Below are 576,716 nucleotides of genomic sequence, written 5' to 3' on the forward strand. Positions count from 1 at the left end.
TCCCCCCAGGGATTGTTACACTGGTTGTGCTACCCAGGGTGTAACATGAGTAAAATGAGACTTCCAGCCTGCCATTGCAGACTGGAAGAGCAGTTTAAACTGATAGCCCAACTTATCCATTTAAAGTAATGCCCAAGCCAGACTTCCCCCTAATATATGGATAAGTCACCCCTTTGCCAGGCTCATTGATTCTTAAGGCAGGGTGCAACATATCTCAATAGCAGAACATGTATTTTACATGTTTGTAAAATAAAAACGCAAAACTGACGTTTTCACTGAGGAAAGGCTTGGTCGCCCAATTGGGGAGTACAGAGTACACGCTGACCCCTCAGCTGTGCTAACCCTGGAATGGTGTGACCAAAGCGAGTTATCCAAGGTATAAAACAACTTGTTACATTAAGCCCAACTTGACTCTCAAGTCACAATTAATGTAACAAGTTACCAGCCGTGGCTCGTGCAGGTAAGAGCGGTGGGGCATGGGAGTGGGTGGTGGATAACAACAGACGACAAGGAGGGGAAATTAAATAATTAATTAATTTTCCTTCATCGTCATCTGTCGAAATCCCCCCACCCGTCTCCACTGCCCCACTGCTCTTACCTGCACGAGCCTCGGCTGCAAGTTACAGTGTACAACTTTAACAAAGTTGCTACTTTGTTACCTTTAGTCCCATGTGCCATACCGGTTGCACACAGGGTCCTGTCATCAAGACAGCTTTTTGCTCTCTGGGGGAGACGTGCTAACAACTCCCAGGAAAGGATACAATAGGGGCCTCCTCCGGAATAGCTGACTTTGAAGGGCAAGTGCATAACACTTGGGAGATGTGCTGCTCCATTGTTTAGGCAGACAATCTGCCACCAGGGACAGAAGAGGGGAAACCTGTTGCCAAACTGGTTTTTCAGGGGCATGTAGCCCCTTTGGGGGCCACACCTCTGGGTTGGGGTAGGGAGCTCCCCGCACCTGGAGAGGAGTCCTGCCATATTCGAAGTGGGCAGAATTGTGCATCCTGGAATGCCCAGATGCCATACTTCACAGGAAGTGGGCGTCAGGTGGTAGGGAACCTGGTGGCCCATTAGCTATGAACCATATCCTGCCATGGGGGCATTTTCAGAGCATAAGTAGAGCTCCACTGGCACCCCGAACTCAGATCTCGACTAGACTGAAAGAAGGACTGCTCTGATACATGGTGGAACCAGCAAAGAGAGGCTGCACCATCGTGGACTACACCTGCTGCACCTGGTGGCTAGCACAGGAGAGGGACTGTGCCTGCCATGTCTTACTCAAGGAAAAGTAATCTCTGGAGCCCAGTCGAAGCCAAGAGACTCCAAAGGCCAGCTGACTGGCCTCCTGTTCACAGCACAGGGACACAACAGCTGAAGAAGCCTGCTGGGGCACATTAGTAGCTCAAAGTCTTCAAACGGCCGCCAACTGCCACCATACAGCACCAGGTACCAGAAGCCAACTTACAAAGTTGCACCTGAGTTCACTGAGCCTGAGAGTGTTGTTGGAGGACAGCTGGGATCTTTAGAGGACGAGTTATTGACCCAGGATGGTTTGTCCTGTGACCGCAATACTGGGCGACTGGTAGTCGAGTGGTGGTTGGGCTTCAGCGAGCACCAATAGGACTTCGAGAGACGTCGACCCTGTGACCACCTCATGCCCTTCGTGGACTGAGAAGTAGTCACAGTAAGACCCCCATCAACTGCATCACATCCTTTGAGGATCTTCCCCATCCTTCATCCCTTGCATCAGGACCACTTCTACAGAAAAGCACTGCAAAGGATAGTGCCTACAACAGCCTGATTGGCATTTTGATTGAGAAAAAGGAGCTCCTTCTCTTCAAAATATTTAACCATTTATGGCTATGAACCTTTCGAAACTTATTTAAAAAAAGGAAAGTGATGAGGACAGTCTCCTTGGATGAGAAAGAAGCTTACAAATAAGCCTTTCATCCCACATGTATATAGGGGGATTACATTGAGTGTTGAGAGGATATTCACATTTTATGTGACTCTATGATGTTAACTCACTCTGGATCAACACATGAATTCTCTTTTTTTTAAATGTGTGATTTATATGTAAATGTGTCAAGTTGGTATGTGTTCTATGTATTTGTGTTGTGTTTATTAGAAAGATAGGATTAGTCAAAAATTGTAAAATTAAATATGTGATAAATTCATGAAATAACATAACAAGATTATTTCTCGAACACACTGGATTAATGTGTATGTGGTGTTTGTTTAAATCTCTATACATTAATGGCCATATGGGGCTTCCAATAGGTAGAGCAGCTGCTTCACCTGATGAGCTAACTGTTTCTGAGGATCTTGCTGGTCCCCGTGACTGGCATCCTACTGGAGTTGGCTGCCTAAATTTACTCCAAATTACCTCATTACAACTAGCCCAAACCTTTTAGTGAAATGGTTTTGAAGTGTCAAATTCATTTAATTTAACAGTGCTTGTTTCCGATTGAGCGAAATGCTTTGATTTACTACACCTTATAAATTCTGTATCTAAGGATCTTTTTTGTTGTAGGTTCTAAAGATACATAAAAATACAGTCTATTTTTATAAATTGATGCTGGATGTTTTCGGTGTCTTATCAATTTCTTCTTCAATTGTTTTTGTTCTGTTTAAATGGTTTACACCAGAAAAAGATGTCCCAGCAGTAGTTATACTGCATTCATTTAAATATGGCCATGGCATTATATGTATCATCTAGCGCTTCTTAAAGTGTAATTAAGTTGTCCTTTATTAAGCACTCGTCACTATTGTATTTTATTAGCTGTTTTTCATATCTATTTTTTTACTTGCTGCCTGAGTCCCCGTAATGAGTTTTAATTCTATTTATTAAGTGACTAATTATAGTATACGTAATATTTGTATGATGGGGCCTCTCTTAATGGATATGTGCAATTTCTTTCATTCAATGTACTGAATTTTTTAAATGTTTTAAAATGTTTTCAACTGTCTGCTTTTATGGCTTTTATTGGCCGAATAAAGTATTTTGACTTGACTTGATTTATACTTGTTCCTTTGTGTAAGCATTGCCGCTCAGAGCCACAGCTACTCAGTGTTGAGCGGAAGGTTTTTCAAATGAAACGCAAGGGTCCTAAAGGGGCTGCTAAGTGTTTTACATGGTGAGGTCGCACAACCACACCATGTAATATACCCTATTTCCTCACACTATTTTTTCGATTTCCTAAAAGGTCTTACAAACATGTTTCTCCCACTTCTTTTAGTAAGTTTAAGTAGGTTATTCTACAACACTGCCCACGCGTGTAGTGTAATAGTACTTGTTCCAGAACGGTTGAACTGGAGAACGTCATAATAACATCAAAGTTACACATGACCTAAGTCCCTCCTTCAACTACTACAAACCCAACCTCCAACCCGCTAACTTTATGAGGGACAGAAATAGCCCTGCACAAAGCTCAGTTTAGACTTTACAAATTATTTTGCCCAACATTCCATTATCTTCTAAGTTATGCAATGATTTCCAATTGCTTCCACACCAAAATAGAGCATACCACCCATCTTAGTCAGAGTCCCAGTGCTCTCCACTAAGGTGGAACTAGATTGCTCAGAAAGCCTCAGCTCATTACCTTACACACAAGTTTCCACTTAGGTTCAAAGCACAAATGGGTTCCATTCATATTGCCAGCTAGTAGAGCCCTAAAATTAACCATATTCTTTAAAACCAATGTAGTTTTAACATTCTTGATAAATTCTCTGCGTGAACCTCTACATAATTGTTATATAAGGTTTTTGACTTTCATAAACACTATTTTTAGTAGATATTACTTAGGTAAGACGCGTCAGGTAGTTTTAGGCACTGAGTGTCCATCCACTTTTTTATGTCTGTTTTACCCAATAAGTTGGTCCTGCTGACCACAACAGCTTTTTCTACCTACAGTTGTGACCCAGTTTCACCTTACCCTTCCTTCTTCTTTTTCACCACATCCACACGCTTACAAGGACGAAGACATACTCTATAGGCTGGATCCAAAAAGAGCAGTTCGTTTTCACATAGATCAAGCAAAAGATTTGTGTTGATGATCAGCTCTGCATGAGCTTACACGGGCAAGCGAAAATCGGTTCAAAAGAGGACATTATCAAGGTGGATTATTCTATGTTTTAAGATTCGCTATTCGCTAGCACATTAGCAATCACCTGAGGGCATATGTGTTCACTCTACCAGGCCAAAATCTTCCACCTCTGCATTGACAAGAGGAGTTTCAGCGATATGCAGAGCAGCTACATGGGATTCTCTCCACACTTTTGCTAAACATTACTGTTTGGATACAGAGATTCAAGGGGACAGTCACTTTGCCATGAGGCCTTTGTTCTAAAAGACTTCTTGTTTTAACCATTCTTCAAGTCTGTCCTCCAAGTACTGTATTGCTTGGTAAGCTGTTCATAAGGTGAGGAATCTGCAGATTAAAGTAGCCATCAGAAGAAAAAGTTACTTACAATGGTAACAATCGTATTGGTGAATACTCTACCTATCTGCAAATTCTTCCCACCAGGGCTTACTTTGTAAAATAATAAGTGCAAGGGCTCTCGTCAGGAGGCTACTGCATTTTGACACTAACCATTGCCCCTGACAGTGCTGCAGATGACAGTACAAAAACACCTTCTAACCATAACACTCAAACAAGTTTGACACTTTAGACTATTCAAGACCCCCAAAGCTATAAGAAAGGCTTGGGTGGCAGGTATCAGACATTTTTAGCATATATTGAATTAATTAACAACTGTTGTGCTCATCTCTAAATAAAACAACTAGTGCCACCATGTTGCATACTGTCATAAGTGCTGGGGTAAGCAATATGGCCCGGAGCCGAGCACCAGAAACTACCAGCTCAACGTCAGAGCCGAGCACCAGAAACTACCGGCTCAAATTAAGCACTGCTTTCCACCACCCCGTGTTGAAGGTTGGTTAACTGTTTTTTAAAATGCTTCCTGTCAATAGTTTTCAAGTTGTTACTTGTCGTTGGTATGTTTTACAAATTCACCAATTTCTCTTCCTTTGCCTTGTTGCTGTGGAATAAATGGGTGAGAAACTGCCATTGGAATGTCAGTTGGGCACCTTATACTAGAGCTGTTGATGTTGACAAGGAGTTAGTGCCCTCTGACAGCACATATGAGCTTTTGGAAAATGGTTTCTGGATCCAGACTGCCATCAGGGGATGCTCACAAGGTGAGGAATCTGCAGGTAGATAGTCTATCCTCTAGAAAGAATTTCAAAAGTAAGTAACTTTTTCTTCAGGTTGAAAAAAAGAGGTAAAAATATCCAAATGGAGTGAGGGTGGAGTACTGCTGTAATCTCTTCTCTTCATTTGGAATGTTCTCTTATGAAGGTTCCATTGCATTTTTGTGAGGTGTGGAATTCCATTCACCGGTAGCTACTCGTTGCCCGGTGGAGGGAACACTACGACTGAGTTTGTTCCTGAATAAACAGTTCTTATCCACAAGCTTTTGGAGTGAACGTTTCTATTACAACTTATACCCTATGTAATTCTATGGGGAGAAGTTATGTCTAGATCTCTGAAGCTGGGAAAACTGGTGCACTGGACTGGGTTGTCCACATAAATCTACAAAGGTCCTGGTCAGGTGTAAGGAGCAAGTGTGATATTATTAGTGGAGGCCGGCATGGCTCATGGGTGGAGAGTTTGGGGGGGCATATCACACGGGGGCAGAGAGGTGAGGGGGTCACACAATAAAACAAAAATATTAGAAATAAAATAAACTTACCTTGCCGCCAGATCCAGCGTCTCTGCTCCTGCTCTCCTCCTGGAACTCGAGGAACAGGAAGCAGGCAGCGTTGTGATTGGTAAGCACCCAGGCTCCCCTGACCAATCACAAATCACAACGCTGCAGTACAGCATTGTGATTGGTTTTGAGCGTCCTGGTTCGATGCTCAACCAGGGAATGGGGGCTTCTGCTTGTTTTCCATGCAGGCTGTAATGCAGCCTGCATGGAGAATGGGAAAGTGGACATGACTGGTTTGGGCGGCCCGAGAGGATCAACCAAACAGTCATTGAACACTTAGGAGTGGGCAAACCACTCTTCCCCTGCTCTGCTCCGAGGGCAGAGCAGCCTACCTACAAAGTAGCACAAAGCATAAAATGATAATAACTGTAAGTTATCATCATTTTATGTTTCTTCTTCCTCGCAATTCTTAAAAGCAGTGGTGCAACGTTCCTCTGCCATAGCGGAGGAGCCGCCACTGGACATTAAAGAAAAGCAGTGCAGTGTAGGAAAGCAACACAATCTTGATAAATGGATTTGAATATATGCCTGATGTTTAAAACATAAAACAAGACCAAAACCAGTGGTGAGACATTCATACCAGGACATAGCTGACAATGGTATTTCGAAAATAAATATTCATGGATCACATGAGTCATCAACATAGTTAGCTGAGGTGATATTAGTTACAGGTGGCAGAAAAAGTATTAAGTATAGTACTATTTGTTACATTAGGAGGAATTCTACAAAAGCATTCCCACCAAGATCCCCGGATCTGCCTAGAAACTAACTGAAAATGACATGAAAAATGGAGAAAATAATGTTGTTATAGATAAATACAACTGTGATGCTTACTGAATGTTGCTCCGTGAGGAAATACACTTTGTGAAAGACTAGCTCTATGACATTTTCTTTTCTTCTTTTCTTTGCATTTCTGGTTTTTGACAATTGTATTGACAAATGATGCTCAAATGTTACATATTAAAATGCTGAGCACTTCCAAACTAGAGGAACATGACTTTTGTGAATGAGCGACCAATCCCATCACTGTACCAGATGCTAAAAATGCCCAGTAATGACTTTTACTGCATTAATGATATTCTTTCATCATGGAGCCATGTTAATTTGAAGGACCAATCCTTGAACCACAAAACTTTTAAAATCATTTAGAGGTGGCATGTACTGTTTTTGCCAGGTGCTATCTACTAGTAATGCTTTAAATTCTGCCTGGTTCCCCAATCAAACACTCTTTCCATCTACCTGCAGTTTGTAGATGTATTAAAGCAACAAAGATAGAGAGTGGAAAATGGTGCTTTCTAGTTAGGGGTCTCCTTTCACAGTTGGGGCCCTGATAATGAAGCTGTTACTTTCTGGAAGAAGACTATCCACTACAATGCACAGGCATGCAACAAGTTGGGGGAGCAGTGGGCAAACTTCTGTTGGTTCCTCTACTGTTATAGGGTGAATCTGAGCTGAGGTAGGTGCAGTGGTGCTGGTGCTCACACTTGTCTCTTTCCACTGATGCTGAAGATAATAAAACTGACCATCTGTAGTCCCTGAAAATCAGCAGGGTTTGAGGGCTTAGGTTGCCCCTGTGGGTTGGACAATGTCCCCACCATAAGAGGTTAACAAAGGTGTGAGCCGGCAAGGCAGGGCACATGTCTGGAGAAGGATGTGAAAAGGACTGTGCAGCAGCTAAGGCAAAGTCTATAAAGTCGGTGCATGCAGATTACTGGGAGCGTGATTGCTTGCAAACCAAACCAAAATGGTTAAGAATAGAGGATAAGGCGCCGTAAAAAAAACTGGGTTATTGACTGAGGGGAGTGAAATTCCGACTCTCAAGGAAAGCTTTATTCGACTGCTCTTCTAACAATCATAAAAGCACAAGAATAAAAACAAAATTGCATATTATCACAAAATTACACGCATAAAAACAGCAATCCAAATAATGACATTAAAATATCAATTAATGTTAGATCTGCAGTAATAAAAACCCTTAAAATGTCAAAAGTTAATTCTACTATAGTTCATTCATCGTCATGATTTTCCTTTGTGCAAGTACCTTCTTGAAGAACATAGTTAAGCACCAGGCAGTTATTTCATTCTCTAAAAACTGTAGCCTAATCAATGCTGGGCGGCATTGCCGCAGTCCCTGTAGTTTTAAAATCTGTAAAATCCATGATTTCCTCAAAACTACGTAACATTTACAAAATAAAAGCAGATGAATAGTGGACTGAGTAGAGTGATTGTCGCATGGACATAAAGGCAATACCTGTGACCAATCATTGATTTTAGGAAAGGTCACGAGTCTGTAAATAATGTCCAGCCTGAACCAAGTTAATAACTGCCTGTCCCAAGTGCCAGGTACAAAAATAAGGTACGGTTCCATTTTAAAGGTAGTTACAATTAACTGATGTTGCCTTACACTGGGTTTAACAACTTCTCCTGTCATTCTCGTTGTGGCCAATAGCTTACGACACTCCTTTCTTAGGGCATTGCTAGAAATTGCCTGTATGGACCTAGGATCAGTAAAGTATTCTGGGTGATCAATATCATTCATAAAGTCACTCACGTACTTTACCCAGGAGATCTTTAAAGCCCCTTCTAGTTTTAAGCAGTCCTGTAGGATCTCCCTATTTAGCTTCGGTTGACCCTTTGTCCAGATCCTGTGCCACAGGAGAATTGGTTCTAACTTAATAAGATCAGAAATTAAAGAAAGACCCAGTTCATTGTGGCAGGCATAAGATGGTGATCTGGCAGGTAGCGATAAAATATATCTTAAAAACGAGTTTTCCACGGTTTGTATGGGGTAGGTATTAACAAAACCCCATACACCTTCCCCATATATTACGTTAGCGATGCATTTAGCCTTGTACATTTGGATGAGCTCCCCTGGTGGCTTCCTTCCCAATTTTCTAGAGAAAGATGTCAGGGCGGCTGTTGTCTTGATAAGTGCCAGTTTTTTTGTAAGAATGGCTTGAGCCCACGAGTCGCCTTCATTGAATAAAATGCCGAGGTAAGAAAAACTCTTAGTCTGTTCTAATTTTTGCCTGTTCACAAACATACTTTTCATCCTCTGGGGTCCACATCCACAGCTCATTGTATAGGACTTAGAAAAATTAAACTTAAGACCAAGATCCTCCATAAACGCATTCAAATGATCTAAAACCCTCGGGAGGCCTAATTGAGTTCTTGACATTAATACAGCGTCATCCGCGTAGAGGAGGGCAGGTATAGGGCATCCATTCACAGAGGGAAAGTCTTGATTATGTCTAAGGAGTGCTGGGGACAATCCGTTAATATATAAATGAAAAAGGAAGGGGACTAGCACACAACTTTGCCGGACCCCCCTTTTAACGGGAAAGGCAGATGTGAGCTCGCCACCCAGACCATAGCGTACCTTCGCCATTGCATCAGCATACAAGCCCCTTAAAAAAAGGATAATATGAAGATCAACCCCAAGGACCCCGAGAGCCTACCACAGTCTATTGTGTTTTACAGAATCAAATGCCGCTGTAAGGTCAACGAAAACCAGGTAAAAACTGCCTTTTTTGCCTCTTATATATTTACCTATCAGTAAGGCCAAATTTAGGCTCTGCTCAATCGTCCCTAAGCTTTCTTTAAAACCATATTGTATATCTGATAGGACCGAGTTCTTTTCTGCCCAGGCTTGCAGGCGTTCTAAGATAACACGTCCAGCTACCTTGACCATTGAATCTACTCAAACAACAACCACAATTGTTGTCAGTATGAACCACAAAAGGCACTAAATGAACCTGTGTTCAACCCTCTGGTAGCTTGGCACAAAAGCAGTCAGGCTTAAGTTAAAGGCATTGTAGCAAGTATTTATGCAGCACACAAACAGCAATAAAGTGACTACACAACACAAGAAAAGTCCCAAACCACTTTAGAAAAATATTCAAATAAAATTATATCAAAATTAATTAAATTCAATCAGTAGAACCGGAGTTATGAATTTTTCAGCAAAAGCTAGGGTCTAAAAGATCAAAGTGCCAACTGCTGGCATGCAGTTGCACTAGACTTGGGCAGAGTCACAAGTTATTGCTGACCGCGATCCAGCACAGTTCGGCTACACAAGGTAGATTGGGCACAGTCTCGGCTTACCTTCGGACTTAGAACAAATTTCAAAGAAAAGTTCTAGAAAAGGTAAAGTTCAGCAGAACAAGGCAGTCAGCGGTGTCCAGAGAGGAGACGTTGTCATTAGAGATCTCCTGGATGAAGTATTAGAGTAGAATTCTATGTTCGGCCGTTGTCACTTTTTTGGAACTCTCCAGTGGGACGAGGCTGCAGGCCATAACTAATGAGGGATCCACGAGGCTGGATACCATTGCTCGGAGGTCCCACTGAACAGGATTTGCTGCTGTAGAGAAGTACATAGTGGGAGCTACTGAGAATTGAGGCCAACCAGCAATGCACCTTGGGTGGATGGACTAGCAGGTGAAAAAAATTCCAAGTCCCAACTTTTAGGGTTAGTTAGGAGCAGACCCTCTCACACCACAACCAAGGGTTCAGGAATAGATGGGTACCACCTGGGGGGCCAGGACACACCCCAGTATACTTCAAGTCCAAGTGCAGGGTTGAAGGTCTCTGGAGCTTATAATATCCCTGTAGCTCACACAGGAGAGCAGCCAACTAACCCTTGGAGTCACTCTGGTAGCTCTGGGTTCAAGAAGCAAGGCAGGCCTCCAGATAAACAACATTCCTCTGAGGGTACAATGAAAGCTTCAAGCAGCAGGCCAGACCTCCCGTAGCAGCAGGGCAGTTCTCTGAGGTACAAAGCAGGCCTCAAGCAGCAAGGCAGTCCTCTGAAGTACAGGGCAGTCATTCTGTGGGTCCTCCGCAGGTCCAGGACTGTTGTGAAGCGTTTGTCAGACAGTCCAATATTTATACCGGGTGCCAAACTGTGAAGTTGGGTAGACGTCTATACTACCCCCACATCTGGCTCTGGAAATGTCTTTCCTTTCCCTACCTATGCTCCAAGTGATATAGAGTGACAAGAGACTGGTGTCAAGTTCCTCTGTGAGTGTGTTGGAGACAGTCCTTTGAAATGTAAGTGAGGCAAGTGACAGCTCCACCCCACTCACCTTGCAGAATGGCCAATCCTGCCAACAACTAGTTCCACTTTGTCTCGCTGTCTTGGAGGAATACACAAAGGCCAACTATTCCCAGTCATGTGCCCTAGGACACATGCTGCAGGCACCAAATGGTAAGTACAAGAAAATGCCAACTTTATAAAGGTGTCAGCTTCATAATTGTGACTTAAAATCCGACTTTACCATTAAAGTGGATTTTAAATTACCATCCATTTGAGACCAAACATGACATTTAGACCTGTTCCCAATCAAAAGTTAGCACTTAATAAATGTAATAAGGTAATTCAATGTTATTCTATGGGAGGGATAGGCCTCACAGTTGTGAAAAAAGAATTTGGGAGTTTTTCAATTTCATGACATGTAAAATTACAAACACACATCCTACCTTTTAAATATAATGAAACCTGCCCTATGGGCTGGTTAGGGCCTACCTCAGGGGTGACCTATATGAAATAAAAAGGGAGGTTTAGGCCTGGTAAATGGGTTATTCTGCCAGGTCGGATTGGCAGCTTAAAACTGCACACAGGCTGCAATGCCAGGCTTGTGACATGTTTTAAAGGGATACTTAAGTTGGTGGCACATTAAGTGCTGCGGACCCACTAGAAGCATTTAATTTACAGGCCTTGGGTACATGTGATACCACTTCACTAGGGACTAATAAGTAATTTAAATGTACCATTGTGGGTGAAAGACAATGTTACCATGTTGATAGGAGAGAGCACAACCACTTTAGCATTGGTTAGTAGTGGTAAAGTGCAGAGAGTTTCAATACCAACAAAAAATATATTAATAAAACAAGAGGGTAGAAGGCAAAATATTTGGGTTAAGACCACAACAATGGTGACACGTCTAACAGGCACCTGATTGGGCTTCCAGGAAAGACTCAACGATTATGGAGGACCCTCCACTCAACCTCTCATTCGAGGACGAAACACAGTAGTTTGTACAACGGAGACAGGTTTACTGATGAGGGAAGAAGCCCTTCTTTAGCAGGTTTTATGGGGCATTGAGTTTAAGGCCACCAGATTAGTGGCTAGGTTCAACAGCTGCAGGCCCCAGTGGAAGAGGAGAAACTGTGAGTGGACCGGGCACTGTGCAGTGACATGGTGGACACAGAGAACTCTAATACACTCCGAAGGCCAGGAGCGAGGATTGTAGTGAGTGACTACACAGTTCATAATTATCTGGCTTTTGCACAGCATATGAATAATAAAGATATTCAATAAACAAGGATGATTTGGATCAACATTCTGGTGCACTAACTGCTCTAGAGCCATTCTCATTAATGAATGTAGTTAATGGCAATTGTCGATAATAAACTATATTCCCCAGGAATATTTTTGCTTTAGTGTACAGTGATCCACAAATGACACACCATGTTGTCAGTGTTGATGCAGTAATATCACATATACATGTAAGTACGAATTGTTACACCCAGGTTATGAACGGAAGTTAGGTACATCTGCCTGCACCTATATCGGCACACATCAAGATAGACACCAGGAAAGAAGTAAGTAGGAGTGCAGTTGACCATAATAATGCATGTCCTAATGCTACTTGAAGACAGTTGCCTTACTCTTTTAACTGAAATTGCTGTCATTGGTTATCTATGTAGTTCTTTTACATATTTTGATAGTAGGCTCCTGCTCATTACCAGCATATGATATATATGATGGTCGCCCTGCTGGTTCGATAGCAATAAATAGTTCAAATACTGTTACTACAACAACCAACATTTTTATCTATTAACTTCTGAATGCAGTGTGATGTTCATGGGCCAGCGTTTTTGTAAGATGTGGTGAGTGATTTGGTGGAAGGATATGTGATGTGCAGAGCTGAATCAACACACCCCAACACCATACTGTTTCTAAACAACTTTGGGTTGACCTCGAAAAAAAAGGCCGAAAACGCACCTCTAAGAACCTGATGAAGACAGAAGGCGTTATTTATCACCCATTGAGTGTGATAAATAACACCTATTGCAATATTCATGGGGAATAACATGCAGATTTTGGTGTTTAACGCACCAAAATCCACGTTATGGTAAATACTGTATGTATTCCCCTGTTAAATTTCGCAGGTTTGACATGTTGAACTTTAACAAAGGTTGAGATATTTAACACATTCGATAAGTACTGGATGAGCTACATATCTTCAGACTCGTAATTCCGACCCATGCGTAAAAAGAGGTTTACGCTTGGGTCCTGAGACCAGCTCTCCCTGTGCTACTGCTTCGTTCTTGCTTGTCTTCTTACTTTTCCCTTGTTTTTCACTACTTTCTCCTTGCTTTTCCCCCATTTTTTGAGTGCCTTCTTGCTTTACCTCATTTTTGCTGCTTTCTCCCAGCTTTCCCCCCCCTCCGTTTTTTGAGAGCCATCTCCTTCTCTGTTCCCTCGTTTTCACTGCTTTCTCCTTTTTTGCCATTTTTTGAGTGTCTTCACCTTGCTTTACCTCATTTTCGCGGCTTTCTCCCAGCTTTTACCCGTTTTATGAGTGCCTTCTCCTTGCTGTTCCCTCTTTTTAACTGCTTTCTCCCTGCTTTTTCCCTGTTTTTTGTGTGCCATCTGCTTGCTTTTACCTTGTTTTCACTGCTTTCACCGTGCTTTTTCCTACATGTTTTGAAAGCTATCTTCTTGCTTTTCCCTTGTTTTTCCTGCTTTCGCTTTGCTTTTGCTTTTTTCCCCTGTTTTTTGAGTGCTATCTCTTTCTGAAGGGCCCTCAAGACCTGGCTGTTCGACTGAGCCTCTGGGACCTGCAAGCACCTGGACACTGGCATAACGAAAGTTGAGGGCCCCCCCTTCAAGGTATAAGGGGACCACATTCCGTATTTAATATGGAGCTCTCAGGCCTGAGTACGGTGCTGAGGGGGCCCCCTGCAGCTTGGGGGTCCCCCCGCATTGCGGTGGCTGCGGGGGCCTGTGTTACAACACTGCACCTGGATACCCTGCTGGTTGATTAGCAGTGCTCTACAAATCCTAATTGATTGAATGATTTCGAGTCAGGCCCTTAGCAATCATCTTGATTTCTGCAGTTTTAATTATGTTGCAATTATGTATGTCATTGTCTTTATCTCACAAATACAAAGAGCCTCTACTATACAGGGGCACCTGGGAATAACCACGGCTGTCTGCATACCTAATTTTAGAGCAACACTACCTAATATAAGACTTAGGCTCTGATTACAAGTATAGGTTAGGTACGATGGGGGACGTTATTTATCAGGTGCGATAAATAGCACCTATTACAAGTTATTGGGGAATAACATGCAGATTTTGGTGCTTAAACATCAAAATCCGCATGGTATGGTAAATTCTGTACACATTTCTCCCGCGTTAAATTTCGGTAGGTTTGATCAGTAGAAATTTTACGAAACGTGAGGTATTTAATGAATTTGATAATTAACGGATGTGTTAAATACCTTTTTATCCGTAATTCCGCATAAACAGGGGTTTACTCACTGGTCATAATACAACGAGTAATTCATAATTAGGACCCTATTTCTAAAAAGAGGGCATTTATTCCTAATGAATTACTTTCTTCAGGCAACACAGGGTTAAAATATGTTATTGATTGTTGAGACACGAATGGGGGGCGGGTTTCATGATCAGCACCGTTTATTCTTTTCAACCTTATGATACAAGTAAAGGAAAAGTCGCTTTTCTAAAAGTAAATTAATTTTGATCCTGTACAATTGATATTATAAAAGCTCTACAAGGGAGCACTAGATATGATTTTACATATTGAACTGACAGACTGGTAGCAGTTCACACACTTGCATGGCCAGCTTTAACCTGGTATTATTTACAGTAGCAAAAGGATGAAATCCGATTTTCGGGTGAATTAAAGAACCCCATGTAAACATTTGTTTTAAATGTGTTCTACTTTCAATTTTGTTTCTTATAACTTGGTGTAAGTATACATAATGTACGGTTTTTGCGTTTTAATGTTGTGACAATTCTTTTACAGGCCCGTGTCCGAATTAAACAATACATTATATAAATTAATTCCAAAATATAAAAAGTTAAAGTGTTAAAGAAGTTCTGAACTGCAGATATGAACTAACACTAACACTAGCAGCGAACTACTACACTGCCGATAAGAGACTGATGCTAAGTGGGCTTGTGACGTCATGTGCGAGCCCTACCACACCCTGTGTAGGGTTTGGCAAACCGTGGCGTACCCGAGCCAATGGAAAAATACTGCCCTTCGCGTGGTATTTCACCACCTGGAATGAGGAAGCAACACGCGAAGGCGCACCTTGGGAAATGTAGGTAATTAAGCGCAACAGATAAGCAGTGAAGACTGCTGAACACTACTGGCAAAGACTTCCCATGCAACATTATGATTAACATGAAAAATTAAACCGTGAAGGAAATTACGAGTTGAAACTACCAGAAGATATGGAGGCCAAAGTTGAGGAGAACACCTGAGCATGCTTGGCTCATTGTGAGTGTGATGCAACTCGTGCATAAAATAATAAAAGGGTACTTCCAATTTTAGCTTAAGAACAACCTTAGGTAAAATTTAAAAATATCCCCTGAAAACGAACCTTTTTAAACTCCATGGGTCCTTGGTGGTAACCCCTAATCTTAATAAATCAAAATAAATCGCATTGTAAACTAAACATCTCTTTCAGCGTCTAACAAAATGAGGCAACTGAGGCCCAGGAGAATGTTGTGCTGGAGAAAACCAGAGTCCATGGTGATGATCTGGCGTCACTGCAGCTCTCAAGTGTAGCACCAAAAGGCTCAAGGGTTTGGGGACTAGCTAACCCCACAATAAAAGGATCTCTTAGGATATTATGCGCAGAGACGTTTTTAGGCATGGGCAAAGTGGGCTCTGGCCCAGCTCCCCAGTCTTTCAGGGGGCCCCTTATGGAGTCAGCTCTATTCTGCAGAAAGACATGCCCTGGTGGCATTGAATAATTCTTAAAGAGATTGCTGCAAATAGCGTTTTCCTTTAATTTATTTTTAATCTGGGTAATATGTGAGAGTCTATTACAGACATGTTGCCAACACATTTTGTGTTTATGTTACATGCAACATTTATTTTAAAAAGTTTCTTTCAGATTCAAATAGGATCTCACATCTGAGAATGAAAGGGGGACAGGGAGATTATTTGCAGTAATATGTGTGAGCTGCTGCTTTGTTACAATATTGAAAACACACATCACTATAATTGAATTTTAGATTAAACACGTTTAGAATTTGCACTGTCGGTGACGTGGCTGTAGCGCGGCGGGGCCTGGAAGTGTTTAGGCCGCAGCAGCGCTGGAATAAGGCACATGAGACTATTACTTGCACTCTCTTGGCCAGAAGACCCTGGGTGGTCTCCGGCCGTTTATTTATCCCCTCGGGTCGAGCCCGCCCGAGGGGTGCGTGTAATGTGTAGAACTGCAACAATGTAATAGAGTGCCCGGGTGGCTCTCTACATCCCTCCTTTCTTTTCGTTCCAGACCACCAAGTAATCTGAGTTCATGGAGACGAGTATACAAAACCCTTCAGTCTCTGACTTGGCACCGGGTTCGGTCGGAGACCATACCTCTGGCTCCAAGAGTTGGAGCCGGCTGGAGCACTCGATGGGAGGCACCCAGATGGTTCTGCTTCACCACTCGGACAGGTCGACGCGGCGGCATCCGCCCCGTTGTGGCTCACCCGCCTGGTTGGGCTTACCGGCGGACTCTGCTCATCTGGAGACACAGGGAGAGGAGAGTTCAGAAGTTCTTCGGGATCCACGCACGGTTCTTGGCCAGGTGCACCATCGCTCGCCTTCTTGAAGCTGGACACATTCCTTGTCACAGAGTACTGTCCCTTTTGAGCAGTGACTATAGTCCCTTGGATACCCACGATGACCCAAACCTCTGGTTCATATGGCGTCCGGAACTTCCAACCGGGTTGTCGGTCTTTGGTGACCACCCGATCTCCCACTCTTAGTTGAGGTTCTTGTGCCCTTCGGGATTCGCTGGCCTTTCGGTTTGTTGTCTCTCTCTTTGCTTGGACTGCGTTGTTGTCCCGTTCCATGGGCATCCACGTCGGGTCAGACGGGATGCTGTCTCGGGGTGCCTTTTTGAACAGTAAATGAGCCGGAGCAATTTGCTCGTGCTGTGTGGGGTCTGTCGATATGCCCCCAGGAATTGATCGAGAGATGTTTCGGCATCTTTTCCCCATCCACAGCGATGCGAAGTGCTCGGTTGAGAGTCCTCATTAGGCGTTCTACTTCCCCATTTGCTTGGGGCCACAGCGGGGTGATCTTCCGGTACTGTATTGCTTTGCTTTCAAGGTACTCCTGGAACTCTCGACCTTGAAACGGGGGTCCATTGTCGGACTTGACCTCCTCCGACAGTCCTATCATTGCAAAAGTTCTGTCAAGGACCCTTTTCACCTGTGGAAACGCCGTTGACGTAACTATTTCCACGATGGGAAATTTCGAGAAGGAGTCGACGATGACCAGCATGTGACGTCCGTCTGGGAAGCTCCCAAAATCGAGACTGATTTGAGTCCAGGGGGCTGTGCTCGATTCTTCCGTGATCACTGGTGCCGGTGCGGGATTGCCTCCGGGGATCATGCAGGCATGGCACTGCCTTCCCGTTTCATCCACCATGGAGTCCATGGCCGGGAACCAGACCTTGGCCCGCAGCCTGGATTTCGTTTTCGCCATTCCTTGGTGGCCAACGAGTGCCAGCGTGAGGATCTTCTTCTGTAATCCCTCCGGAACCACTATGAGATGTCCTCTTAGAATTACCCCTGGTTCACCCATGCTGAGTTTGTGGTGTATTTGCCACAGCTGCTGTCAGGCATGACTGACTTACGGCCGGAGGACGCGGACCCCATCCATGAAATGTGTCCATCCGTTGTTCTCTAGTGCTTCCTTTACCCGGGACAGTGTGTGATCTTCCTGGGTTGCCCTGCCGATTTCTTCCAGCATCTTGCCCGACGGACACGCCCCTTGAGACACCATATTACCGAAGGCCTCTGTGTGACACGCATCTTCTGACAGGTCCGGCGCCTGTTGGGACTCCGGGTGACGGGACAGGTAGTCGGCTGGGTTGTCAGCGCCAGGACGGTAAATTACTTTGAAGTTGTAGGATTGCAGCTGCACCGCCCACCGTTCTATCCTCGGTGGCGCCAGCCATGATGAGCCTGCGAACAGCGGGAGCAGCGGTTTGTGGTTGGTCACGACGTGAAATTTCTGGCCACACAGATACAGATGGAAGTGCTGGCACGCCCATTTGATGGCCAACGCCTCCCTTTCAATTTGAGCGTACCTGGTCTCCGGTGTCCGTGAGTGTGAGAAGTTGGCCTGATGTATGATGTCACTAGTTCTAGTGTACACCTTATATCAGTCCAAACAACCCTTATGGTGATTGGTTGTAAAGTCAACCTTATAGACCAGCTATCCTAGTGGTAGCATGGACAAGAGCAGTCTTAGGCTAAACTCTGAATGGCATGTGAAGCCAGCTGTGATACCATATATAATCCCTTGAATACCAAATGAAAGGACACCACAACAGATATATATATAAAATAAAGTGTATTTATTCTAGTCAAACCCTCAGCACTCTTTATGAGATTAAAGGTAAGTACAACACAGTCTTATTCAAGCATACATTAAGTCACACAGGTAAGTAATACAGTTAGGCCCTAGGGGCCACGCAAACCATATACTAAGTAAGTGGTATAAGGACCACTGTCACGGAAATAGGATAGGCCTAGGCCTAGGGAATCGCTGGGGCTACACTACACTAGCAACAGTTAGGAAGTGGGAGGCCCACGGGATTCAGGTACAGAGTGGAAACACTCACGCGTAATGCGTAAAAGTCGATAGAAATAGTAGATGTTAGAAATTAACAGTTTAAGGACACTTCTGAAGCAGCTAGAGAGTCGAGACTCGGAAACTAGACCCTAGGATAGTCACTACCCTTGTGAGCACCGAAGTACCCAAGTTACCTAGCCCACGGACTGCGGGTGCATAGGTGTGAACTTGCGTCGGGTTTCGTCGTGGACTTCTATGGATGCCTGAAGGAAAGTTGCTGACAGGCAGTCAGTGAAGAGTGTCCGGTGGATCCCAAGGCTGGGATCAAGAAGAGAGGAGACCTGCAAGCAGAAGGGACAGAGTCAAGGTCACTAGCCAGTGACCACGTGGAACCAGGAAGGAACCAGGCGATGTCGTGAAGATTGCAGGTGAAGGTGAAGCTTGTCGCTGCAGCCACGAGGACCAGGGAACGTCTAGGATGACCAGGACCAGGAGGCGAGCTGTCCCATGAAGGCTCTTGCTGTCGGCGGCGTCGAAGTTGGACTAGGACTCACCAAGCCTTGGCAAGCGGAACCCACGAAGAACGGAAGACTTGCTTCTGGTGCAGACCAGGAAGGTCTGGGGTGCTTCTCTTTTGCAAGGAAGCGGGAGCCAGTCTGTAGGAGCCAAACCAGCAGTGAAGATTTCTGGATGCGTCGTCACAAAGGCCACTAGCCAACGGGCAAGCAACCGGACAGGCGCGGCAAGCAGGAAAATGCAGAAGGGCCCCACGCAGGACTCGTGGAGTGTGGGGGGCTGATCTTCGGTGCAGATGGTGCTTGGGGTTGGGGCTTCTCAATCCCCGGTGCACAACTTCGAGGATACCTCAGAAGCTGCGCTGGAAGATACTCGCCACTTTTCCCAGGTAGCCGGTCCCACGTCTCTCGTCGCCTCCACGGATCTCTGCTCAGCTGTGGATGTGGAAGTCTGGAAGTCAAGACTCTGGTCGGGCTCTGCAGTCGGTCCCTCGTAGAACTTCAGCAAAGCAAAGGGTAGTCTCTTGATGGTGCCTGTTTGCACAGGGTAGCCACTCCTTGGCTACAAGGGAGATTCTTCATTCTTCTTCTTTCGTCGAATGTCGAAGGTCCAGAGTTTCTGTTCAAGTTGCAGGTTCAGGATAATCTAATCTCCTGGGGCCCAGCTACCACTCTTATCCAAATCTGGGGGGCTGGGTTACCTGCTAGGTCACGCCTTATGGGTGGGACCTGGGAGGGGGGTGGTTACACCCCCTTCCCTTTGTCCAGTTTCGCGCCAGGACTGGGGCTGGAGAGCCCCTGCACCGGTTTGAACTGGACTATGCACGGGACACCTTGTGTGCCCCAGGCATGTCTCATTCTATTCATCCCTCCCTGCCCCAATACACTAAGGCCTGTCTGGGGTGGTGCTCGCACCTCCCAAGGCAGGAAACCTATTGTCCAAGCCTCCCTTGCCGGGATCACTCCCAGCAGCAGGAGGTCAGACTCGTGTCTGTGGCAGCAGCATCCATTTTGTGATGCTGGGGCTCTGGCTAACTTTAACCGGGTAAGTAGGTTACAACATGTCTTCTCCCTCTAGAAGGGAGGGATAATATCCTCATCCCCAGAAATGGGATGGGGGTAGTATTCCAAAGTGTTAGACACCTTACACGACATGTTTTGATAAAGCCAAACCATAGTTACCATAACCGTTTAAGATTATAAGGCACTTTAAGAGTATATGGTAGGCTGTATCATAGAACAGCTATAAGGACATGGTTCCGAAAGCTGCAGACAGGCTCAGCTCATGCTAGAGCACCATCTCACATGTTACCAAGCACTCTGCCTCCAGGATTGTTAAGGCCTGCCATAGGAGTGGCTGATAGGTACACATGTGTCTATATGTAAGTTAGGTATAGGAATACTACACCTAAGCAAGGGGTGATTACACGACCCTGCCCCAGTTGAGTGATCAGCCAGTTGTGTCATAATGGAAGGCCAGGCCAGGGGTGGCATAATACATGCTGCAGCCCCTGGTAGGCCTAGGGTACACCTATGCTCTGGGTACCTAAGGTACACTGTACAGGGGCCAATAAGGTGATCCTATCCAAATGGGTTATGCACCTAAAGTACATAGTATTAATTTAGAGAGAGAACAGCAGGGTTGTGGGTCTGATTAGCAGGCCCACAGCCACATCTAAGTCGAAAACCAGTAAAGCAAAAGCAAAAAGTGGGGGTGAACATAGAAAGCAGACCCTACTCTCCTACACAACCCCCCCCCCCCAAACTTAGGGACATTAAACTAACCTTGACCAGTTGAGTCTTCATGTTCTAAGTGGAAATATCTGGAGAGTCCATCTGCATTGGCATGGTCAGTCCCAGGTCTATGTTCCACTGTGAAGTCTATCCCCTGTAGGGAAATGGACCACCTAAGAAGTTTGGGATTTTCACCCTTCATCTGATTTAGCCACAAGAGGGGCTTATGGTCTGTCTGAATCTTGAAGTGAGTGCCAACCAAGTATGGCCTAAGCTTCTTCAGGGCCCAAACCACAGCAAAGGCCTCCCTCTCAATAGCTGACCAACGTTTCTCTCTAGGGGTCAGCCTTCTACTTATAAAAGCAATGGGCTGGTCTTGACCATCTACATTCAGTTGTGAAAGAACAGCTCCCACACCTAACTCAGAAGCATCTGTCTGGACAATGAACTCTTTGGAGTAGTCTGGACTTTTCAGAATAGGTGCACTGCACATGGCCTGCTTCAAGTCATCAAATGCTTTTTGACAGCTTACTGTCCACTGAACTTTCTTGGGCATTTTCTTGGAGGTCAAGTCATTAAGTGGTGTCACAATGGAACCATAGTTCTTAACAAACTTTCTGTAGTACCCAGTCAGGCCCAAGAAAGCTCTGACCTGAGTCTGGGTAGTTGGAGGAGTCCAGTCCTTTATGGTCTGGATCTTGCTCTCCAGTGGTTGAACCTGACCCCCACCAACTAGGTGGCCCAGGTATACAACCTTGCTCTGCCCTATCTGGCACTTAGTGGCCTTGATAGTGAGGCCTGCCTTTTGCAGGGCCTCTAAAACATTCCTCAGGTGGACCAGGTGATCCTCCCAGGTGGAGCTAAAGACAGCAATATCATCAAGATAAGCTGCACAATAATCATCCAACCCAGTAAGGACTTGATTCACCAACCTTTGGAAAGTGGCAGGTGCATTCTTCAAACCAAAGGGCATTACCACAAATTGATAATGTCCTCCTGGGGTCGAGAAAGCAGTTTTGGCCTTTGCATTCTAAGCTAGTCTGATCTGCCAGTAGCCTGCTGTCAGGTCAAATGTGCTCAAAAACTTAGCAGCTGCCAGTCTGTCAATGAGCTCATCTGCCCTAGGTATGGGGTGGGCATCTGTCCTAGTGACAGCATTGAGACCTCTGTAGTCCACGCAAAACCTCATCTCTCTCTTACCATCTTGGGTGTGAGGTTTTGGCACAAGAACTACAGGACTAGCCCAAGGTCTCTCTGAAGGTTCAATGACTCCCAGCTCCAACATCTTTTGTACCTCAACTTTTATGCAGTCCCTGACATGGTCAGGTTGCCTGTAGATTTTACTCTTCACAGGCAGACTGTCACCAGTGTCCACCTCATGGGTGCACCAGTTTGTCTGACTTGGGGTCAGAGAGAACATATGTCTGTAGGATTGCAGAACCTGTCTGCAGTCCTGTTGCTGATGGACAGTGAGGCTGTCAGAAAAGACCACACCATCAACTGAGCCATCATCAGGGTTCTGAGTCAACAGGTCTGGGAGAGGGTCACTCTCTTCCTCCTGCCCCTCATCTGTAGCCATGGGTAAGCCCATGTCTGCCCTGTCAACATATGCCTTCAATCTGTTGACATGAAGCACCCTGTGGGGGCTTCTGGGAGTCCCAAGGTCCACCAAGTAGGTGACTTCTCCCTTCTTCTAAACAATAGTGTGGGGTCCAGACCATTTGTCTTGGAGTGCTGCTGGGGCCACTGGCTCCAACACCCACACTTTCTGCCCTGGCTGGTAAACAGTCAGCACAGCCTTTTGGTCATGCCAAGCTTTTTGGAGTTCTTGGCTTGCCTCAAGGTTTTTAGAAGCCTTCTTCATATACTCTGCCATCCTGGAGCGGAGACCAAGTACATAATCCACTATGTCAAGTTTGGGTTGTCTGAGAGGTCTTTCCCATCCTTCCTTTACTAAACATAGGGGTCCTCTTACAGGATGCCCAAACAAAAGCTCAAAAGCGCTGTAGCCAACCCCCTTTTGTGGGACCTCTCTGTAAGCAAACAGAAGGCAGGGTAAAAGGATGTCCCATCTTCGCCTAAGCTTGTCTGGTAAACCTTTCATCATTCCCTTTAGGGTCTTGTTGAATCTCTCAACAAGCCCATTGCACTGTGGGTGATAGGGTGTGGTGAACTTGTAGTTTACACCACACTCCTTCCACATTGCAGTCAAGTATCCTGACATGAAGTTGGCACCTCTGTCAGAAATGACCTCCTTTGGAAAGCCCACTCTGGAGAATACTCCAAGCAGGGCCCTTGCCACAACAGGAGCTGTTGTGGTCCTCAGGGGAATAGCTTCTGGATACCTGGTGGCATGGTCAACTATCACCAGTATAAATCTGTGCCCAGATGCTGTTTGTGGGTCCATTGGTCCTACAATATCTATGCCCACTCTTTCAAAGGGAACCCCCACCACAGGTAGTGGTATGAGGGGGGCCTTTGTGGTGCCACCTGATTTGCCACTGGCTTGGCAGGTGACACAGGAGCGACAAAACTCCTTGGTATCTTCTGACATATGGGGCCAGTGAAAGTGAGGGACAAGCCTGTCCCAAGTCTTGTTCTGGCCTAAATGTCCTGCAAGGGGAATATCATGGGCCAAGGTAAGAAGGAAGCCTCTGAACTTCAGTGGTATGACCAACCTCCTGGATGCACCAGGCTTGGGGTCTCTAGCCTCTGAGTACAGTAGCCCTTCATCCCAATACACTCTATGGGTACCTTGAGCATTCCCTGCAGCCTCAGCAGCAGCCAGCTGTCTGAGGGGTTCAAGAGAGGGGCAGTCTAATTGAGCCTGCCTCAGATCTGCCCTTGAAGGTCCCCCTGTCCCAAGAAACTCAACCTGATCAGGTTCAAGTTCTTCTAGGACAGTTCCTTCAGGGCTCTCAGAATCATCCTCCTGGGAGGGCTTATCCACCACCTGAGGCAAGGGGGAAGGCCCAGCCTTAACCCTACTGCTCTTTCTCTTGGGTTGTGACTGGTCCATAGTTTCAGGATCCAGCACTTGTTCAGTGGTGCACTTTTTGGCCTGTGACCTGGTCACAGCAAGGACATGTGCATCTATCCCCAGCATTTCTGCATGGGTCCTATACTCCACTTCAGACCAAACTGAAGTTTCAAGATCATTGCCCAGTAAACACTCTACAGGAAGGTCTGAACTAACAACAACTTTCTTGAGGCCAGTTACCCCTCCCCAGGAGAAGTTAACAATAGCCACACTATGGGAGGTAGTGGCATTGCTAGCGTTGGTCACTAGGTAATTCTCACCTAGTATGATCTGTCCAGGGTCCACAAAGGCAGGTGTCACCATTGTGACACTAGCCCCAGTGTCCCTGTAGGCCTGAGCCATTCTTTGGTTGATAAAAGGAGCCTGTCTGTACTTGCCCAGGTTACTGGGGCCTACAGTAGAGGACAAAGCTAAGTCCCCATCACAGATCAGAACAGCCTGAGTCGGTATTCTGACTAGGCCTGAATCCTCCTCAGTTCCCAGGGTTAACCCTACTACACCCTTTTGCTGGGAACCACCACTTACAGCTGGACTAGGGGGTACAGTTGCCTTAGGGGCAATGGTGGCTGGGGCTTATCCTTTTTGGTGCACTCACTAAACCAATGTGAGTTGGACTTACAATAGTTGCACCATGGTTTCTTTTGGCCATCTTTCTTTTTATCCTTTTTGGGACCACCCTCCCCCTGAGCCTTTTGGGGGCCTGGTGAAGACTTCTGGTCTTTTTGTTTCTGATCATTACCCTTCTGGTCTGCCTTTTTCTGATCACCGCCCTGGTTCTGGTTTTTCTGCTTAACTCTAGTCCTGACCCATCTATCTGCCTTCTTTCCCAATTCTTGGGGAGAAGTCAGATCAGAATCAATCAGGTGTTGATGCAGGAGCTGGTTTTGACAGTTGTTAAGGATTTGTTCTCTCATGATCAAATTATACAATCCTGTATAGTCCTTAACCTTACTTCCCACTAGCCAGCCTTCCAGAGCCTTAGTGGCACAATCTACAAAATCAGTCCAGTCCCGAGTCTGTGTCTTCTGGGTATCCCTGAACAACAACCTGTATTGTTCAGTGGTTAGGCCAAACCCATCAATCAGAGCACTCTTCAGGACAGTGTAATTGTCGGCATCCTCATCACTAACTGTGAGGAGCTTGTCTCTACCTTTCTCAGAGAAGGAGAGCCACAAGATAGCTGCCCACTGACTTTGGGGTACCTGCTGTACTTTGCAAGCTCTCTCCAAAGCAGTTATCCATTTGTGGATGTCATCCCCACACTTGTAGGGAGGGACATTCTTGCTCAGGTTTCTATTATCATAGTGCCTGTCTCTATCCTTAGGGATATTGCTGCCACCAGTGGGTTCTGACCCACTTAACTTTTGCTCTCTAGCCAGAGCAAGCTTCTCCTTGGCAAGGGCAAGTTCTTCCCTCTGAATCCTCAGATTAGCTTCCCTCATTCTGGCTTCATGCTCCTTTCTCTCAGGGGAAGTCATTCCCCTGTGAGAGGAAGCATTAGAGATGCTAGAGACATGGGAGTGGATGGATTCCCTTGAAGGGGATCTGTCCCTCCTGCTTCTCAGTGTAAGCCCACTTGGGGGTCTGTATGGGGGGACCCCATGCAAACTCCCATGTAAGCTTAGGTTAGCCTGGCTAAGTCTTCCTACTTGGCCCTGGCTGTCTACCTCTTCATCTGAAGTCCCATCTGACTCATCTGTGGTGGGTAGACCCTCCTTTGTACCTAGGGTACTGGCCTGTGAGGCTCTAAGAGCATCATACTCCTCTAGGAGTTGTACTAGCTGAAGGAGGGTAGGGGTTGCACCCTGTTTTAACTTTCTGGAGGTACACAATTGTCTCATCTCCTGAAAAGTCAGGGTATCATATCCAGAGGGGGTCTTCTGCAGACCTGCCCCTCCTGAGAGAGCATCTTCTTGATCTCTTCCCAGAGACATGATCTAGTGAGGGTGTGGTGTGTGCACCTACCTACACTAGTTGTTTCTACTAAACCTCTCTGGTAGTTGTAGTCAGGGTGTGTTACTCCCTTCAACCTACAACCACTAAGTCCAGTAGGACTTAAGTATTATAATCTATGTTATATGTACCTAGACAATATCTGTGTGATCTTTCAATTTAGTATCTCAAGATTACAATGGTATTACAACAGCAAGCTCAGATCCCAACCGCTGCTCACCAATGTGAGAAGCTGGCCTGATGTATGATGTCACTAGTTCTAGTGTACACCTTATATCAGTCCAAACAACCCTTATGGTGATTGGTTGTAAAGTCAACCTTATAGACCAGCTATCCTAGTGGTAGCATGGACAAGAGCAGTCTTAGGCTAAACTCTGAATGGCATGTGAAGCCAGCTGTGATTATTATTTTTGAGAATTTGTAAAGCGCAACTGACACCTTGCAGGCTTCCTGGCGCTGGAAATTACTCTGTTAACGGATAACCGGGAGAACAGTCAGACGGACAATTTATTTGGGGAAGAGCCAGGTCTTGATACGTTTCCTGAATGGAAGAAGCTGTGATATCTGACGTATGTCAGTGGGCAGGCTATTCCACAGCTTGGCCGCTGCAACACTGAAGGATCTGCCCCCTGTTCTGGTTCTGTTGAATCTGGGCACCTTTACCAGACAGGCAGAGGATGAACGTAGGTCTCTGGCAGGAGTGTACCACAGAAACAGGGCTTGCAGAGGTTTGGGTCCAAGTCCGTGCAGAGCTTTAAAGACAATGCAGAGGGACTTGAAGGCCACTCGTTGTTTTAAGGGTAGCCAGTGTAGCTCAGCCAGAGCCGCTGTGGCCGAGGCCCTCCTCGTCCAGCCAAGAGCCAGCTTGGCGGCGGCAGACTGAATTCGCTGTAGTCGGTCCATCATCGTGACTGGAGACTCCAGGAGCAGGGCGTTGCAATAGTCCAGGCGACTGAGTATCGTACACCTGACTATCGACGCCCTGGCTTGTGCCGGGAGAAGAGGCATGATTTTCCGCAGTGATCGAAGCAGGGCTGTGCAGATCCCCACAGTTTTCATCACCTGGGTTTCCATACTTAATTTGTTGTTCAGCATGACTCCCAGGTTGCGCACCGAGGGAACTGGCAGAGGTTTGTCTCTAAACTCCGGGGGCCAAAATTCATTCGGAAACTGACGAGGTATCTTAGTGCCTGAGCAAAACAGGACCTCCGTTTTAGCGGAGTTGAACTGGAGGGAGTTTCTGTGTAGCCATCCAGCCGTCTCTCTTAGGCAGTCGTGGAAGGTGGAAAAAGGAATGGCATCTTCACCTTCCCACGAGAGGATGAGCTGTGTGTCATCCGCGTAATTTATTGTTTTGACCCCAAAGGATTGGATCAGTTTGATTAGCGGGATGAGGTACACATTAAAAAGGATAGGGCTGATGGAGGAGCCCTGAGGAACTCCCTGGGGTACTGGTGCAAAGGCGGATTGAAAAGGGGGAAGGGAGACAGCCTGTCTTCTGTCCCGAAAGTAGGAGTGAAACCAGAGCAATGCAGTGCCTTCCACTCCCACTTCACCAAGTCTCTGCAGCAGCCTACCATGGTGTGATACCATGTATAATCCCTTGAATACCAAATGAAAGGACACAACAACAGATATATATATAAAATAAAGTGTATTTATTCTAGTCAAACCCTCAGCACTCTTTATGAGATTAGAGGTAAGTACAACACAGTCTTATTCAAGCATACATTAAGTCACACAGGTAAGTAATACAGTTAGGCCCTAGGGGCCACGCAAACCATATACTAAGTAAGTGGTATAAGGACCACTGTCACGGAAATAGGATAGGCCTAGGCCTAGGGAATCGCTGGGGCTACACTACACTAGCAACAGTTAGGAAGTGGGAGGCCCACGGGATTCAGGTACAGAGTGGAAACACTCACGCGTAATGCGTAAAAGTCGATAGAAATAGTAGATGTTAGAAATTAACAGTTTAAGGACACTTCTGAAGCAGCTAGAGAGTCGAGACTCGGAAGCTAGACCCTAGGATAGTCACTACCCTTGTGAGCACCGAAGTACCCAAGTTACCTAACCCACGGACTGCGGGTGCATAGGTGTGAACTTGCGTCGGGTTTCGTCGTGGACTTCTATGGATGCCTGAAGGAAAGTTGCTGACAGGCAGTCAGTGAAGAGTGTCCGGTGGATCCCAAGGCTGGGATCAAGAAGAGAGGAGACCTGCAAGCAGAAGGGACAGAGTCAAGGTCACTAGCCAGTGACCACGTGGAACCAGGAAGGAACCAGGCGATGTCGTGAAGATTGAAGGTGAAGGTGAAGCTTGTCGCTGCAGCCACGAGGACCAGGGAACGTCGAGGACGACCAGGACCAGGAGGCGAGCTGTCCCACGAAGGCTCTTGCTGTCGGCGGCGTCAAAGTTGGACTAGGACTCACCAAGCCTTGGCAAGCGGAACCCACGAAGAACGGAGGACTTGCTTCTGGTGCAGACCAGGAAGGTCTGGGGTGCTTCTCTTTTGCAAGGAAGCGGGAGCCAGTCTGGAGGACCCAAACCAGCAGTGAAGATTTCTGGATGCGTCGTCACAAAGGCCACTAGCCAACGGGCAAGCAACCGGACAGGCGCGGCAAGCAGGAAAATGCAGAAGGGCCCCACGCAGGACTCGTGGAGTGTGGGGGGCTGATCTTCGGTGCAGATGGTGCTTGGGGTTGGGGCTTCTCAATCCCCGGTGCACAACTTCGAGGGTACCTCAGAAGCTGCGCTGAAAGATACTCGCCACTTTTCCCAGGTTGCCGGTCCCACGTCTCTCGTCGCCTCCACGGATCTCAGCTCGGCTGTGGATGTGGATCAGGGTCGGAGAAGTCTGGAAGTCAAGGCTCTGGTCGGGCTCTGCAGTCGGTCCCTCGTAGAACTTCAGCAAAGCAAAGGGTAGTCTCTTGATGGTGCCTGTTTGCACAGGGTAGCCACTCCTTGGCCACAAGGGAGATTCTTCAGTCTTCTTCTTTCGTCGAATGTCGAAGGTCCAGAGTTTCTGTTCAAGTTGCAGGTTCAGGATAATCTAATCTCCTGGGGCCCAGCTACCACTCTTATCCAAATCTGGGGGGCTGGGTTACCTGCTAGGTCACGCCTTCTGGGTGGGACCTGGGAGGGGGGTGGTTACACCCCCTTCCCTTTGTCCAGTTTCGCACCAGGACTGGGGCTGGAGAGCCCCTGCACCTGTTTGAACTGGACTATGCACGGGACACCTTGTGTGCCCCGGGCATGTCTCATTCTATTCATCCCTCCCTGCCCCAATACACTAAGGCCTGTCTGGGGTGGTGCTCGCACCTCCCAAGGCAGGAAACCTATTGTCCAAGCCTCCCTTGCCGGGATCACTCCCAGCAGCAGGAGGTCAGACTCGTGTCTGTGGCAGCAGCATCCATTTTGTGATGCTGGGGCTCTGGTTAACTTTAACCGGGTAAGTAGGTTACAACATGTCTTCTCCCTCTAGAAGGGAGGGATAATATCCTCATCCCCAGAAATGGGATGGGGGTAGTATTCCAAAGTGTTAGACACCTTACACGACATGTTTTGATAAAGCCAAACCATAGTTACCATAACCGTTTAAGATTATAAGGCACTTTAAGAGTATATGGTAGGCTGTATCATAGAACAGCTATAAGGACATGGTTCCGAAAGCTGCAGACAGGCTCAGCTCATGCTAGAGCACCATCTCACATGTTACCAAGCACTCTGCCTCCAGTATTGTTAAGGCCTGCCATAGGAGTGGCTGATAGGTACACATGTGTCTATATGTAAGTTAGGTATAGGAATACTACACCTAAGCAAGGGGTGATTACACGACCCTGCCCCAGCTGAGTGATCAGCCAGTTGTGTCATAATGGAAGGCCAGGCCAGGGGTGGCATAATACATGCTGCAGCCCCTGGTAGGCCTAGGGTACACCTATGCCCTGGGTACCTAAGGTACACTGTACAGGGGCCAATAAGGTGATCCTATCCAAATGGGTTATGCACCTAAAGTACATAGTATTAATTTAGAGAGAGAACAGCAGGGCTGTGGGTCTGATTAGCAGGCCCACAGCCACATCTAAGTCGAAAACCAGTAAAGCAAAAGCAAAAAGTGGGGGTGAACATAGAAAGCAGACCCTACTCTCCTACAGTGAGGGCCTTACTTGCATAGGCAACGGGCTTCCAGATCTCCGGACCATGTTCTTGCAGGAGGACCGCCCGTAGGCCTACCGGACTTGCGTCGACAACTAGCTCTGTGCGCCTCTGTGGATGGAAGTAGGCCATCACCGTCTTGTCAAGTAGTCCCGCTTTAATGTCGTTGAACGCCTTGATGGCTGCCACCGTCCACTCCCATCTGTGATCCTGATGTGTGAGGGTCCGAAGAGGTTCTGATATGGCAGCAAGGTTCGGGATGAACCGCCCACAGTACGTGGCCATACAGAGGAAACTCCTCACCTCCATTGGATTCTTTGGCGTGCTGGCGGCACGGATGTCAGCGGCCTTCTTGGGATCTACTAGCAATCCATCCCGGGTGAAGGTGTGCCCAAAGAAGTCAACTGTCTCTTGATAGAATGAGCATTTGGACTTGTGCAGGGTCAGGCCACAGTCTGTGAGTCTCTGCAGAGCAGCTCGGAGGTGAAGGTGATGGTCTTCCAGCGTGCTCGAGAATACCAAGATGTCGTCACTCAGGTTGATTACTCCCTGCAACCCGGACAGCGCTTCCCGGATGGCGTTTTGAACGACTTCGGCTGCCGACGACACCCCAAAACTGAGCCGTTTGTATCTTCGGAGTCCAATGTGCGTCGAAAAGGTTGTGATATACTGGCTTTCTGGCTCCAGTTCCAGCTGATAGCCAGCGTTGAGATCTGACTTGGAGAACCACTTGGCTCCATTCAAGTCAGCCACAATGTTGTCCATCGTGGGCGTGATATGGCGTTCTCTCTTCACGGCGGTGTTTGGCAGCCTCATATTGATGCAGAGCCGGATGGCTCCAGGTTGCTTGGGTTTAGGTGCTATGACCAGCGGAGAAACCCAGGGGGTTGGGCCAGAAACCTTCTCGATTACGTCTAGTTCTTCGAGTTTCTTTAGTTCTTCCTCCACCTGCGGGTGAAGGTTGAACGGCACTCTCCGGTGTCTGAGAGCTACTGGTCTGACCGAGGGGTCGATGTGGAGTTTAAACCTTTTGCCTTTGAGCATTCCTAGTCCTTCAAAGAGAGCCGGGAACTCCTGCAGTATTGCTTCCGCATGTGATTCATGGACCTGATTCGCGAAGAATACGAGTCCTAGATCCTCTGCCGTGTGGCAGCTCAGCAGGGTCCCTTTTCGTCCCTCCGTGATGTAGAACCGGGTTTCTGTTGAGTTGTTCCCGCTCATGACTTTGGCTTGCATGACTCAGCGGAGAGGAAGCGGGTCAGTCCCTCCATATGCGTATATTCAGGCTGTAGAGGGTGTTAGCGGGGGACGAGGTGACAGGCGGTCGTATTGTGTCGAGTCCATCACATTGACAGACACTCCGGTGTCGATGAGGGCTCGTACTTCTGTGCCTTCGATGGAGACCGAGCACATGGGAGGTGGTCTTCGGCAACGATCTGTTCTGCCAATGTACGACACCACAAACACCTAGTCATCTTCATCTTCGTACATGGGCCATCGCCCCTGCGGCTGATTGTCTGCGACCGTTGGCGGATCGTTAAGAGAGATTTGGCGGACCCGTTGTGCCATGCCCCTAGACCTTGACGGCATTTGTCTGAAATGCCCACCGCGGCATACTTTGGCATAGTGGTTTAGCCTTCCGCACTGGCAGCATGTCTTCCCTTTTACCCCGTGGGGTGGTCCTCTCCGCAGTATCCACACGGTCCCCCTGGTGGCGGTTGCGGTCTGGGTGATTGGCGAGCCGCTGAGGAGCGTCGTTAGATGGCTTCGACTTTTTCTTCTTTGATCGGCGGATGTCGGGATGCGGACGATGTGGCGACTGGCGTGTGCAGAGCGGCCTCCATCTCCTGCGCTTGGACGTCCGACAGTTCGTGGGAGCGAGCTAGGACCAAGATCGCGTCCAGCGAGATTCCGGGTTGCCGAAGGATCAGCTTCCTCAGGAGTTTGGAATGACATCCCAGGAAGGTCTGGTCTTTTATCTCTTTCCTCTGATTCGTGAATGTGCACGTGCTGGCCAGCCTGCGCAGCCGTGCGTAGAACATGTCGACTGACTGCAACACCCTTTTGAACTTGAACTTCTCAAAATTGGGTTTGTGTTGCGGGTCGAAGTGCCTGTTGAGTGCAGCGACCGCCGCGTCGTAGTCGTCGTCATTGCCCGTGTTGGGGAGCGTCTCAAAGAGGTCAAATATCTCCGCACCTCCATAGTAGATGAGGAGTGAGAGTTTAACGGTGACGTCGGTTTCTCTCGTTCCCTTGAAGTAGTGGTTGAGCCGTCCAACCCACGCTTTCCATCTCAGTACAGCAGTGGCCGGGTCTGAGGCCTCACTGAAGGGGGGCAGAGGAGCGACCACACTGTGATTGTACCCTGGGGGAGGCAGATTGGCACCTCCGCCAGGATTGCATCCTCTGTCTTGCTGGGCGGCAGCCGCAGCCGCCTGTTGGTCACTCATTGTGACTGTACGACGGCGTGTTGGTGCAGGGGCGTGGCCTGCGTGCTGACTACTAGCGCTTGGGCGTGTGCGTTAGCACGTGTCCCGGATTCGTGGGCCGTCTGGTGGCTCCGCGTGCGTTCAGGGCGGGCTGGTGATCCTCTTGCGCCGCTATGCGTGAGAGAGAGAGAGCTGCGACTGTCTGCAGGCTTGTTTGGCTTTATCCCAAGTGTTTTTCCTTTCTATTGTCCCGCTCACCAGTGCCTGCAGCTGCCCTCCCTTCACTTCTTAATGTAGAAGTGCTGCACTGACGTCTGTTGCATGTGTGTCCTTGGAACTACTGAACTGGCAGCACCTTCCCTCATGTGTCTTCTGCTAGTAAATATGCCTTTGCGCAGGTATCCCCTTTCGTTTCGCCCCTGGAAAGCTAGTGTGCACTCTGTGATGTCCGGGCATCAGGCAGCCCCCAGTCAAGGATCCGGGGGGGGGAGAGCACGCAGGATGTAGAGAGCGTGCGGTAGCCGGTGCAGGCAGTGGAAGGGGCAGCCCAGGCACGGGACCTCGCCTTCAGGAGCGGGCGTGCAGAGCAGTATCAGGCCGGGGAGCTCACACGCGGCGGTGGAGCGCAAGGAGGGCGGGAGCCGGCACGATGAACAGCTGCTCCGTGGAGGAGGTGGCATGCAGGGCGGCCAGGTTACAGCGAGACGTCGGAGCACTCGCGCAGCAGGCACTTACCCACGTGGTCGCAGGCCTTTGCAAGCGCCGCTGGCTGAACACGCTCCCGTTGGGTAAGGAGATGCGTGGGCGGGCGCAGGCCACAGCGATCCGATGCGGGTAGACGCTGCTTCGACCGAGGCCGCAGATGGACGGGGCCGTCGGAAGCAGCAGATGCCGGGCAGACCGGAGGGAAGCGGGTGGACACCGCAAGCTCCTCGCAGGGCACTTCCAGCAGCACAACAGCAGAGGGAGCAGGACTACGCGGGTGGGCACCGCATGCTCCCAGGAGCTGATCAGGTAGGCTGGCACGCGTGGGGTGCGACCGGCCTCGTCGCCAATATAGCGCGGCGGGGCCTGGAAGTGTTTAGGCCGCAGCAGTGCTGGAATAAGGCACATGAGACTATTACTTGCACTCTCTTGGCCGGACGACCCCGAGCGGTCTCCGGCCGTTTATTAATCCCCTCGGGTCGAGCCCACCGAGGGGTGCGTGTAATGTGTAGAACTGCAACAATGTAATAGAGTGCCCGGGTGGCTCTCTACAGTGGCGAAAGAGGGCACGAAAGAGCTGAAACTGGATCATAAATTAAAAGCTGATCCAAACAGGGGCCCCCAAAATACTTTTGGCCCAGGGCTCCCTAATCCTTAAAATGTCCCTGATTATGCGGAGACTGCATATATCTCGCATGGCAGCATATGAATATTTTTGTATTGTCTATGCGACTTTAAGAGGGACCACGGGGTGTCCTTACTCTAAATGTGGTCACTGTGTCGATCCCTCAGCAGTGTGACTGTTGCACATACCAAAGCTGCAGTAGAGGATGCGAATAGATGTTCAAGTATATAAAAATGCTGACTGAAAAGGAAAAGGGATGGAGCAGAGGGCACGGAGTGCAGGGATTCCCAAGGAGAGGTTTGTTCAATAAACAGATATATGGACTTCCCATTACATGTTCCTTGTTGAAGACTGGCTCCAAGCATTTCGGCAAAGAAGTGGACCGAAAAATAAAATACTCCTCACTCTGAACCCTATCCCAAATGGCACTGAGCGAGTAAGAGAGGCTACTCGGTCTGGTACTTCTTCACAGTGGTGGAGTTTCTCTCCTCCGAGCGGATCCTGGAACCGATGCAGACAAACAGTGCATTTTACACCTTCAAACAATTTGGCCAAAAAAGCTAGAGGCCTTCTTGGAGATTCTATACGGGCAATCATAAAATAATCACATTCATCAAGGGCTGCAGTGGTAGCTGTTGTAACATACGGCAGGTGCCTACTGAGGCTGGCCTGCCTCAGAGATAATAAAGTGGTCACGTCTTCCAAATAAAAGTTTTGATAAATAGGGTTAGACCCTACATTTTAAAGTACATTTTTGGGATAAGTTGACGAAAAAGGCTATAGGCTTTACAAACAGTTCTGAAGGGACACCTAGGTGCAACCCAAACTTTATCTACACATTGGGAAATTGGGAGGGGGTTCCCCAGACTATCTTTTCTTATTTTGTATCTCCTTTTACATTTATTTCCCTTGTTTACACAGTTTTTGCCATCGCTTCTTTCCTTTTTTATTCACTTGTTTCCTTCTTGGTTTCTCATAATCCTTCTCTGGTATTCTTTCTATGTTTCTGTCCTCCTTTACATCTTTCTTTCATCTTTATTACCTTCTCTTCATCTCTGTTTCTGCCTTTTTCTATCTTTCCATACTGCCATCTCTTTGTCCTCCTTTCATCCTTTCAGTATTTGACCTTCTTGCCACCCATCCCAACATATTTGTTTTTGTTATAACCTTTATTTAACTTTTTCAGCAAAGGCTTAACAGGTGTACCGCATTAAACAGCACATACTGGTGGATTGTACAGCAGAGTATCATGCTTAGAGCAGGACCTCCCGACTTATGGTATAATTATGCCACTGGAATCAAATAGCCTGACAGTATACTCATTTAATTTCTGTCTCTGTCGCATCTTCACCCACACCTGACTCGGCCCATCCGTCCATATTTAACTCAATCCATATATCCATCCATTCATACATCAATCCATCCCTCCATCCATACATCCATTTATTTCATGCCTTCTTCATGCCTACATTGTAGTTCTCACTGTCATTTTCAGTATTTTATTAACTTCTGTTTGAAGATGAGAAGCCATAAATACCAATGTAAGTGCTTTAGGACACAAATAACTGCCCAGTGATACCACCCGGTGCTCAAACTGCTAAAAGGGAGGTGGTGGGGGAGAGTTATAACACCCTTGCAAGGAGCAGGTTTCCTATGGGATCCCAAGTGGAAGGATGGGCGGTGGAAGATAAAGGCAGGACCTGGCCGCTGGCTTTAAAAGAGAGATACTGGGACTTCTAGTCAAAGTGGAATATCCGTTTGAGAACTGTGTCAGAGCTCCTGTTGGTGCACGGAGAGCCAATCTCAGTGAGTGTGCAAATCACTCCTGCGCCCCACTTAAGTAACACTGTGGGCCCAAACAATGATGAGGTGTGCAGTGGCACCTGAGGGACCTGGCCTCGAAGTGCAATAACTGCTTGGACTGATGAAGTCCTGTGAATAGAGGTACTGCTGAAATCACCACTGTGAGAGCTCTGTCGAAGATCAGAGGCAGAAGGGCAGAGAAACACGTCTGGTTGAGAGAAGAGTGGCGCCCCGAAGGTCACCATCACATGCACATGACGGGTTTATCTTTACAGGCAAAGTAGTGTCAACAAAGGTGAAAACGATCACCCCATTCAGGGGAGAAAATGGTGGTTGAGTCAGCTTGCTTTGCGATTCACAGGAGGCCATAGTGAAAGAGCGAAAGCAGGGACATGTCTAATGCACGTGCCATTCTGGTACCCAAGCTACTGGTGCCTGAAATGACTGCAATTAGAAAGGAAGGGTGCTGGTCCAACCTGCTGGAAGTTTGCTGTATGGGGTATAAGGCATCAGGGGCAGAAGATGCAACAGCTTAGAGAGAACTTGTGCCTGCTGAGAAAGGTGAACCACAGGGGCCCTCTAAATTAGCCAGATCTAACATGCACCCTAGAGAGAGAAGGCAAGGAGAGCAGAAAATATACTAGAACCACCTACTGGGAGTCCCTCAGTATGACACAACAAAGCAAGCATCCCTTAATGAGAAATGTGATAGGACCAGCGATGGCTATCACAGAGGCTTGGATGTTGTGAACCAAACTGGTCACAGTACATTACAGAAGAAAAATAACAAGAATCTTAATGAGCAGAGGCAATCAGGGCAAGCTTGGGGGTGAGCCGGAAATTCCAGGGGCACATTCAGGGACCACATCTTCCCCCTATTGAAATAGTGGATTCTGAACCCCAGCAACAGTGCTTATGCTGCCTACCACACACCGTAGGACATAAGTACTTGAATGCAAATGGTAACTATGTGGATATCCCAATCCCAATGGAAGACAAGACATAACAACCTAAAGCGCTCAAGCATAAGAAATATCAGGCATCAGCAGTGATGAAGTTCAACGTTGATAAGGCAACAAAAAAAAATATCCCCAAATAATCTCTGGATGAATTGGAGACAGATTCCGAAAAATAAAACCCATAGAACAAAGATGTAGCTGATAAAAAGTAAAATTATAAATTAAGAGAGAGAGGCATGCAGTTGCTCCGGATACTGAACAAGGTGACATTACTAACATAGCCCTCCTAGAAAGACAATATCCTCTTTCAAAATGTGAATTTCTTGAAAATGTAACATGGAAGGACAATATACAACTCCAGAATTGCACTTTAAGCCCATCCCTCTAGAAGAATCAGAAAATGCCATTCTGTACTCAAAATCAGGGTCTCCAGATGATCTCTCTCCTCTCTCGGTTCTTAGTATATCAGTTCAGGTACGGAATCCAGTTTTTATTAAACTATTCATCACCTCTTTAAGCTCCGGTATCGTTCTGTTTACTTGTAAGCAGGCCAAAGTGGTCCCTCTCCTGAAGAAACTGACATCAGATTTAGATTTACTGTTCAACTTTAGACCGATTTTACTTTTGCTTGAGTCAATCAAGATGCTTGAGAAGCTGATTAATGGTCAGCTTTCAGACTTTCCTGAGCAGTATATATTGCTACATCACAGTCAATAGGGATTTTGCCCCGTCACAGCACTGGCACAACCCTATTGGAAGTGTTCATTTTCATCTAAATGGCACTGGACCGAATAAGAAACACTGCCCTTATGCCATTGGATTTATCGATGGGGTTCGATACTGTGTCTCATGCCACTCTCTTGAAAAATCTCATGTACAATGGTTTTGAGGGCAAGGTACTCGAGTGGATCCGGTCTTTCTGTCAGAATAGCGGACAGGCAGTCTGGATGGCACCTTTCTCCTCAGCCACCAAGCCACTTAACTTTAAAGTTCCACAAGGATTATCTTTGAACCAGTTGTTTTTAATATCTGCATGGCCCTCTGGAACCTATGGCTGAGTCTTTTGGCTTCAGGGTGGTCTTGTATGTGGATATGTCTTCATGCTTTGGGGAAGTCTGGTTGGTCCATTGGGGGAGATAATGTTACCGTCCTTTGTAACGGTTTAGACATCATGTCTTCTGCCCGTACTGGCCCTTCCTTTCTGCCTCCCTTATTAATTTCAGATCCATACCCAGACGTGTTCTAGATATCTTCAAACTACTTGACGATGACCACTGGGATCACCACCAGACTTAATAATTGGTTGACCACTGCACTGGATAATATCACGCCCAAAATACCCTCAAGTCTATTAGATCTAAACCATCTGCCCCATGCTGTTCTGATTCTCTCAAGGCAGAAAAATCACATTGTAAAAGAATAAAGGGGAGATGGAGGCTGGCTTATGACACGGAAGCTAAAGCAATTTATCAGGCCGCGTTGAAAAGCTACCACGCCACCATTCCAAAAGCCCAAAAATTCATAATTGCCTCCTCAACTGAGGAGCAAACACAAAGAGATGATGGAAGGAGTGCTGAAACTTTTCAGACACACCCCCAGTCACAGATCTGGGTTGAATAAATCATCGTTCTTTAGCTCACTTCGCCACCCCAATTCAGACCCAGCTATATGCAAATCAGTCTTGCCCCTGTGCCTCATGGGAACAGTCCAGCCCGAACTGCCAAGCCAGGTCTTCCCTAGACCGAAAACAAGCATCCTGGGACCGATTTCGGGGTAAAGCTGTTAACGTTATGTTCAACTTATTCCAGAACAGTCAAGGACCATAAAATCAAAAGAAAGAATTGGGGAGGTAGGAGTTTTATCCACTCCAACGCATTACCATGGAATAACCTACCCGAACATCTGAGAGGCCAGTCTAACTTATTTAGCTTTAGGAAACAGCTTAAAACTTGGCTCCTCTCTCGTCCAATCTGATTAAGATGTAAGCAGTAGGTTTCAGTCTAGGATCATTCCTGTGTTACTGCAGTTGACATTAGCGGCAAGACACAATCAGCATTCGCACGCGTTACAAAGCAAATCAATATCAATTCAAACCGACCAGAAGAAAATGGAAAACAGCAAGTGCCAGAACGGAGGTTTATAAACCAGAAAGAGCGCATAATGAATATATGGAGGCTTTACTGAACTGCTATTTCACCCCACAGTGGATCTCTTAGATGCTAACATACTGAATGCCTGATACTAACTTTTGTTCATAATGCAGGACACCTAAAAAGAAGAGAAAACATGAAAGTAAAAAACATACAAATGTCAAATTGCCAAATCATTTTACTTTCCAACTATCTATGCGTAGCTTCCAAGGTACCTTTGGCATGTATGAAGCTGCCATACAATTGTGGCTTGTTAGTTAAAATAACCCTGCATTCTTGGACTTGTAGTTGAGCTGTTACTATAGAAGCATGGGCATAACAATAACAGCACACAAAATGCTGCTGGCCAAAAACCGAGAGCTGGCTGAAGATGACATGGGGCACAGCAACATGTTCCCTTTATCGTACATCATCACATGCTCTCATTTACATTGCTGTGAGTGACCTCCTGCTCATGACTCTGTCCCCCATTAATGTACAAAGCTACTGAATTGGACCTCACCAAAAGCACTTCAGATGCAAATCTCTGAATGCTCACCTCATCCAGAAGAGCCAGTGTTTTTCTCATGACCGTCACCCAGTGTTCCCATGAGGCACAGGATCCAGTGCTCCAACGAAGCACGCCCCCAGTACTTCCATGAGGCACATCACCTTGTGCTCCCTTGAGGCACCTCACCCTCTGCTCCCAATAGGCACTTTATACTAGTAATGACTATTGCTAGGAAGATGACCTCTGTGCAGTTCCGACAGAGTCAGTTTATTCCTTGAGATATGTTCTGGTCGCCCTACTATCGAAAATAAGCAATGGAATGACAGCTGTAGATGAACTAGATTACTTTACAATCACTGTCAAAAGCCAATACCAGCACCTACTCATCAGTAGTCCTGCATTAGAGGACCTTCCAGGGGAATGGAGATGCTGCAAGGGAGAGAAAGCTGCAGCTTGGACAGCAGATGGTGGCATTTGGTGAGCATGCAACCTTCATTCTATGATTGGTCAAACAGATACTGCAACTTAACAGTTCAGTTCAAAAAACTTTATTCGATTGAAAACAAACAATCATAAAAGTGTACATAAAATAAATAATACATTATTACATAAAACTATGCTTAAAAATACATGATTCCCAGAGATATACAGAAAAATACATTATAATATCATCCTTTTCCTAATAAGAATCACTTTTTTCAAATACAAATTAAGCGTAGCGACACAAAGGTGATTGTCCAGGCGTTGAATCTCATAAAATGCACGGCGGCATTGGCGATGGCCAATCATCCTTAAGAGCGGCAATAATATAATTCGCCTATCATGATTATAAAATTTACAAACTAATATGACGTGCATAGTGCTTTGGGGGGAAATTTCATCACAAGGGCAGGGAGACAGATCATGGGACCAATCATTGATTGTGGGAAAACTGACTAGTCTGTGGAAAACGCCGAATTTAAAACAACACAGTAAAAATCTATCATAATTACCCGGAACATAAATCAAGTAGGGTTGAATGTTAAAAGAAGTTAAAATTAATTCATGTTGAGAAACCGTGGGTTTTAAGACCTCCACAGCGCATCTTATTGATTCTAGAAATGACAAACCCTCTTTTTTGAGGTCCTTCCGTGAGATTGCTGAGATAGTAAGAGGATTTACGAAATAGTCCAATTTACCTATATCAGATAAAAATTTTCAAACATAACTCAGCCATGGTATCCTCATATGTCCATCTAATTTTAAAACATCTAAGAGAATATCTCGATTAAGCTTAGGTTCTTCTTTTGACCATATCCTGTGCCACAGTAATATGGGTTCTAGCTTAATGAGATCTGATATAAAAGAGAGCCCCAGTTCTGTGTGACAGTTATAATTAGAGGAACTCTTAGGGACCGCAAGGATAAACCTCAGGAAAGTATTCTCAACTACCTGGAGCTGAATAGGATCCACAAAACCCCATATCCCACTACCATACATAGCGCCGGATACGCATTTAGCTTTAAAAATTTTAAGTAACTCTGCGGGGGGTCGGGTACCTAGTTTCCCTGCAAAGGACCTAAGGGCAGCAGTCGAGCGAATCATCGCTTGTTTTTTTGCAGCCAATGCCTCGCCCCAAGAGTCCTTTTGAGTAAATAAAATACCAAGGTAAGAGAATTGTTGTGTGAAAACCAACCATTGACCTTCAATAAATATAGGCTTCTTTGATTTTACATTTCTACCACAGTGCATGATAAAGGTTTTTGCGATATTTACTTTAAGGCCCAATTCTGTCATGAAAAGGGCAAAACTAGCAACCACGCGCTGTAGTCCCAATTGAGTACGGGACATCAGTACAGCGTCGTCCGCATACATTAGTAGCGGAATCGGACGGCTAGTGATGCGCGGGGGATCAAAATTATTTTTGCACAAAGCTTTCTCCAAACCATTTATATACAAATTAAAAAGGAAGGGGGCCAGGACACATCCTTGCCTTACCCCGCTCCTAATTGGTATTTTACCTGTGCATTCCCCATTTTGACCATAGCGTACAGACGCTGAAGCTTCACTATAAAAACATTTAAGAAAATAAATAATATTATCTTCAACCCCAATTTGTTCCAGTAATATCCACAGTTTGGAATGAATCACACAATCAAAAGCGGCTGAGAGATCAACAAAAGCCACAAACAGGTTCTCCCTCCTTGCCCTAGTGTATTTCCCGGTCAGCAACAGAAAATTTAAGCCCTGTTCCACTGTTCTTAGGCCAGTACGAAAACCGTATTGTAGGTCAGATAAAATTGAACTATCCTCAGCCCATAGAAGTAGACGGTCCAGAATTATTCGTCCAGCTACTTTTGTGAAAGAATCTAAAAGGGAAATCGGTCTATGAGAGGCCGGATCATGGCGATCCCCTTTTTTAAAAATAGGGACAATTATGGACTCCACCCAGGTGGGCAAGAATTTTGACGCACAACAGGCATTTAACACCTGCACCAAAAGGGGAGCCCACAGAGGCATATCTGCCTTAAATATATCTATGGGCACACCGTCAGGACCAGGGGCCTTCCCACCCTTACTTGCATAAATCGCTTATTCAACCTCAGGCAGGGTGAACTGCATACCTCTCAAGGATGGATAATCAGAAGGATTACAAAAGGTAGAAAACGTTTTATCCCCCTCATACACTTTTGAGAAGTGATCAATCCACTCGTCCTCAGAGATTGCTATTTCAAGGGTGGGGCAGGACTCTTCAGTGAATAAAGGATTCCTGATGATCTTCCAAAAACTAGCACTATCATTGCATGCCGAAGCCTCATGCAATGCCTCCCAAGATTCCTTCCTTATCTCCTCTTTCCTATCTTTGATAGCAAGTTTGTACTGTATCCTAAGTTTGCGTACATCTTCTGAACACCTAGGTTGTTTATGTAATGCCTTCTTTAGGAGAGAGTACGCCTTGGTGCATCTAGAATTAAACCAACCATCCTTCTGGACTTTGTTGTGTCTACATTGTCTTGTTAATGAGGATCTAATCTCTTTACAAATTGACAAAAAGGATGCTAATATATTTTCTGGAGTAGCATCCACAGTTAAGCATGCTAAAAAATCAGGGGCGCAGTTAGTAAATACCCTTTTAAGCGTATTAGTTTGATCCACCTTGTCCCATTTAAGCGTAAAGCCATTGCTAGAACCAATGGCAAGATTTTTCCAGAGTATGTCTTTGTCTGAACCTTTTTTTGGGGCAGACCTTTTTGGAATCAAGATGGAAATACAAAGTGGAAAATGATCGCTTAGTGCAATGTCAGATACGTTAAAAGTGACAATGCCACAAGCATGCCTATTTGTAATGAGTGCAAAGTCAATCGTAGAGGTACAGCCTCGCCCATTATAAGTTGGGGGAAGATGAAATGGTATTGGGCAAACCTCATTTATAAAGCCCAAATCAAATTGACCAATGAGTTCATTCAATTGTTCACCCAGAATAGAATGGTTAAAATGAGACAAAATCGAACCGTCATCTCTACCAATACTACATCTATTATCTACCATCATATTACATAAAGAGCAATTAAAGTCTCCCACAAGGAGTATAAGCATATTAAATCCAAGGATTTTTTCCTGTGAGAGAATTACTTTAGCCATTTTCTTACAGACATTAGAAACTTCCCCAGGAATAATATTATTATAAAAGTTAATTAAGACAATGGGAGTGGAGGAGTCCAAGATCATTGTTAAAGCCTGGAAGTGGGGATCTTTAACTGGCTCCGTTATCTTAATTAGATACAATTTATTTGATATATAAATCGTCAGAGCCCCCTTGGCTCTACCATGAAGGGTATCCACAGCTGAAGTATGGAACGTTTTGAACCCATTTAGATGTACCGGGTCTTTGCTCCATGTTTCTTGCAGACAGATAAGATCTTGTGATTTAATAAAGTCTTGCCAAAGTGGATTACCAATTTTAGATCTAATACCAGCAATGTTCCAAGAACAAATGCTACAGGGTAGAGATCCAGGGGGGGGACAGACAGTCGGAGCCATGGTGGAATCTACCACAGGGGATATAAGTCCACTCACATTCCTTTCCACTAATCCCATTTCCAGAGCAACCGAGCGTCCTACATTATCATCAGACTCTGGTAAGCAATGGACTACCTCCAATTCAAGCAAAATAATATTCTTGGGATCACACCTAGGCTCTGTGGTAGTAGTAAAGATAGTTTGAGAAGGATAAGATTGCTGTCAATCATTATTATCTAAGCCACTTAAAAATGTCAAAGTGATTAAATGTTGATATGTTATATCTTCCTCCTTCAAAAAATCCCTGATTATAAAGTTGAGAGCCACGGCCCCACAACCTTTCTTGACGTACAAGGGGATAAAAGAAATCAAGGGGAACGATATTAACATAATCAGCAGCTAAATGGCCAGTATAACATTTTTCTAAAATATGGTTAACCAACAAAGGGGACCGGAACGATACGATCACACAGTCCCCTCTCAGCGATTTTGTTGACGAACCAAGCCAACAAACTCTTCTGACCATCTTAAAGTTTGAAAAGAGAGCAGTATTCGACCCAAATTTAATGGACAAATAGTGAAGGGCTTTGTTCCTCAGAGTTGACCAATGTTCAAGAGTGTCTGGGGCAAGAGGTGGGACATTTGCTAGCACCACAGTATAGGGTCGAGCCTCGGGAGGTAAATTCAACGTAGGTAAAATGGATGTAGTAATTTTTTCCCTGGTATCTGCAACAGATCTAACAGTAGATGAAGCTATATTAGAAACTGGATTAGAGGGACCTAGGCTATTAATTTCATCTGAACCAATAACGCTGATACCGATAGACTCCTTCTGCTGACAACCACCAGACATCTCTGAAGTTTTCGCAAGATTACTATGTGCATCAGACAAGGATATTTGGGGTGCAACAGGCTGTGAGGTAGAAGGTACGTTTACCTTTGAAACTTTTGAAAGCCCCACCACGTGAGTTTCCATGTTATTGACCCTATCTTCGATATTTACTAATTTTGTCAAAATGGGTGCAATCGAAATAGTCAACATGTCCTCCATTTTTTTCCAAAAGTTCTCTCCTGTAGGCAGATCACTCATACAGTTGTTAGGAAGGGCAACTGAGGGTATGTTCTTTTCCTTTTGTCCTTGTTCCACATTAGTTTTAATAACAGATTTACAGGGTTTATTAGTTCTCTTTTGTTTAGCATTTATTGACTGCGGCCCTTCCTTGTTGCAATGTTTTAGCTTTTTCCTCGCCTTCTGGCCTCTAGTTGTCATTTGCGGCATATCAATAGAAATACTTTGCACTGAGCCGATAGTAGAGGTTGGGCTTAAGGGTGGTTCTAGACCCGTCTGTACTAAAGGACCTTCGTGCATCGACGGAATCTCAGGCGATTCATGAATAGAAAAGATGGCCGGGGACAAGGAGAGCCTAGAATGAATAGGCAGCAGGTCTTCGGTTGACTGCTGTTGAGGAGTTGCTAAATTCCCTGATTCTTGTCGTGCTCTCGATAGTGGAAGGTCGATAAATGATGGTACTATTAGAGAGTCCTGTGACATAGTAGTATAGATCGATGCATTAATTACAGATAGAGGAGGGGGCAGGCCAGCGGGAAGCGAAAGACGCCTTTCAGTGCTCTCAATAGCCGATGCGACAGCCCCGATTGTTTTTTGGAGCATACGATCAATAGCAGTCAAGGTTGGCAGTGATGTATTGTTTTGCCTCGTGTCAATATGGGCATGTGGGACCTTGCACTTCCCCATAACTATAATCAAAAACGGTGCTACAGTAGCGAGCTTAGTTGACACCTTGTACGATATGTGAAAATGAAACCGCACCTACGCGGATTATATTTACAATGGCCACAAACCAGTACATAGGCAATGTAATAATGAATTTGAGATTACTTGTACCACGAGATGGGGCCCAGCCCGGCCTCCTCCGGCCCCTGACAGCCACAGACGGTCCCGCCCTTGTCCCGGGCTTCTCCCAGCGTCGCCCGCGCGCGTCCCGCGACGCGGGAGGACCGTCGCTCCTTTATGCGCCTCCGGGCGCGTGTGTAGCGCAAGGCACTCTGGGGGCTGTGGTCTCCGGCCGCGAGAGGTGGCAACGGCGGCGGGGAGACACACAGCGAGGAAGCACCCAGGAACGGCGGCAGCAACGCCAGCACCAGGACGCCAAGAAAGATTCACCAGCAGGTAGGCAGGATTACGAGAGTCCAGGGTTCCCGCTCTGCAAGAAGACCGTCGCTCCTTTATGCGCCTCCGGGCGCGTGTGTAGCACAAGGCACTCTGGGGGCTGTGGTCTCCGGCCGCGAAAGGTGGCAACGGCGGCGGGGAGACACACAGCGAGGAAGCACCCAGGAACGGCGGCAGCAACGCCAGCACCAGGACGCCAAGAAAGATTCACCAGCAGGTAGGCAGGATTACGAGAGTCCAGGGTTCCTTAACAGGAAAAAAGGTTGAAAGAATCTTAAAATCTGTAGACAGTTAAGCACTTGAGAGCCAGGAGAGCCCCCTTGCTCAGAGGAATGGAGTGAGTGTGCCTGGAAAACCTCCTCTTAGGACTCTGGGCAATGGCATTGAATAATGGGGGGACAAGATGTCTGATACCAATGTTTTTGAGAAAGCCGAAACCGACCAGTCTAGCCTCACTAACAATTTCCCCTTTTCCACCTTACCAGTCATCGAGCTACTAGGGCTCTTTGCTCTTTATTTGCAACTTAAGAGTAAATGGGAGGAGAAGGATTCCCTAGTCTACCTCGCTGACTGCACCACATACTATAAATAGATCCAAAAGAAAAGGAGTGACAGAGACATTCCAAATGAGGGGGCGACTGATGCAGTGAAAAGGATATAACAAGATCAAGGGTCTTGCTTAGGATAGGTTGACTGTGTTCTGTAACAAGGGCTCTGGTGGATGAAGTAGACACTTTCATATCTCCAGCAACGCTAGCAGCGTTATAAAACAGTGATTGCTGGGACACCACTCATGGGAAAGAATATACAGGTCAACCAAAGGACCCAAGGACTGGGTCAGTCATACCTCCCATATTGAGTAGAGGGAGCAGGACGTGGAGAAGAAAGCATGAAAAGCATTGAGGCTTAAAAATTCAAATGTCAATATCTCAAGATAACTCTTCCAAAAAAATTGATTATCTTAAGCTAGGAAAAAGAAGATTTTTCCAATGCCTTTCATGAAGGAGCTGGGGCGCAGGGGCCTTCCTTTTCTTCTATTAGAGCATCTGGGGCTCGTGGAATGAAATAGCTTTGAAGCTGTCTCTACCATGACAGCATTTAAGGTACAAGAGGAACTGATCAAAACTAAGAAAGTCCTGAGAAACAGTCAGCGAAAATCACAAAAACTACAGATACCTCTGGAGGCATCTGTGATAAGTTAGTTTTCTTTGTTTAACTTGAAGAAAAACAGCCAGGAGAAAGGGGGTAAGAAGACAAAGGAGAAATGATTATATCCCAATTCCTAGATTCATCATCAGAAGCTAACTGATTCTGAAATGGCTTCTAATGATTTTAAAGGAAAAAAATGACTCTGTATCTGTATATAATATATCTTATACTTCCCAGATAGCACCTGGGATCCTTCAACAATAGAGTGAGCAAGGCTGCCAAAATACAGGACCCGGAGAGCAAAAATAAGAAAAATATCCTGTTGCTATTCAAGCAAACCCTTGCTGCAGTACAACAATCCAAACATAAAGAAATGGCCACCAGAAAAGACTCTATTCAAGTAGAAGCAAATTGGAAACCATGGATTAGAAGTTGGGTGGGTTTGCCACTAGCGTCACTGATATAGAAGGAAAACTCGAGACTCTGGAAATTAGCTGCCCTCCTAGAAAGCATAAAACTGATGAAGCCTTAAGGAAGCTTCAACGAAAAAGCAAGGAACTGAATATCGATCCAGAAGTTAGGATGTGCAATTTTTGCAAATCCCTGAGGGTGCTGAAGGCAACACACTTGTGCAGACTTTTTAAGCCATCTGCTTAAAGCAAATACTTTCCAAGAGGCTGATGGGGCTGTCCAAGATTTGATGCCAGTTGGGGCTCATACGGTTCTCTTCCAGAAGCCTACATCAACAAACAATAACTGAGTATTTCCTTGCTCAGTATATAAAGGCAAATATGTTGGAGAAAGTAAGGATCAATAGCTGATTTAAGTTCAGTAAGTGCTCTTTCTACCTTATTTTCTCCAACTTAACATTTGAGACATCAAAAACAGGGCAAGGTTTCAGACGTTTAATTTCAGAGCTCAAGGTGGTAGGAAAACAGCGCCAGATTGTGCAACAACCTAAACTAGATTTTTTCTGAAAAGTGACTTGTGGATCTTTGAATACGTTTTAGAAGTGCTGGCATTCCTGACTAAAATTTGAGTTGCACTGGGGAGTAAACCTCACCAGTAGTATAACTGCAGCTTGTAGTACAACTGGACACTAATGAAGTGACTGAGGAGATTATAACATTACCTCGGCAAGTCTTGATTAATTGTGTTATTTCTGTTACATTTTCATAATTGGGTTTAATGTTTATCATTGTCTAGAATCTAGATATGATTGGTGTTGGGAGTGTAAACCATGTTTTGTTCTGTTTTCACCATTTACTTGAGTTGATAAGGTCGGGTTGGTCCACGGACCATCTCCTAAGTATGTGAATCCTGGGCAAGCCTTTACTTGTCATTAGCAGATGAGATTCCATTGTTTCTGGCCCAAAATCCATAGATAAGGTAGGATGGGGAACTGGGGTGTAAAAAAAGTATACAATTGAGGTGCTGCATTAGATCAGGAATTGATTTGTTGAGATGAAAGTGAAAAAAACGAATTAGGGACTGTGAAAATGATGCTAGTTAATATGAATGAGTCTCAAAATAAATACAATAGTATTGATTTTTGTATGTCTGAGTGCATGTTAACTCACAGTGAGGAAGCCTTAAATGAAGTCGTGACCACAGCTCCTTCAGCAATCCCCAAATCACGCTGGCAGCACCTGAAGGAAATGGAAAAACCAAGCGATAGGAAGGGGGCAGGACTGATGTCATCAACCCAACTGGGGACAGTTAGAAAGGACTCTGTGTTGCAGGAACTGGAGGTAGGAGCAGGAGGAATAAAGTCTACGATGGACCAAAAGGAGGAGTTCCCCGAAATCGAGAGTGATGCCGACTTGGAAGGAGAGTCAAAGAGGATATATCAGGTGGAACAATCGGGATCTGCAGGAGGGACTGACAACCGTGGAGTGGAGAGCCGTGATACTGAGGAAACAAAAGCAGAATATGATGAGGTTACAGCAGAGAGTGACGATACGGAAGAGTGGAGTGAAGAGTGGTGGACACCGCAAGCCATTTTCTTTTCTCTCTTTTCTCTCATACTAACAAACTTCTCTACCAGGGATTTTTTTATGGTGAAAGAAAGGGGGGGTTAGAGAAATGGAAAAAGGCAAAAGCTTTGCCTTTATTTTGACTTAATTGAAGGATTATCCAGAATAATCTCAAAGACACAGGGGTTTCTTACACTTAGGAAACTAACTATATTGACAAGGTGCTCAAGAGAAGGAAGACTTGCCTAAAGTTAATTCAGACTTTTCCCTTCTTTTCATCTCTCATATCACAGGAGACTGATGAAGGGAACTTACTAACCCACAACCTAATTAGTGAATGAGATTGGGTAAAAAAAGTAATTTACATAACAGCATAGTGTTGTGGCCTTACCTACAATCTACTTGACACAACATTCTCCTGTTCTTCCGAGGATGCTGGTGGTGGCCATTGAGCAAGACCTTCAAAGAGAAGAAAAGAGAGAAAGGCCTGGTTAAAAGCGAGGCAACCATTCCCCCTATTCCCTGAAGAATTGACCTCAACATGAATTTATTGGGACTATATATATATATAAGGGCACCTGTTGCTCGAAACGCATCATCAGAGGAGTGAGGAGGAATAAAGAAAACTTGCCACTATATCCCAGGGTGTCCGTTACCTTCTTTTCACCGAGAGGAAGTTCTGAGAGTGTTGTGGATCGTTATATATATTTATATATACATGTTATATGTGTAGTAACCACACTCAAAGTGGTTTGAAGCTTTTATCTACTTTTATTTCAGGTACATCTTCTTAGCTCCACGGTAACCTCCAGCTACTCCAACCAACAGTATTCCTAGAACTCCCACACATTACAATTCCATTACATCATCAAGTTCCAGTAACACAGAGGTAAATCTCCACACAGCTCCCCCCTCTTTCAAAAACAATTCAATCTCAATACAGAAATGCATAAAAGAATAATAACAAACATCTAAGAATCTCTTCTTAACATTACTCTAAAAATAAATAATAAAGAAAGAAATCTCCTCATATGAAGTGTACACTAGAGTAAGACTATGAGGACATTTTCACTGCATTTCACTCAACCATATCTGGAACTTTAACTTTACATAGATTACCCATATTCCATTCTCTCCCATCATCCAGTCTGACCACAGATTTCATCACTTTAACCACTCTGTATTGCTTTCTCCCTTCTTTATGAATCCCATTCTCTTTTCTGCAACCCAGTCACCACATCTCACTCCCACAATCTTCACTCCTTTTCTCTTATCATAATTTGCTTTATAACATTCTTGAGACTCGCTCACTCTTGCTGCTATGCATTTGTGATCCCCTTAAACTTGATTTTTCTTTTGCAACCACATAGGAGATTCCTTGGTTGCAGGTTCTATGCTTTTAAGAGCAACAAATGAAGAAATTCCAGTAACCAAATGAGGTGTTACACTATTGGCCGACACCATTTTATTCAATTCTTACTTCTACACCAATCCATTAGCCAAAGATAGCTGAATATTGTCCATAATGGTACGATTGACCCTCTCAACTAATCCATTCGCCTGCGGCTTAAACAATGCCACCCTATCATGTCTGATCCCCAACTCTGCAAGAAACTTCACCATGGCAGAGGAAGCCAATTGCAACTCATTATTCGTGACTAACACCACGGGTATCCCTTCTTCCAAAAGCACCTCTTTTAAGAATTCAATTTCCTTCATGGACGTGATTTGCTCCACAGACTTGACTATACACCATTTGCTATGTTAATCCACCAAAACGATTAAAAATTTATTCCTAACACCCAATCTTTCTATAGGACCCAAAAAATACATTGCCAACTTCTCCCATGGTCGATCAGGAACCTTTATGCACCCTAAAGGAGTTTGGGGGACTACCCTGCTCTTGTCGCTGTTGCTACAAGCATAACAATCCTTAACAACTTCTTCCACCTCCTTGTCCATTTCAGGCCACCAAAAACACTGCCTTAATCTCCCTTGACTCATGCAACTCCCCAAATGTCCCTCATGCACAATGTTGATCAGTTTCCCTCTCAGCGCTTTAGGTGGAACTATAAAACTACATCTCAAACCCTTATCAGCCTGAATGCTGAACTCATCCTTCACCCTTGCATACTGTCTCAAACCCTCACTCAAAACTGAAGTATTTTGCCAACCATCACTTATCACATCCTTCAATTCTTTGCATTCATCATCTGTGCACAAAGCCTCCATCCATTCCTCTTGTCTCAAGGCCGATTCTCCATCAACAAAAGTCGACAACAGTTCCACTTCAGTCATCAAAGAAACGTTCTCCTCCTCTTCCACAGGCATAAGCAATCTGTTATCACATTTCTTTTCCCTCTGACAAATTCAATCGTAAAACTTAAATTCATCACAGATAGCAGCCATCTAGAAAAAAGTGGTGTCATATTCCCTTCAAGACCCCTACCGCCTTTGAAGATATGCAGTAAGGGCTTGTGATCTGTCTGAAGGACAAAAGGCAAACCCCATAAAAAAATATGAAATGATTCATTCCCCAACAACAGGTTAACGCTTCCTTCTCAATAGCAGAATACAACCTTTTCATTCCCTGCAACCAATGCAATGCAAATCCAATCATTTTCTCTTCATCATCAACTCTCTGGCTTAACACCACACCCAACCCCACATTGCTCCTATCCATTGTTACCATATTTTTTTTTTAACATCAAAGTGACCCAAGGTGGGTGCACGAACCAGTGACTTGATCCAGTGATCTGGGACTAAATAATTTTCATCATCTGGACCCAATTCAATACCCTACTAGTCCTTTCACGCTTGGTGAGTGTAAATCAAACTTACCAAATCTTCAATACCACATCATCTTCATAATAACCTTTTTTTGGCGATGCAATCTTTATAATGTAATCAGGGTTTGGCAAAATAATATTCAGACCTGGAAATAAACCATTATACACTCTTTATATAACCAGTCAATAACACTAATAAAGACAAACTCATTTATGAGTTAATAATGTTTATCTATAATAATGTGACTGCTCATCAAGTAGAATTACAGCTCAAATCACAAATCACAATACAAGAGAAAACATCAATGGAAAATGACATAAGAACATCTCAAATGCAGCACTCTGAGTGAGTGGAAAGGCGTAGAGACAAAAGAGTAAATACATAAGTCATTTGCAAAATCGTTATGCAAATTTAGAAATTCATACTAACCCAAGTTCAAGAAATTTGGAAGGCTACTCTCTGGCCATGAGAGGAAGCAAGGCTCCTCAAGAAGAGTTAAGGAGCAAAGTTTAAAGAGTCAGGTTTCAGCAGAACATCAGCCAGCCCATAGAATTAGGAAACAGCGACACAGCTCTCTCCTCTCACAAAGTAGGAAATCATGCCTTGTTTCAAACACTCAAATTTTGGCAGGCACACAGGACTCATGAAGGACGAACAGTTTCAGACTCCCTTTTCTTGCACAGTTTAAACACGCATTTATTTTCTAAAATGACTCTCGGGCCTTTTCTGCAGAGCAGAAAATCATACTTCTAGGAAAGACAAATATAAGCGTTATTTATCATTTATAAAATCACGCTATTAAAATACTCTATTTAATGCATATTTTCTCACTTTATCTATGCACAAATTAAAAGATTATTCTTTTGTTTCAGTTTAGTGTAAAATTTAATTAGCAGCTTTTAGTCTGTTATTTTTCACATGCATTTGCGGCCTTTTAGCACTTTAACACGTGCTTGTGCAATTTTCGTTTTCACCATTAGCCTTTTGCATTTAGTTTGCACATCACTCGATTAGTATTTTTCACACAAAGGGAGTTCAATCTGAGCAGGTTTATTTCGCGAAAACCCTGCTCCATCAGACTGTTTAATATCATTAAAAGCAGTCTCACATGCCGTTCCCATTCAAACAGCACTCCTTTCTTCAACAATGCTCTCATAGGCTCCAATATATCAGAAAAGTTAGATACAAAGTTAGAATAATACTCAGGAAAGGCCTAGAAATCATTTCAATTGTTCTTTGTCACCAGGGTGAGAAGCATCTACAATTGCTCTCACAATGCTCCTCTTTCGTCTTATCCCACCAGCAAGACTCGTGAAAGCGATAATGCTCAGCAATGGTGAGCTCGAGGCAGCACTTGTAGAAGCAGCAATGTTCGCGCTTCTGGGCTCGTGGCAAGGCTTGTGGAAGCGGTAGCGCTCAGAAACAGTGAGCTCGAGACAACGGTTAAAACAGGACCTTTTCCCCCAAAAAAAACCACACTCGCTTTTCCAAACATTTCCGATGGAAATTTAAAACAATGTCCTCCTTTCTAGGAATTACTCACTTAATAACAATAAACAAAATAAAAGCGTTTAACTTCACAGCCATTCACGTCTTTAGCAAACGATTGTATTCAAAGAAACGATTACTTCATTTGCCCAGGAACACTAGCTCAACTTTTTGCTATCAGTAAGTCTCTTCGCTGGGCTTTTATTCACCACGCATAAAGTTAAGAAAGTGACTTAACTCACGATTTCTGAATCAAAATTCCTCAGCAGTATTCTTCTAACCGCTTTTCCAGGGGTGGAGGTTACTCTGCTCACGCTTTGCCACCAAAATCTGTAGTAACCACGCTCAAAGTAGTTTGAAGCTTTTATCTACTTTTATTTCAGGTACATCTTTTTAGCTCCACAGTAACCTCCAGCTACTCCAACCAACAGTCTTCCTAGAACTCCCCCACATTACAATTCCATTACATCATCAAGTTCCAGTAACACAGAGGTAAATCTACACAGAATGCTATATATGAACTCTTTCTATATACCATTTACATTCTCTACACCTGCTTTACTAAAGTCCCCATATGGAAAACCAAAAAGCCTCCTAAGCCATATTTCTGCCCGTCCCTCCACAGATTGGTGTCAGAAGTGGGATCGGGGGAAATGGAGGCTTCCTTGGCTAATTTGCCCGAAGGACACCAACACATAGAAAAGGCACTGGAAAAATGTATGAATGTTGCCACCAAAAATCGGGAAGAGTTACAGAAAGTCATACAGAGTCAAGCTGAGCACATCGGCAAATTATCGCAGTCACAAGATATGGTAATTAGCAAATTGGCAGATGCAGTGGGCCAGGAAAGAGGCAAGACGTCTCTCCCCTCACTGGTCCTCTAAAAATATGTGGCAGGATGATTTCTTTTTAAAACTAATTTGAATGGTTAGCTCAGGCTGCAGACTGGCCTGAAGATCGATGGGGACAATATTTAGGACCCCTGTTAACTGGGGACTTACAGGCCGGATATAAAGTAGTCAAGCCCTGAGGAACTGCCCCCTATGCTGACATCAAAAATAGTATTTTGGAGCAACAAGGGATAGATAACGAGACCTACAGAATTTAGCTGCGACATATTAAAGAAGGGGCCCAGGAAACTCCTTGAGCATTATATTATAGGGTGAAAGATATGGCAGATAGATAATTAAAACCAGAGAGCGCTGCCAAAGAGGAAATCTTAGAGAAAATGTATCTGGAAAAGTTTATTTCCTCTTTACGTCTCCCCTTAACAAAAAGGGCTAAGGAAGCATAGTCGTCTAATTTTAGAAACTGTTGCGGAAATTACTGGTGCATATAATCCACCCCAGGAACTCAGAGGAGGGTGAGTAGATGTGCGTTCGCGGGGGAGAGCAACTGGCCCTTAAAAGTCTAACAAACCAGTGGGCACCCAGAAGGCTAATACTATCACTCTCCTGCTGGGAGCAGGCACTGGACCAATCGGCCTGAAGTGCTTCAATTGTGGAAGAATTGGTCAAATAGCACAACATTGCCGTCAGAAGGTGGAACCAATGTAAATAGGACTGGGACCTACTGCCTTATTATATGTGAGCTCGGGTTTCAAAACATCCTGTCACTGTGTCATAAGAGCAAACAGCCACCCATTGTCAGCGCTGTTAGATACAGGGTGCAAACAAAGCTTAATGAGATGACAACTTATTCCAGGAGAGGCACCAGATTTGCCGCATCAAGGGATGGAGGATGATGAGTGGCCCTCTTCCAAACCCAAGAAAAGCAAGATACAAAGAAGGGCTGAAAAACATGGAGGGCAGAAGATGTTGTCTCCATACACTGAAGAGATTTGTGGTTCGGAAAGAAGCTTTAAAGCAGTGCAATGAGAAGACCCCCTTTTCCATGAAGCTTGGGCTAAAGCCAATGACAAGGAGGATCTCCAGGCAGCAGGTCCCCAGTTCTTAAAACGTGAGGGGCTGTTATATAGGAAGGGGGTGGGAGAAACACAACCTATACAGGTGCTTATTCCTGAGCCCTTCAGAAACAAAGTTCGATTCCTAGTCCATAGTCACCAGCTGGGGGGTCAATTCGGACCTGGGAAAACTGAGAAGGCTATATTTGAAAGGTTTTATTGGCCTGGCATCTATAGTCAAGCAAGAAATTATTGTCATGTGTGCACGGTTTGTCAAACGAACAGTCGGTACAGACCTCCAAGAGCCCCTTTATATCTCCTCCCTATTATAGACTAACCCTTCTCCCCCGTAGGTGTGGATATTATAAAACCTTTAGAACCTTCCCAAAGTGGATGCTGGTATCTCCTAGTTATAGTAGACCACTCCACCCGGTATCCAGTAGCCATCTCGCTTAGACAACCAACCGCTTCACAAATAGCTATGGCCATGATATACATTTTCTCTGGGTTAGCTTCTCTCTGGAGATCTTGGTAAATCAAGGTTCACCCTTTATTTTGAAGCTTATGCAACAAGCGTGTGAACAGCTAGGAGTCAGATACAGACAGCTGCTTATGATACTGAAACTGATGGCTTGGTAGAACTATACAATGCCACTCTGAAGGTAACATTAAAAAAAACTCTTAGATCTAGGAGCCAGGAAGTGGAAACAAATATAACAGTTTGCCCTGTTCGCCAAATGGTGCAAAGAGCAGAGTCATGCTGGATTTTCATCATGCAATTTATTGTTTGGTTGAAAACCTCGCACCCTGTTAGACATGGCTCGGGATGTTTTGGAACAAGCGAAAGGTAACTCTTAAACTGCTCCTAGAATATGACAACTATTTAAAAACATGTTTGAATGAAATATGTGAAATAATGAAGACCAATTTAGAACAGGAACAACAAACACAGAAAGAATAATATAATTAACAACAAACAAGCCACAGATCTTTTCTTTAAGGGACTACATCTTGCTTTGGTTACCCACTTCTGAACACAAGGTGCTGAGTCAGTGGCATGGCCCCTTCAAAAGTATAGAACAATTGACACAAGTGACTTCTAGACTAGAAACCAATACTGCAAAGAACAAATCACAGGTTTACCATGTAAACTTCCTTAAAAAAATGGGAAGGTCATCTTCCTGTTCACTCCATCTTGGGTAAAGAACCTGGGGAACAGGATCTACAGTGCATCGAGGTTGAAATGAGAAAGAAATTAAAAAAAACAACTGAAGCCCTGTCTAGGGGCTTTTCCCACAACTCCGGGAAGGACTCAAATAGTTTAACATTCCATTGTCACAGAACCCGGAAAGCGAGTATGACTTGAAGGATACCTAAAGCTCGTCGTCAAGCCATTGAGGAGGAAGTACAAAAGATACTAGCAATGGGGGTAATAGATAACCCCGGGCGGAGACCTCCGCTCCGCCTGCGGAGTGTGCGGAGATTTGCCTTCTCCGCACATGAAGGTAAATCTCTGCACACTCCGCAGCGGAGTGGAGTTTACCAGCCCCAGCCTCCACCCCCCTATTAAGAAATAAGTTAATATTAATTGAAAAGAAACCATTTACCTGTGTGCTGCGGCGTCCCTGTGCTGCCCTCCTCCTCTTACTCGCCGTAACAGTAATGCTTGAGAAAACTGCGCATGCGAGCGCGCCCGCGCATGTGCATTTCTCGCAAAGCCTGGGGACACCACGGTACACAGGTAAGTGGTTTTAAGCTTCCTTTTAATAAATGTTACCTTATTTCTTAATAGGGGGGTGGAGGCGGGCGGCGTAGCGTAGCGAAGCGGAGATCCACGGAGTTTGTTTGCAACTCCGTGGACCTCCGCGTAGCCCCTCTACGCACACTACGCCCGGGGTTAGTAATAGAGCCTTCTGTAAGTGACTGGACCTCACCTATAGTATAGGTCCCAAAACCAGACAGTACTATTCTATTTTGCATAGAGTTTAGAGAATTTAATAAGACCTCAACATTTTATACTTATCCTTTACCCCACATTGATGATATGATTACAAGATTAGAGCAAGATCAATATATTAGAACCCTGGACTTGTGTAAAGGGTACTGGCAGATTCCTCTCAACACTAAGGATAAGTGCCCCTTACGTTATCAACTCTACTTGATCATGAGGTATAACGTTGGACAAATACCTGAATATGCAAGATCATATCAGTGCCACCATCAGGAGAGCCAACGACCAACTAAATACACCACGGAAAATCAAACCCTTCTTCCCCCAGTTAACTTTCAGGTTGCTGTCCAATTCCTAGTCAGCTCCCGATTAGAATTAAGGGCACGCTACTTTTGCAGGCTCACTACAAAGTAAAGCTGCTTCCACTAAGGGCCACATTGAACTTAGTTACTAGGATCATCACAGCATCCATAAGATTTGACCACATTACTCCAAACTTAAACCATCTAAAATGGCTCCCGTTTGAACCAAGGATCCAGTTGAAGATAGCTTGCATGACATGCAAGGCCCTTCAACACAACTCACCTGTCTACCTGGCCTAAAAACTTGAAGTATCTGATGGGAGTTGTTCCTCAAGAATCTCTAACTTCCTATTATTGAAACCACAGAAGTTCAACGAAAAAGAAGACTTACATCCACTCCTTCTCCAGTCAAGCCCTAAGAATATGGAACGCACTGCTGCCTGAAACTAGGACAAGCCCCTCCATTAGCTCCTTCAAAGAAAGAAGTAAAAAAACTTCTGAATAATAAATTCCTTCACTAGTAATCCTAAATCACTCAGATTTACCACTGTCTTGTTGACACCTCCAGATCCTGGAACTACCAGACCATTTTGGCATATTTAACTGTATTGCTCAGGGCATATTCCTTCTTGTATTCATTTTCTCTTGTATGTATGACCTGACTGCTATATGTAAAGTGCTCTGATACCCAGAAGGGTCATGTTCGCGCTATATAAAACTCTGCAAATAAAATAAATAAATAAGGAGAAAACTGCTTTTTTCCACTCTAGGAGGGTGATACCACTTTCCTGTCTTACACTTTGGACTATATGGGGCACCTGCTACATTCCAAAGGATGATGAACACAATGTTATGGCTATATTCACAAAAAAATACTCTAATGGACCTAGAGAAGGATCCAAAAAACTGAGGGAAAGAGGAAAGTGAAAGATTCTGAAATAAAGGTTGTGCCTAATCCAACCATGATCGTGGAGGAGATAAGTATTTCTTTAAGTTACCCTCACACACCCTAGTGGTGTCATGCTTCATCATCGGGTCACCCAGACCCCTAGAAGTCCGGGTGGGCTCGACCACAGTGTTGGGAGTGCTTTTAATATGTTAAAGACAGAGGGGGTTAACTAGATAAAATACCTCAGGCAGATCCCCAGTTTCCCTTTATTTTTGGGTCTGTCTGGGTGATTAAAATAGATAAAAGTGGGTCTTATAGGAGTGTTATGGTCCTAAGACCCTAGTGCCGACATGTTTCAGTCCAAAAAGGGGCCAAAAAATGGTCCAGGACTTTCTTCAGGGCAAGGATGTAACTCCCCTATGTGAGTGAAATTACTGGGATGGGATGTCCCTGTCCTATCAGTATGGTGGGGGCAGAGTAGCTGCTCCACTTGATATTACGTAAGAGTGGGTGTGTGTCAACTGCCAGGCTCCATCTGAAAAGGAAGGTAGAGACAAACAACATATAAAGATATCAGCGGTATGATTTCCGCCGTGTTCATTTCCCCTTTCGCGGTGTAGTGATAACCGCAGGTGGACATGCGTGGGTTCGTGCGCATGCTTCTATTAAGAGGAGTGTCCTCTTTTTGTGCCACTCAAGACCAATTCACTGTAACATATCATTGTATATGTGACAGGCATTCTGTGGTAGTGGCGATTTTATTCGCATCCTAGCGATATCAGCGTGATGTCTGAACTTGAGTATGAGTGAATGCGTTGTATGCCAGTGTATTTATCTATCATAAATGGGTTTTTTTAAAACTCGTAGATAGGTTTCTGGAATCACCGAGACCTATATATTTACGTTCTGTGTGCACTAGAGACTGGAGACACTTGGTGCACGCTATTTTCAAGTTCAGACATCACGCTGATATCGCTAGGATGCGAATAAAATCGCCACTACCACAGAATGCCTGTCACATATACAATGATATGTTACAGTGAATTGGACTTGAGTGGCACAAAAAGAGGACACTCCTCTTAATAGAAGCATGCGCACGAACCCACGCATGTCCACCTGCGGTTATCACTACACCGCGAAAGGGGAAATGAACACGGCGGAAATCATACCGCTGATATCTTTATATGTTGTTTGTCTCTACCTTCCTTTTCAGATGGAGCCTGGCAGTTGACACACACCCACTCTTACGTAATATCACGTGGAGCAGCTACTCTGCCCCCACCATACTGATAGGATAGGGACATCCCATCCCAGTAATTTCACTCACATAGGGGAGTTACATCCTTGCCCTGAAGAAAGTCCTGGACCATTTTTTGGCCCCTTTTTGGACTGAAACATGTCGGCACTAGGGTCTTAGGACCATAACACTCCTATAAGACCCACTTTTATCTATTTTAATCACCCAGACAGACCCAAAAATAAAGGGAAACTGGGGATCTGCCTGAGGTATTTTATCTAGTTAACCCCCTCTGTCTTTAACATATTAAAAGCACTCCCAACACTGTGGTCGAGCCCACCCGGACTTCTAGGGGTCTGGGTGACCCGATGATGAAGCATGACACCACTAGGGTGTGTGAGGGTAACTTAAAGAAATACTTATCTCCCCCACGATCATGGTTGGATTAGGCACAACCTTTATTTCAGAATCTTTCACTTTCCTCTTTCCCTCAGTTTTTTGGATCCTTCTCTAGGTCCATTAGAGTATTTTTTTGTGAATATAGTTACTTGTAGGGAGGATATACTCTACACAATTTTGCCTCTCATACCCTTTAAGTCATTGGAACTTCCCAGTGCCTTGTTGTGTTATACACAATGTTATGGCCCCATAATACCTATGCCATCACATATATTGATGATATAATCAAATATAGCCCCACCTGGGAAGAACATATTAAACATCTGCAGGCCATCTTAAGGGCATTAGAGAAAGAAGGGCTCAAAGTGAATCTGGCAAAAAGTCATTTAGCCATCAAACAAGCAAAGTATTTGAGCTTTATATTAGGGAAGTGGCTAATCCAACCCCAAAAGGAGAAAGTATCAGCTATCCTACAGGTACATTTTCCTTTAAAAAAAAAATATTTGCATTGCTTTTCTCCCCCCCTTTCTCCCATACAATAACAGCAAGTGTACATGAATACATTATATAAAAATCTGTTAAGATTACCAAGATAGATAACATTCAATAGAGTAGCAGCACTAATTCATAATGAATTCCTATTTGTAGATAAACACAGCTTATAACAAGATCTAAACAATGATACTTAATAAAACATATCCAACCAATTTGTGAGCCCCCCCACCATATCATCCTCACTTTGCTTTTAGCCCGCTTGCCTTTATGTGCATACAGTGCATTTTCAAAATAATAAACATGCAGAAAGCGCCCTTTCCATTGCTGAAAGGTCAAAGGTAAAGGATCTAGCCATAATGAGGAGATACACAGCCTAAAAAGTGTCATTGCTATAAAAACTATTTCCGATTCGAGCCCAACTAGTGTCTCATCCACCCTTAATAGCTGCAGTGATAGAGCAATATTTTCAAAACGTCCCCCTAAAAAACCTACAATTTGTAATTCAAGCAATTTTAAGCTGGGGCAAGAATAGATTATGTGAACCATCTCCACCTCCATAGCATGACATCCAGGGCAGCGGGTCCCCGCCACACCACCCATTTCGCAATCTTTGCTGGAGTTATATATAGGTCAAAAAGCGTTTTGTAATGTTGTTACTGTAGATATGAGGCAAACATGATTGACCCTCCCATCTCAAGTGATTTCAAGAAACCGGGGTCGGCCACATCCAGCCTGTCCCGCCATTTTCCATTATGTTTCTCCAAAACATCTGGGACCGGTTCCAGTAGACAGCCATATAGCTGCGAGATAGAAGGGGTGATGCTTTTAACCAATATTTCCAACAAAGGTATTCGATCAAAGCCAGTTACTCCCCCAGTCTTTCTCGTAAAGAAATCCCGAATCTGTAGGTATTTAGAAAAATCCCGTGGCCCAGCGTTAAATCTGCTGCAGACCACAACAAAGGTTGCAAAAAGATTCCCAGTGAGGAAATCTATCCTTCCGGGCCCGCCACGTCCCCACCTAGCGAAGCAGCTATCATGAAATATGTTGGGCAGTTGTTCATTCCGAAGCAGGGGGGTGTATCTACTATAAATTCCCACCCCCAATTTCTTTCAAACACTCGCCCAGTTTCGAAATGCGGCAAGTAGAGTCTTGAAGCAGGTCTGCTTAATGCAGCTTGGCTCAAAAAACTTCAATAGGCATCTTTGGGCTAAGCTGCCGATAAATGGCTCATAAATGGAGGGTACGTAACCGAATGCCCGGCACTCTATTACCTGGCAGTTGAATAATATACTGTAGCACTGCATAGCAGCAGCTAAATAATATAATCTATAATTGGGGTGCGCCCACCACCCCTTATCTCTGCGTAAACACATAAAAATGTTGGCCCTCCTAGTCTTCCCATAAGGCCAAATAAAGCTTGTCACTAATCTATCAATTTTTTAAAACCATTCATTATTCAATTCCAATGGGACAATGCGAAAAACATATAGCAATTTAGGAAGAAATATCAATTTAACCAGGTTACATCTCTCCATTATAGAAAGTTTCCAATTATTCTGCCGTGTAAAACCCTACTTGGTTTTCTCTAAGATAGGTGTTAGGTTTAGATCGATTATACGCTCCACCTTAGCAGTGATACAAATTCCTAAATATATAGCTTCAGCTTTAATCCTGCTATCGGAGGCTAGGGTATGTCTGTTAATCAATACTGGAGTTTTAGCTCTAATTAGCAGAAACCTGGACCAGGTCCCGAAATCTTCTACAATCTCCTCAACAGCACGTAAGGCCCTGTCCGGATCACTGTTAATTATTGCCACATCATCAGCATAGGCCAGGATTTTCGTATCCCAGACCTGTAAACTGACAGGCAAAATATCGGGTGAGATTCCAACCTCTTGAGATAGGGGTCAATAAATAATACGAATAACAAGGAGGAGAGGGGGCAGCCCTGTCTTGTACCCCTTTCTATTGTGAAGGGCTCTGATTCACGCCCCATTATTTGTAAACGGGCTATAGGTTTATTATACATTACGCAAATTGCGATAATGAAGTCCCCCCAAGCCATTTGCTTCAAGAACTTGCCACAGAAAAGCCCACAACACCCTATCGAAGGCCTTTTCGTCATCGAGAAAGGCCACCTCCATAGGCTTTGCAAGGACTTCCATTGCATTGAATAGAGAAATGACCCTCTGGACATGATCCACAGGTACCTTTTCCAAAGACAAAAAATATATCTACTGGCTTTTCTTGAGTTAGTGGGTTATTATAGATGATTAATCCCCTGGTTTACCACTGGGTAGCTCCCTTAACTGACCTACTAAAGAACAAGAAAATTAATCAGGAATTAAAAAATCCCTCACAAACAGTATTAGACTCCTTCAAGAAGCTACAAACTGCCCTCACAACAGATCACATCCTAGATTATTCAAAATGATTTATATCACAAACCGATGTCTTCTGGGTGGGGTTAGGTGCAGTTCTTTCACAAAAGGATGAAATGGGGTTAAAGAAACCTGCAATTTATATCAGCTGTTAACTGCTCCCGCAAAAGATAAATTATGCCATAGTGCGGAAAGAGGGGTTAGCGGTCAAATGGGCTATCGATACCCCCAGATATTATTTTGAAGAATGGGAGTTTGATTTATATACTGACCATGCTCCATTAGAATGAATGTAGCAAAATAAGGGGAAAAATGCCCACGTATTAGGTGGTTCTTGGCCCTTCAACCCTTCCGAATTAAAACCTATCACAGAAAAGAGGATAAACAAATGAATGCAGACATCTTATCCCAGTATCCTCAAAGATCATTTCTTCCAAGGAAGAAAGTAAGGGAGGAGAGACATGAGGAAACCCCAACTCACCCCATATACTTACCTAAAGTTGTGACTGCAGTTCCCTCAGCAAACCTCGAATTACATTGGCAGCAACTGAGGAAACGGGAAAAACGAAGTGTTAGGAAGGGGTGGAGCTGATGTCATCAACCCAACCGCTGACAGTGAGAAAGGACTCTGTGTTGCAGGAACTGGAGGGAGGAGTAGGAGGAATGAAGCCCAAAACAGATCAAAGGGAGGAGTTTCCCAAAGTTGAGAGAGACGCTGACATGAAGGAGAGGGGGAGAGGAGATATCAGGTGTGACTAACAGAATCTGAAGGAGCAACTGGCGACCATGGAGTGGAGAGTCACAAGACCTAGGAAACCAAAGCGGAATCTGGCAAAGTTGCAGCAGAGAGTAAAGATATGGAAGAGTGGTGGACGCAGCCAGCCTTTGCACGAAAGCCTGCCACAACTCAGGAGAGTTGTGGCTTCTCGGGTGAGTGAAATGGGAACGAGCTCACCGACTGAAGTTTATTGCTCTGCATACAATTTTCTTTTCTTTTGCTTTCTCCTTTATTTTGTCTTTCTTTTTCTCTATTCTCTCTTGTAGTAACAAACTTCTCTATGAGAGATTTTTTTATGATGAAAGAAAAGGAGTGGGCTAGACAAAAGGATAAAGGAAAAGCTTTGCCTTTATTTTGACTTAAATGAAGGATTAGCCACAATAACCTCAACGACACAGGGTTTTTCTTAAACTTAGGAGACTGACTATAATCAATGGGTGCCCAAGAGAATGATGGCTTGCCTATTATGTAACCGACACCCTTAGTTTGTTTAGACTTTTCCCTTCTTTCCATCTTCCGTATGATGGGTGACTGGTGACAGGAACTTCTTAACCCACAACCTAATTGGCGAATAAGATAGGGGGGAAAAGCAACTAGAATAACAGCCTAGTGCTGTGGCCTTACCCACAATCTACTTACCACAACATTCTCCTGTTCTTCTGAGGGTGCTGGAGGTGACCATCTTGCAAGACCAGCAAAGAGAAGAAAAGAGAGAAATAGCTGCTTAAAAGTGCAGCAACGATTTCTCCTATTCCCTGAAGAGAGGACCTCAACATACATTTCTTGGGACTACATATACATATATACATACATACATATATGCATTTATATATATATTCACTGAAAAACCCATAGGTTTCACACACGTTATAGTTACGAATTAGCATTTAAAAAACCTTGCAAATTCACTTAAAAAACCATAGGTTTCACACATGTTATAGTTAGCTGGACATTTCACTCGTAAAAAACCAATGAAATTCCCCCGTTATAGTTAGTGCAGGCAACTATAACTCACGCGACCGCAATCCTCTGCTGATGACGTCAGATATTACATCACTGTATTTAGACACTTATTTACCCATGTCTTCTTCCATTAATCTTCAGCTATACATATATTACAAATATTTTTTTTTCATAAAGACACATATGTCATCAGTGATGTAATATCTGACGTCATCAGCAGAGGATTGCGGTCACGTGAGTTATAGTTGCCTGCACTAACTATAACAGGGGAATTTCATTGGTTTTTTACGAGTGAAATGTCCAGCTAACTATAACATGTGTGAAACCTATGATTTTTTAAGTGAATTTGCAAGGTTTTTTAAATGCTAATTCGTAACTATATCGTGTGTGAAACCTATGGTTTTTTCAGTGAATTTGTACAGTTTTTTAAATGCTAAGTTATGTATTTATTTATTTATTTTTTTCAGGTTTTTCACCGTGCGCGCACCGTGCGCGCGCTGTGGGCGCTCGGTACGCTTCGCGCACTGAGAACCCACGGTGCGCCGTGCGCGCACCGTGCGCGCACCTCGTGATTTAAAAAAAATATATATATATTTTTTCGCCCTTGGGGGTCCTTCTGTGACCCCCTGACCAAGGCTAGGGGGTCAGGAACTGTCCACTCTGCCCCCTTTTCACGTTCTCCACCTTTTGTTTTCACCCCCTCAGACTGCGAGAGACAAAATGGCGGCCGACACTTCCTGGTTTCGACCGATTCGAATGTTTACCGACATCTAACAACCAATCAGAATTGCGCTCGCGCACGGCAGGGTGCGCGCACAGTGTGCGCACGGTGCGCACGTATAGATATTGATATGCTTTTAAATGCTATTTTCTCAGGAAATACTGAACAGATTTACACCAGACCTGCAAAAGGCACTTCCTTGACCTTATGGCTACCTCTCTGCCAAATTTCACGTAATTCTGTTTAGCCGTTCGGGCTGTAGCTGCGACTAAAGGTCCTATGGAAAAATGCATGGGGAAAACGCGTTTTGGGACCCCCCCTTTTTCTCGGCCCCCGCTTGACGAATCACCCCGAGACTTTCAGGGTAGGAGCTGAACAGAGCACCCCATTAGTTTTGAAAATTTCGCGAGGATTCGTCAACCGGCGCCAAAGTTATTCAAAATAGAATTTTGAGATTTCCTATGGAAACTAGGTTGTAACTATAACTATCTACTGGCGACCGCCAGTAGATAATATATATATATATTCACTGAAAAACCATAGGTTTCAGGGGCGTTATAGTTATCTGGATATTTCCCTCGTACAAAACCCTAGAAATTCCCCCGTTATAGTTAGTTCAGCGAACTATAACTCGCGCCCCCGCAATGCACTGCTGATGACGTCACATATTACATCACTCATGACATGGTCAGTGACATCACTGATGACATCACTGATGACATCTCAAATGACATCACTGATGACATCACTGATGACGTCATCCAGTGACTGTGTGTTTCTGTAAAGTTTAAATATGTTTTATATATTTATAGTGAAAGGCCTATGGAAGAATGAATGGGTGTATAAGTGTGTGAATGGATGATTTTCTAGGTCCGTAACTGACTCTATAAGTGAGTCATTAAATGTATCTTACTGCAGACTAGTGACTAAACTGTGTGAATGTCTGTATGTGTCTGTGTGTTGGTGTATAAGTGGCTGCGTGGTTTTGTAAATAGCTATATGAGTGTCTATATGGGTTATTGATTGGTTGTCTGAGTATCTGTATGGGTGCCTGAGTGTTTGTGTGGGTAGGGTATGTGTGACTCTGTGCATAGATGTGTGAGTGGGGGATGCTATGGGTGCATGGTTTTAAGAGTGCAACTGTGATGGACTGTATGGTTGGGTGACTGTATGGAAGGGTGTGTTAGTGATTGAATGTATATCTCAGTTGTACATGTGTCAGTAACTACATATGTGAAACGCAGTGTATATGTGTGTAAGAGTATATAACTATCTATATGTGAGAGTGTGTGATTGCGGGAGTGGCTGTATGGATGAGTGTGTGCTTGTATCAGTAATTGTGTAAGAGCGTCAGAATTTGTTAGTATTTTTATGAGTAAGTGAACTTGAGTGTGTTTAACTGTATAGGTGAGTAAATTGGACTGTGATTAATTATTTGCATGACTGACTAGGTGTGTCAGTACCTCAAGGGATGATTGGCGGTGTGTGAGTGTCTATATAGGTGTATAAATGCATATGATAGTCCTGTACGGAGTGACTGTAAGTATGAGTGACTGTACAGGTGAGTGAGTGGAGAAGTATGTAGACCTAAGAGTCAATGAGTGGGTGTGTAGTTATTGGTATCGGAGTATCTATAGTTTTCAAAATGGCTGTCTGAAATTTTGAGTTGGTGTATCAAAGGTTAGATTAGGGTGTGAGAAGATGCACTAATTTATCACATGGATGACGTCATCAGTGATGTCATTAGTGATGTCATTTGAGATGTCATCAGTGATGTCATCAGTGATGTCACTGATCATGTCATGAGTGATGTAATATGTGACGTCATCAGCAGTGCATTGCGGGGGCGCGAGTTATAGTTAGCTGAACTAACTATAACGGGGTAATTTCTAGGGTTTTGTACGAGGGAAATGTCCAGCTAACTATAACGCCCCTAAAACCTATGGTTTTTTCAGTGAATTTCTAAGGTTTTTTAAATGCCAATTCCTAACTATAACGCCCCTGAAACCTTTGGTTTTTTCCGTGAATTTCAAAGGTTTTTTAAATGCCAATTCCTAACTATAACGTGCATGAAACCTATGGTTTTTTCAGTGAATTTTAAAGGTTTTTTAAATGCTAATTTCTATCTATAACTTATCTCTAAAGATATCATGTTTAATGATTTTCATTGGATTTCTATATTTTTCAAATTCAGTGTGTCAATTTCATTAATTATGTTTTTTTGAAATTCTTTTTTATCACCATTTTTTAAATTTATTTTTTTAATTCTTTTAAAAATTAAAAAATATTATTTGTTTTTATTGGGTTTTTCAAACATATTTTTTTAAAAATATTTCTTTAACTATATGTTCAAAACGTTATTTTATATATTTCCTTCCATGTTTTTTGGATCCGCGCACCCTATGCGCACCGTTCTCGATCCCTACGCGTTAGCATCCGCGCATGGTATGCGACACGTTTGATGTACGTAACGCATCTTGGGGAAAGAACCTGGGGAACAGGATCTACAGTGCATCGAGGTTGAAATGAGAAAGAAATTAAAAAAAAACAACTGAAGCTCTGTCTAGGGGCTTTTCCCACAACTCCGGGAAGGACTAAAATAGTTTAACATTCCATTGTCACAGAACCCGGAAAGCGAGTATGACTTGAAGGATACCTAAAGCTCGTCGTCAAGCCATTGAGGAGGAAGTACAAAAGATACTAGCAATGGGGGTAATAGATAACCCCAGGCGGAGACCTCCGCTCCGCCTGCGGAGTGTGCGGAGATTTGCCTTCTCCGCACATGAAGGTAAATCTCTGCACACTCCGCAGCGGAGTGGAGTTTACCAGCCCCAGCCTCCACCCCCCTATTAAGAAATAAGTTAATATTAATTGAAAAGAAACCATTTACCTGTGTGCTGCGGCATCCCTGTGCTGCCCTCCTCCTCTTACTCGCCATAACAGTAATGCTTGAGAAAACTGCGCATGCGAGCGCGCCCGCGCATGTGCATTTCTGGCAAAGCCTGGGGACGCCACGGTACACAGGTAAGTGGTTTTAAGCTTCCTTTTAATACATGTTAACTTATTTCTTAATAGGGGGGTGGAGGCGGGCGGCGTAGCGTAGCGAAGCGGAGATCCACGGAGTTTGTTTGCAACTCCGTGGACCTCCACGTAGCCCCTCTACGCACACTACGCCCGGGGTTAGTAATAGAGCCTTCTGTAAGTGACTGGAACTCACCTATAGTATAGGTCCCAAAAGCAGACAGTACTATTCTATTTTGCATAGAGTTTAGAGAATTTAATAAGACCTCAACATTTTATACTTATCCTTTACCCCACATTGATGATATGATTACAAGATTAGAGCAAGATCAATATATTAGAACCCTGGACTTGTGTAAAGGGTACTGGCAGATTCCTCTCAACACTAAGGATAAGTGCCCCTTACGTTATCAACTCTACTTGATCATGAGGTATAACGTTGGACAAATACCTGAATATGCAAGATCATATCAGTGCCACCATCAGGAGAGCCAACGACCAACTAAATACACCACGGAAAATCAAACCCTTCTTCCCCCCGTTAACTTTCAGGTTGCTGTCCAATTCCTAGTCAGCTCCCGATTAGAATTAAGGGCACGCTACTCTTGCAGGCTCACTACAAAGTAAAGCTGCTTCCACTAAGGGCCACATTGAACTTAGTTACTAGGATCATCACAGCATCCATAAGATTCGACCACATTACTCCAAACTTAAACCATCTAAAATGGCTCCCGTTTGAACCAAGGATCCAGTTGAAGATAGCTTGCATGACATGCAAGGCCCTTCAACACAACTCACCTGTCTACCTGGCCTAAAAACTTGAAGTATCTGATGGGAGTTGTTCCTCAAGAATCTCTAACTTCCTATTATTGAAACCACAGAAGTTCAACGAAAAAGAAGACTTACATCCACTCCTTCTCCAGTCAAGCCCTAAGAATATGGAACGCACTGCTGCCTGAAACTAGGACAAGCCCCTCCATTATCTCCTTCAAAGAAAGAAGTAAAAAAACTTCTGAATAATAAATTCCTTCACTAGTAATCCTAAATCACTCAGATGTACCACTGTCTTGTTGACACCTCCAGATCCTGGAACTACCAGACCATTTTGGCATATTTAACTGTATTGCTCAGGGCATATTCCTTCTTGTATTCATTTTCTCTTGTATGTATGACCTGACTGCTATATGTAAAGTGCTCTGATACCCTGAAGGGTCATGTTCGCGCTATATAAAACTCTGCAAATAAAATAAATAAATAAGGAGAAAACTGCTTTTTTCCACTCTAGGAGGGTGATACCACTTTCCTGTCTTACACTTTGGACTATATGGGGCACCTGCTACATTCCAAAGGATGATGAACACAATGTTATGGCCCCATAATACCTATGCCATCACATATATTGATGATATAATCAAATATAGCCCCACCTGGGAAGAACATATTAAACATCTGCAGGCCATCTTAAGGGCATTAGAGAAAGAAGGGCTCAAAGTGAATCTGGCAAAAAGTCATTTAGCCATCAAACAAGCAAAGTATTTGAGCTTTATATTAGGGAAGTGGCTAATCCAACCCCAAAAGGAGAAAGTATCAGCTATCCTACAGGTACATTTTCCTTTAAAAAAAAAATATTTGCATTGCTTTTCTCCCCCCCTTTCTCCCATACAATAACAGCAAGTGTACATGAATACATTATATAAAAATCTGTTAAGATTACCAAGATAGATAACATTCAATAGAGTAGCAGCACTAATTCATAATGAATTCCTATTTGTAGATAAACACAGCTTATAACAAGATCTAAACAATGATACTTAATAAAACATATCCAACCAATTTGTGAGCCCCCCCACCATATCATCCTCACTTTGCTTTTAGCCCGCTTGCCTTTATGTGCATACAGTGCATTTTCAAAATAATAAACATGCAGAAAGCGCCCTTTCCATTGCTGAAAGGTCAAAGGTAAAGGATCTAGCCATAATGAGGAGATACACAGCCTAAAAAGTGTCATTGCTATAAAAACTATTTCCGATTCGAGCCCAACTAGTGTCTCATCCACCCTTAATAGCTGCAGTGATAGAGCAATATTTTCAAAACGTCCCCCTAAAAAACCTACAATTTGTAATTCAAGCAATTTTTAGCTGGGGCAAGAATAGATTATGTGAACCATCTCCACCTCCATAGCATGACATCCAGGGCAGCGGGTCCCCGCCACACCACCCATTTCGCAATCTTTGCTGGAGTTATATATAGGTCAAAAAGCGTTTTGTAATATTGTTACTGTAGATATGAGGCAAACATGATTGACCCTCCCATCTCAAGTGATTTCAAGAAACCGGGGTCGGCCACATCCAGCCTGTCCCGCCATTTTCCATTATGTTTCTCCAAAACATCTGGGACCGGTTCCAGTAGACAGCCATATAGCTGCGAGATAGAAGGGGTGATGCTTTTAACCAATATTTCCAACAAAGGTATTCGATCAAAGCCAGTTACTCCCCCAGTCTTTCTCGTAAAGAAATCCCGAATCTGTAGGTATTTAGAAAAATCCCGTGGCCCAGCGTTAAATCTGCTGCAGACCACAACAAAGGTTGCAAAAAGATTCCCAGTGAGGAAATCTATCCTTCCGGGCCCGCCACGTCCCCACCTAGCGAAGCAGCTATCATGAAATATGTTGGGCAGTTGTTCATTCCGAAGCAGGGGGGTGTATCTACTATACATTCCCACCCCCAATTTCTTTCAAACACTCGCCCAGTTTCGAAATGCGGCAAGTAGAGTCTTGAAGCAGGTCTGCTTAATGCAGCTTGGCTCAAAAAACTTCAATAGGCATCTTTGGGCTGAGCTGCCGATAAATGGCTCATAAATGGAGGGTACGTAACCGAATGCCCGGCACTCTATTACCTGGCAGTTGAATAATATACTGTAGCACTGCATAGCAGCAGCTAAATAATATAATCTATAATTGGGGTGCGCCCACCACCCCTTATCTCTGCGTAAACACATAAAAATGTTGGCCCTCCTAGTCTTCCCATAAGGCCAAATAAAGCTTGTCACTAATCTATCAATTTTTTAAAACCATTCATTATTCAATTCCAATGGGACAATGCGAAAAACATATAGCAATTTAGGAAGAAATATCAATTTAACCAGGTTACATCTCTCCATTATAGAAAGTTTCCAATTATTCTGCCGTGTAAAACCCTACTTGGTTTTCTCTAAGATAGGTGTTAGGTTTAGATCGATTATACGCTCCACCTTAGCAGTGATACAAATTCCTAAATATATAGCTTCAGCTTTAATCCTGCTATCGGAGGCTAGGGTATGTCTGTTAATCAATACTGGAGTTTTAGCTCTATTAGCAGAAACCTGGACCAGGTCCCGAAATCTTCTACAATCTCCTCAACAGCACGTAAGGCCCTGTCCGGATCACTGTTAATTATTGCCACATCATCAGCATAGGCCAGGATTTTCGTATCCCAGACCTGTAAACTGACAGGCAAAATATCGGGTGAGATTCCAACCTCTTGAGATAGGGGTCAATAAATAATACGAATAACAAGGAGGAGACGGGGCAGCCCTGTCTTGTACCCCTTTCTATTGTGAAGGGCTCTGATTCACGCCCCATTATTTGTAAACGGGCTATAGGTTTATTATACATTACGCAAATTGCGATAATGAAGTCCCCCCAAGCCATTTGCTTCAAGAACTTGCCACAGAAAAGCCCACAACACCCTATCGAAGGTCTTTTCGTCATCGAGAAAGGCCACCTCCATAGGCTTTGCAAGGACTTCCATTGCATTGAATAGAGAAATGACCCTCTGGACATGATCCACAGGTACCTTTTCCAAAGACAAAAAATATATCTACTGGCTTTTCTTGAGTTAGTGGGTTATTATAGATGATTAATCCCCTGGTTTACCACTGGGTAGCTCCCTTAACTGACCTACTAAAGAACAAGAAAATTAATCAGGAATTAAAAAATCCCTCACAAACAGTATTAGACTCCTTCAAGAAGCTACAAACTGCCCTCACAACAGAGCACAGCCTAGATTATTCAAAATGATTTATATCACAAACCGATGTCTTCTGGGTGGGGTTAGGTGCAGTTCTTTCACAAAAGGATGAAATGGGGTTAAAGAAACCTGCAATTTATATCAGCTGTTAACTGCTCCCGCAAAAGATAAATTATGCCATAGTGCGGAAAGAGGGGTTAGCGGTCAAATGGGCTATCGATACCCTCAGATATTATTTTGAAGAATGGGAGTTTGATTTATATACTGACCATGCTCCATTAGAATGAATGTAGCAAAATAAGGGGAAAAATGCCCACGTATTAAGGTGGTTCTTGGCCCTTCAACCCTTCCGAATTAAAACCTATCACAGAAAAGAGGATAAACAAATGAATGCAGACATCTTATCCCAGGATCCTCAGAGATCATTTCTTCCAAGGAAGAAAGTAAGGGAGGAGAGATATGAGGAAACCCCAACTCACCCCATATACTTACATAAAGTTGTGGCTGCAGTTCCCTCAGCAAACCTCGAATTACATTGTCAGCAACTGAGGAAACGGGAAAAACGAAGTGTTAGGAAGGGGTGGAGCTGATGTCATCAACCCAACCGCTGACAGTGAGAAAGGACTCTGTGTTGCAGGAACTGGAGGGAGGAGTAGGAAGAATGAAGCCCAAAACAGACCAAAGGGAGGAGTTTCCCAAAGTTGAGAGAGACGCTGACATGAAGGAGAGGGGGAGAGGAGATATCAGGTGTGACTAACAGAATCTGAAGGAGCAACTGGCGACCATGGAGTGGAGAGTCACAAGACCTAGGAAACCAAAGCGGAATCTGGCAAAGTTGCAGCAGAGAGTAAAGATATGGAAGAGTGGTGGACGCAGCCAGCCTTTGCACGAAAGCCTGCCACAACTCAGGAGAGTTGTGGCTTCTCGGGTGAGTGAAATGGGAACGAGCTCACCGACTGAAGTTTATTGCTCTGCATACAATTTTCTTTTCTTTTGCTTTCTCCTTTATTTTGTCTTTCTTTTTCTCTATTCTCTCTTGTAGTAACAAACTTCTCTATGAGAGATTTTTTTTATGATGAAAGAAAAGGAGTGGGCTAGACAAAAGGATAAAGGAAAAGCTTTGCCTTTATTTTGACTTAAATGAAGGATTATCCACAATAACCTCAACGACACAGGGTTTTTCTTAAACTTAGGAGACTGACTATAATCAATGGGTGCCCAAGAGAATGATGGCTTGCCTATTATGTAACCGACACCCTTAGTTTATTTAGACTTTTCCCTTCTTTCCATCTTCCGTATGATGGGTGACTGGTGACAGGAACTTCTTAACCCACAACCTAATTGGCGAATAAGATAGGGGGGAAAAGCAACTAGAATAACAGCCTAGTGCTGTGGCCTTACCCACAATCTACTTACCACAACATTCTCCTGTTCTTCTGAGGGTGCTGGAGGTGACCATCTTGCAAGACCAGCAAAGAGAAGAAAAGAGAGAAATAGCTGCTTAAAAGTGCAGCAACGATTTCTCCTATTCCCTGAAGAGAGGACCTCAACATACATTTCTTGGGACTACATATACATATATACATACATACATATATGCATTTATATATATATTCACTGAAAAACCCATAGGTTTCACACACGTTATAGTTACAAATTAGCATTTAAAAAACCTTGCAAATTCACTTAAAAAACCATAGGTTTCACACATGTTATAGTTAGCTGGACATTTCACTCGTAAAAAACCAATGAAATTCCCCCGTTATAGTTAGTGCAGGCAACTACAACTCACGCGACCGCAATCCTCTGCTGATGACGTCAGATATTACATCACTGTATTTAGACACTTATTTACCCATGTCTTCTTCCATTAATCTTCAGCTATACATATATTACAAATATTTATTTTTCATAAAGACACATATGTCATCAGTGATGTAATATCTGACGTCATCAGCAGAGGATTGCGGTCACGTGAGTTATAGTTGCCTGCACTAACTATAACGGGGGAATTTCATTGGTTTTTTACGAGTGAAATGTCCAGCTAACTATAACATGTGTGAAACCTATGGTTTTTTAAGTGAATTTGCAAGGTTTTTTAAATGCTAATTCGTAACTATAACGTGTGTGAAACCTATGGTTTTTTCTGTGAATTTGTACAGTTTTTTAAATGCTAAGTTATGTATTTATTTATTTATTTTTTTCAGGTTTTTCACCGTGCGCGCACCGTGCGCGCGCTGTGGGCGCTCGGTACGCTTCGCGCACCGAGAACCCACGGTGCGCCGTGCGCGCACCGTGCGCGCACCTCGTGATTTAAAAAAAATATATATATATTTTTTCGCCCTTGGGGGTCCTTCTGTGACCCCCTGACCAAGGCTAGGGGGTCAGGAACTGTCCACTCTGCCCCCTTTTCACGTTCTCCACCTTTTGTTTTCACCCCCTCAGACTGCGAGAGACAAAATGGCGGCCGACACTTCCTGGTTTCGACCGATTCGAATGTTTACCGACATCTAACAACCAATCAGAATTGCGCTCGCGCACGGCAGGGTGCGCGCACAGTGTGCGCACGGTGCGCGCGTATAGATATTGATATGCTTTTAAATGCTATTTTCTCAGGAAATACTGAACAGATTTACACCAGACCTGCAAAAGGCACTTCCTTGACCTTATGGCTACCTCTCTGCCAAATTTCACGTAATTCTGTTCAGCCGTTCGGGCTGTAGCTGCGACTAAAGGTCCTATGGAAAAATGCATGGGGAAAACGCGTTTTGGGACCCCCCTTTTTCTCGGCCCCCGCTTGACGAATCACCCCGAGACTTTCAGGGTAGGAGCTGAACAGAGCGCCCCATTAGTTTTGAAACTTTCGCGAGGATTCGTCAACCGGCGCCAAAGTTATTCAAAATAGAATTTTGAGATTTCCTATGGAAACTAGGTTGTAACTATAACTATCTACTGGCGACCGCCAGTAGATAATATATATATATATTCACTGAAAAAACCATAGGTTTCAGGGGCGTTATAGTTAGCTGGATATTTCCCTCGTACAAAACCCTAGAAATTCCCCCATTATAGTTAGTTCAGCTAACTATAACTCGCGCCCCCGCAATGCACTGCTGATGACGTCACATATTACATCACTCATGACATGGTCAGTGACATCACTGATGACATCACTGATGACATCTCAAATGACATCACTGATGACATCACTGATGACGTCATCCAGTGACTGTGTGTTTCTGTAAAGTTTAAATATGTTTTATATATTTATAGTGAAAGGCCTATGGAAGAATGAATGGGTGTATAAGTGTGTGAATGGATGATTTTCTAGGTCCGTAACTGACTCTATAAGTGAGTCATTAAATGTATCTTACTGCAGACTAGTGACTAAACTGTGTGAATGTCTGTATGTGTCTTTGTGTTGGTGTATAAGTGGCTGCGTGGTTTTGTAAATAGCTATATGAGTGTCTATATGGGTTATTGATTGGTTGTCTGAGTATTTGTATGGGTGCCTGAGTGTTTGTGTGGGTAGGGTATGTGTGACTCTGTGCATAGATGTGTGAGTGGGTGATGCTATGGGTGCATGGATATAAGAGTGCAACTGTGATGGACTGTATGGTTGGGTGACTGTATGGAAGGGTGTGTTAGTGATTGAATGTATATCTCAGTTGTACATGTGTCAGTAACTACATATGTGAAACGCAGTGTATATGTGTGTAAGAGTATATAACTATCTATATGTGAGAGTGTGTGATTGCGGGAGTGGCTGTATGGATGAGTGTGTGCTTGTATCAGTAATTGTATAAGAGCGTCAGAATTTGTTAGTATTTTTATGAGTAAGTGAACTTGAGTGTGTTTAACTGTATAGGTGAGTAAATTGGACTGTGATTAATTATTTGCATGACTGACTAGGTGTGTCAGTACCTCAAGGGATGATTGGCGGTGTGTGAGTGTCTATATAGGTGTATAAATGCATATGATAGTCCTGTACGGAGTGACTGTAAGTATGAGTGACTGTACAGGTGAGTGAGTGGAGAAGTATGTAGACCTAAGAGTCAATGAGTGGGTGTGTAGTTATTGGTATCGGAGTATCTATAGTTTTCAAAATGGCTGTCTGAAATTTTGAGTTGGTGTATCAAAGGTTAGATTAGGGTGTGAGAAGATGCACTAATTTATCACATGGATGACGTCATCAGTGATGTCATTAGTGATGTCATTTGAGATGTCATCAGTGATGTCATCAGTGATGTCACTGATCATGTCATGAGTGATGTAATATGTGACGTCATCAGCAGTGCATTGCGGGGGCGCGAGTTATAGTTAGCTGAACTAACTATAACGGGGTAATTTCTAGGGTTTTGTACGAGGGAAATGTCCAGCTAACTATAACGCCCCTAAAACCTATGGTTTTTTCAGTGAATTTCTAAGGTTTTTTAAATGCCAATTCCTAACTATAACGCCCCTGAAACCTTTGGTTTTTTCAGTGAATTTCAAAGGTTTTTTAAATGCCAATTCCTAACTATAACGTGCATGAAACTTATGGTTTTTTCAGTGAATTTCAAAGGTTTTTTAAATGCTAATTTCTATCTATAACTTATCTCTAAAGATATCATGTTTAATGATTTTCATTGGATTTCTATATTTTTCAAATTCAGTGTGTCAATTTCATTAATTATGTTTTTTTGAAATTCTTTTTTATCACCATTTTTTAAATTTATTTTTTTAATTCTTTTAAAAATTAAAAAATATTATTTGTTTTTATTGGTTTTTTCAAACATATTTTTTTTAAAATATTTCTTTAACTATATGTTCAAAACGTTATTTTATATATTTCCTTCCATGTTTTTTGGATCCGCGCACCCTATGCGCACCGTTCTCGATCCCTACGCGTTAGCATCCGCGCATGGTATGCGACACGTTTGATGTACGTAACGCGACGTTTACGCGCTTTCGCGATGCGTCATCTGTGTCTATGACGCAGTAGGTGCGCGGATCCCGTGAAATATTTTACATTTTAAAAAACATATATATATGTATTTCATGTGAATATTAATTGAAGACAAACTCTAAACTAGTCTTAAAACTAATATATTTTTACATCTAATTCAATTTCGCGGATGCGCGCTGGGTGCGTGATGCGTATGCGCAGGGAGCGCGGATCCAATGTGACCTGCAAAAAAAGAGATTTGATTGGTTCATTACACTCCCTGTTCTAACTATTGAAAGACCCCACCCAATTCAATCATTCTTCTTTGACCTTCTTTGGAGGAGCATCTCTGTGCAGAGAAGAAGATTTTTTAGACTAAGTTTACACTTAGCTCTAACTTTTTTCAACTAAAAGTGGCTTCAGGGCAGCAGGCATCACCTGCATCTCCTCATACATCTAAGGATGAATTTTTGGAGGAGGCACCACGCAAAGAATGTTTTTCTTCAGTGGTGTGGAAATTTTTTACTTTTCCCGAGGGGCAGAATAAGACCAATGCCACCTTGGTCACGTGCAAGATTTGCAAAAGAGTGCTGTCGCGAGGGGATCCTAACAAGAAATACTCGTGCGGCACGGCTAGTATGATGAAGCACCTGAGGATCCTTCATCCGAACAATCTTGCACGACAAGAGTGCAAACAGATGAGAAACACTCATGTTCTGTATCTGTAAAAAAGAATCACAAATAAATGTATATTAATAACTTTCAAATTTATACTATTCCATTACTGTACAAACACATTTTATGTAAAAACTGACTAAGAAACTATAGCCCTGAACCACAAGTGTGACGATCTTTAAAACACTACATGCATAGTGCATACTACTTTGAAGCAGTTCATGCCCTAAATCCTACCTCACTAAAAGACTACATGCTAACTGACTGAATGATTACAGTACTATAAGGAGACACACTGGGTGAGTAACAGGGTGTTTGCTAGAAGTGTATGAATACTGACTGGGGAATTGAAGGTGTGAAAGACAACTGTGTAGGTGGTTAGAGGCCTGCATGCATAGTGAATAGGCGTTTGAAGCAGTCTATGTCATAAGGCCTGGCTCACTGCATGAATACTTGGGTACTGACGGAATGATTAGAGTACAGCAAGGAGAGTGCCTAGGTGAATTTATAAGTGGTAGGCTTTTGGCGCAGGGAATGGATTAGTACTTGGTACTGAATGGGTCACTAGAGGAGTGCAAAGGGAGTGACAGGATGTTTGCTGGACTGTATGGATACTGACTAGGGATTTGAAGGTGTAAAAGACAAGTGTCTAGGTGGTTTGAAGACTGCATGCATAGTGGATAGGGGTTTGAAGCAGTCCATGTGCTAAGGCCTGGCTCAGTGCATGAATACTTAGGCACTGACTGAATGATTAGAGTACTGCAAAGAGAGTTTCTTGGTGAATTTATAAGTGTTTGGGTTTTGGCACAGTGAATGGATTAGTACATGGTGCTGAATGGGTCACTAGAGGAGCACAAAAGGAGTGAGAGGATGTTTGCTGGACTGTATGGATACTGACTAGGGAATTGAAGGTGTGAAAGACAAGTGTCTAGGTGGTTAGAAGACTGCATGCATAGTGGATAGGGGTTTGAAGCAGTCTATGTGATAAGGCTAGGCTCACTGCATGAGTACTTGGGTACTGACTGAATGATTAGAGTACAGCAAGGAGAGTGCCTGGGTGAATTAATAAGTGGTAGGCATTTGGCGCAGGGAATTGATTAGTACTTGGTACTGAATGGGTCACTAGAGGAGTGCAAAGGGAGTGACAGGGTGTTTGCTGGACTGTATGGATACTGACTAGGGAATTGAAGATGTGAAAGACAAGTGTATAGTATGTTAGAAGACTGCATGCATACTGCATACACATTTTAAGCAGTCTATGTGGTAATGTATGGTTCACAACATGAGTACTTGGAAACTGACTAAATCATCAGACTACTGCTAGGACAGTGCCTGGGTAAAACTTTTAAATTTTCAGTTCTGGCACAGTGAAGAGAATAGTACATGGTACTGCACTTTAGTGTCAAACCCTGACTCATTTTATCAATGCATAAGCAAAGAATAGCTTCTAAAGCTACTAAAACTTGACAACATGACCGATTTTAAAACAGTTATCTGTCACCAAATACACCATGTTACCAAATGCTTCTATCACAATCCTTACCCAAATGTTCACAGACTCACAGTGTGATTTTAGACAAGCAACACTATCCCTAGCAGTTTACCAAAACTCATTCACTAGTCTAGAAGAGGTAAGGGTACTGCACACAATCTACATATTTAAGTACAGCACATTAGTGTCAAAGCATGACTCATTTAATCAACGCATAAGCAAAGACTGGCTTCTAATGCTACTAAAACTTGACAACATGACAGGTTTTAAAAGAGTTATCTGCCAGAAAATACACGATGTTACCAAATGCTTCTCTCACAGTGGTTCCCAAATGCACACAGACTCACAGTGTGATTCTAGACAACTACCACTATACCTAGGAGTTTACCAAAAATCATTCACTACTGTGGAAGTGATAAGGGAACTGCACACAATCTGCATATTTCAGGACTGCACTATTGTGTCAAAGCCTGACTCATTTAATCAACACATAAGCAAAAACTGGCTTCTAATGCTACTAAAACTTGACAACAAGACAGGTTTTAAAACAGTTATCTGTCAGCAAATACACAATATTACCACATACTTCTCTCACAGTGGTTCCCAAATGCACACAGACTCACAGTGTGATTCTAGACAAGCAACACTATCCTAGCAGCTTACCAAAACTCATTCACTACTGTGCAAGGGGTAAGGAGACTACACACAATCTACATATTAAAGTACAGCACATTAGTGTCTAAGCATGACTTATTTTATCAATGCATAAGCAAAGACTGGCTTCTAATGCTACTAAAACTTGACAACATGACAGGTTTTAAAACAGTTATCTGTCAGCACATACACGATGTTGCCAAATGCTTCTCTCACAGTGGTTCCCAAATGCACACATACTCACTGTGTGATTCTAGACAAACAACACTATCCCTTGCACTATACCAAAACACATTTCTTCATCTAGAAGGAGTACTACATTTTAGTATAGAAACATAACTCATTTCACAAATTCATAAACAATGACTGGTTTCTAATTCTACCAAAATATAAAAACAGCACAGTTATATGTCTGCAAACACATGAAAAACGCAAATGCTTATCACAGAATGGTGTCTACATGCACACACACTGTCAATAAGATTGTAGAGAAAAAAATACTCCCTACACTTTAGCAGGAGAAATACATTAGTCTGATTAAAATCAAAATAGTCTACATACATCCCCTCACAATTAAATAACTCACCTTTTTGTAGATTAAGAAGTATATCAGTCACACACCAGATTTTCTTTTACAGAATCTCTGCACTGTGCACCTCTCAGAAAAAACAAAGAATGGAAAAGTTTCCCTTTCATTTTCTACACATATACATGTAAACATCAAATCACAATCCTTCACACACAATTCAAAAGCAAACACACATTTCTATTGGTTAAACATTTCAACCCTTTCCAAATGAAATACATTTTAACCCTTCCCCCAATCTGCCTTCTGCCTGTTACCATAGAAACAGGTCATGGAACACTGCACTGAGCACACAGGTCACAAGTTCAGCACACAATGTTGCTAAACAAGACAGCAAGTGTGCTTGACTTTTCAACATATCAACTTATCATATATAATGTTCCTTACAAACTGTTTTTGTTAACCAATAAGAATCATGCCTTTAACAAACAGAAATATACACCCTACCCTTTCAGTGTAGAAAGTTGTAATACAACCAATGATTTCTTGTCTTTTTTTAAAAAAAAATTCCGTGGATCCGCGCACCCAACGCGAGAGAATCCGTGCACCCAACGCAATAGGATGCGCGCACCCTGCGCGCATTTCGAAGTTTTGTTTTGTTTTTTAAAGGGGGCCCCAGGGGGTCCTTCTGGGACCCCTTAAGCACCTCTAGAGGGTCAGAGTATTTCCACTCTGCCCCCTTTATATGTTTTACACACTTATTCCCCTTGCATCTTCAGCCTCACTTCTACCGAGGCAGAAAATGGCCGCCAACAGTTCCTGGTTTCGAATGTAGACAGACACTCGATAGCCAATTAGCAGTCAGCGCGCGATCAGGAGGGTGCGCGCTCGGTTCGGGGAGGGTGCGCTTACGGTGCGGGTAGGGTCCGCGGATCCTCCCCGGCCATAGATATATATGTACTTTTAACTCTAATTTTATCAGGAAGTACAGAACGGATTCACACCATTTATGCAAAAGGCACGAGTCTGAACTGAGGACTACCTATCTGCCATATTTGGTGTCATTCCGTTCAGCGGTTCGGGCTGTAGCTGCGACAACAGATCCTATGGGAAATTGCATGGGGAAAACGCGTTTTGGGACCCCCCTTTTTTCTCGGCCCCCGCTTGACGAATCACCACGAAACTTTCAGGGTAGGAGCGGAGCGGAGCTGGCCAAAAGTTTGGAAAATTTTGCGAGGATTCATTAACCGGCGCCAGACTTATTGGGAATAGAATGTTGCGTATTTCCTATGGAAAATAGGTCCTAACTATAACTATCTACTGGCGACCGCCAGTAGATAATAAAATATATATATATAGCGAGAGAGAGAGAGAGAGATATGTATATATGTATATCTCTCTCTATATATATAGACATATATATAAGAACTCTTTCTATATACCTTTTACGTTCTCTACACTTCCTTTAATAAAGTTACCATACGGAAAACTAAAAATCCTTCTGAGCCATATTTCCACCTGTCACTCCATACTCAAAAAGTAAAAACCTCGGTATAAAATAATCATTTGCCAAATAAATTGGGAGTGGCTGTTAAAAACATCAAGGGAAGGTGGGAGAAAAAGGAGAGTTTGTATGTTGGGTGTAGGGTTGCCACCTTTCCCAGAGAAAAACACTTTGCCACCTGTTAACATTTTAAGATTCTGCAGAAGCCCGGATATGATTGTTAAGTAGAATTTTTGTACTGGCACAGACATTAAAATACTGGCCAGGTAGCAACCCTAGTTGGGTGAGAAGCAGTTGATGGTATGGAGTAGGAGAAAGGAAGATGGCTGAATGTGGGTGAAGTAAGCAGCTTGTGCATGGAAGGGTGGCCTTCTAGTCCGTCCCGGAGCAAGACATTTACACAGTGCAGTAAGGTGCTGTCTGACAGCAAGGCATCGAGTTGTTTCCTGAAGGAGAGATGGTGTCTGCAGGATTTCTTCTGCAACAGAATCCATGCCCTAGGAGACTAGCCAAAAGCCTGGCATTGTGCCTTCTCATTCCAGAATTTCTGAATTTCAGTCTATGTTGTTCACACAGTAAAAACAAAACTTTTAAATATACAATTTCAATGTGTGGGTAGCTCAGCTAGTGCAGGTTTATCATTCAAATGTTAGGATTCGCAGTCCTGTTTTTAAAGTCCGAACAATATTACAAATCTTAGTAATCAAAGTAAAAAATCCTAGATTGGATAAGCTTCTCGTGCATGAACCTGGAAATCTTGAGATTTCTATACAAACTGAATTGTTGAAGTCAAGAAGAGCCCAGTTAGACACAGTCATTCCTGAATCTCTAATACTCTGTGCTAAAACATCTACCTAGATAGGACTGCTGCTTAGGTAGGACAATGGATCTGTAGTAGAAGACAGTGCTTTAAGTCCTGAGAGGTGTCATGGGCTGCTGTTATCCTCATTTGTCCCATCAGTAATGTTTCCTGAGTGAACATATTAGAAAAGGACAGTCAGTTTTTACAGTGCGTGAGAACTTCAAGTTCACTACAATTGTTTTAAGGTCTTTTTCAGACAATACATTTGCATAAAAGATCTACCATACCTGTTAACATATTGCATCACAAATGCAGGTGAAGTCAGGTATTTAAGAGGGTGATCCCAATAGGATCAACAGGGAATTTTGGGGCACATGCATCAAAGGTTTTTGCGAGTGCAAACGGTGCGATTCGCAAAAATCGTCCGTTTGCGTCCGCGAAAAGGCCTTTTGCGATGCATTAAAGTGTTAGGCACTCGCAATTTAAAAAATCGCAATTTATTGCGATCTCTTAAATTGCAATTGCATTTAAGGAATCGCAATTTGCGATTCCTTAAATGCAATGCTAGAAGCACCTAGAAATAGCTAATTCGCTATTTGGGGCCGCAAAATACAGAGAAATTACTCTGGTCTGCATTTTGCAAAAACCTTGAAAATGCACTAAAGTGCATATTTCAAGGTTTCAGGTTACACACACACATGCCCTTGAGGCATGTGTGTGTGCAACATGGGTGCACATCAGAATTTCAGGGGTGTAACAGGGTGTCATTTTGACACCTTTGCACCCTTGAAATTGCGCATGCAATGTCCTATTCATTCCGATGGGCCTGCAGGCCCATAGGAATGAATGTGAAGCCATTCCTTAATTGTGACTCGCAATGTGCGAGTCGCAATTAAGGAATGTTTAGGAATCGCTATTTTAATAGCAATTCCTACATGCATAGGCTTTTGAGAGTCCTTAATTGCAATTCCTTAATAATCGCAATTAAGGACTCGCAAAAACCTTTCTTGATGCATGTGCCTTTAATACTTTTTTGGAGGGTGATATAGGTTTAAAAAGCAGGTGACTCCAAGTCTACAGAGGCATTTTGCTTATCGAACTGGTAAATAGAAGTAAAAAACCGGGTGAGTTGACATGTTGAGGTTACGTGCTTGTAATATCTTGTTTCATACTTACTGTGTTACTTACTAATACTGTTTGAGTACTGCCGTGTGTACATATTGTCTACCCCTTCCTTGTTGTCTTTCCCATGTCAGGTCTGTGTTCGCGAGGCCCTCCTGTTCATAAAATGTTGGAGAGAAGTTGACGATTGGCATCCAATGGTTTCATTATTCTGTGGAGAGACGCGGTGGGGAGAAATAATAAACACTTTGCGCTCCTACTTTTGACTCCTTTTGTTACTCATAAATGCCAACATTTTAGAGCAGGCAATTGAGAGATTTAAAAACAATAGTCAGGAGAATGCATTTTCTCCATTGACTTAGATTGAAGCATAGGCAATCTGTCTGAATCGGGTCTATTGACATGTATGTTGACAGAAAATCAGCATTTAATTTTTGGCAGTTTAATAACATAGCACAAAGAAAAACTGAGTTCTTGTATGTGCTACGTAAAACTGCAAAAAAAACAATGTTGAGGCCTGTCACACCCTCTGTTCTTCCCCTCCAAGAATTAAGGGCAAAGCGTTCTGACTCAGGATATAGATTTCCAAGCTCAGGCTGCCTTTTTTCAAGCAGATCATGATTCAGCAATACGAATTGGGTTTCTGCATGCAGGAACTGGGATGCGGGAGACTAGCCTTGAAATCTGGAGGGTTTGCATGTATGGTTACTGCAGTGTATGAAGGTGATCTCATGTATGGCAAAATGCTCCATTCTACACAATATTAAGAGTGACTCAAAGTGTCACACTAAAGGCATTTAAGATTCTATGTCAGGACCGGAGGCTCTGATTCTGCTTCTCATTCTTTACTCTTTTCAGCAGCCATTCAAAACTTTAAATTGAAAATACATTTCCCATGAACACCTATAGTCACATGTACCAACCATAGAGCCCACAGCCTTATATAACCCCAAAACGCCAACTTATGTCATCTTTCTTTGCTGCTACGCAGCAAGTTAAGAGCCTTATCCCCATTATTTTTCGCTTGTCATGTATTGTGTTCATACTGGCGATCGTATTGATTGCCAATGTGTTAAGGATTTCAGGACGCCATGCGACTAAAAAACCTTTCTATCGAGTGTGCCCGTGTCCAAATTGTTATTTTCATTGTTCATTTACATTGGTGACTGCTTTGCGCCTAACTTCTTGACTTGTTTTGGGAGCGCTCTGGCCCCCTGGCGGTGGGGTGCTGCTGCGTGCAATTTAGATTGGTGGAGTGGAAGCGGGGAGCGATGACACGTCTGTCGCGCAGTCTTCTTTTACTTTCTGCACTGGCCATGTGCTTGCATGCGCACCTTGTCTCTCTGCTGTCAAGGTCAGTGCGGATTAGGTGAATACGTCAGCGGCGTGTGAAATCTCGCCTGTACCTATGGCTTCGTGTTCTCCCAGCGACGCCCTGCTGGAAGTTTTTCTCCAGGGTTGTATACATTTGTTGTCAGTCTTCTTGCCTAGTGTGCTGCAGGCTGCTCCCTCCAAGCTTTATTCTTTGTTTCTGTGCCTGCCTGGGGTTGATAAACTATTTTGGACTCACCCTTTGAAACGCCTTTATCCAAAGGTGATTTGCCTCCCCTGAGGTACTACTGTAAATGCTTGGTAGCCTTATTTCTATGTATGATCCACTTGAAGGGGGGATGGACGAATATTACGATGACACTAAAGGGTCTTTGTAGAAGGACTTGGTGGAAGCACTGGACGCTGGGGTCCAACTGTTCGTACACAAGGCTTTGGGCCACATTACTAGACACCTGCATAGCTCTGCAAGTCAGCAAGGATGAATCGCTGCACTCCCCTCACTGATTGGCGATTTTGGCCCTCCTCTCAGACAGGGCAAGTCCACTGAGAAATCTGATAAAGGATTCCACTCTGCAGTCTTTGACAAACTGGCTGACTCCCTTTTGGAGGATTATGTATATAGCGCTGTACTTGTTAATCTCTCGTCCACTTCACAGACACTTGAGGATTCAAATTCTTCTGGCTCTGATAACTCAGATCATGACAACGAGCCTGATCCCAGCAAATGTAGGCACAAGATGCGCCAGAACGAATCTCGGGAGCATCCCAAAGTACTGACTACTCTCGTTCCACCAACTGACTTCCCCCACAAGAGAGTGTTGATTATGTTCAGTCTGACATCCACCAGGGCTTTGATAAGGACGCCAGGCCCTGATTTCGCTTCAAGTGTTCCAGACCAGATCTCCCTGACAAAGTGCCCGAATCCCCTAAAGTGGACCCCACTTTGGTTATGTTCCTCAAAAAATACTAAAAACATCCCAAGAAAGAACTTGACCGTCCCTGGCGGAATTGCCAGGACAAGTTGCCGGACATCTCTGGTGCACTCAGTAACATCCTAGAATTGTCTTTACAGGCCAAGGATTCGGCGACCCCCATCGACCCTGACGTCTTGGTGGGTTGAGCTCAGTGAGCCATGTGTCATCTTGGTAATGCAAATTGCGCTATATCTACTGAGCGCAGATGCTCCATACTTATGAAAATTGACCCCAAACTTAATGAACTGGCCTCCTCAGATGCGAGTCCGGGGGCACAGGGCCTTCTCTTTGGGGCTCTGTTCCTTAAGGAGCTATCCAAATTCATTGCAATGTACAACACTCTTGACAAAGCCCAAGGGTCTCTCAAAAAGGTATTCTGCCAGTCCCTTTTAGGCAGGGCTGGACATTTTAGAGGGAGTTCGTTCAGCCGGGGTTACTATCAAGGCCAGCAACGTGACTACTACCAGCAAGGTAGAGGTGGTGGACAAGACTTCTCATATAATTCCACCTTCTACCCTTCCCTCTCCCTTAGTGCTACAGAAAAGGGCGAATCAAGGGAGCGTAAGGGACCTCCCAGGAGTCTGAAGCTACAGGTGTGACTTAGTCCTCTCTCAAAGATCTATTTGGAGTACAGAACCAGTCTTTTTCTTCACAACTGGCAAAGGTTAACCCAGGATTCATGGGTCCTCAAGTCAGTACAAAGGTGCAGGTTGGAGTTTTATGACACCCCCTTCCAGAGTTCCCCACCCAATGAAATGTACTTTTCCCAACAAGAGCGAGATTTCATCACATCAGAAATTCAAGCTCTCCTGGTGAAAGTGGCCACAGGGTGACCACTCCTCACACAAACACTTTCCTCAGCCTTATGTTACTGGTAGATAACAAAGGGGGCAGGTCACATCTTGTACTCATCCTGAGGGACATCAACACTTGGATAGCTTCGTGCCACTTCAAGATGGAGGGCATCCATCTTCTAAGAAATATTCTTCAGGAGGGAGATTTGATGGTGCGTCTGGATTTAAAAGACACGTACTTAACTGTCCCAATGTATTACCCTTATTGGCACTTTCTACAGTTTCTGTGGCTAGGGCATTGCTATGACTTGGAGGACCTTCCCTTCAGCACTCTGTTGTGTCTCAAAGATTATTACGAAGGGTGTGTGTTTGATTGTCTACCCAGACAACATCATTATTATGGCCCAAAGGCCTCAGATGGACTTGTCTCATTTGGAATGGATGATTTTCCTACTTCAAGAGCTGAGTTTAATTATCAATTCCCAGAAGTCGGTTCTTGTCCCAGTTCAAAGCCTGGAATTCCTCGGGCTTCAGGTGGATTCAGTCTTGACACATCTAGTTCTCCCCGCAGAAGGTCAGAATATCAAGAAAAAGTAGAGGTCTGCTTTGTGCAAACAGAAGATATCCTTAAGGTCGATAGCTCGGCTTGTAGGGCTTCTAACATCTTCGATACAAGACATTTTTCCAGGCCCTCTCCACTACAGAGCCCTTTAAAGGCTCAAGATTCAGCACCTCGGCAAAGGTCTTCATTGTTCAGAACAAGTCAGTTTGTCAGAGGCGGCCAGGACAGAAATGTCCTTGTGGTTGGATCACATAGAGGCCTGGAATGGCAAAGCGATCTTTGGCTCGGCCCAATCGAATCGGATGCCAGCTGGTGGGACTGGGGTGTAAGATGTAGCACGATGACCACCGGTTGGTCCAGGTCAGAACTGTCCCTCCATATCAATTGTTTGGAACTCCTTGCAGATTCTTTTGTGATACGGAGTCTCTCTACGAAGAAGACAGACTTTTCCATCCTTCTTTGGATGGACAACATCATTGCAGATCGGTATGTCAACAAGTTGAGTGGGACCACATCTTGCCTCCTCGCAGAGATAACCAAGGGCATTTGGCACTTTTGCCTGCAACATCATATATCAGTGGTGGCGGAGTATCTTCCAGGACAATGCAATATGGTTGTAGATTAACATTCCTGTCACCTCTGGGATTTCAGCGACTGGGAACTTCACACGAAGATCTTCAATGCGATTCACTGCCGCTGGAGCCCATGCTCAGTGGACCTATTCGCCCCTCGCCTCAATCGGCAACCTCCGACATTTTTCTGTTGATGCCCCGATCTGGTAGCATCCCCTGTTTATGAAGATTCCCAGGGTTCTTTCCCAGGTGAGGCGTCAGGGAGTGGAGATGGTTCTAGTGACTCCGTTCTGTAAAGCACAAGCTAGTTTTCCAGTAGTCCTCAAATTGACTTGTGCTTGCCCGATATCGATTCCATTCCGCTGCAACCTATTGCTGGATCCAGTGGGGCAGCCCCATCCTCTGATCCCCTCGGGACACCTCTCACTATTGGCATTGATCGTTTCTGGGATTAAGTTTCCCAGACACATTGCAGGATGCTGCAATCTTCTTCGGTCAAGCTTTGTCAGCTGGCACACAAACGCTACATCTCAGCTTGGCGGTACTAGTGTGGTTGGTTCCATGAACAGAGTGCTGATCCCATTGGAGCAGATTGCTGTTTAGTCATAAACTTCTTGTCTTCTTTAGCCTCAGCTGGTATAGCCTATCATTCAGTAAATTTTCGGTCTACAATTTCTGTGGGTCACCTTCCAATGGATGTTGAGCTCATCAGTAAGCATCCTATGGTGTGTGAGCTTTTAGGAAGTATTCCAATGTCCAATCCCCCTCGACCGCAGTATTCAGTTTTATAGAGGCGTTGCCAAGCGGCTGACCAAGAAGGCCGCATAAGCTTGAAGTTCTGCCTCAATCTCCAGCAATCCTGTATGTTCCTAAGGAATATAAGTAAATCCTCTGGAGGCCGAGTTGGAAAAATAGTTGCTGACATTGCCCTGCAGCAGTAAAGAGGACCAGAAATGATGCTCGGATCCTGCAACCCGTGGCAGGCCCATCATGGTCGAGCACGGGCCATTGGTCCTAGCAAGACGGCGCGCACTCAGCGCTAAGAAACACGCAGAGCAAGACCGTTGGCGGGGCTATGACCTAAAAACTGGGCAGAGCCACCCTGAGCAGCGTCTGCGCAGAGAAGAGAGCCCGCTGCGGTGAGAATGTTGGAGCCGTGCTGAGGACCAGAGGTGGGAATATACCCCACATATTGAAGATCTGAGACTGTGAAGAGACGAGGAGGCCCGCTGCTTTCCCAGAGGCCCTGCGGAGACAGGGGCCGCAGGGGAGCCTAGGGGACTGGCTTAGAACACCCGAGTGGGTCGACTGGCTTGCACCGTATCTGGGGGTGGTTGGAGGGGCGGAGGATCCCGAGCCCCCCACGCTGACTGCAACTTGACGACACAAGTGCGTGGGGCACGGAGAGCGGATGCTCCTAACTATTCTGGACCCTGCTACACCATAAATCGAGGCCAGGCGTAAGAGCAAAAAGACATTGAATGGGCGGCTGATAGAAAGCGGTTCAAAACGCGAGCCGAGATGATGGAGGGTGACCACCGGGGCGAAATCCACGACTAGTCACGAAGCCCCTGCTAGGTGCATTGACGAGACATGGCCCATAGGATTCATTGCCAGGAGGGAGCCAGTGCTGCCAGCAACGAGTGACCTTGGGGCCAAACACAAACCAGGAGTGCAACATAGGAACACACAACACAAGTACCCCCTCTCCCCATCACATGATATTGGCCTGTGGCAAAAAGCAGCAAACAGATTGCTCCCGCACAGCGCAAACCCACGGCCACGGTCTACCAGAGGAGACTGGTGCACATAGGGCCACATAAGCTGAGGCTGATACTAGAGAATGTTGCAGCGCAGTGGCTGCAGAGTGCACCTGGCTGGCCAGCTCCCACCAGCCCATGAGCCACCTGCTACCCGTGGCTGCATGGGATATAGACTATGGTACGAGGGGACCCCAAGCAACGGCGCCTCATTTTTGACAAGAGCAAGAACACTAGAACAATGCGGGAATCCGAAATGGTGGAGAGGGGGAGAACCAAAGGCCCCAGCAACGCAGAAGACGGAAATGGCCGCGCTTATGACTGAGCTGCGATCCGGATTCCGAGCCATGGAGGAAAGCTTTGATGGCGCAGTGTTCGATGTTACAAGGATCGCTTGGTTAAAACAATGTTATTTGAAAAGCTTTCTGCGAGTTGACATGATCCACACATCTAGAATATGACGACACACACGCTCTTCACAAAAAATGCCAATTCTGGTATGAATAACAAGTTAGGTGTAGAAGTATATTTGAGTATTACTTACTGTGAGGGGTAATATTTGGCCCCGCAAGAACTCTCTTTCTCTAAAATCATGCTATCCAAGATCATTGTGCAGGGTAGTACGATCAATACATGCGTAATAAGGCACACTTTGTGCTCAAAAGCAGGAATTAATGACTATGAATAATCAGTGCAGTAGGGTTATAACCATCGTTAATCACATAGAAATATCCTAGCACATATACTTGATTATATATCTATTAATATCTCTTTACAGACTGTCCTGCTACATAATATCGGACATATCTTAGAATTCATTGATACATACCAATTGTGCGCTTTTTCATGCCTCTAAATACGAAGGTATGCTGGACATTTCTTATTTATTTACCTTTCCAGGGACCAATGTAGCTGTGCTTGTGGTGGATTGGTTTTGCACATACAATCAGTCCCCTTCTTATTTTATTTCTTTGCAGATTTTCCTTGCTAAAATAATCATTATAGCCTACAAGTGTGTTGGGCAACGTACATGTGGACTACATACATACATCACAGGTATGCGGGGTGAACTGCAATATTTCAAAAATACCATAGAAATGTTTGGAGATCTTATATCCAATTTAGAACATAGACCAATCGGATGTGCTCAAATGACGATGTCCATAATAGAAAGGGTTGGTGCATTTCTGTAGATATACCAATGGAGATGATTTGAAATAATGTATAGGATTGCCTCTCTTTTTGTATTTGCTCTCATCACTTTGGGTTCGGTATCATGAAGATGTAACATATGATTCACAATAATTGTATGGTTCATCTTACTTTTGGAAATGTTCTTCTCCATTCATATGATTGTAACCAATGGTCCATTGTCATGAGGTGTCTTCCCATAAATGCATTTGCGATGATTTGAAATTCATTGTGGTCAATTCAGTAGTTTTTTAGAGTATATTAAAAATCTGTCTCATATTGTGTGTTAATATTTATAAATAATGTGGTTTTAAATGTGTAAATTTATATATGTATTAATGTATGTCTTGTATAATTTCTTATAGCCTTGAAGAAGTCCCATTGGGAGGAAATGCGCCGTGTTGGCTACGAATTCTGTGTCGTGCTTTCACAGAAAATTTCTGAACAGAAGAATAAAGGAATAAAAGATGAATATATTTTTCACAACTTGATGACTTACTTGACTCATTTGGGAGACGCCTGTGTTAAACTTTTATTACTAACTACTGTTTATCATTGTGTGTGTCCTTTCAAAACTGTGAACAACAATAGATGTGTGCTGAGCCAGCTTGTTCAGAATGTTACAACTGTTGGTTCTTTGGGAGGGAATTCCTCAGACACAAGAATCTGGGGATGGGGGAGCGTTTTATCACGTTAGAACTATTCGCAAACTTAGCACGACTGACAGAGCACTGCCTTAGGCCTTTAACTCATCTTCATACTGAGTTAAACACAACCAGAAGAATCCCGCTAATCTGAACCCATTCACAGACATCACATTAGCCACTTGGAACAATAGGGGGTTGAATAACCAGCGAAAGGGAAAGCAGGTCCTGCGCTACCTACAGCGCCACCAGGTAGACATAGCCTTTCTATAAGAAACACACCTTCCACCAAGAATCTCCCACACATTTGCCTCAACGTGGGGACAACACTGTTTTTTCTCCAACTACAGCTCATACGCCAGAGGAGTCTCCATCCTGCTACACAAGCACATACCTTTTCATCTGCTGGACCTAAATTCAGACACAGATGGACGATTCCTAATAGTAAAAGGTCATCTACTTGGGCACCACATAACACTAATGAACCTGTACTCCTCCAAAGCAGACAGTCCGGATTTTTACGTACGCCTTCAAACTGAAGCATTGGAAACGGATTATGTCTGCCAAGGGGGTGACCTTACCACACTGCTCCAACCAAACCTGGACAGCACCACCCACATCCCATCCACTAAACCTCAGTCCAGGGGGGCACTGCAGGAACTATGCGACATGCTTACATTAACAGACGTTTGGCGCCAGCGCAACCCCATGTAGGCAGCGTACACCCATCACTCAGTATATCACGATACCTGGACAAGAATGGACTATTGGTTGCTAACACCTAACCTCCTCCCCTGGGTCACCACCATCCTACACCCCGCGCACATTATCAGACCATTCTCCTGTGCTACTCAAATTGCAAATTCCGAGAGCGGAAGGGATGGAGAGGCCATGGCGATTTTCAAATATGGCTATACATAATGAAGTATTCCGAATGGAACTCAAGGCTGCTATAAAGGAATATTTTTAAATCAACCAAGGCTCGGTAGGCTCCTGGTCAGTGCTGTGGGATGACTTTAAAACAATACTGCGTGCAGCCTTTCTGTTTTCTCGCTTGAACCCAACAGCCACTGGGTTCAAGCGAGAAAGAAAAAGATGCAGAGACCTACTCGAAAGAATAAATACGAAAGAGTTTCAGAAGCTGTGCAATAAGCTCGAGCGTGAGAAAAAGAAAGAAAAGAAAACACAAAGGCTGCACGCAGTAGGATCTTTCTATATGTTTGAAAAGACATATTGTTGCTAACGAAGATGTAGCCATCGGGGGAGAGGCCTCTAGCGTGTGGATTTAAAAGTTACTCCATGAAAGATTGAAATACAGCGGAGACAACACAATCTGGACACCCCAATCCTACAAACTTGGAATTCAGTCAACCAGAGATCGGTTGGTTGTATTTCAAATAAGAAAAGCTGTTGTGGTCCTGAGGAGAACCCCTTCAAAAAATAGGGTGTTCGAAATGCGTTGACCTTGCGTTGTTTTGCCAAACAAACGTTTAATGTTTTTTTCGAAGTGTGCACTATTGATCATTGTTGAATCCTGAAGAAATGTGCATTTTTGGGGATAGTGGTGCACTAAAGGATTGTTTAAAAAATTGTTGTTTGGTTGTGCTCCTTGGTTTAAAAAATGATAGTGACAGTACAATACCAGGAAGGACCTTTTTTGTGGTGCAGTGTGGTTTGGAAGAGGTGAATGTGGAATGAAAGATGAGTGGGTAGAGAATGATTGTGGTCAGTGGTGTATGGGATGAGTTCTGAGTTGTAAATTTTGTTTATATTTTTGTATTTGAACGTTTTGTAATTGTCTTTAAAAATTAAAAAGAGGTGTTGTCTTGAAAAAAGAAAAAAACTTCTTTTGAGAATTAAAAGAAAAGCTAAATTGATATTTCAGGCTGTCATAGATTTTTTCATGCACCGCAGTTGAGATTTCATAAACGAGTATCAGTACTGGCAATTGTATTGTTTTATTGTTTAAGGGCTCAGCCTTACTGATTGGAGCCAAGACCCATTGTTGTTCTTTGGTGGGATGACTTTAATGCATATGCTAGAGGGGTATGCATATCAAAACATGCAGCCATACTACAGTCGGTACGCAATACACTTGCCCACATAGAGGACGAATTTGAGGTGTTCAAAAAGTAGGAGCGTGATGGCATGGAGAATAACTATCTCCAAAAACATGCTAAATTACTAGACAAATTCCAGGAGGCTGATGATAGAAAAGCACACTACCTTGGGAAATACACCTCTGCCAGAAGATATGGGGAAGGGGAGAGACCTGGCAGAACGCTGGCCAACTAATTGCAGCCGCCTAGGGGACAATCATACATATCTAGCATTAAGCGCAAAGATGGCATACTTGCCAGAAGCCCTTCCGATATCCAGTCCACTATACTAGCGTACTACACTGAGTTATATGCCACTATGATACCCCAGGATACACAGCATCGCACACAGTACCTGGAAGAAATTGCAATGGTGTGGCTCCCTAAGGTGCACCAGCAATTTTTAGCTGAGCCTTTTACGATGGAAGAAGTACTACAGGCCATAGACTCCATGGATGGCTCTTATGTGCCTGGACTAGATGGCTATACTGGTACTTTTTACAAAACATATAAAAAAGAATTAGCGCCCATCCTACTGGAGGTATACAGTGAAGCAATGAAAAGGACGTACATCCGCCCACCCTTCATGAAGACCCAACGTTGTGCGGGTTGTACCGGCCCCTCTCACTACTAAATTTTGATAATAAAATACTAGCAAAAATGATTGCCACTCGATTATCACTACTTATGGAGCAGCTGATTTCCCCGGGCCCAGACTGGATTCATCCCACATAGCTCCACGGCCCTGAATCTTTGATCCCTCTTTGCAGTGCTACATAGAAAACATACTTCGGTACCTCTGATAGCGGAATTGTTGGATTCTGAAAAGGCATTCGACTCATTAGAGTGGGATTTCCTCCGTGACACACGAAAATAAAACAGGCATACCTCAGGGATTCGCCTCCCTTGTCCGTTTACTATACACGCAGCCCAAAGCACGTATCAGTATAAATGGGGCAATTACACAAGCATTCCCAGTATCGCGTGGAACTCGACAGGGGTGCCCCCTGTTGCCATTGCTATTCATAATGTCGTTAGACTCGCTAAAGCGGCACCTACAAACCAAGCATATGCATAGAGAACTGCAATTCAAGCATGGGCTGCTTCTGGTAACAGCCTATGCGGATGACATCATCCTTTACATAAGGCACCCCAGTGACAATTTGGCACCAATCCTCCAGGAAATAACACAATACAGGGTCCTATCAGGACTGCATATCAACTGAAGAAAATCTGAGCTATTCCCTCTGACAGCTGTAATTAAACCGGTAGAGAACGAATTCCCCCAAATGTGGACTGACGGTACCACAAAATATCTGGGGATCCGCATACATGCAGACAAAGAGCAAATATTAAGACTTAACTATGGACCGTCAATAGACAAACTAACAGACCGAGTGGAGCGCTGATTCAGACTCCTTCTTTCAATGACAGCCAGCATTGCTATTATCAAAATGGTTGTCTTGCCCAAGTTTCTATACCTCTTCCACAACATCTCCATACCTCTAACGAATGTGTTTTGTAATACAATGCACTCCTTACTCACAAAGCTGGTGCGGGGGAGGGAAACAACCGCATATAGGTTGGGATACACTCACCCTCCCATATGAACGAGGTGGATTTCGAGTTCCTAATCTGCACATATTCTACCTGGTGGCACAATGTAGCTTTGCGAGGCACTGGTATCATCCATATGCACATTTGTCATATGCCAAACCTGAAGCAGGTCTGGCCTCCCAGTTAAGGCTGGCTGCCATATTACCATTGGGCCTACCGTGTGACCCGCAAGACATACAAACTGTATCCACCACTAGCTGGTCATGCATTAGATTATTCTGCAAGGTGGGAGGACAAAGACTGTACTACTCACAATCCCACTAAAAGATAATCCCTGGATACCTATTACCTAGGAAACACAAGCCCAACGGGAGATACTCCCTACATACACTTGGAGACCAATTCACTGAAGGGCACATCTTTTCATGCACTGAAGACACACGTTTCCAGAACGCCCCCCTCATAGATCACTTTGTCTTGAGAAGGCTACAGGGTGGAGAAAGGCTCAGATGCCAACTTATCCGCTAGAACCAAGGAATTCCCACTGTTTACATGGCTTATAACTGACTCAAACGGGGACCATCTCATATCCAAACTGTATCACGATAGCTTAAAATTAATACCTGCCCATGATGCTAAAATACGTGCTGAATGGGAGAGGGACTTAGGGCTCACTATAACTGACCAAACGTGGCACAACTGCTGCATGCAAACAAAACAGGTCTCTCTAAACTATCGGCACAAACTAGTTCATTTCAAATTCCTATGGCGAGTATACCTCATACCAGCCAAACTTGATTGGATAGACCTCAGCAGGCCTGGAACCTTTCCCAAATGCCAGACACACATGGCAGACTTCTTACACATGATATGGACGTTTCACAAAGTGGCTGCATGCTGTCAAGACATATTCACAATCATGTCAGATATGGTGCAACAACTCATCGATCCCTCTCCCCTACTGGCGTTGCTGGGATATGTCAAGGAAATCCCCAAATCTTCACGTAGATATGTAGCCATAGCGCTCTTGCAAGCAAAAAGGGAGATAGCTATACATTGGGGGGCAGAAAAAAGCACCCATAAAACAAACATGGATCAAAAGCCTAATCCACTGTGACGCTACCACAAAACTACAGCCACCCGCATCCAGACCACGAGACATATGGCAACCACTAAAAACCTACTTACTAATGATAAACACTGCAGACGATGAGCAATCAGAACCAATCGAGCAGGCGGAACCATGGCATTAAGATGGGTGATAGATGGGCAGCTAGCGACATTACCCTGAAAGAGTAAAATATACCCCCCTTGCACAAATGACGACCTATGAGCAACCCCGCTGTGATGTCTAAAACGATATGAATAGGCACGGGACAGATACGAACTCGGTAAAACATAAAGGCCTAGGACGAACACTCTTTATTAATTGTATCCTTAGCTGATATGCAGTTATATGTTATTTCTGAAAAATAAAGATTTAGAAAAATAAGTATTCGGTTTTATGGGACATAATATTGTCCTTAACTTTTTGGAGAGTTGGCCTGAAAATAAATATTTACAGCACAAACAATTGTCATCCAAACTGACTATGCTTTTATGTGTAATATCCTGCAAGAAAGTATCTGATGTACTCGCTTTAAATCTTGCGTGTAGAATTTTCTTTCCCGAGCTAGTTTCCTTCACTATCACAAGGAGGACAAAGTCAAATTCTAGGTCGGTTTCTTACCCTGTGTTCGCTTGGAACAGTAAGCTTTGTGTAGTTCAGTGTTTAAAGGTGCATGAGCTATGTACCAATGAGTTTCGTTCCGACATGAGGAGTCAGTTGTTGATTGCTTTGCAAAAACCCTTCAGGCCTATGGGGGCTGCCACCTTGGCCAGATTGATGTGTTGGTTGCTGTCAAAGGCTGGAATTGACATGTCTATTTTTGGCGCACATTCGGCTAGAGGGACCATGGCCTCGAGGTCCTTTACGTTAGGGTCTTGTTGGATAATATCCTAAAAGCAGCAGACTGGTCATATGAATCCACATTTAAGTAATTTCATTATAAAACGATTGTCGATGTTGCTTCTGTGGTGGTGGCCTAGCTTTGAACAAGCATAATCAGGTACTGACACAGAACAAATAAAATTCTAGCATTTGTGATAAGAATTTTAAATTCTATTAAGGACACGGAGACGAGGATTATCCCACTCTCAGCTATGTCTCTATATGCATTTATACTGTTTGGATATGCTGATTTCCGATGTTATAAATGCCCACCTTATTATCTCTATTTGGTTATGGACTTTTCGTTATGATGGCCAGTGATTACGGCTTCAGTGTTTTTTATCTCCACATGAAACGATGAGTAGTAACTGACTCTTGGGCTGAGATCGTACAGTGTTGGATGGTTCTTGGGCTCGATGGATGTTATTTGTCTGCAGTGGTCGTCGGTGCCCCGGAGCAAGGGTCTTTGGGTAAGACTGCTGTTGCGTCCGGAGTTCTTCAAGTTTGTTGAGGGTCCTTCATTGTTGGATTCCAGAGTGATGGACTGTTATTTCCCTGTTTGGGCAAAGAAAGAGGGCAAAATATGGCAATTGGTGTTATGTAGGGCTGTGGTCTACATGGTTGGTATGTGACTATAGGTATTAATGGGAAATGCAGTATTTTTAATTTAAAGTTTTGATTGGCTGCTGAAAAAAGTAAAGAAAGAGAAGCAGAATCCTCGACGCCATGTGAGAAAGTGGCTCTGTATATACTGTTCCCTAATAGGTACAGGGTGTACAGAGTCCACAGTCCCCAAGGGTTTGACAGAGGCTAAAGTTAGATATAACCTTACTCTCCAAAGTGGTAGCTTGGTCGAGCAGTAAGGCAGTATCAGAGGACAGTGTAAAGCATTTGTTGGACACACTCAGTCAATGGTCTCACACACTCAATAACTGAACTCTAGGCCAATGGTTTATATATAAAAAATATATGCTTGTTTTATTTTAGAACCAACACTTGGCATTAAAATATACTTGCTCAGAATGAGATGCTTTATATAAATACTTTTGCAATATGCAATTGACTTTTGTAAACAGTTACAAGTGGTTGCAATAGGCAACACTATTTTAAACACAACAATGCATTGAGCTCAATGGAAATTTCAAGTTATTTGCAACAGATTACTTTTAGGATTACTTTTGGAATTCCAGGACTGGATCCTAGATTCAGTCCTGGGTCAGTACTTAGAATCAAGTGATGAAAGTCGACTTAATTACTGTGATGATTTTTAAACAATATTTAGCTATTTTAAAAGTTGACACTTAGAAAATATTTCAAAGAAAACAGTCAATGATTCCCTATGGAAGAAAATTCAAGTTGCAGGTACAGTATGTTCTTGTTACTTTTGTAATCCAGTACTGGGTACCTAGACTCAGTACTGGGACCTTTATCCAAAACAGGTAAGTAATTACGTTTTCAGATATTATACGATTTTTAAAGAATATTTAAAGATTGCAGAAATTGACACTTAGAAGAAATTTCACAGAAAAACAGTCAATGATTTCCTAGGGGAGAAAATTGGGTTACTGGTAAGTACAGTTGTAAGTATTTTTCAGAGTCAGTACTGGGCACCAAGATCCAGCACTGGGAGCTCACCTGAGAGCAGGTGAGTATTTTCGTTTTCGTTACTCGGCTGATTTTTGGTGAATATTTTAAGATTTGAAAAATCCACACTTAGAAGAAATTTCAGGAAAAGGCCAGTCAATGTTACCCTATGAAGAAAATAGAGTTATCGGTTTAAAGGTAAGTACTCGACTGGCAGAGTTGAGGTTCTGGGCATAGACTCAGGGGTCCCCCAGGGTCAGGTAGGTACAGCCTCAGCGACTCTAGGGCAGCCGGGTGCAGAGTGAGTTAGGCCCAATGTTATCCTATGAGGGATAGTCAGTCAGTCAGCCAAAAAATAACTTTATTTGGTTTTCACAAACCATAAAGCATATAAATCACATTTCATATTAAAAACATTTTCAGTTCATAAAAGTCTACTTGGTTCTTTTTATAGCCACATGCCTTCAGTTTTTGCCCACTTTTGTAAGTAAGCTTTCTACTGCTATCATAAATTTTATCCCCCTGCATATTAAAATATTTGATGCGGCACCCATCCAACTTGTTGCCGCCTGTCTGCAGGTGCGGATTTTTAAATCATTAAAAACTGTTCTCAGCATCTTCCTTCTTTCTGTTTTTACTGTTTCACAGACACACAGTATATGGCTCAAAGTTTCAATATAATAACCACATAAACGACATGCCTTTGATTGATCCTTATTTTTCCAGGAGGGTACCAAGTCTAATGTACAATGATCTCCAAATCTGTATGCCATGAACCTCCTTTTTAAGGACAATCGGAAGTGAGCTGCTGGGTAGGGTTGAGGTCTTAGCCGTGTATAAGAGTTTATTGTGACCCATGCGTGGCGGCGTCTCAGTAATCCCCTCTTGTCCTCCACGAAGGATAATGCTTTTGCTTTGTTTTTGCACGCTATTTTAAATGTGGCCTTTTCCAACTTGCTGTTCCAAAGCCCATTGAGCTCTAATTCTTCCAGAGCTATCCTCAATTGGTCCCCCCACGAGTTTGGGATTCTTTGCTCTAGTTGTTGCTTAATTTCCAACCAGCATAAATTATTCAAAGTTCCCGATTCTGCTGCTCTAAGTTTCCAACATAAGTTTACTATGGTTGCCTTCCTTTGGCCTACTTGATTCTGTAATCCGAATTCCAAACGGATTTGTGCTGGAGAGGAACCTTTAAAGAGATTAAATACCGTTTTGTAAACCTTGGTTTGTAATTTATTTAAGATGTCACTTTCTTGGCCATGCCAGGTTTCCAGACCGTAGGACAGGGTCGGTAGCAGTTGGGCTGCCATGATTTTTAAAAGATGCCCATGTGAAGGGCTTTCCAGTTTCTTATATAGTTGTTTACAGGCAAATATTGAGGATTGAGCTTTTGCTGTGATCTCCTTTTTCTGCTCCACCATTGACAGATTTCTTGCCATTTTGATGCCCAAGTATTTATAAACTCTTATTTCTTCTATTGGAGAGTTCTTAGCAAACCATTTATAGTTTCTTTGTCTTGGGCCCACTAATCTTACCACCTTGGTTTTTGATTTATTCAATTCCAAACTTTGAGCATCCATGTAATCTATGAGTTTGTTTATTGCCCTTTGTAGCCCTATTGAAGTCTGACTTACCAAGATAATGTCGTCTGCATACTGTAAGTATTGAACCGGCTCATTTGCCAAATTTGGTGGGTGGCCATTTATTTGTTCTAAGTGGCAATTCAGATCAGCTAGATATAAATTAAATAAGCCTGGAGAAAGGACGCAGCCCTGTTTTAATCCATTTGTAATATTTATTTTTGAAGAGACTCTTTGTCCCTCCCCTAATTTTACAGTGGCCCATGTTTCACTGTATAGTGATTGTATTGCTTGTATCAGTGGTTGTGGCAGTCCCCATGCTTTCAGTTTCTTCCACAAGCGGTCCCGCGGCACTCTGTCGAAAACCGCTTTTAGATCTATATAGCAAGCCACTAGTACTCCCCTTTTCCTTTCAGCTTTTTCTGTCAGAATTGTCAAGGCTGTTAGATTTGTAATGGTGCCCATTCCCCGTCTGAAGCCTGTTTGGAATTTTGGGATAATGTTATTTTCCTCTGTCCACTCTTGTAGATGATCCAGGATGCATGAAGCATAGAGTTTGGCCTCTACGTCGATTAGGGCGATCAACCTGTAATTCCCGGGTTCTGTTCTAATGCCACTCTTGTAAATTGGGTGGAACATGTTACCGCTCCAGGATTGCGGGATCTTGTTGTTACGGAACACGTGGTTAAAAAGAGATGTTAGATATTTTGCCCAAACTTCCGGGTCTCGTTTGAACAGGGCATTTGGTAGCCCGTTTGGGCCTGCTGCTCCTTCCGCTTTCAGATTATTTATCAGTGTTTTTATTCGTTTAACAGTTGTCAAAATTTGGTCATCTCCTTCCCATTCAATGTTAGTGCTGGTTACCACGATGTTAGGTACTTTTTCCTTTACTTTCGGTGACCTTACTTCATCCACCTTTTCTAATCCCAGTTTGGGGTTATACAGTTTATCAATGTGTTCTAGCCAAGTATTTTCGCTTATTCCGATGGTATTTTGCTTTCCGTGACCTTTCATTAATTTTTTAATTATACCCCAGAATTCTTTACTATTTGGAAGTTTGCTTGCCCACAGCAGATCTTCCCATAACTTTTCTCTATATTTTCTTTTTTCCACTCTGCATTCCATCTTGTAAACCTTTCTTAATTTTTGGATCTTTCCGCTGTCTATTTTTATTCCCATTTTAATTGCTTGAGCATTTTGTCTTACCTCTTTGGCAATGTTTATTTTTTTGTTTCTCATCTGTGTTGTATACCATGGCTCTTTAATAAACCTGCGATTACTTTTGGTTACTATTTTTGCTGGGAATTTATCCAGGAGTGATACACATAGTTCCTCCCAGTTACTTGATGATTGTACTGCTAATTCCTCAGCATTCTTTATGTGTTCGTTTACCATGTCCATTATCTCTTCCATGATTGCTCCTCTCCATTTAAGCTTCCGTAAATTATATATTTCAGGCCACGCAACTAATGATGCTACAGACTCCTTTTGCTTAATGTTTAAGTCTAGGACTGTCTCTTGAGGGAAATGATCACTCTCTGGTCGAATTAAGATACGGAACTTGTCTACCCGGGGCATTAGCTCTTTACTGATTATCGTATTATCTATTATTGATTGTTTTTTTCCACAGGAAAAGGTTATGCCGGCCGGTTGATCTCCCTTCATGTTTCCATTTAGGATGACCATGCCTTGTTTTTCCAGCTTGTTTCGTATCTTTTGATTGTTATTCTTATTCTTATTCGTCTTTTCTCCTGTCAGATTATAATTAAAATCCCCTGATATTATCATCTCATGATATTGATGTGTAACTTGTAGTGTTTTTATTAGGTTTATTAGGGTTGACAATTTCTCCTCTTTTTTGTCCTTATCTGGATGAATATAAATATTTAGGATTATTAGTTTGTCTCCCACTCTTTCTCCTTGTGCAGGAAGCTTTTCTTCCACTTTTATTATTTGGATCCAGTTTTCTCCGGAATCCATTTCCTCCAATTTCCAGTCAATTTCTGTTGCAATGTATGTGGACAAACCCCCTCTTGGATGTCCGTACTTGGAGGTTTTTTCCGCCATTATGTGGAATTCTTCATATCCTGCCAAGTGCTTTGGTGAAGTGTTCCATGTTTCTTGTAACAACATTACTTTAAAGTTACTTAAATAGGTGAGGGTTTCTTGATCTTGTTGCATTTCGTTAAAACCATGAACGTTCCAGGAGCAGATCAAGGTCTTTTTCTCATTTTGATTTACTGCCTTATGGTTTTGTACCCCCCTTACAGTGGTGTTATCATCAGGAACGATGTAAATTCAAAGTGTGGGGAAGCCAAGACCAGTCGTGGTTTCCTTCTGACTGGGTGGCTGTTTGTCTATCCGTTGTGATTTGCACACCAGTTCCCCTGCATGTCTCTTGATTTGGTGACGTACTTCTGGCTCCTTTTAGTACCGTTGAAGGCTTTCCCTTTATTTTTTGTAGCCCGGAAACCTCGTCATTTATTAGCGGGTATGGATATTTTATTAACGGTGGGTATGATATAATTATGCCCCAAGTTGCGAAGATCTCCCTAGTGGAGAAGATCCGTTCCGTTGTCTCAATCGACGCCCATGTGGTTCTACTAACTTCCAAATCCATCTCCATATTAACTTGCACAAATTCTAGTGCCAAGAGATTGGATGATGGAATATCTCTTAATTTCGGAATTTCTCTAAATAGTTTAATTATATTACCCCTATTTAGTGTGTCGTTTTTTCCCTTTGTTTGATATTCCGGCTTGAAGATTAGTTTACAGCCTGTTGCTTCTGGGTTTGGTTGGGGTTCTTGATTTCCTTTTTGTTCCCTTTTTTCCCTTATCCTTTCCCCCGCCTTAGCGTTGATCATGAGCTCGGTAGTGGGCCGTCCTTTTGAACTCAATTTCGGCGTTTTATCTTCCTCTTCGCTTTGACTTCTATTATCCTCCTTTGTTCTGAACATTTTGGCTGTCCTGGTCTGTTCCAATTATTGTTTCTCCGCTAATATTTTACACGTCCGGCCTTTTTTATCCAGGGTAATTGATAGCTGGATGTCTGTACTTGACGCACCTTCTATGTTCACTCCAAAACTTTTTTCCCTTTTTGGCGGGGTTGTTTTGTCTTCATTAGTTGTCCATTTAATTATTTCTTCCTGGTGCTTGATTTTTGAACCATCATCGTTTTTTGCTTCAGGTACCGCTTTTTGAGACATGTCTTCTGTTACCTGTGGTTTTGTTATTTGTTTGTTTTTTTCCTTTCTTTTCACGTTTTCCGTCTCCTCCTCTATATGTGTTTTTGTTTTTGTTTTTTTGACGGTATTCCACCCTTTTATTGCTTTTCTATCCGCAGGTTCTGGTGCACTCTGATTGCTTTTCGTGGATATATTATGGTCCCTTAAATTGTCTAATATGTTTGATTCTTCGTTGTTTTGCTGTGTTGTTGGGCCCGTGACTGCTTGTTCTTGTGCACTGATATTGGCGTTTTGTGAAAAAATTGCATAATTTTGTTTTTCTCCCTGCTTAATTTTTGAATTGGCGTTCTTCCTAGATTTCCGTGCTCGTTTGCATTGTCTTTTGGTTTGATTTTCCAACACACTTGGAGCAGCAGGTGTATTTTTTTCACTACGCCTGTTGCCCTGCTATTTTGTTATGTTTGCATCGTCCTCCGTGGAGTTTTCTACAGATTCTATACCTTGCTTCGTATTTCTTTGTTTTTCCGTCCTTGTAGATTTACCTGTATTTACTAAGCACGATGTTTCTTCTATTTGTTTTCTTACTTGTGCTGCACTTAGGATCTCAGTCAAAATTTCTGGTAGACATGCCAGTTTATCTATTATTTTGCTGCACCCGGAGCTTTGGTCTAATACTTTGTTATTGTTTTGTCTGTCTTTATTTGGTCCATTAGTTATTTGTTCTAAAATTATGTCCAGCTTGTTATTGATTCCTGCAATATGAGTTTTCCCTGGTTTGTTGACCCTGATTCCTCCACTTGTTGGGTTTTAGATTCTAGCATCTTTATGAGGACGTCTTCCTCTGATATTGAAAAAGATCTTGACCAGTTTATCTTTTGAGTTATTCCTCGTTGTATAACATGATCTCCGCCTTCGCTTTGTTCCCTTAACATGTACCTTTGTGCAGCTTTTTCCTCCTTACTTTTTTCATGGGTGACTGTATGTTGAGGTGTAAGTTGGTATATAGGTTGGGATACCGGGACATGTATTTGGGCTGTCGTTTTTAGAAGCCAATTTTTTAAAACTGATTTTTCTTGAACCGGTCTTTCATCCTTTTCTTCTGTCATCCTTCCTTCTTTTTGTGGACACTTTTCCGGTTGTCTTGATGTAAGTTGGGCTGCCAGGACATGTATTTGGGCTGTCGTTTTTAGGAGCCAATTTTTTAAAGCTGATTTATCTTGAACCGGTCTTTCGTCCTTTTCTTCTGTCACCCTTCCTTCTTTTTGTTGACACATTTCTGGTTGTCTTGACTTTGCTTCTGGGCATTTATCTCCAGCGCTTTTTGGTGTTATCGAGAGTATCGGTTTTATGGGAGTTTGTAGGCTTTGAGCCTCTTCTGTAGTTGCATAAAGTGCCGCCATTGGATCTTTTAAAAACTGAAATTTATGCGTTACGTTTTTCCCACCAAACTTAAATTGCTCTGTAGCTGGAAAAGGGATCAAATTCTTTTCTTGTGGGTTGGAATCTTCTTTTAACTTACTCTTGTTTCCAGATTTATTAACCACTTTTCTTTGATCCTGTATTGTCGCTCTTTTCTTATTTTTGTAAATGGGGGCTTGGCGAACTTTTCCTGACCGCATATCCCCAATTCTCTACTCCGATTAATGATAGGACTGGCCCTGATGGCTATCTTGACCCCTGTGCTGGTTTTTGCTGTTTTTTTCTTTTTTTTTTTGCTGTTATTGCTGAACCCCCCTCTGCAGGGTGTTCTTAACTCTCCAGTCAGAGGTACTGTAAGCACGGCTTCACCTCTGCTTTGCCTCACCGCACCTTGCCTCCCGACTTTCACCTCCCACTCAACTTCCAGCACCTCCTCCCAAGCCTGTCTGCACCTTCTGCGTCCTGCCGAGTTACAAACTCCCCCACCGAGTCACTTCCTCGTCCATCGGCCCTTATGCTAGGTACGGCGCGAGGTGCTGTGGGGTAGCTTGGGGCCCGACGCACGCCGCAGGATTGGGGCAACTCCGACAGGGAGGAACTGCTTAGAAGTGTTGCAATGACTGGCACGGCGGTGACTTTATCTGTCAAGTCGCTTACAATCAGTCTCATCAAGATATATGGTGTCTACTTGGGTCCCTTGATTGGGGCCTCAGGTCACAAGTTCTCAAGCTGTTAGCCCACAAATAAATTAACTGATTTACCAGTTTTTTACCTGGCTGTCCATCGTAATTTTACTGTTGTCTACGTTGAAGCTGATACTTGTCTACTTAAATGCTGGTGCTTAAGTAATAGCTAGTAACTTAAATTTAATGATTAAGCACTGCGTTGCATTGGTAGTACATTTGTCCCCTCTTGGCACCTGAAACTCTACCGGGGTTGCCTTTTCCTGCAGAGCTGCTGCTCACTGCCTTCTGCTCACCCTTTACTTGCCAAAATCCATGACCGTGACCGGCCCTCGAGTCCAAAATACAGGCAGGGAATAGCTTCAGGGGCCTCTGGGGCTCAGGGGCTCTGGCTTAAGGCTTAAGGCCCCACCTGCCCGACCCACGCCCGCTTCTGCTCCCTCTCCCCGCACCAGTCACCCGGCTCACTGCTTCTTGCCGCCTCTCCTCACTCCTCTCACCTCTCTCCTTGCTGTGTGGGTGTGGCGCGGAGCGGTAGGGTGAGCCTCTGAATGCGGGGAGCCTCGCGAGCACGGGCTGCCTGGAACCGAACCTGATTGCTCCACTTCACTTTAATCCGCTTTGCTCCTCACGCCCCTCACTCTCCTCTCGTTGCCTTGACCGCTCAACCGCCACTGCTACTGTTCACCACGGAGTTTTGCGGTGCCTCCCGTGCCTCCTGTGTCGCGCACCGTTCACTCTCCCTCCAATACGGCACAGCACGCCGCGCCGCAGATGCGAGACACGGCCTGATGAACGCGCCGGCCAGTGATTGTAGCGGGGGGGATCCCAGCAGGTCCCAGGAATCCAAACGGGGATACAAACGGGCCCAAATGGGTCAGACACGGCCCCTGATAGTCCGCGATAGTCCGTGATCCGTGAGTCCGTGAGCTGGCAGCCCGTTTTCCCCGCTGCCTGCCTGCCTGCTCGGAATTCGGCGTTCAGCACTTCCGCGCTTCCGTGCTCTGTCGTTCTGTCTACAGAAGCTCGCTGTCTCTCTGGCTCCCTCTATCGCACCTTCCGTTCACTGGCAAGAAAGGTAGAGGTTAGAGTCAGGTGGGATAGGGGGGCCTTGGTTGGTGGCTGCTGACTAACAAGCCACACGGCTGTGGGAGCTGGGCTCCTGGTCACTTACTCAGGGCAAGTGGGGAAGTAGGTAGGTGTAGAGGTTGCACTGCCAGGGCCACTCGGGCGGCTGGGTGCAGGGTGCTTTTGAGCCTTCGGGCGCTCAATTGATTTCAATGGGAAATCTCCGGTTTAGAAGAAGACTGCAAGCTCGGGGATGAGGATTCTTCAGGTGCCACCACCACTTCGAGAGGTAAGTTGGGTAGTTGGAGGATAGGTAGGTACCCCGGGATTGGGCACAGGGGGCCGCGGGGCGCCGCGTGCAGGGGTGCCTTTTGGTGTCGGGAAATCTTACCCTCTGTTGATCGCGGTAGGGGGGGCACCTTGTTCTGAGGCTGCAGGCTTCTTCAGGAGTGTCGAGGGAGGTCCTTGGGTGCTGGACTCGGGGTCACAGTCGCCGTGGGGTCGTCCTCGTGGTCTTTGTTCACTTCGGCACTGGCCAGGCTTGGCTGGTGCAGAGTGTGCTGGGTTCGTGGTTCCGGGCTGCTGCCAGGGATTAGAGGTAGGTTTTGAGTAGAGCCTCTACTCATGGGAGTCCCAGGGGCTTAGAGCCAAAAGGTAGCCAGGTCCTCCGGGGTTTGTGAGGTTGCTGGCCACAAGAGATGCCGGGTTGGAGCAGGAGCAGGTTCGAGGGTCGACAGGCCAGTAGGGCTGGGGCCAAAGCAGTTGGTGTCTTCCTCTTCTTAGCACCTGCAGGGCAGGTCTTCTTTCTTCTTGCTCTTCTTTGTATTTCGGAATCTGGCAAAGGAAGGTTCAGGGTGCCCCTAAATACTAGATTTAGGGGCGTTACAGGTAGGTGAAGGGCAGGGACCAATGGGTCCCTGTCCTGGGGTGGGTACACCCCCTATCCTGCCTCTCTCCTGTTGGAGGGGGCAGTAGCCTAGTCCTGATAGGATAGGGCTTCCCATCTTCAAGATGGCGAGAGCCCGGAGATGTGCTTCACCTCGCCTCCCCCACCTGAGGGGTGGGGTTGTCAGGCTGGCACATCCCCTGTCCTTATTTGGGTTTTCCGGCCAAGCTTCCCACCAGAGTGGGGGGTTGCAGTGGCCTGGGGAAGCTCACAGAGGCGGCATGCCTTTGAAGCTTTCCCCTGCCCATCCTGGGGGAGGAGATTTAGCACCTCGCCCAGGATGTGCATTGTTGCAGGCCCAGGAGAGCAGGGGCTCTCCCACCCAGGGGTCCAGCAACATGTCTGCTGTGTGGCAACCTAGGCAGCCTCAGAGCAGACGTGGATTGTAGGTTAGGTTTAAGGGGGCATATCTAAGATCCCCTCTGGGGTGCTTGGTACATTAAATCCCACACTGGCATCAGTGTGGGTTTAATGTGCTGAGAAGTTTGATACCAAACTTCTCAGTCTTCAGTGTTGCCATTATGGTGCTGTGGAGTTCGTGTTTGACAAGCTCTCAGCACCATGTACTCTTAAATGGCAGCACTGCACTTACAGTGCTCAGGAATGGACCTGGGTACTGTAGGGGCACAGGGCTCCTGCTCCTGTGCCCACACCATTGGCATAAGGCACCCTGCTAGAGGGGTGGTTGATGTATGCCATGGCAGTGTAGGTGATGGGCATGGCACACAGGGATGTGTGCCATGTTGACATTTTGTTTTGTCTTGCACCCAGACACCCAGCCTGCAAAGGCAGTGTGTGTGTGTAAGGGTACAGGGCCTCTAAGGGTGGCACAATGAGTGCTGCAGCCCTTAGAGGCCTTCCCTGGTCACAAGGCCCTGGGTACCTAGGGTACCATTTACCAGGGGCTGACATGTGGCCAGGGTTTGCCAATTTGGGTTTTGTTTGTTTTAGGGAAGGAACATAGGCCCTGGGCACCTGATTGGCAGGAGTCCAGGGCACACTCAGTCAAAGTACATTCAGCAATTCAGCAAAAAGTGGGGGCATACCATGCAAGAAAGATGGCACTTTCTCACACTCCGTGTCACTAATTGAATAAAAAATTCTTCTTGCGAATGCTATAAAGAAAAAAAAAATCACCTAAAAATAAAAACCTGGAAATGTCACACAAGTAGTTTAACCTTGGCAGTAATGATAAAGTTGGAAAAAATAAAGCTATTGTTAGACCGTAGACTAACCGAATGTGAATGAAGCAATGCATTTTTCTTCCAATTTCTAGCACTGTCTGAAAATGTATAGTTAGCATAACTGTAGGAACGTAGGATCCTTCTGCATGGTTACCCCCACTTTTTGCCTGATGTTGTAATAGTTTCTGACTAGTCTGACTGGGATCCTGCTAGTTAGGACCCCAGTCGCTGTGCTTTCTCCCCTAAATTGGATATGGTGAGTACTTAGGTACACTCCAGATTGGACACTGATGTACCCTTATAAGTCCTGAGTATATGGTACCAAGGTGCCTAGGGGGTAGGTACACCAGGGGTCTTCCATGGGCTGAAGCATGTATTGTGCCATGCAAGAGAGACCACTCAAATTGTGACTAACGGCCTGCGATTGCAGCCTGTGTAAGCTGGTGCTGGCACCACTTACAACAGATATGTTTCCTTATATCTGAGGTCACTGCACTTAAACCTATATGTTACCCTTAAAGGCAGACCTTTCAGTCCTGAAGGCAGTGTGCTTGGTTCGAAGTGTGAGGGTGCCCCTGCATGAGCGGGACACACCTACAACCTTCGGAATCCATTCTCCTGGGTGGTAAGTGCATCAGCCATTACGACACAGAGTGGCCATGCGTCATTACACGATGACCATCTCTAAACTGGCTGTAACAAACCCTGTCATGTTTGATATCAAACATGTTGGAATCATACCCCCACACCATGATTCCATGCACTGTAAAGCTCCTCTGGGAGGCCCTCAGTGCTCCCAGTACAACTCTTCCAGAACCGGACAGCAAGCTAAGGCTGCTCCCGATCAGAGACATGTTTCTGCCCTCCTGCTGCTGAGCCAAGCTTGAACGGGGGGAAGGCATAACAATAAACCCCGACTGGGAGGGATGACCACCTCCCAGCCTGGGTTCAGTGTATTGGGGCAGGATGGGGTCGCTTGCCAGCACCACTAAGACTGCTTGAAGGGCACATTTGGTGCACTCCTTGCGTACTCCAGCTCAAACCAGTTCAGGGAGCAGTTGGCCCTCGCTCTGGCACAAAACTGGACAAAGGATATGGGAGTATCCTTCCCACTGTCCAACCCCTCCTCTGGGAGAGACCCCTGAGTTGTCCCAACCCTTTCCTAGGGGGACTTAAGGGGTTACCTGTGGGTGGGTCCCTAGATTTGTTGTGGAAAAGATTCAGATCACATACCACTACAGCTTCAACCGTCTGGACCCTCTGGACTTCGCTTGGGAACCGAGACTGCACCAGGGAAGATACCTGCTGTTCCTGGTCTCGTCGTCCTGAGGGTCTTCTGAAAGTCTGTGTCCGTGCTCTATGTAGGTTCTTCACCAGGCCTATGGACATCCAAGACACCTGAAGGAATCTCTCTTGGAGTGAAGGAGTCACTCCCCTGCATCTGTAGGCACCACAATGCAGCTGACCGGTCTGCTGTTCCTGGGCTCCCACGGACTCTGAAAGGCTCAGAATAATACAGGTGGTGGTTCTGCAACTCCCTCGAGCCCTGCACTGTCTTCTCACTGAGTCTGAGGCCAGTATCCGTCGTCGGAACTGCAGAAACAGAACCCCTGTGCAGAGATCCAGAGATCTTCGTGCTCCAAGAAGCTCCTACCTCAAGCATCTCCTGCAGCCAAGATCTTCAACTGCATCGTATCCTCTGCACCGTGGGTTTTCTTCATTGGTGAGCTGCTCGAGGTCCTCTTGCGACTCCTGTGCCTCCGGCCTGTGGGTCATCTCGAGGGTCTTCTTTGATTCCAGTGGGCTCCCCTCCTTGCTCAGGGCCTGCTTTGACTTACCTGCTTGTGGTGAGTCACTTGGGCCTTGCTGGTTCAGACACCGCACCTTTATCACAAACTTCGTTGTTTGTTGCTGCCGAAGTTTGTTGATGCCCCTGCTGGTTACTTACCTCCTGGCTCTCAACATCCGACAGCTCATAAACGGCTCCTGGTCTTCCAAAGCATCGCCTAGTCCACACAGCTGCAACCTGAGGGGCACCGCCAACCTTTCCTGCATCCCTGACATCGGTAGGCATTCGTCTTCTGTGCCTCCTGGTCACTCCGGAGTGGCACAGACTCTGTCCCCTCTGCTTGCAGGTTCTTCGCACCTTGAATTCACCTTTGGGTTCCACCAGACTCCTCCGTCTTCTTCTCCAGCAGCACCCTTTCTGAAGTCCTCCATTGTGGTCTACAGCAGTTTCTGACATCACTTGACACATTGCTCCCCTGGTTTAGGTATCCTGGTTCCTGGGGTATACATGGGTGGGGTGACACTCCAACCTTCCATCTTCCACGGGATGTCTTCAGGGTCTGCTGGGAAGGATCCCTTTTCTCTAAAACTGCAACTGCGACTTACCCATTGACTAACATTGAGTACGTGGTCGTGCTCCCACTCTGCACACGAACTTCATGAGGTTCCTAGATACTCACCTTGGGTGGTTCCTTGGGTCCTCAGCTCTTCCAAGTCTTCTGGGTCCACTCTTGTCTTGAGTCATGGTTTGCATTCCACTATTTTAGTAAATGGTTTGGTCTCCCCTGGAGACCATTGTGTATTTGTGCTACTTATGTGCTCTATTTCCTAAGTATTGTGTGTATCATGTTTATTTCTCCAGGTAGGAGATAATTCAGTGTTAGTGAGTGTTTGTAACAAAATAACTATTTTTATAACTACACTCAGTGCTTTAAATTGGCCGGTACTCACCGGTACTGAGTCCCGGCACTTATCATTTTTACCGCTCTTGGTACCAGCACTTCTCTGCTGCCAAGGAGAGTACCGGTACTCATCAAAGGTAGGGTCATTGTTGCTTTGACTTACGCGCACGAACGAGGCTGTTTGACAGCCAAAGAGCCTCTAGCCCAAGCTGAGCCACCTTTAAACAATTCAGTAGGGCTCATCTGCCTATTGTCCGGTGTTCACCACCACGCTGTGTTGACAGAGCAGGGTCCATTCAGGCCCTAGGCTGTCAAGTCAATCACATTCACACCATGGTGTGCATTTGTGCACACACTCCAATCCAGGCATCCTACTGACAGAAGCATTAGCAGCAATTAGGAAAGCCATGGGAGATAAGGGGTGTAAAATGGCCTTTATCCCACTTGAGTCTTTTGTGTGAGTGTCTGTCTTTTGTGTGTCTGGGTGTTTGCCTGCTTGTGTGCGCATGTTTGTGTGTGTGTGTGTGAGAGAAAAGCAAGTGAAAGAGGGAGAGAATCCAGACAGTAGGGAGGTATTTTAAAGGACATTCTTGGAATGCTTTGTGAGAGCACTGGTGCTTGTTTCTGTGAGTGCGCACTCAAGAATATATAAGTATTCGGCCACATAGTAGAAGTGTCATATGTCTTGTCCTTAGTCCCGCCCCTAGCCTTGCCCACTTCCTTTACTCATAGCTCATTTTAAAAGTACCTGCACTTATTTTTTCCCATTTAACGCACTGATTACACTGTGTGATTCTTTTTCACTTAACCTATACCATGAGATTGCAAGGCTGCCCGGGGGGGTTGCGCAGCAGCCCCCCTAAAAGGGCGGCCGCCTTAGTGCCACAGGAAGGCACTGGAGTCGCCGGTCTAGTCCCTGGGCCACGGCCAGGGAAGACGTCCGGCCGACCCATTTCCGGGGAGGGGGGAAGGGATAGGGGTATTTAGGCTGTCCCCGTCCATCCTTTGCCCTCTTGTCCCTCACCGTCTTACTGGTAAAACAATCTGCTTTACACTCCTTGTGGACAAAGCCTGGAGGCTGCTCTCCACAGCCACCAAGTAAAGAGCTTTCTAAGGTCCTCTAAGACCACTAAAATCCCCATAGGAGTCGGTTGGATTAGTGCAGGGTGCTACACTTACATAGGTGGGCACCATATACTAAGCCAGCCTCTCACAATAACGTTGCTTTAAATTGGACTTGGCATAAGCAACAATGATATAGACAAACAACAAATGGTGAGACTGCCTACATGCCTTTGTTGGTTCCGATTCCAAAATTCGTCCTTCTTTTATTTTTAAAATTGTAACGGTAAATCCCACAACCTGGCATACTCCCGATGCCTCGCCCTTTCCACAAAGAGTTCCTTGTTATTTGCCTTCACTTGCGCTCTCGGGGCTTGCAGGCTCTAAATGGTCCACAGTTTCGCGAAACTCAGCCTAAAACGATTCAGCCCCGCTATGAGAACAGACGGCAGCTAAAAAGAAAATGAAACCGCTCGGTACATCTGAGGCCAGCGGCAGCGCTCACCCGGCTAAAGAAGATCCAATAAGAGAAGTGATGGGAGTGTGCCCGAGGCTGCTAGAATTTGTAGTATCAACCAATGGATGGCAGAGAGCTATCAGCCAATCAGAGTCTGCCATGCCCCCTGATCCCCGCCCCATTCCACCGCAAGTCAGGGGGGAAACTTCCACCCTGCCCTTAGGAATTGCTCGGTCTTAGCTACGCCCTGTAGTGGAGCATATGAGCAGTGGAGGTTTAGATTTCTCTGGCCCTTGGGAAGTGGGTGCGCGCGCGCAGCCTGCTGTCATAACAAAACAGAGCTGTCACCGCCTCCTTGAGAGAGAGCCTGTGTAGGAGCACGCGCTTAGAGGCTAAGAAGTTCAGGGCAGTCAGCGTGTGTGGACAGCTGGACGCAAAACGGTGGACAGGTAAGGAGTATTAGAGTTGCGAAAGCCAAGAGGTGGTTAGTAGCGGGGTAGTAGTACTGACGGGATTTACAGCGCGGCTCGGTGCTTAGAGGTGCGCGGAGCTTCCTTTCAAACGTAGACTGTTTTACTGGTGTCAAGTAATGTGGCGGGGGTAAGGGGACTGGTAGTCTGTGCGGCCGCTTCAAGAAGAAGCATACAGCGCAGAAGTTTTAATCACATAAGACAAGTTTAGCGCACGGTTCCTCCTATGTATTGTTTATCTTTCAGGAGTCCAGTTTTTTGTTTGCAAATAGGTATTTATACAGTGTGCTGTATTTCCTGCACCGTAGCAGTGGGAGATAAACAAATACCTCAAGACTTCCATTCCGGAATTTGGCGTATGTGAAACAGAAATACGATCCCCCAGCTGGTCGCATCTGTTGAGGCTTAGGCGCCGCTTTCAGAAAGGTCCATGGCTTTCTTCCTTTTAAAGCCCCGTTTAACACAGCCTTAAAGAGATTTTCTAGTGTGAGAGGCTTGGTCGCTCCGTTTCAAATTTTCTTTGACCACGTCAGACTGAAACTCACAGCTTATTGTATCGTAAGGCTCTCAACACCACAGGGGAGAGTATGTGGTCTGACTGCTAGGTCGCCGACTTTGATGCTGGAATTGGAAACCAAGGTTCGAGCCTCGGGATCGCACCCACATCCTGTGACTGGAAAATCACTTAATATCCCCGTGTCTGAATGTGTCCTTGTGTAACGTAACTGGTGCTCATGTAAAGCACTTCGCGACCCGCGCTTCTACTTAAATACTCCACCACCTGTTAGGAACTTCCACGCTGAGTAGTTAAATTCTTTAATCTGAAAGCCAGCACATGCTCCTACAGAAGCCGGAGCAGTAAACGTCACGTCAGTTCGGTGATCAGCTGTCAACTGTCAACGGACAGTTCACAGCTGATGACTTCACTGGGTGTATGGTGTCCGCGCAGGGACACAGGAACGCGTTTTAAGAACGGTGTCCAAGAAGAACAAGTTACTTACCTTCGGTAACGATGTATCTGTAAGAAACATTAGTTAGTTAGATTCCTCACCTTAGAATATCCCCAGGCGTCAGACTGGATCCGGAAGATTTTTCGTCAGCAATACCCCTTGCGCGTCGCTAGGCGTCGTCTGCGGCTCCGCGTCCCTCGTCGGCGTTGTGCGCCGGAATGATGTCGTCGGAGTACTTAGACGCCGCCCTCGCGCGCTGACGTCAGTTCTTGTACATAGCCTTCCGCACCAGGATCGCAGAGCCATGCAAAGACCGACACTGGTGCCAAAAATAAAATCTAGGGGCCTGAAAAGGATAACCTTAACCCTAGATGTCAGTTCGCAGAACGGGGAGGATGGGTGGGTCGGTGAGGAATCTAACTAATGTTTCTTACAGATACATCGTTACCGAAGGTAAGTAACTTGTTCATCTGAAAGAAACACGTTAGTTAGATTCCTCACCTTAGAATAGATACCCAAGCAATACCATCCCCGGTGGTGGGTCTGCGAACCAAGATCACACCAGAAAGTCCTGGAGGACAGAACGGCCAAAGAAGCCATCCCTCCGGACTTGGCTGTCAAGGCAATAATGCCTGGCAAACGTGTGTAGCGAAGCCCACGTCGCCGCCTGACAGATGTCCTGCAAAGGGACTCCCCGTCCCAAAGCAGTAGTAGTCGCTGGGCTGTGCGCCCATTCTACTCGGGCCACAACAGGAGGGTCCTTTTTTGACAAAGAGTAACAGATTTTGATGCACAAAACGACCCACCGAGAGATGGTCCGTTTGTGCACAGCTTTCCCCTTCTTAGCACCCACGTATCCAACGAAAAGTTGGTCGTCCACCCGGAACTGCTTTGTGCGGTCCAAATAAAAGGAGAGCGCACGTTTTGGATCCAGACGGTGGAGCCTCTCTTCCTCTTTGGAAGAATGCGGAGGCGGAAAGAAGGTGGGCAAGGTGACAGACTGCCCAAGATGAAATGGAGTCACTACTTTCGGAAGAAAGGAAGGACGAGGCCGAAGGACAACCTTGTCCGGATGAACAGACAGAAAAGGAGGCTTTGAAGATAAAGCCTGGAGCTCACTCACCCGTCTAGCCGAGGTGATGGCTACCAGAAAAGCAGTCTTAAGAGTCAGAAGACGAAGAGGACAATTGTGAAGAGGCTCGAAGGGAGCGCACATCAGGAATGTCAAGACCAGATTCAAGTCCCACTGAGGCATTACAAAAGGGACAGGAGGGAACGTGTGAGTAATGCCTTTTAGAAAGCGTGTAACCACAGGGGACTTGAAAAGAGAAGGCTGATCAGGAAGCCGCAAGAAGGCAGAGATGGCAGCAAGATAACCTTTCAGGGTGCCCAGGGCAGAGCCCTGCCGGGCCAGAGAAAGAAGAAAGAGGAGAACCTCAGAAAGAGGGGCGGAAAGGGGATCCACAGCCTTTGCTGTGCACCATGCCACAAATTTGTTCCACCGGCAGGCGTATACCGTCTTTGTGGAGGGACGCCTGGCTGCCAGAATGATATCACAGACTTCAGGAGGCAAGTCAAATAGCATCAACTGCCGCCGCTCAATCTCCACGCACGGAGGTGGAGGCTAGACAGGTTCGGGTGGAGGACCTTCCCCTGCTGCTGCGACAGAAGATCCTCCCGAAGGGGCAGACGTATCGGGGGATCGGTCAACATACTGAGTAGCTCGGGATACCAGTATCTTCGTGCCCAATCCGGAGCCACCAAGATGACTTGGGCCCGGTCGTGCCTGATCTTCTTCAGCACTCTGGGCAGAAGTGGTATAGGCGGAAAGGCGTACAACGGACCGCAACTCCACTCGTGACGAAAAGCGTCGCCGAGCGAGTGCCGCCTTGGAAATTCCAACGCGCAGAACTGCTGACATTGCGCGTTCTCTTCGGTGGCGAATAGATCTAACCAAGGCTCTCCCCACTGCTGAAAGAGACCTTGCGCCACTTCGGAGTTCAGACGCCATTCGTGATCCATTATGCACCGGCGGCTGAGTTCGTCCGCTCTGGCGTTCAGAGAGCCCGCCAGATGTTGAACCAGTAGGGTGACGCCCTGGTGTTCCAGCCACGTCCAGAGGCGCAGAGCCTCCTGACAAAGGGTCCACGACCCCACCCCGCCCTGTTTGTTGCAATACCACATGGCGGTGGTGTTGTCCGTGAACACCTACACGACACTGCCCCTGACAGAGGGAAGGAAGGCTTTCAGTGCAAGCCGGATCGCTCTCAACTGCAACAGGTTGATGTGGAGACGAGACTCCGCCGGAGACCAGAGGCCTCTGATCTCCGCCTCTCCCATATGGCCACCCCATCCCAGGAGGGACGCATCCGTCACTACGACATGCTCCGGTTGGGGAAGGGAGAGGCTTCTGCCCATGACCCAATCGCGGTCCGTGAGCCACCACTGCAACTGCTGTGCAGTGCCCTCCGAGATCAAGACATGGTCGGACAGGTTGCCGTGATGCTGGGCCCACTGAAACTTCAGGTCCCACTGCAGAGCCCGCATGCGCCGCCTGGCGTGATGCACTAGTAGGATGCAGGAGGCCATCAGCCCCAGAAGCCGCAACACTAGCCTGACCGAAACCCAGGATAGAGGCCGAAAGATGGGAATCAGGGCCTGTATATCCCGGACCCGCTGTTCCGGTGGATAGACCCGGAACTGCGCCGAATCGAGAACCGCTCCGATGAAGAGGAGCTTCTGAGAGGGACTCAGGTGTGACTTCGGCACGTTGATGGAAAACCCCAGCAAATGCAGGAGATCCGCCGTAGTCTGGAGGTGGGAGACGACTGCCTGGGGCGAGCCCGCCTTCAACAACCAGTCGTCGAGATAGGGGAAGACTGGAACCCCTGATCTGCGCAGATGAGCTGCGACCACCGCCATCACTTTTGTGAACACCCGAGGGGCACTGGTGAGGCCGAAGGGGAGCACGGTAAACTGAAAGTGCTCTTGGCCCACCGTGAACCGCCGTCCTGCCGGTGGGCCGGCAGGACGGGGATGTGGAAATATGCGTCCTGCAAGTCCAACGCTACCATCCAGTCTCCGGGGTCTAGGGCAGCTAGAACCTAAGCCAAAGTCAACATCTTGAACCTTTCCTTCCAGAGGAAGGCATTGACGTTCCGAAGGTCCAAGATAGGGCGTAGGCCCCCTTTGCCCTTCTTGGGAACCAGAAAGTAGTGGGAATAACAACCACGACCTACTTCTGGACTCGGAACGCGCTCGACGGCCCCCTTGGCCAAGAGGGCGGAAACTTCCTCGTGGAGAAGATTCAAATGATCCCCCGAGATACGGTGGTGCTGCGGTGGCATGGCTTGAGGGGTCGTCTCGAAGGGGAGGGAGTAGCCCCTTCGGACGATTTGCAGCACCCACCTGTCCGATGTGATGGACCGCCAGTGGAGCAGGTGATGGCGAACTCTGCCGCCCACTGGCGTGGAATGGGCCTGAAAGCTCGGACTAGGAAGGCTTTGAGGCGGATGCTGCCGGGGTGGATGTGGGCTAACCTCGTCGTCCTCCAGATCCGCCTCGGCGGAAACCACGTCCGCGCGCAGGTTGGTTCTGCGGCTGGTGGCTAGGCGCACGTGAGGAGGCACCCCTTCCTTGGCCACGAAAGGGGCGAAAAGCGGAAGATTGCGACCGCGGGGCCGAGAGGCCCAAGGACTTGGCCGTAGCCCGGGAGTCCTTAAAGCGGTTCAGCGCACTGTCCGCCTTCTCGCCAAACAGGCGAGTGCCATCAAACGGCATGTCCATGAGAGTGCTCTGGACATCGCCGGAAAATGACGTGGACCGCAGCCAGGCGTGACGTCGAAGCGCCACTGTGGTGGAAATGGCCCTACCGAGCGAGTCCGTGGTGTCAAGCCCACAACGTATAGCATGGCGCGCGGCATCCCTCCCATCGGCCAGAGCCTGGGTAAGACGTGTCCGGACCTCCTCCGGACACAGGGGCAGCGCGTCCTCCACCGCATCCCACAGAGAGTGGGAATAACGGTCCAAGAGACAAGCGGTGTTCAAAGACCGCAGGCCCAAACTAAGGGAAGAGAACAGCTTCTTGCCAAACTGCTCTAGTCTCTTGGAATCCCGGTCCGGCGGAGCGGTCGGGAAAGAGGATTGGGAGGTGGAGGCCTGGATAACCAGGCTCTCAGGGGTAGGGTGTTGGGACAGAAAACTGGGGTTGCCCGGAGCAGGGCGGTGGCGCCTGGCGACGTTCCTGTCCACAGGAGGGACTGTGGAGGGCTTGGACCAGGTGCCCTGCAGAACGTCAATGAGGGCCTCATTGAATTACAGCAGAGGCTCAGTGGAGCTTGCTGCAGACTGAAGCACCTCAGTAAGGACGTTAGTCCTCACAGCCACGGCAGGCAGCTCGAGCCCAAGGGCTGCGGCCGCCTTGCGCAGCACCACAGAGAAAGCAGCGCCCTCCTCCGAAGCCACAGTCGGAGGAGAGACAAATCCAGTGTCTGGAGAGGTATCCAGGCCACTGGCCTCCCCCAGTTCATCTGCCCAGTCCTGGGACAGTTGAGCCTGAGCGGCCATAGGATCCTCGGATCCCTCCCAGTTGTCCCCATCATCCGACTCCTGGTATAGAGGAGAAAGTAACGGAGCCGGGTGGTAGACATAGTGTTGCAGGGATTCTGCTGATACACAGAACTATGCGAAGAACCCCAGGACCTCAGTGAATTGTGGTGTACCAGAAACTCACCTCAGAACCCAGAACCCAGTATCCGGCTAGCATAAGTGTCCCATTAGTTATCCGAGATTTAGCTCGGCGGTCCCAATGTGTAGACAACCCAGAACAAGCGACTCAGTACATACTCAGGAATGGTGGGAATCGGAAATACCTGTTCGTATATTATTCTCACATCAGTCCACAACAATAATCAACAGAGACACGTTGTAAATAAAAGGGGTTTATTTTTATAGACCACGTGTCCTAAGATGCAGTACTTTGGCTAATACAAGCAGACAAATGATTAATATCAAAACCAGCAACATAGTTACAATACCATAGAATATAAAAGGGGTGATCATATTATAATGTCAGTGGATACTACCACCTTCCCTTTACTAAGAAGCTAATATTATTAGTATGCTAATAGAAGGTCTCTTAGGCTTGAATAGGGGACCCCATACCTCAAAGATCAGCTTAGTGAAATCACATCACAGGAGCATCAGGAGACTTCTCGCAGGAAGGCTCGTCTTCGGTCTGAATAATAAACATGATGTCTGTGATACTAAAAGCACTAATTTTCAGGCATTTGCAGCTGCGCGTGTGTTATGGCTAAATAGTGGGCCGATCAACCTAGAGCGAAAAACATGCATTGTGTAATAACCCAGACTGTTTGTCACACCATGTACAGACCAAGGTCGCTGCGCAGAGCCTGGGATAGTAACAACAGATCGCGCTTGTGTGAAGCAAGTCTCGAGTCAACAGTTTGTTTTAAGAAATAACATGTAAACGCAGTGCCGTGTGCAAAAGCAAAAAGATGGCTTTCTAACATCTAACGTGGTTATGCTAACTTAACAATGCCTGTACGTATTCAGAGAGAACTCACTACACGCCCCCTTGATCGAAGCACTATTTAGTAGGCAAGAAAAGAGAGAACGCAGAGTTCAGTTTCGTCAGAGCAGAACAAGGCGTAACCAATTCAAAGGTTCAGAATGAGTTAAAGTCTGAAACGAAAAAAATTGAAAAGCAACAGGGGAAACTGTGGTGTCCGGAAAAAAAATATAATCAATTAAAAAAAAAACTCAAAATAACCATCATGGAGAAAGCAAAAAAGTAAATGCCGCGGCAGGGTGCTGTCCAGGAGCGACAGGTGCCAAGGACGATAGTTCAGTCAATCCATGAATGTATAGGCAGCATATGTGGCAACCGCTTCCAACAAAAAATCATTTGCAGGGCCAGCGAAAGTCTCAGCCATCCAATCCATCAACGAGAAGGAACACACGTGTTCTTCAATCAGCGGAGCTTCCAGCACGATCAGAGGGCACCCGGAATGTACTTCCAAATAGCTCATAGCCAAGAAGTTGCAGGCAGCTGTAGAGATGTCCCAATTACCCAGGATCCCATGTGCTGCTCCACACGCCATTATCCGGACACCAGAACAGGTCAACTCGTGAGACACTAAGGGCCTCATTAGTCGATCGAAATCCGGCACCGGAGACACCAGGCTGGTCAAGCACAAATCCAAAGGCCATTCAAAGGGGCAATCCAGGCAGTGTAGCACAGGCTGTACGCAGGTGAAGTAGCAATACCGGAAGGACAATCCATACGCCAGGCTTAAAGTCGCCAACGGCAGAGTTCCATAAAAGTCAAGCATCCTATCCCGAAGAAGCTGCAGGCGGGACAGGTGCACGAGTGGCACAGATGGAGCAGCCATTTCGTAGAATGAAAAGGAAAAGCAGCACACCTGCCGCTAGCGCCAGAAGTAGCGGAACACCTCCAAAGATGCTCGAGAACAGAGAATGAAAAAAGCCTGGAACCACACCAAAAATAGTTTGGAAAGAGGTCACGAGACCCGAGCCCATAAGTTTAAAAAAATGAGCCAGGCCGGTCGTGGACGAGGCATTGAAAATAGTTTGGATCAAAGAGCCGAAATGTAGGGGGAGGTCAGTATTCAGAAGCGCCTGTACCTCTGTGCGCGTATTAGCAACGTGAAGGTCGAATGTTTCACGAGAGGAAGTCAAAGACACCTCTTTTTGGGACAATAAGGCTCTTATTCTGCTCAACTGGTTGAACTCTGCTTTCAAGGTTGGAATCGAAGGCCAGATAGAAACATCCAGCCGCCCATGCGGGGGTGGAAAGAGAACATTATTGCAGCAGACAACTTTCTGCGAGACAGTTACTATGTATGGGATTCCCACTAACATCCCACAGCAAGCTTCAGTATTCAAAATTAAATAACTACCGTTAGCAAGCAGCTTGAAAGAAGGGGTAATCATAGGCACTGGGATACCTCGCAGAACGCAGGCCAAATTCGGGGCTTGTACATTGCACGCGCCGTGTAATTGAATGTGCCTACAAACCAAGGAATGGTCTGGTGACGTGGTGCATTCCTCGCCTTTCAAATAAACCTCAGTTCCGTCCCTAGTACATCTATACGTAAAGGGGAGGGACCAAACCTCGTGTATGAAAGCGGTGCCTAGCGGTTCATATCTACCTAAAGCATAATGTTTCATACAAGACGTAAACTTAAAAAGCGCAAAAGGGAGAGTTATCAATCCGTGTGCTAGCCACGTAGCCGAATTGATCTCCGCTACTGAGAAGGGCAATGGTTCTAATTTTTCAATATGTAACAATGAATATGTAGCATCCTTCATGGACATAAAGCGCTGCTTGTCAGTAAGGTTAAAGGGAAGGAATAACGATGTAGTGTTCAAATAGTCCCAAGGGACCCTCCCTGCCTTTAACGTCTGCAATGTCCACGCAAACTGCATAACAGAACGCAACTGGTTTTGACCATGATATAACACAGACATATCATCATGCACAATATCAACAACTGACGAAACAATATTATCTAATGTATAAATCCTAGAAGAGAGAGTGCTAATGCTATTATCTATAACGGCTAAAACCTTCTCCATGTTGGCTTGGTCAATAGCTCTCAATCTGGAAGCCGCCTCAATCTGTGACAACTTCCAGACTTCGTTGTAAATAGCATACGCCCACCTTTTGGTTCTGCCGCTCACAGGACCCTTAACAAAATCATTCAAATCTATTCTGTCATGTAATTGTGATAAGTGATCCTTGACAGACGCCAAAGTGGAATGTCGCAGCCAAGATTGACATAACTTGCCCACAGAGTATGTAGTGACAGTATGTGACGACTCAAACCGAGGGTCTACACGTTCTTGAGTATATCCCGGTTTCAGTCCCAGAAAACGTCGTTGACAGATATCTGAACTGCTTTGCCAAATTAACCAACCCTCACTATCAACTTTCGAAATATTGAAAGATGTATTTGAAACTAAGGATTGCAAAGCAGCGCGGGACAGATCTGTGTGGTTATCCCAATTGGGATAAGCGCCCAGATCTGGCACAGAAGGTGACTTTAATTGTTTAGAAGTAGCCAATCCGAAACAGGTGGTTTGGAAGATGGATGAATTTAAAAATAAAATATGATTTGGTATAAGACAGGCACGATGTAAAGCCTCTGTACCCTGTACCTGCCACGGCTTGGAACCCCAAACCGACTTTAGATCAATAGTAGCCTTCCATACATCATAACCTTTGATTGACAACTCGTCCATGAAGGACTTAGAATAAAGTAGCTTCGTGTGTGTCAGTCTAACTTTTGCGGCAGACTCAGGCAGCACCTTAAAATAAAACGCTGCCGGGTTGGAAACACTGAAATCGGTAAAATATGAATACTTGTTAACCAGTGTTTGTGAACTTCCGAATTCGGGAGTAGGACAGTGTTCCCATTGGGTAAAATTTACAAAATTTCTAAACGTATTTGCTTTATGCAGGAAATGATTGCCATAATGTTGAAAACAATACTGTTCCGCATAATTAGCCGCATTTTCGTATAAATTTTCAGCATCAAAAGCGGCATAATATTTCAAATCAGAAAACAGTGATTCAATGGCGTGTACATCCCAATCATCAGAACGTATGTTCTGCCTAACCACATCACCCATAGAAACACGAAATACATTAGGTACATTAATGACCTCTGTAGGCCCATGAATTTGGAATTTAACAGCATCCCATGCGATTCCATCCAAGACGGGCCAGGCAGTAATATTCACAAAAGTCTGGTCCCTCTTCATGATGTGGGACGAGGAGTGGGGGGCCAAAGTTCCATTGATAAGTCTAATTGTCGATCTCTCACTCAGATAGTGGCCATCCACAAGACGGAAAAAAACTATTACAAATCCAATGGACATAAACAAAAAAACACTGAAAAGCAACAGCCAAATGTATGTCCAAGGGGCAATCAAAAAATGTCTCTTAAACCAGCTGAAAAAAACTGCAATGTTCGATGGGGGGCTTGAGGGCAATGAGTTAGTGTCAAAGGAGAAACGGGACTGTCCAAGCGCCGTAGATTGTAAAACAGGTGAGGGACCACGTGTAGGATAAGCATACTCAGTCTCTTCGGGCAAACCACCAGCCGATGGTATCAACAAGGGATCAGTAACCGATTGCATCTCGATGGCAACATCAGGCAAGGTGTTAGAAGCAAGAGTCAACATTGAATTTCTTTGCAGCGTCTGGCATGAAACTGCTGGAGTCACACTGAGAAGTATCGGCCACTCGCTGAAGTTTGACATTGTCAATAGAGATGTACCTGTTTTCTTTGCGACCAGGAAGTGGAGGTAAAACGACTGTTCTTGTACCCTGCACACCAAGCACTGGAACTGGTGCACGATAAGAGGGGCCGAACTCCTTCTTGTTCTCCACCTTCTCACGGACCAGATCACCAACTCGGGGTAGCCAGCCGACTACCGGAATCTGAACTTCAGCTTCAGATGTGGAGGGCATGTGTTCCTTCGATAGAGTGTCTCTGGCTTCTTGCAGAGTCTGTAAAACAGCACAGTGATCATCTACGTCAAAGGGTGCGGTCGACGCCGCCATGTCTAGACCATCAAGGTCTGGTACAAACATTCTTATTCCGAAGAGCATCATGTACGGGGTCCGCCCACCCAGAGACCTTCTAGGGAGATTATTAAGTGCACGTTGGACGTTATACAAATGGGCTAGCCAGTTTCGGCCTGTGCCTAAAACACGGGCTGTCAATGATTGCTTTAAGTCACGGTTCATTCGCTCCACCACACTATTACCCTCAGGTCGGTAGGGGGACGAAAATTTGACTAGGACCCCCAAATTTCTCATAGCCTCCTTGTAAGCCTTAGAGGCAAACGCAGGGCCCTGATCAGAATGGAAGGTACCACACGCAAAAGTTCCCACAAAGACACGCAAATCTCTGATGACAGTCCGCGAGTCAGCACTCCTTTGTGGCCATACCCACAGAAAACGTGTGCACGAATCCACTGCAACCAAGATGTACTTGTACGCAGTATCAGAAGAAAAAGGACCGCAGTGATCCAAATAAACACAACCAAATGGTTTATTGGATATGTACAATTGTGTTTGTGATGGGCGCGCAACAGTAGAAGGTTTAATCTGTTGGCAAATGTCACAATCGAGAACATAAGCGCGCGCTTGTTTATATAAACCGAACCACCAGTAACGTTGTTGTAGCAGAGATATAGTGGCTGACACTCCGGCGTGGGCTGACGCCAACCCCTCATGAGCAGCCAGAATCAGTGCGGGTCTGCAGTCCGCGTTGGGAATAATTCTATCACCAACGTCGTTAATCCTCACTAATGGGACATTATCAGGACTTAAATGGTAAATGTAACGAGAAGGAAAACCCTTCGGGTAATCGCCTCCCTTTTCTGTAGCAGCAATAGCTGCCAAGATGTCATCATCAATCTTACTCTTTGATCTGGTTACTGCTGCCACTAAGTATGTAGCCACTGCTGTTTTTGCTGCCTCGTCAGCCAAGCCGTTGCCGACAGCATGGACACCAAGTCGTTGGTGACCAAGAGTGTGAATTACATTCACGAGTGGGAGACGTTCTTTAAAGTCTGCCACTCGAACCCAAAGCGTTTTATGCTTAATTGTGCCACCTTTCGTGTCTCGATAATCATTCTGAGACCAGAAGTGTAAATTGTCATTATAGGACTGGACACAGTAGAAAGAATCACTCACAATTAGAGTAGTGACTCGGGGATCGGCAAACTCCAGTGCAAGCACTAGAGCCCGAAGCTCCGCCAATTGCGCGGTACAATCGCCCAATGACTGCGTATGCACTGCATCAGATTGGAATTCACCATTTACGAAAGTACCTACGACAATTGCGCAAGCCGCTGAGTAGGCGTGCTTTGATCCAATTGCGGGCTGCGCAGACCCGTCAGTGTATATGACACAATGGTATTCTTCGAGCGGGCGCAAAGACAGAGGAGCCGGATGAACGAATTCATACTGCAAGAACTCTTGAGTCTGTAATGAGGCATCAAAGATGTAGGTGACGTCTGGCGACGTCAGTGTTGTGGCCCATTGTATCCACCGAGGATGCAAAGCTTTAGAATTTGGTACACTTGCCTTTGTCAACGCTTCTAAGGCGGGATAGGGTGTTACAACCAGAATCTGTTTCCCATGTGACAGTGCGCGTTCTTTAAGGATCGCCATCTGTACAGCAGTCAGAACTTTTTCGACCGCGGAAAAACGTAATTCAGCAGAGGTGTACAAGTGGGATTTGTACGCAATGGGGACTGTATCGCCCTCATTAAACGTCAAATACGTGAAACCCACGGCGCCTGGCACTATTCTTATTACCAGGTTGGTGCGGTTATCACGTGTCAGCAAATATTGTGAAGCAAGAAGGTCAGCCTGTAAAGACTGTAAAATTTTTGAATGTTCCAGCTGCCAGCTAGACTTCGAAAATGTGGGTTGTACCAAGGCGTAAAGCGGCTTGATACGCTGGGCATAATCAGGAATGTACGTACGGCCGAAATTCAGAAAGCCCAGTAGAGATTGTAACTTCTTTAGTGTCGTTGGCGCACTCAAGCATGCGCACTTCTCCAGAAAGTGGGGAGCTAACCCCTTTCCTTCATTATTGAGCTCGTAGCCCAAAAACAACACTGTATATTCCGCGATGTGAGACTTCGCAAAATTGAATTTGTAGCCATAGTCAGCAAAACTCACTACAATATTGTCGACTCGAGACAGATGCGGCAACAGCTCGTCATCCGTGAGGTAGATATCGTCAACATAGGAGTATGCCTCGGGGTCTATTCTTTCTAAGAGGGAAACCACGCGAGCGGAAAAGACGCCAGGGCTATTTTTGTAGCCCATGGCTAATCTCGTAAACTGTTTTTGTTTACCGCCCGAAGTAAACGCTGTCCACTGGCTACTCAGTGTGGACAGGTTATGGCTAAAAAAGCCATTGGAAATGTCAAGTGTCGTTTTAAATCGTTTACGCACGAGACTGTCGACTAGAGCCGAGCTATGTGTATTTTGTACCGCGCAGGTCCGGCAATGGGAGTTTAGGTGCCGGTAATCCAAAACTAAACGGTACGAGCCGTCAGGCTTCGTCACAGTGAATAAAGGGTTATTCATAGGGGACACACATGTTTCAATTACACCCTGATATTCCAATTGTTCAAGGATCGCCGCGACGTGAGGTCTAGCCTCACGACGCATGGGATATTGGGGCTGAGGCTGGGGCATAGACCGCAATGGAATCTCATGGCAGGGGGACAACCGGTCCCAACCCACCTGAGTACGATATACCGCTGGCGCAAGCGCCAGCGCCCACTCACCAGCGTACATTTCAGCTTGGTCCTTAGGCACCGTGTGCGCAAAGGACGGGAGGATTTTCTCCTCCCCTCTAGGAGCTTCCAAAATGAAGGCCGGGGGCCAATCTGCCTCCGCTAGGAGGATATCATAGGTGGTGGTCAGATTATCCCAAAAAATCCCTTTTATAGTACGTTGTATGTCACCCTCTATTAATAAGACTATTTCATAAAGTCTATCAGGGGGAGCCACTCTGGTGTCAGCTGTTTCAACAGTAACCAATACATCAGTTGCTGTCGCCGCCAGAAATGGACGCAGAGCTTGACGGACTATGGTAATTTCCGCTGCGCTGTCTAGTAGCGTCAGCGCCCATGTCCGGTTCTGAAGCTGTGTCCGCACTATCTGAGGCATATGTTGCCGTCAGAGCCGCCACTTTCTTCTTCTGAAACGGGGGTCTTTGTCGAGCAAACTCGTCCTGCTTGCCTTTACCCTCAGTCTGTCGGGGTTGGTCACGCTGTTGTGGAGCACCCCGACCTTTGCCACCGCCTCCGCCACCAGACTGTGTAGCCGATGTTTCCTGTGAAGAACGAGGAGAACACGGTTCAGAAACCTGAAATCTATCAGGAGACTTAATAGTAGCACGATCTCGCAGATCATAAGTGCGTTCACTACTTGACTGTACGGGAGAGGCAGGCCGAGAGCCCTGTTTCTGCTGCTGCTTGCCCTGTTGTTTAAACGGCCACTTTTGTTTTGGAAAAAAGGGTCGTTCATCCTTACCAGAAGTTCCTGCCTTACCCTGCTGCTTAGAATCGGGATTCTTGATCACAGGCTTAACTCCTAAAGAGCTACGACCCAAATCACGATATGCTTCTGCGATTATTTTAGCAAATTCCTGCGGCTTGTCCTCTTCAGCAACCTTCTTCAGCTCATTACGAACCTGAAAGTGCAACGCATCACCCTTAAGGTTTCCCATTATCATGGTAGCCACCAGGCCAAAATCTCCGAGGAGCCGCATCCCCAATTCTATCGCAGACTCCGCTCCATGGTCCTCTTGAACCTGTTTAATGATGGAGGGCAGCTGTAACATAGACGGAGTGCCGAAGCACTGCGCGTACGTCGCAGCAAAAATCTTACCCCAGGATACACAGTCATCTATATGGGGAACTAAGTCTTTAGGCAAACTAATGGTGAGGATCCTGTGTTTCTCCACAGGTGATGTATGCGGATACACCGCCTCTATTTGGTCAAATTTTTCAGCAAGCCAAAAAGGATAATCATCCCTTGTGAGGGGGCGCTTGCCCACAACAGAATTGACCATAACAGGACTAATGACCACCGCGTGGCGATCACTAGGTTGTCCCGCACTAACAGGCGCCCCCGCCTGTACAGTGCGCGACACATACTGCACTAACGCCCTATATACTGTTATAAGGGCAGTGTGTAGTACACGCAATTCATCCACCGTCACCGTGAGGTAACGGGGATGAGGCGTAAATCCGGCTAGTACCGGCCAAGTGGCCCCCGCAATTGATAAAGGGCCCATTCTCGGCGGTATAACCACATGGGGGAGGGCGCCATTAAACCAAATCTGATGTTGCCAAGCAGATATTGGTATCTCCTGTGTCCTATAAGGCGCATAGGCGGCAGGCACGGCAGTGGCAGTGTAAGAATGAAATGTATTATCATTTCCACTGACTGCCGGAATCGTCACCCAAGAGTAGAACAACTCAAAGGGGTGAGCCGCATCGGCTCCCACCACAAAGATGACGTCCATGCCCGCGTCCGGCACCCCATACTGCGTCAAGTGACGTTTCAGGGCCGCACGGCTATGCGCCGCAATATTAATTGCCATAAGGACAAGCTACACTTCAAGTATTCAGTAGCACAAGGGTTCAATAACCTTTTTAATAATCAAGCTTGAAGGAACCTATATCAATAGAACTAGGTAGGTTTGAAATCCGTCAGACTTGTTATCCGGAAACAAGAATGAGGGTGCTGTGGACTAAATGTAAGCACTACTAAGGCGTTTCAACTCATAGACCAAACGTTAGGTGCGCCATGTTGCAGGGATTCTGCTGATACACAGAACTATGCGAAGAACCCCAGGACCTCAGTGAATTGTGGTGTACCAGAAACTCACCTCAGAACCCAGAACCCAGTATCCGGCTAGCATAAGTGTCCCATTAGTTATCCGAGATTTAGCTCGGCGGTCCCAATGTGTAGACAACCCAGAACAAGCGACTCAGTACATACTCAGGAATGGTGGGAATCGGAAATACCTGTTCGTATATTATTCTCACATCAGTCCACAACAATAATCAACAGAGACACGTTGTAAATAAAAGGGGTTTATTTTTATAGACCACGTGTCCTAAGATGCAGTACTTTGGCTAATACAAGCAGACAAATGATTAATATCAAAACCAGCAACATAGTTACAATACCATAGAATATAAAAGGGGTGATCATATTATAATGTCAGTGGATACTACCACCTTCCCTTTACTAAGAAGCTAATATTATTAGTATGCTAATAGAAGGTCTCTTAGGCTTGAATAGGGGACCCCATACCTCAAAGATCAGCTTAGTGAAATCACATCACAGGAGCATCAGGAGACTTCTCGCAGGAAGGCTCGTCTTCGGTCTGAATAATAAACATGATGTCTGTGATACTAAAAGCACTAATTTTCAGGCATTTGCAGCTGCGCGTGTGTTATGGCTAAATAGTGGGCCGATCAACCTAGAGCGAAAAACATGCATTGTGTAATAACCCAGACTGTTTGTCACACCATGTACAGACCAAGGTCGCTGCGCAGAGCCTGGGATAGTAACAACAGATCGCGCTTGTGTGAAGCAAGTCTCGAGTCAACAGTTTGTTTTAAGAAATAACATGTAAACGCAGTGCCGTGTGCAAAAGCAAAAAGATGGCTTTCTAACATCTAACGTGGTTATGCTAACTTAACAATGCCTGTACGTATTCAGAGAGAACTCACTACAATAGTGTGTCTCTAGCGGCGCCGTTCTCGGCGTCCATCGACGCCGGACCGGCGCCGGGCCCGGAGGGGGACTGAACTGGGGCCCGACGTCGAGCGGAGTCGACGTCGGCGTCGGGGGTGGAACCGGAGTCGACGCCGGCGGAGGAGGCGTGACAAGGTTGACCGGCGTCGACGGGGACTCGAGTACGGGTCCCTCGGGCGCCTGCGGCGTCGAGGCCGGAGCCGTCAACGGCGCCGGGGCCGGAGCCACCGGCAGGCAAGGCAGCCCAGTCGGGTCCGCGGGGCCCGAAGGCGCACCAGCGGGCGCCGACGGCGGAGCCAGGTTCCTCATGGCCGAGAGGAAGGCACTGACTTCCGCCGGCGTCGCGTTAGTCCCAGGGACCGGAGGGTATGGGGACGGGCACGGCGCCTGCGGCTCCGCCGGAGCCGCGGGGGTGGAACCACCCTGACCCTCGGCCGAGTCGCGCGACCGGCGAGGGGAGTCCGAAGAGCGATGTCGCTTCTTGGACTTCTTGGAATGCTTCGACTTACCCGAAGACTTGGATCCCGACGACCGATGGTGACGTCGGCTGCGGCCGAGTGGCGAATCTCGAGAAGCTTACGGGACCACTCCCGTCTAGCCTTCGAGGTCAGTGCCTTGCAGTCCGAACACGACTCCGCGTCGTGATCGAGGCCCAAGCAGTAAAGACACCGGCGGTGATGGTCCGTAACTGACATCAATCGGGTACAGTCCATACAGGCTTTAAACCCAGGCATCCTACCGGCACCGGTGTCGAGACACGATCAAAAAGGATCAAAAAAGTTAGTCAAAAATTGACTAAAGGGGTAGCTCTCCCGGATCTGCGCTTACTGGCGCGGAAAAAAGAAGAACTGACGTCAGCGCGCGAGGGCGGCGTCTAAGTACTCCGACGTCATTCCGGCGCACGACGCCGACGACGGACGCGGAGCCGCAGACGACGCCTAGCGACGCGCAAGGGGTATTTCTGACGAAAAATCTTCCGGATCCAGTCTGACGCCTGGGGATATTCTAAGGTGAGGAATCTAACTAACGTGTTTCTTTCAGATTGGGCATATGTTAAACGTAACACATCTTCCCCCTTTACAGAAGAGAAGCAAAATAACAAAATAAAGTTATTCCGGGTGGCTTCCTGGGTGCTATGGTTATCACTCACAAACAGTCTTTTAGTTTGACCGGTGGACCCAACAACCTTCCAGCCTGGCTCAAGCCAATTGGTGGTGAATTATCACCCGACGTCGTTGGTGGCAACCTACGCCTGGTTCTAGTAGTGTTAGGCTGATCAGTAATTCCTGTAGCAGGCGTGATGATGGAACTTGCTTTGCCGCACACTGTCGGTGCCAGTTCTGTAGGGAACTCGCAGTCGGACTCACAGTCTGAAGAGTAAAAGGTTGACCTTTTACTTTTTGTTGTTGGGAAAGAGTTCTCTGGGGTTATTGTCTGTTCAGAGTCATCTATACCCCTTGATGGATGTTTGTAAGCTGACAGAGCGGAGAAGTGCCATACTCTACCATCACTCAGGAGTGCTGAATTACAAAACACATTTTGCACAGACAAAGGTGTATTATATCTGTTCTGAGTCTTACCTACGTGCCCACTTCTCCTTACTTTGACCAAATCTCCAACCTTGAGTTCGACATATTTACATCCATGTTTTTTGTCGTAGTTTTCTTTTGCTTTATGCTGGGATTGTTCCTGTCTCTCCCTGACTTGTCTTGTTGACCAATGCACTCTTTTGGCTGCTTTTAACCAGCCAACATTGTCTCTTTAAAGTGGTGTTCTACCCCGCATCAGTTCAAATGGACTATGTCCCATTGTTTTACAGGGTGTGATTCTGTACGCCCACACCGTTCTAAAAATTTCTTGTCTCCAGTTGAGGTTACTATTGATTGCAAGCTTGATGGTGCCCTTTAAAGCCCTGTTGAACCTTTCAACAGCACCATTTCCTGCAGGATGGTATACCGACGTTGTTTTATGTATGATGTTATGTCTGAGAATGTAGTTCTTAAATAATTCTGATGTGAATTGCGCACCGTTGTCGCTCACGATCTGTTTAGGAAGGCCTTCCCGTGCAAATGTTTCGTCCATGAATTTCACTATGCATTGTGCATCAGGTTTGTTAATGATTTTAACTTCAGGCCATTTGGTGAAGTGGTCTTTGATCACTACTAAATACCATTGATCAAGACCTTGAGACACAGGTCCCATAATGTCAATACCAATTCTCTCCCAGGGCATTGATGGGTTTGGAATGGGTTTCAAAGGTGGCCTAAATGCTACTTGTGTCTTATCAGCATCCATGCACAACTTGCATTCTCTGACTGTTCTCTCGACATCAATACTGACCCCCGGCCACCAATACATATTTTTTATCCTACTTTTGGTCTTTGCAATTCCGAGGTGCCCTTCATGGCATATTTTAAGTATTTTGGTTTGAATTGACTTGGGTGGCACAAATCTCCCACTTCTCAGTAGGAATCCGTCTTCTAAAGACAATTCATCCTTGACCTCCCAGAAGTGCTTAGGGGGTTCCGGTAGTTTGTTTTTAGCAGACCATCCCTCGTTGATTTTTTTTATGACTTTACCGATTATGTCATCCTTTTCCTGTTCATTGAACCATTCTTCTTTATCTATTCCGCCAGCGTGCTCTAGGACATTCGCTATGCACAGTTCATCTTTCTCATTGTGAGCATCTTCCTTACTTTTGACGGGCATCCTGCTGAGATAGTCTGCAACTACATTTTTCACACCTGGAACATATTGTACTTTGTACACAAAATCGAATAAGCGTACTGCCAATCTTGCCAATCTTGGAGAAGCGGTGTATAGTCCCCTTGTAGAGAGTACCTTAGTTAAAGGCTTATGATCTGTGCACAAATGTACCATTTTGCCCCAAATGTATTGCCTGAAGTGCTCCAGTGCCCACACACAAGCAAGAGCTTCTCGTTCAATTACAGAGAATGTCTCCTCTGCTTGTGTCAGCGAACGTGAGGCAAAAGCTACTATATACTCGACCCCCTTGGAGTCTTTCTGGGTGAGAACTGCGCCTAAACCCCTATTGCTCGCGTCCGTCGTTACGTAATTCTGTAACGCAGGATCATAGCCTTACAGGGGTAAAGCTGTGCAGATATCTGATTTTAATTCTTGGTAAGCTTCCTTACAGTCTTCATTCCATTCGAACTTATTCATCTTTTTTAGTTGTTGTCTAAGCGCATACGTCTTTAGCGCGAAATTCTTGATGAACTTGGAATAGTACTCTACTAAACCCAAGAATGACCTCAACTCATCCTTGTTTGCAGGAACAGGTGAGTCTTTTATTGCCTAAAAAAAGTCTTTTTTTGGACTGATTCCGTCGCCAGTTATTTGATGGCCCAAATAGTTCACGGAATCGCTCGCAAACTTGCATTTAGCATGCTCTGCAGTAAGTCCCTTACTGTTCAGTATCCCCAGAACTTGTTCAACTCTACTATCATGCTCTTCTTTGGTTTTGCCCATAATTAAGATGTTGTCTTGGAAGAGTAGAATTCCAGTGACTCCATCAAAAATATTGTTCATAAGTCTCTAAAACATTGCTGCCGCTGAGGCTAAACCAAAAGGCACTCTAGTAAATCTAAAGCACCCATAGGGTGTGATAAAAGTAGTCCGAGATCTGCTGTCGCGATGTAAGGGTACCTGGTGGTATGCAGATTTAAGATCAATTGTAGAGAACCACTTGACACCCTTAGTAGTGGATAACATTTCATTCATTTTGGGTAGGGGGTACTGCTGTACAACAATGTTTTGATTTAAATCCCGTAGATCTACACAGAGCCTCAACTTGCCATTGGCTCGCTTGGCGATGACAAGGGGAGCGACCCATTCAGATGCATCAATTCTTTCTATTATTCCTTCTTGCAAGAGCTGATCTATCTGGGCCCTTACTTCATCCTTGATTGCAAATGGAATGTTTCTTGCCTTATGTACTACCGGAGTAGTTATGGGCTTAAGTTTGATCTTGTGCTGATACCCTTTAAGTTCACCCACAGTTCCACTAAACACTTTGGGATATTTTTTTTGTAGCGATTCTGCATAGTCTTTGTTATCAAATAGGCTCAACACAGGTTCCATTTTGCTTTGATCTAGGATGATGCCTAGATTACCTTGGTCCATCCATCCCAGTACTGATGGTCCTACCTTTGAAACATATAGATTGCCATCAGTTTCACGCCCCTTGAAATTAAAACTAAATTTTTTATATCCGCAGACATCGATGGGTTCTCCTGTGAATGATTTGATATTTATATCAGGTTTTTCTAATTTACTTCCAAGTGTTTTTTCAAATTTTTCTTTCCATACCCCCTCATTGACTATCGTGTAGGGTGACCCTGAGTCAGCAACAATGTCAATGTTTGCACCACCTATCGTCATACAACATATGGGTTTCTTTGTTTTAGTAACAGACTTTGTTGTACATATTTTATTGACATCCTCATTCTGGTCATCATCTAAATTAAGGACGAACATATTGATGTCATCATTATCTGTTTCAATCTCGTTTAAATCCTCTTCATATTCAACCATCTTAACCTTTTGTGGTTTTCTCTTATTGCAGGCTTTGACATAATGCCCCTTTAACCCACAATGTGTGCACTTTACTTCCTTTGCTGACTTTGGGTCATTCGCTAGATGTGATGCACTCAAACACCGGTAACAATGGCCCCATTTTTTCGTCTCCTTTCTTTTGTATGATGATATAACTTCTTTGATTAACATTTTGCCTGTTTAAAGTTTCTTTTGTCTGTCACCCTGCTTACAGTGTCGTTTTCTTTCTTCTCTTTTGTCTCTGAAAGAACAGCTTTGGCACATCGTCCAGTCAGCTCAGCCTTCCTAGCAATGTCTATAATGTTTTGTAAGGGATATTCACCCTTTGCCCACAAATTTTCCTGTATATTTGAATTTGAGCCCTGCATCACTATCTGATCACGAATGAACTCATCATGAAGAGCTCCAAAACGACAATTTATTGCTAGATTTTTTTAGTGCGGACACGTAATCCTCAATGGATTCACTTTCACCTTGTTTCCTATGAAAGAATTTGTAACGGTCTACTCCAACGCATACTGTCAGTTTATAATACGTGTTGAGATCATCTATTGCATTTGTGAACACGTCACCTTCATTTTCTGCTCTTATTTTCTTATTGGTCGCATTGTAAACTTTTATACCACCGGCTCCTAAACAATGCATGAGCATTTTATACTTCCTTTCTGCCTTCACCTCATCATCCTCTTCTAATGTGGATATATAATTAAAAAAATATTCTCTCCATTCCTCCCACTTGAATGCTGGTTCCTTCTCTGTTGACCTGTGGGCGCATCGTTGACTCCTGCCGCTTGTTCCGCCTGGTGTGCCTTGTGCGCTGAGCGCCCTGCCCTGCTGATTCCTTTGTCCCCCGCCGCCGCAAGCTCCAACAGCGGTCGCAGAGTGGGGACAAACTACGTTTCCCACCAGCCTGTGCGGCCGGAGACCCGCCCACAACCTTTCCCGCGTCAGGAGGCGCTTCAAAATCCGGCGCATCCTCGGCAGAGCGAGTTGCTTCTCTGTTGACCTGTGGGCGCATCGTTGACTCCTGCCGCTTGTTCCGCCTGGTGTGCCTTGTGCGCTGAGCGCCCTGCCCTGCTGATTCCTTTGTCCCCCGCCGCCGCAAGCTCCAACAGCGGTCGCCGAGTGGGGACAAACTACGTTTCCCACCAGCCTGTGCGGCCGGAGACCCGCCCACAACCTTTCCCGCGCCAGGAGGCGCTTCAAAATCCGGCGCTTCCTTCGCGTCGCGGGACGCGCGCGGGCGTCGCCGGGCTGAGCCCGGGCAGAGGGCGGGCCGTCTGTGGCCGTCCGGGGCCAGAGGAGGCCGGGCCGGGCCAACACTCTTGGTCTTCGACTCAGGATCTGGACTCCTCCATATTTGTCAGAGGACAGTCGAGATAAGTCACGGTGGGGTCTGTGGGTCATTCATTGTTAGGTTGCACATCGGACATTACCCACTGATTTGTGTTTGTAACTGGTTAGTCATAAGTGGTCGATTAGGGATAAAGCATCTTAAAGAGGCGGTTATACGATATTACAAAGCCGCTAGGCCAAAGTTGTGCCATGGGGAAAACTAAAAACCTCCCCAGTAGAATAGGGGGAGGAGTAAAGGGAACCCTAGACGCATTTATCACACGAGCAGAATCCTTATTAACACACGAAATACTACTGAATGAGCGTAGGTTATCCCTTGACTCCCTCCTGGCACATAAACGATCATCGCTGGGGACAATAGCTGAGTGTGTCACACCCGGGGTGAGTACCCTTGAAGGTCAGGGCACCTCCGCCCATAGTAATACCCAGCATGTTACCACAGCACAAGTTCACACAAAGACGTTAGTAGACGGGGAACAAGAGTTAATAATACTGGAGGGGTCTTTAACTCCCTCTCGCCAACATCACATTTCACCCTCGAGACTGAATGTAACTGCGTCAGGAGATTTTGAGTCAGATACACCGGGCAATAGGGCAACTTGAGATGAAGAGCACGATGGGATTATATCCGGGGGGGAGAGGGAACCTAACACCTTAACAGGGAGGGAAAGAGAAGTGATTACCCGCTCTAAAAAGGCGTTATTGGTGCCAGGCCCCTCCCTAGTCTCCGGCCCCAGAGTGAATGCAAGGTCTCCGGCTATCCCATATCGCAAAGGAACGGAAAAAACTAGAAATGAAAATAAAATGAGAAAAGGAGCCCCCAGGAAAGAACCGTTAGTTACTGAGGACGTAAGAATTCGGCCAACTTGTACACAATGTGAAACTCGCTCCCCGGTAAATAGGAAGGAATGGTCACAGGAGATATTGAAAGCATTAGAGTCCAACATAGAAGTCCTTCTCCTTAAACATTTGGCCCCCTTAGCGGAACACATTAAGAAAATTGAGGAGAAAGTAAACAGGTTGTTAGAAACACAAAATGGTGAACACCCAGTGGCCCAATTAATTACGAGTCAGGAAGGGTTGGGGAGCGTTTCGTGTCCTGCCAGTGCCGGCACAAATAATAGTAGGTTGGCAGGGAGCGACCAGAGAGTTGCCCCTATAGTGAGCAAGGACAAAGGTATACTCCCCAATATCGTACCCCCTAGCTCACAACAGGAGGGTAAAAATAAGGGGTTGGTAATAGCTCACAGTCTCTCAGACGCACAGGTGCAGAGTACACCGGGTTTGCAGACACTGGACTTGCCTCCAGCCTCTTGCCCTTATACAATAGTCCTGGCGGGAGTCCCAGCCCAAAATCGTGACAGAGAAGAGCCCACAAGTTCCCTGATCAATAAGATTAATCATTGGTTGTATAATAACGTGAAGGGAGTCAAGCTGAGGAATAGCCAAATTCTCATGGCAAGGAGGGTAGCTTGGGTTGGACCCTCAGAGAAAAAATTTGCAGGGGACTGCGTTATTGTTAACTTCAGAGACCCGCAGATGGTAAAAGAACTACTTGCTTCTAGTTACGGGTTTTTTGATAGAGGGTCAACAATAAAAATGCTTCCACTTAATTTCTTTTATAGAGACCACTCAACCGAGTCACGCCAAATGACTTGGAGAAGAAGGGTATTACCCATTACAAGAACTAATAGCCCGGGGTACGTCCCAAATCGGTTCACCCCACTGTGTGAGGCAGCAGTGATGGATGAACTTGATTGACTGGCCCAGGAGGTGCATATAGAGCCCCCATCCCCTCTAGTTAATTCAACGCAAAAGGAGATCGCGGACATCACGGGAAATATGCCTGTAGTTACCACCAAGCAAAACGAAGTTATACCAAATCCCTTAGTTAATAGCTTAGTTCCTGGAGGGACTTGTCCTGCAGGATTTCCCGCTCAAAAACAGCCTACCCTAGCCAGGAGCATGATAAACCATGAGGCCGAGGAAATCAGGGTGGTATCATGGAATATTGCAGGAATCTCACCCAAACTAAAAAACAAGGAATGGTTGGATTTCAGCCTGAAATTTCATGTCATTTGTCTACAAGAAACGTGGGAGACGGATAGTAGTGCTGTACATCTCTAGAGGGATATAAAATGTTTTTCGTACCTGCTCGGAAATCTAGTATGGGAAGAGCGAAAGGGGGACTAATAACGTATGTGTCTCTTGCGTTACAAGGGACCTGGGAGGTCCTGGGCTGGAGTTCGGATAATTTACAGGGTATCAGTTACTGTAAGAAGGGCTTAAGATTTGTTTTGATAAATTTTTATAATGCGGCCCAGTCAATGCAGAGGCTGATGGAGCTTGAGGATAGATTGGTAGATCTGCATTTCAGGGGAAATAATCCCCCAACCCTGATCTTGGCGGGCGATTTTAATTGTCATCAATGCCCACATTTGAAATGGGAAGGGGCTAAATGGGATTCTTGCCCATCTACTAAGGATTGGCACCTAGAACATACATTGGAAGGTAGCAAACTGGGAAACATTCTGGGCACATATGATTTAATCCCTACGATGGACTTAATCAAGCCCAGGAATTCTAATATCATTAACCCAACGTTTAAAGGCAGGGGCAGGGATACAATTATTGATTTTATTTTTGTTTCACATTGTCTTAAATATAGGATCGTAGATTTTAGTATACAGATTAGTATCTTTAGTGACCACAACCCCTTGGTGTTGTCATTGATGGATGAGGACTCTTCCACCCAGGTAAGGTCTAGGATATCCAGGGGCAAATTGGAAGCTATCGACCAAGGCAGGCGCATACGTTGGTCAAATATAGATGGGGAAGCATTTTATAAAAAACGTATTGCATCCCCCGATAGCGGGATCTGGATGTGCTTAGATCAGGAAGTCAAAGGTAAAAAACTGATAAGTGTCTTTGTAAATATGGCAAGGGATATTGACAAGCTACTTAGGGCCAAATTATCACCTACGTCCAATCTTCCACCAAAATGGTTCGACAAAGCATGCTCCAGTGCCCAAAAAGAATTAAAACGGGCACTCAAAAAGGTACCGAAAGACAGGAGTAGGATAGTGGAATGTAGGGCCCAATACAAATCGGCCATAAAGAAGAGGAAACATACTATCCAATCTGAGGCCTGGGAGAACTTAAAGGAGGCAGCGGAGTTGAGAGACATGTCTAAATTCTGGAAGGTGATAAATGACCCAATTTTCCAGCCACTGAATAACGAGAAGATGGCTTGTAATATCCTCCCAGAAGAATGGGTCTCTCATTTCAGTAAGCTGTATAACCACGGCTGTGTAACTGCCCAACAAGTCATAGACATGGGTACTCTTCCAAACTCATGGGTGGAGTTTACAGTGGGTGAGGTTAAAAATGGAATACTCGCCCTGACAAGAAATAAGGCCCCTGGTCCAGATGGGATTCCTCCAGATCTATTTTTATCACAGGTTGAGCTGTGGAAGAGGGACTGCCCAGGTCCTGGTCAACTGCTAATATTGTCCCCATATTTAAAAAGGGCAACAAGAGCAACCCTCAATGTTACCGCCCGATTTCTTTAATCGATGTGTCGGCAAAGGTGTTAGGGAAGGTGATTCTAAATCGTTTAATGGACTGGGCGGAGGAAAAGGAAATTATTACAGACACCCAGTACGGTTTTAGAATGGGCCGCTCAACATCAGACCAATGCCTCAACTTATATAACCTGGTCGCAAAGTATACTGTGGCTGGTGAAGGCACAGTTTTTTTAGCCTTCATGGACCTGACAGCAGCCTTCGACCGGGTTAACCGAGGAAAATTATGGGAGATCTTAGAGTTGCTAGGGGTAGACTTAAGCTTGATATTCATTTTAAAAACATTGCACATGAATACAACAGCTCAGGTTAGGTACAGCAACGAGGGGAATCTCACCGACCACTTTTCTTGCACAGGGGGTGTGAGACAAGGCTGCATCTTGGCGCCTTTTTTATTCACACTGTACATAAATGGTTTGGATAAAGTTCTAAGAAAATTGGGGGTTGATTGCCCGAGAGTGGCAAATAGAAGTATACCTGTCTTATTATATGCGGACGACGCAGTACTCCTCTCGCGTATAGGGAGGGGACTGCAGTCTCTTATCGATGGCTTTTGTGAGTTTATGGCAAATCTAGATTTATCCCCTAACCTTACAAAATCTTACATCATGGAAGCAGGAAAAAGACCAACTAGGAATTTTATTTTTAAAATTGGGGGACACAAACTAGAGAAGGTCGAGGTTTTCAATTATTTAGGGATTATCTTCGATAAACACCTCAACTTTAACACACTAATTGCAGAAAAATGCAAGCAGCATGTGAGCATAATGGGCTCAATCATGAACAGAGCCACGAGATTAGGTCGTTGGTCATTGATGGAAATATTGAACTTATATAATTCAATCTGTTGTTCCAAAATCATGTATGGGAGTGAGGTCTGGGGATTTAGAAGCATTTCCACTATACAATTGGAGGAAAATAAGTTTCTTAGGAGGATTTTGCAAGTTCCTCAAAGCACCCCGGCCCATATCATCCACGAGGAGCTAGGGCTCCCCTATATCTCCGACAGACTAAGCCTTAAGCCATTATTGTGTTGGATTAAAATCTGGACCAACCCTGAAGCTAGTCTAAGTAGAGAAATAATAATAGACTGTATCAACAGGGACAAAGGTCACAAGATACCATGGCTTAAATACGTAAAGGATAAGTTGGAGTGGCTGGGTTTTGCTAGATACTTCAAGGAACCGACGTCCCTAACGCCGCAGCTAAAAGCCACGATAAAAGCAGAATACATGAGGCGGTTAGCCTGCGCCCGGGAAGATAGCGAAATACTAAAAGGGTCAGTGCGATCACATATATTAACAAAATCTGTTGTAGGTTTAGAACCCTACCTGGCACAGATCTATAACAAAAACGATAGATTTTTAATGACCAGATTTAGACTGGATCTTTTACATCACATTTTAGCTGTTCCTGCAGGGTTCACGAAAGATATTGGTTCAAAGGGTCCCTGTGGCTGCGATCTGGTATCTCCACAGGATACCCTCCACTTTGTATTCTTTTGTCCATTATATGAATACCCGCGGGCTCTTTTTTTAAAAACCATCCTAAGAGTGAATAAATTCACTCAAGTTAGAGTAGCACTCTTATACTTAAAACTCTCTGCGGAACCTTTTACTTTGATCTGCACTGTAAATTTTTTAAGATTAGCAGCTAAATTGAGGAAATCTAGAAGGGAGGTGTAAGTAACTCTGTTTGCCGGATACTGCAGACGAGACATCTGGATTAAAGCTCCTCCTCAAGATTGTTATACATTGTACACAGAATAGGAGATAATACGTGGATTTTTTGCATTTGTCGTACTGCAACGTTTAGAGTATTTGGGATGTCATAAGAAGTTCCTTTTATATAGGCTACTGCTTATTTTAAAATTGGACTGTTTTTATGTAAACTACGATCATGCATTTTAATTAATGTTAATGTGTTGGTATCCCACATTTTTTATAGTTGTTAGCACCCTGCACTTTATAATATTATGAATTTGTAACCTAGTCTGAAGTTTAGGCCCAACCCTGCTATTGTGATCCTAGAAAAGGCCCATTAGATATGCTTTACCTTAATGTTTTTATGATGAATTGTGCATGTTATTGTACATGATATGTGTAAATATATTGTTCTTTTCTTGGATGTTTTAATATCCGAATAAAGATACTTTTGATGATGATGATGAGTGCTGGTTCCCCTCCTGCACGTAAGAAAGTTTCTGGAGGCGATAGATTCCACACATACCCTGAAGCCATATTGTACAGAAGTCCACCTACAAGTGGAACGAATGAATATTACCCAGAAAAGGTGTTGGAATGTTCACTGAGTGATAGGCTATTCTGTTGAAGGATGCTGCTCTGTTAATGGCTGTGTAATTGTATTTTTATAATAGTAAAAGAACTTTCTGTTCTCAATTCTTAAGTACGTTCAATTTGAAGTTCAACAATTGCCTTTGGCACCTACTGCTGAATTTGCTTGTAAGCGGTTACTTTTTGTTTGTTTTCTCATTAGCGCCACTATTCTACAGAGTGCTTACTGTATTTCTTTGTTGCGCAGCCGGTGTCCTCAGTAACGCTGGTTATGTTAAATGTTAAGCGTAAGCTGCTATGTTCAAGTTGCTTGCTGCCGACTGTCTGTGAAACGTCGGGATCGCGTCATTAAGTTTTCTCAAAGCGTGAATAAAGATGGCGCCTCACGTTGCAGTAACAACTAGACTGTATATCTTGAAAAGAGAGATTCGGCTCTCAAAATGGAGGCACGTCGCTACGTCACGGCGCGATGACGTGTGCAACAGCTGAGTGAACCGGTGGATTCCGAAGAAATGACAGTGGGTTCTCCTCAAGGAGGAATGACAGTTGGAGTCTAACCAACAGCAGTTCACGCTCTGTATTACCTCAGGTTATTCTGTCCATGAAGTTTCTTCACATGCGCCAAATTTACTGTGACACAGCAGTGTGTAGCGAAGGTTTTGTAGAAGACGAACTTGCGTTGAAATGTCTTTACCTAGGCACACAGCGTGGAGCGACGGTTTTCAAGGAGTTAGACGAATCACTGATATTTCGCCGTCGTTCCTTTTCATATTTAAGTCCTCCGAACCTTGCTGCTTGAATATACTACGCCTGCTCTAAAATTTAGGAACTTCACCAGACTGACTTGTTCAATAAATATTCTTTTTTTTTTTTCCTTTTCAGTGGGTTCAGTGCTGGCACTCATCGCCAAGTTGTTAGGAACTTCCACGCAGAGTAGTTAAATAAGTTCTTTAATCTGAAAGCCAGCACATGCTCCTACAGAAGCCGGAGCAGTAAACGTCACGTCAGTTCGGTGATCAGCTGCCAACTGTCAACGGACAGTTCACAGCTGATGACTTCACTGGGCGTATGGTGTCCGCGCAGGGACACAGGAACGCGTATCAAGAACGGTGTCCAAGGATGGACATATGTTAAACGTAACACCACCTCCAGCCAGATTCCTAGCCTAAATTTATGGCTGGGCTGAATCCAGTGTCCTAATCTGCTGCCCAGCCAGTTCCCTGCCTACTCTCCCCTTAACCCCGCCCTTTCCAGCCCGGATTCTGCTGGTTGGGGGGGTGGCCTCCACTAAGGCCCGGTCCAGCCACATCCCCCCCCTCTTTTTGGGGTGGAGGGCCGAACCAAGGGGCACAGGGGAGAGGATGTGGTCTGACTGCTAGATCGCCGACTTCGGTGCTGGAAACCAAGGTTCGAGCCTCGGGGGTCGCACCCATATCCTGTGATTCTGGGAAAATCACTTAATATCCCCGTGTCTGAATGTGTCCTTGTGTAATGTAACCGGTGCTCATGTAAAGCGCTTCTAGTCGAGATCGCCCTATATAGAAACGCATAAAAACTAAAAATAACCTTCAGGTTAAGATGTCGATCACCCCTACGTTCCAAGTCCTAATTTGTTTTTTTAACGTATTCAGTTTTTATATAGAGTAAACCAGAGCCGTGAAAGGGTGTTACACAGTACACACGAGCAAACTTAACAAAAGGCAAACGCCATTTCTTCCACATTACAGAATCGGAAAAATAAAATTGAATAACTGATTTCATAAGGTTTACCTTTTTTGCTGAAAGGGGATGTAAAAGTGGTGTGATTCTCATCGCTGTCCACACAACTCGAATGCATCGAGAACAATGAAAGATATGATGAGGCTGTTCCTGTTGAGCCATCTACAGTTTTTTCCCAACCATTCCTTATTATACTTTTGTTTGCGATGACCATCAAAAATATTTCACCAATGAGGCTCAAGTTGGCTTCTTATTCCACCAGCATCTGAATTTAGCCTTATATTCAGCCAGCATCTTATACAACATCCCCATATAAGGTCCATAAGGATTTAGCCTGTGATGAGCAATGTTTCCACCTGTGCCACATGCGTTTCTATGGAGATGTAGGCGAATAGGGAACCATCCTTTCTGTCACGAAGATCAACTTGGCTCACCAATTTAAAAATTGATCCCAATAAAGGGAGCATTCCTTTGCGATACCTGTATGTACATTTTCCATGGCTAGCAAAATTTGTCACAACAGGTGCCACTATATTGTTCGCTCTCACCTTAATGCGTTTCTAATCTGTTACATCTGAATTAGTAATCATACTTTTCCTATTAGAAAATCACATTGGCTCACAAATATGTATATTGTTTTTCAAACATACCACATCCTGCTACAAGGTCCATGAGGATTTAGCCTGAGCCGAGCACCTTTTCCACCAGTGCCCATTGTACCACTGTCAAGCCAATACATACCCATCAAGTTAAAGACGAATAAGTAACCATCTTTCTCCCCTGAAGATCAATGTGCAAACAAAACAATGGATGGACAGAATGCAGAACAATTAGAGCAAGAAAACTCCCCTATGACCTATATTTCTTTCCTGAAGAATAAATCTAGTATGGGTTGACTATGTGGGCAATTCTCTTGGGCTTTTTCTTTCTTCAATAATGAGATGGTCTGATCAATTATTCACAGTAATTTTCTATACAGTGTATGGGTTTATATAAAATGTATTATTGTTGTTCTTTAGGTACCCCCGTTCTTATATGTCCTAGTGACACTGTATTCTATTTGGGCGAGGTCCTGATGAAGGTGGTTCACGGTGTGTGTTACTCCACCGAAACGTGCGTCGACCATGTGTGCCCAGACCTGTTGGCTTTGGTCATCGAAATTGTCCATTGGAAACGTTTTACATCTATGTGTTCCTTATACCCAACTGTGTATATGTGTCTTGTATGACTGTGAGCGATTGTGAGGAATGAATGTGTTTTGATACCAGATTTATTTATTTATTGGGGGTTGATACAGTCATATCAAACTGTATATAACAATTTGTAACAATCTTTGCACTAAAAAATCGAAAAAAAGTGTTTTTCTAGTAAATATAAAAATATTGATTTATATGTATTGATCACAAACAGACAAAAGTTATTAAGAATGAAAAATAAAATGAACTCATAAAAAAACATGTATATGTGCACTTGAATGTTATAATCATGTAATTTTGCACTTGTACCTCAACCCATACTAGATTTAATCTTCAGTAAAGAAATATAGGTCATAGGGGAGTTTTCTTGCTCTAGTTGTTTGTGTTTCCCCTCTTTCTCCCTGACCTTATACGCCTTTTAGAGTGGATCCCTTTATTTACGAGCAGAATGCAGAACAATGTCAAGCTAGCCTGGCTGATGAGGGGTGTTACCCCGAAACCGGTCCCAGGATGCTTGTTTCTGGTCCAGGTAAGACCTGGTCGGCAGTTCAGGCTGGACTGTGCCCACGAGGCACAGGGTGAAGACTTTTTTGCATATAGCTGTGTCTGAACTGGGGTGGTGAAGTGAGCTAAAGAACGATGATGGATTCAACCCAGATCTGTGACTGGGGTGAATGTCTGAAAAGTTTCAGAATTCCGTCTTGTCTTCTACTTGTGTTTGCTTTGTTCACCCTAAGTTGGCAGGGTATGCCCAGACATGGGTCATCTTGCCACTGGATTCAAGATAGCCTGGCTTATGAGGGGTATCACCCCGAAACCATTCCCAAGATGCTTGTTTCCGGTCCAGAGAAGACCAAGCTTGGCAGTTCGGGCTGGACTGTGCCCATGAGGCACAGAGTCAAGATTGATTTGCATGTAGCTGGGTCTGAAATGGGGTGGTGAAGTGAGATAAAGAATGATGATGGATTCAACCCATATGTGACTGGGGGTAAGTGTCTGAAAAGTTTCAGCTCTACGTCCATCATCTCCTTGTGTTTGCTTTGTTTGCCCTAAGTTGGCAGGGTATGCCCAGACGTGGGTACCTTGCTCACTTTGCCACTGGATTCAAGCTAGCCTGGCTGATGAGGGGTGTTGCCCCAAAACCGGTCCCAGAATGCTTGTTTCTGGACCAGGGAAGACCCGGCTTGGCTGTTTGGGTTAGACTGTGCCCATGAGGCACAGGGTCAAGACTGTTTTGCATATAGCTGGGTCTCAGAAAGATGAAGGATTCAACTTAGATCTGTGGCTGGCGATGAGTGTCTGAAAAGTTTTAGCGCTCTGTTCCTCATCTCCTTTGAATAGCTACTTGCAGCTTCAAAAGGCATAACATTCATAATATCTAAATTCCAGTTGACAAACCTGGATTCTTACTTACAATGCCTTTCTTACACCTGCAGAATTTGATGTCTGTGTTCCTTTTCTAGCTGAGATAACTCTATCACATATTGCATCCACGTTTTCTGAACTGTATTGCTTCTCAATTTAAACGGGGAGACTACTCTCATAAAATGAGCCTTGGCTGTACCCAAAACGATGCTAGGCTTAGCTGACCCTACATTGCCCAAGAAGATTAAATGCAGATTTAAGTCCTAATCTCCTTAACCCCCGCTATGCTTTGCAAAACAAAATCCTTCAAAGAACGTAATAAATCGTTAAGGCCCTTGTGTTTTAACAATATTTTGTATCCCTTGGTTATAAATTACTTTGTTCATAACAAAAAATCAGTACGAGAGTAACAATGATACAAATCAGAACAAATGTAAAAGCAGGGACAGATGGATACATCCTTAGGCTTGCATCATCAAGCTCTAGTGATAGGTTATTTAGGGTCCACCTACCGTCGCAGAGGTCGTAACTTAACCCATTAGCACCAAGGACTTAGGGTGCCAACATGAATTAGAAATCCAGTTGGACTGCAACCCACTAAGCAATATGCGTAGGAAGGGTTTCCTGGTAATGATCGGTCCCACAAGAGGAGTTCACTGACCCAGTGAAACCACAGACCCCTTTTTGTTAATGAATAGGACACTCAAATAGCAGTACGAAACAGGATATATATTTTAAAATGTTTGTTTTCAAATACTAGTGTAGCGCATGGATTGTGAATGGTAACCACACTGAATATAAACAATAATGCAGCAAAGCCGGATATAGATAATGAAAAGAACAAGAAAAATTCTAATATTGTTCTTACGTTCTATATACCGTCACAGTTCTACTCGAGCTGCTATGCTAGCTTTTGGTGAGTCAGTAATTAAGTCTCTTCTTGAGTTTCAGATGTGGTGCGCACGGCATGCCTGTTTTTAGGACAACAGGAACTGTTTCATTCTGGAAAAGTAAACTTGCTATTTCCTATTGCAGTTGTGCAGAGCTTGAACATAAAGAGCGACAGGTGATGGCTACTCTTCTGGGTGCTGCCTTTGACTAAAGCAGGTGTTGGAATCTAGTGTACCCGCATCTGCAATAGACTAGGCGTGAAGCTTCTCTCTTATAGTCTTGTACCTTTACAGGTTTCTTTGAGAGGTCTTGTTGAACAGCCCTTAGTTTAATCAAACACAGAATGGCAGAGTTGAAAAGCCTTTAGCTTAAACAGTAAACATTGAGAGGCACTGTTATTTTGCTGCTTTTCATAATAGAAATCAAAGGTGGAAATCGCAGATACTGTGTTTGAAAATAGCAATATGATATAATAAACTCAACATGTAGGGTAAATAACATGGGTGTTAATGCATCAGCTTGTTTTTCATGTTTATTCAATACATTTCTAATATTTAGCGAACCTGAATAGGAGATGCACTCGATACAAGCATTTCTTGCTTATTTGTTAATATGCATATTATATAGGAATTAGATGCACCTAAAAGAATAACCCACAATGTTTACGATGCTAGCAGCCCAATCAATACATTGCTGATATGGTACATGGTTTTCCAACTGCAAATGCTGCAGATAATTATTTTCTAACAGTGTACCATTTAGTCTCTGAGGATCACATAAGGACCTCTGCTTCCACCAGAATAAAGCAGAGCTAATATAAAAATTCAGACCTATCTGTTTCGGAGCCATAAAAGCTGTCAACAATAGTTTTTACACCAGGCAGATACTCCAGTAAGGCTATTGCTCATCTTAAGAGTTAAGATCACCCCCTTTTTTATAACCAAACCACAACTCTCTGCACAGTTGAAGTTTATAGGGAGACAGCTCCTTTAGCCATACTGTTTAAAAAATAATTCTTCAACTGCATGAAATATTTCTCTCCTAAAGGAGAATACCCTCTGTAAGCAACAAGAGAACGTGTCATGTCTAATACCCTTCCAACACATGAACATAGTAGCAAACTTTGGGGCTGATTTAGAGCTTGGCGGAGAGGGTACTCTGTTGCAAATGCCAAACTAAAGGTCTGCCCGTCTGATTCCAGTGATGGATTTTTTTAAATTCATGCACTCAGAGGGTGTGTTAGAGGTACCCTCTGAGCCCTACTAGTCCTCTAGTGTGCCGGCTGACTGGCCCTGACCAGCCTGCCACCACAGACTAGTTTCTGACCCCCCAGGAGGCGAGAGCCCCACCCTCCGAGGTCAGAAACGATGCCCGCTCTGGCAGAAGGTGTTGTCACCTCCTCCAAGCAGATGACTGATAATCAGCATATCAAGGCAGGAGGCTTCAAAGGCATCTACCACCTTTGACATGCGACCCTGGCTTCTCCCATACAGGGAAACTCCACCCTTTGCCCAGGGCCCATCTGGCACCAGGACATGTGGGAAAATTAGCTAGACAGGAGGTATGTTCACCCTCAGACTAATACTACCCCTAAGGTGGGCTACGTGAAGTGCACACAACTGGAACAATTCTTCCATCATGGTTTTTTGTGGAATTAGTAATCTGGGTCAGGGTTAGGCCCATTTCCCACAGGACGTGGTCATGTAAAGGGTGTAGTAACCTAAAGGTAGGTAGCCCATTGGCTGCTACCCGACACTCCCTGTAAATACAGTATTTAGGTGGCACCCCTAAATGGCAGGACATCAGATTCGATAGACAAATAGAAGTGGTGGACAAAGAAGATTGCTGACACGAGAACAGAGGAGTGATTACTGACTTGGTGCCAACCCTGCTAGCATTCTTGCTGCCCCCGACCTTTGTGTAGACATCAACTTCAAGAAATCCAGAGGCCTGCCAGTGCTTCGCAAATCACCAGAGGAACTCCCTTGGAGTAGAAGAGCTACTTCCCTACAACTGAAAGCTCCAAAAAAGCAAGGTCTGGTTCACCGTCCTGCTCCTTACCTGGACTACTGATGCCACAGCCTCCCAGGAAGAGGTTGCCGTGATACCCCAGGTCAGATCCGTGCTCCCTCCAAGTGTGGGGATGCCAGGAGCGACTGGAGCCGCACAGCACCAATACCCGGGGTACCGGACCCCTTGCTGCAGTGAAGGCTTGTTGTGTCCAGTCTGGACACCAGCACTGAGGAAGATCAGCCTGCACATCAAGGTACTTCAAAGATAGTGAGACTAACATCAAGAGTAGCCCAGCTGTCCTGTTTGCCTGTTGTCTGCAGAACCAAGCAAAGAGTGAGCACCTGACTGCTGCCACCTGACACCTCAAAGCACCTCTGCATCCGAGCCGCACAGCCAGAGTCCGAGAAAAGTCACAGTGGCAACGAGGCACTGCAACAGCTGCACCCACCCTTTGGTTTGGCTAGACTGTACTCCCAGTCACTGCCTGCAGCCATTTTGTGCATGCCCTCTCAAACCACAAGTGTCTCCTGCAGCACAAACCTGCTGCTGAAAATCACCGGACGCTGAACACACCTCTGCATCTGGATGCCCCAGTGCCGCTCGAGGTGACTTTTTGGTGTTGCCTTGGACCCTGCCCCATACTCATCTTAAGTCCAGGAGAAGAGTCCCGTAAGTTAGTGACAAGTGCCTGAATGCAGTATATGTTATCCCCCAGTTAGGATAACATTACCACTCCAGAAATTGCATTGTGTTAACTTTTGAAACTTGTCAAAATTAATATCTTGAAAAGTACTTACCTGATTCTGATGATCTTAGTATCTAAATTTTGTTAATAAATCTGTGTTATTTTTATAAATTGGTGTCTTATTTCTTTATTGAGTAAATGCTTAGCACTACCCAATGATAAGCCTAACTGCGCTCCCACAGTACCACAAAAGAGAGCATTTGAGCTATTGTTTGTGCCTCTGTAAACCCATTTGGGTTTGCCTGGACTCTATAGAGTCTACCTCGTTTTGGTCCACTATATAAAAAGGCAGTTCCCTACAAGTATTATCCAAAACACACCATTATTAAGCAGATTGAAGTAATTGATAGCAAAAAGTTATTTGTATTGACTATACCCTGCAACACCACTAAAGGCAGACAAAAAAGGCTGCACCATGTTAGGTGCATCCCAGGACTCAGCACGTCCAATGTGAAGCTTTCCAGCCCCTGCCTGCAGTCCAGCTTCCTCTTGCTGCACTTTTGGCATATCGGTGTCCTCCTCTAAAAGAGGTACTTCATCAGCAGGAATAGTGGATTCATCATCAGATGATTCCTCGCCGACAGAAAATTCACAGCCTGAATCTTCAACTTGATCTTCTGCCCCATATGCAGAGTCCTTCTAGAGCCATGTAATTAAGAGGTAAATTCAAAAAAGCAAACCAATAACCTGCTGGGCAGTCAATCTATGGTCTGCCATAATACTTACTAATGCAACAAAACAACAATAAACAGCACTGTGTCAAATTTAAACTAAAAAAACTGTCTGTATCGTCACCTGGATGTTCATTTTAGAAAGCTTCTCGGGAGTCCAGTATGATCTATACAAGGTAAATAAATGATTTTCCTCAGAGGTGCAGAAATTGTAGTGTACCATAAGTAAGTGAAAGATACTTGCCAAGCTTGTTGCAAGTCTTCAGCCGGAAAGATCTTCTTCCATTTACGGTCTGGAATATCATAATCTAGTTTCTTCTTCTCCACTAGGTACCAATACCATTTCGAAACTTCTTTTTTTCCAGCAGCTTTATGTAGCTTGCCCTCTAAGTTCGTAAGATCCTCTGGCCAAATAGTTTGAGATTTAACCCAGTTAGCCAACTGGTAAAACTTGAACCTTGAGATTCCATTTGCAGTAAACACTACCAAATCTTTCCATGGTTTTAAATTACAGTTTTCCAAAAGATTTCCCCATTTTGTTATTCCGGCTATTTTCAAGGGGAGAGCTAAGGAATCCTGCAAACATTCGGGAGTACCTGGCGAGTTCCATATCGGGGCTTGCGAGCTATAGTATGGGTACCTCCAAATTTTCCTTATATCTGCCCAAAGTTTAAATGCGATCTTAAAACCTTTAGTTTAATTTTTTTGAAAAATTTTGGATGCCCAAACTTATACAGGCAGTTACTGTGATTTGTCATTGCTTTCCAATAAGTAGGGTGTGTAGCGTATTCTCGAAAAAGATGCCTTATATTTTTGAAATGAAAGGCTTTATAATACATCAGGAGGTCCGAACTAGCTATCCCTCCTCGGTGTTTTTTCTGACTCAAGTTCTTCCAGGCTATCCTGGGCATTTTTGACGACCAAATGAAAGAGTTCAACTCACTTTGGATCTTTTTTATTTGAAATGAATTGAACTCCAAGGGGATAGCATTGAAGACAAAAGTAAACTTGGGTAAAATAGTCATTTTGATTACGTTGACCCTCCCTATGAAGGATAAAGATAGGCAAGTCCATGATATCAATAATTTTCTCATTTCTTTAGTTTTTAATTGCAGATTCACCTGAGCAATTTCATCAATGTTTTTTAATATTTGGATCCCTAGGTATCTTATTTCCCTCTTAGAATCAAGTTGGGAAGCAGGTATATTCCACTGCATTACCTCTGTTTTTTGCTGGTTTATTTGGTATCCAGATATTTCACCAAAATCTGCCAGCAATGTGTTCATGTTATTAGATTACTCGAATAAACCATTAAATCATCAGCAAATAACGCCACTTTTATCTCCCAGTTGTTGAAGCTAAAGGGAGGCAAGATCATTTGAGATTCTAATCATATTAGCCAACAGCTCTATATATAGATTAAAGAGTAATGGGGAGAGAGGGCACCCCTGCCTCGTGCCCCTTTTAATTTGAAAGCTATTTGTTGTAGAACCATTGATCAATATTTTCCCAGTCGGGGCAGAATAGATGTTTGCTATCGCCCTAGAGAAGTGTTGACCTAAGTTGTTATGTATAATGACTTGGTGTAGGTAAGACCAGTTAACTCGGTCAAAAACCTTGGCCGCATCAAATGTGAATATTGCTAGAGGTACCTTCTCATGAATTGCAACATCTATGGCTCCTAACAGTTGGTGTGTAAGATCGTACAACTGTCTCCCTCTGATAAAGCCCTTCTGATCCTCATGTATTAGTGTATCAGAAAGAGAACCAAATCTTATAGCCAATACCTGGGTACAAATTTTGTAATCTGTATTAAGAAGCGAGATTGGCCTATATGATTCGCAATAGGTGGGATCTTTTCCAGGTTTTAAAATAAGGCTAATTATTGCTTCGTTCCAGAATTTAGGAATTGATACCTCCTCAAGAAAGATAGTATTAAATAGATTTGCCAATATAGGACCTAGAAGATCTTTCAGGACGATATAGATTTCATTTGGTAGGGCATCCGGACCTGCTGCTTTATTTTTTTTAAGATTGTTTATTATATCTAGAACCTCCTTCTAGGTAATCTCAGCATTTAGGGTACTGCAGGAAACGCTATCTAATTTTGGAGTTTGTGACCTATTCAGATAGGCATCAACTGTTGTTTGCAGGGGAGCTAGGTCCTCCTCATATAATGTCTGGAAAAAAAACTCAAATGCCTTTTCTCTGCCTACTTTATCCTCAATTAACTGGGTACTATTTCCCTTGTGGATAGCGGCTATCCTATTTCGGTTGGAATCCGTCTTAAGCTTCCAAGCTAAGAGTTTTCCACATTTCTCCCCCCATTCATAATTTGACAAGGAGCTAGCTTGCCATCTTTTTCTTATCTTTTCCTCCTGGAAAAGTGACAGTTCCTGTTTCTTTTTCAGACTCTCGCTTTTTAAAGTATTTTGATCTTCTTCTAAAGTTGTACATTCTATCTTTGCTTGTAGTTCTAATAGGTCAGTTTCTAGTCTCAAAATTTTGGATCTCTTCATTTTATTTTTACCCGCTGCTATGCCAACTATAGTTCCTCTGATTACTGCTTTAAACGCTTCCCAGACTATCATGTCTGAGACTTCGCCCCCAATATTTTCCTTAAAGTAGTTGTCAGTTGTTGTTCTTAAAATATCAATAACTTGTTGATCTAATAAAAGTGTCCGATCTAACGTCCACCTTTTTTCGCTCTGAGCTAACTCGTATTTTATATTTATTTGGACCGAGGAGTGATCTGAGAGGTGTGCAGGGTTATGCTGAACTTTGCTGACTTTATTACTTGAAAGTTTGTCAACCAAAAAGAAATCCAATCTAGAGGTGTGACCATATTTATAATTCCTATAAGTAAACTTAAGTCGATTACCCCTAGTTTTCCACATATCGACTAGGCCCAGGTCCTCTATAAGCATAATCAAGCATTGTCGCATTTTGGGTAAATTAAGAATTTTACTAGGGGGTGTCTATCTGTTTTAGGATCTAATAAGATGTTGAAATCTCCTCCCAAAATAATTGGTGTGTACTGCGATATCAACTGCGCGTACAAAGATAACAAGTGCGCAGCATCGTCTATATTTGGACCATAGTAACCTACTATAGACAAAGCACAATCTCTATATTTTATATTAGCTATGGTCCATCTTCCTCTTGGATCTACGATTTGTGCGACCAATGTGCAATGTGGGGATTTTTTAATAATGATAGAAACACCCTTGGTATTACATGATTGAGTTGTGCAAACTGATTCTCCAATCCAACTCTCAGACTTTGTGGCTTCAAGCCATTCTTCCCTAAGAAGGTGGGTTTCTTGTAGTATAATTATATCCAGGGTTAAAGGTTTAAGATACTCAACATTTTTTTGCCTCCGCCCCCTCGTTCTTAAGCCATTCACATTCCATGTTAATATTTTCAAGTCAGACATTGAACTACATTTTTCCTGAATTGGGCTTCGACCCTAATTGCTATACCTTTTGCATATCGGACAAGTATTGTTGTTTTATTTTTTCCCCCTATGCTCCCCACCAAAAAGAAACAAACCAAGTGAATAAAAAAAAACTAACCTATAAATGTGCCCACTCTGGAGAACCCTCCCCACTATCATGAGCAATCCTAGTTGCCCTGTTTGAGAGCCGCAACCGAGGAATTGTTTACAGCAATTTGGCTCATTGAACTATTTGTTTCTATTAGCTTTCATGCGTTCCAAAAGCAGTTCTACTTCTTGTGGGTCTCTTATATTCTACGTTTTATTGCACCACATTATGCGAAGAAGTGCTTGAAATTTCATCTGCACGGTGGCTCCTTCTGCCCTACTATCTTGTATGAATTTCCCCAAGGCCCATTGCCTATCGGCCGTAACCTTTGAGATGTCCGAGCGAATTTTGTAGTTATACCCATCCTTAGTCAGGATACCGGAGTTTAGGGCTTTATTCAGAATGCATTCTTTTATTGAGTAGGTTTTAAAGTTGACTAAAATTCTTCGCGGATTTTTCCTATCCTTATTTAATCTGAATAGATCCCTATGGGCCCTTTGTATATCCCCATCCAGCTCTTTTTCATCCATATCAGGAACAAATTGTTTTAAGAGGTTTACTACAAAGGACCTTATATTTTGTCCTTCTTGGGCTTCCGGGATATTCATTAGGCGCAGATTATTTCTCCTGGAGTTATTTTCTAGGACCTCAATTGTATCTCGGAGCTCTCTCTCTCTGTGACCGAGGCTTTTTCATTGTTACTCTGGCAGAGTCTCACTTCATCCTTAATTGTTCCAGGGCAGTTTCCACTGTCACTACCCTTTCTAACAGTGGATTAAATTTCATCTCCAAAGTTTAACATGTGGCCTGAATTTTCTGCTGGTTTTTTCAGATTTGGCAAAACCCGCTTTCATTTAGTTTAATAGTGAGGCCACAAGGCCTCCAATGTCGCCCCCCCCAGCACTATCCGTAGTATAACCACTATCTTGTACTAAGCAGGGAGATTCAGAAGTTGGGGGTAATATATGACCCTCCGTCTGGGAGAGCTCTTCTATCTCCTTTCCCGTGGGATGCTCTTTATCTTCTCCCTGTTCTTTTGACATAAGTACTTGGTATTTGTTAGGAGACTCCATTGAAGTCAAGAAAGTTGGAGGTATGGGTAAGGATGTTTCTGTAATCGGTACAGTCCCTGATATTAGCTTCTCTTGTATTTTAAAGAAGGAGCACAATGAGGGGGTAGTTTTAATATTTGGGCCCTTTTTTAATTTCTCTTTTCTTGCCGTTTTTGCAGCCCTCGTAGAGACCACCGCTGTTGTGGCTCTTTCCGTTTTCTGGGCCCTCTGGGTTTTATTAATATGTTTGACTGGGCACTTTAGCTGTAGTGTACCCCAGTCGTCCTCTTGTTCTTGTTCTTGAGGCAGATCGAGAGTCTCGTCTGAGACTATAGAAGCATCCCCCCCCCTAACACTGGGACCAATAGAGCGGAACCTTGACTGCCTTTTTCTAAGACACTATAATTGCCATTGACTTTGAAGGGGTCGCTCGGGTCAAGATTTGCAAGATTATTGGGGTTAGGATTTGGATTAGAGTCCAAGCTAGAGTTCTTATCCCGTGTGGATGGTACCGGTGACTTAGACAGAGAGAGACCCCTCTTCTTGCCACGGCCCTTTTTCCTAGCTGAATTCATGCAGGCAATGCCCCTTAGCTCATTTTTAGGAGCAAGTAGGAGGTCATAGGAATCCGCAGGTTGAGAATTTTTAATTAATTCCAAGTTATTCGGAGTATCTTGAGTAAATATATCCAGAGTATAGTTTAGAATTCCATCAAGATGTTCAGGAATTTTATGGGGGGGACCCCTAAACGTTTGTCTAAATACTAATACTCGTACCTGATGGTAGGAGTTTGCTGCCTTAGTCCAAAACCCCCACTTTATTTGCTAATAAGCACTTCTATCTGCTAAATGGAGACTCACTAGGGGGAGCACACCTCTGGAAGCCCCACCAGGGCCCGAGTCGTCATCAACACCCCTTTTATCACAGTGACCCTGCATATATCAGGACCAGGGGCCAAAACAACGTTATCCACCCCTCCCTCTTGATCCCCTGCTCCTCTGCTCACCCGTTCACGAGGAGATCCAAAAAACGCAGAGAACTCCCACGAGGAAGTTTTTCTCCGATCCTCCGATACCCAACGGTGCGCTCTCTACCCCCAGCGGCACTCTAGCCGAGAGCAGCAAGACCCGGAAGGGACCGGCGAGACTCCAAAACTCCACGCTAGTTCACTCCCAGGTCCGCCGTCGGAGCCCGCCCAACCTCCGGGGTCAACTCCCAGCTCTCGGCGTCTCGGGTCCCTGGCTCACGGGCAACGTCCTCTGCCCTCCACGCAAGCACCACGGGGCCGTTCGTAGCACGTTGCGGTGGTAGAACTGCTTCGTATTAGGCTGAGAAAAGGTAAGGTATGAATTGAGCCTAAACAAAAGAAACGCGCATATCAAGTTGCTATCGGTTGCGGTGTTCACGACCTAGGCATTCAGCCGGCCGCCATGTTCTCCCCCAGCCATTATTTCATATGGACTCCCGAGAAGCTTTCTAAAATGAGCATCCAGGTGACGAAAAAATGCCCAAAATGTGGTGAGAAAGAAACAAATGATATTCACATGTTTTATTCTTGCCCTCAACTTGATCTGTTTTGGAATGAAGTTGGTAAGATCATTGGCAAAAGTTTAAACTTGACTTTTAAGGTAAGAGCTTTTACTGTTCTTTTTGGCATTTTGGGCATTTTTGATCTCCATATTAATTTGACTAAAAAACAGAAACATCTTTTGTTTACACTTATGCTTTTAGCCAGACGCGAAATTTGTATTAAGTGGATACTCCCTTCTCCCCCACTGATTCATGAATGGGTGGGGTCAGTAGAAAAATTTGGGAATATGGATAGATTTAGGGGGGGTATGTAAACGAACAGAGATTTGGGATTTATGGGATAATGTTAGGCGGCAGGGCAGGGAGGGATGTCCAATGATTTAAACACCGCGATCAAAATCGATGGATCCATGGATGCAGTAACTAGCATCAATTTGGTTCATGGAATTGGTGGATTTAAAGCAAGGCCTCTATCTCTGCTCCAAGGGCGCCCAAATCAAGAGGACCCGATTGCAAAACTCTTAAGATTGTATAAAAGAGGACAAAAAAACAAACAAAAAAAAAACTGTCTGTATCAAACAGTAAATATAACTATTGACATATAATCTAGAAAAAACTACCAATACAAACCACACACTGAATTTTATACTCCATAAAATAGCTCTCATTTGTCATAGACAGCGAGACTGAGGATTAACTGCACCTACTCTGCACAGACAAAGCAAGCATCAACAATATCCCACTAGTAAGGAAAAACAAAAGAAAATTACACACAAGGCAACCCAATACACGTCTTGCACAAATCCAAAGTGAAGTTGGTACACAATGAAACAGAAGCTAAATAAGCTGCAATTACTCCAACATTTAAAAACACATTCATGCAGGGCAATGATACTCATTTGAAATAAAACATTTAAAAAACAGTTTTCTTACCATACACATGCAACTACACAAACTGCAGCTCTATCAATGTTGAAACTGCAAGAGTCCCACACAAGGAAATCAAAAGCTTTGAACTACAATAAAAAGAAGAAATAAAACATTAATTTCACAAATGCAAATAATAATGACAAGAAATAAAGTAGTTAACATTATAAAACACAATGAACTCTCCACCTGAGGACAGATCAGCATCACAACAGTCTGATCTGCCCCCAAGGTGGGGGGTGGGGACACAAAACAAAGGCAAACAATTAGTACCCCAGAGGGGAGTGACCCTTACTCCAGCTGCCTGCCAAATGCAAGCCAAACACCAGTCCCCAAATACAGCCAGACAATTGCCAGTTCACACATACCTCCAGCCAAACACCAGTTCAACCCATAAAAATGTCTTCTCTGGTGTCTAGTGGTTTTCCATCTCCCCTGTGAGCAGATAAGCTTACAAGCTCCCAGGGAGAGTGGGCAGTACTAGGAAGTGCCCCCTGCCCAAGGGGCCACTTCACCAACATCTCTAAATACAAATTCCCTGGTGTCTAGTGTTTTTCAGCTTCCCTTTGGGGCAGATCAGTCTGAAAAATGGCCAATATGCTCTTGGGGTGACAGAAAATGGCTAAAATGCGCCAAAATGTTTGGAGACCCTTACCAAAGGAGACGTTCCCCAGAGGTATAAATCAAAAATTTGTGGTGTATAAAGGTTTTATGCCCTCCTTTGGGTCAGATCGGCCTAAAAAAAATGGCCACTCTGCACCTAGGGGGCTGGAAACACTGCTGCTTTGTGATCGTGGTCCCACCCACGACCCTGCAGCAGGAATGCACTTAAGAGAGATATGGGGGAGAGGAAACAGTCTTTCCACCGGTGTCTTTATGTCCTCCCAATCCCCCGGGAACAAGGACTTGCCTATAACAGGTCCTTCTCCCTGGAGATGCTGGAAGCGAATGGCTTCCAGCTCGTCCCCGGCCCCTGTTGTTGACCGCGTGTCATGTGCAATGGCGTCATCAGATCGCAGGGGAGGGAGTTCTACTGCCACTCCAGGAGGAGGCATGTGCTGGGGGGCAATGGGAAGCACCGGCGCTTCCTCCGTAGGCAGGTGCTAGGATGTGCTGCTGTCGTCTCCGTCCTCCGCACATGAGCACTGGTGCTGAGGACGGCTCCAGCACGTTCTTAGCACCTTGCTCATGTTTTTATAATTGCTCACCAACACTCCCATCCCTGTAAACACGCCTTCTTTCTGAAGCTACACTCTTTGCTGTCTGGCTTGACATGGCTCTGTCTAAAGTGGGATTTTGTACCACAGCTTCTTTTTTTTTTACGGTGAAGGAAGATTTCTGTCCCAGATTTGAAAAGTACTACTTTGCTGCTCAAGCTTACTTTGTAATTTTCTGATATCATCCAATAGAGTACATGCCACTTTTGATGATCAGAGAGACCAGATCAAGGTGGGCACGTTTCAGACAGTCAAGGCTATTTACCTTTCTAAACCAACCACCCTAATAAAAATGAAAGGTTTGCTGTGGGGTGTGTAAAGTGGCTGGTTAGGATGGGTTGTTCTTGCATGCCTTTCCTGTCTGGATTATCTCTAGCCTCTCTTGACCACACTGGGTAGTGTAGGCCTGATTCAGTTAGGTCATGTCTTCAAAAATGGTATATACCTAACGCTAAACCAACTTTCAGGGAATTATGTCTCTTTGCCAGTGAAAGTCTTTACATCCTTCAGCACATTATACATTCTTCCCTTCCCACAGAACCTTCAAAATGTACACTATTAGCACAAATGATACCTACACAAAACACTCGCAGAAGGGCTTCCAGAATATTACTTTTCTGTTATTGAATGCAGGAATATCTTGTTCAAAGGCATAGGAGAATGGCATGGGCTTATCCACCAGCGATATGTATTGGACACTTGTTATTCACAAACTGTATGCTTGACCATCAACTATGGCATAAAATACTGCCCTTCAAATTCTAATGAAAATGTATTGCATTCCAATACCCCTGGGCAGATTTGAGCTGCCGATATGTCCTGTCTGTTGTACATGTTCTTGCACATTTCATTCACCCTGTAAGGAACTGTCGAGAAGATTGTGAAAGGTAAATTATTGACGCAATAGCCAAAATCACAAAAGTTCATGTTTAGCTTTCGCCTTTGGTGACTCCACCAGGTCACATGGTTTATATGCCGAGACTGGTAAGACCTTTTCAGCATTACAGCTTCAACTTGCAAAACCCCGAGTAGCGATGACATGGCTCAAATGGCACGTCCCTAGATGTCCGCATTGGATAAATATGTCATTCTCAACAACGTCATTACAAAGAAACGCTGTCTTTTAACCAACCTGCTGCAATACCCTGTGTGATAGCGTGGGGTGTTAGAATAAGGTCAGCGATTGAGCCGAAAAGCTTCAGAGGGTCATGATAAGAAATGGGTGGGCCATGGTGGATAAATAGCCATGGGTTTTCCAGTCGCTTATCAAAATTAAGTTCTGAAATTGTTACTACTCCATAACAGCACATTTATGTGACAATTGAAAACCGAAAAACAACTGCACCTCGTTGAAAAAACTAGATACATTGACCATTTCCCCCGATTTAAAAGAAGCAGTCTTGTTGCCGAGCCATGCCTGTTTTCTGTATGCAATAAGCCAGGAAAAACTCCGTGAACTGTGAATGTTTTATTGCTGACCACGGCTCATCGAATGTGAGACAGTTATCTTGCAACATGACTGTTTTAAGCACTTGGCGAACTGACACTGTCTGCCACTTTTGTGAGGCATTCGAAACACTGAAAGAGCAAATGTTCTTTATTTTTTTGCGATTGGCCTGCTTGTTTATTGCATCAAGCCCTCAATGGTTTCCCCTAGTACGTTGAAGTAAAGGTGCTCCTATTTGATTTCCAACACTTTAAAAAAAAAAAAAATCAGTCGAATAACTAAGTGTGAAGGCTTTAAAACTGAGAGTGTGACAGCATAAGAGGTTTAGACTTTTTCAAAGAGTGAGTGTATGCCAACAGTAAAGGAGGTGCTTCTCACCCAGACAGTAGTGTGCCACACCAACATGATCCAGTATGCCAACGTTGATGCACTGGGTAGTCTACTTGTAGGAAAACAAGCATTGGCGATGCCAATATGTCTTTCTTTTTTGAGAGGTAGAGCTGTTGGTGTTGTAAATGACAATGTCTTTTACCTATGTGTTATGGAGTAGATGTCTGTGTTGTGGAGTCGAATTATGTGGATTGAAATTGTTAGTTGTGGAATTGTGTATGCATTGGAATTATGTGGATAATAATTATGTGGTATGGAGTGTATGGGAATTATGTGGAGTGGGATTGTGTGTCATGGAGTGCAATTATGTGGATTGGTACATTGTGTTATTTAATTATGTGGTGTGCTGTTGAATTGTGTGGCATGATGTGAAATTTTGTGTTGCGGATTGGATATATTTTTGGATATGATCACCTCTGGAGTTGCAGTTATACACTAGTAGTAAGTCTTCATAAAAGAGACAGTATTCAAGTATTAGGAACTGCACCTCTACTCACTCTGAACGTGGCACTTGCCTTCTTTTGGTGGTTCTACTACATATCATTTTTACATTTCCAGCACTTGCTTCTTGAGATCAGGCTTAACCTGCGCTTAGAGATAGGGCACCAATATGACCGAAAACAAATTTTCAGTTGTATGAAGCAGTTTGATTGTTAAAATCTTCCTTTGGTGTATCTCTCAACATTTCCAGCGACATATGCTCTAGAATGTTCATTTCAAAATCTGCCTCCCAGTGTGTTATGCATTTGTCAGACTGCTATAAATTATCTTTTTAGCTTTAATTCTTTAATGGAGAAAATGAAGTACGACAGACACATAGGGTGCACTTTGTAATGCTGTTACATGTAGATGGTGAAGACATTCACAATTGTATGCAGGGCCGGACTGGTCATAGCGGGCACTGGGCGTTCCCTCCCCGGTAGGCCGGAAGGGTGTGGGCTGGTTTTGTACCGGTGGGGGCCATTTTTGTTGCTGGGGGCCGGTTTTGCAGCAGTGTTGTAAGATTGGCCCCTTGTAACAAAAGTGCAGTAGCAGTGTTCCAGCCCAGGCAATTACGTCCGACTGCCACCTCCCCCCGCCCCCCCGGCTCACCCCCAACCCCCTGGACTAGTTTGCAATCCCAGTCCAGCACTGATTGTACATGTTCCCTTTGCCAACTTTCCTGCAATCTGATCATTTGTGCTTGTGAAAAGCAGTTCCCTCGTTCTCCATACGCCCCCAAATAAAAATGAAGAAAGACAGAGTCTTTTCATCTACACCCTTGTGTCTACAAATTGAAACCAAATAATATTTTGTGTTCCTAATACCCCACTCTGCTTCCCTTATGTGTCCTGTGTCCTGAAGAAATATTATGCAAACCGTAGTGGCTTGCCACCCTGCCTGCCTCCTGTGTGATGTCTGTTGGGTGCTGCACCCATCACCAACTGCATCAAACATAAAGGCTAAACACAACTCTGTCAGCCCTACATTCCCCAACAGACAGTGCCATGTTCCATGTTTCCACTAGAGGGAGATTGTCTTGGTCCTTTCACATCCGTCGGACCTCGAGGAACTGTGTGGCCTAGAAACTGGACAGTGATGAGTTGATGACTGCTGCAGGCTGGAAGCCCTTCCTATTTTTTTTAGGTCAAGTGTAGGCAGCGCATGCGCAGTCTCTTCGAGACATGCTGTATTCATTCTGTGTGCTTGCAGCCTGTCCATTGTCGTTTTATTTGTCACTTCAATTGTCCAATAAAAAGGCTTGCTTGCTAGTGGCTTATTCTTCTTTTTCCCTACTTATTGTCATTTGTATCCTCACAAATCAGGGACCAAGTACTGTACCTTTACACTTTGGTAGTTTATCTGCTCCTTTGGGAGACTATTTTTTATTTCTTTCCTGCTCGCTTTACACTGTGGGTTCGTGTTCAGTTTTGCCGCCCATATTTAATTGCATCTTTGCTCTTTCTGTACTTTCTGCCTTCAAATGTGTGCAATGTCGAGGTCTTTTTTGTTTTGGCGTAGTGGCCGCTGTTGAAGGTCTTTTTGGTTGATCTATATCATTCCCTGAAAATTAACATTAGTGAATATAAAATGCGGCATCCTATGCAGGGTGCAATCGATAAGACACTCCAGCTGAATAGTCTGTGCGGTAAAGCACCCATTTTCTTTTGCAGTTAAAGAAAAAAAAAATATGACTTTGCAGGCAGGAACCTTCTTCGCTGCACTTGCATTATTGAAGCCCAAGATAGCGTAATGTTCTAAATCTCTGGTGGTGGTTTTCGTAGGATTGATAAGTCTGTGTGAGGTATGAGCCACTGCAGTGCAGACTACACAGTATTTAGGAGTTTGATTTCTGCGATCTTGTCTGCTGTCGACCATACGAGAGGTTTCATTGATGGGTACTAAAAGCACTTTGTTGTGTTCTTACAAGTCAAAGCGTTTTTTCTTTTTGGAAGATTTGTGTTCTTAAAACATTGTAATCACAATGTTCGGTGTGAAGCATCACGTTAATGTAAGTGGTTCGAGGCAAACGCCAAAGAAAACTGTAATGCAGGGCTCGAAAAATGGTACTAGTCCTGCAGGTCTGGTACCTTCAAAAACCTCCTCGACCTAACTTCACCCTACTTGACCTCCGTCTCTGAAAGCGGAGCAAATGTGACAAGTTAACAAGATTTAAAGGCATCTTTATTGCCCATTAGCTTTGTGAGCAATAAAAATGCCTTTAAATCTTGTTAACTTGTCACATTTGCTCCATTTTTAAAGACAGAGGATAAAAGTTAGTTTGTTTTCCTACTCGCCAGAAAGGGCGAGTAGGACCTAAAAATAGCTCGTCTTCATTAATTCTACCTCGCATATGCGAGCGGGCGAGTGGATTTGTCGAGCCCTGTAATGAAAACATAAACGCGTAGCTTACACGACAGTCAACGGGAGAAATTTTTCTCTGTATATTGCTCTTTCTGTAACGTATTACAACTGGGAAACCCCTGGAAACCACAAAGGTTTTTGATAAATGCTACATGTGCAGCAGCACTCTTTCGTAGATTAATGACAATTGATCCTTAGGGCTATTTGTAGTTTTATTAGACGGATACGTGAGATGACTGATTCAGCATGGATTTGTAATAGAAGGCTTCAGCCGTGTCTGGAAATTTGAATGCAGGACAGTTGGGTATGATTTTTACACCTGGCTGTATTCCACATAACCCGAAGCAATGGATATCAATCAGGTGTTCCAAGGTGGGGATGGAGGACCAGGGGGTGTAAGGCAAGAATATAGTACACAACCTCCCTATGGAAAATCTCTCCAACAAAAGGTATGAGGCATGGCACCAGTATGCCGCTGTCTATGGCTAGGCGATTAACAGTAGCCAAAATGGTCATCCTCCCCAAAGTCCTCTACATATTCATTAGCCTTCCAATTCCTCTAAGCAGCGGCTTCAGACGTATATTGCGATCAAAATTGAGATCCCTTGCCTGATCCAGAAAACAACCTAGGATCTCTTGGGGAACCTTACCCTTTGAACAGTGTGGATTGGGCGCCCCAGGCATGGATCTTAACTGTGTTCAACGTTATTAATGGCACATACAGTGCTAGTGCACAACCAAGCGGCCCCAATACCGTTGAATTCTGTCCTTTAAAGGACACAGTCCAGACCAGGTCTGAGGTGGACATGGTCGACTGCAATGTGTGTGCATGGCGTGAGCTGAGAGGCAGGGTGTGGCTGGCGATACTGTACTCCCCCTCTGTGCTGCTGCTTAGAAACCCTACATTGCTGTTCTCGGCGGATGGGGGGGTCCTTTAATCTAGACAGAGGAAACACTGACTTCATACAGTGGGAGAAGCGTTCCCAGAGGGCACCTTCGTAGAGCCATGCAGAGCGCTGGCAGAGGAGGAGTTGGGAGTGCTTGACAGAAAGACTTACTATCAGCTCCGAGCTGTATTTCGCCCTAGCTGCACTTCCTTCCCGGCAGAGCTGCCCTCGTTCCAGGTGCTGGAGGACTTCCTGAATTAATCCTTCGACCCGCAAACTGCTAAGCGCGGTTATATACAGGCATGCAGCGAATGGCGCCGATATGTGTTCCCGGGGCACGGTGGGAGGGGGAGGCACAGTTAGGCATACCTATATCAGAGGACCAATCGGCGTTCTGCTGCGCGCAGGCATGGGAGTTGTCCCCAAACTGCAGGCTGCGTTTAAGTCATGTTACATTTTTACATAGGCTATATAGAACACCAGAATGGTTACACAGTCAGCTTGAGCGAGGATGCGCGATGCTTGAGAGGCCGGACCCAGGACACGTCCTTCCTGCACCTGGCCTGGGAATGCCCTGATATTAGTCATTACTGGGGAACCATTTTTAATGCTATGGATAAGATGCTTGAGGTTCATATAAAGTGCTCCCCATTCACAGCGCTGCTTGGTTATGTGAGAATTGTGCCGGCGGGCAGTAGGAAGCTAGTGTCCATGCTCCTGTTGCTTGCTAAATTGTGAATTGCGATGTGTTGCTACCCCGAGCTGTAGATTGGCTCAGAGATGCAGCGCTCTGCCATGGGCAGCTGTATGCCTACTGGGAACTTATGCCTGTACAGGCAGGCCCCAGGGACATCTGAGGGCCGCTGCAGATGTATCTTCGGATGAAAGCACAGGATCAATGTGATCCTCCTCCTTCTGACCCAGGGGTGGTCGCACAGATCTAAAGGAGAAAGGTATCAAATGGATAGTGGTCGGCAAAGATGGTATGACAGTGCACAGTTGAGGAGGCCAACCTCTTTCCCCACCCTCTCCTCGGTTTCCCTCTTTTCTGTTCTGTGTTGAGGGCATGTCAGAACATACCTGAATTCAATGCAGGATGTAATGTAAAATGTAAAACGTGTACTTATATAGGTGGCTATTATGTATGGATTAGAACCATGTAATTTTCCAACGATACAAATGTATGTAATTGGTCTGACCGTACACACATCAATAAAAATAAACATTTAAAATAGAAGCATGGCACCAGTAGGGTGTGTGAAGGTCTGCCTAACATCATTAATGTATTGTTCAGACAAACTTGGGTCTAGCTTCACTTTGGTTTTGGTCTCTGTTCCAGATTCCTTGGTTAATGATGAATTATATAGGATACTTTTTGTTGGAGAGATTACAGATGTCTTATAAATTTACAACTCTTAATCTGACAAAGAAAAGTAGGTTAGATCTAATCTGTAGAGTCTTTAATAAATAGCCAGTTCTTCAGGGCTCACCTCAACAGGTGGCTATGGTTGATGGTTTGGAAGGCACAGGGAGTTTTACACCCATCTCCTATCAAGATGTGCCACCTAACATGGCTCTTCTGTGTTTAGGGGTTATCAAACCTTGTGATCGCAGTGCAGACAAGTTGTGTACTTTATATTGTCTAAACTGCCTTTCATGTAGTAGGACTTCAGGGTGTAGAGCCCTATTGGGGATCAATGTAAGAAACTTGAATGTATTCCGTTCTTTAACTGGGATGTAGTGTGATCTTTTCATGCTGTTCATCCGCGGTGGCTTTCCATTGACCTCTGTGAAATGCTGCTGCATTCTGTGAAGTACTTCGCCGCCTAGGAGAACAAAACATTTCTGTTATGTGAAGGCCAGCAAGATAGTTCATCTTCACAGTCCCATATATTTCAACAAAGCTCTCACAGTGTAGGGGGGGGGCAGGCAGCACTTTATTTTTTGAATGAATATAAAGATTTTATTCATCTCATTAGTAAACTTAAGCTTGCACAGAATTGGTCATCTTACACAACATACCAACTTAAAGCAGCATGTCCATATTAACCTTCCCCCATCCCTCTACAGTGATGAGCTATTAGTTAGAGGGCCCGTTAAAAATGCATATAATGATCTGCAGAGGTTTGCCAAAATCTTTTCCATGGTAGTGTATCTGGAGATAATACAGGGGCAGCTCCTCCGTAGTGGTGGAGGAGCGTCGCCCCACTCATCGGAGCCAGTCAAAGAAGAATAAAATGACAATGAGACCATTTTATTTTTATTTTACTGGATTTGACATGCTTAGAGGGCGGGCCGGGGCTATGCCATGACACGCAGGTGGTGACACTTAGAAGTGGGCATATTTGTTTGGCCGGCCGTCCTAGGCTATCCAAACATACATGCACTCTTCTATTTCTCCAACCCTGCTGTGAACGCGGCTGTATTCACAGCCCGGTTGGAAAAATGCTTCAGGCTCACATGTAGTGTCTGAGCGGCAGAGCAGGCCGGTCAGACCCATTCAGATGCTGCTCTCCCAGCAGAGCAGTGTCTGGAGTGGCTGAGCAGCCTTCCCAGAGACTGCTGGGAGAGCTCTGAGGCGGCCTTCGGTGCCGGAGGCTGCGGGGTAAAAGGTACGTTTTAAAAAATTATTAATTTTCTTCCCACCACTTTAACCCACTTGCCCGTCTTTCCGCCCGCCCCCTACCTTCGTGATGTGTCGGTCGCGACTGACAGAATACTTGGTTAAAAGTCCCAATCCTGCCACACTTTTCCCACAACTAATTAAAAAAAATAAAAAAAATATGCAGGTTTGCTATTGCCAGCTCTTCAATCTCTGGTGGCACAGCACCGAGGATAAGGTGCTGCATGGCTAAACACTTACATGGTCCAAATGGCCAGACCTATTGGCTATGCCAGTGCTTGTTTTACTTAGTTTTCAGTGCTGCCGTTTGCTAAAATATAGGATGTCTGTACACAAAAATACATTTATTTAGATTTTCATTAGAACGAAAGCTCAAAGAACAGTGGCCAACAACCTCTCTTGGCCTTTCTAAAACCCAGTATTTTACATATAGAATGACATTTCTAATGTAGTACCGTGCACTTTTTGGTGAAAATTCAAACTAGAAACTTATTTATATTTTAAAGGCTCCAAAGTAGCCTAAACAAATGCTCTGAATTTTATGGCCTGCATTTACCAATGCTAAAATGAAGAATTTGTGACATGTTCTATTTCATAACTGTTGGCTTGCATTTTGACTCTTCCTGTGTTGATTGTTTTGTGTGGCTATCATGTTTGTATCATCTTAGAGGTCTGCATGCGGGCCTGTGCCATTGAAGGCAGGTATGCGGACAAGTGTGATCTATAATGACCAACTGCTGTTGCACATTTTTTTTTTTTTTTTTTAACACAAACTTTATTGCATTTTTACACATGTATGCATACACTTATTTTGAGGCATCATTAATATATAATTCTACAATTGCGGCCTAAAGCACCAGCATATTGGATTATGCTTTCACAATTTTAGTCTCATCTTGCATATTGATGCTCACATTGCTATACCCTTAGTCTGTCGTACAACTTGTTCTCTCATCCTGCATGTACCAATCTGCAAGTGGAATTCGCAATGTTTATATCTGTTAAACTTAACATAACCCACTACACCTCTCCCACCTCAGAGTTGACTAACTGGAAACCCAGCCGGTATTCGCACAAGTATACCCACCCGTACACTTCTATGTACGTGATACTTCACAACAGAGCTGATTGCGCAGTACAGTTTACTACAGTACCTTTTAAGTTCACACCTGTGCAAATTACACTTCTCTACCCAGTTAACTTTTCTACTTGTGGGATTACCCCCAATGATGCAACACCAACGCTTAAATGACTAGCAGCTATGACTACTCTATTTCAACTGTGTTTTCTTCTGTCACTTGAGTGGTCCCATCCCACGCTTTGAATGCCTCACATAGTGTTCTTCCCTGCGTATCGCAGTGCTTTCGGCTAGGCTCCACTTCAACACTTCCTCCTTCCATACATCTATTTTTGGCGGTCTTGTTGCCTTCCATCTTCTAGTGATGAGCCTCTTTGCTAGTAATAGCGCTAAGTTCGCAAATCGTGCCTGCACTTTATACCCCTTCGATTTATGATACACCCCCAATATGTAGTTCTTTGTAATACTACAGGTCCGCCCGCCTACCACACCTGTTAGCACCTGTGCTATTTGTGTCCAGTATTGTGTGAGTGCCGGACATGCCCATATGTACAAACCCTGCATCTTCTATACATCTCAGGCAGTTTGATGATGCTGTGGGGAACATTTTGTGGATTCTGTGTGGAGTTAGATATGTCCTTTGCAAGATTAAGTATTGGATAAATTCAAATTGTGCGTTACGCGACACTACTTTCGGGTAGGCCAGGAGTATTGCCCATTCCCTATCCAACAGTTCTGTGTCCATGTCTGCCTCCCACTTCTCACACAAGGTCCCTATTGGAGAAGCCTGTGTTTCTCTAATGTCCACGTATAGCCATTTTGTCAAGTGCCTGCCGTTCCCCATTAAATACAGCATGTAAACTAGTCTTTTTGTTGGTGGTTCTTGCCTGTCAAGGGCCCATTCCCTATGCACAAAGTGTGATAACCCTGCGTGCAATAGGAATAAAGTGTCTGGGAGCCCATTAGCGCTGGCAGAGTCTGCGTGTGACATCAGTGTACTCTCCTGGAACATCACCCCTACAGTTGTAATTCTTCCCTCCTCCCAACCGGACAATTGTCTCAGCGTAACAGTTCCTGTTGGTATTGGCAGTCCCAACAACGGGGTGTTTGGCGCATAGGGTAGATGCGGTTTAGTATATTTTACAGCATATCTCCAATATTTCAATGCGATCTGCAATTGCGGGGAGTATGTGGTATTAATTGGGTTCGGGCTGTGCAATTTGGTGTGCAATATGCCCTGCTTTAGCATTCTAGGCGTGTAACCGATTTCTTGCAGATTTCGGCCCGCTAGCCAGTATGAGAGCCATTGTAGCTGGCTCGCCATACAGTAGGCCTTAAAATCTGGTGCTCCCATTCCACCTTCTGTTGTGGACAGTGTTAGTTTCTTGAGCGCCACCCTACGTCTACCGACACCCCATATCAGTTCTATCAGCAGTGAGTCTAGCACATTGAACACTTTCATAGGAATTAGTATCGGGATTGATGTAAAATAATACAATACTGTAGGCAGCATGACCATCTTTGCAATAGCCAAGCAGCCCGTGGCAGGTAGCGGTAGTGTTATCCAGAACGCTGTTAGTGATCTTAATGAGGCTATTGCCCTTTGTACATTACCATCTAGTGTGTCTTGGTGCGTCCAGTATATATGCCCTCCCAAGTACTTGAATGTATTCTGAGCTGTTGGTATTCTACTGTCCCCAAAATGAAGTGTGTGTGGAGCCTCGGTTTGTTTGAGAAAAAAGGCTATTGATTTATCAAAATGAATACGTAGTCCTGCCACTCTACCGAACTCTGCGAAAAAAGGGCTGCAGCCACATAGAGCCGACTGTGCAAGTCTCTAGTATATAATATTATATCTTCGGCATATAAAGATGCCGCATGCATCAATGGCCCAATTGGTATACCCCAGTCCTGTGCCAATGCACGCGATTTATGCGCCAGCGATTCCATTGCTAGTATAAAAAGCATCAAGGATAGCGGGCATCCCTGCCTTGTGCCTCTGTAAATGTTGTACTCCCTAGAAATATGTTTGCCCGAACATACCCTGGCCGCAGAAGCCGCATACAGTAGTCTGATCCAGTTCGGAAATTCGACTGGTATACCATATCGTTCTAATGCCTCTAGCATATGCTCCCAACTCAGTGTGTCAAACGCTTGTCTCATGTCCAGGGACAGACATCCAGCCGCTGGGTATTGGTCCAGGGGGACCCACATTACTTGATACAGCCTCCTCACATTGTGCGCTGTGCTCCTTCGTGGCACAAACCCACATTGATTTACATGTATAAACTTGTTGAGGTACGGCATTAAGCGTGCCACTAAGATATTGCTCAATATTTTATATTCGGTGTTTAAAAGTGACAAGGGTAGGTATGCTGTAATATCAGTGGCATCCCGGCCTGGCTTCAGTAATGATATCACCAGTGCCTGTTTTGTAGTCTGGGGAAGCGATCCTTCCTCCAGTGCTGTTTCTCACACCTTACTTAATTGAGGTGCTAACTCTTTTCATATGCTGCGTAGAATTCTGTGGGTAGGCCATTGCTATACCTGCTGCTCAGTCAGTGTGACTGTGGTGACAGAATGTTGATGAGTGGAATGTTGGTGAGTGTGTGAGTCAGTTGGTGGATGGGCTGAGCAGCAGGAAGGCTGCTCCTGGTGGGGCTCTGCTTAACAACTTATCCTGAATAAATCTACTTGAAGAACCTACGTGGATTGGACCATCATTTATTCACTACATTTTGGCGACGATTTTATGGAAACTGAAGAAACTACACATTTTCTTGAAAGGAATCTGACATCGAAATTTAAGTACAGTGAAGGACAGTTTACCCCAGCCTCACCAGTGTCCTAGGCTATCGGACAGCCTACCAACCGGGGCATACCTTGCAGCACTTCCATGAGCTGTGTGTTGGGTATGATTGACTATGTTATTTCGCTGCACAGATGACCTGCACTGTTTGTGTACTTGTCTGTACTTTGTCTTTGCCAGTCTGGTGGCATACGCGCTACTGTTTTGACTGTTGCCTCCATATCTTTATTTCAAACCCCTTCGTGCCACACCCTGCCTGCTTGGATATATGGGGGAGCTTTTTCATCTAACGCGCACCAACAGTATTTTGTGTACATTTCTCATCAGAGCTTTGGAACTCAGAAGATTGCAACCTGCAGTTTGTTAGCCTTCATTGCATGCTCGCAGCCCACAAATAACGTAATTGGGGAAGGCTTGTCAGTTTAAACCGTCAGGTGCAACGCGTATTTCTGTTCCAGCCCACATTGAAGGTTCACCAGTTTCTGGCTGCAACTAGTTTTGCACTTTTGGAGGTAAGTCATTATTATAATTTTTTTGGTTCAGTTTTTGGCATTGGTGCCCCCCCCCCCCTCCTGAATAGCATCAGTTCAACCGCAACGGTGCGATTTCAAAACAAGGCGCGTGCCGTTTACAACACGCGCGATCTTACCTGCTTCCTCGTGCCCTGCTGTGCTGTGTTCGTAGAACCTTTTCTGACGTAGTTGTTTCTAAGCAGCTTGTGGGTGCTGAGGGACGCGCTGCTGCTTTGATGCGCTGTGAGCCATCCAGCACGGCATCAACTATGTGCAGCCATATTTGGGTTGGAGGCGGCTTGTTGTCACACACATCTGAAGAGAACTCGTTCTGCGTCAAGACTGAACTTCAGAGTTTGAAATTCAATATTCGTTTACTTTACAAAAGGAAGATCGCCGGAGCATTTCATGTGCGACTGGGGACGCCGGTCGGCTGGAGGAAAATTTACATTTTGGAGTTGTTCATCACACGCAGAGTAAATGTAAATGTAAATTGATACTTGTATAGCGCACTACTCACCCGCAAGGGTCTCAAGGCGCTTGTACGAATACCGCTGTGGAACCCATCCTGGCTTTCCCTGTGAGGCGTCCACTCCTGGGCACCCCCAAGGTGGAGGCCAGGCATCCTTAGCGTTGTGGGGGCCGAGTAAGACTTGATCTTTTTATTCATCTTGAACTCTCCTCTACGGCGTGTTCTATGTTTACAGCAACTTGGAGTTTGTCGGAATATTTTCACTATAGGTGAAGACTTTGGGTGAGAGATCGCTCACCGGAGTTAAAGATTGTCTTTCTGCTTTATTTCAAATTTATTTCTGCTGCCGTTTTTTTTTTATTTAATGTACTTTTAATGTTTTGTTGCACAAATTACATGTGAAAACTTAATAAGTAGTATCTCAGATAGCAAAATACACAGAGGTGATTGTGAAGGATTGTACTCGAAACCTTTGTTGTTTGTTAAGGTGTTTATTTACTGCTCATTCCTGTTGCTTTGTTCTCAATTAGAATGCCACCCTTTTCTGGATTTTTGTGTGCGGGCGGTTGTGTTGTGAGGATTCTGTAGTTTAGGATGGGGTTGTAGAGTTGTGCTTCTCAGTGCTGCTTTTGAAGGGTTGTGTGCCCATCATTTTTTTTTTTTTTACCCTCCTATTCTTGCACTGTGTTGCTCTTCTTCCTCCTTTGGGAGCATGTCTTTCGGTATGTGATGGTGCAGTATTACCACCCTCTCTTTTATTGTGTTGGTGTCTCCCACTTTCATGTGGTTTTGGGTTGGTGTGGATATACCATCCGTCGCAGTGATGATAGTTAAAGATTTAACTTTTTTTTCTTATTCATTGTGTTTTCCCTTAATATTTAATTGGGTTTTGAGTTGTGCATTTTCACATGTTACGCGTGGAGCGGCTTTCCACACGTACCACTCTAACTTCGGGTTTGGGTGAAGGGCTGAGTTTAAGCCATATTGTTGAAGACGGAGTATGTTCTTAGTGAGTGCTGTTTTCCTTTATTACATGATTGAGTGTAGTTGTGCACCTTCACGTGTTCTGTGTGGAGTGTCCTTCCACACGTACCACTCCAACTTCAGGTTTGGGTGAAGGGCTGACTTGAAGCCAGATTGTGAAAGTGAGTGTTTTCCTTGTGATTGCAGTTTCCTTACATTTTATTGGGTGTTGAGTTGTGCACTCGCACATGTTCCGTGTGGAGCGCCTTTCCACATGTATGACCCTTACTACAGGTAAGGGTGGAGGGCAATGTTTATGCCCTCTGTTTGCTGTGGAATGTATTTTCTAAACTCTGTACATCTTTTCTTCTCTTGCTCTTGTGTGCAGCGTTCTCTACTGCACTTTGTGGTTGGCACCCTAATTACTTTTCTCATGTTTGCCTGGCCAGCCAGCATGTTTTTGGTATCTGGGTTTTGTTTGTAGTTTGTGGTGTGGTAGTGCATGGATTTTGCTGTGGTAGAAAGGGAGATGGTGCAAGAGTGTATTCTTATTATAGCACTTGTGTCGCTTTTCCTCTCTTTTTCATTTCTTGTGAATGATATTTTCTACCTTTTATCTTCATGCTGAAGTTTCAGATTTTGCTATGTTGCTTATGTGTGCCGTCAATGGTTCTCGTATCATTCTGTTGCATACTATTGTTCCTATGTCATCCTTTGCTTGCATCAGACTTCATTGTTATTTCATTTAGAGTTCTTCTGTATTAAATATAAAGAAAGGAAATGTGTCGTACCTGCTGCTCAGTCAGTGTGACTGTGGTGACAGAATGTTGATGAGTGGAATGTTGGTGAGTGTGTGAGTCAGTTGGTGGATGGGCTGAGTAGCAGGAAGGCTGCGCCTGGTGGGGCTCTGCTTAACAACTTATCCTGAATAAATGTACTTGAAGAACCTACGTGGTTTGGACCATCATCTATTCACTACAGCCATCTAATCCAGGAGTCTTATTCCGTGGAAGGTCTCGAATAGCCGCTTGAACTTCTTCAGTGGTGAATGGTGAAGCTAAGTCGTCTTGGTCTGCTTCATCCAGTTGTAGTAAGTTCACACCACGAAGGAATTCAACGATTTCCTGCCTGCTTACACATTCAGGCACATTATATAGATGTCTTTAATATTTGTGAAACGGCGCATTATTCGTTAGTTGAGTATCCATCACATCACCAAGGGGGGAGTGAATCTTAGTTATAGGGGTGGCCTGGGGCTGGTTGCATAGGATACAAGCTAACAGGATACCTGGTTGATCTGCCTCTACATGCGTTCTCTGTACATATGTCCTATAGTCTACCACTCTTACCCTTTCCAATAGGTCAGCATGTTCTATCCTTGCCTGTTGTAGTTTATCTGCCTTAGCTGGGGTCTCAGCTGCTGCTTTTTTTAGCGATCCCAATTGTCCCTCCACATTCGTCAGACTACACACTATTTCTTGTCTGGCTCCACCATTGTTCCAATAGTGGTGCCTCTCACCACCACCTTAAACGCTTCCCATTCAACTAGCGGGATGAGGTTGTACCAGCATTCCTGGAAAAATAGTTAGTGATCGTATCAGATAATTACGCTTTGAAGGCCCCTTCCTCTAATAATTGAGCATTCATTCTCTAAGACAGTACAGGAGTGGGAACATGGCCCCAGCCCAGTACCATCTCTAGTGGACTGTGGTCCGAGAGCGTTTTACCTAAATATGTTGTGTCTGATACCTGCAGGAGAATGGCGTGGGAACAGAGGATATGGTCTATTCTGGTGTGTACTGCATGAACTGGAAAGTAGAAAGAGTATTCCGGCTCTGATGCTTTCTTACTCCTCCACACTTCCAGGAGTTCCCAGCCGTCTGCCCACTCCCCAAGTGTCTTGGCTTGTGTTATTGCCAATGCTCCGTGAAGGGGCGGGTGCGACCTATTGAGGCGCTTGTCTAGTACTGTGTTATAATCTCCAACCAGTATCCAGGGGCAGTGGGCCCCGTCTACCAGTGCGGTCCTTAAGCGCTGCAGGAATACTTCTAGCTCTGTTTTTGGTGCGTATATACTCCCTATTACTAGTGTCTAACCATCCAACTCCTCTTTCAACAGCGCATACCTGCCCTCCGTATCTATTCTCTGCTCTTGCATTCTCGCCGGCACGTATCCATACTGCCGCACCTCTTGCAAATGCGGAGTATGTTGTACTATACAGTTGACCTCTCCACTTTTTCTGTAGTTTGCATACCTCCGCATTTTTCAAGTGTGTCTCTTGGAGCACTATTATGTGCGCCTGTTCAGTTGTGCGTGTATTTCTTATGGAGTGAACCCATGCCCGTACATTCCACGTAAGAAACTTATACGATGCACGAGATGCCATTAACCCTACTTATGCTTGGTATAACTTTTCCACGCGTCCTGTCTCTGTGTTTCTGGTACAATGAGTTTTTCTTCCAGCTGGGTCCCCCTGCAACTGCATTTACTAAAAATAGAACTACCCCAATTCGAAGGTCCAACCCTAAAACTGTGCTAGACTATAATGATGCTAAAAACAAAAAGCAGCTCCAACTTACATTTCGCTTTTGCTCGGGGGGAGGATACGCCAGCCGCGGACCATCTCGCCCCCTGCCCTGACCTGCGTGCCGCGTTAGGCGGCCGTATAGCAAGGATTGTGCAAAGATACCTTAATGCATAAATCTGAGAATCGTACATACATCTAAATTTAGAGAAAAAAGACCAAGGGGAACAAATTCGAAACACCTCCCGGGCCACACCCCGCATTACATATATTATACATAGGCTTTCCTGTTTTCAGTTTCTCTTTTTCTTAAGATCTGGTGGGGTTTGTTCAGTGTTTTCAAGTGATTTCAATACCTTGAAAAACTGGTTATCAGGGTTTACACATATTATTTATTGTCCATAGGGCATATCTTACTCCCGCGGTTCCTAACAGTTACTACCGCCACGCAAACGCACAGTGTCCTAGATGCGCTGCACCGGGGGCCGACCTCATACATATGCTGTGGGGCTGCTGCAAATTGCACTCCTACTGGCGTGCAGTTCATGACTCCCTGCATACTATCATGGGAAGGGATATATCCTTCGACTGGGTGGTCTACCTACTGCATCACTTTCGTAGGACGAGCACAACTAAGGTGACGTCTCGGTTCCTGGATTTAGGGCTCGCGGTTGCAAAGCGCCTCATAACCAGGCGGTGGAAGGCACAGGACCCGCCCCACCCGCGGGCGTGGGGGCGCTCACTCGCTGCATGTGCCGGAGCGGAGGGAACTGCTATTAGGCGGGAGGAGACACTAGGGTTGAGGAAGACGCCCATAGCCGCGCAATGGGAGGAGATGCTTCAGGCGCTCAGACATGCTGAGGAGGGGGATGGGATGGGTGAGCAGCAGGGGGGGGGGGGAGGCGACGTCAAGCCGGGCAGCAGAAGATCCGCCGGAGTGACCCCGCAGGGTTCCACACACAGCACACACCCGCATTGGGCGAGAGGGGACAATGCACCCGAACGCGTGATTGTGTGCTGCAGTTTCGTCACTAAATGCAATCGGGGGAGAGGGGGACTACACGGGGGCAGGGATAGCGATAGACACACTGGAGCTGGTCTACTTTTGAGGTGGTTGAGGTTCTTTATGTTTGTTTCCTTATTGTTTCTGGACAGTAGCTGCGGATTCGGCTGCAGGACTCACCGGGATATCCTGATGAGCTCACGCGGGGGAAGGCAGGACTGCACATATCAATATTTGAGATTTATGCCTCATTAGGGGTTCAATGCAGCTGGGCGGAGTTCATCAAGCTACGACCTAATTATGTATCTTTTAAGTGCGCTATGCACTGCTGTTATACTCAAGGAGCTCGTATGCTACTGTACCGAATGTCTGTATTGGTGTTTGGAAAAACAACAAAATTAATAAAAACAGATTTAAAAAAAAAAAAAATCACGGTTTACACATTTTCGCGCCATTAAAAACAAGAGGAACAGTGTTTTTCCGGAGTTCATGGAACATTTTGCTTTTATTGCTTGCTTTCTGCACTGATAGTACATGGTATATAGACAGTGTACGTACAGTGTAAATGAGGTCCAAATACATTTTTACAAATCAAACTTATCGTAGTACACCATACAATACTTCTTCAGTGAGTCTTTGGTCATGCATGCTCGCTCTTTCCTTCCATGTAAACTTTTATCTGTGAAAGGGCCCTCTCAACATTGGCACTTGAGACAGGCAATGCCAAAATAGCCAGTATACAATATGCTAACTCTGGCCACTGACATAGCTTTCCATGTCAATACTGGTCCACCTGAAGATTGTGAGTCTCTGCAACATGTTCTGCAACGTTTGCGTTGAACAGGGCGCATATGCCCTCGGAGTCATTGAAGCAGTCAAAAATAAGGACGCACTTTTGAAACTCCTGAGAAAATTTCTCTTTACGGAAGGGGTCTATAACTTGTGCAGAATACCACAGTGAGGCTTCATTGACTTCAAATGCCATGGTTGGTAAAGGGCTATTTCTCATACATTGTAAAATAAGTTGCTGAATTGCTCCTCAACATTTCTTTGCTTACTAAGTGGCAAGCACTCTAACATGGAATAAGTTGCAGTGCCAAAGTCACTAAAAGTGTCACCCAGCCTACTCTCAAGGAGATGTTTCACATCTATACCAATTATGCTGAGCACTTGGTAGACAAGGGTGTTTTCAGACAATTTTTTCTTTATTATGGCCACTACAGCAGTCATCCTTTCCAGTAAAAATCTAAGAATGCCATAGAGTGTCCTTTTTTTCGAATCACTATCAATATATGTTCAAAGATCCTCACATTTCTTGCCTTTGGCATCATCACTCAGGAAAGGTTCTGTAAACGGTTGCCACGGGGATAATATAGCATTCATGGCCTCTAGGACTGAGACCCACCAGCTAAGTGACACAGTTCGGATGACTCTTTCTTTGATGCCATACAGAATGAGAAATATTTGTGTTTTAGTTTCTGTGCATAACGAAACGGTGCACCAGAATGGACTAAAAAGTGGCGTTCTTCATTAACTCTGCAGATTGTAAAGATGCTTTCAGCATACCATCTAACAGGTGGCAAGGATCTCTTACAGAGAAGCACTTTAGCTCAGGTATCGATTTTGACAGGTCATCACACAACTTTTTCATATACGTAGCTGAATCACTGCAAATACAAAACAGAATCACTCCAATCTTTTATGAACTTCGAAAGAACCTCTTGCAGTGGCATTTCAAGTGACACTGCGTTCCATGTTTTCCAAAAGTCTGGTGTCATCTTTCACCAGTATCCAGATGCTTTGTGAATGCACTCTTTTCACATATACCTATCACTATAGCTTGCATTGAATATTTAAAGCCTGGGGTGTTTGGCAATTCATCTACTATCAATACTGACTCACTAGAAAAGGGGGCAGATGTATCAATGGTTTTTACCCATTCTCGGTGTGTAAATGTGATGGTACATATGGGTAAAGATTCTTATGAAACCTACATTTTTCCTATCAGTGAAAGACTCAAATGTAGCCAAAAAATCTAAAATGATTTTGATATTTCCTGATTCTCTACAGTTCATAAAATAAATAAACAACACCTACAACATGCTTCTAACCCCTGTATCTTTAGACCAAAGACCACACAACTGAAAAAAGAAAGAAGAAACAATATTTTACTGACACCCCTAAACAACAAAACTCAATCAAAATAATGTTACTCCAGTCTTTCTTACTGCTACCTAATAAAACAAAGTTACATTGGATTGGCCCATTCAGGAAGAAATAAAAATGACTCTTTCACACTCCTTTTCTTTTCTTTGAACGGCATTTAGTTTGTGCTCTGCATGTTTTTTTTCAGTGTTTATATGTTTATACTAGTGAGGGCTATTTCCCTTCTGGTGGGGTTTTATCAGTCATTATAGGTTTAAACCTAAAACCGGACAGCCTAATTATACATTTCTGAGCATCCAGACAATACAGTTACCAACTTTCGCCGGCACCTTCCGCACTACTTCTGCCTGTTTCAGTACATAGTGTTCCTGGTCTACAACTGAGTGGGCACTCCGGCAGTTACGCCTGTGTTTAGCCACCATTCCCGATGTTTGACCTGCGAGTTCGTTCAGTTCTCCATGTCCCTGGCAGTTTGTGGCATTAGAGAGGGAAACGGCGGTTGGCTAGTTTTTTAGTCCGTTGCTGGTGCTCCCTCTGATGATGACTCCCGCTGGTTTGCTTCACCAGTCAACCTCCATGCTGCTGCCGCTCTCTGCTCCGCCCTTTTGATCTTCTGTTCAAGAGTAGGCGCCCTCTCATCCCGCATCCTCTGCTGCCTTATGTTTCTTTGACCTACGTGCCTACCCCGTTGACTCAACCTCCGAGGCTCTCGGTAGTCCTCTAATATTGCCAGATCTGGAAAATTGATCTTAATCCATTGCCATGCTGCCTCTACATCTTCAAAAAATGGCTTGCATTGTCATGTATTATTTTCAGTTTGGCAGGATATATCAGTGCGTAACGCAGGTTGAGCTGTTGCAGGTGTTGCTTAACACAGAAGAAAGCTTCCCGTTGTCTTTGCACCTGCATTGTCTAGTCCGGGAATAGAGAGACCTTGGAATTTTCATAAGAGTGGTGGTTTTTCTCGTGCTTGGCGCAGTACTGTATCTCTATCCCTGTAATTCAGGATTTTTGCTACGATCGGCCATGGTGATGACCCAGGGGCCCTCGCTCCCCTTGTGTGCCCTCGCTCCCCTTGTGTGCCCTTTCAACACAACATTTCTGACAGACCTTCAGGCACCACCGCCGAGCGCAACCAGTTTTCTCTGAAACATGTGGGGTCTCGGCCTTCACTTTTTTCGGGCATTCCCACTATTCGGATGTTCTGCCTGCCCGCCCCTCTGCATCATCCACTTTGTCTTGTAGCTCCTTGTTCTGCCGCTGCATTTGTGAGACCGTTTCTGATTGCGCCTTTCGCCATAATGTCATATCTGACAAGGCTGTTGCATGGGTCTGTACTGTTTCCACAAGTTTCTTGTGGTCTGCACATAGTATGCTTATATCTGTTGTGAGGTTGTCCAATTTTTGCTCCAGCACTGTTCTTGATTCGTGTTTTTCCTGCAATATGATGTCTAATTTGTCTGCTGGTTGCTCTGCCGGCATCAGGATGTTTGGAATTATTTCCGGCATGTTCGGAGAGTCGTGCAGTGGATTGGAGCTCATCTCACAGATGGGCCTTGATCCACCTGCTTTCCTTTTGTCCTCCCCATGGCGGCTTCTACACCATCCACCAAGACTCTACGGTGTATTGTCGCTCCTGTAGTGGTCTCCAACACGTTCTACATTCTTCTTTGCTTAGCGAGCCTCTCGGGCTGCTCACAACTGTCTGTGCTAGGAAGACTCTCTGTGTCTGATCAGCTGTCTCAACCGCAGCCCCTGTTCCAACTGTTAGGAAATATATTTGTGCCACTCCGCTACCTGGGATACGCTGGTAACTCTTCTTGGATTTGCGCAGCCCCTGTATTTGAGCCCACTCCTGCAAGTACTGAGCACTTTGTAGTACTTTTGTTCTCCGCTGTGCCAGTCTCACCCCACAACAAACTCCAGTACAGTCCAATTTAGGGCCCAGTTGTGCTTGAGGCCCGTAAATCTTCAGGCCCGTTATTACACCCAGCTGCTCAAGGGAGTTGGAACCGCCCGTTCTTTACCCACCACGCTGGCTCACCACTACAAGGGGGCGGGGGGGGGGGGAGGAACAGTCCTTTACTAAGCATATGCCCCCCCAATATGCTCCTGGGCAGTACCTGTTGCCATTTCTGGCTGTCGCCTGCAGCGCTATTCTCACCTTGCTGCCAGCACCGGTCAGGTCCTCCGTGCGCACTTCCCAGGCTCTCGTGTACCGCCCCGAGAAGGGAGGCACTTCACTGCTCTTGCGGCCGTCCTGTGCTGACTGATGTGCTGACATGGGCGAATTAGTTCACTCTCCTTCCGCGCTGCCGACCTGGTGGGCGTGCTGCTGTTGCACCCGACCAGCTTTTAGGACAGAGCACCCCTGCCTCCACCAATAGTCCCGCCGTGTCTGATCTTCTAGCACAGTCTCTACTCAAAGCCCTCGCCGTTACATATGCCTGCATCCATTTGTATCCAGGGCTTGCTGGTGTTGTGCAGTTCACTATGGCCCACAGGTCTATGTCCACAATTGTTCAATGACCCACACTGCAATCGACTCGCACAAATGTCTCGCTGTACACTGCGCATAATTGTGGCAACGTCACTCCAAAGTCTGAGCCTCTGCCACTTCAGTAGGAGTCCAGCAGCGTCAAGGGGCCGAGCTCTCTTAGTCTCTTCTGTACAGTCGCCAGGCCTCATGTGGGGGAAGCGCCCTTCCGGTTCCAACGCAGGTAACCCACAGCTGGTAAGGGGGGGCGCACGTGCAACACTGTGCGCTCACCCCCAAACTTCGTTGCGACCAGTGGTTAGGGCCCCTCAAGGTCTCCGTTGGCGGCTTCACATTCCAGGCGTTCCGCCCTCAGGATGGGCCTGCTGTTGTACACTTCACCGGCGTGCTTGCGAACTCCCGGGAAGGGAATTGCGCCGATGTCAACATCTCAACTCGGAGGTGCTTAGGGCGTCGCCGAAAGTGGAGCAGCCCAATCCACGTTTATGGGCGAGCCCTGAGTCCGCCTTGATGTGCTGGCCGCAAGCCGCGGTCTTGTGTAGCTCGCCTGTCAGTCGACGCTTCTGCCCCATGTATCTGCGCTACTGATGCATATTTCTTCTCCTGCGTGGCCACAAATCCCTGCCGGGTGCCTCAGCCACACATCCATTGCAGTGGCAGCAACAATATTCTAGGATTATGGAGGATTCGCGGGGAGCTCTCTAATTCAGGCGTCCGCCATTCTCCGCGGCTGGCCTCGCCCCCAACTGCTGTTACACATTCAGAACTAACCATTGAAAATGTATTTTGACGAAGATGACCCTTTGTCTAAGATGGGTGATCCAGCGCAACTGAGAGAGAGAGTCGGGGAAAAAGAGAGCAAATTTACAACTATCCTTCCGGCGTCGCAGACCCGACGTCACACTAGCTCATTCACACACGCATTTATTGGTGGGGCCTATAACACCAACACTCATACATTTCCTCTCACGAGTCTGCACACAGGAGGGATGATGATTACACGCTGGACATGTGGGTGGGGTACCTTATAACCTATAGTGAAAGAAAAGTTACTTTACAAAATATACATTAACATTCGCCACCTATAGATTCCTAATCCTAATCATCAAGGCACTCCGCCCACTTGGTCTACAGACCAATTAGTTGGATTGGTTGAGGTTGATTTATAACCAGCTAAAACACATTTAAGACTCAGAATCCTTAATTCTCTTTAACGAAGAACCCCAAACTCATAATTTCTGTTAATCAATATTTGTTTATCTAAAATTTCATTGTAATTAATATTAGCATTTGTCTCTTCAAAAGTTTAGAATTTCTAGATCAATTTAGTTAAATCACAGAACATCATATTTACCTATTCTGGCTATCTGGGTTTTCTCTAAATCATTTGCTCTGCATAACCGAATTTTGTCGTTAAATTGTCCAAATAAGCAGCCTTGAGCTCAGAGTCCGAAAGTCCTTTGCTCAGCACGTTACAGTCCCAAAGATCGTCAAAGGACCAGAAGTCGTGCCAGCATCTGTCATCGCCTGTGGGGTCAAACAGGGTGTGCAGTCATAGTAACCGCCGAATGTGTTAACCCCTCCCTATTCTACTACTCTTTTTATAATAAATTTTGGGATAACATGAAACATTTTTGGGCGGAGAATGATTGCTATTGGTTGGGGGCAAACGTCCGATTTTTGGAAAGTCCACGTTCACATGGATTTTGCTGATCTGTTTCCGGTGATGATCCAATACTGATTGTTGCAAAGTTTTGTCTTCTATTTGTATGAGTCCATTGTTCTTTTATACCATTTTCTAATGTCCGGGGTCTTGGCAGTCCACCAATATCCTATCCTTGACAGGGACAGGGTGTATAGAAGTCGTTAGGAAGTTCATGGAGCCATCCGAGTCTGCGCATTAGACTTCGCGCTTCAGGAAATGGTGGCCACTTCTGAACTCGGTTTCTTCTGCCATATTGCGATAGGCCCAAATGTCAACTTAGGTGAAACAAACACAAAAGAATAATTAATACAAAGAAATGATGCTTCTAATGTTATACCCTTACTAATCCCTTTATATATTAGTATTTTCCTAGCATATAGCGACATTTAAAGCAATATATTCACCTTTACGGTCCTCCACGAAGATGTAAACGTCACAAAAGCAACATAAATCATGCGATATCTAATTACCACATATACTACTATTAATATGCGTATGTTATTTTAGTTATTAGAGTTATTTTGCCATGCAAATAGCAAGTTCCCACGTGTAATTTGTGTATGCAAATGGTTAGTTATAATAAATCACAGCACACCATTTGTAAATTATTATTAGTAGGTTATTCAATTAATACTTTCATGCAAAATAGAGGAGGTATACAACATTTTGCACTACCTGCTCCATCATGGGCATGTAACTAAAACACGTTTTAATTGTGTTTTTCTTTTTTTAAATAATGAAGTTCATTTTGAGATCTTACCTAAGAAAGCATATGCGCTGTCTGTTACGAGACATGTTGTTAGCCTACAGGCCTCTTAGGACCTGCCCATTGCTTATGATTGGCAGAATCATTTGCTTGCTTCATATTCGCGGCTTCCGTGACTTTTTTTTTCTTTTTCTGCTGTTTGTTCCTCCCCTGAAGCTTGGGTCCTTTACTTGCGTTCTTCCACTGCTCCCTTATCAGCCTCTACTTTTTTCTTAAGCACACTTATGAGTCTCAATGTGTTTTCCAGAATCTTTCTTTCCTGTGTGTTTCCCCCACCTCATTCTCCCTCCCTCAGTTGCTTTTCCTGCTTCATCCCTGCCAGCCTGCCCACATTTTGTTGCCATTCTTCCTTCCCCTACCCTCATTCAGTTGACCTCTCCACCCACCCTCCATTGTCCGTGTGCTTCTCCATCCCGTTCAACCAAGTGCTTCCCCATTGTTTTCTCTGGTTTGTTCTTCCCCACTACATACGCATCCTTCTGTCTCACCCTTCCTCCCTCCATGTTGCCTTGTCCACCACCCGCTCCCTGCCACCAACCCTCTCCCGCATTTGTTTTTTTTATTAAAAATAAACAAAAACACAACAAAGCAATTTGGGCCAATATCAACAAAGTGCATTTCCCTCATCTATTTATTATCCATCTCGGACTAGTAATAAAAAAAATGCTTGCCTCATTTTGTAGGCGTGTGTATTTGTGCTGACAGCTGCATCTTAGTGCTTCTTTTTGAAAATCTTTACAGCCATGCATTCCCTGTGCAGTATGGCAAAAAAAGTTGCTAATAGGTTTCATAGGTGATATTTCTTGGCTTTGCTGATGCTTGTTTAAGAACAAATGTTACTGGCTTTGTTTCGAGATGTGTTCAGTTTTACAAGGGTTTTCCCTAAGTGAAACACAGTTTTGTGCATTCTTTTGTTATATAATCCCACCTTGTTTCCCTTAGAATTCTTCAGGACACAGCAGTTAGAATGTTGAAACAAGCTGCCATGTGTGCGTCAAGTTTCCCTTCATTGTACTTCTCTGGTTGACTTGTATTAAAGGACAGTCTTAAATAAAGAGTGCCAGATATCTCAGTTCTGCAGGACTATGATGAAGGTGCCATCCAGAACCTAATTCACTCAACTCCCAGTGAGGTAGTGGAATCACCACCTCAGGGCTACAAACCGCTTGGGTAAGAGGGCACTGGGTAGGGGATCACGCTTTTTGGTTGGAAGAGCGGACTCTACCTACCACCTTGCACCCAACGAGATACAATGCCACCACGTCAGTAAGAAAGCTTGATGCCCATAAAAACTCTGGAGTAAGTTGTTTTGTTGCTAGGAATGGTTCCTTGACCATGAAAAAACCTGATGGATTTAGCTACTGTACTCTAGAGTCAGCATTTGACCCCACTCCTGCTGACTTGCTTGATGTAATCGCAAACTCTATTCATAAGTTTATATTATTTTCAAATGTATTTCACCGCATGGTGCGAAATTATTCAGCCCACAAAATAATTGACATTTAACTCCTTCGTTTTTGTTTAAACCGCACACTTAGTACTATGAGGTATTTTTGCGATACAGAACTTGGCACTTTCCTGAACTGAAAAGCCTTTTGATTACTTATGGCCTGGCTTTAAATGTAAATCTGAAAACAATCCCTCATATTTTAGACTGATCGTTTATTGTATTTGTTATAATTCAGTGGAAATCAGACTTTATGGCTTTGCACCTGTAACCAAAATAAATGCAATAGTACATTTGCTCAGTCGATTGTGTTTGTCTTACAGTAGAGCATTCAAAGGCATTGCAGTTGATTTGATAAGCTTTTGTGACAGATATGTATACTTAACAGACGTGAGTCTGGAGTAATCTGAAGGAGATAAGATTTTGAGCCAGAAGCTCTAACAAAGTAACTGTATCCACAGACCGCATCAATCACAGCAGTGAAGTATTAGGATATTAATAGCTAAGTAAACTGATAAGAAAAGTGTGCCATTTCACGGAGAGCCATATAACACAGTGACATGCCAGTGCATAGGCAGCAGGGCAGGTTGCTAATCAGCAGAAGCTCTCGGATTACCGCCAACATTATACTCCATAATCACGTTGTACTGACAAAGGAAAAGCATGACGAGGGTTAAGAGTTGCTGTTTTTATATAATGAACCAATCAAGTTTACAGCAGATAAACTTAAGGAAAAAGTTGAACTGCTCCAGTGAAACCTGCATTCTAATTGTTTTTTTCTCCATTTGTAACTGTAGGTCTTATTTACATCTGCCTAACTTGAATTTGTTTGCCCCTCTGTTGCTGTTTCCAACTTCTTACTTTTTAGATTTTGCCTATCAGACACCTCAACCGGTCTTTAGGCAAGAAGACCTATTGTCAGCTACAGTGGGCTTGGAGCCCGCCTGTTACTTAACATTGGTTGGCTTGATTGTCACTCATTTTCTTACTTCTTATTTGTTACCTTGTGTGGGCTTTACTTAGTGTTCTTGTGTTTGTCCCTCCCTTGAAGAATGGGTGCATAACTTCTGTCCTTCCACTGGTCGTTTTTCAGGCACCAGTTTTTCTTTTTGTTTAAGCACTCCAGTGCATACGTTTTTCAGCTGTCTCCCTTATGTACTTCTCCTAAGTTTGCTGCACTTGCCAGAGAGTGCATCTTCCCCTCCTCCCTCTGTTGCTTTTTCGGCCCTGTGCTTCTCTTCACCAGCTTCATGATACTCTGTCTCTTTCTTTCTCGCTCCTTCGCTTTTCAACCCTTCTCCATTTTGCTGTCTCCTCATTTGTTGCCCTCTCCACGCCACTACTGCTTTTCCCAGCCCTTTAGTTGTTTTCCCCCACCACTGCCCTCTGTGCTGTGCCCTCTGTGCTGCTTCTGCCCCCCTTCTGCTTTTCCCGTCCTGTGCTACTTTTTCTTATTTACCAATCTAACGAGGATCTGTAAAAAAATTATTTTTTTTTTAAAGCGCTTGCCTAATTTTGTAGGCACGACCATGGTTTCATTAGGGGTTCAAACAAAAGTAGATACTTCAACAACATTGATAACAGTAAAGAAAAGAAATTATCGACAGTTAGATTATTCTAGTTATAAAATTGACAATAGCCCATTCCTAAGAGTAAATAGTTTAAAGAATGTCCTAGGCATAGGAACAAACATCTCCCAGATTTGAATCTTAACAGAGACCAAAAGGAAATGGGTAGAGCGTCGATGTTTTAGTTTAGATGAATCTGAGACCATCCTCCGAACAGGATGTTTCAATGAATATCAAAGACCTCTCAGAGCAAAGGTCAAAGTAATTTTAAGGAAAGTGATTCTTGCAGAAAATTGCTAGATACCTTTGCCGAGTGAGAGACATCCCGTAAGGTACAAACTTACATCCAAATATGTTATCTAGCCAAAGGTGTCACAGTCTGCGATCCCCGTTAGCTCTCCACAAAATGCAACATTCCTTATCAAAGACCTTCTCTGCATCCAATGCTATTGCCGAGGCAGGCTGATCAAGATGATGGGCTTTTTCAATGGAATGGCTAAAATGTCTGACGTTATCAGCGCTGAATCTTCCCTTAAGGAATCCAGATTGTAAGGAGTGTATTATTTTTTGGAGGATAGGATCCAGCCTGCTAGAATTTGTTCACATATTTTGCAGTCGATGTGTATAAGAGATATGGGGCGATAGTTTTTGGGGTTAGATGGGTCTTTACTTTTTGGGGTATAGCTATTATGGTTACCTCAGCGGCAAAGCCCTCGATGGTGCCTGTGGAGAAGTGGGCAAAAAGGTCTTCTGAGGAGGAACTTCAGGTTTGGTAGAAGGAGGCCGGGAAGCCGTCCGGACCAAGAGCCTTCCTGCCTTTCATTTTTTAATAGCCTTAAAAAGTTCATAGTGGGATGGATATTGGATGTTCTAGAGAAAGTTTTGTCATTTCATCTAGCTTTGTGATATACATTTTGTTAGAATGTATTCCAAGCATATTTCATAGTGTCTATTATGGCTCTTGTAGTAGAGTGTGCAATAGAATTGTTCGAAGGTGTACAATATATTTTTCTCATTCATTGAGGGGATTCTATGTATAGGTTATTCTTGTTTTCTGATGGTTCTGTTTTAGGTAAGAGGCTAGAATTCTACTGACTGTATTTAGTCCGCAGAAGTTGATGCCTTTCTATCGTTGGACAAATAAGTGTGCTTTGTTGCTTAAGATTATATTATATTTTATTATATTCGTATTTCAATTTCGTAAGTGTATTTAACTGTGTTTTGTCTTTGGATTGTTTGAAATCTTTTTCTAATGGTTTTATTCTTATTTCAAGTTGATCAAGGGCTATATTGTTTACTTTGTTTTTCTTAGCCATAAGTATAATCATGTGTCCCCGGATAGAACATTTCAGGGCATCCCAGACTATTTGGGGATTAGGGCCAGAGTTTCTGTTAAGTTCTATGTAGTTTTCAATTCAATTTCTGATTATTTCCTCAAACAAATGGTCCTCCATGAGGAGTTCTGGTTCTTGTATTGCAGGAAGTCTGATATAAGAGGGAAATACACGTGTGATTTGAAACAAGCATTGGTTCAATGGTAGGGGAATATGTGGCTGGGATGTGCATTTCATCATCTAGGATATGATCTATTTGGGAGAAAGAGTTGTGTGAATGGTGGAAGAACAAGTAGTCCTTGCCTGTGGGGTTGAATAGTCTCCAGATGTCCTTTAGTTTAAGGGAATCACACATATTTAGCATCTATTTGTTTGACTTGTTGTGTTTGAATTGGCAGGCAGAATTTCTATCCAAGATGGCTTCCCACGGTAGGTTAAAATCCCCTCCTAAGGTGAGTCTGCACTGGGAGGACAAGCTTGATCTTTTTTTGTTGAGGTTCAACCAGAAGGCTGGGTTATCATTATTAGGGGCATAAACATTCACAACCATAATTTAAGTATAGTTTTTCTGTAACTTGGTGAGGAGCCACCTGCCTTTGGGGTAGGCTTCTGAGGATGAGTTAGTAAGGCCAGAGTTTTTGGAGATGAGGGTAATACAGCCTTTTTTCTTTTGTTGATGGCTGGTGTACATGCTAAATCTCCAACCCATACTTTCTTTAGGAGAGTGGCCTCTTTCAGTGCCACTTTAGTTTCTTGAAGGAGTATTAAGTCTCCCTTAAGTTTGTGAGTGTAGAGTAGGATTTTTTGGCGTTTAGTTGGGTGGTTTTAGTCCCTTCGCATTTAGGGAGAGTACCTTTATGTTGTGCATCGTAGTGAGATGTAGGCTGTGACGGGAATGTCCCTGGTTGGTGGTCTATGGGTGTTTAGTCAGTGGTGCGGGAATGGGGTTCGGGGTGGTGGAGGATTATGGTTTGGGTACAATGTAAGGGAGAGGGATTGAGGGAAGGAGTAGAGGGTACAGAGATGAAAGAGAGAGCTATAGGACAGTAGGAGATGAGAGAAAAGAAGGATCAAGAGAAGGTTATGGTATAGAGGTGGTCTGTAAAGTCAAAGCAAGTAGCTAGGTATACGGTAGGGGTACATGAAGGGACCTATCTGAGGAAGGGTGGTAGGGGCTACGAGTGGTCGAGCCTAGGTTCCTGAGATTCTGTGGCGCTGTGCCCTATGCTAGTTTATAAAGAGTACTAGATAGCTACGGCTGTGGCTAGGTGACGTGTATGTGTCATAAGAGACAGGTGGTTGATGAGCCCAGGTGTCTTGGGGCCAAAATTCAAAGTGTAGTTAAAGAGTAACCGAGTAACCTGAGGCTGTCCATCGTACTCCTTATTATTAGACAGTGTCCATCAGGACAACTGATTACATATGTGCCAGTCCCAATATATTTAACAGAGTAATAATCATATAGAAAATTTTTCTTTGGCTTGTGATCCTATCAAAGCGATTTGTTTAAATCGTTTTTTATTGATTTTTAATTTTCCATCTTCATGAAAGACAAAATACATCATATAAAGCCGACCATACATTGAACCATCTAGCAATATCAAATAAGCATTTCGGTTGAATAGAAATAGAACGAACGTACATGTCTATGACATTATTGACATAGTTACAAGCTGAACCTCGACAGGGTAAAAGCCATCGTACATTAGTGACATGGTTCCATTAGTGTAGTATACAGAGTCTTCTCAGATCCTTCAGTGTAGGTAATTGCACAGATATTATAGAGGAAAAACAAAAACCAAAAAACTCAAAACCAGTAACAGCAGCATAGACTGACTTTTGGATGTACACTCCTCACCATGTCCCCCCCGCCTCCCCTCCCGTCCCTGTCGTCCCGTCCCGTAGCTCCCTGTAGGCCGACACCACCACCCAGAGACCACAACAATGTCCACCCTGGGCGTCCGATGGTGTATGTGTTACATGGCATTGCAAAAGTCTACTGGCGGGTTATCCGTCACTCACCGTAGGGGCGCCTCCCCTGTGTTCAGGTCGCCCCTCCGGGCTGCTCCCCTCAGTTTGTGTCAAGGCCTGGAGTAGTCCCTCCCATTGTGTCGCCATAGGCGTCTTCCGGAGTCCCAACGTTTCCTTTCGCAGAATGGCGATTCCCTCTGCTTTGGCCCATGCTAGGAGCGAATACCTCCATGCCCTTATGTGCGGCGGGTCTTGCGCCTTCCACCTCTATGTTAGTAGTCACTTAGCTACCACCAATCCCAAGTCAAGAAAGCAAGATGAAACGTTTGTGGCCGGTGTTCTGCGGAAGTGGTGTAACAAGTAAACCGGCCATTCAAAGGGTATGATGCGGCCTGTACATGTGCGTAGTGCCTCCCCAACAGCCCACCAATAGGGATATAGTTTGTGACCGCTCCACAGCATGTGTACCAGTCCTGCCCCTAACTCCGCGCAGAGAGGACACACTGCATCTGTGCGGTGAAAGTACCTATTGATCTTCTTGGGTGTAAGGTATGCTCTGTGGACTATAAACAGTTGTATTTGATGGAACCTCACGTTTTTGGGTATACGTGTTGGGCTCTTTATTATCTTATCCCAGTCTCTATCCTCCAGTGGTCACTCCAGGTCTGTTTCCCATTTGCGGCGTAGTGGTTGTAGACTTATCGCTGTGTGTGTACGTAGGGATGCCGCAAACCATCAAATCAAGTGCCTGCCATGCCCCATAACGTGAAGGTACTGTATGGTGAGGTGTTGGCTCGGCTCCTCTTTCATGTCTCCCCACCTAGAGGTTAGTGTCGTGACCAGTGAGCGGTGTCTTAGAATTTGCCCCAGCGGTAGCCCCATCTCTTCAACCAGGGATTCAAGTGGCATGAGTGTGCCGTCCCGGTACAAGTCTCCCATGGTCTGTATGTCAGCTTCGTGCCACTCCGTAAGTTCAAGAGGTGTAAGCACCCCAGGCCCGCTGGGGGAACCCTCTAGTGGTATGGCCGGTGCGTAGAGGACTAGCGCTCTAGTGAGGTATAGACTGCGATGGTAGCATTTATAAGCCACCGCCATGAGGAGTGGTGTCGGCGTTGGGGCTTTAGAGGCTGGATGAAAGAGTTTGGTAATATAGGCCTGGAGTAGTCCCTCCCATTGTGTCGCCATAGGCGTCTTCCGGAGTCCCAACGTTTCCTTTCGCAGAATGGCGATTCCCTCTGCTTTGGCCCATGCTAGGAGCGAATACCTCCATGCCCTTATGTGCGGCGGGTCTTGCGCCTTCCACCTCTATGTTAGTAGTCACTTAGCTACCACCAATCCCAAGTCAAGAAAGCAAGATGAAACGTTTGTGGCCGGTGTTCTGCGGAAGTGGTGTAACAAGTAAACCGGCCATTCAAAGGGTATGATGCGGCCTGTACATGTGCGTAGTGCCTCCCCAACAGCCCACCAATAGGGATATAGTTTGTGACCGCTCCACAGCATGTGTACCAGTCCTGCCCCTAACTCCGCGCAGAGAGGACACACTGCATCTGTGCGGTGAAAGTACCTATTGATCTTCTTGGGTGTAAGGTATGCTCTGTGGACTATAAACAGTTGTATTTGATGGAACCTCACGTTTTTGGGTATACGTGTTGGGCTCTTTATTATCTTATCCCAGTCTCTATCCTCCAGTGGTCACTCCAGGTCTGTTTCCCATTTGCGGCGTAGTGGTTGTAGACTTATCGCTGTGTGTGTACGTAGGGATGCCGCAAACCATCAAATCAAGTGCCTGCCATGCCCCATAACGTGAAGGTACTGTATGGTGAGGTGTTGGCTCGGCTCCTCTTTCATGTCTCCCCACCTAGAGGTTAGTGTCGTGACCAGTGAGCGGTGTCTTAGAATTTGCCCCAGCGGTAGCCCCATCTCTTCAACCAGGGATTCAAGTGGCATGAGTGTGCCGTCCCGGTACAAGTCTCCCATGGTCTGTATGTCAGCTTCGTGCCACTCCGTAAGTTCAAGAGGTGTAAGCACCCCAGGCCCGCTGGGGGAACCCTCTAGTGGTATGGCCGGTGCGTAGAGGACTAGCGCTCTAGTGAGGTATAGACTGCGATGGTAGCATTTATAAGCCACCGCCATGAGGAGTGGTGTCGGCGTTGGGGCTTTAGAGGCTGGATGAAAGAGTTTGGTAATATAGTCCACAGAGAGGGGAGAGGCTGAGGTCGCAGTGTCTTCACAACCTCTGTCTGCTAGCCAGCGGGCTATCCACTGTAATTGTGCGGCTAAATAGTAGTGCTCAAAACAAGGCGCAGCGAGGCCTCCCTGATCAGTGGGCAAGTACAACTTCGCCAACGCTATCCTGTGACGTGTGTTGCCCCAGAGTAAGTCCCTAAGCAGTTTCGGGAGTGTGGTAAAGAAGGCCGCCGGGACATATATTGGCAGGTTAGCAAAATAGTACAGGGGACGGGGAAGGATCACCATCTTGGATAATGCTACCCTGCCAGTGACTGTTAGTGGGAGCGTTTTCCAGAAGTGCACTTGTGACTTGATGGCTGTCATGGCTCGTCCCAGATTACCGCCAGTAAGGTCTGCCGGTTGACGATATATCTGGATTCCTAGATAGCGGAAAGTATCAGCTTTCCACTGTACCTTTGTACCTTCTAGGATGTAGCCCGGGTCTTAAGTATCCCCCCCCCAAAATGCGTAAAGGCAGGACTTGTTGGCATTTACTCTGAGTCCCAGAGAGTGGCGAAGTCACGCAATGTGTGTGCCAGCTGAGCTGGTATATTTCCCACATCTCTCACGAAGACCAAGAGGTCGTCCGCGTACAGCGACACCTGGTGTGTCGCATCCCCTAGGGGTATTCGATCTCCCAGCGTCGCTCGCAGTGCCGCTGCCAGGGGCTTGATTGCAAGCGCATACAGGAGGGGTGAAAGCGGGCACCCCTGCCTGGTGCCCCTGCGTATTGGTATGGCGTCAGAGATGTATGGCCCCATCCGCACCCTAACTGTGGGATTATTGTATAGCAGGTCAACCATCTGGAGAAATCCCCAGCCCATACCACAATAGCACTGCCACGAGGTAGCTCCACTCCAGACAGTCGAAGGCCTTCTCAAGATCCAACACAAGGCATCCCGCCCTAGGCCACTCCCTCACGCTGTCCGATGCCACTCTAAAAAACCTCCGCAAATTCAGTGATGTACTACGCTTGGGTACAAAGCCATTTTGGTCGCTGTGGACCAGCTCAGGTACCACTGGCGCTAGACGTTCCGCCAACACCTTGGCGAATATTTTATAGTCCACATTGAGGAGTGCCAAGTTTTCGGGGTCCCTGCCTGGTTTGAGCAGGGACACTAGGTAGGCCTCGCGCATCGATGGGGGCAGTGTGCGCTCTTCCAAGGCTGTGGAGTAAAGGGTATACAGCCGCTGCGCTAGAGTCTCCCGGTAGGCCTTATAGTGGTCAGCGGGTAGGCCATCCGGTCCCGGTGCTTTCCCAGACGCCATGGACCCAATCGCCTCCCCGATTTCCTCTAAAGTGAGGGGAACATCCAGCGCCTCTTGGTGGTCTGAGACTGTGGGTAGGTAGATAGGCTCTAAAAATCTCTCCAGATCGGGCCGGAGCAACGCCCTTTGGATTGATACAGTTGTGTGTAATGATCGGACATCACCCTGTGTATCTCTCGCTGTGTATATACCAGGGCCCCCTCAGGTGTGCGTATGGCTCCAATTGGGGCATAGTTGCTCTCCTGTTTTAGCAGCCAGGCCAGCAAGCGGCCCGCTCTGTCTGCTTTAGCATGTGTACGAACCGTGTGGTCTGTATAGTTGTGGCATCTCAGTCATTCCATGAGTTCCGCATGTTGTGCCCGAAGGCTTTCCAGATGGCCTGCTCGTCGGCCTTCGCCCTCACCCTCTTGCTCATATTGGAGTAATTGTGATTCTAGTCGAGTGAGCGATAAAGTTAGTTGTTTGCGTATGTCCCATGTGGCAAAGAGACAGTGTCCCCTGACAGCCATTTTGTGGGTGTCCCATTCCACCAGCGCGGTACTCGCCGTCCCTCGTTAAGCTCGAAATACTCAAGAACAGCCGTCTCCAGGGATGCACGGAATTCTGGGTCTTCCAGTGCGGCTGGTTGGAGTCGCCAAGTGGGTATGGGAGGACGATCGGGTTCCCAATTCAGCTGTAGCCTCATAAGGTTGTGGTCAGAGTGTGTCCGCCCTAAGTATTCCGCTACCTCAACCAGCGGGATTAGTGACTGGGAGCCCACCACCCTATCTAACCGCACATGCAGGTCGTGTACTGCAGAGTAATAAGACTGGATACGGTTGCTCGGGTGTAAGACACGCCACAGGTCTAGTAATGCCCAATGTGATAGCCAGTCTTTAAGCGCCTGCGCGTTTGATACAGCTGTTGTCTGACGGAGGGGTGGGAAGGATCTGTCCGCATGTACATCTAGCACGGAATTGAAATCCCCACCTAGCAACCAGGGAATCCCAACGTAGGGGGTCAGCATTGTGGACAACTGTGTTAGAAATGAGGGTTGGTTAATGTTCGTGGCATATATAGTGCCAGCAATATTTGTTGGCCATTGTGTCCCCCGCACTAAAGTATATCTGCCTTCAGGGTCTGTCATTGTGTCCGTGCAAATGAACGGGGTGACCGCTCTCACCCAGATCAATGTGCCCCTTGCGTGCGCGGAGTATGTTGTGCCGTACACTTGTCCCCTCCAGCGCCTCCGCAGCCTGTCTAGTTCCGGCTGTGTCATATGTGTTTCCTGCAGAAGGGCAATTGCAGTCGTGTGCCTCTAAAGGTACGCGAATATGGAGTAGCGACGCGCAGGTGTGTACATGCCAGGCATGTTCAATGTGATTATGTCAGCTCGTGTCATCCCTGATGTGTTGAATCGATAGGGACACCAGGGTCGGGCCGCACCACAGGGTACGGAGGTCAGGGACAGTTATAGGTGTGCCGGGATGCTGCAACAAAAACAATAGATGAACTAAGAACATCTTAACATCTGGGGCGGACATTTCGTGATGTCCGTCCAAACCTCTGTAACTGTCAAGTAGTGTGAACTAGGTCAGTGTGCTGCCTATTGGGGTGCGCGCATTAGTGGTGTTGTGCTATGGCCATCCCCCCAATTCCTGTATGTGTGGTGTGCCATCCATATACACACCTGTGTCGCTATTGGTGGGCGTATTGCTACTGTACTGCCTCTGTGTGAGGTGGGCATTTCATTTAACCCAGTAGACCCACCCCTCCACCCAGCATCGAGCAAGATTGTAAACGCTAACAAACAGTGTTCTACTTGCGTGAGCTGTCCATGCCAGAGTCCATCTCGACAGTAAATTCATATAATGCCATCCGCAGTTTGTGGGGTTGTCACTGGTAAGCCGAGGTCCTTGGATATCTCCGTTGATGGCGACAAGGAGCCACTGGCCACTAACATGTCACGCGTGTAGAAGTCCGATCATTCTTTGGGGTGTGGGGATCCGAGAGTTGTGACTGCTTCTAGGGCGTCCTGCCTTTCCCTCCTTATGTTCTCCGGGCTCGGGGCTGTAGTTCCAGGTTTGGCATTCCTCATAGTTCCCCGTCGCCGTCTGATTCTCCTGCCCGCTGAGTTGTCGCCATCTGAGCCCGAGGGCCTCACGCCCGACCACAGCCCCGACTCCTCTAACCAGTCCCACGTCTCCTCAGGTGAGTCAAAGAAGCGGGTCCCCTCTTTCGTGACCACTCGCAGTTAGGGTGGGAACAACAATGAGTAAGGTAGTTCTAGGGCTCTGAGCTGGCGTTTCACCGCTGTATAGTTGCTCCTGCGTATCTGTACCAGAGCAGTGTAGTCAGGGAAGAGCATAACTTGGCTACCGCTCACCTTGAGGTGTCCATCTTGCGTGTTTCACGAAGTACCGCATCCCTGTCCCTGCAGTTAAGCAATTTAAAAATGAACGGTCGTGGTCTGGCTCCTGGTTGGAGTTACCGTGCCGGCATGAGGTGGGCTCTTTCAACCGCAAACTGCATTGACAATGTTCCCTGAGGTAGGAGATCGCGCAGCCAACGCTCCATGAATTGTTCCGGGTTTCTTCCTTCTTCGCCTTCCGGCAGACCCACCATACGGATGTTGTTGCGGAGGGAACGGCCCTCTGTGTCTTCTGCTCTGTTTTCCAGGTCTTGGACGCGGTCTATCAGGTCTTGCAGCGTAGCTGTATGACTTTGTGTGACAGGCTGGAGCTCCTTCAATGTTTGGCCTTGTGTGGTGAATTTTTCGGCCAACTTACGGTGGTCTGCGTGGAGTAGGGTGAAGTCCGAGGTGACCTTATCTATCCTAGCTTCCAAAGAGGTCCTGGTGTGTTCCAGCGCATCACCTATCCTTTCCACCACTGCAAGTACTGAATCCATTTTGGCTGCCAGAGCTGTGGTCGTAGGTTCTGTCACCCCTCCAGTGTTCATATTTATGGGGTCCAAGCCGCTCGCGCACAGAGGTCCCTGCTGTATCTTGGCTCTCATCCGGCCCATTACAAGCTGCTGCGCCGTTGGCATTCGCGGTTAGGTACCTGAAGGGGCGATGTACCGGTGGTGGTATTACTTTTAGAGGGTTCTACTGTGCGGACTGCACAGGAGATTTGGGCCGGCGTGGCAGTTTGTGGTAGCCTCGCTGCCCTCCTCTGTCTGCGTGCAGGGGCACGTGCACCGACCTGTGGGGTCTGTGTACCGTCTCCACCTCGATTATTTGCTGGTAGAATAATTCTCCCCATTTTCCAACAATGGCGAAGCTCCAGGCCACTGCAGTGTATCTATGCCTGAATGCGGTGCTGCCAGTTTTCGCAGTTATGAGGCAATGCTGAGCTCCCCAGAGGCGATAGCTCGCGTGGGTTCTGACTTCTCAAGCAGCAGGGTCTTAGGTGTGTGGAAGTGGGAGTCTGCAGCTTTTGCACACATTCAGTGGCTCCCCCACGCTCTCTTACTGTTTTTTATAGTGGTTACCACAATGCCGACAGTGACCGCTAGTCAACGTCCTCCTAGCCGCGGTGAACTCGTGTGGGCCTCCGCCCGCGCCACCTCACTTTGTTGTCTGCGCCAGCGGCGCGACGTTGGCCTGCCTTTCAGGTCCCAGCTGGGGGCTTTTGGGTCCCTGCGATTAATGCGACTGCCCGCTTGCACCAGTTTAGTCCAGTTCAAGCCCCTCACACAAAGCACCGTGACTGCATCTTCCCTTGCTTCCTCATTAGTACGTAACACTTCTTTCCTGCTGGCACTATTTGTTCTGGCTGTTTGTGCGCAGCGGCGTACCTCTGCACCAGGCCGCACCAACCTCTACCCCGAGTCTTCAATGCCCGCCTCACGAGGACCCCGCAGGTCTGCCGCACCTCAGCCACACACTCTCCGCATCAGCGGCGTCGCTCCAGGGGCCCGACTCACCAGGATCTGCACCACCGAGACTTGCTGGGGTGTCCGGTGCGTGTCGCTGTGTCTCCTCTGTGCTAGGTGCTTTGCGAGATCACCAAGTCCCAATTTCGTCGCTTACTCGGTCCCAGACGATCTTTTCCCCAACCGGCTGCTGCCTCCGGATGGCCCCTGGTTCCTGGGCCCTAGATAGTGTCTCTGCGGTAGTTGCTGACCCAGTAGGCAGGGGGGTGCAGTCTGAGGACGTAACAGACACAATGCCTCCGCCGTCAGTTTTCACTCCGCGCTGGCGCGATTGTTTGTCCCGTTCGCCGCCGCCTCCCCTGTCGCCGCTCAGCATGGGCGAACACACCTCACAGCGGGTAAGTCTTTGGCCTCCGCACTGCGGCAATTGTGCCTCCGGGAAGTGGGGCGGCACGATTCTGTGTTCTCCGCCTGCAGCAGCGCTCTTGTTGTTCAGCCCCACCTGAGACCAAACCAAGCTGGGTGCAAGTCCTCCACTGCTGTGGGAGCGGTTGTCTAATCGAGGGCGGCCATCTTGCGGCTTGGAATGCCCGCGCGCAGTCTCACAGTAAACAGGGCCCCCGGTTCCTGGGCCCTAGATGGTGTCCACGGTAGTTGCTGTCCTGGTAGGCAGGGGGGTGCAGTTTGGGGCTTTAACAGACACAATGCCTCCACCGCCAGGTTTCACTCCGCGCTGGCGCGAGGGTGTGTCCCGTTCGCCGCCGCCGCCGCCTCTGTCGCCGCTCAGCATGGGTGAATGCTCCTCACTGCTGGTAAGTCTTTGGCCTCCGTACCGCGGCAATTGTGCCTCCGGGAATTGGGGCGGTACGATTCTGTGTTCTCCGCTTGCAGCGGCGCTCCCGTTGTTCAGCCCCACCTGAGTCCGATCTGGGTGAAAGTTCCCCACTGCCACGGGAGCAGTCGCCTAATCACGGACGGCCATCTTGCAGCTTGGGAGGCCCATGCTCGGTCTCACAGAAGAAAGGGCTGTGCTTGCCTCAGTGATCCTATCAAAGTGATGAGAACTAAGTCAGCTGAATGTGTAGGATCTAGGCTCCAGAAATCCAATATTTGTTTTGTAGGTTTATTAGTAGTGATAGTTAGATGATAATTGGTAGGTTGGTGGTTAGTGAGCTGCGTAAGGCATATGCAGCCTCATGCATCAACCCAAAATCCAGTCGGTAAAATACCGATTCGGTAATAGCTCCCGGTATTAAGTAAAAAATACCCAATCCCAATGCATCAACCCAAAAGCAGAAATCGCTATTTAAGGAATCCTTAAATAGCGATTCTTTAAATAGGGATTCCTTAAATACCGATTCCTTAAATAGCGATTGCATTTAAGGAATCCCAAAGTGAGATTCCTTAAATGCAATGCATCAAAGTTAAAAAATTAGCGATTTCGCTAATAGGGGGAGCAAATTACCATGAAGATGAACTGCATGGTAATTTGCAAAAACTTTGAAAAATGCACTTTTGTGCATTTTTCAAAGTTTCATGTTGCGCACACACATGCCCTTAGAGCATGTGTGTGTGCAACATCTGTGCACATATCATTTTCAGGGGTGCAACAGGGTGTCCTTTTGACACCCTGGCACCCTTGAAAGTGCTCCCGCTATTAGCGATTCGGTAATACCGAATCGCTAATACAGACTGGCTTTACATTCATTCCTATGGGCCTCCAAGCCCATAGGAATGAATGGGTAGGTATTCCTTATTACCGATTCGGTATTACCGATTCGGTAATAAGGAATATTAAGGAATCGCTATTTGAATAGCGATTCCTACATGCATAGCCTTTTGCTATTCCTTATTAGCGATTCCTTATTTTTCGCTAATAAGGAATCGCAAATGGCATTGTTGATGCATAGGCCCCTAAATGTTTATTATTGTAACATCAAAGCATGCCACGTGAAGTTAAGGATGTATAACCCATCTTGAGGATGTGGGTCCACGACGACAGTTCGGTGTATGATTGTTAGTAACAAGTACCAAGTATGTACAGCTACATCAATAGGGTAGGTTAGTAGAAGAGAGTGCACTAGGGGACGTAAATACCTCCTGTGGTACATTAGCTTTCTGGCAGCTTCTGGAGGAGTAGGTTCTTAGGATATTAGATATTAGAATGTACCTGGAAGAGTGGTGGGTTAGTAGGTTAAAGTGTACCATTTGAGGGGATACTTGGTTACTGTTAAGTAGAGGTGGTTAGTAGGAAAGACCAGTTGTGGATTGGTATAGCGATCCTGCATGGAGTTAGGAGGATATTTTCAGGTCTTAAATGTCCGCAATGTAGGAGTCAAAGTCTTTATGTTCTTCAAAGATGGCGGTTTTCCTGTTGAAGGTTGTTCTTATTTGTGTGGGGCAATGAAGGAAAATTGAATAGTTAAGTCTTTAAGAGATTGTCGCTTTAAGTTTTTTGACAGTATATTCTTAGATGATCCCAATGGAGGTGCCTTGACATTTGATTCTCTGCATCTTTTTTATCTGAGTGAGAATTGCCTTAGTGTGTGAATATTGATGGGGTCTGAAGATGAGAGCTCTTGGGACATTGCTGTTTTTGGTTCTGTATGTAGGAACTCTGTGCGCCCTTGTTCTCTCAAAATCTTGGAGAAGTTTAGACCGAGCACTTGGGAATCCATTTTTCAATGAATGCGCCACATGAAGGGGCCTAGCTTTCCGTTCCCTCAGGGAGACCAAAGATTCAAAGGTTGCCCCTTTTATTCTTGTCCTCCAACTCAGTAATGTTCATTCCTAGCCATACCAGTCTCGCAGTGATGTTCGAATGAGATTTAGTGCAGTTGTGCTTATGGTCTTCCAAGATGTTTTCACGTATTTTCATTAAGAAACTCTGCCACCCACTGAGAGCGTTTCGTTTTTTAAGTTTGTGAGATCGCACTGCATAGTTTCCGTGGTGGTCTTTGTTCATTGTGCAAGCAAGTGTAGCTTGTCCAGTTTCTGCATTATTAAAACCAGTGTTGCGGAATTGTTGGATTTGAGTTTGATGGGGGAGTCTGGTTGTTCAGCGGGATCTTGTTTGGATCTTTTTTGCACTGGTTTTGGATCTTTTACCCCTCCCCTCACTTCTCTAGTGTCATGTGACTTGGGGTCCACCATTTTAAGAGAAAAGGCCTTGCCGAATTACACATGCAAGGTGTTCCCAAGTTACCTTATGACGTGCTATGTATTATTTGCAGCAGTCAAAATAGTTGTTGTGGATATAGTGGAGGAGGAAGGAGGACGAGCCTCTGGGATTCCGAACTACGCTTGGAGCCCTAACTCCCACTCAGGAGCTTAGTGCCAGGTGCATCAAATTACAGCTGTAAAAATCATCCTAGGATCGCTCTTGGACCTCACTTAGTCGATTTGCATTCAGGTGCAGCAGCGTGCAGCATGGTTTTATAGTCAGAATTTAGGATTTTGCCCTTGCACACCGCTCTTGGGCGATAATCTTGTATAGGGTAGATATGGTTGTGGGGAGATTCCACCTGGTATCCTAGTAGATATTACATAGCTATTACCACCGATGGAAGCTACTAGAATGTGCCTTAGAGTCAGGCATAGGCTAGGGGTCTTTGTATTCAGTATCTTGATCTGCGCATAAAGGTGTGAGAAATCCAAGTCCCCTACCGCGCAAATGGAGTCATCTAGATTCAGTATATGCAATTCCTTTTGACACAGGGGCACCAGTAAATACACAGCCTCTTAGGGGGAATATCTTCAGCCGAGTGGTGTCCCTGTATCAGCCATTTTATGGCCAGGTGGAGCAATTTGCATGGGAGGGCCTTGCCATATAAAAGTTGCTTTGCACGTTGTAGGAGCGTAGTGATCAGGTCACTAGTAGCCCCGTATCTTAAAAGACCAAGGGTATCTCTCGTGGGCTGCTGGAGGCGTTTTGTTGGGCCATATATGTCTCTCCGCGTGGCAGAGCTCGCTGACTAGGAGGCCATCTTATCAATCCCTGTTTTTTTTAATGTTTCTAAATAACTCTTAGCATATGTAGTTACATCTTCTACTAAATGACATCCATTTTGGGGGGTTCAGATCAGAAAGAGGGATGGCATCAGCTGTGGTAAGCTACTTATAAGACATCCTCATTGCCCATGATGACCATTATTTTTTACTTCACACCCCTACTCGTGATGGAGTGTAAAACAAAATCCGCTCTCAGTTTTGAAAGGCTGGAGAAGATATGTCTGCATCAGCCTTAGAATGGATTTGCTTCTTTTTCTGAACTATTACTTGTAGGAAAGTGCCCCTTTTTGACATGGTCACCCCCAAGTTTTGCCTAGTATTTGATGCAATTTTGACTGAAGTGAACTGGGTTCCTGCTAACCAGGTACCCAGGGCCAGTGCTCTTTCCCTAAGGTAACTGTTCAGTTGTACCCCAATTGGCAAGACCTTTAGCACCTCTGAAAGTCCCTAGTAAATGGTACCCCTGGTACTCTAGGGTATTGGTACTAAAGAGTGTCCCTTAGGGATGCAGCATGTATTGTGCCACCCTAAGGGACCCACCACCAAACTTCTGCTGACTGCCATTGCAGGCTGCGTGAAATGGTGCAAACCAATGTGAAAGCACAACCTGACACGCACCCTGTGGTTTATGCCCTCAGACGCTGCATGCAATATATTTAAGTCACTTATAGCCCTAAGGCAGGGTGCATTATATTGCATGTGAGGACAGATCTGCATGAGCAGATATGCCCCTGTGCTGTCTAGTTCAATTATTAGATAGTACAAGTGAACAGGGAAGTCATCTTAAGTATCTGTACTGGGTACTGGTCATTACGAGTTTCCCAGCTAAATGATGGCTTTACTGAAATCTATGGTGTTTGGTATCAAAGAGTTTGTCTTAATAAATCCGTCCTGATGCCAGTAGTGGATTTATTAAAGCATGCACTCAGAAAGCTTCTTAGAGGTGGCCCCCTGAAAACCTACAAGCCCCTTAGTGTGCTGGCTGACTGGTATCATCCAGCTTGCCACCACAGACATGTTTCTGACCCCCTGCAGGTGAGAGCCCACGCTCTCTGAGGCCAGAAACAATGCCTGCTCTGGCGGACGGTGTTCTCACCTCCTCCAGCAGGGTGGCTAGTGATTTAGCATATCAAAGCCAGGGGCTTCAAAGCCTCTGCTGCCTTTAATATTGAGACGTGGGAGATGCCACCCCCAGCCCTGAGGCCAATTTGGCACCAAGACAGGTGGGAAATTAGCTATGCAAGTAGTCGTGTTGCACCACCAGGGTAGTCACACACCTAAGGTGGGCTCCCTGATGTGCTCCACGAAAGAAGGATTCCATCATTTTGTTTATGGTTAAATTAGGGACTCTGGGACAGAGTTATGCCCACTTCCCACAAGAAGTGGTCTAATATAGGGCGTAGTGACCCCAAGAGTAAGTAGCCCATTGGTATTTCTCTTTACTCCCCTTAACACCCCTAAATTCAGTGTTTAGGTGGCCCCCTGACTCCAGGTACTCAGATTTGACTGACTCAAAAGGAAGAAGGACAAACAAGAGCTGAAGAACGCCAGAACAGAGGACAAGCTGTGGAATTTGGCACTAAACCCTGTTTGCCTGCTCCTGTCCCAACAGTCGTCTAGACCCAACTCATCCTGCAGCTGTACATCTTCCAAAAGCCTCCGAATGCTTCCAGCACTTCGTTAACCAGCCAACATCTCCCTTGAAGTGGAGGAGCCACTTGCCTGCAGACACCGACCGCAATGCCATGAACACCGATCAGCTGGCCACCGGGTCCACCTATGCAGCAGCCATCCAGGAATAGGTCTCCATGCTCCAGGATGCCAGATCCGTCTCCCACCAAGTATCGAAACGCCAGGAGCCACCCCACACAAATACATAGGCTACCGGGGTCTGTTGCAAGCATCAAGACTGTTTGTATTCAATCTGAAGACCACTACCGCTACCAAGACCAACCTGCACTTAAAGGGACTTCACTAGAGGCCAGCACCACACCAGAAGTAGTCTTGCTGTTTTTATTTTTCCCCATCTGCAGGTGCCACGGGAAGAGTGGGAGCCTCGACTACCCGCCAGACACAACACCTATGCACCCGATCCCTCCAGCCCGAGTCCATTGAAACCAATGTTGTCTCTGTTGCCCTTATACCCCCACGTGTGAAAACCCCCCTTTGGGTTGTGCCGGGCCTGTCCCCTAGTTCCTGCTTGCAGCTTCTTTTCCACAGGTTCTTTCCCCATTGACTACATACAGCTTGTATCGTCCAGGGCTACCACCGCTGAAAGCACCTCTATACCCGGACATCCAGGGAAAGTAAAACTGAATTCTTGGTGCCTTCTAGGACCTTGACCCCTACTCACCTTAAGCCCAGAAGATCAGTCCTGTAAGTCGTTTGCAAGTGACCCTATGCAGTGAATGTTTCTCCTATAGGATAACATTACGGCATTTGAGGTTCATGCCTCAAATTTGACAGCTGTCATTTTCTATTGTTTTGACTGTAAAAGTTGATCATGTCTAAAAGGACTTGCCCAATTATGAGGTTCTTGTTGTTAAAAATTATATAAAAATGTTATTCTTCTAAATTGATCTCTAGTTTCTCTTTAGGTATGGGTGTACGAACAAATGCTTAACACTACCCTCTGATGAGCCTAAACTGCTTTCCCACACTGCCAGAAAATAGAGCTTTTGATATTATTAATTTAAGCCCAGTAAGCCAATAAGGGCCAGCTGGACTTTCTATATAGTGCACCTATTTAGGTACACTACAAAAATAGCCAGTTTCCTACATTGCCGGCAAATGTTTTGGCAAATGCTAGCCTGCAACGTGTTCCTAGCTTTAAAAAAAAAAAAAAGTGTAAAAATTCCTTCCACAGGCATAGTAGAGCAAGCTTTTGCAAGGCTGTAGTAATGCTTTACAGCATCTCTGATGCTGTGCAGCATTATGCAAAACAGTGGTCCATGGTCGAATGCCCTGAACAAAAGCCACCTTTTTCCAAAGTTGGGAGCTTATTTTCTAAGATCCATTTGTCTAGCCTCGTGAGCACAATGTTTGAAAATATTTTTGCTGTCACACCTAAATGACTGATTAGCCTATAGTTTGCTGTTATTCTACCATCACCTTTCTTTAGTAAGGGTTTTATCACGTAGCCCTTCTGGGATAATTCCCGTTTCGACTATCCATCGATACAGATATTTCAGATTCTCTGCATGACAATCCATATTTGTTATGAAAACAATTGCTGGAATATTATTCGATCTGCAGTCTATCATATTCTTGATGTGCACTTTAGAAAATAAATCCCAAAGTCCCTGAATAGACTATTTAAACATATCTCTTATAATTTGCAGTGGTCGGGCCATACATTTTTTTAACGTGTGTTAACCAATCTTCTTCAGCAATCTTATAATTGGGGGATGCAGCGTGTGTGTCTGCTTTATTATTCACCAACTTCCAGAATTTTCTCTAATGCCCAGCCTGTATGGCTTCCAACATTTAATTCCATTTTTTATCATAAAATGATTTTAATTTTTTTTTTTTATCCGGGCCATGTATTACCTTTGCAACAATCTAACTTTAGTGGCTGCCTCTTCCAATGGGTATAGCCTGTAAAAAGACAGCAATTTTCTTAACTCTTTTTTATGCTTTTTGCACTCGTCATCGAACCATCCTCCTGTATTTCGGGTTATATAATTATTCCTTGTGTTACCCTCTGACATTAGAAAGGTATGGAGGCATGTAAGGAATACACTCTGGCATCATAAACAAACCTAGACAGTGTCAAATGTAATTTTGCAGACTAAGCAAGTAATGTATTTTAAAGAATCGGAGAAAAGATTTAAATGAGGTTTGAGGGGCTTCCCAAAAGAACAAGCATGTGCAATGATAGACCACATTCACCAGAGCCATAATAGATTTTCATGACAGTCATTTGACCATGTAAATAATTTCAGCTCAGAATAATTGTTTACAAATTTATCTTACCTGTATATCCTGAGCGATCTGGCATGGCCTTTTACCGCCTTGGACCATCATTCGGCACACATGCAAAAGAGGGGAAATTAGAATAGAAGTCCAAAAATTGGCAAATAAAGTTAGAAGTGATAATTACAAATAATATAAAGTTATTCTGGCAATTGGTAAAAGAGGGAAATGTACAAGGGGAAATGTGGTGTTTGGTGGGGGAAGATGATTGGGTAAATCATCTGAGAAATTTGTATAAGGGTAAAGATCTGAAGAAGACACTGGAAGTAAGACCCGAGGAGATGGAACAATTAAAGCCGCACTTCTCTTTTCAGATCATAAAAAAAACTATTTGATCTTTAAAGCGAACTAAAGCCGCAGGGCCAGATAACCTGCCTGCAATTATATTAAAAAATAGTACTGATTGGTGGGCAAGCTTCCTAAAAGCGACCTTTCAAAATATTCTAGTTTCTGGTCTTATCCCAGAAAGTTGGAAGGGGGCTATTGTTAGGCCAATTTATAAAAAGGAGGATGCTACATTACCCCAGAACTATCGCCTTATAAGCTTGCTGGATGTGGGGGAGAAGGTATTTTCTAAGATATTGTTAGGGGTACTGAAGTCCTGGGCAGAACAGCACAACCTGATACCAATAGAACAAGGGGGGTTCAAAGAGGGCCACTCAACCATTGATCTGCCTTAGTCTCTGGGCATTGGCAAAAAAGGCAATGGAAGTGCGTGGCAGCTTGTTGGATTTCCGAGAAGCCTTTGATTCAGTAGATCGTAGTATATTATGGAGTACGCTGGCAAAAGCTCGGAATCAACAAGACAGTACCTTCTCTAATCCAGGAAATGCACTCAAAGAATTGGGCTAGGGTAATCTTGGCTACCCTTGGGAATCTATCTAAGAAAATTCAGATAATGAATGGCCTGCGTTTTGGCCCCATTTTTATTTTCTCTGTTCCTATCCGACCTGCCAACTACACTGAGTAAAGCCGGAGGTTTAAGCCCTAAGATGGGTGGAACCCATGTATCATGCCTGCTATATGCGGATGATTTAGTGATAACGGACATGACAGAGTTGGGCCTGCAAAAACAATTGGATACCGTTCATGAATACTGTAAAAATAAAATTCAAAGACACCGTGTTAATTTAGAAAAGACAAAAATAATGGTACTGGGTAAAAGAAAGAGCTCTTTTTACTGGAAACTGGGTGAGGTAAGAGTTGAAGAAGTGGATAGATATAAATATTTGGGTATGTGGTTCGACAGTAAGTTAAATTGGAAGGATCACATACAGTCATTAAAAACGAGGCACTTTGCTCAGTATGGGGCTTTAAACAAACCATGTAAGCAGAAGTATGGAGGTCCCTCGCTGCGGCAAATACTATCAGCTTTTAATGCATTTGGTCCGCCCACAATTCTAGTATGGCGTTGAGGTTTTATTTATGGGGGGAAAATCGGATTGGAATTTAGAGGAGGGGAAAAGAGTAAAACAGCTTCTTGCCCTCCCTTTGTCAACTATGTTACAGGCTGTGTGAGTGGAATGTCACCTTGCAGCCTGGAATTTCCGGGGAATGCAAGCATCATTTAACTTCTGGCAGAGAATGAATGGGGAAGGAAATTAAAAATTAGCATATTTATGTAAAACAGAAATAGAGACCAGTGACCTGAACCAAGCCAAGCTAGAAATAATTTAGACAAGTTATGTGTTAAACTTTCCCTAGAACCAGACCAATGGAAATCAGGGCAGCAGATCTCCAAGTCGGTATTACGGACCATTATAGATATGAAGGCCTGAGAAGAAGATTTATGTTACTTGGAGAGTAAATCATCCATCCAGGTCCTGATAAAAGGGTGGGCTAATGATAATATCTTCCCCCTACATAGAGGCCATGCCTAACTCAAAATTTAGAAAGGTAATATTGAAATTTAGAGTTGGCCTGAACCCATGTAATATTAATTGGAAGATAAAATCTTTAATGACGAATGATCAAGGTCTGTGTTCCTGTGGCCTACAAGTAAAATGAAGTAGTCCACATATCTTGATGGATTGTTTGTGGTTTTTAGAAGAACGGAAAAATAAATTAAACTCATTTTTTCAGCTTATAAATCTTTTAGTAGGGACCAAGCACTTAGTTTACTGATAAATATGAGATGTCTAAAGGTTACATGTGCAATAGGAAGATTTTTAATCGCAATACAGGAGTCGTTGAAGGAAATGGTAATCTAGTTTGAAATTAGCACGTGATAGATATTCGTCCTTACCTATGATCTGTGGATTACCTTTGACTTTTGGCAATATGTACGGATGTATAAATGTATAGCTAATGTATAAGTGACCTTTTCCCTGCCTTGGTGATGATTTAAGAGCTTTTGATTGGTGGGGTGATTGTTTATTATATAATTTATTAGGTTTTTATTGGTTTTATATTGTGCTTATGGTTACAATATTCGTACAATCTGCATTTTAATTGTTTGTAATGTGCTACTTTTAATGGCTAAATATGCCCCAAAAATATTTATATAACAACAACAAAAGAGGGTAAAATGTCTCTGTAAAGTTTGAAGAGGAAACAAATACGGTCTATAAATATTAGGACGCCCCAAGCCATTCCCACTTCTAGTGAAAAAAAATAGAAATTTAAGCAAAGCAAAATCTGTCATTATGAAATGGTAACGGATTAGAAAACAACTTGGTGAAACAGCCCACAAAACAAACATTTTGTGCTGATTTTTTTTATCTTAAGCACATAACCTATGGTTAAACCAAGAGAAAATTAATGTCTGCTTCTCTTCTTGTATTTGCAGAAACTCTTGGTTTTAGAAGAAGCTCCCAGAATGAGTTTCCTGCCACTACATTTATGGAAATTGTCTGGTGTAATTTCACATGATTGACATCCATAGAAAGGGATGAAGGAAGAATCTGGAGATTGGATCTGGGAGCCCATACCTCAGAGATCACTGGCTCCATGCGATCGATTTAAGCATGCCTGTGCAATATATGGGGGATTTATTTACATATTTGGAGGTCGGAACAACACCATGCTAAGTGACTTTTGGCGGTATAGAATAGGTAAGTATGCTTATACTTCTCAATCGCATTCGGTTATCTTGCATATTTTATCCTCATCATTTGCATTCAAGTTATTTTGAGGGTCCGTGTTGCCTAGCTTAATAAACTTTCATAAATGACTACCTACTTAAAATATCCTGATTTATTTGTTTTTAGATATTTGTACAATCACATGAATGGTCTTGATTTTCATCATATTCACAAAGTAGGAATGCTTCCATTTAATGATGTAGTCTATGAAAATAAATGTTAAAATCTAACAGGGGCATCTATCTTTCCAAATGTGGAAACTTAGAAATCCCCGAGTGGGTTGGCAGCCACCATTCTTCATGTGAAGCAGTGGCTCTCCCAGAGGTCACAGCAGATACATAGTGAGCAGCCAACCCATTGGAACACATCTGGGTCTATCTCATTGCTTAATCAGTCCTCAACAAAATACCCTTAAGGAGTTTGTAGGAATCTGATTGGGGCTCTGTCGTTGTAGTACAATTGCAACTTGTAACAACCTGTTTAATTCTTGCACGTGTATTTTTTCCTTAGAATATAATGAATGGGAACCACTTGTATGCTGTGAAAAATCTCCTGAGAAACTAGAAGGCCATTCAATGGTGGCCTATCAGGCAAGTTTTTTAAAGACATTTACTAAATATTTGATTTAATTGTGGTAAACATGACTTAATTTGTCTGAATAGGTAGTTTGTAATTTTAATTTGTCAAAAAGCAAAAATAATTCAGAGATTAAGATTGGTTACATGTTAGACTTTAGTGTTATCTAACGTACCTTATAGCACTATAGAAAAGATCTTAAACAGTTTTACAATGTTAAAATCACAGTCATTTAAGGCCCTCATTAAGAGTGCTGAAGTAATCCAGATTGGGCCGGTAACTAGAGCCACCAACCCCGTTGAGACTACAAGAGCCAAGGTACACTGCAGATCAGAAGTATTTGTTTCACCTGAGGCTCTGCCTGCTGCATCCAGAAGTTTCTTAGTGAAATACTTCATACATAAGTAAGGCGAATACTTCAAAAACACTAATTCCACAAAAGTGGGGACCTATGAAGGGGAATCAAATTTCACAGTTAACAGGAGGGAAAATAGGTCCTGTTCTCAAAGAGAACTGTCCCTCTAAAGCAGTAGAGTTAGGTGATTTCTCATCATGCAATCCCCTCACTTACAGCTAGCAAATTGCAGAATGCATGATAAGAAGTGAAGATCCCCTAGATGGCACCCACAGATACCAGGCAACGTGGAAAAACAAATGAAGCAGCAGCTGCCGATAAATGGACTACTTCCCAAACCATTCAAGCCCACAAGAACCATAAGATAATAAGGTGTGAAGATAGAGACAGTGTGAATTGAAAAGTGCTTATGGTCTTATTGGATGCACTTCGCGTGACGTTGAAACATTCTCAGATAGTCTCGTAGCCAAAGAGGCAGAAATGGTAAAATGTGAACCAGTAATATCCAGTTAAACTCTGGTAAATTCAGCAGAGACTAACAAGAAAGAAATTGAATATATGCTAGTCCCGATGTCCTCGGTGTATGAAATATATGAAGAGTCCAATCAATGTGATCTGTTATTCAGCTATAGACCAATAGGGCCATTTGGAAAATGCTAAATAAACTGCTTGCATATTCTTGTAGCTCTTAGTGAAACATCAGTTAGACGACGAGGCACCAATTCCACTAAAAAAAGGCCATCTGACTTGTGCGTTTTATGAGTACTTCAAGGGGAAACTAGGAATGTTATCACCACTTTATGACGTGATGAGGCTCAGAGAGAAACAGTTATGTGACAGGCAGCTGTTAAACAAGAAACGCCCATAATAATATTGGGATAAGGGAAATCAGGTGCTAGTTAGGATATCAATAGATTTTGGTAAGATGCTATGGTCTGTACTCTGCCAAGTTACAAGGTCAGAGGGAAGAAAAAGGCAGTTGTGAGTTTGTTTCCAAGATCGAAAGTGAATGGAAACACTAGCGGATATGAACACCATGAAACGCTATAAATTCTAGTTTTTTTGTTTGCTATCTTGATGCTAAGGTACCATTCCTGACCAAATTTGCTTCATGCTGTTTGAATTGTAGATCGAATATCCATGTCGTTAAACCTTTAACAAGCGGTATGTAATCAGAAATGTATAGTGTCCAGTAGGAAATTGGTGTGCACTCATCATATAAAGTCGACTGTTGATAAGTCCAGTGGGGAAGCATTAAGTGCCTTATACTTCCCAGGTAATGCCCAAATGTAAAAGAGAGAAATATATGGAGCAAGGTAAACACACCGACACATTTCTTAAATTCCATGCCTCCCTGCTATTCATCAGATAATAAAGCAACACTTTTTGGAGCTGTCGCTGTTGGGGCAATGGAACAGTTACATTTTTGCTTATCATACAGATTCTACTATTTGCTGCTGTAAAATCAATACAATTACAGCATTGGTAAAGCAAGTAGCGGCAACTGGTTGCATTAAAGCTATATTAAGCGGTGTTTTTATGTTTTCTTAATTTCAAGATGGCCGTCAAGTTGAGTGTCTCAACGTGATGAAGCAATGCAGCAGCCATATTGAAAATGCAGAAAATATATACTTTTTAATATGGCTGCCATGTTGCATGAAACAATTGATGATGGCCAGTATTAACAATGCCAGGGCATTTTTAAAAGCCTCCTGATACCTTTCCTGAGGGCTACCAACGTTGTGGAGGGGCTCTTGATATTCGGGTCAGTTTAACATCCTGTTGAGGCCCTGACTTCAAGTGAGACTTTAGAGCTCAACAATGCTCTCAGTTGCATTGGATGTCGTGAAGAGGTCTGTCGAAGAGTGGCATCCATGTCACACAATAGCTATCCACACCATTTTGGAAAGGACATGCCCTACACTACGGATTACTCTATTATGCTTACTGCTGCCTTCTGCAGACATGCATTGACAGGCAACATGGTGATAGTCAAAAATACTTGTAAGCAGACAGTCCTTATTCAGACCTTATTTACAGGATAGAACTTGTACAAAGTTTTTATTATGAGTGGCTCTTCCCTCCCTCATTAGTGTGTGGGGGAGTTTTGTTCTCCCTAATTTCTGTCCCACTAGTCTTGTGTTTATGTTCAACAGGTACCCCTTTAGAGAGCTTATCGGTCTGTCAGGGATCATGTGGCCTGAGACTTGAATGAAAATATGATGACTGATGTATCCATGTCAAAAAACTTTGGAAGTGGAATGCAAAATTGATGTCGTTCTCCGTTGTAATAGACTTACATTTCTAACTGTGTGTTTGCGAATACACATGTTCAGCATATTCCAGCCAATTACTATTTGGTGCAGACGTTTGCAATTAGTTTTTGTTCCGTAAACTTTTCTGTCTTAAGATGTATTGCGTCCCCTTCTTTGGCCCATAATGCCCCAGGACAAAGACTCCACTATATTTTGCCCCTGAAGAAATCATCTGTGCTGGGGAGAAGAGCCAGGTTCTTCAGGCAACTTGCAGCATCAAGTGTTGCTGTCCTCTAAAACGTCAGATGTGGAGAAGCAAGAACAACTCTCTCCACCCAGGCAAAGTTCCCTGGATGAAAACAAGCCCTATTGCCTCCAATCCACTACATTTGCTAGAAGATCAGCACTACGGGGACAACCTTGTAAGCACCCTTGAATCGAGGCGGAGTTCCGCTCCAGAGGGAGTCAGGCATAGAGCCCTAAGGCAAACTACAGCAGGCACTGACCCTTGGACCCAGTTTCAGGCTCCAAGTCCACTTAAACTTAAAGACCCCCCGGGGCAAGTAAAGCTTGGGCCCCCCACCTCTAAACAGTGAGTTGGCTGTCATTCTTACAACACATGACAGGAAGAAGTTGAGGTTCTGCCTGCCACGCTGGCGAAAACTAAACTCTTGACAAATGGCTGCACTCAGCGGTACAGCAGGGTACTGCTTAGATTAGTTCCACACTACCAAAGATACTACCGCATTACCATGCAATGAGTCAAGACCACCTACGTTTATTGCAGGAGGAAGTGCAAAGGAGTCCTAGTCCAAAGTAGTCATGCATACTCCCTTATAAATGCATTTACGGAGACTTCCTTTACTTAGTTATTCCCAAACAGGATTACATTCTCAGGCTGCTGCCAGATCTCAGACAACTCAAGTCAAAAGACTTCAAGATTACCACCCTGCAAGACATTAATCCCGCTGCTTAGTAACAGGGGATCACATGGTAACCTTTGACATAAAGGACACCTACTACTCCTGTGCTTTGTGGTAAGTGGACAACACTACTATTTTAAGGTAGTCCCCCTCGGAGTCACTATGGTCCCAAGGGTGTTCAACAAATACCCATCGGTGGTCGCTGTGCACCTGTGCAGAAATGCGATTGATGGGTTTTCATTCGTAGACGATTGCTGTGAACAACGATGCGTAGCACACACTCAAATAGCAGTGTCTATGTTACACAGGCTAGGTTTAGTAATGAGTGCTAAAAAGTCACTTCATTTGTCACAGCAGATCCATCCTTTTCTAGGAGCATTCATAAACTCTGTCACTGGAAAAACCTACCCAAATCAAGAGAGCGTTATGGAATTCCCAAAACTGCTGCGCCTTTTTCTGACATCTCATCCTCTCACTGTGAGAACAGTAATGAAACTGTTGGAGATGATGGTATCCTTCATAGTCGTAGTGCTGTTTGCAAGATTACACATGATTCCACTACAGTAGTGCCTATCCAGGCAACAACCACAAGTGAGGATCAATGGAAAGATCTAGTGTTCGTAGGGGACAGACCCTACCACACTCTCCTGTGGTCATACAAAACAGATTTGTTACTGGGCATTCCTGGGCCCACTACCACGGTGACAATTATCAAGCACCCCTTACTTGTTGGGTGAGGAGCACATTTCAGCTGTATAGCTGTTCAGGGCTCCTGGATGCAAGGGCAGCTGAGATGCCACATCAATTACCTGGATCTCTGAGCATTACATTTGGCACTCAGGGCATGTCTTCTCCTTATTCAAGACAAAACAGTCCTCCTCAAGACAGAAAACCTGACAGTTATGTACTGTATCCAGAAGCAGTCTGGGAATTGGTTCCCCCGCGACGTTTACTGTCAACCTAAAACGATTTGGCATTTACCCATTCGTAATTACATTCTGCTACTAGAAGAGCATCTCCTGGGAGTGGACAACGATTTCGCAGACCTGTTAAGCAGGATTCATCAACAAGTCCATGAATGGAAAATTAATTCCCAAGTACAACAGAAATAGTTTCAAAGAAGGGTCACTCTTATGGCTCATCTGTTTGTCATCGCACAGAATGCAACGTGTCAAAAAAGTAACCTCTAAGTTCCTACAATCTATGGGCAATAGACTGTAGATAAACTGGTCAGATCCCATACGTAGCGAGGAAACTACCATGTGTATTTATGGCCCTTATTCTCTTAACACCAAGTTGACCAAGACAGCCATGGTATTTTACCCTGCTCGAAATTCTGCTACATCTATATATAAAACTGCCACTCAGACCAGACCTCCTGACTCTGCTTTAGGGTCTGCTGAGACATCCAAACCTCAGTCAATCGAAAATACCACCTTAGCACCTGTGGCCTTAAAGTTTGTTTCCCTAATCTCCTAGAGGATGAGGATATGTAAATCTTGTGGGAGGCTCATAAGGTCACCATGCATGCCTGCTAAGCTGTTCAATGGAAAAGATTTGTCCCCTACTGTTTTGAGTAACAGATAGACCCTCTGAAAACACCTGTTTAGAATATCATCTGCTATTTATTATAGATGAGCTAAAAAACACCTCTGTGTTGTTTATATTTAGCTGCAGCGGCAGCCTACATGCATAATAGAGAGCATTTGTCACTTTTTAAAATTCCTCCGGTTAATACCTTGATGGAATGCCTTGATAATCATTCTTCCAAAAACATCTCCAGTGACAGTCTGGAATTTGAGGATAGTCCTAAGAAGATTGGGATGGCCTCCTTTTGAGCAATACATAAAGAAGGTGATGGGGTAGTGGTTGCACATAGTCTAACCGATAGCATTTGCTTGGGGCGGCAGTCCAACTAATTGTTTTTAGCAGATTGTGCCAATTTAGGCAAGGGCTAAATTTGTCCTAATTAATCAATACTGATCCTGCTCCTCATGAAAACAGTCCACCGAATTGCCAGGTGAGGACCCTTTAAGAAGGGACCACAAGCAACCTCAGAACTGTTTCAACCTCTTTAGGTCTCGTCATTGAGATATAGTATGGATCCTGTGGCACAGCGAGCCACTTCCCTCTTGTGGCATGCAACTTTTGTCTTGGGAAGAAACTGTTTTGGGAGCTATCATTTCACTTGGAAGAATCTGTGAGATGCAAGCACTAACAGTTGTGCAATCTTTTATACAGGCTCACAGGTATAGGGTAACTTTGACCACAAAACCTAAATTTCTTCCATGGTTTCCCCTTTCCATGTTTACTAGACATTGGAGTTAGCCATCTTCTTGGCAAGCCCAGAGTCTGTTGCAGAGAGGGCACTGTATGCACTTGTTGTCAAGAGGGAAGTACGTGTTGCATTGACAAAACTAAAACCACCTATTAAACAAAACAACTCCTTTTTGCTTTTGCAAAACCCCATGTTTGAAATCCTATTTCTAAAGGTTGAATAGCCAGATGGGTTGTCGAGTGCTTTCAAACATTCTGCACTAAAGATAGGCTCATGATACTTGCAGTGCTAAGAGTGCATTGCACTCACAAGAAAGCAGGTACTATGGACATCTTAAGGAATATTTCTATTGCAGATATCTATAAACCTACTACATGGTCAACACTACGCACATTCACCAAACACTATTGTGTGAAACACAGGCCCCTCAGGAGTCCTTAGTTAGCCAAAGAAGTTAAGGTACTTTGTTCCAAACATTTGCATCATCTGCTCGCTAGCCACTGTTCATGGGAGGAGCTGTTTTACAGTCTATACAGAGCATAAGTGTCTGCAGCCTCTCATGATATGAACAGAAAATTTTACTTTTACCCTGTTACCATCTGTTCTTGGCTTAATAGTGTTGTAGATTCACATTTGTTCTCCATGAAAACGAGATCCATAAATTTGTAATCGGTATCACTTTGCAGTGCCCAGAACATGTATTATGTGTTCCTTCACTATACTCCACTGGCATTTCTCACCTGCTGGCAAAACAATCTGAGGTGAAGTCTTTGTCTTGATGCATTGTAGGATAAGGTAAGGAAGGAGTCACAAGACCTATTGTGACCAAAAAGTTCATCGATCAAAAACAAGTTGCAAACATCTGGGCTGAACACTAGCTGGCAGGAGTATTCAGAGCATGTGAGTCTACAGCATTACAGATGAAAAACTGATAGTTACTGGGTAATTAATGTATTCATTTTCTCAGGAACACCCCTCAGTAAACTGGAAAAGCACACTGATTTCCAAGTGCTGCCACACAGGCTCCTTATAGAGTGCCACAGTCCCTAAGGCCCATGTTTTTTGGTATTATCCATCTAAAAGGGGGTTGTTGCATAGCTAAGCATCTTTTTCTTCTTATGGCATCTCATAATCTTAACTCCTGAATTTGCGACAGATATCTAATTATGGAAAACCTTTGCTAAATGCCTACAGATCATAGTTATCTGACAAAAGCGTCTTTTTTCACTACTTACTTTTATGTTTTTAATTATGTTAATGTCCAAGTTAGTGCTTTCATTTTTTTTTTTTTTTTTTTTTTTTTTGAAAAACCTTTATTAATCGCAGTCACATCATTTTACAATGTACATTCACCAGCCAAGGTGTCGGATCAGTGAGACAAAAGAAAACACATGTTTCCAGGCGGTAAGACACAGCCATTCAGCCGGCAACCCGGAGGTCCGGCGGCGATGTGCAGGCGAACATTTGTATAGGAATCAGGTGCGTACATTGTGAGAATGTAGGCCCATGGTGCTTTTCTGTGTTTTGTTGTAGTGTGTCTGAAGCGCATTGCTAACTACAGAGGATGGCGCTGTGTGCCAGCCCACATGGCGCCTATTACGGTCGCCACCCAGGTTCTTAGCGAGGGTCGTACAAGACACCGTGGCCACCCCCAAATGCCAAGGCCCCCGGGCAGCTTAGCACCAGCGTCATGTTCATAGTGTAGGCTGGAGCGCGACAAGGAGGTTTCGGTATAGCTCACCTTGACATATATGTCAGCGCATATATCCGACAAGCCCAGTGTGCGGCTTCGCAGTTCAAGACTATGTGCGTGTTGCGTGGCGCGCATCCGTCCCTCCAGCATTGTGCCCCTTAGGCCGCTAAGTGTCTGGGTATGCCTGATATGCAGCCCTGTGCGATCCGGGTGTAATCGTTCCGGGCGTATCCATCCCCTGCGCAGAGTGTGTGCTATCGCTGCCTCATCAGCAGCATTCAGGGCACGCTAGGTAGGGTAGCGCTTCGTGGGCGCCGGGCGACGCCACTATCATATGTTATCCGTGGTTAGGTAGGGATTCGGTCAGGGAGCTTAACCAATAACCAAACTGCTCCCTGAGCGGGCGCTGCGATAGGGGGGGTCAACAGTAGGGTCGTAAACTCGGGCGGGGTCAAGGGTAAGGGGGGAGGAGGGGAGAGGAGATCATTCTGCGTTCGAGTGGGAGGGGGCATCAACTGCCGATTGGGGCACAGCGGGACCGCGCAATATCCATGATAAGCAGCAGGCTGGAGGGGGGGGGGGGGGGGGAGGGGGGGGAGAGAGAAGAGGCCGTCAGAAAGGCCGAGAGCCCGTAGCGCCGGTGTCCGCACCCTTCCTCTCTATGTGTAAGGCACTCCTCTGTGCCTGGGAGGGAGTGACCGGGTAGGGTGGAGTGATCATGTCGTCCCGGCTGGGCCCGTAGCCGGGTACTGTGCGCATTGCTTCAGACTGCAGCAGCAGCAATCCCTGCGCGCGCGCTATGGTTGTACCGCGAGTGAGTCCCGGCAGCAGTCTCCTGTAGGGCAAAAGTTAGGGGCGCTAGGGGGCAAGCAGAGAGGGGTGGGAGCCAACTCTGACATGGTCTGAGGGATATCGCTATCCAACCAGCAAGGGAGCGGTGCTCTCCATATGCTCAGGTTATCCCTCGGTCCTGGCAGGCCACCTGAAAGGCCGTGAGGAGGTCGTCCCAAAGCTGGGCGATGGGGAACTTCCGGAGCCCTGCGGTTTCCTCGCGAAGAAGCACCGCGCTCTCCGCCTGTGCCCAATTAACAAAGGAGGCTTTCCAATGGCTGATGTGTGGGGGGGTTGCTGCCTTCCAATGCTTGGTGAGCAGGCGTTTGGCCGTTATAAGTCCCATGTCCCAAAAGCGTGCCTGCACTTTATCTTTTGTGCGCTTATACAACCCTAGTATGCATGCGTCCCATGCGCGCGGCAGCCGTCCGTCAGCACCACGCATAAGCAGTGACAGTACATTGTCCCAGTATGCCTGTATACCAGGACAGTGCCATAGCATGTGTAAGAGGTCCGCTCCCGGTAGCGAGCACCGCTGGCAAGTTGCATCTGTCCGCAAGAAGTATCTGTTAATCTTTTCAGGTGTGAGGTATGCACGCTGCAGTATGTAGTACTGTATAATTTTAAAGCGGGGGTTGCGTGGAATGTTGGTCGGGCTGGCCAGTATCATTGCCCATTCCTTGTCTGTCCAGTCTCTTCCCCTGTCTGTCGCCCAGCGCTCCCTCAGTGTCAATGTGGATGGCTGCGAGTGCGCCTGCAGCGCCTGTGCTAGCCAGTGTATGACATGCGCGCCATTGCCCATAACGTGCAGATATTGGATGAAGGTATGTGTCGGGGGTTCCACCGCCATGTCGCCCCATGAAGCCGTGAGCGTACGCATAAGGGAGGCATGCAGGAGGAACTGTCCCGCCGGAAGAGCCGTGTCTTCAGCCAGGTTGGCGAACGTAAGTAATTCGCCATCTACATAGAGATCGCTCAGCGTGTCCACTCCCGCTTGTTCCCATCCAGCCAAGTGAGCCTCCGTGAGCGGCCCCGTCGGGCCAGGCATGCCCAGGAGTGGCAAACTCGGGGCGTATGGCTTAGTCGCGCGCGTGAGGCGGAGGCACCGCAGGAAACATCTGCGCGCTACCGCCAGGTAGACCTGGGAGGGGCAGGGTGTGCGGGTGATCGGGTGGAACAGTGTATTTATTTGTGTGCGTGTCCAGGCAGCCGCGTGCGAAGTAGTGTCCTCAAGCTGCTTGCCGCTCAGCCATCCCGCCACCCATTGCATCTGTGCCGCGAGGTAGTATAGTTCCATATTGGGAACTGCCAAGCCAACGGAATCCGTAGGCATGTATAATTTAGCTAGCACCACTCGCGGTCTCCCCTTGTTCCAGATGAGGCCACGCAGCAGCACCTCTAGCTCGCGAAACAGCTTGGTGGGAACATACAGGGGCATATTTGCAAAATAATAGAGTAGGCGAGGCAGCACTATCATTTTGGTCAGTGCCACCCGACTAGGCACATTAAAGGGTAGGGTGTTCCAGAAGCCAATTTGTGCTCTGACAGAAGCGATTGCTCGATGGAGGTTCCCCTCCAGAACGTCTGCTGGGGTTCTGTAGATCCTTATCCCCAAGTAGCGGAAGGTGGTGGGGTGCCACCGCAGTCTGTCCCCTCCCAGCCGGATGTCGCATTCAGGCGTCGCTGGGCTAAAGGGATAGGCTCCCGACTTGGCCCAATTGACTCTCAGGCCCGACATCCCCTCAAAGGTGCGGAAGACGTCAGCGAGGGAGGCAGGGATGGCAGTTATGTCCCTGACGTATAGCAGCAGGTCGTCTGCATACAGAGACACCGCATGTATGCCATCCGCCAATGGAATTCCCCATTCCAATCCGTGCGTCCTGAGAGTCGCGGCCAGGGGTTCCATGGCCAGTGAAAACAGCAATGGCGACAGCAGGCAGCCCTGGCGGGTGCCCCTGCGGACCCGGATGGCAGCGGAGAGGAGACGGCCCGTGCGGACTCGGACTGTCGGTCTGCCATAAAGTAGGTCAATCATGGCACTGTATCCCCCCCCCCCCCAGTCGATATTTCTCTACGACCGCCCTTAGATACGGCCACTCGACTGAATCAAAGGCCTTCTCCAGGTCCAGTATCAGGCATCCCGCCCTTGGCCACTGCTGCGTGGCGTATTCCTGTACCCGAAAGAGGCGGCGGATGTTGTAGGAAGTGTGGCGTGTTGGGACAAATCCAGTTTGGTCTCGGTGCACCAGGGCGGGTACGTGAGGGGCCAGCCTCCTGGCTAACGCAGAAGCCAGGATTTTATAGTCCGTGTTCAGCAGCGCCAGCGGGCGGTAAGAGCCCACCCGTGTGCTATCCTTGCCAGGTTTAAGAATAGAGACCAGTATGGCCTCATTTAACGTTGGGGGTAAAGCAGCATCCTCCGCTGCCGCTGCGTACATTCGCAGTAGTTCCGGGACGAGGATGTCCGAGCCTGCCTTGTAAAGCTCAGCCGGTAGTCCGTCCGGGCCCGGTGTTTTGCCATTAGACAGGTGGAAGATGGCTTCTCGGAGCTCATCTGACTCCAGCGGGGCTCCCAGCTCGTCTTGCTGCGCAATGGTCAGCTGTGGCATTTGCAGGGGGGAAAGATAATCGGCTATATCGGAGTAAGGGACTGATAGGCGGGAGCGATACAACGTGCCATAGTGGGCAGTAAAGGCGTCATGTATGCCAAGTTGCGTGTACACCAGTTCCCCCTCCTCTCTCTGTACGGCCGTCACCGGGGTCGAGCGGGCGTCCTGTGAGATCAGCCACGCTAAAAGTTTGCCTGGTCTGTCGCCCAGGTGATGTGTTCTCGCCGAGTGCGCGGCATAATTGACATTTCGGAGTCGCTCCAAGAGGCGCGCATGTTCCGTGCGGGCCTCGTGTAGTGGGTCTCCGTCCCCATCCACAGCCCCCTCCTCTCGTGTAAGTAAGTCCGATTCTAGCCTAGTTAAGTCCCTCTCCAGCTGGTGCCGCACATGCCCCTGTGCGTGCAGGCAGTGTCCTCGGAGCACTACCTTGAAGGCGTCCCACTCCACCTGTGGATTGGATGCCGTGCCGGCATTATCCTCAAAATATTGCGCGGCGCGCTCGAGCAAGGCAGCTCGGAAAGCCGCGTCCAGCAACAGCGCGGGTTGTAGGCGCCATGTGGGCACGGGGGGGCGCGGGCGGGCCCAGGCTATGGACATGAAGTGCGGGTTATGGTCCGAGTGCGTGCGGCCCATGTATTGTGTGTCTGTCACATGGGGTAGGAGGTCAGCGGACGCCATGAATCGGTCCAGGCGGACATGGAGGTCGTGGGCGCCAGAGTAGTAGGAGTATGTCCGCGTCCCCGGGTTGCGCTGCCGCCAAACGTCATGTAGATCCCATTGCGCGGCCCATTCCAATAGCGCCTTCGTGGCTCCCCTTGTAGAGGCGTTAGCTGGGGGTGGGGAGGAGCGGTCCAGTGTGGTGTCTAAAGTGCAGTTGTAGTCACCCCCTATTATCCACGAGGTTGCATGCCAAGTTGCCATGGTCGCTGAGAGCCGCGCCAGGAAGCCGCCCTGGTCGACGTTTGGGGAATAGAGGGATACTAGTGTAACAGGCTGGCCATCTAGTCTGCCCTGCGCAGCTGTATACCTGCCCTCCCGATCCACCACTGTGTCTGTAGCCTCCCACGGAGTCCCAGGGCGGACCCATATCAGTGTTCCGCGAGCGAATGAGGAATATTCCGTAGCATACAATTGCCCTCGCCATCTACGGTGTAGGGCCCGCACCTCGGCTCCGTTCAAATGGGTTTCTTGGAGTAGCGCTATGCTGACTTTATGCCGCTTTAGGTATGAATGGATATGATAACGCCTAGCCGGTGTGTGCATTCCCCTGACGTCCCAGGTGCATATTTGTACATTAGCCATAGCAGTCACGTGCGTGCGCGCCTCCCTCATCCCCCCAGGGCGCGGCCCCCATCCCAAGGGTCCCCCGGGTCCAGCAAGCCACTCCCACCGTGTAGATAGGTTGAGTATTGCGTGCGTAGTGTCGTGATCTCCAGTAGGGCAGGGGGATAGGGGAGAAAGGGACCACATAAAGCCTTAACATGGCGACAAAGTCCAAAATACCAAAAGGTCGGCTGCACAACGGTTCGCCGTCCAAACACTCTAGTGAGCTCATGAACTATACAGTCTTAGGGGGATCTTGTGGCTTATATTTTAGCAGTGACCAAAACAGTGCAGTCCTGGAAGCGCCCTGCATCTCTCCCGGGTGGGGTGTGCAAGCCACTGCTGGCCGGCGGACATCTGGTGTCTGTTGTTCAAGGCCGTGGCAGCCGTGCGCCCAGTTACCAGTCTAGTGTGGGCGAGGGACACATTTGCGTGTCTGCGAAGTGGGTGAACGTGTTGCGTGCTAAGGATTAGAATATGTACTCACAGTGTCCAGTTCCGTGATCGAGTCCTCCAGAGCAGCGACGGCGTGGGCGCAGGGAGGCCCCAGGCAGGTCCAGTGGTATGTGGGGCAGCCAAACTGGAACTCAGGTAGACCCACGTCATGCAGCAGGCGGCAGCCCACCACCGGGCCCCGTCAACCAAAAAGATCTGCTGTTTGCGGCGGGACCTATGGGGGCCCCCCAGAGCTCTGCGTGTCCGGGATGCCATAGATCGCCTCATCGTCCGTTGAGGACACCGCCGGGCTAGCGTCCGGGCGGGGCGACGACGCCAGGGAATTGCTGATTTCCGCCACCTTGCGCAGGGCATCCCGCTGTTCCTGTTGAACAAGGTCCACCGGTGGGGAGCGGCCCATCGCTCCTCTGACCAGCGGCGGCGTGGGCGACCTTTGGCGGTGCCGGCGTCTGGATCCCCCGACTCTCTCTGTCGCGGCAGCTCCCAGCGCCCTCCGCGGCGCGTCCGGCATTCCTCCATCTAGCCAGGCCTCCGCTTCCTCAGGGCTTGCGAAGAAATGCGTCTTGCCTCGCGCCACCACTCGTAGTTTGGCTGGGAAAAGTAGTGAGTACTTTAGGTCCGCTTCGCGTAGTCTGCGTTTTACCGCCAGGAAGGAATGCCTCTGCCTCTGCACTCTCGCTGTGTAGTCCGGGAAGAACATCACCGCGGCGTTATCTATGGTGACTTCCCCTAGGTTCCTGGCTTCACGCAGTATGGCATCCCGGTCTCTGTAGTTGAGCACCCGAAGGAGAAACGGTCTAGGGTTAGAGCCCGGGGGGAGCGGTCTCGTGGGCACGCGGTGGGCCCTCTCCACCACAAAGTGGGGGGAAAGCGCGCTGTCCGGTAGCAGGTCTCGCAGCCAGTCCTCGACCCTGCGGGCAGGATCCGCCCCTTCCCATTTCTCCGGTATTCCCACTAGGCGGATGTTATTCCTTTGAGCCCGGCCTTCCGCGTCTTCAGCTCTACCCTCTAGGAGTTCCACTCTGTTTAGGAGGTCTTAGTGTCTTAAGGCAGCGGCGATATGCGTTGCTGCGCCCCTCGATGGTGGAGCCCCGTCCAGCGCAAGTCCACCCCCAGCTTCCAAAGGCCTGCAGGACACCAGGAGGGGGAAAGGCGCCCCAGTTCAATCGTAACTAGGCCAGAGCTCGGGGGGAAGGCAGAGTCCGTGCGTCCCTTCACAGGCCTGGGAGCCTCCGTTGCTGTGTCCTAGTGGCCTTCCCAGCCCAATGGTGACTCGAGGGCAGTATCTTACTCGCTCTCCGGATCCGCCCCGCCGCCTCCAGGGCCCCAGTCAGCCAACTCACTTGTAGGCCGGGTTCCACAGGCTGCGTCCTCCTGCCCCTTCCGGGCCGCCACCAATTAGCCCCTCGGGGGGGGAGGGGGGTCCCCAAGCGTCCCCAGCCGTGTCGCTCGTCTCGTGAGGGCACCCTCGCCGCGGTCGCGATCCTCCTCTCAGCGCTGCGACAGCTCCCCCGCAGGCCGCAGTACGAGGCCCAGGGCGCCAGCTGAAGCCGCGGGCTCACGTAGTCGCGGTCTCCAGACTCGCGCTCAGCAGGGCGGCCTCAGCCGTGTCGTCAGGGTCGGTGCGGCGTTCCACCGCCGATTCGCCCCAAAAGTCGGCCAGGGCACGTAGGAGGTCCCAGTGCAGGTCCGCCGGCAGTATCGGGCCGTGCAGAGGATTCGGAGACGGAGAAACGACCCGGGGCAGGAGGGCTCAAACGGGAGCTCTACCCGGGCACGTCTGCTCCCATCGCGTGCTAAGAAACGCCCCCCCCAAGTTAGTGCTTTCATAACATATTTTTATATCCAAATTAAGTATCTATTGTTAGTCATCTCAGTTACCTGCTTCGACAGTAAAGGTATTAATATATGAACAATACAGAAAGTTTAGCATTACCCTTGCACAAGGCAAATTACTAATGCAGTGCCTCTTATAGGCTCTTTAATTGCATCTTCTTGTGGTGACAGGCCCAGCTTGGCATGCCATGTCTTTTTTATTTATTTATTTTGTATTGAATTTTCACAATAAACAGAAATAACCACAAATGACAAAATTGGCATAATAGACGAGCGAGATATTTGTGTCAAATTTGTAAACTAACATTGCATAACATTTGTGATGTATCAATAATTAGAGTTCCAAAACCTGTATATACCAAAGATAGAAAGAAAGAAAGAAAAAAGCCCATGAAAAAGCAAAAGAGAAAAGAAAGAAAAAAGAAAGAGTGAGAAGAAAAATAAATCATAAACAACAAGAGGAAACCTGTATTAAGGGACTAATAGCATTAATATACATCTATTGGGAAATTCACTATAAGCACAAAAAATCCTGAACAAACCATCAAATATTGCAGAAATAATATTACAGGGAAAACAAACCAAGCCTGATTATTCACGGGGGTTTTGTGTGTGTATTGAAGTAAATGTCCAAGGAATTCCATAGAGGTCTAGATGATGGTTTCCATGGAGAACTCTGTAGTGCAATATTGTCTGCACCCCTAAGGTGAATAACCCTGTTTATCCATCCTTTATATGAAGTTTTGTGTGTCCTTCCAATTATTAAGTACCATCTTCACTGCGGACGTAGGTAAAAGATCCAAAAGGGCTTTGTCCTTGTAATTACATGAATCAACAACTAAAAAACCAATAGTTAGTACAGAAAACTCTTTTCAACTCACATTGGAATATTTTAGAAAGAAAGACAAAAACCTTGTCCCAAAAGGAAAACACGGCCTTACAATGGAAAATAAGATGGGCTAAGTCCCCAGTTTCCTCTTTACAGTTCCAGCACAATGGGTCATCGCGGATACGAAGAGAGTGTAGTCGAGCGGGAGTCCAAAATGCCTTGTATAGAAGCCAATATTTAGTTTGAGAAATTACAGGGGATATTTTATTACCGGTTATCGAATTCCACACTTGTGGCCATAAAGAGTCGGGTATCGGGTCAGTAGAGTGCGAATTCCAATAAGCAACGATATTATCGTTGAGTTTGGAAGTTTTAGGACGGAGAAGTTTATAGATATGTGAGACTTGATGGCCTAGTTTATTAATCTGTGCCACAAACGTTGGTAAGGATGGAATCACATTATGAAATTTGGCTTTAGTTATTGCCGCTCTTACTTTTAGAAAATTATAAAATTCGATGTTATCTAATTTGTAACTGGTTTGAAGGTGTGCAAATGTCACAGGATACGAAGAGTGTTCCAACTGATAGGGGAAGAAAATAACCCAAATGATCCAATCAGCAAAGTTTAAACTTTTCCTGTTGTATAACACTCTACAATTAAGCCATAAAGATTCCATCTTAGATCCCCTACTACTTGCATCCAACTTCTTATATATTAGAAGAAGTGCCAATTTTGTGTTTTTGAAGATAGATTTTGATCTACTTGGATAGAATTTGATAGAGGTAAGCAATGCCAGCGGATTGAGATTATCAAGGATGGATTTTTCTACATCTAACCACACCGGATTATAGTGGGCAGGGGGCGAGATCCAATAAGAACCCTGTTTTGCAAGAAACGCTGATTGATATAATTTAAAATCCGCCAAATTTACACCACCCAAGGATTTATCGAGTCTCAATTTTTTAATACTAATACGAGCCTTTTGCCACTCCATAGAAACTTTGTAAGAAAGATGTCTAGTTTATAATGGAAATCCTCCGTCAACAGAAGTGGGAGCATACTTATAAGATAATTGACCAAATGTGTGATCATCATTTTTATGGTCTCTACCCTTCCCCACCACGTTATACATTTTGAAGACCAGGAAGCCAAAAGTTTTGTGATCTTTTCCAAAGTTATTTTCTTATTGTGATGCAAGGTATCGATGATATTGCAACCAAACTCAATCAATCAATCAAATACTTTATTCGACAACTTAATGTCATGAAAGTGAACAATTCGATCAATCATACATTACAGTTAAAAATTAGAAAGTACAAGATATCGGCTGCCAACTCATATTAAGTCACTAAAAAGGCTTAAGATAAAAGTTCAAGATAAAAACATACAAACAATATTAGGGTGCAAAACTACAAATGTCTTTTCCGGTATTTCGTCTTATGGGGTTAGAGCTTTTCTGGTCATCTAAAACAAGAGTCATATAAAGTGCAAAGTGCGAGTATATTGGGATACAAAATTTCGAGTTTCCTTCCCCATGATACATCCCAGCAAAAAAACTTTTTTAAAGTGCATAGTGCATAGTGCAAAGCGCGTGCGAAATAAAGTGCAAGAATTTCATTCGATACAATCATAGGGGGTACCATGGGTAACACTGCGTACAAAAGGAACATCATAAGAAAGTGCTATGTGCAAATAGGGCAGACTCATAAGTTTGGGGTGATCTGCTAGTGACTTAACACATTATTGTATTTCTAAAAACGATCCTTCAAGCAAACTTACATTTTAATACACAGAACTATGTCATTTAAAAATCTAGACAATGATCAGATATCAGGAGTCTGTTTCTCTTGCACCGCATAGCAGCAACCAGAAAACATGCAATATTAAAAATATCCCATGGTGTACTTAATGACTGAAGATAGAGTAATGCTGGTCTAACCTGCAAAAAACCCTTTCCTTTCAGAATTGCGGTTATATACTTATTACGAATATTGGTATAGAAAGGACAAAACATTATAAAATGAAGGGTATTCTGGGTAGAAAAGTTGTCACACTTACAGGGGATCGCATACTCAGGATTACACCACTCCTGAAAATCACCCAGTAAAAAAGGAACTAAGTTAAAGCGAAACCTGGTTAAAAGCCAATGATGGTAGGGATTATTTACCGTTACCAGATAGGGTTCAATACAGATATTCGTTTTAGTTAGAAAATGAGCCCCAACAGAAGGTTTCTGCAGCTCTAATTCCTCCCGTTCTGCAGACAACAAATTCTTAAAATTGCATTTAAACCACAGAACATCCTCCTTCCGTATCTTTTCAGGGGCTTCAAATAGCTCAGGCCGCCCCAATTTGGTTAACCCATTTTTAACATAAGACAGCCACTTGATTTTATTGGAGTTGTCTAGCTGAACACAGTCACTTAGGATCTTACGGTTCAAAGTCAGTTCTGGATTTAGCCACATTTTGAGCCAGCAAAGCAACGGAGCTAGGCTCAAAATGTCTGAGATGTAACCAATCCCGAGTTCCTGATGTATAGAAAAGACTGGCGTAGATTGTGGGACTGATAAAAGGCTACGTAAAAATTTATTTTCGGCTATTTGAATGCCTGGCTGTTCTTTGAAGCCCCATATAGAGGAACCATAGGTCGCAATCGTTACGCACTTTGCGCTATATATTTTCAATATACTCTTAATTGGTCTAGCCCCCAAACGTTTAGCAAACCCCATTAATCCTAAGGCAGAACGAGTGATAGAGTTCTTTTTAATTTTCTGTTGCGGTATCCAGGAGAACTTCTCATCAAAAACTACCCCTAGGTAGGTAAAGGAGGAGACTGGGGTCACCTCCTGACCATTACAGTAAAAGGAGTAGGGTTTTCTTGTTTTACGACCAATTGACAGGATATGGGACTTGCTATTATTCACGACTAGATCCAGCGACTGCATGTGGGCCCCAAAGGCATCTAAAAGCCGCTGGAGACCCACCGCTGTACGTGCTATAAGGACTGCGTCGTCCGCGTATAGGAGAACCGGAATAGAACAATCTCCTACACGCGGAATATCCAAGGTCGCTGTCAAAAGGGATCTATCTATATCGTTAATGTACAAAGTAAAAAGAACAGGCGCCAGAATAAACCCTTGTCGAACCCCATGGGCTGATCTAAAGGAGCTTGAACATTTGCCATCCCGTGAAATTCTGACCGAGGCAGAAAGATCTTGGTGAAGATCAGCCAGAAAATACACTAAGGATGGGTCAAGACCTTTGTCCAACAGGATGGTCCACAGCTTTGACCTGTTAACCCGGTCAAATGCTGAGGATAAATCCATAAATGCCATCCTTAGACAGCCTTCCTTTGCCACAGTGTATTTACTAATTAATAATGACAAATTAAGGCACTTCAATACAACAATTTAAGCGACAAGGATGAATGTTAAAATCACCCATAAGCACGACATAAAACAAAGTAGTTTGCAAGACCCTATAATTTTCTAAAAAAGATTTCAAATTGATCACATGTTGATTCCTGTGATCAATTTCCCCAGAGTTATAAAAATTCACCATAAGTATCTTGGGATAGGTAGTAAAACATATTTCTACTGCCAGGCAATTAATTGAGTCTGTAACAATCCTATTCATGGATCCCTGTAGGTTCAGAGATAGAAGTAGCATGAGCCCACCCTTTGCTCTTCCAGCTGGAGTTGCTTGGGCTGGTAGGAAATAGGAGCTAAAACCATCCAGCCAGAAGTTATCCCCCTTATCCCAGGTTTCCTGAAGGGCGATTATATCAAAAGATTTTATAAATTCTAGCCACTGGGGGTTGTCTCTTTTACTTCTTAAGCCCGCAATATTCCAGCTGATGAATCTACATTTTGATAAATTTACATCGCCAGTAACTACTTCCGGATGAATAATACGGGACATGGCAGATAGACAATTTTCACTCCCAATACCAGTACCCTCCAGGTCATTTAGGGGTAGGTGGAGGAGGGGTGACCTCTGACACAGGGAGTCAATCATTTGAGTCCAGCATGCTTAAGGGAAGAAATCTATTGGTCAATGGTAAGTCCGCCTCCTCAGGCCCTGACCGCACACTTGTGATATATGGTGACAGGGATCCAGCTCCTCCCGATCTTGCAGGACTAGAAACACTGCTTACAGGTCTAGTCCGACACTGCGGCAAATGGGGTTTAATGTTGGCCTGTGACCTACTGTGGGAATACCCTGTACTTGTTGGCGGGTAGAAATAGCCCAACGGGACGGCCCTTATACCGTACACTTTTAGATCAGTAGCATCCCAAAACAACCTATCCGCTATATCAGGTTTGTTAAAATTTACTATTATACAGTCTCCTGCAATTCTTTTGGGCTGATTGCCCACCCAGGACAACCGTCTTGCCATAATAATATGGTCTGAGATTTCAGAGGAACCCGTACAATAGTGATTACACCAGCTTTTTGTTTTACGCAACAAACCATTTGTTGATTCTTGTTCGGGGTGATCAAGAGAGGGAACCCCCACAAGAACCGCAACCAGAGAAGTAGCTTCTGGGGGGGAGATCGATCCTGTTATCCTGTTATAGTTATTAAGAGTGGGATTGTTATATACATTGGGAACCTTTTGCCTTACAATAGGAGGGGGATCCATCCTATCCCCTAGGTTCAAGGAACCGCCCCTCCCCAAAGGTGGCAACAGGGCACTCGATTGATTGTTCCCTCTATTAGCTAACCCAGTTACTACTGGCATCACATCAATATTATTAGTCATGGAACACAAATTATCTCTCAGACGGGAGTCCATAATAGTGTTTAAGTGGTCACACTTCTTTTTAAGATCAGCCACACAGGAGTTCATGGTGTCAATAATGTTCTTGGCAATAGTGGTCAGCATAGATTCGAATCTTGTACTAAAAATATCCTCGATGAGGAACCGCAGGGACTGTTGAGGGGATTCATCAATTCCTGGGTAGGCCTTAGATGTGCTTGACTTAGGGCCTTTGGGGCGCTTTAGAGGTTTTTTCCTTTGAGTGCGTTTTACATCAGTCAACCCTTCCATGAGACCCCTTTCACATGGAGAATTGTGAATGCTCTGAGGGCTAGGCGAGCCACCCAAGTCACGAGATAACACATCAGTCAATGGTTTAGAAGCATTAATCAATACCACAGGTTCCAGGGGTACAGGGACAGATGCCAAAAGTGCTGTCGTCGTAGACCCTTCCCTAGGGGCATCGCTTGTATCCAGACCTAGTTCCTTTTCCGCATTAGCTATTTCTTTATTCTAAGCACCCACAGCAGAAGTTAGGTAGGAAATTATGGAAGGAGGCTTTCTGGGTATTTTTGCTTTTAAACCCCCTTATCAGAGTTGCCCATGTGTTTGCGCTTACCCGTCTGAAAATGTTGGAGGGGTGGCCCAGCCCAGGCTTATGCAGGCTTTGACGGGTGCGGACGGGCCCGCCCGCGTGCGTCCAGCGCTGCGTGGGCTGTGTGCTACTTAAGAGGGCCTCCGGCGCCCTCTGATGATGCAGATTGTTGGTGCCGCACAGGGTGTTGTGGGGGATGAAGTCCCTTCACCTCCAGGAGCCGTTCCCCTCACGGCGGCAGCTGGATGCCTTCTGGCCCAAGACGCCGTTCCCCTCACGGCAGCGAGATCGAACAGAGTGAGATATTCACTATCGTCTGCTCAGTACTTAGTGTAACAAATGATCGCGCGTCCCCCCAAACTCAATCCCTAGATATTTTATATATCCCGATTGCCATGCCAGGCCCGAATTACCCAAAACATCCTTGGTACAATGCACATTTAAGGGCTTCACTTCCGATTTGTCCCTATTAAGTTTGTATCCTGAGTGTACAGAATAATCTGCGATCGTATCCATCAAGGCAGTAATTGATGGACCCGGATTATCAGTCATAATCAAAATATCATCCGCATAGGTAGCTAATTTACCCTGAACTTCGTTAAAACCAACTCCCTTTATATCCAAATTCAACTTAATTTCCTGAATTAACAGCTCCAGCGCCAGCAAAAACAAAGATGGAGACAAGGGGCAACCCTGTCTAGTGTCCTGTTGAAGAGAAAAAGACAAAAAGATTGAGATAAGGTGCAACCCTACACAGATGGAGACAAGGGGCAACCCTTGGCATGCCATGTCTGAAGTGCCTTAGTTTTCTCATCCATTGTAATGTTTTGGACACCACCGACATACATATTTATGCTTCAGACTTCTTAATGTTAGTCATGTTATTTTTACAAGGCACAGATTCATGGTATTTTCTTTAGAAAGATCCAATGTTGATATTATTAGGTTCTTTAAATGATAAATAGTCTTGTTAGGAGTTACCAAAACTTGGCATGATTGGATTCTTCTTATTTTGTCTTTCTACAGCGTGAGAAGTAAAAATCTCTTCTTTTGGTCAGCTTTTGCTTTGATAGCCTCTTTATTAATTAGCCAGTTGCACACGTCCTTAGTGCAATATTAAATCTTATCCATGGTTTCGACTAAGAAACAGTCTTTTCTTTTTTCTTTTTTTGATTCTAAGATGTAATTGAGAATTTTTCTTGCTGATGGTTTTTTGATTGTCTTGTAAACAGTCTGATCCTATTTGGAGTTCTCTCTCTGTTGGCCAGTTTTCGGTGCTTGGAAACTATATTCGGAGACATTGGTTTGTAAATAGTCACAGACAATGTAAAGCATAAAAACTGTACTGGAGCTTTTTTCCCAGTAGGCTTGTCATTCATCTGCATCTTAGTCTGTGTAGCTGTTTAAACATGTATTATGCTTATAGGTCCTCCTATGTTTGTGATACTGGAGTCAGGGCCTTTGTTTCCAAACTTTTGAATTTGTACAAAGACTTATCCCATTTGTTCTATATTCCGTTCAGCAGTTCGGGCTGTAGCTGCGGCTAAAGGTCCTATGGGAAAATGCATGGGGAAAACGCGTTTTGGGACCCCCCTTTTTTCTCAGCCCCCGCTTGACGAATCACTGTGATACTTTCAGGATAGGAGCGGACCGGAGCTGGGCAAAAGTTTGGAAAATTTGCGAAGATTTGTCAATCGACGCCAAAGTTATTCCAAATAGAATGTTGCCGATTTCCTATGGAAAATAGGTCCTAACTATATCTACCTACTGGCGACCGCCAGTAGTTAATATATATATATATATATATATTCACACATATGCAGTAACGAAGCAGAGAGTTCCCAAGTTTAGGTGGAGAGCAGCTCCTGTATAGAGCACCCTACAACACCAGCGACATTCTGAATCTGCTTACCTCAAATGTCTGTTTATCTAGCAAAGGTTTTAAGCATTGGATTAGCACAGTGCCATCCATGCCAAGCTAGAAAGAGACAAAGTATTTTGCCCTTTCTACAGCAAAATCTTTAAACATAGGATTAGCACGGAGCCATTCACGCCGAGCTGTAAAATGATAAAAAGCCTTTTACGACTCCAAGCACAGGATTACAGCTTTGGATTGTTAAAATACCATTCAAGCCAACATGGAATGAATAGAAGTAACCCCTCACACATGTTTTGCTGTCATTATAACGCTTCAGACAGTCTTAGCTTTGTCCAGACACAAGGGAGCACCCAGTATAAGTCAAAACAATAACCTTTCAGGCTTTGAATGCTGCATAAACTCACAAAAACGAAGCAGGGAACTGTGGGTAGTTCCCAAGTTTAGGTAGAGAGCAGCTCCTGCATAAAGCACCCTATGACACAAGAGACACTCTGAATCTGCATCCTGTCAGAGAAGGCGTATCCAATTACGCCAGATCCTCATCCTCTGTCTTTTAGGTCAATTAAGTCAATAATCTAATTTGACAACCTAATTCAACAGCCATTAAAACCCCTCAATCTTTCATCTAAAATGATTTCAACACAAACATGAATGTCTCCAATAAGGAAGAGGACACTAACATCTACTACTTCCCCAAAGACACCTCCAGAAAGAAGACTTAGATCACCAACAAGATAAAGCTCCCTATCTACGTCCACAGATGACATCACCTTTGTTGGACTTGGCCCTTTTTGCAGGTTCATCCCTAAACTTTTTGCCTTCCTCCTATATTTTTTCTGATCTGTTGTTGGCTGTTTTATGACTCTGGGCACTTTACCACTGCTGATCAGTGCTAAAGTGCATATGCGCTCCCTATTGTAAATGAATGTATGATTTGTGATTCCATAATTGGTTGGTTTGGTTTACCTGTCAGACCCTAGTACAGTGCACCAGGAGTGCCCAGGGCTTGTAATCCTAATGCTGCTGCTGGGCTTGCAGCACTGGTTGTGCCACCCACAGAAGCAGCCTGTAAAAATGTATCTAAGGTCTGCCATTGCAGAGCCTGCGTGCGGTCTGGTACTGTCATGCTGACTGGGCAAGTGCACCCACTTGCCAGTCCCTAAACCTTCCCTTTTCTTCATATCAGACACCCCTATGGTAGGCCCTAGGGCAGGGTGCATTGTAAGGATAAGGTAGGACATGCCCTGGTGTGTGTGGCATGTTCTAATAGTGAATTACCGCCATTTTCGTTTTTCACTATTGCAAGGCTACCTGTTCTCCATAGGCGAGAATGGGCAGTTTGGCTATTACATCTTGTAATCTTAACTGACTCAGAGAACATGGTGGAAATTCGAATTTAGTATGCCTGAACTCAGGATGAGAAAATACATCTTTTAGTGAAGTTGGTTTTAACATTCTGTGTTTGAAAATGCCACTTTTAGAAAGTTGGCATTTTCTTGTCTAACCATTCAAACCTGCCTCTGCTAGGCTGTGAATTCCTTTGTCTGGTTTCTGTGAGTGACCGGGCTGGGGAATTCCAGGAGACAGGGTGAGGTGTCCCAGTGGTGAATAGAGAGATCTGCATCTAGATGGGTGGGAGGAGTTGCACCTGGGACCTGAATAGGGCTGTGCCTGCCTTCCACAATGCTGGCTCCACCTCCTGGGGAGCGGCTGATGTCTTTGCCCTGCACAGTGAATGAAGAGATGGAATCCTGTCAACAAAGTGCTCCAGGGCTGTACTTGCCTTCCACAATGCTGGCTCCACCTCCTGTGGGGCGTCTAATGTTTCTGCCCTACACTGTGAAAGGAAAGGAGAAGTCTGGTAAACCGAGTGCTCAGGAACTGGTTTGGACTGGGCAAAGGCCCCTCTGCCCCCAGAGGACAAAGGATTTTGGGGTATAAGTATTGGGACCCTGATCCCAAGAATTTAGATCACTTTGGGAAAACAAGAAGAACCTCTGCTGAGGGAGGAACCAGAAGAAGCTGAGGAGGAAACTATCCCTGAACCTGGGGGATTGGCCTGCAGTGGTTGCCTTACTGCCAAAGAGAGGAGAAAGGAACTTTGTGTGTATTTTTTCTCAACTTGTGAAGGATCTCCAAGGGCTTGGAAAAGAGCTTGCCTCCTGCTGAAGTCTCAGGAACAACAGACTTCACCCCCCAGCTCCCCAGAGTTCTTTGGAAGTGCTTGCTGCTGTTGTTGGGCCTTCTGAGGGACTGCGTGTCTCAAGGAGCTGGAAGCACGACTCAAGAAGGAGAAGCGTGCCGCCGTCGGAGTTGTTGTCGTCGCATCTCGTAAAGTGTGTCGCCGCTGCAGCATCGCATCGAGCGGAAGCGTCTCGCATCATCCAGGAAGTGTCTCGCAACGCCGAAGAAGCGTGTCGCCATCGCAGCCATCGTAGCTGATACATTGCACCGCATCAAGAGAAGAGTCTCGCATCGAGGAAGATGCGTGTCGCCATCGCAGCCATCGTAGTTGTCGCATTGCACCGCACCGAGCGCCTTGCAGTGGTTACAATCCTATCTGTCAGGGAGACAACAGGTTGTGACCATGACGCCGTTCACTTCCAGTAAGTCTCCAGTACTCCACGGGGTGCCGCAGGGCTCTGCGATTAGCCCTATTCTTTTTAATATCTATTTGCGCCTTCTGTTCCCCATTATTAAATCCTTCGGAATTGACCTGGTCAACTATGCTGACGACACCCAATTGGTGTTCTCCCTGGAAGGGAAACAAGCGGTGTCCATGGATACGTTCCAGTAATGTATGCGCCAGCTGGCTCATGAACAATTCCTTGCAATTCAATGGGGGAAAAACAGATGTGGTATACCGCTCCACTACCAGAATATCTCAACATCTACTGTTGGAGTTCAAGCTTACCCCCGAGAATGAACCCCTGGCTCCAGTCAAAACGGTGCGTAATTTGGGGATCTTGGTGGATGACAATCTCCAAATGGAGACACAGGCCAACAAAACTGCTAGCGTCTGCTTTTCCCTGCTGCGTATGCTATGGCAGATTCTTCCGTTACTGCCTAAGGACACTCGATCTTTTGTTGTAAGGATAATTCTGAGCAGACTGAACTACTGCAACTCCCTGTATTTGGGAGCACCACAATATATCTTGCAGGGGTTGCAGAGAGTCCAGTCCATGGCAGCAAAGCTGGCGTTAAATAGGCAGCGCAGGTCTTCTACGGCATTGGCCTTGAGAGATCTTCACTGGTTGCCTATTAAGGAAAGAGTTGGTTTTAAATCTCTCTGTATTGTGTACAGAGCAGTACATGACTTGGGCCCAGTTCCACTGCAGGAGAAGTTTACCTGATATAATCCCAAGAGGCAGCTTCGTTCCTCTAGTGCCAATCTGATAATGATTACCAGATTTAAGAGATCCAGGATGGGGGGGCAGAGCTTTTGGTGTGGCTGCCACACGCCTATGGAACGAGTTGCCCCAGAATATTAGACAGGCCAATACCCTGACCTGCTTTAGGAAGAGTCTGAAAACCTGGCTGGTCCCAAGGGTTGAACATTAGGCCTTCCGACTGATAATCTGGTCTGCTCTTGTGGTGGCTATCTTCAAGTCTAAGCGCCAGGATACCCGTAGGGTGACAGTTCGTGCTATATAAGTTTTCAATACAATACAATACACCAATTATAATTCGTAATACTTCGCACGTAAACCAGCGTTTTGGTAAAATGTCCAGGTAAGGAAACCAGACTCCCTTCTGCCATGAATTTAGCATAAATTCAACCGATTTCTTTCTTTATTTATTTTTTTCCCATCCCAAATACTGCCAATCCTTTTCCGGGGATAGTTCCTCCATATAGACCTTAGCTCCTCCTTGAAACTTCAACTTGCAAGGTTTCATGACAGAGGGTCACCAGAATATCCTTACAAACTGATATCAGATTCTTTCTGACCCCTTTGGCCCATTTTAGTTCACTATGCTAGTTCTCGTTTTTGCACCAATGGGAGACTTTCCTCTCCTGGCCCAGTTTTTTTCCAGAATCTTACAAAAGCACTTGGGCCAATGTGTTCCACGAGTTCAGACCCACCTCTAATATAATGGCCTGAACCATGGAGGAACCTGGCAGGGACATTAAGGACTTAATGCATTTCCCTTCCACGGCATCCCAGCCACTTTTACCACTGATGCAAAGTAATTCAGCTCTGTATTGCAGTTGTTGCTGTATCATAGCTACAAAAGCTTTTAGCACTGGTCTGTGTGATATATCCCCATAGTCCCAGTTACATTTTCTCAAGCTGCTCACCGAGGCGAGCGCTCTCGCCTTATGGCCTCCACGTGGGTATGCCAGTTCAAGGACCTTTCAAACCAGATTCCTAGGTATAAATAGTTGTTAACTGTTTCCAGTTTAGTGGTTCCCAAATGCCAACTGAACTTAACAATTTGTTTGCCAAAACACACCACTTTAGTTTTCTCCATATTTACAGTTAACTGTTTGTGGCTCCAGTAATCCCTAAATGCATCCAACTTTCTCTGTAGACCCATCTCCGTCTGATCTAAAATTGCAAGGTCGTCCTCATACAGAAGGCATGATATGTGTTTCCCATCCATTCTAGGGCTGGTACCTTTTGCCCCCGCCAGTGTCTTGGGGAAGTCTGCTACGAATATGGAGAATAGCACTGGGGCCAGCACGCAACCCTGTCTTAATCCATTGTTGATTTCGATTCTCTGTGTCGGTGACCCCTCTGTATCTATAATGATTTGGGCCCAATTGTGTTTGTGTAACTCCTGTATTATGCCCTAAATTCCCTTTGGAATCTCAAAATTTGTCATGGTTTCCCATAGATGGTACCAATCCTGTAGATCAAAGGCTGCACAGAAGTGTATGAAGCAGCAGAATAACCTCCCTCTCTGCTCGACCGACTTCCGTGCTATGGACCAGAGGGCAAAGCAGTGATCAATTGTGGAGTGACCCTCCTTGAAGTCACCTTGTTCCGGGTTACTATTGAGTTCAATTAATTTTGCGTAAACATTTTCACCCACATCTAAAAGGTTAATCAACCTATTGTTTTTAGGGGCCCTTATATCTCCTTCTTATGGATGGGTCTTATTATAGCACCTCTCCAACTATCTGGAAATTGTCTTGTGTCAAGTATGAAGAAGAACAACTGAGATAAAAGCTCTGCCCACCACCCCAGCGGGGCCATTATAATTATGGCTGGGAGATTATTAGTGCCAGCTGCACGGCTCAGTTTTAAGCTTGCTATAGTTGCTTTATATTCTCTATAGTAAAGTGTGCTCTAATGTCATCCTCCATCCCTACCCAGTGGGTTATACTTCTTTCTGCTTGCTCTTGCCTTTTACCATAAATTTCCCCCAAGTACTCCTCCCAAGCAGCTTCCTCGACCACACAATTCGTTACACCCTGAGTTTTGTCTGAGCCTTCCTGTAGTAGCTTCCAGAACTTTCTTAAATTTTTTTGTTTCTCTTGCTACCAGTCAGATGCTCTAGCATTTCTCTTTAAATTTCCTTTTCTGGTTCCGGATAAGTGTTTTATACATTTTCCTAAGTTTCAACAGGATACCATAGCTTTCAAAATCATACTTTACTTTGAGAAGTCTATCTCCTTTCCATATTGATCTCTTTATTTTGAAACATTCCTCACTGAACCAATCCTTTCTCTTTCCATGGTTATCAACATTCGTTTTGGTGTTTGTCACAGTTTCTTTTACCTTAACCCTAAGACACTGCACCACTTCGTTAATTATATTTTTATGCAAAACCAAAGGGGATGATGGACGGAGTGTTGAACATTGCAAGCACTCACCCCCATTCAACTGATCTGGGTTTAATCCATCCTCATTCTTTAGCTCACTCCACCACCCCAGTTCAGACATGGCCATATGCAAATTAGTCTGACCCTGTGCCTCATGGGAACAGTCCAGCCCAAACTGCCTAGCCATGTCTTCCCTTGACCGGAAACAAGCATCCTGGGACTGGTTTCTGGCTTATCAACCGTCATCAACACTCCGTCCATCATCCCCTTTGGTTTTGCCTAATTATATTTTTATACCTCTCTAGATGTTTTAAGCATAACATTTTCCTTTATTAAGTTCTGATACAGATTAGCTAGTTTTGTCATGCATTCCTCTGTCATTCTTGGGTAATCCAATTATAGAGGAATGATCTTTTCTCGTAGGGCCCTTTCATGCCTAAATAATTCTACTTTTAGAGGATCATGGTCACTTCCCTCCCCTTGTATTATGAAAAACTCTTAATGTTTTCAAAATTCCAGACATACATGAAAATATAGTCAATTGGGCAGGGTTGTGAGCCAACCTTAAACGTTCGCTTATCCAGGCCATCACTCTCCATTCTGCCATTCAGACAGAATAGATTCTTCCTGGTCAAGTGCTTTCCTAGTGCAATATCTTGTACTGACATTTTAGTTTCAGGGACGCTCACTGCATTTATGTTGTATGTATCCAGCATCGCTTTGAACCCTGGATCAAACATTTTGGTTTAATGTTGTGGTTAAAATCTCCCATTAAAATAAAAATTTCTTTATGACATTTTTTTCATAGATAATCCAGGTCTTCCTTAAATGGGTTTTACCTTTCTCGCTATCCTAGTGCATACTAAGGTCATTATCCCCCGAAAGGCATCCCTGCCAACTCCTTGTTACGGGTCTCTTCATTTGAACAAACCCATCGATTGGGGGTTTCGCCGCACAGCCAAGTTCCTTGCAGACACATGATCTCATATGTTTTGGCAAGTTTTTTAAGGCCTTCTAGTTTTGTCCTTCTCTCAAGCTCATTAATGTTCCAAGTTAGGTCTTCGCACAGCCTTGGGATACTATCATCCTAATCAATTTCACTTGAATACCCATCTTCATCCGGGACAGTTTGAGATGGGCCCACATACTTATTTTCAAAACTCCCATTACCTCAGTGTTTTCTCTTCTCTGTGGTGTCCACAGTAATTTCGATATTACTGTTTTCCTCATATATCCCATCTAGTATTCTAACTTGTCTTGACCCAAGTCCTGCGTGATACCTCAAGAATAGTTCACCTGGGTATCCTATTTCCGGTAATTCTGTTTCTGACACTAACCTCATCCCTTCCTCTTGTAGTTCTTTCTCTGACTTTATCAGCACTGCTTTTACTAGCCCTGAATACATTAGAACTTTTGTTATTTCTTTTCTCTTGCTATTCTGTATGAACTCAACTTGTCTAAGGTCAAATCAAATCAAAACAAGCTTTATTCGATTTAGGATAAAATCATAAAAGCACATAATACAAACATTTTTTAAGATAAAACAGGGTCAACAACATAAGCTTATTCGATCATACATTCAAGATAAAATATCATTAAAAAGAGATTCAGATCATAATAATTTGGGAACAGATTAAGAACATGAGGATTGCATAGATTTTCTAAATTTAATTACTAATTTTAAGAAACTTGAAATAGCATGAATAAGGGAATCATCTTCTAATAGCAGTAATTTCATGTATGCTAATTTACAGGTACGAATCCCCCATGCCCTCAGAACGGGTAACAGAAGAGCTCTACGCGGGACTTTGTAAAATACACAAAAAAAGACACAATGTATGTCCGATTGTCTGGAGATATCATCACATGGGCACAAAGGAATTTCAGTGGACCAGTCATTACAGAGGGGAAAAGTAACTAAGTGAAAAAACATGCCTAATCTGAGGCGAGTCAGCAATGTGCGTGCATATGGGCTTAATTCTGAGCTAAGATAATATTGGAGACCCTCGCACTGAGTAATTTACTGAAACCGGAGTACAGTAGGTTTCATTTTCTCCTTGTCCCATCTTTCCATTACCCGGTGGTCAAGAGCCAACTTTTTCAAGGCGGCTCTCGATAGCCCATCCAAACTGGGCGGGTTATCAAAGAATTCTGGGTGTCCTATCTTTACACAAAGATTTTTCACGTAGGAGAGCCACCTAATATTGGCCATTCCGTTCATTGTGAGACAGTTGGTAATTACTTCCCTATTTAAGGTTGTCTCCTCTGTCACCCAGACCTTATGCCACAGTAAAAGAGGGGAGATGTTAACAATGTCACTAATGTAGGGAAGGCCTACTTCTATATGGGTCATGTAAGTTGATGAAAATTTGGAGACTCCTAGTAAGTGGCAGATAAACTGATTCTCACAGCTTTGTAGCGTCTGCACATTTTCTATCCCCCAGAGCCCTGCCCCATAGGTGGCTGAGGAGACAACTTTGGCCTTATAGATTTGTATTAGTTCTATAGCGGGCTTCCCCCCAATTTTTGCAGAAAAATTGTTCAGGGCTCCCGCAGAACGTAAAAAGGCTAATTTCCTTGTTGCTATTGCCGGCTTCCAGCTCCCCCTCCTATCAAAAGTCCCACCTAAATAACAAAATTTCTCAGTGGTTTCAATTTTTTGGGCGTCCAGATAAATAGAACAAGGTGCACTTCTAAGGCCCCTGCCACAGACCATGTTGTAAGATTTAGAAGTGTTCACCTTTAATTCCCTATCCCTCATAAAGGAGGTAAATTGAACCACCGCCCGCTGTAGACCTATCCTAGTACGCGACATAATTGCCGCGTCGTCAGCATAGAGTAATAGGGGCACTAAGGTACCCTTTATGGCGGGGTAGTCATATTGAAAATTACTTAGGTGTTCTCCAATAGAGTTAATGTAAATGGTAAACAATAGGGGAGCCAATATGCACCCCTGTCTGACCCCCCGCGAGATAGGGAATTTATCTGAGCATTCCCCCAGACGCCCGAATCTGACCCTTGCCCCTGCGTCCCTGTAAAGTTCACGAATAAACGTGATGATTTGGGCATCAAGGCCCAAAGAAGAGAGTGTGTTCCAGAGGAATTCATGATTCACACAATCGAACGCTGAGCTTAGGTCAATGAAGGAAATATATAACTTTTCGCTCTTCGCTTGAGTGTACTTTGCAATAATTAAGGCCAGGTTCAAGCACTGCTCAACCGTTCCCTTGCCCGTCCTAAAACCATATTGTAAGTTAGAGATGGCCTGATTTTCAGTCTCCCAGCTCTGGATCCGGTTTAGGATAATCCTACCGGCCACCTTCATCAGTGCATCCAGAAGAGAGATTGGCCTGTAACAATTTGGGTCGTTTCTGTCACCCTTCTTGAATATTGGCACGACAGTAGCGTCAGGCCAAGATGCCACAAATCCCTGTTGGTTAGACTTGTTTAAAACATTGGTAAGTAAGGGTGCCCATAAATCCATCTCTGCCTTATAGACGTCGATTGGGACACCGTCAGGACCCGGAGCCTTACCGGGTGGACTGTCCTTAATATCTTTAATGACCTCTTGGAGGCTGAAAGTAATATTCAACGGAAAAGCATTTCGCTCGCCTGGTCCGCCGGGGTCCATCAAACTGAGAGTTAGCGAAGGAGGACAGGGCCCTACAGTCGAACTATTATATAACTGCTTAAAATGGTTCACCCAGGTGTCCCCTGGGATAGCCACATCTAAGATATCTTCCGCTCTGCTTTGCAGGTAAGGGGCATTTACCACTTTCCAAAATAATGTACTATCGCGTTGTAGCGAGGCCTCACGTAAGGCCGCCCACGCCTCCCGCTTAAGGGTGGCTTTTCTCGTTTTAATGGTCAATTTGTAAGCTCCTCTAGCTTGACGGATTAGGTCTTGGTTTTTTGGTTTAGTCTGTAGGGCCTTTTTGAGAGAAGTCAAAGCTTTGGTGCATTTATTATCAAACCAACCCTGTGGGCGCTTAGCTGTTTGCCTATGTTCTCTAAATAAAAGATCTTTTACTGTCCGTTGGATATTAGAAAAGGCAGCCACGACTTTATCAGGCTCCATGTCAGCTGTTAAACATACGTGAATATCCTCAAGAGACGTCGAAACCAAGCTCTTTAGGAAGCCAGCTGGCTCAACTTTATCCCATTTGACAACATACCCATTTACAGCACCGAGATTAACCTTGGGGGCATAATTAGGGTTCTTCTTGGGTTGACTACATTCTCCCATTGTTTTTACAGAGAATGATATGGGGTAATGATCTCCGAAGAGAGCCTTTCCAGTCTCCCAGAGGGTTATGCAGCCAGCATGGGCCGGGGACATTAAGGTAAAATCTATGGTGGAGTTACACCCTCGCCCATTGAAAGTTGGTTGAAACGGGACGATCGGGCTGCACAGTTCGTTTACAAAGGATAAATTCAAATAGAACATCATGTTATTTAAGGAGTTGCCTAATTTTGAGTGGGTGAAATGGGTAGGGCAGTCTTCCCCATAATCTGCTAGGCCGCACAAACCAGTTGCAGAAAGGGGGCAGACAGTGCAATTAAAGTCACCTACCCAGATTAACACCTTCTCACCTACAAGATTGTCTATTAAAGATATTATGCTATTTAGAAGGTTGTGAAGAACGTGCTCTGTATGGATAGATGGTACGTTATTATAAAAATTTATTAAAATTACATTGACAGAGCGGGGCCCTTTAAAGACCAGGACCTGATAAAACTCTGCGTTAAGACACTTGTTGACCCTGAGTTCCGCAGTTGTAGCCACATAAGTACAAAGGCCTCCTTTATTCCTGCCCTGCTTACTAATAAGTGCGGGCGAATGAAAGGTTTGGAATCCTATAATGTGGATTTCCTCGGTCGTCCAGGTTTCCTGCAAACAGGCTATGGTATGTTTATTAATAACATCCAGCCATGCTTGCTGGTGGACCTTTTTACTCAAACCTGCCACGTTCCACGTAATCAGGCTGTAAGATGAAAAACTCGGCCTAACTTCCGTGGTTGCTACACTGGAGCTTATACTAAAGCTAATATCGCTGGGTAAATGTTGTGTCGTTAATAGCTGAGGAGTCACAATGGAGGAAGAAAGCCTACATTCCCTATTGGTTGTGCTAGCACCGTCAAGCGCCTGTGTCCTTATTACCCCAGTCCCCTCTGTTACGCCAAATATAACTGGGTTGTTTAAATCCGGTGTATTGACATTGTCCATAATAGACTTTGGGTTAATGGGGTCAATCAATGTTAGTGGTCAATCGACCATTTCTAGACCGCTGAATCGGTTATGTGTGGGAATACCGGACCAAGGAACCCAGCGAGTGCGCTCATGGTTTACCGCCCTCAACGTATGTGTCCCACTCCAACTGTCCCAGTCTCTACCCAGGTGTCGATGCCCCACCGTTTTCCAAGAATTGTCATATTGGGGATGGCAGGGACCCATTGTCTGCCTGTGGCTGTCATGGTCGAAATAGCGGGGACCCATCGGTTGCCAAGATGGCTCTTGGATGTTTGACAACCTTGGTGGGTAAAAGAAGGAAAGCCGTTTGATGCTTATTCCTCCACTTTCACATGATTTTTCCCATGCACAAATATGGTCGACTGCTCTAGGATCATCAAAGGTTACCACGATGCAGTCGCCTGGCAGTGATTTCCGGCCTTGGCCCACCCAGGTGGTTCTACGTACCATAAGGATCCTGTAGGACCTTGTCGGTGGGACAGGGCAATTAGTGTTGAGCCAGAATTGCACTTTATTCTTTAGGGACCATGTGGGTTCTGAATTATAATCCAAGAGTTCAGGGACACCTGTCATTACTGCCACAAGGGGGTAGGCTTCCGGGGACAAGTCAACAGGAAGTCTGGGCAGTTGATCTACCCTCGTACCACCTGTGTCAGAAACTGAGGGTGCCGTTTTTGAAGCTATCAACGGCCAGGCCGAATTTGTTGAGGCTTGAGCATTTTGTACCATTGTTTTTTGGGGCAAGGTACTTGCCACTGTTGAGGTGGCGGTGTTTTTAGGGGCGGGTTTTACTGGACTATTAATTTTTGAGTTAGTAGATGGAATTAATTTTTGTAATGGGGCAGTAGGAGTAGAAATACGATTTTGTGGGGGTGCTGATTTGGCTGGATTCTGAATCTGGTTTTTTGCTCGTGGAATTTGTGTTCCTGATACCTGCTTAGTCTTATGCAGATTTAAAAGATTGGTCAATTTATTTTCTATTTTCGTTAACCTAAGTTCTATTAGGGTGAGTAGTGATTTCAATAGATCCGCTATACTGTTTAATGACATCTGTAAGTTATCAGACCGGAGTGGGTCTCCACCACTAGGGACATCAGTCAATGAGGCCACAAAGATGGGGTCGGAACTATCGTGTGCTGAGCGATGTAGTATCGCAGAGTGAACTACTTGTACCTTTCTCGAGTGTAAGTTTTCAGTTGAACTAGGCCTAGAAACTGATTTATTAAAAACTGGTGTATTGGGAACTAGGGAAGGCTGGTTTATGTCTATCTTCCTTTTCCTCACAGCACCCTCCCTCCTCCCTCTATCTCTTCTTGTTTCGTCTGGTGTAACTTGCGAGGATAGCTGTGGGGATTGCGGGAGGAGGTCGGGGGATTTTTCCAGATCTGTGCTGGTCTGTAGGTCTGATAGCGGAGATGCAGATAAATCCACCATGCTTGGTAAGCTACGCCTACCTTCATTCAGTGACCTAGATTCAGGAGCAGTAACTAGCTCAGGGGATCTTACACTCGCTAGAGTACCCAAGGAAGATCTCTTGGCGCGTGCAAGGTCTAAAGACACCCTACCCTCCATAAGGCTGATACTCTGATCAATAAAAGAGTTTGCCTTAATGATAAAATCGTCCATTGGTCCTAGGAGGTTACCCACCCCTCCCGCGGCCTTTTTTTTCCTGCCTCTTGTTAGCACCATTGTATCAGTGGGATAAATGGCTTGCCGATGAATATATAAAGGGGCAGGTGTACGAACCCCAGGGAGGTCCGGCGAGACAGGACAGATAAAGGGGGGGTGGCCCGGTCCCGGCCTCCACCGTCCTCGAACGGCCTCAAACGGCCTGCCCTTTGCCCGGGCTTAGCCCCGGGCGCTCCCCCGCGCGCTGCCGCGCAGCGGGGAGGGATGGCAGAAATATAGTTAGAGTGACGCGCAGGGGGCGGGGCTGAGAGGGAGAGTGGGCCAGGTGTTTTCAATCGGCCAGGCAGGGACTCCTGGGACACGGAGTCCCTGCTGAAACGCTCGCAGCCCTACCCAGTTCCCCAGAGCACCACAAGCCTCACGGACACAGCGCAGTTCTCCCCAAGGTAATGCTGGTGAAGCGGGACCCGCGAAGCGGGTCCGGCGAACAGTTGATATTAAAGGCAGGTCCCCAGTAGGCAGAGAGCAAAGAACAGCAGCAGGGCTTCCTCTTCAGCAAAGCGTCCCAGTGAGGAAAGGCAGGCAGAATCCTTTTCACACACTGTGTGCAGGGGGCGGGGCTGAGAGGGAGAGCGGGCCAGGTGTTTTCAATCGGCCAGGCAGGGACTCCTGGGACACGGAGTCCCTGCTGAAACGCTCGCAGCCCTACCCAGTTCCCCAGAGCACCACAAGCCTCACGGACACAGCGCAGTTCTCCCCAAGGTAATGCTGGTGAAGCGGGACCCGCGAAGCGGGTCCGGCGAACAGTTGATATTAAAGGCAGGTCCCCAGTAGGCAGAGAGCAAAGAACAGCAGCAGGGCTTCCTCTTCAGCAAAGGTCATTAGTTCCTATTTTTCTCAGGCTGATACATTTAGAGAAAGCAAAGAGAAGGTTGGGAACAATTGTAAGGGATACAGCTGTCTATTTTTTTGTTTTACCACCCTTTCCTGGTTGGGCTAGTTCAAAATATAGCCACATATTGGATTCTTTATTCTTTGCTGTGCCTTGTAAATCCACTCTGTCCTGCCTCCCCTTCCTACTAAGTAAAGCATTCAGCTTACTTCCTTTTTCCTCACAGGCTACAATTTTCCTTTTAGTGCCATATCCCTCCACCTGTTGATTATCTATGGGCCTTTCACTTTTCTTTGTGTTGTGGATCTTTCCTTATTCCCTTTTTCCCACTGCTACCTTCTTCTCGAGAGACACCCTTCCATTTCCCTTCTTTTACGTCTCTTATTGGACTTTTTATCTTTTGCTTATTCTCATGTGTGAAACCTCCCACAATATTTTCTGTCTGCTGTTTTTCATTAATCCCCTTCACTGTTCGCTTACCTGGGATCTTCCTCCCTCTTTTTAGCCGTGGGTATATACTGTCTATCTTGTTGGTTCTCTCCGTTTCTGCATAAGCATAGGTCGTTTGGAGATGTACACATTCTGCATTATCATCTGCCAAAGCGCATCCCCAGTACTTTCTGTATTTTGGTTAACAATTTCTACGGGTCTAACTATAGACGGCATATGGTCCCGAGTTACTTTTAGTTCTCCCACAATGTTCTGTATTTGATCTTTTGGTTCTTTAGGAGATCATTATTCATCATGGTTACTTCCAATAAACCTTGCATTGTATTTTTGTAACATTATGTCCAACATTGAGGCTGATGGTGTTGTCATCATTTCCCCTACTGAGGAGTTATGCGCTGAGCCTTCTATGGCCTCATTGTTTGACCTCCGCAGCTGCTCTTTTCCTACTCCGTTCTAATGACCATGCTGTGATCTCCATTCTCAACTGCAATGCTTTTCTCTACCGGGTGTGATATAAAGGGAGAAGAGCCGAGGTGATAAGCGAAGTATAGGTTTTAAGGAAAATTCGTTTGTCTTAACAAATCTTGCTGGTTCAGCGAAGATGTGCAAAGATCTAAATGGCCTTGGCTACTATTGTCGTCTTCCAAATTATGCACTTGCCCTGCTATCTGTGAGTCTGATACAGATTGTTTTCTTTTAAAGTGTTTGCCCACAAAATCGTTAATTGATCTAGATACTGACACTCCCTCCTTCTCATCTTGCAGGGAATTTTTGGGTAACGTTTTCTTTCTTATACTTCTCAGAGTTGTCCTTATCCCTTCTTCTTTAGAGGTTGCCATACTCCCTTCATGGATCCCAATTGTAGTTGAAGTATCAGCATCTACCGGGGGCCATCCCTTCTGCCCTTTTCGTAGTTTGCCTTTTCTGGGCACCATCTTTTCGAGTATGTACTGTATATCTGATGTTTTAACCATTGGTGCCTTCCTTGATTTACTTTGCTTTAAAAAGAGTCCTTATTGTGGTATTTTTCATCATCTATATGCTTCCTGCTCGGACCCTGTAAGCTCCTCACCAACCTTAATAATCCCAATTCACTTTTTACTAGTCCTTTTGCTTTTTCTGCATTAAATCCCTCTCAAACCTCTCTTTCCTCACATCTACCTTTCCCTTTATCAAAGGAAATTTACCACCCCAACACTCATCTCGGCTGTGCCTTCTGGTTGAGTGACTGCGTGCTGTGCTGCCTCTACTTTCACTAGTTTCAGTTCCTGCTGCTGTTTTCCTGGTGATTGCATCCCTGATGTGTCTTTCCTTGACTCCTTATCTCTTTTCTCCTGGGGCTGCGGCTCCAGCCTCGCACCAGGCTCCTCGCGGCTCCCAACGGGGAGCCGGCACAGTTGCCATCGGGACCCACTGAAGGTCAGAACAATAAGAAGTAATTTTTTATGACTCCGGGGACTGGAAAACTTCAATGTCTCCAGGATCTTGCCTTTTTAGGTGGTTTACTCGATTTTTTGCTCCGTGTATGCATTGCAGGCACGTAGCACGGGGTTCAGCGTTTCCAGAAATTGTGTCCTGTGCAGCAGGCACAGCGCAGCACACGTCGGACATCACTCCACCGGTGTCAGCAGAGGAACTTCAGACATACTGTAACTGGGTCAATGTAGGCCTTGAGCAAGTGGTTAGAAGAAGCTGCTTTTTATGGGACTCCTCAAATTGTTTTTTCCCCCGTTTTTTTTTAGGTCTCATGGAGGAAAGATTTACACTATTGGAAAACAATATTCTTGATTTTAAAGGCCTGAAGCCTACTTGCAATATCTCATGGTCTGCAGTGTCAGAAGCTGTTGACATATTAACCTAATCCAAGACTGAGACTCAGTCACTACCAACAGCTTTGTGTAGGTCATCCAGGACAGCGATAAAGACACATTCATGTAAGGTGCACCAAATGACATAAAACACACTGAGACTATAATTCTCCTGAAGGTAGGAACTCTGCTGTTATCCTGTGTGCAATTTAGAATTCTTCATAACCGCACGGTGCAATGAAATGAGCTGAAAGATCGGACCTGACCTGCTTTGCCGTGGGTTTTTTAAGAAAGGGGTCATTTGGAACTAATCCAGGTTCTAAACAGTATTCTGCATGGTCGTGTGGTAAGGAATGATGATGTCACTTAACTACTGGTAAGCCTTACAGTACAAGGGTCCCCGAGAAAACCAAAGCATGTGCAATCGGGTAGGGGTGCCATTGATATTCTTCAGGTGTTGAAAGGTAAACCTCCTGTATTTCAGTGTGCACTAGTGATTCAGTTGTCTTAGAGAAAAACCTAGCCTGAATAACCTTTGTTATATCATAACCTTATTAAAGGTGGCATTTTGCTGTACTCTTCCATAACAATGTCTGAAGTATTGACTGGTTAGAAATGAGCCAGGGCAATAATTATAGATCATTGGTTTTAATTTTGCTTAACAGTTACAAACTGGACTCAATCAGTACAACATTTCTGATGAATGCCTACCTTCAGATTACTCACCTTTTGAATATCCCAATGCACCAGCATTCCATGGAAACTTTCCTTCACAGCTCTCCCTCGTCGACGAGGACAGCACAGTGCCTATGGCTCCGCACGCGGATCTGCATGACGTAATTGGAGCCATAAGAGGCCCTCGTCGGCGTGCTTACGTCAGCTCCATTTTTTCTGGTCCTTTGACGCATGAATTATTTCGGATAGGCTCTCCATTTAGGAGTTTCCTGAAATTTTTCTGGAAATTTCAAAGTTGTTGCAGGAAAAATGTCTCCGTCAAGGAAATCTGGGTTCAAACCATGCAAGGAGTGTGATGTCAAATGTCACTCACTGATCATCATGATGATTTTGTCTTCAATGTCTGTTCATCATGCCAAAAGATAAACCCCAAACTGTTGTAGGAGAGAGAAGTGAAACTCTTTGACCAAGGCACGGAAGGAGAAGAGAGGAAGTCGGACGTCTCATCTTCGCTCGGAGTCCCCGTCTCCCCATTCCTCGAAGTCATCGATGAAGAAACATAAGAAGCGGTATTGTAGTTTCCAACGTCTGTCTTCAAGAGATGAGTCTCTGAGGTCAGTGTCTCCTCCCCGAAGTCGCATGAAGATCGAAACGAGGTGACACCGGCCCAGTCTCTAGTACCCTTTCCAGGGTCACCTTTGAGTCCAAGGCCTCCACTGACTTTGCTTGGATGTCCTGATCCGGAACTGGAGGTAGATCCAGTTCCTTCTCATCCCCCTCCACGACAGGAGCAGAAGTATCCAAATTTTTCTGTTCCAGGGTCCGACCCTTCCGATTGTTTTTTTAATGCTATGTACCGCATTTACAGCTGGGCGATGACTCCATCTGACACGCCAATTTCAACCACATTGGCGATCCATAGCATTGGATCTGTGGGTTTAAAATATTGTCAAAAATGGGTACGCCCTACCTTTCCTAAGAATTCCCCCCCACCCTTTCCTCCCCAACAAGGAATGGGATTACGGATGCTTTTCTCAGTACTTCCTGATTCCCTAAAGGATGGTCGTTTACGTCCAGTCTCAGACCGCAGGATTTGGTTGGGGATTCCCCACCCTCTCCTTTTGTTAAATCGGGAGGTAAACACCCTAGTTATGGAGCCATATCTGGATTATGTCCTCAAAAGATATACTAAGATGTTGATATTTAAAAAGGAGGAGTTGCTGATTGAAGGCTTGTCTAGAAAAAGGAGGAGGGGGACAGGTTCTGGATAAAATTGAGGGAAGCGGTAGTAAAAGGTCAGACGAGGACCTTTTGGGCACTAGTCGCGGAGGGCTGTGGAGCAAGAGCTCCTTCCTTCCCTGTGTCTTTTGAAGAAATTAGATGGGCAGATTTTATTCAGGGTCTCTATGTGGCAAATAAAGGAGTGGTTAATTAAGTTTACAGTAAAGGAAGTTTCTGCTTTGTATGATCCGCCTTCTGAAAAAGAGATAGAACTTGCAATTAGGGGAACGTGCACTTTTACATTTGGGTATCCCGGGTACCCTTTTAGAGTTAGTTTGCTCCCTCACACTGATACTTGGTGTCGAGTTCTCCTGGATGGGGATCGGAGTCTATCCCAAGCAATTCCTACTATAAATGGGTTGAAACAAGGGTGTTTGCTTGCCCCTCTTCTCTTTTCCTTATATATTTCAGATCTTCCTGAGTATTTGGCCCGGAGTGAGGGTATCACTCCGATTGTTGGGTGGAAATCTATTGTGTACTTACTTTATGCAGACGACAACATTTTTGATCTTACCGGGAAAGGTCTAAATAGCCGTCTGCAGGCATTACAAAAATTTGCTAAAGCTAATTACTTAAAAATGTATGTATCTAAAAGTAAACTTATGAATTGCCAACGAAGGAAGAAGCCGAAATATGGAAATTTTGTATCAATCTGGGATTTTTAGAGTGCACTACTCACCCGTGAGGGTCTCAAGGTGCTGGGTGGAGGGGAGTTTCGGGCAGCTCTGTCATTTGAAGAGCCAAGTCTTGAGGCTCCTCCTAAATGCTTGCAGTGTGGGGCTTTGTCTGATGCTAAGGGGGTGTTGTTCCAGGTCTTGGCCACAATGTAGGAGAAGGATCTGCCGTTCTGGCTGTGTGGATGCGGGGTATTTCGGCCAAGGCTAGGTCAGCGGAGTGGAGGTTTCTCTTGGGGGCGTAGAAGATTCTTTAGTTGAGGTATTGGGGTCCGGTGTTGTGGAGGGCTTTGTAGGCGTGTGTGAGCAGCTTGAAGGTCACTCTTTTTTTGACAGGGACCCAGTGGAGGTCTCGTAGGTGCTGGGTGATGTGGTTTTGTCGTCGGCTGCTGAGGATGAGTCTGGCTGCAGCGTTCTGGACGGTCTGGAGTTTGTGGAATAGAGATGTGTTGATTCCGGCATAGAGGGCGTTTCCGTAGTCTAGCCTGCTGGTGATGAGTGCATGGGTGACGGTCTTCCTGGATTTGGGGGGAATCTATGTGACGGTCTTGCGGAGTATGCAGAGGATGTTGAAGCATGTGGAGGATTCAGCGTTGATCTGTCAGTTCATGGTGAGGGAAGAGTTGAGAATGATGCCGAGGTTGCGGGCATGGTCCGTGGATGTGGGAGTTATGCTGGTGGGGGGCAACCAGGCGTCGTTACGTACGGAGGGGTGGATCCGAGGATGAGGACTTCCGTTTTCTCCGAGTTGAGCTTCAGAAAGCTGCTGCTTATCCAGGATGCAAAGTCCTTCATTCCTTCCTGGAAGTTGTGCCTGGTAATGTCGGGTTCCTTGGTGAGGGGAGAGGATGAGCTGGGTGTCATCGGCGTAGGATACTATGCTGAGTCCGTGTTTTCTGACGATGGTTGCGAGGGGTGGCCATGTAGATGTTGAAGAGCGTGGGGCTGAGGGAGGATCTTTGGGGTACTCCCCATCTGATCTATTTGGGTTTGGAGAGGGAGGACAGGAGTCTTATTCTTTGTATGGTCTTTGCGTGATCAGAAGCTAGAAATTGTGAAATCATGTATTTTTCTGGGGAAGATAGTGTGTGGGAATTTAGGTGAAAAAGCCCTGCATGGAGAATAATAACACTAAAGCTAATTCCCAGGCTAAATGTCTGGGTGCTCTTTATAGGGCCACTGGGAGAAGTCATTGGAGGTCTATCATGTTAAGATCCCTTCCTCTTTATTCTACGGTATAGAATTAATTGATGTCTCGAAATGTTTTTTTTTTTAAAGTATATAATGGAAGACAGAGTCCTTAGAAGCTTGGCCTAACTTAATCCAGCTCACTCGGAGGCAGCTTTAAGGTTAGAATTTGGGTTGAGAAGTGCTTTTGTACAGGGTATCTATCGCAGGGGTGGTGAGCTGAGCCCTGTGCTTAGCAAAGAGTGATCACAGTTCTCTAAGGTTTTGTATGAGAAAATACATTTTAGACAGTCCAAAAAAAAACTTATTAATTTATAGACATTTCGTGGCACCTGCAGACTTACTGCAATTAGATCCTTCTTTGGTCTTCACTCTGACACAGCAGCAATTAAAAGTTAGTTTAAAACAAGCCATATGGTTCTTGTGCTTTGGCCTGGATAGGGAGGCATGTATACAAAAAGGGCTTTCCAACCGGCTAGTGATTCTTGTTTAGTAAATAAAGCCCCTGATGTTGTGAATGTTATTTAATCGGCCAGAAGAGACTCCACCAAGTCAGGTTATGCTGGCAGATGGCCTAAGTATGTAAAGTGGTGTGGGAAAAATTCTATAGACCCCCCCCCCCCCCTTAAAGGCCCATTTGTCTGATATTTTAAGGTTTTCCCTTTCCTTGGCTCAGCAAGGCTATGCATTTGCAACGGCTAAGGTCTATTTGTCTGCCCTTTCGGCAATCCTTTGTTTACCCGATCAATCTTCTCTGTTTAAGTACCTAAGGTGTTAAGATTTATTAGGGTACATACTAACAAATACCCTTCCACTCCGTTCATTATGCCAGAGTGGGATCTTAATTTGGTTCTTACTTACCTTATTTGTTCTCCATTCGAACATTTACATAGTAAGACTACTTGTAAGGCAATTTTTCTAGTGGCTATAACATCTGCTAGACGGGTTCGTGAGTTGCAGGCCCTTAGTGTTAAGACCCCCTTCACGACTTCCTGTTTTGAGAACCAGGGCTGCTTTCCTGCCAAAGGTGGATCCTCCTTTGCACTTGGACTAGTCCATCACCCATTTTACTTTCTCTCCTCCTTCACATCAATCTAAAGAGGAGGAAAGGCTTCATCGATAGGACCTCAAAAGGGCTGAGGTTTCATGTGCTTCTCTGTGCCTTTTTCATTTATTTAACCAATATGACCTCATTCAATTAAAAAATAAGCGAAGGGTGAACATTAAATTAGGTTGCTGGACAGTTGAATGTTGGTTTGGGGACTGCATCATAGCAAATACAATGCACAAAACGTAAAACAGGTTTTTAGTGCTTTCCCACCTGCTAGACTTGGTATTTTCCTAAAACATTTTAGGTGGATTTCAAAAATCATTCTCCTATTTGGTCAGGCCCAGATCAAAGGAAGTTCTGTCGACTTCAAAAATTACTTTGATGACTCCGGCTATAACGTGTCGTTCATTTTCCTCTTTTTATTTCTCTTTATTGTATTTTTCTCTTCCTATACTTTCTGCCTCTTTTATTTGTTGGGATGTACTTTTGTTTGTGTTTCTAAATTATTAAGTATCCAATCATCCCCTTTGATTACGAAATGCTTCACAAATTCTTAAAGAAAAAGATCATGAAATCTCTTTAAGATGAGATGCCATGATAAGAAATCATCAGTAGTTCCGTATTAATCTGGTACAAATATCTGCTACTTAATTGGTGCGTCTCATAGAGCGCTTGATTTTCTATCACTTTTAGATATTTGTTATAGTATGAAAAAATTGTTGCGACAACATGTTTGAGTCTCTGTACTTTTTATATTTTCAGGGTGTACTCTATGTATTTGGTGGAATGCTAGATTCTGGATTCACACAAGGAAAGACTCCTCTCTGGCTGTACAATATTGGTATGATGTTTAATCCTTTGGTTTTAATGTAATTCTTATGTACGGCATGTATAACTAACACTGTTTTAAGTTTGTTTTCTGGATCGTAGGCACTTAATAATTCAGCACTGTGTGAATGGACCTGGAGCATGCTCATATCCATCTATCTTTCTCTATATAGGGTGTGTGTGTGTGTGTGTGTGTGTATTTTCACTCACATTCACTGAAATTCAGTGAAAAAAAACATAGGTTTCAGGCCTGATATAGTTAGGAATTAGCATTTAAAAAACCTTAGAAATTTGCTGAAAAAACAATAGGTTTTAGGGGTGTTATAGTTAGCTGGACATTTCACTCGAACAAAACCATTGAAATTCCTCCTATATAGTTAGTTGTACTAACTACATCTCGCGCGCCCGCAATCCACTGCTGATGATGTCACATATTACATCATTCATGACATGGTCAGTGACATCACTGATGACATCTCCAGTGACATCATCCAGTGAAAGTGGTTTGGTTCGTTATTTAAATATGTTTTATATATATATATATATATTCACTGAAAAAACCATAGGTTTCACACATGTTATAGTTAGCGGAAATTTTACTGATAAAAAACCAATGAAATTGCCCCGTTATAGTTAGTGCTGGCAACTATAACTCACGCGACCGCAATCCTCTGCTGATGCTAATACTGTATTTAGACACTTATTTGCCCATGTCTTCTTCCATACATTTTTAGCTATACATATATTACAAATATTTTTTTTTATAAAACACATATGTCATCAGCAGAAGATTGCGGTCGCGTGAGTTATAGTTGCCAGCACTAACTATAACGGGGCAATTTCATTGGTTTTTTATCAGTAAAATTTCCGCTAACTATAACATGTGTGAAACCTATGGTTTTTTCAGTGAATTTGCAAGGTTTTTTAAATGCTAATTCCTAACTATAACGTGTGTGAAACCTATGGTTTTTTCAGTGAATTTGTACGTTTTTTTAAATGCTAAGTTACTTTACGCCATTCGAGGCGTGCGCGCCCACTTAACGCAGTGCGTTCCGTGCACGGTTTTTATCAACTTTAATAAGCCCTGTACATTTGGTGGCCTTCGGCCACCAAAAGCACAGGGGGTGGGGTCAATGTGGATAGTGTTTTTTTTATTTCGATTTTATAATTTCATGTTGCCAAAATATAGTTTTTTTACTAATGTAATAAGCCATGTACATTTGGTGGCCTACGGCCACCAAAAGCACAGGGGGTGGGGTAAGTGTGGATAGTGTTTTTTTTATTTCTATTTTTTACCGTACGCTTACGGTAAGCGTACGGTAAGCGTACTCGGCGAAATTGCCGAAAAAAAAATAAAACCGTTTTTGCTCTTGGGGGATGTTTGGGGACTCCCTCAACATGACTATGTGGGAGGGAGTTGTCAAAACAGCCCCGTAACATGTTTTTGGGCATCATGTTTGATAAATAACACTCAGTGCGAGAGACAAAATGGCGGACGCCGCTTCCTGGTTTCGGCCGATTCGAATGTTTACTAAGATCTAAGAGCCAATCAGAATCGCGCTCGCGCACGCCACCGTACGCGTACGGTAAGCGTACGGTAAGCGTACCGTAAGCGGGCTCAGATATATATATTGATTTAAAGGCTATTTTCTCAGAATCTACTGAACAGATTTACACCAAACCTACAAAAGGCACTTCCTTGATCTACGGACTACCTCTCTGCCAAATTTCTAGTAATTCTGTTCAGCCGTTCGGGCTGTAGCTCGTTCTAAAGGTCCTATGGAAAAATGCATGGGAAAAACGCGTTTTGGGACCCCCCTTTTATCTCAGCCCCCGCTTGACGAATCCCCCCGAGACTTTCAGGGTAGGAGCGGAGCGTAGCGCCCCACCTATTTTGAGAAATTCGCGAGGATTCATCGACCGGCGCCAAAGTTATTCAAAATAGAATGTTGCGGATTTCCTATGGAAAAGGGGTCCTAACTATAACTACCTACTGGCGACCGCCAGTAGGTAATATATATATATATATATATATATATATATATTCAGTGAAAAAACCATAGGTTTCACACATGTTATAGTTAGCTGGACATTTTACTCGTAAAAAACCAATGAAATTGCCCCGTTATAGTTAGTTCAGCTAACTATAACTCGCGCGCCCGCAATGCACTGCTGATGACGTCACATATTACATCACTCATGACATGGTCAGTGACATCACTCATGACATCACTGATGACATCTCAAATGACATCACTGATGACATCACTGATGACATCATCCAGTGAATGTGTGTTTTTCTGAAAATTAAATATGTTTTATATATGTATATCTCAAGGTCGATGGAAGAATAAATGGGTATATAAGTGTCTAAATGGATGATTTGTTTTTGAAAAATTGATTGTGTAACTGACTGATTAAGTGTATCATAGTGAATACATGGCTTAGTGAGTAATGTTTAAATATGTAAATATCTGTATCAGTCTCTCACTTTGTGTATAAGTGGCTGCATGGGTTGGTGAGTAGCTACATGGGTGTCTATATAGGTTATTAGTTGGTTTTTTGAGTATCAGTCTGAGTGTCTGCATGGTTTGGTGGGGGGTATTACGTAGTGCATAGGTGCATGAATGAGTGACTCACTGTTTGTATGTGTTGAACACAGCATGTGTGCAGGACTGTATGGGTGGATGAGTGTGTGTATGGGTGTGTTAGTGAGTGAACGACTGTCTCAATAGTGTCTTTATGAGTAACTACATATGTTTTAAACTAGTATATGTGACTATTGGTGTATATATGTGAGTATATGTGAGAGTGAGAGATTGAAAGAGTTCCTGTATGAATAAGTATGTGTTTCTATAAGTGATTGTTTTAAAGACTAAGTATGTGTAAGTTTCCGTAGAAGTAAGTATGGTGGTGTGTGTATAACTGTATATGCAAGTAAATGTATGTTTGATTCTTTATTAGCATGAGTGACTATGTGTGTGAGTAACTCTATGGATGAGTGGCATTGTGTAACAGGATGTATAGGTGTATGAGTACATATGATGAGTGAGTACATGTATGAGTGACTGTATAGGACTGTTGGTGAATGAGTGGATGTGTATGTGGATCTTAGAATTACTGAAGAGGTTGTTGTAACTGGTATTGGTATGTCCATTGTTTTGAAAATTTTAGTCTCTATTTTTGAATGTGTGTATCAAAGCTTATATTAGGGTGAGAGGAGGTCTGCCACTCTATCACAAGGATGATGTCATCAGTGATGTCATCAGTGATGTCATTTGAGATGTCATCAGTGATGTCATGAGTGATGTCACTGACCATGTCATGAGTGATGTAATATGTGACGTCATCAGCAGTGCATTGCGGGCGCGCGAGTTATAGTTAGCTGAACTAACTATAACGGGGCAATTTCATTGGTTTTTTACGAGTAAAATGTCCAGCTAACTATAACATGTGTGAAACCTATGGTTTTTTCACTGAATTTCTATGGTTTTTTAAATGCTAATTCCTAACTATAACGTGTGTGAAACCTATGGTTTTTTCAGTGAATTTCTAAGGTTTTTTAAATGCTAATTCCTAACTATAACGTGTGTGAAACCCATGGTTTTTTCAGTGAATTTGCAAGGTTTTTTAAATGCTAATTCCTAACTATAACGTGTGTGAAACCCATGGTTTTTTCAGTGAATTTGCAAGGTTTTTTAAATGCTAATTTTTTTTTTTTTTTCATTTTTTTCAAACATATTTTTAATTTAATTTTCTTTCCTTTTATAAAGACTATGCTTAAATTTTTAAAATCCTTAAATATTTTTTTTTAATATATTTTTTAAAATAAACGTAAAATTTATTTCCAGATTTTTTTTTTTTTTTTTTTTTTTTTTTTAGTACGCGTACCGTAAGCTCACGGTAAGCGTACGGTTTACGCAACGTCCGTAATCTATCTACGCTGCTTGCGTATAGTTACGCACTTTGCGTAGCCGCGCGTACTGCACGTGGGACGCGTGCGCGCTTACGCCACACGCGCACGTTACGCGGAAGTGCCGGGGAGTGACTGTTATGCGCATGCGCGCAAGCGCCTGTCTTTTTTACGCGCACGCGTACTTTTTGCCGTAAGCGTACCGTAAGCGTACCGTAAGCGTACGGTAGGTCATGTGATCATGAAACACAACTTTTGATTGGTTGAAACTACTTTCAGTTCTAGAACTCTCCTACACCACACCCATTCCCCTCATTTCTGCTTGTGATCCCTTGGGAGAAGGAGCTGGTTTGTCTTTGGGATACGATGGCAGAACAGCAGAGCTCTTCTGAGAGTGAGGCTAGCACCAGCAGCACTGTCTTGAGGCAGAGATCGAGGAAACAAAAGCCTTCTTATGTTTGGGATTATTTTACTTTTCCAGAAGGCCAGCAAAAGGTGAATGCACCCTTAGTTACTTGCTGTCTGTGTAAGCGTGTACTTTCTAGAGGTAATCCTGACAGGAAGTATTACTTTGGGAATCACACCATGAAGAGGCACCTCCAGGATGTACACGGAAGGACACATGGTCATCTTTTTGGAGGTAACTCTTCAGAAAGACGAGCCAGTACATCCACAGCAGCTCAGCCTGGACCATCATCTGCAGGGCTGACTCCTTCCTCTGCAGGTCAGGTGAGCCCTTCATCTGTGGGGGGAGCATCTCCTTCTGCTGGCCCTCTGGAAATTAACCCTCGGTTTGCGAGGGTTGAAGTACGGTGCGCCACTTGTCACGATCTAATTACTTATAGGGAGACCAGTGTTTCCCTAGTGAACAGTAAAATAGATCAGCACACTTGTCGTACCGTCTAAGATTCCCAATCTTTCTTTCCTCTGTCCCTGCATGAACACAACGGCTCTTTTAAGAGCCAACCTTACCTTTCATCCATTTTTTACATATGTTTTTTAAAACCTTTTTTTTTTTTTTTTTTTACCGTACGCGTACGGTGCGCGTACCTTTTTTTTATTTTTTAAAAAAAACACTAAAAATCAATTATCACATTACAAGGTCCTTGAGAGACTACAATTATTATTATTGACTTACCATACTCACTCAAAAAAATATTTATTCATTTGTTTTTTTTAAAAATAGTTTTAAAAATGGTTGTAGTTTTCGAAAATTTTCTATATCGATCTGAAAAAAATGAAAAAAGTATTAATATTTTTTTAACAATTTATAATACAGTATACATATTTACATTTTTTTCCAAAAAATATTTTTGCCTTATTTTTGCTGTTTTCAGAATATATTGCATTTCACTATAAATTGTGAAAGCAATTGCATTCATCATTTTACAGCGGGCAAAAAAAAATACCAATCACAAAGATTGTATTAAAAAAGCCCTGATTCTTTTTTTACTTAAACTTAACATTATAGAAATGCATAATATTGTAAAAAAATATCATCTAATACCAATACTTATTCCTTTAAAATACCGTCTGATATGTTTGTTTCAGAAGTATAATCACAATATTATATCTCAAATAACTCCAAAAAACATCTGATTTCATTTCCTTTAGGCCAAATAGTAATTTTAAATTTTTGTTTGGATTAAATTACCAACGGTAATCCAATAAAATTCTAAAGTTTAATTTGTCCAGATCTCACAGATTCTCTGTAACATTTTGGTTCACGAAAATTTTTTGATTAATTTATTTAGTCCACAATAGAATTGGTTACTTTTACTGACTGAAACCTCAAACCCCACTCGCTTGTGAATACTGTGCATGATTCCACAGGGTAAGCAGCTGGGTGTGTGCTAAGAGTCTGCTTCTTCCCCCAAAAATTCGCTCCCCCTTTCCATCTAATGCAACTGTGAAATCACCACAGCAAGACGCAATAAATCTCTGCCTATAATTCCTCTATGCACACAGAGTCATGTTTTCACATTAGTCCCAAAACGAAATTTCTTTGCCAATTTGAAAGCACACTTACTGCTCTTTTTTTTTAGGGCCAAGTGAAAATCTCTTTTTACAATTTGAAATCACTTTTACAGACTGACACATTATGAAACCACTATTTTTGATTTATTTAATTGCACATGTACAAACTGTTTTTTTTTCAGACCACCACCATGTGCATTCTCTGTGACTGCCTACACTCCACCAAGGGCAACCAGCCTTAGTGATGCTGAATGTATTTGCATTACAGACTTAAACCTGAAAACCCCACTAGCTTCTAAATACTGTGCATGACTATACATGGCAAGCACATGGGTGTGTGCTAAGCCTCTGCTTCTTCCCCCAAAAATTCGCTCCCCCTTTCCATCTAATGCAACTGTGAAATCACCAGAGCAAGACGCAATAAATCTCTGCCTATAATTCCTCTATGCACACAGAGTCATGTTTTCACATTAGTCCTAAAACGAAATTTCTTTGCCAATTTGAAAGCACACTTACTGCTCTTTTTTTTTAGGGCCAAGTGAAAATCTCTTTTTACAATTTGAAATCACTTTTACAGACTGACACATTATGAAACCACTATTTTTGATTTATTTAATTGCACATGTACAAACTGTTTTTTTTTCAGACCACCACCATGTGCATTCTCTGTGACTGCCTACACTCCACCAAGGGCAACCAGCCTTAGTGATGCTGAATGTATTTGCATTACAGACTTAAACCTGAAAACCCCACTGGCTTCTAAATACTGTGCATGACTATACATGGCAAGCACATGGGTGTGTGCTAAGCCTCTGCTTCTTCCCCCAAAAATTCGCTCCCCCTTTCCATCTAATGCAACTGTGAAATCACCAGAGCAAGACGCAATAAATCTCTGCCTATAATTCCTCTATGCACACAGAGTCATGTTTTCACATTAGTCCTAAAACGAAATTTCTTTGCCAATTTGAAAGCACACTTACTGCTCTTTTTTTTTCGGGCCAAGTGAAAATCTCTTTTTACAATTTGAAATCACTTTTACAGACTGACACATTATGAAACCACTTTTTTTTCTTTTATTTAAATGCACATGTCCAAGCTGTTTTTTCAGACCACCACCATGTGCATTCTCTGTGACTGCCTACACTCCACCAAGGGCAACCAGCCTTAGTGATGCTGAATGTATTTGCATTACAGACTTAAACCTGAAAACCCCACTGGCTTCTAAATACTGTGCATGACTATACATGGCAAGCACATGAGTGTGTGCTAAGCCTCTGCTTCTTCCCCCAAAAATTCGCTCCCCCTTTCCATCTAATGCAACTGTGAAATCACCAGAGCAAGACGCAATAAATCTCTGCCTATAATTCCTCTATGCACACAGAGTCATGTTTTCACATTAGTCCCAAAACGAAATTTCTTTGCCAATTTGAAAGCACACTTACTGCTCTTTTTTTTTAGGGCCAAGTGAAAATCTCTTTTTACAATTTTAAATCACTTTTACAGACTGACACATTATGAAACCACTATTTTTGATTTATTTAATTGCACATGTACAAACTGTTTTTTTTTCAGACCACCACCATGTGCATTCTCTGTGACTGCCTACACTCCACCAAGGGCAACCAGCCTTAGTGATGCTGAATGTATTTGCATTACAGACTTAAACCTGAAAACCCCACTGGCTTCTAAATACTGTGCATGACTATACATGGCAAGCACATGGGTGTGTGCTAAGCCTCTGCTTCTTCCCCCAAAAATTCGCTCCCCATTTCCATCTAATGCAACTGTGAAATCACCAGAGCAAGACGCAATAAATCTCTGCCTATAATTCCTCTATGCACACAGAGTCATGTTTTCACATTAGTCCTAAAACGAAATTTCTTTGCCAATTTGAAAGCACACTTACTGCTCTTTTTTTTTAGGGCCAAGTGAAAATCTCTTTTTACAATTTGAAATCACTTTTACAGACTGACACATTATGAAACCACTATTTTTGATTTATTTAATTGCACGTGTCCAAGCTGTTTTTTTTTCAGACCACCACCATGTGCATTCTCTGTGACTGCCTACACTCCACCAAGGGCAACCAGCCTTAGTGATGCTGAATGTATTTGCATTACAGACTTAAACCTGAAAACCCCACTGGCTTCTAAATACTGTGCATGACTATACATGGCAAGCACATGGGTGTGTGCTAAGCCTCTGCTTCTTCCCCCAAAAATTCGCTCCCCCTTTCCATCTAATGCAACTGTGAAATCACCAGAGCAAGACGCAATAAATCTCTGCCTATAATTCTTCTATGCACACAGAGTCATGTTTTCACATTAGTCCCAAAACGAAATTTCTTTGCCAATTTGAAAGCACACTTACTGCTCTTTTTTTTTCGTGCCAAATGAAAATCTCTTTTTACAATTTGAAATCACTTTTACAGACTGACACATTATGAAACCACTATTTTTGATTTATTTAATTGCACGTGTCCAAGCTGTTTTTTTTTCAGACCACCACCATGTGTATTCTCTGTGTCTGCCTACACTCCAGCAAGGGCAACCAGCCTTAGTGATGCTGAATGTATTTGCATTACAGACTTAAACCTGAAAACCCCACTGGCTTCTTAATACTGTGCATGACTATACACGGCAAGCACATGGGTGTGTGCTAAGCCTCTGCTTCTTCCCCAAAAAATTCGCTCCCCCTTTCCATCTAATGCAACTGTGAAATCACCAGAGCAAGACGCAATAAATCTCTGCCTATAATTCTTCTATGCACACAGAGTCATGTTTTCACATTAGTCCCAAAACGAAATTTCTTTGCCAATTTGAAAGCACACTTACTGCTCTTTTTTTTTTCGGGGCAAGTGTAAATCACTTTTACACACTGACACATTATGAAACCACCATGTGTAACTACAACAAAAACAATTCCCATTTCTATTATTCATTTCTTAAGTTACCACATACATACCCTCTCAAACTGTAAACTCACCTTTAAAATTAGTTAGTTGTGAAAGAAATGTGACACTCAAACAGCAGATTATCAGAGCCAGGATCTCTGTTGTGTTCACCTCTCTCCTCTCAGCAGAACCAGATAATGGCAAACTTTCCCTCTATTTTTCCACACATATACATGTAAGTTTCAAATCTCAGTGCTTCCCCCTTTTTTTCACATGTAATCACACATTTCTATTGGTTGAAAACGAACCCTTTTCCAAAAGTACCCTGCCCCCAACTTGACTTCTGCCTAGTACCCTTCCCCCAACTTGACTTCTGCCTGCTACCATAGCAACAGCTCATGGAACACTGCTGTGTGCAGTTAGGTCAGAAGTTCGACACACAATGTTTCAATTCCACAGAGCAAGAGTGCTTGACTTTTCAAACCTAACAGCAAATCCATAGTACTGTTCTTTGGTTACACATTTTTTTGTACCAATACAAAACATGCTTCTATTAATTTTCACATACAGCCTAGTTTTTATTCTAGAATGGTATGAAACAGCCAATCAGTTCTTTTTGTTTTTAAAAAAATATGTATGCCTCCATTTCCAAACTGTCTTTCTTTTCATATTGCCATTCTACTGAAAGACACCTCCTGAGTGCATCCAGATCTCCTTTGAAGATGTTCACAGTGTGGATTGTAGGGCACAGCTATGTCTTCTGGAGTGAAAAGTTTGCAGAGAAAACAGATATGGTGAGAGACCTTGCTTTGCCAAATGTAGACATTAAATGGATTGGTCAGAGAGGGTTAAACTGGCACCAATTGATGCCATTGGTGAAATCCTTCATGCAAATCCAACACCCTGACCTCATAATAGTGCACTGTGGTGGCAATGACCTAGGCACTTTGACTGGGGTAGGTCTGGAAATGCTTATGAAGGACACCTTTGCACAACTGTTTTCACTTTTCCCTAAAACTGCCTTTGTGTTTTCCAACATATGCCAAAGGCAAAAATGGAACTGGTCCAATCATTTCTGTCCGCAGATTGACAAAGCAAGAAAGCACGTCAACAAATCTGTTTCTGCTTTCCTCCGTGACTATGGTATGGGTGCCATTTACCACAACAACTTGCGTTACGACATGCAAGACATTTATAGAGGAGATGGGGTGCACTTCAATGATGAAGGGAACAGAGTCTTCCTCTTGAACCTTAGACTCTGCATCGGTACTTACTTGTAGGTACCACTAAAAAAATGACTCCATAAACACAACAGCTCTTTTTAGAGCTCCCTAATTTCTAAACTCTTAAATCTGATTTTCATTTATTTTTTATTTATTTTTTTTACCGTACGCTTACCGTAAGCGTACCCCGTGATTTTTTTTAAAATCAATTAATGTTTTTTTTGTACTTTTCTGTCCTTCTTTGACCCCCTTACAAATGTTAGGGGGTCTGTAACTCTCCTCATTGCCCCCTTTTCTTCTTTTCACTCTTTTTTTTTTCAGAGTGAAACAGAAAATGGCGGCCGCCGCTTCCTGGTTTCGTCCGATTCGAATGTTTACTAAGATCTAAGAGCCAATCAGAATCGCGCTCGCGCACGCCACCGTACGCTTACCGTAAGCGTACCCCGTGTTTTTTTAAAAAATCAATTAATGTTTTTTTTGTACTTTTCTGTCCTTCTTTGACCCCCTTACAAATGTTAGGGGGTCTGTAACTCTCCTCATTGCCCCCTTTTCTTCTTTTCACTCTTTTTTTTTTCAGAGTGAAACAGAAAATGGCGGCCGCCGCTTCCTGGTTTCGGCTGATTCGAATGTTTACTAAGATCTAAGAGCCAATCAGAATCGCGCTCGCGCACGCCACCGTACGCTTACCGTAAGCGTACGGTAAGCGTACCGTAAGCTGGCTCAGATATATATATTGATTTAAAGGCTATTTTCTCAGAATCTACTGAACAGATTTACACCAAACCTACAAAAGGCACTTCCTTGACCTAGGGACTACCTCTCTGCCAAATTTTGAGTAATTCTGTTCAGCCGTTTGGGCTGTAGCTCGTTCTAAAGGTCCTATGGAAAAATGCATGGGAAAAACGCGTTTTGGGACCCCCCTTTTATCTCAGCCCCCGCTTGACGGATCCCCCCGAGACTTTCAGGGTAGGAGCGGAGCGTAGCGCCCCACCTATTTTGAGAAATTCGCGAGGATTCATCGACCGGCGCCAAAGTTATTCAAAATAGAATGTTGAGGTTTTCCTATGGAAACGTGGTCCTAACTATAACTACCTACTGGCGACCGCCAGTAGGTAATATATATATATATATATATATATATATATATATATATATATATATATATATATATATATATATATTCACTGAAAAAACCATAGGTTTCACACACGTTATAGTTAGGAATTATCATTTACAAAACCTTGCAAATTCACTTAAAAAACCATAGGTTTCACACATGTTATAGTTAGCTGTACATTTCACTCGTAAAAAACCAATGAAATTCCACGTTATAGTTAGATCAGGTAACTATAACTTGCGCGCCCACAATAAACTGCTGATGACGTCACATAGTACATCACTCATGACATGGTCAGTGACATCACTCATGACATCAATGATGACATCTGAAATTACACATTGTGGATTGCGGTCGCGCAAGTTATAGTTACCTGATCTAACTATAACGTGGAATTTCATTTGGTTTTTTACGAGTGAAATGTACAGCTAACTATAACATGTGTGAAACCTATGGTTTTTTAAGTGAATTTGCAAGGTTTTGTAAATGATAATTCCTAACTATAACGTGTGTGAAACCTATGGTTTTTTCAGTGAATTTGTACGGTTTTTTAAATGCTAAGTTATGTATTTATTTTTTTTCTGGTTTTTCACTATGCGCACACCCTGCGCGCACGGTGCGCTTCGCACACCGTGCGCGCGCTGTGGGTGCTCGGTGCGCGAAGCGCACCGAGCGCCCACGTAGCGCAGTCCATGCCGTGCGCGCCTCACCTTTTTTTACGCAGTAACATTTGTTTTTTTCTCCCTTGTGGGTCCTTTAATTCATTTAATAAATGTGATTGTTACTTCTTTATTTTTTATTTTTTTTGCCGTGCGCGTACGGTAAGCTTACCGTACGCGTACCCCGCGATTTTTTTTTAAAATTATTAAATTTATTTTTCGTACTTTTGGGTCCTTCTTGGACCCCCTGACAAACACTAGGGGGTCTGCAACTCTCTTCGTTGCCCCCGTTTCACGTTCCCCACCTTTGTTTCTCAGTGCGAGAGACAGAAAATGGCGGCCGACACTTCCTGATTTCGACCGATTCGAATGTTTACAGTCATGTAACCACCAATCAGAATTGAGCTCGCGCACGGCACCGTACGCGTACGGTAAGCGCACGGAGCGCGCTTACAGATATATATATATTGATTTAAATGCTATTTTCTCAGGACCTACTGAACAGATTTACACCAGACCTACAAAAGGCACATCCTTGACCTGAGGACTACCTCTCTGCCAAATTTCAAGTAATTCTGTTCAGCCGTTCGGGCTGTAGCTGTGTCTAAAGGTCCTATGGAAAAATGCATGGGGAAACGCGTTTTGGGACCCCCCTTTTTTCTCAGCCCCCGCTTGACGAATCCCCCCCGAGACTTTCAGGGTAGGAGCGGAGCGTAGCGCCCCATTAGTTTTGAAAATTTCGCGAGGATTCGTCGACCGGCGCCAAAGTTATTACAAATAGAATGTTGCGGATTTCCTATGGAAACACGGTCCTAACTATAACTATCTACTGGCGACCGCCAGTAGATAATATATATATATATATTCACTGAAAAAACCATGGGTTTCACACACGTTATAGTTAGGAATTAGCATTTAAAAAACCTTGCAAATTCACTGAAAAAACCATGGGTTTCACACACGTTATAGTTAGGAATTAGCATTTAAAAAACCTTAGAAATTCACTGAAAAAACCATAGGTTTCACACACGTTATAGTTAGGAATTAGCATTTAAAAAACCTTAGAAATTCAGTGAAAAAACCATAGGTTTCACACATGTTATAGTTAGCTGGACATTTTACTCGTAAAAAACCAATGAAATTGCCCCGTTATAGTTAGTTCAGCTAACTATAACTCGCGCGCCCGCAATGCACTGCTGATGACGTCACATATTACATCACTCATGACATGGTCAGTGACATCACTCATGACATCACTGATGACATCTCAAATGACATCACTGATGACATCACTGATGACATCATCCAGTGAATGTGTGTTTTTCTGAAAATTAAATATGTTTTATATATGTGTATCTCAAGGTCGATGGAAGAATAAATGGGTATATAAGTGTCTAAATGGATGATTTGTTTTTGAAAAATTGATTGTGTTCCTGACTGATTAAGTGTATCTCTCACTTTGTGTATAAGTGGCTGCATGGGTTGGTGAGTAGCTACATGGGTGTCTATATAGGTTATTAGTTGTTTTTTTGAGTATCAGTCTGAGTGTCTGTATGGTACGGTGGGGGGTATTACGTAGTGCATAGATGCATGAATGAGTGACTCACTGTTTGTATGTGTTGAAGACAGCATGTGTGCAGGACTGTATGGGTGGATGAGTGTGTGTATGGGTGTGTTAGTGAGTGAATGACTGTCTCAATAGTGTCTTCAGGAGTAACTACATATGTTTTTAACTAGTATATGTGACTATTGGTGTATATATGTGAGTATATGTGAGAGGGAGAGATTGAAAGAGTTCCTGTATGAATAAGTATGTGTTTCTATAAGTGATTGTTTAAAAGACTAAGTATGTGTAAGTTTCCGTAGAAGTAAGTATGGTGGTGTGTGTATTACTGTATATGCAAGTAAATGTATGTTTTATTCTTTATTAGCATGAGTGACTATGTGTGTGAGTAACTCTATGGATGAGTGGCATTGTGTAACAGGATGTATAGATGTATGAGTACATATGATGAGTGAGTACATGTATGAGTGACTGTATAGGACTGTTGGTGAATGAGTGGATGTGTATGTGGATCTTAGAATTACTGAAGAGGTTGTTGTAACTGGTATTGGTATGTCCATTGTTTTGAAATTTTTAGTCTCTATTTTTGAATGTGTGTATCAAAGCTTATATTAAGGTGAGAGGAGGTCTGCCACTCTATCACAAGGATGATGTCATCAGTGATGTCATCAGTGATGTCATTTGAGATGTCATCAGTGATGTCATGAGTGATGTCACTGACCATGTCATGAGTGATGTAATATGTGACGTCATCAGCAGTGCATTGCGGGCGCGCGAGTTATAGTTAGCTGAACTAACTATAACGGGGCAATTTCATTGGTTTTTTACGAGTAAAATGTCCAGCTAACTATAACGTGTGTGAAACCTATGGTTTTTTCAGTGAATTTCTAAGGTTTTTTAAATGCTAATTCCTAACTATAACGTGTGTGAAACCCATGGTTTTTTCAGTGAATTTGCAAGGTTTTTTAAATGCTAATTCCTAACTATAACGTGTGTGAAACCCATGGTTTTTTCAGTGAATTTGCAAGGTTTTTTAAATGCTATTTTTTTTTTTATTCTTCATTTTTTTCAAACATATTTTTAATTTAATTTTCTTATCTTTTATAAAGACTATGCTTAAATTTTTAAAATCCTTAAATATTTTTTTTATATATATTTTTTAAAATAAACATGTAAAATTTATTTCCAGTTTTTTTTTATTTTTTTTTATAGTACGCGTACCGTAAGCTCACGGTAAGCGTACGGTTTACGCAACGCCCGTAATCTATCTACGCTGCTTGCGTATAGTTACGTACTTTGCGTAGCCGCGCGTACTGCGCGTGGGACGCGTGCGCGCTTACGCAACACGCGTACGTTACGCGGAAGTGCCGGGGAGTGACTGTTATGCGCATGCGCGCAAGCGCGTGTCTTTTTTACACGCACGCGTACTTTTTGCCGTAAGCGTACCGTAAGCGTACCGTAAGCGTACGGTAGGTCATGTGATCTTGAAACACAACTTTTGATTGGTTGAAACTACTTTCAGTTCTAGAACTCTCCTACACCACACCCATTCCCCTCATTTCTGCTTGTGATCCCTTGGGAGAAGGAGCTGGTTTGTCTTTGGGATACGATGGCAGAACAGCAGAGCTCTTCTGAGAGTGAGGCTAGCACCAGCAGCACTGTCTTGAGGCAGAGAGCGAGGAAAGTAAAGCCTTCTTATGTTTGGGATTATTTTACTTTTCCAGAAGGCCAGCAAAAGGTGAATGCACCCTTAGTTACTTGCAAGCTGTGTAAGCGTGTACTTTCTAGAGGTAATCCTAACAGGAAGTATTCCTTTGGGAATCACACCATGAAGAGACACCTCCAGGAAGTACACAGAAGGACACATGGTCATCTTTTTGGAGGTAACTCTTCAGAAAGACGAGCCAGTACATCCACAGCAGCTCAGCCTGGACCATCATCTGCAGGGCAGACTCCTTCTTCTGCAGGTCAGGTGAGCCCTTCATCTGTGGGGGGAGAATCTCCTTTTGCTGGCCCTCTGGAAATTAACCCTCGGTTTGCGAGGGTTGAAGTACGGTGCGCCACTTGTCACGATCTAATTACTTATAGGGAGACCAGTGTTTCCCTGGTGAACAGTAAAATAGATCAGCACACTTGTCGTACCGTCTAATATTCCCAATCTTTCTTTCCTCTGTCCCTGCATGAACACAATGGTTCTTTTAAGAGCCAACCTTATCTTTAATCTTTTTTTTTCTTTTTTTTTTTAAACTTTTTTTTTTTTTTTACGGTAAGCGTACCTTTTTTTTATTTTTTAAAAAAAAACACTAAAAATCATTTATCTCATTACAAAGTCCTTGAGAGACTACAATTTTTATTTTTAACTTACCATACTCACTCAAAAAAATATTTATTCATTTGTTTTTTTAAAAAATAGTTTTTAAAATGGTTGTAGTTTCCGAAAATTTTCTATATCGATCTGAAAATAAAGAAAAAAGTATTAATATTTTTTATCCATTTTATAATACAATACACATATTTACATTTTTTACAAAAAAATATTTTTGCCTTATTTTTGCTGTTTTCAGAATATATTGCATTTCACTATTAATTGTGAAAGCAATTGCATTCATCATTTTACAGCGGGCAAAAAAAATTAACAATCACAAAGATTGAATTAAAAAAGCCCAGAATGTCTTCTCACTTAAACTTATCATTACAGAAATGCATATTATTCTAAAAAAATATCATCTAAAAACAATACTTTTTTCTTTAAAATACCGTCTGATATGTTTGTTTCAGAAGTATAATCACAATATTATATCTCAAATAACTCCAAAATACATCTGATTTTATTTCCTTTAGGCCAAATAGTATTTTTTTTTTTTTCCTGGAATAAATTTCCAAGGGAAAACCATTAAAATTCTAAAGTTTAATCTGTCCAGATCTCACCAATTCTCTGTAACATTTTGGTTCACGAAAATTTTTTGAATAATTTATTTAGTCCACAATAGAATTGCTTACTTTTCCACATGGCCAAATAGTAATTTTTTAAATCATTTTTGAAAAAATTTCCAATGGCAGTCCAATAGCATTCCATAATTTAAAATGTGCAGAAGTTACCGATTATCTCTAAATTATTGGTTTTTGAAAATTGCATTAAAATTTAAAAAAGTCCACATTACAATTGGTTATCTTTCCTTTAGGCCAAATGATAATTTTAAAAATCTTTTTTCTACAAAATTGCAATGGTAATCCAGTAAAATGGTAAAATTATTTTGTCCAGATCTTGCCAAATCTCTCTAAAATTTAGGTTTCAGGAAGATTAGATAGGAATTTGCTAAATCAAAAGGCAAACGTTGTTTGAAAATCAATTGGGAATCATTACACAGTGTCCAGCCTTTTTCACATTTTAGATAAACTGTGTAATGTCCAGAAGTAACAGTAGGTCCATCATGGAAAATTATTGCAACAGTTACAAAAGTTTTTCCTGAAATTGATAATTGCTGTCCTGTAAACTTCTTTATTAAAGTATCCAATTTTGATCCATCAGCTCTACATCGTTGCATCATTAAAATTACATACTGTCCGTATTCCCTTAAAATTAATGTTGAAAACATGTCAGAATTACACTCACCACATTTCATGCTATGATTAGCATCTTTAACTAATTTTGCAAAAGTGACTGTTTTACTCTCTGGCAATGTCAAATAAATAAACCTTTCATTATCAACAATAGAGCCACATATATTATAACAATTATCACAACTATGTTCCCATTTATAAGAGAGACCAAAAAAAATGTCAATGGGAACTCCTTCTTCTTCCACTACCTGAAGAAAATACATCAAAAATTCGTGTGCATCTTGCTGTTCATTTTGAGAAAACTGTGTTCGTCCTGAACATACATCTAAAAGTTTTCTAATTTCAGTAGCACTTTCTATTTGAGTTTTATCTTTACTCAGCTTTTGAAAAAGGAGACTGAGCTCTGAACAGAATCTTTTTCCCTGATTTACTATTATCTGCTCTTGCAAACTTTCCAGATAAAATGCAACATTCAGCACTACATTAGCGTAGCAGTTGACACCAGAGCTATTTTCAAAATGACATCCTACAACCTGTTCTTCATTTTCCTTATTCTTTTTGCTTGCAATTACATCACTCCTCTTTTTTTTCCTCTTCTCTACATCTTCATTACAGATATTCTCATTTCTCCTTTTACGAGAAACTACACGTTTCTCCAACACAGGATACTGACCTAAATGAGGAGCATAGCTTCTTCTTAATCTATTATACTCCTTTACACAGTTTGTATCAGCACTAACTTTTGAGTCATCAAAGTCTATCATGAATAAACCTGATAATGTTTTGACTCGTGACAAAGCTACATATGCCATACCTTCTTTGAACACAGTTGAACCAATGTTCACAAATGCACAATCTACAGTCAATCCTTGAGACTTGTGGATAGTTACAGCATATGCTAGTGAAAACGGAAACTGCTTCCTACGTACATATAAGTCTTTCACAAGCATGAAACGAACTGAACAACGACAAATGTCTTTAACTTCCTCTATCTGATCAAATTTTATCTGTAAACATTCAATTCCTTCTTTTTTCTGATAATTAATAAAACCCACAACTCTTCCCATCGCTCCATTCACTAAGCCTTTCTCAACATCCAAATTTCTCCTTAAAAACACTCTACAGTTCATGCAAACATAAAGATTTTTTTCTAATCCTGCTGTTTTGGAGATGTTCTTCTCTAGTGAGTCCAATTTATTTTTCAGTTTGCCTGTTACTGTGACTGTAATTCTTCCATCCTCAATTTTGTCCACTGCTTCCAATTTCCTGATGTCTTCCTTTTCCAATTTCAAAAGCTCCTCATTAAATATTGAGCATTCACGTAGAGTTGGCATTAAGCAGATGACACTTTTGTTTTCTGCAATATTCTTGTATATTTTCTCTGCAACTATTTCTTCCTTTGGAAATAAATTATGTAGCAGCCGACTCTGTAATGCTTTTTTCCCAACATCTGTGAGTAGTCCAATCCTGATATCTTTCAGAATACTTCCATATTCTTCATCGTTTGCTTGCCTCATATTAGTTGTAAGTTCCTTGTACTCAAAGAAGGACCAAATATTTGTATTTCCAATGCTTCCCAATGACTTCTTTGTGTCTTCATGTGTCACAGTATTAAACACTGGTTGTCCTTTAACTGGAGTAAGTTGCAAAAGATCCCCAAAAACTATGACGTGTTTTCCACCAAATAACACGTCATAGTCTGTCTTCAAAATTTGCTGCATTCTTAAATGCACAAAGGCAAGCATTAAGTTTGATACCATGCTCACCTCATCAATAATGAGAACTTGCATCTTCTTCAATACTCGTGAAACTTCCAAGGATGCTTCTCCAGTTAGCTTGTTGAATTGTATTTTGTTCTCATGCTCCACTGGTAACATTAGCAAACGATGTAAGGTGATTCCTTTTATGTTATATGCTGCTAACCCAGTTGGAGCAGTAACCACACAAGACAAAGTAGAATCCGTTTTTTGCTTTAGGTAGCTTCTGATGACTTTAATTAGGAAACTTTTTCCAGTGCCAGCTTGTCCGCTTACATACATCCTGATTGGATGAAATGATGTGCATGAGCACTCTTTTTTTACATGTAGAAATCCGTGATCAATTTTGTTTTTGATCTCTTCATAAATTTGTTGCTGCTCTTGATTCAGTTGTCTTTCCAAATTTTCTAAGTCTATAAATTCTTCTTGACCTTGATTCATAGCTGTTTCCACTTCATTCATGGCTATTGATGCTTCATTTTCAACGATTGGTTGTCCTAGGGGATCTTGACTGAGTGTTCCTGAACTTTGGCTGTCCTGAGAACTGTCTCTAGCTATTTCTGCTGCAATTGTAGTTTCCTGTTCAATTTCTTCATTTAACATTTGCAGATAAGTTGAGAATGTACTGCATTGTATGCTGTCTTTGCAAGCATTAAAAGAATCTTCATAGCTCTGGAATTCTCCCAGTAGTTCATCCTCTGTACGCCATGGTTTAAACAACTGTAAAAGAGCCAAGTAGTAAAATTCTTTCTTGTCGGTAGTGTCGCAACTCAGCTTCCGGTGATTTATCAAACTTCCTTTGGTTTGCTTCACCAAACATCCTTCTTCACCAACAACTTTATATTTTCCACTGTTGATGTCTTCTGCAGCTTTCCGTGAATAAATGTAGTTCTGTAACACTTCATAGAGACACATGTTCTCCAGATGATGACTTCTCTTGGGATAATATGTGTCCAACATGTTTGTTTTCAATATGTCTGTACTTTCTGGGTCATTCTCAGCCAAATATTCAATTTCTCCAACAGATTTCAGTACCCGATTTCTCATTGCTGCAAGGCCTAAACTTGCCCAAATTATTCTTCTTGACTTCGAGTAGAGACTTGCAGAAGATAACCTATCTGAACATTCGTAGGATCCAATTTCTCGATGCGATAACATCTTCAAACTGAAACTGTACAGCTTCTTACTGACAGTCTTCTCGTGAGAAATCTCTTCCCACATTTCCTTCAATTCTGTTTTTTCTGATTTCGTAATGTAAGACGTTACATATCGAGCAACAGCAATGGAATTGTCAGCAACATACTGTATATCCATGTTAGCGTTCCACATGGATAAAATGACTGGGTTGTAGTCATTTATATTTTTTGATTCTTCTTTTCTTTTAAGGTTGTAGGTATTCTTAGGTGATTTTCTTGTGATAGTATGTCTCACAGCTGACATAAAACTGTTGACTCTTCCATTTGTAAGAACAGGTCTAGGAAATCCAAATCGACATTTAGTGTAGTATTTTTCTTTGCTCTTGTATTTCCGTCGACAGTATTTTCCACACCGATGACTTTGGAAACGTAGAACTTGCTCCTTTAACTTGTTCTCTTCTGTGCTTTTAGGTATAGCACATGTTGCATATTCTTCAATGTAAGATAACACTGCTTCATCAGTATCTGTTCCAAACTTTGGGGCATCCTTGATCCACAGCAGCATATGAATATGAGGAGCACCTCTTGCCTGGTACTCTTTTCTCCAAAAGAAATCCACTACTTCTCCAAGGGGTGGATTTTTTTTATTGCAGATGAAGGACATCATAGCCTCAAATCTATGATTGAAATATCTGCAAACATTAACCGGATCCAATGAGCACAGTTCTCCTGCTGTCTTGTATTCGATGTTTTTAATGTTTGAATTGGCCTCTCGTAGAAAATCCAGTAAATCATCCCAAGCGTACTCGGCACAGCTTAGGGTAAGGAACCATGTTGGTGTTCCTAAATTGCGTAACATGCATTTTAGTTCACCATGGCGTCGGTACCAATATTCATTTGTCCCACGCTGACAAGCCATCAGATTGATCAGTTGTGTTTCCAAATGATCATCTCGGTGCTGCACTTTCTCCATAAAATCCTTAGCAGACACATTTTGTAAATGTACTCCACTTTTTAAAATGTGATTTACTGCATAAGACAGTGCAGACAAGTCGCTTTCAAATAAAAGATGGAACAAATAAGGAATACTTTGTCGAAATCTGGGATCTTCAGCATATAGTCTTGTAGTTCGATACTCTGAAGCTGGAATCTGTTCTGGACGTTCATCGTATCGTCCTCCTTTTCCTTTAGGAAACAGCTGGGGAAAACATCGAGCTTCCAAGCTCTCCTCCCATACACTCACGGGATTTCCTTTTGCTTTCTTCATCTGAAAGAGATCAATATTGTCTCCCATAACTTCTTTCGAATGGAGAGGATGTATGCTAAAATGTTCATAAATTTCTTCTTCCTTTGACTTGTCCACTTTTTCAATTTGTCCAGTTGGTGTTTCTGTGTCTCCTTGTAAATCTTCTTCTTCTTCTTCTTCTTCTTCTATATAAATTGATTCATACCATTTGTTATTTTTTTTCAAATACAAATTTGCTCTTTGTACTTTCCGCACATCTACCAGCTCCTGCCAAATCTTCTTATTCTTTGTAGGTACACCATTAACCAGAATAATTAATGGTTCAGTTTCCAAAGTATCCGCATCAATAGTTTCCATATTTTTTTTCAAATCCAAGGGCAAATACACCACTCTACCTTTTAAACCTCTCAGTAAATCTGAAGGAGGTAATTTACCAGTTTTGGGCTCCATACGTACTATGGTCTGGAACGGATGAACACATTGAATGAGTATAGACTCATATGTATTTAATTCAGAAAGTTCAGCAGGAATAGCATCCAATTCTAAATTATTATGTACAGCTCTGGTCGGCATTCTATTTTCCTCTAACTTGTTGTAGCAGTACTTACAAATACGCTGATCTTCACCCAATTCAAAACAATTTTCAAGAAATATATATGTGGCAAAATCCATCCACTTATAATTATCTTCATTTTCACTCTTTCTGTAGAGATCAACATTCCTAGTTTGTTTTCTATAATGAGTTCTGCGGCAACAAATACAAGTAACATTTGGTCTTTCATTAGAGACTATTGCAAATTTTGTTATGTGATCATTAAATGTCTTACTTACACAAGGTTCTACATTCTCTTCCACTTCTGCCTCATTTACTGTGTCCTTCTCTGCACTGTTTTGTTCAGGACCAAAGTAACAAAACTGAATTTCATCAACAACCTTCTCTACATCTGATACCGTTCCTCGGAACAGAGCCCTATTCAATTCATTTAACTTTATTGCTGGACTTTTGGCAAAATACAACCGTCTCACAAACTTTCTCATTTCAGTATGATGAACAGCCAGCATCCTAAAATGATGGAAAACACTATTGCACACTTTTCTAGATAGACAAGCAAGAGAATGACCCTGCAAACCAGTATTCTCTCTCACTCTGCATGGATCCAGACTTTGAAGCACCTTAATCTTTTGTTTTACACTTTTTTTACTATATTCTCTTAGAAACTCTCGAAATCTGTCAATAGATTCCTGACGCACAGTGCAAATACTACTACAATTCCAAGTGTACACTGGGGCTTTAGGACGTCTCCCCATTGCCTCATCTGCCATCACTTGTACCTCATCTCTTGGAACCATTATCTCCTTCTCCATTATGCAACCATTTTTTACTTCGTATGAACGACCTCTGGTGTCAACTGCATGCAGCAAACTATTACTTTGAAAATAGCTCTCTTCATTAAAAAAAGGTTCACTACTTGAACTATGCATCCACTTTCCTAAAAACACTTTACAAAAGTTTGTTCTGTTCACTACTCTTTTGCTTTTGCTTTGTGATTTCAGTACATTAACCATTTTATCTAATGTACGCATCCTATTCAAAATTAATATGAATAGTTTCCTTTTTAATTCTAATGCTTTTGCTGCAATGGCTTCAATTTCTTTTTTTCTCTTGTAATATTTAGCCTTTTGCTTATATTTCTTTATATCCTTTATCAAATTGGACATAACTCTTCTCTGAAACATTTTTCTACGTATCTCTTTAAATGCTGTTTTTCTGTTTATGTTAAACTTTTCAATTGCAGAAGGTATATTTGCATTAACTAAATTCTCAATTTTTTGCTGTTCTCTATTTTTTATTACATTTTTCCGAGAACAGACATTTTGTACATTTTTCTTTGTTTTGAATATTTTGTTTAGAAATTGTTTTTTTTGCTTACCAGAAGATTTTTTCTTTTTCCCAACATCAGCATCTTCTACTAACTTTGGTCCTCCAGTTGTCTTCAAATATAGTTTTTTTTTTAGCGTTTTTTGAACTCGAGATTTTGTAGGCATCTTAAATTTTGTTCACTGTTCTTCAGTAATACCTGAAAAAAACTAAAAAAAAAAATCCTTTATTGTATTTAAATATATTACTACATTTCTTTTCACAATAGTCACAAAACGAAATTTCTTTGCCAATTTGAATGCACACAAACTGCTCTTTTTTTTGGGCAAGTGAAAATCTCTTTTACAAACTGTCACATTATGAAACCAAGCTGTTTTTTCAGACCACCACCATGTGTATTCTCTGTGACTGCCTACACTCCAGCAGGGGCAACCAGCCTTAGTGATGCTGAATGTATTTGCATTACAGACTTAAACCTGAAAACCCCACTCGCTTCTAATTACTGTGCATGACTATACATGGCAAGCACATGGGTGTGTGCTAAGCCTCTGCTTCTTCCCCCCAAAAATCGCTCCCCCTTTCCATCTACTGCAACTGTGAAATCACCAGAGCAAGACGCAATAAATCTCTGCCTATAATTCTTCTATGCACACAGAGTCATGTTTTCACATTAGTGCCAAAACGAAATTTCTTTGCCAATTTGAAAGCACACTTACTGCTCTTTTTTTTTCGGGCCAAGTGAAAATCTCTTTTTACAATTTGAAATCACTTTTACAGACTGACACATTCTGAAACCTTTTTTTTAAATTTATTTAAATGCACATGTCCAAGCTGTTTTTTTTTCAGACCACCACCGTGTGTATTCTCTGTGACTGCCTACACTCCAGCAGGGGCAACCAGCCTTAGTGATGCTGAATGTATTTGCATTACAGACTTAAACCTGAAAACCCCACTCGCTTCTAATTACTGTGCATGACTATACATGGCAAGCACATGGGTGTGTGCTAAGCCTCTGCTTCTTCCCCCAAAAAATCGCTCCCCCTTTCCATCTACTGCAACTGTGAAATCACCAGAGCAAGACGCAATAAATCTCTGCCTATAATTCTTCTATGCACACAGAGTCATGTTTTCACATTAGTGCCAAAACGAAATTTCTTTGCCAATTTGAAAGCACACTTACTGCTCTTTTTTTTTCGGGCCAAGTGAAAATCTCTTTTTACAATTTGAAATCACTTTTACAGACTGACACATTCTGAAACCTTTTTTTTAAATTTATTTAAATGCACATGTCCAAGCTGTTTTTTTTTCAGACCACCACCGTGTGTATTCTCTGTGACTGCCTACACTCCAGCAGGGGCAACCAGCCTTAGTGATGCTGAATGTATTTGCATTACAGACTTAAACCTGAAAACCCCACTCGCTTCTAATTACTGTGCATGACTATACATGGCAAGCACATGGGTGTGTGCTAAGCCTCTGCTTCTTCCCCCAAAAATTCGCTCCTCTTTTCCATCTACTGCAACTGTGAAATCACCAGAGCAAGACGCAATAAATCTCTGCCTATAATTCTTCTATGCACACAGAGTCATGTTTTCACATTAGTGCCAAAACGAAATTTCTTTGCCAATTTGAAAGCACACTTACTGCTCTTTTTTTTTCGGGCCAAGTGAAAATCTCTTTTTACAATTTGAAATCACTTTTACAGACTGACACATTCTGAAACCTTTTTTTTAAATTTATTTAAATGCACATGTCCAAGCTGTTTTTTTTTCAGACCACCACCGTGTGTATTCTCTGTGACTGCCTACACTCCAGCAGGGGCAACCAGGCTTAGTGATGCTGAATGTATTTGCATTACAGACTTAAACCTGAAAACCCCACTCGCTTCTAATTACTGTGCATGACTATACATGGCAAGCACATGGGTGTGTGCTAAGCCTGTGCTTCTTCCCTCAAAAATTCGCTCCTCTTTTCCATCTACTGCAACTGTGAAATCACCAGAGCAAGACGCAATAAATCTCTGCCTATAATTCTTCTATGCACACAGAGTCATGTTTTCACATTAGTGCCAAAACGAAATTTCTTTGCCAATTTGAAAGCACACTTACTGCTCTTTTTTTTTCGGGCCAAGTGAAAATCTCTTTTTACAATTTGAAATCACTTTTACAGACTGACACATTCTGAAACCTTTTTTTTAAATTTATTTAAATGCACATGTCCAAGCTGTTTTTTTTTCAGACCACCACCGTGTGTATTCTCTGTGACTGCCTACACTCCAGCAGGGGCAACCAGCCTTAGTGATGCTGAATGTATTTGCATTACAGACTTAAACCTGAAAACCCCACTCGCTTCTAATTACTGTGCATGACTATACATGGCAAGCACATGGGTGTGTGCTAAGCCTCTGCTTCTTCCCCCAAAAATTCGCTCCCCCTTTCCATCTACTGCAAATGTGAAATCACCAGAGCAAGAAGCAATAAATCTCTGCCTATAATTCTTCTATGCACACAGAGTCATGTTTTCACATTAGTGCCAAAACGAAATTTCTTTGCCAATTTGAAAGCACACTTACTGCTCTTTTTTTTTCGGGCCAAGTGAAAATCTCTTTTTACAATTTGAAATCACTTTTACAGACTGACACATTCTGAAACCTTTTTTTAAATTTATTTAAATGCACATGTCCAAGCTGTTTTTTTTTCAGACCACCACCGTGTGTATTCTCTGTGACTGCCTACACTCCAGCAGGGGCAACCAGCCTTAGTGATGCTGAATGTATTTGCATTACAGACTTAAACCTGAAAACCCCACTCGCTTCTAATTACTGTGCATGACTATACATGGCAAGCACATGGGTGTGTGCTAAGCCTCTGCTTCTTCCCCCAAAAATTCGCTCCCCCTTTCCATCTACTGCAACTGTGAAATCACCAGAGCAAGACGCAATAAATCTCTGCCTATAATTCTTCTATGCACACAGAGTCATGTTTTCACATTAGTGCCAAAACGAAATTTCTTTGCCAATTTGAAAGCACACTTACTGCTCTTTTTTTTTCGGGCCAAGTGAAAATCTCTTTTTACAATTTGAAATCACTTTTACAGACTGACACATTCTGAATCCTTTTTTTTTAAATTTATTTAAATGCACATGTCCAAGCTGTTTTTTTTTCAGACCACCACCGTGTGTATTCTCTGTGACTGCCTACACTCCAGCAGGGGCAACCAGCCTTAGTGATGCTGAATGTATTTGCATTACAGACTTAAACCTGAAAACCCCACTCGCTTCTAATTACTGTGCATGACTATACATGGCAAGCACATGGGTGTGTGCTAAGCCTCTGCTTCTTCCCCCAAAAATTCGCTCCCCCTTTCCATCTACTGCAACTGTGAAATCACCAGAGCAAGACGCAATAAATCTCTGCCTATAATTCTTCTATGCACACAGAGTCATGTTTTCACATTAGTGCCAAAACGAAATTTCTTTGCCAATTTGAAAGCACACTTACTGCTCTTTTTTTTTCGGGCCAAGTGAAAATCTCTTTTTACAATTTGAAATCACTTTTACAGACTGACACATTCTGAAACCTTTTTTTTAAATTTATTTAAATGCACATGTCCAAGCTGTTTTTTTTTCAGACCACCACCGTGTGTATTCTCTGTGACTGCCTACACTCCAGCAGGGGCAACCAGCCTTAGTGATGCTGAATGTATTTGCATTACAGACTTAAACCTGAAAACCCCACTCGCTTCTAATTACTGTGCATGACTATACATGGCAAGCACATGGGTGTGTGCTAAGCCTCTGCTTCTTCCCCCAAAAATTCGCTCCCCCTTTCCATCTACTGCAAATGTGAAATCCCTAGAGCAAGACGCAATAAATCTCTGCCTATAATTCTTCTATGCACACAGAGTCATGTTTTCACATTAGTGCCAAAACGAAATTTCTTTGCCAATTTGAAAGCACACTTACTGCTCTTTTTTTTTCGGGCCAAGTGAAAATCTCTTTTTACAATTTGAAATCACTTTTACAGACTGACACATTCTGAAACCTTTTTTTTTAATTTATTTAAATGCACATGTCCAAGCTGTTTTTTTTTCAGACCACCACCGTGTGTATTCTCTGTGACTGCCTACACTCCAGCAGGGGCAACCAGCCTTAGTGATGCTGAATGTATTTGCATTACAGACTTAAACCTGAAAACCCCACTCGCTTCTAATTACTGTGCATGACTATACATGGCAAGCACATGGGTGTGTGCTAAGCCTCTGCTTCTTCCCCCAAAAATTCGCTCCTCTTTTCCATCTACTGCAACTGTGAAATCACCAGAGCAAGACGCAATAAATCTCTGCCTATAATTCTTCTATGCACACAGAGTCATGTTTTCACATTAGTGCCAAAACGAAATTTCTTTGCCAATTTGAAAGCACACTTACTGCTCTTTTTTTTTCGGGCCAAGTGAAAATCTCTTTTTACAATTTGAAATCACTTTTACAGACTGACACATTCTGAATCCTTTTTTTTTAAATTTATTTAAATGCACATGTCCAAGCTGTTTTTTTTTCAGACCACCACCGTGTGTATTCTCTGTGACTGCCTACACTCCAGCAGGGGCAACCAGCCTTAGTGATGCTGAATGTATTTGCATTACAGACTTAAACCTGAAAACCCCACTCGCTTCTAATTACTGTGCATGACTATACATGGCAAGCACATGGGTGTGTGCTAAGCCTCTGCTTCTTCCCCCAAAAATTCGCTCCCCCTTTCCATCTACTGCAACTGTGAAATCACCAGAGCAAGACGCAATAAATCTCTGCCTATAATTCTTCTATGCACACAGAGTCATGTTTTCACATTAGTGCCAAAACGAAATTTCTTTGCCAATTTGAAAGCACACTTACTGCTCTTTTTTTTTCGGGCCAAGTGAAAATCTCTTTTTACAATTTGAAATCACTTTTACAGACTGACACATTCTGAAACCTTTTTTTTAAATTTATTTAAATGCACATGTCCAAGCTGTTTTTTTTTCAGACCACCACCGTGTGTATTCTCTGTGACTGCCTACACTCCAGCAGGGGCAACCAGCCTTAGTGATGCTGAATGTATTTGCATTACAGACTTAAACCTGAAAACCCCACTCGCTTCTAATTACTGTGCATGACTATACATGGCAAGCACATGGGTGTGTGCTAAGCCTCTGCTTCTTCCCCCAAAAATTCGCTCCCCCTTTCCATCTACTGCAAATGTGAAATCACCAGAGCAAGACGCAATAAATCTCTGCCTATAATTCTTCTATGCACACAGAGTCATGTTTTCACATTAGTGCCAAAACGAAATTTCTTTGCCAATTTGAAAGCACACTTACTGCTCTTTTTTTTTCGGGCCAAGTGAAAATCTCTTTTTACAATTTGAAATCACTTTTACAGACTGACACATTCTGAAACCTTTTTTTTAAATTTATTTAAATGCACATGTCCAAGCTGTTTTTTTTTCAGACCACCACCGTGTGTATTCTCTGTGACTGCCTACACTCCAGCAGGGGCAACCAGCCTTAGTGATGCTGAATGTATTTGCATTACAGACTTAAACCTGAAAACCCCACTCGCTTCTAATTACTGTGCATGACTATACATGGCAAGCACATGGGTGTGTGCTAAGCCTCTGCTTCTTCCCCCAAAAATTCGCTCCTCTTTTCCATCTACTGCAACTGTGAAATCACCAGAGCAAGACGCAATAAATCTCTGCCTATAATTCTTCTATGCACACAGAGTCATGTTTTCACATTAGTGCCAAAACGAAATTTTTTTGCCAATTTGAAAGCACACTTACTGCTCTTTTTTTTTCGGGCCAAGTGAAAATTTCTTTTTACAATTTGAAATCACTTTTACAGACTGACACATTCTGAAACCTTTTTTTTAAATTTATTTAAATGCACATGTCCAAGCTGTTTTTTTTTCAGACCACCACCGTGTGTATTCTCTGTGACTGCCTACACTCCAGCAGGGGCAACCAGCCTTAGTGATGCTGAATGTATTTGCATTACAGACTTAAACCTGAAAACCCCACTCGCTTCTAATTACTGTGCATGACTATACATGGCAAGCACATGGGTGTGTGCTAAGCCTGTGCTTCTTCCCTCAAAAATTCGCTCCTCTTTTCCATCTACTGCAACTGTGAAATCACCAGAGCAAGACGCAATAAATCTCTGCCTATAATTCTTCTATGCACACAGAGTCATGTTTTCACATTAGTGCCAAAACGAAATTTCTTTGCCAATTTGAAAGCACACTTACTGCTCTTTTTTTTTCGGGCCAAGTGAAAATCTCTTTTTACAATTTGAAATCACTTTTACAGACTGACACATTCTGAAACCTTTTTTTTAAATTTATTTAAATGCACATGTCCAAGCTGTTTTTTTTTCAGACCACCACCGTGTGTATTCTCTGTGACTGCCTACACTCCAGCAGGGGCAACCAGCCTTAGTGATGCTGAATGTATTTGCATTACAGACTTAAACCTGAAAACCCCACTCGCTTCTAATTACTGTGCATGACTATACATGGCAAGCACATGGGTGTGTGCTAAGCCTCTGCTTCTTCCCCCAAAAATTCGCTCCCCCTTTCCATCTACTGCAAATGTGAAATCACCAGAGCAAGAAGCAATAAATCTCTGCCTATAATTCTTCTATGCACACAGAGTCATGTTTTCACATTAGTGCCAAAACGAAATTTCTTTGCCAATTTGAAAGCACACTTACTGCTCTTTTTTTTTCGGGCCAAGTGAAAATCTCTTTTTACAATTTGAAATCACTTTTACAGACTGACACATTCTGAAACCTTTTTTTTAAATTTATTTAAATGCACATGTCCAAGCTGTTTTTTTTTTCAGACCACCACCGTGTGTATTCTCTGTGACTGCCTACACTCCAGCAGGGGCAACCAGCCTTAGTGATGCTGAATGTATTTGCATTACAGACTTAAACCTGAAAACCCCACTCGCTTCTAATTACTGTGCATGACTATACATGGCAAGCACATGGGTGTGTGCTAAGCCTCTGCTTCTTCCCCCAAAAATTCGCTCCCCCTTTCCATCTACTGCAACTGTGAAATCACCAGAGCAAGACGCAATAAATCTCTGCCTATAATTCTTCTATGCACACAGAGTCATGTTTTCACATTAGTGCCAAAACGAAATTTCTTTGCCAATTTGAAAGCACACTTACTGCTCTTTTTTTTTCGGGCCAAGTGAAAATCTCTTTTTACAATTTGAAATCACTTTTACAGACTGACACATTCTGAATCCTTTTTTTTTAAATTTATTTAAATGCACATGTCCAAGCTGTTTTTTTTCCAGACCACCACCGTGTGTATTCTCTGTGACTGCCTACACTCCAGCAGGGGCAACCAGCCTTAGTGATGCTGAATGTATTTGCATTACAGACTTAAACCTGAAAACCCCACTCGCTTCTAATTACTGTGCATGACTATACATGGCAAGCACATGGGTGTGTGCTAAGCCTCTGCTTCTTCCCCCAAAAATTCGCTCCTCTTTTCCATCTACTGCAACTGTGAAATCACCAGAGCAAGACGCAATAAATCTCTGCCTATAATTCTTCTATGCACACAGAGTCATGTTTTCACATTAGTGCCAAAACGAAATTTCTTTGCCAATTTGAAAGCACACTTACTGCTCTTTTTTTTTCGGGCCAAGTGAAAATCTCTTTTTACAATTTGAAATCACTTTTACAGACTGACACATTCTGAATCCTTTTTTTTTAAATTTATTTAAATGCACATGTCCAAGCTGTTTTTTTTTCAGACCACCACCGTGTGTATTCTCTGTGACTGCCTACACTCCAGCAGGGGCAACCAGCCTTAGTGATGCTGAATGTATTTGCATTACAGACTTAAACCTGAAAACCCCACTCGCTTCTAATTACTGTGCATGACTATACATGGCAAGCACATGGGTGTGTGCTAAGCCTCTGCTTCTTTCCCCAAAAATTCGCTCCCCCTTTCCATCTACTGCAACTGTGAAATCACCAGAGCAAGACGCAATAAATCTCTGCCTATAATTCTTCTATGCACACAGAGTCATGTTTTCACATTAGTGCCAAAACGAAATTTCTTTGCCAATTTGAAAGCACACTTACTGCTCTTTTTTTTTCGGGCCAAGTGAAAATCTCTTTTTACAATTTGAAATCACTTTTACAGACTGACACATTCTGAAACCTTTTTTTTAAATTTATTTAAATGCACATGTCCAAGCTGTTTTTTTTTCAGACCACCACCGTGTGTATTCTCTGTGACTGCCTACACTCCAGCAGGGGCAACCAGCCTTAGTGATGCTGAATGTATTTGCATTACAGACTTAAACCTGAAAACCCCACTCGCTTCTAATTACTGTGCATGACTATACATGGCAAGCACATGGGTGTGTGCTAAGCCTCTGCTTCTTCCCCCAAAAATTCGCTCCCCCTTTCCATCTACTGCAAATGTGAAATCACCAGAGCAAGACGCAATAAATCTCTGCCTATAATTCTTCTATGCACACAGAGTCATGTTTTCACATTAGTGCCAAAACGAAATTTCTTTGCCAATTTGAAAGCACACTTACTGCTCTTTTTTTTTCGGGCCAAGTGAAAATCTCTTTTTACAATTTGAAATCACTTTTACAGACTGACACATTCTGAAACCTTTTTTTAAAATTTATTTAAATGCACATGTCCAAGCTGTTTTTTTTTTCAGACCACCACCGTGTGTATTCTCTGTGACTGCCTACACTCCAGCAGGGGCAACCAGCCTTAGTGATGCTGAATGTATTTGCATTACAGACTTAAACCTGAAAACCCCACTCGCTTCTAATTACTGTGCATGACTATACATGGCAAGCACATGGGTGTGTGCTAAGCCTCTGCTTCTTCCCCCAAAAATTCGCTCCTCTTTTCCATCTACTGCAACTGTGAAATCACCAGAGCAAGACGCAATAAATCTCTGCCTATAATTCTTCTATGCACACAGAGTCATGTTTTCACATTAGTGCCAAAACGAAATTTTTTTGCCAATTTGAAAGCACACTTACTGCTCTTTTTTTTTCGGGCCAAGTGAAAATCTCTTTTTACAATTTGAAATCACTTTTACAGACTGACACATTCTGAAACCTTTTTTTTAAATTTATTTAAATGCACATGTCCAAGCTGTTTTTTTTTCAGACCACCACCGTGTGTATTCTCTGTGACTGCCTACACTCCAGCAGGGGCAACCAGCCTTAGTGATGCTGAATGTATTTGCATTACAGACTTAAACCTGAAAACCCCACTCGCTTCTAATTACTGTGCATGACTATACATGGCAAGCACATGGGTGTGTGCTAAGCCTCTGCTTCTTCCCCCAAAAATTCGCTCCCCCTTTCCATCTACTGCAACTGTGAAATCACCAGAGCAAGACGCAATAAATCTCTGCCTATAATTCTTCTATGCACACAGAGTCATGTTTTCACATTAGTGCCAAAACGAAATTTCTTTGCCAATTTGAAAGCACACTTACTGCTCTTTTTTTTTCGGGCCAAGTGAAAATCACTTTTACAGACTGACACATTATGAAACCACCATGTGTAACTACAACAAAAACAATTCCCATTTCTATTATTCATTTCTTAAGTTACCACATACATCCCCTCTCAAACTGTAAACTCACCTTTAAAATTAGTTAGTTGTGAAAGAAATGTGACACTCAAACAGCAGATTATCAGAGCCAGGATCTCTGTTCTCTACACCTCTCTCCTCTCAGCAGAACCAGATAATGGCAAACTTTCCCTCTATTTTTCCACACATATACATGTAAGTTTCAAATCTCAGTGCTTCCCCCTTTTTTTCAAATGTAATGACACATTTCTATTGGTTGAAAACCAACCCTTTTCCAAAAGTACCCTGCCCCCAACTTGACTTCTGCCTAGTACCCTTCCCCCAACTTGACTTCTGCCTGCTACCATAGCAACAGCTCATGGAACACTGCTGTGTGCAGTTAGGTCAGAAGTTCGACACACAATGTTTCAATTCCACAGAGCAAGAGTGCTTGACTTTTCAAACCTAACAGCAAATCCATAGTACTGTTCTTTGGTTACACATTTTTTTGTACCAATACAAAACATGCTTCTTTTAATTTTCACATACAGCCTAGTTTTTTTTCTAGAATGGTATGAAACAGCCAATCAGTTATTTTTGTTTTGTAAAAAATATGTATGCCTCCATTTCCAAACTGTCTTTCTTTTCATATTGCCATTCTACTGAAAGACACCTCCTGAGTGCATCCAGTTCTCCTTTGAAGATGTTCACAGTGTGGATTGTAGGGCACAGCTATGTCTTCTGGAGTGAAAAGTTTGCAGAGAAAACAGATATGGTGAGAGACCTTGCTTTGCCAAATGTAGACATTAAATGGATTGGTCAGAGAGGGTTAAAGTGGCACCAATTGATGCCATTGGTGAAATCCTTCATTCAAATCCAACACCCTGACCTCATAATAGTGCACTGTGGTGGCAATGACCTAGGCACTTTGACTGGGGTAGGTCTGGAAATGCTTATGAAGGACACCTTTGCACAACTGTTTACACTTTTCCCTAAAACTGCCTTTGTGTTTTCCAACATATGCCAAAGGCAAAAATGGAACTGGTCCAATCATTTCTGTCCTCAGATTGACAAAGCAAGAAAGCACGTCAACAAATCTGTTTCTGCTTTCCTCCGTGACTATGGTATGGGTGCCATTTACCACAACAACTTGCTTTACGACATGCAAGACATTTATAGAGGAGATGGTGTGCACTTCAATGATGAAGGGAACAGAGTCTTCCTCTTGAACCTTAGACTCTGCATCGGTACTTACTTGTAGGTACCACTAAAAAAATGACTCCATAAACACAACAGCTCTTTTTAGAGCTCCCTAATTTCTAAACTCTTAAATCTGCTTTTCATTTATTTTTTTTTATTTTTTTTTACCGTACGCTTACCGTAAGCTTACCGTACGCGTACCCCGTGATGTTTTTTAAAATCAATAAATGTTTTTTTTGTACTTTTCTGTCCTTCTTTGACCCCCTTACAATTGTTAGGGGGTCTGTAACTCTCCTCATTGCCCCCTTTCCTTGTTTTCACTCTTTTTTTTCAGAGTGAAATACACAAAATGGCGGCCGCCGCTTCCTGGTTTCGGCCGATTCGAATGTTTACTAAGATCTAAGAGCCAATCAGAATCGCGCTCGCGCACGCCACCGTACGCTTACCGTAAGCGTACGGTAAGCGTACCGTAAGCGGGCTCAGATATATATATTGATTTAAAGGCTATTTTCTCAGAATCTACTGAACAGATTTACACCAAACCTACAAAAGGCACTTCCTTGACCTAGGGACTACCTCTCTGCCAAATTTTGAGTAATTCTGTTCAGCCGTTCGGGCTGTAGCTCGTTCTAAAGGTCCTATGGAAAAATGCATGGGAAAAACGCGTTTTGGGACCCCCCTTTTATCTCAGCCCCCGCTTGACGGATCCCCCCGAGACTTTCAGGGTAGGAGCGGAGCGTAGCGCCCCACCTATTTTGAGAAATTCGCGAGGATTCGTCGACCGGCGCCAAAGTTATTCAAAATAGAATGTTGAGGTTTTCCTATGGAAACGTGGTCCTAACTATAACTACCTACTGGCGACCGCCAGTAGGTAATATATATATATATATATATCCAGAGCACTCCTACGCCACCGCTTTGGAAAGCGCCCGCAAGTTCACAGAAAGGAGCACGGACCACAGTTTGATGCTCGTGATGATAGTTTATTTCATTCGAGGTAAGCCAGCCATGACGCGTTTCGACTCCGTGGAGCCTTGATCACATATATATATAATCCAAACGCTGTCTCCCACTTCCTAACGGCGAGGAAGAAAGCACACGGACACCAGCTCGTGCTTCACATGATTTAATAGATGTCAGCACCCACACAACACGCCATTACGCGTTTCGGCCACAAGATGGCCTTGATCACACAAAGTAACTGCTGTTTCTATTGTCCTTATATACTGAGCACTCTATGGTCTTGTGATGCTAGTGATACTACACATAAAAGAAATGAACACATGGTAAGTAAGATTAATACAAAGTATATAAATACATTTGCAATCATTGTATCCTGGGTTTATGAAATCAAGGATCCACTGTGTTGTCTATAACTTGTATCTAGTTTTTACCATTATGCACCTTGGAGCATGTTAAAATACATACACAATGAACACTGAAGAGAACTGGTTCTGAAGTGCAGTTGTTGGTTGTGCAAATACGCAGGTTTTCTAGTGCAAAATAGCTTTTAAAGTGCAAGGTGTACATTCAAAGTGCAAGAAATGCAATTGTGCAAAATACGCAATAAAGATGTAAAGTACAAACAAATGCAAGATATGTGCACATGGCAACTACATAGTGTACCTAATACACAACGTTCGTCAGTACATAAACCAAAGAACTATAACTCTCCAATATATGGCAGGGAAACCGAAAAGAAAAACTGATCGGAAAACCCAGGATACTATTAAAATCATTTACCAATGTATACATCTTAAAAACTTTGTCGAAGGTGAAAAGAGTGCAAATAATAATAGGGTAGGAAAAAGAGAAAAGAGGGGAGATGAAAAAATGTGTTTTTATATTACAGTACAGAATAACCCAGTACGTATATACATAATTTAGATTTTGAATTCAACAATACACCTGACCCTTGCTATGACGAAGCAAAAAATTGGGCAGATCCGGTTGGGATGCTCTCACATAGAGAATAGTTGGCAAAGGTAATGTAAGCTTGACTGAGTAGGTCATTGACTTTAGGAACCGGAAACCGCCAACATCAGAGAAAGGAGTTTGTTTCCTTTATGTAAAGAGATAAAAGAGAAGAAAAAAACTAAACATAAAAACGGATTACTACAGACAGCAAGCCTAAAATTCTCTTGTCAAGTACTAATAAAAAGAACCTGTGCAGATATCTTTAAGAGTAATGAGGATAAGGATTAAGAAAATGGACAGAGCAGTAACAAATACCCCACACACGAGGCAACAAACAGAAAATCATAGCATGAACTGACAAAAAATGATCACAGGTTATCTGTTAGGGCTTGAGGGAGTATTGTATGGTGCAGACTGCGAGAACTTAAATAAAATTGTGCAAGTCCTCAGTGTTGTTTAGCCCTGTAGGTGCTTTGCTATCAAACTCGAGTATGTATTTGGTTTCGAGCTGTCTGAGTAATTTCTCTCTGTTGCCCCCCCTCCGTTGTACGGGAATACTGTCGATAACAAAATATTTGAGGCAACTGAGATCATTATTGTGTTGTTTTTTGAAATGTCGCGCTACAGGGTAGCTGGGGTCATTGTTCACAATTGCCCTTAAGTGTTGTAAGATTCTGACATGGGCTTGCAGTTTGGTACTCCCTATGTAATTCAACCCACATGTGCAGTAAAGAACGTATACCACAAAATCAGATCTGCAGGTAAAATGGCCCTTGATTTGTCGGATGTTGGGACTGAAAGGAACTGAGTATTGAGTGGTATTTTGGCCGAATTTACAAGCCCTGCAACTAGTGCATTTAAAAAAATCCACTTTTAGGTTTGAGCCATGAGCTACTAGCGGGGCTTGGAGTACTGGACCTCATAAGTTCCTCTCTCATGGTTTTGGCCCTTCTGAACGTGAGTACTGGTTTAGAAGGTAGTGTTGGCGCCAAGACACCATCAGTGAACAAGATCGGCTAATTTTTATTGACAATGGGCCTGATTTTATGATGCTGCTTGTTAAAAGTTGTAATAAAACGTGGTGCACCTGTGATTGCATTGTCTGGTCCATTGACTGGATTGTTGGCACTCATGTTGACAGAGTTGTCCTTTAACAATGTGTCTCTGGGAATGGATTCGACTTTTTTGTAGGCTTCCCTGAGAGTCCTCTCAGTGTAACCTCTTTGCATCATCCTGCTCATTGCCTCTTCTGAGCATATAGCCCTCTCCTCCGATGTGCTACAAATGCGTTTAATACGGAGGAGTTCCCCGTAGGGGATGCTTTTTATGAGGTGTGATGGATGAGCACTGCTGGCGTGTAAAATTGAGTTACCAGCAGTGGGTTTTCTATGCAGGGATGTCTCAATCTGGTTATCGACAATCATGATCTTAGTGTCTAAGAACTCGACAGAGGTTTTATCAATGTTGGAAGTAAACTTGAGATTAAAAGCGTTGTTGTTTAAAATCTCAATAAAATTCGACACACTAGTAAAATCACCTTTCCAAACCATAAAAACATCATCGATGTATCTGAGCCACTCAACAATGTTAGAATTGAAAACATCAGCATGGGTCCCATGAGAACCCGCTCCTCCCACCAGCCAACATGCAAGCAAGCGTAGCTGGGGGAGAAGCAAGCTCCCATGGCGACTCCCCTCTTTTGGGAATAAATGTCATTTTCAAACATGAAATGGTTGTTGTTTAGTGCCCACTTAATGAGTTCTAAAAGCATGACATTGTGGCTGTGAAATTTGATGGGTCTGCGGTTCAAATAATGTTTGGTGGCGGCAATTCCAGTACCATGTTCTATACTAGTGTACAGAGACTCTATGTCTAAGGTCACCAACAGGAAGTCCTCATGCCATTGAATGTTAGTTAGTTTCCTGATAAAGTCGCCAGTGTCTTTTATGTAAGTAGGTAAGTCTTGGACTAACGGTTGTAAAAATAATCCACATACCTACTCTTGTTCTCGCTGATGCTTACAATAGATGAGATGATTGGTCTGCCCGGTACCGGCTTCACTCCTTTGTGGATCTTTGGTATGAGGCGAAGCGTAGGGATGATTGGAAACTCATTGAAAAGAAAATTAAATTCATGATTCAAAATCAGTCCCTGCCTTTTATAGGAATGCAGCATTTTCTTCAGGGATTCCTTAGAGGTGTTGTAGATTTTCATGCTGATTTTTTCGTAGCAGTCTGCATCCGAGAGTTGCCTTTTTGCTTCAGTCCTGTATTCTTCCTTGGGCCATACGACCACGTTGCCCCCCTTATCAGACATACAGATCAAGAGACCAGGATTGTTATTCAATTTACGAATGAGGTTTTTATATTGTAAATCCTGTTGGTTAAACTTTCCATTTTTGGAGCTTGTTGCCCGGTAAAGATTTTTAGATCATTGGTAACCATCTCCTGGTAAATATCTATGGCGTCCTTGGGCATCATGGGGATAAAGCTTGATTTTCCTCTGAATGGACTGAGGCCGGCACATGGCTATGTTCTGATAATTGATGCAAGCCTGTCCTGTGTGGATCGTATGTCATCTGACTGACCCGGAGAGTCAGAATCCGAGTTGTTTAGTTCAGCCAGGGTGAGGAGCAAATGTGCATCTGCTGCTGCCAGATTGTATTCGCTGGTGGTCGTCATGTTGTCGGAAGGAGCGGCATTTGGTTTGTTGCCAGCTTTGATGGTAAAGAATTTTTTTAGTTTTAATTTTCTTGTGAAGCTGAACATATCCGCTCTTGTCTTGCAGTAATTGAAGTTGTTGCCCGCACAATATGAGCGACCCAAAGATAGAATATTTTCCTCTGCGGCAGTGAGAGCAAGTTTGGAAAGGTTGACTATGGTGTTATTTTTCCCACCGTTTAGCGTCGTCGCTATATATATATATATATATATATATATATATAGCAATTTGCATTGAAGAATGAGTGGATATATAAATATCTGGATGGAGGATTTAGTAGCAGTGTGACTGACTGTTTTACTTGACTAATTTATAGTGTTTCACTAAATATATTGGATAGTGACTAAACTGTGTGAATATCTGTATCACTTTGTCAGTTGTTGTGTAAACTGCTGCACCAGTTGGTTGCTAGCTACGTGAAAGTCTATATTATTTACTGATTAGTTAACTGAGTATTTGTATGGGAGAGTGAATGTGTGTGTGGTTCGGTGGGGGGTGTGTGACAGCCCAAAGATGTGTGAATAGTTGATTCAGTAGGTATATGAAGTTAAAACTACATGTTATAACAGTTGTTTGAGTGAGTGAAAATCTTTATGGGTGTGGTGATGAGCCAATATAGGTCTCAATGGTACATGTCCAACAAACTAGAAAAATAAAAGCCAGTGTATGTGTCAGTTGTTGTATATAAATAAGTATACATAAGACTCAGTGATTGTATGAGTGACTGTATGGATAACTGTATATTTGTAATAGTGTTTTTATAACACACTAAGTATGAGTTATTATGTATATGAATAGATGAAGTGGTGTTTTTATAAGTGTATAGCTAAGTAAAAGTAAGTATGATCCATTGTTTGCATAAGTGAGTAGGATGACTTCGTAAGTGATTAGGATGTGTGCTGGTGTGTAATGTCGATATAGGTGTATAAGTATATTTGATATTGTTCTATTGATCATTGACAGCATGTATGAGTGAATCTATAGGTAAGTGATTAGATGTGTGTATAGATCTAGGAATCACTGAGTGGGTGTTTAAAAACTTGTATTGGTGTGTCAATGGTTTTAAATCTGGCACTGAGTGTGATGAAAGGTTATACTAGTGTATGATGAGGTGTATCTAATTGTCACGTGGATGATGTCATCAGTGATGTCATTTGAGATGTCATCAGTGATGTCACTGACCATGTCATGAATGATGTAATATGTGACATCATCAGCAGTGGATTGCGGGCGCGCGAGATGTAGTTAGTACAACTAACTATATCGGAGGAATTTCAATGGTTTTGTTCGAGTGAAATGTCCAGCTAACTATAACACCCCTAAAACCTATTGTTTTTTCAGTGAATTTCTAAGGTTTTTTAAATGTATAATTCCTAACTATATCGGGCCTGAAACCTATGGTTTTTTCAGTGAATTTCAAATGTTTTTTAAATGCTTATTCCTAACTATATCAGGACTGAAACCTATGTTTTTTTTCACTGAATTTCAAAGGTTTTTTAAATGCGAATTCCTAACTATATCAGGCCTGAAACCTATGGTTTTTTCAGTGAATTTCAAAGGTTTTGTAAATGACAAATTTTAATGTATTAATTGTTATACTTATTTTTTTTATGCTGATTTTCTCCATTTTTTAACTATTTAATTTTAGATATTGTTTTTTCTAATTACATTATAATTACATTATACATTACAATACAAAATATACTTTCTCAGAATGAATTACTTTAGTTTAAATACCTTGCAAATAGGCAATAGACTTTTAAGTATAGTACTTACAGTTGTTGCAATGGGCAACACAATTTCAAACACAATGCAACATTGAGCTCAATGTGAATTTATAGTCAAATCCAATTAGTTACTTTATGGATTGCTTTTCTAACCACAGGACTTGATCCTAGATTCAGTCCTTGGACATCTCCTGTAAACAGTTGAGTAAAAGCGTTTTGGTTACAGTAGTGATTTTTACGGAATATTATTGTATTTTAAAAGTTGACACTTAAAAATGTTGTCACATAGAATCACCAATGTTATCCTATGACAGAAAATTCACTTAGCAGGTAAGTAGTGTTATCGTTACTTTTTCTTATTCAGTGGTGGATCCTGGATCCAGCACTGGTGAATCTCCTGTATACAGTTGAAATCACACAATGGATTACTATGGAAGGGAATACAAGTTACTGGTAAGTACGCTTAGAATTACTTTTCAGGGTCAGTGCTGGTCTAAAAGATGCAGCACTGGGTTCTCTCCTGATAACAGGTGAGTAAATCGGAATTCGTAGTTCGCCTGATTTTACAGGAATATTTGTACAATGGTGAAGGAAGGGGGCGGGGCCTGAGGTGACGTGTGCAAACCCGCCCTGTGGCGCGTTTTAAGTTGGGGAATTAATTCCTCTTCAATCCTGCGGTCCCCTGGGGGCAAACTAGCCCACCAGATACCTCCAGTATGTGCCAGGGAGCTGCGTTTCAGAGAGGTGTTCAGAGGCCACGCCCCTTTTTACAACACTCTGCAACGCAGCTCCGTGGCACTTAGTGGAGGTATCTGGTGGGCTAGTTGGCCCCTAGGGGACCTCTGGATTGAAGAGGAATGAATTCCCCAACTTAAAATGCGCCACAGGGCGTGTTTGCACACATATCACCTCAGGTCCCACCCCCTACCTTCACCACTGTGCAAACGCGCCCCGTGGCGCGTTTTAAGTTGGGGGATTAAGTCCCCTTGAATCCTGAGGTCCCCTGGCGGCCAACTAGTCCACCAGGTACCTCCAATAAGCGCCACAGTGCTGCGTTGCAGAGGTGTAAAAAGGGGCGTGGCCTCATTACACCTCTCTGCAACGCAGCCCCCTGGCGCATACTGGAGGTTCCTGGTGGGCTAGTTGGCCCCCAGGGACCCCCAGTATTCAAGGGGAATTAGTTCCCCCTCTGCAAACGCGCCAGGGGGCGCGTTTGCAGAGTGGTGAAAGGAGGGGGCATGGCCTCTGGCCCGATCCCATCTTTTTTGTTTTTTTAATAGAAGGGGTGCTGTGTAGCCCCCCTTCTTTTTCTAATTTATTGGCCCTGGGGACCCCATCCCCCAGGGCCTGCCCCCAATTTGTTTAAAAAAAAAAAATCGGGAAGGGGGCCGCATGGCCCCCCTCCCAAGGCCATAATTTGCCCCGGGGACCCCATCCCCCGGGGCATGGCCAACTTTTTTTTATCATTTTATGGAGGGGGGCCGCGTAGCCCCCCTCCTCTGGCCACTTAAGGCACCGGGGACCCCATCCCCCGGGGCAAGCCATTGATTTTTATTGGTTTTTTTTCATTAATGGGGAGGGGGCCGTGGGGGGGTCCCAATCCCCTCACGGTCCCAGCCGGCTCCCCGCCTCCTGCGGGAGCCGGCATTGCTTTTCCACATGGGGAGCAGCTAACATGCTGCTCCCCATGTGGAAAAGCAATCTGCTTTTCTTCATTGAAGCAAGAGCAGGTTTCCCTGCTCTCGCATCAATGAAGCAAAGCAGTTTGCAGTGGCAGGGTGGGAGCCGCGAGGCTCCCGCCCTGCCATTGCAAACAGCAGTGTCCTGGGGGTGGGCACCCCGGGACACTGCAGGAGCCAGCCCTGGGGGGTGGCGGTCCCCAGGGCCTGTACAAGGCTCCAGATGGGGGGGCCGCGCTGCCCCATTCCCACATTTTAAAGTTGCCCCGGGGGGTGGCGGTCCCCGGGGCTGGGGGGGCCTGAGAGCCCCCCCCCACCTATTTAAAAGTTGCCCCTGGGGGTGGCGGTCCCCGGGGCTGCGGGGGGGCCGTGAGCCCTCCCGCCTATTTTAGGTTTGTGCCCTGGGGGTGGTGGTCCCCGGGACAGTGTGGGGGGGGATTGGGACCCACTCCACACCTATTTTTTCAATATGCCCCCGGGATTTGGGCCCCCGGGGGCAAATTAGCATATGTTGCAAATATGCGAATTTTTTTTTCTATCGGCAGGATTCGTGCATCCAGCGCGCATCCTCCCGTTTTAAAAAAAGGGTGTTTCTACCCTGCCCCCTTTTCGCGTTTTGTGCCTTTTTTGGTGGTGTTTTTTGTGCCTCGGTAGAACCGAGGCAAAAGATGGCTGCCAACACTTCCTGATTCAGAGTGTTGGCAGCCAATTAAAATTCAGCTCGTGATCGGGAGGGTGCGCGCTGGGTGCGCGGATCCTCAGAGGCCATAGATATATATGTACTTTTAACTCTAATTTTCTCAGGAACTACTGAACGGATTTACACCATTTAAGCAAAAGGCACGAGTCTGAACTGAGGACTTCCTCTTTGCCAAATTTGGTGTAATTCCGTTAAGCAGTTCGGGCTGTAGCTGTGGCTAAAGGTCCTATGGGAAAATGCATGGGGAAAACGCGTTTTGGGACCCCCATTTTTTCTCAGCCCCCGCTTGACGAATCACCGTGATACTTTCAGGATAGGAGCGGATGGGAGCTGGCCAAAAGTTTGGAAAATTTCACGAAGATTCGTCGATCGGCGCCAAAGTTACTCCAAATCGAATGTAGCGGATTTCCTATGGAAAATAGGTCCTAACTATATCTACCTACTGGCGACCGCCAGTAGGTAATATATTTATATATATATATATTCACACATACGCAGTAACGAAGCAGAGAGTTCCCAAGTTTATGTGGAGAGCAGCTCCTGTATAGAGCACCCTACAACACCAGCGACATTCTGAATCTGCTTACCTCAAATGTCTGTTTATCTAGCAACGGTTTTAAGCATTGGATTAGCACAGTGCCATCCATGCCAAGCTAGAAAGGGACAAAGTATTTTGCCCTTTCTACAGCAAAATCTTTAAACATAGGATTAGCACGGAGCCATTCACGCCGAGCTGTAAAATGATAAAAAGCCTTTTACGACTCCAAAGACAGAATTACAGCTTTGGATTGTTAAAATACCATTCAAGCCAACATGGAATGAATAGAAGTAACCCCTCACACATGTTTTGCTGTCATTATAACTCTTCAGAGAGTCTTAGCTTTGTCCAGACACAAGGGAGCACCCAGTATAAGTCAAAACAATAACCTTTCAGGCTTTGAATGCTGCATAAACTCACAAAAACGAAGCCGGGAACTGTGGGTAGTTCCCAAGTTTAGGTAGAGAGCAGCTCCTGCATAAAGCACCCTATGACACAAGAGACACTCTGAATCTGCTTCCTGTCAGAGAAGGCGTATCCAATTACGCCAGATCCTCATCCTCTGTCTTTTAGGTCAATTAAGTCAATAATCTAATTTGACAACCTAATTCAACAGCCATTAAAACCCCTCAATCTTTCATCTAAAATGATTTCAACACAAACATTAATGTCTCCAATAAGGAAGAGGACACTAACATCTACTACTTCCCCAAACACACCTCCAGAAAGAAGACTTAGATCACCAACAAGATAAAGCTCCCTATCTACGTCCACAGATGACATCACCTTTTTTGGACTTGGCCCTTTTTGCAGGGTCATCCCTAAACATTTTGCCTTCCTCCTATATTTTTTCTGACCTGTTGTTGGCTGTTTTATGACTCTGGGCACTTTACCACTGCTGATCAGTGCTAAAATGCATATGCGCTCCCTATTGTAAATGAATGTATGATTTGTGATTCCATAATTGGTTGGTTTGGTTTACCTGTCAGACCCTAGTACAGTGCACCAGGAGTGCCCAGGGCTTGTAATCCAAATGCTGCTGGTGGGCTTGCAGCACTGGTTGTGCCACCCACAGAAGCAGCCTGTAAAAATGTGTCTAAGGTCTGCCATTGCAGAGCCTGTATGCAGTCTGGTACTGTCATGCTGACTGGGCAAGTGCACCCACTTGCCAGTCCCTAAACCTTCCCTTTTCTTCATATCAGACACCCCTATGGTAGGCTCTAGGGCAGGGTGCATTGTAAGGATGAGGTAGGACATGCCCTGGTGTGTGTGGGATATTCTAATAGTGAATTACAGCCATTTTCGTTTTTCACTATTGCAAGGCTACCTGTTCTCCATAGGCCAGAATGGGCAGTTTGGCTATTACATCTTATAATCTTAACTGACTCAGAGAACATGGTAGAAATTCAAATGTAGTATGCCTGAACTCAGGATGATAAAATACATCTTTTAGTGAAGTTGGTTTTAACATTCTGTGTTTGAAAATGCCACTTTTAGAAAGTAGGCATTTTCTTGTCTAACCATTCAAACCTGCCTCTGCTAGGCTGTGTATTCCTTTGTCTGGTTTCTGTGAGTGACAGGGCTAGGGAATTCCAGGAGACAGGGTGAGGTGTCCCAGTGGTGAATAGAGAGATCTGCATCTAGATGGGTGGGAGGAGTTGCACCTGGGACCTGAATAGGGCTGTGCCTGCCTTCAACAATGCTGGCTCCACCTCCTGGGGAGCGGCTGATGTCTCTGCCCTGCACAGTGAATGAAGAGAAGGAATCCTGTCAACAAAGTGCTCCAGGGCTGTACTTGCCTTCCACAATGCTGGATCCACCTCCTGTGGGGCGTCTAATGTTTCTGCCCTACACTGTGAAAGGAAAGGAGAAGTCTGGTAAACCGAGTGCTCAGGAGCTGGTTTGGACTGGGCAAAGGCCCCTCTGCCCCCAGAGGACAAAGGATTTTGGGGTATAAGTATTTGGACCCTGATCCCAAGAATTTAGATCACTTTTGGAAAACAAGAAGAACCTCTGCTGAGGAAGGAACCAGAAGAAGCTGAGGAGGAAACTATCCCTGAACCTGGGGGATTGGCCTGCAGTGGTTGCCTTACTGCCAAAGAGAGGAGAAAGGAACTTTGTGTGTACTTTTTCTCAACTTGTGAAGGATCTCCAAGGGCTTGGAAAAGAGCTTGCCTCCTGCTGAAGTCTCAGGAACAACAGACTTCACCCCCCAGCTCCCCAGAGTTCTTTGGAAGTGCTTGCTGCTGTTGTTGGGCCTTCTGAGGGACTGCGTGTCGCAAGGAGCTGGAAGCACGACTCAAGAAGGAGAAGCGTGCTGCCGTCGGAGCTGTTGTCGTCGCATCTCGTAAAGTGTGTCGCCGCTGTAGCATCGCTTCGAGCGGAAGCGTCTCGCATCATCCAGGAAGTGTCTCGCAACGCCGAAGAAGCATGTCGCCATCGCAGCCATCGTAGCTGACGTATTGCACCGAATCAAGAAAAGCGCCTCGCATCCATGGAGAAGCGTGCCGCCGTCGGAGCTGCTGTCGTCGCATTGCGTAAAGGGGTGTCGCCGCTGCAACATCGCATCAAGCGGAAGCGTCTCGTAAACATTGGAGAAGAGTGTCGCTGCCAAGGCCGCTGCCGTAAAGTGTGTCGCAGCTGAAGCGTCGAGTCTTCTCGCAACATCGGAGAAGCGTGCCACATCTGGAAGATCTTCACATCTTTATTTCTTTGCACCAAAAACGTAATCGCATCAACATCGTTGCAACACTTTCGTTGCCCTGCGTGTCGCATCTAAAAGGTTCATTGACTTAAAGTGTCACATTTAAGAACTAAAGAGAACTAAGCAAAATTCTACCATCTAAAGTAACAGTATTGTGTATTTTTGTTGTTTTAATGGTCTTGTGGTAAATCTTTATAAAGAATACTTCTTTTTTTTTTTTTTTTTTTTGAAACCGTTTATTGCAATCTCAAGTATATACAAGTATGGGCCTACAACCTTCCGGCCGGCCGCTAGAGTAACAGGAGCATCTGACAAACTTACAAAAGGGCACTTGGCGTTGCAAAGAAGTAAAGCAGGAGGCATCAACAAAGTGGGCCACATGACTCTAAGCCCACAATACGGTTTCATTTTATACAAACACAACAACATAGAAAAACCACACCCGCAAGGCAACCCGCAGTCAAAGGTAACCACACGTGCTCCTCAAGAGAGGGACCCCAACCATACACAGGAGTCTAAAGAGGGGGAAGGGAAACAAGTCCAGGACTGGGGGAACTCTGTGCCCGGGGCTGGGGGAGGGGGTCAACTAGGGGGACGGAGCCGGTGAGGCAGCAGGCAGCAGTGGTGGCGCGCAGATACCCCCGCGGTAGGCGTTTCAGGGGCCCCATATTTTCACCCACGCCCCAGGCTTGCCCCTCGCCACATACACCACCTTTTCTCGGAACATGCACCAATCCATATGTTCTTTCCAGGCCGACACTGCCGGGGGCCGCTGGGATCCCCACAGTTGAGCGATGTCACGCTTAGCTATCATATATCCCAGAGTCACCCATCGCGTCTGCGGAACCGAGTAATCAGTTGGTTCCCACACATTCAGCAAGCATCTCCTCGCTTCAGGCAACAGCGCGACATGCGTAACCAGACGCAGGACCTCATGCACACCACGCCAGAATCGCTCCACCTTCGGGCATTCCCACAAAATATGCAAAAAAGTCGCCAAAGCACCACACCCACGCTTACACAACCCATCCTCAGCATAACCCATACGCAGAAGCCTTGGCCCCGTCATGTAAACCCGGTGGAGTATCTTAAGCTGAACGAAGCGAAGGCGAGCCGGTATGGCCACCTCCTTCGGAGAGGCCACCGCGGAAATCCAGTCTTCGTCGTCCAACTCCAGCCCGTCGGCAACCCAAGCCTCACGGAGGCCGGCCAGCAGGCCCGAGCGGTCATTAATCAATTTTTTGTAAATGAGGGAGATCGTGCTATCCGGAACGTGGCCATCCAGCACTCTATCCTCCAGGGGGGAAGACTCCGGGATGGAGGCGACGTCTGGGAAGACGGAGCCCAGCGCATGACGGACCTGCAAGTACCGAAAGTATTCACTGCCCTGCAGCTGAAACTCCGTCTGCAGCGTCTCGAATGTTTTAAATCCCCCTCTCGTCCAGAGGTCCCCCACTTTACTGATGCCAATCGTGTCCCACTTCTCGAAGCCCTTCGAGGTCCACAGGGAGCCCAACCGCTGAGGCGCATACAACGGCGACGCCCGGGTCAAACGGTCCTTCCACCCCATAGCTGCATTGGCCGCGTGCCACACCCGCACCATGACACGCGTGGGCCCCGTCAAGCGGGGATCCGGTGCGCCAGAGTAGAGTGCTCGATTGTAGTCGCCACCGGGTAGGAGCATCTTGTCCATTTCAAATGCCGGGTTCAAGGCGGGCCCATAGAGGCCGTGATTAATTGCAGCTAGCTGGGAGGCCCAGTAATACCGCTTAATGTCCGGGAGGGCAATCCCCCCGTCATACCACGGGAGCGTCAACTTCGCCAGGGCTATACGCGGCCTCCCGTCCCAGAACAGGCGGCGCTGTAGACTCTCCACCTCACGGAAGTAGCGCGCCGGGACTAGGTCCATAGTGTTCTGGAGAGCGTACAGGAAGCGCGGCAACGACATCATCTTAAACAATGCCGCCCGGCCGAGCGGCGAAAGCGGCAGGCGCCGCCAGCGCGCGACGTCCTCCTTCAGGCGCTGGAGGGGGGGAAGCAAGTTTCGCTCGTAGCGGGCCTCCGAGTCCAGCGTGATATAGACCCCCAGGTACCGAAACCCCTGCGAGGCAATCTGGATCGGACATCCCCGCGGGAGGACGGGAGCCTCCCCGGAAAGCACATAGACACATGATTTAGCCCAGTTGATGACAAGGCCTGAGTTACGGCCAAAGGAGCGCAGGACATCAACCAGGACAATCAGTGATTTGCGCGGGGAGGCTAGGTACAAAAGGATATCGTCAGCGTAGAGGGACACGCGGTCCTCATACTCGGGGGTCCAACGGAGACCACGGATGGAAGGGTGCCACCGCAGCCACTCCGCCAGGGGTTCCAAGGCCAATGCAAACAGGAGCGGCGACAAGGGGCAACCCTGTCGCGTGCCCCGTCCCAGCGCGAACGGGGCCGAGACTCGCCCATTCACTACCACCTGTGCTAACGGGCCCGAGTACAACAATTTAACCCAGCTGATGAATCCCGGTCCAAATCCAAATTTCGCCAGCATCGCCCAAATGTATGGCCATTCGAGCGTGTCAAACGCCATGGTGGCGTCTAAGGACGCCAAGATGGCCGGCTCCCGCACAAACGGAACACGTGCGAGCACCCCGTGCAAGCGCCGCAGATTGAGGGCCGTGTTGCGATGGGGGATAAAGCCAGACTGGTCTTGGTGGACCAAATCGCCCACCACGCCGACCAGTCGGTTGGCGAGCACCTTGGCAAGGATTTTGGGCTCCGCATTCAAGAGCGAGATAGGCCGATAGGAGGTAACCCGGTCTCGGGGTTTCCCCTCCTTGTGGATCACCACGATTGTAGCCAGACGTTGGTCCGGCGGGAGGGAGCCCCGCGAGTGGGCCGCCAGGAACATTGCGCGGAGGTGGGGTGCCAGTACGTCCGGTCGCAGCTTATACAACTCGATAGGGATGCCGTTCGGGCCCATGGCCTTGCCAGATGCGACCGAGCGTATCGCGAGGGCAATTTCGTCCGAGGTGGGAGCAGCATCCAACGACTCCCTGTCCTCCACCGAAAGGGAGGGCAGCGCGATATCTCGAAGCAGGGCATGAGAGTCCGCCTCCGAGCAGGGAGAAACCGGGGAATACACCTCGCGGAAATAATCCGCGAAGCAAGAGACAATGTCTTCTGGCTCGGTGACACGTACACCATCCATCCTCTCAATCAGCGGAACCACACGACTCGCTCTCTCCTTTTTATCCAACCACGCAATCAATTTACCAGCCTTATCACCCACATCATACAGTCGCCCCTGTTGCTCTCTACTGAGGCCCCTGGCTGCCTCCGTGACGAGGGCCCTATAGGCCGCTTGCTTAAGGTGTAGAACATGCAGTGCAGCATCCGTCACCCCACTCCCCAAATCACCCTCTAGTTCAGTAATTTCGGCCTCCACTCGGGTCACCTCCTCCTGCTCGCGCCTCCGGGCATGGGATATGAAGGAGAGGGCCTCCCCCCTAATAACTGTCTTGAAGGCCTCCCAGAGGGAGATAGCCGAAGGGACAGACACCACATTCTCCTCAAAATACCGCTGCAAGGATTTAATCAGGTCAGCACGAATAGTGGGGTCGCGCAGGTACCAGGCATTGATTGGAGCTACCCTGCCCTCCCCCCTCGGGAGGACACCAAAGTGCAACAGGAGCGGGGAGTGATCTGAAATACCCCGCGCCAGATGGCGCACCTCTCCCACCCTCCCAGCATAGGCCGCAGGGACAAGGATATGGTCAAGCCGCGAGAGGCTACCATGGGCACCCGAATGGAAGGTGTATTGCAGCTGCGTGGGATGTTTTAAGCGCCAGCAGTCCACCAATCCCAATGTATCTAAGAGGCCGGACAGCCACGCCTGCGCCCGGGGGAGGTCCCTAGGGGGGTGACGATCCATAGTCCCAGAAACCACCGCATTGAAATCCCCCCCAACCACCAGAAGCCCCCCCGGAAGGTCAAGGAGGAGGCGCCCCAGGTCCGCAAAAGTGGTGGACTGTAGCCCCGGTGGGACATACACTGAGACAAAGACAACCACTTTGCCCTCCATTCTCCCCACCAAAGCAGTGTAGCGTCCCCTCTCATCATGGCGCACCTCATCTATTTCCAGCGGGAGCGAGTTCTTAACCATGATGCCCACCCCCCGCGAGCCAGACGTGAAGCCCGAGTGGGCCACCAAACGATAGCCACGCCGATTCATGGCACAAAAGGAATTACCAATAAGGTGTGTCTCCTGCAGAAAGACCACATCTGGCGAAATTCGTTTCAGATACTGCAGGACCACACCTCGCTTAATCCTATCCCCCAGTCCATTAACGTTCCAAGACAACACAGTCAAATCCCTACCCCCCATCACATATAGAAGCCATCATTCGTCCCCCCGAGAGCACCTCAAAAACACCAATACAGTAAAGGGTTTGCCTTGCGGTAAAAACGAACAACACCCCACCCCAACCCACCCGTCCCAACAGAACTCCCCCCTCCCTGCACCCCTGCATGAGCCCAAACAGCCCCCCCAAAGTGCAGTGTGCCTGTCGCCCCATAGATGAAAACACTAACTAGTCCCCCAGAGGAGGAGGGAAAGCCCCCAAGAGACCCCGTACGACCTCCACGGGAGGGGAACTTACACAATCAGTCGATGATGACAATAATGTTGTCCAGAGCAAGGCCTACTATTAGTCCCTCAGTCCTGATCCTGCAAGCCCTCCCAACCAACCGCGCCCCCCCCACCCCCCCGGCCCCGATCCCCGGGCAAAGTGTCCAACCAGTCCCCGGCCGCCTCGGGACGATCAAAAAAGTGCGTGCGGCCATCCACCTCTACCCTCAACTTCGCTGGAAAAAGCATCGCATACTTGAGGTTCAGGTCACGTAGGCGACGTTTGACTCCGAGAAAACTCAGTCTCTGCTTCTGGACCGCCGGAGTAAAATCAGGATAGAAGTTGACGTCCATATTGTCGAGTCTGACCGGTCCTTGTTGCCTAGAAGTCTGCAGGATAGCGTCTCTGTCCCGAAAGTTGAAGATCCGGGCAATGAGAGGCCTCGGAGGGGCTCCGACCTTAGGTCTCCCTCCGGGGACCCTGTGGGCACGTTCCACTGCGAAGAGTTTACTCAGCCCCCGGGGCTGGAGACGGGTGAGGATTAGGTCCTCCACAAACAGATCCGCCGCCTCCTCCTCACGTCCCTCCGGCACCCCGACAATGCGAACATTGTTCCTCCGGGCCCGACCCTCGGAATCTTCCAGTCGACGATCCATCAGGGCGCTCGCCTGGCCCAGTCGGCGCACCTCCTTTTGGAGGGCCGCCACGTCCGTTGTGAGGCCCGAGGTGGTGTGGGCCAAAGAGTCGACCCGGTCATTCGTTTTGGACAGATCGGCCCTCACCAGGCCCACATCCACGAGGACCGAGTCAATCTTTTGCGCCAGAGTGTCAAAGCGCTGGTCAACTGAGGCCTTCATCTCGGCGATGGCGCCCATGACGTCCCGGAGGGTCAGATCCGCGGGCAGAGCAGGAGCATCAGTCGGGCCAACAGGGGACCTACGCGGCGCCTCTGGAGAACCCTTCTGGAGGGGGTAGCGATCCATGCTGTTAGACTGAGAGGCTGCGCCACGGCGGGTCGATTTCACTTTTGCCCGGTCGCCATCTTGTTTCGTGGACATGGCTCCAGTCCCCAAATCGTGCCAATCTCCTTGAAAGGGGCTGACAAACCAGTGCACGGGCCCCGGGGGAGGGCGACCACGGCTCCGAAGGGCGGATCACAGCTGGCGGGCCGGCAGGGCACCCCGATGAAGCCACACCACCGCACGCCGCCTCGCGACCCTACCTCGCTTGGCAGCAAGGAGGGCGCGAATGCGAAAGTGAAAGTGCAGGGTACGCGAATCGCCCAGCCGCGCCCGCCGCTGTTGTTCACTTTGTCTCCGGATCGCCCCACAACTCCAATCCGGGGGGCCGGCGTGGAGAAGGCCGCAAACCTCAATAGATGCTCCCGCCGGTGTCCGAGGTCCGATTTGGAAACGGAAAACGGGTGGCACCTCAGCTCGGTCTCACGAACACAGTCCCCTCGTCTAGGACAGGATATGGTCAGGATTTATGCAGGAGGTCGCGGAGGTCCTCGGGAGCCTCGCACCTACGCGGCCATCTTGGTTGCGCGCTAGGCTCCTCCCCCTATAAAGAATACTTATTTTTGATATAAAACCTGTGTGGTGTCCATTTGTAGTGTTGTCACTTGGTTACTGTATGTGTTCACAAATGCTTTACACACTGCCTCTGAGATAAGCCTGTCTGCTCGTGCCAAGCTACCAAGGGGTGAGCAGGGGTTATTTTAGGAGTGTACCCCCTTACCCTGACTAGAGGCGAGGGTCCCTATTTGTCCCAAGTGCATACCTGTGCCAACTAGAGACCCCCAAGTCTAACAACCTTCTAGATCTTCACTGGGCTATGGCATTGTACTTTCTAAGGAGTAGTTGTTGTAGGTGCTGCAAAGTCAAATATACCTCTAGATGCTCCACAACCTACAGTGCCTGTATCTTGGAAACCTCGCAAAATAGAGCGGCTCCAAGGAATCTTTAGCCGTGGTTCCAGGAATAATGGAAATAGCTCAGAAAATGGCTTCACTCCGGCCTCTGTCAAAGCAGCAACCCAAAGGTTACTTAACCAAATATAAACCTCCACAGCAGGTCCCTGAGTTCTTAAGATCAGAACCTAAACCAGACTCTGTCATAGTCGGAAAGAGACATGCGTCAGCACTAGAAACAGCTCCCACAGAGCGGGAGAGTAAACTCATTGATGTTGTTGGAAGAAATTATTCTGGTACTACGGCCTCACAACTTAAGAATGCAAGTGCTACCACCATCCTTGAATGTCTTCAGAGTAAAATTTGTGAGGGTGTGCGGCCATTTATTGACTATCTGCTTGAACACCATCTGCAAGATTATCCTGAAATGTTACAGACAACGTAATTGGTGGTCAACCAAATAATTCTTGCTGCGATGGATTCCACAGAGTTGGCAGGAACTGAATATTGCCATGAAATATATGACTACATCTAACTACACTAACTGGAGATGCAATTAAAATTATGACCCTTCCCTTTTTGGGGAAATCTTTATTTGGCCAACATACAGAGGAGGAGATGCTGAAAACAAACATGAAACAGAAAACCTGAAGGTGTAAGGACCTAGAGAAAAGGAAGAAATACTGCAGTCATAGATTACTACTATGAAATACTGCTAGTCAAAATACAGGCCCAGAAATTGTAGATTTTACCAACAGAGCATTGGCCTTACAATCCGCAACACCACCAATACCATTCGCTGTCACAGATACCCATATCAACGACGCTCCTCTAAATGAAGGACCACTTAGTGGAAATCTCCATCTTCAAGAGGAAGACACTTGTCCTGAACAAGGTAGTGACATTCTAAAAAACCCTCCTATGTTACCCACTCCCATGGGGAGAGTGGTTACCTTAGATGTGGGAGAGTGGACTTTCATTACAAGAAACAAATGGGTGCTAAATATTGTAGGTTGTGGCTATTTTCTACATTTCAAGTCCATCCCTCCTCCAATCCCAACAAAACCAACTGCATACTTACATTTTCTTTTTAACGGCAAATGCGTGGTAATGACTGCGTGGTAATGATTGCCTGATATAGGTTGTTTCCCTCTCCAATATTACTTGGAGGACTAACTGTCACGAAGGGAAAACAAATGGGAAGACAAACAAACTCTGACCTTAGCAAGACAGTCTATTCCATGATGGTGCAAGAGACAGAATTTATTGATTGCAGCCCCCTTTCGCAAACAACATCCATCACAGACACCTCCCTTATGAGTTTAGGGATCTCATCTACAGGACTTTGCCGTTCAAGGACAGTGGTTGAAAAGAGAACAGGAATTGGCATAGCCAATAGGTCTCGCTTTTGGGACCTTATAAGTATTTAGTTATGCAGCATAATATCCTTGGTGCAACAACAAACTGTTGTATGGCTAAACACTTATAAGGTCCCAAAGGCGAGACTTATTGGCTATGCCTATGCTTGTTTTATAAGCGTTAGAAAGGTAAAGAGCGGATTCAAACCCAAGGACAGCACCAGGCACACAACCGAGCTAGCTTTTAGCAAGACATACAGACAACAGAATGTAGGGCCACTTGAGTATGACACAGCCTGGTCACGCTGCTCAGTCACACTGACATATTTCAAACAATTTGATCATTCTTCACTGATTGCATGCTAGCTCATGATGAACAGCCGAGGAAGGCAATGAAATCCGCTCCCCATTAAATGCTGCACTTAAAATAACCGGGAGCAAAACATAATGAGCACAAGAGGAGGAAGGATGCTTTAAAAATATGAGCAGGCACTTGACTGGCGTTGCAGTGGTTAATACAATCTAGCTGTTAGGTAAGGCTGGTGCCATGGATATAGTGATGCCCGTGGTTATAAGTTGGCTTCTGTGTTGCTCTTCCCAGGGTGTGCCATGATGAGCTGCTGTTACAGGGACAGAGGCTCTCCTTGCGTTTTCCAAATGGGAAGTTTCCCTGCAGAGTGAGTGGTGCGGACTCTGCTACTCTTGAACCAGGGGTGTTTAAACTGCTAATTTGGCCACGTGTTGGTCGCGAAATAAAAGCAGCATCAACACTGCCGCCCGCCAATTATTTACCAAAAACAGAAATAAGTAGTACGCAAGCGGCACTTCGCTGCAGGTAAGAATGCACTAAAATTTAAAAATATGCTTCCTAAGCTATGTGACGATGTGCCGGGGATGTATAAATATTCATGGGACATAAATCTCACATTTTATAGCTCCTGCTGCCTGTGAAATGTGGTAGACACAACTGTACCAGAGTGAGCCACTGAACAGGCGGCTTGATTTGCGATGACAATGGTATTTATTTTGTTTTCCCCGTGGGAAGATTTTATTGACAGAACTTTAGAGGTTCCTTGGGAAAAAAAACAGAAATACAGCTTCAAGGCATGGCGTCTGGCCCCGCACTGCTTCAGATTGTGTGGGAAAGGAACATCCGCTGGAGACACGCAGGAAAAGGCACATTACTAATAATGTTTCTTTCACTCTGCAGCTCTGTAATGGTGTTCACTCAGAATTGAGTCCCATTGAAGTTGTATTAGGAGGGGGTAGTGCATTCAGAGGGACGCGGGGAGAGAAGGGAGGGTGAAATGCAATCTGAAGTGGAGATAAGAGCGGGGAGAGAAGGGGTGGAGGATGTACAAGCAGAGGAGCCTCAAGGATCACAAAAGCATCTCCCAAAACCCTTTTACATTGTGTGTCAGTAATTATTTTTATATATGTTGTTAGCAATTGTTCAATTGGCTATAAACCGTGATGTAAGGCCACCAATGTGAAATGCTGAAATAAGCGCATCAGACTGAGGATTAAATGTGAGCCCGCTAACAATACTGGCCAAGCTTGTACCCTTTTAAAAGTACCTACTTGTTATGGTTCGTAATGTTTGGAGTTAAATGTAAAATCACTCGGCTCAGACTGAAAACATCAATTAAGGAGGATGCGTGGGTGTGGGTTGTGCTCTCCTTGCGCCTGTGGCCTGTTTCTCGCTAACACGTTGAAATGCAAATCCATTAATCAGGCAGGAGGGCTCTGTCTGCCATCTGCCCCAGTGGCACCTCTTGTCTGGTTCCTCTGTAACGCTAGAGAATGTTGCATTGTCAAAAAAGGGATTCTTGCTACGAAGCAAAGCTTTTAATTAAATATGTAGGGTTTCAGTCTAAAGTAACTTTCTCCACATGGCCAACAATGTGCGTTTTTATCAAACTTGAGGTGCTATTTTTATAAGCGTTAGAAATGTAAAGAGCGGATTCAAACCCAAGGACAGCATCAGGCACACAACCGAGCTAGCTTTTAGCAAGACATACAGACAACAGAATGTAGGGCCACTTGAGTATGACACAGCCTGGTCACGCTGCTCAGTCACACTGACATATTTCAAACAATTTGATCATTCTTCACTGATTGCATGCTAGCTCATGATGAACAGCCGAGGAAAGCAATGAAATCCGCTCCCCATTAAATGCTGCACTTAAAATAACCGGGAGCAAAACATAATGAGCATTAGAGGAGGAAGGATGCTTTAAAAATATGAGCAGGCACTTGACTGGCGTTGCAGTGCTTAATACAATCTAGCTGTTAGGCAAGGCTGGTGCCATGGATATGGTGATGCACGTGGTTATGAGTTGTCTTCTGTGTTGCCCTTCCCAGGGTGTGCCATGATGAGCTGCTGTTACAGGGACAGAGGCTCTCCTTGCGTTTTCCAAATGAGAAGTTTCCCTGCGGAGTGAGTGGTGCGGACTCGGTTACTCTTGAACCAGGGGTGTTTGAACTGCTAATTTGGCCATGTGTTGGTCGCGAAATAAAAGCAGCATCAACACTGCCGTCCGCAAATTATTTCCCAAAAACAGAAATAAGCAGTACGCAAGCGGCACTTCGCTGCAGGTAAGAATGCACTAAAATTTAAAAATATGCTTCCTAAGCTATGTGACGATGTGCCGGGGATGTAAAAATATTCATGGGGCATAAATCTCATGTTTTGGAGCTCCTGCTGCCTGTGAAATGTGGTAGACACAACTGTACCAGAGTGAGCCACTGAACAGGCGGCTTGATTTGCGATGACAATGGTATTTTTTTTGTTTTCCCCGTGGGAAGATTTTATTGACAGAACTTTAGAGGTTCCTTGAAAAAAAAAAAAACAGAAACACAGCTTCAAGGCATGACGTCTGTCTGGGGTAGTTGTATTAGGAGGTGGTAGTGCATTCAGAGGGACGCAGGGAGAGAAGGGAGGGGGAAATGCAATCAGAAGTGGAGAGAAGAGCGGGGAGAGAAGGGGTGGGGGATTTACATGCAGAGGAGCCTCAAGGAAGCTGACGAGAAGGGAGGGGGTACTGCAGTCCGAGATGACGCGGGGAGGGGGAAGTGCAATCAGAGGAGCCTCAAGGAAGCTGACTACAAGGGAGGAGGTAGGGCAATCCGAGATGACGATAAGAGCGGGGAGAGAAGGGAGGGGGTAATGCAAACAAAGGAGCCTCAATCTATAAAGCTAATGAGAAGGGAGGGGGGAGTGCGAGCTTAGGAGTCATTAGATGCCAGCTGTGCACGTGCACGCGATCGTGCACTCAAGCTTTAGGCCAGCAAAACACTGTGGGTAGCACTTGGAAAATCCCACATACAAAATGTCTCGCAGAGCAGCGCATGCGCTGGCTCAGGCGAGACCTAAAAATGATATCGCATAAATTATCTGCAGCGCCAGGCAGTTCACCTGAGCCCCAAAGCCTTCCTTACTTCTTTAAAGGTATCATCAATCATTCAGATACAGACAGACAGCACCACCACCATGCATTGTAAGATCTGACAAGGTGGGGTACAGATCAAGACCTCTGTCATTACAAGTACAGGCAATCTGGACTTGGGCTCAGTCGAACAATCTGAACTTATCAGCTATTCACATTCCAAGCAAGATAAATGTGCAAGTAGATTTCATCAGCAGATAGAACAAAGAGTTTCACAAATGTGTATTAGACAATGAGGTGCTAGAGCATATCTTCCAATAATGGGGTTCTCCTTCATTGGAACTCATCGCAACAAGAGAAAACAGAAAATGCCCAGACTTTGCATCCATGCTCCAGTACCAATAATCCTAGGGAATGCCCTATTGTTACTCTACACCTTTCACCAAATCCTTTAATACCAGTGGTGATTCTGCAGCTTCGAAGATACAAATCAAAGATGATACTGATTGCACTAGACTGACTGAGACAGTGGTCCAGACCTGTTACAAATGTCCATAAAACGACAACAGAAGTTGCCATGCAGACCTGATCTAATAACAAGACCTCAGGGTCAAATTCGACATCTGATACTTCCATCATTATATTTGGCTGCCTGGCTCCTGAAATCAGACAATATGGTTACCTGAGTCTAATGCTAGCATGGGTGGATATCTTAAAAGAAGAAAAGTGCCCCTCAACAAGGACTTGTTATGTTTTTAACTAGAATGGTGTGAATGGGGATGACACAATCCAATTTCGTGTCAAAAGGATGTCATTCTTTCTGCAGTTAGCACAAATATAAGTTGCAGTTGTTTTAGACTAGAGTACGTCTGACTGCTGTCATGGCATACTGAAACTCTCCTACTCCAGTATCTTTCTTCAAAGTACCAGTTGTGAAAGACTTTTAAGAAAGACTGAAAAAACGTTATCCACTGACGAGACTCCTCCACTGTGTGAGTTTAATACAGTACTCTCCAAATGTAACGGCTTTGCATTTCGAACCTATACATAAATCTACATTGCAGCATTTACCATAGCATTCTAAATAGCTATCATATCAGCTAGGAGGCTAAGTGAGATTCAAGCTCTTTCTGTAGTGGAACCATACACTATTTCCCACTTCAATAGAGACGTAATATGGACCCATCTTTCATTCCTACCTCAAAAAGTCTCTGTCTTGCATATCTATCAGGCAATTACACTTCCTACATTCTTTACCAATCTGTCCCTCAGAACGAGCCCACATTATTTAGACATTAGAAGGATTTTAAAATTCTCCCTGGGCAAAACAAAAGATTTTAGAAAAACATGTCAATTATTTATTAATTATGGCCCAATAATTTGCTGCTTCTAAACGGTCTATAGCTAGGTGAATAGTTTCCTGTATCCCTCTGTTATCAATTAGCTAATAAACCTTTACCAGGTAAAGCCAGAGTGTATTCTACCAGAGGACAGGAGCCACTACAGCCAAGCTTAGAAATGTACCCACAGCTGATCTATGTAAAGCGACTACCTGGAAGTCCCTTCACACATTCACTAGACAATATTGTTTAGAATCTGATGTGCAAGCCTATGCTAAAGTGGAACAAGAAACACTTAGAAACTTTTAAAAGTGCTCTAACCTCTGTTTGACCTGATTATTTCATTCCACACTCAGCTAAAGGATTACACGTGAACAACATTTCTCTTCCTGCTGCTCAGCAGCTGCGTTTTAAGGTTTTGATAGTCATAAACACTGAATTGCATAATAAGACTATCAATGAAGATCCTACGATGCAGAACAAAAAGGTTACTTACTTGCAGTCCTGGTTCTGCATCTTAGGAATCCTCTCATGCACTACCCACCTGCCTCCGTGGTTTTTGTTTGCCATGGGTCAGTGAACATCCCCTTACAAGATAATACATAGTTTACTGTAGAAAACAGAGCTGGCTCTCTGTGGCAAACTGCAAGTAGGGTGCACTGTGGGTATAGAAGCCTCATGAATTTCATAGAGGGTAACTCTCCTTTTTATCTTACAATTGAAGTCTATCAGACTGCACTTTCCTTTTTCTTTTCCGCATACATTTTTCACCTTCTTGAGCAAAAAATGCTGCAATACAGGCTTTAAATTGGTATTCAGAATCAAGATATTCTCCCAAAAAGATAAATTGAGCTGTTGATGGGTTATTACAAGGTGTACTGCGTCTGGAGATTATCATGTAGGCAGCATGGAACTGTTCAGTGTTTATTACCTCAGTTTTATTCTTCTATTGTGGCACTTTGTCCACTAACATTTCTGAAGGCCTTTACATGGTTTTTTACTACTTTTTCAGCTGAGTTAAGTAAAGTTGGAAGTTTATTGTATTAATCAATGATTACAATTATAAGAAGAATGTAAAATCTAAATGTCCCTTAAAATGCATTAAGTACAAAATCAGTAGTTGTGATAAAGGATACAAATCATCACACATTATATAAAAGTAAGTAAACATATGTTAAAATCAAAGTAACTTGATTAAGATGATAGTATGCATGGTCAAAATATTTAATGAGCATCAGAGTTAGGAGGTCGTTGGTATAGAATGTTATAAAAGTGCTAGCATTTCAGGAGGAGAGCACAGAAATATTCATCATTACAGATTTGCCACTACGAAGAGCTGATCCTAGAGAAGCAAAGTTGTAGAGCTCTTTGTCAGAGACTGAGAAGACTTTTCATATAAACAGTGAGACTGGCTCTGATGTTTTTTTCTACCTGTGATTTGAAAAAAATGCTGTAAAAGCAGGAGTGGGGGTGAAGATCATTAAAGCATGCTATGTTGCTTCAGACACAAAGGTGACAATATATAATATCACAAAGCAGGTGGGACAAGATTGTGCCCCCTGTTCAGGGAAGCTCATTGTCTTTGGTATTGAACCCTTTATAGATGGTTGCCTCTGTGAGCTGTTCATCTGCTAACTTGCTTGGAGAGTAAAAGACCACAGCTGACAGTATACTCTAAGAGAAGTTCTCCGGGATAAGTGTGTGTTTAACAAAATTCTGGGCATTGTAATATAGTACATCCAGGTGATTTGAAACAGGGTCTATGGATGTGCCCTGTTGATTCCATAGTGATACGGAAATTGTAAACACACCAGAGAAGAAGCTGAACTGCCTCCTTACTGACTCCCTTCACCAGTTAGTGTCTGCTTGCCCAAACTTTCTCATGATAGGCCACGGAAGAGCAGCACCTGGCTCCTCGCTAGGGCATAGAACCCTGCCCTGCATTTAGGGAAGTCTACCAACCCCATACATTTCTGAACACTAGGCACCTGGTTGAGTCCTGGATAGTGTGGATTGTGTGGATGATACCACTTTTTCTCACCCCAAATTCGCTGCACAAGTCAGACATTCGTTTAAAAGAGAATTTCCTCACATTTCTTTAACCGAGAGCTCTGGAATTTTTGGGGAACAGTTAAAATCCAGCGACCAGATGCTCCCACACTTTGCCAATAAAAGCAGTACCTCACATGTGGTTGGGGCGAATGTAACAGACAATAACAGGACACATCTGTGACATGAGAAGTCAGTATAGTGTTTGTGGTTTTCACTAAAAATGTTGACCTATTCCTGTCCCACGCATTCTGTCCACCGACAGATGTTGGGTGCTGTTGATTCCTGGAGAAGTCTGGGAATATTGGATGATAGGACTTTTGTCATTTGCCTGAAGTTCTGGAGTTTCCAGTCATAGAAAAGTGAGAAAAGTATGATGTTTTTCGCCATACGTTTTGTTTCTTAGGGATTCTGGGTACCCAATCGGATTCATGCAGGCCATGTCACCATGAATACACCTGCCTCTACTTTTATTAACTGTCTGCGTTAGGATCCCCTTAATGCCGGCCACAATGGACCCCGATACTGGAGACTTTGCCCATGGAATCTCTCCTGATCAGAAAAACATTCCCATGGGTCTAGTATGTTGATTCCTGTTAATACTCATGGAAAACCCACGTCTGTTAACCCCGCACTTAATTACCATGTTTAGGAAACAAAATGCTAAACAATTGACATGTCGTGTTCAGTCCAGTCTCCTAGCCAGCCAGTCGGGGTGAGAGAAGACCCACATCCAGTGAAAGAAACCATGGATAGTGTAGATGTTACAAATATGTATGTGGTATGTTTCTATACTTTCCATGGATGATGTCTGCTGCTAAAGGACAGGTACCCCAAACCAGCATTTCACTTGCAGTTGCTTTCCAAATAACCACAGTGCACAGCACCCGGTTTATTGCTTGTTGGAACACTGAACCCATAGAAGTCCAATATTTATTAGGTACCCTTTTACTCTGGGGACCCAAAGGAACAAATCTGGGTTTCAGTTTGGGTAGGGGTACATGCCTTTGTCAGGAAGATTGGAGAGAATCGCCATGTTTTGGAGAAAGTGTCTAAATACTGACAAACATGTTGAGTATTCGACATGCCAGGCAGTGAGGGGGAAGGGAGATATGGCATGCACCAATAGAATCCCTTGGTTGTACAGCATTAGAATATATGTAGTTGATATACTTTCCAATGATAGCGGTCATTAAATGAACACAGCACTATAATCAGTTATTCTACTGCAATTTCATGATCTGCTCTAATATTACATAATTCTATGTGAAAACTACACTTCCCAGGAAAATCCAAACATATTTTGCCTTGCCAGACTCTGGGCATTCAGGTCAACATTTCCTTGGTTAGAGTTATGAAATTAAGGTTTGTACATTTGAGATATACGAACAAAATATTGAGCAAATTTGTTTAAAAACTCCCTTCATATTTTAAATATATCTGAAACGAAAGCGATTTGTGTGTGTTTTTGGTTTTTTTAGAACTACGCTATATTGGTGCATAAACTCCACAACAATCCTGTTAATTTAGCATTGAAATTCCCAAATGCAACTTTAGCCACGAACAGCTGAAAACAGCTGAATTAAAGATCACACAATACTTGGGCATGTAGCTGTAACTTCCATTTGATACCTTTTATTGCTGTGCTGTACTTCGATTCTGCAATTTAGAAGACCTAAGTGAAAAACAAACTGCCCATTGCACATGAATATGTGGGGGATAAGTTGGTAATTTGTTGCTGAGCATCAGAAATGTTTGAACATGACAAACGTCTTCTTTTTGAAGGTTATTTGTAAAGTATCATTGTGACTGCCTTCTGGTTTCTAAGCCTAAAATTGGTTGGTTCTCTACAGTGCTGTTCTTCCATCCATGGCAACGGGCGAGAAGGTTGTTTTGCACCAGGACTTCAATATCTTACCCAAAGTAATGTTTTACACAGAATTAAATATGGGAATACTAGAACCAATGTTCTGGGATGTCACCTCATAAAAGCAAAAGCAGGTGTAAGGGGTCAATTGCAATTGTGATGCATGCTAGGAGGGCTCTTAGCTACCTTAAGGACACAGTGCAGAGTTTTTCTATTTATATGGATATATGGCCAAGGGGACAATTTTCTTTCATTTTTGCTCTTTTAACAGGAGAACGTAAAAAAGGATGGCAAAGCAGTGCAGATCTGTGTATTTATAAGCGTATTTTGATTTTTCTGGTGGGTTTTTAAACATAATTGGTTGATTTGCCTTAACTGATTAAAAACTGAAACGACTGACTTTGTGTAAGCATTTTATCTTTTATGGTTAGAGACATGTATTTCTCTTTGTTAAAGTGTTCCCGGATAATGCATAAGTAGAGATATTCTAATATTTATAAATGTTACTAAGGATCTCATGATACAGACTATTCATCACATTTATGTGTTAACAATTGTGCAGGCACTTAAGCACAAATTAATGTGCAAACTATACTTTCAGATTCTGAAGGATGGACATGGAGACAAACTACGGACACCGAACTTGAGGTAAGTTCTGGATCTCTGTTGGAACCCTACTGCTCACTGGATGGATGTTCTGTGTCAATTTTTTTGACCAGATGAATTTTTACACCTGAAACATTAAAAAAAAAAATTCCGATGTATCATAAAATTAACCTGCTTTTTAAGAGAAAGGAAAGTATTTTATCCAAGAGGTTGTCTTGATATTGATTTATAATATCGCTCTTGGAACATTTGGGGTGTACTCTGAAAATACGTAAACGTTTCGAGTGGTTAGTGCATGTAAGCTCTTATATTTGTGTTCAAGAGATGTGGGCCTTGCGTTCCACTGCACTTGTAGGGTTTAGGAAATGTACTAATCTTGCAATAATTTTTTTTTTTCCCCAAAGCTAGTCCTTGCTGTATAGAGCTTTTCTGTTTATACAGGGTTGTGGAATTACTATCTCCTGACTCCCAGGACATATCGTTTGGGGTCAAAAACAACTTGTTTTCATGTTCATTTTGTCCTCTGCACATGCGCGCAGCCCCCGGTAGCAGTAACTCTTACGCTGCCATTTTACAGTATCTATAGTAGGATTTGTATCCATATGTGTAAGTTCAAACTTGTGTATATGGTTATTTAATGCAAAGCTTTTACTATCATGTAGAACTCGAAGGAAAAGCTGTGAGCTCCGCTTTCATTAATGACAGTGGTTCCACTATAAAAACGTTTAAATTGAATTAAAATTGCTTGTTTTCAAAATAAAATGTGCGTAAGATGAGGATAGACTACTGGATGGCCATCTGCCCGAGAAAGCCATATCTCTGACATACAAAAAATTAATCAATAATAATGACAGACCCTCTATAGCCAATACGAGAGAAATGGGTAAGGGATGGCATTGATCTAGACGATGAAAAGTGGCAAGAAGCGGTGTCCTCCCCAAGGGTGGTAGCAATCTCGGCCAGACTTGGGTTAGTTCAAATCAAAATTCTCCACAGAGTGTACGTCACAGGGCCCTGTTTGGTACGCATGGGTAGGGCTGAGAGAGGAGATTTGTAGACGACAGTGTGGCAAGGAAGGCACATTCATGCACATAATCTGGGAATGCGACTACATACAAACATACTGGCGCAAGATACACAACATCCTTAGTGAAGTGCTCACGCTTGACCTCCGCCCGGAAGCGCGGAGATGCCTCCTGAACGTGTGGGAACCTACAGACCTGAATAGTCACAACAAACAATGGGTCACAGTGGGATTAATGTTGGCAAAGAGGAATATTGCATAAATGTGGGGAGCCTTGCAACCGCCTAAAGTACAGGCCAGGAAAGAAGACCTAGACTGATGTGTGTATAGAGAAAAGACAGTCTGTGTAGCACGGGCTGCCCTAGGAAGTGGTCTCAGATATGGAGCCCCTGGAACGTTTACCGAGGGAATATTTGCAACCCGCCGCATAGCACCGACTCGGACGATCCCCCACCCCGTAAAATTGTCCTTACAGTGTACTGTTGCTCAATTCTGTTTGATAATGTGTCAACTAATAGAACATGTAATTTGATTCCTCTGTATTGTATACTTCATGTTGATTAATGTTTAATAAAAAGAAATATAAAAAAACAAAAGTGCGCTAAAATAATTTACAGCCTGAGAAAAAACATTAGCAAAAAATGTTTGCAACTTTGGATTGCATTACTTCATGCATCAAATACAATTTGTATGATGCATGCGCATTTAATAATAATAATTTAAAAAAAAAGACTAATAAAGGGATATCCATGTAAAACTACTTTAGGCATAATGAACATAAATTAGGGTTCGATTCTTGAAAGAAGTCACAAGTGTTCACCACAGGTGTATGCCCTAAGATTGGTGCAGGTGTACGGCTTTAAGGAATTAACAGCAGTTTACAGAAGAAGGTCTGGAAACCGTTCTCCTAAGAGACTTTTGTGCATTCCATTTTTGCATGAGCAAATATACGTACTTTTATTTGCTCTTGTGAAAGTTGGCTCAGTGATTGCAAATTGAATTTCCTTGCTACCCCCTTTTCCCCACTCTGGAAAAAAGCATTTACTTTTGCCCTTGTAGGGAGTACGTTTCCAATCTTTTCAAATGTGGAAAGAGGTATGAGAGTAGTAGATTGGCGAGGAGTTGGTGAAGACCCCTAAACATGCATGTTTGGCAGTGTCCACAGACATAAGTGCCATTCTAACCCTGCAACACCCACTTACAGCCCACTTCGGTTTTGCATCAAGACTTTCAAAAAGATGGAAAATTCAGAGCCTTTCTAGACTCCAAACCCTGGTATAATATGAGCCCTTGCATTATCACAGAGAGGCTATTATCAGAATTTAATGTAATAGGAATGCTGCCATAGTTTGTCAGTTGACTTCATGCCACTAAATGAGACATGTGGATTTTGTTGTTGTTGAGAATAAGTAGAATAATGAAGCCTCCAGTCTACTGGACATGTAGATAGCTTATAACATTTCACATCCCTGTTATGTGCGTGGTAGTCTGATATAATGTTGTAAATCAGGTCCCTTAAGCTAATTTTGTGTGGGTAGTAACATTTAACTTTCCTTCAAAAAATGGTGATGAGGGTAATATTTTGGCAATATGTAATGTTTATGTAAACTCCTCTACAATCACTAAAAAAGAAATAGTGCAAACTCTCCAAAGATTACTGTGTAGTTTTAGAGAAGAACATGGAGACCATTTGTTAATTCTCACTGGTGATTTCAATTTAAATATATTTTCTGATAAAGAGAACATAAAATGAGTCTCAGTGGACAATGTAATTTGAAACATACCTCCAGGCACTACTCTGATATGGCAGAAGGGCAAACTAGGGCTGAATTGATGATTTTTTTTCATAGCTGTGGCCTCCGACTGATGAACGGTTGCTTACCTACAGGTCAACCTCCACCTTATACCCACCTCTTTCCTCAGAAATGGATCATATTGCATTATACATTGGTACCAGAAAGCATTTTATAATGTAGTGGAATTCAAAGTATTGCCTATGTTAGGTAGTGACCAGTTCCCGCAACATTAGCGGTTAACTTTGACCGTACCTGCTATGAGAATTTTAAGAATGGTCGGTGTAGTTACAAGCATAGAAACCTTGAAGAGTTTGAAATGGTTTTTGATGGAAATGGACAGTTTAGACTCCATGTACATATTATTTCATATACTTGTTGGGGGATATTCTGTACATTGGGCAACTGAATGGCCAGAATGTGCATCATCCTCATGTGCTAATCTCCCCTACTCTTTCCTCACAGGAGTTTTATAATACAGTGACATTTTTCCGATGTACAAATTAAATTGGGAGAAACAAAGGAGAATCTCAAAGTCCTTAACATTAGCCATTTAAAGATTAAGACCTCTTTGATAAATGAAATAGATGGACTAAAAAGCACTTATAGGAATTGCATTTGGGAGGAGAAGTGCCGTGAAGCAGAGTTAAGGTGGTTACAACTGTTTGAAGTTTGCTAGGCACGAGACCAACGCAAATTTTTGAATTATGTAAATCAAGCAATTTCAGTGAGTAAAAGGATAGGAGTGAATTCCTCTCTCGAGTGGATGGTTCAGTCATACAAAAAGCCTGTGTTTTTCAGTTGATAACTCAATGCTTTTCATCTCTACAAGTACAGTCAGTACTTTGAAATGTATCATCTCTATTAAGATAGCTTTAAAGACTACTAGTAGTGATGGAGCTCCTGGTCCAAACGTTCTCCTAGCTGCTGTTTTTAAGACTGATATTTCTTTCTGGTCAGAGATTCTAATTCTACTATATGCATAGTGTTTGGAAGCCACTAGCGACTGATTGTTGTTGAGGTAAAAATGTCACTTCTCCCAGACAAATAGCGTCTCATCACCATGTTGAACGTAGAAGGTAAATGCAGGAATTGGGACCCTGGGTTTGTAATAACAAATTATTGCATTTTATCAAAGATTCCTCAAGTGGGACTGCAGCGAAGATGATAATGTGTTATCATTGTTAATTTTGATGCTGAAATCAACTAAAATAAAGTACAGTCTTATTTATACAGCTTTTATGGATTTTAAAAACGCCATTGATTGCATTGATCATGGGAAATTGTGGTTAAAATGAACATGTTTGGGCATATCTCCTGCATTTTTGAGAGGTGTTATCAGCTCTTTCTCATACACGCAGGTAACAATTAGGCTTGCCCCTGAAACACTCACCTCTGATAAGATATTTACTAATAAAGGGTTGAAGCAAGGCTCTATTTTAGCACTTGGGGCCTGATTTAGATTTTGGCAAACGGGTTACACCGTCACAACGGTGGCGGATATTCCGTCTGCCGAAATATAAATCCCATAGGATATTGTGGGATTTATATTTTCACTAATGGGATATCCGTCACTGTTGTAACGGAGTGACCCGTCCGCCGAAATCTAAATCAGGCCCCATGACTTTTCAACCTACACTTAGCATATCAAGGGAGTTTAATGGGAGTATTTTTTCCCCAAAATTTAGTAGGAAAACACTAAATACAGAAGGCTAAGAAAAATAAGGACATTGAAATCTGTATAGCATTAAAACCGAATGCATTAGTGATTATAATTAGCTGGGCATGTGGTTGGAGGAACCGGAAGTCCCAAACTGGAGCAGCCATCAAAGGCATCAACAGCACTAGCCCTAAATGCTTCATTTCTGTATTTAAGCAGCAAGGTATCGGGCCCTTCTTTGATCCTAATTCTGTGAGTTATTTCAAGTAAGTTGATGCCACCTTATGTTTCAGTTTGGTGTCCTTTCATGGTAAGCTTTTAAGACAGAGCATGCTTCCCATCTGCACCATCACAGGAGAGTGTTCAGAGATCCCCTAGGGAGCATATAGGCTTCGGTCGTGAAGAGTAGGGCTGCAGACGGCAAATAGAGGAGATCTATGCATGACTAGGTTTTATGGTCTGCGTATGTATGTGTGTAAACCCTCTCCTGCATGGCACATTTGGCACCCGCATCACACAGCCTGATTCCCGAGGCCCAGTTTGCAAGTTGGGACCGAGGCCCTGTACTCTTGTTGGTATTTTTGAGCAATCCTCATGTTTGGCGATCACCATGTTAAAACCTCACCCACTATTATGTGCCCGTTTGGTAGCTTTAGCAGTTTGCCGTGGGGCTTATGTAGTGTCTCCCTTCCTAATGTTGGAGGAAGTTATACACTCACCAGATTATATATCTGTTTGGCTATCACCCCCTCCACTGTCACCTATCTCCTTTGAGGGTCTGATTCTGTATGTACCACTACCATAGGTAACCGTCTGTGTATTAGAATGGCTACTCCTCTGGAATCCTGGAGAAACCCAAAGTAACGCAACCTAGCCAGTAGTTGCCATTTAGTCAACATCCTGTGGGCTTCCTGCACCATCAGGACATCCGGACCCTAACTTTTAACCAGGTCCATGACCACCCAACGTTTGATAGTCTAACAGCCCATTGGTGTTCCACATCATGACCTTTGTAGGTAGCTAGCTTTTTGTAGTGTACCGAAAAGAGGTAAACTATATAGAAGGTCCAGATGACCCTTATTAGCTTACAGGGCTTAAATTAATAATCTCAGGTGCTCTCTTTTGTGGTAGTGTGGGCGAGCAGTTGAGGCTTATCAGAGGGTAATGTTAAGCATTTGTTTCAGATTCAATGAATGAGACACACTCTCGAAAAAACTTGAGACCAATTTAGAAAAAAATTACTGTTATTTTTATATGTACTTTAACATCAAGAACTTCGTAATTGGGTAAGTACTTTTCAAAATCTCAATTTTTACAGGTAAGTAGCATTGTAGCAAAAATGCGTTTTTATGTGGTAATGCTTTTCTATGAAGAACAAAACATACTGCATACAGGTACTTGCAATCGTTTTCCAGGTGTCTCCTTTAGGACTTAGGGTGGTAGGGGTCAAGGTCCAAAGTACCACCAACAGTTAGAGTTTACATGCTCTGGAGTGTCAGGGTGCAGAGGTGCTGGTCGAGTTGGTGGCCTTGCGCTACACCGTAGGCAAAGAGGTGGGCCACCTAGAAACAGGCTGCAGAGTGGGATTGGGGACAAGTGTGGAAGCCCCCAATTGGGGTGGGGGGGGCTCCGTTTGTGAGGGTCCTGGGAATGGGAGGACATAGTTGGTTGTCGTGGACCCAGGTGCAGAGGATTTTGGCCTACTCTGCCCGCCCGTCAAAGGCACTCATGGTTCTCGGTTAGACCTACTGAGGGTGAAAAATAGGACAGCTGGCTCACTCTCTGTGCTGGCCTCTGCGGTGCTGACGCCCCTCATTGGCTGGTGGGTCGTTTCGATGTTGGAGTCCGGATTGGACTTCAAATAAGCTTTGGTTGCTTCAAGGGGTCCGGTACCCCATGTATTGGTGCAGGGCAGATCCGGCTGGTCCTGGTATCTTCACACTTTTTGAGGAGACAGCTCTGACCTCCTGGAGCACGGTGACCTCCTCCTGGGCAGCTGCTGTGTCAGAGGACCCGTTGGTCAGCAGAACAATGAACTGGACTTTGCAGTCGCTGGCTGCAGGTTGCAGGGAAGTAGTCTCCACTTCAAGTGCGATGTTGATAGCTAGACTAAGTGCTGGAGGGCCTCAGAGGCCTTTGGAGGATGCATAGCTGCAGGAAGAGTTGGCTTGTCGCAATTGTCAAGACAGGAGCAGGTATGCAGGGTTTGGTGCCAAAGGGCACCAGTAGCCCACAGTTCTCACTTCTTCGGCCTTCTTTTTTGTCAGAGGAGTCTACCTTCCTGGTGTCAGGGGTCCACCTAAATATTACATTTAGGGGAGTGAAGGGTAGTAGCCAATGGGCTACTTGCTGTTGGGGCCACTACACCCCCTATATGACCACTTATGTGAGGAGTGGGAATAACCATGTCTTAGAGTTCCTAATTTTGAACAAAATCAAGATGGTGGAATCCTTCTTTCGTGGAGCACATCAGGCAGCCCATCTTAGGGGTGTGACTGGTCTAGTAGTGCACCACGCCTCCTTGCATATTTAATTTTCCACCTGGCGTGGAGCCAAATGGGCTTCAGGGCATGGGGTGGCATCTCCCAGATCTAGGGAAAGCAGGCCGCATATCAAAGGCGGCAGGGGCTTTGAAGTCCCTGACCTAGGTATGCAGATTCACCAGCCATCCCTCTGGAGAAGGTGTGACAACCTTCCTCCGTAGCAGGCATTGTTTCTGCCTCAGAGAATGCTGGATCTCACCTGAAAGGGGTCAGAAACATGTCTGTGGTGGCAGGCTGGACGATACCAGGCAGCCAGCACACTGAGTCTGGTAGATTTTCAGGGAGCACCTCTAGGGTGGCCTCTGGGCACATGTGTTTATTAAATCCACTCCTAGTATCAGTAGGGATTTATTAAGACAAGGTGTTTGATGCCCAACACCCTAGGTTTCATTGAAGCCATCATGAACCTGGAGAACTCTAAATGACCAGTGCCCATTACTTGTACTTAACATGGCTTCCCTGGTCACTTGTACTCTCTAGCAGTTGCTAGGAGCAGAGGGGCATATCTGCGCAGGCAAATATGTCCTCACATGTAATATAATGCACACTGCCTTAGGGCTGTAAGGCCTGCTGTAGGAATGACTTGCATATATTTCATGCAGTGTCTGGGGGTGTAGGAGAGTAGGATCTGCTTCACATGGGTACCCCTACTTTTTGCAGGTGTTTCACTGTTATTTGACCTTAGTCTGGCTGTGGCCCTGCTAATCAGGACCCTAGCCTAGCTGCTTCCTCTCTAAAATGGTTTCCATGTACATAAGGTACATTTCTAATTGGATTCTGGAGTGCCTTATAAGCCCCTAGTATATGGTACACTATGTACCTAGGGCATATGTACCTCAGAGGCCTACCAGGGGCTGAAGCATGTATTATGCCATCCCTGGAAAGCACTCCAAAATGACACCACAGGTCTGCTACTGCAGCCTGGGTAAGGTGGTGCCTGCACCCCTTACTGTGGTATAGGCTACCTATATCACTACCATTGCACACACATATAAAACCTATAAGTCACTCCTATGGCAGGCCTTGACAATCCTGAAGGCAGATTGCTTGGTTTTTATGTGAGAGGGTGCCCCTGCATGAGCAGAGCCCCTCTGCAGCGTTCAGACTACCTCCTCTGATGCTGTTTGTGGTGCAGCCTGACCAGATACTCTTAAGTGCATTATAACCTTGCGGTAAATGCTAACTTTGGACTGGCTGCACGGAAACATGTCGTGTTTGGTGTCAAGCGCTTTGGAATACTACCCCACGCCAGTCCTGGCGTCAGAGATAGCATTCCACCCTTCTAGACGGAGAGACATGTTCTCACTGGTCTACCCGGTAAAGACTTTCTAAAGCCCTGGCATCACAAAATGGATGCCGCTGCCACAGACACGGGTCTGGCCTCCTGCTGCTGACCGAAACTCCGGCAGGGGAGGCCTGGACAATAGGTTTCCTGTCCCAGGGAGGTGTAACCACCTCCCCAGACAGGCAGATGTGTATTGGGGCTGGGCGGGAGCACTCTCTGGTGCTTTGAAGTCCTGCACTGGGGGCACACTTGGGGACACAGTCCAGTTCAAACCGGTTGCAGGGGCTACCTGCCCCTGCTCTGGCACGAAACTGGACAAAGGAAATGGGTGTAACCACCCCTCTTTCCAAACCCTCCCATAGGTGGGTCCCTAGAGTATGTCCAACCCCCAAACTTAGTATAAGTATGGGAACCCTGTCCTAGAGACTTTGAATTACCCTGGACGAAACTCTGCAACATATATCCTGGACCTTCGACGTTCTATTTCAACTAGAAGACTGAAGAAATCTCCCTTGGGGTCAAGGAGCGACTCCCCTGCTTGGCAGGCACCAAAGAAGCAACTGTCCGGTCTGCAACTCTGAAGCTCCCGCCGGACGTCGAAGTCTTTGCATCACCAGAGGTGGATTTCCAGACTTCCCCTAGGCTACCCTGAGTCCACAGCAAAGCTGAGGCCCGTGGCTATCGTGGGTGATGTGGAACCGTGACCTCTGGACACCGTGATCTTTTGCCAATCCATCATCTTCCTGGTCTTCCTCGAAGTTGTGCTTTGGGCTCCGATTAGCCCCAACCTTGAGCACCTCCTGCACAGAAGAACTCTGGCCTCCACTCCACAAGTGACCCGTGGGCCAGTTTCAAGTGCGACCGCTCGAGGTTCCTTCGCGATCGCTAGCCCGTTGGCTAGTGGGTCCCCACAAAGGGCAACTCCTCTTTGGATTGGGCTTTCCGGGTTGCTCCAGACGTGCCCCGACTTACCCTCGCTGGGTGAGTCCCCCAGACCTTGCTGGTCTGCACCGACGTCCTTTTTCTATTTTCACGTGACTTGCCGTTGCCAAGGCTTGTTGGGTCCAATCTGGTCGCCGACACCGCAGCACTCGACAGACTTCGTGGGACAGCTCGAATCCAGCTCCTGGTCGTCGTCGACGCCTCCTGGACCTCGTGGCTGAAGAATCAAGACACCCGTCAACTCACCTGAAGCACCCGACAGCTGTGGGCATTGGACTGTCGTGCCCCTGGTCACTGGTAAGTGACCCAGACTCCGTCCCCTCGGCTTTCAGGTTCCTTCCATCCTCGATCCAGGCTTGGATCTCTCCGGACACTTCTCCTCTTCACGGCAGCAGCACTTCTTTGCCAGCTTCCATTGGAAACAGTGACGTGACCCGACACCAAAAGACACTTATGCACCCGGCTTCCCTGGGTGAGGTAACTCGAGTACTCCAGTGCTCCCGTGGGTGTTGGCCCGAGACACCTCCTAAGTCCAAAAGGGTTCGCTCGTAGTCATCCTCTAAGTGTCCTTAAACTCTTAATTTCCAACCGCGACTTTCCTCATAGAAGTTAACAGCGATTCGTGGCTGTGTTCTCACACTGCACGCGTCCCCCGTGGGTCCCTTCTGTCACTACCTTGGGTGGTTCCTTGTGGTCCAAGCACTTGGCTCTAGGCCTGTGTCTAGTTCAGTCGTTGTTCTTATACCACTTTATTGGTATATGGTTTGGTACGCCCCTCTGGCCCAAACGTGTATTTGTGCTTTTACTGTTGAATACTGACTTGTAACTTAAGTACTTTGAACTCTAGCCTCATAAAGAGACTAGAGGGGTGTGTTTTATCTTAAATACATATATTTTAAATATATACCTGGTGTGGTTGTCCTTTCATTTGGTCATTCAAGAGATTATAGACTGGTAAAACAAGCTGCTTTACATTCCTTCAAGACTTAGCCTGAAGGCTGCTCTCCATAGCTACCAATAGGATAGCTTTCAATAAAGGTTGTCTTTAACCTATCACCATATAAGGGGTTGTTCGGAATGATACAAGGTGCCAACTATAACTAGTGGACAGCATATATCAGGTCAACTTCTCACAGGGGGCGTGGCATACAGGGTGTGTGCCATGTTTTCACATTTGTCTGCACCATTTCACGCAGCCTGTGATGGCAGTCTGATTGAGTTTGGTTGTGGGTTCCATAGGGTGGCATAATACATGCTGGAGCACTTAAGGACCCTCTTTAGTGCCCATGCCCTAGGTACCAGGGTTACCATTTGCTAGGGACTTACAGAGGTGCTAAAGGTCATGCCAATTGGGGAACAATTGAGCAGGAACCTTGTTTTAGGGAATGAGCACCGGCACTGGGGACCTGGATAGCAGGAACCCAATGCACTTCAGTCAAAATTGCATCAGATACCAGGCAAAAAGTGGGGGTGACCATGTCAGTAAGGGACTCTTTCCAACACAACGCCCCACCTCCCCAAACAAAAGAGAAGGAGACTAACCTTTCCTAAGAGAGTCTTCATCTTCGAAGTTGAAACACCTGGCAAGGCCATCTGCATTAGCATGGTCAGTCCAAGGCCAGTGCTCAACTGTAAAGTCTATTCCTTGTAGGGAGATGGAGCACCTCAGCAGTTTGCGCTTTTCACCTTTGATTTGTATCAGCCATCTGAGAGGCCTGTGGTCAGTTTTTACAAGGAAGTGAGTACCAAACAGATACAGTGTCAGTTTCTTCAGGGACCAAACCACAATAAAGGCTTCCCTCTTAATGGCACCCCAACGCTGTTCTCTGGGGAGCAACTTCCTGCTAATGAAAGAAACAGGCTGGTCATGGGCATCATTGTTAGTCTGGGATAGCACTGCTCAGCACTGCTCCTGTCCCATGTTGAGAGGCATCAGCCTGCACTATAAAGTGCTTAGAATAATCTGGAGCTTTCAGAATAGGTGCTGAGTACATTTCTTCCTTCAGAGTGTCAAACGCCTTTTGACAGCTCACTGTCCAGTTTAACTTCTTTAGGGTCAGTTCTGTGAGAGGTGCCACAATGCTACCGTACCCCTTCACAAACCTTCTGTAGTACCCAATTAAGCCACGGAATGCCCTGACTTAAGTCTGGGTGGTTGGAGCTTCCCAGTCCACAATTGTTTGGACCTTGGGCAGTAAGGGTTGAACTTGTCCTCCACCTACAAGATGGTCCGAGTATATAACACTGCCCTATCTGCCATTTGCTTGCTTTGATAGTGAGAGCTGCACTCTGCAGAGCCTTAAGGACCTTGCCAAGGTGGATCAGGTGATCCTGCCAAGTGCAGCTATAGACAGCAATGTCATCAAGATATGCTGCACTAAAAGACTTCAACCCAACACTGACTTTGTTCACTAACCTTTGAAAGGTGTCAGGAGTATTCTTTAATCCAAAAGGCAATACAGTAAACTGGTAATGTCCATCTAGGGTTTATAATTCTGATTTCTCTTTTGCTTCTGGGATGAGACCAATCGGTCAGTACCCTGATGTCAAATCAAAAGGACTGAGAAATGTAGCTGCCCCTAACCTGTCAATTAATTCATCAGCTTTTGGTATAGGGTGTGCATCTGTCATGGTCACAGCATTGAGACCTCTTTAGTCCACACAAAACCTCAGCTCTGGTTTACCACCCTTGGAATAAGACTTGGGAACTAAGACCACTGGGCTAGCCCAGGGTCTTCCAGAGGGCTGAATCATCTGTAACTCCAGTGTTTTGCATATTTAAGCTCTGATGCTTTACTTCACTTCATCAGACTAACTGTGTATTGTGTTTTTGACAGATGGGCCAGTTTCCACATCATGGGTACACCAGGTTGTCTGACCAGGGTTTAGGCAAAGGAGCCCAGCATGCTCCCTCAGAACTTATCTGCAGTCATCTTTCTATTGGGGGGGAGGGTGTCTGAGAAGATAGCTTCTTCAACTGACCCATCTTTAGGACTGTGGGAGAGGAAGTCAGGGAGAGGTTCACTCTCTTCTTCCTTATCCTCACCAGTCACCATCAGCATGGTCACATCAGCCTGGTCATAGAAAGATTTCTTGTGGTTTACATGGATGACACTATGAGGGTCAATCAGGTAGGTGGCCTCACCTTACCTCTCATGGATAGGGTAGAGACCACTCCATTTGTCCTGGAGGGCCCTAGGTGCTACAGGCTGCAACACCCATACTTTGTGCTCTGGTTGGAAGCCCACCTGTGCAGACCAGGGCTTATGGAGCTCTTGGCTGGCTTCAAGGTTGTTGGTTGCTTTACCCTTGTACTCAGCCATCCTTTAACGTAGGCTAAGCACATAGTCCACAATATCTAGCTTGGAGTCTTTGAGAGGTCTCTCCCAGCCTTCTTTCACTAGACATAGTTTTCCCCTCACAGGATGACTAAACAGATGTTCAAAGGGACTAAAGCCTACTCCCTTCTGTGTCTCTTATCTGTAGGTTAAAAGCATGAATTCGCAAAAGGACATCCCCTCCTCTTCAGAGTTTTTCAGTGATCCCCGTGATCATACCCTTTATGGTCATGGTAAACCTCTCAACTAGACCATTGGTTTGTGGATGGTATGGGGTGGTAAACTTGTTAGTCACCTCACATTCAGCCCACATGGCTTTTAGGTAGCCAGACAAGCTAGCACTGCTGTCTGGCACCACCTCCTTAGGAAAGCCAACTCTAGAGAAGATAGTGATGAAGGCTCTGCAAACTGCAGGAGTAGTGACCGTCCGAAGTGGAATTTCTTCAGGATACTTAGTGGCATGATCCACTACCACCAATATAAATCTGCTTCCTGATACTTTTGGAGGGTCAAGGGGATCAATTATGTCAATCCCTACCCTTTTAAAGGGAACCACAAACACTGGAAGTAGAATTAAGGGGTCCTTTGTGTGGTTATCTGTTTTGCCACTGGCTTGACAGGTAACACAGGAGTTGCAAAACTCCTTCACCTTCTGTAACATGTTTTGCCAGTCATAGGGTGCTTCTAGCTTACTCCAGGTCTTTGCCTGACCAAGATGCCCAGCTAGAGTGGTGTCAATGAGAGTAAGAACTCTTTGTATTGCTGAGGCACTGCCACTCTCCTAGTGTTACCAGGTTTGGGATCTCTGGCCTCATTATACCTGACCTCCTCCAACAAAGTAGATCCTGTGGGAGCCACTGAACCCTCCCTTTTCCTGTGCAGCAGCTTGCTGTCTCATGCTCCCAAAAGTGGGATAGGTTCTCTGCCCCTAGCATAGCTCTTCCCTAGAGCCCCCCCCCCGGCCTAGGAACTCTGCTGTTTAGGGCCAAAGTTCCTGGGGCTCAGTTCCCTCTAAGGCTGACAGTCTTCTCCCTGAGGGGAGGGGACCTGAGCATGTGGCTGTTCAGAAGTTGGTTTCCCAGCCTTCTTGTCATTTCTCATGGAGGATCGGGTCATTATTCAAGACTCCAATTCCTCTTTTTCAGCCTGAGCTTTACTGTGTGTTCTTGTTTTTACACACACTCATTCAGGTATTCCTAGCCTGGCTGCATGATATCTTAGCTCTACCTCAGTCCATGCTGAGGTTTCCAGATCCTTCCCTAGCAGATATTCAACAGAAATTGCAAAGGACATAACCATCTTCTTTTGGCCAGTAACCCCTTCCCACTCAAAGGACACAATAGCCATGGGATTAACCTTAGTATGGTTATCAGCATTGGTGACTGGATACGTTTCCCCAACAAATCCTGTTCTATGGATACCAATCTTTTAGTCGCCATGCTTACACTTCCACCTGTATCCCTCAGTGCTTCTACTCTAACTCCATTGATATGTGACTGTTGTCTGTATTTCTCTAGGCTACTGGGCCAGACAGCAAGTGCAGCTACATCTACCCCACCCTCTGAGATTAAGGTAGCTTCAGCGTGCTCTCTGACCTTGTCAGGGCACACCAAGGATCCCATCAGGAGACTCACCACCCCAGTGGTAACAGGAGGTGCACTAGGGGCCCAAATCGGCACAACACACATTCTCCAAATGCATGGCAGTAGTCACAGCATACCTGCAGAGAAAGAATATATCTGTTTACTCATACTTAGACAATTGGCTGATCAATAGCTTCTCCCCATTGCTAACACAAGAACATTTTCAGACCTGCCTCGAAACACTGCAAAATCTGGGCTTGCAAGTCAACTTCAAAACGTCTATGCAAGTACCAGATCAAAAAATACACTACGTGGGAGCAACACTAGATACAAAAGATGCAAGAGTGTATGCTTCGGAGGAGAGGTTATCCTCAATCAGTGCGAAATGTTACACTCTCCTCATCCATCAGCCACACAGGTGGCATCTCTACTAGGGTCGTTGGCCTCTTGCATTTTGATCGTCCCCAACCCTGGTTGCACATGAGGCCTCTACAGCAAGCTCTGGAAGATCAGTAGTCTCAGTTTTCGGTCCTCTAGTAGGACAGAGAGGTTCTCTCACTAGCTGCGAGACAGGTGCTCCCGCGGTGGATACAGAGCCAGCATCTAATGCTAGGAATTCCCTTTCACCAGGAACTTCCCACGCAGACTCTTATCACTGATGCTTCCCTCCAGGGATAAGGGGCTCATATGGGCTTTCTACAAGCTCCAGGCCTGGGGTCGAACAAGGAGCAGGTATTGCACATCAACATGCTGGAGTTGAGGGCAGTCCATCTCGCCCTCAAATCGTTTTATCCATCCATAAAGACAAGCTCTCTCCTGACAAACGGACAACACGACCACAATGCATTACTTAAAGAAGCAAGGAGGAAAGTGGTCACGTCCCCTGTCTCTGGAAGTACAAGCCATCTGTAAGTCGCTGATTGCCAGAGGCCTGACAATCTGTCATTCACATGCCAGGGGCACTAAACACACAAGCAGACTCTCTGTCGCAACTTCGCCAAAGCTCACGACTAGATTCTAAACAAAGACACCACTCAAGACCTCTTTCGGGAATGGGGACAACTGCAAATCGACCTGTGCGCGGACGAAAACAAAAGAAAAATGCCAAGACTACGCATCCAGGTTCTCCTGACTAGGATCGGACAGGAATGCCCCATGATAAACTGGTCAGGGACATTTCTCCACACGTTTCTTCCAATTCCTTTGATTCTGGCAGTAATCAACAAACTCTACAGGTCCAGGACCAGAAAGAGTCTCATAGCACTGGAATGGCCTCGCCAGTGGTGGTTCCCGGACTTAGACATGATGTCCTTTTCAAGTTTGGAGGGCCGATTTTCCATTCTAACCTACCCTCGCTGAGCTTGACAGCGTGGCTCCTGAATTTCTCCATTATGGACACTTAGGGCTCTCACAGGACTGTATGGATATTTTGAGAGCGTCCAAGAGGACCTTGACCAGAAAATCATATGCATTCAAGTGGAAACAGTTCTATTTCTGGTGTGCCCAAAATGGCCATGATCCAATTTAGTGCCAAGAAAGTGTTACCATATCTCTTGCATTTAGTAAGGTGTGGCCTGCAGTTTTCATCTATTAAGGTACACCATGCAGCCATTACTGCTTACAGAAAGTTTCCCACACAGATCTCTTTCTTTCAAATGCTTGTGAACAGAGATTTTTGAAAAGGCTTAAAGAAGATATAACACCAGGCAATGTCACCTTCCCGTCCATGGGAACTCAGTGTGGTGCTCTCAAAACTAATGGGCCCCACAAAGCTTCCTGGCAACACCTTACTTGGAAAACAGCCTTTCTAGTTGCTATTACCTCAACACGTAGAATCAATGAAATCCTCTATGTGCTAAAGAACCTTATCTGGTATTTTATGCAGACAGGGTGGTCATGAGAACACAACCAAGTTTTCTTCCTAAGGTTATTTTCGATTTCCACATTAACCAGACCATTTCCCCTCCAACATTTTTCCATGTCCCTTCCACACCAGCGTAGAGGGCTTTACACTTGTTAGATCTTTAGTGAATTCTTAAGTTTTACTTGGACAAAACAAAAGGTTTCAGACAATCTGACCATCTGCTTATCAACTATGGTCCAATTAGAACGGGTATAGCTCTTTCCAAGCAAACCATCTGTAGGTGGATAGTTTCTTGTATTTTGCTTTCCTACCAGTTAGCCAATAAGCCCCTACCTGCAAGACCCAAAGCCCACTCTAAGAGGGGTAAGGCAGCTACTGCTGCTCTGCTAAGACATGTACCCATTGCGGAAATTTGCAAGGCTGCAACCTGGAGATCAGTACATGCATTTGCTAATCATTATTGTCTGGACTCAGACGCTCAGGCAGAAGCTCAAGTAGGGCAGGATTCTTTAAGAAATCTCTGTATAATTTGTTTTCATCTGGTTCTATTCGTCTGCAGGGCTGTGGGATGGGCTAGCTACTCTATTCAGTGCTTATGACTATTGATGAGAATCCCCTGGAAGAGGAAGATAAATTGCTTACCTGTAATCCTAGTTCTCTTCCAGGGTAATACTCGTCAACATCATAAGCAACCCTCCCGCCTCCTTCTCGGACGAATACTTAAAGCAGCCACTGTTTATATTGTTTATCCTCTGAATGTTCATGTCACCGGAAAAAAGACCTGACCTGTCACCTGTGGGGCATGATGGGATTCAGGAGGTCATGTGAGGTCCTAAAGGGGTGGTGCCAGTTTTCTCTGTTATGGTTTCAATGCAGCCTATTGGCTAACCATGCCTTTCATTCCCTTGATTATTCATTTCAAATAAAGGCTATGTTTTGCACTTTCAAGTCTCATTTCTCTGTATTACAGAAATGTAGCAGTAGTGGGGAATTTTATGTTTAAAATATTTTTATTGTTTTTAACATGGTATAAAAAACATCAACCCACCTACATGCACAGGCCGGTGGGGGGAAAACAATGGTTTTTATTAAAAAAAAAAAAAAGAGAGAGAGGTAAGATGTAGAAGGAAAAGGGGGATAAACAGATGGGGTCACTTATACTCGACAAATTTGAGTAATGTCCATAAAAAAATTAAAGTATACTACATAGAGGATGGGAGGAATATTTAGAAGGCAAATCACTACTTTATGGGGCCTGGTGTGTAAGGTGGAGTAAATGCAAATAGACAGGACAGGTCAGCCCTGTAAATTTGTTTGCTAGAAAACAGATTCTGGATCCCCATGTTTTATCGAACTGCGATACAGTTTATGTGACAGTTGCCGTTAACTTTTCCATTCACAGGATTTCCCAAAATTTATGGAGCCAATCTAACTTTGTTGGTACAACATTTGTGCCACACCAGTTTGGCGGCTCCAATCATTAATGTAATGGCTCATCCATGGTTTGTTTTCTGTGGCTAGGTCAATGTGCTCAGGAGTCCCAACAAAATTATAGCTGGGGAACCTAGGCAATCCTGTGCCATGAATTTCATCAATATTAGCCAAAACGTCTGTCCAAAAACGTTGAATTTTAGGACACATCAGTAGCAAGTAAGTAAGCGTCCCCACTTGACTGCAATGTCGCCAACAACATGGGTCCCCATGGGTTCCATTGAGCTGTTCTAGCCAGGGTGTTGTACCAGTAGTGGGCTATCTTAAAGAATATTTCCTTGCCTGCCGTGGCGCAAGCGGAAGCCCTGGCCCTGTGAACTGTCCTTACATTCCTTTAGTGTGAACTCATGCTCGCACTCTGTTTCTCACCTTTTTATTGTGCCGTTGACTTGGCGTGTGATGTAGGAGTGAGGAGAAATGTTTAGTTATCTGAAAAAATGTGCTTGTCTGACTGACGTGTGATCAGCCATTTTCAAATTTTGTGAGTGGGCTGCTAGCAAAGCGGTGAATGTGGGGCTGTAGGACTCAGTGTTGGAGAGCAAGGTATTGGCAATAAATGTTGGGGGAAGATCCTAATTGTAGAAAAGTTGGGGGAAGTTCATCATTCCATTCACATAAAAAAGTCTCGTATTCTCTTGCATTTCGCTTCCTGACACTTAATGTGTTCCCCTTCTTTGCTGAAGGGAAATCAGAGTTTGCTTTGAATGGAGTTAGGGGTGCAATGCGTGAGGCGAGGCGTCATGTCTCTTGTAACCTGCCCCACACCCCATTGTGGCTCTGGTGACTGGCAAGACATAAATCCCAGGCGGGACGTGTCTCCTAGGGAGCCAGGGTACTTTCCAAATTTGAAGCCCAGCAATTGCATGGTCGATAAAACAGCAGTGTTTCACAGAGCTGCACCTGTACCACTCTACCATGTTACTTAGCTGTGCTGCCTGAAAAACCTCTCCAGGTGCGGAATTCCAAGCTCCACGTCAGCTAGGTGTCAGTACGCCTGTTTTCTGGCCATGCGTGCTTTCTTAACCTCTTCCCCCCCCCCCCAATTAACTCATGTATGAGGTGCTGCAATTTACTTAATACATGTGCTGGGGATTGTAACGGCAGATTTTACATAACGTAGAGAATTCTAGGGAGCAAAGTTTTTTTAAAATTTTTATTTTTTATTTTATTGGAAGAGTTAAAATGAAAAATTCATATAAACATCCACATCTGCCTGGAGGTCAAAATTATTAAAACATTAATTTAGTGACATAACAGCAGGCATCACAAAGAATTCACAACTGTTGAATAAAGAATAAACAATAAATATTATATTGCACACATTCCAAATTCCTCATTTCTATCCCATAACACCCTAAAGATTGCAAAACTTGTCATAAAAACCTGATCTCAAAGCATATCTTTTTTCCAGTTCCATGACTCTGTTTAATTTTAATCTCCATTGCTGGAATGTCTAAATAGTTTCCGATCGCCAATTTTGCAGGATAATTGATCTTGCGATCACAGCAAAAATATATATTCTTTTTCTTTGCTCTCCCCATTCCTAGAGCAGCTATGTAATTCCTTTAGCGACACCATGGCTCTCACTGCCTCAATGTGCATGGCTACAGTAGTGGTCCGCCCCTTCCTCCTACCGACCTATCTCACTGCTGAATGTTGACATAAAGATCTTCCCTAGCATCTTTGCCTCGCGATTAGCTCCATACATGCAAGGCCGAGTTGACCCTGATCAATCTGGGTTTATTCCTGAGAGTTGCGACAAAAGCGCTGAGCGGGTATGTCACATTCTAGACAAATCACAACGATCTCAAACACCTGCCCTTCTTCTGTCAGTCAGTGCCAAGAAGGCTTGCTAGATTGGATGGAGGGAGAAATTCCGGAGCTGGATAAGCTGCAACTATGCGGCTCCTGAGGCTAAAGTAAGAGTTAATGGGATATTATTTCAATAATTTCGTGTGTCGAGGGGCACCGACAGGGCTGTCCCCCCTTGCTCTCTATATGTGCCACTTCTGTGGCCTTGCGCATTGAGGCTGTGAGAGCCATGGTGTCGCTAAAGGAATTACATAGGTTCTCTAGGAATGGAGCGAGCATGTCTGCAAAGACCTTATAGAAACTGGAAGTGTAACTGTCCTCTCCCTGGGCTTTACTTAGGGTCAGCTTTCGAATTAGCTCATCTGTTCATATGTCCACATTTAGTTTAGACGCTTCCTAATCGGTAAGTTGAGTCACAGGGGCAAGTGCTACATATGCTGCCGTGGCATCTACGCTGAGCGCCTCTGCAGTATACAAAGTGGAGTAAAATCGCTCGAATGCTTTGGCTATCTGATCATCAGAATACACTTGGCCCCCAGTGAACCCACAATCTTGAGAGTCTGTTTTTAGATGGTCTGGGCACGGAGCCGCTGTGCAAGGACCCGCCTGATTTATTGCCCCGCATAATATCTCTGTCTTGTGCATAGGATTGCATATTCTGCTGTATCTTTATCCAACGCATTCACTTGTTAACAAGATGCCGTAAGTTGGCTTCTTGCTTTATTAGAACCAATGCGTAGACTGACTTCCTTTATTTCCTTAATTTCCCTTACCAATTGCTTGCGTTTGTCCCACCTATCTTTATTAAGCCTAGAAGATATGGCGATTAAATGCCCCCTCACTACTGCCTTTAAGATATTTCAAGCTAACGTAACTGGCATATCACTTGTGTCATTGGTTTTAAAGAAGTCTTGGATTACCCTTGTACCTTTGGAAATATCAGTGAGTAGCTTAGGATTGAAACGCCAGGTGCACTGTTAAGGCACCACCGTGGGAAGACGCAATATGAGAGTGATAGGCGAGTTGTCCAATAGAGCTGATACCCCTGTGTCAACAGATACAGTGGCCAAGGTAAAGCGAGGGGAGGTCGGGAAGAGGTCTATCAGAGCATATGTCTGGTGTGCAGCAGAAACAAAGTTGTATGCCCTCGTCTTTGGATTGCATTGTCACAACACATCCACTTGTCCCATGACTGCCTGCAACACCCGCATTGAAAGAGCTCCCGATTACCCCACTCTCTGCGTGGAACAATCTAGGTGTGCATCATTTACCACATTGAAGTCACCCCCAACCAATATGTCTTCATCTGGTGAGGACACCACCCTCTCAGTTGCGTTTTCAAGAAAGCTTTCTTGGTGTTTATTCGGTGCACAGACCAGGCTATTGTGAAGGAGTAACCCCTCACCTCCAATTGAGGGAGAGCAACCTACCAGACAGCTCTGCCTGTGTTTTAATTACCTTCCAAGGAAAGTGTGAAGTTAGGAGTATGGCCACACCTGCCCTCTTCCATGACCCTGTACAGAAACATTAGCGATGAAACCAACGTAAGTGAAGGCGCTTTCAATCCGAGTGGAGTAGGTGTGTTTCTTGCAACAAGCATATATCGCATTTGGACTCCTTGAGAAGGGAGAGGAGCACCAATAACTTTGCCGGTCGATTAAGGCCCCCTATATTAAAACTTAATATTTTGATCATGGGTTAACTTAGTTGGCACGCAAAAGGTCTGAGAGTATGAGACATGGTATGTGGGTCCCACCCTCTGTGGACAGAACAAATGGAAATATAATACTGCAGCCAAAAAAAAAGGATTGTCGGGTATAAACAAAGGAGGCCTAAAAAGGCCCTATTGGAATATATTCTGATTCTGGAGTGTCATTAACCAATATCGGAGTAAGCTGTACCCCATCGAATTCAAATCTTTTTCCTGAAACACTAGAAGGAATAGCCACTATATGGCGAGTTCCGGAAAATTCCAAGTAGTGAGGTCAGTAAATGTGCCAGGGTGTAAGCGATGCCCAGTGTCCCAGGGGGAGCCTAGGGGACATGATAGCAACGGCACAGGTAAATGTAGTAGTGTGAAGATAAGGAGAGGTAGGAAAGAAAAAACAACAGCAATGCAATGACAATCCTACTCCTGGGAGACACTATCCTCAGTCAGTGTGGGTCCGTCTTCCAGGCAGCCAGTCATCTCAATGCTGCAATGGGGAATGGAAAGGGAGCTCCACCGTGTGAAGAATCATCACTTATTAAACTTTGTATCGCTTCAGTCAAACCGGACACCTGGGGCACAGTGCCAGTTGGAGCCAAGCCTCTGCAAAGGACAAACCTCCATTCAGGGGATCAGTCGTTATCTGTGACTCTCAGATGCTGATGGCTTATCCTGCAATTCTTTCACAGTACGACCTCTCGACTTGGTGTTTGAGCTGGTGAGGGACCTAGGCGGCAACTGATGCGTCTCATCTCCCGTAGGAAGCTCAAAACCCAATAAGGCATGCGCCTCTGAGTGCAAATTGCGTGTGTTTCTTGGTTCCAAACGAAGATCAGTTGGAAAACGTGACCCCACCGATATCAAATTCCCTTTCTACAGAAGAAGGCCGTTGCGGGTTTCAATGTTTTGTGTTGCTGGAGGGTGAGAGGCGAAAGGTCTTGGAAAATATTAACTTTTGGTTCTTCAAAGGTTATGACCTGCAAGTCTGAGACCGCCGACATAATCAAGTCCTTTTGTTTATATGAGTGAAGATAGGTAAGGATGTCCTGTGGCAGGCCCGGAGTCTTTGCAGGGCATCCAGCTCTGTGACTGCGTTCAAGCGAAATATCCTTGACTCCCAGTTCTGGTGCAAAATGTTTGAAGAGCCTTGTCACATATTCTTTGAGCTTTCCTGCATCTGCTTGAAGGGGTACACCCCTGATGCGACTATTAGACATATGAGACCTGTTCTCTAGGTCCTCCAAGCGATAGTACAGTTCCTCCTTTTTGTCTCTCAATTCTAGAAGCTGGCAATTGTGGAATGGAGTTATTCATTGCGCCGGTGGCCAGAGCGTTCCAGGGAATCCACACCATCTCCCAACTCACCCAGGTCGTCCTTAATGTCTTTAATATCCGCTGTGACATCTTGTCTGATTGCTGCGATACCATCTTGTAAAGTACCAAATAGTTGTTCCAAGAATGTGCAAGTCACTGGTTCCTCAGATGAGTGAGGATCAAAAGCAGGGCCTGTGTCGTGAGCGAAAGTTGTTTGTGGCATGTCAGGGGGAGCATCCATTTTTTTTGTGGTGGCTTTATGTAGTAAATCTTTTATGAAAGGGTCCCTTTTTGATCTGCTAGCGGCCATCTTGATCAAGTGTAAGTTCACCGGAGTTCACGCCCTGACGCTCAAGGGCCCTGTCCAAGATGTAGTCTCCCAGGAGCCTAGTTGCACTCACCCCCGCCCAGTCAGACAATCACAGGACCAAGGTTGAGAAGCACCCCCAACTCGAACAGCAGCCTGCCAGCCAACATTAAATTACTTCAGTGGATAAACCACAGCCTTTAGACAATGCTCAGGCCTGGGCTGTGAGGGGACTAAAATAACTCCGGTGTACCACCGTCTTTTCGGTGCCAATTTGCCGGGTGAGGGCTACAATATAGTCAGCTGCTCCCTGCTAAAAGCCCTGGGCTTCGGGTCCTCTTCATTCCCTAGCCAACGGGCACACCAAAGAAGTAAAGCAACAGTTTCAGAGGGTGGGCAGCCCTAGGTATACCGCTGCACGTCCACCTCACGCACCAACAGGCTGGAGTTTAATGACACCTTCCTCTGTGTCCATCCACCGGGACCCACCACCAGGACTCATCTGTGTGTGCCGATGCAGGGCCTCCGGCTTTTCTCCGTCAGTCGTGGTTCCTCCCTCCAATGCAGGACAGCCAATCAATCAATCAGTCGTAAAGCGCACTACATACCCGCGAGAGTCTCAAGGCGCTGGGGGGGGGGGGCGCTACTGATCGAACAGCCAGGTCTTGAGTGTTCTCCTGAAGGTCAGTAGGTCTTGGGTCTGTTGTAGGCTCAGTGGGAGGGTGTTCCATGTTTTGGCAGAGAGGTCGGCGGAGCGGAGTTGGCGGTTGGGGATGTAGAAGGAGAGACGTCTGTTGAGGTAGGCAGGGCCGGTCTTGTGGAGTGCCTTGTGTGCGTGGATGAGGAGCTTGATGGATATCCTCTTGTTGATGGGGAGCCAGTGCAGGTTTCTTAGGTGGGTGGTGATGTGGCTGTGGCGTGGTACGTCGAGGATAAGTCGTGTCGAGGCGTTTTGGATGCGTTGTAGTCGTTTGATGAGCTTGGTCGGGGGTCCCGCGTAGAGGGCGTTTCCGTAGTCGAGTCTGCTGCTGACGAGGGCCTGGGTGACTGTCTTTCTTGTATCTGTTGGAATCCATTTGTAGATCTTGCAGAGCATGCGGAGGTTGTTGAAGCAGGAGGAGGAGACGGCATTGACTTGCTTGGTCATTGAGAGCGTTGAGTCGAGGCTGATTCCCAGGTTGCGTGTGTGGTCTGATGGTGTCGGGGCTGTCCCCAGTGCCATCGGCCACCAGGTGTCGTCCCAGGCTGAAGGGTTGGAGCCGAGGATGAGGACCTCCGTCTTGTCCGAGTTCAGCTTCAGGCGGCTGATCTTCATCCAGTCGGCGACGGCCTTCATTCCTTCGTAGAGGTTGGCTTCGGCGGTGATGGGGTCCTTGGTGAGGGAGAGGATCAGTTGAGTGTCGTCGGCGTAGGAGATTATGTTGAGGTCGTGCTGTCGGGTGACTTGTGCAAGCGGGGTCATGTAGATGTTGAACAGTGTCGGGCTGAGGGAGGGTCCCTGGGGTACGCCGCAGATGATCTCGGAGGCTTCGGAACGGAATGGGGGGAGGCGGATGCTCTGGGTTCTGCCTGAGAGGAAGGATGTGGTCCATTCCAGAGCCTTGTCTCGGATCCCGGAGGCGTGCGCGTAGTGTGTGGTGGCAGACGGTGTCGAAGGCAGTGGAGAGGTCTAGGAGGATGAGTGCTGCGGTCTCACCGTTATCCAGCAGGGTCCTGATGTCGTCAGTGGCAGCGATGAGGGCGGTCTCTGTGCTGTGGTTGCTGCGGAACGCTAACTGGAAAGGGTCCAGGATTCTGTTTTCTTCGAGGTATCGGGTTAGCTGTCTGTTGACGATCTTCTCGATGACCTTGGCCGGGAACGGGAGCAGAGAGATGGGCCGGAAGTTCTTGAGGTCTCTTGGGTCTGCCTTGGGTTTTTGAAGTAGGGCGTTGATCTCTGCGCTTTTTCAGCTCTCTGGGAATGTCGCGGTCTCGAGGAAGAGGTTGATGACGTTGCGCAGGTGGGGTGCGATGGAGCTGCTTGCTTTATTGAAGACGTGGTGCGGGAATGGGTCTGACGGAGAGCCGGAGTGGATTGTGCTCATGGTCTTGATGGTGTCATCGATGCTCACGCTGGCCCAGGCTAGCAGGGGGTCGTGGTCGATGATGTGAAGAGAGTCTGTTGTGTTGCTGTCTGTTAGGGCTGTCTGGGTGTTGAAGCTGTCGTGGATGTCTGCTATCTTGCGGTGGAAGAAAGTGGCGAGGGAGTCGCACAGGGCTTGCGACGGCGGGATGTCGTTGGTGTTGGAGCTGGGGTTGGAGAGTTCCTTCACGATGTTGAAGAGCTCCTTGCTGTCGTGTGCATTGTTGTCGAGGCGGTCTTTGAAGGAGGTCCTCTTGGCAGCCCTGATGAGGTGGTGGTGGTTGCGGATGGCGTCCTTGTGTGCTGCGTGGCTGTCCGGGGTCTGTTCACTGTGCCGTTTCTTCTCTAGCTTCCAGCAAGCTTGCTTGGAGGCTAGGAGTTCTGGGGTGAACCAGCTAGCCCTCTTGCTGGTGTCTCTGCAGGGGGGTTTCTTCAGCGGGGCAAGGGTGTTGGCGCAGTCCTCGATCCAGCGTCTGAGGCTGTGGGCAGCGTCGTCGGTGTTGGAGGGTACGGTGTGTGGGCTGAGAGCGAGGTTTGCATTTAGTTGATCTTCGGTGATTTTGCTCCAGCAGCGGTGGGGGATCTGTTGGGTGCGGTGGTGTGTGGTGGGTTTCTGGAAGGTGAAGTGGATGCAGCGGTGGTCGGTCCAGAGGAGTTCGGTGGTGTGGTTGAAGGCGACGTGCGGGCTTGAGGAGAAGACAGGGACGAGCGTGTGGCCGGCGGAGTGGGTGGGCGTAGTGACGAGTTGCCCCAGTCCGAGGTTGGCGCGGTTATCTATCAGGGTTGTGGTGTTGCTGTCGTTGTTGTTCTCAAGGTGAAAGTTCAGGTTTACGAGGAGATGTAGTCGGTGGAGGTCAGGGCGTGCGTGCTGATGAAGTCGGCGATGGAGAAGCTGAACTGGGGGCGGGTCGGTAGACGATGCCTCTGAGGGTGGAGTTAGGGTCTGTGTGGATCTGGAAATGCATGCGTTCGGCGGTGCTGAGAGTGTCGTCGGTGCTAGTCGAGACCCTGATGCTGTTCTTGTGGAGAATGGCGATTCCTCCTCCGACTCCGTTGGTGCGTTCTCTGCAGGTGATCTTGTAGCCGTCTGAGATGGCTATGGCAATGTCCGGTGCGGTGGAGTCGTTCATTCACGTCTTTGTCAGGAAGGCGACGTCCGGGGATGTTGTGTCGAGCAGGTCCCAGAGCTCGATGGTGTGTTTGCGTGCGGAGCGGGTGTTCAATAGTATGCATCGGAGGTGGTTGTGGTCTTTTTTGGCAGTAGGTTCGTCGGCTCTGAGGCTGGTGTAGCTGCAGTTCCGGCAGGTGAAGGGACCGTGTGTGCGTTTCGGGGCGGCCTTGAAGCAGGTGTGGGTCCGTCCGGAGTTGGACGCGTGCAGAGTGCTGGCATCGTAGTGGCGGCGTTCCTTGTGGCGGGTGCGGGGACCAGGGGTTCTGGCGCTGGGTGCGGTCCAGGCGTGGACGGGCGCAGACGGGCTTGCCTTAGGCACGCCAGCGGCGCGGCCACGCTGCGGCTGGCATATATGGGGAGGTGGGAGGGAGGAGCAGGTGGGAGGTGGGGGCAGCGAATGGGTAGTCAGGGAGGCGGGGACGCAGCGTCGGGAGCGGTGCTGGACGACGAAGGGCACAGAAGGCAAAAAGACACAAAATTAGAGGAACAGCGAGTGTTACAGAAGGCCAAAAGGCACAAAATTAGAGGGGCAACAAGTGTTACAGAAGGCAAAAAAGGTTACAGAAATACGGGGGCAGCGAATGGAACAGAAGACAAAATGGGCACAGGGTTACCGGGGCAACGAGGGAACAGAAAGCAAAACGGGCAGAGAGACACGGGGGCAGCGAGGGGAACAGAGGGAAAACCGGGCAGAGAGACACAGGGCAGCGAGGGGAACAGAGGGAGAACCGGGCAGAGAGACACGGGGACAGCGAGGGGAACAGAGGGAAAAAATGGTCACAGAGCAAGTACAGGCAGTGGGGGAAGACAGAGAACAGCAGTTACAGTCACAACAATGATGGAAAAAGGTAGTACAGGCAATACAGTGAGAACAAACCTACCTACGGCCTACCACTGGCCACCAGGGATGAGGTGCAGGTGGTAGCCTGCGGGTGGTGGAGGGCCTCGGACTTCCTCAGCAGCGGCAGCTGGGGCAGACACACAGGCGGTGCTGTGCGGCGGGGGAGCGACCTACCAGGTAGGGTCAAGGGTTGCTACAGTGATGCACAGCCACAGTGATACACAGGACTGCAGGACTCATTCAGTGGTCTTGCCTAGGTTCAAATCTCCCCATGTAGTGTCGGATGAATCCTCGAACTGAAAGGCTCACCTCACCTCCACAGGCCATGGATTCAGTGCTTGGAAGCCACCCGGGTCGCGCCTAGCAGCGGCTGCCATCACGAGGCCTCCCACCTTGGGAGCCGATCTCGTCCTTGCTGGGCTTCCGCAACAGGTTTCAAATACTCAAACTGTGCCCAGAGCCTAAGCTCATATTCTGCCCATGTTAGCCGTTTTCCTTGTGCTACCAAGGCCTAACACAGCAGATGTCGACTAAAGAGCTATTCCTCCACTGCAATCTTGGCCACACCCCCTTATGGGACCTTTTAAATGAAAAACTGTGGGCAAAATATGGGAATTTTTTGCCTTCTCTATAGGCTGCATGTATCTATTTTGTGTGTGTGTGTGTATATATATGTGAGAAGTTGGCCTGGCATATGCTGTCCACTAGTTATAGGGGACACCTTGCACCAGTCCAATTCGACTCTTAAGGTGATAAGTTAAAAGACAACCTTTAAAGAAAGCTATCCTAGTGGTAGCTGTGGAGAGCAGCCTTCAGGCTAAGTCTTGAAGGAGTGTTAAGCTTATTGTTTTACCATGGATAACCTCTTGAATGACCAAATGAAAGAGTAGTCCACACAGGTATATATTCAAAATATATGTATTTATTCTAAGAATAATCCCACTAGTCTCTTGAGAGGCTGGAGGTAAAGATACAATTCAAATAAAGCATTTATAATCACAATAAATAGCACTGGAATCACAGGGCCCCAAGGGGGGACCAATCCATATATTAAAAAAGTGGTATAAGAACCATGACCGTTCTGCAGACAGTGCCTAGGGCACTTAGGATCGCTGGCCCCTTACGAAACCACCCAAGGTAGTGAGGAAGGGGACCCACGGGGAGCGTGTGCAGTGTTGAAACTACAGTCGGGATCCCTGTTAAACCCTATGGGAAATGTCGCGGTTGGAAAATGCAAGAATCTGGACACTTCTAGCAGGAGTTCAAGTTAAGGAGTTTTAAGGTAAGCTCTTGGAGGGCCCACACTCACGATAGTACAGAGGTACCACTGTTACCTGCCCCAGGGAAGCCGGGTGCATAGGTCGTTTTCAGTGTCGGGTCGATGTCTCGTTTTCTATGGAAAAACGTGAAGAACTGCTGCTGGCGGGAAGCGTCGTCGATGTTGTGCAGATTGAAGATGTAGATCTTACAGGAAAGGACCTGAAAGCAGAGGGGACAGGGTCTGGGTCACTAGCCAGTGACCAGGGGCCTCAGGAGAAAGAGCCCTTCAATGTCGGGTGCTTTCAGGTTGAAGATGGGTAGCTTGGATCAGCAGCCACGGGGTCCAGGAGGCTTCAAGGAAGGCCAGCTGCTGGAGGGCGACTGTCCCACGAAGGATGAAGGCCGCTGCGGTGTTAGTGTCCGGATTGGATCGACTAAGCCTTGGCAACCGCAAACCACGCAAGGATCAAGAAACAGCTACGGTGCAGACCCGCGAGGTCTCCAGCGAGGAGACTGTAGAGCAGGCCTTGAGCAACCAGGGGAGCCCTTTAAAGTAAAGTTTGACCTCCGCTAGGGCCCACCAGTAGAGAGACAAGGGACCGGGGGAGGCGGCAATTTGGAGTGCGTAAAGATGTGCCCGCGGGTCGCCGGAGCGGGCTGGGGCGTCGTCCTTTGGCACAGGTGATGCTGAGAGGTTGGCTCAATGATGGGCCATAGCACAACTTCCCCACTCGTCTGGTTCGTGTGCTGGGCAAGAGGTGGCCGGTGTCCTGGGGTACTGGGTATCTCGGCACCCACGGGGTCCACGGTGCTCAGCTTTGCTGTGCACACTCACTGGCCTCTGGGATGCTTGGGAACCCACCTCAGGGTAGGCAGGAGTCTTCGATGCCCGTAGGAGCAGCGGAGTCCCATCCTAAATATGATATATTTCTACAAGCACCTCTTTCTTATGAAAAAGAGATGCCTCTAATACAGCTTTGAACGGCAAGGAAGTTTAGTCTTTGGTTACAAAAGGTCTTAAGCCTAAGCTTGGCTCATTCATCAGTTTCTTAGCTTGCTGACCTATTGCACCCAGCTTCTTTGCATTGTTGAGTTGCCTACAGTAGTATCCAGTGTAACTAATCCTTCTTTACAAGATGATTTAATCTCCAATCTTACTTCTCGCCTTAGTTTGGCAGTGTTGGAGCAGGCTTAATTCAATAGAAATCCAACAACTTCCTTGGCCTCAATTACGCCCCAGTTCAGCTTTACAAATCAAACCTTTTCCTTTTGGCAGTAGTTCTAGGTGTCGTTTTTAACTGCATTTTGACCATGGGAAACATTCCTTCCTCCATAGTTGTTCACATCCTTAATTGTGTTTAGACGGTTAGTCAGGACTATCAAGCAGGGCCTAAGGATTGGATTCTTAGTTGAAACATATGACTGCTTGAGAAGTTGATGTTTTCTCATTGAGAGTATTCATTTGAAAACTACATTTGATTCTGTCAATCATAACCCCTTATGGACCTCTTTATAGATATGGGTGTAGCTACATCAGAGGTGTATGTTATAGCCCAAAGAGATCACTAGTACCTTTCCTGTTGATTCTGAAGTGCAGCAGTAATGGGTTTACTCTCAAGGCTAGCTAAATCTTTGTGCAAATGGATACCATGACAACACAGTCATTCAGACTCACCCAGGATTTTTTAGAGTATTTCTAAATGATGCATATGTGGCCAGGCTAATGTTTGGCAGGATCCTTTGCTGGTGTGCCAGCAGCCATTTCCAGCCTAGCTCTTTGCCAGCAATACAATCTTCCTTGCTCACACTGAGAATGAACTGTACTTTCTGCTGAATATTGTTTCTGATTACTGTCAGCGGAAGAAGCTAATTGTTAATGCTAAGATCTAGATAAAAGGTTCCCCATTGATCGATGGATCTTTTCTGGAGACATTCAGTAGTAGTAGTTTATTTCGATCAATAACATGATCATTCATAAAAAACATCTCATTTAACATACAAATTCATATTTACACATCGAAATCAGTTAAAATAGAATGAACTACATCTGCCTAATTATTTGTATATAAGTTCAATTTAAACTTAAAATATACGATTAAAAAGAGGACATCAATTCCCTCACGGAAGTAAAAATAAGAATATGATAAAAACATAACAATTCTTTAAAACCTATGATATTTGAATTTGGTAAGATAAAAAGGGAAGGAGGAGGTGGAAGAGTACCATGCTATTGGGTTTAATCACGGGCCACAAAATTCATTTCCGATCAACAGTGGGGCCTAGGTTCTTACTTCCCCAGTAATAGCCCCATTTTATGACACATTCTCAATCCCGATTTTGACCTTCTCCACCATGTGTAAAGCAAGTATCTAGTTAATGTGAAGACAAGCCACCTAGTTGTATCTGATGTAAAGACACGCAGTGCATCTTTGGGGCGTGAGAAGGATAGTACGCGACAGACCGTTTAGCATAAAACGGACAGAAAAATATAAAGTGCTGTAATGTTTCAGGGCTAGCATTACAAAGGGGACACAGCGAGATTACAGATGCATTCTTCCAGTTACTTCTCAACGCGTTCAGTGGAAGAACCCCAGTTCTGAACTGTATATAAAGTGCACGTGATTGAAGGGGTTCAATTTCATCCATATAAGGGTCAAACTTAAAACATCTTTTAGTATCTAGAAAACAAGTTGTTAGGGAACTGGTAATTCTAACTTCAGTACATGAGGAATCAATAAGATCCCAAAATCTCTTTTTTAGATGAGACCCCATTTTTTTTGTAATAGATTTCTGTTCCTCCCACATGAAACCCAGTACCAATTTGTAGAGCCAGACATTTACTTTTTTAAACCATACCAGGCTCCCAGTTTGACTATGGTACATTAGAAGCTCCTCCATTGCCTCCTTGACAAGGGTCTGCGTCTTGCTGGTCCAGAGTCTAATGCAGAACATAAGCACCTTCAGGATAGCAGAATGGACAATATACCTTAAACCAAGGTCTAGACGGAGGGGTATTAATGGTGTGTTCCTTGGTAGGTTTAAAATGGCTCGTAGAAATTTGTTTTCTGATACTTCCAATTGGTTCAATTGTTCCAACCCCCACAGTTCTGCCCCATATAAAGCTGTGCCCTTTCCCTTAGCCCGATGTATTTCTAAAATTTGTGAAATTGGACAAAAATGGCTTTCTTAACTATAGCATAATCTGCATGTTGCAGAAAGAGCACGCTCTTCTGCATTTGGGGAATCCATGACAAGTTATCACTAACTCTAACCCCCAAATAGTCAAAAACCTTAACCTGGTCTAGCCTTTGTGTGTCTAGCCTCAATTTACTCTTTGTTGACTTATATGGGTTAAAAACTATGAACTTAGTTTTTGAGCAATTTATTTCTAAACCCCTTTCTTTGCAGGCATTTGCAAACTTGGTTAGTACTTTCTGAATCCCCATAGGGGTTTTAGAAATAAGCAGAGTATAGTCTGCAAATAAGAGACAAGGGATTTGCTTGCCCGCTAGTTTTGGTGGATCACCCCCGCAATCATAGAGATCTTTAATAAGCCCGTTCATATATAAAGTGAACAAGGTTGGCGCTAGGACACAACCCTGGCGTACCCCCTTTAAGATGGGATGTTATTAGTTAGGCTACCATCTGTATTCCACCTAACTTTGGCATAATTTATAGTGTGCAACCGGATCAGGTGTTGAAGCAGCCCCCGAAAGACCGAGATCTCTTAAAGCAACCCATAACTTAGAGCGATCTATTGAGTCAAATGCCATTTTCAAATCAACAAACACGACATACAAATGGCCCTTCAGAATGGTTACCTCCTTCCAGATTAATGCAAGAACCGAAACACCTGATCAAAGGTACTCGTAGATGATCGAAAGCCAGCCTGCAGATGAGAAAGTATACAGGAGTGCTCCATCCAGCTTTGGAGGTGCGTTAAAATCATTTTGCTGAATATTTTTTGAGATACATGTATAAGGCCTATAGTTTCCCGGGTCTCCCTTGTCGCCTTTTTTAAATATGGGAAGAATTTCAGCGCCTTTCCATGACTTCAGGATATCCCCACCACGTGTGATAGCAGAAAATACTATATGAAGCAAAGGGCCCCTTATACTGGGTTCTGAGCTGTATAAGTCACCTGGTAGCCTATCTACCCCTGGAGCCTTCCCAAACTGCAGTGAAGAAATCGCATTTACTCTCTTTTCTAAAGAAAAGTGTACTTCTTCCACACAGTGCTCTATAAGGGGATCCCTGCCTACCACAGCTGTATCATCCTCCAACATGGGCACTTCCCCTGCGAACAAGCTCTGAAAATGCTCTTCCCACACTTGGGGTTGTAAATAGAGATCCGTTTCACCAACTGGCTGTTTGAGCCCTTTAGATATTAAATACCAGAATGTCTGGGAGTCCTCCTTTCTTGATGCCTCTGCTAATAAGCACCAGTTTTCTTCTTCCCAGGCCATTTGGCCTCACCCTGTGTTCTCTTATAGGCTCTTCTTAAATTGATTATATCAGCCCTTATTCCTTTTTTGACTGCCCTGGATAGAGCTATTTTGTTACGCTTACAGTCTTCATTATACCATGGAGCACCTTTATCAGTGGATATTTTTGTGTTGCACTGTCTACTAATGATAGCTGTTATGTTAGAGGATAAGTGCAGAAAAGTAGACAAAGTGGTATCTTTATTTGTGTCCTAATTTCCCAATACAACTAGGCCCCCGCCACCGCTTTGTAAATTATCGGTAAAAGCGTCTCATCAGAAATTATCTGAGGCTATTTTATTCTCCTTTTATTATTAGATGTGATAATAGGAGCTGCTACTCGGCACGTTTGGAGCTGCGGTGGGATAATACCTGATAGCTCCAAAAACAATGCATTGTGATCACTGTCCTCTCTATCCAGGACAGTCATATCGTGAATATTAGGCCATAGATTGAGATCTACTATGATAAAATCAATTCTACTCTTGATACTGCCCCTTTTAACCGTAGTTTTAGTCTTTACATCTGAGAGTGGCCGCCCATTACAGGCACGAGCCCTGTAGGTAAGTGTAAAAGACAATACTTGCTGACCAACCTTCGTACTTTTTTTCAGTGCTGGTATTTGAAGCTTATTTATACCTCTGGCTTGTTCTTCCTCCTGTACCAGTTCTTGTACATAGTCAATAGGTTCATGGGTCATTTTAAAATCACCGGCTACAATAAGATAATATCCTTTACATTAATTATCAAGAATTGTTTTTTTTTTTAATAAATCTTTTAATTAGATGAACAAAAAACAAATAAAAGCAGCACTGATAAAGGATAATAAAGCATAGTGCAGTGCTAACATCAGTTATCTCCCAACGTTCTCGTGACATTAGTCCAACAGTGAGCAAGGTAGATCTACAGAACGATAAAATGGTCAGATGATACAAACGAATCATTACTATCAAGACATTACTCAACATCGTGGTCGACTGATCCTGGGGGGAGCATCATCAAAGGGAGTGCATATCATACCTCTACTTATATTCCAGGGTCCCCAAATTTTAGTCCATTTCTGTGGGCATCCTCTACTTTCGTTAATCCCTCTCTCTGCCTGCATGCACCAGTCCATATCGGATTCCCAATCTGAGAACTTTAGCTTCGTCAAACCCTTCCATGTTCTGGCTATATTCCGCTTTGCAACCATACATCCTAGGGATACCCACATCCTCTCAAGTCTGGACAAATCCGTAGCCTCCCAGATGTTAAGCAGACATAGGCGGGGTGAGACCTCAAACGGTTTAAGACAAACTAAAGACAGCGCTGACGTGACCTCCCTCCAGTACACCTGAAGAACTGGGCAATCGCAGTGGGTGCCGTCTAGACCAAACCCTCTGGAGCAAGAGAGGGAGCTGCGAACACCCATCTTAACCAGAACCGAGCTAGTGTAATAGGCTCTATGCGGTAGTTTGAGTTGGATATGTTTAAAGCGGGATCAGATAGCCACCTCACGAGGAAGGGCCAGGGCCTCCTGCCATTCTTCATCATCAATGTCCCCGACATCATCCACCCATTTAGTGCGGAGTTTCACTAGGGGATCGGGCGTATTATTATTATTTTTTGTATTATTTTTATTTGCATTTTTTTCCTTATCACAAAACAAGAACAGCCAAACAGACAGGTCAGCACTGGTCATCACACCCACATTGCTTGTCTCCCCCCCCCCCCTCCCCCTTCAGACGAGGAGCCAGTTCAAGAATTGCTCGGCTGATTGCACCATCGTCCTTATTGTTCATATCCGCCCATGCTCCTGGGCTACTCATGCTTTCCGTAGACCGTGCAGGTAACCCCTCCCAGCCACCCTTCTAGAGACCCCCCTCTAGGCCATGATATTTCCTCCACCGGGACCATACCCTGCTAAATTTCTTGGGACATCCCCGCGCCTTGTATGTAACCCTTTCTGCTGCCATGTATAGGTCGAGACCCCTCCTCCATTCCTCCAGTCGGGGTGGCGTGGGTGCTCCCCAGTATTTCGCCACATCCCTCTTTGCTACCACTAGGGCCAGAACCAAGAAGATCAGCAGTGGGCGAGTGAGGTCTACATCGTTCGTCATGCCCAGTAACACCAGTTTGGGATCCTCCTGCAGTGGAACCTCTAACACTTTACCTAATTCCCCCTAGGATCCCTCGCCAATATGTCTGAATCTGTGGGCACATCCAGAGTATGTGGTAGAAGTCCCCCCCTTCCCTTCCGCATCTCAGACAGGACGTGTCCCCCTATCCTCCCTTTCTGTACAATCTCAGTCTGTCACAGAAGGTCCTATGCAGGATATTAAATTGTATCAGCCGCAGCCGAGACTTAATCGCCACTTCTCGTGGATGCATGAGCACTGTGTTCCAATCCACGTCGTCCATCTCACCCACCTCTGTCTCCCAGGTAACTCTAAGCACCCCCAGAGTGTCGGGCATATTGTTCATGAGGGTCCGATATGTGAGGGACACCGCCTTCTCTATCATGTGTTCCTGCAATAGGCGCCCCTCCAGTGGTGCGTATTCCGGGAGTGAGGCCGTCTGCAACCCTCCCGCCCCCCATGCATGCTCCATCTGAACATATTTGTAATATTGCATGGGAAGTAAGCCGAAAGCCGTCCTAAGTACCGAGAAGGACTTCAGGTCCCCCCTGACTAGCACGTCCCCCAATGTCGAAATCCCAATGGTGTCCCAGTGTTTGAACCCTCTCAACTTATTCAGTTCCGGTAACCACGCGCAGTGCCATAAAGGCGTTTGTCTAGTAAGTTTCTGATCCCATCCAACCACCCGGTTCGCCCTTTTCCATATCGCCAGGGTGAGTCTAGTTGCCGTCAGTAGCCGTCCCGTACCTTTACCCCCATAGAGGTAGTGGTTGTATGAGTGTGCGCCCATGGCGAACCGTTCTGGAGCATACGTTGGATGCATGGCTTGGACATGGAACCAGTCGTTAATGGACACTAGGTGTTCCGCCCAGTAGTAGGTTTCAACGTTAGGAAGTGAAATCCCCCCGCTATATTGGTGATGCTGCAGGGTCTTTAGCGCCACCCTGGGTTGCTTGCCCAACCAAAGGAAGCTACGGACCTCCGAGTCGATCTCCCGGAAGACCCTTCTGGGAATTGGATAATATTCATTTTGGAACGCGTACCGGAACCTGGGTAGCATCATCAGCTTAAACATGGCTGCGCGCCCCAGGATCGTAAGCGGCAGCCGTTGCCATCTGTTCGCGTCCTCTATGAAGTTGTTAAGAACCCTTCCTACATTCCTGCTATAAGAGACGTTCTGGTCAAGCGTTAGAAACACTCCAAGGTAGTGAAACCCATCCTTCGTTGTCTGAAGCCTGTCCGGAAGACACGGCCATTGCTCCTGCTCCTTCGGATCGTACAATACCGACTTGTGCCAGTTAACCCTATATCCCGAGTGGGCACCGTACCGCTCCAACTCCGAAAAGATGAGCGGGATCGTCGTGGCCGGGTGGGTAACATAAAGAAGGACATCATCCGCATAGAGGGATATTTTTTCCTCCATCGCGTCCTGTGGTCCCTTTCGAAAACCCCTAATCCCTGGGTGTTGCCTGACTATTGCCGCCAGTACCTCTATGGTCATCGTGAAAAGCAGGGGGACAGGGGGCACCCCTGCCGTGTGCCCCTACAGATAGGGAAATCCCTGGAAGTGACCCCATTTACTCTCACTCGTGCCCTTGGGTCCGTATACAGTAGTCGCACCCATTGGCGGAAGACGGGTCCGAAGCCCATGCGCCCCAGGACCCCTTCCAGGAAGGGCCAATGTACCGCATTGAATGCCTTCTCTGCGTCCAGTGAGAGAAACCAGTGGGGATCCTGCCTTCCGCTCACCTCCTGCAGCCAGTTATGCGATCTCCGTAGATTCAGTCTCGTCGCTCTGCTTGGGAGAAAGCCCGTCTGGTCCAGGTGAACCAATCCCGGGAGCACCTTCCGTAGCCTGAGGGCCAGTACCGTCGCCAATAGTTTCACTTCAGTGTTGAGTAGGGATATCGGGCGATATGAGGCGCACTCCTCCGGCTGCCTCCCTTCTTTAAAGATCGGGATGATCGTGGCCAATCACAGGTCCGGGGGGAGGCTCCCCTCTGTTCTCCCCACCCCTCAAAGAGTGCCAGCAAATGGCGAGCCAGAAGATCTGCCGTTTTTTAAAAGAATTCCGCCGGGAACCTGTTCGGGCTCGGTGCTTTCCCCACCCTCAGCCTGGTCAGCGCCTTTTTGACCTCGTCTAACGTGAGGGGAGCCTCCAGCTCCTTAAGGTCCCCATCTGTGAGCACTGGTAGGTCCAGATCTGCCATGTACTTCAGCGCGTCTTCTTGCGTGCCCAGGTCCCTTGCCGCATAGAATGCCCGAAAGTGCACCGCGAATGCCTCCGAAATCTGAGCATCGGAACGCACCAGATTCCCCTGTGCATCTCTCACCTGCTCTACCCACCTCGCGTCCCTCTCCTTTCTACTTAACCACGCCAGCAGCTTGCCTGACTTATCTCCGACGTCATAGAGACGATGGAGCGTTGCCATCGCCTGTTTTTTGGTATCTCTATAATGCCGTTGAACGTCGAGTAACCGGCGGAGTGTCCCCCATGCCTTACCAAGTAGATATTCCCTTTCTAACTGTAATATGTGACGTTCCAGTGTCTGCAGTTCCCTCTGCATTTCCCTATTCTCCTCTGCAATCCTATCCTGGACCCTCCCCCTCATGACCGCCTTCATGGATTCCCAGAAGGTCACTGGCGATGACACCGAGCCCTCATTGTCGGCTAAGCAGACTTTAACATCCGCTCGTATGCCCTTCAGTACCTTCGAGTTCTGCAGGTCCCACGCTGATTTATGATTTTGTCAAATCGAATAAAGACTAATGGTAATGGTAATGATACTCGCCAGTGCCCCTGTCCTCGTATCCGGTTTCCTATTGTCACCACAAGGGGGGAGTGATCTGATAGACCCCTCGCTTTATACTCTGCTAAATCCCCCCTAGTCAGCATGTGTGGAGCCATGAAGATATAATCCAGGATCGGGCGTATTATTGAGTAGTTTGCGGTATTTCAATGAAATGGCTTTGTCTTGAAGGTAGTCGTCTAGGAGTCTATCCTCCAATGGGGAGGAGACCGGCAGGTCGGTTCCCTTGGGTAACGCTTTTCTGCGGGCCTGAAGGTATCAAAGTTTCCCCGCTGTGTAATTCATAATTGCGCTGAAGGTCGCTAAACAGGATCACCTTGCCTCTTGCCCACAGATCATCCACCCTAGATGGGCCGATTAGTTCCCATTTGTCAAACCCCAGACGTGATCGTATGCCCAACTGATGTGCGTCGAGCAGTGGGGTAACTTGTGTTATTTTAGCTTTCCAACCCAGGGCAGCCGTAGCCGTATGCCATATTGCAATTGTGGTGGAGGTTGGAGTATATGTTGGTGTATGTTTCTTCCCTCCGTAGAGGGCCCTAGTATAGTGGCTAGGGAGCATGTTGTGTCTGTTCATACGATATGCGGAATCCGTGCCCGGGCGGTGTACCCAGTGGTTGAGGCCCACTAGCTGTGAAGCCCAATAATAGCTTTTAATCGTGGGCAGGGCAATACCTCCATCGTACCAGCTTTTTGTAAGTTTAGCCAAGGCAATTCGGGGGGTACTGTTATTCCATAGTAGTGCACGTACCTCCAACTCGATGGCATTAAGGTACTGTAGAGGAACCAGATAAGTTGTGTTCTGTAAAGCATACAGAAATCGGGGAAGGGCCATCATTTTATAAAGAGCGGCTCTGCCAAGCAGCGTGAGGGTCAGTGTTTTCCAATGCTGCACGTCAGCACAAAAGCGGCGCAGAGGGGGCACGAGATTACGGTCATAAAATATCATAGGGTGACTGTAGCATATATACCCAGGTACAGAAAACCCTCAGAGACTATTTTGGCCTCACAGCCAGGCGGCAAAATCGGGCGCCCCCACTGAGGACGTAAACAAGGGATTTATCCCAGTTGATAGTATACCCCCGAGTATTTCTGGAATAATGCAAATATATGCAAAACAGGGTGGATGGAAAACCTAGGCCTGGCTAAATAGAGTGAAATGTCGTCAGCATAAAGGGAGATTTTGTCGTTCCAGTCAGCCGTCCAATTGAGGCCTCTAATGAGGGGGTCCCCCCTGATCCAGATCGCCAGGGGCGCCAAGGCCAAGGCAAAGAGCAAGGGGGAAAGGGAACACTCCTGCCTCGTCCCTTTCTGTAATTTGAATACTGCTGATCGTCCCCCATTTACTATAATACGTGCCAGTGGTGTCGAATAAAGGAGTCGCACCTAAGATAAAAACCTCGGACCAACTCCGTACCTTTCGAGTGCGGCGAATAAATAGGGCCATTCTATCATGTCGAATGCCATTTTGGCATCTAATGACATTATCACTGCGTCTTCTTGTATAGTGGATGCCCTTCCTAGAACCCCATAGAGGCGTTGAAGGTTCAGGGTGGTGTTTCTGGCTGGCATAAATCCGGATAGATCTGGACGGATCAATTTAAGAAGGAAAGGAGTGAGACGCCGGGTGAGGAGTTTGGCTAGTATTTTGACTTCCGTGTCTAGTGGGGAGATCAGCCTGTACGAGCTGCACCGCTCAGGGGGTTTGCCCTTTTTATGTATGACGACTATATTAGCTAATCTCTGCGTTACAGGGAGGACCCCCACCGCGGCACTCTCCTCGTACATCCGTATAAGATCTGGAGCAATCGTAGAGGCATTGGATTTGGAGAGTTCGTTGGGAGGCCACTGGGGCCAATAGCCTTTCCGCATTGTAGGGTACCAATCCCCTTGGATACCTCCTCAGTCATCAAGTCAGCATCTAGGTCCTGTATATCCTGCGATTCTAGGACTGGAGGGCCCAGAGTGGATAATAGTTCTGCTGCGTCGGTCTGGGAGGAGAACAGGGAGGAGGTATAGACCCGCTCATAGTGGTCTGTGAACGCATCAGTAATCCCAGACCTATCTCGTCTCCTCGCACCGTCTGGGCAGACTATCTCCGCCACCCACCTATTCGCAATGTCGCGTTTGTCCAACCAGGCTAACAGTTTGCTAGCCTTGTCGCCAATATCGTAGACCCGACGTTGAGTGGCCCTATACTGGGCCATAGCTGCATCCTCGGCAATGCTCCTATACTCTGTTTGTTTGATACGCAATGTATGTGTGTCAACTGGAGTGTCTGATATCATGAGGCCTCGCTCAATTCAGCAGATTCAATTCTTTATTTTGCACCGGGCTTATCTTACCCCAGCCAAGATTCAGAGTTATTTCCATACTCTCACGGCGCTCTGCCCTCGCTGTCGGGCGGAGGGTGCCGACCTCTGCCACATGCTGTGGGGTTGCCCCCAGGTTAGGGACTACTGGAGGGGGGTGTGGACATTGCTATGCACTATCACGGACAGGGAGATTGACTTTGGTATCAGCCCAAGCTTATTACATTGGTTCCCCCACACCTCCAGGAATAAACTGACTAGTAAATTTATTGACCTGGGGCTGGTACTAGCCAAGCGGGAAATAACAGCTAACTGGAAGTTGCAACGGGGACCACGATTGCAGAAGTGGAGGGCGGAATTTACTAGGTGGGCAGACTGTGAGGCGGTCCATCGAACGCAGTCGGGTGACAGGGCGATGGAGTCGGCCCGAGCTTGGGGTGCGCTGGTGGAACTACTGAAAGTTGCTGACCCTGTTGAGGATGAGGCCTCTGAGGCAGAGGTCGGGCAGGTCCCGGCCTCTCCTGCATCTGCATAGGCTAGAGCGTTGAGATTGGGACATAGCACAACTGGGTGGTCGGTGGCCCTGGATTGGGACGGTCAGAGATGTGGAGTTCACGCCTTGAATGTATTACCATGTATCCTGTCAAGCAGTCATGCCGGAGGGGGGGGTGGGTGTAGGGGGGGTGGTCGGGGGGAGGGTCGTAGCAGGGGGTGGTTGTTTGAAGTTTGAATTTTGTTTGGCTGCTCCAATTTCATGGGAGTGTCTTCTGAGTGGAGACCCCGCGCCCTGCGAGTATATGATATGCCTACGGGGGGACGCCGGGTGGCGGGCCTCTAAGGGTCCTCCTGCAGGGTAGCTGGGGGGGGCAACGATTTACCCCATGTACTGTGGACTCATAACTGGGAAATTTATGCGATGGGAATTGTATATTGACATGCCCAGGTGGGGGATAGTCGTTGATTGTACTGCTTTCCGTGTGTTTAAATGGCAATAAAAATATTTAACAAAAAAAAATGAGGCCTCGCTCAAGAAGCGCGATCTCTCCCTCCATCTCCTCAAGGCGCCTCCGCTGCTCTTTCTTATGACCCGCCACTGCTGCCACTCCGTTACCCTCCCAGAGCACCACGTCAGAGTTAACTGAACCATCATTCTCAGAAAAATAATTGTTAGTAGTCTCTATCAGTTTGTCTTTAATAGCTGGCACTTTGAGAAACCAGGGGTTGAGTACCATTTCATGTTGTGTGGGGGGAGGGGTGTCACCATAATGTACTAGCAGCGGGGAATGATCCGAGATGCCCCTGGGGAGAAAGGAGATCTCGCCAAACTGGGGCAACTGGGTTGCCTTAGAAAACAGATAGTCTATACAGGACATACTACCATGCACCCTGGAGAGGAAAGTGTATTATCTAGCCCCCGGGTTGCACACCCTCCTGACGTCAATCAGGCCGAGGGCCCAAAGGAAGTCTGTCAGTAACCTCCCGGATGACTCCCCCGGTCTGGGCAGCTGTCGATCCAAGCCACCATCGAGGGCTGCGTTACAGTCACCACTCAGTAGTAGGTCGCCTCCGGTAGAGTCAGTATGTGTGAGCCGAGATCGGCCAAGGATGTGGCAGATAGAGGGAGGTCATATTAAGTGGTCTACCCTCCCACAGGCCTGACACTGTGACAAATCTTCCAAGAGGGTCATGTGTGACCGTTTGAATTTGAAATGGGAAGGTGTTGCGCATGAGGATACCGACCCCTCTAGATCCTCAAGCATATCCCGAGTGGGCCACCAATTTAAAGCCACACCTATTGAGTGCACAGTATGAGATCACTGGCGTAGCTAGGGGGGGGGGGGGGCGGTCCGCCCCAGGCGGCACTAATTTGCGGGCGGCACTGGTGGCCCGTGGCCAGTCCAGGATTTTGTTTAGGGAGTCGGGACACTGACAATGATGTACACGCCGGTCACCCACCACCCCCCACACCCACACATGCGGCTGTAACTGAGCAGCACTGCACACGTGTAGGTAAGTGCAAGCGCACATGCTTGCAAATGCTGCACCACCTAGCTTAGTGGTGGTGCAGCGCTCGGCGCTCGATGTGGATCCCAGGGCCGTCAATCTTGTAGCACGCGAAAGCGCTACCAATGACGGCCCTGGGCATTTTTTTCGGCCAGCCCCCGCGCTATACAGTAAAATAAACTAGTAACGAGCACCACCACCATGCGATCTCTTTAGTGGAGTCTTTGCAGTGAAGGGCGATTTGCAGCAGACAGTCCAGCTAATTAAGAACAGCAGCAGTCTGAGTCCGCTTCGAGATCCCCGACCGGGCCGTGAGTATTTACGATATATAGCGCTTACTATCCCTGACTAGGCGCTGAAATATGTTATTAGATAAGATTGTAGTAAAATACCTAGTCAGCCACTGCCTCATCATTCATGCCTCACGAGCCGCTCACTTCTCAATATGGAACAATAACAATATTATTACCGAAACACTATGACCTTTACTTATGAGTTAATATAATGGATTGAAAACGCTTTTTTTTCCTTCGGTCAGTTTCTCAGAGTTTTACATACACGCTAAGCACATGGTCCTTGATTTGTGACTGCTTTATCCACTACAAAACATAGCCAATGCTCTTTCTGTGCAAACTTCCATACAACACCAGATTTTCCCACATCAATGTCAAGACAAAGACAAAATCCTGCCTACTTATTTATCACTGGCAGTGTTTTACTCCTTCCACTCTTAGTCGTTTAACCACCAGCTCTTATCAGGAGTTTTGCGTTCAAACGTCCGAAGTTAAGACAAATCCCAGAATGCTACTTATTATTGATTTAACAGCCTGTACTTGCTTAAGGCGTCACACTTGAAATGGTGCCATTTAGCTGCTGTTAAGTGTTGGAGTCGTACAGCATACGTTACTTTTTTTTTGCACGTAGTTGATGTGGGATGAACGTGTTTTTTAACCTTTTCGAGGCTTGGTATTTTGGTGAAAAAAGGTCAAATACAGTGACAACCTTGATGTTGATGAGCGTTTGAAAGCATACTGGGTGAGTGCACAGTTAAGCTTTCTTACACAAGGCACACAACTAACTAAATCGACTTTTAATGCTTTTGTAAATATTACTTGTGATTTCAGTCATGGTAGAAGTTGAAAGTTCTGAAGCCTTCTTCCACAGGAGTGTATATGCTTACTCTACTCAAAGGTGTGTGAGGTAGGTAGAGTGATTATAACAGTGTTAATTGAAAGGCTGTGATAGGTCAAGTCTAAGAGGTGGGGCAACTTCACAGGAGTTAAAGTAGTGGGAAAACATGGCGTATCGTTAAATGCCGCCAGAGCGAGAGAATTGTTGGTGTAAGAAAGAACGCGAATTAAAGTTGTGTAGGTAAGAGTTTAAATGGACGCAATCTGGGGAATGGAAAGTTGGTAGCAGGAAGGAGGAGGGAGGAGCAAACTAGCTTTTAAGATTTGGGGTGTCAACGTAATGTTGAGGAAGAATAAAAAACACTGGGTAAAGAGGTTGGTTAGAGGATTTCCCAGGTTCAATTACGGGAGCATACAGCTCCGAGTTTAGAGGGAAAGCGCTGCATATAGGTTAATTTCAAACATAACATGGCGTTGTTGGTATGAAAATGGACAGTGTTGATTACAGTGATCTGAAGTCTGATTTTAATAGCAACGTTCTTTTATTTTGTAGTGAATCCCTGAAGAAGGACTTTTAACAGTCCGAAATGCATTGGGTAATATAAGAACTTGCAACCAAGGATGTTTTATGTTTTTAGGCGTGCCCGGAAAAAGGCCTGGATGGGCATATCCGCCGGCATGAGAAGTTCTTAAAACATAAGCAAATCACGTGCGAAAAGAACAATGAAAATAAAATGGAATTAAGGAAAGTTTTGGATTACATGGAGTAATTATTGCTAAAAGTGACAAAGCTATTGATATTGAATGTGTGATAATCACGACACCAGCTGTGCACCTGGATTGGAGTGCAGTATCGCTCCATTTTTGATGTTGCAATTGTTGGGAGCACGCATACAACTTAGAGTTTGAAAAAACCCAGCTAAAAAGGAATTGTTAAAACAGGAGTGCACGGCAATCTTTGACAATGAAACTTACTTTTGAACAGGCAGTACTCAAAGAGGTCGAAGCAATTGACTTCAACAACACTAAAGGGTTCCAGAACCAAACCAAAGGTGAGAGGACGGCACTCCAGCACCTAAGGAACAAACGTGAGTTAGTTATAAAACCAGTTGACAAAGGTGGGGCAATTGTCCTAATGAACTACACGATGTACAGAGAAGAATGCCTGCGGCTTCTATCAGACACAACAAGCTACGAAATACACCAGAGTGACCCGACGACACAGATTATGAAGAAAATCAAGAGCCTGGTCAGTGAGGGAATGACCTGCGATTGGATCACAAAGCATGAAGCCGAGTACCTCATTAATACAGAAGCAAGAACACCCAGGTTCTATACCCATCCTAAGATCCACAAAAACCGGATGCCTCCCCCAGGAATAACTATAGTGTCGGGCATTGGCTCAGCACTAGAACCATTATCGCAATTTTGCGATTGGTTCCTATGACCGATTGTACAGAAGTCCCCGTCGTACCTGAGGGACACGAAGGATGTCTTATGCCACCTGAGGGATTTGGAGACCAACTTCGAAGAGGATCTGTTCATAACTATGGATATCGAAGTGCTCTATACGAGCATCCCCCAAAGACGTACCTTGGAGGTGGTTGAACAAATCCTTCTGAACCAAGAATGGCCCTACATGACACCAACACACTTCATTATGGAGTGTGCTGAGCTGGCCCTCACCGAAAACTTTTTCGAGTTCGAGAACACACTATACCATCAGGTCAAGAACACGTCTATGGGCAGCACTTTTGTGGCCAGTATGGCGTGCCTGTATGTCCATCAGTTCGAGGAAGATCACATCTTCAATGCTAACCCACCAGATGAAAACATGGAAACGATACACAGATATATTCATCGTGTGGCACGGTACACCAGAGGATGCCACGACCTTTGTGGAGTGGGTTAACAGCAGAGATAACCATCTCAACTTCACCCACACCATCAAGAAGAATCATGCAATATTCCTCGATTTGGATATCACCATGACAACTGAGGGGATTTCCACTAAGGTACACATAAAACCGACGGATAGGAACAGCCTATTACTATACGAAAGCTACCATCCGAGAGCTCTACGCCAGAATCTACCAGTGGGACAGTTTCTCAGGGTACGAAGAAATTGCTCTGAGTTAGAAACATTCCAAGAACAGGCAGACAATCTTGAAACCAAACTTCTGGCGAAACATTACCCGAAAAAGATGATCAGGAGAGCCAAGAAAAGGGCTAGGAATAATAATTGGGAAGCACTGCTGAACACTACACCTAAAAAATAATCCGAACGCATGGTATGCGTGACTACGTACACCCCTGTATCAAATAAAGTTCAGAGCATCATAAAGAAAAAATGGTCGATACTGAATAGTGGACAACGACAGTGGGAACCTCCCCTCTTTGCCTACAAAAGGAGCAGGAACCTCAGGGATGACCTTGTACACTCTAAAATCTCACATGAAGAGGACAACGGCCAGAACACACTATGGAGCCAGCCAAAACCAATAGGTCATTTTCCATGTGGCAGTTGCGTGTGCTGTCCACTTACCACCACTGCAAAAGAAGTGAATATTGGCACAAACAACCCATGGAAACTAAAAAACTTCAGTAATTGCAACACTGAAAATTTGATCTACCTGCTGAACTGTCCGTGTAACCTGAAGTACATCGGTATGACAACAAGGAAAGTCAAAACACGGGTTAACAAACACCTCAGTACAATCCGCTGCAAAAAATCCAATACCAGGCTAACAAAACACTTTCTGGATGCAAATCACACTGAATCAGATCTCCGTTGGGTGGTCTTGGAGGTGATGAGGAAACAAAAAATAGACATCAGCAGACAACTGCACATCAGGGAACAACGCTGGGTATACCATTTACGTACATGGGATACAGGCCTTAATGACGAAATCCCATGGCTACAACTGGTACAATGACTCTAATACAGGACTATTATACAACAATGATAAATTCAAGTACCATCATGCCCAAGTAGGAACCTACACTTGCACTAAACACACACCTTACTCTGCACGCCAAACAGTCACGCCATACATACATGTCTAACTTTATATAGACACCACCCGTGTATTAGAAAACCGCCAACACCACACGTGGGACATTGACATTTAGCACTGCTTATGGAAATACAACCAATGGTGAAATGCCTGCCTTTCCGGAAGCACTGCACTTTGTAATATTAGTTGGGCCGTCCCCTTTCCATTATTGACCTTTTTGCAATATTAGGCAATAATGAATGGAACCCTGTGACACTTTAAAATGCCTCATTAAGAAATGCACGTGCACTATAATATATACGCATGCACGCGTAATAAGAGTCACTACGTGGAGGCGGCACAGGAGGGAAATGCCCTCAAACAGGCAACCAGGCAGCCTTCTAGCGATACACCGGATACAAGCACTTCAGTGTCTTGATTGAAGCACCTGCTAATAGTAGTTGGGCCTTTCTACTAATGGGCCTTCTGCGATAATTGGCAATTGTGTAGGGACCCGTTTTGATACTTAGTAATGTACGTACTTTATAGTGCAAGCGCGCGGAATAGAGTCCATGCGCACATGCACCAACATCTCACTCACAACTAAGTACGCATGCGTGAGAACGCATCCACTGTTGTGGAGGCGGAGCTGGCACAGAAGGTAAACGCCCTCAATCAGGCAAACAGGCAACCTTCCAACGATACACTGGATCCCGCTCAGGTGCCACCAATAGCCTAATAATCACCAAGCAATTAGGCATTGAAGGAGAGTGTAAAAACCAGCTCCTCTCCCACCATCACTCACCGACGGGGATGTGTATAGGTGACACGGCTGGAAGCGCTGAAGATGACAGTAAGAGTGTGTATGTTTACGGACGGATGAAAGAGCGTACTTTTACGCTGTCGGTGCTATTCCACCCCGCCCACGAGGAATGCACCGTTTTAAACATTTTTTTTTAACAAAAATTCAAAGATATGTAATTACGTGTATGCTTCTCTTTCCCCTTCATGGACCAGTTCCATCAAAACCAGGCCATGACCCTTTGTCTTTTTTTACAGAATGTCACAGTAGGCTCTTCCACCCTCGAGCTCCCATGGAGTAAATAGGATAGTGTTCTAGGGTAAGCGGCGTGAGACATGTTTTTCTCTCCTTATAAGTGTTAATGCATATGAATGACATGTGTTTTTCTCTTATAGACCACCACGCGTGCTCCTTAAGTGTGATGATGTATGTAATGCAACATTACAATCGGGATACTTACACTTCCAGTATGTGTTTCTTGTTTTCTTTTTCCTACAGGTTACTGGCGCAAGTACTATACTAGCAGGGTGTTTGATCCCTACAACCCCCAGTCTTTCAGTGGTTGATCCTTTATACTGTAGGTAAAAGGAGGAGCCCTCCAACAACACATTGGTCCTGACGAATGCTATGTACCCACTGGGGACCCTAAAGCAGAAACATGTTGACCATACCTAGCACGGTGAAGGGATAATTCGTTCCCAAATCACCGCTCACTTCTTTTAATACCATGCAGTTGTACCTTTAATTAAATTAGTTTATTAACAACTGAAATGGTTTTTAGATCACTTTTTCACTAATTCACGGGCCACCACTTAGTTATAGAAGTGCATCCCTGTCTCCAAGTGTATGCCCTCCCTCCATCAAACGAAGTTTTTGGAGGGTGAGGACGGCCTATGATGAAGCATGACACCAGGTGGTGTTTGAGGCCAGTCCTTCACTTTTTGTGAGATGCCCCCAGTGGTCGCGCATCTCTAAAAATCCTGTAGGAATCCCAATTAGGGACATCCCCATTTGTGTTTACATGTTGTATTGGAGGCTGGCTAGTCCCTACGCCCTGTGCCTCTAGTTCCCATCCCTAGCTAATAACTAGGGCTAGTGTGTGTGACTTTCTTGTAGTAATACTACGTCCGGGGCATGTCTTTTCAGATATTGCAACACAATTCCCCGCTTAATTCGGTCCCCTAGGCCATTTACATTCCAAGAGAGTATTTAAACGGCTCTTGGATGGAACTGTATCATAATCATCCCCCGTTGAGACTCAAAACAAGGGGCCACCACACAGAGGGGGTCCTGAAACTACCAGGACGCAAATCAACATTGCCACCTCCACCCAGCGACCACGTGATAGACCACTTCAACTCGCTCCGAGAAGAGCCATGACCAGCCATGATATAAATTATAAGTGTACTAAGCAAAGCACCAAATATAGAGCTGCATCTAACAAACAAACACAAACTATAACTAATCCCTTCATGACAGCCCGGATCCCTCCCCCATCCTGCCTCCCTGCAACGTGGACTTAGAACTGCCCACCCCCCCAATTGTGCAGAGTGCCTGTGTACCCTAAACCAAAAAACTTAAAGAAGTGGAAACATTACACAGCCGGAGCTTCTCAACTCGAGGGCCCAGGTCCCCCCACATGCTCAGCTATTCGAGCCCATACTGAAACATATATTTAACCTTACATTGTCACAACAGAATAACATAAGTGGCATCTGTAAATAGTCCTGATCACCACTGGCGCACCACTACCGTGTTACATAGTATAGTCACCCATACTCTGAACAGGTCAGCCTTCACTTGCCACCCCAACGATGCAAACCTCAGCACCATAGACTGTGGAGATTGTGGCAGACAGTCATCTTGGACTGTCAACTTCAGCGGTCAAAAAAGAAAGCTTCCTCTCACGCAGACCATTCCCGACGTCCATCTTATCTGGGTAAGCGGCCAGTAGAAGTGTGTTTCCGAGCGTCGGAGGATCTCCAGCCATCCAGCCAGTCCTCTGAAGTCTGAAAAAACAAGGTCTTTCCATCCGCCTGTACCCGTAGCTGAGCCGGAAACAGCACTGCATATTTCACATTCTGGTCACTGAGTGCCTTTTTTACATCCAGAAGTGACCTGTGCATCCTCTGTACTTTGAGTGTGAATACTGGAAAGAAGGTAATTATAGCGCTTTCAAATTTGAGAGGGGGGGCAGCGTGCGCCGTTTGAAGGATGATGTTTTGGTCGCAAAAATTCAAAATCCTCGCTAGGATGGGACGTGGGGGGCGCCCGGCTTCGGAGGACATCCCAGCACTCTGTGGGCCCACTCCACTGAGAAATATTGCGTCAAGATTCGGGGCTGGAGATGGGTCTGCCTTTTCAGGACCCCCCGAAATAAGAATTGTTCTTTCTCGCGCGCCCTTCATAGTCTTCCAGCTTGGCCTCTAGTTCCAGAGTTTGCGTTTGTAACTGTTTGACCGATTATTCAAGTGAGGTCGTGAAATTTTGGAGCGTTGCGACCGACTTCTCAGTCGACTTGACCCTGTCACCCAGATTGCGCAGGTCAGCATGCATGAGGGTGACCTCGGCCATCACCGTGATGAATTTTTGCTCCAGCATGGATTGAACACCTTGTATGGCTGCCATTACATCAAGCAAAGTAGGGGTTGCATCGTCGACTTGTTGCTTGGTCTCGTGCTCCCCGCTCCGGTCCTCCGCCGCACCCACCTTGGAGTTGGCAAATTTCGCTAGCTTCAGCATGTGGGCCTGTTTAGTTCCCTTCGCTGTGGCCATGGTTGCAACGGCACCCTCAGTGGTTCCGCACAGTGGCTCGTAGACACCAGAGTCTAATGGCGGGGGTGCTAGGGGCCTCTAAAAGGCCTGTAGAAGCGTCGGTGTCTTATGGCCCAGTACCGTATGCAGACGGTCTTTTGTGACCCGGGGTGTTTAGGCCCAAAGGTAGAGCTGTGGTGGGGGCCCCCCCAGCAGATCCCGGAGCCGGACCGTGGGCAAACGATGTAAGGCTGCCGATGTCCCCAAGTTGTCTAGGCCGCCTCCACACTGTCCCCGATAGAAGCGAAGCGGGCTCCCGGATCCTGCACCCTCAAGCGTGCGGTGTTGTGGGGGAGGGGAGGGCAGCAACAAGAACGAAAGCATGCTGTGCCTCCTCCGTTTCCTAGTTTTATTAATTTTGCCCCCTTAGTAACTGTTAAGTGCTCGTTCTGGGGAACCCCTGCCACCCGGTGTGTCAGGACGCTGGGAAGAATAACTGCGCTCTCCCCTTTGTACAGCGAGAGTCAGCCCTGGTATCGGGGGAGGCCCACGGCAGCCGGCATGTATAGGGTGGGGCCCGCCTGATTGCGAAGGCTTACCGGTCGGTTTTGGTGTTGCGCTCCAAGCCCCCACTGGAGGGCCGTGGCAGTAGAGTGGAGGAAGCAGCGGTCCCGCACCCACGGAGATCGGCAGTGCCGAAATGTCACAGCGCTGGGACGAGGTCCGGAGCTCGGAGGCCAGGAGATCGAAGGGGTGCCGGGTGGTGCCAGCGCTGACGGGGCCTCTCATGTCTCTGTAACACAGCGAGGCGCCGGCCTTGATATCTTCGCTCGTTGACGTCAGAGATGGTCTGTTTCTGGACCGGCTATGCCAGGGGCAATCAGGATTCCGGGACTGACAATTTTAACAGGCAACTACGGATATTTTACCGGATGTGGGGGGATCTAGCGGACTGTCGAACTGAGCTCTACTCTTTAGCGGCCATCTTGCGTGCCGGCTGGCCACGCCCCCCAAAAAATTCGATTAGTTTAAATAAAGTGTCCGAGTCCTTATGGAGACTACTGAACCGGTTATAAAGATTGATTAACCTCAAGTGCGTGTTCCCTTTTGATGAGATAATATCAAGGCCTAGAACTTCCTGTGATTCTATATTTAGCCGTTTTATTTTACAACTCAAAGTTGTCTTAACCCAAAGTTAAGGGTAAAGAGGTTGGTTAGAGGATTTCCCAGGTTCAATTACGGGAGCATACAGCTCCGAGTTTAGAGGGAAAGCGCTGCATATAGGTTAATTTCAAACATAACATGGCGTTGTTGGTATGAAAATGGACAGTGTTGATTACAGTGATCTGAAGTCTGATTTTAATAGCAACGTTCTTTTATTTTGTAGTGAATCCCTGAAGAAGGACTTTTAACAGTCCGAAATGCATTGGGTAATATAAGAACTTGCAACCAAGGATGTTTTATGTTTTTAGGCGTGCCCGGAAAAAGGCCTGGATGGGCATATCCGCCGGCATGAGAAGTTCTTAAAACATAAGCAAATCACGTGCGAAAAGAACAATGAAAATAAAATGGAATTAAGGAAAGTTTTGGATTACATGGAGTAATTATTGCTAAAAGTGACAAAGCTATTGATATTGAATGTGTGATAATCACGACACCAGCTGTGCACCTGGATTGGAGTGCAGTATCGCTCCATTTTTGATGTTGCAATTGTTGGGAGCACGCATACAACTTAGAGTTTGAAAAAACCCAGCTAAAAAGGAATTGTTAAAACAGGAGTGCACGGCAATCTTTGACAATGAAACTTACTTTTGAACAGGCAGTACTCAAAGAGGTCGAAGCAATTGACTTCAACAACACTAAAGGGTTCCAGAACCAAACCAAAGGTGAGAGGACGGCACTCCAGCACCTAAGGAACAAACGTGAGTTAGTTATAAAACCAGTTGACAAAGGTGGGGCAATTGTCCTAATGAACTACACGATGTACAGAGAAGAATGCCTGCGGCTTCTATCGGACACAACAAGCTACGAAATACACCAGAGTGACCCGACGACACAGATTATGAAGAAAATCAAGAGCCTGGTCAGTGAGGGAATGACCTGCGATTGGATCACAAAGCATGAAGCCGAGTACCTCATTAATACAGAAGCAAGAACACCCAGGTTCTATACCCATCCTAAGATCCACAAAAACCGGATGCCTCCCCCAGGAATAACTATAGTGTCGGGCATTGGCTCAGCACTAGAACCATTATCGCAATTTTGCGATTGGTTCCTATGACCGATTGTACAGAAGTCCCCGTCGTACCTGAGGGACACGAAGGATGTCTTATGCCACCTGAGGGATTTGGAGACCAACTTCGAAGAGGATCTGTTCATAACTATGGATATCGAAGTGCTCTATACGAGCATCCCCCAAAGACGTACCTTGGAGGTGGTTGAACAAATCCTTCTGAACCAAGAATGGCCCTACATGACACCAACACACTTCATTATGGAGTGTGCTGAGCTGGCCCTCACCGAAAACTTTTTCGAGTTCGAGAACACACTATACCATCAGGTCAAGGACACGTCTATGGGCAGCACTTTTGTGGCCAGTATGGCGTGCCTGTATGTCCATCAGTTCGAGGAAGATCACATCTTCAATGCTAACCCACCAGATGAAAACATGGAAACGATACATAGATATATTCATCGTGTGGCACGGTACACCAGAGGATGCCACGACCTTTGTGGAGTGGGTTAACAGCAGAGATAACCATCTCAACTTCACCCACACCATCAAGAAGAATCATGCAATATTCCTCGATTTGGATATCACCATGACAACTGAGGGGATTTCCACTAAGGTACACATAAAACCGACGGATAGGAACAGCCTATTACTATACGAAAGCTACCATCCGAGAGCTCTACGCCAGAATCTACCAGTGGGACAGTTTCTCAGGGTACGAAGAAATTGCTCTGAGTTAGAAACATTCCAAGAACAGGCAGACAATCTTGAAACCAAACTTCTGGCGAAACATTACCCGAAAAAGATGATCAGGAGAGCCAAGAAAAGGGCTAGGAATAATAATTGGGAAGCACTGCTGAACACTACACCTAAAAAATAATCCGAACGCATGGTATGCGTGACTACGTACACCCCTGTATCAAATAAAGTTCAGAGCATCATAAAGAAAAAATGGTCGATACTGAATAGTGGACAACGACAGTGGGAACCTCCCCTCTTTGCCTACAAAAGGAGCAGGAACCTCAGGGATGACCTTGTACACTCTAAAATCTCACATGAAGAGGACAACGGCCAGAACACACTATGGAGCCAGCCAAAACCAATAGGTCATTTTCCATGTGGCAGTTGCGTGTGCTGTCCACTTACCACCACTACAAAAGAAGTGAATATTGGCACAAACAACCCATGGAAACTAAAAAACTTCAGTAATTGCAACACTGAAAATTTGATCTACCTGCTGAACTGTCCGTGTAACCTGAAGTACATCGGTATGACAACAAGGAAAGTCAAAACACGGGTTAACAAACACCTCAGTACAATCCGCTGCAAAAAATCCAATACCAGGCTAACAAAACACTTTCTGGATGCAAATCACACTGAATCAGATCTCCGTTGGGTGGTCTTGGAGGTGATGAGGAAACAAAAAATAGACATCAGCAGACAACTGCACATCAGGGAACAACGCTGGGTATACCATTTACGTACATGGGATACAGGCCTTAATGACGAAATCCCATGGCTACAACTGGTACAATGACTCTAATACAGGACTATTATACAACAATGATAAATTCAAGTACCATCATGCCCAAGTAGGAACCTACACTTGCACTAAACACACACCTTACTCTGCACGCCAAACAGTCACGCCATACATACATGTCTAACTTTATATAGACACCACCCGTGTATTAGAAAACCGCCAACACCACACGTGGGACATTGACATTTAGCACTGCTTATGGAAATACAACCAATGGTGAAATGCCTGCCTTTCCGGAAGCACTGCACTTTGTAATATTAGTTGGGCCGTCCCCTTTCCATTATTGACCTTTTTGCAATATTAGGCAATAATGAATGGAACCCTGTGACACTTTAAAATGCCTCATTAAGAAATGCACGTGCACTATAATATATACGCATGCACGCGTAATAAGAGTCACTACGTGGAGGCGGCACAGGAGGGAAATGCCCTCAAACAGGCAACCAGGCAGCCTTCTAGCGATACACCGGATACAAGCACTTCAGTGTCTTGATTGAAGCACCTGCTAATAGTAGTTGGGCCTTTCTACTAATGGGCCTTCTGCGATAATTGGCAATTGTGTAGGGACTTGTTTTGATACTTAGTAATGTACGTACTTTATAGTGCAAGCGCGCGGAATAGAGTCCATGCGCACATGCACCAACATCTCACTCACAACTAAGTACGCATGCGTGAGAACGCATCCACTGTTGTGGAGGCGGAGCTGGCACAGAAGGTAAACGCCCTCAATCAGGCAAACAGGCAACCTTCCAACGATACACTGGATCCCGCTCAGGTGCCACCAATAGCCTAATAATCACCAAGCAATTAGGCATTGAAGGAGAGTGTAAAAACCAGCTCCTCTCCCACCATCACTCACCGACGGGGATGTGTATAGGTGACACGGCTGGAAGCGCTGAAGATGACAGTAAGAGTGTGTATGTTTACGGACGGATGAAAGAGCGTACTTTTACGCTGTCGGTGCTATTCCACCCCGCCCACGAGGAATGCACCGTTTTAAACATTTTTTTTTAACAAAAATTCAAAGATATGTAATTACGTGTATGCTTCTCTTTCCCCTTCATGGACCAGTTCCATCAAAACCAGGCCATGACCCTTTGTCTTTTTTTACAGAATGTCACAGTAGGCTCTTCCACCCTCGAGCTCCCATGGAGTAAATAGGATAGTGTTCTAGGGTAAGCGGCGTGAGACATGTTTTTCTCTCCTTATAAGTGTTAATGCATATGAATGACATGTGTTTTTCTCTTATAGACCACCACGCGTGCTCCTTAAGTGTGATGATGTATGTAATGCAACATTACAATCGGGATACTTACACTTCCAGTATGTGTTTCTTGTTTTCTTTTTCCTACAGGTTACTGGCGCAAGTACTATACTAGCAGGGTGTTTGATCCCTACAACCCCCAGTCTTTCAGTGGTTGATCCTTTATACTGTAGGTAAAAGGAGGAGCCCTCCAACAACACATTGGTCCTGACGAATGCTATGTACCCACTGGGGACCCTAAAGCAGAAACATGTTGACCATACCTAGCACGGTGAAGGGATAATTCGTTCCCAAATCACCGCTCACTTCTTTTAATACCATGCAGTTGTACCTTTAATTAAATTAGTTTATTAACAACTGCAATGGTTTTTAGATCACTTTTTCACTAATTCACGGGCCACCACTTAGTTATAGAAGTGCATCCCTGTCTCAAAGTGTATGCCCTCCCTCCATCAAACGAAGTTTTTGGAGGGTGAGGACGGCCTATGATGAAGCATGACACCAGGTGGTGTTTGAGGCCAGTCCTTCACTTTTTGTGAGATGCCCCCAGTGGTCGCGCATCTCTAAAAATCCTGTAGGAATCCCAATTAGGGACATCCCCATTTGTGTTTACATGTTGTATTGGAGGCTGGCTAGTCCCTACGCCCTGTGCCTCTAGTTCCCATCCCTAGCTAATAACTAGGGCTAGTGTGTGTGACTTTCTTGTAGTAATACTACGTCCGGGGCATGTCTTTTCAGATATTGCAACACAATTCCCCGCTTAATTCGGTCCCCTAGGCCATTTACATTCCAAGAGAGTATTTAAACGGCTCTTGGATGGAACTGTATCATAATCATCCCCCGTTGAGACTCAAAACAAGGGGCCACCACACAGAGGGGGTCCTGAAACTACCAGGACGCAAATCAACATTGCCACCTCCACCCAGCGACCACGTGATAGACCACTTCAACTCGCTCCGAGAAGAGCCATGACCAGCCATGATATAAATTATAAGTGTACTAAGCAAAGCACCAAATATAGAGCTGCATCTAACAAACAAACACAAACTATAACTAATCCCTTCATGACAGCCCGGATCCCTCCCCCATCCTGCCTCCCTGCAACGTGGACTTAGAACTGCCCACCCCCCCAATTGTGCAGAGTGCCTGTGTACCCTAAACCAAAAAACTTAAAGAAGTGGAAACATTACACAGCCGGAGCTTCTCAACTCGAGGGCCCAGGTCCCCCCACATGCTCAGCTATTCGAGCCCATACTGAAACATATATTTAACCTTACATTGTCACAACAGAATAACATAAGTGGCATCTGTAAATAGTCCTGATCACCACTGGCGCACCACTACCGTGTTACATAGTATAGTCACCCATACTCTGAACAGGTCAGCCTTCACTTGCCACCCCAACGATGCAAACCTCAGCACCATAGACTGTGGAGATTGTGGCAGACAGTCATCTTGGACTGTCAACTTCAGCGGTCAAAAAAGAAAGCTTCCTCTCACGCAGACCATTCCCGACGTCCATCTTATCTGGGTAAGCGGCCAGTAGAAGTGTGTTTCCGAGCGTCGGAGGATCTCCAGCCATCCAGCCAGTCCTCTGAAGTCTGAAAAAACAAGGTCTTTCCATCCGCCTGTACCCGTAGCTGAGCCGGAAACAGCACTGCATATTTCACATTCTGGTCACTGAGTGCCTTTTTTACATCCAGAAGTGACCTGTGCATCCTCTGTACTTTGAGTGTGAATACTGGAAAGAAGGTAATTATAGCGCTTTCAAATTTGAGAGGGGGGGCAGCGTGCGCCGTTTGAAGGATGATGTTTTGGTCGCAAAAATTCAAAATCCTCGCTAGGATGGGACGTGGGGGGCGCCCGGCTTCGGAGGACATCCCAGCACTCTGTGGGCCCACTCCACTGAGAAATATTGCGTCAAGATTCGGGGCTGGAGATGGGTCTGCCTTTTCAGGACCCCCCGAAATAAGAATTGTTCTTTCTCGCGCGCCCTTCATAGTCTTCCAGCTTGGCCTCTAGTTCCAGAGTTTGCGTTTGTAACTGTTTGACCGATTATTCAAGTGAGGTCGTGAAATTTTGGAGCGTTGCGACCGACTTCTCAGTCGACTTGACCCTGTCACCCAGATTGCGCAGGTCAGCATGCATGAGGGTGACCTCGGCCATCACCGTGATGAATTTTTGCTCCAGCATGGATTGAACACCTTGTATGGCTGCCATTACATCAAGCAAAGTAGGGGTTGCATCGTCGACTTGTTGCTTGGTCTCGTGCTCCCCGCTCCGGTCCTCCGCCGCACCCACCTTGGAGTTGGCAAATTTCGCTAGCTTCAGCATGTGGGCCTGTTTAGTTCCCTTCGCTGTGGCCATGGTTGCAACGGCACCCTCAGTGGTTCCGCACAGTGGCTCGTAGACACCAGAGTCTAATGGCGGGGGTGCTAGGGGCCTCTAAAAGGCCTGTAGAAGCGTCGGTGTCTTATGGCCCAGTACCGTATGCAGACGGTCTTTTGTGACCCGGGGTGTTTAGGCCCAAAGGTAGAGCTGTGGTGGGGGCCCCCCCAGCAGATCCCGGAGCCGGACCGTGGGCAAACGATGTAAGGCTGCCGATGTCCCCAAGATGTCTAGGCCGCCTCCACACTGTCCCCGATAGAAGCGAAGCGGGCTCCCGGATCCTGCACCCTCAAGCGTGCGGTGTTGTGGGGGAGGGGAGGGCAGCAACAAGAACGAAAGCATGCTGTGCCTCCTCCGTTTCCTAGTTTTATTAATTTTGCCCCCTTAGTAACTGTTAAGTGCTCGTTCTGGGGAACCCCTGCCACCCGGTGTGTCAGGACGCTGGGAAGAATAACTGCGCTCTCCCCTTTGTACAGCGAGAGTCAGCCCTGGTATCGGGGGAGGCCCACGGCAGCCGGCATGTATAGGGTGGGGCCCGCCTGATTGCGAAGGCTTACCGGTCGGTTTTGGTGTTGCGCTCCAAGCCCCCACTGGAGGGCCGTGGCAGTAGAGTGGAGGAAGCAGCGGTCCCGCACCCACGGAGATCGGCAGTGCCGAAATGTCACAGCGCTGGGACGAGGTCCGGAGCTCGGAGGCCAGGAGATCGAAGGGGTGCCGGGTGGTGCCAGCGCTGACGGGGCCTCTCATGTCTCTGTAACACAGCGAGGCGCCGGCCTTGATATCTTCGCTCGTTGACGTCAGAGATGGTCTGTTTCTGGACCGGCTATGCCAGGGGCAATCAGGATTCCGGGACTGACAATTTTAACAGGCAACTACGGATATTTTACCGGATGTGGGGGGATCTAGCGGACTGTCGAACTGAGCTCTACTCTTTAGCGGCCATCTTGCGTGCCGGCTGGCCACGCCCCCCAAAAAATTCGATTAGTTTAAATAAAGTGTCCGAGTCCTTATGGAGACTACTGAACCGGTTATAAAGATTGATTAACCTCAAGTGCGTGTTCCCTTTTGATGAGATAATATCAAGGCCTAGAACTTCCTGTGATTCTATATTTAGCCGTTTTATTTTACAACTCAAAGTTGTCTTAACCCAAAGTTAAGGGTAAAGAGGTTGGTTAGAGGATTTCCCAGGTTCAATTACGGGAGCATACAGCTCCGAGTTTAGAGGGAAAGCGCTGCATATAGGTTAATTTCAAACATAACATGGCGTTGTTGGTATGAAAATGGACAGTGTTGATTACAGTGATCTGAAGTCTGATTTTAATAGCAACGTTCTTTTATTTTGTAGTGAATCCCTGAAGAAGGACTTTTAACAGTCCGAAATGCATTGGGTAATATAAGAACTTGCAACCAAGGATGTTTTATGTTTTTAGGCGTGCCCGGAAAAAGGCCTGGATGGGCATATCCGCCGGCATGAGAAGTTCTTAAAACATAAGCAAATCACGTGCGAAAAGAACAATGAAAATAAAATGGAATTAAGGAAAGTTTTGGATTACATGGAGTAATTATTGCTAAAAGTGACAAAGCTATTGATATTGAATGTGTGATAATCACGACACCAGCTGTGCACCTGGATTGGAGTGCAGTATCGCTCCATTTTTGATGTTGCAATTGTTGGGAGCACGCATACAACTTAGAGTTTGAAAAAACCCAGCTAAAAAGGAATTGTTAAAACAGGAGTGCACGGCAATCTTTGACAATGAAACTTACTTTTGAACAGGCAGTACTCAAAGAGGTCGAAGCAATTGACTTCAACAACACTAAAGGGTTCCAGAACCAAACCAAAGGTGAGAGGACGGCACTCCAGCACCTAAGGAACAAACGTGAGTTAGTTATAAAACCAGTTGACAAAGGTGGGGCAATTGTCCTAATGAACTACACGATGTACAGAGAAGAATGCCTGCGGCTTCTATCGGACACAACAAGCTACGAAATACACCAGAGTGACCCGACGACACAGATTATGAAGAAAATCAAGAGCCTGGTCAGTGAGGGAATGACCTGCGATTGGATCACAAAGCATGAAGCCGAGTACCTCATTAATACAGAAGCAAGAACACCCAGGTTCTATACCCATCCTAAGATCCACAAAAACCGGATGCCTCCCCCAGGAATAACTATAGTGTCGGGCATTGGCTCAGCACTAGAACCATTATCGCAATTTTGCGATTGGTTCCTATGACCGATTGTACAGAAGTCCCCGTCGTACCTGAGGGACACGAAGGATGTCTTATGCCACCTGAGGGATTTGGAGACCAACTTCGAAGAGGATCTGTTCATAACTATGGATATCGAAGTGCTCTATACGAGCATCCCCCAAAGACGTACCTTGGAGGTGGTTGAACAAATCCTTCTGAACCAAGAATGGCCCTACATGACACCAACACACTTCATTATGGAGTGTGCTGAGCTGGCCCTCACCGAAAACTTTTTCGAGTTCGAGAACACACTATACCATCAGGTCAAGGACACGTCTATGGGCAGCACTTTTGTGGCCAGTATGGCGTGCCTGTATGTCCATCAGTTCGAGGAAGATCACATCTTCAATGCTAACCCACCAGATGAAAACATGGAAACGATACATAGATATATTCATCGTGTGGCACGGTACACCAGAGGATGCCACGACCTTTGTGGAGTGGGTTAACAGCAGAGATAACCATCTCAACTTCACCCACACCATCAAGAAGAATCATGCAATATTCCTCGATTTGGATATCACCATGACAACTGAGGGGATTTCCACTAAGGTACACATAAAACCGACGGATAGGAACAGCCTATTACTATACGAAAGCTACCATCCGAGAGCTCTACGCCAGAATCTACCAGTGGGACAGTTTCTCAGGGTACGAAGAAATTGCTCTGAGTTAGAAACATTCCAAGAACAGGCAGACAATCTTGAAACCAAACTTCTGGCGAAACATTACCCGAAAAAGATGATCAGGAGAGCCAAGAAAAGGGCTAGGAATAATAATTGGGAAGCACTGCTGAACACTACACCTAAAAAATAATCCGAACGCATGGTATGCGTGACTACGTACACCCCTGTATCAAATAAAGTTCAGAGCATCATAAAGAAAAAATGGTCGATACTGAATAGTGGACAACGACAGTGGGAACCTCCCCTCTTTGCCTACAAAAGGAGCAGGAACCTCAGGGATGACCTTGTACACTCTAAAATCTCACATGAAGAGGACAACGGCCAGAACACACTATGGAGCCAGCCAAAACCAATAGGTCATTTTCCATGTGGCAGTTGCGTGTGCTGTCCACTTACCACCACTACAAAAGAAGTGAATATTGGCACAAACAACCCATGGAAACTAAAAAACTTCAGTAATTGCAACACTGAAAATTTGATCTACCTGCTGAACTGTCCGTGTAACCTGAAGTACATCGGTATGACAACAAGGAAAGTCAAAACACGGGTTAACAAACACCTCAGTACAATCCGCTGCAAAAAATCCAATACCAGGCTAACAAAACACTTTCTGGATGCAAATCACACTGAATCAGATCTCCGTTGGGTGGTCTTGGAGGTGATGAGGAAACAAAAAATAGACATCAGCAGACAACTGCACACCAGGGAACAACGCTGGGTATACCATTTACGTACATGGGATACAGGCCTTAATGACGAAATCCCATGGCTACAACTGGTACAATGACTCTAATACAGGACTATTATACAACAATGATAAATTCAAGTACCATCATGCCCAAGTAGGAACCTACACTTGCACTAAACACACACCTTACTCTGCACGCCAAACAGTCACGCCATACATACATGTCTAACTTTATATAGACACCACCCGTGTATTAGAAAACCGCCAACACCACACGTGGGACATTGACATTTAGCACTGCTTATGGAAATACAACCAATGGTGAAATGCCTGCCTTTCCGGAAGCACTGCACTTTGTAATATTAGTTGGGCCGTCCCCTTTCCATTATTGACCTTTTTGCAATATTAGGCAATAATGAATGGAACCCTGTGACACTTTAAAATGCCTCATTAAGAAATGCACGTGCACTATAATATATACGCATGCACGCGTAATAAGAGTCACTACGTGGAGGCGGCACAGGAGGGAAATGCCCTCAAACAGGCAACCAGGCAGCCTTCTAGCGATACACCGGATACAAGCACTTCAGTGTCTTGATTGAAGCACCTGCTAATAGTAGTTGGGCCTTTCTACTAATGGGCCTTCTGCGATAATTGGCAATTGTGTAGGGACTTGTTTTGATACTTAGTAATGTACGTACTTTATAGTGCAAGCGCGCGGAATAGAGTCCATGCGCACATGCACCAACATCTCACTCACAACTAAGTACGCATGCGTGAGAACGCATCCACTGTTGTGGAGGCGGAGCTGGCACAGAAGGTAAACGCCCTCAATCAGGCAAACAGGCAACCTTCCAACGATACACTGGATCCCGCTCAGGTGCCACCAATAGCCTAATAATCACCAAGCAATTAGGCATTGAAGGAGAGTGTAAAAACCAGCTCCTCTCCCACCATCACTCACCGACGGGGATGTGTATAGGTGACACGGCTGGAAGCGCTGAAGATGACAGTAAGAGTGTGTATGTTTACGGACGGATGAAAGAGCGTACTTTTACGCTGTCGGTGCTATTCCACCCCGCCCACGAGGAATGCACCGTTTTAAACATTTTTTTTTAACAAAAATTCAAAGATATGTAATTACGTGTATGCTTCTCTTTCCCCTTCATGGACCAGTTCCATCAAAACCAGGCCATGACCCTTTGTCTTTTTTTACAGAATGTCACAGTAGGCTCTTCCACCCTCGAGCTCCCATGGAGTAAATAGGATAGTGTTCTAGGGTAAGCGGCGTGAGACATGTTTTTCTCTCCTTATAAGTGTTAATGCATATGAATGACATGTGTTTTTCTCTTATAGACCACCACGCGTGCTCCTTAAGTGTGATGATGTATGTAATGCAACATTACAATCGGGATACTTACACTTCCAGTATGTGTTTCTTGTTTTCTTTTTCCTACAGGTTACTGGCGCAAGTACTATACTAGCAGGGTGTTTGATCCCTACAACCCCCAGTCTTTCAGTGGTTGATCCTTTATACTGTAGGTAAAAGGAGGAGCCCTCCAACAACACATTGGTCCTGACGAATGCTATGTACCCACTGGGGACCCTAAAGCAGAAACATGTTGACCATACCTAGCACGGTGAAGGGATAATTCGTTCCCAAATCACCGCTCACTTCTTTTAATACCATGCAGTTGTACCTTTAATTAAATTAGTTTATTAACAACTGCAATGGTTTTTAGATCACTTTTTCACTAATTCACGGGCCACCACTTAGTTATAGAAGTGCATCCCTGTCTCAAAGTTTATGCCCTCCCTCCATCAAACGAAGTTTTTGGAGGGTGAGGACGGCCTATGATGAAGCATGACACCAGGTGGTGTTTGAGGCCAGTCCTTCACTTTTTGTGAGATGCCCCCAGTGGTCGCGCATCTCTAAAAATCCTGTAGGAATCCCAATTAGGGACATCCCCATTTGTGTTTACATGTTGTATTGGAGGCTGGCTAGTCCCTACGCCCTGTGCCTCTAGTTCCCATCCCTAGCTAATAACTAGGGCTAGTGTGTGTGACTTTCTTGTAGTAATACTACGTCCGGGGCATGTCTTTTCAGATATTGCAACACAATTCCCCGCTTAATTCGGTCCCCTAGGCCATTTACATTCCAAGAGAGTATTTAAACGGCTCTTGGATGGAACTGTATCATAATCATCCCCCGTTGAGACTCAAAACAAGGGGCCACCACACAGAGGGGGTCCTGAAACTACCAGGACGCAAATCAACATTGCCACCTCCACCCAGCGACCACGTGATAGACCACTTCAACTCGCTCCGAGAAGAGCCATGACCAGCCATGATATAAATTATAAGTGTACTAAGCAAAGCACCAAATATAGAGCTGCATCTAACAAACAAACACAAACTATAACTAATCCCTTCATGACAGCCCGGATCCCTCCCCCATCCTGCCTCCCTGCAACGTGGACTTAGAACTGCCCACCCCCCCAATTGTGCAGAGTGCCTGTGTACCCTAAACCAAAAAACTTAAAGAAGTGGAAACATTACACAGCCGGAGCTTCTCAACTCGAGGGCCCAGGTCCCCCCACATGCTCAGCTATTCGAGCCCATACTGAAACATATATTTAACCTTACATTGTCACAACAGAATAACATAAGTGGCATCTGTAAATAGTCCTGATCACCACTGGCGCACCACTACCGTGTTACATAGTATAGTCACCCATACTCTGAACAGGTCAGCCTTCACTTGCCACCCCAACGATGCAAACCTCAGCACCATAGACTGTGGAGATTGTGGCAGACAGTCATCTTGGACTGTCAACTTCAGCGGTCAAAAAAGAAAGCTTCCTCTCACGCAGACCATTCCCGACGTCCATCTTATCTGGGTAAGCGGCCAGTAGAAGTGTGTTTCCGAGCGTCGGAGGATCTCCAGCCATCCAGCCAGTCCTCTGAAGTCTGAAAAAACAAGGTCTTTCCATCCGCCTGTACCCGTAGCTGAGCCGGAAACAGCACTGCATATTTCACATTCTGGTCACTGAGTGCCTTTTTTACATCCAGAAGTGACCTGTGCATCCTCTGTACTTTGAGTGTGAATACTGGAAAGAAGGTAATTATAGCGCTTTCAAATTTGAGAGGGGGGGCAGCGTGCGCCGTTTGAAGGATGATGTTTTGGTCGCAAAAATTCAAAATCCTCGCTAGGATGGGACGTGGGGGGCGCCCGGCTTCGGAGGACATCCCAGCACTCTGTGGGCCCACTCCACTGAGAAATATTGCGTCAAGATTCGGGGCTGGAGATGGGTCTGCCTTTTCAGGACCCCCCGAAATAAGAATTGTTCTTTCTCGCGCGCCCTTCATAGTCTTCCAGCTTGGCCTCTAGTTCCAGAGTTTGCGTTTGTAACTGTTTGACCGATTATTCAAGTGAGGTCGTGAAATTTTGGAGCGTTGCGACCGACTTCTCAGTCGACTTGACCCTGTCACCCAGATTGCGCAGGTCAGCATGCATGAGGGTGACCTCGGCCATCACCGTGATGAATTTTTGCTCCAGCATGGATTGAACACCTTGTATGGCTGCCATTACATCAAGCAAAGTAGGGGTTGCATCGTCGACTTGTTGCTTGGTCTCGTGCTCCCCGCTCCGGTCCTCCGCCGCACCCACCTTGGAGTTGGCAAATTTCGCTAGCTTCAGCATGTGGGCCTGTTTAGTTCCCTTCGCTGTGGCCATGGTTGCAACGGCACCCTCAGTGGTTCCGCACAGTGGCTCGTAGACACCAGAGTCTAATGGCGGGGGTGCTAGGGGCCTCTAAAAGGCCTGTAGAAGCGTCGGTGTCTTATGGCCCAGTACCGTATGCAGACGGTCTTTTGTGACCCGGGGTGTTTAGGCCCAAAGGTAGAGCTGTGGTGGGGGCCCCCCCAGCAGATCCCGGAGCCGGACCGTGGGCAAACGATGTAAGGCTGCCGATGTCCCCAAGTTGTCTAGGCCGCCTCCACACTGTCCCCGATAGAAGCGAAGCGGGCTCCCGGATCCTGCACCCTCAAGCGTGCGGTGTTGTGGGGGAGGGGAGGGCAGCAACAAGAACGAAAGCATGCTGTGCCTCCTCCGTTTCCTAGTTTTATTAATTTTGCCCCCTTAGTAACTGTTAAGTGCTCGTTCTGGGGAACCCCTGCCACCCGGTGTGTCAGGACGCTGGGAAGAATAACTGCGCTCTCCCCTTTGTACAGCGAGAGTCAGCCCTGGTATCGGGGGAGGCCCACGGCAGCCGGCATGTATAGGGTGGGGCCCGCCTGATTGCGAAGGCTTACCGGTCGGTTTTGGTGTTGCGCTCCAAGCCCCCACTGGAGGGCCGTGGCAGTAGAGTGGAGGAAGCAGCGGTCCCGCACCCACGGAGATCGGCAGTGCCGAAATGTCACAGCGCTGGGACGAGGTCCGGAGCTCGGAGGCCAGGAGATCGAAGGGGTGCCGGGTGGTGCCAGCGCTGACGGGGCCTCTCACGTCTCTGTAACACAGCGAGGCGCCGGCCTTGATATCTTCGCTCGTTGACGTCAGAGATGGTCTGTTTCTGGACCGGCTATGCCAGGGGCAATCAGGATTCCGGGACTGACAATTTTAACAGGCAACTACGGATATTTTACCGGATGTGGGGGGATCTAGCGGACTGTCGAACTGAGCTCTACTCTTTAGCGGCCATCTTGCGTGCCGGCTGGCCACGCCCCCCAAAAAATTCGATTAGTTTAAATAAAGTGTCCGAGTCCTTATGGAGACTACTGAACCGGTTATAAAGATTGATTAACCTCAAGTGCGTGTTCCCTTTTGATGAGATAATATCAAGGCCTAGAACTTCCTGTGATTCTATATTTAGCCGTTTTATTTTACAACTCAAAGTTGTCTTAACCCAAATTAGCAATCCTCCTGCAGGTCTGCCAGCAATCAAATGTCTAGCTCCGATGCTAAATGTGGTATACCCCACCCTGTGGTACTGCTCGGTTACCCAGGTCTCTTGCAGAAGACAAATATGGCTGCTGTTCCCAAAATTGCCCCATTCCGGATCATTTAATTTTGAGTTTAACCCCGTAATGTTCAATGAAATAATATTTAGGTACTGGTCCTCAAGAGCTTTTACATGCGTCTGTGGTCCTTTCATATGTTTTTCTCCTATACATCCATGCAAAGATGCACACTGACCCTTATGTGAAACTGACTTCCTGTTCTCTTTAATACTGGGGTTGCTTGTATTTATGTCCCTTCTTGAAATGTCAGCGAGAACCGCTTCATCGTGTGGCAGTAAATTTCTACAACTTGACTTTAGTCAATCAGGGTTATCCAACCCAGAGAAAGCCTGGTATCCATTTCTAGTTTCACTGGAGAAATATTCCCTTGATACCTGAAGAAAGAAAGATTAATTCAGATTTATGCTGCAGGGCTTACCATTGGGTTTAAGGTGCCTGTAAAAGAAACCCAAGGGCATAATACCAATCCTTTGGATGTGATCGCTCGCAGATTTTCCTCTCCGACCTCTAATCAGTTTTCCAGCAAGGGCAGGTGACCTACAATTTAGTACTACACAATCTCTACAAATAGACTTACTCAGAGGTCCAATCCAGCTCACTCTTCTAACGAACAAAATATCACCATAGATAGTATTTGTCAAGTCAGAGTTAAAGGATAGCCAAGGGCAGACCGTATTTTTCAATTGACTCGTGGTTTCTACAGTTTTACTCTGTAATGGGAGGACATTTATTAATATCGCGACATAAGGACAACATTCTGGTGGAAGATGCAATTTTGTCTCAGGTGAAGGTGGAGACAAAATTGGTGCTTCATGCATTACCACATTTGACTGAACAATACATACAGAATCATTGGCTCTATACTTTGGGACTGTTTTGATGGTCTTTTTGCCTTACAGACGTAACTTGGGATGTACCCTCCAAAAGGACATTTGCATTGGGTAATTTTACAACCGTGTCCGGCTACCACATTGGACTGTCTAACTGATTCAAATTCCCCCCTCCCCCCCCCCCCACCCCGAACTCCGAAACAGGGTAATCAGAACTTCTAGAATCTGCTGATCCATCCCCGCCCAGCAAGTTATTTACATTTTTTCGATAACAACCACGCTTATTTCTAGTTTGTCCAACCTTGCCAAAATTGGTGCAAGACTTTTTACAAGTAGGTTATCACGGTGCATCATTAATGTCTATGGAAGAGGTGTGGCGCAAGGGCCAGGGCATCTGACGCCGGAACCCTGGACTCACGGTTCGATCCCTGTGCCGGCGGCAGATCAGCCCAGCACCATGTGACTCTGGGCAATAGCTTGCTTAATCTTCCCGAGGGCCCCCAGCGCCTTGACACCTTCGGGTAATTGTTCGAGCTTTACAAGTACTGGACATTTATATCTTGCTCGGCTAGGGCTTTAGAGACTGTCAACGTAGAATTGGCTCCTGACACAGTTATATTTTGAGTGTTCATGCTCCCTTCATGCGGCAGTCCCTTGATTTCGTTTTTTGCTCTAGTACTAGTTCTTGACGGAGGTTCCTGATTTTTTTATTTTCCTCTTCCTCTTAGCTGGCAGTTCACTTATCGTAGGTGAGGTTGAAATGGTGGGAGATGAGTGGTCTGTAGGGGTTACAGGATCGTCTGCTGACATTGTGGTGGCCAGAATTTCCATTTCTGAGTACCCTGGCCTTCTATTCAGGATTTGGTCTGAGTTCGGGGCAACTAGTGAACCACCCTCCATGGACCATCGACGTTCAACCTCTAGAATTTCTTTGTCCAGGGCTCTAGCAGCACGCATCAAATAGCAGTCCAATGTGTGCCCTCCCTATCACCTATGCACCCATTTGCTTCCGTTTGTCCATTTGGGAGCCAAGTCAACGCCCCAAAGAGAAAAGGTGACCACCAAATACAACCAGAAAGCACCAGAGACTTACTTAGGGTTCATCAGTGGACTACGACATATCTCCCAAATACGCTGTTGCTGGAGTGTTGTAGCCAGATGAAAAGACCACGAGAGTGGGCCCAGCCCGGTCTCCTTCGGGCTCTGACTGGCGCAGACGGGCCCGCCCGCGCTGCGGGAGCCCGCAGCCGATTAAGTAGCGCCTCCTGGCACGAGGTGATGACGTTGGCGCTACGCGCCACAAAGAGGGCAGTCAGAGGTCTTGGCTCTTCCTCCGGTCTCCGGACCAGCAGGGGAGTGAAGCCAGAATGAAAGACATTCAATACTATCTTGACATCCGGTTGAATGCAAAGGCTTCTGGGTCTCACGGGTAGTAAAAAGCAGTAGAACACTGTTACAGACTGGAGTCATCAATTTGATTTTCCAGTAGGTTTGGGTGACTTTCTGTTTCTGCACCCCTTCCAAGCCTATAGTGCAGACTAGTAGAATGTACCACTTATGGACTAAAGCAGTGGGGCCACATTGGCTTGAAACCATTGTCACTTAAACCAATCTTCTTTAAAAATTGTTGCATTTAAATGATGCCTTGTCCTGGGTAATATTTAAGTTTTGCTGATGTAATTAGCGTAATTTTGGGCATTTAATGTTACGCTTGTTATGTGAAATACCTGAAAATAGGCCATTTCTCCACTTTGTGTAATTACGCGACATTCTCTGTAAAAAGCACAAAATGCTTCATTCGCATTTTACAGTGAATACATGCGAACTACGGAACACAGCAGCTGTTGTGCTTGTGCTTTTTGTTCCCAAAATTGATGTTAAGACACATTTTGTGCTAAAATATAGAGCAATATGACGGATTTGCATTTCACTTAATTGTGCGTAATTTTGAGTAATTGCTCACAAGAAAATTTCTCGCAACCTAGTGATGATCTAAGTGAATGCTGAGACCAGAGCTAAGGGAGGATGCTCATCTGAGTCGCTTGTGCTCTCAGGATTCTATAACCCTGACAGACACTTTCCTGCAGCAACGCAGAAAGGCATCCATTGGCATCACTAAGACCTTGACACTGGGAGCTTATTACCTGTAGCACAGTTATGTTGGGACTTTCAGCCATTTCTGGAGGGGTTTCACTAAGTCTTGTAACGACAACCTCATTTTCAGTTTTTGTTCACTCCATGTGGCGACATAAACCTGCAGTTGAAGGCTCTTAAACAACAGCAGGGCAAGAAGCGACAGGGCAAGCAGCAAAACATGGAGCAGGACGGATGTGGGAGATGGCCTGCAAACGCATAGACTCTTGTGTAGTGCTACAAATAAAGCAAAAAAATACCTCCAAAAGCACGCGAGCAGTAAAAAGACACTGGGCGATGAAAGCAAGCAGTACTTAGGCCATGCTCCAGGGAGGAATGAAGAGGAAGCTATACGATATGTGTTGACCAAAGAGAGGCAAGGAAATCCGTGACAATGAAGCCAATCCGTGGTAAACAACGGGAGGGCCCTATACCCCTGGCAAGTTTAATAATTATCTTGAAAGCAATAGCGCATGCATTGTCTCAGACGAGACCTAATAATAAAGACAATTGCCGTATTAAAGATATAATGTTTATGATTGAGCCATATACTCAAGACCGATTCAGAACCAAAGTTACGGCCAAAATAAGACTCCTAAAATGCTGCATTGTACTCTTTGTCTACATTACTTTAATTATGTGTTTTATTTCTTGCCATGTTTTGATATGTCTTCTTGATGTACAGAAATATTTGGCAAACTGCTGCGTCTCCTTCGCCTAGAGGGATTCACTTTTTTTAATTTTTTTATTAAATTGTTGATATTTTTCTCCTGTGCTGTTCTTTCATATCTGTCTAAGTGGTCAATAAATACCTTTTACTGTTTCTTTTTGTTTTGCTTGGATTGCATAAAACAGCGTTTGAGATATTTGTTACTTTAGCTTACAGGGCCAACGAATAGAAAAGGTCACAGTGCTGTCGTTTTTGAAGCTGGCATGTACGTCTATGGGGGATATTTGGATCTCAAAGGAGCTTCAGAGGAATTTTGGTTTTTAAATTTTGGTAAGTGTCCAATGCATGCAATATTTTGCGTAATGAAAAATAAATTGCAAACCTAATCGTATTCTCCATGCAAGGCTAACTCGGCCAATGATCTAGCATATATTGCTCCGATTTTGCGATGCCTGTACGTTTTTTTGGTAATATTTAGTTGTCAAAGAATGAATGCAAAAGTAACAGGATATATTTCTAAGTTGTATATCTATTTGAATGTTGTCCTAAGTAGTGATTATTTTGTAGTCATAACTGTCATCCTACTGTGAGCCTTTTATATGCTTTTAACAAAAATTATGTACTAAATAAATGTAAGTTTGAATTGTCCCAATTGATATTTAAAATGAAACAAAGACATTCAGGTCAAATCTGGACTTTGTTCTGACACTGTAATAGATTATTTTATATCTATTATTAACATTTACAACCACTTTGAAACATTTGCTACTTATTTCAGAGATTCATGCTGCACGCTGTTTATCATGCGCCTACAGAGAAATTACATTTACCCTATCTTTGCTATTACATTTTGGGTTTTTACCCCCTGGCTATCTTTAGCTCCAGAAAACAATAGCTTAATGGAACTGGATCTTAGCAGACCGAACCATAAACTTAGAGGAAGTGTCTCTAGCCTCCTTCAGAAGAAACGAGTTTGATTGCAGAGTATAATACTGCTGTTATGTTTCTAAAAATGTTGTTCTGTCTAACTACTGTGCATCTTCTGTCTCTCACTATCTTCTATCTAAACATTTTCTGTCTCTTATTTTTCAAATGCAAGAAATGGAGTTAGATGGCCATCAACCTCATTTGAGAAGAGCCACACTGTAATGCTAAGGCACTAAACCTCCCCGAGTCACAGAATGCTGTGCTGTACCAAATAGCCTAGTTTCATTCATACCCTCTGTTTAGCTAGTGTCCTTAACACTAGCTGTGCCTTTTGGCTTTGCTTTACTTCACAGATGTGATGGTTTTTGATACAGCTATTTGCCTACACTCGAAGACCTCATTTGTCTGTCACCTCTCTAAAATATTTTTGTGTCAGTTCAATATTTGTTTTTGCACAGTTTTTTTAGGGAAACAGCCTTTACCACGAAGGCTTTTCTACGCGTTACGTTTACAACGGTACACTTACCACGTAAACGTCTTTACAATGCGTATTGCTTCCACGACCGTCTTTACCACGCAAGCAGGACTGGAACGTCTTCTTCCTCATCCCATTCAGTCCTTTTTTAGTGTCGGCAAAGATGTGAGTAAAAGGCAAAAAAAAGAAAAAAGGGGGCTTGGGGGGTCTTCCCCACCAAAAAAAAAAAAAGTGAGAAGTAACGTCGGGTTGGGGAGGAAATCGACGTGGTTTTAGGTGAAAGGGAATGACGCTTCATCTTTAAGACGTAAAACGTCAACAAGGAAGAACGAGGAGACGACATGAAGAGGTAAGGGGAATATAAATTTAAAAAATAAATATATGGATTGAGGGTAACGGGCAGGGGTAATTATAACAAGTATTGGGGGCTGGGGGGTCAGGTAAGGGTACAGGGGAGGGGTATAACCTTTACCAAGAGTATGCCATTGACATGCATACATTTACAACATAAATTGTTGTAAAACTATGCGTGGTAAAGGAATAATCATGGTAAAGGTTATGCGCAGAAAAATCATTCCGTTGTAACGCATGCGTGGTAAAGGCATGCGTTGCAACGGAAATGCGAAGTAACGACATACATTCGTTTTTTTACATTGGTGTTTTCCTCGGTTGTACTTGTAGTTACCATGTCCGTTCTTTTTAGTGATTCTAACATGAAAACAGCCCTGAAAGTTGAACATACTGTCTGTGTTTTTTATGCTCTGAATAATCACTCTGGCGAGTACTGTGTACTTTTTGTTTCAAAACCCTCATCCCCAAAACTGATATTCGTAACTGCTCTCCTATTAAGGACGACATATTTGAGCCTTCAAGCCTTACGCTGCCTGTGTTGTACAGGAGAAGCTTTTTATCCTGTTTCCCTGCCCCCCCCTTCTCATTTCTTCAGTGAATCTGGTTTCAGGCATCCACCTAATTCAATTCGCTAGAACAATCTCATTCTGGCACGCAGGCTATGCTACTGGCCTTAATTTTAAACATAGTGTCAACAAGCGTTGGCAAAGCCAATAGGCCTCGCCATTTAGAACTATTGACTTTGCCAATGTAGTTTCCAAATCAAAATGCTTTTTGTCAATGATGTACAGCATTGGCAAAATAATGGGGGGGAAAGGTGCTTTGATGCAACCTCTTTTGGCGGTGGTTTCATCATTCTCTAGGTACCAGCATGCATCGTCATGCATGCACGTATCTACAGAATGACATACAGATCCAAGATGGCAGACGCCATTGGGTCCATAAATTAAACAAAATTGTTTTTGTGTGAAAGAGGGCAATAGAGGAATGTGTGCTTGGAGGGATATTGGGAGGAGGAGAAAAGCAGAACATGGGGAGCAGAGCAAAACTGGTGATGAACGAGAAGCACACGATGGAACGAACAACTGAACTCATGGCTTTGGTGGTGGAGAAGTACACGAGAGAGCAGCACATGTGGGAGGGAGCAACACAGAGGTGGGGAGAAGCACACAAGCGAGACAAAAAACATGAGGGAGAGAGCAATGTGGGGTGGGGAGAAGCGAACAAGGCAGAGTGCATCTGGGTTTGCTGAGGCAGGTATTTGGAGTGAGAAGAAGCACACATGGGAGGGAGCTGGAAAACACATGCATTTTCATGTTTCCTAAAAGTGAGCAGTAAAAGAATACAAGTCAGCCAACCAAATGGATGGTAAACAAGCTATGCTGGGGGGCGGGGGCAAACACAATAAATGGAAGCCATTGGATAAGAAGCAACCAAATTAGAGTGACAAAGCCAACCAATTGTAAGCAATATGTGGGCTCTAAGCCCACTGTATGTTCACAATATATGTTTCACAACCAGGCAGCTTGTGCTGTTTGGCAAGGTAAAAAAGGGGTGTGGGCTTCCCAGGTCGAGGCAGATCTCCAAGGTTCTTGCAATATCGGCGTCTTGATTATTTAGAAAAAAGGGGGCCCCTGCATATGGGTAATTAATTTGCCAAGATCAGGGAGAGAACAAAGTAGCTTAGAAATGTATCTTGAGCAAGAAATTGTACACTTGAATTTAATTTCATGAACATACAGCAGGACAACTTGATATAAATACAGTGTAATGTTGCTATCAGCTGAGCATATTCTCAAGTAGACATGATATTCTCTATAACTAATTATGTTAATTTATTTATTATAATCAATAGGTGATAACAATTAAACGTATTATGGAAGGCTTGAAGATTTAATTACTATGCGCGTTCCGGCGAAATGCCTTCATCAGGAAGTGGTCACATTAATATCTTTATATAAGCATTATAGTTATGCATGGTGGCCCAGTGCCACAAACGAGCAAACCACGGATGTAACCTGAAGATGGATGTGGGTGTGCCCACCGTGAAGGAGATTACAGAAACGTCGGAAGGCACATGAAATATACTCGTAAGTTCGCTCGCTCGTTTATGTAGCAATGGAAGAGGTGTCAGGGCGACTGACTCCGGAATCTGGGGATCACGGTTCGATCCCCGGCGGCAGATAAGCCCAGCACCATGTGACTCTGGGCAATAGCTTGCTTAATCTTCCCGACGGCCCCCAGCGCCTAGAGACCCTTACGGGTGATTGTTCGCGCTTTACATATGTGGATATTATTAATGGAGCTAAGGGGAATAGTACTGCAGGAGAAGCGGTTCTGATTTTGTGTGTAGGGATATTAGCTTCTTGGTCACTGGTGATTGCGAGGAAAAGTGTACCACAGAAGGACGATTCTGATTTCATAAATAGATCAGGAAGTTTCTTAAAATGTGTCTGCCTCGATTAGAGAGGTTCTTAAAAACGATAACTTGCCGCAATCAGGGGTACCTTTGTAAGGCGGCGGAAGAAGGTCTGTCTGCAGCCAGGACATACGTGATAGAAAATGCAAGGGTTATGGCCACACTCGCATGGGGCCCTGGTTAAGGGAGAAAAAGGGCTTCTTGATCAAGAGTGGACATGGTAGGAAAACTCCGTGAGAAAGACGGTCCTCATTGCAAGACTGAGGAGAAAAACTGCTTTGAGACTAATGCCCTCAGCATGGTGGAGTTCCTTGAAATGAAGAAACGCCACAAACGGGGGTATCTTTAAGCTGCGGCATTCGGTAATCTAAATGGATAGTCACTGCAAATAATCTGGTGATGTGACCTCTCGTCCAATTTATCTGATGCATCAGATCTCACCTGGACTCTACATTCGCTGAATGTGAGTTTGTTCTCTTATTCTCCTTTCCATTTTACTAGATAAAGAGTTAGAATATGACCCTGAACAACAGGACTCTTTCACCTTTAAACACTAATCTTTGATTTTCATTTAAAGATGTTAGACCATATCCTTTCTGTGTTTAAGGCCTAAGAAACCATCAAAATAATTCTTGCTAGTCAGTTGGCTACACTGACACTAATTCAGGCCCTGAAAAATCAACAGATTGCCACAATTTCGACAAGTTGAGAGACTTAAGATACTAGAATCGCCAGATCTTCACCCAACAAATCCTTTTCTTAGAACAGGCATACTTCATTTACTTATGCTAATCAATTTTTAATTCTAACATGAAACTGTGCCAAAAACGTACTTTGTTCGATACTAACCACAATAACGTGGTCTACAACCTTTAGAAAACGCAATAAAAATATATGTACCTCATACCATCAAAATGAAACACTTAAAAAAAAATCTTGTAAACATTTGTTTTGGAGTTTAAAACCAATAACATTTAGTATAGTATTTTGTGAAATATTTTTTAAATAGCAACCTCATGGATTAAACAAAGCAGAACAACGTAACATAGCATATTTAAAGTCTTAAATAACTAATTCAAAAAGAGCACAAATGGCCTTGTGCTGCTTCATTCTTAAATTAAAGATGATTCTGCATATTTCATGATCAACAACTAAAAATACTAAATCCGTTTGCTTGCATTTCACTCCAGGCGTGTTATGCGAGTATTAATGAAAATAAGATTTTCCAGTAGCCTCGGTGTCTCCTACAAAAATTTTTAAAACATGGTTTTTCAATTCAGCTGTAGATTCACTTTTTGGAAATAAAATAAACATTTGATGAATCTTTAAGTCTGAACAATTAAATGCGGGTGTCATATTTTGATTAATGTATATTCTATTGTATGATCAGATTTCAATTCCTCCCTAATATAACCTTTAAAGTATCAATCTTTGTATTCATTATCTTATGCCCCCATCATTGACGATTGCCCCAAAGGCCTTGAATTCAATTTTTGATTAATCCAATTCTAATCTATTTACATATGCGGGACACTCTGTTGAAATGATAATAAGACGTTATTTTTCCTTCTACCTTATTCAAAAGCAAGTACTTATTAAAAGGTATGCAGTCAATCCTAGGGAGAAAAATAGAGACAATCTTCGCAATATATACTTTAAGTGCATGTCCCAAAAGTTTTGTAAACTTTCCTTAAACACGCTTTACGGGACCATTCTTTCGCCTGTGAATACTTATTATAAAAGGTCAAATTCATATTACATGTAGGTATAACCCCTGAATATTTGTAAGATGAAACCTTTTCTAGTTTTTCTGGGCCCAAAACCAGTTAAAGCCTGATAAACATTCAGTACTCTGAAATGACTGACTGTGCCCAAAACCTACAGTACGATGTAACTGAATATGATTCATACGTTTAGAAGCAGATCTGTTATGTGACTGTTCCTTATCCAGCTCTACAGGTCTTTTACAACCATTTTGTGACCGATTATTTCTCAGTTCTGACTGCCTGCTAGTGGTAATGTGCTGACATATTCCAAGTCTTATCGCCTTTCGGAAACGATTACGGGTAACTGCATTGCTGTAAATTTGCCCGTCTCATTTGTGACATCTTTACCCACTCCAAGATTTTAAGCCAGCAGCACTGTGCCCTCTGGGACTTGTAGTTTTGCTTTTTTCCTTAACAAGCATTGGCTCCCAGGTTGCAGCATGTAAAGTACTAGTTTATGTTAAGCCAGCCTTGTTTGTGGGTGTCACATTTAGCACGGGGACACTCAGCATAAATATGACCAACTCAGGAGCTGCTCCTCCATTAGGTTTGAGGAGCGTCACCCCATTAAAATGCGCCCCTATAAGATGCCCCAGAGATTAAAAATAAAATGGTAATAAAGTTAATTTATTACCATTTGATTTTTCACTAGCCCGCTTCTCGAGCCTAGTGTCGGGACGGGGGAGAAGGGCAGTGCTGCTGAGTAGCAGCAGCAGGGAGGATTGGTGGGCTGGGCACGCAAGTACGTTTGATTTAACATCAGGGTACTGGCAGATTGGACTCACCCAGGGAGCAAAAGAGAGGTCTGCATTTTCAATCCCAGAGGGCCACTTCCAATTTAAGGCCCTTTGGCCTGAGAAATGCACCTGCCACTTTCCAAAGGTTGGTGAATAGAGTTCTCTCAGGCCTGTACAACTCTAGTCCAGCATATTTAAATGATATAGCGCTCTTTAGTTCCACCTGGAAGGGATCACTTGGTTCATCTTAAGGACATTTTACAGCTCTAACTATCAAGGCCAGCAAGTGCAAGATAGGGCAGAGTGTTTTTGTGTACGTAGGCCACTGTGTAATGAAGATCTATTCCATCCCAAGATGCTTACACTTCTGGAGTGGGAGGCTCCTCAAACCCAGAACCAAGTCAGGGCATGCCTTGGCTTGACTGGGCACTACAGAAGGTTTGTGAAGGGGTATGGGATCATCCATTGTGGCTCCACTCAATGAACTTATCTCCAAAAGCCAGCCTAAGAAGGTCATATAGACCATATGATGCCAAAAGGCCTTTAACTCCATGAAGGATGCTATATTCTCAGCACCTGTCCTGAAGGCTTCAGACTAAGGGAAGGAGTTCATTGCCTAAACAGATGCTTCTGAGCATGTGGTTGGGACAGTATTGTCACAAACTATTAATGAGGGCCAGGATCAACCAGTTCCATATACCAGCAGGCAACTCCTCCCTAGAGATCAGCGTTGGAGAGGCATTGAGAGTGAAGCCTTTGCTGTGGTTTAGCCCCGGAAAAAGCTGAGACCTGACTTGTTTGGTACTCCGGTCAAGGTTCAAACCAACCACAGGCCTCTAAGATGGCTGATGCAGATGAGAAGAGAGAACCCAATTAGTCCATTTCCCTACAGCAGGCGCCCCAGCCTTTTCTGTAGTGAAAGTTACTTCTGATTAGTGAGAATCATTGTGAGATACTGAAGACCAAGCCACTTGCGCAAAGTTACCAGACACCCCCACGCCCAGTTTCATTGATTAAGACTAATGTTCATAGAACCAAAGACTATGGTTTGAACAAAATACTTTGACTAAGGGCACTCTGACAGGGCTGCCATGTGTGTCAGTGAGAGCATGGCCTTTGGGGATGTATGAACATGTGTGCGTAGGAATGGTATATGTGTATAGGTGAGTGAGGCTGTAATTGTGCTTGTGGCACAGGACATACCTTTTGCCATATGTGGCACTGTTACATGTAGAACACAAACATACAACTATTTTTTAATAGGAGAAATTTAAAGTGCAGACAAATGTTCTGCAAAGAGAGTTCAGAATATGGAACGTTTTTCTGCACCTTAAATTTCTCCCACTCCAAAAAATGACTGAGTATTTTCAGTTATAAATATGACACTGTGTCTACCAGCCACTGGGAGCAAGATGCCTGCTCTGTGTGAATGTCCAGTAGACATGGTGCCATATTGACAACAGAAAAATACAGCCATTTGTTTATATAGGAGGAATTTAAATTGAAGAAACATGCTTCATAAAATATTAAAGATGTAATTGGCTTAATTGAAAGCGGAGAAAAACATTGACTCATTGTTTCTTGAAATATCTGTATCCACTTTAAATTTCTCCCATTGGAAAAAAACAATAGTATTTTTCAGTTATAAATATGGGGTGTTTACTGCTCACTTGGAGCAAGAGGCCTACTATTTGAAGTTCAACACTTTGAAATAGGATCAAATTAAATGATGATTTCACTTTATCATTAATTTAACTTCATTTGAATTTTCTCCCATTTAAAAGCATTCAGAAACATCATTTTGTTCTTGTGCTCCAATATTGAACTGACAAGGACTTTTATTCAAGATTTAAATACCTCCGTGCTTCAGTTCTTAACCTCTCTGCCCTGGGTCATAAATCTGACTCCAGCACTGCTCATTATCTGGCCCTGCTATCTGCAGCTTGAAAATAATAATGTAAAATAAACACAGACTTTCCTTAACTTTAAAATGAAAATGTGACCCGGTGCTCATTTGAAAAATGAACTCAAGGCTGAGAGTCACTCTAAAGGTCTCTGTAAGCTACTGGTAGCACGCTATTGACTGATTGGAGACATCTGCCTTACATGGTATGGACTTTTCAGTGGAACACAGACCAGCGACTGGCCATGCCAATGCAGATGGCCTTTCCAGGTTTTTTCTCTTATACAATGGGAACTACCTGGGGATAGGTTAGTAGCTCATCCCCTTTCATCTGGGAAGTGTGGGGGGGGGAGGGGAGTGGTGTCATGTAGGAAAGTGCCGCTCTTATATGGTCATCAACCGCCCGCTTATTGCCTCAATGCTGATGATTATGGCTTTGCACTGGAGCCTTCTGCCTAGTGCTCTCTCCCTAAAACTGATATCTGTAATTTAGAAACCCCAATTGGTAAAACACTTTTAACCCCCTTATAAGTCCCTGGTATATGGTACCAGATTACCTGGGGCATAGGTGTTAAAGGGTTCACCAGGGCCTGAAGCACTGTTTGTGCCACCCTGAATGATCCAAGTAAACTACTGACAGCAGCCCTGACCTTGTAAACTGCAGGAGCAGTGTAAACTGCCAGAACTCGACTTTGCCCCCACCATGTGTGGCACAGTCAATGCACTATTTTTAATAATGTCCTTATATTCAGGGGGGTTTTAATATACCCCTAAGGAAGGTCTCTTAAAGCTCAAGCGGCAAGGTGCATTATATTAAAGGTATGGACATTTAAGTGCAAGATTATATGTCCCTATAATGGCCTCTACTATTAAAGGACACAATAAGTGATAGATAGTCCATAGGAGAACATAGGCTGGCAACCGGACAAACCAGAGGATGGTACTGCCTAATTATGTCATATATGGTATCAAAGAGCGTGCCTCATCACCCCTGACACTGATCTTGTATCGAGGACAATGTGACGTGCACCCAGGTGGCTAACTCAGAGGTTGCCCACCTGATTTATGCAAAAGAACAATTGATGGACAAAATGCAGAACAATTCATACATTCACCACAGTACAGAGATCTGGGCCTAAATCTGTCGTTTTTTTGCTCCCCATGCCATTCCAGTTTGAACCCAGCCATATGCAAATCAGTCTTGAACCTGCACCCTATGGGAACAGTCAAGCCTGAACTGCTAGACATGATTTCTCCAGCATTTCCTGTGCTCTGGCTGACAGCCCACACTTACTGCCACCAAGACTGGAATCTTACCCCTTGCTAGGAGATATGAACTCTCCCAGGAGTCACAAACAATGGCCTGGACAGGAGTAGGTCACACCTCTCTTCCTGTCAGGCTGGCTAGTGAAGTGGCACATCAATGCGTTGAGTTTCAAAGGCTGCACTGCCTGTGATTTGCAACCAGGGTCCCTCACAAAGGAGGAAACGTCTCTCCCCTGTCCCCTGGCACATTTGCGCTGAGGCAGGTGGGAAAATTAGGTATCCAGAAGGCTAGCCACACCTCTAGTGTGGGCTACGTGGTCTGTACAGCTAAGGTAGACTTCTGTCATTTTTAAAAGTGGTAGAATAATGAGTTCTGGGGTGAAAAGGTGACCTACAACCCTGGATGTGTTCCCCTCCGGGGCAGGTTAGCAGCTGGGGCCAGTAGCCCATTGGGAACTTGCACCCACCCCCTAAATCTAGGATTTAAGGACTACCCCTTACACCAGAACCTCAGTTCTGAGCAAGCTTGCATCAAAGAGGCGACTTGAGTCAGCGGCAATGGGACTTGCACAAATGAAAATAGGGCTACTCTCCACCTGTGGCAACACTCCTGAAACTGCACAACCAAGATTTGTCCAACGCTTAAGCTTAGTTATCCCTGATGGTGGGACCCCTGTGAGAGCCAGAAGCAATCTCTGACTTCCCTGGACTAGTGGCACAAATCCCTTGCAAACTGCAGGTAAAACAAGGCACAGGATCCAAAGAATTGCTGGCCATCGGGCCCTCCAAGGGATCGCCCGAAACCAGGTGATCTAGTGCATTGTGGGAGCTGTAGTCCTTCACTCCACGAAGTTTCAGGTAGCTAATGTGTTCCCTCCAGCCTTCCGACATTAAAATATCCATCTGCTGTGGTTACTGCTGCCAGGGCTTGTTAGTCGCCAGTTTGGCGACTGACCCCTTCCTGCGACACTGCATCTAGAGTGAACTACATACCACTTTCATCCAACGTCAGCCTGGGCCCAGTTGTTGAGATTTTGCACCATGTTTGCCCGCAGCACCGTGTAAGCAGTAAAAACTGTTTTCCTGCAGCTCCCGTTCAGTACCAGGGACAGCCAAGTCAACTCTGAACCCGGGCTCCATGGGCCAGGTAAAATTGAGCTGACTGTTGTGGCGTGGTCCTGGGACCACCGTCACCCTTACTTTCCTTGAGTTCCGCGCAACTCTACCTGCAAGTGACCAGTTGTCACTACCAACTTTTCCAATTGACCGCAGTGCAAAAGTTCTGCAGTATTAAATTGCTGTGATTTATGTTTTCTTCTAAAATCTATAACTCTGGTTATATGATTCTGATCGTCTTCGTTTTAGTTTCTTAATTAAGCTAAAAATATTCTTTATTATTATAAATTGGTGTCGGATTTCTTTAGAGTTGTGTCAATTACTTTTCATTCATGTTGGTACTCTGAAATGCTTAGCACATGTTCCTCTAGTAAAGACTGACTGCTCTTTGCTCCACTACTAGTACTGAGCTAAGGATTTAATATTGTGAATCCAAGGACCATCTTTGGGGATTGTGTGAGTACTGCATGGTGAAGTCTAACCAGCATCACGACATAATGTTCTACTTTCCTACAAACGCCTTCTCACATAACCATACGAAATACATGTCTAAAAGAAAATGTGTTCAGTTCCTTTCTTCTGCATCACCTCAACTGTTTTAATTTTCTTTCTGCATCTCCCTGTTCTCACTCTTTCTCTCAATTTGTCTTCTCTGAACCCATGGAGTAAACTGCTTCTTGTACAATTGTTGCTTTCTTGTGTGGCCAAAGATAAATGTTGCCTAGCAGTAGTGGCTCCCAAGCTTTCAATTCTGCAATTTTTCCTTTGTATTTATCTCATGCTATAGGACGTGTGCAGTCGCTTTGAGCCTCAGGCCATTCTCTCCCTCCTCCTGTTTTGAGTCCTCATGCATCACCACCATTCTGGATTTTCCTTTTTCGTCATTTTCAGGTTCCAAATCTTGCAGGATTTTGTGTCTGTTCCACCGTTAGGCACATAGTAACCATGCCCTTAATGCTGGTTTCTTCTGCATCAATCATAGGCTCCTTACAGGTTGTTAAAATCCATGCAGTTTTAATTATTTATTCAGAAGTTTTATATATTAGTTTACATTTGAACAACCGATACGTATATTCACGGGAAGCAAGGTTTCAAAGTTCGATAAGAGTAATCTAATCTCAGTTTTAATTCATATCTAGTTTGTATTCAGTTAAACAGATTCATTGCTCTACATCTTGAGGGCACAGATTGTTCAAAATTCACTGACATAGAATCTCCATCAATGGTTTCCACACTCCTTCAGATATCCTTTGGGATGCAATTGGGTCTTAGGTCAAACATTTAAGTGTCAGAATTGTCCATAGTCTGATGCCACCAGGCCAGCAATTGTTTCTCCTTTTTATTACACTTGAATGCCGTTGTTGTTTTCATGGCTCAAATACATTGCAGAACCACATACCAACCTTTGAAGCCAGCTGGCCTTAAGCAGAACAACCCTGGCATTGAGAGGAATGTTTGTAAAACCTTAGCCAGAACTAAAGACATTTTGCAGAACCTTAGCTACTCTTGTATAACATTGCCATCTTGGGGCAGCCCCACCAAATATGTAAGGCATCTTCTCTTTTCCCACATTCCAAACCAATGGTCCTGACTAGCTGTGCACTATATATGAGGAAGACTAGTGGTGTAGAGGGTCTTATAATGTAGCTCCCTCTTTATGTTGCTAATTAAGCTACTGTAAAAGTCATTTTTTAATATTTGCCTTTATCCCTGTGAAACCTTCTTGCTTGATGCTGTGTATATATTGTTTTAAATCTGAAGATTAGAACCAAGTACTTCAATTGGGCTTAACCGAGCCTTTCCTGTTCGCCCAGCTGAAATAGTTTTGTATTCCAAGAAGCTTTTAACTGTGCCGCCTTTAAATATATTTCAGAGATCATTCTGCATCCCCTTTCTCTCTAATTGTGAAATGGGCCTTCTTGCTGGGCTGTGGCACATTAGCTGAAAGGCTTACTTTACTCAATTTTTCCACTGCTTTTTTTGCTCCTTAGTGGAATTTGAATCTCATTGATTTTCTTTAAAGGCATATCTATATGAGCCAATACACAATTGCCAGGTTTGATTTCACACTTTGACGAATACCTTGTTGTTGGTAATAATTTCATCTCGAAGAGTGACACAACTTTAAGCCCTCTCAGATTGTCCACCTTTCAGTTTTCTACCAGATAAGATGGTCCCTCCTATCTGCTTATCCTTCCAACTCACTGTAGCATCTGCCATCTATATGGCCTAGTCCATTATCCCATCTCCTCATCCAACCGAGCAGCAGCTACATAGACTGGACCTAGAACTTCAGTATTCTATTCTGTTGATTGTGCTCCACGGAACAGAGGATGTGCAGGACCTTTTGGGGTTCACTTGCTACAAAAAGCAAGTCTGTGACCCAAGTGTGTCATTTTTCTGAATCAGCATCTACTAGGTTTTTGCCCAAAAATTCACACTCATGCCTACCGTCTAGGGTTGTGGCAGTTTCCACTATTCTCTCCAGCGATGTTTCCATGGCTGTTTTGTCGCGTAGTTCCTATAAAACGTATACAGGATCTGCACGTTTAGAAAACATACACTGTAGGATTGGTGTCAGACTGATTCTAGACACCCCCACTGGGTATGTTGGCCTGTGTACGAGCTAGCTCACGGTGCCACTAGAAACTCCTCTTACCAAGGAGGGGACAGTTCTTGGCAACTATTAAAACATGACAACCCTGATCCCTCAGGACTATGGAACCAGTGTACTACTTTTTGCTCAGTCCCTCGTGCTCACCTAGTCTCGGAGAGATACACAGAATAAACGGTAGTGACATTTTCAATAAGTATTTATTGAGCAGTCGTTATTCTAGTGTAAAATAGGTGTACTGAAACAATTATTAGACAGTAACAGATCTAGATGATTAAAAGCACTAGGAAAGTAAAATGATGGTAGAGTTCTACCATCTTGCTATAACCATGAATACAGGTAAGTATATAAAATACATGACAATAAAATGCGTACTCCTACGATGCTACCCTAACTAGATGTACCTAAGTGTACCTAGTATGTATGTATGTGTTAAGCCAAGAATCCCTCTAGGGGGGGAGGAGCCAAGATGGCGACCGGGACGGCAGCGTAGGCTCCCGGCTCCGTGAACCTCAGCATCCCGCACAGATATCCTGCATGAGATCCTTAGCCTGCGCTATATGCCCGTGTTGGTGAATGAGAGCCTCAACCGATCGTGTGCCTCCGAAGTTTCTGGCGGCGGTATCGCCGGAGAAATGTCCATTTGAAGTTTGCGGCCTGTGCAACCCTGGAACCGGGACCTCGAGTGGACAACATGGCCGGGCGGCAGTTCAACAACAGCGGCCTTTGGTGACTGGGTGGAGTCGGACTACCGGAGCGGTGCGAATATCGGCCTACATTTCGCCGTGGTCGTTCCTACCACTAAGCGTAGCGGAACGAGTGCATGCCCGAGGTGGCTAATCCAAGACTTTCCGGTGATTGCCTCAACCTTCGCCTGTGAGCTGCCCGGCCGCCGCCCGTAACTCACCCGGATTCTTGCGGGCTGCTTTCGGATTTTCGCGGGCGCAGGTCCGTGGTGGGGATGACTGTTGCCCGTGACCACACACCGGATATATTTTTTGCCTGCCCCCGAAACCCTGTTTCCAGTGACATGGAACTTGAGGCGCTTGTCCCTGAGTCCTGGTCCCAATCTGGGTTGGACCTACCCGGCGGCCATCTTGACAGGACGAAGTCTACCATCCTGTACACTGGGTCGCAGCAAGATTGGAAGTGTGCGACTATGAGGAGCGTAGGGGAGAGAGCGCCGGGAGCTGTGCTGGGGTATGGTGATCTTCTCGAGGCTCTCGGTGCCCTTCATTCCACCTTGGTCCACGGCGCCTGGGTATTGGGAAGTAAGCTTGATGGGGTGGCATCAGCGTCGGAGCAGTTGCGGCCTGCCTGTCCCCAGGTACACAGGGACTTCCTACACTGCACACAGGAGGACAGTGTCGTGGCCGCCCCTGTGAATAGTGACCAGCTGGAGACTCCGGACAGTATACTAACGTGTGATCGGCTGGCGGTGGGTCCGGTCTGTTCCGGAGGTCTTGGCCCTGAGTGGGGGGTGGTGGCCTTCTCCCGTGCGCGGCCTCCGGCGACCCACGCAATATTCAAGCAACGGTCGCCTGCTCTGGCTGATTCCACCTTCCTTGACCTTGTGTGCAGTGCAGATCCTGGGGCAGCACTGGGAAAGACGTCCCTCCATACTGCTGACTGTGTTGGTATTCAGAGACTTCCACCCTACCTGTGTGTGTCGCTTCCTGGTCTTTTTTGGACGCTCCTCTTCGTTGTAACATTGGACATGGCACTGGGCCGACGGGTATGCATGGGTAGATTCGCAAAGAGTGGCCAAGGATAAGGCTGATCCTTCAGAGGTGGTCATCCAATAGGCGGGCGGGCTCAGGGGTTGCGTGCTCTCACGGCATAACTGTTAGTGTAATAGGTGCATAATGCTCCCCATTTTTCTTTGACATGGTCGATTTTGTGTTGCTTATTGTTTGCTTTGGGGGAAAACGTATTGTGCGGGAGGGAGAAGCCGGGGGCATGTTTTGAAGGCCCTCCTCCAGTTTATTAATATTCTCTCTACCCCCCCGTCTGGTGGGGTTTCTTTTCTTACTCCTCTTTCCCTGTTTCTTCTATATTTCGGGTCTGGTTCCGGGGCGACAGGCACACTGCTGGGGGGGGGGGGGGGCGTACTCATCTGCAGAGGTGCAGGGTGGGGGGTTGGGGGAGGGGATCCTTTAGTCTTTAACCCTTCTTTTTCCATGGCCTCCTTTTTCTTCTCTTATTCTTCTTTCTCTTTCTTTTCTGGGATCAGCATGGTAGAACTCCTCCGTTGTTAATCACTGCTTTTTCATGTGTGCCACAATTTCCGTGGTGTTTTCTGGGTTTTAGGGCAGGGGACTGCAGGCGCAAATGGCCGTGATATTCCTCCACATCCTGAACTTTCTGTTTCAGCGCCATTGATTAGATAAATTGTTGTTTATTGTTGACGTTTATTATTCTGCCTGTCATTTTTCGCTGCTGGGAAACTGTTTGGCACCTGATCCTTCCATCCTCCCTTATTATAAAATGAAAACCTTTTGTATCCTGGTCTCCTACTTGGGCTGTTCAGTGGCCGAGAGTATACTTGCATGGAGATTCTGCTCCCCGTGGTGCTGGCTGTGATTAAACTGTGATTTCTGTTACTCTGACTGCTTAGCGGCCGGCCCCGGGGGTTGTAGGCCCATACTTGTTATTGGTTGAAATGTCAATAAAGGTTTTTCAAAAAAAAAAAAAAAAAAAAAAGAATCCCTCTAGGATAAAGTCAACCTCCATTACCTGAAGTGAGAAACTGTGGGACCCTGTCCTGGTATTGGGTTGGACACCCCACAAGGGATGTCAGACCACTGCAAGCTGGAGTATTTGCATGCAGGGGCTTCAGTGTCTCGCGTCAGTGTGTCTGCAAGGAAGTCCTGATCTCCTCTCCTTGTCTGAGCAAGATGTGATGTTTATATACCCAAAGGTTTCCCCGGGGGTTCTACCTTGCTGTGCCAGTGTCTGAATTAGGATGACGTCTGGAATGAACTTTATACATAGTTATTATTGCGGAGATGAGAGTCCTGCCGAGTTTACAAGAATCCTCATGCATAATGTATGAGGCTGCTACTAGGGAAATCCTGCGTTCTGTGTGCAGTGTCATATCTAGGTAAAAGGTCAGTCCCCAAGAACCGTTGTGTGTAATGTAGGGGAGAATGTAGGCGCAGTTATCTGAGCCTATATTGGGATACCTATATGGAATATAACAGTTTTCGAGGTGAACATGTGATCATCCCTGCATGCCTTTGACAAATGTTACTTGCTCATACATTATGCACTCAGTGATGGCTCTTTGGTCAAGGCTGTGATGTATGGTTTTCTTGGGTAATTTACACTGTTCCTTTCCACATCCTAGTGAGATATTTCAGAGACTTATTCGTAGGTGAGGAATGTGCAGGGAGCTATATCTATCAAAAGGGAAGGGTACATACCTTCTGTAACAATACGTTTGGTGAAAACTTTATCTGCAAATTCCTCACCACCCTCTTGCATCCCCTGATCAGTTAATGCTGTGCCTAATAAGATCTCAAGGCATACAAAATAAAGAGAAACACCTACAGCTACAACCTTATCTGGTACAGATTTTCCTATATGATATAGATTGTCAAATGTATCACTCTCATATAGTGCTAGTTTGAATATTGCACCTTCCCCCCTGTTTATCATGAGCCCCTCCTTGGACACTATGATTACAACCTATTCGAAAGATTTAATGTCCTCTGGTACAGAGTCCACACTGAATAAAAAAACATTAATTAATAAATAAACACATCATCACAGGGATCCTACTTTCAGCAGCACAATAACTCCTGAACCCTCCACCCTTTTTCAGATAACCAGATTCTTATGAAAGGGCAAATACGTAATTATAGCTGGCCTGAATTTCTGCAGCACTCTGCAATGACCTGCTCACTGTGCGCTGCCCAGGTGATTCTTGAATCCATTCCCACATTTGTTCTCTTGCAGCATTCCATCAACTTGAGTCAGGGAGACAACCTCTCCAGTTGCAAATGGTAACACACCAAGTCAATCAACAAATACAGCGAGCACAAATGGCTAAAAAGAATTATAGCGTTTAATAAGGGCCTCCTTATCACGAAATCTCTCAATACTTGTATAACTGGATTGACAAGAGCATAAATATCGTAAGCTGTTCAGACGAAAGGAAACTAGCTCCTTTAAAGATGTGCAAAACAAAACGACATTTGGTTGAAATATTATAAACATTTATGTGTATGTTTACAATAACACCCACAATTTTCACTCTCTAGTGCTGCTCCAAAGAACTTGCAGCAATCCCATATCTGTCTCAGACTTAAAATTCGATATGACTCTTTCTGAAAACAGATTTTCAAGGATCAATACATTAATTTATGGATGCTCATAATCTTACATCCCAATATATATATGTGTGTATATATATGTATATATATATTCACTGAAAAAAACATAGGTTTCAGGGGCGTTATAGTTAGGAATTGGCATTTAGAAAACCTTAGAAATTCACTGAAAAAACCATAGGTTTCAGGGGCGTTATAGTTAGCTGGACATTTCCCTCGTACAAAACCCTAGAAATTCCCCCGTTATAGTTAGTTCAGCTAACTATAACTCGCGCCTCCGCAATGCACTGCTGATGACGTCACATATTACATCACTCATGACATGGTCAGTGACATCACTGATGACATCACTGATGACGTCATCCATGTGATAAATTAGTGCATCTTCTCACACACTAATATAACCTTTGATACACCGACTCAAAATTTCAGATGGCCATTTTGAAAACCATAGATACTCCAATACCAATAACTACATACCCACTCATTGACTCTTAGGTCTACATACATCTCCACTCACTCACCTGTACAGTCACTCATACTTACAGTCACTCCGTACAGGACTATCATATGCATTTATACACCTATATTTATTTATTTATTTATTTAAAGGTTTTGTAGAGCGCGTAGTAACCCTAGAGCATCCCAGCGCTAAACCTGAAATTCCGAGGGTATCACCAGTGGGGGAGTTTTATGGATGAGGAAAGAGGAGGGTCTTCAGTGATTTTCTAAACTGAAGAAGATTGGGTTCTAATCTCAATCGTTTTGGGAGGTTGTTCCAGCGTTTGGCCGTGTGGACCGAGAAGCGGCGGCCACCGGTCCTGGCTTTTTTGACTCTGGGGACTGTGATGAAATTTTCTCCACTGGACCGGAGGGCCCTTTCTGCTTTGTAAGGGATAATGAATTCCTTGAGGAGGGGAGGGCCATTGTTGTTCAGGGTTTTGTGGGCCAGACAGAGAGCCTTAAAGGCCACTCTTTCTCTGACTGGGAGCCAATGGAGAGACTCGAGGGCTGGTTTAGCAGATGATCTTGCTGGTGTACCAGTCAGAAGGCGCGCGGCGGCATTTTGGACTTTCTGCAAGGTGTTGAGCGTGGCTTCGGGAGCTCCCAAGTAAATAGCATTGCAGTAGTCTAGTCTCGCCAGAATGAGGCCCTGAATGAGAAGTTTCTTGGCGTTCGCTGGGAGCAACGGGAAGACCTTTCTGCAGGCTCTAAGGAGTCCGAAGCATGTTCCTGCAGTTTTTGTTGCCTGCGTTCTAAAGCTTAGGTCGTTATCGATCCAAAAGCCTAGGCTTTTTACCTCTTCCTTAGCGGTGGGGGGATAGACACTCACACACCGCCAATCATCCATTGAAGTACTGACACACCTAGTCAGTCATGCAAATAATTAATCACAGTCCAATTTACTTACCTATTCAGTTAAACACATTCAAGTTTACTTACTCATAAAAATACTAACAAATTCTGACGCTCTTATACAATTACTGATACAAGCACACACTCATCCATACAGCCACTCCCGCAATCACACTCTCACATATAGATAGTTATATACTGTTACACACATATACACTGTGTTTCACATATGTAGTTACTGACACATGTACAACTGAAATATACATTCAGTCACTAACACACCCATACATACACTCACCGACCATACAGTCCATCACAGTTGTACTCTTAAAACCATGCACCCATAGAAACACCCACTCACACATCTATGCACAGAGTCACACACACCCTACCCACACAAACACTCAGGCACCCATACAAATACTCAGACAACCAATCAATAACCCATATAGATACTCATATAGCTATTCACAAAACCATGCAGCCACTTGTACACCAACACACAGACACATACAGACATTCACACAGTTTAGTCACTAGTCTGCAGTTAGATACATTTAATGACTCACTTATAGAGACCGTTTCGCACCTAGAAAATCATCCATTCACATACTTGTACACCCACTCATTCTTCAACAGGCCTTTCCCTATATATATTAAACATATTAAAACTTTACAGAAACACAGACTCACTGGATGACGTCATCAGTGATGTCATTTGAGATGTCATCAGTGATGTCACTGACCATGTCATGAGTGATGTAATATGTAACGTCATCAGCAGTGCATTGCGGGGTCGTGAGTTACGGGGGAATTTCTAGGGTTTTGTACGAGGGAAATGTCCAGCTAACTATAACGCCCCTGAAACCTATGTTTTTTTCAGTGAATTTCTAAGGTTTTGTAAATGCTAATTCCTAACTATATCAGGCCTGAAACCTATGGTTTTTTCAGTGAATTTCAAAGGTTTTGTAAATGACAATTTTTAATGTATTAATTGTTATACTGATTTACTACATTTTTAAAACTATTTAATTTTAGATATATATTTTTTAATTACATTATAATTACATTATACATTACAATACAAAATATACTTTCTCAGAATGAATTACTTTATTTTAAACACTTGGCAAATTGGCAACAGACTTTTAAGTACAGTAGTTACAGTTGTTGCAATGGGCAACACAATTTCAAACACAAAGCAACATTGAGCTCAATGTGAATTTCTAATTAAATGCAATTAGGTACTTTATGGATTACTTTTCTAACCACAGGACTGGATCTAGATTCAGTCCTTGGACATCTCCTGTAAACAGTTGAGTAAAAGCGCTTTGGTTACAGTAGTAATTTTTAAGGAATATTATTGTATTTTAAAAGTTGACACTTAGAAACTTTTTCCCATAGAATCACCAATGTTATCCTAAGGCAGAAAATTCACTTAGCAGGTAAGTAGTGTTATCGTTACTTTTTCTTACTCAGTGGTGGATCCTGGATCCAGCACTGGCCAACCTCCTGTAAACAGTTGAAAGAATGTGTTTAAGTCATACAGACGATTTTTTAGGAATATTTTTAGTTTGTGAAAATAGACACTTAGAAAATTTTCTGGTGAAAACCACACAATGGATTCCTATGGAAGGAAATACAAGTTACTTGTAAGTACGCTTAGAATTACTTTTCAGGGTCAGTGCTGGGCTAAAAGATGCAGCCCTGGGTTCTCTCCTGATTACAGGTGAGTAAATCGGAACTCGTACTTCGGCTGATTTTAGAGGAATATTTGTACAATGGTGAAGGAAGGTGGCGGGGCCTAAGGTGACGTGTGCAAACACTCCCTGTGGGGCGTTTTAAGTTGGGGAATTAATTCCTCTTCAATCCTGAGGTCCCCTAGGGGCCAACTAGCCCACCAGGTACCTCCAATATGTGCCAGGGAGCTGCATTACAGAGAGATGTTCAGAGGCCACGCCCCTTTTTACAACACTCTGCAACGCAGCTACGTGGCGCTTACTGGAGGTACCTGGTGGGCTAGTTGGTCCCCAGCGACTCTCAGGATTGAGGAGAAATTAATTCCCCAACTTAAAACGCGCCACAGGGCGTGTTTGCACACATATCACCTCAGGCCCCGCCCCCTACCTTCACCACTGTGCAAACGCGCCCCGTGGGGTGTTTTAAGTTGGGGGATTAAGTCCCCTTGAATCCTGAGGTCCCCTGGTGGCCAACTAGCCCACCAGGTACCTCCATTAAGCGCCACAGAGCTGCATTGCAAGGAGGTGTAAAAAGGGGCGTGGCCTCAGAGCACCTCTCTGCAACGCAGCCCCCTGGTGCATACTGGAGGTTCCCGGTGGGCTAGTTGGCCCCCAGGGACACCCAGTATTGAAGGGGAATTGGTTCCCCCTCTGCAAACGCGCCAGGGGGTGCGTTTGCAGAGTGATGAAAGGTGGGGGCGTGGCCTCCTCCTGATCCCGTTTTTTATGTGGATCGGGCCTGCAGTCTCCTGTCTGTGCTAAACTCAGTGCGAGTGAGTAATGCTGGCAATGCCAACTTGAAAACCTTAATCCATCAACGTTGGCAAATTGCACTTTCATGTCATGCGTGCGGAGTATCCATTACTCCTGGACATAGCACATTAGCTGACTCATTAGCTATTTCAAACCATATGGACGTGGTTTGGGTGGGTCGCGTGGATAATACTATGAGGTCATCCTCCTAATTGTCGCGATTATGTGATCAGCATCATGGGGCCAGTCACACAAAACAGTGTCAGGCCCCCTGGAAAAGGTGTCAATGCTTTCAGACAATGATGGAGCTGAGAGACATGCCCTCTGTTTGTTGGGATTCTCTTGATAACCAACAATAGTAATTACATGAAAAGTTTTGAGAATTTGCCAGAGCCTGAAAAAGGAGCCGGCGTTCTGCAAACACGGGGGAGGCTGCAGCCGCTCGCGCTGACAACTAAATACATTTCTTGGGCTGGAGTTCTGAAAAACGAGTCTCTTCGGTTTATGACATTGCTGCAGATTCAAACCTGTGAAGTGCTGCTTTGTCTATGGTTTCCGTGTTGAGGAGTTTATCAAAGTTAGTGAAAATGGCTACAAATTGTCTTGATATTGAAGTGTGTGAAAAGAACGGGTTGGAACTAGCTTTAATTCTAACAGCCTCATTACCTACCACAGTTTCTAGTCACCTACCAAAAATTCATAGTAAGAGGGGGATTTGGCCCCCGGGGGCAAAATAGAATATTCAGCGCGGGAGACCACGCTGAACTTTTTTTTATATTTTCAGCCGAAATTCACGCTGGGTGCGCGAATCTCGACGATTATTTATTTTTTTTAATTATTTTTTTGGCCCTGGGGTTCCTTGTGGGACCCCCTGAGCAGGCCTAGGGGGTCAGGGTGTTTCTACCCTGCCCCCTTGTTGCGTTTTTCGCGTTTGTTTTTTAGGATTCTTGTGCCTCGGTTCTACCGAGGCACAAGATGGCTGCCAACACTTCCTGATCTGGAGTGTTGACAGCCAATTAGCATTCAGCTCGTGCTCGGGAGGGTTCGGGGAGGGTGCGGATAGGGTCTGCGGATCCTCCCCGGCCATAGATATTTATGTACTTTTAACTCAAATTTTCTCAGGAAATGCTGAACGGATTTACACCATTTAAGCAAAAGGCATGAGTCTGAACTGAGGACTACCTCTTTGCCAAATTTGGTGTAATTCCGTTCAGCAGTTCGGGCTGTAGCTGCAACAACAGGTCCTATGGGAAATTGCATGGAGAAAACGCGTTTTGGGACCCCCCTTTTTTCTCGGCCCCCGCTTGACGGATCACAGCAAAACTTTCAGGGTCGGAGCAGAGCTGGCCAAAAGTTTTGAAAATTTCGCGAGGATTCGTCAACCGCCGCCAGACTTATTGGGAATAGAATGTTGCGGACTTCCTATGGAGAATAGGTCCTCACTATAACTATCTACTGGCGACCGCCAGTAGATTTTATATATATATGTGTTCTCTGCTCTAGCATAGGTATACTGGAGCAGAGTCAGCACATCCATCATTAACATTGTACTTTCTGGTACAAGTAAGCATCTCTCACAGTTCTTTCTCTAAATGTTGAAACTCCCAAGTGGATGCTCATCCCACAAACCAAACTCCTTGACATGCCTGTGGCCTTCACACTTCAAGAAAATCACTAGCATGTGGAAGACTCAAGCTATACTAACACGCTAGCATTGGTGAATTGCCATATTGTAGACCAGTATTTATACTCCTGCAAGACCCAGTTAGCAGACTGCAGTTAATGGTCCCAGTGACACACTTCAAATTGTGCGGAATTCATTATCCTCCAAGAAATGTTCACATTTGGAAAAAATAGGGCCAGATGTACAAACATTAGAAATACCGATTGCCTAAGTGGTATTATCTCCGAATTTGAATTAGGGAAATCGGTTTTCTTAATGTATGGATTTTTGTGTTCCCCAATAGTGATTCCTAGTAGTTCGCAAATCGACCTACTGCATGAATATTAATGAGGTAAGTCTCATTTTGAAAACCATTTGGAATCCCCACCATCACAGGGATGGTAGCCTGTTGTGGTCAGCAGACCACTAGGTCTGTGATTGCTTTTTAATAAAGCTTTTTTTTTTCTATGCAACGTGTTTTCCTTAAAAGAAAACGGAATGATTTTATAAAAAGAAACTGAAACGTTTGAGTTTCATTTTTTAAGAGTAGGCAGTGGTCCCTTGGGTCAATGCCTGATCTTAAAAACATAATTTAACATTCTCAAAGTGTAAGGGCTCCAGAGAAGACCCCTTCCAATTTGCAAATGGATTGCCTCTACTTTTAAACAGGTGGTAAAGTATTACTGATTTGGGTCCGAAATTCTAACGCAAAAACAGTAATACATACTATACCAATTTGGTATTTGGAAGGTACGCCTTAAACACTCTCCTTCCGAATACCCATTTGCAAATGCAAATTGCGATTCTGTAACTTGTTACTGAATCACATTTTGTCTGATTCTGCAAATCAGGCCATCTGCGACCGTAAAAAATGTTTATTACTTCTGGGGCTGAGAGTCCGAACATCTTCAATAACTGTGTGTGCTTTAAGCCAGTGATTCTTAACCTTTTGACCTCTGTAGACCACCACTTAATCATTACTAGAACCCGAGGACCCCCACTGAATCATTTATTGGAGTTTAGGGAACCCCACTTAGTCATTACTGGTAAGCCCGGAATCCTGGCCTAAGCATCTGCAACGAAACATGTTGTTTTCAATGATTTGAACCGCAAAACAATTCACAAAAAATACAGAAAATAACTCCAATAGTGCAATATTTAATTTAATTCTTAAATAAATGTGGGGGGGGGGGAATCAACATTCGAATAGGTCCCTTTTTCTCCATTTTTAATTTATATGGTTTTTATGTGTGTTTTAGTGGTTGTAATATGATTTATATATATTTTTATTAATGGCTTATATTTGTATACATCTAGGTCTATTTTATGGGGTGCTAGCCTTTGTGATGGAAATTTTTCATCCAAGGCTATGGGGTCTGGGCACATGCCCATGTGGACCGTCTTAATGAAATGTTACTGTAACGCACATGCACTTTTATGGGCACCGGCCGAAATAAAGTTTCTTCTTTGAATAGGAAGGTTGTAGATTTTCTTTAATTTAATTGAAGTCACTAATCATACATACTATTTTATGTTCGATGAACTTGTACTGCTCCTACAAATAATCTTAGGATACTAACTTAATATTTTTTTAACCTCCAATTTCAAATTCCGTTACATTCACAGAAGGTTCTATCATTTTCAATTTATACATTTTGCTTCTTTATTTATATGCACTTTATTAATCCTATTAATCTGTTAATATTATTTAATTTGCTAAACTGTCAGGGACCGCTTGTGTAGGCTTTTCGGACTGCCATGGGTCACTAGACCGCAGGTTATGAACCACTGCTTCAAATTTGTTTAATACTTTTTGGGTCACCTCTCCTTCTTGCACCTTTACCCCGTTTATCTTTTACTGGCCCATTCTTCCTCCTCTCGGTCAGTGAGATTTGTCTACTCAGAAGCCCAAATGGATCCATCTTTTGAAATAAATACATTGCCTACTTTATTCATTTGCTTTTCTCCCATCTCCAAGCAATATACTTCACAATTAACCCATTGCTCTTGTATTTTCCTTTTGTCTTAAAACCTAATATTAATTTAATAACTAGGGCAAAAACATTACTGTTGACCTTTCATGATTTTTTCAATTAATTTTGTTGAAAGTTGCATGTCATCAGCTTGCGGTAAATTCAATGTTCATTTAGACTCTACCTTAAGAATGCAATGACAATATGTAGAAGGAAAAAGAAAGATATTAAAACCAGGTCAAAATGGATTATTTCAGCTGTCTGTTCTTAGGTGTTCAAAGCCATTATGGTTGAACCTTTGAGCATTAGTATTTTTAGGTTTTTCTAAGTCTCAAGCTCTTTCTTAGCATAAGGATCAAATGCAGCAAATGGCATATGTGATATTTTTTGTTTTTTATAATTCTTTTTATTGAAAAGGCATGTAAACAATCGAAGGCACCACAATGTTCAAAAGGTCTGTGAAGCACATTAATACAGCAGCAATATCTCATGGCACAGTACATTACAAATATCGTCAAAAGTCACAAATTATACCATTAAGGCATATGTGATGTTAGTGCCAATAGAATGTCACAACAATAGCCATTCAAAGTTGTGTAGGAATGGAAAGAGTGATATTAAATATGTGGCCAATTAAAAAATGTACTCCCCTGGTTTTTGTGCTTTCTTTTGATGGTATTTGCAATGGATTATTATTTTATCGCACCTCTTTCTAGCATTCCCTATGTAGCCATGGTAACTCTGACTTAGAGTGGGCATTAAATGGCAACGTTTTATGCACTAATTAATTTTTTCTCTGACTTTAGATTCAATGACGTGGACATGTTTACCACCTGTCACTTGTGATTGTGGACCAGGGCCCCGATATGGACATTCTTCTGTTGTGTACAATGATGCAATGTATGTCTTTGGAGGGCTGGTTGGTATGGTTGAAAAGAATGACTTTTGGACATGGAATTTCTACAGTCAAGCATGGAGCATCATCAAATCAAGGTAAATACTGCAGGCAGAGCCCACAGACTTTATATTTGATAAGAGGTATAATTGTGTTCTTATCCTCACCTTTATAATGAACCTGCTTTTGAAACAGTTTGTCACACCTTAAGTACACAATAGTCTCAAATCGTCCATAAGTAAGTATCAATAGCCCATAGAAGATGTATGAGCACACTTGCATGCCACCCTGCATGCTCTACTGCCCCCCCCAAAAGAAAATCCCTTGTTCAATCTAAAATCCCTGCTTTCTAAAAGGGAGGTTCCGCCACACAGATTAGGGAAGTATGTGCTTCCTTTTAAAATGGACAGACCGTTTCCTAGTGTCCATTTTCATTGACATTATGACAAATTCTCGAAGTCTGGATCCTGTTTACCTCCTTAGCTTGTCCTCTTCAGTACTATTTGTTTCAATTATCACTTTTCTTATATAGGATGTAGAATGCTCTTTCTCTCTGTATCCCTCTCTCCCAACATGTGTGGATTCACAGAACGCCATTTCCAGATGTGTACTTCCAACTGCAGATTCCTTGCCTTTGAATACTTCTAAATGCCAGATGACTGGATCCAGATGATTTTCTCCACAAATGCTCCTGTGCACTGCTAGGTTTTTGTTTATGTGCCATCAGTTAATTTCTTCTGTGCCTTCCAACATGGATTCAGATTTCTCATAATTTCATTGATTTTCAGAGGACTTCCAAATTAAATCTAGAGTGCAAGAGAACAATGTCCTCACCTAAAACAACAAGTTTCAAACTATGGCGTGACTATAGAAAGCAGATGTCCATCACTGACCCACACGAAGTGTGCCTCTGGGGTCTGAGTTTGGGACCCGACTTGAAGTTATGTGTTAAATGCACCCAAAGGTGATCCAGGCCTCAGAAATGAAGCTCTACTTTGCCAAACATGAAATGTAGTTGCGGCCCTCGTGTAATTCCGAGTAATGGGCATGGACTCTATTATGCTCCCGGCCTTTCCCACAAGAGATCATCTTCACCGTTGAAGCCTTCCTATAAGTCCAAATCAAAGTTCAAACACAAAGAAGCCAAGTGGGATTTAGCGCTGTCCTGCCACTCTGTATCCAAAGAGAAGGCGCTATGATGTTAGTCAATCTCTCTTTAGGTCTCTGGTCACGGAGCTGATTTCACCAGCTCATGCCAGTATACTCCTAATTTCCAAGACAATTGGTGACACTGCAGCGGAGTGAAGCCTTCAACTAAGCCATGCTATGGATTTTTGGTGCACTTTGAATCCTTATGGTGTGCCTTTGCACCCCAAGGAATTGCAAGGGCCACAAGTTGGGTTGCTGCTGGCAGACCAATCCTCAGTGTCATCTGACCCACAAAGGATCTGCTCCGAACCCCATATCAACTCATGTATAGACTCAAAACTCAAAGACCTGCACTAAGTCCTTACATGTGGATACAGGTCCCAAAAGAGGATCTGGTGATGATTCCAATGTCACTGAACAGACTTTTGCCCGATCTCAACTGATGTCGCAAAACAAGGTTACAAAACCACAACCAATCATTATACAGCCTGACTCTGAACCAGTGCCGCTGGCCTGGTGGCCGGAACAGTAGAGGCCCCATTATATTTTTTTGCTCTGAATATGAACAAGGCACACCCTAGGATGGATATGAGGTGAGGAGTGGGGGAGACAACTTCTCCCCACTCACTTCACTGATGATAACTTTTACATGGGTTTACAAGAGGCCAGTTGTGCTTGATACGGCCTCTGATGTTTTGAGTCTCCACTTGGAATACCAATGGAAGAAAATGCATCATTTGCAGCAGCTGCCTTCAGAAGAGACTAAAAGAAATGTCCTTAAGTACATTTTGTAGCCTGGGCTTACCACGTCTGATCCCATGTTCTCCTTTAACGAGGGCCTTGCCAAGGTCTTGATGCGCACTTAGTCAAAGCCTTGTTCCTTTACCTCAGTGAATGGGCAGGTGGCCAGCCTTCCAAGACTAGCTCCTGGTGACTCTAATTTTCTTTCAAAACATCCTATGCCAGGGAGGCTTGTGGTTGAGGCTTATACCAGTAAGGTGAACTCCAATTCATTAATCACAACTCCTCTGGATCGTATGTCTAACATAATTGGGCATTTGGCAAATGTATGTTCTATTTTGCCAGTCTGACATCGCGATCGGTAAACACTATGTTTTTCGGGTTGCTATTCTCATGCCCTCTAGGACATGACCAGCAAGATCTTGTGATGGATCCGGAAGACCTGATGGCCTCTTTGCCAATTCATAATGAACAAGACACAACCAAATAAGTGATTCTTGTTGGCCTAGATACTAACCATTGCCTGTGAAGATATATTGAAACCAGTGTTGTGCTTCGCCGGATGCATTCCAAGGGGCATTTTAAACATGTACAATTCCCTCTTATTGATATGCCCTTTGATGGGTCATGCCTTTTCTGGGAAAAAGCGAATTCTGTCTTGAAGTGTTTTAAAGCAAGTAGACTCTAGTATGCTCCTTGGCTTTGTTAACACCTTCTAAGCAGTTCCATCTTGAGCTCAAAAGGTTCAGAGGTTATTTCAGAGAGCTGGCGTACAGGCCTTTGGAGGATGAGGATCTGGCAGGCAGCATGCATGTCAGCAGGGGCATCAGTCCTCCCAGTCCCTTTCTCCTGTGGCAGCAGCCACCGAGCCACTTTAGTTTGACCTTAGTAGTGGTGCATACAGATCCTGTCAAGGTAGGATTTTACACTTCCTCCCAAGGTGGCCATCCATCACGTCTGACAGGTTCTAAAAGTTGTTCACCATGGCTGTGCTCCACCTTTTCTTGTTGACCTGACAATTCGTACCCCTGCCCTACATCAGAATGAGTTTCAGAGGAGCATCTAGCCATTCTGTTATAAGAGGTGAAAGTGTTACCCTCAAAAAGGTGCTATCTAGAGGGTTTCAGAGTCAAACAGTGAAAGAGGGGAGGGGTGTTACTCTAACAATTTCCTTGTGCCGAAGGAGGATGGGGATCTCTGGCCTGTTTTTGACCATTGTCTTGTGAATGCTTTCCAGAGAAACAACCAATTTGAAATGCTCACGCTAGCCCAGAACTTATCTCTTCCGGACTAGGGGGACAGGATTGTGTTCTTGGACCTGCAAAACTTGTATTTTCATATACCCATCCTGCATTACCATGAACCTGCGGTTCAAGTTAGGCCAGAGGGATTTTTCAGTGTGCCGTGCTCCTCTTCCTCAGTAGTGCGACTTGCTGGTTACGAAAGAGATGGCAGTGGTCTCTGCTCACCTTGGGATGTTGCCTCTAACCTGATGACTGGCTGGTGATGGCAGGCTTGGCACATTCATATACAGACTACCTCCAGGCGACAGCGAATCTCCTGACAAGGGGGTTCACTATCAGTGAGCTAAACTTGCACGTGACTCCTTCACAGAGCTTTCCATGTCTTGGAGCATTCATTGATGCAGCGGACTTTAGGCCTCCGCTCTGCCGCAACAAGTCCAGGAATATCAGGCTGTGAGCAGGATGCTTCAATCTCAGTCCTGGACTTTGGTGGAAGCAGCTCTGAGGCTTCTTAGCCTTCTGCATCCTCCCTGTTGATTATAGCAGATGTGGACTCTGCAATGGAATCTGAAGTTCCAGTGGGCCCAGCATCTAGGAAATGTGACCGATGTCTTCCACGCCTCATTGCTCCCGATCTGCAGTGGTAGCTGCTCAAACACAATTAGTCCACCATCAGGCCCCTTTCCCTTCTTCATGCAGAGCTTATGGTAGTGATGTATGAGCGCATGCTAGACTGGTGTCTCGTCTGGGGAAGTTGGAGTTCAGAAGACTCCGGTCTCTGATGGATGCCTGGCTACTTTCAGTCTGTTGGAGTTGATTGTCGTTTGTCTGGCTCTAAAGACCTTCCTGCCATCCGTCAAGGGAGGCTGGTGTAGGTTCTTGCGGACAACACCTCCGCCATGTAGTGCTGCAACATGCAGTGCAGAGTGAGGTCCTGGTTCCTGTCTCATTAGGCTCTGTTCCTCAGGTGTTGGGTGAAGCATCCTCTCACGAACCACCTGGCAGGGTCCTTAAATTCCAGAGCAGACAAGCAGATCACAAATGTCTTCTACTTCTCTAGGTGGCGCAGGACCTCTTACAGTTGGGAGAACCATGGCCAGATCTTTTTCACCACTTTCGAGAATAATAAGTCTCAGAAATTTGGCGTTTTGGCGCTCTGCGAGAACACCCTCAAGGAGATGCATTCTAGCTGGAATGGAACATGGGACTCTTGTATGGCTTCCTTCCTGCTCCAAGTTCTGAAAAACATCAGGGATGAATTCGACCAGGTCATCCTTGTGGCTTCAGATTGGGTCAGGATGTGTGGTCCCTGGACCTTCCGGGCATCAGCATCTCTCCTCGGGTCAGGGGTACCACCTTGGTAGATTCTGCGCAGAGTAGGGTCCTTCACCTGAATCTGCACAATCTATACCTCCATGTTTGAGGATTTGGAGGCGTAACCGGACTGCTTTGATCTGCCGTCTGAAAATGTCCTCCCTTGCTGCCAGGTGCCCTCCCACGAAGTCCATTTAAGCTAGACCGTGAGACACATTTGTGGCCTGATGTGGTATCCACAAGGCTGATTCTTTACAAGAAAAGCTGTCAGATGTTCTTTTGTGTTTAGCCTAACAAGGCCTCACAGTAGGCATTATTAAAAGTTATGTCACCCCTTTCAGCCTATCTATGTTTACCGGACAAACAATCCTTGTTTAATTTACCTGTTGTGATGAGATTTATTAAAGGTTTGACACACGTTTCTTCCCACACTGTGTTGCCGCAGTATGTCCTTAACTTAGTCTTTCTCACATGTACACACTTCAAGCCAATACATAGTTGCTTGCTGCAACGCCTGTCTTTTAAAGGCCATCTTCCTCATTGTGATTACTTCAGCTTGTTGCTTGAGGGAACTTCAGGCACTGATGTGCACTCACCCATTACCATCTTTTTCCCCATACAAGCTGTCGGTGAGGGCTCATCAGCCCTCTTACCTAAAGTTATGACACCCTTCCATGTTTGGTAATCCATCATCCTACCAGGGTTCTTTGCCCCCGCCTCATCCATCGAAAGAGTAATGTAGGCTTTATCGGCTGAACCCCAAGGGGCTTTAAGCTTTTATATTGACTGTACCAAGAAACACCATGTGGATGAGCAGCTTTTTATGGGGTTTTCTAGGTCAAAGAAAGGGAAGGCTGCGCAGTAGAGGACCCTGTTTAGGTGGATTATCTTCTGGAATAAGAGATTCTATGCACTGGCCAAGAAGCGGATGCTAGAAGGCTTTAGAGCCAATTCCACCACAGCAAAGGCTACTGTCAGTAAGTTGGCATGTGGAGTGCTTTTACTTGGCATCTCTCAGGCTGCGACAAGGGCATCAGTGTAAACGTTTATGTAGCACTGCAGCCCTGACCATCAGGTATGGCAAGGAAGTACATTTTTCCCCTACGGTCCTATAAGACTTTTTGGTCTTAGTTTATTCCTGAGAGCCTTCACCGAACGGGGTACAGCTTTGGTAAGTATTTTATGGTGAGGAATCTGCGATTAGAAGTATCAATCAGAGGAACAGGTCACTTATCTTTGGTAATTCTCTGTTCATAGCATTTATTGCTGTAGATACGCATGCTCTGCATACTCCTGTCTTCAAGTGTTAGATGCAGATGTTTGCAATTTGTTGCCCCCAGTGCCATGCGAAGTACCCGTTGTGCGACCATCGCAGGGTCTGTAAACTCTGCTTCTCTCCAGACCACAACACCTTCTGCAAAGCCTAACTCACCTTCTGGTCGAAGAAGACCTTCTGATACTGACAGCAGAGGTGTTTGGTACATCAGAAGATGCAACAGCAATCTTCCAACGACATGCCTGACATCTTCAGAGAACTGGACTCTTTGACGTCCAGGAAAGTGTGGACATCTGCCCCACCAACCAATGCAGAGTTCAGAAGTGATCTTTTCTGGCAGCTCAGATCAGGAGGACAAAAGGGGTTCTACCTGGACCTCAGTGACCACCGGCCTGGGAACCAAGATGCTGAATCGTGAGTCAGGAAACCCCCGCACCCTGACCCCCATCCCAAGGAGGTCTCCTGTAGAGGCAGAGTACGTCCCCCGAGAGGTTTGAGAATCCATCCCTATGTCCAGATCAATACGTCCTACAGGGCACATGTTGCCTCCGGGCTCCCGTCGACACTAACCAGAGAACTTGTTGCCAACAGACCTCCCGTCCCCAGGAATTGAAACTCCATAGCCATCGAGTCTGAGGATCCTTCACAGGCCTCAGCTCCACTAGAAGCCAAAGACCCCTTTGACTCCAGCACCAAAGCCATTGTCGGCTCTGAAGCAATCGTGTGTGTCGAAGACTCTATTGATGGTAGGCTGGAACGATTCCGAGCAACTATCTTCCAATGACTACAGTAGGAGTTGTACACAACGCAGAAGAGATTCTTTATCCATCCTTCAGACTGGGGAACAGTTCGAGGAAGCTACCTCCTCTGAAACCCATGGAGACTAACAAGATGAGAGTGACATTTGAGAAGGAACTAACACCAGAACCCCTCCTTTCATTCCCACACCTCGAAGAGATAAAGACAGGGGCACCAGCCTGCTTCATTACGTTCCATCTTTTTCTCAACCACCACCTCCACGACCACCACCTTCACCTACACCACCACCTCCCTAACTTCCACGCCTTCACACTCATCAGAGCAATCCCCACATTCCACTTGGTGCCGGCAGTCCCTTTGACCCTGCCAACCCCTGTAAGGTACCTTTTGAGCCAGAGGACCTGTGAGACAACTATGATGTAAATCCCTCGGGGTACTCAGATCTGGGCCACTACCTTGTTTGGGAATCCCACTTGAACACCACCATGCTATACCACAAGGTCATCAAAGTGTGGCCACCTTTCACAAGGTGGATACAAATGTCCTCACCGAGGCAAACTATTTCCTCGTAGAGGTACTATCTTAAGTTCAAACGGACAGTTAAGTTGTGCCTTTGATAAAGGGCAGGATCAAATCTGCCCAACACCTGGAAAGAGCCTGTGAAAGCCAGGGTAGTTACACCAAGGGTTGAGAAGAAATGTAAGCCCTCTCCCAATTACCCAGCCTTCATCAGAGGTCATGTCCTGCCCAGCCCCCTGGTCATCCACAATATGCGCAGGTGGGCTTTTGTCAAACCACTGGGGACTTCCCCGGACCGACAAGGAGAGCAAGAAGCCTAAATCTATCTGCAAGAGACTGGTGATAGGTGTCTCCACCCACTGCAGAATAGCCAACACCTTTGGGCTCCTCTCCCACTATGTCAGGGCACACTGGGATGAGATGCAGCGTCAATAGTTAATTCTCTTACAGGAGTACAGGAAGAGGTGGGATGAAATGGTCTCAGGGGCCAAGACTATATCCAACGCACTATACGCTGTGCCCTTGACTCCGTGGACATGGCTTCCCCGGGGTAGGGTTAGGGAGTGTCAACACCAGTGTCCTCATTAAATGCCATGGCTAGCTCCGTATTTTAGGCTTCATGTCAGAGGTCCAACAGCATATCCTCAACCTGCCTTTTGATGGGGAACATCTATTTGGCCACTGGGTAACGAATTGCTGGAGAAAATGTAAGACACATTTTTTTTGCAGAGTTGTATATAGCGTGGACTTGACCCGCATCGGGTATCAGAGCGCTTTACATAGCACCAGTTACGTTACACGAGGACACACATTCACTTTGGTTAGGCACGGGGAGATTAAGTGATTTGCCCAGAATCACACATCATTGCAAAATCCATGGGTGCCCATCAGACAAAAGCTGCAAGAGGCAGAAGTCTTTAGGAGGCTCCATGGCTGCTTTCCCAGATCCTGCCCCCTCATATCAAAGGCAATAAAACTCTTTCCACCACCAGCCAGCAAGTGGGTACACTAGGAGTGCTACACGGGCAACAGCAACAACGGCGGGCGGTATAGAGGTGGCTCCAGCAATGGGATCCCAAGTTCCAAGCACTCACTCACCACGCCTCCTCCCGGTCACACAACACCTGTCAGGGTGAGACTGCAGGATTTTATGTTAATGGTGGTTCACCACGGTTCCCTTTCCACATCCCACCCTGCAGCCACTCCCTCAGCAGAGAACATCTCAACCTTTTGCAGGAAGAGGTGCAAGTGCTCCTTCAAAAAGTGTCTGTAGAGCCAGTGCCCCCTCACTACTGGAGCAAGGGAATTTACTCTCTTCACCACTTCAACATTGATACATACCATTGTGAATCGGTATTAGGAAGGAACATCCTAAACAAGCCCCTTCAAAATACTGATTTGCAAACCCAAATTGCGATTTGGTAACTGCTTACTGATTCACAAATTGGCTTTTTTACATTTAAAAAAACTTTTGCGGTAGCAGTGGGCCCAATTCTGCAAATCGGTCTGTTTGCGACCTCAAAGGTTTTGTACATATGGCCCTCTGGTATCACAATGGAATGGAGCATATATATCTGATAGAGACTTATAGCTGTAAATTACTTACTTTAGAATGTTTCCCAGGCGTCACACTGAATCCTAAAGTTTTTCTGAACTCGCTGGTAGGTGGCATCGGATGGCTCCGCATAGGCATCGTCCGCGCCAGAAGTGATGTGCGCGGTGCTCATTTACGTGGCACCTCAGCGCGCTAACCTCAGTTTCTTCTTTTCCGCACCATCCGCACAGATCCGGATTGAGCTCCCTTCAGTCATTTTGCATAACCGGACGTCGTGCAAGGTACCTTCTGCGACTAGGGAGAATCTTGTTTATATCTGTTCACCACCATTGAAAGCGTTCAATATCAGCAGGTCTGCACATCGAAGTTTCCAAGGTGGCTCTCGGTAGAAGATTCATTTCATCTTGATTGGGACTCGGGACTCCTGTACGCCTTCCCACCGGTACCACTCCTGACCGAGCTGTCAAGAAGATCCGAACCAACCTTGCCCAAGTCACCTTAGTGGCTCCAGATTGGGCATGGAGAGTATGGTATCCTGAACTCCTGAGAACGAGTCATCGTCCTCCAATAAGGCTGCCTCTTTGAGAGGGTCTCCTGTCGCAGCAGAAGGGCAGGGTTCTGCACCCAAACCTGCACACACGCCACCTAAACGTGCCAAAATTGATAGCGGCAGCTAAGAGTTTTTGATCTGCCTTCCGAAGTACGTGATTTCATCTTAGCAGCCAGGCATCCCTCAACAAAGACTGTATATGTCAGCCGGACAAATTTGTGGCTTGGTGTGCTGCTAAATTGAATGATACTCTGTCTGCACCCTTATCCAAAGTTCTTTTGTTTGCATTGTCCCTCGCCCAGCAAGGCCTTGCTTTGAGCACAGTTAAAGGGTACCTTTCAGCTATCTCTGTTTTCTTTCTGTTGTCTGATTAACCCTCTCAGTTCAAGTCTCCTGTTTTGACACGTTCCCTGAAAGGTTTACAGCACATTCCCCCTTGCACCTTTCATTATGCCCCAGTGGCTTATCTGATAGAAACTTCTAGCCGCAGATTCCTTACCTTAGATTTATCCCCTAGGATCAGACTGAATCTGGAAAAATGTTGTGAGCAGTACCCCTGCGTGCCAGTAAATGCTGTTGTTTGGCTCCACGTGGCGTCTTCCGCGCTGAAAGTGTTGTGCGCGGTGCCTATAATGGCACCACCCCAGTGCACTAATGTAAGTTAATTTCTTTCCTCCCCAGTCAGCGCAGATCTGGAGAGAGCTACCCCGATCCTTTTTAAACTGACTTCTGACATCTAATTTTGTCAATCTTTTTTGAGAATCTTTCTCCTGGTGTGGTAGCTTTGTCAGCTATGAAAACCGGCTTCAATCCCTTCGACACCTGTCGCCGACCGTTGTCAGTGACCGACCCGCGTCTTGTTTGCCTCTGAGCGTGACCACGGCACAGAGACCTGCGTTGACTGCCGCACCAAGCACCCCAGGGCCTTGAGGGTGTGATCCTCAAGATCCTTGCCGCTCGACATGCGACACCACAACAGTCTTGATCCCTGTCGAGAGGAAGGTCCCGGGATTGTTTACTGAACCCTTGATCCTTGTTGCACTCAGTCCTCTTCTGGTAATTTCCACAAGAAGATGACGAGCAAGAAGTTGAAGAGGTGTTCGACTTCACCCTGTTCGCAAAGTCATCTGACAAGTTGATGGAGCGTCGTCATTCGAGGCCTGGCTCCACTGTAGAACCTGGGCTGGCTACACAAGTTTCCAGGAGCCGGAGCGGCCCGGTCAAATTCGGGAGTTCTATGAGGCCATGCACCTTATATTTGGGCGGCCTGTACTGGTTTTCCACCTGCATTTCCATCCCGGTTCCAGTCGAGCCCTTTGGATCCACGAATGTATGCAGACCGGTCATGCCGCCTCGACCTTCCTCGGTGCCGGTCCCGAATCCGGCGCCGTCCCCATTCTCATCCCCAACTCCGACACAGTGCTGGAGGGTGTCATCCGACTCCAACACCGACTGGAGCCATGCCTTCCAGGCCAAACCCCAATTCTTATGTTGCTGGACCCTGAATAATACCAGGCCCTAGACCCCAGCATGGACTGGTTTGAGGAATTGGCGGATGACAGCAGCCTTGACACCTCTCCATATACTGGCATGGTCTCTCCTCTTACCGTGGCTATGGAGGAGGAAACCTCTATTGCTATGGTGATGAGAAGGGCGACCAAGGTCGTGGACATTCGCCTCAGTGGCAGTCAAGACAGAGGCGCTTCAGCCAGGAGTTATGTTATGTTATGTTATGTTAGGGACACTTCTAGACAGAGCGCGACTCACCCGGGGGCATCTCGGCGCTATACTTAGTTGTTCACTGAGAGGGAAAAAACCGGGAAGAAGCATCCACGCCAAGTACTAAGGAGTCAGAAATAGAAATAGAGTGATCCCCTCCGAACCGCTATTCCCATTTAATGAAGCTCATGGGGACGTCCGGCTTGGGACCTGGTCCAAACACTGGACAGGCGCTCCTGTGAACAGGACGATAGCCTGCTGACACCGCCCTACCCCAAGGGACCCCAGTTAACTCACGCAACACCCCACCCTGGAGATCTTGGTGGTCCAAGCCTCCAGTTCCCCAGTAAAACCTTGCGCATTCCCTCCCACCCTTACAAATGGGAATTCCAAGAGGGTGGACACCTTAGGTGAGAAGATGTTTTCTTCCACCAGCCTGATACTACGGCCTGTGAACACCGCGTGACTGTTAGGCTGTTACTCCCATACGCTATGGGATTCGGTTGCGCAGGTGCTGCCCATGGTCCAGGACGACGACCAGGCAGAACTCTCCCATGGTATATCAGATGGGAAAGATACAGCAAGCTTCACAATCCATTGTGGGCTGGACCATCCGACTCGCTGGACAGAGCAGTTTCTACGTCAGTGGCCTTGCAGAGCCACACCTGGCTGAGGACGACTGGCTTTTCCGGGGATGTACAAGCAACGCTGATGGACATGCCCCTTGATGGCATCCATCTCTTTGGACACAAGGTGGAGTCAGCTGAAGCTGGAGCTCTTCAAGGATATCACCCCAGTCCATCTTTCGCAGCCACGGAAGAGGCTTCCAGCCTCGTCTTTACCTGTCCAGCCATCACGGCCGAAAGTTTCCCAGTCTCTGCATGGCCAAGGACGTGGTACCCACATATCCCATAGGTTGAGCAGCAAGAGGTCAGGCCAGTCCATCCATCCCCGGCAGCTGCAGCATTCAAACCCCTTTAGTTTGACCTCCTACCATCATGGGCACTCATTGGGAGGCAGTATACACCATCACCTGGCCAACTAGAGACTGGAGATCAATAACATCAACCGCTGGGTTCTAAGATTGTCAGAAGGGGCTCCTCCTTCTCTTTCATGACTTCCCCTCCATCCATGCCACTCACTAGCAACAGGGTGACGGAGCACCATCTCTTTGTTCCGTCAGGAAGTGGCGGCTCTCTTGCCCAAGGGAGTCATAGAGAGGGTCCCGAAAACAGAAGTAGGTTGTGGTAGTTATTCCTACTACTTTCTGGTGCCCAAAAAAGATGGAAGCCTTTGTCCTATCCTAGACCCTCTCAATTTCTTTCTCAAAAAAGAGAATTTCAGAATGCTCACGCTCACTCAAATCCGGTCTTCCCTGGCCCTCGGAGACTGGATGGTAGCATTGGACTTGGAGAATGCGTACTTCCACATTTCCATCCTAACCGCCCACAGGTGTTACCTGCGATTCAAGTTGGGCCATGAGCACTTTCAGTTTGCGGTGCTCCCTTTTGGCCTTAACAGCGCCAATCAGGTGTTCACCAAGGTGATAGCAGGGGTTGCAGCTCATCTGCGTAGATCAGGGGTTCAAGTCTTCCCCCTAACTTGACAACTGTATTTTGAAGGCAGGCTCGCTCAAAGCTGTTGTCTCCCACCTCCAGACTACGGCGGCCCTCTTGCACTAACTTGGGTCCACTATCAAAGTGCAGAAGTCACACCTGACTCCTTATCAGGCGCTCCCTTTCATTGGAGTTGTTCTGGACACGGTGTAGTTTTGGGCCTATCTTCCCGAACGGCGAGTCCAGGATATTTAGGCTATGATATTGATGTTTCAGCCTTTATTCTGGATTTTGGTGAGACTGACTCTGAGACCGCTGGGCCTCATGGCCTCCTGCATCCTGCTTGTGATACATGCCCGCTGGCATATGCAGGCTCTACAGTGGGACAGTGGGTGCAGCATCAGGGGAATCTCTCTGACATGGTCCAGATCTCAGAGGGAACTGAAAAAGATCTGCAGAAGTTGGCTTGGTATATGCTGTCCACTAGTTATAGTGGGCACCTTGCACCAGTCCAAACAACCCCTTATTGATGTTAGGTTAAAGAGAACCTTTATTGAAAGCTATCCTAGTGGTAGCTATAGAGAGCAGCCTTCAGGCTAAGTCTTGAAGGAATGTAAAGCAGCTTGTTTTCCCAGTCTATAATCTCTTGAGTCACTAAATGAAAGGAGACCACACCAGGTACATATATAAAGTATAAGTATTTATTACTAAACATACCCCTCTAGTCTCTTTATAAGGCTAGAGGCAAAGCACATAAGTTACACTTCAAATAAACAGTAAAGCAGCACGAAATACACATTAGGCCCTAGGGTCGAGCCAAACCATATTCTAAAATAGTGGTATAAGAACCACGACTTGACTAGACACAAGGCCTAGAGCCTGTAGAATCGCTGGGACCCCAAGGAACCACCCAGGGTAGTGACACAGGGGACCCACGGGCCCGAGTGCAGTGTGAGAACACAGCCGCGAGCTCCCGTTAGCTTCTATGGGGAAAGTCGCGGTTAGATTTTTACAGATAAAGGACACTTCGAGATGGACTAGGACCAAACCCTCTTGGACTTAGACAGTTCTAGGGTCAACACCCACGGAAGCACCTGAGTTCTCGAGTTGCCTCACCCAGGGAAGCCGGGTGCATAGGTGTCAAATGGTGTCGGGTCGCGTTGTCATTTTCAGTGGAAGCTGGCGAAGAAGTGCTGTTGCCTTGGCAACAGCAACCCACGCAGAAAGGAGAAAGATGCTTCGGTGCGGACCAACAAGGTCCGAGGGACTCCCCCAGCGAGGAGGAGTGAGGGCACGTCTGGAGCAACCAGGGAAGCCCAAAGAAAGTCAGTTACCTTCTCAGGGACTCACCAGTCGATGGACCAAGGATCGCGAAGGGACCTCGAGAGGAATCACAAAATGGCGGCCCACGGGTCACTTGAAGTGGCTAGGCCGACAATCTTCAGTGGATTCTCTGCTCGGGGTCTGGGCTACAAGTAACCCAATGCACATCCTCAGGAGACGTCGAGAAGCTGATGCACTTGCAAATGTGCACGGTGTCCAGGGGTTCCGGTTCCACGGTACCCATGAGGGCTAAGGGTCTCAGCTTTGCTGGGGACTCGGTTCGGCCTCTGGGAAGTCTGGAAATCCACCTCTGGTGTTGCAAAGTCTATGGTGTCCAGCGAGAGCTTCGGAGATGCAGACCAGACAGATGCGTCTTTGGTGCCTGCCAAGCAGGGGAGTAATTTGTTTACTCCAAGGGAGATTCTTCAGTCATCTGGCGTTGGTTAGATCGTCGAAGTTCCAGGATTCAGTTTCAGAGTTTCGTCCAGGGGCATCTAAAATCCTGTTGCCAGGGGTTCCTATCTTATACCCAAGGAAGGGGTTGGACTAACTCAGGGGACCCACCCATGGGAGGGTTTGGAAAGCGGGGTGGCTACACCCATTTCCTTTGTCCAGTTTCGCGCCAGAGCAGGGGCTAGTAGCCCCTGTGACCGGTTTGAACTGGACTATGCACAGGGACACCAAATGTGCCCCCAGTGCAGGACTTCAAAGCACTCTGAGTGCACCCACCCAGCCCCAATACACCTAAAGCCTGTCTGGGGGCTGGTGACACCTCCCTGTGACAGGAAACCTATTGTCCAGGCCTCCCCTGCCGGAGTTTCGGTCAGCAGCAGAAGGCCAGACTCATGTCTGTGGCTGCAGCATCCATTTTGTGATGCCAGGGCTCTTTTAAGTTGGTACCGGGTATACCGGTGCTGTCATGTCTCTCCCTCTAGAAGGGTGGGATCATACTCCCACACCAGTTACTGGTGTGGGGGTATGATTCCGAGGTGTTTGACACCAAACACAACATGTTTCCGTGTAGCCAGTCCAAAGTTAGTATTTACCATTTGGTTATAATGCACTTAAGAGTACATGGTCAGGCTGCATCACAGACAACCCCAGAGAAGAGATTCCAAAGGCTGCAGACGGGCTCTGCTCATGCATGGGCACCCTCTCACACAAAACCAAGCACCCTGCCTTCAGGATTAATAAGGCCTGCCATAGGGGTGACTGATAGGTTTCTATGTGCAGTGATAGGTGAGATATAGTGAACCTATATCTCAGTAAGGGGTGCATGCACCACCTTACTCAGGCTGCAGTAGCAGACCTGTGGTGTCATTTTGGAGGGCTTCCCAGGGGTGGCATAATACATGCTTCAGCCCCTGGTAGGCCTCTGGGGTACCTATGCCCTAGGTACATAGTATACCATATACTAGGGACTTATAAGGGCGCCCCAGAATCCAATCTGTGGTGTACCTAAGGTACTAGGAATCAATTTATAAGAGAAAACAGATAGGCTGGGGACCTGAATAGCAGGTTCCCAGCCAAACTAAATCAAAAACCATCAAAACATCAGGAAAAAAGTGGGGACAACCATGTAGTCAGATTCCACCTTCCTACACAGTGGGGGTTAACGAACAACGATTAGGTCATCCGCAGACTCTTCTCCCTTCCCCAACCAGACCTACAGTGGTGACATATGCATCACTCCTGGGATGGGGCGGCCATCTGGGAGAGGTGGAGATCAGAGGCCTATGGCCTCTTGCGGAATCTGTACTCCACTTCTGGACCTCCGGGCGAAACGGCTGGCATTAAAAGCCTTTCTACCCTCCATCATGGGAAGGCTGGTGCAGGTGTTCACGGACAAAACCACCGGCATGTGATACTGCAACAAACAGGTCGGAGTGGGCTCGTGGACACTTTGTCAAGAGTCTTTGGAATGTCAAGGCATATCCGTTGTGGTGCAAGGTCTTTTTCAACCGTGGAGTGAGCCTTTGTTAGATCTGTTCGCCACCAATGAGAACGCACAATGTCAGCTATTTTCACACTGGAGTTTCCAAGGTGGCTCTCACTCGCAGGCGCTTTTAGTCTCAAGTGGAGCTCGGGTCTTTTCTACATTTTCCACCCATAGAAATCCTGCCCAGAGTTCTCAAGAAGATCAGGAACAACTGGACCCAAGTCCTCCTTGTGGCTGGGGACTGGGCTCATAGAGTTTGGTATCCCGAGCTGTTGAGCATGGTCATTGGTCCTCCAATCAGGCTGCCCCTCGGGATGATCTACTGTTGCAGCAGCAGTGGAGGATTCTCCACCTGCACCTGTTAACACGCTGCCTTCATGCACGGAGATTGAGTGGCGACAGTTGACAGCTTTCGACCATCTGCCCGAAGTCTGCTGTGTTATCTTGGCAGCCAGGTGTCCCTCTACCAAGACTGTTTACGTCTGCTGTTGGGGCAAGTTTGTGGCATGGTGTGCAGAGAAACAGGTTATCCCTCTTTCTGCTCCTTTCTCTCAAGTTCTTCTCTTTATCCTTCCTAATGCCCAGCTGGGCTCTGCTTTGGGCACCTTCAAGTGCTATCTTTCTGCCATGTCCGCCTTTCTGGGGTTACCAGATCAGCCAACCCTGTTCAAAGCCCCTGTTTTGAATAAGTTCTTGAAAGGTTTGCAACACGTTGCCACCTTCATCATGCCTCAGTGGGACCTCAGTCTCGTATTTACATTTCTGATGTACGGTCCCTTTGCGCCACTGCACAGCTATCCTCTCAGGCTCCTTACCATCAAGACGTCCTTCCCAGTGGCAATAACATATGCCCAGAGTGTCACATGAGCATCAGGCTTTGTCATCCAAGCCTCTCTACCTGAATATCTATCCAAACAAGCTAGTCCTTCGTACTAGAGCATCCTTTCTGCCGAAAGTTGTCACTCTTTTTCATGTAAAGTGTACGACCAACTCTTTGTGAGGTATGTCGGAGCTAAGAAGGGAAAAGACGTGCAGAATCAGGCTCTCTCGGGATGGATTGTGCTCTGCATTAGGATCTGCTACGCAATGGGCAAGAAGCAACCCCCTGAGGGTTTGTGTGCTCATTCCATCAGAGCTAAGGCTTCGACCACTGCATTACCACGCAGAGTTTCGGTCCTGGATATCTCTCATGCAACAACATTGGCTTCTCCACACACATTCACAAATCATTACTGCCCAGACAGTCACTTTGCTCTTTCAGTCCTGCAAGACTTTCTAGTGTAAAAGAGTTCCTCCGAGGAGGCATTGTTGGGTATCTAGTGTAAGGTAAGGAATTTGTGTCTCGACGTCTCTAGCAGATGAACAAGGTACTTACCTTTGGAAATGCCTTATCTAGTAGATCTATCTAGCAGCAGATTATTTACTGACACGCCCATCCTCCCTGGACTGCGTATGGATTTCTAGGGACAGGGCTGTTCCCCTTTCAGAGCACTCTTTCCACACTAGTGGTCAGTGTTCTTTGTGGCTCTGTGCTCCTGACGTTAGTCCGCTGGGGTGGCGCCCACTTAGGCACTGCACACATCACTTCCGGTACTGATGATGCCACGCAGAGCTAAATGATGCCATCTACCGGCACGCCGGTGTACTGTTCACGAAAATAATTCCAGATCCAGTCTGACCTCTGGATAATTCTAAAGTAAGGAATTTGCAGCTCCATAGTCTACCAGATGTGTTATTGAAGGTAAGTGACTTTTTCTTTAATGGTTTTCTGAGCAATAATAGTAAATAGCACGAAAATGATAGGGAAGGGTACTCCATAGATTAGTTGCTGCCACTGAGATAGCTCTGTCGCCAATTTTAACAGTTATGGTTTTGGGAACAGACATTAGGAATTTGGAGTCAGAACAAAAAGAACAGGCTGGTTGGAGCTAGAGAAATATTTCTGATATGAACTCTGGAGTCTGCGGATAGAGGGCTCTGTAAACAAGAAATGCCACCTTGAAGATATTATTTGCTTGACTAAAAGTCGGTGTAATTAACGCAGTCCTGGGATTATGTGTTCTCCTCTACCCTTTGGTGATTAGGAATCCAGCTGCATATTTGTATTGGCTGCAGTCAGTCAATAAGTTAGGCTTGCGAGGTAGATTACATTACTAAAGTTGAAACTCAACTGGATAAGTGTGTTTTTTTTAATGCCATGGGAAGGTTTCTCCCTCAAGAATTAAAGTAATGTTCTTAAGAATTTCAGTTGCCAAACACACTTCGCAACAAGTGGTACTTGATCTTGAATTGAGTGGTCCTAGTTAATTATAATGCCTATATTTTGCACAGCATTTAATAACCTTTCTTGTGGCCAGTCAAGGAAGTTAATTTCTTTAGACATATTAGCAGTTAACACAATCTTAGTTTTAGATTGGTTAATTTCAGAATTTTCTTTTACATTTACTATAGATGGTAACAGCGGCATTTCTTTAGAACAGTATATGGAGAGTAGTTCCTCCTTCAGACTAAATAGAAACGGTTTATCACACATATATATATATATATATATACTTTTAAACGGTTAATCCAGTGTTTTGCTAGTCAGTTGCCTAAGGACTTGTATATATGTTGTATGTAAGGGGCGATAAAATTAATCCTTGAGGAATGCGGCACTTGGGCATTTTAGGGTGTCTTGAAATGGTCGGAGATTCACAGACTGGCCTCCTAGTTACTAAAAAGGATTCTAGCAAGTTAAGAGTGCGCCCACAGACACTAATAACTTGGAGACATGATCAGAATAGCATGACATCTGGAGTCAGACTCTTCAGAAAGGTCGATAGGAACAGGAGCTCCGAGCTCTCTGATACCCACAGATCTCCTAAGATCATCCAAAATAAGAGACCACTCCCAACTCAGAAGCAAGCTTGATGATGATCTAGAAGCTTATTTCCATCAACATACTCGTGCAGCTGATTATAAACTATTTTCTCCTGGACCCTTCCCAAAAATTGGGAAGGGAAATAGGCTTGTAGTGACTCATCTTATTCACTTCAGGATCAAGTTTTTTGAGGACAGTTTTAACCACAGTGTGTTTCTAGATGACTGACACCATGCCTTTGTTTAAACTACTGTTAAAAATAATATTAAAAGTTAGGGTGTTAAGACCATCAATGCTTTGAGCAGACATGCTGGGGTTAGATTATTGTGAGAGCCTGATAGATAAATGGTAGGTGATACTTTATAACGAGAGATATTAGTAATTGAAGTAAAATACCTTGTGCTTACAATACTTGAACCTTAACTGGATCTTTCGTTCCAGTATTGATCTGTCGATCATCCATATTATCAGACATGATCTAATTTACCTCCTTGTACTCTATTCTGCTTCCTTTTCACATAAAATCGAGTTATTAAAAGTACCTCAGACAATGTTTTACCTGTTCTTTGTGCTATACATCATTACTCTACCCAAGACAGAATACTACATATTCTTAATCAGTGTTCTATCTACACTAAAATAGTGTATGTTTGAAAAGGGTAGGTCCTTCTATCTTAACAAGGGAATTATAACTACAGTAAATCAATGGTGCATGTAACGAAAACTATACTGTTAAGTTGTTGCTATATACGTAACAACTGAGAAGAAAACTCACAAGTGAATACTAAATATCCTGCATCAGTTAACTGTTACTTCACACACATCACAACCAAGTCTCCTTCTTAGTTAACTACTCTCCATATTTCCTCTCTGTGGTATTTTGTAATGTCAGCCTGGCCGAGTCGCATTTCTCAGAGTGAAAAACAGCTGCCATTTTGAAGTGTCTCTCATCTAATAAACCCAATACCATAGCATGAGTTTTCAAGGAATTACTGCGGCAAATAATTACCAATTTTATTTGTTTTGTGTCTGTTGTTACCTACATCATTTAGCCTCCTGATGTGTACTTTAAGGAAAATGTAGTCTCTCCTTAATGCTAGATTTGAAAGAATTTTCATCATAAAGGCTTTGAAAAGATGATTCGACTGCATTTAAAATAGGACGTCTGCTATATTCTGGTTCTCAAAGCAAGATTCTTCCATTAGACAGTGGCAATGATAATCTTTCTTTTCATACCAAAATATCTGTCTTCCTGCAAAATATAATTGCTATGTTCTTGCTTTTTCTGTATAAAAAATAGTCCTCACGATTCCAACCCACCCATAATAAAAGTAACTAGTCACCAGGGCCAGTTCTGGGATTTTTGGAGCACCGGGCAGAAAGGGAATGTGTGAGGCCCTTCTGATTTGCATACAACGTGAAACCACAAGAAATTGCATCACAGAAAGTGCCATCAATTGAATATTGTTGTTCTTCTTTTCAAGAAGCAACTTTCTTGGTGCAGATAACAGCAAAACAATAAAAACATAAATCTTAGAACAAATAAAATAAGCGCTTATATTACATTTATTCTAAGTGGAAATACATTACATTAGTCACACTGGATGGAAAGGTTTGGCCTAGGTCTTTCCAAAAAGTTTATCTTTAATCAAATGTTAAGAATTTGTATCCAGACGTTTTCTCTGCATTCCAGTAATTCTTCCTTTAAGACATGTTCCACAATAAGTAATTATGTTTATTATGCAGGATTATTAAAAAACTGTTGCATATACAGGGAAAATCTTCCAATCTGATAGTAAATGATCCGCAAAGTTAAAATTATTAGCTACAGGCTGGTCAAGTTTCTTGATAATTATTACTGATTTGTAGTTCCTGAATCAGGCACGGAGGTTATTCACTGTTTGGCTACATATTGTTTTTTACAACTTTGGCAGTGATTCACTTAAATAATGCATGTTGAGCGACATGTAAGATGCTGTCTTATTCCATAGGTCCTTCTAGTAACAGAACTAGTTACTGATGATGTTTGTAAAAGGTATTCACATGTGATGCACCTTTTAGAGTCACAGCAACGAAACCCTGCATTTGTTACAGCTTGCTTGAGTTCAGCTCTAATAGATCGTAAATGAGGAGCTCTGCAGTAACCAATGACTGGCTGTTTTGGCTGTTTTGTTATTTTTCTGTTTCCTTTTCTTGCAAAGGGTGTGCCATTTTGCCACCACCCCCCTCACGTGACCCATGGTGCTTAGAACCTTTGCACCTCTTGTAAGAACATTGCGTTTCATTTTGCATTTATGTTTTGCCCAGTAGCACTTTGACATTTGGTCACTTACGTGTTGGCCTAGTTCACTTGTTAATATATAACGTTACTTGGGCATCTCGATCTCCTATGAATTAGAGAGGGATCGTTTGTCGTTTTATTCTCTCATAAGGACACCGCTGGCAGTCCTTTTTAGTTGCACGAATCCACGGATAGCAACACCTGATACTTGGTTACTGCTACCATAAGTGCACCTTGAAGAGCATGTTTGCATGTTTCTAAATTGTGACATCTTTGGAAGCATACTGACGCATATTTGTTTGTCTTTTGTGTTTCTTTATGTTGTACGTCTCCGTTTGTCACAACTATACTCTTTTTTTAGAATAAACTCGGTTCCTCTCTACACATGACGGAATCTACTCTGAGTGTTTTTTGATATTTTTAACACTTACAAACCCTTGGTCAGGGTGGGCCTTAGCGCGCCCATACCGCCAGGTTCTCACATTTACACCTCTGGTCCTGATGAAAGCCTGATTAACATTCATGTAGGCAGAAACATGTTGACCGCACTTTCAGGGATAATACATGAACTTGTAATTCTAGTTCTTTATCCCACACAACAACATTTTTTTTAGCCATGTCCGGCAAAATCAATAAGGTTCTTTTTGACACAATTTGGACAATATCTTGGTCCTCACTATGCTGGACTATGGCTGCAAGGCCAAGGGGAGGAGTGCCAGGCCTCCAGGGTTGTGTCTGGTCAGTATTTTCATGTCTAAAGTAGAGCAAGAGCAAAGATCTCTACTAAACTTCTTGGGATATAATAATATAGAGAAACAATCCTTACCTCATTAACAAAATAAAATCTCTCAAATTCGAAGTTTGTAAAATACAAAGGCAAATGGTGTAGAGCAGAGGTTTTCAATTTGGGGGAAGGCCCCCCCCCATGTGGGCCTCAGTTAATCTGGGGAGGGGGTGGGGGCTCCAGCTTCTGGACAGGGGAAACATTTATTATGCTGCAAGGTAACAGAGCGGAACATCATGCTGTGTCTTTTAGTGAAAGAAAATGCTGTCAGTGAGTCCGTCTATAATGGGCCATCCGTAATGTCTTATTTCACTTGTGTCCTGGCTGAAAGCAAGTGTCAATGTGGGAGAAGGTTCCAAATAACCCTGAACCTCCATTCCTGGGGCGCGTGGATTGGAGTGTCAAGAAGGCGGTCGCACTGTAAGAGTCCTCAGGACCCCTCTGTCATCTGCTCTGAGATCCACTGCCATCGGAGACTTACATTTTGCCCTGACGATGACAGCTCCTTCCCCGGATGCGGCGCCGTTGCCCTGAGGTGGCTGGGGTGTCCAATCAAGGCCATTTCTTCCACCCGAGGCCTGCAGCGCGTCCCCGCAAGATGGCGGACCTGGCCCATCTCTGAGGCGCTCCGGAGAGGCCTGAGATCATCTGCCGGAGGCCTTCCGGGACCCAAGGGGTGCAGCCTGACATCTGACCGCCTGACACTCGGAGGCCGCTCAGCGGAGGGCTCCCCCTTGGGGTACTGCTACCATATCGGCCCAACTCCGTGCCTCCCTCAATTTTCCCTCTGGACTAACGCGGTGATCCGTGCCCGTGCAGGCCGCACACTGAGACCAGTGGTATAGGGGTGTGTCCGGAGGCCTGCGGTGACCTGCCTGGAGATCACACCAAGCATAGACCTCACAACGCGCCTCTGGGGCCAGGAGACCTACGCTTGACTAACGCGGCTCCATGGGGTCTGCACTGCACCTGACCGGAGCGATCGACTCTGCATTTTGCCAGATTCCTGGATTGGCAGTGAGTGCCCCCGCCTTTTTTGCCCTCAGTGGCTACCTCAGTGGGGTGGACGTACCTCTTGACCCCTGGGGGGGGTGCTGGATCCGAGTGACTGTACCCCGTGCGTGCAGCCCTGATAGACTCAGCCCGCCGGGCCTCCTTTAGCCTGCGACTTGCTTAGACACTGCACAGCGGCCCGGAAGTGGATACTTTGGCCCGGGCTACTGTATCTCTTTCCCACCCCCACCTCCAGATCCTGCTGCGCGGGACCCCCCTGGAGACAAACCCAGAGGGACGCCTTGGCTTTGAACCTCGCCATTATCCTTTCTCCGGGTGGAGGGGGCTGAGATCCCCAGGTTGGTGATGCCTAACAGTGCATCCACGCACTGAGCCTCCCCTCGCCGGAGCACCCAGGGCGGCAGTGCTCTCATATCCGCTTGGAGCGCCATTGGGGTTCCCACTTTCACCCCCTGTGACGGCGAGACCATCAGGGTGATTAGGGATGAACGCCTGAGATCCTGCGCTGTACCCTGGACCCTTGAAAAGACGGGAGTCTCCCGGCCGGACTTTGAGGAGGGATGGTTGAACACTTACCCCCCCCGCCCCCCCCCCCCACCCCGCGCACCAGAGCTGTGGCCTACATTGGGACCTTGGGGTGCCCCCTCCCCCCCCATCTCCGGCCGGACCCTGCTGCAGAGGGTGGCCGTGACTCTTGGCGCACTGCTGTGATTTTCTTGCCTCTGACCTGCAGGCTTGACATCCCGGTACATCGGGGCCCGCTCCTTCCTTGGGCCCTCAGACATATCCACTCACCTTCAGCGGGGGCATTCCGGGGCCTGGGAACCACACACACGGCCTCCTAGATTGGCAGCCTGCGTGCGTGCCCCCGAGACCCCACTATCTACAGACCTCCCATCTTGAGTACTGAGGCTCATCCACCTCGCTGCAACACACGGAGGTCGGGCGGCGGCTAGTCCCCAGTCGACTAAGTCTTGGCCAGAGGCTCCATGTCACTAATCTTGCCGGAGACCTACCCGCCACTGACCATAGGGAAAGATCAGGGCCCTAAATCCTCTACCACCCAAATGCAGACGAAAATGGACCAATTCACTACAGTTGAACAGGGCCCACTGGAGGGTGGCGTAGGCGGCCCGTCTCTCCCTGGTAAAGACCTAGCCTCAATCCTGCAGACGATCCGCACGTCCCAAGCCACGGTGGAGGGGTGTTAGAAATGGGACGTCTGGTTGGCTAAGGCTTGCGCCAAAGCCAGGCAGAGACCACCACTCTTGTCAGGGCAAGGGAGTTACACGCCAGAGATAACCCCTGCTCACCCCCTTGGTAGCTTGGCACGAGCAGTCAGGCTTGTCCCGGTGGCAATGTGTAAAGCATTTATGCACGCACCCAGCAACAACATCCCAGGTACACTACAAAAGGAACTCCACACAAGATTATATCAAAAATAGCCTTTGTATTCTCATAACACATTAGAATAGTAATCACATCATATACATTGTGCCACCTGCCACTAGGTCATATTTACAAGGGATTATTTACACCTGACAGGGCCAACTGGACCACTGTCAGAACCATCACCAAGTGAACTTATCATAAACATAGAACACAACCAGTAATTACTGGTAACCACTGTAGTCAGCATCAGCCTGTAACATAAACTACATTATGCACAGTATCACATTAGGCGCGAATTACATTCTGCGCCAACCTCTATTGCATAAACACATTATGCAATAATCTCATAAGTCTAAACGCATTAGACCCTCACCTCCTAAGCATAACTCACAGGAAGAAATAACTCTTACTAGCATAAACCATAATATGCAAACCTACCTCATACATAAAAAACACATTTAGAGGTATAACACAGGGTGCATAAAACGTAGTACATACATTACATTTCCTAGCACCATCATATTTAGCACATAGTCTCCTAAAAAGACCACCATTGTAGAGGCATACATTACATTAGGGCATGGCGCCCTACAATCCTCCCTGGCCAACTGGCTATCTCAAAGGGGCTCAAATGCCCTATGTCCAACAGTCAGGGCGTGTTGCCAAGGCAGCAGAAGTCAAGGGTGCGCAACTGCGCAGACCTAAACGTTGCAGCTGCCCACTACTTGCTGGGCAGCTGAGAATATCACATGAGGGCATAAACAATGCAGATGGCACTAATTTCTGCGCAGCTGGGAGGACCAAATGAAGTCCGGGGCTCTCAATATGCCGCCTGTCACACTCAGGGATTGCTAAAATAGAATAGCCCCCTCGTTGCAGCGGCCCGCAACTGCGGCGCCGCTGTGAAGCAAATAAAGGACTGGCACCACTGTGCCTGGGGCCCCCACTGGGGCCCTTTCAATAAAATTACCCCATCGGTGCAGCTGCCTTCTGCAAGTGGGGCAGCTGAAGTCATTGCAAAGCGGGGAAGCACGGGCCCCTCTGGGCCCTTAAACAAAAAGAAGGCCCCTAAAACGTGGAGCGCACTGGCGCCTAAAACTAAACATGCCCAAGATGGAGCCACGCACAGGCTCTAAAAATAAACATGCGCCAACAAAAAGAACTTGCTCCCAAAAGTAATGCTGACCTCTAACATTGGAGCATCCTGCAACGGCGGACTCGCCCCGGACTCAGGCACTCGCAAGGTGCCAACATGCAGCCCCACTCACCGGGCTACTGCGTACAGACTGTCTCCTCTCCTCGTCTCTCAGCATAGGTGGGCTGAGCGGGGAAGGCTCTCCCCCCGCTGGTACTTTCTCTTCACCCGGTCCCTCTTCCTGGGACCTGGACTTCATGCTCCCATGTGCCGGCCGCGAGACTCTGCACGGCTTGGTTCTCTCCACTTGGGGCAAGGCTTCCTCGCAAATGCGGAAGTCCCGCCCCACGTCAGGCGCCACATTTGCCTGACTTCCGGTGTCCCCGGCGTTCTCCTTCTTGGCGGCTCGGTGCCGCGGCGGTGATTCGCTGAAATGCGGGGTGGGCTCCCGCATTAAAAAAAAAAAGGACACAAAGCGACCATTTAAATAAAAATAGCGGGGTGGGCACCCGCTGCTCAATAAAACAAGATGTGGGGTGGGCACCCGCACAGATCAGCAAAATGTCGAGTGGGCACCCGCGATGAAGGCAAACACGGGGGAATCCCTTGTGCCGGGATTCCCCCTCCAAGGGCTGCGCTGCTGCGCTGCAAAGCCCACATCTCCCGTTCCATCAGGGAAACTTCAAAATAAAGCGCTCCTAGGGCGCTAGGCACAGGACAAGCTCCTTCAAGGTCTTGGAGGATCAAGGCAGAAAAGGTCCCAGCCAAAAAGTCCATCATGGGGCAATTCAGGGCCCAGGGGGCCAGCACTCAGGGCCCTCCAGCAGGGAGGCACTCCCCATGGCGGTCCCTCCTGGGCTCCTCCAGCAGCAAGTCCCCCTCCGTCAGGAACACTCAACCTTTTCATGGGGTCACAGCCCCTATATTTATATGCCCTTTTCCTTTGTGTCACAGCACAGGACTTGGGGATACCATTCGGAACTGGTTTAGGGGAGCTTTGGAGCACTTTGTTTTGCTCAGCTCCTCTCTCCTTTGTCAGGTGGGGGCTCGGGGATTAGACGCACCACAGGGGGCAGAGCCAGCATTGTGGAGGAAAGGCACAGCCCTATTCAGGTCCCAGGTGCAACTCCTCCCTCCCATCTGCATGCAGATCTTTCTATTCACCACTGGGCAGACTCGTCCTGGCTCCTGGAATTCCCCAGCCTTCCCAGCTCCTGTCTATCACAAGCCAGACATGCACTCCACATCAGGCAGGCAGACACATAGCACACAGAAATGCCAACTTCTAAAAGTGGCACTTCTCCACCAGTCACCATAAATCTGCGCACACCATTGCGCAGCATTTATTCTCACGAGTCCGCACATACTAAACTCGACCCTGCACTCCTCTCATACCAGGAATTACCATGGACACACATATCCCCATGCATTCCTATGGGAGGGTAGGCCAATCTCACCACACGCACTCAGAGCGCGCACGCACTTTACACTGGGCCACAGTGCTAAAGTGCCCAGAGGCCTAAAATCACTACCACCATGTCAGAGCTTAAGGCAAAAAGTTCAGGGGTGAACCTGCCAAGGAGGGCCAAGTCCAACAAGGGGAAAATTGGCGAGGTTCTTGTTGACATGTCCCTCATCTGGCAGGACTTGCGCAACGCCACAGCTCACATCTCAGAAGCGGAATCCCGCCTATCCATGGTGGAGGATGATGTCCACCAATTAAAAGAACAAGTGGCTCACCTGCAGACACACACCAAGGAATTACACAGAAGAGCCAAGGACGCCGAAAATCGATCACGCCAATACAACCTCCGCTTGGTGGGATATCCGGAGGGGATCGAACAAGGCCAAATGGCAACCTTCATCGATACATGGATATCATCCTGGATGCCTAAAGACACACTGTCTGCTTGGTTCGCCGTCGAAAGGGCCCATCGATCCCTTGCACCCAGACCACCACCTGGAGCCCCACAGCGTCCTATAATTGCCCAGGTCCTCAACTTCAAAGACAGGGATGCGTTCCTACGGGAGGCCCGGACTCTGGGCACCCTGACATTTCAGAATCATACCATAAGTGTTCCCGGACTACACCAAAGAGGTGCAGGTCCAGCGGCGCTCCTATACGGTGGTCAAACAGAAATTGCACGCTCTTGACCTCGAATATTTGCTCCTCTATTCGGCCCGCTTTCCCATCGTCTTCCAAGACAAAGCGCAATTCTTCGACTCTCCACAGGCTGCTTGGACCTGGCTGACCGAGGAGCGCCCCCTTGAGACTCATCTGTACTCTCCACCCATACACTCTGGACCCCAAGCTCACGACCTCTGTCCCCCAAGCAGCGCAGGAGGTGCACACAATCACGCAGAGGACGTGGGGGCCACAAAGAAGCCTCTGGGCTCAACCACCTGAGAACCTGGAAACACCACCAACCCTTCAGGTTCCCAACCTCGGCGGCGGAATAGATCCGTAGACAATTCGTGCATTGAACACAACCCTCTGGGAACTCTAGACATGGCGGCCACGGACTGGGACCTCTCCTTAAGTCCAACGATCTGAGAGCCCCTGAGAAGGCGGTGACGGGGAGATGGGAGGGGCATCACTCCCAGGAGTCCTGGGACTCTTGTCCCACTGCACTGTAGAACTCGGAGAAATCTGCTGATGATGCACTTACATCCGACACTGAAGGAGGGGTCCACCACGCAGCTCCTGAAGCTAAGCGTTTAGTTTAGCCTTTTCTTTCCTAGTTTGTAGGGTGACAGATGCTTCAGTTCCAGTAGTATAGAGGAGTGAGGTGGGGAGGGGGGACCTGGACCGTTAGCCAAGGTTTAGACTTATGTTTTGTGTTATTCTTTTCTCGAACAGCACACAGCACCTTAGCACAGGAATGCCACACACGCGCTGCGATCCCATGCACTGGGTCTCTAGTGAGGAGACCGCGCCCTCCTTGTATCCCGCCAAGGGTCCATGACAAGCTACAACCCTGTAACTCCCTTAGATCACGCGCTCCATATGATGCACGCAAACCAGGAAAGTAACTCTCTTCGGGTCATGTCCTGGAACGACAACGGACTGCTTGATTGCATCAAATGTACAGCAGTGTTGAAATATGCCCAACGGCACTCCCCCGATGTCCTCTTGCTTCAGGAGACCCATCTCTTGGGAACATATTGTTCCTTTCTTGCACGTTATGGTTTCGACAGGGTGTGGCACTCGGGCTTTAACTGAGGCTCACGGGGGTGGCCATCCTACTGAGGAGAACCCTTCCATTTGTCCCTACTCACGTCAATAGGGACCCGCAGGGGTGATTCGTGACTCTCTCTCTGGGATGTTGGAGGGGAACACCCTTAACCTTATATCCATCTACATTCCACCCGCGATGCTCACCTCAGCGCTGCAACACCTTACTGACATCATTTCCACCCTGCCCTTAGGACAGAAGATTCTAGGAGGTGATTTCAATGCGGCCATGCAACCCACCCTTGATACCACGGGCACTCCCTCCCTCGCCAAGGCAACTCAAGCCAAGAAATTGGTTGAATGGGGGGGCCGCCTCGGGCCTTTACAATGTATGGAGAATCTGGAACCCTCCAATCTCCCAATACACACACACACCTCAGCGGCGCACCATACCCACACGCGTATTGACATGGTCTTTATGCCTACCCCCAACTGCCATTGTGTGACCAACATGTCTTATCTTCTCTCGAGGAATCTGGGATCATTCAGCATTACTCCTGCTTCTAGGCGACACCCCTGGTGGCTAGCCTAGACTTTCCCTTCACCCTAGAAAAGTGTTGTGGTGTACACGCTACCCAAACTCACATGTGTGTTAGTTGCCCACAGAGTGTATATCAGGAGAGTCCCCGTTCGTCATGTCTGCATTTAGTTGCAACTCGGTATAGAGAGTGTCCCAGTATGTTGCAATGGGGATCCTGAGTAGCCCCAGTATTTCCTCTCATCGAATGGCGAGGCTTTCTGCCTTGGCCCATGCGAGCATGGACTACTGCCAGGCAGTTACGTTGGGGGGTGTCCGGTGCTTTCCATTTTTTAGTAATCAGCCTTTTGGCTACTATCAGTCCCAGATCTAGGAAGCTGGAAGTGACCTTTGTGTTGGGGGTCCTATGGAATTTGTGTAGCAGGTAGGTTGGCCAATCGAAAGACGGCTTTTGACCAATACAGGCGTATAATATTGCAGCCACTTCACACAAGTATGTTCCCACCCGGGTACAGCTCCAAAGCATGTGTAGTAAGTCAGCCCCATTTTCAGTGCATCTCGGACACTCTGCATCTATGCGATTGAAGTACTGATTAAATTTGCAGGTGTGAGATATGCCCTGTGGACTATATAGAGCTGTAGTTGCCGGAAGCCCACATTCTTAGCTATGCGTGTCGGGCTCGCGAGCACCCAAGCCCAATCCGCGTCAGTAAGCTGGTGTCCCAAATCTAGTTCCCATTTATGACGGAGTGAATCCAGGCTAATCGCAGCGTGAGTGCGCAGTGAGGCTGCGAATAAGCGCGTTAGGTGTCTGCCCGTTCCCATGACATGTAAGTACTGCATGGTGAGATGCGTTTGTGGCTCTGTAGTGATGTCTCCCCACTTGGCCGTGAGTGAAGCTACCAGTGTGCGATGGATTAGAAAGTGCCCTGGTGAGAGCCCTTCCTCCTCTACCAACGATGTATAGGGTATAAGCACCCCCTCGCGATATAGATCTCCGAGCGTCTGGACACCGTTCTCATGCCACCTCTTAAGTGCTGGTGTAGAAATTACCGCCTGTCTGGTGGGGGTTCCCTCAAAGGGTATCGCTGGCGCATAGGGGATCACCTTACGGGTTAGATTGAGGCTTCTACAAAAGCATCTATAGGCCACCGCAAGCAGCAAGTATTCCGGCGGCCTTAACCGTGCACCTGTATGGAAAAGGCAGACTATGTGATCCAGGGGGTAGGGAGAACGCGTAGTTGCAGTGTCTGCACAATGACGGTCCAACAGCCATCATGCCACCCACTGTAGCTGGGAGGCCAGGTAGTAGTGTTCGAGACAAGGAGCCGCCAATCCCCCTTGGTCTGTTGGCAAATACAACTTTTTCAGCGCCATTCTGTGCCTGGTGTTGCCCCAGATAAAATCTCGGATCTGTTTCTCCATAGAGGCGAAGAAGGAGGCTGGGATGTATATCGGCAGATTCACTAAATAGTATAATAGTCTCGGGAGTACCACCATTTTAGTGAGCGCAACTCTGCCCGTTACAGCTAATGGTAATGTACTCCAAAATCGCATCTGTGACTTGAGGGATGTCACCACCCTTCCCAGGTTCCCATCAAAAAGATCATCTGATTGGTGATAGATCTGGATACCCAGGTATCCACCGTACCCGCTTGCCACTCATAAGGAGGCCGGGGTTGTGGAGCCCCTCCCTGAAAGAGTAGATGCAGGACTTGTCTACATTCACAGTTAATCCAGAGAACCCAGCAAACTCTTCAAGCAGTTGCGCCAGTCGAACAGGGACTCGGTCGCTGTCTCTAATATAAATGAGAAGATAGTCAGCATACAGTGACACCTGTTGTGTGGCACCCCCCAGGGACACCCCATCTTCCAACTGGACGTGCAGCGCTTCTGCTAGTGGCTCCATTGCGAGCGGAAACAGGAGCAGGGACAAAGGACACCCCTGTCTGTATTGGACCCACTTTGACTCTGACTGTAGAGTTAGTGTAGAGTAGGCGTGTTAACTGGATAAAAACTGGGCCCAATTCAAATTTATCAAGCACTGTAAACAAATAATTACACTCCTGGGAATCAAAGGCCTTCTCCAGGTCTAATACAAGACATCCCGCCCGTGGCAATTCCTTCACCACGTATGTTGACACCCTAAAGTGCCATAGAAAGAGAGAGGTGCTACGGGATGGTAAAAGCCGTTTTGATCTGTACGGACCAGTGCTGGAACTACTTGCGCCAATCTATCTGCCAACACCTTCGCAAGTATCTTGTAATCATGTTGAGCAAGGCTAAAGGCCTATAAGAGCCCATCACCGCTGGATCCTTACCAGGCTTTAACAGCGATATCAGGTGCGCTTCGCGCATAGAGGGCGGGAGTTGCTGGGTCTCCAATGCAGTGGCGTATATAGTGTGAAGACGCTGCACCAATGAGACATGATATTCCTTATAGTAGTCTGCCGGCAACCCATCCGGGCCCGGCGACTTCCCGGAAGCAAGGGATTGTATGGCCTCCCCAATCTCTTCCAATGAAACCGGTGCGTTGAGTGTTTCCCTGTGTTCCCTCTCCATCGTGGGCAACTGTAAAGCCTTCAGAAACTCCTCTAAGTCTTGCTCATCGCCTCTCCTATGGGATTGGTACAAGCAGGTATAGTGCTGTGTCAAGGCTTCATGGATTTCTCCCTGTGTGCATGGCATCTGCCCCTTGATCCCTCGCAGCGGCCCGATTGGGCCGTGGGTATATTCCTGCCTTATCAGCCAGGCTAACAGCCTGCCCGCTCTATCAGCAGTGGTATGTGTACGGGGTGTGTGCGCAGTGTAATTGTGACTTCGGAGATGCTCCAATTGCTCTGCATGGTCAGAGCGTAGCGCTTCGAGGCGCCGCAAGTCCCTGCCCGACCCTTCGCCCCCTTGTTCATACTGTAACAGCTGTGTTTCTATTTTTGCAAGGGAGTCCGATAACTGCTTGCGAATATTCTATGTGGCTCCCATACATTGTCCCCTGATCGATACTTTAAATGCCTCCCATTCAATAAGCGCATTGCTGACCGTACCTTCATTTAATTCAAAATACGCTAGAATAGCCATCCCCAGCGATGAAAGTAACGCCGAGTCCTCTAGTGCCCTAGCTAGAGGGCGTTGCATCTCCCACCTGAGCTGCAGCAACAAGGGGTTGTGATCGGAGTGGGTCCGCCCTAGGTAATCAATGCTTTGGACCAAAGGGAGTAATGCCTGTGACCCCCCCTCAACTTGTCTAGACGTACATGTAGCCCGTGCATTGCGGAGTAGTGAGAGTAAACACGAGCAGTGGGATTAAGGAAGTGCCATATATCAAGCAGAGCCCAATGTGTAAGCCAATTCAAGAGGGCCTTTGCATTAGACGTAGAAGTGATTCTGTTGAGGGGCGGGAATGACCTGTTAGATCGACATTAAGCACCGAATTAAAATCTCCACCCAACAACCAGGGGATCCCATTCCACCGGGCCAGCACCCCGGATATGCGTTCAAGGAAGGAGTCTTGGTCCGTGTTAGGGACATAGATGGAGCTTATCGATATAGCTTGGCCATTCAATTGCCCCTTCACAAAGGTGTACCTGCCCTCCGTGTCGCGTATGTCCTCGTCACGGACAAACGGGACCCCCGCCTTGACACATATCAGTGTGCCTCGCGCATGTGATGAATAGGCGGTGCCGAATGCCTGACCCCTCCACCTTCTACGCAAGTGCGCCAGCTCAACCTGTGACATGTGCGTCTCCTGAAGCAATGCTATGTTAGTCAGATGCCTCTGTAGGTAGGTAGAATATCTGTGTGTGGGTGTGTGCATACCACGTATATTCAATGTTGTCACTTTAACCTGTGTCATGTTTGGCTAATATATTTCTCCGGTGGATTTGAGGCGAGCTGTGGAGCATAGGCTTGTAATGTACACGGGGGCCATTGGCTGACCATGTTGAACTAGAACTTAGAACATGAACCTTAACCATGTTAACGATTGGAGCGAACTCTGTGGTGTCGTTCGTCCAAACTACTACTTTGCCCAGCAAGGCAGTGACTTTTCCAGTGTGGAGACTGCTGGGGTGTGGGCAGAGTACACCTAAATATAGATAGTTTCTATCCCTCTGTCAGGGTGCAGTCACCCGCTTCCCCAATCTGCGTTCCAGCGGGCACAGTACATTTAATATGTGCTATAGTATCTGCGGCCTATGTGTGGGACATGCGCATATGACTTACTACGGCGTGAGTGTCAGACCTGTGAATAATCAGCATCACAATCCATCAGTATAAGTTAGTTTCTACTTGCGTGAGCGGTCTCCTTCATTGTTCAGGTCAATGGCAGTCTCTCACATGATGTCGTCAGCAGTCTACGAGGTGACATCAGGCAGCTGCACACCATCGAAGTCCTCAGGTCTAGGGGTGGATGAACCACTGGCAGTTGCCGACCCAGAAAAGCTTATTTCTCGAGCCTCACGGTACACCTGAGTCCCCAGTGTCGCAGCTGCTTCCAGGGCGTCCTCGCGTTTCATCTTGCTCTGTTCCGGGCGTGGCACCGCTGCCCGCGTGGTCATGCTTCCCAACAGTGGGTCCTCTTATTGGCTGTCCTAGTTGATTCTTCGCTCAAGGGACGAGGTCCCATCCATAGGCCTGACCTTTCCAATCAGTCCCATGTCTCTTCTGGTGAATCAAAGAAACGGGTGGTACCCTTAGCCACCACCCTCAACTTGGCAGGAAAGAGCAGGGAGTAGGGGAGTTCTGGTTCGCGTAGTTGATGTTTTGCAGCAGTGAAAGTGCTTCTTCGCCTCTGTACCTGCGACGTATAGTCCGGAAACACCATGATTGAGCTTCCACTGACCTTGAGATTGGAGAGTTTACGAGTTTCACGCAAGACATCGTCTCGATCTCTATAGTTTAAGAGTTTAAAGAGGAATGGTCTGGGCCGAGCCCCTGGAGAGGGCTTGTGGGCCGGTACCAGGTGTGCCCTTTTGACTACTAAGTGCAGTGACAGTGTCCCCGGAGACAGGATGTCTTGAAGCCAACGCTCCACATAAAGTTCCGGGGTCCGGCCCCCTTCACCCTCCGGAAGACCCACCATGCGGACATTATTGCGGTGAGAGCACCCCTCTGAATCCTCAACTCTGTCTTGCAATGCGTGCACGCGATCTAGGACATCTTGTAAGGCCGCAGCGTGACTGTGGGCCTCAGTTCCGATAGCGTTTGAGCGTGCGACTGGACTTTCTCCACCAGATTGTGGTGGTCAGCACGCAAAGGAGTGAAGTCAGATGCTACCTTATTAATCCAGTCTTCAAGAGACGATAACGTCTAGTCCTACGCAGCCCCAAGTTTCTAAACCGCTGCCAGCACCGAGTCCAGTTTTGCAGCGATTGGCACACACGGAGCGTCGCCGGCAGTACCATCTTCTGTGCGAGTTGACTCCAGAGTACCAGTGCACGCAGCATTCTGTTGCGCATTCGTGCAGAGGCGGCCCTTTGCCAGTTTTTGCGCGGAGAGCATTGACCACTGGGGTAGAGCGACTGCGTGAAGATATGTGCCAAATCGAATCGCAGGTGCGCAGTTGCCCCTGCTGTCTATGTATGCTTTGGCAGAGTCAACGCTTAATTTCCCAGTGTATTGCATCGCTGCCGGCGTCCCATGCAAAGTCCAGCATGGTCGGGGTCCCCTCACTGGTGCACGCCTGTGCCAGGCTCACTCCCAACAATGCGACCCCACCTCCGGGGACACAGGCGCCCTCCAAACTTTCCTCTTGAGCAGTCCCCTACACGTATGCCCAAAGAGTCAATGGGTAACTGGCATGCAGGTCTCACTAACCCATCTCGCCGCAGAAAGCACCCTGTATGCATATGCGTGGTCACTGATATATTGCCGCCTCACAATGCTGCCGCAGGTGATGGAGAAACACATCAATTCCCAGTACTCCAGTCCTGTGCCACTGGGTAATGGCCGTCACTTTTGTTGTAAGGGGCGCCGCAAACGTAGGAGCAGGTCAGCCAGTTCAGTCCGACTACAGGTGGGTGCAGGGCAGGCGCGGGGCATGGTACACAGGGTGCGTTATGCCTCTTTTACAGGCTGTAGGACACAGCACTTCTCTTCGCCGCGGTTACTCACACAGCAGCCCTCTCAGCCACTGTCTTCAGTAACTAGGCCCTCCAGGAGCAGGATACAGTCCTCGCTTACTGCCCTGGCCGCTTACACAAGTGGGTCAGGGGCAGCGGTCGTGTGGCGTTGCAATACACGCGGTTGCGTCCACAGCTCCGGCTTCACTGCATGGGTAGGCACGCCCCAACAACAAAGGCTGCAAGCTCCCCTTCCAGCACCACTCGAGCAGGGCTTATCTCACGGGGTCTCCTGGGGTAAGGCCCAAATCGCAGTGCACTCTGGCCTGACACCTCCGATCAGGGCTGTGCCGGCAAGGGCTGGGTATGTACTGTCGGGAGCGCCGACAACTCTACAGGCAAAGTGGTATCACGCCCAACCGCGCGGTGCCTCTGCAGTCCCAGCAGCTTCTTTCCGCCTGTCAGTACGCTCCCGCGCCCGCTCCGAAGCCGCCCGGGCCTCGAACCCGCCGTCGCCGATATCGCAGGTTGTGCGTGCGCATGTGTCTGCTATGGGATCCCAACTGCAACTACAGGCCGGCGCCAGTCAGGTATTGCCGCTTACTCGTACGGATGGGTTGGATTCAGAGCATGAATCAGGATAAGTGAGGGATTAGTAACGGAGCACTAGGAGCTCACGTCCGCCATGATGGCTTGCTGACCACGCCCTCTCCCCACTAGTGAATCATACTTTAACTGCCTTTGTCTGTAATCCTCCCTTTCTTAACCCTGGCCCAATCTTGCAAGGCAACTTCTCCTAGCTGTGTTAGCCAGGGTAATAGCTTTGATTCCATATCCCTGCAAAATCTGCTCGTGTATCTGTTTTGTTTGGGTTTCATTGACAACACTCTGCCTCCGCTAATCCTAGGCTCTTATAAATTGAAAGTATTACCTGCAAGATTCCAGTGATAGAGATGCATGCACCGTCTCTTACATTAGATCTCCATGGCTAGTTAAAAATAGTTTTCCAAAGTGTTGTTCTAGTCTGCTTTTTTCCACAACCTCTTTGTTTGAGTATATTACAGCAGTTGGAATCTGCTTGCAGTGGGCTGAGAGAAGGGGTCAGTAAACAACATTTTGGAACTAAGGGTGATTAACTGTACTTTGGTATTCAAATTAAGAATACTTTCATGTTTAATTCGTGAGTGCTCCATATGGCCAGAGTGAGGTTCTGATCGACAGTGGCAGATGGGTATATTTTCACGTTTCACTGAAAGTGTATTTCTAAAGTGAAAATGACTTGGGTTTGTGGAAGTTCTTCCCAATTAATTAGCAATAGTTATTGGAAGAAGGTGCTGCAATATTCCTTAAAATGTCAAATAATGTCTTTCACCAAAAGGAACAATAGTTTTGTCATATTTTCCATTCTATTTAGAAAATTGTTGATCACGTGTCTCTGCACTTGAACATGTATTATGCTATAGAAGTGTCTGTATGCATTGGAATGTTTCCTCTTAAATAAAGTTGGTTCTAAGTATTAATTGTCTCTAAGGCCCATTACTAGAAAATATTGTTTGTATTTTAGCATGCAGAGTGAAAAAGTATTGGAAGTTGTAACTTAAAATACTCTCTGAACTTTTGTATTTTTCAGTTCTGGACCCCCAAAATCAATGGGCCACTCGTCTGTTGTCTTTGAGAACTGCATGTTGGTTTTTGGTGGTGGAAAACCAAATGACACTCCAACCAGTCACCTGTGGAAATTTCAGTTCTGCTCACAAACTTGGAAAAAGATTTCATCTAAAGATGTGGTTCCTATTTCAAAAATGTACCATTCGTTGTTAGGGGTTGGTTTGAGCTTTCAGCAGAATATAAAGTTTTCTAATCGATCAAAAGATAATTTTAATCAAACTTTGAAAGAGAGCCAGCAGCATCGATCAACTTCTAACCCTTTTCAAACACAGCGTTCTAACAAAGTGTCTACTATTACGAATGGAATTGAAATGAAAATATTTACACAATGTCCTGGTTTACCCCTGTCTGCCTCAAAGCAGACGTTTTCTAAATATTGTGCAACAGAGGGTCAAACTGTACTCCCTGAAGTAGAGACTTCCTTTTTAAATCCTATGTTTGGTTGTCCTGAGGAAAATGAAGATCTGACTGGGTTCCCAAAAAAAGATGATGATGTGACTATACAACACAGAAACTATTCAGACGTTGCAGTGAACCATTTTCCTGATGTCCTCCTCCTTATAGGTGGCAAGCCATTGGCTGGTTGTTCCAGCATCTCACTTTGGAAAATGAAAATGGCATAGATTTGAGCCTGTATCATCTCTTAATTATTCTATTTGGATAGAACTGACTGGCTGATACAGAATTGCTACCACTGTGCCCACCCAAGCCCACTGCATTCTCGAAGCTTGAGGTGGCAGTGCTGGAAATGTTATCTCTATGAAGCATCTTTTTTAACATTTACTAACCTCACTTGACATAACTTACTATTTTCCTATAAGGATTTATATCAGAACTCCTGTATATGTTTTGAAAATAATAAGCCGTCCTGTTCCTGAAGCTGCTCTTTTTATACTAAAACAATGAAGGATTCACTCCAAGACACAATGTGGATAGTGGAAGAATTATGAATTCGAGGAAACCGTCCTCATATGTGTCTGTTTATAGTTTACCTGAACAAGCAAATATTCTCCCCTGACGGAGATGTCAAGTTAACTAGACAACAACTGAAACCTGTTACAGTTCACCAGGCTCTTCGTTTGATATTGTTTTGGTAAAGGAATGATGCCCCATTAAGGTTAAACAGTACCTTCATATGTAGATCTACGTCTTTTAGTTTGGTTGTTTTTTCAATTGATACTTGCCAAATATGCTGAGCCACTGAGGACCCTCTTCTCTACTGAGTAGTTTATCCCTGTGTAGTGCTAAGAATGAACTGAATTATCTGAAATGATTTGCGGGTAGAAGGTAATGTGACCTGAGTTCTGGATCCTACGATCTTCAATAATAGTTATAAACATAGGATTTCTTCTCCATGCTTGCACAAATCCTGTAACATTTCTTTAAAAAAAATAGTCTATGCATTGATTTAGAGGTGAAAGCTGTCATTTTCCAAATGCAGGCTTAAACAGAATAATTGATTTCAGATTTTTATTCTGCCCTTCAATGCGATATAAATACTGCATAAGGCTTCAATGAAGTATGTAACTTACCATATGATACTATCAAAAAAAAAATCCAAACTGGTGTGGGAGAGAAAAACCATGAAGTAGAAAGCCTGTTGGGTTGAATTTATGCAGAAGTGAAACATATGCTTTCTGCTTATTTAAAGAGCCAACCGAATCCATCTCCCTGAATGCGTTGTGATAGTAGTTGCCTCACAGGTTAATTTCCACATTTCTGGCTCATGCCAACGGGATCTAAAAATACATCAAAGGTTTTTGCACCCTATTTTTGGGAAAGGAGACTTTCACAGAATTTGATCTTATTAATTAGACTTTTTACAGGTGTCTGATTTTTTTCTATCTTTATTTTTACACATTCGAATAGGAATTTCCAGATTGTCTTCAAATTATTTGAAGTGTCCTTCGCACTCAAGTGGGAGGAAAAACGCTGCCTCAAACCCACATAATTTGTTTTGTCTGCTTACCACCCTCACATTTAGTTAAGGAAATGCAAATTCTGTCAGAAAATAGCAAAAGAGCTTGGAAGGACTGTGAGTGGATACGCCTGAGGAACAAACTTGGAGAGTTCATGGTGGAGGAAGAAATATTGTTGGCTGGCAAAACTAGTACCTCTGTGTGTGTCCATGTACACCGCAGGCAAGAATTCTTGAATGTGGAGATCAAGTGAAAAGAAGCTGCATGGCCACCACTTCCATTAAGGCACGTTTGCCATTCCTGCTTACGTCATAGCATGGTTTCATACCCATGTGCTCTCTGTCGAAAGACCGTTTAGCCCCAGGTACAATATCTATGCTGAAGAAAGAAGACAATTGGATATAAAAAAAAAGTCAGGTTACACTACACTAAAGTGATTGACGTCCAAGCACCATGAAGACATTCAACATTGAGTGTTGAGACTTTCTTCGAAACATAATTCAAGAAGGTCAATGTTTATGAACTCACTGTTCAGGTCATCGTCTGTAGGGTCAACAGTGGTTTCTCATTCATCTTCTAGGTGGTTATCTTTTTCGCCATCACTGAAAGTTTCTCCACTCCCATCAAGAACCCCTGGATAGTAATTCCTGCAGATCATCCACTTGAGGTACCACTGCTTGACCCTTCCACCAAAACTGGTAATGGTTCAGAGGGGCAATTTGATGTCGCTCATCAGGAAAATGCCTTTTATCACCGACACATCTGAGGTCTGTGATCATCCCTCTCAGATGTTGAACCACATCATTCTGAGTCACCAAGAAAATGCAATATGTAATCAAATATCCTGCTGCTCATCTTATACATCTTGTGCACCTACTTTGCTTACTTCATGGTCATTATCTGTGAAAGACATTTTAATGTTCTAGGGTGTGTTGCTTTGGTGTGCAACAATGTTAAATATCCAGGTAGAAGGCCCTCACACATCACGCCGTTACAACTTCAACCTGCTGCTTGAGCAGAGCCATGTTGTAACATTTGGTACGAACTTGCAAAGGAAATGTTTCTTACACCAGCCTCAACCAAAAGGCATCATTGGAGGAAGGTAGCCTTTATGGTGGGCATTACATCGGCCTGCAAAGTAAGCAAGCTTCAGTCTCTATCTGTAGTATAACCTTACACAATATTATAGCACAAAATGTTTGTTTTTAAAAAACATCTTTCCTTTTTGCCAAACGTGGTATCGACTTTCATATTAATTAGACGGTTTCACTGCCAGTTTTCCTCACTAATCCCTCCGATCTAGTAGAAAGATCCTTCCATTCGTTAAATGAAAGTGGTCTTAAATTTGTAGTTCGATAGTCACATTTTGTCATCTATGGTCCACTCCACAATGTTTTGTCAATATCGATAAAGTCCGCTCCCCAAAGAATAGTTTGTGGCTTTGTCTTATGTTATGAACTAGCCACCAAACCTAGGACTCACTCAACACAAGCAAAAACAAATTCTGTGAATCAATTTCTGTGGCTTGGTTAAATCAAATTCTGTGGCTTGGTTAAAATAATGCCCCATTGATTCATTAATGTAAGGTTGATACATGGAGTCTGTCCTCCTATTCACTAGACTTAACTATCTAGAATCTAGAGCTGATGTTAGTTGGCGAAGCTACTCTGAAGCATGTTTTTGGATAAGGTTATGATTTATGAGTGATTTGTCATGGATTGTTTAGCTGCTAACTGTTGAGGACTATTGGTTTTTTGAGATAAGCTTTCTTTTCTACGGTTATGACTTTCAGTGAAGATCCTACAGTGCCAAAGGAAATATTACTTTTAATCGTAGTTGTACATTGTGGAAACCTTCAGTGAGGTCATAACCAACCATCATATCTCCCTGGTCTTGCCATTCTAAAAGTCAAATTGGGATTCAGTTACATTGAAGAATCGTCCTAGTTATATCAAAAAGAACTGAGGTAGGGTGGGTACATACTAATACATAGCATTCGGTGAGATGAAATCTGCAGAATCTCTGAAGGAGCAGGGCATATTGTACACTATTCTTTACATTTAACGTAATAGGCTGAATTTTCGTTCATGCCCTTCTCTCACTCACAGGAGTTTGAGTTATCTTTTTCTTGATTGCTGCGCATAAAATGCCATGCTGCAATGTAGCCTTATGTAGTATTTATATATTATAGAGGGATAAAAAAAAATGGAAAAAATTTACCTCTTTCTGTTATGGAGGTATTGCCTGCTTTTGAATAATGACAGCATTAACCTCCAAACCAATGTATACATTTTTGGAAAAGTATTGGAGTACCTTTAGGGAGGCAGAAATATTCTATGTTTTAAAAGTGCAGTGAAGATCCCTACGATGCAGAAATAGGATTACAAGTAAGTGACATTTGCTTTTAAATTTGCAATATTCTTTTATAAAATACACAGCAATAACAGTAGAATTTGCATTCAGACATTCTTCTGAAGCAGCTTAGTTTGACCGTTAAAACTTGGACTTGAGTCTAAAATTTCAAGCCTATCCTGGTGAAGCTCATCCACTAGTGTTCCATGTTTTTTTGGGATGCTTTCATGTATTCACACCAAAGTTGGATGTAGGGGTGAAAAATGGCAAGGTTGGGCCTATGTATCTTTAGGTTTTTTCTCAAAAAGTGCATTTATTTATATATACATTCTCTATTCTACATAGTTAATAATATTTTTTCACGATTTATTATAAGACTCTCTCTTAAAAGGCTACAGATAGAGCTTTTTGTTAAGTTGCCCTTTGTATTTTGTTCTCCATCAGAGTTGATGCAAACTGCTTCTGAATACTGCAAAAAAAGTGAAAGCTCACATATTTGAATTATTTCGGCCAAGTGTTATTAATTGGGGCTGCTTTCCCTTCCACTTGTATTTCTGCTCATTGAAACGCTACAGAGCAGGCCAACCATATACAAATGCTCCAGTATGAGTAGTCAAGCCCAAAATGCCAGGTCATGTCCCCTACTGTTGTATTAAAATCAGCTGTTGGGGCTAGTGTGGCAGCATGTGAAGAATGTAAACAACTAAACTGTGGTAAAAGACTGAGTGATAACTTGAGGGCTAGGTTTAAGCTTTGTATGAGCAAACAAAATGGCCCTTTATGCCTTACTAAAAAAGCATAACATTGTGTGAATATATTAGTAAAGCCATTTTCCTATCCGGATCCATTTTATACTTGGCTAAATGGAATTTCTAAAATATATTTCTGATGGATTCTTCTGAAGGAAGATTTCTCACTTTTAGAATATCCCCAGGTACAAGACTTGATCTTTGAAATTCTCCAGGAATGCTTTCGTAGGGTGGCCCAATGTCGCTTGGCGGGATCTCTGTATAGCTTGCAATTGATGGTGCGGATCTAGATTTAATTGTCGCCCCTGCACACTGATGTTCTTTACTTTCTTTTCGTACCCTTCAAAGTCGATCTAGAGCTTCAGTTTGCTTTGCTCCCCTTTGGACTTACCTTGGTCCCGGGTATTCTTTAAAGTGATGACAGTGGTCACTGCTCATCTACAGAAGTTGGGAGTACATGTATTCCAGTACCTCAATGGCTGGCTTATGAAGTCGAGCATGCCAAGGTCATTGGTAGGCCACCTCCAGATGATGGCTACAATCCTGATATTGTTGGGATCAGTATCAATGAGCCAAAGTCATACCTTAGCCCCACATAATGGATTCCATTTATTGGGGTAATCCTGTATACAATAGTGTTCAAGGCTTTTCTGCCACCACGGGGAGCCCTGGACATTCAGGATATGTTATAAATGTGTCAGGATCGGTACTGGCTCTTGGTAGGGATAGCTCTGAGGTTTCTTGATCTCCTGGCCTCATATATTCTCATTCTGAATGTCAGGGGGCATGTGTGCACTGCAATGAGATCTCGTTACCTGCAGTAGACCACAATTCTTTCTTACCTAGCACTTACATTTGGGACATATTTGTTACCGCTGGGTTGCCGAGGTTACCCTGAAGTGGTGTGATGAGAGGCATCTGATCTCAAGGAGAGTGTCAGTTCCATATCAATATGTTGGAGATTCAGGTGATCCATCTCGTCCCGAGAGCCTTCCGGCCATCTACCAGAGAAAAAATGGTGCCGGTACTCACAGACAACATGACTGCCAAATGGCACTGCAACTAGCAGGGTGGAGTGGGGTCTTGGACTCTGTTCCAGGAGGCACTTTGTTTATGGAGAGAACTGGACCAACAGAACATTTTTCTGGTCGCCAACTACCTAGTTGGGTCCCTCAGTTCCTAGTCATTCAAATTTAGCAGTTATCTCCTGGCAAATCACGAGTAGAGTCTCCATCCCAAAATTGGGCAGGTCATCTTTGGTCAATGCGGAACGCCCTGTGTAGGCCTATTTGAATGAATGGAATGGAATACGGGACTCATCTACGCATTCTCTCAACTTCTTCTCTTGTCTTGAGTTCTGAGGAAGAAAAAGCCAGACCGGGTCTAAGTCATTATAATAACCATGAACTAGTCCAGGAGATTAATGTACTTGGAACTGCTGCAGTTGAGTGTTTGCCCACAGATCAAGCTTTCACATAAGGAGGACATCCTAGTTGAGCAAATGGGCAGGCTTCTACAACCAAGCCTCCACAATTTGCACCTCTGTGCACAGAGATTGAGCAGCAGCAACTGAATGCCGCTGATAGTGTTGGTGAATGTCATTGTTGTGGCCAGATGCTCTTCCACAAAGTCGATCTGTGCTGGAACAAATTTGTTGCTTGGTGTGGTGCTTGAAAACTTTCTGATGTTCTTCAGTTTGTTCGATCGTTAGCCAAGCAGGGCTTTGCGGTGGGCACAGTGAAAGGTTATTTGACGGTTCTTCTAGCCTGACTAACCGTTGTTTAAATCACCAGTTGTCATGAATTTGCCAAAAAGCTTGATGAATGTTTTCCCCCAAAGCCATTTGTGATACCTCAATAGGACCTTAGTCTTGTCTTTACATTTCTTCTGTGCATGTTTGGCTGTTTCTTGAGGCTTTTTATTGCCATCACCTCAGCATACAGTATGAGTGAACTGCAGATGCTGTATGGACAGCCACCCTACACCATTTTTTTGCCCAGACAAACTGGTGCTGAGAACGCAGACTGCATTCCTTGTAAAAATCCTGACACCTTTTCACGTTGGCCAATCGATAACTGACAGCATTCTTTGCTTATCTCTCAAAAGAAGAAGAAAGGCTCAATGTCTTCTAGGTGGGCACTTAGCTTTTACATCAGCCACACAAAGCAATAGCGAGTCAATAATCAGCTTTTTGTGTGTTTCTCAGGTATGAAAAAAGGCAAAGCAGTGCAAAGATGACATTGACATGTGGAATGCCCTTTGCATCAAAACTTGATCTGCACTTGCCAAGAAGCAGCCCCCAGTGGGGTCATTCCACCAGGGCCACGGCTTCCACTAAATCTTTGGTGCAAGGGATGCCTGTACTAGGTATCTGCGAGGTCATCAGTGCATACATTTTAACAATCAAAAAGGTCTAAGGTTAGAGAGAAGCACACTGTCGCCCACAATTTGTTCTATGCTCGGCTTCTGAGGGCACATAAGGAGATTAGAAGAAACTGATATCAGCGCGCAGGAGTGGCATCTCCGCTCCATTATCTTTGAGGCAGTAGGGAGTCAATATGAAACCAGATGGAATCACCTACTGGCTCATGAGAGCTTTGCTAAAGAATACTATGCATCCCATCTGGCACCTTAGGATATTCTTTAGATGAGGAATGTGCAATGAAATAATGTCCAACAGAAAGAGCGTGATAAATGCCAGCAATTGATACACACCAAACTGGCACATGTCTTTGTCCAGTCTGTTTTCCAGGATAACATGTGTAGAAGCTATTAAATGGAGCAGTTTTGCTGTGCTCCTCCTAAATGATAATTTGCCCAGCTCAAACAGAGGATTTTCAACTAAATTCCTTCATCAAATAGACATTGCTACCAGGATAATGGCCAAAAGCAACAGATTGCCTCTTCATATTAGAAAATGTTGGGGCAGCCTCACAGATGTTTCTTTATAAATTGCTTTACAAGAGATTATGTACAATTCCTTCATATCCAGTGATTCACAGAGCAACTTGGACTTTGAAAAAAAACATAGCTTATTTCTTGTTGCCCTGTGGTTTTTCAAAAATCCTCTTCTGAGGGGAGTATTTAGTATTAGGCCGTTCCAGCTCATAAGCCTTTGTACTATGTTCCATGTAGTTAAAATGGTGCAGCACACGTCTTGGATCATCACAATCCTTCTACCTAACTTGTACACAAATGACAACATTTACCATCCTCTGTTTTTCCAGGGTCTCATTTCACTGTTGCAGAAGATATCCTTCACAACATTTATATCAGACTGGCCATTAACGTAAAAATTCTGATCGAAGTACTAGTCATGTTACCAAAATTATCGGGGGTCACACTGGGTAGATTCCAAAAGAAGTCATGACTTTTTGAGAGAAACACAAACTGGCAGGGGCCTCTCAGTGTAACAAAGTTAAGCTGAAGAATCATAGGGTATTGTTAGGTGTCAAGGCAGTCCTGTCAGAGAATCCTTTTAATCTGCAAGTCATGTAGCAGAACCTAGCCCTGAACCCTGAAAGCTGTACACACACAAATATTGATATTTTATAACAAACTAGTAATTATGTGCTATCCTCCTACAAATTATGTGAGTTAAAATGATCATCATAATAAACGTCATTAAATAAAGTTATCATAGGAGTGAATGCCATGCATGTGACAATGATTGTTCATATTATATATAATATCTAAATCTTAATCTAAGCTTGCTAATAGCTTGATATGTTTGTCCATTATTATATAATTTACTGAGTCATGTAAAGACCCATGCATGCCTTCATGCCAGCGCGACTTAAAGCGAAATTAAGTATCTATCCTCATTAACCAATCAGCTGTCTTTAATACCCTTTTCTTACATTATAGCTTATGAAGCAGTGGAAAGCTGCCTCATGATCAGTGTTAGAAATTGGGTTGTTGGTTGACTGGGGGAGGGGTGTGAACCTTGGTCAAGCAGCAACCTCAATCCTAATTCTGATAAGGGCTGGAAAACCCTAAATTAAACTGTATTCAGCCGATGGCACAGAGCAGTCGGGCTTAACTTAGAAGCAGTGTCAACACTTAAAACAGTGAAACCACCACACAAAAAGATCCTACACCACGTTAGGAAAATAGATCTGATAAATAAACCAAGACCAAAACAACAAAAAATCCAATAAGTAGAACTGGAAATATTGAGTTTTAAAGTTCATAGTGCAAAACAATGGCACAAAGCGATGTGGGGATATCTGGTCGCACCGGACCGGGACAAAGTCACAAGTTCAGGCTAAGCACCAAGAAGCGGAACCAGCTAAAGGGACCTAGTTAGGTCCGCTGAACAAAGTACCTTTAATCTTGGTTGTGTAGTGTTGCGTGTATCAGTTTTGAAGATGCATTGTGCAGCACAGGCAATGCGTCCGTTCCGAGATGCAACCAGGCTGCAGTGTGAGGTTCTGTTGTGTTGACATCAAGGATCATGTCAGTGGGGCTTGTGATGTAAAGTCCGGTGTCAAAGATGTGAGGCATAGTGTAAGCAATGGGTCCGTTTAGATGAGCGGTGAAGCTGTGATGCGCAGTTCCATCATCGAGGCTGCTGTAGACGGGGGATGGAAGGAGCTTGCTCTGGCAAAAGTGCCAAGCAGCAGCGGTTCTGAAGGTGATACGTCAATACCAAGATGCGGCGGCAATGAGTCTTTTGCAACGGCCAATCCACGCAGCAGCGGCGATGTGTCGGTTCTGCTCAGGGATGTGCCGCTCAGCTGAGGCAATGCATCGCTCAGCAGGGAAGATGTGTTGGTTCCACTGGCAAGCACCTTAGGCCCACTTCGAAGGGTCCAAGACTGGGGTGACACCTCTTGGCAGGGTAGTCTCGTAGATGGCAAAGTCCAGGTGCAGGGGTTGGAAGCCTCCAAGGCTTCAAATCAGTAGGCCAGCCAGCTAGCCCTGAGGGTCACTTTGGGTTCTGGAGTCAAGCGATGCAGTTGCAGTCCTTCTTCTTCTCACCCAGGCAAGAGGACGGCAGGCAGGAAATCAGCACAACAAACCAGGAGTCCAGCACAGTGGCAGTCTTTCAGAAGCATAATAGTCCTTCTTCCTAGCTGAGTATCCATAGGTATAGAAGTGTACTGAAGTGGTAGTGTCTGAGGTCCAGTACTTGTACCCAGTGATGCCTTTGAATTGGGGGAGACTTTAAAGACTAGCCTTGGAAGTGCACAGATGTCCTCTATCTTTGCCCTGGCTCCAAACTCACTACAGGGGGTATGCATCCCTTTGTGTGTGGACAGGACACAGACTGTTCAAGTGTGGGTGAGGTTGTGTCCAGCTACTCTCTCCCATCCTGCCAGAGATGGCCCATTGAGACACACCTAAGCTCCCATTATGAGTGGCTGTCTAGGAGGAATACACAAAACCCAACTGCCAGCTACACCCAGTCTTGTGATCAGAGACAGGCTACAGTCACCAAACGGTTAAGCAAGAACTTTTCAATTTTCTAAAAATGGTATTTTAAGAATTGTCATTTAAAATCCAACTTTACCATGAGTTAGAATTTCCAGAGATGCCAAACTCGACCCATTCATATCTTCCCATTTGGAAATTACACTGATAAAATGTAATAAGGTAACCTCAATGTTATACTATGGGAGATAAAGGCCTTGCAGTAGTGAGAAACGAAGGCAAGAGTTTTTCACTACCAGGACATGTCAAACTTAAAGGTACGTGGCCTGCCTTTTAGATACATTGCAACCTGCCCTCTGAGTTGTCCAGGGTCTACCATAGGGGCGTTTTATATGTATGAAAAAGGAAGGATTGGCCTGGCAAAAGGTTTTTTTCTTTCGTTTGCCAGGTTGAAATGGCAGTATAAACTGCACACACTGGCTCTGCAATGACATGCCTGAGACATAGTTAGAGAGCTACTTAAGTGGGTATCACAAGCAGTGCTGCAGGTCCACTAGTAGCATTGAATTTACAGGCCTTGGACACATGTAGTGCACCTTTCTAGGGACTTGTAAGTAAATTAAATATGCCAATTGGGTAGGAGCCAACATTACCATGTTTAGGGTAGAGAGCATGTTAGCAATGGTTAGCAGTGGTAAAGTGTGGCAAGTTCTAATGCCAGCAAAAACTAGGTCAGAAAAGTGGAGGAGGAAGGCAAACCGTGGGGTGAAGACTACCCTAAGGTTTTCAGATCTAACAATCAGCATCTGCATTTGCTATACAGGTTAGAAAACAATGCCCCTTCATTTTTTAGGAAGTACACAGAAACTGCTATCTTTTAGTTCCTTCTGCAGAGAACTTTAAACTCAGTTAGCCTACTTGGAGATCCTAAGCCACTGAGAAAAACCTTCTCTATCTTTGCAACATGAACAATAAAACTGAATAACTCAAGTTACGAGGCCACAGCACTAAGCCCTAATACTTCTTTAATGGAGTGGAACTGATTCAGTGCATAGACCGCATCCAGTTTTAGCATACATCTAGGCCTCTGATGTAAAATGGCCTAAACATATAGAAAAAAACCTGCCTCAAAAAACAATCTGCATTTTACATTTATCATAAGGAATCTTTATTTAGACGGGAAAATGGGAGAGATGGATGTTATAATATGGAAATAATTACCTTCATGGTGACTGACACTCACTCGCTTTCTATTACCTCTGTCTATGGCAAGGTCTGGGTTCCAGACGGAGTCACTGTTGCATAAACAATGCTGTAAGCGCAGCAGAGATGATTGCAGATGTAGGTTTGTAGTTTAAAAAAAAAGAAATAAGTACAGTATCTGATGAAGCAGGTAGTATGCCCCACCACAAAGTGGTGGTATTCCTCGATGATGGTAATGAGCGATGAAGAATATCAGCATAAAAAAGTTTACCTTTTATACTTCCACCACTATATTTAATCGGATGGGGTCTGCTTATGTTAAAATGACATTATCACATCTGAAAGGTTGGTATTCCATACGTACTTCCACAATTACCATCCTGTCTGTGCTAGTTGTTGACTATTTTAAGAGCATGCTTCTGCAGTAAGGTTGCAGCATCATCTTCTGGCACTTTAAATTCAGATTTGTTTTCCACAGATAGCCCAACTAGCTGAAATTTCCTAAACTGGACTTTCTTTCTGAGGGATACATGAAGCCCTGCTGTTAACCTTAAATGAATGGCATTTTATATATATATTGAGGAAACACTTTCTCTTTACCGCCACCTTTAAACTAATTGGTAAAATTCAATCTAGTGAATACACTAGGAATAATACAATCACATCGGCACACTTGGAAGCAGGTTCCAGTCTTACCATAGACTTTAGTCCTGGGCAGAGTCTTCCTAGACCAAAGAGTGTATTCCAGCCTTCTTCCACTCCCAAAGTCTCCAAAATATGTTTAATTTTTTAAGAATGTTCTGAATGAGCTGTAATGCCAGTGTAACCAGTCTAGGATCAGTATTTCAATTACAGTATTCATTGTTTGAGCTAACTGGTCAGAAAACTTTATACATCACACTCAAATCAACTGATTTTGTTGTGTGTGCACAACAAAAATAATAGACTGCAAAACAGAGGTTTATAGATGCAGCGGTTGCTTTTAAAAAAATATATATATATATATAAATATAATAGCAGCTTAACGCTGTACTTTGAAATGAAAATCACTTTTAAATTCAGTGGCAGTCTAAAATGTAACTCGATGCCTTCTTCTTAGCACTTGTCTAAAAAAAAAAACCTCTGCCAATAGAGTATATTGAAAAGTAGACAATTGCACTTTGAAATGTCAGCAATATGTGAAGTTTGAATAATTACCAGTAAACAGCATGTATAGTGCAGGAATCATCATTTGTATTAGCTACCTTAAAAATACAAATGATGCTATAAATATATATTTTTATATATTGTTACACCAATACTTTTCTTGTAAATGAATTTATTACAATGTATATTGAATGTCTTCCATGATGTACTGAAGGATAACAAATATGTAACCCCTCTGTCATGGTTTTATAAATATTTATAATTTTTTTCTGATGTTTCTATAGGTCTTTGAGTATTCTAAACTGAGCACCATGAATGTGTAGACTAGAGGTTCGTACTTTTCCATTCACATTTTCAGCTACTCTACAGCAATTGTCAACCTGCGTCGTGGTCGTAGATGCAAAAGTCTTGAAAGCTGCAAAATACAAGTATTAACTAAACCACCTGGGTTATTTATTGTAAACATTTTTTTGCTTATTACGATGTGTACCTTTAGGTGTGGGTAAAAGCTGGTGCATTTGTTATGAATGATTGCTATTTTTGAAAAGGCCGGTCTGATGTAGTGTTACCGGTTGTTGTCTGATGTAGTGTTGAGGGTTGTGCTTTTCTTCAGAGTAGCTGCCATGTGGAGGCAATATATATATATATATTCACTGAAAAAACCATAGGTTTCACACATGTTATAGTTAGCTGGACATTTTACTGATAAAAAACAATGAAATTCCCCCGTTATAGTTACTGTAGGCAACTATAACTCACGCGACCGTAATCCTCTGCTGATGCTAATACTGTATTTAGACACTTATTTGCCCATGTCTTCTTCCATTAAATTTTAGCTATACATATATTACAAATATTTTTTTTTCATAAAGACACATATGTCATCAGCAGAGGATTACGGTCGCGTGAGTTATAGTTGCCTACAGTAACTATAACGGGGGAATTTCATTGGTTTTTTATCAGTAAAATGTCCAGCTAACTATAACATGTGTGAAACCTATGGTTTTTTCAGTGAATTAGCAAGGTTTTTTAAATGCTATTTCCTAACTATAACGTGTGTGAAACCTATGGTTTTTTCAGTGAATTTGTATGTTTTTTTAAATGCTAAGTTACTTTACGCCATTTGTGGCGTGCGCGCCCACTTAACGCAGTTCGTTCCGTGCACGGTTTTTATCAACTTTAATAAGCCCTGTACGTTTGGTGGCCTTCGGCCACCAAAAGCACAGGGGGTGAGGTCAATGTGGATAGTGTTTTTTTTATTTCGATTTTATAATTTCATGTTGCCAAAATTACGTTTTTTCTCTCTATTAATAAGCCCTGCACATTTGGTGGCCTGCGGCCACCAAAAGCACAGGGGGTGGGGTAAGTGTGGATAGTGTTTTTTTTATTTTTATTTTTTTACCGTAAGCGTACGGTAAGCTTACGGTAAGCGTACGGTAAGCGTACGGTAAGCGTACGGTAAGCGTACCCCGCGAAATTGCCGAAAAAAAAATAAAACCGTTTTTGCTCTTGGGGGATGTTTGGGGACTCCCTCAACATGACTATGTGGGAGGGAGTTGTCAAAACAGCCCCGTAACATGTTTTTGGCCATCATGTTTGATAAACAACACTCAGTGCGAGAGACAAAATGGCGGACGCCGCTTCCTGGTTTCGGCCGATTCGAATGTTTACTAAGATCTAAGAGCCAATCAGAATCGCGCTCGCGCACGCCACCGTACGCTTACGGTAAGCGTACGGTAAGCGTACGGTAAGCGTACCGTAAGCGGGCTCAGATATATATATTGATTTAAAGGCTATTTTCTCAGAATCTACTGAACAGATTTACACCAAACCTACAAAAGGCACTTCCTTGACCTAGGGACTACCTCTCTGCCAAATTTCTAGTAATTCTGTTCAGCCGTTCGGGCTGTAGCTCGTTCTAAAGGTCCTATGGAAAAATGCATGGGAAAAACGCGTTTTGGGACCCCCCTTTTATCTCAGCCCCCGCTTGACGAATCCCCCCGAGACTTTCAGGGTAGGAGCGGAGCGTAGCGCCCCACCTATTTTGAGAAATTCGCGAGGATTCGTCGACCGGCGCCAAAGTTATTCAAAATAGAATGTTGAGGTTTTCCTATGGAAAAGGGGTCCTAACTATAACTACCTACTGGCGACCGCCAGTAGGTAATATATATATATATATATATATATATACATACACAAACCGCTCCTTCAATTTCTTTTCTTTCTAAAGGGTTATGACTATCCATGTCATAGATTGATATTTCTTTCCTCTTTAAAGAAACTTGTAATCTGAAAGAGATGGTCAGTTATAGATTCCTCACCTTAGAATTACACCCAGGCGTGAGTTTGTTACACACACTCAGTCAATAAATGGTTCACACACTCAATAAGAAATCCAAGACCAATGTATAAAAATAAAGCAGATTTTTATAAGAATTTAGACATCAAGATCTTTACAATAACTTTAATTGAAGCGGAGAGATGGATTTTAGAAGGATATTGTGAAATAGCTCAAATAAGGTTTTTTGAGACACGCGCCTCGATCGCTTCAATGTTATCCTATATGAGAAAAACACATATAGCAAAAAGGTACTTGCAAGCAGAGTTCAGAGGTGTCCTTTGGGACTTATGGTGCTAAGGGGCCAAGGTCCAAAGTACCACCAGAAAATTCAGTTGGCCAGATGGCTAGCACCAAGGTGAACCAGACGGACAGATGCGGTCCGTGCCTGCAGATGCAGGAGGATGGCTCCTCCACCCCAAGGGAGATGACAGCTCATTGTCGAAATCCTGAACAGTCCACCAAATTTTAGGGAGCCAAAGGACGAGTAAAGGTAAATGTAAATGTCCAGTATTTGTAAAGAGCGAACCATTACCTGAGGGTGTCAAGGCGCTGAGGGCCGCCAGGAAGATTTTTTTTTTTATACCCTATTTTATTAATTTTATGAGGTTGCAATAAAGATAACAGCACCAATTATGGTTACGATTTACGAGACAAGGCAGAGACGAAAACACATCACATCCGCATACAAAAGCTGGCAAGCATGAAGAAGGTATCGACATTCCAACCCCAGTCCTTGGCTGCATATTAAAACCTTTAGTCCTCTATCACCCGACCCATTTGACCCACATTCGACGAAACTTTTTCTGGCACCCTCTGGCCGCATATAGGGGCCGTTCTTGAGCGGCACACCAGTCCACTCCCCTGCGCCATCACGCCATTGTAAGAGTAGTTGACTTCAGCCATTGAGCTGCTATGTGTTTTTTGGCCACCATCAATGCTGTGTTGAGGAAGAGTTTCTCAGCCCTGTGTGAAATAGCTCAAATAAGGTTTTTTGAGACACGCGCCTCGATCGCTTCAATGTTATCCTATGTGAGAAAAACACATATAGCAAAAAGGTACTTGCAAGCAGAGTTCAGAGGTGTCCTTTGGGACTTATGGTGCTAAGGGGCCAAGGTCCAAAGTACCACCAGAAAATTCAGTTGGCCAGATGGCTAGCACCAAGGTGAACCAGACGGACAGATGCGGTCCGTGCCTGCAGATGCAGGAGGATGGCTCCTCCACCCCAAGGGAGATGACAGCTCATTGTCGAAATCCTGAACAGTCCACCAAATTTTAGGGAGCCAAAGGACGAGTAAAGGTAAATGTAAATGTCCAGTATTTGTAAAGAGCGAACCATTACCTGAGGGTGTCAAGGCGCTGAGGGCCGCCAGGAAGATTTTTTTTTTTATACCCAATTTTATTAATTTTATGAGGTTGCAATAAAGATAACAGCACCAATTATGGTTACGATTTACGAGACAAGGCAGAGACAAAAACACATCACATCCGCATACAAAAGCTGGCAAGCATGAAGAAGGTATCGACATTCCAACCCCAGTCCTTGGCTGCATATTAAAACCTTTAGTCCTCTATCACCCGACCCATTTGACCCACATTCGACGAAACTTTTTCTGGCACCCTCTGGCCGCATATAGGGGCCGTTCTTGAGCGGCACACCAGTCCACTCCCCTGCGCCATCACGCCATTGTAAGAGTAGTTGACTTCAGCCATTGAGCTGCTATGTTTTTTTTGGCCACCATCAATGCTGTGTTGAGGAAGAGTTTCTCAGCCCTGGTACCGTCCAACCCGTCGGTGATGCCCAAGAGCACGTTCATTGGACTAAGAGGGACCTTCCAGCCCAGGACGTCAGTGAGCTTCCCTGTTACTGATTCCCAATACCTCGTGATCGCAGAGCAAAGCCATACCATGTGATCTGCTTGTGGGTGAAAGCAACGGGGACAGGAAGCATCGGGCCGGAGCACCGTGCGGTGGAGACGCTGCAGCGTGAGGTAAGCAGCGTGAAGATAGTATATTTGGACTAGCCGAAGCCTTGCTGAGACTGTGATTGTTTTGGGAGCCATCAATGCATCTCTCCAGTCAGCTTCTTCCAGTGCCCCAAGCCAACCCTCCCACTTGTCCCAGAGTTGAGATAACGAGTTTGGGGTGTTATTTGTAAGGGAACGATAGATGCGGGAGATCCTTCCCTTCCCTAGATTACCGGTCATGACCTGGGCTTCAGGTGGGCTGTATTCAGGTAAGGAGGTGCCTTCTGAGAGATGGGAGCGAAGGGCATGGCGCAGCTGCAGGTATGGAAAAAACTGGGAAGAGTGAAGGGAGTATCGGGTCTGCAAATCTTGAAAGAAGCGTAAGTGGATTCCACTCCAGATATCCCACAATAGGGAAATTCCAATGAGATCCCATGGTGGGAATCCTGAGAGATGAGCAACCTCCCGGAGTCTGGTACCGCACCGTAAGGGAGTATACTGTGTCAATTTATCCGACCAGTGTATGTGGCTCAAGGAGGCCCGCTAGGCTAAAAACACTCCGCGTATGACCTCAGGGAGAGTTTGGCATCCCCTGAATGCCAAGAACGAGGCGAATATTTTAAGCTCTGAATTAGTGAGGGAGATGGGGCGGTAATCAGAGCAACAGTTCGAGGGAGGCTGAGACCTAGGGATCACCACAATAGTGGCCAAGGCCGGCTCCGGATGGAATGAGCCGCGGTCTATCGCTTCTCGGTACATGTCCAGGAGAGGTGGGACCAGGGTGTCCCGGTAGGACGCGTAAAACTCCTGGGGGAGCCCGTCTGGTCCGGGTGTCTTACCCTCGGCCATGCGCAATATAGCATCATGAACCTCCTCATGGGTGACCGGAAGGTCAAGCGCCTCTGACTCACTAAGGCGCAGGAGGGGGAACCGTTCGCACCGGAGGAGCTCAGAGAGAGAGAGACTAGGGGTCCAAGCCGAATAGAGAGTGGCGTAATAAGTTGCGAAGCATTGGGGCACTGCCGCCGGGGCACGATGAGCCTCCCCACCCGAGTCGATCATCTCAAGAATGATACGGTTGGCCATAGGGTAAGTGGCCAGACGATGGAGGAGCATTTTTATCTCCCCATCCGTATACTCTGGCCACGGAAGATTTCCATAGCAGCTTGGCAGCCTCCAGGGTGGTCTGCCTAATCTCGTCCCGCAGAAACGCCAGTCTTCTGTCCTGACCCTCGGTTCTGTCCTCCAGGGGCAGAGTCTCGAGCTGAGTGGCCTGGGTCTCCAGAAGTGTGAGCTGGGAATGGTGCGCCGTGCGGGTAAGTTTGAGTTGGCCTTTGGCAAAGCCCTGAATGGTGGCCTTTCTGGCCTCCCATAGGGTGCAAGAGGACACCGAACCTTGATTGTTGGCGAAGTAGAGGCTCAGCTCAGCTCCCACCTGCTCTCTGAATCCCTTGTCCTGGAGGAACCAGGCGTTGAGCCTCCAGATCGAGCGTGAGGATGGAGGAAGAGTGCCTATCTGCAACACCACCGTAGAGTGATCCGATAGGCCTCTGGGGAGGATCATGATAGCCTGAATTGCCCAGCAATCCTGGGCCGTTAAGAAAACATAGTCTAGTCTTGCGTGTGTGTGGTGGGAAGCTGAGGTATGGGTTTAGTGTTGAGTTGCCGGGTGCCAGAGTCTCCAGGCATCCCTGAGACCTAAATTGGTAGCCCAGGTCAATAGGAGGCCAGACTGGGCGATCCTAGTGGTAGAAGGGGACGAAGCGGTGGCGGTTAGGTGTGGACGGTGGCAGCGTCTCCCCGAGCTGTCAGATGCCAGTAAGCGTTGCAGGAAGCGTATGTGGACTCAGTGGAGGGTCAGCGCTACATGATTTCCACTGTTGGGAATTTTAATTTTAATTGCACGAATCTTTATTTTAAAAAATTAGGCCACAGTACAACTTAACATTGGTCATCAGTTCCCCACTCACCCGCATTTGTTGGTAGGGAAGTCTGGGCTCAGTTGATAGCCTGCACGCCTCGGTCCGACTCGGTGATTATCGCCGTTGAGCGGAGGGCGGACAGGCAGACCCAGTCACTTCCGCATTACGGGCAGTTAGCGCTCTAGCTTCTGAGTGTGAGGACTACAAAGGCAGCGAGGAACGACCGGCTCCGGCGGTTAGGTGTGGACGGTGGCAGCGTCTCCCCGAGCTGTCAGATGCCAGTAAGCGTTGCAGGAAGCGTATGTGGACTCAGTGGAGGGTCAGCGCTACATGATTTCCACTGTTGGGAATTTTAATTTTAATTGCACGAATCTTTATTTTAAAAAATTAGGCCACAGTACAACTTAACATTGGTCATCAGTTCCCCACTCACCCGCATTTGTTGGTAGGGAAGTCTGGGCTCAGTTGATAGCCTGCACGCCTCGGTCCGACTCGGTGATTATCGCCGTTGAGCGGAGGGCGGACAGGCAGACCCAGTCACTTCCGCATTACGGGCGGTTAGCGCTCTAGCTTCTGAGTGTGAGGACTACAAAGGCTGCTCGTCACTCTAAGCGCGCAGCGGTTGCGCGCAGGGGTGCGCCTTAGTACGCGCCTAAGACAAGCCAAAGAGAAGCCCGTCTGCGCCCGTCCGCGACTGGACGAGGCTAGGGGCTAGAGGACATGGCCCTTATTGGTGCTCTCCCTGCTGACCATACCAAACCCCGGGTAAGATACTCTCCAGCAGAGTTGTTACATATCCGTAAGCCTTTGCTCCAGGGCTGTATGGGAGGGGAAGGTTTTTCGCCTGAGGGTCCTTTTGCTTGCCGGAAATGTCAATATCAGGCTCTCTCTGACCACTCGCAAAATTTACCGCATGAAATACCCTCTATAACTGCACCCCCACAGGACTCTTGTAAGAGCAGAAATCTTCTGTGCAACATCAGATCTCTGTCTAAACACTACAGCGAAGTATGGGACATGATTGCCTCGGTCCAACCCGAACTCTGTTATCTGACAGAAACATGGTTAAAACCTCACTCTGTCCCAGCTATTACATTAGGGATCCCAGAGGGCTACAAAATAGCCAGGCTAGATCGTCCTGCCAAGACAGGAGGAGGTATTGCCATTGTATATAAGAATAACTTATCAATTACCATCTTAGAGGAAATGAGTACTCCGGACTTAGAAATTCTGGTATTTAAAATCTGCATTTCCACGAAAATCAGCTATAAAGGGGCATTGGTCTATCGCCCTCCTGGCCCCTGTACCAGCTTTAACATCTTGCTGCTGGAGATACTTGCCAGACACATTGATACTGAGAACGAATTTATACTTCTAGGAGATTTCAATGTGCATAGCGATTTGAAAGATAATGTTGAGGCACAATCCTTACTAACTGATATCTCTTTGTTTGGATTAACCCTAATGAATACTGGTCCCACCCATTTAGCAGGACATACTCTGGACCTCATTTTCTCCAATAAACCTAACACCTTGCTATGCGCCCCTCCTACTCAAGTAAATTGGACAGATCACTTTGTCTTGGAATTCTTCACCTTCCACTCAGGTAAAGCTCCCCCTCAGGTGCAAGCCCTTTCTACCAGGCGTAGGCCATGGCACAAGATCACTCCGGAAATATTTCAGGAGCAATTTGCTGCACCCCCCATCTGCTCTGGAGAGAATGTTGACAAGGCATTAGCCAACTGTAATCAGGCCATTCTTAAGGTGGTTAATAGGATTGCCCCCATGAAAACCTACAAACCTCGCTTAGTTCGCAAACAGGAAGTATGGTTTTCGGAGCACTTGAGATCTCCTAAACAACAGGCGAGGAAACTAAAAAAGGTGTGGAGAACGACCCACGATGAAATTGATAAGAATCATTTCTGGCCAGCTCTAACTTAGTATCATAAAGAAATTCGTAACGCCCGGAAATCTCATATACAGGCTCTTCTTTTAGCTGCAGGTAATACTCCCAGGATCCTATATCAAACCTTACACTCATTTGTGAAACCAGCAGCTTGTGAAACTTCTGAACTAGCTTCACAACAACTTTGTGATGAAGTTGCTCAGTTTTTCACAAACAAAATAAATAGGATTCATGACGACATTACTAAATCCAATCTATCTACCATTGGAGATACGTCATTACTCTTGGAAAAGGAAAAAGAGTCAGGATCTACGCCCTTGGAATCTTTTTCTCTTATCTCCCTGATGGATACTGAATGCTATCTTGGTCAGATCAAAAGCGGGAGCCCTTCAGACATTATCCCGGCCAGAATCATCCCGGTAGTAGGAAAGAGTCTGAGGCCACAGATTCAATGTCTCATTAATCTTTCACTGACAGAGGGGCAAGTTACTGGGGAATGGAAAAAACCACTAGTAAGGCCCATCAGAAAAAACTCCATCACCTGGACCGACATATCTAATCTTAGGCCCATCTCTTTACTCCCTTTATTGGGAAAACTTATAGAGAAACACGTTAACAAACAGGTATCACACTACATTGAACAGTCTGGTAGACTAGATAGCTCTCAGTTTGGCTTTAGACCAAAACATAACACTGAATCCGCCTTGCTATCTGTGATTGATGACCTTCACATGTACCGGGATAGAGGGTATTCGGTGATCTTGGTACTGTTGGATTTATCGGCGGCGTTCGATACGATATCCCATAAAATCTTAATCGAACGTCTGACCGCAATTGGGATTGAGAGCACAGCGCTAACCTGGCTAAAGAGTTTTCTATCTGACCGTACCCAAACTGTTAGCATGGGCTCATTTCGGTCGACTGAAACTTACATCACGAAGGGGGTGCCACAGGGCTCTTGTCTAAGCCCGACTCTTTTTAACAACTATGTGGCACTCCTGGCCAGAATATTGAGAGACTTTGGGTTTGTCCCCGTCTCTCACGCTGATGATACTCAGCTCCTATTCCCCTTTAAACATCTTACCGACGAAGTGAGGGTGGCCTTTTCAGATGGCATGAAGGCGGTGGCGAAGTGGATGAAATCTAACTACCTCCAATGTAATGTAAATAAGACCAAAGTCATGCTTTTTGGGGAGGTTAGAACGCTTTGGACCCCGGATTGGTGGCCATGTGAGCTTGGTCAAGTACCTGAACCTAAACTGGTCGTAAAAAACCTAGGGGTACGTCTTGATCGGGAGCTCACTCTCAAACAACATGGCAATTGGGTGGTTGGCCAATGCTTTCATGTCATTGGACTTTTACGTAAAGTTTTTCCACTATTACCTGATTCCACCAGAAAAACCTTGGTACAGGCACTAGTACTGAGTCGCCTGGATTATTGCAACGGACTCCTGCTGTCAGCTAATGAGGGAGTCCTAGCAAAACTCCAGGTGATACAAAACACCGCGGCGAGACTTGTGCTGAATGCCCCCCCCAGAACACCTTCCAAACCCCTCCTTGACAAATTACATTGGCTCCCAGTCCGTAAGAGGATTACTTTTAAGACATGCTGTCTCATCCATAGGACCATACATGGATCTGGACCCTCTTATTGGAAACATAAATGTATTCCGTACAACCCCACTCGGCCTCTTAGGTCTAGTAGCCAACTCCTACTTAAAGTACCTACCACAAAGAAGATTAGACAAGGTGGGAAAGCCTTGTCGGTGGCCGGTCCAACTTTATGGAATAAACTTCCTCTCGAGCTCAGGCAATGCTCAGAACACCCTGTTTTTAGGAAAAAAATTTAAACGTTTTTATTTTAGAAACCTGTCAGCCGTTCCATGTATGTAACGCTGAATTGAACTGTACGATATACCTCCTGCAGCTGCTGGCCTCTTTTTCTTCTCTCTCTCTTTTCTGTGCGCAGAGATACTCTTGTCAAGAGTCGATTCAAGCGCGGTATAAATCTATAAATAAAATAAATAAACAAGGCTGGGGTCTATAACCGCTTTGAAGTCTCCCCCAATGACGGTCATCCCCAAGGGCAAGGTAGCAACCAGGGAGGTGAGTCGTTTAAGTGTAGAGGCCAGCAGGGATTGAGCGGAATAGACCGCAAGAAGATTTAAAGGCCGATCCCCAAGGGTCCCCTCCAGGAGGACAAAGTAGCCCTGAGAGTCATGGGTCGCTCTGCGTGTCACTAGTGGAAGACCAGTGACAGGCACCAGGATAGCTACCCCTCTCGATCCCCGATTGAAGCCAGAGTGCCAGATTCCGCCATAACCATGTTGTACCAGAAAGGAGCAGTGGTTGCCTATTAGGTGGGTCTTCTGGAGCAGGAGTATGTCTATGGTGTGACACTGGGTATATCGCAAGACCGCTGCGCGCTTAACCTTATCTAACAGGCCATTAACATTCCCGGACATTATATGGAGCGGCACCTCCCCGGTATGATTGTCAGGCAGGGGGAAGGCGGATAAGGGGCCGGACAGCCGGCAAGTGTGGCAGAGGCGGCCGGAGTGAGGCTGTGACAGGAGGTAATGGATGTACTACCCTAATGGTGAGTGATGCACGCTTGCCTTGTTGTGGAGAAGAAATGCTGGTGCAATAAACAAAAACAAACAATACAAACCGGGGCCACTGCATCTCCCCCCTCCCGATACTTCAGGAACGGAAGCATCTGTCGCCCAAACAGTAGATAACTAAGAGAGAACCAAACTAAAACTCTTGGGAACAGGGAATCGTGGGGGACCCCTCCTCATATTAGGATGTTCATATCACTGTCCATCGGGAGATAAAGTTAGTAACCAGGCAGAGTACAGTCCCTGGGACGGAACAGGTAACAATCAGAAGGAACATATGGACTCAAGCGGGGTCTGTAAGAAGTGTCAGGCTGCGGGAGAGGTCCCTGTCTGGCAGGTCCAGCAGCGATGAGGGAGGCGAGGCAATCCCTGGATCGGAGCGGCTTGAAGAACCAGATCACCACTCGGCAGGGGGGCCCCGGCGAGCGGCTCGGGCGTTAGCTGCAGAGAAGGGTGCAACAGAGTCTGAACGGGCGCGCCTCTGACCCCTGCGCCTACAGGAGCGTTTGCGTTTCAGTTGGAGAGCTGGCACGTCTCGCTGGGCACCCCCTGCACTGTTCGAAGAAGGCGGATTCGGGGCACCGAGCCTTTGGGGGCATTCGTCTGTCGCCCATGTCCATGCCTCACCAGGGGTGTCGAAGAAGAGGGTTCTGTCCTGAAATGCCACTCGCAGACTGGCCGGGAAGAGGAGCCTGTATTGTATGTTGAGAGAGCGTAGCTTCTGCTTGACTTCTCAGAATGAGCGGCGCTGGCCCTGGACCTCACAGGTGTAATCGGTGAAGACCATGATTGTCTGGCCCTCGTGCTTAAGATGTTGTTGTTTACGGTCCTCGGCCAATATAGAGTCTCGGTCTAAGAAGTTGAGGTTCCGCATGATGATCGGCCTGGAGGGCGCTCCCAGCAGTGGTCGACTAGCAAGCAAGCGGTGTGCCCGTTCGATCGTGAACCATGGGGATAGGGAGCCCTCGGGCATCCACAAGCGCAGCCACCTCTCCACGAAGTCCGCCACCCGACCCTGCTCCACACCCTCTGAAAATCCGACCAGTCAAAGGTTATTGCGGCGGGACCTGTTTTCAGCATCTTCAGCCCGCCGATGCAGCTCCTGGGTATGAGACTGGAGTCGAGCAACCTGGGCCTTGAGCTGCTGAACGTCGTCCTCCATGGTGGATATGCGAGATTCAGCTTCTTTCATCCGGGCTGTGGCGTTGCGTAGATTCTGACGGATAAGAGTCACATCAACCCGGACTTCCGCAATCTTACTCTCCACCGAGGATTGCAATGCGTGGATATCCTGGAGGATGGTGGATAGGTCTACAGCGGCAGTGGCCCCCCTGTCGGCGGTCCCTCCAGCCGCCCTGGAGTCCGTGATGATGAACCGATCAATTTTAGTTTGGGTGGCGGGAGTTTTGGATGCTCTGGTTCTACCCATGACTGCCGTTCAGCAGGGAGAGAGATTCAGTCCAGTCTCCGGCGCCCAGGTGGGGAATGAAGGAAGCGGTTTAGAAGAGGGGCGGGGAAGGGCCCAGCCGCTCCACACCCCGCCACCCGAGCCACTGCCGATGTCTTTCGTCAGCGGACGCACACGCGTCTGCGGTTGGGAGTCTCAAGCGTATAGCGTTGCACTGAAGGGCCGAGGTTGGCGCCGGGACTAGGGCTCCAGGGCCGGCGCGGATGAAGGAGGAGAATGCAGCCCCAGTATGTTGAGGTGATGGGCGAGCCAGGAGTCAAGGAAGGGGGTAGGGAAGAAATAAGAGGACTACTTGCACCCCGCCACCCTGCTGTTGTGGCTGAAACTTTTCAGAGGGGTCTGTTCAACCCCTCCCGCCTGACACGCAGCTGCCTCTGAGAGGGTACGCCATCTTAGAGGGAGTCACCACTGCCCAAAATGGCAGCCGAGGCACCCTCTGCACCCTACCAGTGTGCCGGGGGGGGTCGCAGTGTGACGGGAGCGCCTCGCTCCAGTCCATGGCCACCGCGGCCAGCCGAGTTGGACCTGGGGGGGCCCTTATTTCAGGACCTCAGATGGTACCAGGTTGGGGGGGAGTCGTGCCAAGGAACGGGTCCCCCGGGCCGCTCGATCGACAGCTGAATCCCCACCACTCAGGGCCAAGGACAGGTGTAGCAGCAGGCCGGCTCCAGCACGCACCCCTGCTCCCCACCTCTGCAGCAGTTCTTCTCTAGGTCCTCAGGCCTTGCCTCACTTCCCACGTGTAGGCCCCTTGCAGGATGGGGGCCTACGACTAGCGCAGGTCTCCGTGACCCCAGCCCGGGCTTGCATGCATTGGGCTTGATGAGGTCGAGGGATCACACACACCTCACCGCCACTGCTCAAACAGCTCCTACCAATCTCGCCAGTGTCACAGCACCCGGCTGGTGCTCGGGAGCAGCCTCCCAGAACTGCCACGCCGGAGAGCGGGCTCAGTCTCCCTGCAGGGCAGCAAGCGGGCTCCAGAAGGGCGAAGCGCTGGGGGACCAGGGGAAGAGGTGCGCCTCCACCTTCCCGCCACCCGATCGGTGGCCAATTGCGCGCTCAGGCACACCCACGCCGCAGGATCTACTCTGGAGCACGCGGCAGGTCGGCCCTCCTAGGCCGTTCGTAGCGCTTCAGGCCGGGCAGAACAGGCCGTTACCAAGGAGAACTGGCTCGTAGGATCAGGCCGGGGTAGCGCCAACCGCTCTCCTGGGCCTGCACTCTCCGGTCAAGACCAGTCCGCTCCGCACACAGGACCACAGGTTAGGCGAGGATCGGAAGATCACCGCAGCGGGCTGCCATCTTGGGTATGCCACGCGGCGGGCTCGTATGTCAAAGATAGCCCCTGCCGCTCAGAATCGCCTTATACCGCTACCGAAGGGGGCCCCAGGGTCCCGTGCAGCAAGACACACACTGCAGGGATTGAAGAGGCACCGATGGCGGCGGATTGCAGAGTGGATGACGGAGGGGCTGAAGCACTTCTAAAGTGTGACCGCCATCTTGACGCTCTTGGCCACGCCCCCCCGCCGTCTGGAAGATTAAGCAAGCTATTGCCCAGAATCACATGGTGCTGGGCTAATCTCCTGCCGGCACCGGGGATCAAACCGTGAGCCCCCGGGTTCCGGATTCAGCTGCCCTGGCCGCTGCGCCACACCTCTTCCCTTCTGAGTCAGGTCTTGGCAATTGTTAAGGAACAAGCAGCAAGTCATGCTTTGGTGCCAGGTCCTTGGTTCTCGCTGTGTCGTTTGTTCCTTGTCCTTCTTCAGTTCCAAGGAAGTCAAATCAGCAGACCTGGTATCGTAGGGACCTCTAAATTCTCAATTAGGGGAGTGTGAAGTAGTTGCCAATGTGCTATCTACCCTAAGGGTGACTACACCCCCTATATGACCACTTCTTGTGAGGAGTGGGCGTTATCCTTCTCCAAAAACAAGATGGCGAAACCCTTCTCCGGCTGTTCACTTTAGGTAGCCCACCTTAGAGGTGTGGTTGGCTGCCCTAGGGCCAGATGGGTCACATGCAGGGGGTGGCGTCCCCCAGGTCTGGAGGGAAGCCGGGGTGGCATGTCAAAGGCACCAAGAGGCTTTGAAGCCTTTGGCCTCAATATGCTAAATTGCTAGCTATCCTGCTGGAGGGGGAAACGGCCTTTACAACAACTCCTAAACAATGACCTGGAACTGAACCACGACCTCCTTAACAACTACTTCATTAAACGACGAGTGGCCTTAACAACGACCCCGACATATAAACACGACCAAAAATGTAATTAATTTAAAGAACACTTCAAATGAAAACTAGTTGCAATAAACAATCTTGAAATTCGACATCTAATCGTTTTTTAGGTCTTGCGCCTAGCGTTGCAGTGCGTAGCACTGCTCGCGCAGCGCGAGACATTTAGTAGGTGAAAAACGGGGTTTCAGAGGCTGGCCTAGGAATCGCACACGCTCGTGCGTGTGCTTTTCCTTTTGAGCCACGCGATTGGGCTTTGCGTGTGTGTTTTAAACTAAGACGGCACGCAATAGGCCAAAGGCGGTCGCGTTGCTCCGCCCATGGCCTATTGGTGTCTATTACGCGCACCGGCCGTCATGTGGTTTCAATTATCGTGCCCAGACACGGGCACGATAATTAAAACCACATGGCTCGCAGTGGCGCGCGTGCACCACTCGCGGGCTTCTTTGTTTTGCAAGTGAAAGCGAACGCTTTCCCTGCCGCTTGTTTTAGTGGAGTCTGATAGCAACGTATGTAGATTGGGGAAAAGGACTATATGTAAAATATTATTCTAATGCAGGCTGAGAATCATATGAGCCCATATTTTTGTGGAATGCATAATGGAGTGGAGCGAAACATCGTCAAAACAAATTGATCTCATAAAACATTCAATTTGTATTTTTTTTTTTAAACCACAATTCAGGTCTCATGGGTGAAAACAGTCATGACGACACAGTGAGTATTCCGTGGCTGGGTGGTGGTGGTGTCTGAGCTCGTCCGGTTCTAGGTCGCGATGGTGCAAACAGTAAGTGATGTAGGTTGCCTTACCCAGCAACGTGTGAAATGCGCGAGGGGCGGATGTCACAGGGGTAGTGGAGGGGACAGCAGAGCTGTTCACCCCGGTGAGGCTAAGGCCGAAACCAACCGCCACCATTTTAAGACTTTGTGCGCGCGCCTCTTCATGGCCGTCTGTGAGACCGGGGCGCAGACATACATTGCTGCATTTCAGAATTCTCATGCCCCCCTTCCCCCCAACAGGGAAAAGGGCTGAGAATTATTGCATCCACTTGCGGCAGGGAAGGGTTCCAAGAACAGAGTTTTTTATTTCCAGGTCGGTTCCTCCATCTGCCATCTGCTTTTAAGTTCCACTAAATGAGACGTGTAGTTTTTCACCTCGGGCCTTCCGTTCAGCACCGTTTCCCCGTGAGGATTGGCCGCTTTGAAGGTTAACCGAGCTCGAAAGACTAACACACACAGCCAGTGTGAGTCCACGCCGGCTCACCATCAGATGGGTAAGGTCAGCTAGTGCCGTGTGCAGGGGTCAGATAGCAATGAAGTGTGCGGAGTTAGCATTTTGGAGTAAAAAAGAAATTGCAATGCGAGCAAACTCCGGTGACCTCATCAGCTGTGCAGACAGTGCATTCTCCATGTGTCCTACTCATTCCTGTCAGGAACGTTGCCCCCTCCAAATGCCGTCCCCTAGATTACATTTTGATACGTGTAAATTGGTTGCGCCTTAAATATTTTGTGTAAAATTTTCCTCATATCTTATAAGAATATTGCATTTCACCCAAAATTTCCCAATATCGCCAGAATTTCTATATACTTAATGTAAAAGACCAGTGCTTTCAAAAAGGTGGGGGGGGGGGGGGCTAAAATGGGCGGAGCTTGAGGAGCCTTCACACGAGGCAGTAGTGCTGGAGCCATTTTCAGGGTGGTGGTGGTGCCATTAACGTTATTTCAATGAAGTCAGAGGGATTGTGAAAAATCCTAGGCCATAACAAAGAACAAGTGTAAAATGGCTGGGGAGAACTGGTGAAGTAGCGCACTGTCATTTACAGGCAGTACATTTTCCTTTAAAATCTGAACCTTTCTTTAATGTTTTTAGGGAAGGCCATCCCTGGTGTAGTAGTTCTGGCACGGGGTATGCGGCCTACTACTGGGGAGCACTAAATTAGGGACACGACCACACTTGGCTACAATCCGGCCATCAGGTCACGTGCAACCTAGGCCCGTTTATTATATACCCTCGGACCGAGCCCGGTCACGAGGGGTGCGTGCGTACGCTCGTTCTGGTAGAGGCCGGGTGGCACTCTACATCCCTCCAAACCTTTAGCTGGAAAGAGTCCAGCGAGGAACGGAGCAACAAGAGAGAGAAAGAGAGAGAGAGAGATTCCACTGTCCAAGGTTCTCAGCGAGTCTCTGGCCCGTACTCCATCGTGGCATCGTGTCAGCCACTTGACAGGCATAATCCTTCAGCTTTTGACTGGGGGTAGGGTTTGGCCTCAGCTGGTAGCGTTGGCTTCGGGACACCGGTCCCCTTCGGGTTGGTGAGGCGCAGCTCGGAGACCCGTCCAGGTCGGAACCTTCCACGGCCCTCTCCTGGCTGGGGCTCCCAGGACTCTCGGCTTCTGGGCCAGGTCGCGGCCCTGTGCTGGCTCCCTCACTCGGGGCATTCTCCTCTGGACTGCAGGGAAAATTGGGCACGTCTTCTTCTTCTTCGGGGTCACTCGACAATCCATGCGGCTTACTCTGTACCACCCTAAACCACGACACATTCCTCACGACTGTGTGTCGCCCTCTCTGGGCAGTGTTCATCGTTCCATTTACTTGGGTAACCTTCCATTCTTCCGGCTCATAGGGCGTGCGGAATTTCCAGCCGGGGTGCCTATCTTTCAGAATCACCTGAGACCCCACCTGGATGGTCGGAGTTCTGGCCCCTCGGCGGAGAGTAACCTTGTCGTTGGTCTGCTGGTGCTTTTGCCGGGCTCTTACCGGATCCAGGCCGGGTGGCTCCCAGTTGGCATCTTCAGGGAAGAAGTCACGAGGAGGTTGCTTCAACAGGAGGGTAGCCGGAGCACACCCTGTCGTCGCGTGCGGCGTCTGCCGGTATGCAAACAGGAACATATGGAGGCAGGTCTCAGGGTCTTGATGACGGTCCAACCCTATGCGCATCGCTCTATTGAGCGTTCTCATGAATTGCACAACTTCCCCGTTGGCTTGGGGCCATTGATGTGTGATTCAACTGTGTTTGATCGCCCACCTCTGTAAGAAGTCCTGAAACTCCTGCCCCTGGAAGGGCGGGCCATTGTCTGATTTTATCTCCTCTGGTAGCCCAAAGGTTGCGAATATCTTTTCAAGAGCCGGCTGTACATGCGTGAACGCAGTGGATGACACTAGCTCGACCACCGGGAATTTTGTGCATGAGTCCATTTCGACTATCGTGTGCCGCCTGTCCGGAAAGCTGCCATAGTCGACACTCACTTTGGTCCAGGGTGTGTTGCATTGCTCCTCCGTGATTACCGGTGTGGGAAGTGGGTCAGCTCCGGTTATGGCACACGAGTGACGGGTCCGCACCTCCTCATCGACCAACCGGTCCATGCCCGGGAACCATACCTTGGACCGGAGCCTCGCCTTCGTTTTCACGACTTCCTGGTGGCCCTGGTGGGTTATGGACACGAGGCGTCTCTGAACGCTGTGCGGTACCACGATGTTTTGTCCCCGAAGCACCAAACCTGACTCTCCAATGCGGAGCTCATGGCGCACCTTCCATAGCTGTCTTCGAGCGTTCTGCTCCACTTCGATGAGACCTGCCACTCCATCCAGAAACCTGTGCCAGCGCCCAGTGGCAAGAGCCTCCTTGACCCGCTGCAGCGTGACGTCCAGCTCCGTGGCTTCGCACAGATCCTCCTTGGTGACTGCCAACGGGCAAGCATCATCCTCGATCATTTGGACGAACGCCTCCGTCCCCAGACTGTCGTCCGATGGTGGTCCCTCTTCCTCTTGCGGTAGGTGCCTCGACAGGAAATCCGCCGGGTTGTTGGCTCCCGGGCGGAATACCAGTTGGAATGAGTAGGCTTGCAGCTGGACAGCCCACCGCTCAATCCGGGGTGGCGCTAACCTGTTCGACCCGCTGAACAACGGCAGTAGAGGCTTGTGGTCTGTTACGACTCTAAACGGATGACCAAACAGATACAGGTGAAAGTGCTGGCAGGCCCAACGAATGGCCAGGGCCTCGCGCTCAATCTGCGCGTATCGTGTCTCCGTTGGTGTTAGCGCCCTACTTGCGTACGCTACTGGCACATAGACTCCCTGCCGATCTTCTTGCAGAAGCACAGCGCCAAGCCCCACCGGGCTGGCGTGTACCACCAGCTCCGTGCTCCGTCTAGGATGAAAGTATGCCATTGTCGTTTGGTCCAACAGCGCCTTCTTGACCCCTTGGAACGCGGATTCCTCCCGTGGTGTCCAGGCCCATGGCGCCCCATTTTTGTTAGCTGCCTGAGTGGTTCTGACAGCGTGGCGAGATTCGGGAGAAACCGGCCGCAGTATGTTGCCATGACCAGGAAACTTCTGATCGCCATTGAATTCTGCGGTACTGGAGCATTCCGGATCGCCGCCGCCTTCTGAGGGTCCACTCTGAGCCCCTCCCTGGAGAACACGTACCCAAAGAAATCGATGGAACTTTGGTAGAAAGCACACTTCTTCCGGTGTAGAGTAAGGCAACAGTCCGTTAATCGCTGTAGCGTGGCTCTCAGTCTGGCATGGTGTTCTTTGAGGCTCTGGCAGTATATTAGAATATCGTCACTCAGGTTGATCAACCCGACGAGGCCAGACAGGGTCTCTTGGAGCACATTCTGAAAAACCTCCGCCGCGGACGACACCCCGAAGCTGAGCCTGGTGTACCTCCTCAACCCCATGTGCGTTGAGAAGGTGGTGATATACCTGCTCTCCGGAGCTAACTCTAGCTGGTGGGATCCCGAGTTAAGGTCTAGTTTCGAGAACCACTGGGCTCTGTTTAAGTCCGCTACGATGTCGTCCATCGTCTGGGTCACATGCCGCTCGCTTCGAATGGCTTGGTTGGGGAGCCGCATATCCACACATAAGCGAATGGCGCCCGGTTGTTTGGGCTTAGGCGCCACGACCAGGGGTGACACCCACGGTGTGGGCCCCGATACTTTCTCTATGACCCCCATGTCTTCCAGGGTCTGCAGCTCTTGCTCCACCAATGGGCAGATGTGCAGCGTTATTCGTCGGTGTCGGAGCGCTCTCGGTTGGACACTACCGTCAATATGCCGTTTCACCTGGAAGTTCTTGAGCTTGCCCAGCCCCGTGAAGAGTTGAGGGAATTCTTTCATAATGTCTTCCGCGTGGTTTTCATGTACCTGTCTCGCACAATAAACCAGCTCCAGGTCTTCCGCCGTGTGGCATCCGATTAGCGTGCCTGTTCCACCTTCGGTGACATGGAATGTTGCTGTCAGCGTGAGAGCGTCGCTTGTGACCTCTACCTCAATCATACTCCTCAATGGGAGCGGCTCTGTGCCCCCGTACGTGAAGATCCTGGTTCTGCTTGGGACGAGCATTGGCTTGGGCTGCAGTAGATCAAATTGGTGCGAGTCCATGACATTCACTGACGCTCCAGTGTCTATCAGAGCCTGTATGGGAAATACATTGACGCAAACTTGGCACATGGGAGGCGGTCGTCTTCTCTTGCCCGTGCGTCCTGTGAATGAAAATGACAAACGCGTCGTCGTCATCTTCGTAGTATGCTGTATCTATGGCCTTGTCTGGGGTCGCTCCTGGCTCTCAGTCTTCCAGTGTGAGGTGCTTCAGACTCCCTGAGCGTCCTCTGGGAGAGCTACCACATGCTCTTCCCCCTCGCCCGCGACACACACTGGCATAGTGGTTGGCTTTTCCGCTCTTCGCGCAGGCTTGCCCCCTCGCGGGACATCTTTCCTGGTCCCTGTGGTCGAACCCGCAGTATCCGCACCGGCCGCTGGGCCTCGGGCCTGTGCCTCGTCATCGGACTCCTCCTGGCCGCCATTGGATGGCCTCTTCCTTTATTCGCACCGGCTTGGGTGTCGCTGCCACTGACGTGTTTCGTAATCTCACTGTCTCCATTTCCTCTGAGCGTTTATTGAAGAATTCTTGCGAGCGGGCTAGGATCAAAATCTCATCCAGGGAGATGCCTGGCTGACGCAGGATGAGGCGTCGCAGGGCCACTGCCTTGCACCCGGCGATCAACTGTGCTCTGATTTCATCATTGTGGTCTATGCCCGTGCATGTGGCCACCAGTTTTCTGAGCCTAGCATAGAACATGTCCATCGTTTCCGTTTCCCCCTGACGAGCCTGTCGCAGTTTGAACCGTTCATAATCCGGGTTCATTTGGGGATCAAAGTATTTGTTCAGTGCGGCAATGGCGGCGTCATAATCATCATCCGGTCCGGTGTTGGGTAGCGACTCGAATAGCTCGTAGAGCTCATCGCCTCCGAAATGCATGAGAAGTGACCGCTTCACTTTGCCATCGTGCTCCCGAGTCCCTGTGAAGTAGTGGTTGAGGCGGCCCACCCATCGCTTCCATCTTGGCGCTGCGGTGGCCGGGTCAGCCAACTGGCTGAACGGCGGTAAGGTCGTCACTGAGGCGTGCGAATGAGGGGCCGTCGGGGTGGGAGCCTGGGCCGCTGGGTCATCAGCCATGTCGCTGCACTCAGTATCGCTGACTGCTTGGGCCTGGTGGTCTGGACCACTTCCAGACAAACGCTACTGCACACAGAGGGTCTCCCTCGTGTGTCTGCACAGGAACTGTCCCCTCCGTGTACCAGGTACGGGTGAGAGGTGCCTCCGCCGGTGTATGGACCTTAGATGGGCTGCACCCAGGTGAGAGCTGCTTCCTCTGTGTTATGGGCCTTATCTGCTTTTCACCCACTAATAAGGAGGGAGTATCACCCTTTCCTGGGGATATAGGCAAATGTCTCGATCTGGGGTTAACTGAGGCACCAAACCCCTTTTCCCCGCAGGAATCCACCTCCTTTTCTTTTCTTGAGGCCCCCACGTGCAGACAACTGCCCTCTGAGGCAAAAGACACCCAAGCCACGTGCAGCCGACGCGCTGGCCGGCCGCCTGCTGGTGCGCGTGCGCGCCGCCTCACCGTCTAACTTGCCGACTTGCAGGGAATCGCGCTGCTCCACCTCCGCGCACGTTGTGGGGGGGCTGCCGGCACACGCTGTGAGCGGCTCCCGCGACGGGAACCGAACGGCCACACCTCGTGACGCGCACCACCTGGATCGGGTGCGCGTGCTTTCCAAGAACGCCGGCAGCGCAGCTGGGCACGGCAATACAACACCGCACCACTGCAGCGGGGGTTCACAAAACACCTTTGTCGCCAGTGTAGTAGTTCTGGCACGGGGTATGCGGCGTACTACGGGGGAGCACTAAATTAGGGGCACGACCACACTTGGCTATGATCCGGCCGTCAGGTCACGTGCAACCTGGGCCTGTTTATTATATACCCTCAGACCGAGCCCGGTCACGAGGGGTGCGTGCGTATGCTCGTTCTGGTAGAGGCCGGGTGGCACTCTACACCTGGAGGGCACAACACCTCGTCAGGGGTAGTATGCGCTATATAAATACAATCACAAGAAAATACAGCAAGCATACTGTACCGCGAAGGATGTTGCCCTCGCAGTGAGGGTTCGGTTCCATGACAGGGTCTGTGCGCCCCTCCAGGGAGGGCAGAATGCAGCTGTCCTGTGGATTTTACAGCGAGCCGTGATCTGCCTGTGAAGCTCAGATACTGACGGCTTACCTTAAGTGTCATCAGCATCGGCCACGGCTGCCATTTTGCTGCAAGAGGATTACATGATATCATGTCATTGCCTCGTTGTTATAGCAGGTCCCAAGATGGCACAACTGTGACTGCTGGTTACTGCTCGCCTGCACCGTTGCACTCTGATTACTGTCTCTCTCCAAGTTCGTCGGTAATTTTTTTGAAACGATCATTAGATGCCGAATTTCAAGATTGTTGATTAAAAATAGTTTACATTCGAAGTGTACTTTAAATTAATGGAATTATTTTCGGGTTTAAATCAAGCGTTGTTTTGAACGTAGTGTTAGATTCAGTTTATATATCGGTAGAATTATTTTAGTGGTTTCATACTTAGTGGTTTGGATTTGGTAGCTGTTTAGCCTTCGTGGTTTAGGCACTCGTGATTTTAGAGGTAGTTGTTTAATCATACAACCGGAATGGATACATAGTTCCAGTGAAGGAACCAGTGACTAGTCCAGTGGGAAGTCTGCCAGTGAAGGACATCACAGGGTTCCATGTTCTGAAAGTAAAATCTTTCAAGTGATTCAAACTACCAGTAATTAACAAGCTAGCAGACTATTTTGTATGCTTTTTGGGACCCGGCTGCAAATCTGTTATCTTACCAAGTATAGATCACCGCTGGCAAGAAGGATTTAAACTAATGCAAACAATTATCAGTAACCACTGGCACTGCCTGTATAGACCCCACAGACACTGAAGCTAGGAGAATGGATGCCTTCAGGAAGAGGTATCGTCAATGGCAGCCACATCTTTCATAGTGGTCAATGACGTAGATACTTTAGAAGAAGTCGCCACCTGTGGTCAAACTTGACGCCTTATAATCATCCTTTGCCAGAAGACAAAAAATGAGAATCCAAAGCAAATCGCTACAAAGCGAGAGGGCATCAGCAGCCCGACTCAGTAGTATATGTGGCAGATCTTGGCTTACACTAGCTCGCAGGGCCTGCTGTATTGCATAGGCAAGGGTGGATTGGAGTGACTTCCTTCAGGCCTGAAGTTCAGAATTGCCCTACGACAGAGAGGTGCACTTGGGAGAAGCCCATTATAGTACTGATTTCAACTATATCATGCGCAGCAATTATAATGTCGCCAATATTATTATAATCCACAATAGCAAGTTTATAGAACTCTGCCAGGAACATCCAATAACAAACCACAGTCCAAGCGTAGAGGAGCCAGTCTATCAGTAAAAGAATATGTTTATTGGGGCCATAGTCCATTAAACTATTGTACACATTTTAAGACCATTATAAAACGCAAAGTCATTGCATACGCCTTAAAATTCAACAATTCTATCATTATACAAGATGCATAAATTCTAATAAATGAATACCCGTTATTTTTCATATCAATCATTTGTAAAAATTGCAACTGTCTTAGATCTGAAATTACCTCTTTAATCTTCTTAACTGAAATCCCTTCAAAAATTCCTCTTATTATTTATACTTTACTGGAGGCGGTTCTCTAATACCCTCTGCGAGAAACTGTATCCATTGATTTTCAAGCACCCTACAAATCACCTTATAATGTATTACGTATTATGTTCACCTCCTATTCCAAATTTGATTAACTTCCAAAAATCTTCTGGGAGCTTTAGATTTAACATTATTTCCCAATTTTTCTTCTAAAATAAAAAAAATTCCTGTTTGTTTAATGATCTGTATTCTCAATTATCCCTTATTATTTTTTCTTTAATATTGCGGTCTACTTGCTGGTATCTACCAGACTTCAGTCACCTCAATTTTCTCTTTAACGCTTGACAATGAGCATCAAACCATCCTAAGCATTTTCCTTTCTGCTTTACTCAATCCTTTTACATTCCTTTACTCTACCTTCAAACATTTTACAACCCTTAACAATATTTCTCTAGACTAGTTAATTATATTTGTGGGAATTTCCAATAGACTTCCAGGGTCTACCTGCATTTGCTCTTCTATTTACTCTTCACCAATGCAAATTACACATTTTCTGGAACATTTGACCCGAAGTGAATATGGAGACTATTTAAAGTTTGTTGTTTATAAACGGAGATCCATACTTAATGGGAAATGATCACTTCCACTCTCTGTCAGCACATGTAATCCCTAAATCTAAATCAAAGTGCCAGATTGGGAGATTCAGATAATCAATAGGCCATTCTTGCTTTCCATATTGGAAAGTTTGGAATGCTGATATATCACTTATAAAAACATCATTCAGGCATATTAATGCTAAATTGACTAGGGGATAAAGACAAAGGAGTCAATGCCTGCTGCCTGGCATCGTTTACTACTGTTTCTGTCCCAGAGCATTGGTACCATAGGTGGATGGTTATCAGTTTTCCGGCAGATAGGGGCACAAATCACAATGGACAAAAGGGTTCTGGGATCCAATTAACTTCGGGCACACTGGAGTTTGTCCAGAGCCCCGTACATATATACCTCTGCATAAATTGCAGCACAAACCTAAAGGCTGAATTCCTTACAATGCTCCAGGAAAGGAACCATTGAACTACTCCCAGAAAATTGTCAACATATAGGCTTCTGTTCCTAGTTTGTTTTAATCATCATAAAGAAAAGGTCAGGAGAATGGAAATCCACCCTTGATCTGTGCCAGCTCATTGCCTTCCCTAAGAAAATAGTTGTTTCATGTAATTACCCTTTAGGAGGTGTAGTGGCTGCTGATAGTAATAGATTTCGTCATATGTGTATATCAGGACTCCTTCCTTGCACCCATCCATTACAAACATCCGAAATATCCAATGTTCGAAGTGGTTGATTACCATTATCAATTTAAAGTGTTCCTTTTGGGTTCAAATCAGTACTGAGAATATTCAAGAAATGTTTAGCACCAGTAACAACTCCTCTTCAATGCTTAAACCATCCGGTATACCCGTACCCCAACAACTGGTTATTCAAGGGCATTTCAATGAATGCCACAAAGAACTTAGTAGCAGTTTACACCCAATTATTCAGGAGACTGGGTCGTACTCACAACAAGTAACAATCATCTCTACAACTGTATGCACCATTCTTTTCCTGGCTTCATTATGATTGCTCTCCTAGCAATGGCGGCTCAGCGGAGGAGCGTCACCACACTTTTTTTCAGCAGTGTAAAAAAGGAAAAAAAATGGAAACCCAATATTTTGATCATTTTATTTTTCCCTGCTGAGGCAGTTTTGCGAGACGGGGCTGCTCACAGAGCAGGGTAGGGGGCGAGTGGTTGGGGCACTTTCTATGTGTGCATGACAGTTTGGCTGGCCAAATGTTCATGCACACTTAGCATGTTCTCCACCCGGCTGTATTGCACAGCCTGGGTGTAGAACATGCACAGTCTCCCAGTCCCTATCTGAGCTCCGAACCCACCACAACACTGCTATCATGCTGGTGACAACAGTGTCATGATTGGTTTAGGGGATCCTGTGTGCTTCCTGCCTCCGTGTATTTTTCTTTTCTTCACTCACCCCCGCCCACCCCTGATCAGTGTCAGCTGACACTGTCTTCTAGACACTGAAGATGCGACACCATTCCTATCATAGGAAAGACCAGAGAACCTGGCAGCACTAGCAGGCAAAATCCTAATGCAGATTAATGACAAAGTGTGTCTGTTGAAATGACTGCTGGGTATGATGCTGTCTTGCGTATTTATCAGCCATTTATTGTTTGAAAATGCGGCTGATTCAGGAAAAACTAGTAAAACAAGCATTGGCAATGCAAGAAGGCTCGAATTAGTTAAATGCTGAGCTATTGGCTTTACAAATGGAAAAGAAATGCGGCGCCCACCTTCCTTTGTATTTATTGACTTTTGTAGCAATGGCTGCATGACATGCTTTAGCTTTAAATGTTTAAAGCTAAAGTGAGGCGTGCCGCCAGTGCTACAAAAATCAATCAATAGGAAAAAAAAAGTTGTGCTGACGCTTTTTTTTTCTGTTTATTTACTAACGGAGCAATCGCGGCACGTAGTGGATTGGTGAAAGGATGGGTGAAGTGATGGAAGGGTGAAAGATAAGGTGAAAGGGTGGATGGATGAATGATGGAGTGGTGAAAGACTGAGTGATGGATGAAAGAATGAATGGATGACAGAATATAAAGGTGACATAATAGTGGATATCTTCGGTTGTATGCAAGGGTGAAAGGATGCATAGATAGATATTTGGATTGAATAGACAAGGGAGCTCTTTTAGGGAAGGTCGCGCTCACTTGCTTCACAATGTTTGGTTCCATCAGACGTTTAAAGTGGGGGCTATTGTAATTTTCTGGCTACTCCCTTGGCTATATAAACACAATTACAATTAGCAACTACAAATATTTTGTTAGAACAGCCAATTGGACAAAATCCCAAAATGGAAAGGATCGTATCTCGGTCATAGAGTTGACTCTGAGTAACAGAAATACAGTTTACATTGACTAACTGAAAGTGGATTGTATATCATAAGCCATGTACAAGGACGTTTACCACTATAAGCATTCTTTACCCATCAGCACCCACTGCCAAAAGTTTGCGTTTCATTCCAATCAAAATCTGATATTAATAACAGGAAACATTTAAGAACCTAGACGAGCAGGTGCATACTAGAATTCCACCAGCATCCCAGGATGCAGCTAAAGACAGGCTTCAGAACTCAGACCATTTCCCAAGTCAACTCGGATTATCTGTTACAGACATAAAAACGTCTGCCACTGCAAAGAATTCCTGGTACTTTTGAATGAATCACTGTTTCTCCAGTCAGCTGCGTTTTCTTAGAACTTGCTTTTAGTGTGTTTCCACACACATCTTTGATGCAGCCAGGAACAAGGATAGCCTTTGGCACAGGTAGCCCTATGCATCTGTGGCCCAATGCACCAGCCTCCACGAATTAAATCCAACCATCTTGCAAACACCACAAGTGCACCAATTTCAGGCCTGCCTCTATAAATACCTATGTTGCTGCATACTTCATTATTAGAACACTAATAATGTAGGGTCTCGTAGCAACTCTCCACATAACTTAAGCTTTAACCCCACCGGTTAGGGATTTCGTTTCAAATACATACTTTTCAATTTTGGTATCCATATATTTATTCAACCAAGCAAAGGCTTCTCGTTTCCTAGTCTGGGCTGTAGACAGGGGAGCTACTTCTGGATAGCTGGAGGGCTTGCAAAAGCTCACATGCTACTTATCTGAGAAACCTGATCGAGATCCCTCTCTGGCTGTTGCAGCTCCCCCGGTGATGCGCTGGGCTCTACCCCTATAACCACCCCCAGACCTTCGCACCCAAATATGTCCAGTATGGTACTATTTATAAAGCTCTTAACATTCTTGGGCCCTCAGTGGCATGAAGTCTTCTGCAAAGTAGTGCAATACTGGACCCCAACACTGCCCGTGGTGCTGTTTCTCCTCTAGTACAGTGTAGAAGATCTGGTCCATCCCCATTATATAGCATACTTTTGCATTCCAGTTTTGCGTGGCAGGGAGCAGCCATTTAACCCATTTGTTGAGTAGCACTTGCTTAGCAGTAATCAACAGAGAGTTTACAAATGCCCAAGTTGCTTCTGCAGTCCCTGCGCTGGGCCTCAGGCATCCACCCCAATACCCCACTTGGAGACATGTATGTCAGTAAGGATTTCTGTTGCCCGCAGTATCTCTAGTGAAACACTTTTGAAAAGGAATGACATGGTGAGAGAATGGCAGGCCTCTGCACTAAAGAAGCCCAGTTCCCACTACAAAAGGAAACAAGCATTTACAATGCAACGGTCTCGGCATTGTTAAAGTTAGAGCTATTGGCATTGCTCATGACATTTTTGTTTATGTTTTTGTTTTTAAAACATTTAAAGAAACGGCATTGTTATTTACCATGTCAATAGCTTAATCACTCTCAAAAGCGAGATTTATTATGCGAGCATTATTTGGGAAGTTTGGCAAATCCATAATTATGAGGAAAACGCTGCAGCATCGCAAAATGCCAGTGGCCCAGACTAATATGCATGATTAGTATTTGGATTCCATGCCCATTCCTTCTTTGTCCTCTCTGCTGAAACTGCTGTCTGAAGTGTCAAATTTTATTAATACTAAACAAAAATCGCACTACCGTGCCAGGGCCAGACTTGGCGTTGATAATGATTGTTTGAAAAGGGAACTTTGAAAGGATACGAACTTGACCAATTCTGGTTTCAAAATATAAGAGAACACTGTAGAGGCATGATTCTACCGACTGTTATATATAATTTGGGATATATTTCTTAATCTGTCGAGTTCAGCCACTGCATGATTATATTGTTGTCTCTTTTTGAAACTCAGGAGCAGTAACATTGTCGTGGTGTCAATAGGGCTTCAAGTGGATGCCTTTTCAATATTATATACAAGCCACAGTTACTGCTAATTTATCTTATGCAACTAACAACGGTTGACAAAGCCAATAGTCCTAACTTGTTGTAGGTATCATGTTACTTGTTGTATCATTATGCCTGGATGCAATGACAAAAGAGACAGCAAAATACAAGTCGTATAGACAGTGATGTTTCCCCTTGATAGAGAAGTTTCAGCGCGGAGTGTGGCACGAGCCCTCGGCGGAGGCACAGGCACGTGGCGCGGCTCTGAGGAGGGGGCCGCCCGACCCATGGCTTCAGCCTTCATGTGCGGCGTGGAGGGCCTGCTCTTCAACGGCAGCCGCTTCGTGTGGAACCTGACCATGTCCAGGCTGCGGAGGTGGTACGCCGACCAGCTGGGGGTGGGCACCTCCTGAGGACCTGGTGCGGGCTCAGAGAAGTTTACCAAGTAAGAACCAGGGGGCATTTAGAGGGTTATAGGCTGGCATGGCGAGAGGGAATATCGACAACTAATTAGATATATCCACAACACTGCACCATCAGCAACTACACTTATTGCACCTCCGCTGCTGACGCATATATATTTACATCAAACTCCTTTTACCGCCACTCAGTGCCTTGCTGCAACAGAGAATCTTCGGTACCTCAGTACTTGCAGCGTTTTGTAAAAAGCATATTTCCAAGCAGTCATCGAACACCGCCGCCTTTCTCCGAGGCAGAGCAGAAATGCCTCGGAGAAAGGCAGCGGCATTTTCGGATTCAGGGGCGTGTTTGTCTTTTCTCTCCTCCAGCCATTGGCTGGAGGAGAGAATGAGACTTCTTGCAAAAAACACGCCCCCGATCCGAAAAGGACGGGGCCTGATCGGAATGACTGACCTCTTCTCCAATGGCTGGCCAGCATTCAAGAGGCCAGCCAATGAAGAACAGGGGAGAAGAGGGGCGGGTTCAAGCCCCTCTTCTCCAAGTCATTAAATCTCGCGAGCGAGACTGCGCAAGCGCAGCCTTCGCTAGCCGAGACCTAAAAATCATGATGAGAAGCTGGATAAGGTACTCCGTGTGCTAGAAATCAACGGCCTGACCGCGGAATGGGAGAAGTGCCGACTGGGAATGACGTCAGTCACCTACCTGGCTCATGAAATAGGAGGACAAGGCATCACGCCTAAACGCGCAAATGTGGAAGCGATATGCAATGCTATGGCCCCATCCAACAAAGAAGAGGTGCGATCCTTCCTGGGGATGGCGGAATATTACAGCAAGTTTGTGCAACATTTTGCCACCAAAACACACCACCTACGACAATTAAGGAGGGACAAAACGGTGTACAAGTGGACAGAAGAAACACAAAAGGAATTTGAAACCCTGAAGAAAGACATCAGCCAAGCAGTGCCACTGCAGGGATATGACCCGCACGGTCGATCAGTACTGACGACGGATGCCAGCGAGAAACGACTGGGAGCAGTCCTCATGCAGGAGAGGAGAGAAGGAACGACGGAGACCCTCAGTTTCGCATCAAGAACGCTATCACCCACTGAACAGAAGTATGGCGTAATTGAGAAGGAGATGCTAGCGGTGGTGTGGGCCATGGGGAAGTTCCGCCAATTTCTATGGGGCACAAGGTTCAAACTCAAAACGGATCATAAACCACTAGTCAAAGTGCTCACCTCGAGTGAGCATGCCAGTGCCACGCCACGCATCGTAAAAATGACACTCAAGTTACTAGAGTACAGGTATGACGTGGAGTACATACCGGGGACACGAAACAAAGTAGCAGATTACCTTAGTAGAGCGGCAGCCATGGAAGAAGCCCCCAACACAACAGCAGAAGAAGAAGAAATGGTAGCGGTGATGGAAGATCCAGAAAGAGTGATAAGTAAGCAAGACTGGATTCTAGCGTACGAAGAAGACAGGGAGATTTGTGAAGTCAAAGAGAACATAATTCATGGATGGCTGGAAAAGAAACGGTTAGGTGAGATGCTCAGGAAATACTACGAAGTCAGGGAGGAACTATCAGTGGGGAACTAAGGCATATTCCTGTGCAGAGGTTATAAAGTAATTCCCCCAGCAGCATTAGTCTCTCGACTGATCGCACTACTACACGAAGGACATCTAGGAATAGTAAAAACCAAAGCGAGAGCGAAGCACATGTACTGGTGGCCAGGAATGGACGCTCAGGTGGAAAGACATGTGAGAGAATGCGATCAGTGCCAAAGAGCGGACAAAACGCTGAATCCCCTACGACCAGCTTTGGGGAAGTTCACACTACCGAGTGGCCCGTGGGAAGAAGTGGCCGTGGACATTGTGGGACCTGTGCTGGACACCCACGGAACGCCCCAATACCTATGCGTTCTGGTCGACAAATATTCAAAGTGGCCAGAGGTACACATACAAGAAGTAATGGATGCAGAGACAGTGATTACATTTCTAACTACCGTGTTCCTAAGGGAAGGTATTCCGAGAACCATCCTGAGTGACAATGGGCCTCAATTCACATCGGAAAAGTGGTACAAGTACGCTGAGAGAAATGGAATCAAACTACTACACACCGCAGTGGATCATCCGTCGAGCAATGGACAGGTGGAACGATTCAACAGAGTCCTTTTGGGGTCCATTCAAGCAGCCATCATGATGGGGAAAGATTGGGAGAAGGAGATACAGAACATGATTTGGGCCTATCGCATCACCCCCACGGGCACGGGGTATAGTCCATTCCAAATATTAAGAGGAAGACACCCCTTCACCAAGGACAACGTGATCTGGAGAGAGAAGACGATCACCAGTAAATGGTCTACCGCGGTGGTACAGCACAATCTAGAAAAGGCCCAGAGGATATACACGGAGTACTACAATCAGAGGAGGAAAGTGAAGAAAACAACCCTGGAGAGAGGGGAATGGGTGAGAGTCAGATTAGCTACACGGAAAAGGAAAGGTGACAGCAAGTACAGTCCACCCCTACAGGTGAAGGAAGTGTACGAGAGGGCAGCGTTGCTCAGCGATGGGAACGTGTGGTCCCAAGATCGCATGGCCAAATGCAACAAGATCCTAAGATGGCCCCTGGAAGAGAATGAAAAGACTCCACAAGAGCCTAAGCCAAGCGAAAACGAAGGAAGTAAATCAGCGGAAGAAAGAGACACGACGGCGGAAGAGAGCCGTGAGGAGCAGGAAGATCAAGGGACGACGGAGACGGAGGAACTGCAGGGAGAGGAGAGCTGCACCCCGAGGAGAGGTGAACGAGGCACTCCCTGAGGCAGGGCGGGGAGCCCAGCTGAGGAAGGCACCCCAGATGCTTATTCCACTCCGGTAAGGCGTACCAGAGCAGGCAGAGTGGTGGTAAGACCCAGCCACTTTCGTGACTTTGATCTAGAGGGGAGCTAAGCACCCTGCAAGAGTGTAAGGACCTTACATTCATTGGACAATATAAAAGAAGGGAGATATGTAGTGTTTTGCGCTCTAGTCCTTGCACGCTGTGTGGCTACGTAGCGCGCGAGGACAGCGCGAATGAACGATCTGCGCATGCGCGAGTCGGGGAATCGACCATGCGGTCGTGTATTGCCCGGCGCTCTCCTTAGAGTTAATTAAAGTAATTAAAGAGCCATATACCACCGTCTCCCAGTGTCATCATTTGGGTAATGACATAAAACATTACACACGACACTGTGATATGCGAGTTAGATTATGACTAATCATCCTAATTTGTAACAAGCATTTGCAATACACTAGGTCTCACATTTGCGAGAGGAGTTTGAGCTATTAGCATTGTGAATGACAATGCCTTTTATTTATGTATTGTTTTTTTGTAACATAAATAAAAGGCATTGTCATTAACAATGCCAATAGCTTAAACACTTGCAACTGCGAAACCTATTGCATTGCAAATGCTTGTTTTGTCTCGTCCTGCAGCCTGCGTCCAGCGTGGGGAATTCATTTTCAATACATGTTACATCACCAAAAGACGGTTTATTGCAATTCTGCGCGTTTTCTAGGATAGAAGTCGATTATTGCTTGATCTAAAGAGTATCGAAGCCTAGACCACCAGAGTGGTGTACGCCATCCTATAGCTGAATACATATACGACTCTTAACAAGCATTTACAATGCAACGGTCTCTGCATTGTTAAAGTTAGAGCTATTGGCATTGCTCATGACAATGCCGTTTCTTTAAATGTTTTACAAACAAAAACATAAACAAAAATAATGTCATGAGCAATGCCAATAGCTCTAACTTTACCAATGCCGAGACCATTGCATTGTAAATGCTTGTTTTTATTTACACATCCTGGAATGCAATTAAGGCATTTTATTTTTTATTTCGCCCACATTTTCAGTTTTACTTAACTATTCGACCTGCTCTTTTTTTCAAATCCTGTATATGCGTGACGGCGTTGATTTGGTTTTGTGTTTTTTTGCTTCTCGAGTGAAACCCAGTTGGTTGTGTAACGCGTCACACACTATCTCTGTAGGGATTGTAACATGCTTGTCATCACACACTATCTCTGTGGGGATTGTAACATGGCTGTCATCACACACCATCTCTGTGGGGATTGTAACATGGCTGTCATCACACACCATCTCTGTGGGGATTGTAACATGCTTGCCATCACACGCTTGTCACTGATGCATTTTGGGCTTTCTCATAATGTGTCTCGCGCTCTAACCTTCGTTTTTTGCTCGGACATTGATTCATGCCTCAGCTGGTTTATACTAAAAGCGTGCAGTTTATTTCAGGCATCTTCGCTCCTTAGTTCCGCTTGAACTTCCATCAGAACCCCTCTCCTTTGTTCTCCCCCATGGACGTCAGTGATAGATCACGCTTGTTCAATGACGCATTCCATATTCTCCATTCAGGGGGAGGAGAGAGAGAGTTTTCTTAAATCAGTTTCTTTGATCTGCACTTACAGTCACTAAACAAGTCTAGCGTTGCCCAGCCCGCTCCTGCCTGCGGCATCCACCCCACTGCCACACACTATCAGCTACAACTTAACATTAATGTGCGCTCAGACAAACAAACCAGATGCATCTGTTCGGCACTTAGAACGTAACTTAGTACATTAAAATGAAGCTGCCTGTTGTTGAAAGATGCAGGCCGCTTTTAAACTAGTTGATTTTTTACAAAGTTAAATTTCACATAATTAAGGAATATAGTACCCTATTTTAGGGGTGTCACTTGTTTTTTGCGCAATTGTAAATGTAAAATGTTATACTTATTAGCCCATTCGCATTCCCACTTTTATTTTTTACCAAGTTATTACAGTGCCATGAAGGTATGCAAACCATAATTTCTAAACAAAGACCAGGCACAGCAGCGTCGATCTAATGTGCAGGGCCTTATGAACACCTGCACAGCAGCAGATTTATGGAAGCAATATGTGTATGCTTTCATCACGACTTCTTTCGAGACTCAAGCGGCAGCCTCCATTAAAATATGAAAGCGAAATCATCTTGTTGTGGGTCCTTCCTTCGCGGGTAACTTTGCGGTATGATGTTGAACGGCTGGCTATATGTGTGTGTAATCCGATCTAATTGCTAATGCGAACTGATCCCAAGAACATCTATTTACTTGTGTGTCTAATTTTGTGACCGGAGAAAGCTAGCGCATACTATGATAGTTTGCGGCGCATTCTCTTCAGTGCCCCTGGATACATGGGCTGCTGGGTCTGTGTCCGTTCTCCCGGGAACTGTAGAATGGGCCCTTGGAGGTGCAGGTCTGTTATTTTACAACGCCACATAACCACATTTCTGAGGCACCAAGCGCTATATAAATTATTGTAGCAGTGTGTTGTATCAGTGAGGTTGACATATTTGAATCCGCGTTCCTCAGCAAAAACCGTAAAGACATTACTACCTGTTCGAAATCTCGCCCGCCCGTCGTAGAGCGCCTAGAGACGACTTCGAAGTCAGTGCGATATAAAGAAGAGCCCGTAAGGCTTAGTTTAGTAGATTTTCGTGTTCAGCTTGAGGTGAATGAACCTCGATCGACTGAATGGAGTTGTGAACTGCTTCCATGCAACCCGATAAAATTACTTCGTTGGCTTTGAGACGTGTAGGAAAACAACTAAAACAAATACAGTTACACCCAAAATAAAACATCACAGTAGGCGAATTGGGAATTCAGAAAAGGCAGAATTCCAGTTAATTGCAGTATTGTTCATTTAATAATTTTAAAAAACCACAGCAGCAGATTTATGGAAGCAATATGTGTACGCTTTCATCACGACTTTCATGTGTCTGAAAGCATGCTGGCTGCGACCTGGGAGCGCGTGAGCTCATGTGCGGCTTTACGATGCGCATACCAAAACTTGTTAAAACAAATGAAGAGCAAAAGGCAACGGACACAGCGCAGATAACGGGAGAAACTTCAAAGGCAGGAGAGGGGCTCATTAGCATACTCGACAGCTTCATGCGTGTCTGGCGAGGGGGGAAGGAGGGGAGGCAGGATGCACTATTGAAATCTGCTTCCCCAAGGCGGGCCGCGTGCACAATCAGGCGAGCTTTGACAAATCCTCTAGGTGGGACCTTTTGGCTGTGCCGTGACCGGGAGTTGTGTTGGGGGAGGGGGGGGGGGGGTGGGAAGACCTAACCACTGAAGGATAAGAAAGTTATCTGATTAGAAGCCTGAACAAGTCGAGGGCACCGGAAGACACCACCGCCTTTCTCCGAGGCAGAGCAGAAATGCCTCGGAGAAAGGCAGCGGCATTTTCGGATTTGGGGGCGTGTTTGTCTTTTCTCTCCTGGAGGAGAGAATGAGACTTCTTGCAAAAACACGCCCCCCGATCCGAAAAGGACGGGGCCTAATCGGAATGACTGACCTCTTCTCCAATGGCTGGCCAGCATTGAAGAGGCCAGCCAATGGAGAACAGGGGAGAAGAGGGGCGGGTTCAAGCCCCTCTTCTCCAAGTCATTAAATCTCTCGACTTCCGGTTCTGCCTTCGGCAGACCGGATGGTCCCGAGACCTAAAAACTAGTATTTATCAAAACACACAAATAGGCAGCCGTAAAGAAAAATATTTTCTCATGGAATTAAATGGAAGACTATTTGAAGACTGCTAAATGTCCAAAAACATGAACAAGGACCAATATATAAGCAAAGAAAGAACTCAAAATTGCAAACGTAGCAGAAGAGAAATACACTATGTATAAAATGGACTTTTTTGCGATTGCTTTCTTTCCATGTGGCAGGGAATATTAATCTGGAGCAGCTGGTCAAAGCTTAGTAGAAACTGCAAACCAAAAAGGCGCTGTGCTAATCATACCACTTCTTGTCCATCACAAGAAGTTACTCCAGTACACACACTAGAGCAAAAAAAACAACCATAAAGCCACGAGTCCCAGACACCTGTCCTCACCTTCAGAAGCGGCCACAGTTGTACGATGTCCCTGCACAGCAAGGAGATGAAGTTTAACGTCATGGGTGCAGCTTGTGGTTAGTGAGTCAGTTAGGCTGCAGCTGGCCTCGGGAGCCGCTGCTGAACAGAGACCTCCATGTTACAGTTCGAGCCGGACGTCTCTCGTACGGGACACAATATCTGTCTTCGAATTACACCCAGAGCCAGGACTCCTTTCAAGCCGGCCCGGGGAGCTAGAAGGGCATGCTGCGCCCAGCTCGCCATCTTCCGTGCCGCCAATAAACAGAAATAGCTCACAGACAGTTGTACACCTGCTCATGACAAGGAACGCCCTGGCAGCTCAGGGGGCTGTAAACAAAACTCTTCCTTAAAGAACCTGTCCTATTCTCAGTGCTGACTGCACGTCTGGAGCCTCCTATGGCATCCCCAGGCTTAGCAAATGGCAACCTACCCAATGAGGTGGCTTCAGCCGTGAGGAGGTCTGCGTTGAGACGGACAGTTGTCACAATCAATGGGGAGTTTCAGGGCCAGGCTGCTTTCTTTAAAAAAACGCACACCTCTGTGTAATTAAAAAAATTATATTTGCAATGCTATAGGCCTCATTGCAAACAAACGGCCGCCATTGTTCCGGCGGCTTCTAAAGTGAAAGCAGGCATGGCCCACTGAATGTAAGCAAAGCACGTCGTTGTGCCTAACATAGGAAAAACTCAATAAAGAAAATAGTACACGAACCGTAACAACCAAGTAAAGGGTCCAGTAGCCATGGGAGGTTTCAAATGACAACATGGCCGTACTAAGAAGAGACTAACAAGCCTAATCAGGAATCGGAACACAGCATTTACAAAGGACGAAGACACAAGGCAATGAAAAATATGGACGGGGCTTCTCTCCCATACTGAACTACATCATCACCAGAGTAGCGCTGGCTTAGGCTCGACCTAAAAATAGGTGCATATACCTGGTGCCTTCAATGATCACAGCAAGGATCAGAAATGCTTTTCCATGGTGTGAAGAACACCAGTGGGCATCTGCTGTTCGTTTCACCCTTAATAGACTTAGTGATAACTACAGACACCTTAATGACGGGATGGGAGCCCATCTTCAGGTGTTGTCCACCAGAGGACTGTGGCCCAGAAAGGAAATAAACCTGCACTTTAGTGGGTTGGGTTTTGAAACGATCGTAAGAGGTCTACAATCTTTCCTACTCAGAGTTCGCAGTTGTTGGGGTTGTGCACAGCACAAAATTTATGTTTTACATCAACGAGCAATGGAGGTACACAATGGCAGTCAGAAAAGCATTATTCAGCACACATTTTGGTGATCCATAAAAACATAAAATATTACAACAAATTATTACAGTGTTGTTAAAAACAAATCTTCTAAAACTTAAATTAACACAGCGCCAAGAGAGTTAAAATAAAACATGAGTAAAATAGAATAATAAACAGAGTCATGCATAGATGTACCAAATCAAGCAATAGCCATATGGTTAAAATTGAGTTCTGGCACAGTTTACATTTAACCATGAAGCCCTAATGGTATCACCAATAAAACAGAGCAGGAGTTTTAAAAAAATGTACATTGACCCTTATTAAGTTTTCGGGTTTCCTAAATCATCTAAGAAAGTTCTAATGCGGATTGCTCTGCAAAGAAACAGGGCAACACTATAGCATACTCTTGTGCCTCCTAATTCATAAAAAAAATTAAAAGCCACCGGATGATAAATAATTCTCTCGTAAAAATAGGGGTTGAAGAAGAGATTTCCTGGAGATCAGATAATAGATCAGATAACATTTGCAAAAATGTGCTATGTGCTGAATAGACTGGTCCGATTAACCAATCAAGGGAACATTTTCTGGTAATTGTACCCCAGCTCTCATTTTTTGGGAATGCAGTCATTGAACTGATCGATCTAAAACCAGAACACTTTCCCAAAGCAGACAATGACCAAGCAAATTAGCGCAGGCATTACCATGAATGGCAAATGAACAACAACCTGTTGAGGAAAGTATTTGATACATGGGAAAAACATAACTTGGACCAGTTAGCGACCTCAACAAACAAATGCCCTTTCTACCAACTCTGGTATCAACAAGCAGGATCCCATGGGAATGCTTTATTGTTCACATGGTCAGAGACATACACATACGTTTTTCCTCATCCCTGGTTGATTCCAAGGATCAGCACAAGGCTGAAACAAATTCTCAGACCCCATTCAGAGGGCTAACAGGGCAGGTATGGGCAACTTATATTCCTCCATGGGGTTTGAGGTAGTTTGCCTATGTTCTCCTGTGGTACGTCCTACCATGAGATTTGCAAACTGGGCCACATGGACACCCTTCAGCACTTGGGGGCATATTTATCATGGTTTTGTGTCGCTCATGCTCCACGCAAGGGCAATGCAAAATCTAAAATTAAATTTACCAAGCAACGTAAGACCACCTTTCATTGCTTGGTAATTGTGGAGCATCTCAAGGCAGCGCAAGTCACTGCCTTGCGTTACTCTGCCCCATGGAGGTGTTCCTTGTGTAGAGCATGGATGTTCCCACACATCCACCCATGGATTTTGGCGCATTCCTAGATTTACCCCTAGTGGTAGACCTGGGAATGCGTCTAAATCCTACGACTCCCCTGGGGAGGTGTAACGAGGAGAAACATGCTTATTTCTCCTTGGATTTTACTCTTTCTACATATCCTCCATTCTGCAGCACACGTAGAACGAGGAAAAAGCCACAGAGGATTGTTTTTGTGCAGGATGGCATCCTTTCCTGTACAAAACCAATCCTGCCCACAACGGAGACACCCTTGCACCATGGTGCAAGGGTGCATTCATTGGCCATAGGCAGCAGTGTGTGCACCAGCACAGGCAGAGAGCAGGAAAACGCAGTATAATGTTAATATGACTCATTCCTACCCTCTCCCTTTCATGCAGTGCAGTATCGTGGTTTGCTGCATTGCGTGAATATTTGATGAATTTGCCCCCTGATCTTAAGTGGTAGCGATGGCGAGCAGTCAGACCTCTCAGGGAGTTAGTGTGTGCATACTCAAGCGGAGAAGTCCACAGTTGCACAGCAGCACAATAAATTAAATGTTCAGCCCGCTGCGTTGCTTAAGAAAGAGAAATACTTCAATGCACACTAGAACGAAATGCAACACACTACTACAACAAAATGTAATTTAGTTCCCTTGAATGCTATCAGGCAGTGCTGCGCTTCTACCCTCCATCACTCCCAATCCTCCCTCTTGATCTAGGCTCAGTTTGACCCATCCCCCTCTGGGGTACGATTGTATTGTTGTGATTATAGCTCATTTGAAATTATCACTCCTGGAGTTATTGTGCCCAGTTTTTTAGGTCTCGGCTAGCGAAGGCTGCGCTTGCGCAGTCTCGCTCGCGAGATTTAACGTTTTTCAGAAGAGGAGCTTGAACCCGCCCCTCTTCTCCCCTCTTCTCCATTGGCTGGCCTCTTAAATGCTGGTCAGCCATTGGAGAAGACCTTTGTCTCTCCAAACAAGCCCCGTCTTTTTCGAACTCGAGGGCGTGTTTTTTACTTTCTTTCTCTCCTCTGGAATGTAAACATTCCAGCCAATGGCAAGAGGAGAGAAAGAAAAACACGCTCCCGAATCTGAAAATGCTGCTGCGTTTCTCCGAGGCATTTCTGCTGGACCTCGGAGAAAGACGGGTCACCCACTCTATGCGAGACCTGTTTCCTCCTCCCGGGGGGCGTCTCCTTCCCCCACCTCTCCCGAGCTTCAGGGCCTACTGTGCGCTGCCCACATATGGCATCGTAGGAGTCCGGAGTGCGTATCCCTCCACGCCCGCTTCCAGCTCGGCCCGCCCCGGCCGCAGGATCACAGATTCCCAATGCTACCAGTTGCCGCCTGCAATCTGTTACCTGGCAGCAGCCGGTCAGGATACCTCTCCGGGCCTCCGCAGCCAGCTCACAACGTAACCGTTTCCTCCCATCGGTCTGGCGCTGAACCCCGGGTTACCGCTTTCTGCTGTTCCTGCCCCTTCGTCTGTCCGCCGGCAGAGCCCCGGGCAGAGCAGCTCCGACGCACCCCACGCCAGGTCCCTCCAGGGGCCGCCTCCATTCTGCGAGTGCTCTGAGTCACAAGGCCTATGGCCCAATGATCGCTCTTTGCGCTGTGCTGCGGAGCTGCACGGTGTCAGGCTCCTCTTCTCCACTTCTCTGGTTGCCGGTGCCGGGCTGCAGGGTATCCACACCTCCGGTGCGCAGCGGGGTCGCCCCAGAGCGGTTAAGGTCAGGATTAGTTAGGGGACAGAGCCTCGCTAATATGCGGCCGCCATGTCGGAGTTCCCGGCCACGCCAGGCGCGAGGAGTTGATTCCTAGACTGGGGCGCTCGGCTCGGATTTCGGCCACCGCCAGCTGGAGCTGATCGGACAGCATCCAGGGGACGTCTGGAGCCATCGGGCAGACTGTGGATCGGACCTCAAGAGGGCTGTGGGTCAGGTTCTTGCGGAACTTCTCACACCCCCTTGCCAAGCGCTGGAGTATCACAGATTGTTGGTGCAAGAGGGACGGGCGTTGAAAAGAGGGGGCACTATAGCGATGGAATAGCAAACTTCAGCTCCCTAATCAGGACACTGACCTCCATCTTCAGAGAGGGGCCTCACATCGATAGGCCGACAGATAGGCAGAAAGAGACCATAACAGCAGATTTCCAGGTTGGACGGTACCAGTCAAGAGAACGCCGTGCACATACTGTTGGGCATCGGAGTTGGACCCTTGGCATGTGCCCGCTCCTGCGCCGGGACCCTCGCGCTTTAACGCCCGGTGCCCGGCTTTGATGAGTACAGCCAACGGCACAGGACGGGGGCAGGACACACCGCTGCTCAATGCCAGGATTACAGCAAATGTTAAACACCATTTACAAGGCCGATTCCCTTTTCTCTACAGATGGCATCCGAGGGAGGGAAGCCCTGTCGTCGGCAGCGCTCAGAAGCCAAGGTAGGTGTCTACTTTACAATGGTGTTTTCTGCTGAACTCCGGCATAGATCTGAGATGGACTTTAATCTGAATATAGAACGCTCACAAGACTCGCTGCAGATGCATTGACCCAATAAGCTGTGTTTGATAACCTGCCATCCAGCCACACGTGTAAGTTCTTTCTCTGTTTTGGGCCGTGGCCCCTTTCTTCTCTTCCCTGTGGCTGGAGACTGTTCATGTACCAAGGATTTCCCATCTTGTGATCCCATCATATACGAGCCAATGGAAGGTTCCGTGGTTTGTACCTTCTGCGCTGGAGAGCCCTTACCAAGGTAATAGAAGAACTTCCTGGCCCTTGGGAACCTTCCTCTCTGCAAAGCACCGTGAGGCGACTATGGCGCCGCCGATGCTCTTCGCGAGTTCCCCCAAAACAAGTGAAACAAGCGTTATGTTTTAAAAGGTAAAGTGACCCATAGGGTAGTTATGTGGTACCCATGAATGCCGGTACGGCCGGGGCCATAACGCAATAAGAGTCTCTCTACTGCTCTATCCAATATATAGTGCTGGTTGTATGCACGTCCCTGCTGTGTGAGCATGTGGACATATGCCGAGGCTAGTGACGATGTCTTGCTAGTCTTAAACAACGATGGAAGGCGCTCGCCTTTCATGAACACTTTGCTTACCTTAGGTTAGTCCAGTTCCAGTGGCGCAGCAAGCGTGCAGTGGGCATGGGTGCATGTAACGCAAATGGCCCATCCCTAACTGTTAAACGGCTAGTAAAATGCAACACTACACTGGGTTCTGTAGGGCCCTAAGGGCTATGGGCTCCGGTGCCACTGCACCTGTTGCACCATTGGTAACTACGCACAGGACAGGTCCTAAATTGGATTGACCGGGACAGCGCCCTGGGCGGAAAGAAAATCTGGTGTTTGTTGTGAGGGCGGGGATCATTGCGGTGTGACGGCAGATGTGTGAGGAAGATGGGAGGATGGCAGGGGGTTGATGGAGTGCTAACAATAACACAGAGGTACATTAAGGTCTGATTACAAAGTTTTTACGGGGACTCAATTGAGACCAAGCGGGGTGGACGAACTGCTGTTTGCATAACGTTAACTTAGGCAACTCTCTGCTGCTCCCCTCGGATTATTGGCGCCCTGGGCTTGGGCCTAGCTCGCCCGTGCCAAAGGCCGGCCTTGCTACGCCCTTGTCCACTTGTGCATAGCGTGACTGCTCCAACCATATGTCTGCGGCCGACCTAGACGTCACACGCTTCGACTCCATTAGCACGGTTATTACAGACACCACCAGCCCCTTACTGAAAACCGCACCGTTTTTGTAAGCATTAGCCAGCAAGACGGCTAAGGGGGCTTCCGCGCTCGCGGCATAGAAAGAACATCAGGTTTCCTCAGAACGTAATCCTTCCGAGGTCAACCACATGAGAAACAATATGAGACACAATCAGCACTTGGACTTTGCAGGGAAATAGTTGTTCTGCTGGAAGGTCACTTGTTATTGCCATAGCTATAATTGGCCTTGTTCTGTTGTTATTATTGGCAGTAATTGTTTTTATTAATATTAACATGTCATTTGGATTTATCCCAAGGAGCCTTAAAACAGGAATTCAGAAAGCCTGAGAGTGCTATGTGTGTGATTTATAAAAATGACTAACAGTTTGGTCAGTGCAGCTAGCTAATCCTGCACAGGTGCAGATGAAAACTAGTTTCGGGTTGTGCTTCGTAAATTCTCTTTAAAAACCAGGACGTTAGGCACTTTTAATAAAATTTGCCGGTTAGAAATTGGAAAAACTGGAACGCCCCTGTAAGATCTCAGATATCTGGTCACAGTATAATTTCTCAGGAATTAATCCACTGGCTAAAAAAATTAAAACGTTATTTGCATGTAACTGCAGTTCTCTGTGTGTGTATTGGTGGCTCTGTGTGGGTGGCTCTATTTGTGTGTGGGTGGCTCTATTTGTGTGTGGGTTGCTCTATGTGAATAGCTCTGTGTAGGTGGCTCTGTGTGGGTGGCTGTGTGTGTGGGTGGTTTTGTGTGTGTGGCTGCAAATGCAATAGGTCTCGCATTTGAGAGAGATTAAGCTATTGACATTGAACTTTAACAATGCCGTTTCTTTAAATGTTTTAAAAACAAAAATATAAACAAAAATAATGTCATGAGCAATACCAATAGCTCCAACATTAACAATGCCGAGACCGTTGCATTGTAAATGCTTGTACTCAGTTTTTAGTCTTACCACATGCTTTGGATCAGTCTTCATTGAACTGGTTCAGTCATTCGACTTTCTCCAAGGTGTTTGCACCCTCTCACGTGAGGGGTGACGTGCCATCCGACACCTTCATTCATGCATCTCGCCATTTCCGATGGACCTGTACTCTAGCAGTGCACCCAGCAGTCATGGAAGTGGCACGCCAGGGTTGTCACAGTCTCGATTGGACCTGTGATTGATGACACAGCAGCCAGGTGCCTCAGCAACTGTTTCAAGTGCAGTGTCTTCCAGCAGTTCACAACATAAGTAGATGGTGCCTCATCCATTTAATTTACTCTGAATAGAAGTAGCAATGCACAGGCGAATTACTCTGGGCATATAAAGACACGCACAGGTCGGTTACTTGCGACAAGCAACCCGGCCCTACTGGGCCTTGGCAATCTCAGTTGTCATCTTCACTGTTCCCACCAGGAACTTATGCACAGAGATTGCAGGCCCACAGACATTTGGATAAACAATTGCTCTTCTCAATCCCTCTCTTCTAGGTGACCCCATAGACACCTGAAACATACTTCCAGGCAGACATTAGTGCTACAGAGTAGGGAAGGTCATTCCTTCTCTTAGTAGACAGGTATATTTCTAAACACTTCAGGACAGGCAAAGAGCCCTTTCAGCAAGAGATCCACACTCAGTTGATATCCCTTCAACTTTGGGAAGCTGGCTGTCAAGCTGGCTGCACAGCAGTCTGGTAAATACTCTGAGGTCACACTTTTTCACACCAAAATCAAACAGGAGATATGTATCCACTGTCTGCAGCTTCAGATCCTATTTGAGGTGGTTCTGCTTTCAAGTATCCTCTCCTGGCTGCTCTCTAGATGCAGCCTAAATGCAGAGTGATGCTTCTCACAGCAGGGTAGTCTTCAACCTACAAGAAAAGCAAAAAGAGTTGTGAGGTTTCTGCACCTGACTGTCATCAGCCAACTGAAAGAAATAATCAGGGAAAGGCAAAAGGCAAGGCCTCACATAAAGGTTCCACTCACCTTGCACAATGTTTCAGATAAGTTGATCTGTCTTATTCTTTTGCCACCATCCACAGTGCTAATGTATTAAACTGTGATACTGCTAGGTATTCTGATTCAAGCATGTGAATCTATGAAAGATCCATTTGCTGATGGAGAGGAGTGGTTTACCTGTAACCACGGTTCTCCAGAGTTGGTATCTTTCATAGATTCACATATGCGGCCCTGATTTCCCCCATATTAAAATACTTTCCTCCAATCACATTTACCCTATTCATGCATGTGTTGGAAATCTGAGGTGAAATGCGGTCTGAGACTGGTGGAGTTCAGGCTGCCCTCACCTGATTAGCAGGACTTATTGTCTTTTTCAGTGAGGTGAGTGGGCTGCTAAAGAAACACTTTGTTAAGGCCTTTCCCGACTATTTGATTTATTGTAAAGGTACAGTGGGACTTAAGCTAGATGACAGGGAATGATTCAATAATGTCAGTCTATGATAGATTTGAATACTGGATAATGTAGTTATTGGTAACTAACCTTTTTCATCAGCCTGCCAACATTTTCAATGTTTGAATTAAAAGGAACTATGTGCTAATCAAATATTGTTTGGATTTCCTGAAAACTCACTTACTATGCAAATCATTGCAAGAGTGCTAGATTCCTTTTAAACTTGTTTGTCCAACTCTGGGTGCTGAATTGAGCTTGCCACCAGCAATGCGGAGCACATTGACAATTTGACCATAAAGGGCTGCTCCAGTATGAACAATCCAGAGACCTCACCAACACAGCACCTTTCTTCGTCATGGGATTCTCCTCTTTGGGGGCGCTAGAGAGCGCGCGGCCAAGATGGCTGTGCCTGAGTGAAGATCCCGAGCAACGGAGCCGTTCTCCTTCGGTTCTCCTGCCCGGAGTGTGCTGCGGGGCTGCCAGGACTGCCTATTCCTGCCCGTGGGGTCCCGGCGCCCGGTGAGACGAACAGTGGCGGCGGGGGCAGCCTCAGCCTGCGTGCCGCCCCCCTTGGGGGACCTGACCGGTGAGAAGTGCGGAGAGCGCTGGAAGCAGCGTCCGGCCGCGAACATCACCCCACGCCGTGGCCTGCCACGAGGCGGCTGGGCCGCGCGTCGAGGAGCGGACCGTCCGCGGGAGGACTGAGGACCCGCGAGGGACTCCCCTGGGGTGACGGTGCACCTGACACCTGCTGAATCGCCTGCGCTGTGCTGACGACCGCATACGCTGTGATCCTGCCGGTCCCAGCACCCCACGTCAGCAGGAGCCTGCCGCGGTGGACGGTGGTTGAGGACATGGCGGCCGGAGGCACTGGAGGCGGACATGAAGCCTGCGCAGCCCAGGGGCCCGGTGAGTGACCTGGTGTGGAGTGCCCCTGTCTGGGTGTGAAGCTGTTCACGGGCCCCTGGCGAGTGCCCGACTGCTGCCCCTTGGAGGCGAAGCGGATCGCTGTGGTGGCGGAGGCGACCCTGGCGGCCGCGCTGTGGCCCTACTGCTCGCGCCGATAGGCCGGGATCAGGGTGAGGCACCCAGGGGACTGACCGCTTGCCTGCTGCTGGACGCGGGGGAGTGGCTGCTGCGGACCCGACGGAGCGCGGCCTGGCGGACCTTGACTACTGGTTGCCCACAGCTCGCGGTGCACCTCCCCCGCCGGCGGCGCTGCCCTGCGCCCTGACACCCCTGGCGTTGACTGGACCCCCTTCAATAACGGCGTCTGGTAGTAATTGGAGCCCCGATCGGCCTCGTGCACCACTGAGCCCTCTGAATGCCATCGGCGCAGCAGCTGGCCATGGGGCGACTTCGGAACAAGCAGGCTGAGACCAGACTGAGGGCGGACGGCCCTGACGCGACGCCGGGGCGCCCTGTTGGGACCGTGGCGCCGCCTGCATCGACCCTGGAGGCCAAAATGGACGCCATGCTGGCAGCGGTCGACCGGCTGGGCAACACGCTGGAACAAACCCGCACCTCACTGGAGTCCCGGATCGATAAAGTCACGGTTGACTTCACCCTGCTCCACGCCGACCATCGCAGGCTGGCGGACACCGTTGCCGGTCACAACCAGGCGCTACAGGACGTGCAGCCGATAGTGCGCAATCACTCTGCCACCTTGCAGGACCTGATCGACCGCGTTAACACCCTTGAGGACCGTGCGGAGGGCCGCTCTCGACGCCAGAACATACGAGTCGTGGGCCTGGTGGAGGGCGAGGAAGGGCGGCGACCTGAGCAGTTTGTTGAGGACTGGTTGCGGGACATCCTGCCCCCAGGAGTGCTCTCCCCGCAGTTCGTGGTGGAACGGGCGCACAGAGTGCCGATGCGGAAGCCTGTCCCTGGAGCCCGGCCGCGTCCTTTCCTGTTTCACCTCCTCAACTACCGGGACCGGGACGTGATCCTCCGGGAAACGCGGAAGATGGGTGCCCTTACAGTAGGGGGTGGCCCGGTGATGTTGTTCCCGGACTACACTGCGACTGTTCAGAAGCGGAGGAGCAACTACCTGGAGGTGAAACGCCGGCTCCGAGAGCTGCACATCCAATACTCGCTGCTGTTCCCCTCGCGGCTCCGGGTGGTCACGAAGGATGAGACACGATTTTGAGATGCCCCGTCCGATGTCTGGGACTGGCTGGAGGAAACGGGCCAACATGGTGGCCCCCGGCCCGCGGACCCGGGGCCTGTGGTGCGTAGGGAGAAGAGGCTGAGACGGCGGAGACAGAGGGACCGACGTGGTGGGATGGGGCCGAGTCCCCCGGCTGCGCCGAGTCCGGAGAGGATGCGTGTGGAGCGGCTGGAGGCTCTGGAGGCGGTGGCCACTCTGGGGTCCGTGAGCAGCCAGGGGGACGTGGCGGCTCGCATTCACAGTGACACTGAGACTGACCTGTCCTCCTCCCCGTCCATCCTGATTCCGGAAGACCAGGTGTTGCCAGAGGTGACCCCCCAGACAGCCGACCTTCTGGGGTGAACTCTTGTTTGATTGCACTGTGTCCACTGCAGGTACCCCGGGGTGTCGGGTGGGTTGCTCCGAACTATTCTTTGGGGGGGGGGGAGCTTTCTGCCTCTGTTGTCCCCTGGACTGTGACTTCTGGGGTCCTGTATGCTTCCATGAGTGAGCAGGTTGGGGTGTTGCGGGGGTCGCGTGGCTGGAGGGGCAGCGCGGGTCTCCTTGCACATGGGCCGGGGGCTGGGGTTTCGGGCTTGTTCTGGTTGCGGGGGAGCGGGGTGATGGCGATCTCCACACACACTCCTCTGGGGAGAGGTTGGGCGATTGGCAGCCCTACAGGCACACGAGGCCCTGACGGGGGTAACATGGGGCTCTTGCGGGCCAGGACCAACGGTATTGCTCTTTAGCCCCTCGTAAACCCATCTCTGATCTGGTAGTTCACAGGCGATTGAGCCTTACATGTTTGGACGAATGCCCGGTTCTGGGGTTTGCCCCTGCGGTTATGGAGTTCCTTTTGTTCATATTATCTTTACTTTTGCCTCTTTACATTCTGCAGTGTTCTGCAGTTCTCTCACACATCATGTTCTTGCAGCATGCGATCTGGGTAGCGGTCCTCCTGGTCTTTTTTCCCCCCCTTCCCCCGGCCGGCCCGCTTCGGCTGATGGGCCTAGTGTTGTCCGCGCTCTACATCGATGGCTGACACTGCAATAGTCACTTGGAACATTAGGGGCATGCACACACCGGCCCGCCGATATTCTGTTTTTGCCTATCTCCAGAGGCACAGGATAGGGGTGGCCCTTCTCCAAGAGACGCACATGACACGGCCGGAACTGGACAGGCTGCGCGCCCGATGGAGGGGACAGCTTTTCGGGACCACATATTCCGCGCATGCTCGGGGTACACTGGTTTGGGTACGGGCAGGCACACCCTTCACATGCTCCGAGATGGTGCTTGACCCTGATGGTCGCTACGCTCTGGTGCGGGGGCGGCTCAATGGGCACCCTGTGCTCCTAGGATCTATCTATGCCCCGAACGTTGACCAACCGTCGTTCCTTGATCGCCTCTCGGTGGCCTTGACCCCGTATGTGGGTCTTCCCTGGTTGCTAGGTGGGGACTTTAATGTCGTGCTGGACACGAGCCTTGATAGATCCTACCCGCCACTCCGTAGCACACAGGCAGTCTCGAACGCGAGGAACCTTACTGATTGGTTGTCACGGTGGGCCCTTCATGACGTCTGGCGCACCTTACATCCCACTGACCGGCTCTATTCATATTATTCTGCGGTACATGATCTTCACGTCCGCCTCGACAGGGTGGTGAGCTCTCCGTCGCTGGACCCTTTGATAATCCAGGCGGATTACCTGGGCCGGACTCATTCTGACCACAATCCTCTTAGACTGCGTCTCTGCTGGGACCCGGGGAGACCCCCCATTCCCACTTGGCGCTTGCAACCAGCTGCTCTTGAGGACGCGGAGTTCCGGGCCTCGCTCGGCACGGCGGTCGAACAGTTCTTTGACCTCAATGAGGGCACGGCGGAGAGCACGTTGACAGAGTGGGACGCACACAAATCGGCCATGCGGGGACACTGTCTGGGGGCGACAGGGAATATCCGTAAGCAACTTATGTTGCTACTCACCGCTCTGGAAACTCGGCTACTGGCATGCGAACGTCATGGCGAGGGTGGTGGGCGTGACTCGACTAGGCTGGCCCGGCTCCGGGCACGCCATGCTGAGCTGTTGGAGAGGTTGCGCTGCCACAACTACGCTGCCCATTCGGCACGGGTCCACGCCACATCGGACAGGGCGGGGCGACTGCTGGCCTGGCTGATCCGACAGGAATCGGGCTATGCGCCAATAGCCTCCATCCGCGGGTTGGACGGTACGCTGGTGCACACGCAGCGGGAGATCCACCAGATACTCACGGCACACTACAAAGACCTGTACACCTCAGTGGGGCGACGCCAGGCACAGGATCTTGATCTGTTTCTGAGGGCCGCCGGCCTCCCCACAATTCCGGATGCCCACCAGGAAACACTGGAGGGTCCCCTCACTCTGGAGGAGATAGGGGACACGGTGGCCTCACTGGCCTCTGGCAGGGCGCCTGGGCCGGATGGTCTCCCGGCAGAATATTACAAAGCATATCGGGAGTCTCTCTGGTGCCCCGTCTGCACGCGTTATATCTCACAGCCCTTGAGGAGGCCACCCTGCCCGCCTCCATGAGGGAGGCCTACCTGATCTCTTTACCCAAGCCGGGGCGTGATCCTACTAATCTAGGGTCCTATCGCCCCCTTGCCCTCCTCAACACCGATTACAAGATCCTGGCCAAAGTCCTAGCGGAGCGGCTGGCCCCCACTGTGCCTGTACTGCTGCACAGGGATCAGAATGGGTTCGTGCCGAAACGCAGCACTTCGCTTAATCTCCGCCAGTTCTTCCGTGTTGCCGCACACGGTGCACAGCATTGGCCACGGGCGGGCTGTCTAGTGTTAGACCTCGAAAAAGCCTTCGATTGCCTGGAGTGGGGCTATCTGGTGGCAACACTATCGCATTACGGACTAGGCCTTGGGTTTCTGCAAATGGCGGCGCTCCTCTACAAGAACCCTGTGGTCCGGGTGAGAACTGGCCCGTATATTTCCGAGGCCATCTCGGTTGGCCGAGGTACCAGGCAGGGGTGCCCCCTCTCACCCCTCCTTTTTGCGTTTGCCATAGAGCCCTTGGCAGCCACCCTGCGGAGGGTGTTGACGGACGGCATTCCAATGGGCAACACCACCCACCAGGTCTCCTTATACGCGGACGACCTCTTGATCTTCGTACGGGACGTGGCGAATATTTCAGGGGACCTTGAGCGGGTTCTCACGGAGTTTGCAGCGCTTTCCGGGTTAAGGGTGAACGCAGCCAAATCGTGTCTCTACCCGTTCTGTGATGATGCTCTGGATCCCCGGTTTCAGCTGGGGGGTGTGTCTGTCCGGTGGCAGCCGGACACCTTCCGTTACCTGGGCATCCAGGTGTATCGGCGCCCCGCTGACTTGGTGGAGGGTAACTTGGGCAGGGCGGTGACGGCGATCAGGGCCCAGATGCGTTTCTGGGGCACCCTCCCCCTTGCGGTCACGGGCCGCATTGCACTGGTCAAAATGGTGGCCCTGCCCAGACTCCTCTACTATTTTGCTAATCTGCCGACCTACATTCCAGCGTCCTTCTTCGCCGCCTTGGAGCGCTCCCTTCGGGATTTTATATGGGGCAACGCACGCCACAGAGTGGCGCTCTCTAAGTTGTACCTCCCCACGGGTCAGGGGGGACTCGCTATGCCCTGCTTTGCACACTATTACCTCGCAGCACAGCTGCAATGGGTGGCCAGGTGGTTGGCCGACCGGGAGAGGGATGACACGGCATCCATGGAGCCACCACTCCCCCTGACGGATATTATTGCGTTGTTCCACCCGACGGCCAGAGTGGTCAAGCCGGGGCCCCTTCTAGTGGCGGTGGCCTGTAAGTGCTATCGGCGTGCCCTCTACTTGACTCGGTCGCATACCCCATACGCCCCTGCCATACCGATTGAGGGTTCACCTAGCGGTCGAGGGATATTGCGCTCGACGGAGCTTGCGGACTGGCACGCGGCGGACATCTGCACGCTGGGGGACCTCTACCACGATGGTGCGCTTATACCGTTCGCTCAACTGGCGGAGGAGACGGGGTTAGCGGCCGGCCAGTTCCTCCGTCACCGCTCGCTAATCGCGACGCTGACGAGTCGGTGGGGTGCTCTTCAGGAGGAACCGGCACAACACCTTATGATGCAGTACCTCCACGTCATGGGACGGGGCAGTCACATGATTCGCGGCCTCCTTGCGCACGCAGGTGGCGACGGACCTGTCTCCGTTGCGGGGTAAATGGGAAGTGGATCTGGACCGCCCCATGACCGACATGGAATGGAGGGATACGCTACGGGGGCCCACACGGGTCCCCAGGAACCTGCGGTTTCGCCAAATCCAGTACTTCATACTGCACAGAGCATATCTCACTCCGGACTCCATCAATCGCTATTTCCACCGGGCGGACGCCGAATGCCCACGCTGCAGGGCTCTGGATGCTGGACTGGTGCACATGTTATGGAGCTGTCCAGCGCTCGACTCATACTGGCGGACGGTGCATGGAGCGTTACGTACTTGCGCCGGTCCGCTGGCGCGGCGGGACTGGCCGGCCTGTCTGTGCGGACAATGACAATTGCCCTTAATGGAACGGTATATAACGGGGGATGGGGGGCCGGGGGGGGCGGACTGGGGGGAGGTATCTTGAGGGTCGTGTGGTCAAAGATCGAACCTGCTGCTGTTGTTCTGTTGGGCTTCTGTTGTTTAACCTGTTTTTTCCCCCTTTTTGTTGTTCCATGAATCTGTTTAAATGCGGGCGGTGGCCCTGACACTTATCAGTTTGCATTACTCCACGCATCGTAGTGGCGATAGATCCTGTGGTTCACCGCATTCACAATTGGCGGAGATTCCTCCGAGTACCAGACTCATTGCCTGTGAGATGTTACATTTATGATTTATGCTATGTCTATATTAACAAATGCTAATAAACAGATTTCATAATAATGGGATCCTCCTCTTTGAAATCCATAAACAGTAGAACAACTCTGCTCATGTGTGGGATCCCCAAAGGACTTTATAATACATTTTTTCAAATGTTAAATTAATTTTAATGAGTTATAATATAGGAAACATGCCTTTACGATGTGGATGGAATGATTAGTATCTTTGTTTTTAAAATAGTGCAACCAGTAGCCAAATGAGTCACAGTACATTTCACTGACAACACCGTTGTTTTACCTGTATTTAAAACTCAAATTTCAAGAGAAAATGCAGATTCTAGCTAAGACTAGAAACGATCTGAAACCGATACTGCATTTTTAAGATTTCCTTAAGCTGCACCTTTTTTTCTTGCCCTGCACGGGCAATCAGGCAACTATTGGAGACTACTTTGATATACAAACAGAAGCCCAACCAGAATGCAGCACAACCTCCATCTGATGTGCCTGTTCTTCCATTGCCTCCTACCCCCTCCATCCAACGAAAGATAAAAGGTTGGAGCATAGGAATAAGAAGCAGGGAAACAACCATTACGAGAGATTGCCCTGGGTAAAAACAAAATAAATACGACACTCAGTGCCCTTCAAGGGAACATAGGAAGGACTTGCAATCCAGGGGCTGTATTACAATATGTGCCCCAGGGGCACAACGGGTGTTTACGCCCGCTTTGCGTGCCCCCGGGGCACTTTGGTATTATAGAAGGGGTGACAGATGCTTGTTCGTCCCCTTCAATAATACCGATCGCTGGTGCACTTAAAGAGCCAACGCTACCTTTAGAGGGTGTTCCTTCATTTGCATAGGGCGTGCCTTATGCAAATGAGGGAATTCCTTTGACTCTGCGCCCGCGCCATTTACAGACGCGGGTGTAGAGAGAAAGAAGCCCTCAGGAGGTGCACTGGTAGTGCACCAACTAATAGGTGGTGCACTGTCAGTGCACCCCCTGATGGCCGCTCTCTGGCGGGGTCCCATGGACCCCCCAGACATCCCCTTGCAGGCGGGTGTAGTCACTGACTGCACCTACCTGTAAGGGGATCTCTATTTCCCTTTAAAGGTGGGGGCAGGTGCCGCCTGCACTGTGAAAACACGGAGCAGTTGCTCCGTGTTTTCACATGAATGTGCTGCCCTGGAGGCAGCGCATACATCCTAATAGGGCACATTCTCATTGTTTGCGCCCGGCGCACCTTTTAAAAGGTGCGCCGGGTGCAAACAATAACAATGCATAATACAGCCCCAGATGATCACTGTCCCCCAGAACTGTAGAGGCGGGACACTCCTTTTGGTAAAACTCCTTTGTCATGCTTCTCCCACAGAGGTCTTGCCTTCTACTACTAATTGCTCAGTGGATTAAGACACTGATAGGAGTACATATTCACCTACCACCGCACACTCTGAACTCACTTATATCCCCCCGTGAATGAAGTGGTCATTTTCCCCACAAACCCTTTTTGAGCAGCAAGTAAACTCTGAACCATTGCTAAAGTATAAGTTTCGATATTCTTAGAAGCCTAAAGCCACACTAGTTCTAGCAGTAGGCCCAGGTTTGCTGGGGTCACCATGCCAATGACTCCCTGGATCTGTTACATCTGATTATCACCCCAATAAAGATAATATTTTTTACTCATGACAGAAGATCCCAAAAGACCACCTAGTTGTCAGAACTGGGATTCCTGGTTGGGTGGGGAATGCAGGAACCACCATTCTAGTCAGGGTAAAATAAGTACACACTAAAAGATAGCCTGTGCTCACCCTCTGGTAGCTTGGCACAGACCAGTCAGGCTTATCTAAAGAGGCAATGTAAAAAGTGTTTGTGCAACGCAACACACACGCACACACACACTCTAAATGCATTACAAAAAGACTCCACACAGGTTAAGAAAACTAGATAAATATATTCGGAACAAAACAAAACCAAAACGACAAAAATCCAATATATAGACGTTAAGATATTAATTTTTAAATAATAAGTGAAAATAGTACTTAGAAGCAAATAGCGCTCAGGGGTTACTTGAGGTCGCGCTGGACTGGAGCAAAGTCAAAGTTTGGGCCAACTGCAATAGAGCACTGGCCGGCTACAGGAACCACGCAGGCCCCAGTGAACAAAGTATCTTTTCTTGTCTCAGCTGCAAGATGATTCGGAAGATGCGTCGATTTCAATCCCACAGGTCAAGGTTGCATCGAATCGCCACACAGTGATGCCGATGCATTGGTTCCGAAGGCGAGATGCCGGGCCAAGATGTGTTGGTTCTGTAGGGCGAAGCGCCGGGTTTCTCCACGCAGTCAAGGGATGAATCGACCTTTCCGAGCTGTTGCAATGGCTATGCATGGTTCCAATGGATCGGGCTCTCAAAGCGTTGCGTTAGTTCTGAGAGCATAGCACCAATTTTACTCCCGCAACTGGGTTGATGCACCGGTTCTGCTACATGCAGACAGGAGATGCATTAATGTCCGTGTTGCAAGTATCTGGGTCTACTTCCAGTGAACCAGGCATTAAGAGCAGGGGTAGAGACTTTAATATCCCTGAGTGTCACTCAACACTAAGCAAGCCAGCACACTCGGAGTGAAGGCAGAGTCCAGCTCTCCTTCAGCAAAGTCAGAGAGCAGCAGGCAGCCAGGCAACAAACAGAAAAGCAGGCCTTCCAGATCAGCAATCCAGTGGACTCCTTTAAGCAGCACAGCAGTTCTTCTGGCAGAGCTTCAGTTACAACTCCAGTAGTGTCTGATTTTAGGGGATCAAAGACCCAGTACTTATACCCGAAAGTGCCTTTGAAGCGGGGTCACTTTAAAGAGTGGTCTTTGAAGTGCGGTCTAGGGGCCACAAAGGCGTGGAACAATCTCCCTAGGCACATTAAATTCCAACCCAATCTATTGTCCTTTAGGAAAGCCCTCAAAACCTGTCTTTTTGTTTCCACCTAAAACCTGACTCATGGACTATCTGCACCCAGCTAGTGCCAAGACGCCCTTTCTGGGCATTCAAGCGCTTTATAAAAATAACTAACATAACACAAGTATCCTTTCAATCCAGCCCTGCCTGCCAGACTATCTATGGGGGGGTCAGCCGCTTGTGTGGGGACAGGACGCTACCTATTTAGTGAAGTGTTAGCCCCTCCCTTCCATCCTGCTCAGGCAGAGACATCAGAATGCAGATATATGTAGATTGGTACTCAGACACACACTAGCCTTCCTGCGTTTGTGGCTGTCTAGAGGGAATGCACAAAGTGTAGCTGTCACCCACACCAGACAGTCTGCAAGGCACCCAGAGCAGTAAGTGCAGAGAGAGGTCCACTTTCTAATAGTGGCATTTCTAAAACATGTTAAATCCAACTTCACCAGTAAGGAGGATTTCTCATTACCATTCCAAATATATAAAGGATGAACTGGCTACTCCGCTCTGATCAGAAATTACAGCTTAAAAGTGTATTATGGAATTCCCAATGTTAACCTATGAGAGGGGTAGGCCTCACAGTAGTGAAAAATGAATTTAGCTGTTTGTCACTACCAGGACGTGCAAAAATAAAAATACATCTCCTACCTTTTAGTTACACAGCACCCTGCCCTTAGGGAGTACCTTAGAGGTGGCTAATGTGTAAGAAAAGGGGAGTTTAAGGCTTGGCAAGTAGAAACTGCAGTGGCAGGCCCGAGACAGGTTTGAAAAGCTACTTCTGTGGGTGGCACAATCAGTGTGCTGCAAGCCCACTAGTAGCATTTAACTTACAGACCCTGGGTCTATGGTATACCACTTTACAATGGACTTACAAGTAAATTAAATATGCCAATCATGTTACACCAATTACACACCTTTATGAAAGAAGCACATTCACATTAACACTGGTCATCAGTGGTAAACTGCTCAGAGTCCTAAGGCCAACAAAAATATTCAGCAAAAGGTGCAGGCAAAACGCTACGTTTTTGGTGGTAGACCACTCTAAGGATGACAGGTCTAACACCAGCTGAAAGTGGGGAGATTTAACCAGTTTTTTTGCAGCAGCACTTCTGCGCACCGGGGGACGGCGCACCACGACCCCGCCCGGACGTCGTCCACGTACGTGACATCAGCGAGGTCATATAAGTCCCTCCCTGCGTGCTGACATCAGTTTTCTTCGGAGAAACTTTTCCGCGGAGCCATCAACAAAACAAGCATTTGCAATATGTCTCACATTTGCGAGATTTTGAGCTATTGACATTGTAAATGACAATGCCTTTTATTTGTGTTTTAAAAACCTGCATTAATAAAAGGCATTGTTTTTTACAATACCAATAGGTCAAACTTTGTAAAATGCGAGACCTATTGAGATGTTGAAACGCTTTGTTGGCGAGTAGCACGCTACTCTGGAACCCATAAAGGATTAGTGGTGAATTAGTATAGTGGAATATGGAATTAGAGAAGTGAACATGCTAGTCTGTTATTTTGATTGTAGAGGGATAGAAGAGTGAAGGATTTCTTTTTTTAGGTCATAGCAGTAGGAGGAGGCTTTTGGATGAGTAAAAAGGGTTTTTGGAGGGGAAGAGTCAGAGGGAAGAGTTTACAAAGGTTTGTTTTGGGGTATTGGTATAGGTATAGTAAAAGAGGTGTCAGATGATGCAAGGAGGGGTAGAGTAGGAGAGAGTCAAGAAAGGGTTATTTTGGGGAACATAGTAGTGGTATGAGGTTTGGGATAAATGAGAGAGTGGGTGTACATGATATAATGATAGATGTCTTTTGTGAGAGCTAGGGTAGTGAATTGGAAAGAGTAGTAGATATAAGTTTGAGATGAGTCAGAAAGTTGGGCTAGAAGATATATTGAGAGAAGTATAGGCTGAGAAATAGGGTAGTGCATTGGAAATGCTAAATTAGAAGAAAGAGAAATATATAGATCCATAAGTACATTGAAAGTGTAAAGATGCATAAAGGGGGTAAATATATGCAGATTAAAGATATTGATAGATGTAGCGGATGAGAAATAGGGTAGTGCATTGGATATGCTTTATCAGGAGAAAAGTAACAGACAAACAGATCCAAGTACATGGAGGTAAATAGATGCACAATGGAAGCAAGTACATGTAGACCAAAGATGATTTTTTTTTGTTTTTATAACAACATAATTATTGTACATGTTTATTCAAAGCAATACACAAAGATAGGCACATATCTATAGTGAAAATAAATGCTTATATACAGAGGGACAAATACATAGGGTGGGGATTAATGAATAGGAAAATGGGCAGCATTCCTGACCCTGGTCTCAACCAGTCTCCAACAGGCTCAAACAGGCAATCACCCTTGTCCTCTTCACCTTTAGCTTCGATGCCTGGGCTGAGACGCACTAAGCCTTGGCCGTTTAAAGCCCTAGTAGTCAGGTGACCCCTTCAGCCAACGGGAACCCTAGCCCTAACACTAGGGTTCTATGTCTGCTGCCCTTGGGGTGGGGCTGTGACTGGGGAGCTGCTCTATTCACAGATCTCCTAGGAGACAGACAGGCACAATCCACACTTTGGTAAGGCCCCAACAAACTTGTGCTCTAACAACACTATTTGTATCAAACTTTATTCCCTCTCCACACCAAAAAACGAAGTGCACAGTCCCTATTAAACACAGTTTAAACAGCTTACAGCAGATTACTGCTGTCGCGGGGGGAATGGGGGGGGGGCTGGTTTCACTGACTTGTGAACACAAAATGATCGCTGGGGGTGCACTGCTTAACATGCAGGTCTTAGCACAGGGAAAATGAGACATCTGGAGGGAAAAACGGATAGTCACAGGGAATGAGAGGGAAAAACTACATAGTGCGGACTGCAAATCCCACAATTCAACAGGTTAAATGGAAGCAGTCACAGGCAGGAAAAACCACAAGTTTAAACACAAAAACATGGGATACATTATGCAATCACTGGCAGGTTAAAACTACAATTTTAAACTGTAACAACCACAGGCATAGACAGTTAAAGAAATTTAAAAAGAAAAAAAATAAGATGATGCAATCACAGGTAGGGAAAATCGTTTTTTAAACTTGTTTAGGAAATAGACCACTAGTCTGCCTCCTTACCACTTCCTGGACTCTGCTCGCTGCAATCTGGGGCACAGGTAGGCTGCAACTCACATGATGGAGGACAGGTTTGGATTTGGTAGTCTGCATTTCTACCTGAGATATTGCTGATGTTGTGATGTTAAAATTACTGTCCAGGATAAAACCTAGGGATTTTAACTTCTCTGAGGGGCAGAGTTGCAGTCATGCATAGTTGTAGAACAACGCCATTCTTGGACCAATGCTGAAGAACATTTTGATGCAATGAGGACAACCCATGCACAATACTACTACAGATCTGCCGTTTGTCTGGGACCTATATGATATCAAACCTCTTAGTAATGAAGGGGAGAGACAGCAGATTCTTTCGGACTAGCCATAGGTGTTTGCCTTCATTCAGCCACCATGTCAAAGTCTAGGTGGCTTAACGGCTAGACAACTATTTAATTCCATGATATCCCTTCACGGTAGGAGACTGAATACTAGAATGTGCTTGAACTACTTAACGTTACTAAACAGCATCTCTCTGTAAACATGTAGTTTTAGTCGGGGTAACATATACCATTTCTTAACCCAAAGGATTTGCTTACAAGGCGGCAGAGAGGTTTCTGTGTTCCTTTCTGTGACGATGCACCACAACGCAGATCTCCCAACAACTTTGTGTTTTACTGGTTTACAGGAAAATTAAGGAAAGCAGGGGTCTTGATACGACCTCTAAAGTGCGTGCTCAGTGCGTGAGTGGTGGTCATGGGGCAAAATCATGAAATCTGTCTGGTTAACATCAAGGAACATATATAGATGTATTAATTTTGTTTAATTTGTTTGCGCACTCAACAGGTGGAATGAAGGGGAAATCAAATAATTATTTTATTTGCCAAATGGTGTTTCTACCAGAAACCTAGTATAGAAGCATTGAATTGGCAACTTGCAAACCTCCAGTGTTGTGTCTGGGAATCTTCAGTTCCATGTCTTGCTCATGGGTGCGTGTTCTCACGGTCCATTCTTGTGGCATTTAACGTAACAGATTACTGGATGGGATTGCTTTTCGAGGAGCCAGTCAAAGAGGCTAAATTTGGCCTTAGCAAGGGTCATTGTTGCTCCGGACGGTGTGTGCTACTCACTTTCAGATTTTTTTGTCACTATGAAACTACTGAACATAACCTGGTTTAATGGACCTCACTACTAGTGCATGGACTCTGCAAACAGTTTAACTAGAACTATTTGGAGTGTGATAAGAAAAAGATGGTGGACGTACAATGGCAGTATATCTGCATGACATTTTAAAGTATATAAACTTAGAGCATTGGGAGGTAAACCGAGTATGGGGGCGTTGAAGTGGGCGCAACAGCTATAGATCTGTATCCCCGCAGGGTGAGCACAAAACAATATCGTTGACCAACCGAAATCAAAAGTTGGAAAGTACATCATATTTGAGACAAAACCTAAGGGATGCCTTTGTGAGCGCAAATGGACAGACTTCTGTTTTCCTCAAAGAGATTTTCCTGAGTGATTGCTTGAGTGAGACTGAGTGCATGAGTGAGACTGTGTGTGCGTATGTGAGTGAGACTGAGTGTGCATCTGCGTGACTGTGCATGTGCGTGAGTGAGACTGTGTGCATGTGAGTGAGTGCACGTGTGTGTGTGTGTGTGTGAGACTGTGTGCGCGTGTGTGTGACTGCACATGCGCGTGAGTGATACTGCGCTTGTGCGTGAATGAGACTGTGAACATGTGCGTGAATAATACTGTGTGTGTTAGACTATGGGCATGTGCGTGAGTGAGATTGTGTGCACGTGTGTGTGAGACTGTGCACATGTTCACGAGTGTGACCGTGTGCACATGTGCATGAGTGATAACTGTGCATGAGTTAGTGTGTGCGGATGTGAGACTGCGCATGTGCGTGAGACTGTGTGCATGTGCGCGAGTGAGACTGCGCACGTGGGTGAGTGAGGCTGTGCGCTTGTGCGACTGCGCATGTGAGACTGTGTGCACGTGTGTGACTGCAAATGTGAGACTGTGTGATGTTGTGCATGAGTGCGACTGTACGCGAGTGAGGCTGTGTGAGTGCAACTGTGCGCATGTGCATGAGTGAGACGGAGTGCATGTTAATATCTGCTTGTGAGTTAGTGTGTCAAAGTGTGAGAGCCTCCTGGTGAGAAGGTGTGCAAGAGGGTTTGTGTAACAGCACGTGCATGAATGCTCACGGAAGAGAACTAATGATAACCAATAGGCAAACCTAGACTTCTTACAACCACAGTAATTAGGAAATTAATACACACACACACATATATATATATATATATATAGATACATATATATATGTGTATGTGTATGTATATATATATACACATACATACACACAGACACATACATACGAAAAAGAACGCAAGTTTGAACGGGGTCTGTTTTCTTTGCCAATAAATACTTCCGTGAATTTGAGACCGCACTGGTGTGGTTGTTTCCTGCTGGTTGTGACTGTTGTCTACAACCAGGATTACGATTGGAATATATATATATATATATATTTTCAACACTGGTCGCTCACATGAAGACGCACACGAACTCGTACAAGGTTACCAGCCTTTAATCACATCAGGTATGGACACGTTATTGCATGCAGGTGAGTAATGCAGCTTTCCGCTTTTGCCGACGCGTTTCGAGTGTCCTCTTCTTCATGGGCTGCGGGGAAAGTTCGTGCTTTGGCGGGCTAACTCCCATAATGCTTTCAAGGCTCCTCCCTAAATGTGGCATTGTGGAGACTTGTGGGAGTTGTAGTGCCCTGAAATAATCCAAGGTTCGAGCGCACTAATAACTGCGATTTTAAGTCCATAATGAACCCCCACATGCTCACATGTCCTCAATACTGTGTACAAGCCCCCTATTTCGGGACGGTGAATCCGCTCCGCAGGGCCCCCTTGGCATCTTGGGGTGGTGCAGTCTTCGGCGGATGAGCCTCCGCCTCAATATTTTCAACACTGGTCGCTCACATGAAGACGCACACGAACTCGTACAAGGTTACCAGCCTTTAATCACATCAGGTATGGACACGTTATTGCATGCAGGTGAGTAATGCAGCTTTCCGCTTTTGCCGACGCGTTTCGAGTGTCCTCTTCTTCATGGGCTGCGGGGAAAGTTCGTGCTTTGGCGGGCTAACTCCCATAATGCTTTCAAGGCTCCTCCCTAAATGTGGCATTGTGGAGACTTGGGGGCTTGTACACAGTATTGAGGACATGTGAGCATGTGGGGGTTCATTATGGACTTAAAATCGCAGTTATTAGTGCACTCGAACCTTGGATTATTTCAGGGCACTACAACTCCCACAAGTCTCCACAATGCCACATTTAGGGAGGAGCCTTGAAAGCATTATGGGAGTTAGCCCGCCAAAGCACGAACTTTCCCCGCAGCCCATGAAGAAGAGGACACTCGAAACGCGTCGGCAAAAGCGGAAAGCTGCATTACTCACCTGCATGCAATAACGTGTCTATACCTGATGTGATTAAAGGCTGGTAACCTTGTACGAGTTCGTGTGCGTCTTCATGTGAGCGACCAGTGTTGAAAATATTGAGGCGGAGGCTCATCCGCCGAAGACTGCACCACCCCAAGATGCCAAGGGGGCCCTGCGGAGCGGATTCACCGTCCCGAAATAGGGGGCTTGTACACAGTATTGAGGACATGTGAGCATGTGGGGGTTCATTATGGACTTAAAATCGCAGTTATTAGTGCACTCGAACCTTGGATTATTTCAGGGCACTACAACTCCCACAAGTCTCCACAATGCCACATTTAGGGAGGAGCCTTGAAAGCATTATGGGAGTTAGCCCGCCAAAGCACGAACTTTCCCCGCAGCCCATGAAGAAGAGGACACTCGAAACGCGTCGGCAAAAGCGGAAAGCTGCATTACTCACCTGCATGCAATAACGTGTCCATACCTGATGTGATTAAAGGCTGGTAACCTTGTACGAGTTCGTGTGCGTCTTCATGTGAGCGACCAGTGTTGAAAATATTGAGGCGGAGGCTCATCCGCCGAAGACTGCACCACCCCAAGATGCCAAGGGGGCCCTGCGGAGCGGATTCACCGTCCCGAAATAGGGGGCTTGTACACAGTATTGAGGACATGTGAGCATGTGGGGGTTCATTATGGACTTAAAATCGCAGTTATTAGTGCACTCGAACCTTGGATTATTTCAGGGCACTACAACTCCCACAAGTCTCCACAATGCCACATTTAGGGAGGAGCCTTGAAAGCATTATGGGAGTTAGCCCGCCAAAGCACGAACTTTCCCCGCAGCCCATGAAGAAGAGGACACTCGAAACGCGTCGGCAAAAGCGGAAAGCTACATTACTCACCTGCATGCAATAACGTGTCCATACCTGATGTGATTAAAGGCTGGTAACCTTGTACGAGTTCGTGTGCGTCTTCATGTGAGCGACCAGTGTTGAAAATATTGAGGCGGAGGCTCATCCGCCGAAGACTGCACCACCCCAAGATGCCAAGGGGGCCCTGCGGAGCGGATTCACCGTCCCGAAATAGGGGGCTTGTACACAGTATTGAGGACATGTGAGCATGTGGGGGTTCATTATGGACTTAAAATCGCAGTTATTAGTGCACTCGAACCTTGGATTATTTCAGGGCACTACAACTCCCACAAGTCTCCACAATGCCACATTTAGGGAGGAGCCTTGAAAGCATTATAGGAGTTAGCCTGCCAAAGCACGAACTTTCCCCGCAGCCCATGAAGAAGAGGACACTCGAAACGCGTCGGCAAAAGCGGAAAACTGCATTACTCACCTGCATGCAATAACGTGTCCATACCTGATGTGATTAAAGGCTGGTAACCTTGTACGAGTTCGTGTGCGTCTTCATGTGAGCGACCAGTGTTGAAAATATTGAGGCGGAGGCTCATCCGCCGAAGACTGCACCACCCCAAGATGCCAAGGGGGCCCTGCGGAGCGGATTCACCGTCCCGAAATAGGGGGCTTGTACACAGTATTGAGGACATGTGAGCATGTGGGGGTTCATTATGGACTTAAAATCGCAGTTATTAGTGCACTCGAACCTTGGATTATTTCAGGGCACTACAACTCCCACAAGTCTCCACAATGCCACATTTAGGGAGGAGCCTTGAAAGCATTATGGGAGTTAGCCCGCCAAAGCACGAACTTTCCCCGCAGCCCATGAAGAAGAGGCCACTCGAAACGCGTCGGCAAAAGCGGAAAGCTGCATTACTCACCTGCATGCAATAACGTGTCCATACCTGATGTGATTAAAGGCTGGTAACCTTGTACGAGTTCGTGTGCGTCTTCATGTGAGCGACCAGTGTTGAAAATATATATATATATATATATATATATATACATAAACACACATATATACACACACACAGATATATATTTATTCTTATGTTTTTCATTCCTCTGGATTCATTTACACCCAGTAGTGGTTCGATGGGAGTCACGTGATGAGCTAGAACCGCCCACGGAGTCAATAAAACTGACAACAAAAAGACATTTAGGACAAGATGAAATTACAGAAAAAAATGTATTGATAAATGGTGCTGCTGGTGAAGACGCAGTGCCAGTGACACAGTGACGGTGCACAAAAAGCCAAGCACACTAACCGCAGACATTGCGGCCTTCATGATAGTTTAGGGTGGGCTTTCATCAGGGCAAGGTTGCACCCTCATGAGGTCAGTAGAAAGGAACCCGTCCTTCCCTGTCAAATCTGTGGCAAAAGCCCATCCCATCGCGGCATTAATCCTGACGGGGGGAGGTGATCGTGGTCTCATAACTCACCTCACTGAATCCACAGCGCCTTGACGCCCGCAGACACTGAGGTAGGGGTGAAGCTCACACACCGTAGGGGAGCAGGGCTCGGGGCATGTACAAATCTAATGTCTGCAGCCTGAGGGCAAGTGGATCGAACGGGCCCCAAACTCGAGAAGGCCAACAGCGCCGCACCAGAAGCCTTTTCCGGCTTTTAACACAATTCTATAGCAAAACACAACTCTCAACGAAGCTAATAACAGGTGGCATCAAGTCCTTCAGCAGACACATGCTGCTGATTCATGTCTCAGCACCTTCAAGCCAGCAGCCCAAGGGGTCTGACAGGCCACACACCTCATCCTCAAGTCCCACCCTAGGAGGTTCAAGCAGTGTGACCAGAGCAGGGCACACACTTTCATGCATGGAGGATCATACTTTACAAGTGCAGACTAGCTCTAAAACAACCGGGAGTGGAGAGGTGGAAGGCGCACATGTTCTGATGTCAGTGGCTTCTCACTGTGTCTTTGACACTAGTGCTCGGTGGCCTGCCTATTAAAGTCTACAGAAATAAAAGGGAGTATTAATTTACTTTTGTGGATGATGTCTGACCCTCTCACTTGAACTCTCCACACCCTTAAGTCTGGAATCTGTCTCCGAGACGTGCAAGTGCGACCAACTCCTCGATTACTTAGGGCCTCCTTTGCCCTCCCCAGTTTATCAGTTGTTAATGTTATGAAAGCACTGCTCGTGGCAGCACATGCACGGCGATTGCATTGGTGCTACACTCTTGATTTCGGCTGTTCAGTCAATCGCTTATAACAAGCTGTCTCCGCGTGCACATCTCCTGTCCGGGCAGGCACAGCGAGGAGGAGACAGGGAGGGACAGGAGATGTGCACGCGTGTGAGCAGCATCGAATGAAAGTGGGGAAGTGAAAGCACGCGTGCACCGTGCGCGCACATGTTTTGTCTCCCTTCACGCACCAAACCGACAATAGTCTCACCAAGGCGAAGCAGCGCATGTGCTGCGTTCGCTAGGCGAGAACTAAAAAGCTGTGAAAGTATGGGAACAGTGTGCGAGGGATAAAAGCCCGTGGATAAAGGAGGATGGTGCAAGACACCATCGAAAAGACAGAATTAGACACTGCGCACATATAAGCTGTGAGAAAGAACCCCGCAAGCAAAACGAAGACCCTTCCCGAGAGCAACAAGGGAAGAACATCTCAACAGGTAGAATAGTCTGACATTACCATGTAGAACACCAGACAGAAATAGATTGTCATTTTCATGTAGAACTGTGTCACGTAGCATGAACAGAGCACAAAGAGAACAACAGTCCACCGCAGGAAGGAATGAAAATGAAGAGACTGGCACTACCCCTACAATAATGGAGATCTGAGACAGAGGTTAGCAGATCCCCAATGAAGAAGACTGTAGAGGAGACCAGGACCCTGAGCCAATAGAGAGGGCGGGAGGGAAGGAAGGTAGCAGGAGAATAAAATAAACTTAAGATGATTCTCCTGCTGAAGGATAAGCAAAAGGGATCACATTGAACGTAGAGAACTTCCAAGAGGGAGTCAGCCTGATTATGGCAACTCTGAAGGGACGCAACAATGTGAGTACCCGTTAGAGAAAACCAACGGCAACTGAAGAGGCCAGTGGAAAACTCCATTTGGCAAGTTGTTCGCAGAACAGCAGAAAACCCCCTTTGGCAAGTTGTTCGCAGAACGGGGAGGCTGGGAGGGCGTTAAGGAATCTGCGGCTAGACAACGTCTCTAACAGATACATTGTTCCCGAAGGTAAGTAACTCGTACATCTGATAGACATCTAGCCGCAGATTCCTTAACTTAGAATAGATATCACAGCCATAACCCAAAGGGGAGGTGGGTCTGCGAAAGAACAACTGAAGCGCCAAGCACGTGAGCCGGCAACAGAGTCACAGACAATGGGGAAGGCTGTGGCGGAACAGCCAGACAGCAACCCAAATAGCTCTGAAGAGCAAAAGATAACGGAATGCAAGACATCCCAAAAGTGCCAGAATGGTGCTACACCATACCAGTATAAGCATGAAAGATAGAAACGTCACCAGCCATATACCAGAAAAAAAGAAAGAGAGAGGAGGAAGGACCCCTCTCAGTGTAATGGCGCACCATGTGAACACCGACCAAATGTCGAGAAGAAACATGGAGAGGCAACCCGAGCCTACCAGGCTAGCCCACGGAAGGAAGGCCGGAGAGACTACAGCCAAGGACCAAAGGCTAATAGGTAGAAACCAGCAATGTTTCTAGAATTGCAGGTGGGGACAAGAACCCCGTTAATTGCACACCCAGCCCCAAAAAGGGGGAAAAACAGAAGTGAACAGTGACAATGTTAAGCACGCAGATGCAGGCCACCATAGAAGCATGCACAGAGCACACAGCCACAGAGACCAGAAGGTGGTGTTGAAAAGGTAATCCTTTCAGAAGAAGAAAGATGCTGAGGCTTGAAGTAGAATAACTTAGGTTTATTTCCAGTAGTAGGCATAAACAACTCATCCACCCAACTGTCAATAAGATAATGATCTCACTGTTCACCAACATTCCACAGCTGGCTCAGTCCTGACATTCCAGAACACCAAGCATCATCAGAGTGAAGAACATAGACAAAATGTAATTACAGGAAAAGAAAGCCATTACAACATATCTCCCTCCTTTACCCCTAAACAAACACATAACAATAAACACATTAACATCATGTGGCAATAAATTACGTGACATAGTCCTTTAAATGGGAGGGAAGACAAATATTCCTCCTGGGTCTTATATTAACCTCCGGAGCTCCTTCCCCTTCCATGGCAGAGTGAGGAAAGCTTGATGTTACATCAGTATTGCATACAGCAACACGACTTAGATTCCAAACCCTGTGATCACTAGTTCTTATAGCATTCTTGAACACTTTGACAACTTTTAACGGTTTGCTGAATTTAGATCCAGACACAGCAAAACCTGGTCTCTTGATCCGAACCCAATCACCCACCTTAACCTTTGTGGACTTAACAGCATGACGAACATCATAGTTTTCTTTACTCTTAGAACATTTCAAATCTTCCTGTTCTTGCCATGATGTAGAATCAACCTCACGAGATCTGCTAGTAAGAAACTTATTTACCCATGGTGGATCTAAAAAAGTAACAGGATCCCTTCCACGAAACAAAAGAAAAGGAGACTTCCCTGTAGTGGTATGTGGGGTAAACCGATACACAGACACTCTTTTCAAAACCTCCTCCTGCCAATTAAGACCATTGGACTTTGCTAAAGACACCGTTTCCTTCAAAACCCTGTTGAACCTTTCTACAGTTCCATTGGATTCTGGGTGATACAAAGAACATTTCTTGTGAACAATCCCACAATCACCAAGAAAACTCTCCATCTCACTCGAAACAAGTTGCACACCATTGTCTGTAAGCAAGGTCTCAGGAATCCCTTCCTTGGCAATAATATCTTTTAGACATCGAATAACCGTAGCAGAATTAACATTCTTCACAAAAACCACTTCTGGCCACCTTGAGAACAAATCCATAACTACTATAACAAACGTGTCAGAACCATCCCCATGAATAGGCCCTAAAATATCAAGAGCAATATCCTTCCAGGGGCCACACGGACGAACTCTTTTCTCCATGGGCTGTGTCCTGGTTTTCAAAACCTTTTCACTGAGAGCACATTGGACACATTCCCTGACTAAATGTTCAATCTGTGTGTCTAAACCTGGCCACCAATAGCTAGAACGCACCCTCTCCTTAGTTTTAGAAATTCCTAAGTGTGCCTCATGTGCCAAATCCAAGACCTCTTTCCTTAAAGACACAGGGGTAACTAATTTGTGACCTCTCAACAACAAACCCTCACAACTTGAAAGTTGATCTTTAACCATCCAAAAATCTCTCACAGAGTCACTGCCTTGATCTTTATGGTTCCATCCCTCACAGATTAATTTGGAGACTTCTTGAATAGTGTTGTCACACTTACAAGCATCCAACCACCTCTCACGAGAAATAACCTTATAATCCACTCCACAGACAAAATCCTGTGGAAGACTAAAAGATGGATCTGAATCCTGATCCAATTTGTCTTGTTGATCGTCAGGAACTAACCTTGAAAGAGTATCCGCAACAACATTTTCTGACCCCGGAACATGTTTAACAATGAAGTTGAACCCCTGTAATCCAACCACCCATTTTGAAATTCTGGGAGATATCGAGTCAATCCCTTTTTTAGTTAGTACTTCACAAAGGGGCTTGTGATCAGTTCTTACAACAAATGAGGTGCCCCACAAAAACTTTTTTAATTTCTTAATAGCCCAGTGTACCGCAAGGGCTTCACGTTCAATTACAGAATAGCGACATTCAGCCCCTTTCAAACACCTAGATATAAACATGATGGTATTTTCAGGCAGAACACCCCCTTGATACAGGACTGCACCAATACCTTTCAGACTTGCATCAGTAGATATAATAGAGCTCTTACTGGGGTCAAAATTCTTTAAATTTGGAGCATTCTGTAATTTCATTTTTATGTCATTAAATTCCTTGTCACACAAACTATTCCAACTAAACTTCTCTCCTTTCTTTAACAAATTTCTCATATTGAACGTGACCTCAGCAAAATTCCTTATGAATTTATTATAGTATTCAGCCATACCTAAAAATCTCATGAGTTCTTCCTTGGAAGAAGGAACTACAAGATCTCTAATGGTATTTACCAGGTCAGCTTTTGGAACTACACCTTCCGCACTAATAGTGTGTCCCAAATAGTCAATTTTGTTGAGACCAAACTTACACTTTTCCTTCTTTACAGTCAAATTGTGAGAGGTAAGCCTATCCAGCACTTGCCTAACCCTTCTTTCATGTTCAGCAACCGTAGACCCATATACCAAAATGTCGTCTTGGTACACACAAATCCCAGGGATGTTAATTAAGACCTTCTCCATGACCCGCTGAAAAACTGAGGCAGCAGAAACCAGGCCAAATAGAAGTCTAATAAATCTAAATGTCCCAAATGGAGTAATAAAGGCAGTTAGATCTCTGGAAAACTCATCAAGTAAGATTTGATGGTACGCCGATGTTAAGTCAATTGTACTAAATATCTTTGCCCCACCTACCATGCTCAACAGCTCAGATATGTTAGGTAAGGGATATTTATCTACCTGAACACATTTATTGAGTTGTCTGAGGTCCACACAGAGCCTCAAAGAGTTGTCAGGTTTCCTTGCGGCCACCACCGGAGCAAGCCAAGATGTACCCTCCACCTCCTCAATTATGCCCTGGGACTTCAGTTTATTTAACTCCTTAAGCATGTCTTCCTTGACAGTGAACGGAACATTTCTGACTTTACAGGAAACAGGAGTTGAGCCAGGAAAAAGTTTAATCTTATGACAGTAACCCTTAAGGCAACCTAGTTTGTCACCAAAAACCAGAGGATATTGACTTATCAAAAGAGTTTGTAGTGAAGAACCGTCCACCACAGACTCAACACTCTTTTTTTCTCTCAGAATGATAGGAGGATTGCTGTTCGGGTCTAACATGACACCAAGATCTTTCTGGTGCCACCAGCTGATGATACTATCACCTTTCTTTGAAACATAAACTTTCCCACTAGCAAAACGTTCCCCGTATTCAATTAGACCATTAAAGTAACCCCTTAACTCAATTGGATCACCTCCATATGCAGTTGGACGAATGTCTGGCTTCAATAGTTTAACTTTCTTGCACAAATTATCCTCAAAGAATTTGCTAGAAATGATCGTAATCTTGGCTCCTGAGTCAAACAAAACCTTAGTTCTGTGACCCTCCACCAAAATGAAATCAAGAGGCCCCTCAGCCCCAACCTGGACCACAATTTGTCCACACTCAAAATCATGCTGATCTGATGTGTTGCCACCAGAGACTTCACTAACTTTTTTCTTTAAATTTTTGAACCTGCAGGCACTTACAAAGTGACCCTTCTTCTTACAATGAGAACATGTAACATTTAGTGCAGGACATGACTTATCATTTGCCCAATGTGAAGTGCTATTGCATCTGTAACACTTCCCACCCCTGTTAGGATTCTCACTAGATTTATTTGCACTCATATCTTTAACACGTGACTTTACGTGAGAGTCACCCTTGTCCGCTTCTTTCCTAGACGCCAAACTTGTATTAATCACCGACACTTCTTTGTTAAGATCCTTCTTTATCACCTTTACACATTGTAAAGAGTGTTCTATTCTCTTAGCAATTACTAGAACTTCATCCAAAGAAGGTTCATCTTTCATCCAGAGTTCATCACGTACTTTCTCTGATACACAACCAAGCATAAACTGGTCTCGTATTCTTTCATCCATTAGTGCGTCAAACTTACAACTGGAAGCTAGGCGTCTAAGTTCCGTTATATAATTCTCTATATTTTCCTCATCCTTTTGCATACGTTTGCCAAAATGATATCTTTCCAAGATGGTGCTAACTTTTGGTAAGTAGTGAGCATCAAGTTTATAAATGCATTGCTCATACTCATTGAGACCCGAACTGGAACTGCTAGGGACATCAGGTAAATGGTCAAAGACATCTTGTCCCTCAGACCCAAGACAATGCATCAATAAAGCTGTCTTCCTCTCAACACTTAAAGAGGTACCACAGACACGAGCATAGCGCTCGAAGACCTTCTTCCACTTGGACCATTTAATGGGAGGATCACCTGGGGATTGTAGAAAAAATGGGGCCGCAGTGACGTTTTGCATGATAAGGAGAAAATATAGATGTGCAAAAAAAAAATACCGCACAACCTACTTAACAACTTGTGTTGATTGAAAAGAATTCACAAAGCAGGCAAATACCCATTAAGTACTTTGGCAAGAACGACTAGCTTAAACAAAACCTGTTATGCTGTGTAAAACTGGTCCAATAACCAAGTGTCTGGTAGTAAAGAGCTGTGCGTGTCAGCGCTGTTAGGTTAAGGATGATTGGCACACTAAATGTTAAGAAGAAGGCTGAGAGTAACGCCGTTAGGCTGAGCGTGTCAGCGCTGTTAAAATTAAAGATGATTGACACGCCAAGAGTCAAAAAGATTAGCTGTGCGTGTCAGCGCTGTTCGGCGTTAAGCTGTGCGTGTCAGCGCTGTTAGGATCAAGACGATTGACACACCAGAGTAACGCCGTTAGGCTGAGCGTGTCAGCGCTGTTAAAAATAAAGATGATTGACACGCCAAAAGTCAAGAAGATTAGCTGTGCGTGTCAGCGCTGTTAGGATCAGGACGATTGACACAGCAGCAATTGAAATGAAGACTTTAAATGACGACGTTAGGCTGTGCGTGTCAGCGCTATTAAATAAAGACAATTGACACGCTTGAGGTTGTAAAGAAAGTGCTGTGCGTGTCAGCGCAAACTGAATATGAATACTGAAAGGAGCTTCACATTTGCCCACGTAATGTCCGTTCAGTAATAAAGTTATCAAGAACAGAGTAGACTCTTTCTTAAAAAAAAAACTCCTCAATGTTTATGACGATGTATGCTTAGCAACCCATTGTTGTAGCATCCAGTATGTTTTCCAGCGAATCAGATATCGTCAAAGTAGGAAAGTACAAAGCAGCCAATCAGGAAACAGCTTTTTCACCACCAATCCAGGAGAAGTACTGAAAATAGTGTAACGCATTTCATGCCTCATACCAGCCACCATGCATTCCAAACAGTGACAAGGATATCCAGAACTTCAAGGCGTCATGGCTACTGTAGACAGGAGAACGCGCAGCTGATAACGACCGGAGCGCGTGTAGAAGCGCGAGGGCTAACGTAAGTAATTTGATTTTTTCCAAATTGCTACAGTTAAAGGGGAAAAGTGCGTGATTTGAGCACTCTTAGTTCAAAATACCACAGCTACCTCGTTATTACTGGAAAGTACTGTCATTAGACGCTAATGGAAATATCAGGAAGAGTTTTAGAGAAGTTGCGCAAATGCCAAGCAGAGGCAGGAATATTAAAAAAAATGTCTCTAAGCGAAGTTTAATTAAGTAAGGAACGTTCTTACTTGATATAAAAGGTCTTCTTTGAATAGAAGAGATGAAATTTCGTAGGTTTCGCCAGAGATGCGATGAAAGTTGGAGTTGAGTTGAGATCCCAGTCGTCGCCAGTGTTGAAAAGGTAATCCTTTCAGAAGAAGAAAGATGCTGAGGCTTGAAGTAGAATAACTTAGGTTTATTTCCAGTAGTAGGCATAAACAACTCATCCACCCAACTGTCAGTAAGATAATGATCTCACTGTTCACCAACATTCCACAGCTGGCTCAGTCCTGACATTCCAGAACACCAAGCATCATCAGAGTGAAGAACATAGACAAAATGTAATTACAGGAAAAGAAAGCCATTACAACAGGTGGCATATCTAAAATAAGCACAAGGCCGCTCGTCCAGGCAGCTGGAAGGCCAAAATGAGAGCCAGCACATGAAATACAGATACGCAGGGCTTAGACCTAGGACGACTGACAGTAGAAGTGTTGTCCTGTATGCCCAGCTGATATCAAATAAATAATATCAAATAGGGTGAAGTGCAAGAAGGAGGCACCTCCGAAGGAAGGAGCAGCTGAGTCACCAAAGTACCAAGGCGTAGAGATGCAGAATTGCAGACCACAACCTCCGAATGAAAGGAAAGTAACCTCTGTCCAGAAAATAGATTGTCCAGGAACTGGAAACAACTCCAGTAAGTGGAACACAAAAGAGTGCTTTGTCAGAAATGCCGTATGCATGACTGAATAGTTCCCTGAAACATGGAGACTTCGGATCCTACGTCGCCGCCTCGAAGAGTGGGGAAGAGGTAGGAACAAGAGTACTTTTGGAACTTGCATGTATACAGAAATACATATATATGTAGCAAACCCGGGTAAACTATGCACAACCATGGAAAATAGTTGTAGAGGAACACATCCGGTACATGAATGGCAGACAGAAGCTGCCGTCAAGCGTGAAAACACTGTGAAAAGCTCCCAAGGATGAGAAGGAAGCAATAATCAAGAGGATCTATGTTGTACAGATGATGACGCCAAGGCCCAACAGTGAGTGCCGTACAATCGGCAGACAACAGTACCAGAGGAGGCATAGAGGCCAAGGAATCTCCTAGGTCCAGTTAACCCAAACTGAGCTATATAATAGCAAACAAGTACCCCACACGGAGTATGCACACCCCAACAACGGGGAACACCCATCAGGACAAGCCACAGTCCGAGGAACAATCTGTGGAACACTGCCACAGTCGGCTAACTGCCAGTTTAAAACACATAATGCACCCAAAGGATGCCAAGGAAAGGGTAATCACCCTGACCATACAAAAGAAAGACCTGAGGCTTACCACCAGCCAAAAACACATAACGCATCAATTGAATGCTGAACGAAAGGCTACCACTCCAGGACAAACGCCTGAGAAAAACAGGTCTAAGGTGGGGGGCGAAAGCCCGCAAGAAGATGCCGAACAGCCGAGTCGGCGTGTGCATCAAACAATAAAACCCCAAAGGGCAAATCAACAAGTCTTTCCCGGATGTTTTCCGGAAAGATACTATCCCGCAACCAAGCATGGCGCCGAAAGGCGACTGAACCAGCCATCGCCCGGCCTAAGGAATCTACAGTATCCAAGGCAGAGCGAATGGTAAACTCAGCAAGGTCACGGCCGTCCCGGAGAAGGTGAAGGGGGTCAACACGAAAGCCTTCAGTGCTGGCGGAGAGCAAAGACTCGGCAGAGTCCCAGAGGGCAGAAGTAGCCCGAGCCAGGACACACCATATTTAGTGACCGTAGAGCGGCACTAGTGGAGGCAAAGATGTTCCGCCCCCATGACTCAAGCCATCTGGACTCCTGGGAGGGAGGAAGCATCAGCCGTGGCAGTGAAGGGAAGGCCATTTGCACAACAAACCCTTGCACGTCCGGCTGCACAAATAAGCAGACCGGATAATGTGGAACAGGACGGTGGCGGTGCAAGACCGAACGAGCCACCGGGTCACCAGAAGCTGGCCGAACCCAGGTACCAAAAATGACATCATAAAGAGAGGCTTCAAAAGGCAGAAGCGGCTCCACATTCCCTGACCCACGGTGAAGGACATCAAGTAAAGGGTCCACAGAGAGGGGCACCAAAGCGGGTTGCATGTTCAGAATCCGAGTGGCCAAAGAGACCACTCGTAGAAAGGCTGCACCAGCCTCAGTCAGTAGTCCTCCGAGAAGGAGAGAGTAGCTCATCATTAGGTGAGGGCTGTAGGCTAACCCTCCCAAGACAGTGAGGGTGCGACCAATGCCCCACTGAGGGGAGCCCCATTGAGGAATTGGGGTCCTGACGAGGCTCCTGAAGAGGCAAGGAGTCCGTCGGTTGTGGATCCTCCTGAGGAGGCGGGGATACCCTCGGCTCCACATATTCTAAAAGAGGCACAGGCAAGAATACCACCGGCATTGACAGGGGTGAGTCCGTCGCCACACTTTCTTCAAACGCTTCCGGAGAAGACTCAAACAACCCTGCATCAATGCGGCGCCAAAACAACCACAGCCGGTGCCGACTGCAACACGTCTGGTGCCGACCCGACTCCATCCGGCGTCGAGTCGGCTCAGTCCGGCGCCGAATCTACGACCAGCTCCCCTTCCGAAGGAGAAGGAGCTGGATCCGAGGAGGCAAGCCTCTGGCGCAGACTCGGTCTCGACCACAGAAGGCCCTGACTCCGGAGAAGGCCATGACTCCAGAGAAAGAAGTGGAGGCAGAGCTGGGGAGGTGAGTCTACAGTGCCGGACCGGCACCGACCCCGGACTGGCATCCGCCAGTCCGGAAGGCCGAGGCGTGCACAAAGCGAGGCTTCGAGCACTAGCAACCGCCTGCGATGCCACAGGGAGCTCTGCAGGACTATGCAGTGCGGCAGAGGTGTAAGGGGTCGCAGAGGGGGACCCAGCCAGGCCGCACCCTGATGACGCCCTAGGGATCGTAGAGGGGGACTCAGCCGAGCCGCGTCCTGACGATACCACATCTCTGACGTCCCTGGAGGGCAAGGGCTTATTTGATGCCGGGGGCAAACCCCCCGGCGAGTCCGTCGGGGACCCCACAGATAGCAGAGGCCCGAGGACGCCCCAGGAACGGGAGAGGACCCAAGTGAGGCCGCAAAGCCGTGGTGTAGGCCTCCATTTGGGCCCGAGTCACCCTCGCACCCGGATAGGGTGGGTAGGGTGAGGGCGACTGTTGGGGGCGCGGGACCGGAATGTTCTGGGAACCAGCGCCCCTGACCATAGAGGAGGTCAAGGACCTCGGCGACATACGTCGCAACTTACCAAGAAGTGGTGAACGACGGCCTTGGGCCCCAGAGGGCGAATGACGGCGGAACTGCTTTGAAGAGGTCGGGAGACGAGACGACTCCGACCGGGACAGCCGTGCCAAAAGAAGCTTCATCCGGCGCTTCCGCCGGGACTTCGGTTTGAGTTGTTGACAGGAGTCGCAGTCCGTGGAGTAGTGATGTTCCCCGAGACACCACATACAAATAAGATGCGGGTTCGTCGCGGACATTTGCCGCTAACAGGAAGTACAGGATTTAAAGCCCGAAGGCATCGTATACTGTTGCAGACGCGAAGCGTCGATAAAGGGCCTGAAAACAGGCCAGAGGAACTGCTCACTCCAGATCCGCATTGTATGCGGAAAAGAAGGAAACTGATGTCAGCACGCCGGGAGAGACTTATATGACCTCGCTGACGTCACGTACGTGGACGTCAGGGCGGGTCGTGTGGCGTCGTCCCCTGACGCGCAGAGGTGCTGCTGCTGCAAAAAAAATCGGAATCCAGTCTGACGCCTGGGGATATTCTAAGTTAAGGAATCTGCGGCTAGATGTCTCTATCAGATGCGAAGAGCCATGCAAGACACTTACCACTGGCGCACATTACTAGGGCTCTGAAAGGAAGTCAGTTTGCAGAATGGGGAGGATGGGTGGGGCAGTAAGGAATCTATAACTAATATATGTCTCTTACAGATACATCGTTACCAAAGGTAAGTAACTTGTACATCTGAAAGAGACCTAGTTATAGATTCCTTACCTTTGAATAAATAGCCCAGCAATGCCAACCCCGAGTAGGGTCTGCGAACCAAGTTCACACCAGAAAATCCTGGAGAAAAGAACGGCCAAAATAATAATTTCTCCGAACGTGGCTGTCTAGGCAATAATATTTAGTAAACGTGTGCAGAGATGCCCACGTGGCCGCCTGACTGATGTGAATAAGTGGGACTTCATGTCCCAGGGCAGTAGTAGCTGCTGTAGGCCTAGTGGAGTGGGCACGCAGTCCAGAAGATTTTAATGCATAGGACAACTTATCGAGAGATTGTACGTTTTTGAACAGCCCAACCTTTCTTCGGCCCACATAGCCAACAAAGAGTTGATCATTCACCCTGAAATCCTTTGTGCGGTCGATATAGAAAGACATCACACGTTTTGGGTCCAGACAGTGGAGCCGCTCCTCCTCCTTGGAAGGCTGCGGAGGTGGGAAAACGGTGAGCAAAGTGATGGTCTGTCCTATATGGAAAGAGGTAACCACTTTGGGATGAAAAGAGGGCCTTATGCGAAGGACCACTTAGTCTGGATGAGTAGCCAGAAAAGGAGGTTTGGAGGCTAAAGCTTAAAGCTCACTCTGCGAGCAGAGGTGATGACAACAAGGAAAGTGGCTTCAGAGTGAGGAGCCTGAGAGGACAGTTATGAAGAGGTTTGAAGAGAGCGCACATAAGATAGATTAAGACTACGTTCAAGTCCCACTGGGGCATTATGAACAGAGAAGGAGGAGAGAGAGGAGTAATGCCCTTCAGAAATATATTTACAATAGGGGACTTGAAAAGAGAAGGCTGATCAGGAAGAGGAAGAAAGCCAGATATGGCCGAAAGGTTGTCCTTAAGAGTGCCCTGTACAAAAGAACTTCAGAAAGAGGGGCAGAAAGGGGGTCCACAGCCTTTGCTGTGCACCATGCCACAAATTTGTTCCATCTACAGGCATATACCATTTTAGTGAAGGGACGCCTGGCTACAAAGATGATATTACAGACTTCGGTAGGAAAGTTAAAAGCTGTCAACTGTCGCCGCTTAATTTCCACGCAAGGAAGTGAAGCCTGGACAGGTTCGGGTGTAGGACCGTCCCCAGCTTCTGCAACAGAAGATCCTCCCAAAGAGGCAGTCTGATCGAGCATCGATGGCCATGCTCAAGAGCTCGGGGTATCAGACTCTTGGTGCCCAGTCTGGAGCCACAAGAATGAATTGGGCCCGGTCACGCTCGATTTTCTTCAGCACTCAGGGCAGAAGTGGTATAGGTGGAAAGGCATACAGGAGGCTGCAGTTCCACTTGTGACAAAAAGTTTTACCGAGCGAGTGCCGCCTTGGAAATTCCAACGCGCAGAACTACTGACACTGCACGTTATTTTCTGTGGCGAATATATATAACCAAGGCTCTCTCCAATGCTGAAAGAGACCTTGCACCACCTCATAGTGAAGACGCCATTCGTGATCCATCATGCACCGACAGCTAAGTTCGTCCGCCCTGGCGTTCAAAGAACCTGCCAGGTGTTGAACCACCAGGGATATGCCCTGATGTCCCAGCCATGTCCAAAGGTGAAAAGCCTCTTGACATAGGGTCCACGATCCCACCCCGCCCTGTTTGTTGCAGTACCACATTGCAGTGGTGTTGTCTGTGAACACCTGCGTTACCCTTCCTTTGATAGATGGAAGGAATGCCTTCAGACGTACCGCCTGGAGCTCCAAAAGGTTGATGTGGAGACCGGACTCCGCCGGAGACTTCTGATCTCCGCCTCTCCCAGGTGGCCGCCCCATCCCAGGAGTGATGTGTCCGACACCACTGTCAGCTCTGGTTGGGGAAGGGAGAGGGATCTGCCACTGACCCAATCTTGGTAGGTGAGCCACCACTGCAAATGACGTGCAGTCCCCTCCGAGATCTGGATGACGTCGGAAAGATTCCCCTGATGCTGTGCCCACTGGAACTTCAGGTCCCACTGCAGGGCTCGCATATGCTACCTGGCATGATCTACCAGCAGGATGCTGGAGGCCATGAGGCCCAGCAGCCTCAGGGTTAATCTCAAAGAAATCCAGGATAGAGGCTGAAACATCGGTATCATAGCCCGAATATCTCAGACTCGCTGCTCGGGAGGATAGTCCCAAAACTACGCAGTATCCAGAACTACTCCAATGATAAGGAGGTTCTGAGAGGGAGGCAGGTGTGACCTCAGCAGGTTGATAGTGAACCTCAGTGAGTGCAGGAGGTCCGCCGTAGTCTGGAGGTGGGAGACAACAGCCTGGGGCGCGCTCGCCTTCAAAAGCCAGTCTTCGAGATAGGGGAAGAATGGAACCCCTGATCTGCGCAGATGAGCTGCGACCACCGCCATCATTTTCATGAACACCCGAGGGGCGCTGGTAAGGCCATAGGGAGCACAGTTAACTGAAAATGCTTGTGGCCTACCGTGAACCGTAGGTCGGGAATATGGAAATATGCATCCAGTCTCTGGGGTCGAGGGCAGACAGGACCTGAGACGTGAGTATCTTGAACTTTTCCTTCCGGTGGAAGCTGTTGAGGACCCTGAGGTCTAAGATAGGATGCAGGCCTTTGTCCTTCAGTACCAGAAAGTAATGGGAGTAGCAACCACAACCTACTTCTGGCACAGGGACCTTTTTGATAGCTCTCCTTGGCAACTTCCTGGTGGAGAAGGGCCAAGTGATCCTCCAACATGCGATGGAAGGATGGTGGCATGAAGGGAGGTGTAGTCTAGAAGGGGTGGAAGTAGCTCCTTCGGACTATCTGCAAAACCCACCTGCCCAACGCGGTTTGCCAGTGGGGGAGATAATGGTGAATCCTGCCGCCTACTAGCCTCTGGTGGTTCTGAAAGGTACAGACTAGGAGGGTTTGAAGGCTGCTGCAGGAGATATGGGTGGACTGCCCGACCGCTGGCCCCCAGACCAGCGTTGCTGGGTCCCACATCCGTAGCCATGCACAGGCTTGGCAGCTTGCGTGAACCAGTGGCTAGACTGGGTCGAACGTGGTGGGACACCCTTTCAGTAGCCACGAAAGGGGTGAAAAGCAGACTGCGAGGGGCCAAAGGTCGCTGCGAGGCCCAAGGATCTGGCCGTAGCCCTAGAATCCTAAAACGCTCGAGTGGTGGGTCTGCCTTGTCACCGAAAAGGAGACGGCCATCAAAGGGCATGTCCAGTAAGGTGGATTGGACATCCCCAGAAAAACCAGACATCCTCAACCAGGCGTAGCGCATCAGGGCTACTGACGTGGAAATCGTTCTGCCCAGTGAGTAGGCAGTATCCAACCCACATCTGATGGCAAATTTAGTAGCTGCTTCCCTACCCTCTGCCAATGCGCGGGTGAGAACGTCTCCGGCCTTCTCCGGGCACTGTGGCAGCACTTGCGCAACCATATCCCACACTGTATAGGTATAACGGCCCAAGAGGCATGCGGTATTCACTGACTGCAGTGCTAAGCTGGCAGAAGAAAACATCATCTTCCCAAGGCGGTCCAGCTTCCTGGATTCCTTATCTGGGGAGCAGTAGTGAATGCGCCCTTGGAGGACAAGGCTTGGACCACCAAGCTCTCGGTGGTCGGTGTTGGGAGAGGAAAAGTGGGTCGCCTGGGGCCTTCCAGTGGTTTCTGCCAATCATCCTGTCCTCAGGAGCCCCTGTGCTGGGCATGGACCAAGTGCCCAGAAGGACGTCCGTGAGGGCTTTATTGAAAGGCAAAAGGGACTCAGAAGAGGATGCCCCTGGTTGAAGCACCTCTGTCACCGTAGGAAGCTCCAGGCCCAAGCATCGGCCCTGCTACGCAACACCACTGCATACCATAGTCATGGTAGGGGGAGAAAGCATGCCAAGGTCTGGGGAGGTATCCAAACCAGTGGCATCACCCTGGTCCTCTTGCCAGTCCGGCTCCTCAATTTGGAAAGCTAGAGAGTCCACAGACCCCTCCTAGTCCTCTTGTTTGCCAAGCAGGCCTGAAAGGAACACCAGGGATGAACTGAGGCACAAACGTGCCTTCCAGCACTGGTTCAGATGTCGGTCTGTCGCCGTGTCCAAATCGGGGGTGAGGGTGGGGTCGGAACCGGTCGTAGAAAGCTCGAAGCTGGGCAGGGGACACTCCGGCACGGGGAAAAGGAAGGAATCTCGGAGCCATCCCTGGAGCAGGCTCCGAAAACAGAGCCGGTGAGCGAAGACGCCCAGGGTCCTGCGTCGCGTCAGTTGACCTACGGAGAGAAGGTGAAAAGCGACACTGCTTCGCCTTCTTGTGATTTGAGTTACCCGAAGACCTCAAAGACTTGGATGACGAGTGATGGTGGTGGCTCCGTGACCGGTCCCGCGACCTTCCTCTCAAGGGTGACCTCGAGCGATGCGGAGCCGACTGCAGGACCACCAATAACTTTCAGGACTGCTCTCGCAAAGACTTCAGGTTCATGGCCCGGCAGTCGGAGCACGACTTCGGGTTGTGGTCGCGCTCCAAGCACCAAAGGCACATGAGGTGGGGGTCCGTAACCAACATCAGTCGGTTACAGACCTCACACGGTTTGAAAACGGTCTGACGACTGGACATCTGTCTTAGACCAGGAGTCGATAGACTCTAAAAAGACATCGACAAAAGTCAAAAAAGGTTTAGTAAAAATATTACTAAGGAGCAAGCTCTCTCCGGATGTGCACTAGGCTGATGCGAAAAAGAAAGAACTGACATCAGCAAGCAGGGGTGGCGTCTAAGTAGACACTGCTGCGTCATACCGGGGACCATGACGCAGACGATTGACGTGGAGTCAATAGACGCCACCTACCGACACGCAGGGGTACTGCTAATAGAAAAATTCTATGGATCCAGTCTGACGCCTGGGGGTAATTCTAAGGTAAGGAATCTATAACTAATAGTCAGTTTCAGATCATAGTTTAAACTGCATTAATGCGCCCCAGTCACTATAGGTACATGGGTGCCTATTGTTTAAGGTCTGTTTTGAGTTGGGGATAGCTTGCGCAATAGAGGTCTGAGATCTTGGGAGTGATTTTTATCCCCAAATAGGTAATGTTCTTTTAACATTGAATGGAAGTCATGGCCACTAGTGCCTCCATCTCTGGTGTGGGCAGGGCTCGGTTAAGAAGAAAACATCTGTACAGGTTTATGCGGTAGCCTGCCACAATTTCATAGCAGGCTAAGTCTTGTTGTAGGGCTGTTAGTGAAATGGAAGGGGAGGTAAGAGGGAGTAACAGATCATCTGCAAAAAGCAAGACTTTATGATCTGAGCTGAAGGGGGTGCCTCAAATCTCAGGTGTGGCCCTTATTTTGGCAGCAAAGGGTTCTATACTGAGCGCAAATAAAGTGGTGAAAGTGGACAACCTTCACGCATACCAGGTCCTAGTTTAAAGAAATCCGAGCCCACTCAGAAAGAGGATTCATATAGTTTGCATGGACCATGGCTATGAAGCGTTCGCTAATGCTGAATTTGCGGAGAGTGTGAAAAAGAAAGAACCAGTTCTTCCGATTGAAGACGTTTCAGCTTCGAGCACCAGGTAGAATGCTGGGATCTGGGTTTTGGTAGCCTTTTTGACCAGGAGGACCACCCTCCTTAAGTTATTATGTTTTTGTCTCCCCTGAATAAAGCCATACTGGTGTAGGTGGACCAAGTCAGGTAGAATGCTCTCTAGTCTAGTGGCCAGGATCTTGGTGTAGATTTTTATGTCCAGATTAGGGCAGGCTATGGGCCTATAAGAAGCTCAGTAACGAGGGTCTTTCCCTAATTTAGAAATAACGTCCTCACTAATTGAGGGAGTAACCATTCTAATGGATGACATGTGGTTAAATAGGAGTGTGAGGTGGGGAATTTGTTCGGCCCTGAAGGAGTTATAAAATTGGTCTGTACACCAATCAGGTCCCAGAGATTTATGTACTTTGAGAGCAGAGATTGCCATCCAAACTTCGTCCTCTCCAGTCAGGCTACCCAGCTCCTTATTTTGGTCTGCCGACTCTTGGGGTAGCTTGGCCCCCTATAAAGGCTCAAGCTGTGTCTCCTCGCTGGGCGCCTCAAGTGTGTATAGGGTTTTGTAAAAATCACGGAAGGCATTTGCCTTATCCTCCTCGGATGTGGCCATCTCCCAGTCTCTTTGTGGATATGGCTATATAGTCTTTCTCATGTTTGACCTGTAGCTGCCGCGTCAAGTGAGTACCCACCTTGTTCCCCCATCATATATTGTGCTTAACCCTTTTGGTGTTTGCGTCGGCCAATGGCCGACGCAAGCACTACCTCTCTGGTGCTGCACACGTCCATTGGACGTCACCAGGGAGGGCCCTAATTAATCGTCCAGTGCATCGCACCGGAGATTCTTTTTTTAAACATTTTCCCTAGGGGAGACGCGGAAGGCTTTCCACGTCTTCCCCCACCCTCCTCCCACCCATCTGTGACGTCAGCGCACCGCGAGGCGCTCTGACGTCAGTGATTTCCCCACCGGAGGAGAGGACAGCAGCAGGTAAGGCCGCGCTCAACTCCGATGGGGAAATCTGGCTGGAAACGGCCTCCCCAGCTTTCAGGTAGGCCTCGTTTGAAAGGGGAGAGTCTCCCCTTTCAAACAAGGCCTTCATGAAAGGATTTCCTGGCCGTGGATCGCGGCAGCGCTGCGATCCACGGCCAGGAAACCCCACTAGACACCAGGGATGTATTTGGGGGGGGGGGGTCGGCCCTCGTGATAATGTGTCGCCCCCCCCCCTCGGGGGCACACTTATTAAATTAATTACCTGGCTTTTCTTGGGGGGGCGTGATCGCAAAGTGGTGGCGATATTGGCAGCGGGGTTGGTCCTTCTGCTCAGTGGCCGACCCCCTGTGGGGGCAATTATTTTTATGAAAAACCATGGGCTTTCCGTGGGGGCCACAATCGGCTCCCAGGGAACCCATAGGCATGCACATAACAAAGTGCATATAATGTAAAAAGGTCAGTGGGTTACTGCTTCTGTGCCCTTTTGTTTTTCGTGGTTTTCCAGTTAAATTCCTAATATAGAACATTGGGCTATAAACTGTCATACTAATGCTGCATGTAAACTCCAATGTATATGTTAGAGCTTTATGTTTTTTTGCCCAGTCTTTCATCATCCTAATCTTGGTAAAAGGGTTAATTTGGGTAGAAAATAATTCTTACTATGAAAGAGAACCCCTAACAATGATGGTACATTTTAAATTCTGGATTTGTGCTTCCCCAGAATAAGGACTCAAACTATATTGCCTGCCAGTATAGATGACATGTTACTCCTACACTACACCTGGTCTTGTCTGATGTAGCATTTCCTATAAACTGATGTACGATTGTCTCTGTGCATTGTGTGTGTGTGGTGTAAAGTGCTCTGACACCGTACACTGGTGTGAGTGTTGCTATAAAACTAAATGAATCTGAGAGACAGTGGTTATTGAGACTTGAGGGGCACTGGTAAATGGTGCTAGTGAGGGAATCCGTGGCAGAGGTGGTCATTGATGGGGCACCAGCAGACATTGTCGCACAGGGCGCCACCAGCGCTAATGCCGGCCCTGGAGTGAATGATATATATATTCACTGAAAAAACCATAGGTTTCAGGGCTGGTATAGTTAGCTGGACATTTCACTCATACAAAACCAGTGAAATTCCCCCGTTCTAGTTAGTTCAGCTAACTATAACTCGCGCGCCCGCAATGCATTGCTGATGACGTCACATATTACATCACTCATGACATGGTCAGTGACATCACTGATGACATCTCAAATGACATCACTGATGACATCATCCAGTGAATGTGTGTTTTTCTGAAAATTAAATATGTTTTATATATGTATATCTCAAGGTCGATGGAAGAATAAATGGGTATATAAGTGTCTAAATGGATGATTTTCTTTTTGAAAAATTGATTGTATAACTGACTAAATGTATCTTAGTGAATACATGGGTTAATGAGTAATGTTTAAATATGTAAATATCTGTATCAGTCGATCACTTTGTGTATAAGTGGCTGCATGGGTTGGTGCATAGCTACATGAGTGTCTATATGGGTTATTAGTTGTTTTTTTGAGTATCAGTATGAGTGTCTGTATGGTTCGGTGGGGGGTATTTCGTAGTGCATAGATGCATGAATAAGTGACTCACTGTTTGTATGTGTTGTAGACAGCATGTGTGCAGGACTGTATGGGTGGAGGAGTGTGTGTATGGGTGTGTTAGTGAGTGAATGACTGTCTCAATAGTGTCTTTATGAGTAACTACATATGTTTTAAACTAGTATATGTGAGTATTGGTGTATATAAGTGGGTATATGTGAGCGTGAGAGATTAAAAAAAGTTCCTGTATAAATTAGTATGAGTTTCTATAAGTGATTGCTTAAGAGAGTAAGTATGTGTAAGTTTCTGTAGCAGTAAGTTTGGTGGTGTGTGTATAACTGTATATGGATGTTTGATACTTTGTTTGCATGTGTGACTATGTGTACGAGTAACTCTATGGATGAGTGTCAGTGTGTAACAGGATATATAGGTGTATGAGTACATATGATGAGTGAGTACATGTATGAGTGACTGTATAGGACTGTTGGTGAATGAGTGGATGTGTGTGTAGATATTTGAATTACTGAATAGGTGTGTTGTAAGTGGTATTGGTATGCCAATTGTTTTGAAAACGTTAGTTACTATTTTTGAGTGTGTGTATCAAAGGTTATATTAGGGTGAGAGGAGGTCTGCCACTCTATCACAAGGAAGATGTCATCAGTGATGTCATTTGAGATGTCATGAGTGATGTAATATGTAACGTCATCAGCAGTGATTTGCGGGCGCACGAGTTATAGTTAGCTGAACTAACTATAACAGGGGAATTTCACTGGTTTTGTACGAGTGAAATGTCTAGCTAACTATAACAGCCCTGAAACCTATGGTTTTCTCAGTGAATTTCTAAGGTTTTTTTAATGCTAATTTGTAACTATAACGTGCCTGAAACCTATGGTTTTTTCAGTTAATTTTAAAGGTTTTTTTAATGCTATTTTCTAACTATGCCTATAGAGGTTGGACATGTGAAGAAAGAAGAAAAATCACACAGAAAGAAGAAAAAGAAATGCAGAAAGAAGCAACATAAGTCCTCAAAGACGAAGAAAAGTGCAGGAAGAAGGAAGACGTGCAGAAAGAACAAACAGAGGAGCAGAAAGAAGCCTTGTTGCAAAATCATCCTGTACCCTCAAGTTTTTCAGACGGGTACTGGTAGTAACTGACTGACTAACCAGTCCTAGAGCCAGTGCTATGCTAAAAGACACTTTGAATACAGTGAAAACACCTACATACACTAGGGAACACTATGCGTTGGGGTACCCCTGTGATTAGCATGACCTCCCCGGTAAGCCCCTAGTACATAATAGGGCAGGGGCATTAAAACTACCTCTTAAAACGCACCACGGGGTGCGTTTGCACACTGGTGAAGGGAGGGGGGGGGGGGGGTCCTGATGTGACATGTGTAAACACGCCATGTGTCTGTTTTAAGATGGGAGATTAAGTCCCCTTGAATCCCGAGTGTCCCTAGGGCCCAACTATCCCACTAGGTACCTCCAGTAAGCGCCACAGAGCTGCGTTGCAGAGAGGTGTAAAAAGGGGCATGGCCTGGACCACCTCTCTGCAACGCAGCGGCGCTTACAGGAAGCACCTGGTGGGGTAGTTGGCTCCCAGTGGTCCTCAGGATTAAAGGAGAATTATTTACGCAACTTAAAACGCGCCACAGGGCGTGTTGGCACACGTCACCTGCACCACTGTGTAAACATGCCCTATGGCTGTTTTAAGTTGGGAGATTAAGTCCCCTTGAATCCTGAAGGTCCCTAGGGTCAAAGTAGCCCACTAGGTACCACCAGTAAGCGCCACAGAGCTGTGTTGCAGAGAGGTGTAAAAAGGGGCGTGGCCTCTTAACACCTCTCTGCAACGCAGCTCCCTGGCGCATACTGGAGGTACCTGGTGGGCTAGTGGGCCCCCAGGGACCCTCAGTATTGAAGGCGAATTATTTCCCCAACTTACAACTCGCCAGGGGGCGTGTTTGCACAGTGGTGAAGTAAGGGGGCAGGGCCTGAGGTGACATGTGTGCAAACACGCCCTGTGGCGCGTTTTAAGTTGGGGAATTAATTCCTCTTCAATCCTGAGGGTCCCTGGGGGCCAACAAGCCCACCAGGTACCTCCAGTATGCGCCAGGGAGCTGTGTTGCAGAGAAGTGTTCAGAGGCCACGCCTCATTTTACAACACTCTGCAACGCAGCTCTATGGCGCTTATTGGAGGTACCTAGTGGGCTAGTTGGCCCCCAGGATACCCCAGGATTGAAGAGGAATTAATTCCCCAACTTAAAACGCGCCATAGGGTGTGTTTGCACACATGTCACCTCAGGCCCCGCCCCCTCAATCAATCAATCATTTGTAAAGCGCACTACATACCCGCGAGGGTCTCAAGGCGCGGGAGGGGGCGCTACTGATCGAACAGCCAAGTCTTGAGCATCCTCCTGAAGGTCAGCAGGTCTTGGGTCTGTCATAGGCTCAGTGGGAGGGTGTTCCATGTCTTGGCGGCGAGGTGGGAGAAGGATCTCCTGCCGGTGGTTGTTCTTCGGATGCGCGGGACGGTGGCGAGAGAGGTCGGTGGAGCATAGCTGGCGGTTGGGGATGTAGAAGAAGGAGAGCCGTCTGTTGAGGTAGGCTGGGACGGTCTTGTGGAGTGCCTTGTGTGCGTGGATGAGGAGCTTGAAGGATATCCTCTTGCTGACGGGGAGCCAGTGCAGGTCCCTCAGGTGGGCGGTGATGTGGCCGTTGCATGGTACGTCGAGGATCGGTCGTGCCGAGGTGTTTTGGATGTGTTGTAGTCACTTGATGAGCTTGGCTCCCGCGTAGAGGGCATTTCCGTAATCGAGTCTGCTGCTGACGAGGGCCTGGGTGACTGTCTTTCTTGTATTTGTCGGGATCCATCTGTAGATCTTGCGGAGCATGCGGAGGGTGTTGAAGCAGGAGGAGACGGCGTTGACCTGCTTGGTCATTGTGAGCGTTGAGTCGAGGAGGATTCCCAGATTGCGTGCGTGGTCGGTGGGTGTCGGGGCTGCTCCCAGTGCCGTCGGCCACCAGGAGTCGTCCCAGGCTGAGAGGTTGGCGCCGAGAATGAGGACCTCCGTCTTGTTCGAGTTCAGCCCCCTCCCTTCACCAGTGTGCAAAGGCGCCCCCTGGCGTGTTTTAAAATGGGGAAGTAATTCCCCTAGAATCCTGAGGGTCCCTGGGGTCCAACTAGCCCGCCAAACAACAAGGGGAAAATCAAAAGCGTGGAAAAGGATCAGAGGCGGAAAAAGAAAAAATATCTCAACGCTTGGAGAACTAGGAAGCCCAGTGGGAAGCCGGACAAGGGGCCAGGTGAAAGTGAAATAATGGAGAAGAAAACAGTGGTCAATCTGTCAGAGAGAACACTCACCGAGATGGAGGTATAACTTTTATCTTTGGGTCTTACTTTTTGTCCCTCTAACGATTTTAACTATACACACAGTAGGATAGATTTATTCTTTTTTACAAGAAAATTACGTATTAAAAAGTGGTATGCAACAACAGCCACTAATGTTGGAGACTTAGAGAAAATTGTAGTAATGTCAGAATTGGTGATGTTGAATTACTGCATACGTTAAACATACTTGCTGATGTATATACTATTGAAAGTGACCCATTTGTGAATCTAATTAATGAAAATGTTCCCCTTGATTTGAGTACCATGAGTAATTTCAAACCGAAATCTATATTTTTGCCATAAATTAAGAATGACGCAATAGACGTTTTTGAAAAAGGACTGACACAAGAAATGCTCAAAATGTCCAAACAGAAACTAAACAGAGGGTGGAACAATATCACACCAGCACAAAGTAAGGCTATTGAAAACCTTAAAAATTACAACACAAAAGTGATTAAAAAAATCAGATAAGGGCGAGAACGTGGTGGTCTTATCTAGACAGAAATACATCAATGAAGGGATGAAACAACCCTCAGACAGTGACAGATATAGGAGAAGTAACAGAATGGAGTATGAACATTCAATAAGGAAGTTTAAGGAGCAGTTAGTAGATCGGAAAGACAAGGGGTTACTGGAACAAGATGAATTTAAATTTCTAGAATGTAAATTTCCGAGACTACCAGCACTATATCTGCTACCAAAAATTCATAAAGATGAGGAAAATCCCCCTGGAAGACCTATAGTCTCCTGGAGAGGAAGTTGCCTTGGGAACACCTCAAGATATGTAGATCATTTTCTTCAAACTCTTGTGCAACAACGTCCTTCCTATGTAAAAGACTTTGGGGATTTCCTAAGACGCTTGGATAAACTCCAATGGAAGACTAGGTATTCCCTTCGGTCACTTGATGTCATGAGTTTGTATAAATGCATCCCCCATGATTTGGGCTTGAAGGCATGTAGACACTTTCTCAATGAAAGATCGATTTCTCATCTCTTTCATACGGAGAAGCTAGTGGAGATTATGACAACTTGCCTGACACAGAACTACTTTCTCTTCGATAATAAGATCTTTAACCAGACCCTTGTGTAGAGATGTCAATTGCTTATGTCATAGCCATGTTACTTGGCTACAAATAGAATGTGGGTGGTGATGGATTCTAGAAGAAACAGTTTGAAGAGAGAGATTGAAGATAAAGAAGCTTCTCTCTGCTGGGATGCTGTATGAGAAATAAACTACTCTAAACTTCAAGAAACCTGTGAAGGCTCTTCTTTTCATGGCGACGACGGTTATCTGCGCAAGGAGCAGAAGCCAGCATCCCATCCTTGGATTATCAAACAAAGATTAAGGCAAGACAAAACCATATGGTGGCTGTAAGTAATTGAAGATTTGTCTCTATATTTTAAATCATCTGGGAAATTACTTCATTATCTTTAAAGATTCAACCAAACTAACGACTCAAATATGGATATTGGTGGCATTTCTTTTCTGAGCCAGTTTTGAGCACACTAAATGACTGACAAAATGGAGAGAAATGACTATGTTGTTGTCAGTGTACGCTGTCACAGTGCGTGTTCCCCATAGTTTAGAATCAACAATCATTCCTGTTTGCCAAGTTTAAAAGCATTCAGCGCTCGACTGCACGTGTAAATGAAATCTTTCACTCGTAGAGTGTACTTTCAAGTGCTCAACCAAGACGAAACCTTATTTTGAACATTTCTAATTTCATCACACTCCAAGACAAGCAATTTCCAAAATAAATAGAAGCGAGTTTCCAACGACATAAGCTGTTTAGTTATGAACATTTCTGGCTCCATCGCGCTCAGTGCTGCCTTCACGCTCGAATGCTCGAGCTAATTAAAAAAAAATAATAATAAATTGGCACTCGTTCTCTGCCACTCGTTCCGACATCTAAACGAGACAGGAATTAAAGATTGTGTGCCATGAAATGTTAGTGCGTACTTGTGCAAAGCGCAAAAATATTATTTAATTAGTTTCCTGCTGTGCCAGCCGTTTTCATCACATTTACGAAACTCTCACGTGTTGAGCTCGCGCTTGATTGAATTCTTTGCGCTCAGCTCATGCTTCACTGAATTCCCTCGCGCACAGCTCGCGCTCCAATTATTAAAATTAATTGACCTTCTGAAGTTAAAAAGATTACTTACAAGAGCTCTGCATAAACAAACCTTCTAAGACCTTCTCCTCGATCGTCTCTCAGCCAGTGTGCAAGGAAAGAGGACTAAACCTGAAGTGAACACTATAAAAGGACTAAAATACAAGAAAGGAAGTTTTTTTTTACTGCAACTCTTTGGTATTACAAGATTGGAAAGAATACACAACACTTTTCAACAACAAAGGATGTTATTATTTTAAATTATTATTTTAGACTATTATTTTAGATTATTATTTTAGGTTATTATTTTAGGTTATTATTTTTTTTTTTTTAACAGGTACGATGTCAGACCAATCAATGTCATCTCCACCCCCATTTCTGATATCTCCTGGAGAACCACCCATACCCTGGCTACAATGGAAAAAACTATTTATAACGTATCTTTTAGCCGTTGGGGGAGATAAGTATGGCCCGGTTAGACGGCAAGCAATCCTCTTGCATCATTTAGGTGTTGAAGGAAGAAGGATATATGAAGAGATACCGGAAATTTCATTGGGGATGGGAGATGGACAACCTTGTAACATTTATGATATGTCTTTGCAAATGTTAGAATTGCATTTTACACCCAAAACTAATGTAGTACTTGAACGCCATAAGTTTTTTACTAGAAATCAGAAAGAGGGTGAAGACATCAAATCGTATGTATCTACTTTGAGAGGATTAGCTGTGACGTGTAAATTCGAGCAACTTAATGATTCTTTAATAAGAGATCAAATAGTACGTTGTACTAATAACAAAAGGATAAAGGAGAAGTTATTAACAAAAGAATATAATTTAGACGAATCTATACAAATTGCAAAGGCAATGGAGCATACCGACATCTGGATAAAAGAGATGGATGGGTCAGTTAGCAATTTGAAACAAGAAAAGGTAGAACTTATTGAGAAAAAAAATGATAACAAAACAGAGGTAAAACCTAATATGGATAGTAAAAAACCTTCATTTCAATTTAAAAAAGCAAACTATCAACCTAGAGAGATTAAATGCTTTAGATGTGGTGCTCCTGGGCATATTGCCACTAGTCTCAATTGTATGGCAAGAGGAACTTTATGTAGGAACTGTGGGAAAAGAGGACATTTTTCCAAAATGTGTCGTACAAAAAAATATTGGGAAAAATAGAGTTCAAGAGGTAGAGGAGATCTGTGAATATGTTGATGATGTTTTTTTAATGATTGAAGGAGTTCAAGATGAATTTGAGAATAATAAAACCAATGAGTTGTATAGCCCTGAGGTAAAAATGGAAAGTACTGATAAAATAGAAAAACCTCATTGTAATGTCACACTGGATGGAAAGGAAATACGAATATTGGCAGATTCAGGGAGTTTATATACTCTTATATCAAAAAAATCTTTTGATAGTAAGTGGTCAAAGGGATGTGGTCCAGTCATGCATAATTCTGATATTCGTGCTGTGGGTTATGCAGGTAAAAGGATAGAGATACTGGGTATGTGTTGGATGACCCTAAAATTTAAAGGTGAGGCAGTTAGAGGTAGGGTGTATATTACAGATTATGGGTCGGATCTCCTTGGGTGGCGTCATCAAAAAGATTTAAACATCATTATTGACCCAAATGCCAAAGAACCTGTCATGGTTCTAGAAAAAGTAAATGTTCAAGAAATATGTGTTGATAGCAAGTTGTTTGAAAGATATCCAAATGTTTTCAGTCCAAGACTAGGACTATTAAAGGGATTTGCGCATAAGATTATTTTGAAAGAAAATGCAAAACCTGTTGTTCACAAAATAAGAAATGTACCTAATTTGATGCTAGAACCTTTGCGTCAAGAGATTGATAACTTATTAAAGCAAGAAATAATTGAGCCGATTGAAGCCTCCGAATGGTTGGCTCCGATTGTGATTGCTCCAAAGGACGGTAAAAAAATTTGTCTCTGTATTGATTTGCGCGATCTCAACAAGAATATTTGGGTGGATAGAGAGCCGCTGCCTAACATATCAGAAATGCTATCAACTATGGACAATGGACATGTTTTTAGTGTTTTGGATATGTCAGCAGCATATCATCAGATTAAATTGCATGAATCATCGAGACATCTAACATCTTTTGCTACGCCTCTAGGGGCATTCAGGTACAAAAGGATGCCGTTTGGTTTGGCATCGGCCTCGGCCGTTTTTCAGAGGGCGATGAAAAACATTTTTGGAGATATGAAAAAGGTTTGGTGCTTCCAGGATGATATCTTAATTGCTGGGAGTGATTATTCAGATCATGACAAGTTATTTGAGGAGGTGATGATAAGATTGGAAAAAAATAATTTAACTATAAAAAGAGAAAAATGTCAATTGAGGATGAGCAAGGTTGATTACTTAGGACATGAAATAAGTTCAGAGGGTATTAGGCCAAAGAAAAGTATTGTTAAAGCAATCACAATGGCGCCGGAACCAACAAATAAGGATGAACTTAGATCATTCTTAGGTCTTGCAGAGTACTGCTCAAAACATGTAAATAGTTTTACTGAGATTGTTGAGCCTTTGAGAGAGATTATGAAAAAAAAAGTTCCATTTGAATGGTATAACAAATGTAAAGAGAGTTTTGAACTCATAAAAAAAAAAGATATCTGAAGCGCCAACGTTAGGTCGTTTTGATATTGGGGGGAAAACAATCTTGACCACTGATGCTAGTGGTGTTGGTATTGGAGCAGTGTTGTCACAAATGGTAGGTGGTGAAGAGAAAATCATTGGTTTTGCTTCGAGAAGATTGCAAGGAGCGGAAAGGTCCTACTCAGTGATTGAGAGGGAAGCTCTGGCGTGTTGTTGGGGAATGTGCCACTTCAAGTTTTATCTGTGGGGTCTTCCTTTTAGGATGCGTACTGATCATAAACCATTATTGTACATCTTCAAAGGCGGCAAAGGACTGGAAGGGAATATAACCCCAAGAATTTCTAGATGGTTGTTATCTGTTATGGAATTTAATTATGAGGTTGAATATGTTAAAGGAAAGAAAAATGTAATTGCAGATTATTTGTCAAGAATGCCAGTAAATGAAGATTGTAATGAAATTTGTGGTGATATAAATAGTGACATTTCAGGGAACATTGGGGTTCTTGCCCTATCATCTGAAGAATGGAGTAAAGCTATGGGAAGTGATTCAGTGTTGGGAAAAGTGGAGTCGAGGATTGGAGTAGTGATGATAACAAGGATCCAGATTTAATGGAATTTTTCAAAGTTAAAGAAGAATTAAGTTTATGCAATAATAACATTATGAGGAGATGGCAAATTGTGCCTCCTAGGAGTGTAAGGAAACATATTCTTGAACTAATACATGAGGGTCATCCAGGACAGGGAATGTCAAAACGTAGAGTTCGGGAATCATTTTGGTGGCCTGGGATGGATAGCGAAGTTGAAGCTTTGGTGAAGGATTGCCAATTTTGCTTGAATAGCGACAAGTCCAAGGTTGTACGTCAACCCCCATTGGAATGCACGAAATTCCCATCGAGGCCGTGGGAGAAATTATCCATGGATTTTATTGGACCAGTTAACAAGTTGGGAATGAGAGATAGGTTTATTCTTGTTCTAGTTGATTATCACTCAAAATGGTTTGTGATAGAAACTATGGGAGAAATAAATACTAACAATGTCATAAAGTTTCTTGAAAGGGTCTTTCTTGAGGAAGGAATACCGGGTAGTATTGTGACTGACAACGGAGTACAGTTTGTTTCAAGAGAGATGGTAGATTACTTCAGTAGGATGGGTATTGCACATGAGAGAGTAGCTCTTTTTAGACCACAGGCAAATGGTCTGGTAGAAAGAGTTAATCGGATCATTATGGAAAATATACAGTTATCTCTTGCAAACGGATTATCTTGGAGACATGAGTTGAGGAAAATGATGTGGATGCATAGGGTTACTCCCCATTCCAGTACTGGGGTAGCTCCTTTTGTATCTCTTAAGGGTAGAGAACCGGGGAAAAAAGAGTGTCCTGTGTGGTTGTGCAAGAAGGAAAGAATATGGATTGATCATGAACAGGTGTTAAAGAAGGTGGAAGAAGGTCAAGAAAAAATGAAAAGTGTATATGATTCCAGGAAAGGTGTAAAACAAGTGCATATTCAAAGAGGAGATTGGGTTGTAGTACGGAAGAATGAATGGGTTCGAAAGGGTGAAAGCAAATATATAGGACCTTTACAAGTCAAAGATATAAGATCTAATATTGTCAATTTAGAGGATGGTTCGACTTGGAGTCTAGGGAATGTTTGTAAAGTACGTCGACCATAAGATGTCTATGAAAGAATGTAATCGAGAATAGTATGTATAGATTCTTAATGTTTATTTTGAATATTATATTGTTCGAAGTAGTTTTTCTTTATATCATATTGTTGTATATCTCATGTTGTTGTATTGTGTGAAAAGGAGATATGTAGAGATGTCAATTGCTTATGTCATAGCCATGTTACTTGGCTACAAATAGAATGTGGGTGGTGATGGATTCTAGAAGAAACAGTTTGAAGAGAGAGATTGAAGATAAAGAAGCTTCTCTCTGCTGGGATGCTGTATGAGAAATAAACTACTCTAAACTTCAAGAAACCTGTGAAGGCTCTTCTTTTCACCTTGGTACATCAATGGGGACCTGTTTTGCTCCATGTTTTGCAGGTCTCTTCATGGGTTACTGGGAAGAGAAAGTAGTGAGAGAGTCATCTATGTTTAAAGTGAAGGTGGCCATGTGGGTCCGTTACATAAACGATATTTTCTGTGTCTGGGATGGCACTGAAAATGAAGCAATAGATTTTGTGGCCTCATTGAATGAGATTAATTTCAACCTGCAATTTACTAGTCAATGGTCAAAAGATGAACTAGAGTTTCATGATCTTAGGTTTACAGTTCAGAATGACAAACTCGAGAGCTCACTTTTCAGAAAATCCACTGCGGGCAACAGTTTGTTACACGCACCAAGTTGCCACCCGAGTTGCTTGATTAATAGCATGCCAGTAGGTGAACTCCCACGGGCGAAACGCAATTGCAGCACACCTGAAAGTTTCAGTATTGAAGAAGAAACCATGACCAAGAGATTCCTTGAGAGAGGATACTCATCAGTGATCAACAAAGCTAAAACCCAAGTGGCTGAAAGATCTAGAGCATCTCTGTTAGAAGTTAAACAGGTTGATGGAGAAGAATCTCAAAATAAAATCAGATTTATTACAACCTATAACAGACAGCCCTATAAAGTTAGGAAGAGTAAGTAAATTCTGGCCAGTCCTACAAACAGATCCAGATTTAGCTAATAGTGTTGAAGCTTCGCCCCAGATTATTTTTAAGAGAGCTAGATCCTTGAAAGACACTATGTAGAGCAGTAGAACCAGCAATCACTAAACCATCAGGAATAAAAGTATTTTTTACATGCAGGAACTGCAAGGCCTGTAAAAACAGTAAAAATATCAAAGAAGTAAGACTCTCACCAGACTGCAAACCATTTGAGATAATGAAACACACGTCTTGCAATACAAAATATGCAGTTTACGCCCTTTGCTGCCCCTGTAAGAAAGCCTATATAGGCAGCACAATACACAAAGGAAAGGATACTTGAACATCTTCGTGCTATAAAAAACAGGGATAAACAATACCCAATAGTCATCATAATGAAAATACCAATTTGTTGAGCTTCTGTGTATTAGTCATGGTGAAACATAACGAAAGGGGAGGTAATAAGAGTACAGAATCTATGGCGCCTTGAGTTAAAACTAATTGTACAATATAGAACGTCAGTTCCGATGGGACATAATTGAGACGAGGAGCTAGCTGTACACCTTGGCTGAATAAAAGTGTAACATCCGATTAGACAGGTAGAGGATACGGGCCCGTGTTTAAATCTCATTGAGGTGTTGTTCATTTTGTGAGGTTTTTCAGATTATTACGATGTGCTTATAGCATGGTCAGTTGCGACATGGATAGTTGTATGTAATATGTGTATAGGTAATGTTTTAAAGAAATAAGAGTTATGTCCGCCTCAAGAAGATGTGTGTAATTTTGTCACCGTTGGTGTTATCAGTATTTTTAGTTATTGGTCACAACTGAATTTATAGAATGTTAATTGTAATTTTTGTTTTAGTTTTCAGATGATGCCGTTGATTTTTTGTCAGAAGAAAAGCTTAAGAGCGCAAATATCTTTTGATCGCCCGTTAGCCCACTTGGGCGTGACGAACAAGTTACTTACCTTCGGTAACGCTTTTTCTGGTGGATACAGTATCTGCCTGTGGATTCCTCACCTTGTGAATATCCCCTGCGCCAGCAACATTCGGAAACTTTTGTAGCAGTCCACGCCGATGAGGTCGAAGACGGCGTCACAGAGACACGGCTCTGCTCGTGACTCCGCTGACATCACCGGCTCCATAAGAAGACCTCGTCGGCGTGATGATGTCAGTTCCGCCCTTTTTTCCGTGCCTTCGAGGCACACGGACGGACTGACAGCAATAGATACACAGTATACACAGTACATAATATATAAAGCAACACACACAGTGTGGAGATTAAGTAGCAAGGCAAAAGAAACAACACAATGCCTTTGACAGCAACAAATACATTTTGAAACACCATTAATAGAATTGTAGGTATAGAAGGATGGACAACAGGGAGGCGGGTGGGTCAGTGAGGAATCCACAGGCAGATACTGTATCTACTAGAAAAAGCGTTACCGAAGGTAAGTAACTTGTTCTTCTGATGGATACATCTGCCAGTGGATTCCTCACCTTGTGAATAGATTCCCACAGCAGTCCCACTCCCGGAGGAGGGTGTCCACCCTTCTATACCAGAAAGTCCTGAAGGACGGAATGAGCAAAGTGTCCGTCCCTCCTCACCTCGGTGTCCAAGCATTAATGTTTTGCGAAGGTGTGGAGGGAGGCCCAAGTTGCCGCCCTACAAATGTCCTCCACAGGAACGCCCCTAGACAAAGCAGAAGTGGAAGACTTTGCTCTAGTGGAATGAGCCCTTAAACCCTCTGGAGGTTCCTTACCAGCCAGGGAGTAGCATATCTTGATGCACAAGACAATCCATCTGGAAAGGGTGCGCTTGTGCACCGCTCGACCTTTCCTGCAGCCAATAAAGCCCACAAAGAGCTGGTCATCAACTCTGAAGTCTTTTGTCCTGTCCAGGTAGAAGCTCACCACCCTCTTAAGGTCCAAGCAGTGAAGTCTCTCCTCCTCCTTGAAAGGGTGAGGGGGAGGATAGAAGGTAGGAAGGGTAATGGACTGCCCCAGATGGAAGGGAGTTACCACCTTAGGCAGAAATGCAGCCCTGGTCCTGAGTACCATTCTTTCAGCATGAATGGTCAAGAATGGGGGTTTTGAACTTAGAGCTTGAAGCTCACTTACCCTCCTTGCCGAGGTAATTGCAATGAGAAAAACCGTCTTAAAAGACAACAGTCTCAAGGGACACTTGTGTAAGGGCTCGAAGGGAGAACCCATAAGATAAGCCAAGACAAGGTTTAAGTCCCATTGAAGCACAATAAAGGGAGTAGGAGGAAACCTGTTTGTGAGGCCCTTAAGAAAACGAAGAACAATAGGTGATTTGAATAATGACGGCTGATCTGGCAAGCAAAGGAGAGCCGACAAAGCCGATAAGTATCCTTTTACAGTAGCCACAGCAAAGCCTTGCTGAGCAAGAGAAAGGGCAAACTGCAGAATGTCAGATAAATGAGCCTTCAAAAGGATCAATTGACTTCTCTCCACACCAGAGAACACATTTAGACCACCTATAGGAATAGATAGATTTGGTGGAATGACGTCTGGCAGACAAAATTACATCTACCACATCAGATGGGAGAGAAAAAGAGTTCAGGTTGCCCCGTTCAATCTCCAGGCATGGAGGTGTAAGCTCTGGAGGTGGGGGGTGTAGAACCTGCCCCTCAGATTGCGAGAGGAGGTCTGCCCTGAGAGGGAGACGGAGAGGAGGGCACGAGGAGAGGTGGAGAAGATCTGAATACCACACCCTTCTTGGCCAATCCAGGGCGATCAATATGACTTGGGCCCGGCCTTGGCGAATCTTCCTCAGAACCCGAGGAATCAAGGGTATGGGAGGAAACGCATAAAGGAGTCATGAGCCCCAACTCAACTGAAACGCGTCCCCCAATGCTCCCTGCATCGGATACTGGAGACTGCAGAATGACGGGCAGTGAGCATTCTCGTGAGTGGCGAACAGGTCCACCCGAGGAGTCACCCACATCCGAAAGACGTGACGAACCACCTCCGGATGGAGCCTCCACTCATGGTCAGCGGAGAACTGCCGACTGAGACTGTCTGCACGCACGTTCAGCACCCCGGCCAGATGATTTGCCATCAGACAAATCCGATGGGCCTGAGCCCAGGACCATAGACGCAGGGCCTCTCTGCAGAGACAAAGAGACCCCACTTCTCCCTGCTTGTTGACAAACCACATCGCGGTAGTATTGTCCGTCAGGACTTGAACAGACTGACCGCGAAGGGAAGGGAGGAAAGCCTTGAGTGCTAAACGAATCGCCCGCAATTCCAGAAGGTTGATGTGAAGCAACCTTTCCTCTGGAGACCAAAGACCCTTGATCTCCAGATCCCCCAGATGCGCACCCCACCCTAAAGTGGATGCATCCGTTATCACTGTGGCCACCGATGGAGGCAGATGGAAGGGCTTTCCTTGGGACAGATTGCCCTCCACGCTCCACCAAGACAGATCCACTGCAGCTTCTTTTGAGATCCTCACAGACTCCCTGAGATCTCCTTTGTGCTGATACCACTGCCTGCGGAGGCACCACTGGAGCGCCCTCATGTGCCAGCGTGCATGGTTGACCAACAGAAGGCAGGAAGCAAACAGACCGAGCAGGCGAAGGACCTTCAGGACTGGAACGACCGCTCCATTGCAAAATAAAGGAATCATTTCCTGTATGTCGAGAATCCTTTGAGGAGGAGGGAATGCTCGACACACAGTAGTGTCCAGAACCGCACCTATGAACAGGTTACGCTGAGAGGGCACCAGGTGAGATTTGGGCACGTTTATCGTAAAACCCAATTTGAACAACAGCTGAGTTGTATCCTGCAGATGATGTAGCACCTTCTCTGGCGACTCCGCTTTGATCAGCCAGTCGTCCAGATAAGGGAAAACGGAAATCCCCGACCTTCTGAGATGGGCTGCCACCACCTTCGTGAAGCCTCGGGGTGCAGTAGTAAGACCAAACGGAAGGACCGCAAACTGATAATGTTGCGACCCTACTGTAAACCAGAGATACTTCCTGTGCGACTTCAGGATGGGGATGTGGAAATACGCATCCTGCAAATCGATCGACACCATCCAGCCCTCCTGATTCAGCGCCTGAAGAACCTGCGCAAGGGTGAGCATCTTGAACTTCTCTTGCTTCAGATAAAGATTCAAGATCCTGAGGACCAATATCGGACGCAATCTGCCGTCCTTTTTCGGAATCAGGAAATACCGGGAGTAGCATCCCTGACCCCTCTCCTGCTCTGGAACTACCTCTATCGCACCTTTCTGTAGTAACTTCAGGACTTCCTCCTGTAGGAGAAGACGATGGTTCTCTGAGCAAGCCCCGTGACAAGGAGGGTAATTTGGAGGGAATTCCCGACAGGGAAGGGCGTAACCATTTTCTACAAAATCTAGAACCCAAAGATCTGTAGTTACAGATTACCAATCTTGTAGAAAATGGGTAAGCCGGCCCCCCACAGGAACAACATAATCCAGAATGGCGGATCTAAGGCTGCTTTGCGGTGGAAGGAGGGGCTGGAGAGGAAGAGGAGGAGAGTTGATGGCCACGTGAGCGACCCCTGATTCTACCTCTGTATCCTTTAGACAAAGAGCCTTGCTGCTGCTGCTGCTGTTGGGTCTGCCTGTAGGAACGAAAGGTTGCCCTTCCGAAACCTCTGTACCTTTTAAATGACCCCCTTGACTGGGATTGAAGGCCCAGAGACTTAGCCGTAGCCTTGCTCTCCTTAAAACGTTCAAGAGCAGCATCTGTCGTTTTGCCAAATAAACCAGACCCATCAAATGGCAAGTCCAACAGAGTCGACTGTACATCCGGGGAAAACTCCGAAGACTACAGCCACGTACCCCTCCTGGTGGCAACAGAAGACCCCATGACCCTTGCCACTGAATCCGCCGTGTCCAGCCCACTTTGGATCACCTGGCGTGCTGCTGCCTGGGCATCCGTCAAGATCTCATTAAAACCAACCCTATCCTCCTCAGATAGTTTTGGTGCCAGTTTCTTAGCAGAGTCCATGAGCGCATGAACATAGCGTCCCAAAAGGCAAGTGGCATTTGTTGATTTCAGTGCCAAGCTGGCCGATGAAAAGACCTTTTTGGCCGACTGGTCCAGCTTTTTAGCCTCTCTGTCCCCCGGAACCTGAGGAAAAGCACCCTTGGATTTTCCTGAACAAGCCGCCTGAATCACCAGGCTCTCAGGCGATGGATGTGAAGAACAAGTTACTAACCTTCGGTAACGATGTATCTGTAAGAAACATTAGTTAGTTAGATTCCTCACCTTAGAATATCCCCAGGCGTCAGACTGGATCCGGAAGATTTTTCGTCAGCAATACCCCTTGCGCGTCGCTAGGCGTCGTCTGCGGCTCCGCGTCCGTCGTCGGCGTCGTGCGCCGGGATGACGTCGTCGGAGTACTTAGACGCCGCCCTCGCGCGCTGACGTCAGTTCTTGTACATAGCCTTCCGCGCCAGGAACGCAGAGCCATGCAAAGACCGACACTGGTGCCAAAAATAAAATCTAGGGGCCTGAAAGGACAACCTTAACCCTAGATGTCAGTTCGCAGAACGGGGAGGATGGGTGGGTCGGTGAGGAATCTAACTAACTGTTTCTTACAGATACATCGTTACCGAAGGTTAGTAACTTGTTCATCTGAAAGAAACACGTTAGTTAGATTCCTCACCTTAGAATAGATACCCAAGCAATACCATCCCCGGTGGTGGGTCTGCGAACCAAGATCACACCAGAAAGTCCTGGAGGACAGAACGGCCAAAGAAGCCATCCCTCCGGACTTGGCTGTCAAGGCAATAATGCCTGGCAAACGTGTGTAGCGAAGCCCACGTTGCCGCCTGACAGATGTCCTGCAAAGGGACACCCCGTCCCAAAGCAGTAGTAGCCGCTGTGGCCCGAGTAGAATGGGCGCGCAGCCCAACAGGAGGGTCCTTTTTAGCCAAGGAATAGCAGATTTTTATACACAAAACGACCCACCGAGAGATGGTTCGTTTGTGCACAGCCTTCCCCTTCTTAGCGCCCACGTACCCAACAAAAAGCTGGTCGTCCACCCGGAACTGTTTGGTGCGGTCCAGATAAAAGGAGAGCGCACGTTTTGGGTCCAGACGGTGGAGCCTCTCTTCCTCTTTGGAAGGATGCGGAGGCGGAAAGAAGGTGGGCAAGGTGACAGACTGCCCAAGGTGAAATGGAGTCACCACTTTAGGAAGAAAGGAGGGACGAGGCCGAAGGACAACCTTGTCCGGATGAACAGATAGAAAAGGAGGCTTTGAAGATAAAGCCTGGAGCTCACTCACCCGTCTAGCCGAGGTGATGGCTACCAGAAAAGCAGTCTTTAGAGTTAGAAGACGAAGAGGGCAATTGTGAAGAGGCTCGAAGGGAGCGCACATCAGGAATGTCAAAACCAGATTCAAGTCCCACTGAGGCATTACAAAAGGGACAGGAGGGAACGTGTGTGTAATGCCCTTGAGAAAGCGTGTAACCACAGGGGACTTGAAAAGAGAAGGCTGATCAGGAAGCCGCAAGAAGGCGGAGATGGCAGCAAGATAACCTTTCAGGGTGCCCAGGGCAGAGCCCTGCCGGGCCAGAGAAAGAAGGAAGAGGAGAACCTCAGAAAGAGGGGCGGAAAGGGGATCCACAGCCTTTGCTGTGCACCATGCCACAAATTTGTTCCACCGGCAGGCGTATACCGACTTTGTGGAGGGACGCCTGGCTGCCAGAATGATATCACAGACTTCAGGAGGCAAGTCAAATGGCATCAACTGCCGCCGCTCAATCTCCACGCATGGAGGTGGAGGCTGGACAGGTTCGGGTGGAGGACCGTCCCCTGCTGCTGCGACAGAAGATCCTCCCGAAGGGGCAGACGTATCGGGGGATCGGTCAACAGACTGAGTAGCTCGGGATACCAGTATCTTCGTGCCCAATCCGGAGCCACCAAGATGACTTGGGCCCGGTCGCGCCTGATCTTCTTCAGCACTCTGGGCAGAAGTGGTATAGGCGGAAAGGCGTACAACAGACCGCAACTCCACTCGTGACGAAAAGCGTCGCCGAGCGAGTGCCGCCTTGGAAATTCCAACGCGCAGAACTGCTGACATTGCGCGTTCTCTTCGGTGGCGAATAGATCTAACCAAGGCTCTCCCCACTGCTGAAAGAGGCCTTGCACCACTTCGGAGTTCAGACGCCATTCGTGATCCATCATGCACCGGCGGCTGAGTTCGTCTGCTCTGGCGTTCAGAGAGCCCGCCAGATGTTGAACCACCAGGGTGACGCCCTGGTGTTCCAGCCATGTCCAGAGGCGCAGAGCCTCCTGACAAAGGGTCCACGACCCCACCCCGCCCTGTTTGTTGCAGTACCACATGGCGGTGGTGTTGTCCGTGAACACCTGCACGACACTTCCCCTGACAGAGGGAAGGAAGGCTTTCAGTGCAAGCCGGATCGCTCTCAACTGCAACAGGTTGATGTGGAGACGAGACTCCGCCGGAGACCAGAGGCCTCTGATCTCCGCCTCTCCCATATGGCCACCCCATCCCAGGAGGGACGCATCCGTCACTACGACATGCTCCGGTTGGGGAAGGGAGAGGCTCTTGCCCTTGACCCACTCGCGGTCCGTGAGGCACCACTGCAACTGCTGTGCAGTACCCTCCGAGATCAAGACATGGTCGGACAGGTTGCCGTGATGCTGGGCCCACTGAAACTTCAGGTCCCACTGCAGAGCCCGCATGCGCCGCCTGGCGTGATGCACTAGTAGGATGCAGGAGGCCATCAGCCCCAGAAGCCGCAACACTAGCCTGACCGAAACCCGGGATAGAGGCCGAAAGATGGGAATCAGGGCCCGTATATCCCGGACCCGCTGTTCCGGAGGATGGACCCGGAACTGCGCCGAATCGAGAACCGCTCCGATGAAGAGGAGCTTCTGAGAGGGGCTCAAGTGTGACTTCGGCACGTTGATGGAAAACCCCAGCAAATGCAGGAGATCCGCCGTAGTCTGGAGGTGGGAGACGACTGCCTGGGGCGAGCCCGCCTTCAACAACCAGTCGTCGAGATAGGGGAAGACTGGGACCCCTGATCTGCGCAGATGAGCTGCGACCACCGCCATCACTTTCGTGAACACCCGAGGGGCACTGGTGAGGCCGAAGGGGAGCACGGTAAACTGAAAGTGCTCTTGGCCCACCGTGAACCGCAGGTAACGCCGGTGGGCCGGCAGGACGGGGATATGGAAATATGCGTCCTGCAAGTCCAACGCTACCATCCAGTCTCCAGGGTCTAGGGCAGCTAAAACCTGAGCCAACGTGAGCATCTTGAACCTCTCCTTTCGGAGGAAGGCATTGACGTTCCGGAGGTCCAAGATAGGGCGCAGGCCCCCCTTGCCCTTCTTGGGAACCAGAAAGTAGTGGGAATAACAACCACGACCTACTTCTGGACTCGGAACGCGCTCGACGGCCCCCTTGGCCAAGAGAGCCGAAACTTCCTCGCGGAGAAGATCCAAATGATCCCCCGAGATACGGTGGTGCTGCGGTGGCATGGCTGGAGGGGTCGTCTCGAAGGGGAGGGAGTAGCCCCTTCGGACGATTTGCAGCACCCACCTGTCCGATGTTATGGACCGCCAGTGGAGCAGGTGATGGCGAACTCTGCCGCCCACTGGCGTGGTATGGGCCTGAAAGCTCGGACTAGGAAGGCTTTGAGGCGGATGCTGCCGGGGTGGATGTGGGCTGACCACGTCGGCCTCCATTTCCGCCACGGCGGAAGCCACGTCCGCGACCGCGCGCAGGTTGGTTCTGCGGCTGGTGGCTTTGCGGACGGGAGGAGGCGCCCCTTCCTTGGCCACGAAAGGGGCGAAAAGCGGAGGTGTGCGCCCGCGGAGCCGAGAGGCCCAAGGACTTGGCCGTAGCCCGGGAGTCCTTAAAACGGTTCAGCGCACTGTCCGCCTTCTCACCAAACAGGCGAGTGCCATCAAAGGGCATGTTCATGAGGGTGTTCTGGACATCCCCGGAAAATGACGTGGACCGCATCCAGGCGTGGCGGCGGAGCGCCACCGTGGTGGAAATCGCCCGACCTAGCGAGTCCGTGGTGTCAAGCCCACATCGTATGGCGTGCCGTGCCGCATCCCTCCCATCGGCCAAAGCCTGGGTAAGACGCGTCCGGACCTCCTCCGGACACAGGGGCAGCACGTCCTCCACCGTATCCCACAGGGAATGGGAATAACGGTCCAAGAGACAGGCGGTATTTAAGGACCGCAGGCCCAAACTAAGGGACGAGAACAGTTTCTTGCCAAACTGCTCGAGTCTCTTGGAATCCCGGTCCGGCGGAGCGGTCGGGAAGGAGGATTGGGAAGTAGAGGCCTGGATAACCAGACTCTCGGGGTGGGGTGTTGGGACAGGAAACTGGGGTCGCCCGGAGCAGGGCGGTGGCGCCTGGCAACGTTCCTATCCACAGGAGGAACTGTGGAGGGCTTGGACCAGGTGCCCTGCAGAACGTCAGTGAGGGCCTCGTTGAACGGCAGCAGAGGCTCAGTGGAGCTTGCTGAGGTTTGAAGCACCTCAGTGAGGATGTTGGTCCTCACAGCCACGGCAGGCAACTCGAGCCCAAGGGCCTCAGCCGCCTTGCGCAGCACCACAGAAAATGCTGCACCCTCCTCCGAAGCCACGGTCGGAGGAGAAGTGAATCCAGCGTCTGGCGAGGTGTCCAGTCCGCTGGCCTCCCCCAGTTCATCTGCCCAGGCCTGAGAAAGCTGTGACTGAACAGCCAGAGGGTCCTCGAACCCCTCCCAGTCGCCCCCTTCTTCCGATTCCTGATAAACAGGAGGAATGATCGGAACCGGACTGTAGAGATGGTAGGACTCAAGCGGCGTCGGATGCGGCGTCGGCGGACGCCGTGCCGGCGTCGGGTCCGGATGAGGGCTAAACCGGGGCGTCGGCGTCACAGGCGTCGGCGGCGCCGGTGACGGCGTCGGTGGTTCAGGCGTCGGCGCCGGTGGAGGAGTGACAAGGTCAACCGGCGTCGACTGGGGCCCAGGCAAGGGCCCCGCGGGGACCTGCGGCGTCGAGACCGGAGTCGTCGACGGCGCCGGGGCCGGAGCCGCCGGCACGCGAGGTCGCCCAGTCGAGTCCGCGGGGCCCGAAGGCGCGCCAGCGGGCGTCGACGGCGGGGCCAGGCTCCTCATGGCCGAGAGGAAGGCACTGATCTCCGCCGGCGCCGCGTCAGCCCCAGGGACCGGAAGGTATGGGGGCGGACGCGGCACCTGCGGCTCCGCCGGAGCCGCGGGGGTGGAACCACTTGGACCCTCGGCCGAGTCGCGCGACCGGCGAGGGGAGTCCGAAGAGCGATGTCGCCGCTTGGACTTCTTAGAGTGTTTGGACTTACCCGACGACTTGGAGCCCGACGAGCGATGGTGGCGTCGGCTAGGGCTCCGCGAGCAATCCTTGGACCTCCTCCTGGACCGGGATCGCGCACGACGCAGAGCCGAGTGGCGAAGCTCCAGAAGCTTGCGGGACCGCTCCCGCCTAGCCTTTGAAGTCAGGGCCTGACAGTCGTTGCACGACTCCGCGTCGTGGTCGAGGCCTAAGCAGTAGAGGCACCGGCGGTGGTGATCGGTCACCGACATCAGTCGATGACAATCTTCACAAGCCTTGAACCCAGGCATCCTACCGGCACCAGATGTCGACAGACAAGGATCAAAAATGATCAAAAAGATTTAGTCAAAAAAGACTTAAAGGGGTAGCTCTCCCGGATCTGCGCTTACTGGCGCGGAAAAAAGAAGAACTGACGTCAGCGCGCGAGGGCGGCGTCTAAGTACTCCGACGACGTCATCCCGGCGCACGACGCCGACGACGGACGCGGAGCCGCAGACGACGCCTAGCGACGCGCAAGGGGTATTGCTGACGAAAAATCTTCCGGATCCAGTCTGACGCCTGGGGATATTCTAAGGTGAGGAATCTAACTAACGTGTTTCTTTCAGATGTCAAGAACTCCGGGTCCCCTGGAGCTGCCCTATACCACCTAGCAACCGTCTTAGAGACTGCGGGAGCAGAAAAAGGCTTACGCCACACCTCCAACACAGGGTCAATAATGGCCTCGTTAAAAGGCAGCAACGGCTCCGAAACCGCAGTAGGAGAATGCAACACTTCAGTCAAAATGTTTGACTTGAACTCAGTAGTTGGCAACTGAAGATCCAGCAGTTCTGCAGCCTTCCTGATGACTGCATGATATGGAGCCACATCCTTCGAGGGTTCATCGGAAGGTGGAGTAATTTCCCACTCAGGAGACAAATCCAGTCCACTAGCCTCTTTAAGCTCCTCAAACACCTCGTCAGACTCCACCAGCTCTCCTTCTTCTGCTTCTTCCAGAAGGTACCTTCGCTCTTCAACCACTCTCTGAGGTTCCCTTCTGGACCGACACAAGCGGCGTCGGCGGCGCCGTGTGCGAATCCGATGGCACCGGCGGCAAACGTGGATCCGCAGGAGCAGCCGGCGTCGAACGAGGTCGAGCCGGCGCCGGTGAAGAAGGAAACGGCGTCGACGTCCTCGGCGCCGGTAGATGCCAAGACGGCGTCGCCGGAAAAAATGGCATGAAAGGGGCCTGCGGATAGACTTGAGGCACCCCCAAATTAAATGCCATTGGACCCATCGGACCTGCAGGTGCACCAGTGGTGAACATGGCTCTTGCAAACACCCCGTACATAGCATTTAAATAATGCGAGGGGTCCTGACCTGGTCCAGGGAACGCAGGGTACTGGTCAGGCATCACCGGACTCAGGCCAACCGGCACCGACGGTGGAATAAGCGGCGTCGCAGGCTCACCCGGTACTTGAAGTTCCCCAACCGGAGACGGAGCCGGAGCCGGAGATGAATCCGGAGCCGGAGATGGAACAGACGTCGGAGATGGAACCGGAGCCGGAGAAACCACTGGAGAAGGAGCAGGAGGCGAATCTGGGACGGGTGAAGGAGACACAGAGTCCTTTCGGCGTTGAGTTGGTGACTTCGGAGCCGAACTCTTGTCCGAATGATGACGAGAAGAGTGCCTCCTCTTCTTCTTGTGCTTCTTGGATCGTGAAGCATGCCCCGAAGTCGACTTCGACGCCGACCGTGACCTTGTCCTCGACTTCCTTCTTCCTCTCTTCTCCTTTTTCATCCCGGCGATGAAGAGTTTCGCCTCCCTTTCTTTTAGAGCCTTGGAGCTCATCTTGCAACAGCAATAACAACCATCCACATCGTGGTCAGATGACAAGCACCACACACAGTCGTCATGTGGATCCGTGATCGACCTGTATTTGCCACACTCACGACAGGGCTTGAAGCCCGACTTCCTTGTCGACATCTTCCTTGAAAGAGAAACCGAGAAACCCAGAAAAACACAAAGTAACAGTAAAGCTACCAACAGCGATTCCCGAAATTCGTTGGCGTCGACGGCGAGGAAAAAAGGGAACGGACGGCATCACGCCGACGAGGTCTTCTTATGGAGCCACTGACGTCAGCGGAGTCGCGAGCGGAGCCGTGTCTCTGTGACGTTGTCTTCGACCTCATCGGCGTGGACTGCTACAAAAGTTTCCGAATGTTGCTGGCGCAGGGGATATTCAAAAGGTGAGGAATCCACTGGCAGATGTATCCATCAAAAACCTGAGATACAACAACATGTGTTAGACTTGCATAGAGACTGTATACATAGGAATGCAAGAACTTTTGGAGGATGTAATCAAAAAGCTCACTGGGGCAATGATAGATGCATGAATATTCATGTTTTTCTCCCAAGAATCAATGCGGATAGAGTTCTTACAAGAATGCTTTTACAGATGTAATCATTGGAATTTTGGAACGAAGAATGTTTCAGTCGCGAATGCGAGAGTTTTCAATCTCTAAACAAAATGGAATATTGCAAGGTAACAAATAGACCTCAGCAATCAAAGAGATGTTTTGTCAATGTATTTGCAACTATGAGTTAAGAGGAATAATTTGAACTTTATTCAAAACTGACAAAAGCGGCTTTAATATGTATCGAGATTTTGCTGTTTTGTTGGAAGTCTGTCTTCACTATTCACTTTTTTTGTTGAGTCACGTGTTATTTAAGGAAATGTGAATTCACTGACGGCACTCGTAATCAAGGGACGGGGTCCCGAAACGCGTCGAGTTGCCGAGAATCTTGCCAAAATAAATTCCACTGCTGAAGCTATTTTGAGTCAGTGGTTGCTGTTCTGAAAGGAAAAATCACAGCGTTTGCTGCGGTGTTTCGAGGCTCGCCCCCTCACCACGGACCACCGTCGTAAGTGGTGAGGTCATGGCGATGTCGGTGCAGAGCACTGAATTTGGATGGATATATATATATATATATATATAAAGATAGATACATGTAGTCTTTGACTGCTGGCCATTAATTAAAACAACTTTTGATACCTGCTTTCTCGACTGGATGGCTCCCTTTGTGCTATAATACGGCATGATTTTCATTTGAACTAGTTAAGCGGTGACATCGCTAGGAAGCCCTGGCCCACCTGGAGGGGCTCCTTTTCTCGTCATGATATATATATATATATATATATTACCTACTGGCGGTCGCCAGTAGGTAGTTATAGTTAGGACCCCTTTTCCATAGGAAATCCGCAACATTCTATTTTGAATAACTTTGGCGCCGGTCGATGAATCCTCGCGAATTTCTCAAAATAGGTGGGGCGCTACGCTACGCTCCTACCCTGAAAGTCTCGGGGGGATTCGTCAAGCGGGGGCTGAGATAAAAGGGGGGTCCCAAAACGCGTTTTTCCCATGCATTTTTCCATAGGACCTTTAGAACGAGCTACAGCCCGAACGGCTGAACAGAATTACTAGAAATTTGGCAGAGAGGTAGTCCGTAGGTCAAGGAAGTGCCTTTTGTAGGTTTGGTGTAAATCTGTTCAGTAGATTCTGAGAAAATAGCCTTTAAATCAATATATATATCTGAGCCCGCTTACGGTACGCTTACCGTACGCTTACCGTACGCGTACGGTGGCGTGCGCGAGCGCGATTCTGATTGGCTCTTAGATCTTAGTAAACATTCGAATCGGCCAATCCAGGAAGCGGCGTCCGCCATTTTGTCTCTCGCACTGAGTGTTATTTATCAAACATGATGCCCAAAAACATGTTACGGGGCTGTTTTGACAACTCCCTCCCACATAGTCATGTTGAGGGAGTCCCCAAACATCCCCCAAGAGCAAAAACGGTTTTATTTTTTTTTCGGCAATTTCGCAGAGTACGCTTACCGTACGCTTACCGTAAGCGTACGGTAAAAAATAGAAATAAAAAAAACACTATCCACACTTACCCCACCCCCTGTGCTTTTGGTGGCCGTAGGCCACCAAATGTACATGGCTTATTACATTAGTAAAAAAACTATATTTTGGCAACATGAAATTATAAAATCGAAATAAAAAAAACACTATCCACATTGACCCCACCCCCTGTGCTTTTGGTGGCCGAAGGCCACCAAATGTACAGGGCTTATTAAAGTTGATAAAAACCGTGCACGGAACGCACTGCGTTAAGTGGGCGCGCACGCCTCGAATGGCGTAAAGTAACTTAGCATTTAAAAAAACGTACAAATTCACTGAAAAAACCATAGGTTTCACACACGTTATAGTTAGGAATTAGCATTTAAAAAACCTTGCAAATTCACTGAAAAAACCATAGGTTTCACACATGTTATAGTTAGCGGAAATTTTACTGATAAAAAACCAATGAAATTGCCCCGTTATAGTTAGTGCTGGCAACTATAACTCACGCGACCGCAATCTTCTGCTGATGACATATGTGTCTTTATAAAAAAAAATATTTGTAATATATGTATAGCTAAAAATGTATGGAAGAAGACATGGGCAAATAAGTGTCTAAATACAGTATTAGCATCAGCAGAGGATTGCGGTCGCGTGAGTTATAGTTGCCAGCACTAACTATAACGGGGCAATTTCATTGGTTTTTTATCAGTAAAATTTCCGCTAACTATAACATGTGTGAAACCTATGGTTTTTTCAGTGAATATATATATATTCAGAAACACAAAGGATGCCGAACTCCAGAGATTGGTTTCAGAGTTGCTTTATTTTCACCACGACTGGTGGTAGTGGTGGTGAAAATAAAGCAACACTGAAACCAATCTCTGGAGTTCGGCATCCTTTGTGTTTCTGAATTTAAATATCGGGTAAGGATTCTACCCGTTGCTGCCTGCACAAGGTATTGAGCGCACTGACATTGGGAATTAATTTTTATATATATATAAATATTTATTTACAGAGATATTTCTCAGTGCTGAAATTATGAGACTGTGAGAGAACTATAATGGGTCTCTTTGAAGTTGCCTGAAAGGCAGTAAAGTGTGGTACTGCTGCAGAGTACAAAAAAACATTTCTGCTAGATAGAGATATCTGACTTTTGTGTAGTGGCAGTTTTAACGCCATAAAGGATATGCTGAAACGAACAGATCTGTATTATGTAGACAGCTAAGTGGATTGGGTAAAGCCACGCAGTAAAAACACTTTGAAACAGATTAAATGTATGTGAGAAAGGGGCTATGTAGAGATGAGGGGCACGTTTGCAAGGATGGTAGTGGGCGCATCAAAGGGGGTCATAGTGTGCAATTGTAAAGCACACGTTCACCCGTAGGCATCTTGTCGCCAAAATGATGGTCGCACTGGCTCCCACAAGCGCTAAAAGGCTGCGATGATAGGTATGTGGCAAGGTAACGTAATACTGTGTCTTTTCTCTCTCTTTCTTAGTCTTTTTGGAGAGCGTACGGATTTCGCAAAGGTAAGGTGACTTCGTCATTATTGACTGTTAAACACTTCACTCACGCACACACACACCCACATACACTTTAAAACAAACGACCTATCTGCCTTCTACGTAGGATAGTGTTTTAAAAGGATAGTTTTAGGCACTATCAGAGATGGCATATCGTTGGATGAATGCTGCCCAGGCCCGAAGTCTGGTTCTGGAGTCCAGCTCTGAGGCAGGATCAGAGACTGAGACAGCAGATACTGAGACCGCATCTGAGAGAGAGGACAATGGAGCCGAATCTGGGAGTGATTTTTCAGTCAGCGCAGTTCCATCCGATGACTCATCGTCCAGCGATTCTGAAGGAGACGATGTCAGTCGTGATGTCCCTTTGCCAGCACAGTCTGTGCAGCAGGACACCAGTAACAGGTTCGAGCAACCCAGAGTGCAGGCACGTGCGGCCGCAAGCACAGACTGAGTGCTGTCTTGGCAGCCTCCCAATTTAGTTCAGCCCCAAATTCCGCCTTTCACTGGTGACTCTGGATGTAAAGTAGATACGCCGAATTTTTTGCCAATTGACTACTTCCATTTCTTTTTGGATGTTGACTTCCTAGATGAAATTGTGCAGCAAACAAATTTGCATGCCAAACAATTTCTGAGGGAGCAAGGAGGCACTCTTGGGCCTCATTCTAGGGCGCGCAAGTGGACTCCCACTTCTCTAGGGAAGTTGAAGATATTTTTGGGCCTCACGCTTAAAATGGGGGTAGTGCATAAACCAACCTTGCTATCCTACTGGTCTACTCGCACGGTTTGGTTAACCCCCCATCTCCGCACCATACACGAGCAGAGATCGTTTTTTGCTATTGTAGCGCATACTGCATTTCAATGACAATTCTGCTGCATTGCACCGGGACCACCACATTTGTCTGCCAGATTTCCAGAGGTTTATACTCCTGGAAAGAATATAGTCATTGATGAGTCCTTGACCGTGTATAAAGGACGTCTGCTGTTTAGGCAGTACATTCCGAGCAAACGTGCTCGCTATTGGCATCAAGCTGTACATGCTGTGTGAGAGCTTGACTGGCTATGTGTACAGCTTGAGAGTGTATACAGGGAAGGATACAACTCTTAACCCTGTAGGTTGCCCTCCCATGCTAGGGGTCACAGGAAAGATCATATGGGAGCTTGTCCTGCCACTTCTTCACAAAGGTTATAACCTTTATGTGAACAATTTCTATACAGGAGTAGAGCTGTTCAGTGAGCTCTACAAAAATGGCACAGTGGCTTGTGGTACAATTAGATTTCGCCGCAAAGGATCCCCGCAGGAGCTTGTTTGCAAAAAGCTCCAGAAATCCCAGAGCACTGTGCTGCGTTCCAACTAACTGCTCGCAGTCAAATTCTCCGATAGGCGTGACGTGTACATGCTCACTACAATTCATGCTGAGAGCACTTAACCTGTCACGGGTTGGGGTCAGATGGCCGAAGTCCACAAGTCCACCTGTATACTTGATTACAACAAGTACATGGGCGGAGTGGACAAGAACGACCAGGTTCTTCAGCCAGACCATGCGAGGCGTAAAACTCGCACTTGGTATAAGAAACTGTTTACGCACCTGATCCAGATGGCAACATACAATGCGTATGTTGTTTATCGTGAGACCACCACAGGAAGACTCATGTCTTTCCTTGACTTTCAGTGGTCTGTGATTGAAAGTCTTACTGCTACAGAAGCAGCAGCCTCCACTTCATGTCTTCTGGAGGACGTGGCAAGGCTGCAGGAGCGACACTTTGCTGATAAAATTCCTGCAAAACCCAAAAAGGAGCGACCATGTCGTCGTCGTAAAGTGTGCTCGATGCAGGGAAAGAGGCAGGAGACCCATGTTTACTGTCCCCAGTGCCCAAGTAAGCCTGCCTTCTGTTTTGCTACTTGCTATATGTTGTATCGCACTAAAGCAAAATACTGGGAAATTGACTGAGGTGGAGCTGCCTATAGGTAAACCTTTCAATTGGTGTGAATGGATACCTACTGTCTGTGGGCCACTCCTTCACTAAGCAAGCAGCTGCCGAATATTTCTTCCTCTCCTTCAGGAAATCATGGACTTCTCAACACCTTTATCTGCTTTCAGAACGTGGTAGTTGTTCTGTTTGCCAATTTACAAGTGCATTATAGTCCCCACGCTGCACATACTGGTGGACAGAACATATGCCACGTTGTTATGGAGTACCCATGTTTCACATTCAACCGTTCTTCGTAGTTTATGTTGTTCCCTTTAGGAAGCTTTTGAAAATTTTCAGCAGGTTTGCCTTCGTTTCAAAGGTAGATATGCTTGCTCAGTTCAAGAAATGTTTTTGCGGCATTCTCGGGCACCCCCAACTTGCATCCACAAACTGGAAGGAGTTGGATAGAGCATTGTTAGCACGTGACAGAAATGTTCACTCAAGCTTCAAGTAGCTAGAGATGGAAGGCATTAGTATGGGTCTCTTAGCAATTGGACAGGATTAGTCAGGACTCTGAGGACAGACACACAAACGGGTTAGAACAGCTTACGGTAGGTGCGCTTTCCAAGGAATATTGCAAAGGTAGAAGGCAGATAGTAAAGGTAGTATAGATACACGTCCTGACTTCATCTTCACCCATAGATTCAAATCCATTGCAGCCACACTCGCACTGAATTTACTGTAGTATTTATGGGTCAATGCTGCTTGTCGTGTTCATTCTCCGTTAGAACTTAGCAGATGGTCAGTTTGCTGTATGATAAGTGCATTACAGTCACTGCACATAACAGTGGATTGGACATATGCTACGTTGTCACTGACTACCCGTGTTTCACATTCATCAGTTCTTCATAGTTTATATTATCTTTTGAAAAGTTCCAGCATGTTTGCATTAGTTTCAAAGGTAGATATGCTCGCTCAGTTTGAGATATGGCCTATAAGGATAATCGGTCACCCCCCAGCTTGCATCCACAAACTGGAAGGAGTTGGATTTAGCAAAGTGAGTGCACCAAAGGTGCATGAAAGACATGTCTTCCTGAGCCTCGTGGCTGTCTTGGAAGCCAGTTGTAAAGGCTCACTCGGCCTGCATTCGGTAACATTCAGGAAGAAGGAGGGGGAAACTTGACAGGTGGAAAAATGTTGTCAAACTCATTATGTCTTGTGGCATATGAATGTGATGGGCCCTTGCATGGCGGCGGTATGTTTGTGTGAGTGGAAGTGATTTGGTTGTATGGGCCCGTGGCTGGCGGTATGGAAGTCTTGTGTGTGGTGTGTGAATGGACCATAAAGCGGTTGGTACCGTGACATGGCTTTATGGTTCACCTTCAGAAGGCTTGGCTTCAATACTTTTATACTTTGATAAGTATTCGTGCTTTGAAGCCGGCGTTTCTTGAGGTGCTAAAACCAACCAGTGTAAGTGGTGGATTAGCTTTATCAAATTAGTGTTAGATATAAAATTGTGGCGGTTTCATGGCCTTTTGTAATATTTTTTTTTTTGTGTCAAAATGGGTAGCAGGGGACTTTCTGCCCTAGCTCAGTCGTCACCTAGGCAGACCTGTGGGAAAGTTTTGGGATCACTGGGCTGACACAAATTTCCTACCACCTAGCGTTCCCCAAGGTCTCCCGATAAAAATGGTGCCTCACTCGTGTGGGAGGCTCAAGTGCCCGCGACAGGCCGGGGCCCAAAACGTATTGAGGCAACATCAAAATTGCCTATCACAAAACAACCTGGTTTTGCAAGGGGGTGGTCACCTCGGTTTTTGGCCCCGTGCTCAGCGGCCAGCTAGGGAAACCTATCAAACTCACATATTTCTGAAAACTAGACACCTGTGGGGTTCCAAGGAGGTATGGCTTGCGTGGATCCCCCAACCTTTTCTTACCCAGAATCCCTTGCAAACCTCAAATTTAGCTGAAAAAAATTACTTTTTCCTTACTTTTATGCGTGGGAAAGTTGTGGCATCACCGGGCGGACACGAATTTCCTACCACCTAGCGTTCCCATAGGTCTCCCGATGAAAATGGTGCCTCACTTGTGTGGGAGGCCCAAGTACCCGTAACAGACTAGAGCCCAAAACGTATTGAGGCAACATCAAAACTGCCTATCACAAAACAACCTGGTTTTGCAAGGGGGGTCACCTCGGATTTTGGCCCCGTGCTCAGCGGCCAGCTAGGGAAACCTATCAAACCCACATATTTCTGAAAGCTAGACACCCGGGGGGGTTCCAAGGAGGTATGGCTTGCGTGGTTCCACCATGTTTTCTTACCCAGAATCCCCTGCAAACCTAAAATTTAGCTGAAACAAATCACTTTTTCCACACATTTTTGTGTGGGAAAGTTGTGGCATCACCGGGTAAACAAGAATTCCCTACCACCCAGCGTTCCCCCAGGTCTCCCGATAAAAATGACGGCTCACTTGTGTGGGAGGCCCAAGTACCTGCGACAGGCACCATTTTCATCTGGAGACCTGGGGGAATGCTGGGTGGTAGGAAATTCGTGTCTGCCCGGTGATGCCATAACTTTCCGACACAAAAATGTGTGGAAAAAGTGATTTGTTCAAGCTAAATGTGAGGTTTGCAGGGGATTCTGGGTAATAAAACGTTGAGGGATCCACGCAAGCCATACCTCCCTGGAACCCCCCGGGTGTCTAGTTTTCAGAAATGTGTGGGTTTAATAGGATTACCTAGCTGGCTGCCGAGCACGGGGCCAAAAACCGAGGTGACCCCCCCCCTTTGCAAAACCAGGTTGTTTTGTGATAGGCAATTTTGATGTTGCCTCAATACGTTTTGGGCCCCAGCCTGTCGCGGGTACTTGGGACTTCCACACGAGTGAGGCACCATTTTTATCGGGAGACCTTGGGGAACGCTGGGTGGTAGGAAATTCATGTCTGCCCAGTGATGCCACAACTTCCCCCAACAAAGATGTGTAGAAAAAGTGATTAGTTTTTTAGCTAAATATGAGGTTTGCAAGGGATTCTGGGTATAAAAACTTTGGGGAATCTACGAAAGACATACCTCCTTGCCCTCCGATACCCCCCCCCCGTGTCTAGTTTTCAGAAATGTGGGTTTGATAGGTTTCCCTAGCTGGCTAGCGAGCACGGGGCCAAAAACCGAGGTGACCCCCCTTGCAAAACCAGGTTGTTTTGTGATAGGCAATTTTGATGTCGCCTCAATACGTTTTGGGCCCTAGCCTGTTGCGGGTACTTGGGCTACCCACACAAGTGAGGTACCCTTTTTCTCAGAAGACTTTGGGGAACGCAGGGCGGGTGGAAGTTTGTGGATCCACGCAGATTGCAGATCTTTCCACCACAGAAATGTGAAGAAAATGTGGTTTCCCTAGGTGCCGGCAGAGCTAGGGTTCAAAATTTACAGCTAGACACTTTGTAAAAAAAGGGTCCGTTTTCAATGCGAGAATGTGGTGTGTCCACGTTGCGTTTTGGGCCATTTCCTGTCGCGGGTACTTGGGCCTCCCACACAAGTGAGGTACCATTTTTCTCGGAAGACTTTGGAAAACGCGGGGTGGGTGGAAATTTGTGGATCCACACAGATTCCAGAACATTCCATCACAGAAATGTGAGGATTTTTTTTTTTTTTTTTACAATTCTTTAGGTTTGCAATGGATTCTGGGTAACAGAACCTGGTGAGAGGCAGTCAAGTCACCCCATCCTGGATTCACTTGGGTGTCTAGTTTTCCCTAGGTGTCGGCAGAGCTAGGGTTAAAAAACTACAGCTAGGCACTTTGCCAAAAAAGGGTCATTATTGACAGTGAAATTGAGGTGTGTCCACGTTGCGTTTTGCACCGTTTCCTGTCGCGGACACCACACAAGTGAGGCACCATTTTTCTCGGAAGACTTTGGGGAACGCGGGGTGGGTGGAAATGTGTGGATCCACGCAGATTACAGCTAGGCACTTTGCCAAAAAAGGGTCATGCTCACTGTGAAACTGAGGTGTGTCCATGTTACGTTTTGCGCTGTGTCCTGTCACGGGCTCTAGGCCTACCCACACAAGTGAGGTACCATTTTTCTCGGAAGACTTTGGGGAACGCGGGGTGGGTAGAAATTTGTGGATCCATGCAGATTCCAGAACTTTCCACCACAGAAATGTGAGGAAAAATGTGTTTTTTTGGACAATTTTTTAGGTTTGCAAAGGATTCTGGGTAACAGAACCTGGTGGGAACCAGTCAAGTCACCCCATCCTGGATTCCTCTGTGTGTCTAGTTTTAAAAAATGTAAGGGTTTGATACGTTTCCCTAGGTGCCGGCAGAGCTAGGGTTCGAAAACTACAGCTAGGCACTTTGCCAAAAAAGGGTCATTTTTCACTGTGAAATTGTGATGTGTCCACGTTGCGTTTTGCGCTGTTTCTTGTCGAGGGCACAAGGCCTACCCACACAAGTGAGGTACCATTTTTCTCGGAAGACTTTGGGGAACGCGGGGTGGGTGGAGATTTGTGGATCCACGCAGATTACAGCTAGGCACTTTGCCAAAAAAGGGTTGATTTGCACTGCGAAATTGTGGTGTGTCCACGTTGCGTTTTGAGCCGTTTCCTGTCGTGGGCACTATGCCTACCCACACAAGTGAGGTACCATTTTTATCGGGAGACTTAGGGAAATTCAGATAAGTAAAGCAACTGTTATTACCTACTGACTTCCGTTGCATTTCTGCCTTCCCAATGAAAGACAATGTGTAAACAAATCATTTTGAAAAATGACAGATAATTCTCATGCTAGTATGAGTATTCCCAATTTCGGAAATGTGCAAATATCTAATGTTTCTAAACTCTTTATTTTGTTCCCATTTCAGAAATACATAGGAGTCTTTCATACCGAATTTTCCATGTATACATTTTCCCAGAATAATTGCTATATACCCGGTACATAATAAAAAACCACTGCAAGACGCTGCTCAGTTTTTGGCTCTGGGTTCATCGGGTTCTTGGTGAACCTACAAGTCCTATATATCCCTACAACCAGTATGGTCCAGTGGATGTAACGGTATATT

At 45.8% G+C, this 576,716-nt stretch overlaps 1 protein-coding gene across 1 annotated transcript; it reads left to right on the top strand.

Annotated features, from left to right (window-relative positions):
• Window positions 1-113,074: 113,074 nt before the first annotated feature.
• On the top strand, window positions 113,075-460,505 carry LOC146861596 (kelch domain-containing protein 1-like). The gene is made up of 8 exons (XM_085645977.1): window positions 113,075-113,302; window positions 207,448-207,712; window positions 208,253-208,332; window positions 252,374-252,452; window positions 315,303-315,349; window positions 384,693-384,813; window positions 410,682-410,868; window positions 447,283-460,505. Exons 2-8 carry the CDS (start codon window positions 207,550-207,552, stop codon window positions 447,941-447,943), a joined length of 1,338 nt encoding a protein of 445 aa, XP_085502103.1. The 5' UTR covers window positions 113,075-113,302; window positions 207,448-207,549; the 3' UTR covers window positions 447,944-460,505.
• Window positions 460,506-576,716: the final 116,211 nt, after the last annotated feature.

The sequence above is a fragment of the Triturus cristatus genome, chromosome 3_1 (genome assembly GCF_964204655.1).
Source record: "Triturus cristatus chromosome 3_1, aTriCri1.1, whole genome shotgun sequence".
In the NCBI taxonomy this organism is placed as follows: Eukaryota; Metazoa; Chordata; class Amphibia; order Caudata; family Salamandridae; genus Triturus; species Triturus cristatus.

Excerpts from the sequence above, each read along its gene's own strand:
- LOC146861596 (XM_085645977.1), top strand. The coding sequence starts at position 207,550 with ATGAAGGAAGAATCTGGAGATTGGATCTGGGAGCCCATACCTCAGAGA. Across the intron at positions 252,453-315,302 it reads TCTCTGGCTGTACAATATTG|ATTCTGAAGGATGGACATGG; the intron begins GTATGATGTTTA and ends CTATACTTTCAG. Across the intron at positions 315,350-384,692 it reads CTACGGACACCGAACTTGAG|CTTACAGGGCCAACGAATAG; the intron begins GTAAGTTCTGGA and ends TTGTTACTTTAG.